Source organism: Equus asinus, chromosome 3 (genome assembly GCF_041296235.1).
Source record: "Equus asinus isolate D_3611 breed Donkey chromosome 3, EquAss-T2T_v2, whole genome shotgun sequence".
Taxonomy (NCBI): Eukaryota; Metazoa; Chordata; class Mammalia; order Perissodactyla; family Equidae; genus Equus; species Equus asinus.
This window is the reverse complement of record NC_091792.1, coordinates 111171718-111748433: the sequence shown is the minus strand read 5'-3', so window position 1 is coordinate 111748433 and position 576716 is coordinate 111171718. Positions and strand designations below refer to the sequence as shown.

Here is a 576716-nt window from a genome sequence, read left to right as displayed (position 1 = left end):
CTATATCCACAGGCAGGCAGAGCTAGGATGGCCCCCAAGATTTTTACCTCATGGTGTAAACTGTCTTGTTTAATCTCCTCCTTTTGTATGTGTGTGGGACCTGTGGATATGATGCATGTGTCCCCTTGATAAATTACATTATATGGGGAAGGTGAATGGATTTCCTGATCCAATTATCTCAAATCAGTTTGTCTTTGATTTAATCAAAAGGGTTTGGGGGTGGTCCTGATCTAATAAGGTAAAAGTTTTAAAAAGAGGTTTTATCTCTTCCTCGAGATAGAGAAATTCTCCTTTTGACCTTGAAGAAGCAGCTACCATGAGTTCTATAGCTCCAGGGAAATGAACTGTGCCAACAACCACCAGAGCTTTTAAGAGGACCCAGAATTTCAGAAAGGGACACAGCATAGGGTGACATCACCAAAAAGGTGCCATAGGAGACCCCAGCCTTCATCCCCCCCACAAAGATAAACAATTAGACAGCTATCTGCAAACAGAAAGCTCTGGGAGAGCTCTGGAGTCCACCTAAGAAACTTCAGCAACACAGTGAAGCAAAACAACTGAGCACAATTGCACAAAAAGGGAAAAAACACAGCTTCATTTTGCCTTCACCATCCCATCCCCCAGGCCAACACTGCACAATACCAAGAGGAAAACAGAGAGAGCGGGCTGATGCATAGCTAGATTTGGGGACTCCTGGACCTCAAAACAAAGTGCCTGAAAACTGTGTGTAAAATAGAAGCAAGAGAGCACAGGGCTCACTCAACGCATCAGCTTGATGACCTCTTGGGCTTTTCGAAGTTACTTTTTTATTTGCAGGGGATGGGGAGGAGCACAAATTAAATTACTTCCTGATTATCATCTGTGTCTTACATAACAGGTAATAAATAGTTAACTTCCTTAGGAAAAAGAAAAATGAAGACATACTCCCCGAGTTAAAAAGAGTTCCCCTTTGGGGCTGGCCCGGTGGCACAGCGGTTAAGTACGCGTGCTCCACTTCAGTGGCCCAGGGTTCACGGGCTCAGATCCTGGGGGCGGACTTATGCACTGCTTATCAAGCCATGCTGTGGCAGGCATCCCACATATAAAATAGAGGAAGATGGGCACAGATGTTAGCTCAGGGCCAATCTTCCTCAGCAAAAAGAGGAGGCTTGGTGGTGGATATTAGCTCAGGGTTAATCTTCCTCAAAAAAAAAAAAAAAAAGAGTTTTCCTCTGGGAAACAAAGACCAGGATGAGTGACAAGCTTTGCCAAGCTTCTGGGGCACCACAGCAAGGTCCCACTTTGATTTCACTCTATTTAGACTGGCAAAGTGGAGATATTTAGAGATGTCTAAGAAGAATAAAGAAGAGCAGAGGCTACCAATAGAAGCCACACAGTGGGAACAGTTCACAGTGATGTGCTGGGCTGACAAAACAGCAGATTTCACCACTGAAGAAATCAATGGCCACCACAGCTGCTGATACACGCTGAAGATTTCACCAGCTTTCGTCCCACAAGTATTTGCTTTTGTTGACCCAAGTGACTGAGTACCTCCCTGCTCCCTCCGTGTCCCCCCCCAAAAGCCCCCAAACTGCACCTGCATCATTTGGAGTCTAAGAAGGAGAAAGGATGAGAAAGTTTATGTAAAGAAATAATGGCCAAGAACTTCCCAAACCTGGGGAAAAATTTGGACATCCAAGTTCATGAAGCTAATAGCTCACCCAAAATTTCAATGCAAAACAATCTTCTCCAAGACACATTATAATAAAACCATCTAAAATCAAAGACAAAGAGAAAATGAAAAGCAGCAAGAGAAAAAAAATTTCTCCTACAATAGAACCCCCATAAGCCTATCAGTACATTTCTCAGCAGAGACCTAGCAGGCCAGGAGAGAATAACATATTCAAAGTGCTGAAAGAAAGAATCTGGCAACCAAGAATACTTTATCCTGCAAAGTCCCCCTTCTAAAATGAAGGCAAGATAAAGACTTTCCCCAGCAAACAAAAGCTGAGGGACTTCATAAGCACAAACCTGACGTATAAGAAATACTGAAAGAAGTTCTTCACGCTGAAATGAAAAGATACTAATTAGTAAAATGAAAACATTAAAATGTACAGCACACTGGTAAAAGTAAGCATATAGTCAGATTCAGAATAGTCTAATATTGTATTATGGTGGTGTTTTAACTACTTAACTCTAATATAAAGGTTGAAGGACAAAAGTACTAAATATAACTGTAGCTACAATATCTGTTAATGGATATACAATATAAAAATATGTAAATTTTGACATCAAAAACATTAAAGTGAGGAGAGTATAAGGGTAACCAAGAAGAAATGAATAAATTTGTAGACACATACAACCTACAAGAATAAATCATGATGAAATAGAAAATCTGAACAGAAAAATAATGAGCAAGAAGAGAGTGAATTAGTAATCAAAAATCTCCCAACACAGAAATCCAGAAATCCTAGGACCAGCTGACTTAACTGATGAATTCTACTAAATATTTAAGGAAGAATTAATGGCAATCCTTCTTAAACTCTTCCAAAAACCTAAAAGGAGAGAATCCTATCAAACTCATTTTACCAGGCCAGTATTATTATGATATCAAAGCCAGAAAAGGACACTATAAGAAAGTCCCTGACGAAGATAGATGAGAAAATTCTTAACAAAATATTAGAAAATTGAATTCAACAATATATTAAAAGGATCATAATAAATGATTAAGTGAGATTTATCTCTGGGATGCAAGGATGATTCAACATATGCAAATCAATCAATGTGATACACCACATTAGTAAAAGGAAAGATAAGGAAATCATATGATCATCTCAATAGATACAGAAAAATAATTTGACAAAATACAATATCCTTTCATGATAAAATCACACAAATAATTGGGCATGGAAGGGACATACCTCACCACAATAATGGCCATATAGGACAATCCCACAGCTAACATCGTACTCAACATTGAAAGGTTGAAAGCTTTTCCTCTAAGATCAGGAACAAGACAAGCATGCCCACTCTCTCCAATCCTATTCAATCTAGTACCAGAAGTTTTAGCCAGAGCACTCAGGCAAGAAAAAGAGATAAAAGGCATCATAACTGGAAAGGAAGAGGTAAAATTATCTTTGCAGCTGATATGATCTTATGTAGAGAAAATCCTAAAGAGTCCACCAAAAACTTTTAGAACTAATCAACAAATTTAATAAAGTTGCAGGATACAAAATCAATATACAAAAAACTTGCATTTCTATACATGAACAGGGAAATATCTGAGAAAGAAATAAAGAAAATAATCTCATTTGCAATGGCATCAAAAACAGTAAATACTTAAAAATAAATTTAATCAAGGAAGTAAAAGATATGTACAAAGAAAACTACAAGACTTTGATGAAAGAAATTAAAGAAGAGACAAACAAATGGAAAGATATCCTATGTTCATGGGTCAGAATAATTAACATTGTTAAAATGGCCGTACTACTCAAAGTCATCTATAGATTCAATTCAATCTCTATCAAAATTCTAATGGCATTTCTCACATAAATAGAAAAAATAATCCCCAAATTAGTATGTAACCACAAAAGGCCTCAAATCCCCAAAGCAATACTGAGGAAGAAGAATAAAACCAGAGGCATCACCCTTCCTGATTTCAAACTACGCTATGCAGCTATAGTAAGAAAACAGTATGGTACTGGCATAAAAATAGATGCATAGACTAATGGAACAGAATAGAAAGCCCAGAAATAAACGTTTGTGTATATGTTTAACTAATATTTGATAAAGTATTCAAGAATACTCAATCAGGAAAGAATACTCTCTCCAATAAACGGTGTTGGAAAAATTGGATAACTACATGCAGAAGAAATTGGACCCCTATCTTACGCCACAAACAAAAATTAACTTGAAATGGATTAAAGACTTAAATATAAGACCTGATACCATAAAGCTCCTATAAGAAAACTAGGGAGAAAGCTCCTCGACATAAGTTTTGGCAATGATTTGAATACAACACCAAAAGCACAAGCAGCACCACCAAAAATTAATAACTGAGATTACATCAAACTAAAAAGCTTTGGCACAGCAAAAGAAACAATCAACAAGATGAAAAGACAACCTACAGAATAAAAGAAAATATTTATAAATCATATATCTGAAAAGGGGTTAATATACAAAATATATAAAGAAGATATACAACTCAATAACAAAAAATAAACACAAGCAATCAAATTAAAAAATAGAGGAACTGAAGAGATATTTTTCCGAAGAAGACATACAAATGACAAACAGGTCCATGAAAAGGTGCTCAACATCACTAATCATTAGGGAAATGCAAATCAAAACCAAGATGAGATATCACCTTGTACCTGTTAGAATGACTATTATCTAAAAGACAAGAGATCATAAGTATTGGGGAGGTTGTGGAAAAAAGAGAACTTTGTGCACTATTGACTAGAATGTAAATGATGCAGCCACTATGGAAAACAGTATGGAATTTCCTCAAAAATTAAAAATAGAACTACCATATAATCCAGCAGTCCCAGTGCCTTTGGGTATAAATCCAAAGGAAATGAAAACAGGATCTCGAAGAGATGTCTGCACTCTCGTGTTCATTGCAGCATTTTTCACAGTAGCCAAGATATGGAAACAACCTAAGTGTCCATCAACAAATAAATGTAAAAAGATGTGGTATATAAATGCAATGGAATATTAGTCACACCTGAGAAGAAGGAAATCCTGTCTTTTGTGACAACATGGATGGACCTTGAGGGCATTATGATAAGGGAGATAAGTCAGAGAGAAAGAGACAAATACTGCATGATATCAATTATAAGTGGAATCTAAAAAAAAGCCAAACCCAGAGTAGAATTGTGGTTACTAGGAGTTGGCCAATGGGATAAATGGGGAGATGTTTGTCAAAGTGTACAAACTTCCAGTCATAAGATGAATAATTTCTTGGAATCTGATGTACACCATGGCTATTGTAGTTGATAATACTGTATTATGTACTTGAAACTTGCTAAGAAGTAAATCTTAAACGTTCTCACCATAAAAATGAAATGGTAATTACGTGACGTGTTGTAGGTGTTAGCTAATGTTTTGATGGTAACCAGTTTGCAATATATGTGTATCAAATCAACATGTTGTACACTTTAAACTTACATAAAGTTATATGCCAATTATGCCTCAATAAAAAATAATAAATTTGTTTTTTAAAAAAGAAAGGAACACAGCATGACTGGTAACCTAGATTACTGATAACCTAGTTTTAGAAGACCCTGTGCAGAGGACCCAGCTAAACTATTCCCACCTCCTGAGGCGTGGAAACAGTGAGATATTAAATGTACGTTGTTTTGAGCCACTGTTTGTGATACTTGTGTTACGTAGCAATGGAAATCCAATACAACCTGAAAGGAGGGACAGAAAGGAAATTAGACTTGTACGTACGTTGAACATTTAAGGTGCATACAAATCATGTGGGAGTCTGGTCATGTCATTTTAAAATGAAGACTTTGATGGAGCAAATCTGGAGTGGAGCATTTCTAAAAAGCCCCCATGAGAGGTGATACTGCTGGTCCAGAGACCACCCTTGCAGTGGTAAGGATTTAGACCATTCCACAAATTCAAGACACACAATTTAAACTATTTGGGGTTCATGGCACAGTGCCTTACTTACTCAGAAGAGGAGTATGTATAGAAGAGTGCAAGCTCTAAATAAGCTATCAGGGCTTATGTAAAATACAGAGAAAATAAAACTAAATACATTAAATTTAAAAACAAAAGGGAGGAATATATTGAAGTAGAAGGATTCTATCAGAAAATGCAGCAGAGTAAAGCTACTGCAATTGAGTGTACGCCTTAATTCTAAATTTCTATCTAATAATATTTTCATCAAAAGAGAAAAACATTTTCCTGGCTCTGAGTTTTTAATCTGTAAGTTTCATAGAACTAATTTGTTCTATGGTATAAATTAGAGTTCTGATTATTTTCATTGATTAAATTGATTAAGTTAATCATCAAATCCCATAGGCATATAATTTTATAGGTCTAATTTAGGTTAGGCAGTCTCTGAAGCATATATTCACATACATCATGGAAGCGCTAGCATTCTGTGCCTCAGTCTTCTCCAGTTCAACACAGCTACAGAGATTAGTCTCTACAAGGGAAGAACAAGAAGGATCCAGGTTGCCAAATGGAGCTGGACACGGTCAAGAAGAAGATACACTTGACCCAGCCCCACATTGCCCTTCCAATATGTTTCAGAAAAATCCTAAAGATATAGGGGGAAATGTTTGGCTTTTCTTCAAGGCTGACTATTCCACCTGTGTTCACACCTTCATTTTTTCCCCTTATTCCCACTGGTACCTTACTCCATCAGTAATCATAACTCTTGTTTACATTTTCAGCCCCACTTCTTTTTAAAAAACTTATTCGTTTCCCCCTATGTGTGAACACATGGTCTTCTATTAAAAAAGAAAACAAAATCTTTCATTTGATCTTCCGTTTCCCCTCTAGTTTCTACCACGCCTTTCCCCTGCCCTTCAGTGCCCGTGCCCTGATGTGGGGCTGGAGAAGGAGAGTGCAGATTCTGTTACCTTCCTTACTTCCCTAGCACTTATTTGTGTTTCTTTTCAAGTAAAAGTTTATTTCCTCTTCTGAGGCTCTATATCCATCCAAATGTACCTACAATGGTCCCCATAGATTTTTGATTCAGTATTTTATTTTTTTTCACAGCTATCTCTATCACTAGATTTTAAAATTCTTAAGAGTAAGAACACTTACTCCTTTTAGTTATCCACCCACCCAACATGTAGGTCAGTGCTTCCTACAAGGTGAACACCAAGCAAATGCTTTGAAAACAATGATTTTACAAAGATATATTTTCCATATGAATATTATTTATAAGCTTACTGCTGCCAAATTTTCACAAATTGGACACATTTTCATAATCAGCAACCAGATTGAGAAACAGAACCTTGCCAACATAGCAGAAGCTCCCGCATTCTATTTTCTAGTCGCAAATTCACCTCTCCATGGATAACAGTTATCCTGACTTTTAATAGCATAGATTGGTTTCAACAAATTATGTACCTTGTAAAACTGGAATTATATTGTTTGTACTGTTCTGTATCTGACTTCTTTTCCTCAACATTTGTTTGTAAAATTTATTCATATTGTTGCTTATAGTTATAAATTGTCCACATGTCCATATAATGCAAAATATTTATCTAATTAACTACTGATGGGCATTTAGACATTTTCCAGTTTGGGGAAATAATAGTGCTGATATAAACATTTTGGTATATGAATTTCAGTATATATATAAATATAATATATATGTTAAATACCTAGAAAAGGAATTGTTGGACCATAGTGTGTGCATGTGGTCAGCTTTAATAGACAAAGCCAACTATTTTCCAAAGTGGTTGTAACATAGAGTTAACAATATACATTCTTGACTTATTACAGTCTAGCACACATTGCTTTTACCCTTTCCCCAATACCACTAGAACTTTAAATCTTTAAACTCCATTTATCCATTTCTCATATTTCATGTTATTGCATGCATAATCATTCTACATATAATTTAAATTCCATGTGTTAGCTTTCTGTGCTGTGCATCAAACTGCCATACACGTAACAGCTTAAAACAAAACATATTTATTATCTCACAGTTTATAAGGGCCAGGAGTTCAGGCACAGCTTAGTTGAATCTGCTCAGAGTCTCATAAGGCTGCAAGGAAGCTATCAGACAACGGTATTCTCATCTGGAGGCTCAGCTGGGGAAAATCCACTTCCAAGCTCACTTAGGTTGTTGGTGGAATTCATTTCCTTGCAACAGAAGACTGAAGGCCCCAGCTTCTTGCTGGCTGTGGACAAGAGGCCACCTTCAGCTCCTAGAGGCCCCTCTAAGCTCCTAGAGCCTGATCATGGTTCCTGAAAACTGGCTGCTGTTTCTTGCCATGTACCCTTCTCCATCATGGTGGTTTACTTCATTAAGCCAACCAGGGGAGTCCCTAGAGCAAGCGTGCTAAGAAGACAGTCTTATGTAACATGGCATATTGAGAGTGACATCCCATCCCTTTTCCAACTGCCTTCTTTATAAGCAAATCAAAGATCCTGCAAGGGGAGGACATCATACAAGCACATGAATACTAGAAAGTGAGGATCTTTCGGGGTCTCCTTAGGGTCTGAGACATTCCACAAGAAAACAAATATCGTTTTGTATACTCCATAGTCAATTTTATTTACACACGAATTTACCATTTTTATTGTTCTTCATTCCTTCCTGGATTTTCATACTTCTTGTTTTTTTTTTTATTTTCCTCCAGGGGAATTACTTTTTTATTATTTATTTTTAATTGTTTTGTTTCTAGTTCTGGTTTGCTTATCAAATAATTGTCTCTGCATTTGTCTAAAACTACTTTAATTATTCTGCATTTTTAAGGCTGTTTTTTTGCTATAATATAGAATTCTAGAGCGGCAGTTATTTTCTTTCAGCAATTAAAAATGTCATTCCACCACCTTCAGGCTGCCATTATTTTGCCCAAGAAGTCAGTTTTCAGTCATATCACTTCTTTGAATGCAATATTTCTTTTTCTCTCACTGCTTTTGAACTTTTACTAAATATGTTTTATGTTCTGTTCTGTATTCCTATTATTTTTGCTCTGTATGCTTCAGTTGGATATTTCAAATTCAACCATTCTGTGTTGTGTTTTGTCCAATCTGCCGTTAAATTCGCTCATTATTTCAGACATTATATACTTCTTAGTTCTATAAGGTCCAGTTGATTTTATGTCAATTATTTGCTGGAATTATTATTCTTATCTGTTTTCTCATTTTCCTTTCCTGTTTTCTTCAACATTTAATAACTGTTATGTTAAAGCAGTTGTCCGCTAACTGAAATATCTGGATAAAATGGGAGTCTACTTCTACTGTCTGCCTTTTCTATAGATTGTAGGTCACATCTATTACCTTTTCTTATATCTAGTAATTTTGAATTGTATTCCAGCAATGCAAAAAAAAAATTGCAGGGGCTTCAGGTGATGACATCTCCTTTCAGAAAAGCATTCCCCTTTCCTCTTGTAGCCATATAGTTGAGGACTGACCACAGCAATCCTATCAGAAACTAATCTGGATTGAGACTGGGTATGGTTTTAGTAAGACCAGGTCTATCTGTGGTATACTCCTCTTCTTGGTGTGTGGCCATTCCAGGCTTCTGATTAAGAGCTTACAGGTCTCAGTCTCCACAGAAATGAAAGACTGTTGAATATCCAGCCCTGCCCATCATATCTGCACGTGCAGAGTCTAGACCACGTCTCCAGCCTCATAGCCCAGACAACTATCCCAGAGAGCTTAAAATCTGGCAAACATCTGGAGGTAGCCAACCGCAGTTAATCTGAGGGGTACTCCCATCATGGCTGCTCTTTGCTTCCTAAACACGGTGAGACTCATAAGGTTTTCATTTTGCTTTGTTTTCTTTTTTTTATGAACATTAAGTCCTAATTTTAAGCCTCACTTGCCAGTCACCTACACAGCACCATCAGCAGATACTCCCAGGAAAAAACGACTGGACATCATTGCTTTCCATCAAATAATACTTTTGTCTCTGGAATTTTGGTTTCTCTAACATTTATTTCTTCCCACCTTTTCCTAGATACTTGATTATAGGCAAATAAATTCATTGATCTTACTATGCCTCAGCGTCCTCACCAGGATAATAGAAATAATAATACCTTTATTATTATAATAATATCTATTTTTCTTTGTGCATTCAAAGATAATGAAAAAGCATGAAAAGGACTTAAGACAGTGTCTGGCACATAGTGATTAGATAAAAATAATAGGCCTTTTTAACATTATCTATGAAATTTTTCATATAGCTTAATTTATTCACAACTGTTGGTAGAGTCACTTTGGGTTTCTAACCCCAAACACTGTAGAAAAATGTAAATCTTGATTAAAGTTAAAAGTAAATGAAATGTTATTTTGTAAGATATTATCAAATCCTGCAATGACATTAGTTTCTGGTTGCTTATTCTTTCTTTCTTTGTAATTAAGAAAATTTTCATTTTATTCAAATAGAGGAGATGTGGAAAATGTCTATCAGAAAAAAAACGGCTGCATTTCTCAATAACTCATAGAGTTGTAGGAAGGTAAAAGACATCACAAGAAGTCACTAAGTGGAGCTACTTAGAAAACTTTTAAAGTAATACAATCTACGTGATAGGTATGTTTTGTGTTTTGTTCTTCACTGTCTTTTTTTCTTTTTTGAGGAAGATTAGCCCTGAGCTAACATCTGCTGCCAATCCTCCTCTCGTTGCTGAGGAAGACTGGCCCGAGCTAACATCCATGCCCATCTTCTTCTACTTTATATGTGGGATGCCTGCCACAGCATGGCTGGCCAAGCAGTGCCATGTCCGCACCTGGGATCCAAACTGGTGAACCCCAGGCCGCCGAAGCAGAACTTGCAAACTTACCGATGCTCCACTGGGCCGACCCCTGTTCTTCCCTTTTTTCCTTATGGAAGCCCAGCACGATGGCTGGAGGTGAAGCAGTGATCTTGCAACCACAAGCTGAAAGTCATGAGAAAAAAGACCATGTTCAAGGGTGTCTTGGCTGAGAGACGAAGTTACTAAGCTCTTGTTGGCAATTACGGATTTACTGTAGTAGCCCTGACTGTCTACACCTATATATTGCTTGTGATAAAAATAAAATTGTTATTTGGTCAAGCTATTGCAAAGCTTGTTTTCCATTATATTCCAACAAGAGATTGGGAAAAAGAAGGCAGAAGGAATTTAAAATCCAGTCTGAAGAAGGCTAGAATGCTGAATACAAAAATGAATGCTATAGAAAAAGAAGGGTTATTAATGACAAATTTTGCCTGTTTAATTCTCCTTTTTTTCTCCTGTCTTTCACAGGCTCCAATATTTTTATCAATACTCCCTCAAATGTTAGAGATCTTGTAATTGTTATAGTGGGTTAAATAATTGTACACACATCTCAGTTATTATTTTGTTCAAATCTCTTCAGAGATATATTTAAAGATAGATTGATCGTCTATCCAGATGAAAAACTTGAAAGACATCTATATGTAATTTTTTCAGTAATAATTTCATCTTAATTACGTTTATGTTTTCTTAAGCTCATCTAAAATAGCTTTGTATATCTTGTAAGCTCTACTTCTTGAACGTAAGAAATTCATAATGTACTCAATATGAATTATATTATATATCACTGATGGGTGAATGTACATGATCTTGTTCTAATATATCAGGATTTTCCTACGTTCTACCTAGTTGTGAATTTAGGGATTTTTAAATCATGTTTCTATTTCCTTGGCCTTATTTGTCTGCATTGAAGAATGCTACAACAATATTTTATTTTCTTTTCATCAATCCACTCTATAAGCATTCCTCCCCACCAAAAATGTTAATTGCTGTCCTCAGTATCCGCTCTACTTTCAATAAACTTTTGTATAATTTATATAAACGAAAACTCATTGGTTTTCTGGGTGGAAATGTTGTAACATGGCACATGTTGGGCCAGTAGAGTCAGTTTTGTTTTCAGTACTATTACAGAGGTTGCCCAACATCTTCATTGTCCTTTTGTTCTCACTACTTTGCTGTGCCAGGTTCCTTAGGACAACAAATATAGAGTAAATCACTTATATAAATTTATGACATAGATCACAAAGATCATCATATAGTAGTTTTATTCCCAAGTGAATTGTCTTGAATTATTTCATTCTTTGCTATATTAAATTTCTTTTGCAAATTTTCTGTCCCCTTATCCCTCACTTTTATTCACATGAGTTTGATACCCACTATTTTTCCAGGTAACCAAACAATGAGTATCAACTCCACTGAATAAACATAAGACCATTTTAGACATTTGAAACAAACTTTGCATTTCTAACATAAACCTTTTGTTCTAGAATAGTCACTTAACAGTTTTAATCACTTGATTTGCCACAGTTTACCATTCCAAAATTTTGTCTTTAATATAAAAGTAAAAAATGTAATGACTTTGTTATTAACAAGACTCATTGTAATATTTAAACTATTGAATAAATGTTAACCAACCTCTAGAGAGCAGAATCTGACACTATAGAATGAGCTTTAATCAAATAAAAGATATACAGCAGTGGTAATAAGAGGAAAGTCAATGAATCCATTCTTAAACCACACAGGATTCTAAATTCCAACAGCTATTTTATCTATTTCACTTTTAGATAGAGCCAAATTTCCTGTACAAATATTTCTGTTCTACACATAGTGGAAACTCAAACTTTGGGCAATTAATATTCTTCACAATGTTTTTCATTTCTTCATTTTCACCTAGTTTTCTACTGTGATGGTATTATAATAGTCACATTTAGATTATGAAATCTGAAGCTTTTGTTATTAGAGTAAAAACATGGCATATTAAATCACATACTAATAGCATTGGAATTAAATTGATTCATTTTGGGCTTTTTAGAGGTGGCTAATATTTTACAGCTTAAATATATATTGCATTTTCCAGAATTTTAATTGCTTTTCAGATAAATGATTCACATCATTTAAAAAATAAATAAGTAAACGGGTTGGTAAACTGTATTGAGGTGCAGAAATTTCCAGCCAAATTATTAGGTACCATGTCTGTCACATAAGACACTGGCCTGCATGTTTTTCTTCTTCAATCGTCTGTAGATAAAGAAGTTCCAAAACATTCATAAGGTCATCTGTTTCCATTGTTCCTTCCACTGCCATCCTTGCTTCCTTCCTTCCCCTTCCAGGGTGCTGATGTCAGAATCCAAGGAAGAGGAGCAATGAGGGGGAAAGTGTGCTGCTTGGAGGCATTGGAAGTGGTGTGCCTGACAGGAGAGGAAGCCAGTTAGTGGAAGTGGAGCAAGGATGGGGTGGGCAGAGAGGCTTTGAATGAATGGGAGATTAAGATAAATACATTAATTAAGGAAATAAGTAAAAATATTAAGGATCATGAGAGGTAGATTTCTCACTGTCTGAAAAGGGTTCACAAACATGTAGATGGCTAGTGTTACATATAGATGTGTGTGTGTGTATGTATACATCAATATGAGCATAGAATTTATTCACATAAATTCATATATATGTCTTCAAATATAGATAGCTAGATATATGCAAATTATACACATCTGGGCAAAGAGAATGTTGGAGTTTTTTTGTACTAGTCTTAGAAATTTTCTACTTTCATCTAGATTTGAAACTATTTCAAACTATTATTTTGAAGCTATTTCAAAATAAAAAAGCACTTTCCAAAAATAAACTCTCTCAGAAAAGATTTTTTTTCATAGATCTCTAAAAAGTAAGTCCTTTTAAGAGAAAATCGTTGATATAAACCAAGAATTCCTAAAGCAAAATTGTATGAAGTGGCCAATGTTAATTTTCAAAAAATTATACTCAACAAGCAATTTTTGAATCTCCATCCTAATTCAACTCTAGGATTAACTTAGAGAAAGCTTTTGGGATTAAAAAAATCACAGTTTTCTAGTGAAATTTTTTAAATGTCACTTAAAATATTTTGAGTTTGGAAACAATACTATCTGATTCCTAAAGAAATTTCCTCTTGTCATGTCTACTCTTAGTGTTGAATAAAAACACCTAAGTTTATCTTCAAACATCATGAGGTGAGGACACATAATTCTATAGCATCTCAAGGGTGTACTTTTAAAAATCATTTTTAAGACTTTTAAACTTTGGCACCTACAATTCTCTGTTACACTACTTTTCACAAAAGACAATGTGAATAGAAAAAATTGCTTATCCCGAGAACTACGTTCATAGTACACAAGCAAGAAATATTTTTGATTGATTGGCTAAAATGATTTATTAAGCTTGCCCTTTTAAGATATAGCCAATTTGCTGAAATTGGCCAAATTTAACAATCGTAAGATCCATTCATGACATAATCAGTCTTCTATGGTTATTCTTTTATAAAACAGTTGCCCTTCTGTACCTGCAGGTTCCACATTGCAGATTCAATCAACCTCCAGTGGAAATGCCTGTGATGGTTACGTCTGTACTAAACATCTACAGAGTTTTTTTTCCTTGTCATTATTCCCTAAACAATACAGTATCACAACTATTGACATAGCATTTACATTGTATTAGATATTATAAATAATCTGGAGATGATTTAAAGTATACAAGAGGATGTGCATAGGTTATATGCAAATACTACACCATTTTATATGAGACCTGAGCAAATGCAGATTTTGGTACAAGTGGGCAGTTCTGGAGCAAACCCCCAACGGGTGTATGAAGAGATGACTGGATTTGGAGATTTAACCAAAGTAGAATCTTATTATTTCATAATAATAATAATAAGCATTGTCATTTATTTAAGGTCTATCATATTTGTAGGCACTTTACTTATATTATTTAATAGAATATTTGTAACATCTTAGAGAATGAAGAGCAAAGTCAATTAATATTTTGTGAATAACTACTATGTCAGGCAATATTCCAGACTTTAAATATGTTACTTTGTTTAATACTCATGTGAATATGTTTGAGTAATAAGGAAACTGAATTTGACAGTCACATCACTAGTAAATATCAGTATGAGGAATTGAATTGATACATGATTTTAAAATTCATGCTCCTTTAATCATAATATGTTAAGTGTAACAATGTAATTTGCATTAATTAATTAAATGAAACAGATCAGTCTTGTCAGTCAGAAAGTGATGTCCATTAGTCCAAAATATGTATTAAGTACCTACAGATTTCAAAAAAATTTTCAAGTTGTGGGAAGTTTAAAAAATATTTAATTTATGGTTCCTAATCTTTTACTTACAAGATTATTAGGGAGATAAAACAGGAAACATGAATATATTTAATATTAGACACTTTATGTCTTTAAGAGTGAAGACAGCAAATTCTGTAGGATTTAAATGCAAAGTATAGGTTTCTCATTGTTGTGGAGAAAGGAGAGTTTGATCTGTGCTCATAGCTAATCCAACTGTTTCTTTCTCAGTATCACTTAGTTTAGAACAAATTTCAAAGTTCTAAAAGCACTGGGAAAGTTTCTCAAAGTCGAGCCATCCAAAAACAAGTATCAGAGCCCTCTGTGAAGACTTCTGCACTTCAAAGGAACAATTGTTGTCAAATATTAAGACAACATTTTCTCATTGATTAACAAAGGCACTGGTTCAAAGTATATACTCATCATCTGTTTGACTCTCTAGCTATTTCAGTCATCCATCATTCCCGGGGCTAGTTTACTCTTCTTTTCAGGTGTTCAGCTCTTTCATTAATGTGAGTCATATTTAAACCTATAGGATACAAATTGTTATCATTATTTACAATGAGCTGTTGACATTGAGCAACAGATTTTGACACTCTGAGATTTGCATACAGGACAATTTTGGAGTTGTGTCTCAAGAATACCCTTGAGTGAAGCAGGATTGGGCAAAGGGAGAAGATGAATTATAATGTAGTCTGAGTAAAGATCTCAGCCTAATCCCACACAGATCTCTGAAGCTAGCATGGCCTTCAGGGACTAACCTGGGAGTTACTATTCTCTTCATGGCTAGAGTAGTGAGTGTCTTAATCCTGAAGAAGAGCTCGGAGTATCTCACCACAGCATCCACTACAGTTGTGAATAGATTTAATCTAATATATGAATTTCCGAGGATCATTTGAAATTTAATTTTGTTAATCTTTAATAAATACTATATTTCCTCAATACTGTGATTTTTTTTTTTTTCGGGGAGGAACATTGGCCCTGAGCTAACACCTTCCTCGGTTTTGCTTGAGGAAAATTTTTGCTGAGCTAACATCTGTGCCAACCTTCCTCTATTTTGTACATGGGACGCTGCCATGGCATGGCTTGATGAGTGGCGTGTAGGTCCACTCTGAGGATTCAAACCTGTGAACCCCGGGCTGCCAAAGCAGAGTGTGCAAACTTAACCACTACACCACCAAGCCAGCCCAAATACTGTGATTTTTTTTTGATATATTAATGTTTCTGAGGTTAGGATATGTCTTATAATCAAGGTGTACCTTTAGTTTCTTTTTCTGAAAAGATCTGAAACACTTACTACACTTTACATAGTATTACACTTTACAAGAAGTTCCACCACAAAATGGAGAAAATAGAGCATGTATCAAATGGTGAAAGTTTAGGTAATGCCTCACACCCATAGGAATATATCTGGCATTATGAGTTCCTTTCTGATACCTTGAAAGCAGATCAAGTATGTGACTGACATTCTACCTACGTATCCATGGAGAGATCTTTTGCTTTGTGGTCTTTCTGTAAACCCCAGGGAACTGATCTTTAGTCCTGTTGACTCAAATCCCATCAGGTTGACCTGGACTCACCATTTATTTTGTGTTGAATGTATACTTTGTAGACTGTTACCTTCCACAAGTGTTCCCATAGCCTTCTTTATCTCCATTTATCTTCTCACTGCACAATTTTTATCATTTTTGCTTTTCTCCAATTATCAAACATAATCAGGTGCTTTTAGAATTCCCCAGGCTAGTACGTCACTTCTCTGAGAGCACATTTCTTTAATTGGGAGATATGTCTTGAAATAGAGGTAGTAAGATTAATAATTTTCAAGAAGATTCATAAGAGAATCTCCATAAAATCATGTTGACTGACAGTGAAGTCTCCTTAATGCCAAAGAATGGGAAACTGCACTTGCCACATATTTGTACAAGAGTTCTTTAGAGAAAGCTGCAATATATTCTTCACATGGAATCAGATTAAAATAGTGTAGCACATCTGGAATCAGCATATGTTTTCTTAAATTTAATTTTCTAACCTTTCAGACAACCTATTTCTAGAATCCCACTTTTTTTTCCTTTATAAACCCACCTGTAGGGAACAAAAGACACTATGATCCTCCACTGCCCTCTCTAACTAAATGCTGTCAGGTGCTTATATAAGGACTAGTAACAGCACGAAGACTCTATTGAAGGGTTATCTCCATTTCTATAATCTATAAAAGGACAATCTTTACTTCTCTTCACAGAAAGCAATGACTAAATTTATTACAAAAATACTAATAGCATAATATTTCACACTGTCCTTCAAGTTCTGGTTTTAAATAATCATACAGTTTCAACACTGGTAACCAAAACAAACATCAGTCGTACACATTTTTTTAAATATATTTCTAAGTATTTATGCATCCCTCACTATAGATCAAATGGTTTGTGGTCTTTTGCTTATGTTAAAAAAAAAATAGTTGAGATCACGTGTGGCTTATCTGATTCATTTCACTACGCTGAAGTCTATGGAGAATGAATGAGTCGATTCAAGACAGAAATGATTGATTTAAGGTGATCGAGTAAAGATTTGCGTATGCCTTTGAGAGGATTCACATTAGAAGAAGCTTTCAGTTCTGGGGTTCACGTCTGAACGTAAGCATCCAGTATGTCACAATAAGTTACAGTTGATCTGAACGTTTTATCAGTCCAGTGGCTCACCATATAACCTCAAATACTGGAAAGTGCATAAGCAACAGAGTGAACTTTGAGACTCAGAGAAATGGCAAGAAAAGTAATTTCTGGTGAGGGAGAAAAATGGAAGTTAAAAAAAAATCCATGAAATATTTATGGAAGTTGCACATATCATTCTAATAAGAATGCAAATATTGTGAATGCTTTCTACTCATACAGTACTGACATTTACCAAATAGAATTCTATTATTTGACCTCCTTCTGTAAACATTGACATTGCACTCACATTTATAATAGATTTCTGTCTGTTTTACCACAGTTGAATGTTTCCACCGGGAATGTTATTAGTTATTATGGCTGAAAATGCACCTGCACCAGCTGTGCGGCTAAGCATAAAGAAGGCAGCAGCCGAAATCCCGGAGTCTCTTTACAGACCTTTGCTGCATTACTGCCATGGATCCAACATCCATCCTGAAACAGCAGGGAAGACAACTTTTTCCAAAACTTCATTTCCATAGAAATGAGGATCTGACTTCTACTCTTGCTTTCCCTCATAGCAGTGTCTACTGTTTCCTTCCCTGCATCCTAATCGCTATCATTTATCCATTAGCTGTAGACAGTCTCATGTTGCATTAGTAAAACTTTTGGAAAAAGAGAATGAAGTCAGTTGAGTCATAGGAACATAGAAATGTTAAGAAAAAGATCAATACAAGCAAGTTTATTTAAAAGCACAAAGAGAACAGGGGAAAGCAAGAGCTTATATTTTCTATTTTTTCCAACCATGGAATCATTAACACAAATTGCATTACTGAGATAGTCTCTGAGATCAGAAATATTTTCTAAATAAATTTCCTATTTAGATTAATCTCTTTAGTACTTATATCTTTATAATTCTGTGGATGGTGGTGATGGGGACAGGAGTCAGGTCAAGTTAGAGTAAAAATGCTAAGAATAGTTTATGCAGTAGCTCAAGCTGAGGGAACTAGTAAAATGCCGACCCAAAATATGAATTAAAATGCATCTTTTATAGATATTGTCTCTCTGAATAAATAAGGATATTTATAGACACTAACAGATTTTTATTATATGAGAAATTGGCCTATTTTTAAACAAAATAATTCCAAGTGGTTATTTTTGATATTATGCATCCAGTAGTCAATTTTATTGTACTTATTTATTTTTGTGTGAGTTTCTCAATCTCACATGGTAGGCTCAATCTTGACCTTGTTGACACTTCTATGGGTCTGATAATCACCAGATAATTTTGTTGTTGTTATTTGTTGGAGGAGGTCATTGAGAGGACGTGGCCGCTGGTTGACCCATGAGCTGAATCCTGACAATCAGAGACTCCTCACTCTCTCCTCTGTCCTTGGAATGTGTGTTCTGCTTGCCTTCCATGAATTAGAGGCTGCCTCAAGGATGCAGCCTTGAGAGAGCAATGAGTTGTTGAGAACTTCTGGATAGTATATGTGACTGAACCCTGTTCAGGCCTCTATATAAACTTTTAAGATTCGGGTGGGCAGTGTAGAGATCCACTCATCTTGTGGCCGCCTAAGATGAGCCTCATGTGTAAGTTCCCTTGCTTGTTAAAATTGCCACCGACAAACCTGGAGTGCTCTGCCTCTTTCTTCCATCTCTCCTTGACCTCCAAGTATGAGGGCCAGTTTCAGATTTCACCTGGCAATACCCACATTTACAAACCAACACTATTCCTGCTCACAGAATTATAATTTTTCTCGCTGGGTTTGGTTGTGTTGCCTCCAAACAATATATTCATGACCACTTGAAAATCAGTGGCAATAAATACATATATGTTAGTTTTTGGTCAAAAGCTTAATTAGTTAATATTATTTATTCAATAGTCTTCCATCTAGTTAATATGCTTTAAACACTAAGCTTAGGGTTGATGTTAGGCATTAGTGAAACAATCCCTGCTATTAAGAAATTACAAATACAGTAGGGATGGCAGATAAGCAAAAATGTACTTCCAAGTCACTCTGATACATGGGAAAGTGAGGGTACTTTTTTGTTTGTCAGCTGAAGGTCTGTGATTGGAGAGAAGGAAATTTCGTTAGAGGAAACAACAACATGTGCAAAGGCTCAGGTAGAGTTTGTGGCTAGAAAAACATAATAACAGTGACTAGATAATAAAAATATTTTATTTTCATCCTTACATAGAGCTTTCCATACTACATCATAAACTTTACACGTGGAATTCTGAAGAGTTTTCAAAAATAAATAAAGCTTTAAAAGATATGAAAGGCGATTATTCTAAGTCAGAAGAATAATGTGTATGTGTTCACACATGAATATATGTGTTTTATCTGATGGTGTTTAAAGAAATGTAAACAAGCAAAACCTAGTAACTTACTTCCCTAAAATTGTCTCAGAAGTCCTTTTGCCATCAAAAAAGCAAAATCAAGAGCGGGTGATTCCTCTCTCCTCCAGACATTTTCAGAACTAGAAATTTCCAAGCCCCCTAGTGTCTCTGCTTCTCTAGTCAATGCTTTCATTTGAAAGAAGAATCATGTTACTATGAAAAGAGCACTTGCTCTGGAGTCAGGTAGGGATGGGTCACATTATGTCCAGGCACTAATTAATTATGTAATTCCAATCAAATTTAATTAAAACCCTTAGCTTCAATTTTTTTCATCTGTAAAAGGAGATGATACTACCATACATAGTTGTAAGAATTAAAGATGTGGTAAAGTGCTTTTCAAACACAGGAATGTATGAATCCTTATTATCATGATACTTATTTGCCTTGCTTTCGCCTCAATAAAATACCTTTTAATGAAGATGTGGACAACTTAATACAATTTGCATAGGGATGTAGACTCCACTTGGATTCGCCCTATGCAGCATATTTCTCTGTTTTCTCTTTCACACTACTGTATAAAGTAATTGAATTATGAAACTGCAGTATTATTATTTATTAAAAGCATATTCATTTGATATAAAAATGAAAATTGTAAAAACTAGGTATAATATTTCTGTAACTCAACAAATACAAAACCTAAATAAATTTTTATCAAATATAGAAAGAAAATTTAGAACAAAAGAGAGAGAAAATGGTTTAACTATCTTCATCAAGTAATTTCTTTATCAAATACTAAACAAATGTCAAAGCAATTCTCTAGATTAGATTCTTATAAGGGAAAATGTGAAGAATGAGAATGAAACTATGATTACTACAGCTTTTGACAGAGGTGGAACTTCATATATTCTGGATCTGTAACAGGAATTAAGTGTATGAATATAATTCAACATAATATAGTTGCAATTAAAATTCTTCCAACTATTTACAGTCTTGGGAAAAGCAACTGATCACTGACTGAGAATTAAATTATTCTTAGATCATTTTCTATGTGGCACAACAGTTGCTGCACTCACTTTATTAATCAAAGCATTCCCATGTCAAAGAAACATTCTTATTACCTAGAAATTACTGTGGATGATAAGTAGCTCCATGCTGCTCAGAGCAGGAGAGGCAAAATTTTAGTAGAAAATAATGATATCAAATATAGATGGTCAAGATGAAAAATATCCTATGTGGTATGTTTAGTTGTCTTAAAAAATGTATTATGTTAACCGAACAATTAATGCCATCAACAGCAGAATTGGATCCTTGAATCAGAAAGAAAAAATATCAGATAGTCCAAAGATTAACTTGAATAAAATGAAAATTTTGTACCAATCTTCTTTTTCTAGTTATAATGGTTACTGTTTTCATAAAGGCTAGGCCAGACATTATAGGAAAGCCTGTTCTTAGGGACCAATTGGATCACATTTCCAGAAACTCCAGTGGAATTTCCTATTGTGTATCTCAAGAATATTGTGTCTCCAACTATTGCTTTAATAATTAGTTCTACGACTGGGTATACTTTCACAAGGATTGTCATTACAATTACAATGAAATTGTAAATAGATCTATTTTGTATCAAAAATTGATAGTCTACTAAATAAAACCAAATCACAGTTTTGTTGTAGCATTAACTTTCAAATTACCCTATCAGAGAAAACTAGCTTATGCTGGCCCATTTGCCGTTGCAAGAACAACAACAATAAGAACAACAACACACCAGCTGACTTGTTTGGAGAGTTTATTCTGTGCCGAATATGGTACAAAGCACTATCAAATGTCAAATTTTACTTTATGCTCACAACACCCTTGAACTAGGTATAATTATTACATATGTATAGTAAATGAGAAAGGTGAAGGTTGGAGAAGTAATCTATTCTAGGTCATGGTCATCAGATGTTGGAGTCAGAATTCAAACTTGCATGTGTGGTATAAAGTACACGGGATTTAGTTCAGGAGAGAAGAATGATATAGAAAGCTCCAGTGTTCCAAACCTTGATTTTTCCATTCAGTAAATGATACATTTTATGGCAAAATTGAAACTACAATAAATTAAAATCATTTTATGTAGTTTAAGGCAGAAGATAAGATGAACTTGAATCTGAACAATGTTCTAAAACATGGATTCTACGTCTATCCTTAGCACTACGTAACTTGAGGGAGCATCATTTTGAAATCTCCAGGCCACTGTTTTCTTGTTTATGAAATAAGAGGATTAGACTGGCTGATATCTAAGGTCTTCCTGGATCTAAGATTCTATGTCTTATTATTTTCTCAGAATTGTCAAAGAAAGAACCATAGTATGGCCATGAAAGAGGGCTTGGGTGAGCTAGCTGGTCCTCGTAACCCATGTAATGGGAGTGACTGGAGGATTTTTCTCTAAATAATAACGTAGTAATTAATATCTGTTAATAACATAATATTCTTAAAAGATCACTCTGACTGGAGAGCAAAAGTGGCAGATATAGAATTGGCAACACTTGATTTTTAATAACATAGAGAAAAGGAAGGGAAGTGCTCAGGCTGGAACACCAGGGTGAATAGAAGTAACATTTACTGAAATGGCGAACATTGAAGGAGGGTGCTAAGTTCAGGAGGAACAAGAGTTTTGCTTCGGACATGTGCTATTAGATGACACGTATTAGGTAGTGGATTGGGAACTTGAATTGAACTATGCAATATATTGAGGTAATGAATAATAATATTTTTAAGGATTTAAAATATATTGCCAATTCCCCTTTAAAGAGTTTATACAATTTATCACGCCCACTAGCATTGTCTGAGAGTGCCTATGTTTCCACACTATTGCCAGGTGTGAATATTTTATATACACAAACTTCTTGCCAATTTACAGGCTAAAACAAGATGTCACCTTCCAAGGAAGAAGCATAATAGAAGATTGCTTTAGGAATCTTAATCTGTGGTGTAACTTTTGTCTGAAGATGTCATAACTGTCTATAAAAGGGTGAAATAATTAATAGAAATTACAAATTGTGAAGGTAACAAATGTTGTTTGGGTTGCAAGACATAGAAGCCTCAATTCTAGATTTGGTGAATTTGAGGTGATTGTGAAATTAAAATTACCTATCAGAGCAAGTACTGGTGACTTGATATATTAGCTATCAATTGCCACATTAGTTACTAATTGCTGCATAACAAATTACGAAAGGTTTAGAGGCATAAAATAACATACGTTTGTCATCTCACAATATCTGTAAGTGAGGAATCCGAGCAGGCGGGACTCAGAGTCTTACAAGACTTACCAGACTGCAATCAAGGGGTCAGCTGGGCTGTGTTCTTTCTGGAGCTCAGTGTCCTCTTTCAAGCTCCTGTAGTTCTTGGGGGAACTCTATTTCTTATGGTTGAAGGACTGAGGGCTTCGATTTTTTTTTTCACTGTCAGCCAGGGATGCCCTCAGCCCCTAGAAGCTACCTTCAGTTCTTTGCTATGTGGCCCTCTCACAACATGCAGCTTACTCCTTCAAGGCCAATAGAAGAATCTCACTCTTTTCTGCTAAAACAGAGTCTTACATGATGTAACTTAATCTAGAGAATGATTATCACATTGCCTTCCCATACTCCATTGGTTAGAAGCACGTACACATTTTGCCCACACTTAAGGGGAGGAGATTACCTAAGAACAAGCTTCATTAGGGTCACCCTACAGTATACTCACCGCATCTAGCCTTCAGGTTACCAAAATAGACTGTTCTTGCAGTGAAAATAGTATCACTCTGTATTTTGGTTAGGATATGTGTGGCTACAAGTATCAGAATTCCTTTCTAAAAATAAATTAAAATTAGGGGGTTATTATCTCATAATGTAAGAAGAATAATGGTCTAGCAATTCCAACATTGATGTGTGACTTAATGAAGTAGCTAATGATGGTGGTGATCATCTCTCCTCTATGCCATCCACAGCTTTCGTGCTCTCTCTCTCCTCATGGTCACAAATTGGGCTCAAACAGTTCCAGGCATCAGGTATAGACATCAAGCAATGCAGAGACAGAACATCTTTCACTCACTTTTAGTGAGGAGGAACATTTCTCAGACATCTCAGATCCCATTGGCTAGGACTGGATTATATGACAAACCCTAGCAGCAAGGGCATCTGGGAAAGCATGTGGCGTTTTCAGATTCTAGAGTTTTGGAAAAAAGTCTTCAATTGAAGATGGAGCATGAGAGCATGGCTGCGCGTGTAACAACAGACACTGTCCTCTGTATTTTTAAAAAGTCATTTTTTTAAAATAAAAAATAACACCTTTATCCAAAGCCTACATATAGATTTATTTAGTATATCCAGAATTTGTAGAACAAACTACATTATTCCTAAAAGACTCAAATTTTCATCTTATCAATAAGAAACATCTGTTTTATTTCAGTTTCAACTTTGACTCTCACAGAGAAGTCTGTTTCTAATCTTTTACATAATGGTTCCTCTGAGAGAAAGGAAATGCCAGTGAGATATTTCCCACCCTTCTCATCCCCGAACTGACTAGAAACAAACTGCTGTCCTCAAGACTTCAAAGAGCCTCACAATTAGAAACCCTGATAAACAACTGCGTTTTAGATCTCTTTTCAATACGTTCCATACAATGTGTCCATTTCAGTTTCCCATCTAAGGAAAGCTTTGCATGCAAGATGACAGCATGTGCTTGGTTAAGATGATGCCTTGGCTCAGGTCAAACGGAACTCCCCCCTATTATTCCTCCTTAAAAGAAAAATGACATTTGAAATCCCAAGATAAGGCAACAAATTGGCCATAATTCAACAATGTCTGTGGTCCTACATGACATTTGGCACATTTGAAATCCTCAAACAAAATTGGAGTTTCAAATTACTTGACTATCTTCCTGCATCATGAAAATTGCTTCAAAAGACTTTCAGGCACTAATACATTTAGGATCCAATTACAGGCTTTCTGTAAACAAGTAATTTCCCTAAGTAGCTAATAAAGTTTTGTGTCTTCATTCATTGTACTACTGTTGATAGATGGCAAAGAAAATACAAGTATGTTAAAGGATTTTCTTTCTGGCAATTGAGTGTTTCAGAAATTCTGTTCTTTCTTTTGTAGTATAACTTGCAAACTATCATTGTTCATTTTCATTGACAAAAAAAAGAAATAGTTTCCCAGATGTGACAACAAAAATGAAAAATATTTAGAAAACAGGAGTTAGATAATTAAATAATTGAAATAACACATAATTTAAAATGATAGGTGTTGATAAGTAGGATAAATGTTACCCGAAGCTAACATACATTTCATCGTAGATGCCAAGTGGAGGAAATATATTTTTATTCATCAAAAAATACTTTTATATCACTTAATGTTTATTCCAGCCTTCTCACAAAGTGATGCTCTTGGTTTTCTTGTAGTCATTATTTTAATCTAAAATGAACTCTGGATGTTTCCAGAAGACAACTCATATTATGGAACAAAAAACATCGCTGAATTTCAAGTTAATTTGCTTGAAGTCCCTATTTAGTTAGATAATAACCCAGAAATACTATTAAATGTGACGTTGAATTCACATAACAAGATAAATTCTTACACACTTCATTTTCAGATGTGTTAAGTTATATCAAACTCTTTCAATGTCTGGAACAATTGCAATATCTTCCATGTTGAGGCTTGGATCATTCCAGCTAAAGTTGGTTTCTCTTTCCTCTCAAAAACCAATAGTACTTTAGCTATGTTCCTCTACAGACACTATTTTTCACATTGTATTATATTTACATTCCTGTCCTATCTACCCACTTGTGCATAAGATACCACCCTGTCTATCTCCTAGAGCCTCTGTCAAACCATTAATGTTAAATGATGTTCAATGACTACATGGATGGTTAAATGATATGTTGAATAAGTTATAAATATTTTTTTTTATGCGTGACACTTTCCTAATACCAAAGACAATTTATAGTTATAATGATGGACTTCAACTGTTAGGATAGTTATTGAATACACCTTCTGTTAACAGTCATGCTTTGAAAAAATACTTGACATAAAGTAAATGTAAGAAGATTTACAAAATAGATACACACAGTCTAACAGCTATATTGTTACACTACATCTTCAGGTGATACAAGTTATAAGAGTTTCTGAGAATGAACGTGGGTCAAGATCAAAGGAATGATGCTATTTTAATTAAAAATAAATTCTTATTACGTGTCAGAAATGCTCTACATATTATCTCAGTAAATCAGCAAAATAACAGCAGTTAGGTGTTAATTCTGTCTTCTTCGTACTGATGATGAAACCTGCCCAAGTGCACACATCCAGAAAGCAACAGAAGAGAGATTCAAAGGCAGGCAGCTTGGAATCAGATACCATATGCTAAACCAAAATTTGATATGGAAAATTTGTAGAATGATAACCAAAATTGGGGTGGGAAGAAAGAAATTTAGAGCAAAAATAAAAGGACTACAAATGATTTCTTGAATCCAAGGATTGTAGGGAATCCAGCTCTAGGATGTCAATTGAGGTCCCAAGTAAACTTAGAAGCATAGAAGAGGCTTAATTAGGACATCCAATTCAGTTTGTTTTCCTAAAATAAGAGAGAAAAAGGATAGATGTTTTTTAGGATTGTATAAGGGCCCAATAGGTAATAACCAATCTTTCTCTTTCAAGTTCTGAACTGGACACAGAAATATTTTCATTAAAACCTCAGCTTTATTACTATAAATAGTTGAGTGGAGGTCACAGCTTTTGATCTGTGAACAAAGTGCTCGCTAATACGGCTCCTGAAATAGACAGCCTTACCACCATCCCCTCTGCCTGATCCCGTTCACTCCCTCAGTAGGACACCGCAGGTCCCACATGAAGCATCTCAGTCGATCACTTCAGCTTATCTCAGAACAAAGAGCACACTAGACTGCACTCCCTCTGCAGGCAGGCAGATATAAAAAGAGAGGACAAACAGGCTGTGTCAGTATGTTCAGGTCCTTCGGATTTCACCTGACAAGTTGTTCCACCCTTGAGGAAGAGTGAGTAGCAGAGAGAAGGTGGAGATGTTTTTCGGGATGAATTTCCTCAAGGTGGTAACATGAAGTCAGGGAAATAGAGGGTTCTCCTCAAAGGTTAAACCTCCAGAAATGGAGTTGACTGCATGGGAGGGGATACCAAACCAAGTAGAGCAGGCTAACAGGAATCTGGATAACATAGTCCCGGATATTCCAGAGATCAGAGTAAAGGCCGATGGCGTCAGAGGGATATTCAGAATAGTTAAATTAGAAATAGGATGCGTAAAGACTTGGATATGAAAGAAACTAAGGAAATGACTCTCAAAGAGACGAAAAATAACATTAGATAAAGTTATAAATAATCCCAATAAAAAAAGAAAATGGAAATATAAATGTGCCTTGCCTTGCCTAGCCAATTTAATAATTTAAACTTTGTCATCCAGTTGGTCTCACTGTGTTATCAACAGATTACATCCGAGATTTTCTAGTGAGATGTTTTATTTTTAATTACAAAAGTAATTGATAATCACCGTAAAAATAATTAGAATGACAAAAGGAAAAATGTTAACTCTTTTTGAGTGCTTATCCTATACAAAATTCTTTTAAGTGCTTTACATAGATTAACTATTATAATCATTAGAACAACTAAGGCAGGCACTATTACTATTATTGTTTTTAATGGAGAAAATGTGCCACAGAGATTCATTCATCTTATAATTTGTGAAGCCAGGATTTTGAAGTCAGGGACCCTAGCTTTCAACATTTAATAAAAGCTCTCCAAAGCTAATATCATCATAAATACCACCACCTAGGTGTAACCAGTGTTAAGAGTTTGTTGTGATTCCTTGCAGAGTTTTTTCCAATATAAACACAGACATTCACACGTATTCCCTTTTTTTATAAAAATGCAATTACACTAAATATTGTTTTATGATTTTTTCATACTTAAACTATATTGTTAATATTTTTCCATGTCATTATAGATTTTTCATCATTTTAAGGACAAATTTTGAATTTATCTTAATTGTTTAACCAAGCCTTATTATTGAACATTTAGTATGTTTTCCATTTTTCACTCTCATATAAAATACAAAAATTAACAATCTATACATACATTGTTGTAGAGATACGCCATCATTTATTTGTTTGAGACATTTTTTAGCTTATACATTTTAAGGCATTTTGACATATTTAATGACATTTTACCAAAGAAACAATTCTTTGAATTTACAAGAAGTAGACAATAAGATTGTCTGTTACTCCACATGCATTTCATTACTCATATATTAGAATTCTTAAACAAACATCTCATTTTAATTGGTACTTCTTTTATTTATAACACAGCTTAATACTATATCTTGATTGGCTCTGTGTTTATTTTCCAGTGAAATTTTTAGTAAAATATTTGACTCTTTTTACAATGTGGTATATATATATATTTTTTATTGATATTTAAGAACTATTTACACATTTTAAAGATGTAATATACAAATCAAATAATATTCCTAATTCATGAATGCCATTTCAAAATAGTTTACTTAAAGTTTTGCTATTTCAATGATCCAAAATAATTGTGGGAAAAGATAGTCACAATTTGTTTCTGGTTCTATGACACCTTAGGATAAAGACTCCAGAGCTGCTTCTAGAAAAGGCCATTCACAGAGTATTCAGGGCACCAATCATATAATGTTCTAGGTCAGAGGTTTCCTGAAGTTGAACATTATGACCTTTCCTAAAAAGGGCCTTTCTATCTCCAAGATTATTCAATTATCTACCAACATTTTCTCCTGGTATTTGTACGGTTTAATTTTTTCACAGTTAAATTGTTAATCCTCCTAGAACATATTTTTCTTTGAAATATGGGATTTATTTTGATATTGTAAATAGACATTTAAGGTCTTTCCTCAAAAAAATGAGTGTTTTTCCAATATTATCTTTTTCAATAATCCATTCTTTTATCTTTGATGTAAAATATTAACAACTCTGATAATTAAAATTTGACATTTATTAAGTAGCATTAGGTACGTTTAGGCCCATTTATCCCATTCATCAGTCATTTATCTTTGCAGAAGTATTACACTGTTCTGATTATGGAGACTTTTTAGCAATGCATTTTTATCTAATAAGATAATACACTCTTTTCCCCATCTCTTCCCTATCCAGACATTTTTCTAAAAAGAAAAAAAAAAAAACCTTCTTTAGATTTCTGCAGAGTTAATCTGCAGAAATAATATAGAATCATTTGGTTGAAGTGCAAAGTATGTGTTTTTGTGTTCAATTTGCAGTGATCAATCAGCCATTTAGTAAGTAGCTATGGATTACCTTTTCTTTCCCAGGAACCACACGGTGGTCTGAGGATATACTAGTAGACAATTAGTTACGGGCTGTGCCTTTATGGAGTGTCCAGGCTATTAGGGATGGCATGCCTTAAACAAGTCGTGACAAAACAATGTGTTCAAAGTGAAATAAGAGGGACGTTGATCCCCACGTAAGACAGGAGTAATAATCTGCAGGTTCAGGGCAAGCTTCCGTGAGGAAGCGACGTTTAAGCTCTCACATGGAATATCAGTACACCTTAGTCAGGAAAGGCAGTAGAAGAAGCAAATTTGGTAAAAACATATTTTTACTTGTATATTTGCTTATCTTCGATCTTCTCAAATTAGAGCGTAAACTCCACAAGGGCTGGGACTATGTTGTTCATCGATGTATGCCTGGCACAGAATGAAGAGGAGGAAGGGGAGGAGAGGAAGGAGAAGAAGGGAAAGGCCGTGCTGAAAAGACCAAAGACACAGAAGGACATTCTTTGCAGAATTTAAATAAATCGATTGTGTCTAGCGCACAAGAAGCAAGAAGAGAGGCAGATTATGAGGGATTTGAAGGCTATCTTAAAGAATAAATTTAACTCTAACAGCACTGAGAAAACATTGAGAAATATGAAGAAGCAGAGTGATATTCAGGGATTTTTCTCTTTAAAAGATCATTCGGGCTGCAGTCCTGAGTATGGATTTGATGGACAGGAAGAGACTATATGGGAATTACTTACCTGTATTAGAAAGTAGCAGAGGCGATACGAGAAGCGGATAGAATAAGAATTCATGAAAGCTGTAGAAAGGCAGGATTGCATTCAAAGTTTTATGGGTTGAAAAACTGGGGGTAAACTGAGACGTGAATAAGCTGACAAGTAAATTGTCATACATGTAAATTTGGAGTACTCATGACGTACCTAGGTAGAGATACCAAGAAAGCAATTAAATCTGAATCGACTTAAATTTAAATTAAGAAGGACATCTTTGTAACATATTAAGCAACTCTATGATTGCTCTTCACTTGTTAAATATTTTTTATTAGTGACTTAAAACATGAGTTAAGATAGGCTTACGAAACTTTCAGGTGACAAAAATCTCAGGCCAGTTAACTAGATCTAAAATGAAAATAGTAGTAGTATATTTTGTATACGATTGCTGTGAATATTGAATGAGATAACTGCTTAGCACTCTGTCTGTAAATTAGTAAGCACTCAATAAATGTCATGTTTGAAATAGCATGATTCAGAATCAAAATAATATTTTCAGGAGGAAAAAATGTGACAGAACTGAAGAGATGCAAGTTAATATAAATAACTATACACTTGTGCAACTGTTTCAAAAATCAACTTCAACAGCAAAATGGAGAAGTTTTGGAATCATATCAGTTCATGAGCAAAAGTTCCAGTGATTCCAGTTGACTAATAGGCCAATCTGATTCCACAATGTGTAGTATTGAAACAGCTTATGGTGAGAGAGGACTGTATGTCCTCCACTAGACATACCATTTGTGATAGATTTTCTTCAAAATTCAGTATCACACACAGGATTGCACCCAGAGAACAACCAAGACAGTGAAGGACTCAGAAACATTTCATATGAGGAAGGTTTGAAACAACTAATCATTGTTTTGCTTGGAAAAAAATTCTAGGCAAATAAAAGAAGCATGAGAAATAGTAACTAAATTAATCTACTTTTCTAGAAAAAATAATAATGATTGTGTGGAATTTAAAGAAATTATTTTTAAGGAAATCACTTATTCAATATAAAAATTAAATTTATAAAATCTCACTAAGATGTAAGCTTTCATTAGCGTAATTATGTGAATCAAGATACCCTTGCTGGAAGGTGGTCAGAGACTGAAGAGCATCTAAGACTTTTTATTAACAAAATTTACAAAATCACATCAATGATATGCTAAAAGAATATATGGCAACTGTAATTCCACAGTTGTCAGTTAGCACATGGTTAACTGTGTATATGTTTTACACGCTCATTGTAACATTGGGTATTCCACTCAAGGTGAATGCTGGAAGCTACATTTAGTGTAGTATACCTTATTTCAAAAAACTCACATTCGGTCTCTCACAATTTGCTTAAAGCATATTTGTAACATTAGAGTGATTGCATATCTAAGAACCTGAGATCAAAATAATAGATATTAATTCATGTTATTACTCGAAGTTCTGGGATCAGATCTTGAATTCTGTCTTATTAGATTCTGTGTTTTATAAATTAAGGGCCTGTGGCTTCGAACCCTCAAAATAAATAACCAAGAAGAAAGATTTTAAGATACAAAAGAACTCTTGCCTCCATCTGTTCTATTTCTTTTTCAAGGGAAGGAGAGAGTTAAATCTCCAGAAAATAAACAACAAAAATATTTACCTCAACAATGGGCATTGTGATCAAACGATTTTAATAATAGTATCAAAAGTAACTAGACTTTTAACTTTTAAGTATATCTTAGTCACTTAATTAAGTTCTATATATGAGCTAATTAATGTATCCTCACAGCTACTGTCCATGGTTGAAGAAACTGAAGCGCAGAAATATTGAGTCATTAATCCAAGGTCACACAGCAAGTAAGTAACTCAGCCAGGAATGACCTCAGTCAGTGTGGTTATAGAATTTTTATTTTGAACATATTCTTTATTCAATAGAATAATTAAAAATTTCACATGTCAAATTGTAAAGGATGAAACGGGTACAATAAATTTAAAGGAAAATGCTGTCCAATATCTCTACAAATAATGAGGGAAAAGAATAAGGACTAAAAATATGGCCACATATAACATAATAAGAAAAACTTCATTTTTTTTTTTAAGTTTCAGTGATAAACAGAATCTTGCTCTAAATGTTCCTTAGAATTTCCTTGAAAGGATTTAAAGGGGAGGTTTGAAATAACTGCAAAATGTAGTCCTGTCCCCACTTCCTATAGCAAGATATTTAAAGAGACCTTATCTCACCTACAGCTGGATGCATCTCAGAAAATTTAGCTATTTGGTACCAATTATGTTGTTGCCATTTTCCTTGACCTTCCACCAGATGGAAAGCATCAACTCTAGTAATTTTGCCTTGGAAATCCTAATGTTTGTTGTTTTGTTAGAGAGGAAATAGCATATTGTTACATCTTCTCCAACAGTGTCCTTATTATTAAATCAATGATGCTATTTTCCATAAAAAGGGTTCCACAAGAACATAACAATCTCATCAATAAAGCAGGCCCAGCTCATCTGGTGAACTGTTTCTTACACATCAGATGGTGCCAGATGCATTAAAGATACTGGTACTGGGCCACAACATTATTTTGACCAGATTATTTATATCACATTCACTCATCCAGTTCTTTCCCTGAATAAATATCATTATTTTGTTAGCCTTAGCACAATTAAAAATGCCTCTGGTAATTTAGTAATGATTTTTCCAAAAGGAAGTTAAATATTCAAATCAGATCCAAATCAAGGAAACAGACCAGGGCTACCTAGAAGTAACAAGATTCTCTTCATCTTGTCAGACTCAGTAGTATGATTCATTATAGACTAATATATTGCTATTAGTGGCTTGAGAAAGGTGAGACACTACCTTTAGAGAAGTACAGAATTTTTTCTTGATGAAATTCATCAGCTTGTAAAGCATGAGTACTCTTTAGCCAGATACTGTGACCTGTAATATAGAGGTTCAACTAGCGACAAACCAGTGTGGGAAGAGATTCATCAGTATGGGATTGTTTGCTTTTACTCCTGTTAGACAAAGAAGGAGACAGGTTCATTGTAGACAACACATACAGACGCACACTGCCGCCGCCACCACCACCATCACCATCTCCACCACCACCACCGCCACCACCACCACCACCATCACCATCACTGTGGCTTAAAAGTCATGTTGGATTCTTCAGAGTTAAAAACAGGATAATCATATAATCATAAGAGAGACAATTTGGTTAGCATTTTTAAAGGCCATGTTTAGTATTTATAATGCTTTTCTATATTTGATCTTAAGCCATTGTTAACATATATCACATATTCCCAATTAAACTCATATAATTGTAAGCACTGAAGGATTACGTGACCTAAGCATTGTTATATAAATAAAAGCACAGGTGTTAAAGAAGTCTTTTTTTATCCTTTGCATTGTGTAACTTTAACTCAGTCAAAATTACTTTGTCTACATAGCAGGAATATATTATTTTCATACTTGTAAAAATACCCTCCTGATTAGTTATATATATGAAATTAAACGTTTAAAGTGTTCAAATTATGAGCAACTTTCTGAGTAGTTTTAGCAATATCAAACCAAGAACATGAATTAATTAACTATCAGCTAATATTTAGTGAGCACTTATGTGCTAGGAATTTTGCTTAGTATTTTATGTTAATATGTTACCTTATAGGAGTATGATTGTGCTCATTTTACTGTGAGTTACCACAGTACTATTATTGAGATAGAAAAAAAATAGGCATAAAGTATGTTTCTAGAACTTACAAGTTCTATATTTTTGTTAAGAGATATGAAAATAATGGTGCCAAAACGTTAGAAAATAATTGTTTTTTTAATGGTACATCAATAGTTACTAACTCAAAATATTTGAAGATTAGTACGGACAGGAACAATATATTTTGAATTTGTAGGCAATATAAAAGCTGAGCTGAACTTAGCATAATGGGTAGAATTTGTACAATTGAAAGAATAAAAGGAATTCCTTCCAAACTGAGCACTGAGTGTGACAAAACACAGAAGCTATCATCCATGTTGAACATAGCAAAAGGAAGTTCCAAAAAGGGTCAAAGGGATTTCAATGGGTAATATTGAGAAAAAGTATTAAACAGATAAAAGAGAAAACTAATACCATGTTCTAGAAAGCTGAGTGTTTGGAGAGTAGATTCGATGTAAATGACCACTGAGAATAGTGTACAATAAAAAAGTTTTACCTGTTTGAGCTATTCAAGAATTTGGGTTATATTCAACTATTTAAAATCCCTTTTGAGGTAAAACATATATATTTTATTACAATTGATTCCAATATCTGACTGCATGTAGGTTACTTATTAGAGAATATTTTTGCTAGAATTACAAGGGAGTGGGGTGGAATTGGGAATGGACCACAGACACAGAGTTTCAGTGTGTATAAAAACACATATCAGTGTCAGAAGAAGGGATTGAGGGGACAGTGCAAGCCAAGATGAGAAAGCATTGAGAGGAAAATGGGACCAAAGACAAATTTCAGAAGTCTCTGCGTGATGCAGAATGTGAATACTCTAGGTTACTCTCAGAGAGGAACGGTAACTAATAAAATCTACATTGTTCTTCAAGACCTCAGGAGTTGAGATACCTTGCAGAGACTGGAATTCAGTGTCTGTAGTGAGAGAGCGGGGAAGAACATCTCTATTCAGAGAGCAGGCAGACTGTGATTAAGATTTACGTATCTTTAATAAACAAAGAAAACCTCAGCCTTCTCAGTTGAATCTATAGAATAACTAAAAAGACAAATGTGTATAGAGCAATTGAAGATTAGTAAATGAATTTTCAATCTTTGATTGTTGATTTGATTTCAAAGATATCATCCCTTAACATGGAAAGAGAAGTTGGCTAAAATTAATGTTGTAATAAAGCCTAAAATAAAGAGAAATACTTATTTGGAAGTAATTATGTAACTCAAAACATCTTCCTTCAGTATTTAAAAAAATATTTGAATGTAATACAAATTTTCAGGGGAGCGATAAATAATATTCAAGTGGTCCATTCTTTGAACACCATCCAATTTTCCTGTAGATATTGCTTGTGAAAACTGAAACACCCTTCACAATGTTTTTTGTCTTCTTCCTCTATTTTTAAAATATGTATTTGATCCAGATATTCCTACAAAAAGCAGAGTGAATGTTTCAAATTATAACTGTCAAGCTCATGACATTTTCAAAGGCTTTTTTGCATGTGGAGAACATTTTATACTTATTTGGCCTGGATGAATAATTGGGTTACTTTGACTCCCAATATGTGCGACCAAATTTAATTGTATTGACTACCATTAGCCTTGAGAATATATCATAAGTTTTTTACATGTAATTTTCCCAAGGTATATTCAGCCCATGGAATTTTTCATATACATCAGAAATCTTGTAATCTGACACAATTTGGAGGGAAAGCTTTATTAATAAAATAATTTATTTCTAGCTGTTTTTGGGAAATCCCTCTTTTTAGATTTTGATTTTCTGATTCTTGATTATCTCCAAAAAACAGGGTATATCTATAACAAATTGTTTTCAAAATGGATTTATTTCCTAAGCTATGCACATGGTATAGGTGCACATTAATCTCATTAAGTTGGATAATGTTTATAAATTGATTCTTCTGAGCTCACTTTGTTTCAATGAAACAAATACAGTTTAATAAAGTTATTATCACTTAATAAATGACATTGTTTGATGCATATGGGTAGATATGCTCAATATTTTCACAGAACACTACTCTTACAAAGATAATAATGTCCTTAATCATTAGCTTTTATAAATATAAATATGTAATAACATAATGTTATGTAATAATATACAATATAATGTGTGATTATTAATGCATACATTATTAACAACAGCATTATTAACAAATGTGAGCATATTGTTCCTTGTTTATTGATATTTACTGAACTTTACTCTTTAGCTTGGTAAATTATTCTTTCAGGACCTCATTTTCATAAGTCTCCAGAATTTATATTGGAAAAAGAATTGCAGATGTGTAGGAATGCAGATCCAGTATATGCCAACAATACTAATGAATTGATTCACTATTTTTCAGAGAAGGAGGTAGAGAAAGAGCAGGAGAAGAGATGACAATTGTCCTGTTTCATTCTCGTAGATTTCTCTATTCTAATGGTGCTACACTTTATTTGACTTTAATCGAGATTTTCTATTTCTCAATAGAGAAAATAAAATGTTTCTTTTCTTTCTCCCTAATAGCTTCAAATAACAAATTTTAATTATCCAGAATGAGAAGAAACTTGTATGGTAGAGGAGCAGCAACATAACAGAGCAATAATCTCAGCTGCACCACATACGAGCCATAAGACCTGACCTCTCTATGACCTGTGAGTACATCAACATTTAGTTACTGTACTAGTTTCTATGCTGCGTAACAAATTACAATTTTACCTCCTTAAAACAATACACATTTATTATCTCACAGCCTCAGTGGGCCAGGAGTCTGGGAATGGCTCATCTGGGTCCACTGCCCAGATCTCACAAGGTTTCAATCCAAAGGTGTTGGCTGAAGCTGGGTTCTCACCTGAGGCTCAGGGTTCTCTTCCAGGCTGATGTGGTTGTTGGCCGAATTCATTTCCTTGCAGCTATAGAACACAGAGAAGTTTGTTTCTTCGAAACCAATGGCAGACTTTCTTCAGAAAAGACCTATCTTTCACATGTTTTCACTATTTAATTCAGGCCCACCCAGGTGCATCTCCCTTTTGATTACCTCAAACTCAACTGATTTGGCACATACATTTGGCACCATAATTACCTGGGCATGGGAATCATAGAGATCTCTTAGAATTCTGCCTACCACGGTTAGCTGCCTACAACTGGATATTTTGGTCCTTTCCTTTCTGTACATTTGGTAAGATTGAACCCTTCTGCCTCTTTGGAGTTAAGTGTAACTATTTTATTTTCTTTGGCCAATGAAATGGGAGTAGAAGCGATCCACATCATATGCATGAAGAAGCTTTAATAGTCAATGGAGACATGGTAGTGATGACGCATCTGTCAGCCTGTGTCCCCAAGAAAGGACTATGATGTGCAGACACCCTCCTCAGCGAAGAGAGACAGTTAATGTGACTAAGAAACTGTTATTGTATTAAGCCACTGGGATTCAGGGAATTCTGTATCGTTGCAACATTACTATTCTACCAGACTATATAAGCCCCCATCAATATCTAGCACAGAATAAGAATTTGGCACGTGCAAACTTCATATTATATGTGTTTCAAATATAGGTACAATCATCCACATTCAGAGACTGGTATGTCAACTTATCACTTGTCTTGAATTGACAGAAAATAATATGTTTATTGTTACCAAATTATTTTTTCTAAGAAATACAGAGTAAATAATTACAGCAAAGATAAAAGAACAAAAGCTAACCAATATTGGTAGGGAAATACTAGTTAGAAGTCATTATACAAGAAAAACCTCATCTATATTTCTATCTACCTCTATTTTATATCTATCTATCCCAATTAGCAGCCCTTTGAATTGCTTCCTTAACTTACTATGTATTCTCTCTACTCAGGAGGCAAAGACAGTTGGCACTGTAGGGAATTCCAACCCTCAACCAATCAAGCTGGGAGTGGGGGAGGGCTAAGCAGTAGCTGCATGAGCCAAATGGTGAACATTATAACCAGCGTAATCAATGGCTGCATTGTATGTCACAGGCGCTATAGGAGGTCAGAGGTGGCAGAGGCAGTGTGATACGATTTTGCAAAGGGAGGCTTCATGCAGAAGTTGGGGAGCTTGAAGGCAGTAGAAATTGAGATTAGCAGGAATGAAAGTGGCTTTTCCGGGAGGTGCTTCAGTAAGCCCTGTTTAAGCCAGAGACAATCCTAATTAGAATAAAGATTCTTGTTAGATTTAGCACCTTTTCTCTCGGATTTACATACATATATTCAATTGCTAATCGTCTAATGTTTTTATTTATTTTTGAAATTACAAACTTGCCGTGTGTAAACTTGCAAACACAGAAAAGTATGTACATTGTAGGTGTACAGATCAACTAATTTTCACAAAATGAGTACACTTTATGCCCAGCATCCAGAAGAAGAATCAAGCCCAGCTCATGCTCCCTACTTGTCATTACTTCCTTCACCAGCATAATAATTATTTTCCCTTCCAAAATTAAGATGAATTTTGCTTGCTTTTAAACTTACATAAACCAAATCAGCGTTTATTCTTCAGTGTCTCTTTTCTTTTGCCCAATGTTAAGTTTATAAAATGCATATATAGTTGCATGTGGCAATAGTATAGTATTTTTATTGCTGTATAGTATTCATTGTATGAATATACTATTATTTGGTTACCAATTGGTGGATTTTGGAGTTCTTTCCAGTCTTTTGCTATTGAGAATATGAACATTCTTATACATGTCTTTTGATGTGCATTTGTACTCATTTTTTGTTGGGAGTATGATTAGCTGTTAAAATTGCCAGAACATAGGGTTTACATGTGGCGAGTTTTAGTAGATAGCATCAGTTTTCCTAAGAGTTAGCACCAATTTTAACTGCTATCAGCTGTATATCAGAATTCTAGTCATTCAATATCCTTGTCAATAAGTGGCATTATGATTCTTTTTGTATTTCATCCTTTTTTTTTAACACATAGTGTTATTCCATTGTTGTTATAAATGTATTTCTCATCTGAAATGTTATTTCCAGTCTTCAAGTAAAGGCAAGTAAAATTTTCTTCCCTTCCTGGAGTGTCAGCCATGTCCAAGAAAGCGTTATTCATGTCCAAGATGGTGTGTATACCAAATGTCAGAAGCGGAAGCAATCTGTTCAGTTACTGTTATGATGTCAGGCACTGTGGGAACAACTGTGACCTCTTTTGGTTTAGCCCCTGATAGTCCACAGTAAGGCTCCAAGTAGAGGATCTACCAGTAGTAGAACAGGTTTGGCTCATAATTCTGTACTATAGATATCAGTTATTTATTTTGGTTGAATATTCTCTATTTTTCCATGTGTTCCACAATCTTTCACAGATAAAGACCTTTCCACTTTATCACTGTGTTCATGTACTTCCAGGACTTTTTCTCTGAATCAGCCTTTTCCCTCAAGAGCAAGTACTTCTCCCCAGCGGTTGGTACCCAGAACAGATCACTGAGAATGATCTCCCAAGGGTTGAATAGCAGTTGTGAGCTGGCCTCTTCCTGATTTCATTAGTGAAGAAAGCCTTTTGGCAATAGATAGCAGAGCCTTGATGATAAGCACGTCTTTCTCCTTTCATTGTTTTCTCAAAGCACTCAACCCTCTCTCTTTGATGAGACAGGATTGACCTAACCAAGAACATCACTTGTGGCCATTTGCTGCGTATGTACGTAAGTGTCATCAGGTACTGAGGTTTCACTTGAAGCACATTGCAGCACATTTCTTTCGTGGTGGCAATTAGCTGTCCTGGGAAGGGTCCACAGCAATCAGGCAGTGATGCTTCTCATTTATGAGCAGTCTTCTTCTCAAATTCCACAGAGCAGCCATCTTGGTTTTCATCTTGACCAGAATCAGTTTCATCTTCCCCTGTTCCTCTTTTAATCGACCACTTTGCTCTTAATTCTGCTTATCACTTGCTCCTTGTTACTCAAATTTAGTTAGGTTCCATATTTGAAGATAAAAAAGATACCTACTCCTCACATGTGGGCCCAGAGAGGGTTGCTATTCACAACTCACAATGCTATTGCCCAAATGTCAGTATTTCCTAGTTTCTTTGGAAGTTTGGCCAGATGGACCTGGCCATACTAAGTTCTGAAAACCTTCACTATTATGGACTAGTATATCAAGACCAAGTTTTCTTGGGCCAGATGACCAGATTTAGCCAACAAGTGTGCTTCCATTTTCTCCCTGCTATATGTTGTTATAGTTTTTCTGTTAATTCCCAATTCTCTCTTAGATCTTCTGGTGAATCATGAGTATTTCTGTCCTGATTCACAGAGGTTTCAGTAGCTCCATAGCGCAAACTAGATCTCTATTTTCTTCCAGAATCTGACTGATTTCTTCCTGCTGAGCATGACAAGTTTATTGGGAGGTGTTCTGTTGATTAGCGTGTTAAGAGTCAACTTGGATTCCTTCATGGATTTTGCCTTCTTTTGTTTGACTATTCATTTACCATATCAACTTTTGAGAGTTTGGTGATTATTTCTATGAATAGAATAATGAGTTCAGATACATCAATTTGAATCTTTGCAAACTTTTCTTTTAAGTCATCAGGCATTGTTGAAGGTGGATTTCCTGAGCTGTGACTAAAATATGCCCTCTGTTTTAATTTCCTTAATTAAATTCCAAGGGATCAGCTTGGTTTAACAGCTTCATTTCTTTGATGAGGTAAGGAATTTCACTTCAGTGTTTTGGTTCAACAGCAACCCTGACAATAAGGATGGCTTCAATAGGAGTGGTATAAATGGTGGGCAGGATGGCAAGCTACAGAGTATTGCAGATATCACCACAAAGTCGTGCAGACCTCCTATTCCTAGCATATTCCTAGAGATAGCTCCTCTAGAGTTTCATGTTCCCAGTTCCATTCTAATGAGAAGATCTACGTTTTTCAGAGAAGAGAATTGCATGTGGGGACTTGAGAAAGGACATCTGATAGGGCTGAGAGACCTAATGGTACCTGTTACAAAAACTCAACAGGACTGTACTTGAGCCCTCTTTTCTTTTCTTTCCTTTCCTTTCCTTTTCAAGCCCTATGTGATGAAACATATTTGATTATTTCCTTCCTAAGACACAGATTTCCTTCCTAAGATAGGAGTTTTTTACACTCACCATCTGTTGCTCATCACCTCTTGACTCTTTTCTCTTTGGATTTGTTTCAAGAGCATTCCCATTTTGGGCGAGCTCCAAAGTCACCTGCCCCTGAGCTGCTGCCAGCTTCCCGATGTGCCTTTGTCTCACATCCTCATGTCTCTGAGAAATTTCTTCTAGAGTGAGAGATCATTCCTTATTCTGAGGCAAAGCCTTAGCATCAACTGCAAATATTTTAGAAACAAACATAACTGGAGGAGAGTCTTCACTTCCACACTTCATAGAAGCTGCTTTCAGTGCCTGGGTTTCGTGTGGAAGAGAATCAATCATTTGTCTTCATGTGCACATTAGTTTCCCCACTTTCTCAACTATAATATCAAGGAAGCTCTGGAGTTTCTGATACGCTATAGCGAGAACAGCTTGGGACATAGTGGCCACTGACAGCAAATGGCATTGATCTGAACTTTAGTATCTAAATGATGTACCTCTTGTGCTCCAATATTTTATCCTAAAGAACTCACTATTTTAGCAATTTTTCCTTTGTTCTTTTTCAAGGCAGCATCATATAAACTACAAACACTTTCCAGGATCAACTTTACAAATGAAAGTTTCTTTCCTTTTGCCTGATCAAACTTCCTAATTTTCTTGGCTTTTATATTCATGTAATAATCTCCTCACAGGTTTTCAGAAGAAATTCCTTTTTGATGCCAATCTTTCTAACTAGATTTTGTCAAAGAGTTCAATTTTAAAGTCCTAACCATCCATTGTGCTGGTAAATACCACATGTTTTGATCTGGAGGGAAGTAAAAGTGGAAATTATTATATCCTCCAAGCCAGTGCTCCAGCCAGGTACTTGCCCTCCTTGTTCAGAATTTGGATTCACTTGAAATTTAGTCTTTTACTTTGCTCTTCCTGCTAGGAATTTAGACGTGAAAGAGTCCCTGTGAGTGCATTAATCTCTTCTAAAATATTCTTGAAGTGAGAATAGGCCTTTTGTGGAGTGAATTTCAGTTCCACTATCAAGCAATCTTTCTTACTAATTCCTGAAACTAGACAGATGTTTTCGATCCAGACGTCTGACAGAACTGCCAGTGTCTGCAGACCCCTTCCATCGCATCTGCCACAATGATGTACCCATCACAAATGCAATCAGCAGTTTATACTTGAGAGGTGAAATCCACGTGTTCTGGGGAGTCTATCAGATTAATCAGGTACTCCTCATTACCTGAGTAGAGTAAGGGCAGGTATAGACTGCCAGTCTTTCTGCCCTCAAGCCAGTCAGAGATCTCCACCTACATTTCAGCCTGGACAGCTTGACTCTTTTTCACAATGTAGTGAAATAGCCATGGATTTCACAGCGATCCCTTACATCTGCTCATTTTCGCTGCAGTCCATATACCTTACCTTACTCTTCCTCAGACATGTCTTGGCTATTACTGGCACTTTGTTCTTCCATATGAATTTTAGAATTGGTGTATCAAGTTCTTGCCTGCCAGGCAACTGCCATTGCTAGATATAAGACAGTCAGCCAGGTCAACATGAGTCAAAACACAGATTGTGCTGATGTTGGCAGTGTTTCTCCAGAGTTGAATCATCTTATCCAAACTGTTGAACCCTGTGACCACTTTATTTCTTGTGACAGCTTTGGCACCCAGCTCAGCTCCAGCCCTTGGGGCCCAGCATACCACATTTAAACAAGGCACAGAAACCTCCAGGAGTTCTTTTTTTTTTTTTTGGTAACAAATTCACCTGTCTTTTAAATAAAGTATTTTTTGGGAGAATTTGTCATTGACAGACCCTTTTGTTGCCAACCCTTTAAAGACCTCAAGAACTGAATCAAACATCTCTGAGGCATTGCTGGGTATTGGGCTAACAGACTAGGCAGCTACCTGACACGGCAAAATGACTTCTTTTGGGCTTTGAACAGACATCTCAGCAGTCTCTTTAGAGGAAGGAAGTTAGCTAACTGCATTGTCAGCCCACTCACTCAAAGCTAGCAGAGGGTGACCTGTCACCAAAATTAAGGAGAAATAGTACCCAGTTATGAGTGGATCAGTTGAACTCTTTTCCAAAAACCCATAGCATCTGGAAGAGTGGAGTATGTCCTTTCATGGTCAAGAACTGTCTTAAAAAAGGAGTTGTAAACACAAAACCATAGTACCACAAAAGTACAGATATCAGATGGGATGTATTGGGAAAATCTTGGAAGTGCAGAAGGAACAGAGTGCCCAGAATCTCTTATCCTGTCCCACAGTCTCCGCTGGGGATAAATGGATGGCATGCACACTGGCCAACATTTGAGGAGAGAGAAAGACTGCCCAGTAATGCTCTACTTAGATAGAGGGACAGGGGAACAGGGAAAATATATGAAAAAGTGAAAGCTTCTTGGCTTGGGAATTGAGTTTGTTAGAAAGGATGATATTCTGAAACCCAGATCTGCTGAGCCAGGTATCTGGCAAACTACCCAAATGGGAAAGAAATAACTTACCATCACCTTTCAGATCTGTCTTCAGTGATGTTTAAAAATCTAGTCATAAAAGTATTCTTTATTATCTCCTAGACGTGTTTCTTTTTTTTTTTTTACATCTCTGATATTTAAACCAACAATCCATTTTGAATTGCTCTTATGGTACAGTATAAGTGGAGGTCAATGTGTGTGCATGTATGTGTGTGTAAATATATTTTTCAGTATGGAAATCTAATTAACACAGAACAATTTATAGCAAAGGCTATTATTCCTGAGTCCACTGCCACCTCAGTGGCACATTTGTAAAGTAACTATAGATGTAGGTTTGTTGCTTGACTCTCTTTTACTTGTTTATTTTTGGTTATTCTTCTGCCAATATCAGTCTATCTTATTCACTGTTGCTTCGTAATAACTCTGGATATTGTTGGAAGACAGTTCCCTAGGTGTCTCTCAGATTGTTGCGTGTTTTGCAAGCAGAACACCTGATCACCATTGTTCTGGTTTAACTTTTCAAGGGTCTTTGTAAAGCAAACAGTCTTAGAAGATGAGATAGTGCCTTTTTCCAGAGCAAAGAGAAACTTAGCTTATAGCCCCAGAGGGTAGAAATTGTGTCTACCTCTGGAGCAAAGAGCAAGAATGCTCACTGTCTGTTATAAACGATTCAGGTTCTGTAAGCTCAGGACTGATGTCCTGTAATGCAACCTTCTGTATGTACTGGTGCCATCTGGCTCTCTTTGCCTCACCTTGTGGGAATTAGGGCTCAGGAAACTGACACATGCTGGTGCTCTGGATACTTCCACTGCCATAAATAACAAAGTCCTGACTCAAGGATAGATGCTTATGTGATTTTGTTATGAAAGTGACACTGCTTAAAATGTTAGTTTCCTTTCTTCCTTAGGTTGGATCATAACACCAGGCCAGAGGTGAAGTTTAAGATTGTAAAGCCATACTGATGTTCAAAGAAGTGCATGGACACAAACCATAAAGAGCCACTAAAATGAATAAGAACATGAGATATCACTCTGTCCGCAAACAGAATATAATCCCATGTTTTGAGTATGTGATTATGTGCCGTGTCCAAAACAAGTTTTATGGTGATGTTTTAAGTAAGTTGAAGCAAATCTAATATCACAGATCGTGTATGTTCTATTCATTGATTCTTTTTTTACTTGACATAATGATTATCACAATAGTATTAAAGAATAATATCTAAGCATTTCATTATCAGAAATCAAGAAGTAACTGTGGTATAATTTCATGGAATTATAAGAGATTAGATGCATGAGATTTAGACTTGTTCAATCTACCCAATGTTAACACTATGCAGTTCTTTTTGATTCATTTCATTATATCTTCTTTTCCCATATTTGGAGAGTATCCTTATCTATCTCGTCTAGATATAAAATGCCCACAGATTCTAAAAGCTAAAGGATGCCAGGATTTAGTATTAAATTTAAAAGACAAAGTATTTCAAAGCAATTAATTAAAGTTGGATCCATGTCAGATAAAAGTGCCATACGATAAAGTCCGTAGAAACTGATGCAAAAATCTGAGTTAAAGCAGTTAGTTCTAGGCCTACTATCCTATTGATTTAATTTTTAGGGAGATGAGGGGTTAGTATTCACTCCCCTACCCTACCCCCACACACTGCTTAACCAAAGTGTTCTTGCATTTTTCAGTTCTTACCAGATCTTGACATCCTTTTGAATTTACTTTACATACTTGGTGAACATGAATACAACTTCATGCTTTCATCCTTTTATAAGACATTCATTATGTGCATTAACTGACAGCTGTGAAATTATCTGCCACTTGTCTTAAATAAAAGCAAGAAAATTCAAAATAGATGTGCTTTCTGTACTTAGGCAAATTTCACAGAATCTTCTTTAATTCAAATTTCTGCAGACACTTCTTTTAATATAGGCTTTAAGTACAGTGAATATGTTCAGTCATTACTACGTATTGAGTGTCTGATGGTTTTTGAAAGCTCAGGAGGCAGTCTACATTTTTCTCACTTGTTTTTAGTGTAACTAGGTTTGGCAGCTCTGTATGAGTTTTTACATCTTAAAAAAAATCTCTGTCTCTATTGCATTTCGTTACATATTAGAGTAGTTCTTTAAATTTCTTTAATATTCATTTTGTCATCTAAGTCAAAGTTGTCCGAAAAGAAATCACTAGTGGGCTCAACATTTGCAGCCAGTGAAGCTGGTACCACTCTTTGAAGATCCTTTTTGGAAACGAATATGAAAAAATAGCTAGTGGGAAAATTATGTTTCCCTTGGTGAAGACAGTCTGGGAAAATATCAATGGTCATTTTTAGACATAGGCCTTTGTTCTGCTTTTCAGAAAGAGAAAGAACGTCTGATTAGATCAGAAGACAAGGACACAGAATTTAAGGAAAACAAAAGTGTTCAAAATCAGTAAAAGTGAAAAGCCCTATCCTGAAAATGCAAGGGAGACTCTTGCCCTCTTTTCACTATTACTTAGATTCTTACAGCAGTAAATTGCAATAAACAAAGTAAGAGCTGCTCTATGCTGTAAAGGAATATTCAACACTTAGTTTCAATTGCTTGGGCAAAAACTTCCTTTGGAATGTGCTCACATGCTTTACCAAGTGAATGTTCACTTTCATATTCAAGATATAGATGAGACAGATATATGGATAGATACATGATAGATGTTTCTCTCAATAATTAAATTAGTATAAACATTTAATGGGACATTATTGGTTTTCAATTAGATTTCTTTTATTTTTATTGGTAGGTTTATATTTACCTAAGTAAAAATCTGGATGACAAGCCAGTCATACTATTTAACATCGTCTTCTTCCAAGACTTTGTTTGGAGGGTGTAGGGTCTGTGCTGGGTAATCTGCCTGCTAAGACAGTAACTTAACTCAATGTATATGTTGCTTCACTTCTGGATTTACATCAGTTTGTGTGTGTTGACTAAGTATTAGTAGTTATGTTATTCTTGTATTACTATCATTATTATTATTATTACTATTATCATTAATAGAGAAAAGGCATGAAAAACAATCCTAGAGACAAATATAAAAAGGCAAATATGGTAAGTGCAACAAAGCAGAGGTATATTTTAGTGAGATAATATAATAATGGGATATAACACTCTTGGAGAAATCATTGAAGAATTCAAATGGAAGAATCAATTTAAATGACATCTGAAAGATGATTAGGTGTTAATTAGGCTAAGTATTTTCAATTCCAATAAAATCTCTATCAGTATTATTCATGAGGTTTGACAAGCTGCTTCTATAGTTTGCTTAGAAAAACAAAGGGCAAGAGAGCCTTGTTAATTTTGAAAAAGAAGAGGAGTAAGTTGGAGGAAATTGCCCTACCAATTATCAAGGTATAATAATTAAAAATATGGTATTACCCAATGAAGAGATAATTAGAACAATAGAACTGAATAGATAACCCAGAAAGGGAACCATGCTTATAAGGAATGAAGTATAATACAGGGGGCGTTGCAGATCAACGTGAAAAGATGGACCATATGTCAAATGCTTCTGGCATAACTGACTAACCTTATGAGAAAAAAGTGGATCCATACCTGACATCATATATTTTAAAAACCTTAATTTCAAAGATTAATTTTAAATTTAGGAAGAAAACGTAACAGACTATCTTTATAAAATTAGAAATTTCTTAAATGAGGCATAAAAAGCACAAGCTTTAAAGAAAAAATATTGATAGATTTGATTACATTATAATTTACAACAACTTATATTAATAGAAAGACATCAGAAAGCTGAAAGGTAATCTCAGACTTGGAGATATTTATAAGAGTTTGTATCCATGATGTATTTTTTAGAGGATAGTTGGGAAGATGGAGGTGTAGGAAGACATTCAACTCACCTCCTCCCATGGACACAACAAATTTACAATTACCCTTGGAACAATTACCCCTGAGACACATTTTTTTTAATTAAAAAGTAATGAGAAAAAAGTCAAACCAATAGATTAACAAGCAAAATATTTGATTGGACAATTTATAGAAGAGACTAAGAAACATGTAAAAACAGATCAAATTGTCAGGAGAATGTGACTAAAAACGTAGTAAGATAGAATTTCACATTAAGTGCTAACAAAGCTGCAGAGAAATGACATCTCTTATTTTGCTAAGGAAATGTGACCTAGTATAACCACTTTATTTTTTTAATTTTTTCTTTTTCTTTTCTTTTTTGAGGAAGATTAGCCCTGAGCTAACATCTGCTGCCAATCCTCCTCTTTTTGCTGAGGAAGACTGGCCCTGAGCTAACATCTGTGCCCATCTTCCTCTACTTTATATGTGGAATGCTGCCAAAGCATGGCTTGACAAGCGGTGCATAGGCCCGCACCCAGGATTCAAACCAGCGAACCCCAGGCTGCAGAAACAGAACATGCTAACTTAACTGCTGTGCCACCAGGCCAGCCCCTACTACAACCACTTTAGACAGCAATATGATAATTCCTAGAAAAACTGAAGATGAGCATGCAATGCATGTTGCCCAATCATATATACGTATACAAGAAAATTATACTACATAGTTCATATCAGCATTTGTTTTATCACTCAAGAAAAGGAAGGTTGGCAGAAGAAAGAAGGGATGGAAGGATGGAAGGAAAGAGGGAAATTAAAACTCTAAATGTAATCTTTAGAAGAATGATGAGCAAAGCGTATTGTGTTCATTCATAAAATATCAAACAGTGATGAAAATGAATAAACTAGATCTCTCTACATAAGTATGAAAGAACTTCACAAGTAATACTGAGTGTAAAAAAGTAAATTGTGAAGAATAAAATGCCATTTTATTCAATGGTGTATACCATGATCCCATTTACATAAAATTGAAAACAGTGATTTATTGCTTAAGAATACATGTATATGTAGTACAAAATATTTGTTAATGGTGTGGGATTGATAAACGTTCATATCCGAAAGTTGGTTATCTGTGGTCGAGAGTGTGGGAGGAAGTAGATATGGTAGGAGTATGCAGGGACTCAAGTCTATCGGCAATGTTTTATTTCTTCAGCTGAGTGATGTAGACATGATTGTTGGTTATATTCTCTACCCTTTTTTCTGTATGTCTGACAAGACTTAAAATGAGAGGAAAGGACTTCCCAGACAGAGGAAGTGATGTATACATAAGCCCTGTGGAAAGAAGAGGCATGGGACCAAAAGAAGACCCGTGTGCTCAGGTGGAACTCGGAGCCCGAGTGTTTGAGATGAGGACAGACTAGAAGGTGAGTAGGAAGATCATGCAGTCTTGCTAGCTGTGCTAAGAGAGCTTTGTTTTCAAAGCCGTGGGAAAATTTTTGAAGGAGTTTAAATAGAAAAGTTATGTCATCATATTTTTCTAAGGTAATATATGCTCAATTTTATTGTTTAATAGTGTTTGTCTTCTGCCTGATTTTATGGATGCAATCTAAATCTAATCTAATCTGTTCATCAATCTACCTATATATATAATGTAGATAAAAATATAATTTAAATTTCTACTGTCCTACGCAAAAGCAGGAGACCTACAGAAATATAGGGTGTGCTTGCTGTTTCACTGGGGATTTTCCAGCACATTAGCTTTTCCTAGAACTGAAATTTCTAGAAGGCAATATATTATTAACATAAGGCCATTCATGTCCATGGTGCAGTCTTTCCAAGAGTTAATATACTGAACATTTTCATATAAAGCTGCACATTGAACAAAATTATTGTCTTCCTGGTCCCCTTTAAGTAATAGTACTGATTTTGATTCCAAAATACGAGAAAGGATAGTTTATGGATCAACTCTTAAAACAAGGTTTTTCACACGTGGCATATGTCTATAATTTAGATAAAGGTAATTCCTTTAATTAGACTAAACGCTCCTCATAGACTGAAGCTAGATTTTTTGTATCTTTTTCCTTCAAATACTACCGTTTAGGATATGCTAAACAAGTAAGCAGGTGCTAAAGATGCTGTGCATTGACCAAAATTTCTTATACTTGGTAAAAATACTTCAATCCTCAGGTCATTTGTATAGTACTTTGAGGAAATAGATAACACTACCTTATTTGCTTCATATAACAGGGTTTTCATAACTCCCACTTCAGCTTTCGCATCAGAGAAATAGATGCACTAAAGATTTCTTAATGACTGACAAACTCTCCAATGGAGCTAAACCCACTTTGTTTCCTAAGTCTCATTCTTCAGCAAGTGAACAACTCTTTGAGGAATACAACAAAACTTAACGTTCATGATGAATTATCCCATACATCATTAGAACTGTCACACTGCTGTAGTGCTCATGTAATAGATCTTTGGTGCAAAAGGCACCATCATGATATATTACTCAAAAGATAGGTTCCTCTGAGCAATGGATTCAGCTTAATAAGAATCTTGCCAATTGTTTGAAAACATAAATTTTCGAAGTGACACCTTATGCCAGACCCAATGCCACCTTCTAGACAATAAACAAACAAACTACCTGTTATATAAAGGGTGTGAAAACTTGCTCTGGAATGCTACATACAAATATATCACAATGAACAGTTGTACAATTTTAGAGCTTAACTTCAGTAAATCTATATATCTAATGAAATTTAAATTAATAAGAGAATGGATATTTTAGAGTTCATAAACTATCAATTTAAATGCTTTTCAGTCTTTTCTCTTACAGTCAATTGCTTATACATATATACAATATTTCAGTGTAACTAAGAAATATAGCAAATACACGTTTAAAATATAAAGTTGCAAAAATTGTACAATTTTTTCAATATATGCTATTTACCTCTCTGTCCTTTGCATATCAGATTCACTGTGCGTAATTCATTGCTTCATCTTAGAAAATAAATGTTAATTTTCCAAGATTTTCATGGAATTAATATCTGTTACACATTGTTTATTTTACTAGACAGGCTACACTAAGCAAACTGAAATCGTTCACAGTATACATGATTGATTATCATTCTGACCCATTTAAATGCACGTTAAATACAAAGGAATACATTAAATATAAGAGAATATAGTCAGTCTTTCTCTAGCAGGTTTTAAGACTTTATTAAGAAATGGATGTTACTGAAAACAAATTACCATTTTTCCCTGTAAATTCTTAATATTCTTTTTACTATATGTGGAGCTTTAATTAGGTCCAAGCTACTTCCTTCATCTTTATTTAATTACTAATTACAAATTAAGTTCATTCCAACACCAAGAGTGTTGATTTGGGACAGTATTCAATTTGATTGTGTGGGAGCTCCTTCAGAATGTCAGATTTATTTTGAAACTTTTTGTTAATAAAAGACTCAGAATGTCAAACACCAATCAATAAATATCGCATTCTTTCATAAAGAATCAGAAACCCTGGTGATGGGAAAGTAATTATCCCATCACATTCCTCGTGGCTCCCTCACTGCCCAGTGGCCAGGTGGTGTTCTCTTAACCATGCCTCTACTTCTAGCTGATCCGCATAAGTCTGCGCCAAAAAACTAAGCATGCCCCTCAATGCAGGAAGTGACGGCTCTTCAACAAGTAGCATTTCCAAAGAGACATTAATGAAAAGGAAAGAAGAAAAGGCCCAGAATGTTATCCAGGTCTATAGCTATATCCATATCCATCTAATCTGTCATTCATCTCTCTCTGTCTATCCATCTATCTGAGATAACATCAGATTCCTTAAGGGCCTATCTAATTCTATCTTCTTTCCTACTTTAACATTTGAAATATATTAAGCTACTTGGATGAATTATGACTTCCATCAAGACAGTGATTTAATATAACTGTTTAAAAGTGTGATAGATACCTATGCTAAGCAATCTATTTCCTCCTTGAGCATTTTAAATACCCAGTCGCCTTTAAAAAGTAGTAAATGATGGTAAAGTTAAACAAAGATTTTACTGTTAAGTTTTAATAATTTCCCAGAGAAAATATCTTCTTTTCTCTTGGACCAATGCTTTCTTTGTGTTTCTTTTAATAAATAGCATTGAATCCTTTGGACAATGTCCCAACATTTAATGCATTTATGTAATCACAGACCACAGGAATATTGGCTTTTATTTATATCTATTCACGCATACTTCCTATCATTACAAAAAGAACTTGGGTCAACTTGTTCTAATCATATAATACTGTTGAGTAACATATAAATTTAAAAAGCACTGTTAATTAAAAATAAAGATTAAACATTAAACTAAAACAGATTTTAAACCCTGAAAGAGAGAAAATACTACATAAGTTAAACTTTATTTAAAATTTGACTACAATGGAGATTTCTCAAAAAATTAAAAATAGAAATACTGTATGACCCAGCCATCCCACTACTGGGTATTTATCCAAAGAGCTTAAAGTCAGCAATTCCAAAAGTTCCATGCACCCTTATGTTCATTGCAGCATTATTTAAAATAGCCAAGATGTGGAAGCAACCTAAGTGTCCATCCACTGATGATTGGATGATGAAGATATGGTATATATATATATACAATGGAATACTTCTCAGCCATAAAAAAAGGATAAAATTGTCCCATTCACAACAACATGGATGGACCTTGTTGGTATTATGTTAAGTGAAATAAGCCAGATAGAGAAAGACAATCTCTGTATGACTCCACACATATGTGGAAGTTAAACATGTAGACAAAGAGAACAGATTAGTGGTTACCAAGGGAAAGGGGAGGTGGGGGATGGACACCAAAGGTGAATGGGTGCACCTGGAACATGACTGACAAACAATAATGTACAACTGAAATTTCCCAAGGTTGTAAACCATCATAATCTCAATAAAAAGTTAAAAAAATTTTTGACTACAAACTTCTTATCAAGTAAATCTAAGAGACATACAAATTACAAAATTCATAGATTCTGTACTATAAAGGCTTGTTAGTTCATCATCAGATGTAGAAAATTTGGTAACAAGAAAAATTCTCTTGTGGGTCCTGATAAAGAGATCAGAAATTCACTAATAAATTTCTTACCAACATTTCTACAAAAACTAAAATATCTTTCTTAATTTTTTTCTTATTGAATTCCTCAATGAAAACCTCACGAAGAACAATCTGGAAAACGGATATTTGTTAATATTCTTTGCTACCTTCCATACTTCCATGCACCAAGTATTCATTGCTTCCTTCTTTCTAAACATAGTAAATACTCTGAAGTTCTTCAAGAGAAACAACCCAGGTTCCTGCCCAGTCCTTCCAGCTCAGAGAAAAGCTCTCTGGGTAATGAACATTGTGCTCTGTCTGAGTGTGGCTCCTTTTGGTCCACTGACCTATAGACACTAAAGATAAGATATCTGCCCCCACACACACACACACACACACACACATCATGTAAAATGGTGGAAGAGTGATAATGAATGTTCCTAATTCAAAAGAAGAGAAAAAGAAATGAGAAAACACTAACATTCCTTTTGTTCAAGTCCAAACCACAGAGATATATCTATACATCTAGAGATAAATCTTATTTTCAAAATATGTTCTGTTTCCTTCAGTCTCTACCCCAAACTAATGATTTGTAATATCTTCACATGCTTTTCTTCATGCCATTAAAGATATCTATAAACAATAAAGAAACAGGCACATTTTTCTGTATTTTGAAGGAAAATTAAATCATGTTTATCTATCTATATACCTATTTATTCATTATATGTCAATCTATGTATTTTTTATAACATTATATCATGAACTTTTTTCTAAATTAATGCAAATAGAACTAATTCGTTTTTTAAACAGCTACAAAGTACTTCATACTATGTATGTGCTCTGCATATGCTAGGATTTACTCAATCTCTTATTTATGGGTCGTCAGGAACTATTTTCCCAGTTATTTCCTCACAACAAACTGCACCATACACACACACTGTGCTTTTATTTCTGTGCAATATAATCTCAAAAGTGACTTTTGAATCAAATTTTAATGATTCTATTTTACAAATTGTAGCATTTCACACTGGACTAGCATACCACAGCTTCTACAGCAATGGATATGATCCATTTTTTATAATTTTTACCAATCTTAGTGAAAAGTTGCATTGACTCTCTTTGAATGGCATTTTCTTAACTCCTCCAGAGGAATTTCATATGTCTGAATGTTTTTGTATTCATAATTTGCATTTCCTTCTTTGTGTATTTTCTCATTTTTATATTATTTTCCCTTTTATTCTTTTCTTTTAATTTATTTTTTTTACAAAACTTTTGGGAACTGTCCTATGCTGTAAATATCATTTTCAAGACTGTTGTTTTCCTTTGTTTCTTTTAAAAGTAAAATTTTTAATCATATCCAAGAAATTTATCATGTAATTAAATAGATTTCTTTTTTAATTCTGGATTCTTAGTTTCCTTGCTAACCTTAAAATTTCCCCTAACCCAAAGTTTACACATGTATCCTTGTATTATTTCTAATATTCTATAGTTTCATGATTTTTATACTTCTATTTTAAAACCAGGCTTAAAATCTCCCTAGTACTCATTTTGCATATTTTGAGATGCATCATCTAATTGCAATCTTTCAAAAGTATAATAAAACTTTTCAGCAACAGTTATACAATAAAATATGATTTTCTCAATAAAATGAAGTTTATCATAATTATATTTTAATACTCACATATATGTATTCTGCTTGTGGATTACTACCCTTTTACATTGATTTATGTCTTCAGATGCTAATTTTATACAATGTTGTGAGCACTATTATCTGTAGTGCAAGTCTTTTTTCCTCTCTTCAATTGTTAGTGTTAAAATTATCTTAGAAATAGTGTCATGATTATTCTTCCAAATAAACTGTAAATTTTTTTCAGTTCCGTGAACCTCCAGTTGAAATTCACATCAGAATTTCAATATCTATCAAATACGTTCACACATACATGTGTTGTATGTATCTCCATTTAGTCAGTTTATGAATATTGCTGCATAATAAAATTATTGTTTACCTTTATTGATGTTTTTACATTGTTATTTTTCCATTTATTTTCAGTATTGCCTTCTATATAATAAAAAAATTTTCGTTTTACATTTTTCTTTGGGTAGAGATTTCACTCTTTCCAAATTTTTGACAATGAAGCTTCATTAATTTTTATATGGTTTTTAACTCATTTTAAGGTCTTTATTCAAATATACATATATATTATTTGTTAAAGGCTGTGTAAAAGTTGAATTAAGAATGAGATATTTTGCGTGGAGATAGCAAAGTAATGAAATAACGCATAAGTCTAAAAAAAAGAAAAGAAAAAATATCGTGCTTTTTCAAATGTGGGCGCTGACCTGAATTGATCTCCATGCCATCTCTGCCCAGTGGTGAGCTGAGGATGTACTTAGTAAAGACCTAAATTATCCTCAGATAATCCCTAGGATTCTGCTGCTCCCTTCCCTGAAAGAAAGTGGAGGAGTAGCAGAAGGACAAACAGGAAGATGATTCTCAATACAAATGTCCAGCTCTCATGTGGTAGAATAGGAGTGACTTGAATATTTTAGCCCAGAGTCATATCACCCACCTCAGCCATAAAATAGATAGGGAGATATAGAAACAGAATCAGTCAGAGATATGTGCCCATGACATCACTTATTTTGACAAGTGGTTCTTCCAACTGAACAATTAGAATAAATCAGGTCTAAAATGAAACTGTTACTGACTATATGCTTTGAATCACTATGTAGAATTATTAGAATAAGTCAATTTAATTTGGGAGTACTTGTGCCAAAAAAAAATAAATTGAGTTCTAGAATAATTAATCTAATTATTAATCTCCTTAAGTGTTTAGACATCATAAAAGTATCTGCTGTACTACTTTCTGTCTATAACATTATACTATCAATTAATGGCCTGTAATTATGATTTAATTCGGGGGAAGTGAGAGGCATAAATCCAAACCATGGAAAAGTAATTTCGAATCAAACAGAAAATATTAGAATGAAACAAGCCAAATCATAGCCTATTTTACACTTATCAAAAATTTTACTTAATTAGTATACAGTGCATTTTTTAAAATTATAAGCTCTGCATCAGTTATTTTTTACCCTTTTGGAGATTGTAATTATTTCCATGGAGCCCATATCCCCTTGATGATGGTTAAATGGCCTGAGTACATAACAGTATTGATATATAATTTTTAAGTTGTTGTTGTAGGTTACCAATACCACTTATGTAACTGTAAACAGCTTGAGTTCAGGAAACCAAAGGAATGGATAATATTTGGCTAGATTCATGGTGATAATGCATGACAAGTGATTGTTCTTAGGAGTTTTACACTTTATTATGTGTCTTGACTTCAAATTTAATATCTCCTGAAAAGTATTTCCAGTATTCCCACAATAGAAAAGTCAAATTTCTTGTTCTTGTATCTTGAACAACACCCAATCTCTCCATTGTACTGTCAAATTATAGAACAATATGCTGAAGTAACTGAAAGTTTCGAGGTCAAATTTATTAAATATGATCTTTAAGTTATACAATATGATACACAGTTGAAATTAGATAGAATTTTAAAGTTACGCACATGTTGTTTAGTTTGGGTGAGTCGTTATTTTGAAAAATATAAATAAATTTTGTTTTAGTCAGCATAACGAATTATGATTTACAGTTAGAGGAGAATGGTTTTATACTGAAATGTCAGAGTTAAATGATGTGTGCAACAGAATCAAGATGCCTTGTACTATGATTTCCCTGATAAGAATACATTTAGTTAATGCATACTATATGTCTCTAAATTCTTTCCATATATTGACTCAATTAAGTCATCGCAAACCTACAAGGTAGCTACTAATAGCAGTAAAACTAATTTTGTAGGTGAAGAAATTGAGGCACAGAGTTTAAGGAACTTATCCAAGGTCAAACAAGTAGTAATTCATTTAGAGAAAATTAAATTCAGGCATGCGTTTACAGAGACCATGAAGTCTATGCTAGAATTATTCTCATCATTATTGATTCGGAGTGCAAATTATAGATTCTGATGGCATGCATGCTAGAAAGACAATTGTTATCACAGAATGAAAGAAATGAATTATGCACAGAAAGAAATGGATAATCACTCAAATTCATTACAAAAAAAAAGGAGTAGAGCTCACAAGATAATAGTTCTTTCTGGAAACCTTCATGATAAGAGAAACTTAAATATCATTGTGAATAAAAAAGTGTACTGTCTAAATTACAGCCACATTATGAGACACACTTTCTACCCTGATGTGCAAAGTGACAATCTACACATTTAGAGTAGGAGAATTAATAAACTTAATCAACTGAGAAGAAACATGTGTTAATATTTAATTGTGTATGACCTTAATCTTTAAAAGTCTTAATTGACTTCACTATTTTCATTCATTCACTCAACAAATATATATGCATTTATAATGTGTCGATCCTATGCTAAGTACCATTGTTACAATGATGAAGCATACAGTTTTTCTTCTTATGGTGTTTCCATCATTTTGGCGTGGGAATAAACAAAAGATAAAATCATAAAATGAACTAGGTGATTTTGAATAGTGCTAAGTCCTTTGAAGAAATGAAACAAGATAACTAAAGAGAAGGGAGTTAATTTAGATTGGGTGGCCAGAGACTTTGTTGAGAAGGTGATATTTAATCAGAAACAGGAAAGTTAAGAAGGATCCAGCCATGCAGAGTTTTGGGGCCATAGTGTTCCACGCAGAGGGATCCACAAAAGCAAAGATTATGCATCAGAAATGAGTTTGGAATCCTTTAGATTCTGGAAGAAGACCAGAATGGATAGAATGAAAAGAAAAAGTCAGAGAGACATAAGCAATGAGTCAAAGAGGTTGAGCGGGACCAGGTAATGTAAGGTTTTGTGAGTCAGGAAGAGATTCTCGAGTTTATTCTTTGATTGTGATATAAAGTCATTGGATGGTTTGTGTAAGTGAGCAAAGTATAGAATTTCCATTTTAAAACAATCCCTAATTTTGTTTGTAAAGAACAGAATATTATAGAGATGAGAATAGGATTAAGGAGACTAGTTAGTAGGCAGTAATGAAAATAATTGTTTAAGTGAGATGATATATTAGTATCCTATTGCTGCTGTAAGAAATTACACAAATTTAGCAGTTAAAACAGTAGAAATTTATTATCACATAGTTTTGGAGGTCAGAATCCTGAAATAGGCATCACTGGTCCACAATCAAGGTGTCAGTAGAGTTGCGTTTCTTCTGAAGGCTCTAGGGAAGAATCTGTGCCAGGCCTTTTCCAGTTTCTAGAGGCAGCCCCTATTTCTTGGTTCATTGCCCAGTCCTCCGTCTTCAAAGCCAGCAATGTCTGCCTCAGTTTTCTCATACTGTCATCTTTCTGGTTCTCCCTCTCCTTCCTCCCTCTTTCACAAGTAAAGGACCCTTGTGACGACAGTGGACCTACCCAGATAAGACAGGGTACCCTTCCCCTATCAAGATCTGATTAGCAATCTTGACTCTATCCAAAACCTTAATTCCGCTTTGCCGTGTAACCTAACATATTCAGTTTCCAGGGATAAGGACTTGGACATCCTTGGTGGTCCATTGTTCTGCCTACCACCATGGTAACAGTTCAGCAGTAAGAGGTGGTCAGACTCAGAATATAATTTGACAGTAGAACCAGCAGAATTTATGGATGCATTGGATGTGGAGTAAGAAACAAAAGACAGAAAAGGAAGATTACTAAATTTGTGGTCTGAGTGAATGTCGGTATCATTTACTGAGAGTAGGCAGTTCATTATAAGAGGCTTGATTTCAGGGGAGGGATTAAAGCTGGAGTATACATTTTGGAGATTTCAGGCTTAAATTTTTACTCTTTCTTAACTACGTTCCATTCAGCCCTCTACTTTCCATGCCACAACACTAGTAAATGAATTACTCTTTACTCTTTCTCATTTACTTGATTTTCTAATAGTTGTTTTATGTGTGTCTTCCTATAGAAATTTTAATTATTTGGTGCTAAACAAAAGAGTGATTTAATTTGGAAAAAAGACATTGCCATCCATCACTCATGTGTTTTGACAAGGTAATGAGAAATCTCTGACTTGATTTGCTGCCTCACTCTTTAATAATACAGAGCACTCAGCACAATCCTGCTAGAAGGGCTGCATTAACCCAAGGAACAGATAATCATCCCTCTTACTTTTAAAGGAAAATCTTAATTCACCTCATAAAAAAAAATAATTTAATTCCGGTAAATGAAGCTTGTAGATCTTCTGAAACTCAAATTATCTGTAGAAAGAGGTCACTGCTCTGAGATTTTTCAAATAATTCACCCAATACATAAAAGCTAATAATCATTAGTAGTTGGTAAGCAATTTACATGTATGCAAATTTTATCCTTGACTTTGTTGAAGAAGCACATGTAATAAAGTGGAAGGACTTTTTATGACTTTCCAAAACATTGAAGGAGATGAAAAGGCAGATATGGGTACAAATAATCAGTTCATGTGTCTAATATTGCATTTACCAGTAGACTTGACAGAACAGATTGAATAGCAATAGGAATAGGTGTTGTAGTAGTTCCATAAAGGATAATGCCACCAATCACGAAACCCCAGAGGGCCTGAGAGATCGTGAATCTGGGGCCCTCAAAGATGGGAGATGACAGTAGATTGGAGGAAACGTACAAGCAGTAGAATGCCTTTGTAATTTAAGGAAATAATTTTTAAATGGACTAGTTAGTTATACAAAGCCTTCAGTATAGAAGATTGCTGTGCTTATCTGTATGAAAATTTAACCCCTAACATTATCATGGATATTGACCATGTCTAGAAGTTTAAAGTGATTTGACTACTTTTATTAACTGAGATATTGTTTTCCCCCAAAGACAATGACATGTTGTTTATATAGGCTTGACTATGGATGATTAGCTTCATGAGTTCAACTATTTTCAAAGAACATACTATTAATTTTATTCAAATGTTTTCTGTTTATAAGTGAAATCAGTTTAGAAAAACTAATGGCAACTACTTTGGATAGTTTTTGTGAGGAAAACCTACTTTAAGTAAATTATCTTAGGCAACAATTATGTAACTTTATGGCTATTTCGGTTGAACAGATGAACAATCGTCAATTATGTAAAATCTCAATTTTAAATAAAGTTGGTGTAATAGAAATAACCCATTACAGTTAAAGAGAAAAATTGATTAAAAACTGACCAGAAAGATATCAAATTGTTCACCTTGTACCAGAAAGACCAGATAAAAACAACAACAAAACTCTATGAATTGGCCCAGTAGAATATAAACAAAGTGTTTTAATTACTAGCATTGCTATAGGCATCTGTAGCTCCTAAAATCTAGATGTGATAGACTAAGTTCTGTATTAAGAAAAGTGATGAACTCTATAAAATGTTCATCAAAAATGCATCATAGAGTCAATGAGTGATAAATCCACAAATAGTTAAATTTAGCAATTGACCCATGAGTATTTGGCTTCTTACGTGAAATGTACTAAAAAAATGTTATCTTCAGTATCTAACTTACATTAAGCACATATTCTAAGAAAAAATTAATTTTAATTATAGCATTCAAAAATGTCAAAAAAGTTGGAAAAATAAAAAATATCAATCGTTCTGCTGTTGCTAATCAAGTTGGTTGATTAATGAAGAAAAATACATGTTCTTGTAAATATTTTTAAATTTTAGCTGTTAATTACTTGTATACTACATTTAGTCATATTTGTTTGTATATAAATTCTTTTACTTAAATTCCTCAAATAATGTAGTAGACAAAATAGTAAATGGTTGAAATTAATATTTGATTTATTTAACATTTATTCATTTAATTTTCAGTGTCATTTTAATAAAATGCAGACTTCTTGATAACAATGGGACGGGACAATACATTTTACAGTATGAAATTAATAAATGTACTTGTTACTGATTAAATTGACAAAGATGGTGATAGTGCTGTTTCAAGTGAATTGGGTTAGGAACAGAGAAAGACAAGAACCAGCAACCACCTAGATAATCTGGAAAAGTTGTTGCTGAAACAATTGTGTATTCATAGATCAGGGTTTGTTTTTATTATGATAGCCAGAGTTACCATGTCTAAAATAATGCTTTCTGGCCTCAAAGGATTTCTCAAAGAATTTTCCAGTGACTCCTGCCCTCATTTTATGTAAAGTTTGCTTTCTAGGAACTGAGGAGAAATCAAGCAAACCTCAAAAGGATCTCTAAATACGCTTTGCCTCAGGATAGTGTCCTCCCTCTGTGATGCCAGGACACTGAAATAGAGCGCTTTCTCTAACCTATTTTAGTACAGTACACATTTCCAACTCTCTCAGGCACGGCATCTCTTAAAATTCTTTCCCTTACAAAATATATTTTGTATGAATTAAAGACATAGGGCCAGCTGCACATCCTTTGTAACTCCAGGGGAATACCGACTCATCAGACCCACTTACACTGCGTTTCCCCAGAGTCAGGAGAATGAGATTCTGGCCTGTAGTAGTTTATTCGCTTGCTTTCCAGAGCTCTTTTTCTAGGGCTTTGGAATTTGAAAATCTTATTGTCCCAATTTTCTCTTCTTGTAACATATTTTGGCTAAAATCTGAATCTTATCACTTTGTTTGCCTTAACTTGTATCCCTGACTCCTTTGGCACTTAATCTTTTCTGAAATATTATTGATGCTTTCAGATTCAGGGTTGGGTGTTTTTCTATTTTATCCATGTGCTGAGATGAGTAAGAGTAACAAGTAACAGGAAATGCTTGATTTTTTTTTGTTGTTTTTTTAAACGTAAATTGCTAATAGAATCTGTTTGGAGAGAAAGAAAAGCAGTGTCAGAAATCTTCCTTTTTTCCTACTATATACAATTAGGCTTATGACAAGAAATAATGTTTTATTTATCTACTTGAAATAAATTCGTATGTATATGTAAAGCACATAGTAGAAATTCAATTGTTATTTGATGAATAATTGAACTGAAAAGGAAAAACATATGACAACTTGTTGAAAAATTGTAATCCATTTCTTCAATACTTTTGACTATCTTGGTAGCTTTTCATATTGTTCTCTAACTGATTAATCTATCTAATTGATCTGGGTGTGGAAAATGCTCTTATGACATATACAGATATTCTTAATTTTTATTTATTTTTCAATTTGAATTTTCTTGGCCTCAGAATGTGTCACTACCTTTATGCATCACCTCTTTCTATAGATCAATTAACAGGTTATTAACCCAATCGATTAAGTTACTTCTTTGTGGCTAGGGCTGGCACTGTTCTCATCAATTGGGATATAGCTGTAGAACAGAGAAGATGTCTCCTTCATGGAGTGCACATGAGAAAGGAGACATGATTAAAAAAAATTCAAATGAAAAAATAATATTATATGGCACTAATTAAGAATTACAATGGACAACACAAAAGAGGAAGTAGAGCAGAGTAAGGGGAAGCAAGAGTGAGATTTAAATAGAACGATCGGAATTAGATTTATTGGGATAGTGATGTGACGTTTGAGTAACAACTTAAATCAGAAGTGATTTTTTTGCAGCTATGTGGGACAAAAGTGTTACAGGCAGAGTAAAAAGCCCATGTAAGGGCCCCAAGGGAGGAGCATTCTCTGCATGTATTAAGAACGTGGAGGACAACGTGGCTACAAAGAATGAGTAAGGAGAGAGCATTAGGAAATAAGGTTGAGAGGAAGGTGCAGATGACATTAGACCTTGGAGACACTTTATGTATTTTGGCATTTTCTCTGAGTGAAATGAGGAGCCATCACAGGGTTTTGAACACTGGAGTAACGTGATCTGACTTATAAAAGGCTGGTGGTGACTGTGGTGTTTAGAATAGACTCTAGGACACAAAGAGTGCACCCATGGGGCCAGTTACAGGGTGAGTCCAGTAATCTCAGCAAGAGATGATGGTGACTTGGTGCAGGGCTCTAGCAGCAGGGGTGGAAAGAGTGCTCAGATTCTGGGAATATTTTGAAGGTAGAGCCAACAGTGTATGGTGTGAGATTGGCTTTGGAGTGTGAAAACAAGAAGATGTGAAATAAGACTCCACATTTTTTAAACTAAAAAGCAGAAAGATGGAGTTGTCATTAACTGACGCAAAAAAAGGCAGTGAGATGAGCAAGGGCTCAGAGGAAGTCCAGGAACTAAATTTTTGATTTATTAAGTTTGAAAGTTTTATTAGACACTCTGGCAAAGATGGTAAGTAGGGACTTGCAAATGCAAATGGGTGTATGAGAGAGAAGGCTGAGTTAGAATTATAAATGTAGATGTTGTTATAAATGTAGATGTTGTTTGTATATGGATGATATTTAAAGCCAGGAGTTTAGATGATTTTCCTAAAGCAGTATGTGTAGATAAATAAGAGAAAGAATTGAGCCTCAGGTTCTTCCTACATTAAAATATTGGGGGCGGGGGGGCGTGGCCCAGTGGTGCAGCAGCTGGGTTCATATGTTCCACTTTGGTGGCCCAAGGTTCACCAGTTCCGATCCCAGGTATGGACCTACGCACACTTGTCAAGCCATGCTGTGGCAGGCATCCCACATATAAAGTAGAGGGAGATGGGCACGGGTGTTAGCTCAGGGCCAGTCTTCCTCAGCAAAAAGAGGAGGATTGGCAGCAGATGTTAGCTCAGGGCTAATTTCCTCAAAAACAAAAGATTGGGAAGAAGAGAAGAAACTGGCAAAAGGTCTAAGAAAGTTGAGCAACGATACAGTAGGAAAACCAGGAAAGTATGCTGACCTGGAAGCCAAGTGAATAAAATGTTTCATGAAATAGGATGGGATCAACTTCATCAAATGCTGCTGACAGGACAATTAAGAAGAGAACTGAGAATTGGCCACTAGATTTAGCAATCTGGGACCATCGGTGACCTCGTGCAGCCATATATTGAGTGGAATGGGTTGAATGGTGTTCTTTTACAAGATGTTGAAATCCTAACTCCTAGGGTCTTTGAATGTGATTTTATTTGGAAATAGAGTCTTTGCAGATGGTCAAGTTATGATGAGGTCATTAGGGTGAGCCCTCATCCAATATGACTTTGTTCTTATAAAAAGGGTAAATTTGGACACAGAGGCAGATGTGGACAAGGGCAAGATGACATGAAGACACAGGGAGAAGGCCACCTACAAGCCAAGGAACACCTAAGGATACTAAATCCTAAAAGAGAAGCATGGAACTGATTCTCCTTCACAGTTCTCAGAAAGAGCCATCATGCCACACCTTGATCTTTGGACATCTAGCCTCTAGAACTGTGAGAGCATAAACTTCTATTGGTTGAGCCACTCAGTTTATGGTGCTTCTTGTAGCAGCTCCAGGAAGCTGATACAGAGTGCATGTAAGAAAGTTTGAGAGGAGAGGAATTAAAAACAGATTACAGTTCACATGTGGTAACTATAGCTCCAGTTACAGAAGACAGGACTCACATGGTCTCTATGCCCTTCAGCACAGCACATGCGTTTAGCTCATTCTCAAACAAGTGTTTACTGAATGACAACTATATGCACTAAATTTGATAAACACTGTAGTGTTTATGTGAGTTGCAAGGGATGTTGCCAGGCTCTCAGGAACTCACGAACTATTGCTGTGTTTCCCTATTTACAACTCATTGATAAAATAAGGCCCTGTTAGATGTGTGTCCCCCTTCCCCGGTCCCGAGCTCTCTGACATTGTCTCCTGCTGGCCTCCCTCCCCTCATTCACTCTGTTTCACATTCTTAGGTCACCTCAGGCTTTTTGCACTTGATGCTTTCTCTGCCTAGGATGTTTCTACCTCAGGTTCCACGTGGCCCTTTGCCTCACTTCCTTCAGGGCGTTACTCAAAGGCCATCTTCTCAGTGAGGCCTTTCCTGACCAGAGGCTACCCTAAATTATAACTTCTTTTCTCCTTCCCACAATGGAAACATAAGAAGGAAGAAGTAGTAGAAATAGAAACAGATCAGCAGTAGAAGACTCTGTGCAAGACAGAGCAGGCACACAAATAAAAGGAAAATACAGGTTTTCCCTCGCCATCTGAAAGTAGAGTGTTCCTTCCCGTGAAACCTTTCTGTAAGCTGCAATGGCTTAGAGAAAAGAAGCAATTATCATTACTTTATATGAGAAAAGATACCGAGTGTTCCCAGGCCCCAAAAATAATCTACCAAAATAAATCAAAATAAAGCACAGATGCTCACGGACACAGTTCAAAGCTATGGCAGCTGGATGCTGGGATGCTGAGATGCTGAGTGTAGGTCCCGGGGAGGAGCTGGGCTGTGAGACCCTGGCTGCTCAGGGTGCCTGCTGCCTCTTGCTGCAGAACAGATTGAACGCTATTTTTGCCTTTCTCTGTACAAGCAAAAATCCTCTTTGGATTTCTTTCAGTTAATGAAAACAGGTACTCATGTAGGTCTTTCGTAAAAGCAAAGTGGCATAGGCCAAACATTCAAATAGAGGGGGGAAACTGTATAAGATTTGCATTATGAGTAGCTAGATATAATGTCAATACATTTTATTTATACACACTTATCCATATATATATATGTGTAGATAGATGTGTATATAATCAAACCCTCCACACTGAAATCAGAAACTAGATTTTTTTCAAACCATTAGAATACATTTCTAAAGATTTTCTGTATATTAGACCACGAAGGAAATCTCAGCAAATTTGTCACTTCCTGCCAGAGTCCATGCCCCAAAGAGATTGCAGAAGAGTGGGTACAGGTATGGGAAAGGGACCAGGTGGCACCTTGGGACCACAACTCCAGCAGCTCCCTTGTTGTTGGAAGTTGAGAAAAGAGCAAGCACTGACCAGCCCACTGTGTGTTTTTCCTGCAGCTCCGTATTCCCCACCTACCCAGGCCAGCAGAGCAATGGCCTCAACAGTGAAAAGGAAGGTTTCGTTAGGGCTCAAAATCCCCATTGTTTTCTTTTTTTAAAAAAAGGACTATATTAATTATTGCTGAATACCAGAAAGGAATGGTTTTTTGTCTTCTGTTTTTGCTGCTCTAGACTTGAAATTCTGCGTTAGAAATGCTAACAAAACAGAAATTCCTAGAAATTTAGTTAACTGTTACTGCCTTGCAATTTTAGGTGATTTCCCTTCAGTCCACTTTGACTGGACAAAATTACTGACAGAGTTCTGACCTTCTCTTCCTGCTTCCATAGAACCCTTCTAAAACCTCGTCTATTGCCTCAATGACTTTCAAAAGGATAATAAGTAACTCAGTAAAAAATATTTTTGGTAAGCCGAAGCATTTACAAATTTGCACCCCATACACCACCAAAGGGAGAAAGTTGTCATAATTAGCATTGACATTTATGAAACACAGGACAAGTTTAGGAGAAAGTGATATCTGGAGATGAAAAAATCTCAAACTTGGGATGGGGCCTGAGGGTTAGTGGCTAAACTCGGCACTCTCCGCTTCAGGGGCCTGGGTTTGCAGGCTCAGATCCCAGGTGTGGACCTACACCACTTGTCAGCCATGCTCTGGCAGCAACTCACATACAAAATAGAGGAAAAGTGGCAACAAATGTTAGTTCAGGGCAAATCTTCTTCAGGAAAAAAAAAGTCTCAAACTCCATTACCACATATAAATTTTCTGGAAACACAGAGCTTCTCTTAAAGCTGTTATTTACAGGCATATTAAGGGCTCAGGAAATGGTCAAATTGTTTTATTTCTGTAATAGTACATAATTTGTGTATAAAGATAATAAGAGTTTTTAATACCTTGTTATGTTTTTGTACTGAGGATTTGCTTCTTTCCATTACTGTAGAGACCACGTGATAAGCAGGCTTACACATTTTAAGCCCACATTACTAGATGATGGCCAAGATTTTTCACCTTGAGTCTTTCTATGTTATTTTTGGTCCTTGATCCCTATCACCAATTCCAGCCAGCATTTTTTGGTCCCTCTCTCCCTAGGCATTAAGCTAACCACAGAATAGGCATTTTAACCAAGGATCAAATTTAGATGGAACTAAAATCACATTTGTCACTATTATCTAGGCCATGATGGTCTACGTTAACCACAAAGGGAGTTGTGATTCAGGTTTTGGAATGTGTGGATTTTATTTTATTTAAAAAAATGTAGAAAATTGATCGGTATATATTTATGAGCATAATATAATTTTGTATGTCCCTTAATGTTTTTAAGTGTACTTTGGTAAGGAAAGAACACTAACTTTTCTTTCTTTTATAAGAATATGTACTGCTCATCTAATTTTGCATAAAGATATGTTGATGGGATGAAGGAAACTGTTTGGATATTAACCTTGCACTGAGTGACAATTCTCTAGGCAGAATTGAGCTAGCTAACACCTGTGAGTTTTTGAATCGCTGAAACCAATGGGCTCTTCTCTTCTAAGGAAACACACAACTGTTGTACTGAATTCATACTTCATAGAAAATTCAAATTCTCAGGATATTAAAAATGAGACGAGTTAGTTCCTTAAACTCTAATTATGTGCCAGGCACTGTTCTAGTGCTGGGGATTAGAGACAGAGGATAGAATCCCTGCCCTCCTGGGGCCTATATACAAGTGGCAGAAACAGAAAGTAAACGAGGCAAAGAAATAAATATGTAGAAAATACATTAAAAGTTACTATGAAGAAGATTAAATAGGATACAAGGTAGAGGGTTACTGGGAGCTGCTCATTCCGAAAACTGATTTGAACTGGTGTAAGGAGAGAGGACCTATTAAAGGGAATTATATTTGAGCTCACAAATCTGTGATGGGAAGGAGGCAAGATGCAAAGATCTGTGAGAAGAGTATTTCAAAGAAAGAAGAGGAAGGGTAAAACTACAGAATCTGTGCAAATTTACGGCGACTGAAATCGGGACTCTTAAGCAGTAGCTGGAAGCCTAACTGAAGTGGAACGTGGAAACCACAAGCTGGAGACATTTACCTGTTTGACTCATAAAGAATCATCACTAAATATCTGGAAATATCTGGTAAGTATTTTTGTGCAACAGGCTTTAGCTCCGTAAGGTCTAAGATTTCTAAGAGGAAAAGATAAAGTGTAACGTCAGGAGCTACAGAAGGAACAAAACCAACAGGGCCCAAAGCAGCGTAAATACAGAAGTGGGTTTAACGAAATTTACAATACCTAGGAAAGTTAAAAAAAAATAGAAAATCAGAGCTGGGAATTAGAGCCAGGGAAAGGATACATGTGAAATGTACATTTTCAAGCATCAAGCAATTATAACAAAATTTGAGAGAATCCTGGAGGATAAAATAGCTAAACCCAGAGAATAATAACCTTTATCTTTGCAGATCTGATTCAGGGTAGAGGCTATTTTCTTCAAACAGTAAATAAAATATTATCCTTTGGGATTTTGAAACTCTTCACTTTATGAGAAATCGGTAACGCTATTCTGGGTTTCTTGTTTTGAAAGTGATCAGGATAATTACTGCACGGAGAAGAAATAAAAATAATCAGGATGAAAGACTGTGTGTCATAATGAAAATTGGGGAAGAGGATGCAACTAAGTAGAGAAGCAGACTAAAAATCTGAGTAGCTAAAATTGCTTCCAATTTTGAAGCCAAGGAGAAAAAGAAAAGGTTAAAATGCAGTCAGTTCTGGGGTGACATTTTCAGAAAAGAGGAAGAACCATAGTACTTAGGGAAATGCAAGACTTTTACAAGCACCTAGGTCTAAAAAAATTTTTTTAATTCTTTATTTTCTTGAGTAATACTACAATGCAGAACACAATCAACAATCAACAGCATTCTTTTTTTTTTTTTTTTTTTTGCCAGGAAGATTTGCCCTGAGCTAACATGTGTGCCAAACTTCCTCTACTTTGTATGTGGGATGCCTCTGCAGCATGGCTGGTAAGTGGAGTAGGTCCAAACCCGGGAACCCCAGGAAGTGGAACGCGCAGAACTTTAACCGTTCTGCCGTGAGGCTGAGCCCTCAGCAACATTCTTTTAACAGAAAAAGGTGAAGCGTGTCAGATGATTCTTAGAATATTCTAATTTGTGTGGTTCTTAGAATATTCTATTTTATGTGGTTCTTATAACATTCTCTACTAAAGTCAAGGACATAATATTAAAATGCAACCCACTGAAGGGAATTTTTGTAAAGCCAAAATATTATAGCTGGAAATATTTGGTTTTCTAATTATCAGACTTTATTCAATGCTAGTGTGAAGAGTGTAAGGTCTGCACATCGTTCACAACTTTTCCTTAAATTACTTTTGCATCTAGGGTTTTGGTAAGAACTTGAAAGAAAATACTTTATTTTCTTTAAAAAATATCTCAATTGCTAGTATTTTAAGATAGAGGATGATGTTGAAAATATATAATATATAAACATTTTATAACCCTACAATGAAATAGACATTCTTTTGTGAAAAGTTAGGAGACAAAGCAAAATTTCCAGTTATTGATTTTAGGTTAATCAGATTTTTAAAATATTTACCGTTAGTGGCTTTCCTTTCTATATTTAAATCATTAAACATCAGGAATTTATTTGAGTCCATGATATATTTAATATAAAGAATTTGATAGCTCCACTTACAACAATGTGATGATAAGCTTGGTATATCTTTATGACTTCCATGCTCTCAAATCCGATGTTTCTAATCCTAACCTATGTAACAGTCATAGAGTGTACCAATTTCTGAGGTATCTTCACTTTGCCTTCTTTTTGAATTGTTCTTTCTTGTTGTTGCTTTCCTGTTTTATGTGGTACAAATTCAGCCACGTTTTTGTAGCTTTGTCTCATTTGAAAGCAACTATTACTTAGTCTTGGGTAAGTGAGTTTTTCCCTTTGGCCCCATGAAATCTTTCTGTGCCTGCTCTCTGAATATAGGTAGCAAAACCTGGTCCAGGACAACCTGAGAGGAGGGTCCAAGGATCATGCAGGATCCTAGGGAAATCCATCTGTAGATGCTGTAGAGAACCCAGTGCACAGGTGACAAAGGTGACACACTTTAAAGAGTTACAAAAATAATGGCAGCCAAAAACTAATTAAAATGAGGCTAAAGTGAAGACAGCTAACATATTATGAAGAAAAATGTAGCGATGTCTTCTATGGATCCTTTTTGGAAACCAGAAAATGTAGCAAAATCTTCTCTAAGTCTTGGGCAGCTTTTCCAAAAGGTCTTTTCATTGATATTTTACAAAAGAAATTGTGTAAAATAAGTTAAAGTTAAATAGATTACTTTATAGCTTTATAGCAATTACTTTATAGCAAGATAGTTCAGTCTTTAAAATGCTAATACCCTGTTGAAATCTCCAACAGGAGAAATATAAAATGTGGTTTTTCCCAAATGGAATACTTCTTTCTCATGTGACATCCATTAATCTCATAAAACTTGATTGTTCCTTGAAATACAGTTTGAGGACCTTTGCTTTGAAATATCAATTATCTTTTTGCTGGCTTTCTCTCTTAGGTCAACAAGTTGCTATTAGTAATTCCCAGAGTCTAGCGAGGTTTTCCACCCAGCTATTTGTCATTCAGTTGACTGCATAAAGAAATTGAGTTCTTTTTTGTGCATATAAAAGCTTGCATGAATATCAGGGAGCAGTCTGAACTGTATCAAGAGACGAAATGAAATGTTCGCTTTCCTGATTTCTGATTCAACATCCACTACACACAGAAGACTACCCTTTTCTTGTCTTTGAATGACAAAAGATAGATCTCTTTCTCTGTGGGCCTTCTAGTTTGCTGTAGCTTATACTACGTGACTCACTTGCTTCATGTATTAATAACAGATATCTACTTTTTGTCATGTTTAAACTACAGTAAAAATTATTTTGGTGAAACTTATTTTGATGATTTCAAGAGTTTCCACAGTTTTATCCTGTTATTCCAAAACTTGATTTTTAACTGTACCTCACATTTTCCATCTTTCTAATCCAAAAGAATGTTTGTTGCCTAATGAGGAGGCACAATTCACAGCAATAGCTTCACGTTGCTTTACGTATTTGTCTACTTCTAGATTGCCATGTTTGCCTTATCAATATTATATGTAGAAATGTAATTAATTTGTTTCACCACATTTATTGAGTTAGTAAAGCTGTTTAAAATCCATAATTTAATTTACTTCTTATTTAAATCATTCTGTGTCCACAAGTAACCGCTTTCTCCCATAATATATGATATTTTACCAAATTTGTGAATATTTGTAGCTTCTCTATTTTGTGTTATTTTAAACTAATATATCCTGGTGAATCAAAACAATGATGAAAAATATTGATAATTGGATGTTCCTTGGATTTTTTTCTTTCAAATATTTAAAGATTTACATAAATCAGTATTTCTCTAGAATTCTATACTGCGAATCTTTTATATTCACAGTAAAACACACACAGTCACTTCTACCTTTAATTGACACTTCTCACTGAGAAATGGTTGATTCATTGATACATATGCTTTTCAGGAAGTACAATTATATTTCAACCAAGTTCTTCTGAGATATTTCAACCAAGTCTTTCTGTGAACACAAGTCTTTCTGAAACAGAACATATGTTCCATTTTACAGCCTATCCCACTTTCTTAGTGGTTGCATTACTTTCTGCAGATCTATTTCCTTCCCAGCTGGCTACCATGTTTTCCAAATAGTTTCACAGACATATAGAATGTTTCAATAGTTGTATAATAAAAAAATGCTACAAATATGTGTGTGTATATACATATGTATGAATGTTTAAAAAATCTTTTTAAAATATGATGTAGTGTTCTCTGAAAGTGGGGAAGAACCACATTTTCAGAAATTAGTTGGTATCCAAACACATTTGAAACAGCTATTGTTCTCATTGAAGCCATAGCTTGAAAAGGTAAAATACTGGAACTGAAAAGAACTAGCTCTCAGGGATAGCAGACGAGCATCCAATGAATGGGTCAAATGAGTGAGCTTATGAATGATGAGTATCTTAAGTCAGAGATCAAGTTTATTTATATTTGTATTATCTTTATAACCTAGTTCAGTGCCCTGAGCATGGATAACAAATGAATAAATGCTTATTGACTAAATGATTAAATAAATGAATAGAGGAATACATGAAATATATGTCTCTCATCTATAAAGGAGAGAGAGAGAGAAGTCATATTTTGATGTATTCTATTTGTTTATTTAATCATTTATTCAGTAAGCACTTATTGCTAATATATATAGAGAGAAATATATATGTATATATACATGTATACATGTACACACAAACATGCACGTACCTATATGTTAATATTTATGTATTAACACATGGATGCTAACGTAGATACATATGTATGAATATACAGTAAGAGAAAGAGAGAATGTCACATCATTGAAGATTAAATTAACATGAAAACCAATTCAGATTTATTCATTCATTTATTCAAAAATACTGAAAATCTACCACATGCATGGCATGTAGACAGGCTTAGTGCATACCACGTTGTATAAGATGAATATCTTTGCCTTAGTGTATTCCTAGTCTAGTTTTATAGACCTCAGAAGAAACACACACACACACACACACTCTCCTACTTTCTTGCATGAAAATGTCTCTTCAAGAAGAATATATTGTTAGGAAGCTTAAGAATCCATTCTGCCCTTAGGCTAAATGACAATAAGCCAACAATTTGACAACTTGAAAAAATGCAAAGTGGATAAAAGATTTCCATCTCCACCAATGTTAAAATGAAAGCTATCAGGGTCCTTGTGACGCTTAAAAGTATATATGCAGCCAAGCACTATCCTGCCTCTCAGGATGTGAGCAAAATCTGTGACTCCTGCTGCTCTCTGCAGAATATAAATCCAGACTAGACTCCTATTGCAGGACAGATCTAAAGCAATATAGGAGATTCATTAAAATCCCAAAGTTCATCCTCCCTTCCCTGACATCCTCGAAAATCCTGTTGAGAACTTCTGAGGATAGTTTCTATTCAAGTTAGTCTTAGTGATTTTGATATTTTTATCAGCGTTACTGCTGGAGGTTGCATTGAAATTCCTAATGATTGATTTTTCTGTCAGATAATAATGCTATTTTCATGAATTTTGCAGAATCTAGATAATATTTATTGCCTCTCAATAGTATTTGCAATGGAAGTGCTGAAGGCACCATGACACTTTGGTTAAAAGGATAATAGAAAAAGGTCACATGATGACCAGTGTCTCTGACAGTTCTTGAAATTTTAACAAGAGTAACTGTGTGATAGCAAGGCTGATTTCTGACAGTTCCTATGATGAGGAAGGCTAGACTCTGGAAAAGGATGTATAACTTCTCTCCATTGGCCTTCAGGCATAATAGCTTTACACAATCCTGAATGACAATTCCTAATGGACAGTTTATATGTAATTTATATACTCGGGGTGTTGGATTTTAAATGCTGTTAGTTTCTATAAAGTAATAGTTGCATTTTACTTAATGCAGCTTCCCAAATATGGTTATTTCATCTTTTAATAACAAAAGACATTGTAAAAACATCATGTACATGTATGTCTGCTCACTTGGATTGGTATATTTTATGTATACATAATAGAAGTGACATTTCTAGGTTAAAGTATAAGTACATTTAACATTTTGATAAATGGTAACATATTTCCTTCCTCTTTTTCAGATACATTTGCCAAAAGAACATTGGATCAAATTTCTGAAATATCTTCTAAGCTATTAGGTGAAAAACACTATCTATTTTTTAAATGTTTATCTAAAGACAAGAGTGAGACTATTTTTCTCATATTTTATTGGACATTTATAATTATTTTTCTGTTAACAACTTTTTAATGCCATTTGAATGTTTTTTTGTTGGGTTACTAAATTGTTTTGTAACAGTTAGAAAACTAGAAACTGTTCAGCTTGCCTCTCTATATGAATACAACTTGCTGAAGAGAGAAAAAATAAAATAATCATCAACAACAACACATACACACACAGACAGTTCTACGAATTTTTCTTGAGGTGGAAGCTAAGGAGGACAGTGGTTTGAGATTCAAATCTCAGAAGTAAAGCACTTTAAAGGGAATCAATAAACAGAATGCTTGTAGGAGTATTAAGATTTGCTGATAGTTTTATTTGTTTTTTTGTTCATAAGTTCTATCAGTAAAGAGTTTCAGAAGATCAGGCAGGGAAAGATGTAGATAATTCTTTGACTCTAGCAGAACTACACAGGATGTGTAACTGCTAGATTCTAGGAATCTGAGTGGATGCTATATCCTCTTCTCCATCCACAAGTCACCAAAATTAGAATAGTTGACAAATATTCTATAAGAAAAACCAAGGGAAATGAATACAATCTGTCAAATAATGAGTCACGATAAACATCTTCGAATGGGCATATAAAAAGCCATTTGTACACACACAAAAATCTACAGAACAGAGTTTTGAGCATTGGAGTAAAACAGTCGTGTTTATATTCTAAACATATTCCCCTAGTAGTGTGAAGAATAGTGAGACCAGCATACATATGGGAAAATTTTCTAGGAGAGCTGTTACAGCAGCCCTGGAAAAACGTGATCGTAAAGATTCTAAGGTATTATGGGTAGACACGGCAAAACGAAGGCATATTAAATGTATTTCAAGATAGAGTTAACAATTCTTGGTATCTGAAAGCATACTGAGTGGTGGTGCTCAAGGAAAAGGGAAACATCACTGAAGACACTGATGATATCCCGGTATAAACATTAGGTGGTTTTGATATTAGGCTGAGATAGGAATCCCTCAAAAAAGAGGAGGATTTTTGAGTTGATGTTTTTCTGAGGTTAGGGGGAGATTATGAAACCAGTTATGGATGATACTTCAAGTATTTTGTGAGACATCTAGGTGGCTATGTCAAGTCAGATACTTGGGAATCAGAAGTGTTGTGAACTAATGATATAAATTTCTAAATAATAGTAATATTTTGTTGATGGTACAGGACTAGATATGATCACTGAAGGAGACAGTGCAGTGTGAGAAAGAGAAAGGCCAAGAACTGAGCTCTTTAGAGAAACAATAAAATTTTAGACGCAAATAGAAAGGAGGACCCAAGGAAGAGGCTTTGAAGAAGTTGGGAAGTTATCTATGAAACAAGACAACAACCAGGAGATTGTGGTGTCACACAAGCCAAGAAGATAGTTTTCCAAGAAGGACAGTATTGACAACCTAGAAAAATAAAATGATCTGGAAGTTTAATTAGGATAACTGAAAGGACTTCTTTTTATGGAATATTTTGTGATCATTGTTAAGTTTAGTAAAAACAGGTCTCAAAATTCTTATCACTGTAAGCCTCAAGCCAGTGGAATAATTTCTAAATAATTTTGACAATAACAATTGTTCAGAAAAGCAGTTAATCACAGCTAAGTTTTGTTCTATAATTTTGAAAACATTTTAGATATGCAAAAAAATTTAAAATATAGTATTCATACAATTGTTTTGAAAATTACTGCAGTGCTGGTGCAAGAATCAACAGAAAGATCAGCGGAACAATTTACTTACACCTAAATTAGTTTCTAGTATATTTAAGATCTTAATACATGATAAAAAGAGAAGTCACTAATGAATGGAAAGTCACACATTCTCTCAAAAATATTGGTATAAAATTTGGCTATCAGGACAAAAAAATCATCTCACTACGCTACAAAATAAATTTCAGAAGCATTAAGTATTTATTTTTAAAATTACCACTTTCAATTCAATAAAGAAATTTAAGTAATTATTCCACCAAATTAAAAATCATTACCAGAAATAGAAAAAATATTCCCAGCTCATTTCATAAAGTTACTATTGTATTTGAAAGCTAAATTAAGCTCCTAGAAATAAATTAAATATTAGCTAAAATATCACAACAGTATATTTAAAAGTAATATTTTATGATCAAATGCCTTATCTCAGAAATACAAAGATTACTCAAAATGTGTACATACATCAATGTAATTTACTAAATCAATAGACCAGAGAGAAAAAACATATTACATCAATAGATATAGAAAAAAATTTTTTGATAAAGGTCTTTACCTATTTACAAAATGTACTTTTAGTGAACTAGAATAATGAAAAGATTAAAGTAAACCCCAAATCATAAAGCAGAGAACTGATGAAGAGGACTATAGCAAAATTAAGAATCTTGATTGTTAACACATATTACAAAAGACAAATAAAAAGAAGACAAATTAGAGAAGATATTTGCAATTCTCATAACTAACAAAGAAGTTGAAGAGACTCATGAAAATTCACATAACAACACCGTAACAGAGCTGGAGAAGAAAAACCTCACTGGACAAATGGGCAAAGATGTAAACAGAAATTCACAGATAGGGACAACTGAAAGGCAAATAATCATTTACCAAGAGATGGTCAATGCCATCAAAATTAGAGAAATGTAAATGGAAGTAACAACGGAACATAACTTGGCTCCTAGAAAATTAGCAAAAATAAAATATCTGATAATGCGAATATAGGCAGATACGTGGGCATTCAGGAATCTTTATACACTAAAAGTATAAGTGCTGATGGGTATATCCATTCTGGAGAGCAATCTAGCAACATTTAGTTAAATTAGATAAAAATGCATATTTTGTTTCAGATTTCCTCCTGCTGGTTATATAAGCCAAAGAAATTTCCACACAAATCCATAAAGACATATATAATGAGGTTTGCACAGACTGTTTGAGGTAGTAGAATTTTGGAGGCAATTTGGGTGACCCTTTCTGGGGAAATGGATAAGTAAAACATGATGGATGCACATTAAGGAAGACTATAGCGAAGTTAGAATCAACCTAACCATGGTGCAAACAACATGTAGAGTGCCGTGTGAGTAGAAACAAGAAATAAACTGAGGCTCATACATTGATTCCATTTGTGTAAAATAAAAATATATATAGACAATACTATACATATATCTGACATACATATATTGGACATATATTTGAGATATATTATATACATGTCACAAGAACGCATAGAAATGAAAAGAATATACATCAAACACATTAGAAGTTTCTGTAGGTGGAATTGAAAAATAGAAGTGAAAGACTGGGAATATATTGGAATAAAAACATATTGTGTACATTAATGTTGCTATATTGTCAAGAACTCAGAAGTATTATTAACTCAATTTTCTATACCTGAAATTTTCTCCTCCTTTATATAACTGACTTTAGATTAGGTCTTTTTTTAATAAGTCCTTTTAATACCATGCTGTGCTTTGAAAGCTTCAATTATTTTCTTTATATTTTTCTAGTGTCTTTTTCTCCCCAAAACCCAAGTACGTAATTGTATATCTTAGTTGTACGTCCTTCTAGTTCTTCTATGTGTGACACTGCCTCAGCATGGTTTGTCAAGAGGTGCAAGGTCCACACCCAGGATCCAAACTGGTGAACCCTGGGCTGCCAAAGCGGAGCTCGAAAACTTAACCACTATGCCACCAGGCCAGCCCCTAGAGGATTTTCTAAGTATAAATTAATGAAAGAAGTTCTAAAGAATATCACTGATATATTTGCCTAAAATTTACAAAGTGTCAGAAAACCAGAAAAATGATAAATTGAAAAAAATCTTTGTAATAAATATGACAAGCATAGATTTAACTGCATTAATGTATAAATTCTTACATGTGAATAAATGAATACAAAATCTCTTTAAAATGTGTAAAAGACTTTAATAGCCTATTCACATATAATAAATATAAGTTCCAATAAATAAATGAACAATATCCATTCTCATTCAAAACTATGCAAATTAAAAAACTAATGTGGGGGCCAGCCCTGTGGTGCAGAGGTTAAGTTCACATGTTCTGCTTCAGCAGCCCAGGGTTCACCCGTTGGGACCCCGGGTGCAGACCTATGCATCGCTTGTCAAGCCATGCTGTGGCAGCCATCCCACATATAAAGTAGAGGAAGAAAGGCCAGAAAGATAGCTGAGGGCCAGTCTTCCTCAGCAAAAAGAGGAATATTGGCAGTAGATGTTAGCTCAGGGCTAATCTTCCTCAAAAAAAAAAAACCAATGTGGCATTTTTTCACTCAACAATAAAAAATATTTACTTTTTTTTTAAAAAGATTTTACTTTTCCTTTTTCTCCCCAAAGCACCCCCCATACATAGTTGTGTATTTTCAGTTGTCGGTCCTTCCAGTTGTGACACGTGGGACGCCACCTCAGCATGCCTGATGATCAGCAGTACCATGTCCACACCCAGGATCCGAACCAGCAAAACACCAGGCCGCCGAAATGGAGCGGGGGAAATTAACCACTTGGCTACAGGGCCAGACCCCCCCAAAATATTAAGTTTCGATAATACTCAGGGCTCACTAGAAGATGGTGAAACAGAAATTAACCAAAAATTCTATATGCAAGTTGTGAAATGGCTTATATCAAGCATAAATGTCTAAAAGCTCCCATGACGAGCAAAAACGGAGTCCAAGAGTTGTGACAAATGAAATTTCATCAAATGGAAACCAGAAAAAGAAAGTAAGGAAGTCCTTGTTTCTCTGTAAGTAAGCAAAAGGGTTTGTTGAATAAACATTTTAAAAGGGAAGAGTGAAGATTTCTAAAATGACCGATCTCGAGTTATTCCTCTTGTCTATTCACATGCTAATTGAGGAAGATTCCAGGGGTGAGTCCTACACAAAAATGCTGAGTACGGAGAGCAGACAGTCTCTGGGAAAAGCCTTCAGGGAAAGAAATGCCCGAGTCATACAAGACTCATATAATCAGATATTAAAATTTTAAGGAATATCTAATGAGTTGGGGAAATGCTGACAATACATGAAGTAAAGCAACAGCATTACAACAAAAACAAAACAAAATATTTTCATTATTTTCCCCATTACTTGCTTGTCTATTCATACCAAGTATTAACAGTCATCATCTCTGAGTGGTAGGCTGATGTGCAATTTTTATGTATTTAGGAGAATGTTCTAAGAAAAGTCCACTCACAAAAACCCATCAAGTGAAGAATGCAGTTGCACTCGAGCTCTGTGAGTTGACTTGTGTTCCAAACTTGGAGCATTCAATTCCCATTGGCGGTAGGAATTAGGTGGGCTGGCGAGGATCTCTGGAACGCAAAACTTGAGAAATAAAGGGTGGGCTTGGGGAACAAGGGCTACGCTTATGTTTCTAAACCATCTGAGAACTAACATCGTTTTAAATGAAAAACTTGAAAAAATGTTTTTTCCAAAAAATTGTCAGTATATTTCTTTTTTAATTTGTGGTTTCAAAATGTTATAAAGGAGGACTATAATATCTTGGAACATTAAAAGTAAGAGAAGAATCAAAGTTTTGCTAATAAGCCACAGGAGCAGTGAGTGACAGGCAATTTCAAAACCAAAATGATTACATCTTTTCACATAGTTGTTATAGGTTCTCCACCAAGGAAACTGTCACATTTTCAAAGAAGCCCCTAATTTTAGAAGAGTTCCTTCCAACTTCCTTCACTTTGTTTTCTCTCACCTGACAAAAGTATTTACCTCATGTGATAGGAACAATTTCATTGTAGTAATTAAGAAAACGTGACGAACAGAGGTTGGTGGCAAAACACTTTATCAGTGATTTTTGGTCATGTCTTTTCATTGTCTATACAGCTTACAAACTCAGAATATTATTGGCATTTATAAATTGAATAGAATCTCTAATAAAAATCTTTATAGTAAGTAATACCTCATAAATAAAATTCATTGTATTTTTCAATGAAATACACTCCTTAATTGTGAAAATCTCAAATCTGAATTCAGTACATTAAGTATCATCAAATAATATTTTCATCTCAGTCATTGCCTTCCTTTCTTCAAGTTAACTCCATGTTTTTATTACCTGTTAGTTCAGCTTCCTTCCTCTAAATATATATCACAGCCTACATTTCCATGACAACGCTGCCAGTAATCAGAAATGGAAAAGATGGGAATACACTTTTTATCGTAAATGGTTAGTAACCAGAAACCAGCAACCACAGATGAGACTTATACTGGAAGATATCTTGTACCATATGATAATGGAAAACCTGAATCTAACAAAAACAACACAAACCTTAATATATTTATCTGAGTACTTTATCAAACCAAATTATGTTTTGGAAGATGACTCAGTCAAAAAGCATACTACTTAAGTGTGTTAGATCAGGATATCTCCATGTTCATTGTACAATGAGTTTGTGGGATATTAAACATTGTCGGTTTAAAAATGTTTCATGGATGAAGACGTTTGGAAATGCTTATTTAAATAAGGTCAGTCATTGCTGACTGAAGAATTTGTCAGAGTATTTTCAAGACCTGTGAAAATCTCGGGTTTTACCTTACTTGCAAGGTAACAAGTTAGCCTGCTACAGTTTCGTGGATGTTAGCAGAAGTCATAAGACACCGGGGTCAGAGACAAATGACTTTGTTACTCATGGCACAGCAGGCAGTGTGAACATCAGCATATTTGTTTCAGTTCTCCTTGCCCTTAGGTCCTGTGGAGACAATGTGAATGGGCCCAGAGGAAGCCAGCAATGCAGTGGGGTATATTACAACAAAGGAATTTCAGTTTAGGAAACGCAAGAATTTGTTATAAAGGGCAGTAAGCATACTTTGCTCCTATCTTCCAAGGCTGTTCACTATACAATACACTTGAAAAGATAGTCTAGATTAAAAGACATTCTGTGACTCCCCTCACAAAACATTCAGAAATGCAATATCCCAAGGGGACTTGTCTCCTAATAATCCTTTAAAATACTTATTTGTATTACGAATATTTAAGGATGTACTAGGATTTCTCAAATGTAATTTGAATATAAAAAGTGTGTGTGTGTCTGTGTAAAACCCCTTTCAGTTATAGGATGTAGAAATGAAGAAAAAACTGAAATAAATATTTTTCCATCTCATATGTTTGTTAAGATTTCCAAGCAACTTGGTATTCTCCTCCCACTTCATTCTTAACTATTTTAAGATATAATAGGAATGGAACACTTTTGTGAAGTTTTATTAAAATATTTACTTTGGTATAATAGCCTGTGTTTGAATCCCAGCTCCGACACTTACTGTGTAGATGTAGGGGAAAAATTTCTCAGAACTTCAGGATTTTGTCTGCGATATTTTACCTTGTGAATGTGTTTCTTTGATTAAACAAAATAATGTGTGTAAATGATTTAATGTTTTGCTAGTAAACAGATATTTTTATATTAAAACATTATATTTTGTTATACTATGTATTGTATTATTTTATAAAATATTAGAATTGTAAATAACTAAAAAATAAATCTGAAATTGTATTAATATAGAAAGGCTAAAGTAAAGGTCAAGTGGAAACTGAAGTAAGCAGTGTATATGCAGAGGCACATGCACATACCCACAGAAAACAGCATTCATTAGAACCTGACAAATATGAAAAACCAAGCAAATTTAAATTTCATATAAAAGGTTAAATACAAGTTGAAAACAAATAACTAAAATAAGACCCCCCCCCAATATCACTTAATTTTAGATATTTGACACTTTAAATGACCCATGTAAGTATGATCAGAAAGCAAAGTTGTTAACTGGTCCATCATATTTATGGTCTGGAAGCAAAAATAGGGATATTAATATTCCACTTGGAAGATGTGAGGACAACAAGTAGAGAATGAGATTGATGATGTTTTTCTGTCCTGGTATAAATAGTTGTATCATAGGCACATAGCATTGGACCATTTTCTCTGTTAGCTCATATTCTCAAGTGTGAACAACAAAAGACCCCAAATAGCCAAAGGAACTCTGAGAAGAAAGAACAAAGCTGGAGGTATACTCCCTGATTTTAAAATATACTAGAAAGCCATAGTAACCAGAACAGCATGGTCCTGGCACAAAAACAGACACACAGATCAATGGAACAGAATCAAGAGCCCAGAAATAAACCCACACATCTGTGGACAGCTAATTTTTGACAAGGGAGCCAAGAACACAGAATGTAGAAAGAAAGTCTCTTCTATAAATGGTGTTGGGAAAACTGGACAGCCACGTGCAAAAGAATGAAAGCAGACCATTATCTTACACCATGCACAAAAATCAACTTAAAATGGATCAAGGACTTGAATGTGAGACCTGAAACCATGAAACTTATAGAAGAAAACATAGGCAGTACGCTCTTTGACATCTCTCTTAGCAGCATATTTTCAAGTACTATGTCTGACCGGGCAAGGGAAACAATAGAAAAAATAACCAAATGGGACTACATCAAACTAAAAAGCTTCTGCACAGCAAAGGAAACCATCAACAAAAGAAAAAGACAACCTGACAATTGGGAGAAGATATTTGCAAACCATATATCTGATAAGGGGTTACTATCCAAAATATATAAAGAACTCATACATCTCTACAACAAAAAAACTAGAACACCAATTAAAATATGGTCCAAACATCTGAACAGACATTTCTCCAAAGAAGATATACAGATAGCCAACAGACACATGAAAGGATGTTCAGCATCATTAACTATCAGGGAAATGCAAATCAAAACTACAATGTGATATCGCCTCACTCCGGTCAAAATCGCTATAATTAACAAGGCAGGAAACAACAAGAGTTGGAGAGAATGTGGAGAGAAGGGAACCCTGGTACACGGCTGGTGGGAGTGCAAACTGGTGCAGTCACTGTGGAAAATAGTATGGAGATTCCTCAAAAAATTAAGACTAGAACTCCCATATTATCCAGCTATTCCACTTCTGGCTATTTATCCAAAGAACATGAAAACACAAATGCCTAAAGATACATGCACCCCGATGTTCACTGCAGCATTATGCACAATAGCCAAGACTTGGAAGCAACCTACATGCCCATTAAGGGACAAATGGATAAAGATGTGGTATATATACACACTGGGATCCTACTCAGCCATAAGAAACGAAAATGATGAAATCTGGCCATTTGTGACAACATTGATGGAACTTGAGGGTATTATGCTAAGTGAAATATGTCAGAGGGAGAAAGTCAAATATCTCATGATATCACTCATAAGTAGAAGATAAAAATGACAACAAACAAACACATAGAGGCAGAGATTGGATTGGTGGTTACCAGGGGGAAGGGGAGGGAAGAGGGCAAAAGGGGTGATTAGGTGCGTGTCTATGGTGATGGATTGTAATTAGTCTTTGGGTGGTGAACACGATGGGGTCTACACAGGGATCAAAATATAATGATGTACACCTGAAACTTATATAATGTTATAAACCAATGTTACTGCAATAAAAAGAAAAAGACCAAACAAAAGTGCATGAAAATAATGCTAACAGTCAAGTTTATATTCTTTTTACTTAGTAAGAATGAATACTGTAATTCAGGGGAGCCACAATAACGTTAAACATTAAGTGCTTAGAAATATGTCAAAATAATTTACAATTAGAAAAAATATTTTTCCTTTATTAAAATCTAAACAAACAGAACATAATGTTTCAACCAAATTCCTTTTTAAGTTGCACGGGGCTTAGATTAAAATTGACTTTAATGGGATCAGAACAACAGCATCCAAGAATAAAATTTGAACTTAATGTGCTTATTACTTGTACTCAACCACTTTACTGTAAATTTCTATTTGTGTATAGTAGCTAATTAATATGAAAAAGAAGAGCTTTTTCTTTTTCAATTTTCGCTGTTGATTATCTCTGCTTATTCTACTAAATTAACGGGAGTAAAATATATTTTTTTCAATGACGCATTTTTTAAAAAATTCACATAAAGAAATTGGGCTGGGAGTTGTGAATTGTTTAAACTACTAAAGTTCCAAAATACTTTGGCAGTATTGCCTTTGTAAATGAGCTTGGCATAAAGATTCTCCAGATGAGATATTAAACTAAGGTGTTTTCAGTAAAAAATCTTCTTACTTGTACTCTTTCCAGATGGCCTTATGCAGGCCATCATTTTTCAGCTGTCCGTGAAACAAATGCTGGGCCATCCATTTGTTTGGGAATTACTCTGCCAGAATCATTAAACCCATTTTGAGGGTAGCAATGTGGGAATTTCATAAAAAGTTTCAGCCATGTTTAGAGATATTAATGAAATATTTAAACAGGTAAAATGGCTTAAAATGAATAGTATCTATTAATTCAGGCAAAGTAATTTCTCAAACAAGGCTTATGTGCCTGGCTACATGGCATTAGTCCAGTGAGATGCAATTTCTGTTTAATTCTCTACCGATTCATGAATAGTTCTTTAATAAAAGAAAAAGTAAGAATATAATTTTCAGTCAAAATTTTCATGTGGGGGGACATTTTTGGATATTTTAAAGCAGCATCACAAGTAAAACATGAATAAATATATTGTTTTCAAACAAAACAGTGAGAAAAAATTGGAAACAATTGTCAAAAGTTCATAGAAAACAAAAGTAAAACCAATAAATCACTGAAGTAGTCATTAGTAAAAGTTTATTGTGTACACTCCAAAAAGACAGTTTGCAAGCCGGAAGCACTCAAACCAAAACATGGAATGAGGCTCAGAGGTATGTTGTTACGGAGCAGCTTATACAGTGTGGAGTCAGTGACGGTTTATTCGTCACAGTGATTGGTTCCAATATTAGAATTTTCTTTAATGAAAGGAAACTGGTTAGTGGTTATCTCATATCAATTTTGGGGAATAACTGAAGTTTTGTTTATGATTTTCAGCAGCATAAGCACGAAGCCACCCAGGTCAAATCAGCCTTGCTTGTCTTGTAAAGTAAGCTAAATTAAGCTTGCTTGTGTGACTAAACTGGTTTTGTCTGCTCAGGGAATTTTCAAGTCTGGTCTCCATTTGCATTTGATTTTAAGACAATGATTGCAGTTCTAAGGAGATGTGTATTTGGCCATTAAAAGAAATGTTTCTAGGGGTTGGGCCAGTGGTGCAGCGGTTAAGTTCAGACGTTCTGCTTCCACAGCCCAGGCTTCACTGGTTCGGTTCCCAGATGCGGACCTATGCACCACTTATCAAGCCATGCTGTGGCAGGCGTCCCACATAAAAAGTAGAGGAAGATGGGCACGGATGTTAGCTCAGGGCCAGCCTTCCTCAGCAAAAAGAGGAGGATTGGTGGCAGATGTTAGCTTAGGGCTAATCTTCCTCAAAAAAAAAAAAAAGAAATGTTTCAGACAATGGATGCACAGGTAATGGATCTATTACTCCTGAAAAGCCTTTCAATTTTTAGCAAGAACGTGACTTTGGGCTCTAGAGATAAGGTAATCAGATGGTTAGATATTTGGAGACTAGGAATTTTGAAAATGTAATATGGTTTCTATTTATTTTCTTAAATATCTTTTAGACTATGTATCTATATCTATCTGTCTCTATTTATCCATGTGTGTGTTTGTAGTGTATAGTATGTGCTCAATTTCTGTCCTTCACTGTTTTTTTCAACTTCATTTTCGTAGAAGCTGAGTTAGTCATGGGCTCTGAAATAATTATTTATGTAAAATACGATGAGGGTCTTAATTTTGTTCCTGTACAGTTAAAAAAATTAACATGGCAATATTAATCTAGACATGGCAGTGTACTACATCAAAATTAATGAAATATTTCAGGCTGTTTTTTGATGAAGCCATTTCCTTAATCATTTCCATTTTCTAAATAACCTAGTTAAAGTGAAAAACCAAATACAGTTGAATTTCAGTGCAATTGCTGTTACACAAGAAAAGTTTCTGTTTTCTCATCATCTGTTGATATTAACTCTTATTAGTAAAAGGCAAAAAGATAAGAATCTAGAAAAAGGGCTTACCTGGTACTAGTAAATATAGTACAAAAATAACTCAAGGCATAAACTCTACCAAATCAGAACCTAAATCAAATCGGTATAAATATATAAATTAATTTGTTAGAATGGAGACTATAGGGTACATTAGTTAGGACAGTGAAATTGCTCACATGTAAGTGTGTGTATTATTCATAATTCATTCATTCAAAAAATTTGCTGGACACCTACAATTGGCGGGGAACTATGCTAGTCATTAGTAATTCAGTGATGAGGTAAACACTAGACAAATAGGGCCTCTGTTTTTATGGATGGACTAGTAGGAAAAGTAGAGAAATCAATATTAAACACACATAAAAATACAACCATGAAATACATTACAACGGAAAGGTAGATGATTTTATAAAACCATAAGGCTAAAGAACTTGGTGATGTCTTCTTTAAAAAACTGACTAAGTTGAGATCCTGAGGATGCCTAGAAGGAACCAGACAAAAAAAAGGAAGAGCAATCCATGAGGAAGTAATGCCCCTGCTCTATAGTAGGAAGCATCATGGTGCATACGAGGAAGTAAAAAAGTCCATGGTGACTGAAATGGAATTTGGAGACAGTGATGGGGAGGAGGAGAGACAGGTAGGTGAGCCGTGCACCAGGAAGTGCCCTGCATGTCATGGTAGGGATTTTTGTTTACTGTCATAAGAGTGGTAGAAAGCCATCAAAGGGTTTAATCAGATACAAGTTGTGATATAATCATATTAACGATATTTTCATTCTGAAAAGGATACCTCTAGTTACATCCTAGAGGGCATATTAGGGGAAGGAGGGGGGACAAGTCAAAATTTTGGACAAGTTAGAAAACTCTTGTAGCAGTCCAAGTATGAATTACATGTTTATGTTGGTGGTAAGAGATAGAAAAAAAAAATTAAAACATAGTTAGTGGGTAAAAAGAAAAAAATCTGGCGATGGATTGAATAAGAGAGGCATGGGATAGAAGTGAGGGATGACTTCTAGATTTCTAGTATTTACAATTAGCTGGATGGTGGTGGTATTCTCTGAAACAGAGAACTCTGGGATAGGATGATTAGGAGGTAATGGGAGAAGATGATGAATTTAATCCTGGAAGTGTTGAGCATGAGATTTCTTCCAAACATCCAAGAGGAACTATCAGAGAGTTAGGCAAATATATAGGTATGCTGTCCAGACATGAGGCCTTGGTGAAGATTTAAATTTGGAAGTTATCTGTACATAGTTTATAATTAAAGCTGTGAGTAATGATGAGATTCCCTGAAGAGAAGTAGAGGGGGAAATGGTGTAGGACTCACTTGAGGAACTCAGACATTTGAGAGGAAGAGACAAACTGGCAAAGGACACCGACATATGAGATCTAAGAGGTAGGAGAAAACCAGGGTAAGAAAGTGTTGCAGAAAGAAGGTGAATTGGTGAATGCAGTCAGTGTTGTCTGGAGTCAGAATAAAATAAGGCATGAAAATAAATATCTTTAGAATTTAATGGTACAGCGATCATAGTTAGCTTAGTGATTCTGAAATGGTAGAAAAGCGGGGATGAAAACTACATCCACCAAAAGTATTAGACTGGGTGCGTTAATACAAACATTAGGCTCAGACAAATAATGCATTTACTATATAACATGAGCACAATGTAAAGTGGGAAAATTTTCCAACTCATCAGCCAGAAAAAGGTTCTTTAAATATGTTTACTATTTAAAATTGATAATTCTCAACTATTCTAGGCACGTGATTTTAATGTGGAAAACAGCATGGGATTGTGACAAGGACCCTGGCCCTGAAATTAAAACACATTGACACAAAGCTCAACTTCACAAGACTAGAACTATGCATCTTTCTGTGAACCTCAGAATCTCCCAGAATAACAGGTTTAATGGTGATAACTAATTTATATCTCAGGGTTGTTTTGAACATTCAGAAAGGAAAAGGGATAGGACATGTAAGGGATAATGTTCCTTAATCTACAAAGTCGTAAGTAAATAAATTATGTAACACATAGATTGATCTGATTGTGTGAAATAATAATATCCTAAATGGTGTCTCTACCTCTGGTCTTGTATCCAGGATTCCATCTTCTAAACTCTGCCTTTTAACCCCACTATCCTCTCCTCTGAACTTTAAGTATTGAATGAAATGTCTATGCCTTTTATATCTTTGTGTCTCCCTACGGTGCCCAAGATAATACTTTTCACATAGTACAGCCACCAAAATGTGTTATTTAAACCTCAAAGAAATGTGTTGGGTAAATTTATGGTTTATTACATGTTCAGATATACCTAGAGAGCTTCTACTTCAGCATTGCCATGTCTTGTGTTCACACAATAATTATTTCTTCCACTGGCTTTTAGAAATTATAATTAATTGAAATAAACAGTTACAAAGCAAATTAGTCAACTGACGCATCCTTTAAACCCTGTTGAATCAAGTGTCATCTACACATTTATCTGAAGTCAAAATGCTGACACACTGTTATTAAATACACTTAGTTGTTCTAACTCTTTTTAAAACACAATTGTATTTTCTCTTTTTTCCTAGCTGTTTTGTTTTCTTCCACTGCCTCTACCTTGAATCAGTTAAAGATAGCCATGTTTCACTCAATGCTAAAAGATATATACAGACTTAGCTTAATAAATACCAAGTTGAAACCTGACAGGAATCAGCTGTGCCCCTCTCCAGATTGATGGGCCCTTTCCAGGAAGCTTTAATATGCCCATAAAATGTCAACTCTCTGAAATAATTTGCAGAAGATTAGTTCCACGGTGATTCAATTTGATAAGAATGGGTATTAAGAACTACCTCAGTGGACTTATTTGTACCGGTCTGGCTTATTGGTCATTTCCATAAAGATCACTGAAGTGTAGATGATAAACTAGCAGGAGAAATAGCTCTCGAAACACCAGCCCCCAACCATCCCGACCTGCCAGCCTTCTGATTGCGGAATGTTTTCATTTTGCTTAATGTATTTCTCTGTTACATTTATGACCCAGGATTCAAATACGCAGCTACCATTGCTGGCCTTTTGGCCTTGAATTACTGCACCTGAATTCCAATTGACTTCATAATATTTTACTTGTTTTTAAATGTGAAACCTGTACTATTATTTGTCATAAGTAATAAGCTGGAGGGAAATATCAAAATAGAAAACAATTTTGCCTGTGAATGATGGAATCATAGATAATGTTTCAGTTTTCTTTCATTTTTTTCTTTAAATTTTCTTTGCTTTTTAAATTATTTGATCATCAGGAAAAAATATCAAGTGAAAAATATTTAAAATGATGAATGACTACTAATATATCAGCCGCACAGGTCATTTAAAATACCCAGAAATAGTAAAACAAGGAATTCTCTCAAATCTAGGAAGGATCCACTATCATTTTAGTTGAGACTGAGTGTCATCAAACTATCAAAGTTAATATACGAGAAAAGTGTTAAGGAAGCCAACACATAAAGAATATTTACACACAAAGACGCATAAAGAATGCTTATCACAGGGTCGTAGCTTTTACTCAGAAGATCCAAGTATCAAAGGGTATGCTTTTCAAATAGCGCTTGATTATTTTCTGGAGCTGGAATTTTGTGAACCATTTGCTTTCACCTTCTAAAGTCTTTGGAACGAGACTCATATTCACCCATTTTACTATCTCTTTTTCACTTCCTTATTTCTTCCCTTTGAGCTTAAAAAGACTAGTTCATATTCTTAAGAAATTTCCTCTTTTTTTCACACTAATCTTTTTTCTCTTTAAACGTTTTCAAATGTTTTCCTGCTTTAATGTTAGGGAGCACACGGAAATCGATTCTACAAAATCAGATACACTGAACTACAAAATGAGGCCCTTAATATATCAGTATCCAGTTCTTGGACGACAACACTAAAGTAAGTTATAAAATGTGGTTCTTAATACTAAACTTAAAAAAGGGATACGATTGCCGTTTATACGAACCCGATGGGAATGAGTATGGTGACAACGCTCTTAGATGAAAGTATTACATGGCTGTATATCCACATACCCATGTGCAGCTGCAAGCTCCATAAAGGGAAGAATCCTATTTTTAATCCATGTTTACTTATTATCTTCCTAAGTATATACGGTAGAGTTAGCGCCCAAGTGTTTCCGGGTTTCTGCACTAGATCTCTCATAAGAGCCAGGAGCAGTCCAGCCTCTTCCCAGCGGCACTTGCATCACAGTGTTACCACTTGCTCTGACGGCTAACCGCCCTACTGGTGCAGGGAAGAGCCATTGTGGTTTTGCGCATGCGCTCTCCGCCCCTGGGCCCTGCTGCTGCTCCTCCTAATCTGCGATGCTGCCTCTCTCATGGTGCAGCCAACACTTAAACTCCACACACGCCCTTTCACAGCCCTCCCCTCCTCAGCATCCTAGACGTTTGGTACGTTGAGGGCAGAAGCAAATAATTATTTATCTTTTATTTTATACTTCGATAATGCTACTTTTAGCCTTCATCTCAATTCTACCAAATTTTTGGTAAAACCACCGTTGTAGATGTAAATGACAGGTTACTTTTTTCCCTAGTAACTACACATGAGTTCATGAGGTGGGCTGGTGAAAGATTTGAGTGACAAACCACATAGCTCTAAACTCATTTCTTCTCTCCAAACCTGACACTCTCTTATGGAGTCTAGTTTGTTCATCTTAAAAACTTTTATAAAGCACATAATTTGTGCCAAGCATTTTTCTAAATGCTTTCTTAACATTAACCCATTTAGTTCTCACTAAAATTCTAAGAATCAGTTACTGTTATTAACCTCGTTTCACGGATGAGGAAACTGCAGCAGAGAATGGTTCGGTTACTTGTGCAAGGTCACACGGCTAATAAAAGGAAGAGGTGGGCTTCAAACCCAGGCATGCTGGCTCCAACTCGGTGCTCTTAACTGCTCCATTGAGGCAAGCTGAGTCTCTTCTCAGGGAAAGCAACTATCTCATGTAAATAAATACCTGGTAAATTTGATCTACCAGTTCATCGTATATTCCAGGTTAGTCTGAAACTGCAGCCCGCTATGGAGACGCTACGCCTTGGAATTGGCATCAGTTAAAACAAATTGACTGCATATGTTCATCAACTCTTATCCTTTCGTTTGCAAGCTTTGGCAATTGCTCAGATGCATATGTATCATTTTTCTTGTACTTCTAAACATTTCTCTTTTGCTCATATTATCTTGTTTTTGTACAATGCTAGGTAGTAGGTAGCAGAGAATAGAACTCAAGAGCATGAATTTTGCAGATAGATTGCCTGGGTATGAGTCTACCCCTATCATTTATTGTGAGACCGTAAGCAAGTTAGTTACTCTCTTTGTGGCTCAGTTTTCTCATGTGTAAAATAGGAGTAATAAAACAACTTACTTTATAGGGATGATATGAGAATTAAATTAGTTACAGTGTGTAAAGCTTCTAAACAGAGCCTGGCATGTAGTAAGCATTATGTCAGTGTATAAGCAGTCTAAAGTTGTATAGTATGCTACGATTTTTTATGCTATTGGTTTGACCTTTGCTAATTATTGAATAATTTTTTGTATACTTTTTTTGATAATTTTAGAGATGCACAAAAGGTTTGTTCCTGAGTCTCATAAGTATAGCAAAAAAAAAAAAAACACTGCTTATTAAACCCACTTTCCCATACACTGTTGAGAAGAAGCCATTTAAAAGGTAAGGACTTAAATATTGGAATATAGCACCAATTTCTCCGGGTTGGTTATAGCTCTGGCTCTGTGTAACTCTACCCAGACTTTAGATCTCCTTCTAATGATGTGGGAAGCACACTTGCTAAATTACTAAATACTTCCTAAAGGGTAAATATTCCTTGTTAAATATTTCCAAGTATAGAATACCAATGAGATATTGGAAATTATGATTGTTATTTTATCCTTTTGGCTAGTGCACACACAAATTGAGAATCAAACTTATTTAAATACTCCAAACAAAACATGTCATAGCCCACATATCCATGCATTTAAATCACTTAATGCAGAATAGGTTGACTTCTGAAATGACAGGCCAAATAATTTATTTTTTTTATACCGTATGTAAACGTAAGTATAGAACATTTAATTTCTCATGGAGATGTCATTATTGAGCGGTATTTAAAAACTCTGATAAAGTAATAGGATTTGATCACATATGACTGCTAATATACTCACAAACTGAGGTCAAATGTAAGATGATTAGTCAAGTTATATCTAATATTGCTATAATCCTGTGCTGTTTAGAAATGTCAACGGAGCAGTTACCTTAAAAAATTGACACTCCATTTTCTTATCTTTCTTTTAAATGTCATACTAAAGAGCAAAATAGATGTGAGCCAGAGGGTATTTTGAGTTGTTTTCAAACTAAAGTTTTCATATAGTGAAGTCAGTATGTATTTTGGCCTCATTTATGTGATAACAAATCACCTTATTTTAACAAAACATAGAATGCAGATGAGTTGAAAGAGAGCATAAAAGAGAAAGATATCAAAAGGGGCCAATGAAAGAGAAGAGAGAGCTTAATGTCTCCAATTCTGCTTCATGGGTCATTCAAGCTCCCATGTCACTTCTCCAGTGTACATTCAACTGAGGTGTACTGGTAGGAGGAATTGTCCTTTCGTATGTCCTTTATTTTTTTCATGTTGCTCAACACTTTCAGATTCAGAATTCAGATTCAGATTCAGATTCTGGCTCTGGAAGCTTCTGACGTACATTTACCAGATTTCCACAGAGTACTGGAATTCCCTTTAGTTGTGCAACATATATATTTATTAAAGTTTTAATATGTGACAGTCTCTGTGCTGGTTTTTGAGCCAATACCCACTACAGAAATGTTTACAGATCATAGAAGAAAATATACAAGTCCACAGTCACAGTGATTATAATAATTTCATGCCAGAAAGATCAATAAGATGTTATAGAAGCTCATCAGAGAGGTACCCAGTTCAGAGGGGGGCACTTAGAGAAGAAATCTCGAGGAAAGAGTGACAACACATTTGAGGTTTGAAGTAGTGGCAAGAGTTAGTTGAGAGTCTGAAGAATATGGTAGTGACAAACACAAGCTTTGGAGTAACTGAATCTCAGTTCTACCAACAGCAGGTTTTGCAACCACGGGAGGGATACCATACAGAGTTGCACATGGTGTTCATTGCACCAGTGTCTCTGGTCAAGGGAGCAAATCATGGAGAAAACTAACTAGAGCTCTACTTACTAACCCATGGGCTATGGAAAGGGCTATGGCTGCTCAGAGGGGACACACTTTTCTAATTCACAGGCACAATAGGGATTAAAGATAGATCTGATGTTGGGTTAGTTACTTAACCTCATTAGCCCTCAAATATCTCAAATGGAGCCTATAGTAGTAGCTATTTCAAAGTGTTGTGAGGATTGCATTAAATAATTCCTATACTTTGCTTTGCATGTACCAGTAACAGCACAATAAGCGTTATTATCGTCACTATAAAAGATGAAAAAGACAAGATAAACATGGATAGGAGTGGTTACCAACACCAATATCCTTCCACGTTGACGTTTCACAATATGAAAAAAAAATGTATTCTGAGATATGGGACAATCCCAAACATGACCTATATCTGACATCCTGAATTTAGAATGTCACTTTTCACTGGATGTTTTTCTTTACTTGTTATATTTTTTCTTTTTACCGTCTATCCACATTTTGTTTCTTCATTTTGTGTTTATTCTCCTTTCCCCTTCCCATCTAGCATATAACAGCAAGCTGCCAGGCTGGCTCATCGATATAGTTGGTAGCAACTAAAAAACTTCAAAATCCCAAAACATCCACATAGTTAGCCACTGAACTTTTTTTTATATAAATGGCTTTGAATCTGCTAATAGATAAATAAATTAACTTTCATTTTAGTTTTTCGACAAAACATAGAAAGGAGGAGATTTTCAATAGTATACACTTTGCCTCTGCTGATTCTGTCTCTTCCTCCTAAGCTACTCAGACCAGTACCAGCGCCAAAGAAATGACTCTTTTTGATTAGAAAATAAATGGAAATTGAAGATCTGTCACAATGTATCCAGTAGAATTGCACAAAGCAAAATAATTCTTCAACTCTGTGATGAAAGGATGAGCTCCCTCTGTGATCATCACTTCCTAGGATTGAAGAGTTCATGGTTGTGTGGTTTGAAATTAAACTGAGTTCAAAAGTGTTAGAAAAATTTTTTTTTGCTGTTTATCTTCTTGGGAAAAACACCTGAAAGGACCATACCAGTGGGATATTTGGATTACTGTCCAGCATAACTCACTAGCAATAGATTAAATAAACAAATGACAGTGGTTATTAATAATTTCTTATATTATTATAATAATCAGAAGTCTGTAAAATTAAAAGGGAGAAATTATCATGGTCATAGCCTTTATACTTTGATCTTTAATTTTCTGTTATGTCATTATTATATTCCTGCTGCTGAGTGTGTATGAGAACTTCCTAAATGTATTATTAGAGACTATGACAGACAGCAATTATGGTAATTTATGTAGAATATTAAATAAAAGTAACAGGGAATGCAAAAACATTTTTATAGTAAATTAATGGTAGGTGAAAAAAAGAACATGTTTTAGGAACTTCCAAGAATTTAATTCTAAGATAGAAAAACAAAGTACTAGTCATCAAAAACATGCCATGGGTTGGAGATTACATGTGTCTCTTCCAAAGTTTTGCAATGGAAAATGCATATTAGTATTTTTTAGTAGAAATGTAATAAAGTAATAAGAGCACAGGAATTCAGAAGTAAATGATGTCTTTATTTTACAGCACTGAAACCTTTTCATCAAATTAAAAACTAAATTAGAAATTATTATCAGAAATAGAACACAAGTCCTTAATTTTGGTACGCAGCTTTCTTACTCACCGTCAGTCATTCAGTGTTAGAGTCATGATCTTTTATGGCTATATTTTGAATCAACATTTATCCAAAAATAATGTGCCAATTATTTACATTTGTTTCTCAACTCCAGTACTTTTTCTTCCCTTCCTCCATTTCCCTTACTAATCTATATAAAAGTTGTTGGTTAAATTTACGATGCTGCCTTTAGGTTGCATGATATTCGGGTGGGATTGTGACTAAACAAGAAGAGGAAAAACACAAATACTTTGACTGAGGTCAAGAGAGGGATACCATGACTGCTGGGAATTTGCATCTACCCTCTTTGGGAAGAGTGTGCTAGAGACTTAATTTGTACAAAGAAGAGTTGCTTTTTGTTAGGCAGAAGCATATGGTTTGTATTTGTCTTATCAATTCAACATATTTGTAGAATGAGGTATTCCAATGCTGAGTAACCAAAAGAATATATTGGTTATTTACCAGTTTTCTCCCAGCTGCGAATAGAAGGCAGTAGAAGGAGATTAGAATGCAGGAAGAGGAGAGAAGGACATCCTTCTAACTCTTGATTTGCTGTTCCCAATAGTAGTGCCCAGCGGTAGCTGTTTCCTCCAACAGCTGGTGGTTCTCTTCAAGCTTCTTTTGACACTCTTAGAACGAGTCTCCTCATTCTTCCTCAGTGGGACCAGCCACAGACAAATTACATTTCCTTCTCCAGGATCTAGTTCTAGATCAGTGGTGCCCTTTCTCAGAGCTTCTGGGCTCTGATAACGTAACCTCTCCCTTTTGTTCTCCCAGCCCTGCTTTTTTGCAGTTATTATGTCTGGGTCATTTCTCTTTTTGCTCATACAGCCTTCCAACAGCTTTATAAAAAATTCTCCATATTAAATATTTTCTGTTGAAATACCTGGTATGATTCCTGTTTTTCTGTTCGATCTGAATCAATAGAAATATTGAGACCAAAGTATCTTATTATTTGTCAAAAATAGTTGAATTTTTATTATAAAATTTACTATGCTGTAAATCCTGCATATACTTTGAAAATTACAAAAAGACAATGTCACATAGTATCAACCTTAGATTTATCTTGAAGTTCAAGTTACCTCAATGTTATGTGGAATCTTGATATTTGCATGTGTGATGAATATAACTTTTTTTGTTACTCATGAAGAGTTTTATACTCCCAAAAGAGAAATTTTTGGTAGAGAAGAATCAGCTAAATACAAGGTTTCTATTTTAAAAACAAGTGAAAAGATGGGGCCGGCCAGGTTGCATAGTGGTTAACTTCCCGTACTCTGCTTGGCTGTCCCGGGTTTTGTGGGTTCAAATCCTGGGTGCAGACCTAGCACCGCATCTCAGACCACGCTGTGGCAGCATCCCACATAAAGTAGAGGAAGATTGGCATAGATTTTAGCTCAGTGACAGTCTTCCTCAAGCAAAAAGAGGAAGATTGGCAACAGATGTTAGCTCAGGACCAATCTTCCTCACCAAAAAAAAAAAGTCAGAAAATGTCAAATGAATAACATTATTTTGAAAATATTGTGATTTTGAAGTGAGTGTTAATTTATTGTGAAATTCTTTGAAAATGATCCTTTGTTTACTTGAAATATTTGGAAGAAAATAAAATGAGGGAGTCACTTGTTAAGATGTTTCGTTTCTTGAAAATGTTCTTTGAAAAAAATGCAACTTAATTCTATGAATAAAGTAATTTGGAGAGCTGTTAGAAAACAGAGCAGATGTAAAAGAGAAAAATAGTCTAAGTTATATGACCATTAATTGATTCTTTAAAAAGTGGACAAATCCAAATAGAAGTAGTAGAATAAAGAAGATGGAGATGTTGCCAGTTGTCATGAAATAATATTTCCTGAAATATTTCACTAATGTATGACAAGAAAACTAATGGGCAGTAAAATAACACTATGTTACAAATAACAAAAATGCATGAAGTGCGGTCATAATTAAAGAGAGAGTCTCGGATCTCATAAACATCAAAGAGATAATTTGTACCAACCTACACGTGGTTGTAAAAAATATATTTTCAAAAGCCAAAACAAACAACAAAAAAAACAAAAAGCTGTCAATGATTGAATAGAAAGCATGACTCCGCTTGTGATAATGAGGACGGAAAAAAATAACTTCGAAGGATTTCTAGCTGTGGCCAAGGAGAGGCATGGTCCGGTTAAACAGCTTTCAGATAATAATTATAAACATTGGATAAAATTTTTTAAAGTACTGTTTAAAGTGTACAAAAGCAGACAAGAGCTACAGAAAGAGTTAATTTCAAAAACCGCAACTGAAAGAAGTAAAAGACTTATGAGATTGTTTCTTCCTTTTGGGAATTTGCTAGAAAGTATAGGGTCACCATTGGTCCACCAGCAGCAAGTGATTAGGAGACAATGGTAGGTATAAATTTATAAATTAGCCTCATCCCCAATATTATTTGGCTTACTGCCCTTTATTTTTCTATCTGTATCTGCTTTGATTTGTATATTTGCACATTCAATGATGCAATCTGCATTAAATCTGTTTTTGCAATAATTAATAAATAAATAAATCCATGAAAAGCATCCTGAGTATCTCAATAGAATTAATGAAGTGAATCGGTTCACATCAAAAGGAGGTAGAGGTCAGGCACAAGGTTGTTATGCTTGTCACCTCATTAAAATGACAGCTTTTCTGGCCTTTCAGTGGTCAGGTAAATAAACCCTCATCAGCACCTCAGACCAAAATAGCTGTCTAACTGAATTCATCACCCTCTTTTTCCCTGAGTTTCTTATAATGAGTTTTCTCCAGTAAATAACATAACTCTCTTATTTTCAAACCATTCCTCTCATCACTCAACTTGATCATCTGTTATCCACACTTTCTTTCAAATACTGTATTTATTACATCACCCTTGTGTATTTCTATTTTTACATCTACTTGTTCTTATTTATTTTAATTGAACAAAGACCTGTTCATGTACTCAGCATCTCATGCCTTGAATATTTCTTTCTAAAATACCACTTCTCTTTTGTTTTAAAACTTTTAATGTCTTAAATTAGAGTCCTCCCATGGTTGCCCAATTCATGTATACACTCCTAGAAGATTAATTCTTAAAATAAACAAAAAGGTTTGCTCTCTATTTTTAAACTTTTGATGTTTCAGTTTTATCTGTTTTATAATGCCTGACACTTTCAGCCCCCCAAAATTGGACCTGACTCTAGGAAGACAACCATGACTCCTGCTTTTCCTCAAGCCAAACCTACTTCTCTAGCCTAACCATTCTTTTTATGCTCTCCTATTCCTCACCACTCCAAAGAAAAAGGGGGTTGAAGTATATTTCTTCTTCCACTATCTATGTTAAAGCAATATATTTTCTCAAAGAAAACTCAATTACCACTTTTTCTAGCATCCTTTATCAAATTCATTAGTCATGATAATGATCCTATTGAAATTTCTTTATTATACATTTGATTGCTTAATTACAGGTGGCTTTATAGTCTTTCTACCTAACTTAACCATCAGTGTCTCATCTCTCTACCTTAGTGGAAGCTCCTAAACAGAATTCTTGGAGCTAACATATCCTCTTTTTTACGTTGACATATCCTCTCAGTGATTACTAAAATGCTTTACGTATAGACGTTGCCTAGCAAATATTATTTGCATGAGCACAGTTTTTATATATTTGAACTAACAACCTTTGACAACTTAATTCATTTTGTTCAAGTGTCCTTTAATTGTACTGATTTTGAATGGACAGTCAAACAAATATGTGGAAAGAAATTTTTAAAAAAAGTCAAAATTATCAAATGAAAATCCACAGCAAGAGGTCTTCCAAATATACTTTTGGAAAAAAAAATTACCATATGGTTCTAACAACAACAAAATCCAATTCCAGACAATTTTGTGTGCCTAACAGATTGGAGTTTTATCACAAATATGTTGGTTAGCTAATGAATTCATTTGAGTGTGATTAACTTCTGGATTGTAGCAAACCTGTTTATGTATGAAATTATGGTTTGGAATGATCACTCACTCGTTGGCTTTTGAATCAAATAATTTGGTTTGTACATAGAAAACCCAGTGTGCATATGGTATGAATGCCACTTGTAAAAATAAAATTTATAGGAAATGGATAGTGTGAATTTGTGGTGACTTTGTAAATTGGCTGACAACTTATTTTGTGACATATGCCAGAAGGAATGCTTTATGTAGCTCACAAAAGATTTCAAATTCTAAATTTTATTTTCTCCATAGATAATAATCAACAGGATTTAAAATTATCTCCCTTGGATTCTTCTTTTCTCAATTCTTCCTCTTAATAATTTCAAAAAATTGTGAAAAAAGCCTTTTGAAATATTTTTTGACTAATCCTTGTTCTTATATGTAGAATATTTGTAATATCTGCATTACATGACTTTTAGGAAGTGGTAGTAAAATTAAGACAAATTTTCAGTGCATGAAAATCTGCGCAACACTGAGTAAGACAAGGAAGGCTTCGAACTAAATGTTTACAAGGAGATTTTTTGGCAGCTATTTTCTTTAGTTTCACCTATAGAATGCCACTTAAGTTAGTTAATTAGACTATTTGTAAAAACTTCAGTTTCTGGGAATATAGAAGAAAAGCAATTCTAAAAAGTTCTCGCGACAGAAAACACCTAGAAATGTTTGATTTGATGTTTACCTTTTAAACTAATTATAAATCAATAATAAATATAGGATATGAATTACTGAATTTTGTAACACAGGAGCTATATTTTGCTATAAAAAATATGAGTTGCCCATCAAGCACTGTGTACCTTGAACATAACCTTTTTTCTCTCCATGCTGTGGTTTCTTCTTTCCCATTTTTCTTGACAGTGAAGTGATTCTCTCCCAGTATCCAGGGTGTAAGACATTTTTTGTAAGAAAGATGCAGCAAAGAGAAAATACTTCAACCTATGTTAATATAAAAAGATGAAATAAATTTCAGTGCCGTGTTCTTACCTTGCTCATTCTAAACCCTGCCACAAGCAGGACTCAAGAAGAGCTAGAGGTAAATAATTCGGCAAACAGTTATTGAGTGCTTATCCTGTGCCAAAAAATCTCCTAAATTTTAAAATGGCAAAGTACAGTGAATGTTTACTTATGCAGTTTCCAAAGTTAATAAATAATGTTGCCCCTTCTGACTTGATATCTTTCCTGGTATGTTCCCAATAGTGTCAGCTATTAAAAGGACTATACTTCATATCTAGTGTAAAGTCAGAGAACTGCACACTGAATTTGGCGAAATACAATGCTTGCTATCATGGAGTGAGTTATAATATTTTTGAAATAATATTTTAAATATTAAATCTCATCAGTATATAACTTGCATTTCTTATTCCATTTACTGAATACCATTTAAATTGGTGGATTAAGAATTTTGTTTTGACTTGGAAAATTCAGGTAAAGGATATCTGAATGTGTTCAGAAATTACACCAAATATGTGACATGAAAAACAGGAAGTGATCCCTGAGTGTGAAAGATTATGAGAATGATTCTGGCATGAAAAAGAAGCACAGATTTAGTTTTTTTAAGATTTTAATTTTTTAGAGCAATTTTAGATTCACAGTGAAATCAAGAGGTACAGGGATTCCCCATATACTCCCTTCCCCCACACATGGACAGCCTCCCCCATTATCAACATCTCCCACCAGAGTGGTACATTTGTTACATTTGGTGAACCTCCATTGATACATCATTATCATCCTAAGTCTACAGATTACGTTTCGGTACACTCTTGGTGTTGACCAGTCTATGGGGCTGTACAAATATATAAGGACATGTATCCATTATTATAGTATCATATAGAGTATTTTTACTGCCCTAAAGTTTCTCTGTGTTTCAACTATTCATTATCCTTCCCACTCCCTTGCCCTGCCCCTGGCAATCACTGATCTTTTTACTATCCCCATAGTTTTGCCTTTTCTAGAATGTTGTATAGTTGGAATCATACAGTATGTAGCCTTCTCAGATTGGCTTCTTTCATTAGTAATATGTATTTAAGCTTCCTCTATCTCTTTTTTTGTTTGTTTTTATATGCAACAAAAAGGAAGGCAACTTTTTCACTGAAAATTAAAAGAGAACAAAATAGAACAATCCACACATGGGGATGATGCATACAAAGGTGATAATGGTGATGGGAAAATTATGCTAAACTTAACATTGCTCTTTGAGTCGTAGGCTCTCCTTTGCTGTGGATGTCTCAAAGGCACACTCCCTGAGCAAGAGGGAATTCTCCAACAGATTGCCTTTGGACTTCATCTGTACCATCAGCTCTTCTAGGTCATCAGCCTTCTGGCCTTTAGCCTGGAACTGGAACATTGGCTCTGCTGAGTCTCTAGCCTGCCAACCCACACTGCAGCTGGACTAGTCAGCTTCCATAGCCACATGAGCCAATTCCTTATAATAAATATCTTTCTATATATGCACACATATTCTATTAGTTCTATTTCTCTAGAGAATCCTAATACACCTGCGTTCTCATTAATATACATTCCAAACCTGGGATCTATACATATCTATTTATGTGTATATGTGTGTGTGCATATATAAATGTGTATATGTGTATATGTGTGTGTGTGTGACAGAGATAGAGATAGAGCCTGGGATCTTTGAACAACCCTGCCTCTAGTGGTCTGGGGGATTTCAGGCCTTTTCCAAGTGACAATGCTTTGTTATCTCTGAATACTTGGAATTGGTAAATTCTCACAAAGAAAGCCTGATAGAACCAAGCTTAAGCCATTCCATTCCCATGAGGCAATTTAAGTCAGTTATAACAACGAAATGGAATGAAAGCACCCAGTGTTCCTTTGTCTTTGTTTCCCACATTATGTCATGAGAAATTCTTTCATGCTTGCCACGTTGTGATATCTCTGATGGTGAACAGAGAAGCCAACCCCTTAGTGATGCAAATGAGAATGAAAAAGTTGTAATTAGATGTCATCACAGTCAATCATTTTAGGCATAAAGGAGGGAAGGAGGTTATCTCAATGGGGAGAAGCAGTGTGTCCAGATGGTGTCCATGGAAACACAACCTCTTTGTCTACACCTCCTCAAACGTAGGGTCTGGAATCTAGGATCAGTAACTGAAACCATCAAGGAAAAACTTTATCAGAAGACAAGGAAACAAGGGTCATGGATTGTGTTTATTACCCTGTTAGCTTTGGTAGGAGGTAAAAACAACCCGCCTTGGTAAAAAATATTGCTTCCGATTGATGGGCTTCTTAGCTCTCTGATGTCTCAGTGTTCCAAGTGGCAAAAGAAACTGATTTATTAATAACAACCTTGGCAACTTAAAAAACATTTTTCTTAATATTTGCCAAAATTCTTTTAAAACGATAAGCTTATCCTAATTCTAAAGATATAATTTGTGACTTTTAAGGATTAAATAACTTGTCCAGGGTCACTCAGCTTCTCAGTGGCCATCATTTGATTTCTAAAGAAGTCTGATTCCAAATCCAAGGCTTTTGACTAGAGCACACTTAATCACTAAACCTCTCTGTTTGTCCCTGCTGGAATGTAAGTGCCGTGGGGCAGAGAGTTTTATGTGTTTTGCTCACTGTCACATTTCCAGTACCCAGGATAGTGCTCGACACATAACAGCCACTCGATAAATATGTGTTAAGAGAATACACGTTCAGTCCAGTTTGAAGCGGTTCACTAGTATTTTGTATTGTCTATATATATACACACAGACATATATGAACATATGTGAGACACACTACTCAAGTTAATAAAGAGAACATTATCTGTATCTTTCTGTTTTCTAATCTGCTTCATTCATATTTTTCACTGGTAAATTGACTTAGCGAGCAAACAAAAGCAATTGTTATTTTAAACAAAATGATGTGCTTTGTCAAGTTCATGGTTGATTCGGGACTTGAATCGTCCTCTGATATCAGTCTTGGCCACAGGCCACTGAACAGACCAAACCTGAAAAAAGAATGTCATTTACTTTCGTCAACATTAAGTAGGTAAGTATGTAAATATTTCACGTGAGATTTTATTGATAGGGTAATACTTGAGATAACTTCTTGGTGTTCTAAATGAAGTCAATGACCTGTGATATTTGCTGCTAGAAAGATAAAAATAAAATAAATTAATTAAAATAATGATAATTTGAATCCCTACAGTATCTTTCCTTATAACCCACTATTAGAAACTTTTTTCAGTGAGTACATTCACTCACAGACGGCTCTTCATTCCAATACTACAGCATTTTGTCTCTGTGAAAGAACTACATTTTGGTTTAAGAACATTATTAAACCTTGGGTCTGTGTTTAAATGTCAACCTTGAAATATATTGCATTTCAAAAAATCAATAGGGTTTCAATTTACTTTTGGTAAATATATTTTTTATCGGAAGAAAACTAAGGAGGATCTATTTGTCAGACACTCTATTCTCATGTGGCCACTAATATATTATTTCTTCTAATTTATGTAGAGCCTTATCAAACGAGCACTTTCTGCTGGTCAGTGCCATTGTTTTGGATTTGCGTATGTGTGTTTCCAGATGCTTGAAAATCAAGCAATTCCGATCTCTTTTTTCTTAATGATTAGATTGCTGGTCTATTATATATTTATTTATTTATTTTACTTACTGAGGCCACACAAAATCTTACACTCTAAACCAAAATGATGTATCACATACATTTTAAAAAGTTTATTTTCTAATTCTTTTGTCACTTGGAAAAATATGACATTGTTTTCCTTTTTTTGTTTGTGTAGCTCCTGGGTGTGTGCGTGTCCGTGTGTGTTTACGTGTGGGGGAGGGCAGGAGAAATCTCTATGCAGCTGGAAGATTTGACTCTTCTTTTCAGTTAAACAATACCGTTGTATGACTTCAGCCTTTTCCAGCAGCCAAGAAATGTCAGTCTGTGGCTCAAGAGATATAGAGTTCAGGGAACTCCTTCTTCTGATAAACCTGCAGTTGACTCTCATGGTCTATTTTGAAGAAATGGATCAGATTGGTGAAATGTTATTTTTGTTATTTGTCTTTTACAGTTTGTAAACGTGGATGCTGCAGAAGTTTAAGAGCCAAGAGCAATGCTGGCGTGATCACAAGGTCACTGGTACCTTAACACATGCCAAAAACAGGATGGTGGGTCTCAAAACACTTTAACTTCAGAGAAGAAGATATCAGCAAGTTTGTGTGCCAACTCTTTAACTGCAATAATTACATTGAATTTTTCTCCTAACCTATACCATTGCATCTGATGCTGTACTTCCACAGCTCTGGAGAGTTTCTCAAAGAACAGAGCACCTGTTTAAATAGCATATATATGCTACATATGAACAATATTTTGAAGATTGTCAACACTTGGTTCCCACTGGAGAGCCATGGGTGCTGCTGAGGATTTGCAGAGGAGGCAGACTGCCAGGAACCCAGACCTGAACACAAACCTGTATCATCTTAAATATTTTAAGATATGAGATATGGCCTTCACATTTTATTACACTATTAAACTACCTAAAGTTAATTTTTTAGAACTTGTGATTCTCCAGCAAGTCTGTATAACTACCACCACCACCATCTTCTTCATGGTTAATTATTCTATTTCCTGGGACTGTTCCAAGGCCTTTGGCTCTAAAATGTCATTTAATCTTCATCACAAGTCTATGAGGTAGGCACTATAATTGTTTTCATTTTACAAATGAGGAATTGGAGACACAGAGAAGCTAAGTCATTTGCTCAAGATCCAATGGCTAAATATGAAAGCAAGACTTAAACTCAGGAATTCTGGCTCTAGTGACAAAGCTGCTTCTAGAGAGGAGTGTAACTATACATTAATTGAAGTTGAAAAAAGTATTAGCTTTCTCAGGTGCCAGCCTGGTTAGTTTCTGGTGAGGCCTCTCTGCTCAGCTTGCAGATGGTGCCTTTGCTCTGTTTTCACCTGGCCTTTCTTCTGTGTGCACAGAGAGAGAGAACACTCTCGGATCTCTTCCTTTTCTCATAAGAACACTAGTCCTATCAGATTGAGATCCCACCCTTATCACTTTTTTAACCTTAACTACTTTCTTAAAGGCCCTTTCTCCAAATACAGTCACATTGGAGGTTAAGGGTTCAACACACGTATTTTTGGGGCACACAGTTTAGTTCATGACAAAAAGTATACAAACTTAATATTCAATACTATCCAAAGATAGTTGCCCTAAAAATCTGAACATTACATTAGTTCAACTTATTTTATTTCCAACCAGATTAAAAAGACCTTATGGCTCCATTAATACAGAATCTAAAATAACTTACTGTGGTGACTTTTCTAAGCTGAAAAGAAGTCTACACCCTCTTGAATAGTCAGTGCCTCGACTGTATCTTAAAGCGTGAACAATATGTAAACTAGATTTTAAAGTGTAAACATGAGATTGGGTATGTAAGAAGGCAGAGTAAGGACTGAGAAGATGGAAGATTTTCTAGTCTAATCCTTTTTGATATATTTCACACTATCAATAATTATACCTGATTATGAAAATTTTGGAGGTAAGACTCACTGCCAACTGAAAATATGGTTCTGATAACAGAACAGCTATATTAGAAACTTCTGCTTCATTTCCAACTTTGGAAGATGTGAAAAATATGCACCATTGAAGAAAAGATAAAATAAATGGTAATACTTGGTTTCCCTAAGAATACCAAAAAGATGATGAATATGAACAAAATGTGACTTCAGCTGGAAGCCATGTATAGGAAGTGGAATTTGATATGGAATGTTGCCCCTCAAAGTGTGGTCCAGGGATGAACAGCATCAACATCAACAGGAAGCTCAGCCCCAACTCCAGGCCTACTGAATTAGAATCTGCATTTTCTCAAGATCCTCAGGTGAATTCTGGGAACATTCTTGCATAAGAAGCCCTAATATAAAGAATGTATTCATGTGGTGAAAACGGTGGAGGATAGGGGCTGGCCCAATGATGTAGTGGTTAAGTTTGCCCACTCTGCTCGGGCGGCTCAGGGTTCGTGGGCCAGAACCTGGGTGCAGCCCACACTGTGGTGGCATCCCACATAAAACAGAGGGAGATTGGCACAGATGTTAGGTCAGCAACAATCTTGCTCAAGCAAAAAGAGCAAGATTGGCAACAGATGTTAGCTCAGGGCCAATCTTCCTTACAAAAAAAGAAAAACAAAACCTAGTGGATAGCCACAATTCTTCGATTTTTATCTTAGTGCCTAATTACTCTAATTTTTAGAGATCATATTAAAACCATATAATGCAAAGGAGTCATTTATTTATTTTTGTTAGGATGATCAACAGGGATTGTAAGGAAAAATGCTTAGAAAGTTAAAATGATCTATTCAAACAAGAGATAAATTATCGTTAGCTGTAGATTGACTCTATTGGCTTTCATTTAAACTTGGAATTTTGCTTTAACTAATTCATAATAACACATTTGATGAGTTACTCAACAATATGAGGTATACATTGAGAAAAACCTTAGAAAGAATCCTTAATCAATCCATTGATTAATAATTCTAAAACTATTCTTCAGATAAAAGTGAAACAGTATAGAAATCAGACTGAGTAAATTGATATAAAAATGGAGTATGTTAGCAAAGTTGATGTAAAAGGGGATTACGGTAAACTCCAAATTCCTTGAGGACAGGGATTCTCCAGAATTTTTTTGTGTTCCCATTGATTACCATAGTTTCTGGCTCATAAATGGTGAAAAATAATATTTGATAAAAGAACTAATGGATTTTTGATAGGAATTTTCCTAAAATGAAGAGAGAGGCTCAAACTTTTATGATGTTTATAATAGGGACCTCCAAGTCACTGTGCTCTCTGGTCCCATGTGGCATGGAGGGCTCTGGAGTTAAACGGATGAGATTTAGGCAGTGTATTAGTTTCCTATTGCTGCTGTAACAAGTAACCACAAATTTAGTACCTTAAAAACACAAATTTACTATTTTACATTTCTGGAGGTCAGAAATCCGAAAGAGGTTTCAAATGGGAAAAACTCAAGGTGTTGGCAAGGCTAAGTTCCTTTATGGAGGCTCTAGGCAAAAATTCACTGTCTTGCTTTTTACAGATTTTAGATGCTTCTGCATTCCTTGCTTGTAGCCTTCTTCCATCTCCAAAGCCAGCAGCGGTTACCTGAGTCTTTCTCAAACCACGCCACTGTGCCACTAACACCTCTGCCTTCCTCTTCCACATTTAGTGACCCTTGTGATTACATCGGGCTTACCCAGATAATCTATGACACTCTCCCTATTTTAAGGTCAGCTGATTCATTAGCAACTCTAATTTAATCTGCTCTCTTACTTCCCCTCTGCCACATGGGTAACATATTCACAGATTTCAGGGTTTCGGACATGGACCTCTTTGGAAAGCCTTTATTCTTTACAGACAGAAGTCACAATGGGGAAGGAAAGCCAGGTGACCCTGTGGGTGCAGCCCTTTGGACCAATTTAATGTACTATTATTGCAACCTTTATACCTCAATGTACAGTAGCAATTGCTGACTTATATGCATGGATTTCCCCATCTTGTACATTCCAAAGTGTTCTCCCAATTGGGAAGAGCTACTACTTTTGTGGCACCACAACCCTAAAGGATACTTTGAACTACAAATACTTGTAACTGATGGTGGCATAATAATAAATACATGTTTGATCTTTATACCCAGGTCCTGACAAAGATCCTAAAACCTTGTAATTTCCTGAGCGATGGGAAGTGATAAGAGCTCCTTTTGTTCCTGACACTGAGCTCCTAAATCCCTTGGAATTTCCTGGGTGATAGGAGGGTACGTTATTCTAAGGAGATGACTCTTGGTAGGACCCTAGATCGTGTCAGAAAGGGAGCTGGTCACCAAAAAGACAAAGCCTTGAATAGCGGCCTGGAAGTTTTAGCCTCACTTTCCCTGGCCTCTGAGGAGGACAGAGGGGCTGAAGATTAAAGTAATAATCAATCACGCCTATGTGATGAAACATCCATTAAAGTCCCTAAATAACAAGGTTGAGAGAGCTTCCACGTTGATGAAGGCAACCACATGCCAGGAGAGTGGTGCACGCTAACTCTACAGGACAGAAACTCCTGCACTCAAGATGCTTCCGGACCTCACTCTATGTACCTCTTCGTCTGGCTGTTCATCTGTATCCTTTATAATATCCTTTATAGTAAACCAATAAATGTATGTAAACTACTTTTCCTAAAGTTTGTGAGCTATTTTAGCAAATTATCAAAACTGGGGGGTGGCGCCAATGGGAAACCCCTGAATTTATAGCAGTTGGTCAGATGTCCTAGTCATCTGGGGCTTGCGTCTGGCATATGAAGTGAGGACAGTCTTGTGGGACTGAACTTTTAACTAGTGGGATCTGATGCTAACTCCAGGTTGTCAATGTCAGAAATTAATTAAACTGTAGGATACCCAGCTGATGTCTGGAGACTTGGAGAATAGATTGTTGACATGAGAAAACATCCCACACATTTGGGGACAAGAGTATTATGGGTATAAATAGTTAGCATTGATTATTTTACCAAATGAAGCCTCAGGAAATGGATGTATCCTCCATCTTGGAGTATTTCTTAGGGTTTTGGATTTGTTGCCTCCCTGACAAACTACCAGGAAGATATTTTTTGAGAAGAAGCTATTACTTTGCTACTGGGTTCTAACAGAAACTGAGCAACTGACTCATGTAAGTCTTGTGACTCTTTGGCCCTCTATACCCATTTTGAGGTGGATCAATTTGGACTGTACTACTAACAAGGTGGGAAGGGCCCAAAAAGCCTCATTTGTCAAGTGGAAATTGTATATTCAGTAATGGAAGGACTTGGACGCAGTGTTCTCTTGGCCTTACATGAAACAACAGCAGCTAATTTTCTGCTGCCTGGGCCAGTATTTGTAATTCACAGAGGTTCCCCTAAATGCTTGGAGTCTTTTCACTGATTGTTTGGCTAAACTGAAACCCAGTGATATACACTGGACTGTTGTAGGTGTTTGGCCTCACTGCAAGCTATGCAACGCCAAAATAGACACGGTTACTCTGTTCCGTGGAGGAACTCAAGGATGTTCTCATAGCTTTGTCTGATACTCTAAATGATTAACCTTGTTATATTTTTTACTGACACTTAGGCTGTTTCCAATGATGTAGCTGTTTTGTTGACTACAGAGTGACAGATTAAAAACATCCCTCCTTGCGACTGTAAATTATGGAAACAAATCATGGCTGCTAATTGAACTGCCTGGATGACTCATGTAGATGTCCATAGGAAGGACTCATTCTCTGATAAGACTGACTGAAATCAAGCAACAGATTAGACTATTGGAGTAAAGGCTCAAACCGCTCCTGGCACATTGATTACATTGGACCTTAGACCACCACTGTCACCTCTCAGGACTATTAGTAGTATTTCTCTGATGTTGGCATATTTTCAGATTAAGATGCTACTCCAGACTGATCAGCTCATTCCGGTCCGAGTATAATTAGTTTTCTATTCCTGCTCTAACAAATTGCCACAAATTTAGTGGATTAAAACCACACAAATATATTTTCTTTGAGTTTTGGAGATAAAAAGTTTGAAAAAAATGTCTTAGGGGCTAAAATCAAGGTGTTGACAGGATTGGTTTCTTATTTAAACTTCAGGGAAGAACTGCCCTTATCTCTTCCAGCTACCAGCAGTCCTTGACTCATGGGCTCCTGGCTGCATCGCTACAATCTCTGCTTCTACTCTCATATTGTCTTCTCCTCATCTGCTGTAGTATTCCTCTCTACCTCACTCTTATAAGGAGAGTGGTGATTACATCATTGAGCCTACTCGGATAATACAGGATAATCTGCCCATCTCAAGATCTTTAATATTATCTGCAAAAGCCCTTTTGCCATATGAGGTAACATATTCATAGATTCCGGAGATTGGGACATGGACATTTTAGGGAGGCCATTGTTCTGCCTACCATATCCACTATTTTGGCCCTTAAAAGTAACCTGTGTTATGTTTTGGCTTTCTAGATTCTTTGCAGTCTGACAATGGCTTGCTTATTATCACAATAGCTGCTCAACAATGGGCAGAAAATCAAGAATTTAATGGAAGCAATTCTTCCTATCAACCAGTCATGTGGTATTGGTGAGTGTTGGAAAAGCCTCTTCAAAAATTGACTCAAAATATTTCTGACTGTACCTCCCTTACCTCTTTCTGAATATGACTGTCTCTAGAAAAGGATTTTCTCTTTCCTCTTACATTCTGAGTAATGATCAGTACATAAGGTGTGGGAGATCATGTAGACCTATTTAAAAATTCAAGACTCTGCCCTGATCATTCCTGGGCACGATGCTTTTTTCTTTCCTCTACTGGTAAACCAGGCTTCCGGGTTCATACGTCATGCAGTCTAAAGGAGTTAAACTTAATTATGATTTAGCCACTTGCGCTCTCTTGTTATGAACATAGTCCTAGATAATAAAGATAATTAATACTTGATTGAGGAGTGTGCTGCTCACCAAATCCCCCTAGAGTGGCCCACGAAGGCCAAAGTGGGGAATGTAGGTAATGAATTTCTGTACGTTTTATAAAATTGCCTCTTGCCTCTGACCCTTTTGGATGAAAGGTCAGGGTGTGAGTAGGAGATGACTTAAAAAAAAAGTGAAGTCATAGCTACTGGATATATAGCTGAGATATATAGGATACATCAATTTTGTGGAGAGAAAAACTCATGGCACCTGGAGAAAAAATTCCTTAGGTCTCAAGAGGTATAGAGAAGGAGAAACATTAATACTGTTTTTCTTTCAGAACTGCCCCTGCAGGCTTCCAGGGAAGGAAAACAGCCTGGGTTGACTCTCCCAAACTGTTGGAAGTGCATTAAATTTAACTGACTGCTGACTATGCCACTGCCTGCCAGATGCCTCTGACCATGATTTAGTAGGTAGTCCACCTAGTCTTGCCTAGACATCTATTTGAAACAGCAGGCGATGCTCCAGTTTCCTACATCTCCCATGAAAAATATCTGCCAGAACCTCCAGATGTCTGCCCCTCTCCCATTCTCGTAGATGTCACTCAGTCATTCCCCGGCTGGACAAATATCATCCAGTCAGTGACTAGACAAACAAAACAGGTTATATTGACTGTTTTTAGGCAGTTTTTCCAAAAGCATGCATTAAATGTAATTATTCTAACTGAATTGGGAACTCTAAGCCTTACCAGCCAGCCCAAGGCCATGTTGGAGGTGCTATCAACTTGCACGCCCTGAGTGATGTAGGTCAGATCTTCAGATCACCAACATTTTCAATACTTTCCCTCCAGGAGTATCACTTAAATCCTTGGAACTGTACATCTTGGGGAAAGCCAGGGATTAACTTGCCTCTGTCCCAGAACATGGGGATTGTACCATACCGGTGGTTATGCAACACATTGAATTGTTTAAGGAAGCACCACAGTAGGTCACGTAGCCCTCAAATGACTGTAGAGAAACCTCAGAAATGAAACTATGTGGTTACTTGTTGTATTTAGCTGAATGGTGGCCTCGAGAATATGTATCCACATCCTAATCCTCAGAACCTGTGAGTATTACTTTATTTGGGAATAGGGTCTTTGCAGATGCAATTTAGTTAAGAATCTTTAGAAAATGAGATTATCCTGGATTATCCAGGTGAGCCTAAAATACAATGAAAAGTGTCCTTATATGAGAAAGGCACAGGGAGATTTGACAAACAGAAGAGGAGAAGGCAATGTGGTCACATAGACAGAGATTAGTGTGATTCGGTCACAAGCGAAGGAAAGTCTGGAGCCACCAAAGCTGGGAAGGGAAGATCCTTCTTCAAGCCTGTAGAGGGAGCCCTGCTTTGGCAGCACCTTAATTTTGGACTTCTAGCCTCCAGAACTGTGAAAGAATAAATTTCTGTGGTTTTCAGTGACGAGATTTGTGGTAATTTGTTACAGGAGCAATAGAAAACTAATATATTTGAGAAAGCTTCCCAGAGGGATAAATGGCTGATTAATTCTGGGTTTCTTATGGAGAATTATCTCAAAGAAGGGAGTCATTTAATTAGAAAAGATCGTAAGAAATTTGTACCTGACTTTAGTCAATGTGATGAATGACACAACTCTGACCCTTGGAGGCATTCAGGTCATCCTCAACTCACTGGTCAGTGTTGTTATGAATGATAGATTTGCTCTAACTTCCTCCCTATGAACCAAGGCAGTGGCTTTACAATTGCTAATACATCCTGCTACACCTGAAGTAATACCTTCTACTAAGAACAAAGTTCAATTCATAAACCTAAGGAGAAAGCCACTTGGCTTTCTAATGTAGACAGTGATGGTTTGGTTTATGAGTTTGTTCACCAGCTTGGATTCAGGACTCTAGAGTACAAAGTTAAGGTCAATATGGCAAGCTGGCTTCATCACGCTGCTTGGAATCTTGCTGATAATAGTCTTAATTAAATATTGAGTGGATCAATTGAACAGATTTGGTCCCAGTCTCTGTTGCTTAGATTCATCAGAGTGGCCAACAAATTGATGTACCCATGGGAAAATTCACTGGAAGCCAAGATGATGTAGTCACAAGGAATGGATATTGGTGAGAGACAATTCTCCATGGGTCTGTGATGTCTCTGAATATCTTACAAGCAGAGGCGTTGACTGTCTTTTTTCTGACAATTTTTTCAAGAGTGTTTATAGAAGAAATAGTTGTAGAAGATAGAGATAGCGTCTCCCTCCAGAATAGAGGGCAGGCTCATTTACTGTCATAATAAAGATAAGGTCTCCCTCTGGGCAAAGGCTTACTGCCATTATAAAATATTCAGATTCCCTAACCTGGGGATTCCTCCCTGTAATGTAGCTCCTTCCATGTGCAGGTGTCATCTGGCCCTGTTTATGTTGTGGTGTGTGGATTGTGGCTCAGAAAACTGGAGCAAATGCTACTGTTGTGAGCAATAAAATCCTTTGTTTCTGATCCAGAAGTCTCTTTTGTCAGCGCCCATGAAACTGTGGCGGGCTAACGTGTCAGCCTGCAAGTAGGGTAAAACTTCAGACTTCAGACTCGTCACTGTTCTTGCTACTTTACAACAACGAAAAGGATGAATTTCATTATATTCATATTATACATCATTAAAAATAATTAATAGGACAGTGACTGAAATTCAACGGAGTGCTCTTTTGTTTGGCTTCATTGTTTTTAAAGAAACATGGTTCTTCTTAAATAAAATACATAAAATACAAATCTCATCTGTTAGTTCATTTTGATTAATATTAGCCTTACTAAATTTGCTTCAAGATTATGTCATATATATATGAATATGTATATGTGTATGTATATGATCATCTTCAATAAGTTTACTGTATTGTACAAGGTACAGATAAATTTTGTTAAACTCCATATAGGGTGATAAGTGTTATGGCAGAAGTACAGAAGAGGGTACTGGCTCTAGAATTACTTGTAAGCGATGCTACCACTGCTGTGTATGTTTGCGGGTGGGGGTGGGGGAGGTTTCAATCAGGGAAGACTTCTTCACTGTCATTACAGTGATTTTATAAATTGTGACCCCAGAACTTCTGGAGATATGTAGAATCAAATCAGTTATCATTTAAAAGTACATAAAAATTATGAGAGGAATATGAAAATAATTCACCATAAACTAGAATAATACATACGCTAGTCGAATCCAGTCAAGGGATATAGCTATATAGGAGGTTTGAGTACTAGGTAGCCTGCAACTTGAATTGTGGGGATATTGACTGTAAAAGTATTCCTTTCGGAGTGGAAGTCTCCTATTGTTGTAGACACAGGAGATGAGGGCTCAACGTAGCAGTTTGGCTGTGGGAAAACTATACTAGATAATTGTTGTTTCAGTTTTCACAATCTGGCTTAAATTTCTGGCAAATATGTAAATATTCTGAGATGCTATCTTCAATTTGCTTGGGACTTGTATTAGTTTTATATTATTTCTGTAGCATTATCACAAATTTAACAGTTTAAACAATACAAATTTATTGTCTTATAATTCTGTAGGTTAGAACTCCCAAACAGGTCTACCAGGCTTGATCAAATCAAAGTATTAACAAGGCTCTATCTCTTTCTGGAGACTTTCAAAGAGAATCAGTTTCCTTGTTCATTCAGGTTGTTGGCAGAATTCTGTTTTTTGAGATTTTCAGACTGGTTATCAGCTAAGGTACATTCCCAACTTCTAGAGGCCACCCACATTCTTTGGCTCATGTCTCCCTTCTTCCATCTTCACGGTCAATGGATTGAATCCTTCTCATGTTGCATCTCTCTACCCTTCGTCCATTGTCATAGCTCTCTCTGACCAGGCCAGGAAAGGATCTCCCTTTTGAGGATTTACGTGATTAGATTGGGCTAAAGCAGAAAAATCTAGGAAGATCTCTCCATCTCCAGGTCCATACCCTTAATCAATCTCCAAAATAACTTTTGCACATAAGATAAATCTTCAGTTTCCAGAGATGAGGGCGTGGCCATCTGGGGCAGGTGTGTTATTGTGCCCAGCACAGGCCTACCTAAATGTTCCGTGGTGAGTTAGTGTATTTTACCCACAAGAAGATTTAGTTTGGTATAGAAATAATGAAATAAATTAAACATAAAAACTGCTTTTATGTTAAGGAATATTCTGTGCATACTTGGTATTATCAGCATGTATAATGCTTGAGAGAATTTGGCTTAATTGAGGAACATTTCTTCCCAAAATCTTTTGTGATAATATAATATGGGTAATTATTATTATAAGTTGAAATTTTACTCAGGTTATAAACTTTACTGGAACACTTAAATGAACATAATAGAGTTATTTATAAGTTTAATTTATCAGACTCACAAGCATTATTTAAGTACTTGAGGAGATTTATTGGAGCACTTAATAAGAAAAACAAATGTATTAAATATGTAAATGCAGTTTAAAATTTTAGTAAATTTATCTAAGTTTATATATGAGAATGGATATTAATCAAAAGACCACTGAAAGTAGTTGTTAAAATTTGCTAGTTTTGCAAATAGAAGCATAATATTTAAAAGGTATAAATAAGCATTTAAGAAAAATATAGCTTTGAGTTTCATAATTTGAATTAATAGAATGAAATTGAGTTTTAAATCAAGAGATATGACTGAGTAGTATTTTCTGTGCGTGGATATACAAACACATAAACACACCGTTAACAAGTTAACACACATATTGTATGTCTTAGATGAGTACCAAAAATCATGTATGAATTAGCCAAGAGTAGGATGGGAATGGGGAAGAAAGAGAATGGCAAGTAGTAATTTAAGTGGCAGGAATGAGAAAGGTTGATTGTTTCAAGCCAGTAGAACAGCTTATATAAAGACATCAAGATAGGCGGGGCTGGCAGTCTTGTGCAGCGGTTAAGTGCACATGTTCTGCTTCAGCAGCTCGGGGTTTACTGGTTCAGATCCTGGGTGTGGACATGGCACTGCTTGGTAAGCCATGCTGTGGTAAGTGTCCAACATATAAAGTAGAGGAAGATGGGCACGGATGTTAGCTCAGGGCCAGCCTTCCTCAGCAAAAAGAGGATTGGCAGCAGTTAGCTCAGAGCTAATCTTCCTCAAAAAAAAAAAAAAAAAGATGTGAGAGCATGGAGCATTCTTTAAGCTATTGGGATTTCTTGTTGATTAGTTAATTCAAACAATCCATTATAGAGAGAAATTATAAACATTCGTACATTAAACATTTCATTTTAGCTTCCAGTATATGCAAGCATGTTTATTCTGGACTCTCTTAGAGTATAGGGACCACAAATTAGAATTCCATCTAATTTTTTTTCATAAATTATACCTAAAATTCATGATCTATACTCTTTAATTTTGTTTTTCTTTAGGATGGAGTTGGAATGCAAAGACATTTGTAAAGTAATATAATTCAGATTTTCTCCTGTATTTTACAGTCATCTATTTCACTTAATTTATGAACGAAGTTTCATTACACATTTCTAAAATATTTAATTTAGTTTTCACGGAAATAGTGGTCTTTTCTCATGCATGTGTTTCACTGGCTCTCAATAGTTAATCAAAGTGTAATAACATTAACATGCACAATAGCATAAAGAGATCTGGAAACAAATATACTTTTGGCAAGGATCAAACTCACTAGACAGAGATAGAAGTGTTCGTAGGAGAAAGAAGTCAGAGAATCATGGAGGTTTATCAGTATCATTTACAAAGAGAATGAAAAACCTTAGTTAATCATGCAAAGAAGTGAAGTGGAGGTTGCTTATTTAAAAGAATTTAACTCTATTTTGTTATAAATTCAGCATAGAATTTGGTAAAGGAAAAAGAATTCCAAAATTAATCAAGATTCGGATAATTAAAGGCCTTCTATGCCATAACAAATAGATTAGCCTGAAGGACATTTCTAAACATTATCTGTTTTTCTTACCTTTATCATCTTGAGTATCTAGCTCAGTGCTTGGTGCCACCATAGTCTTAATAAATAGCTGCTGGATTGCATTAAAGTGAGGTACAATCATGTAAAGAGAACTTGAACAGAAGACGTGTGCCTCTATGAGATTTAAATTATACTAAGGAAATTCGAGGGCCTAGTGAAGTTAAAAACAGCCTTTGTGTTTGTCATAACTCACTAATTTGTGAACTGTTTTTATCCTCTCAAACTCTCACATTATTAAAATAATATGTCCTCATGTGAAGGAAGAAATGGTACAAAATTCACAAATTCCATGATGTCTAATGCAATTGAAAGAACAGATCCTCCGCTAGGAGGGAATCCTAAAACCATCTGAATTATCTTCTCTCCTAATTGATCTAATCCTATTAAATTCACAGCCCTGAAATCTCACTCAGTCTCTGGCTCCCACTGGAAGACGACCATATTCCAGTTCTCATGAACTAAATGAGGGGTGAGAAACTCACAGGTTGTCTCTTTGGGAGTCCATGAGGCTGTCAGTGAGTAATGGAAGATGCTCCCCAGAAGAATTAGCCCCTCAGGAAATAGCTTTGTAACCAGACATCTGTTTTCAAATGTTTTCTTTTATAGTGAGACAAAACCTAAATCTTTGTGCTTAGTAACTTACTGTGCTTTGCATCCCATGCATCTCACATCAAGTCTCAGCATTATACTAAAATCAAATAACCATCACAGTGGAGTTTAAATACGTGAAAATCAGTGAAAGATTGGAGACAAGGAGGAGGGCACAAAGAGAAGTGAACAAAGAATAAATCTAAATGACTTCAGGCTAGGTGAGGTATTTAATTTAGCCAGAGTGTTATCTCATTAGCAAGGCGTCTCTACGCCCTGAAGTTGTCTTCATTCCTTTTTTTTTTTGCATTAGAAACAAATTATTCAACTACTCCTCTTGTTATACGGCTGCATCATGCTTTGGTCAATCCATAGGTTTCTCTGGTTTGTAACATGAGGACGAGGGCAGGATTGCTCAAATTCATCATGAATAGTGTCCTATATAGATTATGTGCTTGTATTTCTAGGAATCTTGATCTCTCTCAGTGCATGGTAAGAGACTTTCTCTTTTCAGATGCAATTTTTCATCAGATAATTTTAAAATATTAGATGCATAATTCATTTCAAATATGACCTTGGAAGTAAACTATTTCTGATTATTGAAAGTCAAATTTATAGTCAGAAATGTTCTATTTCTGTGTACATCACTATTTTACAGTCAGTACTGTAATGAACAGAATACTTGTGAAAGAATATTTGTTTTAAGTGAATAGAAAATTTGTTACATTAGTCCTCTACTAACTAGTTTTGCTATTTTTAATTGTATGTAAGTCTCCAGATACACATAAACAGCACCAGAATGTTTAAAATTTTTCTATTATTCAGAATGGGCAGAGAATTTTACTTTCTGGTATTACACAGATCGCTTTGTATACACTCCCCCAGAATGTTAATCTCCAATTAAATGTCACACAATCTCTTGGCTGGGAGTACCGCAGATTGCCACAAATTTCCCCCCGAACTTGCAGCTGGTTGCACCACAGAAGTACAAACCATCCAATTCCACAGAACTTTTAAAAAATGGTTTTATATCAGAGATTGCCCTCTATTTTCTTCCCAAATAATAGCACTTCTCAGCCTCCACTCCTCCTTACATTCTAGGCATAATTTATATGCAAATAGCCTTCTTATTATAAACTTCCATCCTTCTCAGATGAGGCTTACAGAAGATTTTAAACGTACTTTTGGCTTGCTGACAACAAACATATTTAGGAAAAAGAGGCCGCAATTTACAAAAGCTTCCTTACAAAAGCAAAACTGATTTCAAGGCCTCAGAACTAATCAGATGGAATTAGCAGGGAGGAGGGGCTGATGATGGGCGAGGAACGTGTGAAGTGTTAAGAATATCATGGTGGTTTGCTTCCTCTCCTGGCCTGACAGCCTTGATCAGCTAATTAGGAAACCTTTACCCAAACTAGTGTTAATTTGTTATTTAACTCCCGTGGGAAATTTTCACAGCTAGAAGTCACTTGTGTTAGACTATGTAGAGATATTTAGCTTGAAAACAAGGAGAACCTAGAAAGATACGAGAAGATAAAGGGAAGACATTCCTTACAAATTATGATTTTTGGTATTTTATGCCACATAAACCATCATCTTCAGAATGAGATGAGACATTCGGGTGCACCGTGTCAACTTTTGATCATGTGAATCATATGGCTGATTAAATCCATCTCTTATGCTAAGCATGAAGCTTAATTATATCAAAAATCGCCGAGGCCCCACTGGCTGCTTGGGCCTGACTGACAAGAACAGTATTTACTGTCAGGTTCCATCTCAGCCCAGGCCCCTCGTGTCTTAGAGCTTTCATTCATCAGACAATATGAACGTTAGACCCCATCTCTAGGGATGGGATTTCTCAAATAATAGTAATGAAGCACTATGTCTAATGATTTACTTGTAACTTTCAAAGCTAACTACAATGGTCACCAGCACAGGGATAAAAGCAATAGCCTGCCTGGAAGCCTGATCTTTGATTATTTTGTGGAGAATTGTAATTTTTAAGGTGGTGCTGATTTTCCATATTACACGTTATTTTTTTATTTCTAGGGAAAAAATGGTCTTTCACAAAATCTACATACTGAAAGAACTCCAGCATATTAAACAGTTTCAGAAATAAAATACTTGATTTGAATATATTTAAAACTTGCAGATTTTATTTCCCTTAAATTTAGAAGGAAAATCTTTAGACAAAAACATTAAAAATTTGCTTTTGAGCTTTCGAAATATTAAAAAATGAATTTAAGATAACTTGAACAATTCCAGGTTAGGATAAAAAAAAAGCCAATACATATTGCTGACTTATTATATACTAAGTGAAGGAAACCAAAATATGTCACCCCAAAATATGCCTCTTTGACATAAAAATTACTTGGAGCTAAAGGCAACTTAGAAGCAGTAAATGCAGAAAAAGCTCTCCCTTTTCTGCCTAAAGGCAGGAAATAAAGTCTCCTTTTGCTGGAGATAGACTCAGCAGCTCAGAGATGAAAACCAGAGAAATCTGCAAACGAACTTTACTAAACTAACCCTTCTCTTCCCAGTTAAAGAAGGTAAGGACTACCCAGCCCTCATTGGGCTACCCCTAGCCCAAACTTCTTTGTCTTGTCAATTCTTCCCAAATCTGTTTTTTCGTCTCAAAGGTAGAAAAGTTTCCTGCTCTGGTCATCTCTTCAGGTCTTTGTTCTCTTGTGAAGGCTCCCATGTACATGTAAAAAGTCAATAAAATTTGTATGCTTTTCTCCTGTTAATCTTTCTTTGTCAGCTTAATTTTCAGATCTAGCCAGGGACCCTTGGAAGCTTGAGGAACACTTTTTCACTCCTCTGCATAGAGGAGTAAAACAAGGCATAGACATTGTTTAAGCACTTTATATGTATTAAATCATTTAATCCTCACAACAACATGTGAGGGAGGTTTGTTACTATCTTCTACATGCAAATTAGGAATTAAAGACTCAGGAATATGAAGTAATTTTCCCAAAGTCATATGTAAGTAGGTGTTAGAACTTCATTCCAAGTGTCCAGGCTTTAAAATGCCGCTGAGGTAGTATAACAGATATTGTATGTAATTATCATGATCATTCTTCCATGCGTTCATTGCATACAAAGCTCCTTGAATCCATTTATTAGCAATTCTGTAGTTCTTTCAGTTACTGCTCTAAGCATGGGACATGCCAGAAAATAATCAACTTTAGCAGACACTCCAACGTTGAATACCATATCCTTCATCCTACAATCTGAGGCCATTTGTGGCTAAGGGGTCCCTTCTAGTAGCCCTAGGCATTTTCTTCATCCTCTGCTGGTTTGGCATGAACTTCAGAACCTAGGTGAGTACTTATTTTCTGTCTAAGTATGCCTGAGATTATCAAATATCAAAAACTGGAAGCCTGATAAAATCTTAAGGAAATTCTTGCTGAAATGTTCTTAATTCAGACAGTGATTTCACAAGTCTTTTTCAAATAGAAATGTCCATTTGTTGAAAGTGTCAGAATTAGAAATCAAAGGAGACATTATTGTTGTCAGTGCCCTTAGTCAATTCCGACTCCTAGCAACCCTGTGTACAGCAGAGCAGTATCCTGCCCAGTCTTTTTGCTCCGTCCTCTCATCTTCTGACGCTGTACCAGAAAATGCTCCATTGCTATTCACAGGGTTCATGGCCAAAGTTTTCAGAAATGGATGGTCAGGTCCTTCTTCCTAGTCTGTCTTAGTCTAGAAGCTCTGCTGAAACCTATCCACCAAGGGTGACCCTGCTGGTGTTTGAAATACCAGTGGCATAGCTTTCAGCATCAGAGCAACATGCAGCCACCACACTATGACAACTGACAGACAGATGGTGTGGTTCCCTGAATGGCAAACGAACCTGGCTGCAGCGGTGATAGCATTGAATCTTAATCATTAGACCACAAGAGCTGGCTAAAGAAGATGTGCTGGGTAATTATCTGGTTAAAATTAATAAAGGTAAAACTTAGACATGAAAGATTAAAATTTTAAACATGATTCTCAGTTATTCTTTTAATTCAAGTATTTATTAAACCTATTACATCAGAAGAAGCCCTCACCCAAATGAAGCTTTCATTCTAAAGGATGAAAGGGCCAATGAATAAATAAAGAAGTACAGTCGTCCTTTGGTATCCATGGAAGATTGGTTCCAGAATCCCTAGAATACCAAAATCTGAGGATACCCCAAGTCCCTTATATAAAATGGCATAGTATTTGCATATAACCTACACATATCCTCCTGTATACTTTAAATCATCTCTAGACTACTTATAATACCTAATACAATGTAAATGTTATGTAAATAGTTCTTATACCGTATTGTTTAGGGAATAATGACAAAAAAAGAGTCTATGCATGTTCAGTACAGATGCAAACATCATAGGCCTTTCGATCTGATTTGTGGTTGGTTGAATCCACGGATGTGGAACCTGCAGATACAGAGGGTAAATACAGAAGTTGTCAAATGATGACAAGAACTACGAGAAAAATAAAGCCAAATCAAGGGGGTAGAGAAGGATGCTGGGAAAGGGAAGGTGGCTAGATTATCTTTGGTGGATGGGGAATGATTCACTATAAAAGTGATATAACCCAAACCATAAAGGACATTCCATGTGAATAGAAGGGAGGAGACCTACCAGGCAAACAGAAAAGCAAGTGCAAATGCCCTGGGGCAAGATTGTGCCAGAGATTTTCAAGGAGGTCAATTGGGCTAGATCAGGATTGTGAGAAGGCAGTGGATATAGATGGGTTCAGGAAGTAAGCAAGCGGTGGGCCAGTTCAGGCAGGCTCTTGTAAACAACTTTGAAATTTTCCCTTAGTGAGTTTGGAAGAATGAGGAGTCACATGATCGGAACTACGTTTTCAAAAGATTGGTCTGAAAGCCAGGTGAAAAATAGACAAGAGAGGGACAAAGTTGGAAAGAGAAAGATAACTTAGGAGTCTTTTAATTAAGTGAGGCTTACTCCAAGGAAGGAATGGCACATGCAGTAAAAAGTGGTTAGATTCTGGGTATATTTTGAACATAAATTTCAAAGATTTCTATTGATTCTATCAATAAAAAATAGCAAGGGAGTGAATATGGGGAGCGAGAGAAAGAAAGAGGTCAAGAATAACCCCCAGGTTCTTGGCCTGAACAAAGGGAAGTAGGTCTTGCAATTAATTGAGAAGAGTGTATGAGAAGCATTTAATACTTAACAAAGAACATCGTAATAATAAAAAGGAAAATCTGTATTTAGCACTTTTTATGAGCTGGGCTATGTTCCATGTACATTATATGAATTAATTCCTCGATAACCTGACATAAAACTCAATGAAGTATGCAAGGCTACCATTCCCATTTTCTAATTGAAGAAGCTGATAGAAAAAGAAATCAGTAACCTGCTATGTCCACACAGCAGTTAACAATGGAGCCAGAAGGCAAACCCACCGTGGATCCACTATAGCAAACCTCATGAATATGCAAGAAAACATAATACAATCATACTAATTCTCAAAAACGAGAGAGACAATATTAGTAAAGAAAAAATTGTGAATTAAAAAGTTTTTAAAAAATAGCTTCAAAAATTGCATTTTTAAATTAATACATTAGTAATCTAAAACAAATAGCTTTATTTAATTTAATGAGGAAATTCATTAATAATTTTTAAAGCTACATGTAAAAGTAATAGAGTAAGATGCTGATGTGTGCAAAATACAGAATTGGATTCTCTGCATTGAAGTTCTAATGCTGCCACTGAGGCCTTGGACAAGCTCTCTTAAGTTTTACACTTTTCATTTGTGAAATGGAAATAGTAATAGTACCAATCTCTTGGTGTTGCCATGAGGCATAAATGAGAAATGCAATGTAATGCTCTTCAGAGACTGTCTGGCTCATAGTAACTGCTCAATATATGTTGTGATGAGATTCTTGAAACTCTTACGAATTTGAAGTGGAGAAGTGTTGGAAAAAATGACAACGAGTCAGGAGTTCCCGGCTTCATGGACCGAAGAGAAATTCTAATAATAATAGTAATAATAATATCGCAAGTGTACTCTTTCCTGAATAATTATTTGCTAAACCCACCAATTTGAACACAGAATTCCTGTTAGAGCTAAACAGAATTTTAATGAATATGAAGCATATCATTATCTGAGTTAGTGGTGTCTATGTTAATGAAACTTGTGTAATCAGTTTAAGTTACCAAATGTAACTGAATTAGATCCTGATCTTTTTTGGAGGGTTGTAGTTGCAAGACAATTGTCAGAGAAGATCATCACAGTGACTCAAAGTAAAAAGGAAAAAGGTTATAAGCAGTCCATTTAAAAATAGTTTAGAATCACTTACTATATAAATATATGTACATATCCTAAGGCTAGACACTTAGCCAGAAAAAATAAGTCTCTGTAACAGTAAAATTGCCAGAAAATTGTTAAAATTGAAATTCTAGCAGAATGTTAATTTTATTAGAACTACTACTTAATAGTAAATAATGTGAGAAATTTTCAGTTTCTATATTTACTGAACACTTCGTTGTATGCTTCCAGCTTATTCCTGACAGATGTAGACCCTTTATCTCAATAATGTTACTTGGGCTTACCTTTCTACGGCCAGTACATTTTCAGTGATTTCTAAATCATAGGCTTTATGCTCAGTGGGTCCTTAATTTCTCTAACTTCATCTCTCCAGTGGTAAAGACTGTCAAGGTTTGAGCATCATTGCTCCCTGATGTTTCAAGTGCTTGATAGCTTTTTATTTCAATTTTGATTTGAATCTACTTACAAGTGTACAGAATGAATAATCAAAAGAACTCATTGGGCTAGGATAATGTCTTTTGTTCCAGGAGCCTCTCTTATTAACATTTTGCCTTTTGTATTAACAGCTGATTTTGCATTGCCATCTCAGTTCCCATTTTTATGTAAATAATGACTGACCTCTGGCACTTGATGTGTTATTAAAAATGCACACTTGGAAGCACATGTATTTACTAATTGGAAAAACTCAGAGGCTTTGTGGGAACAGTAAAGAACATCCATGATGGCTAAGCTTTCTCACTTTTTGCCATTGCTTAAATTTTAAAATGTTATTCTTTGTTTAGCTGAACTCTATCTATTTAAAAAATGGCACCAAAAATGCATGGCAAATAGTTTAATGAAATGTTACTCAGCGGAGCTAAAAGTTCTGAGAGCTCAATAAAGCTGATGCAAATTTGAAATCTGACATTTTGCTATTAAATTTATATGAAGGAGAACTTAAACACTTGGTTGTTGCTGTGTGGAAAGCTTAAATTTCATATTTATCACTTACATTAATGAGAATTAATTTGCAAAATAGATCTCATAAAGTCGTTCTTTAGAACTTTCCAATTCCGATTGATTTTAAATTTATTTCTGCTTTAAAAACCTTGAAAACTCTTAATTTTACTAATTTTGATCCTCTCATAGAAAAATTATATTGTTAATCTGTTTACTTTTGTATTTGGATAGATTAGATATTAACACATTGGAATTTCGTTGGCATTTATAGACCATACCTTGTGATAATGAGAAAAAAACATATCTTAGGGCATCTTATTATTAATGATTTGGTAGATTGAACCTTTAAAATTGATAATGTAATGTCGATAACCATTATATGAGTTTTTTAAATAGATGCCCTAAACATTTAGTTTTTTCCTCTTGTCTGATCAAATAAACAGAGCAAATATGAACAGATAGTTCATTATAATCACTCTTATATTTGGACATTTGTGTGTCTGTCTGATAGTTTTAGAAATATAACCAAATTATATTTTTATGATAAAATATGTAATGTATTTTCAAGTGAAAAGAACACAAAAGACAGAAATAAAAATTTTTAAGGAAAAGTTGTCCAAAAGCTAACTACTCAAAGACAATTACTTTATTAATTTGTTATATATTCTCCCAGACTTACTTCTGCAATGAGTATAGGTGTGAGATACCCTCTCCCCCAAAACTTGTGGTCAAACTTCCATAATATTTTACAATCTGGTTGTTTTAAATTAACATTATATGGTGAATATTTCATAAGTTACTAAAGAATTGTTATTACCTTTATAATGTTTCCATAGCTTTATAGTCTGTCGAGGTATCAATTTATTTAACCAAACTCTTCCCCATTGACATTTTAGTTGATATTGCTATTTTGATACCATATATAATACTGTGAAAAATATTTTTTATACATCTTTGCACTTTTCCAATTATTTTTCTTCACTAGAGGTGAAATTGATAGGTCAAAGTGTATGCACATTTTTAATTTTTATGCATAATGCCTTCCAGAAAGGTCGAGCAAATTTCCACACTGGTCAATAGGAGATGACAGTGATTATTTCCACATACCCTCACCAATTAAAGTGGGTTAAAGTGCCAATCAGAAGAAATGGTATCCCTTTAACTTGCTTTTTTTTATACTGATGATTGCAAACATCTTTACATATGTATGCTGCAGCTTTTTAAGACTTTAAGAAATAACATTTATTTATCATATAAATATGTTAACTTTTTCCAAGTTATTTTCCTCTTAATATTCTTTATAGTGATAGATATTGTTATTGTTTGAGTGGGGAAGGTTTATATTTTTGTGAAATACCAGTTTAAGTTTTGAAGTACAAATGAGTATATCAACCATTACTTCCATAAAGTGAATATTTTTTTTCTTTTGTTACTTTAGCTTATGTTCAAAATGCAAGAAGTCCTTTTCAAACCAATGTAGCCTTATATTTTCAGACACTACTCTCTAGAGCCAAGGAGAATATGCTCATCTGTCTATAAAACAATTTCAGTAAAAATTAGCTACTTTAACTCTGCCAGCATTTGCTCCTCAGGGCACGAAATCTCTTTTACCACCCTAAGTATCTTTTTTCTCTTCTTCCCATTCCCAAGATTTGTACATATGTACCGATGGCGCATAGGGAGCTCCAGTCCATGTATTTTCATAGATAGATTTTGTATTTGTTGTGACAGAACATTCTCTTGAGAAATAATGTGCCAATGTCTACAGAAAAGTTATTGAGCCTTTGTTTCTAAAAATATTTTGATATTCTGGTAGAATTTTCTTCCTTAAATAAAAGATAACTAAAGCGAACATCATATTACTATCGTATCTATATCCAAGCTTTTAATGACAAGCTGAAAGACAAGGCATTTCCTGTTATAAAAGACAGGTGAATGCTGTGGTCTAAGGACAAGAGATTTTTTATAATAAGTATATTTTAAATTTACTAGTAAAATTTTTTGAAAAAACTAATTTTTATTAAATGTAAATTTTAAAAAGAATTTTATCAAGAAACAGCGAGATTTTCCCAGAAAGAGCAGTTATTGATTTTATATGAATAATGCTAGGCAAACCTTGATCAAGGAAGAAAGCATGAAGTAAGATCATAGAGTTCTGATCAATCATAGTCATGTAATTTAATTGGAATCACCTAATTCTTGTATTTCTGATTTCTTCATTATACAAATGAAAAAACCCAGACTCTTTTGATTGAATCAGGCACAATAAGTCACATACATACAAATTGTCAATCAAGCATGAGCATCGAATAAAAGTGTTTTTAGAGATCCTAAAACTAAAAAAACAAAATCTCAAATGTACCTTTTCTTAGAAAATTTGTGGCAAATGTGCTTCTGGAAATAAAGGAGTAAACCAATTTAGAGAAAATCGTGAAGTATGAAACAAAAGAAGGCCCAACCGAGAAAAATGGTAAAGATAAATCCTAAGATGACAGAAGTGCAGCAGGCCCATAGAACAGCCAGGTCAGAATGGAACAAAAGGAAGAGGACTTGCAAGGGGCAGAAAATTGAAACTGATAGACTAGCTGATGGTTTACCATTAAAAAACACCATGGGTCTGAGGGAACGTGTGGAAAAAAGTAATGGCAAAGATGGACAGTTAAACATTTGAGAAAAGAAAACAATCAATAACTTCTAGAAAAATACAGATATATGAGAAAGAAAATATAAATATATATAATATACTACTTGGTTCTTCAGTGAACAATTTTTACAGATAGTAATAAGAAAAACTCTAATTGCCAATTTAAATTAAATGGCAATACAATTATATCAGAATGATGAGCAAAGGGAAAAGTCAGAGTGTGGGAATGGGCTAGAAGAAGCGCATCTTCACCCAGCATAAGTGTTAAATAGAAGAGTCTACGATCGGTAACTCAAAAATAGCAGTAGAGCACAGTATTTAGGAACATAAGACAAATAACAGGAGAAACACCTGGAAAGACTGGAAACAGTTGCTTGTGAGGAGTGGAAGCTGCAACGGAATACGTCAGAGCATGACTCTTGTTGTTATGCAGCTTTCTGTAGTATCTGATTTTTAAAAATCTACATACATGCTTTCCCTTGATAAAAATAATCAATTTAAAATAAGTTTTTAAAGGAAAAAGACTTCAAACGCTATCTTGATACGTAAACTATCTCAAGTTTGCTACTGCCCAAAGCTTGAAGCCTAGCCCTGTCATTAAAAGACAGTACTCTAATCAGTAAAGGATTACTCTAGAACTATTTTAGTGCTAAATGCAAACATTTGTAAGAAAATGTTCCTCTGACGTGAAAAAATGGTCGACACAAGTGTTTTTATGTAGAAAATTAATATTTTCTGAATTTTTTTTTCTGTCAGACTTTAAACCCCAATTCCCATAACTGAAAGTGTATTAGTTCAGTTTCTTACTCATTATTTTAATCTTAAGGCAATTTTGAAGGTAATGTGAGTTTAAGCCTCTAGAAAAACTAATTATGGAAAAGATGTCATGGCTTCAAAAAGATGTCACACAGCACGCATATCACCAAACCAGTTTTGTTTTCCATGGCATCAGCAGCTACTATTATTATTTTTTTTCCCCTATTTTGACTGTCTTGATTTTTTCTTTTTAAGCTGCATTAACCAAAGTCAAGGTACTCTCATTTGCCCTATTAAGTTTTATGATAAGACCTTTAAGAAGAGCAATTCTTTACAATCCTGGGAAGCACGTCAAGCAAGGAGGTGTGTTCAGAAAGAGAAACCAGTGTAATTGGACTTTAGATGCATTACCTCTATTGTTGAAAAGTTGAAACTAAGTCATCTTATTTCCTTTCTATTTGTACTTTGTTTAAAGATGCTAATGTAAAAAAAAATAGCACGTTTATCTTACCAGGCAACATTAAATCCCGTAATTGCAAAAATCGACAAACTAGAACAAAGTGGTGACATTCTTTGTAAAAAGAAACAAACAAATGAAACCAGAGTGTTTTTGTGTGTGAAATATAATAAAGCTTTGCTGATGGCAGTTGGAAATCAAGACATCAAAACTTTCAGTTTTTAAATAAAATAAAATAAAAACGTTTTAAATAAAATAGCTGTGTTTGTGAAGATTTTTTAAAAGTTTTCTAAACCGTTAGAGATGAAAATTGAAAGCTAGCGAATATAATATAATTTAAAAATCAACTCAAAGGAAGTTAGTATGTTAAAAAAAATTTAGGAGGTTAGTCAGGTGAGAAGGTCATCTCAGATTTCTAATACTTTTACTATACGTACAGTGCAGCTGGCGGGGAGTGAGTGATGGACAAGATGACCTGTTGAAAGCCCTTTATAGTTATGATTCTAAGGCAGTTGGGTGCAGAGAGCTGAGCCAATGCAATAACTGCATAAAACGAATTACTGGCTTTTGTGATTATTGAACTTAATATTTTTTCTATATAAATAAGAATCATTGATTGATGCATCAAAGCATAGTAGTATGACTGCTTTAGATTAAACTAAATAATGCAATACTCACTGTAGAAAATGGAGTGTTCTAAGTCTACTAGTAAGTGAGCAATATTAACCTAAATCTAATCCTCCATCATGCTCGATGCCAACTTTCTGATAGTCTCTAGGAATACTTAGAATTACTTTTTTACAGAAACCAAAGTATGAAATTTCTCCCAATGTGAATCTTACTTTTAAGAATTTTTAAAAATAATTGTGACATCAAGCATCAAGTTGTTTTAAGCTAATGATAATTAAATATTTCATTGAAATAAAATGTGTGCTCTTCAAGGCTTTTAAAAATAACTATAGATTCAATTTGGACTCCTGTGTGGAACGATCCATCAACTTGCATTCTAGTTCTTGGCCCACCTCTCTCCTTGAGTCTTTTAATTCTAAATAAATACTGAATATTTTGATACATAATTATCAAATTTATTGTAATTACTTTTGGATATAGCCTTTCTATTCTATATCCTGATTTCTAAACTTATCCTAGATCCTATTAAGCTATTCTTCAACTGTTTCAAGAGTGTCCTTGCCTTGAAAATCTCCATGTTTTTATCTATTCTGCTCATCATCACTGTAAGTATCTTATTAAAAAATGATTCTGATTAAGTCTCCTGTGATGGTGAATTTTATGTGTCAATATGGCTGGGCCGTGGTACCCAGATATTCGGTTAAACATTATTCTGGTTGTTTCTGTGAAATTGTTTTTGGATGTGATTAACATTTAAATCACTGAACTTTGAGTAAAGCAGATTACCCTCCATAATGCACGCAGGCCTCATTCTATTGGTTGAAAGTCTTAATAGAATAAAGACAGACTTCTGAGCAAGAAGGAATTCTGCTAGCAGACTGCCTTTGGACTCGAACTGCAACTCCTCCCTGAGTCCCCAGGCTGCTGTGCAAGCTGCTCTGCCACTTTGGCCATAGGATGCAGCAGATCCAATGGTCCTTGAAATGTCAGTAGTAGTTAGAAATGCTATTTGGAGCCCTTATAGGTGAATCGTAGGACAGACCCTTAGGATTTTGGACGGAAGCCCTGCCATCCTCTATGGATAACTACCATCCTTTTAAAAAATAGCTTTGTTCTGCTACTGGGTCTTAGTAGAGACTAAACGCTTAACCATGGGCTACCAAGTTACCTTGTGATCTGAGCTGCCCATTATGAGCTGAGTATTATCTGACCCACCAAACCATAAAATTGGGCATCATTCCTTTAGTTGGGGAGGAGTTCATGTGAAACACAGACCTGCACAGAGTATTAATTCCAAAAATTGTCATCTACTATCAGCCTCCTTCTCTAGGCTCTGTACTCACTTTTACTGTATGTAAATTCTATACTCCAAGATCCAACCAACTTTCCTTTGCTCATCTCATTAGTATGATCATGCTAACAAATTTATTTTTCAGAGTTCTCAATAACTGCTTGTAGGTAATCAATAAATAGTGAATGCATGAATAAATATCAGACAAGGAGTAAATATAACACTTAGTGAGCCTGTTAAAGGAAATAGAAGATATTTTAGAGATAAAATGAATACGTGTGCTGAAGAGAAGACTTAAGTGTTTTAAGAAATAGTAGAAACCCCATTGGCTCATCTCACATTCTAAATTATGCATAAAGATGCTAGATTGAACCAATAATGTGTATATAGATATAGCCCGATTATAATTATGTAATTTATCATGAAAAACTGAAAACTACATCTATTCAGATGTTCTAAAATATATAGATGTTTCTGAGATGTCATAGAAACAAATGGATTTAATTGTTTGTGCCCTAAGCATTTCTCTCTCGTTTTTTTCCCTTTATATTTACTCTTTGTTTATGCAAAGCAAATCACTTATCTAAATTTCATTATGGAATGACATAGTATCAAGTTTGAAAGAGTTTTTAAAAAGATTTTAAGCGTCCATTCTTCTACACATTAGGAAGTCGACTTAGGTCACCCTTTCGATAACTGTGCATTGCTTATGAAGGTAATATATATTTTGTGAATAAGAGAGAAACCAACAGTGGGCTAGGACCAGATATTCTATCATGAAAGACCTCCAAATTGTTGTACAGATGGGATGAATGAGATAAATCAGATGCATTTTTTTCCTCTCTCAACTTGTACTTTTTAAGGCTCTCTGAGTGGGAAAGCAGGGATAGTTCACTCTTTTAAGGTAATAGTCAGATTCTCTATGAGTGAGATAAATATTATACAGGACGTTCTAATTGCTTTGATAAGACTAAACATGAATATAAAAAACTGGAAACCATTTTGAATATTCTTATTCTTTCGCATATATTCAGCGTCTACTGTGTCTAAGTGATAGAGATATAAAGATGAGTGGAGGGCCGGCCTACTGGCATAATGGTTAAGTTCACACGTTACGCTTTGGCAGCCGGGGGTTCGCCGGTTCGGATCCCAGGTGCGGACCTATGCACCACTTATCAAGTCATGTTGTGGCAGGCATCCCACATATAAAGTGGAGGAAGATGGGCACAGATGTTAGCTCAGGGGTAGTCTTCCTCAGCAAAAAGAGGAAGATTGGCAGCAGATGTTAGCTCAGGGCTAATCTTCCTCAAAATAAATAAATAAATAAAAATGAATGGAATAACTCTCCTATCTTTATGTTCTCATGGTGTGGAGTGTGAATCAGGTTTGAACATACACATGTATATGAATGTGTATATTGGAGTTTCAAAGGGGAATCTCTTAGAAACGTAAGTAAAAGGTTAGAGCAAGGAGAGTTTGAAATTAGGCAGGGCTTCACAGTGCATAACACTTGGTAGAAAGTTAATCAGATTGAGAAAGAGGGCCAAAGGTGGATATTGCATTCCAGCCAGAAGAATGAGTATGAAAAGAGTGCAGAGGCAAGGAAGATAGTAGAAGTTCCAAAAACCACAAGTATTTAATCGCTCTAGAGAATAAACATTGTATGTGATTGTGACATGATCTGGCTGTGACGAGGTTATTTTAGGTCATGTATGCCTGGGGTTTGGATTTTATTTTAGAGAAAAAGTGGAAACTATTATACATATTTAAGCAGTAAACTTATCTAGCTTACCTTCTAGTAAAATCAATAGGGTTGTAGTATTGAGCCATGGTTTTCAATTATTTTTTGTATGAGAACTTTTTCCTGTTAAAATATGTAATGATAATGTTGCAGTGTCTCAGAGTTGAGAACTGATTTCATGAAGGTTGGGTTAAAGGGACACAAGGCAGAAAGCACGAAGCCATGTAAAGCTGTGATTCTCAAACTTTAATGTGCATATGGATCACTGGGGCATCTTGTTAAATGCAAATCATGATTCTTTAGGTCTGAGGAAGAGCCCAGGATCCTGGATCCTGCGATTCTCACAAGCTCTGGCTGCAAGTATTAAGTAAGAGCATATCGTTCTTTGTGCATCCAAGTTGACACGCCCAGTGCCGGTTATAGTGACTCTTCTCCAATTCTGGAGAGAGTTTTTGGTATCTCTCTTTCTCAGACTGCCAACATAGTAAGCATTCCATATAATAAAGAGAAAAAAAGGCAAAGCCTGAATCTTATAGAATAACATCTAAAACTACTACCAATTTTATGTAAATCTCAGAATTTGTAAGTAATTTCTGCCTGAGTTTTTTCAACGTGATGACCTAGAATTCAAATACCTTAAATGTGCCCTCCTGAGAAAAATTTTGAGTGGTTTTAGAGTTCAAAATGCTTAGAATATTTTTTTAATCTGTACGCATTTTACTTTTTCACCTGTATTGTATAGCTTTAATGAGAATTTCAGGATAATCTTTCTAAATCCCTAGTATCTTTCTTACTTTTATCTCTCAAGACGAGTCAAAAGGAACATCTGACTCTTGTTATTTACATTGATATGTAAATTTGGTCATACATATTTTATAGAGACATGTAAATGACTCAGCTGAAGCAGGTTCACCTGTTTATCCCTTGGATAGATGTGTACCCCTCTTAACAGCACAACAATTGCAGACACCTGCTTAGCATAAGCAGCTTATTAAAATGCAGTAAGGAGAAGAATACCTTTGTGAGCAATTTTCTTATTGTATTAATAATCCTGATGGAGAAACAATAGAACACAGATATGCACTTTTCACCAGTGAACCATCTAGACTTTTTCAGTGTGAATTAATACGAAGGACTTAACGGTTTCAGGGAGGTTAATACCCAACGAAAGGGTTCACATTACTAGAAAAGGCAAAAAGGGAAGTAGAATGAAAGATTTCTCTTTGACTTGAAAAGAAAATCCATGGAAAACAACACAGAATTCTCACTTGGCACCTCCTGAATGTTGGCCATGAATAACACAAGTGAAAAAAAAAAACTAAAGTAAATCTTCCTCCTTTTTTCATTATAAGACTTTTTCAGATTTATCTCACCAGATTTGGTTCAGAAAAGAATTAGAGCAACTAAATCAAAAACGAATTTCTAAGTAAAGTTAGATATTTGTGACTTAAATTAGTGGTTTCAAAATTTTAGGATATCAAAATAAATGTGATGACAAGAGTGATCATGAATTTTTCTACATATCCTTAAATAATGTTTGCTTAAGAAAAGTAATATGGATGTTCATTTTACACTGCAAATTACTGATACCACTAAAATCATATTTTGTTAATGGACATTTAAATTATAATATCAATTAGTAACTTTTTTAGCATGTATATAAACAGAAGTGGAAAGAAGGATCTTGAGAGAAGGTTCTAGTCCAGCAATCTGCTTGTTTATAGCAAATTTCGACTAGGTCTGATGGAGTTTCATTTTGACAAATGCATATGTTTTGGGGCATTAAAAATCAGGGAATGTCAGACTTTTTGATTTCCCATCATCTTCCATGAGTGAGTCTCTATAGACTGCCATCTCTGTAGAGCACGTTTGTATCAGAAAAAATTGTGAAAGCCTTTGAAATCAGTGTTTACTGGATATCTTCACGGAATGTTAGGTGTTGCTAGTGGACACTTCAGAGCAATCTGGTTCTATAAGGCCATATGTCTTTCATTGCCTTTACCGTTCTGTTTAGCAATTCCATAGACATAGAAGTTAACTGTCGAAGGTTGATGGCGATGCAAGCTGTTCATGGTCACAGAGATGAAAATTAATTATGTCTGGTGTAGATGAAATTGATTTTCCCCACCTCAACCTGCCAGGGTGGAAGAGATCATTCCAAACATCACATTTTGTTTTCTTTTTGATATTGACCAGTTTTGAATATATTAGCAAATTTATTCTAGCATTCTTGATTGTCTCTATATATGTGTATTCTCCTTTTTTTGCAGTTTTCAAATAATTTGTTAATTCCTGAACCTTTGCCCTTCACAGTATCTAATTTACTTCCTTTGAAACCAGAATTCTGTCGTTCATAAAGTATTTCCTGGATGCCCTTTTCCCACCCTAATTAATCTCTCTTTTTTAATTGCAGTACCTAGTTCATTTACCTTTATTTTTATTTTTTTATTGCAGTAACATTGACATAATATTATATAACTTTCAGATGTACATTGTAATATATTTTGAATTCTGTGTAGATTACATCATGTTCACCACACAAAGACTAATTACAAGCCATCACCCCACACCTGTGCCTAGTCACGTCTTTCACCCTGCCCCCTCCCCACTTCTCCTCTGGTAACCACCAATCCAATCTCTGTTGCTCTGTGTTTGTTTGTCGTTGTTTTTATCTTCTACTTATGAGTGAGATCATATGGTATTTGACTTTCCCCTCTGACTTATTTCACTTAGCATAACACTCCCAAGGTCCATCCATGTTGTCACGAATGGCCAGATTTCATCATTTCTTATGGCTGAGTAGTATTCCATTGTGTATATATACCACATCTTCTTTATCCATTCATCCCTTGATGGGCACCTAGGTTGCTTCCAAGTCTTGGCTGTTGTGAATAATGATGTGATGAACATAGGGGTGCGTGTATCTTTATGCATTAGTTTTTTCAAGTTCTTTGGATAAATACCCAGCTGAAGAATAGCTGGATCATATGGTGGATCTATCCTTAATTTTCTGAGGAATCTCCATACTGTTTTCCATAGTGGTTGTACCAGTTTACGCTCCTATGAGCAGTTCCCTTCTCTCCACAACCCCTCCAAAACTTGCTGTGTCCTGTCTTGTTAATTATAGCCACTCTGACCAGAGTGAGATGATATGTCATTGTAGTTTTGATTTGCATTTCCCTGATAGTTAATGGTGTGGAACATGTTGTCATGTGCCTGTTGGCCATCTGTATATCTTCTTTGGAGAAATCTCTGTTCAGTTTTTTTTCCCATTTTTTAATTGTGTTTTGGTTTTTTTGTTATTGAGACGTACGAGTTCTTTGTATGTTTTGGATATTAACCCCCTCTCCGATATGTGGTTTGCAGATATCTTCTCCCAATTGTTAGGTTGACTTTTCGTTTTGTTGATGGTTTCCTTTGCTGTGCAGAAGCTTTTTAGTTTGATGTAGTCCCATTTGTTTATTTTTTCTTTTGTTTCCCTTGCCCAGTCAGACATGGTACTTGAAAATATACTGCTCAGACCCATGTCAAAGACCATGCTGCCTATGTTTTCCTCTAGAAGTTTCATGGTTTCAGGTCTCACATTCAAGTCTTTAATCCATTTTGAGTTGATTTTTGTGCATGGTGAAAGATAATGGTCTACTTTCATTCTTTTGCTTGTGGCTGTCCAGTTTTCCCAACACCATTTATTGAAGAGACTCTCCTTTCTCCATTGTATGCTCTTGGCTCCCCTGTTGAAAATTAGCTGTCCATAGATGTGTGGGTTTATTTCTGGGCTCTTGATTCTGTTCCATTGATCTGTGTGTCTGTTTTTATGCCAGTACCATGCTGTTTGAGTGACCTTAACTTTGTACTATATTTTGAAATCAGGGAGTGTGAAACCTCCAGCTTTGTCCTTTTTCCTCAGGATTCTTTTGGCTATTTGGGGTCTTTTGTTGTTCCATATAAATTTTAGGATTCTTTGTTCTATTTCTGTGAAAAATGCTGGAACTTTGATCGGGATTGCATTGAATCTATAGATTTTTTAGGAAGTATGGACATTTTAACTATGTTAATTCTTCCAATCCAAGAGCATGGAATATCTTCCCAGTTCTTTGTGTCTTCTATTTCTTTCAAGAATGTTTTATAGTTTTCAATGTATAGATTTTTCACTTCTTTGGTAAAGGTTATTCCTAGGTATTTTATTCTTTTCATTGCAATTGTGAATGGGATTGTATTCTTAATTACTCTTTCTGCTACTTCATTGTTAGTGTATAGAAACACAACTGATTTTTGTATGTTGATTTTGCATCCTGTGACTTGACTGTATTCATTTATTATTTCTAAAAGTTTTTAGTGGATTCTTTAGGGTTTTCTATAGATAAAATCATGTCATCTGCAAATAGTGACAGTTTCACTTCTTTTCCAATATGGATCCTTTTATTTCTTTTTCTTACCTGAGTGCTTTGTCTAGGAATTCCAACACTATGTTAAATAAGAGTGGTGAAAGTGGGCATCCTTATCTGGTTCCTGTTCTTAGAGGGATAGCTTTCAGTTTTCTCCTTTGAGAATGATATTTGCTGTGGGTGTGTCCTATATGGCCTTTATTATGTTGAGGTGCTTTCCTTCTATACCCATTCTGTTTAGCGTTTTTATCATAAATGGATGCTGTATCTTGTCAAATGCTTTCTCTGCATCTATTGAGATTATCATATGATTTTTATTCTTCATTTTGTTAACATGGTGTATTACATTGATTGATTTGTGGATGTTGAACCATCCCTGAATCCCTGGAATAAAACCCACTTGATCATGATGTATGATCTTTTTAATGTATTGTATTTGATCTGCTAGTATTTTGTTGAGGATTTTTGCATTGATGTTCATTAGTGATATAGGCCTCTAATTTTCTTGTTTTGTGTTGTCTTTGTCTGGTTTTGGTCTCAGGATAATGTTGGCTTTGTAGAAGTACTTAGGAAGCCTACCCTCCTCTTCCACTTTTTTGGAACAGTTTGAGAAGGAATTAAGTCTTCGTTAAATGTTTGGTAGAATTCACCAGGAAATCTATCTGTTCCTGGACTTTTATTTTGGGGGAGCTTTTGATTACAGTTCCGATCTCCTTACTGGTGATTGGTCTATTCAAATTCTCTATTTCTCCTTGACGCAGTTTTGGAAGGTTGTATGAGTCTAAGAATTTATCCATTTCTTCTAGATTATCCAATTTGTTGGTGTATAGCTTTTCATAGTATTCTCTTTAATCTTTTGTATTTCTGAGGTATCCATTGTAATTTCTCCTCTGTCATTTCTGATTTTATTTATTTGAGCCTTCTATCTTTTTGTGGTGAGTCTAGATAAAGGTTTGTCAATTTTCTTTATCTTTTCAAAGAACCAGCTCTTCACTTCGCTGATTTTTTCTATTGATTTTTAGTCTCTATTTCATCTATTTCTACTCTCATTTTTATTATTTCCTTCCTTCTACTGCTTTTGAGCTTTGTTCTTCTTTTTCCAGTTCCTTTAGGTGCACCATTAGATTGTCTATTTGGGATTTTTCTTATTTGTTGAAGAAGGCCTGAATTGCTATTAACTTCCCTCTTAGAACCGCTTTTGCTTCCCTCTTAGAACATGCCACAGATTTTGGCATGTCGTATTTTCATTTTCATTTGTCTCCAGGTATTTTTTGATTTCTCCTTTGATTTCGTCATTGACCCAATCCTTGTTTAGTAGCTTTTTGTTTAATCTCCACATTTTTTTGTGTTTTCTGATTTTCTTCCTATAGTTGATTTCTAGTTTCATACCTCTGCAGTCAGAAAAGATGCTTGGTATTATTTCGATCTTCTTCAATTTATTGAGACTTGTTTTGTGGCCTAATATGTGATCAATCCTGGAGAATGATCCATGAGCATTTGAAAAGAATGTGTATTCTGTGGTTTTTGGATGGAATATTCTATATATATCTACTAAGTCTATCTGATCTAATGTGTTGTTTAAGGCCAATGTTTTCTTATTGATCTTCTGTTTGGATGATCTACCCATTGGTGTAAGTGGAGTGTTAAAGTCCCCTACTATTGTTGTGTTACTGTCTATTTCTCCTTTTATGTCTGTTAATAATTCCTTTATATATTTAGGTGCTTCTATGTTGGGTGCATAGATATTTACAAGTGTTTTACCCTTTCAGCATTTCTTGTAGAACTGGTTTTTTGGTGATAAACTCCTTTAATTTTTGCTTGTTTGGGAAGTTCTTTATCTCTCCTTCCATTTTGAATGATAATCTTCCTGGATGTAGTATTCTTGGCTGTAGGCATTTTCCTTTCAGCACTTTAAATATGTCTTGCCACTCTCTTCCAGCCTGTAGGATCTCAGCTGAGAAGTCGCCTGAGAGCCTTATGGGCTTTCCTTTGTATGTCACTTGTTGCCTTTCTCTTGCTGCTTTTAGGATTCTCTCTTTATCTTTAATTTTGGGCATTTTACTTATAATGTGTCTCAGTGTGGTCCTGTTGGTAGTCATCTTGTTTGGTGCTCTCTGTGCTTCTTGTACTTAGACATCTGTTTCCTTCCTTAAGTTAGGAAAGTTTTCAGCTATCATTTCTTCAAATAGAATCTCTGCCTCTTTGTCTCTCTCTTCTCCTTCTGGGACAACTATAATACAAATGTTAGTGTGCTTGATATTGTCCCAGAGTTCCCTTACGCTGTTCTCATTCTGTCTAATTCTTTTCTTTTATCCCTTCAGCTTGGGTGATTTCTTCTAGTCTGTCTTTAAGCACTCTTATCTGTTCTTCTGTATCATCTACTCTGCTATTGAGTCCCTCTAGTGAATTTTTCATTCCCAGTATTGTATTCTTCATTTCTGATTGGTTCTTTTATGTATTTTCCAATTCTTTTTTGACTTTCTCACTCTGTTCATCCAATCTTCTCCCAATATCAGTGAGCATCCTTATGAGTTTTTGTTTGAACTATTTGTCAGGTAGATTGCTTATTTCTGTTTCATTTACATCTTTTTCTGGGGTTTTTCCTGTTCCCTTGTTTGGAATGTATTCCTTTGTCTCCTCATTATGCCTCTATGTCTGTGCTTATATCTATGTATTAGCTGAGTCAGCTATGTCTCCTGATCTTCAAGAAGTGGCCTTATGTATGAGATGCCTTTTGGAACCCAGCAGTGTTCTCCCTCTCATCACCAGGCCAAATGATCCAAGAGTGACCCCTGTATGTGCTACTTGTGTCCTTCTGCTGTGGCAGCATTGCTGTTACTGCAGGTACCCAGGGATTCTAGTCTTTCCCTCCCTGGCAGGCTATTTGTAAATCGTGTTTGGGGAGCCCCAGTGCCATTGACTACAATGTCTAATAGCACACTCCTGTTACAATTTTCCTGATAATTGGGTAGGTACTCAGTGTAGCTGGTTGCTAAGCTTAGGGTCTTACAGTTGCTGTAGTCCTCAGGCCTGCAAGTCTGTTGTCAGCTCTCTTAGGATTGCAACTGAGTGGGTCTGGCCTTAGGCACAGGAGCACCCAATTGTTTAAGGCTTTGGAAGGTGGGACCAATACTCTTTGTGGCTGTTTGTGAAGCACATGTCTTCTGCCACTGATAAGCCTCACCCCCCACAGGTCCACACACACTTTCAACACAGCCCTGGTCCATGTACACTTCCCAACCTCCTGGAGTGTACCCACTTGCTGCACTGCAGAGACTCCCATTTCTCTAACAACGTCTCCCACAGTTCACCTGGTCCTCACACAGGCCATGCCCCACAGAGGCAGACACACTCACCTGCCTCTAGAAGATCAAGGCACCCAGTCTAGGGAGGCCAACAAGTAGCCTGATGGCTTGCTGTTGGGTGGAGCCAGTCCCTAGAGCAGGCTACCTGCCCTGGCTGAAATGGATTAAATCTATGCTTTAGTGGGTATAGCAGACCCCTGGGCTATCAGGTCAGGAGAAGAACATCAATGGCATCTGCCATTAAATGGTGTCTGTGTCAGCATGCCTGTACTAGGTCACAACAATGGCCACCACTGATGTCTCAGTCTCTGTAGAGGTCTCACTTTTCACTGAGATGCACCCAGAGCCTACTAGGTGAGTCTCTTTTCACCAAAGGACTGTGAAGCCTTCTTTTTGGAGATTTAGGTTGCTCTTTGAGATGAGTGAATTTGTGCACAGGTTGTTTAAGAGCCAAGTTTTATTGGTTTTCGTGTGATAGCTTTTCTGTGGCTATCCCCTATTGCAGTTAATAGCCAGCAAAGTCAGATAGTAGGACATTCGTCTCAGTTGTGTTGAGTCTGAAGGATGCTTGGAGCAGTAATGAACCTCCGTTCAGGTCCCTACTTCTCCAAGGAGGCCTGAGTACCTTAGAGTGGCTCCCACCTAGGCAACTGTGAAGGTCTGTGGCTCGCAAAGGTGGCTTTTTTCACTCCAGAAGGAATTTCTGCCTCTTTGGCCTCAGTCAGGACTGTCCCTTGTTATGGGGGTTCTTTTCATCCAGTTTTAAGTTTTCTGTCCAGGGTAATTTCTACAAGAATAGTTGTAACCTGGTGGTGTTTGTGGGAGGAGGTAAGTTCACAGTCTGCCTACACCAGCATCTTGACAAAAATCTCCTCCCATGTCTATACTTAGGGATCTTCTGAACAAGTTTTAGCATCTTACTCATTCTCTTATCAATTACTGAGTAAAACAATTAGATTTGTAAAATCTAATAAAGTAAAATAACCATTTGACACATGGTTAGTTTGTGAGTCACAATTTTACTTTTAAAAAAATACCTAGCCTTTAGCCCTTGTTGATATAAAGATAGAACCTCTTATACTTAGACACGGTTTATTTTCCAAATGTTTAGAACATAGCAGTCTGGATGAGAATATACCATACATTATTTCTTCCTTGTGTATTTTCAAGTTCACACAAGAATTTCGGTCAAGTAAAGAAAATTATTTTACTATGAAAACCATTGAATTATTAAGTAAAATAGTTTTGGGTTTTTTTTTTTTTTGGTGAGGAAGATTGGCCCTGAGCTAACACCTGTTGCCAATCTTCCTCTTCTTGCTTCAGGAAGAGTGGCCCTGAGCTAACATCTGTGCCCATCTTCCTCCATTTTATATGTGGGTTGCCACCACAATATGGCTTGATGAGTGGTATAAGTCCACAATGGGGATCCAAACCATGAACCCAGTCCACTGAAGTGGACAGCACTGAATTTAACCACTATCTAACCATGCCACCCCTGTAAAATAGTTCCTAAACACAGTATGTGGGAAAGCCAATTCGGTAAATTACAATAATCTAATTTTTTCACACTACCATTAAATGCTACATCTATTTTTTTATGTCCAGTAAATTCTATGTCAGTATTTGCCTTTTTAAATCTATGTCAATATTTTTTTGTTTACCATGCTATGTAATTATTCATTTATTCTTTATGATGAATAGCCCATTCCAATTTTAAGTATGCTCCTTAGTTTTCTTTGCAAGAAACAAGAATCATCATATGCATATTTTCTATAAAATAAAATATTTAGAAAATATAATATAAGATTCAAGAAGCTTATAGGAGCCAGCCTGGTGGTGTAGCAGTTAAGTTCGCTCACTCTCCTTTGGCAGCTTGGGGTTTGCCAGTTCAGATCCTGTGCAGGGACACACTCACCACTTATCAAGCCATGCTGCAGCAGGCATCCCACATATAAAGTAGAGGAATATGGGCACGGATGTTAGCTCAGAGCCAATCTTCCTCAGCAAAAAGAGGAGGGTTGGCTGTGGATGTTAGCTTAGGGCTAATCTTCCTCAAAAATAAAAGATTTAAGCAGCTCAGAATTATAAGCCAGACTAGATGCAGAGCTTTGCAACCTGTGTGCCATAAATGGGTTACATTTTTTTTTTAAGGTTTTATTATTTCCTTTTTCTCCCCAAATCCCCCCAGTACATAGCTGTATATTCTTCTTTTGCAGATCCCTCCAGCTGTGGCATGTGGGACGCCACCCCAGAGTGGCTCGATGAGCAGTGCCATGTCTGCGCCCAGGATTCGAACCAACGAAACACTGGGCTGCCTGCAGCGGAGCGCGCGAACTTAACCACTCGGCCACGGGGCCAGCCCCCTAATGGGTTACATTTTTAATGCCGATTTAATGATTCAGTAGAGAGGGAGACATTCATGATTTAGACTAGAAAGAGGATAACACTGGTGCAAAGACCTTGAGAAAGTAAAAGGAATGGATTCTAATAAAAGAAGGCAAAATTTTGGCTTTTGCTACAACATGGATGTACTTTACTTTGAGCGTATTTTGCTGAGCAAAATAAGTCAGACAGAGAAAGACACATACCATATGATTTCACTTATATGTGGAAGATAAATGAACAAATATGGATAAGGAGAATAGATTAGCGGTGATGAGAGGAGAAGGGAGTTGGGGAGGGGGCAAGGTATAAAGGGGCACATATGTATGGTGATGGAACTGGACTGTTGGTGGTGAATACGATGCAGTCTCTGCAGAAACTGAAATATAGTGATGTACACCTGAAATTTACACAATGCTTAAGTCAATATGACACCAATAAAATCATTTTTTAAAAGGCATGGGCTCTAGAGTCTGGGGAGGGTTGGATTTGGTTAGGAGCCTGAATATTATATTTAAGGACCCAGTTAGAAAAAAGAAAATATAGATTGGTAAATATGATAGTGGTCAATCCTTAAACAATTGCATCTGTTTTCTCTCTGCACTATGAGGTAATGTTATCAGATGAGAGTGAGGCATTATTAATCCAGTTTTAGAAATGAGAAGATGATACCAAGAAGCAAAAGGAACAATACGGACAAGTGGAAATATATACAAAATTCTTCAGGAAACTATGAGCTATCTAGTGTGACTAAAAAGCTGAAAAAATATATGTTAGAAGTGTGAAGGAGGAAATAACGATGACCTGAAGTCAAATGGCAAAGGTCTGGAATGATATTCCTTGATTAGAAATTTATCTGTAGGTAAGGAAGAACTGTTAAAGTTTTTGAGCAGTTGAGTGACATCATGACAGCAATGTTTAAAGATTTATTCAGTCACTGAGTGGAAGGCAATTGGAAATGGAAGAGATTAAAGGCAAATAAATTGGTTAAGAAGGTTTTGTAATAGTACATGTTCCAGGCCGTAAGAGCTGAATTAAAGTACTGTCAGTAGAAAAAGAAAGATGAGAAAAAGGAAAAAAATTTCACAGAAAATTGAGGAAAACTTTCTAAGATCCTCAAAAGAAAGATAAAACCTCTGTATAGTGGTATATACTGTCGGTAAATGATAACAAGATAGGAAATGAAAGGAGTTTCTACTCTTTCTTACTAAAGGCATAGACATCATTTCACTAAGGCTCCCTAACCTCCATCATCTTATCACATCGTTTCCAATATGTGCCATAAACATATGCTTACATAATGAAGGGATTTCTAGGAAAAAAATAGATATATTACACTTCATGCAAGCATGAGTTTACTCTGAATATGTACTAAATTAAACGCAAATAATACAAAGATAAAATCTGGTACTCTGTATTTTACACTTACAAATCACAGAGTTATATTTTTTGCAGCTGGTAAAAACCTTAGCAATGATCATCTCTTCATTTTATATATAGGGAAATGAAAAAAAATATGAAAACTAAACTAAATCAGCAAAAACAACTTGTGCAAGGCTACTCATAGTGAATGATAAAGTTGCTTCTGTTTTTGTTTTACAAAGCAGATTTCATATTTTCTCTGAAATTATTTTATTTCTATGGATTTACTAACAATTTATTCACACAACTCAGCTGTGAGCGAAGTATCCTCATGTCCATTTGGAAAATGATGAGAAAATGTAGATTTATAGACTATCAACTCCAGCCATCGATCCACACACAACTTGACTCAAATTCTAGTTTGTCCAGGTTCCAGACCACATCCTTAATGGAAGTAGTTTGCTTCCGAGCAATTCTGGATCACCTCCTCTTCTTTATTTTTTACTTGGAGGCTTTTGAGATTCACAGCTTTTAAAAAAAAAAATCACCTAAGTCAGAATTCGTGGTTTGCTCTCAAGAACTGATTTGCTGTATTGGTGTACAACAAATTTTTTTTTTCTCTGTAAATGTATAGTGACTTCGCTGGAGTCAGTTTTTCAAAGCATTTGTGATATGTCTCCTTATTTGTGCCTATTCAGGTGTTCCGAGACCAATTCTTTGGAGAGGTTTTGAAGTGTCCTCACTGTCATGTCTCTGAGGTCACTTCTACTAGCATAGTGACAGCTCTGTAAGAGTGCACAGTTGTAAGAGGATGTGGGGGGACATACATGCGACTGTCAGCCTTATTCACCAGACAGAGATTTGAAGACATCCAAGATAGAATCTATAAATGTATAATTAACTAATCAGGTTTATTTGAAAATCAAGCTTATAACTAGCTTAAGCATTTAAGATTTAGGCTTCAGTAATGTGTATGGTATTCACATTATGGGTTTCTTTTGTTTCTAGGACTTCTTTTGATCTTTCAGGATATGTCAGAAAAAAAAAAGCCATGTTTAAGACAAATAAGAATTGAGCTGTATATTTTTGTAAGGTTTTGAAGTAAAAAGTATTGTAAAGAAGATACATATAATTGGCAAAAACAAAAAGTCAAAATTTATTCATCAACAAAAATAATACCAAAAGCAAATTTTAAGGAATGGTACTAGCAATTTCTTAGGTAATTGCTGGAAGCTTCCAAAGGAATGCAAGGGTGGGAGTGAGTGGGTCGATGCTACCTGGAGGCTGGGGCACTTATTCACTAGCTCCTGTACTTCTTTCCCCGAGGGGTCTCTGTGAGCGGGTTAACTCTTCTTTCTCTTAGTGCATGTTTGTTCCCACTTTGTTAAATAAGAGCAAGGTCTTTGGATCATTTCCTTCTTCTTTTATATAAATTAAAGAATAATGTAAATGAAGCAACTAGTTTCTTTCCCTTCAACCACATGCATTGTTAGATTGCTCTTCCCTGATTACTTAATATCCTTAGTTCTTTATATTTTTTACATTTATTTGAAAACACGTTTATTTACTTGCTTCAACATCAACATTGCATTTTATAGTAGTAATTTTTTGTAGATATATCCTTTTTCATAGCACCATTTTATAAAAATGCTTGACTATGCCATAGAGAAAAAACCAAAAAGGAAAACTGAAGAGATACCTGTGAATGAAGAAGGAATCGTGGAAATCATTAAGCGGCCCACCTGTCCTTCCTCGATGGTGTGGCAGTTGGACAAATTGCAACACGGGTTGACTGACTTTGCTGAAAAGAGAACACATCTGCCCCATTATCGAGGAAAGAACTTTAACTTCTTTAGTTTCAATAATTCACCCTTGTGAAAACTAAATATATTCCTTAGTATTACATTAAAAATGATGAAGAAAAATGAGCAGAGTTTTAAAAGCTTTTTTAATCTGGTTTCCATGCTTATTCTATTACTGCGTTCCAGTAAGTAAGTACACTTGAATATCTCATCTTCTATGACTATGTTTTTTTTCTAATGTAGAGACAGAAAAATAGATTTTCTTATGGATCAGCCTCCAGAGACTGTTCCTTTTGATTGAGTTTTCTCTCTTTAGTGTTGTTAGACAAAAGGATGATAACAATTAGAGGAATGTGGACTAATCTAACTAAAAAATTTTTTTTTAAATTACATCAGTTCTTTATGTTTTGCTCTTATCTATGATAGAGAATCTTAATAGCCAAAGTACCAAAGCAGTTTGATTGTATCATTCCTGAGTTGTAACTATGCGTTTGATTGAACAGTCCAATTTTTAAAATATACATGAAATATACATGATGACATTAGGCCATATTATCCAGAAATTGCCCCCAGAAATCATATAATCTGTTTCTGTATATCTTATTAAATTGTTCTATGAGGTTGTATGGTGTTAGGGAAAAAAAACATTGTGGTCTTGGTATATCAATTCTGAAAAGAAATCTGAGGGTACAGGGAAGACTATAGAAAGAAGATTAACTATTGGCTCAAATGCATGCACTATCTTACTGGGGCCCCTGAAAAGCCAAAGTAACTACTCCATTAAATAAGAACAGATTATGGGATCATCAATCATGGTTAATACATCAAAGAAAATCTGGTAAACGTGCTCTTCATTATTAAAAAAATAGAAACAAACAAACAAAACAAACCAAGGAGTTACAGCAAGAACTGAGAAGAAGCAAAACTGTAGGACTGATATCTACTTCTATAGAATATTTTAGGGAGCTTGCAATGGAGATATAAATGAGGAAAGGTTATTATCTTTTGATTTTAGAATTGGCAATCAAACGTGAATGGTTACCGTTACCTATGTGTTATTTGTCAATATAAATTGCAAAATATGTATGCTTCCTTCTGAATGATAGTTTTGTTTCTATCCTATTTTTTGGCATTTTGATATTCTATTAATTCCCAGGTAAGTAAAAAAAATAACCTCTTATAGGAAACATAATTAAGGAATATTGAAAAATAAAAATAACAGGAATGTTAATTGATCCCACATCCTGTACTAGTTAATATTAATTGTGATTATCTTCTTATTGACATTTAGGTTCCAGAGCTGGGGAGTTCAATAATTTGGGCCACCAGCTAGGTTAGTCATCTAAGATAAAATAGTGTGCAAACCGAATATGCTATCATGCTGTTACTAAGATACAACTAAGATAGTCACCTAAGGTACAATTCTATTCTCATGGAATTAGAATCTAAGAGATAGTGAATAACTTAACAAAATCACACCAATAAATGCATACTTTTAGGCTCAGAAAAATATTCTAATGGAGTACTTCTGAAATTGTAATGTGCATACAAATCACCACGAAATTTGTTAAAATGTAAATTCTGTGTGTGCAGGTACAGAATGTGGCTCAAGATTTTATATTTTTATCAAGCTCTTTGGTGATGCTGATCCTGTTAGTCCATGGACCACATTTGAGTAGTTTATTAGTCAGAGTTCTCTAGAGAAATGGAACCAACAGGATAGATAGGTGATTATCTATCTATCTATCTCTATCATCTATATCTATATCTATATTAGAGAGATTTATTTTGAAGAATTGGTTTATGCAATTGGAGGGGCTAGCAAGTCCAAAATTCATAGAGTAGAGGCTAGAAATTCCTGAAGGAGTCTTTGTTGCAGTCTTGAGTTTCATGACAGTCTGGAGGCAGGATTCCTTCCTCTTTGGAGGACCTCAATATTTTCTCTTAAGGCCTTCCACTAATTAAATGAGGCCCACTTCCCACTATGGAGGGTAGTCAGCTTTACTCAAAGTCTACTGACTTGAATGTCAATCACGTCTAAAAAATACCTTCACAGTAACATCTAGATTGGTGTTTGACCAAACAACTGAATACCGCGGCCTGGCCAAATGGACACATGAAATTAACTATCACAAGTAACAAGGCTCTAAGCAGAGATGGGCAAACTATGGCCTCTGAACAAAATCTGGCCAGCTTCCTGTTTACTTCTTTACATCTCACAAGCTAAGGATGGTTCTTACATTTTTTAAATGGTTGAAAATGTCAAAAGAAGAATACTATTTCATGCCACATGAAATCTTATGAAATTCAAATTTCAGTGTAGCTAAATAAAGTTATTGTATTGGAGCACAGCCACACTCATTCATTTATGTGTTGTTGAGGATGCAGAAATGAGCACTTGTAACAAAGATTCTGTGGTCCACAAAACATAAAAGATATACTATCTCATGTTTTACAGAAGAAGCTTGTTGACTCCTGCCTTAATGGAAAGAACATAGTTTTATGTGAGTAGATTTGAGAGGAAAATACAGAGTAAGGAGAGATAATAATGGAGAAGAGTAGTTCTCAAACTTTAGTGTGCATCAGAATAATTCAGATCGCTTGTTAAAATACAGCTTCTGGTCTCCACTCTGAGTCTGTGATTCAATATGTCTGAAATGGGACCTCGTAATTTGTATTTCAAACAAGTCCCAAGTTGATGCTGATACTGTTGTTCTGGAGATCATACTTTGAAATCACTGATCTAGAATAGATTTGAGAAACTTCAACAATTCTTTGCTGGATAGAAGAGACTGAACCTGTAAAGCAGTCAGGAAAATAGCTGAAAGAAGTAGGGAAAAAACCAGCACTGAATAAAAGATACTCTTTGATGAGAGGGACTATTCCAAGGTTTTAAAAGTGCTAAACAATAAAGTGATTACTGAAAATAGCCTTTGGATTTAAGGAAAAGAAGTTCCTGCTGGTCCCTCTTAGTGAGGACTGCCCTGGTATACTCTTGGTATATCATGGGGATACAGCTTCTCTATATCTTATTACCGGAAGTTGAATGCAAGAAAGTCGAAGTTATTAAATGATGCATGCTAAGTTATAATCATGTCGCTAGATAACCCTGTTACATTTGAGATGGACACATGCTATCCCATTGCATGAAAAAATAAATATATAACATTGGAATAGGCAAAACAACTTATTTGATGAGTGTTAGTTACTATTATAAATAGTAAAAGCTTTATAAAATTGGGCCCAAATAAATATAACTTATATTAAATCTGACCTAAACTTTTGGCATTTTCTGCTTTAAAAAGATAAATAAATATAAAGAGCCATATTTACAGCCTAAATTAAACTGATATGCTTCTGAGATCCCCATAAATGAATTACTCCCCCTAAAATGCCTTTTTGAGTTGCTCGCCTTTTCCTAATATTGAGCTTCAATGAAAAAAAAAATTTCTAACTATCCAAGAGAAAAGGTAAGTTTCCCTTTTAAAATCATGGTTCCTTTGATTTTTTAGCCATGAAAAATAAATGGAGCATCCAATTATAAAAATAAACGGTCCACTTTTCTTAGTGAATACATTTTACTTATAAAATATGAAAGAGATTGCAGTCTTTATTGAGAAATAAAATTCAGTCATAGTTTTACAGGAACATTACCAATATTCTTCCCCCTTCAACCTTATCTCAAAGTTACAAAATTCCCTAAATCACAACCAAAACTTTATCCCCGAAATTCACTAGAAGGCACATCTGGAAGAACATCCTATGTGTAACATGGTTTGATTTCTTTTCTGCTTGGCAGCTTCCCATGAATTTACAGATTGAAGGGCCAAGCAGACATGCAAGTCCATTGGAAAAGCAGGCCACTGAAGAGAAAGGCCAGCTCTCCCCAAAGAATATGCATAGTCTTAGTTATTACTTTTTTCCTCTATGCAGTTCTTGGACAGATCGCTGTGTGTATCAAGAATTATTAAACTCTTACAGACTATGCTTGGAGCCTATTGAGATTGTATGTTGGTCGATTTTTTTAAAATCTTAGGCTCTGAATTATTGAAGATAGGGGACCAGACTAAATTTTATATTTTTAATGCGTTTTCCTGCTTCAGATTTATCAACCTTAAAAGTCTTAAAAATAAGATTAATATTAACTTCATGGACATGAATATAATTATGGTCTATGAGTAATAATTTAAACTTTGCTATTTTGGGAAGTTTTTGTTTTTTTTTTTTTTACCATTAAGACAATAGATCAAAACGAGCGCTCACTATGTTGTATCTGTGAGGGTTTGGAATAAATATTTGATCCCATGAGATATCATTAAAATGCCCAAATGGTTTTAAAGAAAATAAAAGAAAAAAAAATCACAGTAAGAAACTCAAAAACGGAAAGGGAAATATATAGGAAGATACAAGAGACAGCAGCACTGAGTGCAACTCTCACTTCTGCTCCAGCTCTCTGTAGAGGCGTTCAGTCCCTTAGTGAAATTGGATCGAGTAAAGGGAGTTGTGATAGGAAGAAAAAACGTCTCCCTTCAAGAAAATAGAAGAAGTTGGGGGTAAAAAAGTAAAATAAGAGCAACCAGGATTGGCTCTTATGGGAAGAGTGGGTAAAAGGATGAGTTCGGAAACCAGACCAACTAGATTCCGAGACTGGCTCCACTATGATGTGATCATGGGCAGATTACGTAAATTCTCTGTGCCTTTCATCCTACAAACAAAGGTAACTGATTCAAACAGCTGACGTGAAATCTAAGACAAGTGCTTAAAAGAATATCTAGTACCTACTAATCACCCTAATATATTTTATTTTTACTATTATTACCCTCTAGTGCTTTAAATAGCAGAATTAATAATAAAAAAGTAATGACTGTCTATCATATGTCCAGCTTAAACACCTCTTAATTAGTTAGTAGCAATAACTCCAAAATTTGCTATAATAATGGCATTTCCTTAGAAAGTTGTATATTAATAATTAGAAAAATATGAATATTTAAATGTCTTGCAGAAAACCCTCCAAATACCCCTACCTTAAACTAATCTGTTTCCAGTGAAAAAGAGAAAAAGCATAAATACAAGCAATTATAGGCTATAGTAACCAATTACAGTTTAAATGTTCAAAGTCTTATAAAATCTTATCCACAAAAAATGAGCTTTATATGTTACAAAGAAGAGAGAACTGTATTCGTCAATGAGTCATCCAGACAAATTTGCTACTGCTATATTCTTCTCCTTTTCTCTGCTCTATATAGCTCATCAAAGTTTGATTTCTCTGACTTGCATTTCATGTTATTTATCTCACAACATCTCGGTTCCTTCCCTGTATTACAGGCAGAAACTAGACCGTCTATTTTCAGAACATAATTATAAGGAAGCTCTTCATTATAGCAACATTTCTATTATAATATTTATTATCATCTCTGAGTAGGGGGTGGTGGATAAGGAATTAGCAAAAGCCTCCATTTTTCTTCTCAGTTTAGGTCTTTGGTAGGTCGTGGCAATATAAGACTGACTAGAATCCTATTATTTTTTAAAAATGTAAAATTAGACTACTTTACTTTTTCAAAATTTAGACATTTAAAAAGTTATTTACCTTTTACTACAAATATTATTTCTTTCCAAAGTCTCTCTTTCTTTATAAAAGTACACAATAACGGAAAACACTGTGTTCTTCAGTTGTATTATTATGACTGAGTTGTCTACCCATACCAGAATGGTTCTAGGGGCTGGCCCTGTGGTGTAGTGGTTAAGCTCACGTATTCCACTTTGGTGGCCTAGGGTTCATAGGTTCGCATCCTGGGTGGGGACCTATATACCACTCATCAAGCCATGCTGTGGCAGTGTCCCACATACAAAATAGAGGAAGATTGGCACAGATATTAGCTCAGTGACAATCTCCCTCAAGCAAAAAGAGGAAGATTGGCAACATGTTAGCTCAGGACCAATCTTCCTCATAAAATAAAACAAAACAAAACAAAACTTAGAATAGTTCTAGTCTAGCAAAATCAGGTTTGACAAACATCATATAAGCAATTACTTTTGCACTGACTTTTACTCTAAAAGCCAGAGGATATTTTTTATTAAAAATCAGTTTCCTAGATGGAATACACCTACAGCCTAGCAAATTTTCCAAAATAATATTAAAAAGACAATAACTTTCAAAAAATAAAACAATTTCCAGGCAAAGGCAATAACTTTATGATAAAATATTAACCATGTAGTACTACTGAACACATTCAAAGTATTAACAGTTCTGAACTACTATAAAAATGGACCAAATAAAAATACAAATACAGTATAGTATAGTACACAAACTTTATCAGACAATTGCCTGTGTTACAAATATGTAAGTTTTAATATTTAAGCAATTGCAATTTGAACAGTGCTTTTAATTTTTAATAATTACATGGTGTGTGATAACGTTCTTGTATAAGAGAAAAAGAGAGGAGATGAGAGAGGGAAAGAGGGAAAGAGGAAGAGAGCGACAGAGGAGGCAAAAGAGCTGGGAGGAGAAGGGAAAGAGAAGTGGAAGGAGAAGCTTTCTCAATGGATGAGAAAGGCTGACAGAGCATGCTGGAGAGAAAAATAAAATGAAGTTAATATGAATATTGAGTATGCTGTTGCCAACCCAGAGATCCAAATAATAAGTTCTTAAAATGTGTTGCTTTGTTTAACTATTCATTGACTACCAAGATGATAGATTTTGCTGAAGTTTAGTCAAGTACTATAAGGTGATTAGAGAGCTGGGGACATGAGCATTCTGGCAGATGCAGGCCAGGAAAACAAAGCAGTTTCAGATCTTTGAATTCTGTAAATATTTTGTCTTTTTTTCCTACTCTCTTTCCTTTCCATAGTGGGCACATGACTTAATACTTAATTTCAAACTTCTGACTGAATTTCCTGAAAGTGTTTTTTCTAATAGAAAAGTGTGTTTCATTTGCTCACAGGCATAAACATCCAAAACAACACAGATCAATTTTTACTGCTGTGCTAATCATGTGCTTGAAGTATTGAATAATATATTTATCTTACTACATCAGTGGACGTTTATGAAATAGATTTCAGCCTTTTGTCCAATATCAACTCTATTGCAATAAAAAGCATTTAAAAGTATGTTGATAACATTTATCAGATTAATTCAAAATTCTTTACGCTCACCACCTTGCTCAGTTTTTCCTCAGTCTTAAGATGGACTTTCAAATAATTTTATCATCATTATAATGATAATTTATGGGAAATGACATTATTTTCTCCAAACGAGAGGTTTATCTATTTTCCCAGAAGCATTTATTTTCCTCAGACAAAATAAATGGTCCAAAGGAGACTACCGTATGGTGAAACTATACTGATTTATTTCCCTAGATATATCCTAATGACTACACTTGCTCCTAAACTGGCTGAGTCCGAGGACCTTTTTTTATCCACTCATTCACCAAGTTTTCACACAGCAGCTGATTTTTCCTTTGGGAACAGTGCTATGCAAGTCAGAAGCAATGGCAAGAACAAGCATCATTTGGTGCTCTCTGGACGTTACAATTGAGCAGGATAGATGGACAATCAAGTAAGTGATTACAGTAAAGTCTGGCAAATGTGGTAAATACTGTCATTCCTCTTACTGATTGCCTTCTCATTCTTTAATAAAGATTCACACTTTTTCATTTTCGTGTGTAATGCAACACCATCTAAATCACCCTTCTCTTTCCCAAATGATGACTTATTAATCAATTTCTTCTCTCATTGAACTCTCATATGTCAGTTATTTATCTAGACATTGAAATAATAGCAATAAGGAAAACAGATATAATCTTTCTTCGTAGAGAGCTTACAATTTAGTAACTGAAACAGACAATAGGCACAAAAACAAATACATATATGAATTCAAGTAATTATGAATTCTGTGATGATAAGTCACAATAAAGAAAAATAGTCACGTGGAAGTAGAGAGGGAAGGTTTGCACAGAAACCTGATAAAGGAAGAATTATGGAAATATCTGTGGGGAAGAGCAGTCCAAGAAGAGAGAACAAAGTGGTGAAAGAAATTGACATCCTTGAGATATTGCAGTAAGACCATGCCAATGAGGCTAGATTAAGTGAAGGATATTTTAAAAAAATGTTAGGAGATAAGAGCCGAGAATTACTTAGACTATATTCTATTTAGAGTTTGCTCAGACATGTTTAAAAGTTGGATTTTGGAGCACAAACCTATTGGAGAGTTTGAGCAGCAGGCTAATGATGCAATTTAATTTTTAAAAAGATAATTCTGGTCACTTTATGAAGAATTTACTTAGGGGAAAGGGAACAGAAACAAGAAGATCAGTTAGGTGGTATCTTATGCAATAGAAATGGAGGTGATGAGAAATGGTCAAATTTGGAATATATTTTTGAATGTAGAGCCCATAGACATTGCTAAGAAATTGTATGTGGGATTTAGATACAGAGGAGAGAAATTACTTTCAGGGTTTCAGCCTGAACAACGGAGTGAATGGTTGTTCCTTATATGGAGGAGAGGAAGAGTAAGAGAGAAGCAGGCTTTGGAGCCCAAGGATCAGGAGTTCTGTTTCAGACCTGTCAAATTCATGATGCCTCATAGACATCCAAATGGAGAGATCAGGAAGATAATTGAATATATGTCTGAAACTGAAAGAGTGTCAGTTTTGAGAGCAAATGTTTTGGAGATTGTAGCCGCCCCTGACACAGGAAGGGTTAATAATCACTGGAAAAAGCTTGCCAACAAACTGTGACCTGGAGGTGAGAAGGCCGGTTAGCCAATGACGGGTAAGACCCCCTGGGGGGCAACCTAAGCCAGGCGGCGGCCGCCCGGGGACACAGATGGAGAAACGATATCGATATCGGGAGCAAGAGGGACCGTTGCCTAAGAGACCTTGCCTGCTCTGAGATAAAAATATAGGAGCACAGCAACAACATGATAATATCAAAACAGAGGCCAAGGGAGGGCTCCTTGAGAAATCACTAAGAATTCTTGGCATTCGCTAATTACTTCATCCAGAACACCTGTGTATGTTTAACAGATGTAAGCTATGCATATATTGAAATGCTGGTTATAATAAACTCAGAGTGGCCATCAGCCCTCTCCACATCTATCCTGATGTGTACATTGGATTGCGACACCGACAGAGATAGTGACATAGGTGATATAGAAATCATTTAGCTATGAACCTGGGTGTGGACTGAGTGTAGATTGGCCATGGATAAAGAAGAGTTGAAATGAAACCCAGGATACTTTAGGAGTTTTGAGTCTCCTCTAGAGGCTAAGGGAACAAAATGTTTCAGGACAGAGAATTTGATATCTCGGAGATCGAGTAGAAAGAGGACTGAGCTTGACTATTGCATTTGTCAATAGGAAGGTCAAAACTATTAATGAACTTGACAGAAAAAGTGTAATTGGAGTGAATTAATGAGAGCATGTGAGTTTGGAAAGAGGGGTTATTGTAGAAAATCATTTTTAAAACTTTCACTGCATAATGTCAAAGAGAAGTGGAGCTGTAACTAGAGAGAGTTGAGGTATCCAGAGACAGCCATTTTAGTATGAAGGATATTACCACATGTTTGTATCCTGATGAAAAGGGCATAGAGAAGATGGCATTGATGATGATTGGAGATGGAAGTTTATTTCTGGAAAAAATGATCATTAAATAGGTGAGGGGCATGATAGAGAATTGACTATATAAATACAATGAGATGGCTAGGCAATACTATGAGCCGACTTGAAATTTGTGATACTAAATATAAAGTGATTTCATTGACAATGGCCTAATTTCCCCTAGTCAGGTTCTACAGGCAATTAGAAGACACAGAGTAAATTTAAATAGGGTTGCAGCTTTGCCAGTTGAGGAAGATAGAGGGAGATGGGGTAAATGATTTAAGGGTATCTATAAATGTGATTATATGATTATAGTGATAGATTATACCATCTAAGTTGGATAAGGAGATTTTGAGATGGTGATTGGAAGTGAAAAAGGTATCATTAAAGAAGTGGAAACTGAACAGTTATTATAATGGATAGGGTAAGTGAACTGGAAATGCTAGAGATGGTGGTCAGAGAAGGGGCTGACTTTAATAACATTTTGGAGGTTACTTAGCTATTCATAGTAGGAATATGAACCTGGGAGATTGTGATAGAGGTAGGGTAGATGTGAAGTCATTGACAGTGATGAAAATAAAAAATTTGAAAGAAAAAGGAATTGGAGGAATTATTGCTTGGGACAGTCTGGTACCCAAGAGATTTATAAACTGAACTAGCCCAGGCTCTACTTCCAGGCCCGGGCTTTGGACCAAGGCTGATCTCAGTGTGGAGGAAGGAACTCATTAATTTATCTGCCCGAAGGGAGTACTTCTACTGAAATTCATACAGACAGAAGAGGTCTTTTTCAATAATTTGAACAAACCTACCTTTTGTGCTAGTGGGCCCTGGTTTGAAATCTCCAAATGTGAAGTAAGGAGTTAGGGTGTTAACATTTTCAATGGATGAGAAAGACTGACAGGAAGGTTTGCACATGACAACCACCAAAAGGGGTAGTAGGTAGTACTGTCAGCAAATGCTTCAAACAGATTGGAATTCTAGCTTAAAGAGGAGGGAAAAGCAGGAAGAACTGTGAGAAGCAAGGAAGACACTTCTCTGCTCACAGGTCCTGTGGGTGTAACATCATCCACCACTTGATAGGGTGGAGAGGTGAGCAGTGCCTTGAAGTGAAGCAGATTCTCATTAGATTAAGAAGATTAAGAAGGATTTTTTCAGAGAATAGTTTACAACCTGGCTTTACCACTTAATGAGTGTTGTCTCCCAGTTTCTTAAATTCTTTGTGCCCCAGGTTCTTCATCTGCAATGTGGGAATGATAATGTAATATGAGAATGATATTAAACTATCAGATTGCTGTGAGAGTTTAAAAAGAAAATATACACAAAGGATATAAAACATTTCCTCACCTAAATGTGACTTAATATTCTTTATTAAATAATTGTGTGTGCTGTCGTTGTTGGTGTGTGTACATGAAAAGGAGAAGATGAGGGCGGGTATGATGGGTGGGAGGGTGTGGGTAGTGACAGTCTCACCAAGAGAACTCTTAGCTGGGGAGCTTCCTTCATAAGTGGATTGCCTATCATTATTCCACACTTCACTGTAAAATCCTCCTTGTTTTACAAATACATCGCTCAAATATAATATTCAGTACCCACCAAACTTTTTATCCACTACTCCTTAATTTTTGAAGAAATTGTGAAGATTTTTACCTCATATCATTTTCTTCTTACTCAAATTTGTTTTATCATTTGACTAACTTTAATGGTGTTGGATGGTGGCCCAGCCAACACTTGGCCTTTTAATTCCTTGGCCTTTTGCCCCTGAAATTCTTCACCTTCAAAATCACTAAGTCAAACATGTCCAATTACAATAATGTTTACGTAGGGTGGCTTGGAGTACAGATGGAAATTAGAGGGGAAGCTAACTTACGTACATTACTACCAGTTTGCCATAAAGTCTGGGAGACTTGGGATTATAGCAGACAATTTTAGCTACCAATGTCACATATCCTTGTCTTATCTCTGATTTCAACCATACGTATTGGACAATTTCAACTAGTCTCCCTTCTTAAGGATCTAGCATGTTTCTCTTCACTTTTCTGTAATGGGGGCCTAGTAATGGTTTAAGAAGAGATGGAGATGGAAGGGGTGGGGAGGGCAGGAAGCCAGCCTTGATTTGTAGCATTTGCTGATTTCTATGGTGTAAATATTCCCATCATGGCCAATTTCAAGCTACAGCATGATGTAGTAAATGCATTTCTGGGAAGAGGTACAAAGCAGCAAGCAGCACTCCATTTTATTGGTATTCCACCAGACAGATAATAGACAACCACAAGAGGGTAGATGATAGGAAATAATTAGGACAAGATGGGTTTTGAGTGTTAATTACTTTTGTTTTTCATATAATTTGTTTAATTATAAATTTATGGAATTCAATTTTTAATGATAGCTGTGTTTTGCAACAGGCTCTCAAAATTCCTGGAAGATTTCTGCCCTAGAACCATCTTTAAAGCCATGGCCTTCTTCAGGGCCCTTACAGACTGCCCCTTTACATACCAGTGCAGGCTGAGAGAATGAGGGAGTTAATATCCCAGGGGTTTGTTGAGGGGGTGACCCTCAACAAATATGGATGAGAGCTACCAAATAGGTTCCCCAGCATCCTGTGCCTCCAACAGGTGTCTTTGGGAGCCAATTTTTTACACTTCTTAGTGATTCCAGCTGAAACCTCAATAGCACAACCACTTTCCCTGCTAACCAACTCCTGATTTCTTGGAATCTTATTGATAAACGACTTGCAACCATAACTTTGACCCAGGCTATGGTTTAGAGAAAAACCCCAAAACTAAGAAGTTAAAACCGGAGGCATTCCTAGTAAGCAATGAGATTCTGGAACTGGGTCACTGTGGAAGATAAAGTTATCTTAGAGCACAACTGCTTATCTATCTTACCTATGGGGATGCCTGGAAGTCTAATACTGACTCTCGGACAAGAGAATGAAGAAATAGCCTAGCTAGTAATTTATACTTAGCTATTTAATGCATGAAAATCCCAGCAGCACCCACAGCCCCCTTGTTTACTTTGTTTAGAGATGCATAGATTGATGAATTGCACCTGGTGAAATCAATTAGCAGCTGGCTTGGATATGTGTCCAATTGGGCATAAAAGATCTTCCTGGAAACTTTTGCCCTAGCTCTCCTGAAACCAGATTCCTCATATTTGTCTTGGTGGTTCACAATACAGAGTTAAAAAGCATCCTCTCTGACTGAGAAAGGAGACTAGAGAACTATGACTAGAAATTTCTTGAGCCCGCTATGCTTACCTGCACTTTATTTCTACTGCTCTGTACAAAATCTTTTAGCTTCGTTAAAGCCTTACATGAGTTTATTGAGTCCTTCCAATCATCTGACCTATGTAATCATTGTAGTCTCTCATCATCAGAAGGTAACGTGGATCCCATTGCTGATGGTAAGTGGCATGCTGTGACACCACAATTAATAAAATTCTCATCTCATCTGATTTGGGATAAGGTACAGGCAAGTTAGAAACACTGACTTTGTAGTCATTCTGGCATTCTATTGGTATGATGTACCATACACTGAGCAGTAGTAGAGACTGATGATAAACAAGACTTCCTGAGTTAATAGAGCTTCTGGATGTTTATCAGTTCTCCTAATGCATAGAGTCCAATGGGTGTGTCAGCAATCCATCATACAATAGAAAAGGTACATTTTGGATGGAGCTCTAGTGTATGCAGTGGACCTAAGTCAGTTTAATAAAGTGGTGGCACAGTGTCCTATGTTATCTGCTTGTGTTCCACTGACATCTCTTTCAACTCATACTTGTATGACTCAAGGGGGTTGGATCTCCATGACCAGCTGCTGACTGAGGAAAACTAGGGGTCTCTTTCACAAATAGTGTAGCTTGTAGTATTGGTGTTAACTAAAAATGGACTGCTGTTTCATTGAGGATACCTGTGAGAAGTACATTTGGATGTACTCCTTGAAGAAGTGAGAAGTGTCCTGAAGTGATGACCTACACTGAGTCTGGGTAGCAGTAAAAAAATGTCATAGATTGGCTTAGGAACATGGAAGGGTGAATTGAAATGTTAGAGGCAATGACATCTGGACAAGTGACATACTGATTTTTGGATCTATGGGAATGGACACATAGCAAGAGAATTTTTGTGTTTCGTGCTAATGCCCAACATAGAACATTCAAGGCAGAAGAGACACTCAAAAACCAGGTGCACATAATGTCATACCTGCCCTATCCATCGCTAACCCAGTGCTTGTACAATGAGCTTATGAGTGGAAAAGTCATGATGACGATGACGAGGATTTAAGTTATGAAAGGCCCAACAGCCTTGCCCCCTTTACAAGGCTAATTGAACTGCTGCTTTCCTGATATAAATTGAACACTTTATATCAGACCACCACTTTGTAAGAAATTAATCACATCAGATACTTTCTACCCTTCCACACCTATACCAGATAGGGGTTTACCTACCCTGATAACAGTGTCTGTGCGGGAACCATGAGAGAAGTGCTCTTAGTATGCCTGATTTCCTGACACCTGATGCTGCATAACAGAATCTCAGACCAAGGATCCATTTTATGGTGAAGAATTTGTGACTGAGAGTGTATGACCATAGAATCCACTGATCCCACCACATACACATCACTCTGAAGTAGATAGCCAAATAGAACCCTGGAATGCTCTCATCTAAGGTGTCAGATGGGAAACATCTGACAAAGTTATGGTGCTGTCCTCTAAGATGCAGTATTTATGATAATTCAGAAACTAATTCATGCTGCTGCATCACCAATAGCTAGAATATCTGGGCCCAGAAACCAAAGGTTGAAATAAGACTTATCATCCATTCAGTGACTGTTATGTGCTGAATGTGCTCCCCACTCCCCAAATTTGTTTGTAGAAGTCTTAATTCCCAGTACCTCAGAATGTGACTCTATTTGAAATAGGGACTTTAAAGAGGTGATTGAGTTAAAATGAGGTCATTAGGATGGGGCCTAATCCAATGTGAACTGGTGTCCTTATAAGAAGAGGAGATTAGGACACACACAGAGGGAAGATCATGTAAAGACAAAGGGAAGAGAGGTGGCCATCTACAAGCCAAGGAGAGAGTCCTCAGGAGAAACCACCCCTGCAGACAACTTGATCTCAGACTTCTAGCCTCCAGAAGTGAAAAAAAAATAAATTTCTATTGTTTAAATCATCCAGTCTATGGTACTTTGTTAGGGCAGCCCTAGCAAAGTAATACAGTGACCAACTTACAGAATTTATATTTTCTGTATTTTCATCCTGGGTTCTGCTGTATTGAACGTGCTGGTTTGGAAATAGAAGGAAATACGTCCTTTACTGAACCTGGGTTTTGATTACTGAACCAACAGACAAATAAATTACTACATTGACAGGCATAACTGATCCTCATTATTATGAAGAATAGGATTGTTCTTACATAATGGGGACAAAGAGAGCTGTGTCAAATTTGAAGAAGTCGCTGGGGAATTTCCGCAGGCTTCTATGCTGGTTGAATAGGCAATTGCAGTGACCAGAGTGTGAAAAGACCGAGGCAATCAAGGGCTCAGACCATTCAGGGTTGACAGTGGGTCCCCTAATCAGGCAAGTAAACTTGACTGGCTGCAATGCTGGCTGAAAGCAAGAGAAAACTAGAATGGGTGGTGGAGGAGGGTAAAGATGAATATCCTTTAGGGCTCGAGGTGTAGAAGCAGAGGCCCATTTCTGCTATACTCTATGCTTTTTCAGGGATTATGGATGGCCACTTCCTTGTAACAGGGCTGGTTACATGATTTGTGGGGCCCAACGTAAAATGAAAATGTGGAGCTCCTTGTTCAAAAAGCAGAAAGAAAATGCTGCTCAAGATACTAAATTACTGTTTCAAACTTTTTCCTTTCTTCTTTCTATTCTCTCCCTTGACCAGTCAGGGTGTTTTTAATTTGCTACGTAATAGCCCTCCAGTAAGGGATACTTCCCAGGGAAAGTATAGACCTTCCCAGGTGCCCAGATGCACTCCCAACTCAGTGTATGCACAAGTGGCCTTTGGGATGTCAGGCTGGCCCTCCTGCCAACACACCAGGCAGGGCAGGAGGAGGATGTGGGTGGGGGAGAGTCAATTTCTCTTTTTCAGGGGCACATAGCCCCGACTCATGATGGATGGGTGACCCCCAAGGATTGCAACCTCCAAGTTGGGAAGCAGTCAGTTGCAGGTCAGCTAGAGGCTTGTCTCTGCCTAGTTGCCTGCCCTGATGCTGTGGCAAGTACCGGACTGCAAATGTCATGACCCACTCCAAGACACTGTGGGGTATGCACCCAACAACAACCCACCTTGCACCTGTGCCCAGGCTGCTGTGGGGGTCAAAGGAGGATGGTAAAACATAGGCCTCCTCCCATTGATGTGACCCCATGGTCGTTCTGGGGGAAGGGAAGCATGGCAGCAGTGGTCTACAGGCCAGGGTGGGAAGGGGAACTAGGCACCTGTGGTGCTAGCACAAGGGGAGCAAACAGCCCAGAACCCTTCCCAGGGTTGTGGTGGGAGATGGGGCAGTTCAGGAGCCAAGGCTCCAAGTACCCTCCTTCCTGTCAGTGTCAATCTACCCGCACACACACACACACATGCTTCATTGTTCCATCAGATTTCACTTACAAAACACAAATTCAAAGAGAACATTCTAAAGACTTTCAAGACAGTGATTGCAAAGCATTAAACTTCAGGAGCCAGGCCTTACTGAGCATGAACCTTGCAGGATTGTACTGGTCACAAGCCAATGAGGCTGCCTCTGTCTTGAAGAGTGGAATGACTATAAGGCCTGAGTGGATCTGAGCAGTGCAACAGTCAGATTGTAGCAAACACTGATGGGGTCCTGGGTCACATTCCTTGGCCTGCCTCTGATTTTATCCACAGCTTTGGTGGATAGTTCTGACTGGTGGTGAAAACACTCACCTTGACTGTGGGTTGCATAGCTTGACGTTTCTGCTTTAGGGCTGTTGCTGAAACCAAAGGAACTCGCAAAGCCTGTGCACAAGTGCAGCATGAAAATTTGTGGATATAAGAGCCCCTGAGGGCTATTTTCAATCAATGTGAGATCGGAGCTGGTGGACAAATGCACAGACCCTTCATTCTCTAAAGGCTCATTTTTGAGAGGCATTTTCAAAGCTTCCTAGAGATCCTGGTGGAAATGGATTCCTTAGTTTCTACAGCATTATCATTTTGCCTTGCTTTCTTTCTCTTTCCTCACTCTTGATTTTTGGAGTCATGTCCCAAATAAATCTCATGCCCCCAAGTCATTGTCTCAGGCACTCCTTTTGGGGATTGCAAATTAAGATGTGAGTCGGGGGAATGAGCAGCTGGTACCACTACTTCCTTTGCCAATGTACCCCTCAATCAGTCTCCAGTGCATTAGCAATAATTCCTTATAATTTAATTATGTGAATTGTAGAGTCTTGAATAAAATTTCTGAGATCTTGATGGGACTTCTAGAAGCTGGGGAAATAAAAACTTCATTTCAAAGCTGCAGTTTCTTCTCCTCCAAAAAGTGGAGATCTTAATCTCTCCATCCCCTGCCCCCCACCCTTTTTGGAACATATTTTTTCTCCTTTATTCTGGTACTCTGGGAGCGTCTCAAGAATTATCCTTTTAATTCCAGATGTACACAGCAAATAAACAAACCACTGTTTGGGATGAAATCTTTGAGGTAATAATGGAGTTTTAAACTTCTAAGCCCAGGGTTCTTTTGATAATATAGATTGATGTCTATGCCCTTTTGAGTCAGAACTTTGTCAATAAAAATTGTACTGCTCCTTTTGGGAGAAATGTTTCTTTTCCAGATATAGATTGTATAACTGCACTGTGCAGCATACTGATGCTTATTGGCATGGACATAAATGTTTTCATATTTGAACAGTCACTGAGGCCATAGTTGAGATCCAGGGGCCTTCAGACAAGATGTGAAGGGTTGGTCTGTCTTTGGTCAGAAAAATAACCATGAAAAGAACTAGGCTAGATTTTTTGAGGCTCATGCTGATCCACAGGGTAAAACATTCTATATTCTAATCTTTGTACGTAGCCACTTAGCCTCTCAAGCCAGAAATTCTGAACTCATCCTTCTCTTTTCCTAACCAAATGGCATCAATTCACCCAAGAGTCCTGTTGATTCGACTTCTTTAATTTTTTGTTAGTTCTTTTCTCTCTGTCAGCCCACCATCACCACTATGTCCTTGGTTTAAGCATTTCTCATCGACCTCACTTACTACATCTCTATCCTAATTGGTTTCATTGACTCTATTAATGCCCTCTCTGAGACATCCCACACACAGAATAACATGTAAGACTGTGAGTTCTTTAGATCGGTGCTCTCCAATAGAACTTTCTGCAATAATGGGCATGTTCTATACCTGCAATGTCTTATTAAACATTGGATTGCTACTAGCCACACGTGAGCACTTGAGATGTGGATAGTGAGATTGAAGAATTGAATTTTTAATTTAAATTAAATTAAATTAATTAAAATTAAATAACCACATTTGGCTATGGGCCACCATATTGGACAGTACATCTCTAGAACGTAAACTCCATGAATAGGTCTTTCCTTAGTCATCAGAGTTTGACTATTCCTTCGTACTTGTTCCTAAAAGCCCTCGTGCGCATGATACTTTACTGTTATGTCTCATCCTAATAGTTGTAGCTTCTTGAGGGTAGAGATCTTATACTGAAAATCATAATTAAAATACCAACCTCAAAAGCAATAATTGCAGATGATTAGCACTACCTCTTCCCCCCTTGTTCCTATTTTAGTCTCAGAAAAGATTACACACATAATTCTATTTTCTTGGAAAAGTCATTGGAAGAACACCCTTTTCTCTTACCCCACCATTTACTTGCTCTTCTTTATAGGGGGAAGACTACAGAATCTGATCGTAGAAAGCCTACCATTCATTAGGCCACATCACATATGTGGGGTTCCTTTGCCTCAAAAATTGGTAACAAAAACCTATAACTTCCCTAGGCTTTGAAGCAGGCTTCTAGAAGAAGGCTTGGTGACTCAGAGACTGTAGTCTTTTCCACTTTCTACAATGGCAGAAACTGAATTCGTGAGGTGGGCCAAAATCTTCTATATTAGGAGTATGTAAGTATATTTGAAGTTACCTTTGCACTTAATGTTATCAAGAGAGGACTTCCAAAGTCTTAACTGGGAGGAGAAAAGATAAAGCTCCAATTTGCTCTTAAATTCACGTTCTTCAATTCAATAGTTCCACGGAGCCCTATACTTTAGGACTTATAAGGGCTTCATTTAGTAATGATTCCTCTTACATCTTATCTCAGTTGGTTAAAATCTAGATAAAGAATTGCTTAGTGTTTGGTATCCCTAGTTCCCCAAGAGTGGTAATGGCTAGCATTTACTTGGGACTTACTCTGCACCACTATGTGGTGAATACTTTGCTCCTTCTTTCATTCAGATGGTATGTACTGAATACCTATACTGTTCCAAGAACTGTGCTGGGTGATAGGGATATACCAGTCAGCAAATAGACCTGGGTCTTGCTGATACTGAGCTTATATTCTAGAGGGGAAGACAGATAATAAACAAACAATAAAATATGTAAACCAAATAAATACATATTTGTAAGGTGCTTTGAAGAAAACAAACAAGGTGCCGTGATGAGAAAAGGTGGGGCATAGCGTGATACATCTAGACAGGCTGAGTAACCCCAGTAGACTTTAATCAGAGATCTGAAGAATAAGAATAACAAGCCATACAAAGTTCTGAAGAGCGTTCCTGGTATAGGAAATGGCACATAATGATCCTGAGGTAGACAGTCGCTTGAAAATCCGTGTGACAGGAATATAGAAAGTATGGGGTGAGCAGAATACTCATAGTAAAGTTATTATTGTCCATACTGCAGACAAAGAGGCTGAGGCACAGAGAGGTAAATTTTAGCTTTCCCAAGGTCACACAACTAGTAAGTGACTGAGCCAGAATTTTAACCACATCCATAAGACTCCAGAACCCATGGTCTGAATCTTGAATATCTAACATGATAAGTGTTTAAATAAATGAGAAGATTAATAAGTAAATGTTGCAAAAGGGATGATCTAGAACATTAAAACTTACCTAATCAGCCAAAATGTCAACACTAGTCCAATAATAGGAATATTACTTAAGGTAAAAGTCATGTCGATGACAGTCACTGAATCAACACAGGCATATAATACGCCAGCCAGAGATAAGCTTTTAGTTGAGGTTTAACACAGTAAAATTTGTGCCAAAAATCCATTGTGAAAACAAACCTATTAGATGTCACATCCATATAATTTGGTAGTTAGGTAATTTCTTACCATTTTTAAAAATTATTCTTTATGATAATACCATTGTTTTAGCTACATAGAAGAATTTGTTTGGTGTTTAGTGTAATTTTCTTCTTAGTTCACAAAAAATATAGAAATCACATTTTGTTATCTCTATGTCCCACTATATTATGAAGCCATTACTATCAATGTCTTTTATCTACTGGCCATGAGATACAAAGAAGTTAATCTCCTAGGAGTCTATTTCAGAACGACTCCCTAGGACTTTGATTACACTATGCAAAGATAAGTAGAAATAGTAGGAGCGTCTTATTACAAATTGTTTGTTTATAGATACAAGGAGTCACTGATGAGAGGATGTTTGATTATTAAGTCACGATTTTTTGATATTTTATAATCAGGTAGCCCTTTGAGAATTTAATGTTGGCTATGAGTCCTCTCCTTGCAAAATGTATGTAGGCAAGTTCTCAAATTTTGCAGGGTTCCCAGTTCCCTAAGGCTATCATCCATGGGCACTAAATAACATTAAAAAAGTTAACAATGCCTGCTTTAAGACCTTTGATTCTAGATCACTTTTCCAGAAATATCTATGTAAAATTTCCATGTGTATTTCCCTTATTTTATTTATTCCTTGATTTTTTCAGTTATATATATGTACTTCTATTTTTTATGCCTTTTTTTCATGTAACACTTAACATCCTTAATTTAAAGTTTAACAAAATGAGTGTATGCATGTATATACACACACATATGTTTATGTGTGTTTGTATGTGTAATGCGTTTTTAACACTTGGTCTTGTTTCCAGGTCCCAGTCTTTTCCCTCAGTCCCTCAGGGTTGATATATTGTGCTAATGCACTGATTTCTACTAGATGTTCATTTTATCAACAGCTTCTTGGTGTACTTTTCTTTTCTTTCAGAGAAGCTCTGCTCCCAAAGTCTATTGCCTTCCTAGTCTTAGAATATTTGAAGATTTCTGACAGCTTTTAGTATCCAGTGACAGACTTGCCAGGCTAATAAGAGTAATAAGATTAAGATCATGGTTGAATTTTTGTTTTAATACTTTATTCAGTAACCTCTTATTTTAAAGTCATATCCTAAGTATCAGAAGTTAATGAAATATAATGTATATTTCAAAGAGAGTAAATTTGAGTAAATAGTTTTTATATGTTTGAAACCCTGCTCAACTCCATCCAGCTGCATCATCATTGTGCTAATGCACTGGTCTCCAGCAAAAGCAGGCATGAGTATGGGTGGACCATTATGCAGATACAGATACAGCTCAGAATGGATATCTTCTTATCGGTGCTTCCCCAGAACATTTGTTGAGAAAATTTAACATTCTCATAGTTAACTTCAGAAGTGTTCCCATGGATGACAACCCGCTCTTAGAATTACCGTGTGTTAATCGTTATAACTACTACTAAAAGGGCCTCATGGTCAAACATTTGGGGAATCAATGAACTAAACTTAGGTGAGCCTTTGTATTTCTAGGATGTTTTGTGAAGCTCCAAAAGAAGATAATATAAGTAATATTTTCAAAGCCTATATGACTTTGAACTTTGGACCACTTTTCCTACAAAAGACAAGAAGCATTTATGTTTTGGAAGCTTTCTTCTATATAATGGACAATCAGGATCATGTGCTTTGACAAGACATGAAGGGACAGCTCATGATTAAACATGGGGAGCATTCAGAAAATCCTGAGAAAGACCTGGGCTTCACCACAAAAATCAGATCATAATTCCTGACCCCTTTCTCAGCATTAGCAAAGCAAAGGACTGAGAAGTCTGCAATAGACTTGCCCTGAAAGCCCACTTAGGCTGCACATTCCTAAAATATTTCCTTTGATATTATATTCATTAGAATTGCATTCCACATACTTTTGGAGAATAGAAGGATGATTGAAAAACTCTTGCTGTTTGGTCTGAGCTCCATATCTGCTATGTTTAGGGGTGTTACCACTCCAGGAAGCACGCAACGTCATTTTACTTTATCCTTCTATGCAGGTGGAAACCCTTCAAGTATTATCCTTTCAAATGACTGACTAAATATTTACTGTCTTTAAAAATATATTTTCAGCAAAATCCAAATCAATTTATTTGCTAATATGGTTCAGAGCACCTTCTCTATGAGGTAGTATTCTATATTTCAACAATAAAAAAGTCAACCTGAAGTTTTGCAATTTTTCTTTTCATGATCCAAAATTACACCAATTGGTAAAATTGTTGATAAAAATGTGCTGTTGAATGTTTATAATTAATTGTTCAATGATGTAAGATTCCTATTAAATTCCCCTCATGCATAAAATAAAATATCAAGCAAGAGTATCTCTTTGGCTCTGGGCAAGATATTTCATTTTCTAGGTTATGCTCCCTACTCAGTTATCTTTGACTTTTTTTATTTTTGTACATTTGCTGGTCATATACCAGAGAAACGTATTGAAGTGAAACTAGGGGCTGGGCCCGTGGCTGAGTGATAAAGTTCGAGCACTCCACTTTGGCAGGCTGGGGTTTCGCCAGTCCAGATCCTAGGTGTGGACCTAGCACCATTCATCAAGCCATAGTGAGGCAGTGTCCAACATAGCACAACCAGAAGGACCTACTACTAGAATATTGAACTATGTACTGGGGACTTTGGGGAGAAGAAGAATGGAGTAAAAAGAAGATTGGCAACAGATGTTAGCTCAGGTGCCAAGGAAATTGAAACCATAAATGATAGATACCTAATTTTGTTAACCATATACAAGGTAGAATCTCCTACTGTGAATATGGGAGATGTAAGTTGTGTTAAAGGTTATGAGGTCAGTTTGGGATATGCTGATTTTATTTTATTTTGTTTTATTTTTAATTTTTATTTTTTTTGGATGTACATCATATTTCAAATTCTGGATACATTACATCATGTTCACCACCCGAACACTAATTATAGTGCATCCCCTCACATGTGCCCCTAATCACCCCTTTTTTCTCCCCCTACCCCCTTCCCCAATGGTAACCACGGGTCCAATCTCCAATGCTATGTGGTTTTTTTTTTTTTTGTCATTTTTATCTTCTACTTATGAGTGAGATCATATGGTATTTGACTTTCTCCCTCTGACTTATTTCACTCAGCATAATACCCTCAAGGTCCATCCATGTTGTCACAAATGGCTGGATTTCGTCATTTCTTATGGCTGAGTAGTAGTCCATCGTGTATAAATACCACATCTTCCTTATCCATTCATCCCTTGATGGGCACCTAGGTTCCTTCCAAGTCTTGGCTATTGTGTATAATGCTGCAATGAGCATAGGGGTGCTGATTTTAAAATCCACACATTACAGCCAATTGGAGATCCTCAGAAGAATTTATATGCATGGAGCTATATTTTACGAAAAAGATTGGCATTGGAGATTCAGTGTGGAATACCATTCCCATATATGTTAAAATTGAAGACTTGTGACTTGATGCAATTTCCAAGGAAAAGCATATAGCATGGCATGGGAAGAATATTAAAGACACAATCCTGCAATTTCAGCACTTAAATGGAAGGCAGAATAGTAAAAGATACGGGAAATCACTGAGAATAAATGACCAGAAATGTAGACAAAGCAGGAAAGACTGAGTTCTTGGATGCCAAGAAAGGGGGGATATTTAAGGTAATATAATATCAAAAGGACTTTCTTAATGCTCTTAAGATAATAGTCAAGATGAGAATAGAGGAAGGGAGGAAAGAAGGTCAACAAAATATAAGATCAGGCCCGAGGGCCCAGAGGGGACACTTGAGTATTTGGTCTCTTTTAAATAATGACAGAAAAAATAACACCGATCAATTGTTCTGCTTTGTCTGTATAAACTCTATCTCACAGTAAATAATAGTTGATGAAGAGAAATTAGTCTTTATAAAACTAAGGTAACAATTAAATAAGGAAAGAATGATGAAAATCACTATTTTGAAATTATTAATGAATAATGATTTGGCAATGACCATTGATTACTGTTAACATCACAGAAAGATAGCCTGACTTTAAGTGTATAGTGATGTAAGTACACAAACTACTTATCATATATTCTTAAAAAAAAATCAAACTTGAGTCTGATTCATCTGAATCTGTGAGTCCAACTGCCAATTTACAGGAAATAAAGGGATCATTCGGATATTGATTCAAGGGAACTCTAAAAAAATGTAGGATAAAAGAAGGGAATACTGATTAAATATTTAAAAATATTTTAAAAGATTGTGAATTTTTAGGTAGTGTAATAGTATTATGATTATAGTTTAAAAATAATCCCTTTATTTTGGAGATCCAGACTGAAATATTCATTTATGAAATGATAAAATATCTAGGCTTTTTTTTAATCTGAGAGAAGAAAGAGTTGGTGGAGTTATGAACAAAACAAGATTGGCACTGAGTTGATAATTGTTGCACCTGGCTTACCTGTACAGGGAAATTTTGATAAAATCAAAATTTTATCAAACTTTATACCTTTGAAATATTTGATAACATTAAGTTAGAGCAAATATAGAATGAGAGGAAAGATTGCAGAGAAATGAATTAGAGGAAGAGATAAGAAAGTTAAGGTAACTCTTTTATATGTTTTGACAGTGAAGAAATAGTAAAGTAGGGTATCCAAAGATGAGACTAACATTTACTGAAGAATTATGTGGTGGGCACTCTTTTCACTCTTTATGTATATATTTTTAGCATCTCATAGTAGCCATATTATTTTCTCATCTAATAGATGAAGGACCTCAAGGCAGGGAAGTTAAATGGCTTGTCTGAGTTCACACAACTAGTAAGTGACAGAGCAGGATTTGCTGTGCTGGCTCCAGACAATCACAATGCTGTGAACTCCCCCATGGAGATGTAGGGAATGAGGTGAAAGGAGTCCTGACAGAGATGGATGGCTGAGGATATTCGAGACCAGGAATAAGTGATGGAACAGACTCCAAAGCAAGTAGGAGAGCGTCATCTGGAACTCAGACAGAAAAGGGTTAACTTTAAAAGAGGCAAGGGATATGTTAATGAGCACTGTGATCTAAGGAAAGGTACTTAACCTTGCATAGTCTCCATTTCTACCCTTGTTCAAAGGAAAAACAGAATAAATGTCTCACTTAAAGGATTGTTATGAGAATTGAACGAAAATTTTTACTTTCTTGAAACAGGATCACCAAGAAATTTCAAATCGAAATGAATAACCCAAACATATTAATATTTTTCATATCAACGTTTAAAAAAATTAGAAGGATGATCTAAGAACTGATAACTTTCTGTGAAAAGAACATTTATCTGTAGTTCAACATTTCTGCCAGTTTCATTCCAATTTATTATTTTTTAGTCTGCTAAATTCAAGTAAAATTACATTTAATATTTTATATAAAATTTTACTTGATTTGAATGGCTACTGTAGATTTTAAGAACTATCAACTTATTTTATTTTTGGTAACAATTTAACAGTGAATCACCTGTGGGCTTCAAAGTTCCATAAGTGAAGTTCAGATATAGCTGAAAATAAGTAATAAATATTTATTGCAATTTCCTGTGCTTGTAGTTGAGAAAAATGACATAAACTAGAAAGATATATTGAATTAAATTGTGCCACTACTCAGTGGAAAGATCACAAATAGGACAAACTATTTTTGACTCTCAAAGTTTGGCTTATTCTAAAAACCAAATATGTTAGAAATGTAATCAGTCAGATCCTGGTTCCTACCCAAGGTTTACACTTTGCTTTGTGAGAATGTGCAAATCACTTTTTCTTGTTAACCTTCAGTTCCTGCATCAATTACGTGAGAAGGTTGGCCTAAATGAATCCATTGTCTAGATAGCATGGGCAAAATTGTGGAATCAGTAGTGGAAAGTTCATGGATTAGGTCTCAAATAACTGTGGGTTTCATCCTGCTTTTGAAGAGTAGCCAGGCCCTGGGCAATTTCTTAAGCGCTTTGAGTCATGGTTTCCTCATCAGTGAAGTAAAGACAATAAAATGTATCTCAAAGGTAAGAGTGAAAAATTCTAAGACAGAATAGTGCATTTTTATTAAATGTTAACTTTTTCACCACCACTCCATCTTTCCTCCTTGGTCAAGAGTGCCTATAGGATTGGGGGAAAATACCTTTTATCATAGAATCTTTACCTCTGTAGCAAAGCAAGGACAAGAATAGTCTACCCGGTGACAAAGAAATCAGAGCGTTTACATGAGAATATCTACTAGAATATTAAATGGTATTCCTTGTAATAGTGATTTTATGCATAGACAAAGGAGTTATAGATTATTTCCCTAGGCATGGTGATGCTACTTTTCAAAATGTAAATGTAAAAAATACAAATATGAATCATTTCCTTGAATACAGCAGATTGTTTGTTATGCTTTTTACAAAAGGATACCAATATGATATAATATATGCAGAAAAATTGGGAGCATTTATAATTAATGACACCCCTTGTTGTAAGAATGCAACTCTTCCACCTTAAGCCATAAGCAGATCCTTGGCAATGAGAAGATGACCAGCTAGTGCTGGTCAGCAGAAAGTCTCTTTTGCAGATGGTGCACACAGTTTTCTGGTTTTTCAGGTAATGTTGTATCACACTGCCACAAATTAACTTCTAATTAGGTTTCACATAATTATGCTCATGTCCTATATTCTCAGTGTCCAACTCTAGTTTCAAAAAATATTCTAATGCAAAGATTCATGAACAGGTCTTGGAGGCAAATGGATGCTGATTGAATTTTAAATATTTAGCATAAGAAATTTAAACATTTTATTAGAACTAACCAAAATAATTATACAAAGGTTGTAAGTTTAAAGTCTTTTGGGGGAGGGTCAAGCATGACAATATGATTTAACTGTATTCAAAGGGTTTTTTTATTTTCTGAAAAAATATAAAATTTCATATCTTACACTACAAAAACATGTACACAAAGCAAATGCACATAGAGCTTCAAATGGGGAAAAACAATACAGAAATGCTAATTTCTCATGGAAGTAACGCTGAGGCAGGGGCTTGAGATATTCTGGTGCCTAGCATAGAATAAGATGCGCTATACCGCTGCTTCTTATCTGCCTGAAACTAAGAGACTTTCATAAACATATTAACAAAAGACCGAGTCTAAGTTTTATTCCCAGACTATTAGAAATGAAATTTACACACTTTTAAATAATTAATTGTGAAACTATAGCAGTCTGAAGATTCACAAATATGTTGACCACTAAAACTTCTACCGTTAATATAGCCCAGCCTGAATAAACATGACATATTTTGCCACCTTCAATTTTTTTCCTTTTCATTTAAAAGAAACAAATGACTTTTGATTCTGATTATTATAAATAGACTTTTTTGTTTTAAAGAATTGGTGTCTTCTCCTAAGCCATAATTACGTGGTCATTCTGAATAAGAACATTCAATCTTTTATGTGTAAAAAGATTTTTTCATAAATCAACAAGAAATGAAAAGAAAGTTCTTATCTATTTCTCCTTTGATACATTACTATATAATTAACAACATAATAGAGAAAAATACTCAATGTAACCAGCTGTGCTACAGAGTTGAAAAAATGACTTATTCTAGTTATTAATCTCAAATAAAACTAGCATTCTGATTGTTTATTCTTTATCATCATCATCATCTTATTGTACCTACTTTTTATTTTCTTTGATCTTAAACATCTGGCAGGACATAAGCAAAGACAGTTTACTATCATACTCAGCTTCCTTTTTCCTTATTTTAGAAAAAACAAAATGAGAAAAGGATCTTATTCTACTATGCAACATCATACATCTAGTAAATTTCTAACATCTGACTCAGATAGCATTTGCCATCCAATGCACAGTTACAGCCAAAAATGTCTTCCACAGGTAAATATCTCTGCTTGTGCTTCTGAGAACCCATTTTAAATGGGAGAAAGAATGGTGTTAAAACAATCTTTGACTTTCACATAGAGATTAAATAGCAGACATGCAAATACATGTGTTCAATTGATATTAATTTTTCATTTGAAACTTGAGACATGAAACTATCTCTTCACCATTTCCAAATGGTTAAAATTCTTTCACGAACTGAGTTAAGGATATTCTGTATTGTTTTGGCAACTCTGACACTAATGCTGGCCACAGTTAAGTTTAGATAGAATATCAGACTATAATTTTTACAGTAATTCTGTCACTTTAGAACACTGACTTGGTGATTAAGATACAAAAAAGAAAAGACCATGCACGTTAAATTTTTGTTTTTAAATGGGAAAATCAGAATCTTTACATTTTTACATACAATTCATACATTTCAAAGGCCAAGAAGAACAATTGGTAATATGTCATTTTTACATGGGAGCGAATGGCAAGATTAGGAAATGAATTATGATTGATAAAAGTAGTAATTGAGTGACTTTAACAGGTATCAGTAAGTTGAAGATGACTCCCTTCTTGTACCTATTTTTCAAAGTTCAACATGGAGAAAGACTCATGCCCTAACAGTATTGTTACTGATAGTTACAGTAACATTATATATTATTTGACAAATCTATCTTATGTGCTAAAATTATTGAGTGTATGTTTTATTTTTGGTTGTCTGGTGGGTGACAAAATGAACCAAAAGGATAAGAAATCACACAATCAAGATTTGTCAAACCTTGCTCTGGGTTACCGCCTCACTGCATTTCACGAGAGCTGCCTCTTCTCTTTGTCCCACTTCTCACATTTATAGATGTGATTGGCACTTCCCAATTGGTGACATATCCAGTGGTGAACAAATATTTTAGAAAGGAATTATTCCTTTCTAAGGGGGAGGGAGGAAGTACATCTTATTTGAAAGTCTCTTTATTTCTTCTAAAATCATATTGACTTTCCTTAGAAATTCTCAGCCAAAGTGAGATATGGATGAAATTCCTATCTGTTTTACTTTCATCTCAATTTGCTTTCCAAAATGACCACCAAGATTGCAAAGGGAGCAAATAAATCTGATCCAAATTAATTTATAATGTTCTTTTGTGAAAAAGAGGAAGTCTACATTGTAAGTTCAAATTCTAATCACTTAGATATACTCTATCCTGACCTTCCAAACATCTTTAAACATATAAAGTTAGAAGACAATTCAAAAAGTATCTTTGTCACGCGTAAGTAATTGTGGTTAGTCCATCAGCTCCAAAATTTATGGTAGTTTCGCTTTTAAATCAATAAGTGTATTCTTACTTGGAAGTTTTTCAATTGTTACTTTATCACTTAGATTCAATTATTTTTACAAAATTGAGTAAAGTGCAGTACAATCTCCAATTATTTTGTACAAAAGGAATTAGTTAATTTTATGTTTCTTAAAATGAACAAATCATCTTTAATAATGGTGATACCTGCTTACTTGTGATTTTTATCAAGACGGTGTAAAATCCACATCCCTCTACTTTCTCTGGGAATTTCACTAAACTAATACAGTATACTTGAAGCATAGTTTGTGCGGACGCCTGGTATAATATAGACCTAAAAAGGAATTATAGCACTAACTGGACAGAACTCAAAATACCATTTGAAAATTGTTTAGAACTTTTTCTTTTTTTTTTTTTTTGCTATATTCTTTAGTAAAGAGTTACTTTACTGCTTAAGTAAAAGGTGGGAAGGGTAGAAAGAAGTTATTTCCCAAAAGTTGATTCCTTTACGTGCTAACATTCAACTAAAATGGGTGCTTGAGAAAGAGAGAGACTCATTAACATAATGCAGGTATATTTCCTATGGAATTCATTAATCCAGGCTATTCTTATATACTATTGCCATTGATAAATCATGAATAGGCTATATTTTGTTTAAATGCTGTGCTCCTTGAATAATCACATGTCATCCCATAATTTCTATAAAGTGTAATCCTACAAAAACTGTGGTTGTTTCCCCAAGGAGCTCAGTTTTGTTCCAGTTATAATAAAAGTAGAATTTGTACCACAAATGTCAGTCTTCACCAAGTGTGGTATACAGAACATATCTTATTTCCTTTATAAGGCCAATTAAATAATACTTTGGATGGATTCATCACAATAAATTCAATTCGATGTAACTGAATACAAGATGAAATTACCAAATGAATAAATAGCCACTAACAAATGAAACATAAGTCTTGAAGTAGGGAAGATTCCAAATATATATGTTTATCATCATTCCATTGCTGCCTTAGTTTCAAAATTTCTAGAGCTGGGCCACAAGGGAGATGGTTACAAAGGATTAACACTTAGGGGTAATGCTTAGTGCTATGTACCTGGATTTAACAACATTAACAGAAGCCTGCACAGTTAAATCCTTCTACATCCTGCGGAAAATGTGCCCTTCGGTGTCAGCTTTGCTTGACAAGATATTTTCTGGGACTCAGAAAGGTGAAATTTCTTACAGGGGTGCAAGATTAATGGCTAGAAGAACTCCATTGTCACAGATATCACAAAGTGTTTTTAAAAAGCCAAAGGGGATTTAATCTTATAGACATTTCCTGTTAGTGAATGAAGAGATTTAGTAGCTTTTGGACACATGAGAGGAAAAAAGACACAAGCTTGTGTTCAATTTTGTTTTACTGCTTCCCTATTTTTCTTATCGATATTCTACTCTGGAACACTTGTTCCTGTATGTTACTAAAATTAAAACGCCATTAAAAATGCAAGCAGAATGGTAATGCACACATGTGAAAGCATACACACACAAAATTCCAACTTAAATTGATTCCTGGGTATATGGCAAATTATACAGTATATACACATTTATTACCTAATAGTTTCTAGAAGAGCAACTAAAAGTAAGTTTTATAACACAGAAAAATAAATATACACCCTGTATTGTACTTGTCCTCACTCAAGCAACATGTTTATACACTAGTTTCTATAACTTAACGCTGTGTAACAGCATTTTAAAATTACAAAAGAAGATATCTATTAAGAAATTATCTAACCATATTGCTCTTCAATACACTTATGTAGACAATTACGACTTGAAGTAAACTTCAGTAAATTGCAGCTTTTGTTAGCCCACAAATGGCTATACGACTTTTCCTTTCAAGTAGATTCTGGGAAGTTTTGAGAGGGGCTGCCTTAATTCAGTCTATAAAGGTGCTGTATAGAGTTATATATTTCATGTACAAAATTTTCTAGAAGCAGTGGGGAGGATTTTGCTGTTGTAACATAAGATAACATTTAACCTCATGTTCTTATTCCATGCAGGTTATATTTGCTTCATGAAAAATGAAGACACCAAGAGGAAGATAAGGAGATTTTAGGAGAACACTGGTTACAAATTCTGTGGCTGAAACAAATGCTCCCTAAGGTTTAGAAATCACTGAATATTCCCTTTTTCCCCTTTTTTGTTAAAATAAATCTCAGAGCTTGTTTACAAAGTGCAGAATCATTCACTTGAGGAAGTGACATTAAAATGAAGTTACAACGGCACCATCCCATTTACCAGCTGCACCTTCATTTCTTGAAGGCTGTTCATGATCTTCTTCTGGTGACCGACAAGAGTCACTCCAAGCCGCCTCAAATCCCTGCGTGAAGAAAGCACACATTGGATGCATGTATTGATTCAATTTGTAGCACACCTCAATAGTCACGCTGGCAAAGAGGCAAACAGTTTGCAGAAACTAATTAGATTACAGTCCCAATTTAGACACACAGGGTCCAATTTACAAAGGCAGGCTCCAAAATTGTACCTTGAAAATCTGCTTGCAGTTAAAGAAGTAATTATAACAGGGAGTGAATTAATATATATTTGCCATCTTTTTCGGACATCGTTAGTTTGGTGGCACAGACTGGTGAAAAAAACAAATTTGCACAAGCTTACCAATAAATATTTAAATTGAAGGGTACAATTTCATTGAACAGTTTTGAAAATGTGGACCTACAATATGAACAAGCATTTCTTTTTTGCTAAAAGAGGGGAGTATAAAATACACTTTTAAAATTTCACAGCTAAGCAGATGAAGACAAAACCTCTTCAAACGACTCAGTCAGTACAATTGTTTTATATAACAGATATCTTCAGGGGATAATCATTACTATGTCACTCTTAGAACACTTCTAAATATTTTACTTTTTACCTTGAACCCAAAGTACCACAGCTTTGTTCCTTTACCAAATAACATCCAGCCTCTTATTGGCATTTAGAGCATTCTGAAGATTACACGCTATCAGAAAGATTTTTCAATCAAGATACTTTCACCCCGTTTCTTTTTAACAAGCTTATTATTTGAAAGAAAATTACAAATGCTTAGATTTCTAAACTAACAGCATATTAAGCATATTATGGAGTTCAAGGCCAGTGACCATGGTGTTTAAATGTTATTTCATAGGATATTCAGGAATTCTATTCTTCTAAAGCATGTATTTGGCAAATATAATGATTCAGGTATGTTTGGAAAATAATATTAATTATAAGAAAAAATGAGCATTAATAATTCGAGATTTTTAAAAGACAAAACTGTTTGCCATGTTACATTTCTTTAGATGACTACCTTGTTGAACACACTATTAAAAGTAGAATATTTTTGCATTCAGTAGATATATTAATTTTAGATTATTTTAGGATTTTATAGAATTGGATACAATGACATTAGAATCATTACACGAAAAATTGAATAGTTTTGGAAACTCAAGGAAATCTCTTAATTATCAGAGGATAGAAATTAAGTAAATGGGTATTTAGGCCTATATGTATTAGTATTAGAAATAATTGTTTATTTAAATAATATCTTAAGTTCCTTTTTCCCTTTATGTTTTCTTGACTTCTTATGAGAGTTTTAGCAAATGGCAAGTAGCTAAAAAAGAAGCAACAGATACTTATGGTGGTAACACATTTGTACCTTGGAATGTAAATATTAAACATTAAACTGAGGAATTATTATAGTTATAAGACATCAAAGTACGATTTAATGACAGGAATGGTAGGCATGGAAGGCAGTCATCAACGAAACTTAAAAAACAGTAAAAATTCACTTTGAAACAAAATCACTATTGTTGGTTATGAAATAGACTATAAAACAGCTAGTTACAGACAAATGCAAGTATAACACAGGCTGGAGTTTAATCTCATTTCTCCTCATAAATCAGTTTCTCAGCCTTGCCCCTGTTCGCATTACGGGCCGGATAACTGTGTTGTGGGGCTCTCCTGTGCACCGTAGGATAACTAGCATCATCCTGGCCTCTACCCTCCAAATACCAGAAGTGCTTCACCACCTCTGGCTGTTCTTTGTGACAAGACAAAATGTCTCCAGACATTGCTAAACGTCCCCTGAGTGGCAAAATCTCCCCTGGGTGAGAACCCTTGAACTAAATATGGAAACAACAGGTGGCAATTAAGATGTCCTTTTCCTCTGTGCTAGGGAAATATCTAACCTGATGATACAGATTTTTGTTCATCTCCTTTTATGGATGAGGACATAAAGTCCTAGAGAACTTACATCACTTGGCTAGATAACACAGCCAATGGGTAGCAGAGCTAGGACTAAAACCAGGAACCTGACATCAAAGTCCATACTCGTGAGATATGATTTTGAGTAAAGGACTTCAAATTACACACAATTATTTATTCATTTGCAAAACGAGAACTCTGTAGATATAACATCAAATATCCAAAACTCTAAAAGAAAGAAGATATTTAATGAAGGGAACTGAACACACAGTTCTTTGACTGAGGCTATGGTAACCCAATCTATACTTCATGGTAATTTCAGTTATGGGCTTATTAATATTCTCATGTCTCCATGTGTAACTTATGAACCATGAGGGACTGTGTAGATGTGGGCATTCACGGGTGCTCACTAGCATACTTTGGACCTAAGTCAGGACAAAAGGGACTAAAATTTCTTAATGTGAAAACGTCCAATCTCTACTAGAGAATTTAAATAATTAGTAATTGAAATGAAATTTTAAAACATATGTTTTATCATATGCTTTATAAACCCAGAGGAGATTCTGACAAATGCAGGTTTTAAAGCATTGATGTAATATATTTGTACTTAAACTGCACAATTCTTAGGGCTAATCCAATTATTAGGAATGAGGTTCTGAAAATAATCATTACAGTTTATTCTAAAAGACCTAACAGAAAATTTGTTTCCCCACTCAAACAGCATAAACTTTGCATAGACAATGCCAAAACCTTAATTTGAATTTTGTGTGTGTCTATGTGTACATATGTGTGTATGTGTCTTTGTGTACTCTATATAAGGGCTGGACCCTTGGTTGTTTTGTCTAACCAATGTCAAATCCCTGGTTTGACATTTTCATTTCCATTGTATTAACGTACTGTTATGTTATATGTAAATATAACTTCATTCTCTGAAAACGACCACAAGAAAGATTCTAGTTCAGTGCCTTAGGAATTTAAATTTTTCCTGACATCTATATCATGCTAAAGAATGAGCATTTTGAGGAATTGCATTGGATTAATAAGTACATTTACAGAGTTTGTGTTGATGGGCAAATAAAATAAAAACCTTTCTTCAGAACATTTCATTTGTCTAGATTTTAAGTTTATTTAAATTTTCCCAGTGAACTATGCATAAAATTTTATTTCAAGGTCAACGGACAATTTGATTATTCCCTAAGATGCATATGGAAGGAAGGTCAGACCAGGGAAATTCTCGCTCTCCTCTCCCTCTCTCTCTACCTTCTGACATCCCTCCTCTCTCTCTCTTTCCATGGGAGAAATGGAGTTATAAAAACACAGCATTGCATTTTATATACTGCCATAAATTAGGTGTGTCTTTAATGGAACACTGTTGTTTTTTAAAATCTTACCTGTCATTTCAAAAGCTGTCAAATTAATGTGCAGAGGTTTAGAAAATAGCATGATTATAATGCATGAAATGTACATATACCTTTAGACAATGTGATTTTCAGTGAAATTTTAAAGTGGGGGGAAAATAAGATCATTTATGCAAGTTACAATTGTCCTTAGCAGCAAAGTAGTTTCTTAGAAAATACCATTTAATATTTTTCTAATGATATTAAAAATGAGAATTAAAATAGTATTAGCAAAACGTTTCTAGTAAAGGTTAAAAAACTTGATTCCAATACTGTTAAATTCATTAAAGTATCTTCTTTTAAGTAGTTTGTCTCACTTTTTTGTGATTTCTAACAATTCTCATTTTACTCCTTAAAGTGCATGGCAAATGGTCAATTTAGCAAGAATAATGTGAGAAAAATTTGATAAAAATTAAATAACATTTTAAATTTAATGATGAAGTTGCTGCTCTATTTACAATGGTATTTGGAAATGATGCAAGATATGCTCTTTTACTTATTTCATTTTTCTATGTAGGAAATTTTATAGCTAGGCAAAGTTTTAAGTGTGTCTCCTTTATAAATATTATACTAATTTTATCATGACCACGTGTAATCTTAAGTAATACCCAAAGTCAACTCTAATGATGACAAATTATATTTCAGCATAGGCTTATGAATTTAAACATGATGAGAACAGTATTCTTACATAAAAAATAGTTTGGATTTTGTCAACAAAGCATGATTAGTTTTAGAAAAGCTGCAAATATAATGAACTGCCATTGTTGTGATTACATTCCAGCATTTTTTCAAATGTTATTCCATAATATTAAACAATGGAAAACACTAATATTATGATACTAAAATGGCAGAATGGAAAATAGAGAATAACAAGAGGTGTCTAGTTGATATTGGAGCAACTCTTGATTATTCAGGATCTAATTCATTCATTTGTGGATGAGTCATTCCCTTACTCATTCTTCTCCCTTCTGCTTTACACACCTTTTACCCATCTCACTGGTACTTAACCCCACCAACAGTGGCTGGACAGGAGAAGGGAGAAGAGACACAAACGAATATTCATTAAAGTTCAGTGTTTATTCTTCTTGTCATAGTTTGATCATGCAGCTGTATGCTAGAATTTTTTGTTTCACTTAGAAGAAGCCTGATAATCATTTATATATCTACTGTACAAGATAAATATATTTATGTTTGACAAGATGGGATTAACCATGGACTAGTCATGATTTTCAACAGATGAGACATTGTGAGGGTTAGACTAGAAATTTTAGCTTAATTACATAGAACACAGGGGATAGTAAGTACTCCTGTGTGTACTTTAACTGTATAATAAATTATGCATTATGACTTTATTAATAACTTAAGAAATCTATTTGAATTAGTTTGTGCAAATTTCGGCTCTAGATTTGGGAAACTTTCATTTTAGTAGCTTAAAACCCACACTTTAATAAAAGATACTAACTGGAACCTCTTCAGCTCATTTTCTGAATAATCAAAAGTTGACAGCACTGGTCTGACAAGAAGTTTAAAAAGTAGCTGTAATACGGTCCTTAATTCAAATCTTTTGATTCAATTTGCAACTCTCCTCAAGCTTACAGTTCCCCCTGTGGACAACAACTCACTACACTTACACACCATGGTAGAGATTGCACCATTACTGCCGCGACAATTGTCCTAACATGAGTACTGGGCACGGAATAGCAAGGTTTAGACACAGAGAACAGCAGACAGAAACGTCTAAGGTTGAAAGCCACGTTCATTGCACACATTTTGACTCTAAGATCTCTAAGTTTTTCATTTCCTTTCCACAGTAAGCCATTCACGCATGTACTGGCAAAAAAAAAAAATCATAAACAAATGAAATTAAACTTTTATGAAGGAAATTTTTACTGAAATACGTGGTTTTGAAAGATTGTAATTTTTTATTCTTTCTTTTTCTAAACCCATCATGAGAACAAACTTGGTGGCGTAAGTGATAACACATTTTTCTAGTTTAAGTATATGGCAGTTTTATCTTTTGCTTTATATTAGTTGATTTTAATTTTTTAAGTATTTATTACAAGTATGAATGTATTCTTCCAGTTCTCAGTTTCTATTATGCCCTAGCAATAACACTGGTGATAATATTTTATTATATATTTTAAAGGCTCCATAAAATTAATATTTAGATATAAGACTATGTGTAAAAAATCATTATCTAAGTGTTTAAGAGCTTGTTTTTGCCTTTATTGATATCCCAGTTCCTTTGCCATAAGTCCTTAATAATGACTGACTTTTTTCAGTGAAGAGCAAGTAAAATGCACGAATAATCTTTTTCTTATATTCTTAAGCAAACAAGTAACTGATTACTCAGTTTTTTGTGTTATTTAACATAATATTTTGATAAATATGTTCTTACCAAATAGGGAAAATGTGGTCAAAAACACAATAAACAAGAGGACATATTTTTAAAGGTACTGGACTCTCCCAGAAATCAGCTTTGCTGGAGTTAAGGTTTACTGACCGGGTACCCAGGAGGGGACGTGTTATTATAGGCTCAGGAATCTGAAGCAATTGACACATGGAAACCAACGTTGTCTGAACAGGAAGATGTTTTAAGTCTTCTAATTTCACTTTACTCTTCTTACCAGAGTTAATAAATTAAAAGACAAAATATCTGAAAGGAGGCAATCTAGGAAAAGGAAACAAGCTACCAGAGTAACAGAGGTAGAGAGAAGAAATTGCACCAAGTAGAGAGAAACTCACCAGACAAAAATTACTGGAGAATAGAAATGAAGTGGAGAACCATCATAACAAGATAAAAGAAGCTATTATGACTTGAAAGAAAAACATACAAGGTGAAGAGAGTTTGAGGATAGAGGGGCCAATAGGAGAGTAAAGAGAAAAGGATTAAAGGAAATAAAAAACAGTGAAACCATAATGCTAAAATATTCAACATACTTATAGTATTCTGGGGCCCCAAAGAGAAAAAGCAAAATAGAGGCAGTCAACGAAAAAAACATATTTGTGATTATAACTATTCTGTGAAAGGAAAAGGAAAAAAGTAGTGGATATAAATACATATATGTGCATGTTCTATTTTAATAAAAAAAGAGACATCGTTTAATGCAAATAATTTTATTATATATTTACAAATAATCTGACATTGGGTAGAAGAAATACCTACAGTATCATTTTAATATAAAATGACAAATGACTTTAATAAATTAAAATGACCATTTTTTACTGAAAAATTAAATAGCAATCATGTAAAAATAGTTTTAAATTATCAGTAAAATTTTCTGTTTACTATTTTAAATATAGCACAAATGAGTTCTTTGAGTGTCCAAAGAAATAATGGGCAAAGCATATGTGTCATTAACTAGATATGATTTGGTGGTGATGGTGAGAATGAGATTCAGTAAATCAAGAGAGCAAGCTGAGTGGTGATTTTAGGTACTTTAGTTATAGATATAAAGAAAGAGAAGTACTGAGAATGTGACATTAACTGGTGATAAATGATGGTACCCTGTAACCTTTTGTGTGGATAGGCAGTGAATTCAATGAATCAGAAAATGCCAGAATAATAGAAATGGTGAGACAGAACTGCTCAATGCTCATTTCACGTGAAGTAATGGAATAAGGACTGTGGTTTAGTGCTTTAGAATGTTCTACCATGTTCTAATACTTACAACAATATTTTAACCTTTGAATTTGTAGGCAATTCAAAGTAAGTTAACATTATATTCACAGGTTAAAACATTATCCATGTTAATGTCATCTAGATGGAACCACCATAACGACAGTTAATTTTCACAAATAAATATTAGGCTAAAATAATTACACGTACAGAGTATATAATAAAATACAAACAACTTACAACCTTAAAGAATTTAATATTTAACTCTAGTGTTTTTTATTTAATAAGATTTGATAAATTTTAGCTTAAACGTGCAAACAGAAAAGGGCACAATTGGTTCCACTGAGATTGTACCAAATAACAAATCAGAGGCAGGATCTACCATATCATTGGATTGCAAGAATATAAGGTGCACCACTTAGAGATTAAATGAGATTCCTGCCTGGGGAGCTTTGTTTAAGCTGTTGTTACCCGGGTATTCATCAAAGCCAAAATTTAAGACTGTGTTCGTTTTTGCGTAGGACTAGCCACACCAATTGTGCTTACAGTTGTTTCGTTTTGTATTTACATTCATATAACATAGGTACCAGTATAAAAACTTTGTCAAGAAAACATCTTTTCCACAACACAAAATACCAGTATTTTGCCAAGGAGCTGTTATTCCAATTATTTAAATATTTGTTGGAAGCAAAGATACTGGCCACAAGTAGCATTAACCATGCAGTTGTTAACAATACAGGCTAAAAAAGAAGAGGTTTCTTTGAAAGCTGCCACACATGGACAAAGGTTAACTGATTTCCCTTGACCTCATCCAGATTGGTTTCTGAACAAGTTTTCTTGCCCCAGCAATTATGTAAAAATTATCAGAAAAATTACTCACTCCAAGGTCACCTGAGCCACAGCGTCCATTGAACTGTATCCATTTTCCATGAAAATCTCTGTATACCGGCCCATTTTGATTGCTTCTAGCCATTCACCTACTGATCTGTAGGCCCCAGATCCCAGTGAGCCGTGTTCTGCCATTAAATTAGATACTCTAAAACACAGAAAACATAAACATTAAAAGCAACATCTTAACTCTTTTATAACGAATTACATTGTAATGTTAGCTCATCATCAATGGGTCTTCGGCTCTATAAGTATATTTATAAGGGAAAAATATACAAAAGTTAAAATGAAAGAGAATAATATTTTGAAAGACAGAACACAAAATCAGTCTATTCAGATTTTTTTTTACCCATAGTTAATGAGGACTTATAAAGGCTTAATAAATAAATCTTCTTAATATAGAACATTAGCTAAAAATTCAACGTAGTGATTCAGATGCATTTACTTCCTGCTATTGTTTTGTTTGTAAAAATAATACTGATAATGTTACCAAATATAGAGACACAGGATAGTTTGTGTAATCAATTGCTTCTAGACTTTGCTCTAGGAATTTTACCCATTTTCATGTTTCAGATAGCACCTATTTTTCTCCAATTTTCGCCTCCAGCCTAAGTCTCTCATATATTTATATGCCTACTTCATGCTCCCTATTATAGTATGTGATACAATAGTGCGCTCCATCCTTGTCCTCAATCCCTTCACAATATATTGTTGCGTATACCATCCATTCTACTTCTAATATATTGCACATCTGACCACTACTCCTTATACGATTTGTCACTACCCAGGTTAAAGAAATCATCATTTCTTACCTGCAAGACTACTCTAGCATCCTAGTTATCCTCCTAATCTCTACTCTTATTCTCCACTCCAAAACCAAAGTTGATTTTAATGTTTCCTTTTGTTCAATATCTCTCCCCCGTCATTGTGTTGCTCAACACTGCATACTCAGCACCTAGCCCACAGCATGACACAGAGTAGACACATAAGCAGTTGTTAGATGAATAAATGGATATCTTGTAGTGAGTTGTAGCCATTAAGCAATGAGGTCAAAGATTGAAATATACGAGGAAACAGCTGGAAAGTAGGATGTTGAAGTTGAGATTACGGAGGAGTTGCAATTTTTGGTAATAGCAAAGTCTAGAACATGACAATGAGAAGAAGAGTCCAAAGTAGATTAGAGATCAAAATCACTGAAGGAGAAAATTTCCAGGTATTGAGAGAGATTCAAACATCATCGACATGATTGCTGAAGTCACCAAGTTTTGTGACATGGGTAGAATAGAGAGAAAGAGATAATGAATTAGGAACTAACACCTTCTAGAATCAGGATTTGTAGATGACTGAATAAAGACAGATAGAGAATGGTGTAGTCTTAAGCCAAATCTGTTTCAATGAAATCTAGCAACTTTATTCTATATATTGCACACAAGGAAATACGAAAATTCTTTTGAGATATTTAAACTGCTTTCAAGTGGTAATGATGATGATGATATAAATTAACACAATTTAGAACATAAAAACATCTGTTTATGATTTCCTTTCCTTATGTCCATTTGTGACAACTGAACATAATTCAAACAAGTAGATCAGAGAAATAATATTTTACACGATAATAAACAATTTAAAAGCGGATATTTTGGGAACAACATAAGGAATAATCACTAAGAAGATGCATTCTCCAGTTTCTACCAAAGAAAGTTAATGAGGCCTGAACACAGTTCATTCTTCATTTGTATTTAAACATGACTTTTCGCCTAGTAAACAAGTGCTATGTCAGAATCACAGAACTTATGTAACTTTGCCAATGAATTGTTTCTCATTTAGCTCATGCTAATAGTCAGTCAATTCAATTACTGCCATGACGCTTTTGCTTGTAAAAATAGACAACTGCCTTTAGTATAGAGAAAATAACAATCTGGTAAATTTTCTAGTACAGAATCAAACTGATTTATTTTTTGAGAGTATAATTCTGTAATCTTTCAGTTTAAAGAGAAAAGCATGCTTTACAAACATACAACATTATCTAAATGAATTCATGTGCATTCAGAAAAGGAAAAAAAATCATGCTCGGTGCTGGCCCTGTGGTCTAGTGGTTAAGTTCAGCACACTCTGCTCCAATGGCCCAGGCCCAGTTCCTAGGCACAGACCTACACCACTCAGTGGTGGCCATGCTGTAGTGGCATCCAACATACAAAATAGAGGAAGGTTGGCACAGATATTAGCTCAGGGTGAATCTTCCTCAGCAAAAAAAAATAAAATAAAAATTAAAAATGCTCATTTTCTCCTACAAATTTTTTTCCACAAAATTACTCATTTATCAGTTTTAAGTTTTGTTCGAACTGCGCAGTAAATGATTAGTTAGCCAACTATCTGTGTACAATTGGACAGGAGCAAAGGGTTCCTATAGGGGTTGGCAATGTTCTTAAAATATGACAGACACTGAAATCTATTTGAAAGAAATGAAAAGCAACTATTGTTATATATCTCTAGTTTAAAATGCATCAGTGCTTAATTGGCTTTTCCCTATTATAATCATGTTTTCCCCCATCTACACCTATGTGGGATCCAAAACACATCAAAACACAAGCATTTGAATGGGTTTTTTTTTATGCCACTTGAACTTGACTACAGTTGACATTTTTCTGAAACTGGCATGTGACACTATTAGGTCAGGTCAAGATACTTTTAAATATAATTTAATCTTTATATCTCATTCATTGTAAGGGAGTAACATTATGCAAAAACTAATTAAAATAAATCAGTGTCATATAGATTCATATATTAACGTGTACAAAAATAATTTAACTGATTTAATATTTGTGGCATCAATCTGAATTAGCTACATTCAGGAAAATCTCTCAGGTCTGGCCTTGTACCTGTTCGATGCATTAACCAGCGTCTTCAAGCTACTTGGGTTACGTATCAGCTTGTCCAACATGTTGACGATTTCATCAAACTTGGGCCTGCTATTTCGTTCTTTCTGCCAGCAATCCAGCATTAATTGGTAGAGAGCAGCAGGACAGTCCATGGGGCTTGGCAGACGGTAGCCTTCCTCAACTGCTTTAATCACCTGTGCAAAGCACAACAGAACCATTCCCAACACCACAAATTTAGTATAGCATAGCTTGAGAAATTTCCCACTATCCAACTTTCATCCTTTCTTATTCTTACTTTCGCAATAATGACTAGCATCACTATCTTTAAATCCCCGATTACTCCCATTTACAGCAAAATAAAAGAACATAAAGAAATAAATATACTATCACAATATAAAAAGATAAGCTTTCTTCACAGATTATAAAGAAAATAAATGGTAATCATTTTTACCTAAAATCTTGATGAAGGGTGATTCGTAAAGTTAATTGACATAAAAACAAACAGTTCATGTTTTATTTATCCTTGCATTCTGGAATCAAATAGAGATTAAATTTTCTAGTGATTTCTCTAAAAAGGTACTTTTTTTTAATGAAACATGTGCAGAACCACATTTTTTAAAGTCACAGAACTGCAATTTTACTTCAAAAGAAACTTTTGGATAGTAAATGACGGATAAGTCAAAGGCTAAATTAGCATAACTGTCTCATGTATCATTTAATAATGTCAAGGTCTGGCTGTTTATTATCATCTACTGATTTCTGTCAGGAACTTGGAATAACTGTCTCGTATCACCAGCATTAGAAATATCATTAATGTTAAACGTAACCACACATATGAGTAGCAGCCTAATTGTGAGATTGTTCTATCAAAAACATTTGTAATGTGGCTGATGCCATCAACTCCAGAAGAAATCTATTTATGCTACTAAATATAATAATGCTTATTTTATTCAATTATTAAAAACCAAATATTTAAGTGATACCCAAAACCAATAATAAAGAATATATTTCTCAAAACCCTATCATGAATATTTCCTTAAAAATTAAACAGAACTACATTTTCTCAAAAAGACTTTAGATTTGATCTGACAAATGTAAAAAATATAATGATTACAATAGGAAATTTACAAGGATGATTTTGAATGATTAGAAAGAAACCAGTCTCTCTATGATAAAGGCAATGGCATCTGAACAAGAGCGGTGACAGATGGAAAGAAGATGAAATGGCAGATTTAAGGACTTTTATGACAAGCATAGAGTGGGGAGGAGAGAAAGTATTTGAGATAAAACAGGTTCCAGCCCACCACACTAGATGTTGCTGCTGTTAACTTTAGGCAAGCACAAACTGGGGGTAGAGAACGTTGACAGTTATAGTTTGGGGCTTGTTTTATTTGAGGTGAGTGGGGAACACTCTCAGGGCAATTTGCAGGAATGTGGCTAGAGCACAGGAACTATTTGGACTTATAAATGTGGGGGTAATAAGCACCTGGTCACAGCTTGAAATGGGGTGCAGTTTATATCTCCCTGGGAAGGGCATAAAATAAAGTTTCCTGAGAAGGATCAATAGTTAAGTTCAGGCAGCAAAATAAAAAGTACTCAAGGACTCTCAAAATAAATAGATAAATAACTGAATAACTGTGAGCAAAATGCCTGCTAGTCGCCTACCTTAGTTAACAAGTTAACAACTCAGAAAACAATACAAAAAATTAAAAGGCAGACCACAGTAGAAAATATTACATAAGCTATAACATATGGTTAACATATCTAATGTATTAAAAGCTTATGCATATTGAGAAATAAAATAATATGACAAGAGATAAATGAGAATTAGATATTAACCAAAAATTTATAAAAGAGAAATATAAAAATGCTAAATAAATTTGCAGAAAATATTTATTTTCACTGGTAATCAAATAAATGAACAGTGAAACAATAAAAAGTACCATTTGCACTCATATATTAATGGAAGTTCATTTATTTATTAATTTGCTTATTCTAAGATTCCTCACCACTGACAAAGACAGTGGTTATTTTTTTAACAACATAAATGAACTACAAATGAAATGTCTTAATATAGTTTATATCAGGAAATATTTACCTAGGCAGTGAAAACAGTGATTCTTATTGATTTAAAACCTGATGTATTTCATAATGTGTTTTTCCAAAGCTGCTTCTAATTGGTTCTATTATTTCTTTTATGCCTATTTTAAATATTGTCTTTCCTCCATTGTGCAGCTAGTCTTTATATGTGACTCTCAAATGAATAAACTAAACCAATTCCTTAGTTTTAAAGGAATTTAATAAATTATTTGAGCTGAGGAGTTATTTTTAGATTATATTACTTAATCAGCTTTATTTTCAGATAAATTTATATATAGAAATATTATATATACCCTGTCTCTAAATTAACTTAGAACTTGACCCAGGTAATTAGGTCATTGAATTTAATTCTAAATGCATCTTTGGAATTTATCTTTAAAATAGATTCAGAACTGCACTTTAGGTTTTATATTTAGCCATTTTGAAACTTTTTTTTTTCATTTTTGCCTGTTATTTCTTTCATAGTTTGGGTGAGAAATGAAAGGCATTCGTATTCTGGTGGTTTGTGAAATGCTGGAAATCTACTGCAGTGCAATTTAGGCTGTTCATTCACCACACAGCGCATAATGTATAACCAGATGAATCATGATCTCAATTGACTTTGCTATTACTGTTCCATTTGTTCATCTAGGTGGGTGAGATGAACAAAGGAAAGAAAAGGGGAAAAGATAAAAAGACAACCAAACTTTTTACAATCTGGCATCATTTCAGATGTCCTATATCTGAAATACTATCATAAGCTCTGCATTTTCTTAGCATTGACATCTTTTCATCTTTTCAGGTATATATACCTATTCTGGGTACAGTACGCTTTTGCTGCCCTCAGAGCCTCAGCCAGCATTACATGGTCGGAATGCTTGATCCACAAAGATGCAACCCCACCTAGCATACCACGCAACCAGGTCACTCACTTTATAGTGAAGGATGCGTGAGAGCATCACGTACTCAGTGATGTGCTGGTGAATATTTAACAACTAGCTCTTTTTGTGAGGGAAACAGATTTATAACATTCTCTCATTTATGTGATATAATAACTCCCTCCACGTCAATTGCAAGCTACCAATATAATTTCATTCAGGTAGAAATGTTCTGAAAATTCACCAGCTGGTAGCAGCTGGTTCTAGCAACTACCACACCTAGCGCATCATCCAGAAGCAACAAGCCTCGCAGATGTCAGAAGGCCTTTTAAAGGCACAGCTGAAGCACCAGCTTGGAGGCAACACTTTGAAAGGAGTTGGTGCCATTATTCAAGATGTAGTATCTGTATTAAATAAAAAATTTCTATATTGTGTTTTATTCCCAGTGACTCTTGCCAGGGGGCACAGCAAGGGTTCCACCAAACTAACAATTATGGCTTTCACGAGGGCACTTTGGACCACTTGTGCCCAGGTTCAAGCAGAAGAGAAGGGGAGTCACCATGATGGCAAAAGTAATAAATACTGAGCAGCGGGAGGCATTTGAGGTGATTTCACACAGTTGGGGTGAGGAGAAATACATGTGGAACCAAGATGTACACTTGGGGCTCTCTTGTTACTCCTTTATAACAACCGTGGCCTAAACATGCTTACCCCTGTGAATGAAGCATTGACTCAGACCACAGTTAAGCCAGGATCTGCCAAGTCTATGATGAGGCAAATTCAGAATGGACAGTGGAGGAGGGAGAGGCTAAGGACCAGGTGAGGTTCCGAGATCAACAGAAGCCACAGGGGCTGCACTTCAGTCCATAACCTGCCTCTTCTGAGTTCTCCATCAGGAATAAAAGCCCACAGAACCATGGAGCAGATGTTCCCTGAACTTGTGTGGAGAAGTAGGTCTGAACTGCAAAAGGGGTAGAACGCGGGGACCATGGAAATTTCTCTCTCAGATCTTTACCTGCAGGGATGGTAACTGACCAACAACCGCTAACCCTAAACCCTCTAAAACTCATCATCACATTTACTCTAAGGCTATCCTTTGCATAGGTTCCTCCCAGTCAATTATTAAGCATAACGGTGAAATAAGATAGGTTCATTCCTATGAAAGTCCTATGATAGGCAACGTTGTCTTGAGAACTCTCCCTGGCAATCTTGCCAACCTCTCTTAGAACTGCACTTTAGTTTCAGATGCTTGCACTTAATCATCCTTCCTTCCATCTCTACTATACCTGAGATCAGACCTATATTATAATCTTACATCTCTCTTTTTTCCTTATAAGCGTTTCCTCTTAATAATACTAATGTATATCAAATTCCCTCTTGGCACAGGCTTCTAGAAGGATCTAGACTAGCCCAGGCATTATATTACAGGCACGATGATGCAAATTATATGTATATTATCTACATTAATTTTTCCATATATCTGCAAGACAGAAATTATTATACACATTTTACAGATGAAACACTTGAGATTCCAGAAGTTTAAGCAATCCCTGTTTACACAGCTAAGAAGTAGCAGTGGTAAGATTCACATTGAAGTCTCTTTGGCAAGAAAACCTATGATCTTTCTATCCTGGTGCTAAGTAACACTATTGGAATTAGAAATAATTACATCCCAAGAAAATAATTTGGAAGAGATATGGCTCTTACCACATGGAATCAGATTTCTTTCACCAGAAGAAAAATTAATATCGAGAATTAAAATGAGCTATTTTGGAAGACAGTGAATGATTCATCACAGGAGATGTGAAAGTATAAGCTGGATAACTGAGTGGCAGAAAGTTTGTACGCAGAATTTGAGCATCAGCTGTGTGTTTTGGTGAATTAAGCTCTATGTAGGGTGTGAGTGCCTATACTGCAAGGTATTTATTTGAATTCTCACATATGAATCATTTTATTACTATGAGATATGAAGCTCCCCATAAGTGACTAGAATTTAATAATGTATCTCTGGAAACAATCTCAGATACCATAAAAATAGTTCCAGACACATTCATTTTTTCTAGGATTTCTTTCCTGTTTCCAGAGTTAATAAAGGTATATTGAGTACATCTTTACCTTAGGACATCACTATTAGATCAATAGAGTTCCAGAGATTAAAGATATCTTAGAAATCCCCTATTCAAGTCCATTCTCTTTATAATCATTGTAAATGACCAAGAGTTACAGCATCCAAGATGACTGATTTTCAGTTCAAGATTTTTGTTTTTTGGGGATTTTGTTGTTATTGTTGTTAAATAGCAAGGTACAGGATTTTGGAATTAAGAATTGATATTTCTATATGTATCACTTGTTCCAAAGGAGCAAGAATTACCATGAGGTAATCAATCTCTAACATAATTACTTGCATCCAGGGGCAGCATCATCCTTGGAACACCAATATTATCTCAGAAGACCAATATTCATTCGTCCACTACACTCATTTTAGACATTACTACACTAAGGCTAAGAAGCCGAACAATTTGCTTACTGTCAAATCTTGGTGATTTGCAGTATTTGCATGAGAATTAAACTCCTCATACTTTAGGTAATTACAACATGCTGTATGTTACCATAAAATATTCTTTTCGTTTTAACACAAAATATTCCAGCATATGAGATATATATATATATATATATATATATGTGTATATAAAATTTTGTTCCATCAGAAATTGAAACAAAGAATAGAAAGAGGGAGAGAGACACGTCAACTACAAAGTGGGTTGACATCCTTTTGGAGTTAAATATTCATGCACCTTATAGGTAAGATCCAGGCCAACAGAAATAGTAATGGAAAATGGACTGCCTAAAAAAAAAAAAGAAAAGGACAAAAATAATTCTAACACGAGAAGATTGAAAAACAGATTACTTAAATGAGTTTTTAAAACTTTTTATAATCTATGTGCTTAGTATAATATATGCATTTACACATTTCCCAATAAATACAAGAGAAAGACACTGTCACTAAATATAAAAATGCAATGAAATCTCTTCTTATTTTGCTTTCCATTTTAAGTTCTGAAAAATGTTGACATTTAAAATGTTTGCTATCAATAAAGAAGCTTCTACTTACTATAGGATATTATTTTAGTTTCCTAAACTTCAATTAGAGTTTAGGGTCTGGTATTTACCTAAAATCATCCTAGTCATTCCAGTTGATTTTTGTTATGTGTTGTTATGGTTTTTCTCTGTGATGACAGAGGCAGTCCTAAATCAAAAGAAAGCTACTGCAGCATTCGATCCCCGAGACACAGCGGAAGGTCTCCTCTGAGAGATTTAGATTATTCTGCATGTCTTTGTAAAGTAACATTTCCATTTTAGAATCAGATAGTATTTGGAATGCAGAGATTATGGGCTATATCACTCAAAACTGCCAAATCAGTACTTCTCCTTTACTCTCTGAGAATTTTTCTCCAAAGACATATTCAGTGATCATGATCTTCAAATACAGTAGATCTGTCACATTTCTTGGATACAAATTTGGATAGAAATTGAGGCATATCAAACTTAGTGCTATATCTAGAAACTAAATGCCACTAATGATCATGAACTTGCTGAGGAAATACAAAGCATGTACTGGACACCCTATTAAAAGCAGATATTTTAGAAGGATCTGTAATTACATAATCATTTTCTGGTAAACTTCGTTTAGATCCTTGGAAAACCCAGCCGAAGCGAAAATATTCGTTTTTATTTTTATAACTTCCTGAAAAGATGATATCAGCACTCCTTGTAAACAGAGCACTTTTTGTAAATTTTTCTAAATAGTTTGAAATAAAGTTATCTGGAAGAGCATCAAGACTCTCAATTGGCTGAAATTAGGAAAAAATTTGTCCCAAATCCTTCACACCTCCTTGTTTCTGTGTCCTTCTCCTTGTGACTTTATATTGTCCACTCACAATGAGCAGGGCGATTTAACCAATCCTCTGATTATGAGATTGGTCAATGGGATATTGCAGGGTGAAATGCAACTGGGCTCATTCTTGCCCTTCAGCCACTTGGCAAGTGAGGTCACATCGAGGCTAGCCCGCTGGTCTCTGGAAAGAAAATGAGGGCCATGTGGAGGACAGCCAAGGTGTGCTAGCACAGCTCAGTCAACCCCCAGGGACTCCAGCAAGTCCAGTCAAGATCAGCAGAAACATTTACAATCATTCACTTAGCATCATGTTCTACTTTGGTCTATAATTTTATTTGTGACAGATATGACTATATCAGGCATAATCGCCAATAATGTGGATGATAATCCTTCACATATCATGCACACGGTTCGAAAGGACTAATGATTTTGAGTGATAGAATCGGAATTCAACATATCTCAAGTGTGAGAAGGAGTTAACTAGGTAAATAAGGGACAAATGCTTTCTTTGAGGATGAGGACCAGGCTTGTTGACAAGGCAGAATAAAATGCTTTCACAAAAATTAAAGCAAAGAATGGCATTGAAATGAGCCTCAAAACAAGTTAGAAGCCAAACCATGCAGTGCTCTGTAGCTCAAGTTAGCAGTTGGCATTTATCTGGAGAATAGACAGTAGCAAAGAGGTCTGGTCTTCGTCTAGACTAGATCAATCCAGAGTAATCATTATATATTGAATTGAATATTTTATATTCAATTAGAAGACTGATCTAGGATCACTGGTTGAAAATGAAAGGGAGGAATTTGACATTGATTCAATTGGAGACACTGTGGTGCTTAGGTACAAAAATTTTGGAGAACCAGCTAGCAATTTCTGTTATAACTGTTATTATTTTTGTGATCTTAAGAAAGTTATTTAATCTCTTTAAGGTTCAGTTTCTTAACTGCAAAATAGGAATAATAATAATAGCTCTCTAATAGGTTGTTTAATATATAACAAGAATTAATGATACTTTTACCATAGTCCTACTCCTAAAATCATAAAGCTGAAGACAATAGATAATATGTTCTCTCAAATTTAGAGAAACACAAGTCAGCACCCTTTGCCTAAGCCAGGTGAGCCAGGCACAAAGAAAATAAATTGTAGCAATTTTAGATGACTACAAGAAGGGGAGACCACTGCCTTGCTATATCCTTGTTGAGAGGCAGGAATCCACCAGCCTAATTTACTATTGCTATCCGAGAAGAATGCTGTGAGATATTTCCTGGGGGAAATTTGAAGAAGGCAGGCTGGTTGGGGTAGCGTGCAATAGCATCCGAAGGAGAGAACCCTGGTAGAACATCCAACGAGAATGTGTTTCCCACTGGTGAAACAGACACGTGTAAGGTACAGCAAGAGACTGTAGGGAGTAGGCAGCAAGTGGGAGGAACTGTGAGAAGTCAGTTAGAGTACATCCTCCTCTCTAAGGACCTTGCAGAGAGGAGGCCTTCACCAAGGGTCTCTGAAAAAGCTCATACATACACCTCACTAGAGTACTAATGTTTGGGCTTCTGCCCCACGGGAGGCAGCAACAAACCAACATTATACACACAACCTTGTCTCTTCTTTTCTATTTTTCCATCCAAAACAATCCTGAAAAATCTAATACAGACTTTAGCAGAGAAGGAGGAGCAATAATCTGACAATTCTTCCTTCCCAATCTATGTGCCGAGGGTCAGGCTGGCCCTGCAACTGTGGAAAACACTTTGAAATGGATATAGGATTGACTTTGATTCAGACTGGACTTGGATTTTTGTATCTGAAAGTGAATCTTACTCACTGGCATAGGACTGTTGTTTCAACAAAATGAGGCTGGAGAGCTATAGTACCCATGTAATAACCCCTGAAGGCCTAGGAAAGGGAGATTTTACAGAGCAAGGATGAAAGAAATAATTGGAGGAAAAAAATAAATGTTTTAAATAAGCATGGCATTGAGTTAAGACTGTTCAATATACTGTTTTATAAAGCAGTAATGCAAGTAATGTTGGTAAAACACTTAAAACAGTGCATGGCACATGGTAAGGACTCAATAAATGTTTTTATTTCTTTTTATAAAATATTTTATAAAAGCCTTTATAATTGCTTATTTGAAGAAAGGATATCAAATTTCAATGTGATCCAAAGGGAAAGGGACATATTGAATAGTAACAATGGAAAATTACAAAAGCAAAAACCAAAGAGCTGCGTGTCAGGCATCATGTGATAAACATTCTAAGCTTGAATAGAAGATTATTTCATGGTTCCTTTAATTCTAGGATTCTATTATTCTAAGCATGAATTACTTTTACGTGTGGGGAAAGAATTTGTTTTTTTCCCAAATTAAACCGACAATACAACTCTTCCTATACTTTTCAATTTAAAGAAACGTAGATCATTCCTTTTTATCCTCTAAGAGCATCCTCTATTAAATTAATATGGTCCATCCTTTCGGTTTGGAGCATTAGCTGCCTTTATCAAATGTAAATCATAAAAACTTGGCTGTCAGTATTCATTCTTTGATGGCTCTTTCTTCATCTTTGAAAATGATACTGACATAAAATGAGTGAAACATCACTACGGTACAGTTGGAACAGTCTGGCAAGGGACTGAGCTTTTATATAACGGTAACTTAGTTTCCTTTGTACTAACTTACTTTGAGCTTCCGCATAAGAGAAATTTCAACAACAACAAAACAGATCAGAGGGTAAGCAAAGTATTTTTATTTTTTTAAGCAATTGTCATTTTCAGAAATGAAAAATCTTGTAAGTCCCCTGACTCAGAGAGCAAAGCATTACATTCCAGGCTCGAGGGGGAGTAGCTCCATACTTACATCTTGATTGGTCATCTCCCAGTAGGGTCTCTCTCCGTAAGACACAACCTCCCACATCACGATTCCATAGCTCCAGACATCACTGGCAGAGGTAAACTTTCGGAAAGCGATAGCTTCTGGGGCAGTCCATCTGATTGGAATTTTGCCTCCCTAAAATTGAAAAAGAATAAAAAAAATTCCCACATACTCCAAATGTATCTAGGGATATTGCTGCCTCACTGAAAAGATCTAGAAAGAGATGTAGCATTTTTAAGTGAATCTGTTTGACAGCATGCAGTCTTCTCACATATCTCAGCCCATAAGCACTGGTAGGCTGACTACTAATTGGCTGTCCGGAAGCTTTCTAGTTTAAATTCTGTTTGACTACTGGAACACATACAGGACCCACATCTCAATTACAGTATCAGGATGGCAGCTGTAAGTGGGGAAAGCAGGCAGTCAAGCAAATCAATAAGGTATACTTTCATGACTTTCTAATACAGAGTAAAGGACTCAAATTCCCGGGGTGTTTTCTTTCTTTTATCTTTAACACAGGAATTATAAATGGAAAGTCTTTGCTGTTGAATGCAACCCTGAGAAGTTTAACAGTTAATAACACAAGCATTAAAATCAGATGCATTAAAAACTTAGTTATACTTTCTCCCAACATTGTGCAATTTCTGTTAGACCGAATTTCTCTTATTTTCTGTTGGTATATTTTTGTGTTTGTTCAGTTAGACGTTTTTTTAACCTAAGAGGTAGATATCTCATTTAATTCAACCAAATTAGAAATTATTGAAATGAGATTATGGGGAAAAATTTACAATATTTTATCAAGTTTGAAGTTTTTTAACCTAGTAAAAAAATTGGTTTGGGATCCGGCCCACGGCCAAGTGGTTAAGTTCGGGCACTCCGCTTTGGCAGCCCAGAGTTTTGCCGGTTCAGATCCTGGGCATGGACCTAGCACTGCTTGTCAAGCCATGCTGACGCAGGGTCCCATATAGCAGAACCAGAAGTATCTGCAACTAGAATATACAGCTATGTACTGAGGGGCTTTGGGGAGAAGAAGAAAAAAGTTGGTTTAGTAGGTTTTCTCTTAGTTCACAAAATAAACACTTATATTCTACTCCTTTCAGGGTGAATTTTTTTCTCTTAATTTTTAAAAACAGGCAAACCCAGGAAACCAAACGTTTCATCTATAATCACAAATATATTAAAGGAGAGAGAGAAAGAGAGGGAGTATAACTTTTGAATATTTTCTTGTAAAAAGACTACCTTATGCCTTCCCATTTTGCAGAGAGGAAATAATTTGATTCACATACTAAAAAAAATGAGACTTAAATTGCTCTTTATGAACCATAGTTTGAAGACATATGAGGAAATAACAGTTTCATGTAATGCTTGAAATTGTCCTGCGAGATGAAATTAATGTGAATTATTCAAACTAAGTTTGAGTTATTTGCTCCTTAGATATATGGTAACAGCACTTTAAAGAGATTTTCTCAAAACACATTTTTGTTAATTAAATATTCATAAGCAAGATCACATCACTAGGCCCGGCTACGTGTCGTTGTGAAAATCTGTAATATATTATTACTATTCCTTTTAAAATTGTAGTTTGTTGGTTACTTTAAACTTCAGCTTAGAACTTTTTTCCTAGTCTTCTGACTTTCGTCTTTTTCGTTTTTTGTTTTTTTTTTTTTGAGGAAGATTATCCCTGAGCTAACTGCTGTCAATCCTCCTCATTTTGCTGAGGAAGACTGGCCCTGAGCTAACATCCATGCCCATCTTCCTCTATTTTATATGTGGGACCCTTACCACAGCATGGCTTGCCAAGTGATGCAATGTCTGCACCTGGGATCTGAACCGGCTAACCCAGGGCTGCTGAATCACAAGGTGCGCACTTAACTGCTGCGCCACCAGGCTGGCCCCTGACCATCATCTTTGATATCAATATTACCTGAAGTTCCCTTATTTTCTCATCTCTCAGTACACAGACTTCCCACAAACTGCCACCATGCCCCATTTCAGAGAAGTAAGTCTAGAGGGACTCAGGATCTGTGCCTCCCTGCTTCTCCCTTTTCCCCTCCCCCACTATGACACGTTGACACAGACCTTGACAAATCCACTTTATGCATTTAAGTAAGACACCAGCCATTCATACTGGGAGTGGGTTTTTCTATAACCCCATTCTAGTTTAGGCCAAGTTTATTAAGCGTAACTCTTAATCCAGGAGAATTCTTAATTGAAGTTTCATTTAATGCAAATAATGACAACGATAATTAGGTCCAGAAGAAGAGGGATAGCCCATCAATTAATTTATTGATTTATTAAGCTGACCATTAGAAGGCTTTGTTTCCTTAAATGAGTTACTCTTGATCTTTAGTACAGTATAATCCCTAAATATCCGTGAATCACAAAGCAACAATGAAAAAAAAGCCTTATCATCTATGAAAAGAGCTTACTTTCAGACTATGAGTAGAAGTAATTTTTAAAAGTTGAATTAAATAAGAAAATGGTGGCACATCTATCTTAAGAACGAGAGATGACAAAAAGTGTTCTTCTGTGTTGAAACACAAGTTAACCAAACGGTATAGTGAAAAAGCTGCAATGATGAAGTCCTATGTTCACGAGGAATTTAAACATTGAAGATAGCTAACTTCATGTTTTCCTGACGTTGAAAAGAGGAAGAATTAAACAAATATAGTTTATCATCAGAGACTCAAACTCAAGAAGCACAATACATAGACTGTCCAGAAAATTCTATTGTACCATTAGCCACAGTTTTCCACAGAAAGAATTGTCAGTTATATTCTATATCAACTCAGGAAGCAATTACTGCTGGAAAAGGGTGTTGATTTATGCTAATTATGACAATATGAATTAGTGACCAATTTTCCATAGATGTGGGTTTAATAGTTTACATAGCATGTAAGAAAAGTAATTAGGCATTAAAATACCTTCAGTAAACCAAACTTTTTGAAGGACTAGTTCTTCTGTTCCCTACCATATGAACCCTTAGGTTTGGGTGTTTCTGTATTTGTTTTACAAGTGAATACACTATATTGCAAAGAGTTTGTTACCCCATAATGCTATACATGTTTATATATTCACGTATATACATAATATATTTACTGCTTTTAATGTAGGAGATTCTTTAACTTTTTCTTTTACATTTAAGACTACATAATTTTTACATTGTTGTATTCACTTTGAACTCAAACTTTTTATTTTCAGTGTCTCTAGGGAAAAAATGAATTATTGAGATTTGTAAAGTGAATATTTTGATTATCTGAGTTTAATATTTAAATTTCCTGAAATCTAATAAGAATTACGTGGATTTTTCATCCCCCACTTCTTCGTCTTCCTATGTTGGCAGAATGTCCCTTTTGCCATTTCCTTTAAAATCGTTGAAAATTAAATGCCTCTCGTCTAGTGTTCCAGAAAAGCATTCTGTTAGATCTTACCCTTGTGGTGTAGGCTGCCTCAGGATCATCTTCCAGCACTCTGGAAAGTCCAAAGTCAGACACTTTGCACACAAGGTTACTGTTGATTAAGATGTTTCTGGCAGCAAGGTCTCTGTGCACGTAGCCCATGTCGGAAAGGTACTTCATTCCCGCAGCGATGCCTCTCAGCATGCCAACAAGCTGAATCACAGTGAACTGCCCGTCGTTTTTCTGTAAAGACGATGTAGAAATATTAGTCCAGCAACACCAATCAGTGGGGGAAAACATAAAAGGATCTTCCTTCAATCCACAAATTAATACTATCACCAAATTCATGTGCAATTTCTATCTGAAGGAGAATGGACAAAGTTAGGAATGTATAGTTAACTTGGTAATGTTGATCAGTCCTCTGCTTTGTCAAAGCAGATAAAGCTTTTGAAAGCCCTTGTCAAAAATCTCATTTAGTTGTCTTTTTATGCATTGTAATTTCTTTATTCTCAGTCATCAGACGAGTGCGTTCATCATTCCAACCTAGTGCCTGCCTGGGTTAACACAGCACATTTTTGAGGTGCTTTAGAAAAAGCAAGCTGATAGGCGTATTGGAGTAAAGACGAAGTGGCCAGAGGAGATAAAGGGAGACTCTGAAGTAGCACATGGGATGGGGAGAACTGAGCAACGAGCAGGACAATGTTAGCATTTCTCGGACACGTGCTGTCTTTGTCACGGGCATTGAACTTACTGCAGACACACAGAACGAGGCTCAGCTGATGCTTATTTTGAAATAAAGGAATGATGTGAGCGTAAGAGGCAGGAGAACTTGAAGATATGGATAAGAAATTTGGCAAAGGAATCTGGTAGAGGTTGGAGATTGGAAGGGAAGTTTGCCTTGTCAGTGGACCACTGTCATATCCAATGCACAGGCCCCTTGTATGATCATCATTAGTGTCACTGTCCCCTCACTCTTCCTAATCAATAGCAATCGTTGCTATATTGAAGGTGAAAAAAGGCCAGCCTACAGGTTTAATCAAGACTGAAAATATGTTACATTGTCTAGCACAAGCTATTTGCTAATAAAATGATATGTCATCATTTAAAATTTGGAGACTTACATATAAAAAAAAGGTATTTTCCTGAAACCAGGAAGATCCCACACCACTGCTTATTGTCTGTTACCAACGGCTCCTCTGGTACAAGTGCTAGTGGCTGGCCCTCAGCTGGATTATAAGCCTATTTGATCCCTACATCAATATAAGTGATCTGCATGGACCTTTCAGACATTTTTTCCTTGCTCTGTTTGATGTTACATACTTTGAGAAAGTTAAGTACTTGTAAAAGCTTCTGTTTTTCCCCCTTTTTTCCTTCCTTTTCTTTTTCTTTTCTTCCTTTTTTCCTTCCTTCCCTCTTTCTTTTAGTTTTTTGGGCAAGTTAATATACACTTAAATAAAACTGTAAAGGCATATAATTTCAATTTTATAAGTTTTTTAAAAAGGACAATTTTCAAACCAAAGTTAATTTTTGGAGTATAATTATCCTGACTCCAGATATTTCTATCTATTTAAAACTTGAGCTTTAAAGTGGCTCAATTTCAACTTCAATGTCATGACCAATATACAAATAACACTTTGAATAGTTAAATTTGTCTCAAATCTTACCTTTAAAAATGTATCTAAGGAGCCATTTTCCATATACTCTGTCACTATCATCACTGGTTTACCTGAAAAGAAAATAGTGGTATGAACTGCTGCTTTTTGACTTTGCACTCTCATCTAGAAAAAGTTTCTCTGGAAGTTCTATTAGAGTCTGAATTATATACATTCATTAAAAAAACATCATCTTTAAGCAACAAGTAAATTCCTGACATGATGATATCTTAGTGTAACGGGTAGTGTCAGTGAGAAAAAAGTATCATCATAATAATGATAGATTGACATTTAACAGATAAAGAAATACACAATTGTCAATATCAAAATCAATTTATGTAAAAACTGAGTTTCAAGATGAATTATATTTTAATAGAAGTAATGATATAATGTGCCAAATAATATCTAGCAAAGCACTGCAAACATATTCATCTTTCTCACAACTCTAAATAAAAACTCCTATCCAGTCTAACTGCCTTGTTTATGGTCCTTTGAATATATGTTGTATTTTCCTAACTCTATTTCTGTGTTCTTGTAACACCTTTCCTTGTGGCTACCTCCCTTTGCCCTCTCTGCCACACGTTTACAATCTCTATTAATCCAAACCGTTTCATTCTTCAAAGTGTTGTTCTAATTTCTCTTGCTTTCTGGAAACTTCTCTTACAATCATCATTTTTAACGGAAGGGATCCTCCTCCTCTGATATAGTATCGTAGCCTAGAGCTTAGCTGGATAGATTCGGGAGCCACGTTGCTTGCCTTTGAATCCCATATCAATCACTTACTATCATGTGTTCTTGGGCAAATCAGTTATTATCTCTGTGCCTGAGTTTTCTCATCTGTAAAATTAGGAAATTAATGGCACCTGCCTCATGAGTTGTTGTTAGTGTCCACCAAGTCATATGGTTATTCAAGGCATTTGGCATAGTGCCTACCACTTAGAATTTGCTATTTATTACTGTTTTACAGATTTAATCAACTTCATATCTGTGGGTTAACGTCCTTGCTAGATGTAAGTTGGCTAAGAGAATAGATCATATTTTATCTCCCATAAAATGATAGTTCTTTATATATAATAGGTCTGTGATACAAGATGAAAAATATAAGAACAAAAATCCTTGTTATACGAGAAAATGCCTAAAACATGATTGTCAGTTTTATCATTCCACATTAACCTCACTATACTTAAATAAGCACCTTTATTCTTTAATAAAAGTATACTACATACAATTTAAATGTTAATTTAAACTATTTGAAGTAAAAGGAGACCTTATGATCACAAAATTACTATCTTATACATCCATTAACTAACTTTTTTATTATGAAGGGAAACAAGGCCTAGACAATCATGAAATGCATGATAATTAACTTAATAACATTCTCCAGAAGGGCATCTATATTTTACTTAAGAAGTGATTAATTCAAGTCATATAATAAGAATCTGCAAATTTATTCATACATTATCCAGAAGTGTAAACAGAGATATAGAAAGTTAGACAATTACATATGAAAAAGAAATAACTAGAAAGTAAAAGGATTTTTCAGTCCGAAATCACTTAAAACTCTGTTTCGAATAATAAGGTAGGACAGTCTAATTTCTCACTCAGATAATTATCTTCTGTTAAAATACTTTTGAAGCAATACTCTTAACAGAATGTGACATGCATATTATAAAAGCAGGCACATTTCTCTCCTCCTCTTTGAAGATTATAGAACTTATAAAAGAAGTTTGTCTAAAATAATCCATTTGGCATATGTTTGTAGATGCCTACATTGGGTGAAACATCACATGTGCAGGGAATATGCTTTGGAGATGCCATTTGATATGAACTTTGAAGACTGAAAGGGTCACTGATGTAATAAAAGGTAACAGATATTCCAGGAAGAAGAGGCAGCATATGCCAACGGATCTTGTCATGAAAGAGCCCATCAAGTTCAAATACAGCTAGAGCCCTGGATTTTTGCTTTGTAAATCAGGAAGTGACAGGAGATGAGATGGGGAATACTGATTTTAAAGCTGCCTGGAAATGGAATATTTGAGTGAAAAAAAAAAGAAAAAAAGAATGGTTCATATTGGATTTGTAAAAGGCTCTGACGGAACAACAGAAAAATTGATTATAAATGTTTTTCCTCCTTAGTGTAATTGTATTTGAAGTTCACGCATAGAGAAATGCTTCCAATTTAACTTAATTTTAATGATCCTGCCACACTCATTTTAATGGATCTCAGATAAATTCTAAAATAGGTAAAATTCTGCTTTGGGTTCCAATCTCACATTTCAGAGTCCGTTTTAGCCTTTTATATTGTCGAAGCCCTTTTTATTTCAAAAGTCCAGAACTGATATACTTCCCCAAGGATGATAGCCAAAATATTTGATCATTGCTTTGGCACAGGTACCTACATGTCACAAGTTACACCAGCCATAATGCTAGTATATCTTGGACTGTCCTGCTGTACCAGACATCACCACTTCGTTTACCTAATTTCAGGAATCCAGAAGTACCCAGGGGTGAAGCTAACCAGGCATATAAAGGAGATACATGGATAACTCTGGCATCAGCTTTTTACCAAACAGTATAGAAGTATTTCAACAAATTTATAGCTAATAAGACCAAAAAGAGTATGTGCTTGTGGAACATCAGCCCCCATCAAACTAGAAGGAAGCCTACAATTTCTGGAATCAGCCTACGATTCCAAGAATCCTTCCTGTCTGTGTAGCTCTTTTCCTCTGACTTTAGCTCTCACCTATAGAAATCCACTGAGGGAGTTGTCATAGTATATTGGAATTGGAAGAGCTGAACTCCAGCAGATATCCAGGGAATACACCTTTCGTTTTCCCTCATTGGCACCTTTCAGCTCATACCACGTGAGCAGATGCCTTGTCCATCAAAGGGAAAAACTAATCTAAGTCTATCATTACCTACTCTGCCCTCAGTGCTTCATGATCACAGCATCTTACCTCTATTATTACTTACAGAACTTTCAGTTTCCTTCTCTCTTTTTCAAGAATTTCTTCTTCCTGTCTATCCTCTAATTTTTTGGACTCTCTTCTCACAGTTACCGGTCAGAGGTAAATACTTACTACTGGTTACTCAAGGCCTACTGAGCAGAAATTAGATAGAATCCCCATGTAAAAATATCTCTTTGTTGGGTAAATTTGTTCCTTAAATTCAACTCAAATTCACTAAACTTAGAAGAAAGAATTTATGCTCTAAAGGGAATGAACTGCCCAAAAACTTATTGACATTGAATAATATACATTTGGAAAGAAAAAAATGATTATTTTTTAGGGACATGGGCACCTGGTATTCATCCTGTAAGATCTTTTTAGCTTTCATCACCTAGTTTTAAAAGTCCAGATTAATTATTTATGACAGTGTTGGTTGTAATGTCAATAACAAAAATGTTATTTGAGAAATATGAGAGGTGTCTAAAACACCTCTCATATTTCAGAAAATGGGTGAAAAGCAATTAAAATGAATGTTTGCAAACAAGTATGATCTTCTTTTGTTGACACGAATAAGACACTTCAGGACCCATTTGATTATTTTTCATGCTTGACTCATTTTAATGCTAATTATATTTAGTTTGGCTTATGTTTTGTCTCAGTTCCTGCTAGCCTGCAAGAATGACATAGCAATAATTAACGTGGCTTACTCTAACCCTGGTAAATTCAATAAAACTGTATAAATCTTTTTCCATTATCCAGCTTGAAGTACACACAAAGAGTAGATCTGCCAATAATTTTGAAAGCATATTATCAAAAATCTATATAAAAAGAGCTCATAAAGCATGTCAAAACACGATTTTAATCACAGACTAGAGTTTTTATATTACTTTATATTATTTATGAGCTCCCAGCCCAGGCCGAGTCTAAGTAGCAATAGAAACATTGTTTGTGGGATTCACCAACCTCATAGTTCATCATTTGGTATGGATAATCACCAAAGAATTACAATTTATTGATTCATTGAGTGCCTACTCTTTACAAGGCACAATGTTATTTTTAACTGTTATTGAAATTCTATAACAGTGATATTACAAAAGACATTTTTCAGAGAAAGAATGTGAGGCTTAAAAAGATTCAGCATATTACTGGAGTTGACTAATGCACTTCATATAAGAAGCAAAGTTGGGAATCAAATTTATGTCCATCTGACTGTAAAAGCGTTTTGCTTTCCTCCATCATATGATGCCTATAATTTCAAAATATCTTTTTTAAGTTTTCCTTTAAAATCTCACAAATGTTTACTTTTTTGTGTTAAGATGAGCTTGGTAATCATGACTATGTTATACCAAACTATTCAACCGTTGATGGCACATTGGGTGGGAATTCAGCTTCTCTCAACAAATAATATATTCTTACATATGACTATTACCTATATATGCTCCGAGTGTTCCAAAGTGTTCTATAGTGAAATGGTCTTGGATTCTACTTACATGAGGTATCTAAAGTACTCAAACCCATAGAAACAGAAAGTAGAAAGATGATTGCCAGTGGCTGGGAAGAGGGAGAAAGGAGAAGTTGCCGTTCAATGGGTATAAAGTTTGAGTTATGCAAGATGAAAAAGCTGTAGAGCTCAGCTACATAACATTGTGCTTATAATTAACAATACTGTACTGTACACTCAAAAATTTAAGAGGATGGGGCAAACCTGGTGGCACAGCATTTAAGTTCATGTGCTCTGCTTTTGCACCCTGCGGTTTGCCAGTTCAGATCCCAGGCACAGACCTAGGCACTGCATGTCAAGCCATGCTGTGGCAGAGGTCCCACATATAAAATGGAGGAAGATGGGCACAGATGTTAGCTCAGGGCCAATCTTCCTCAGCAAAAAAAGGAGGATGGGTGGCAGATGTTAGCTCAGGGCTATCTTCCTCAAAAAAAGGAAAAAAAAATTAAGAGGACAAAATGTGTGGGGTCTTTTTACCACAATAAAACAAATTGAGTTTGTTTTCTCATGTGAGTTTTTGGTGCTAATGTCCATCACAAATCCAAGAGACAAGAGAATATGCCACAGCCAGTAACTCAATCTTTTTCCATAAGATATCTCAAAGTTGGATAAAACAAACTTGCGGGAATGTTGATCTTGCCCTTGCTTTTCAGAGCAAGGCCCCTGACAAGTGGTATAGCTAACACCTGCGAGCTTGTTAGAAATGCAAAAACTCAGCGCCCAATTTGATCTACTGAAACAGATTCTGCATTTTAGTAATATCCTCAGAGGCCCATTAAATTCTGAGAAACACTGAGGACACATCACAAGAGCTGCAGCTAAAGCTGCGCTTATTATTTTATTTGCATTGATACCACCTGCTTTTCAGAAACCATTAGCTCATCAAAAACACATGATACCACTTAGGGCTATAAGGGAGCATTTGATTTAGAAGCATCATAATTCACTGGAAAACAATTGTCACTGGGTATCTCTGGGAAACATTTTACGAGACTTGTAAATAATTAAAGTAAATTTGTGCTTATGCTTATATATCTATAGTTTTATTTCACTATGCCATTCTATTTGGGTTGTATTCCATTTAGTATACAAGTATAGCAAGTGTTTGAAATTACTTTTATTTTTACCCAGAGGGATACTTGGGATAACTCAAATGTCATGATTCAATTATTAATGGTTAATGGTCAACCAGAAAATAGGATCCTGCTCTTGTAGTAGAAATAGATAACGTTTATTAAGCAGGAGGAGAGGAGGACAAAATATGGGGCAATTAGAACTTAGAGGGGTACATAGATTTAATTCCATTATGGTCCTTACTTGTTGGTTAACACTTTAGGAAAAATCATTTATAAAATTATACAATTTAATTTTGGGAAAAACGATAAAATCGAAAGTCTTTGTACCTTACCTGAGACAGGAACATGAAAACACCAAATGTCTCCATAAGTAGAAGTTGCAAACTTTCCATAATATCCTCTTTTATTTCAGAATATTTACATTGACACAAACTTTTTCATTAGGTGCTCATTTCTCAAATTAAAAATGGAATTTTCTGACATTAGTGAAGGTGGATATTTACTTATGAGTCAGAAATTATAGACATCTCAAAGAAGGTGGGGAATCTAAAAATTAACAAATCTGACAGCTTTGTTTTCTTAATAATAAAAATAACTTTAAAACATAATGTTTAATTCACTAACAGTCAATCTGTGAGCCAGTAAATCTCTGTTTCTATAGATCTATATTTTTTTCAGATGAGTAGAATTTAGATTTTTATCAGGAAGAGCACTTGTAAATATCTAATAATTATTTTATGTGTATTTATTAAACCTCTATGTCTTAACAAAGAAAAACAACTATCAAATTAATAAACCGACTTTTATTTATACTTCAGTTTTAAAGCTATTTATTTTCATCATGGTTTATCACTGGATAATAGAATTTGTTTCTTTTTGTGAAACAGAAGATGTAAAATTGAAGCCTACTCATTCTTCAAACATTTTTATTATGTTTATTATGTTTAGTCCTTCTCAGGACTAAAGGTAAGTCCAACTTTATACACAGCATGTGATTGGATGCTTAGAGGGCTCTCAAACGCAACTTGTCCACAACTGAAATGTTGATTACCAACCACAGTCTTGCTCCTCCTAGACTTTTCCCCATAAATGGCAATTCCTTTCTTCGAGGTACTCAGGACAAATAATTTATAATTATCATTGACTCGTCTCCTATTCTCACACTCCAACTCTAATCCACAAGAAGCCTTACTGTGATTGCCTTCAAAATATCTACAGAATTCAACTACTATTCTCCATCTTATTAGATCACTACCCTGATCTAATCCAAAATGAGATGAGAATAATGTCATCACTGCTGCCTGCGTAAACACTTGCTCCTACTATCTACAGTCAACACAGCAGCCTGACTGATCTCATTAATGTAGAAATCAGATTCTATTGGCTCTAAAGGGTCCAAAGCTCAGGTTGAGAGATGGTCTTTGCAGGGACCAAAGAGTTCATGCACTCTTTATCCTCCTACTACATCTCCAAGTTAAGATCTTACCAGACTCCTCTCATTCATTCATTGAAGCAACACTGGCCTTCCTGCTGTTTCTTGAACATTCCATGCAAGTTCCATTCAAGCCTTTCTGGTCCTTTTTTCTGTAACATTCTGCCCCTAGATTTTGGTAAGGCCTACACATTCACTTTATCCAAGCCTTATCAGAGAGGCCTTTCTCTAAATAAAATAGAAACCACCAACCCTCAATAGAAGCAATCCCTAATCTCCTCACCTAGCTTTATTTTCTCCATTTAATATATTATAATGAATTTTTTCATTTAGTTTTTCTCCTTCACCCAAAGGTAAGCTCCATAAAGGTAGGAACTCGGTCTGTTAATCTCTTCTGTATCCCATTGATTAACAGAGGTAGGCATGTGTTAATTGATCAATTAATACCTTTTGAAGAAATAAATTTTTCTGGTCAAGTGTATAGCGAATGATGAAATATGAGGTTGGTAATGTACACCATTCAAGAGCTTGGGTTTTGTTGTCAAACAGAACTGTTTTAAAATCTGGCATTATCCTATGCTAGTTTTACAACATTGCATGAGGTATTTAAGCTCTTAAAAGTTAATTTTTCCCATCTGAAAATATGAACAAATGCTAGTGTCTACAGGATAGCATTATTGTCCAGATTAAAGGAGATAATATATAAAGAGCATTAAGCTTAGTAAATTTGTAAAGTTATGTTAATGACTAGTAGCAGCAATAACTGTTATATGCAAGACCTTTTGAAAAGATTCTCATGCAATTTCCTCCATATGAATTTTAACTTTTTTCTAAAACACCCATGGTTTCATAAAATAAAGTTTTCAAATTAGAATATAAACTATCACTCTAACTAGTTTTAAATATTTACATAACTGCAGTGTAGTCATTTGCTCATTTAATATCATTCACATCTTTTTTTTTTTAAATAACCTAATGTATCTGGTTCTGTGATAGACACTAGGGGGGTTATAAACAGATCAGTTTCAAGAAGCTCATTGTGTAGCAAGGACAATAAAACATGTGGAGAGATAACTATGATATAACGTATAGCATGACAAAATGCAGAGAAATGCAATGAGAGCTTATAAGATTGTCTCTAGCTGAGAATTCATTCATTCAACAAATATATGCAATGCCACACATGCGGAGCACTGATGTAGGGACAGATAGGTGAACAAAACGAAACAAAAACTTCTGCTCTTTGCAGCTTGTATTCTAATATAGAACTGGGAAGCTTCCCTTTACTCAGACAGTAGACATTATTGTGGGCCTACTCTAAGCCAGGCAGACACGGAGGACAGAAGGAAAAATGAAGATAAATGACAGTGATCTCACGGAAAAGGTCACATTTAAGTTCAACGCGAAGGTCAAGTAGAGCTGAGGAAAGTCAAGAGGACATTTTAGGGATGAATGAAGTATCTCAATGGGGTAGAATCAGAACTAGGTAGTTTTCGAGAAAGGGAATAGTGAAATATGGAGACATGGCCAAGTTACATCAGGTTAAGTATCGAAAGATATGTATTTTGCTTGATTTGTTTGTGTATTTGGTGATAAAGCATGAGCAGAAAGCAGTGATTTAGTAAAATCTACCTTAGGACAATAGGTATGGAATGGACTAATGTGGGAAAGTACCAAAATAGGAAAACTAGTTTGAAGATTGTTGAAATAGACCCAGATAATATATAACAAGGGCCTGTAAAATGAAAGTGACTTTATGAGAGAGACTAAAATGCTATACTTGAAAGATAAATACAAATTTATGTAACAGGTTAGAATTGTCTGACAATTTAAATAATCAATTGTTATTGAATGTGCTATCTCCTCAGACGTAGAAAAAGAAATAGGGAGAAATTCAGCTAATGTTCCTCTTTTTTTTAATTTATTAATTTTACAGAAGAACTAAGTTTATTTGTACACAATCCTACATTAAGAAATATAACTATGAATATTTCTAAGACTCAGTAGAAATATTCCTTTAGTCAATTTTGATTTACATGGATGGAAGAAGATAAATCTTAAAGAACTAAGGACACTGCAAGGGAAAAATTACAATTTTTTTCCCTTTTTATTTTATTCCTGAATCTCTTTAAATAGTAAAAGCTGGCACTGTGTATATTACATTAAAGCATCTTGCATTGCAAATGAGTCAATTAAGCCAGGACCTATGGGTTTTTTACATCATTTTTCACGAAGCCTCTCCAGAATATGTCTCCATTTATGATGTGTCTTGTTTAACAACAAGTCACAGAAGGAATTTGAATGAGGGACCATGTTTCTGGCACATTGGGCAGTGATACAGGAAAGATGAAGGTTCGTGATGGCACCACCCATAGGAGTGCTACTTCAGACTCCCTACCTCAGCTTCATCAGAAAAATCGCAAGATTTAGTTGCACTTATGTCTCATTATCTGTGTGCTGCAGGTTGAGAATAATTGCTGAATAAATTAGCATCAGATCAGAGAGCATGAAATTAAGGACACAAATAAAGTGAGTTGCAACATGGTAAATTAAAAACAAGTTGAAGACTTCCTAAGTTCATTCATGAAGAGCTACATTTATGAAGGAAAAATACAGTTTCAATTCACATGGAACAAAAAATAAGACCCAGAAATATTTTAAATATTTACAATTTGCCTGACTTATATATGTAACTTCATGGCAGCAATCCGAAATAGAATACTCCATTAGGAGATTAGAAATTTAAAATTTGTCTTCTCACCCACAGTACTGTTACTCTTAATAGACTAGCATTTACAGGATTTAGATACGATCATCTATTGATAATGACAATTGCTTCTAAAAACAAAGGTTTCAAGTGCCTATAAAATATATGAAAAATTTAGCTGTCTTAGTATGAGAAGTTTAGTTGCCTCAGTCAGGACCCATTCACATAAAAGAAGTTCTGTAATAAATCAGGGGTCTATAAAAGTGGGTGAATATGGGTTCTAATAATTTTGGGTGTTGTTTACTAGTATCTGATGGATTCACTTAAACAGATTAAAATAAATACTTATTCACTACTATAATTACCTGCAATTTTGTTGACACACACACAAATATATCTTAATTTAATCTGCATAACAATCTCATAAGGTATGTAAGACTTTCTGCCTCTTGTGTGCCATTGAGGCTCAAAATGTTTAAGTATGGTGACGATGGATTGGTTTAGGTTTAGGCATAACAGGTTTGCATAAATATTTAGGACATCTGTGTGTCTTCAAGGAGCAAATATTGTTTTTACATAGAAGCTAAAAAATATATATGCAAAAGAGACAAAATTAGAGGGAAGATTTGAGTGAGAGTTTTGGACACATGTAGGAAACTTACAGACAGTTGCAAAAATCCTTACCTAGGCACAGTGTTCAAAAGAAGGAGAAATTACTTCAGAGTGAAGTGATGAGGGACTGTTTTGTGGAGGTGATGGAAGTTGAATAGGGTTTTGAGGGAACTGAAAAGATTGTGAATATGAGGGTATAAGTTTCAGAGAAAGAGGCAACGTAGGCAAGGCAAGATATCAAGTACATTAAAATGGACTAAGAATGAAATTGATAGGGAGGAGCTCAGAGCACAGGAAGAAAGATAATTGGAAAAGCAATAACTATATATTTATTAAGTACCTACTCTGTGCCATGCCCATTCTAAACTTTACCTATATTAATTCATGTCATCTTTACAACATCACTATGAGGTATTCTTACTCCATGTCACTGATGAGGAAACTAAGGCTGAATGTTTAAATAACTTGTGCAAAGCCACATACTAGTTTATGGCAGAACCAAAATTAAAATCAGATTCATGTCTAGATCCATAGTTCATGTTCTTGACCATTATACAATACTGTCTTTCATTGTAGTAAGAGTGATCTGACACTGTTCTAAACATCACATGTTAAGTTATTACAGAGGGTAGATTGGCTGCCTATAGAGCTTAACATTTACCATGGGTAATAGGAAGTCATGGTCAGAGTTTATGTGAGGAAGTTAAATTTGGCAGCCATATTTAAGGATGAGAAGAAGACATGAAATTTATAAAATACTTGCATAATATTATTACTATGACTATCATTAAAAACTATATTTTATATTAGATAATACCATTCCTGCATAGGAAATAATTTTACTCAATCATTGTTATTATAATTCTTGTTCCTACAGTATCTAACACCACACACTATCACTGATGTCCGTTAAGGGTCCTTCCCCTCAGGTAGAATATAGTCATATTCAAATTCTGACTTCATTTTATTGTAGTGGTGACCATCTTCTTCATGTTATATTCGTATTTCAAATATTCCTGACCATTCATTGTAGTGTATAATTTTTGTAAAATGCTTTAATTTCTTTTATTCCTTTCAAAGAATGTAGTTTTCCTTGTCCTTCATTTGCATCTCTCTTGTCCCTGCCTCCCACCTTTCTTTAGGAAATTTTTTGTTCTGATAAGACCTCAGAATGTCCTTCTTGCTCCAGTCATACCCTTCTTGGGTATCCTTCAAGGGGTAAATAAGGTATGGGCATGTACCCAATTGGAGGAAGAAAACGCATCTAAGTTTTGAAGAAACCCATAAATCTGCAGGTTATTTTATTGCTATGCTACATTCCTCTATGAACATTCTTACTGGAGATGTGTATTTCTTTGAGAAGTGGAGAAAAACAGTCTCCCAGCAATACTGTCTGATTCAGAAGTTTAACCAATTCAACATGATACTTTGGCTGTGGTCTCTTTCTAGAACTCGTGAGGGGCTTCTACATTCTTATCTGTGATATATTGCGGTGAATCATGAGTTGGGAATTAATCTGTTATTTACCAGGTAAGTATTTTGATTTGTTTCTTTTGTCCTTCTTTATTGTGAAAAGTTGTGTTTTTCTTGTTGCTGTTGTTTTGTTTTTGATATTTACAAGCTAAATGGTACAAATAGATATCCAATCAACTGATAGTAGGTTGAGAACATTTACTGAATAGACACTGCTGGTATGCATATTTGGCCTATATATAACTCAAGACTTGATTACTAGTAACTGGAAGTTGAACAAATGCTTGAAAGAAAGTCTAGGAATTGTTTCTTGCCAAAGTTTTTAGATGGATTTTAGAAAGTGGTATGTAGAGTATGAGGGATAAAGGAAGGAATGAGAATACAGAGAAACAGCAAAGAAAGAATGGATTAAAAGAAAATAAAGGCCTCCATTATGTGTCACTTAAATACTTTCTGGGATGACTGAGAAGTGATTTGATATCCTTATATTGGGAAGTTCACCACATAACCACACTTATAAGACACAAATAAAAATGTAAAAGATGTAAAATCCTAGATATTTCTGAATAAAAGCTAGATTTGTTTTAACAAAATCATAAGTCTCAAGAAATTTTCCAGTCTTTGAATAAAAGCAATATATTTGCTATGAAGAACTGCTTAAAAGGTGGCAGGGCACCTGTGGTTATAGTTTTAAACCTTAAACTTCAGTGGCTCAATCAAAACTCTCAAGTTAACATTTCATTAGGATAAAAAGTGAAAGAGTCAAGAGAAAAAAATTTGATATTTTTACTCCTTCTTTTATCTGGATACACTTTCTCTGGCACAGAATTCATAGTAACTGAGTTAATACACATGTTTTGAAAAAATAAATGAAATTCAGGTCCATTAAAGACCAGCGTTGATGAGAATCTACTAAAATATAGAACAATTATTAATATTAGAGAGATTGTTAATAACATTATTATGGCTAGTTTTCCCTCTATTTGAAATTAATAATGGCCTAGTAGAAGAAATCCAGTTATTCATGATACACACACACATGCATAATTTGACATTGTACTTACTTTTGGTCACTACACCTTCTAAGTGAATGATGTTAGGATGATCAAACTGCCCCATGATACTTGCTTCACCCAGGAAATCTCTGCGTTGCTTTTCGGTATAGCCTACTTTCAGAGTTTTGATTGCCACAGGTAATTCTCTTTTTCCTGGAAGTTTCAAACGTCCACTACAAACTTCACCAAATTCACCTTGTGATAAAGATGGAAAAACACACAATCTCATTTGAAATCCTTACTCCAATAACACTCTAAAGCACTCTTTGAGTATTAAGGTTTAGACAAAATAGAGTTAAAAAGGGAGTTCAAACTTCTTTATCAACTTTCATAGAAATAAATGGCACATTGGGAAAAACCATCTACAAGTGATCATAAAACAATCTGTGGGTTTGTTAGCTTCATCCATCTCACCTAAAAAAACCTCACTAGACACATTAGAAAAAAATTAAAAGCAGCTGACTGAAATGACTTCCTTCTTCCTTCTCTTTCTACTCTAGCCAGTGCCATTAATGAGAAAAGGAGAAAAGGTTACAGCAGGACAAAAAGGAATTGATTTTAAGAAAGAAATGATTCATAAATAGAATAATTGGGTGCTTGAACTGTGTAAATACTTTTGGGTATTACAAATTATATATGCATAATATATGGGACATAATATATACGGACTATAACAAACAGTAGATGGTGAAACACTATGTTGAAATGTACATATATTTGCTGGTTTATTTTTTTATTTCATAAACTGACATTTGCTGGTCTAAGTATGAACTACACAGAAGGTAGCCTTAAAATACACTCAATTACATACCACTTTGAAAGCAAGTCAATTACGAAAGATTAAAAACATTCTGCTCTGGAATAGGACATTGATATATTACATTCTATAATCTCAGCACAAGTTAAAAGTCCAAGTTAAACACTGCCTTACCTGCTCCGATAACTCTTTCAATGGTGATGCATGAAGCTTCTATCTCCTTGGCAAATTCATGGACAGCTTGATTAGGATCCTCATAGGTATGGGGATCAATATAAGTTCTTACTCCTGGCAGTTTAACTGTAAAAATAAATGGGCATTAAAATAGAAGTGCTGTGATGGATGAGTGAAATTATAAACTCTAACACGCAACTACGGCTTAGATCCCTACTTCCTGTAATGGCCAAGCTGCAAGGACAGACCCTCTCGAGTTATAGGAGTCGTTTGTACAGCTTTCTCACTTTTATGATTTTAGAAATCTGGATTATTGGTATGTACAAGACATAGACATGTGACGACATATTTGAGTAAATACACCTTTCAACAATAGTGTTCACAGAGTCAGTCTCTGGAGCAAACTAAGACAATTTTGTTTACTAAACTGAACAGTTAAATGCTAGCGGTTTATTTGTTGTTTTGTTATTTCATGTTTCATTTGGAATATCATCACAGAGGATTAATTTTGGTCTTACAAAAAATAATTTAAAATAACTTCTCTGGTGCTTTGGTCCAGTAAGACTGACATGGAAGTCAGAAAGAAAAATAGAAGTTGTACTTCTCGCTCTACCTCTGTTACTCCATGTCGTTTTACAAGAGCCTATGTTCTATGAGGCTCAGTGTCACCACATTTAAAGGCTACCAATATCACCCTCACAGTGTTTTTTGATGGTAAATAACATTAAGTAAGATAGGATAATGAGAATGGACTCAATGCTTTGCAGAGTGAATTATGGCTTTAAGGATTTTCACTTTTCCATCATGGCAGGGACAAAAACAAAAGAAACTCTTTTTGTCATTTACTTGGCAAATCAACTCACAGTATACTATTTAGGAAAAAAGTGAGCATATCAAAATACCATTAATTAGAACTCATTTACGCTAATTTTTCAAGCTCATAATTAAACCTTGATTTTCTGCATTTCTTAAAAGTTTAGTATCTTTCAACTCATTTGAACCAAGGTTGCTGCTACAGCATCTGCTCAGGGAAATTCCTGCTGTAATGCTAGAGAAAGAAGAAAAAATACTGAAAAACTGTATTTATTTAATCTAGTGGTATTGTTTAATGATAGATTTCTGCTGACTGTATGATAGACTCGGCTATGAATTAAAATTGGCCTGGAAATTTGGTTTGAAATATAATAGCTTTTTATATTAAGCAAAAAGTTTCTATTCGAATGATTCTAATGAAAGTATGCTTTAAAGAATTGAATAAACCATCCAGCTGTTGCTTAGGGCCAGCCAGCAATGCCCCAAGCCCATATGCTTTACAGGAATGTAACAGATCACTCACATTTTTTAACAGAATATTTTTGGTCAGTTATTACAAATCTCCTAGCCTGAAAAGAAACCAAAAAACAATAACGTCTCCCCTACTTTGTTTTCTTTTGACTTTTTACAATTTGCTTACTGTGCCCATTATGAAAATGCATCTTTTCCTCTTCTGGATCTTGTTTGGCTTTGCTGTAACCACACCGCCTGGAACAGAGTAAGCTACAATCAGCCACGTCTCTGAGTGGTGAATCATATCAAGCCCAGAAGAATGAAATACAATTGAACTGATTGCAACCCTAACTGATTTTCACACTAGAGGTATGAAATAACACCAATACTCCTTTTGGATGAATTTTATTTCCTCAGCCAACATCCCTCACTCTTGCCCAGATTTCCCTGAGAAGTCTGAAGCCATCCAAACTTATTTTTAAACTTCTCTTCGCCATGTACTATATGTAGTATATACTATATTTTTTTAGTTTTTAATCATTCATAATGGACTGAAATCCCTAACTACCCCTTTTCTGATGCTTCTTGCTCCTCTCTTTATTTACGTGGACATTTCCCTAGGTCCTCTGCACGAACTTCTCCGGTTCTCTCTTGTCAATCCATACATTTATATCAATTTAACTAATACCTCTACCCCTCTGGGTTAATTATTCTAAGAGTTATCACACTGCCAATGGCCTTGGTCCCTTAAGATCAAAGCCTTATTCATATGTACTTCACAACAAATTAGTTGCTAAATCCCAAGCATTATATAACATAAAAGTCTTAAGATCCATATTTTCCTTTTCATTAGCTCTACCACCTCATCAATTAAGGCTTTGCTATTTTTCATTTGAAATCCTATAAGTGCCTCCGGACTGATGCCCGGTGCTCTATAAGTGCTTTCCTAAAACTCTACTAGACTTGGCTGTAGCCAAATATTGTAAATAAGATACTTTTCTACTGTGTTAGCTGTCTCCTGCAAAGTCTCCAATAAAATAAGAGAGTAAAGATTCTTAAACATAGACCAAATGCAGATTTTCTATATCATCTCCAACTGTTATCTTCAAGTGTACTAAAATTTATCCTCAAGGATCCAAGATATTTCTCCGTGCTTCCACACATTTGCATATACTGCTTCCTGAAGCTAGGATATTTTTCCTAACAATTTCCACTTAACAAAATACAATTCATTTTTTGCCTTCTTCATGTGTTTTTTTCCTGATATCCCAACTTAATGAAATCTTTCCTCCTCTGAACCCATCCTTCTGTACCCCTCTCCTGGGGTGACTCCCATTCTAAAATGCACATAGTCATTTGAGTATGTTTTTTGGCTCTCTTACTACTTGTCAGTTTCTTGAATGGCAGTAACTAGCATTCATCTATAAATTTCTGCAGTGATCTAGCTTCTGGCTCAGAGTCGACACCAAAAATATTTGTCACATTGATGAGTGAATAAATGAATGAGTGAACGATATTTTGATTGTATCTACACAATGACAAGTGTCTGGAGAGGGAATACACTGATGAATACTAAGTTGATGTAGTACATGATTAACCATATAACAGTAAAACAACTGACAAATAAAAATATTTAAATTATTTTTAGCGAAACTCTAAGGGAGTGAATTTACTATTCATATGCTTCGTAACAAAAATGAGTTTATTAAAAACACAATTTTCATTTATTTCTGCATAAAGAAAATACAGCCAAAATGGCAGATTGACAACATACTTTCATTACAAGGTTGGTTGAAAACTACTATGTGATGCAAACAAAATGTCCAATTGACGTGTACTAATGAGGACTGTCTTTGATTACATATTCTAGGATGCTTCTTAAATATGTGGATATTTTGATATAAAAGGAAGCCTGTTTTATTCTATATTGTTTTTTAGTGTGTATTATACATGTCTTATCAAAATAGATAACCCATCCTTATGCCATTTTTTGAAAAGATACAATTATTTTCATTTTATCATATTAAAAATTGGCAATTTAAGAGTAAAGTACAGATGATAAAATTTGAGTAAACTTGAAGCAATATACTTAATACATACAGTGTTTTGGGGTGAGGAAAAGTACACAGTGGGGATCTGGTGACTGTTCAACAGTTACTCATAACACTTAGATGCATTTGTCATTCAAGAGCCCTTAAAGACATCTTGAAAAAAACCTCACCACAATGAAGTAGAGAAAAAAACAAATACATAAAATCATTCTGAAATTACATTTGGTCTATTCAAGCTGACACTTAAAGTATTTTAATACATTGCTCATAATTTTTCTAGATATTACATTATTCTTTCAATCTTTAATGTATGTGCCTCTAGAGAGAAATTATTGATACTTTTTTAAACCAATGTTTTAAATACAATTGTGTGAAGTCATCCTGAAATTTATGGTTTTTAAATAATACCGACAAAAAAACCTTTGTTAAAGGAATTCTAAAGAGACCTAAAAAGTATACAAGTTCTTGTAGTTTACATTAGAAAACAAACACCCATTCAACTCTCCCTTCAATTCTCCCACCTTCAAAAACAAAACGAAGCTTCCAAACGTGTAGCCTCAAACAGTCTTTATCATTAACTAAGCCTCATGGATTTTTAAACTGCATACAAATTCCTCATATGAAAATGGAAATAAAACTTTGGATCCCACCTAATGATTTGGGAATACCTTGGTGAGGAGTGGTTAACATTTTAACACCTAGGGTGGGTGTCAGGAGGGCAATAGAAAGGAGTTATTTTTGACTATGGCCATCTCTGGAGCTCTATAATATATACGGCAGCCTGTCACATTAACATATAAAATTAAGTTCTTGAACCCCCCAAAGCATCATTAAAACAAGCCTCAACAAGATAGAGCAACCTAAGTGCAGCTGGTAGAGACTGGCACTCAAGCAGTGGTTCAGCCTCGCTAACAGAGCATTGCAGGAAGCCTGTTCATTCTGTGTCATCTTCTGTACCTGCGCCAGATGCATAATTTTAACCCATCAGACAAACAGTCAATAAATATGCCATTCTGTACAGAAATTACACCTCCTACATTCTGGAACCAATTTTTTTTTTCTGAATGGAAAAGAAAACTTTCTTCATTTGGCTTCATATCACAATTTTAATGAGCTTTGATATCATTGTACTAAAAATATCTGTAGTGCTGTAATTAGAAGAATCATCTTCTAGTCATTTACACTCATTTTTTTTCTAGAAAACAATGTTTCATTTTTCAGTAGTAGAGGTGAACATAAGAAATCATATTAAATGTAAGCATTATTCATATTAATATTTATTAAAAAGTCATAGAGAGATGCTTAATATATAAACATAGCAATGACTTTATGGGTAATTTAGAAATCAATATATTTTCTCCCACATTTATCCTAAGAAGTTGGTTGATGATATTAACACTGATCTTAAAAACTGGGCCCCAGCCATAACAAATAAAATTGGACATTTGAAATTTCCATAGTACATGAGATAGTAAACAATAATTTTTATACGTGGATAAATGTGCCAATGAGTAATTTAGTTCTTGGATGTAAATTAAGGATTTGATAATAAAATAAATTAAAGGTATGAATGTCAAGGCCTCCAGGGTACCAAGTGACACACAGAATCAGTAATTTACTAAACAGCACCCTTATGGCCAAAGAGGAAAGATGAAGGAATGAAATAGCCAAGTGCAGATCCTTGCTCAATGATAGTCTTCACAGAATCATGTTTTTTCATTGCTTTAGCCTACAAAAAATAAACACTTTTTCACCTTAATTCCAAACAAGGTGGAGCAGGGTGCAATGGTGGGAGATGGAATGGTTTTACATTTCAGTTTCTTTAAAAGAAATGCATATGTAGCATTAATGAGCATATGCAGAACTTAGCTCAGAAATGGACACTCCTATATTGTTCTTATATTGTTCTATTTTCCAGATTGATTAGAAAATACTTTACCTATACTTTAAACCAAAAATGTTTAAAGTTGACAAATTCCAGCAAAGATTAGAGTCAATATGTTTTGCTTATGGAAAATAAAAGCTTCTTGTGATTTTAGCCTCTTTTAAAACCACATTTCTCCATATATGCACACTCTCTCGTTCTGACATAATAATGACTTCAAACGCTGTATAATGCTGTATTTAAGATTTTATTGCTAGAATCTTAAAAAGAATAAGTTACAACATTTTGGGAAACAGTTTTACTTTTTCATTTCAAGATTCTCTCCAACCGAGCAAAGCTAGTTTTAATAAAAGCTCAGCTAACTCAGCCTCATAAAATAAAGAAGCATATGAACATTAGCTTAATAATATATCTAATAAATCCTGGAAATAGATTGTTTTGTTTTACAGGATCACATTCTTCAATAAGAATGTGAGTGAAAATGCAGTAAAATTGGACATTGGATATTTAGGCTGTCTTGCTAGCAGGACCTTAAGATTCTCATTCATATACTCCTCATTTGCATAGTAGCATACTGAGATTTTTGAGTTCCTAATAGATAGATGTAAGTTACACACAAGAAATGCAACTGATCTACTATGTTTGCTGAAAATTCTCAAATATACTTCTCAAGGGAAATGTACTCATGTTGAAAAACACACTTTCCTTGGATGTGGGAATGGAATGACGATTACACCATACAAAATGAGGACATAGCTTGCTAGGTTCCCGTCTCACATTCTATCAAGGATACTAACTATTCTATGATTAATAGTAATGTGAGAAGCTAAGTTATTTCTTATTTTATGCTTTACATATCATTTTTTGTTTCCACATTCTAAAAGACAAAGAAAAAATGTCTTAAAAATAACACCTTCTAGAATAGTGTAGTACATATGAATTTGTAAATTTTTCATTGATGAGATCTTCAAATCTTTTCGAATTAGAAATAATAGGAAGATGAACAATTTCAAATACTTCAAAAAACTCAAATATGAATTGTAGACTTTTCAATATTAAGTTAAATTTTAATTGACAAAATTTTGATATAAAAACATTTCGTAAAGTATTACATGTGAGGATTAAGTCTCTCTGTTTTCAACAAATTTTGTTCTAATACTAGAGTAGATAATTTCTACTAATTTTTAAACTATTTCATGGATGTGACCATTGGATTTCTAAATTGGAGTAGGCCCGCTTAATATCTTCTGTAGTCTGAGGTTCCACAGGTATTATAAAAAGGGATTTTGGAGCAGTACATAGTTATATTTTACATAGCAAGCCTTCAATTGGAATTTAATGTATTCTATATATATTGCAAGAAAGCCTCACATCCTCCTGCCGAAAGCACTTTAAATGGGGCTCTAGAATATTACAAAGGGATGATTCTATTTTCTATGTCTCTTTCCCAGGTCTACAAAATAGAATAGTACTTCCACATACCTCCCCAGCAGAAATCTTGTGAAGATGAATGAAATAATCTGTTGTGTGCATGAAACTAAAAATTTGCTTACTTCAAATTTCAAGAAATTTGCAGTTAATATAGAGAAAAAATCAGTTCATTGACAAGTTGAGATAATAGTTAATGTTTTGATGTAATTCATGATCCTTTCAGTCAGAGAAATTTTTTAACCTCTGCATTATGAGAGAGGCTAAAGTTTATCCCTTGTGTCTCTGATTAAAAATATTTAAAATTTTTTTCTAAAAAAACGAAACTGATTTCCTAAAAATCACAGAATAGGTAAATGAACAAAATAAGAACTTAATATTTTTATTTTCAGAATAGTGAACTCCATTTCCCTTGCCACAATAACCCCTCAGAAGAAACAGTAAGTGGTATGAAAACACTAGAAAGCATGAAAACTCATGAATGAAGAAAATAGCCTGACACACATTTGAACTTAAGAAATGCAAGAAAAAGCTGCTTTGGGACTATTGGTTATTTCAGACAGACATAATAAATATCATGCTATAAATATATATTAGCTTTTGTAAGCATAAACACAAATGAATACAAGGGATAAATGGTAATGTTATTTTAGAAAATACACACATGAATACCTTATTTACATTAAAAACAATTCAACACTGGATGTTTGTAAGAATAGACTTTTTTTGAGAAGTGAAACAATGATTAGAGTCTCAAGCCAGTTGTGATGACATAAAGTCAACGATCACTGATAAAAATACCTCTGCTAAAAATGTGGGCAGTTTCGGGGATAGGGTGCCTAAATCTAGGCATCTGGGTTTCATTCAGAAATATTACAGATACATCTTCCATCACTGGGTAGATTTCAGTGAAAGCAGGAAGAATATCTGAAATATTAGCATCATATATATATATATATGTGCACAGATTTCACAACAAAGTGGGCAACTAGATTGATGAAAAATAATTTGAGATCAAAGGTGGCAACATGTAATTACCAATTTCATCTTATAAATGGCACACTATACATTTGAAAAATAATGGAGCATGCTTTCCAGGTGGGAAATATGCCAAAGTAAAACTCAGAACTCCAGAGCCTTGCAGAAGCTTTAGTATAGTTGAATTGCAGAACCAAAGATCTAGGTCAATGGTTTTGAAATTGTACTTTTCAGATCCCTAGATTTCCGCAAGCTATATTAAGGTACTTCTAAAAGCCAGTATATTTACAGTGGTCAATTTTGATGTACATATATGCATTGCATTATATTAAGGTCAAAACCAACCACACATATATTCACTAGCAGTCTTTCAAGAAATGAAAAACTATGAAATTCCAAAATCTCAAAATGTCTAACAAACTCTCCTCTATAAATGCAAATATGTCTGTTCACAAATGATGATGATACAATGTTCCTTGGAAATTATTTATGTGGTAATTGACAAATGCTGGTATGACTATACATACAAAATTAGGTGGCAAGACTTCAGGTCAAGATTCCTCAGTATTTTACTGATTCTGTTAGGAAAATTGTTCTTCTCAGCCCTTAATTTCCACCATTTAAGGTTGTTTTCTCCCAATGCTTTAATATAAACAAATAATATGTTTAACTGAAACCTCGTAGTGACTTGAAATTATAAAATGGAAGTTTAGAAAACATAGCAATAAAAACATTTTACCTTCCATGTTTCTCCAGTAATAATTTTGGACAACTTTCTTACAGCCTAATTTATGTACGCCCAATTAAAGTTTGTTTCTTTTGCTTTATTATGTTTTGTTTTACTAAGAATGCATTAAAAAATTCTGGCTCTTCCATAAACCTTTCCATGAAAACTGTTAGCATTTTATTGGGTACTTAAGTACATCTATGGCAAAATCATTTCTCCTTTTTTTTTGCACACACACACAAATATACACGCACACACAAATATACTCACTGCCTCAATAATTGGTAACATTATTTAAAGATAATATGAGAAAAAAGTTTTCATCTTAGATTTCTTGGCTTGTTCTTTGTAAAGGAAGCATTCTGCCTTCCCACTTTTCCTGTTTTCTTTTATTTGTTTACTTTACAAACTTCCTGAAGCCAAGTACACAGTAGACAAAGATACCATTTTAAAAATCAAGTATTTTAAATCCAGCTAGAGTTAGTTTTTGCCAATACTTCTTAAGCCATGGCTTCACAAATGTTCATACTCCCAGTAAGGTATCTTTGAGATTTAGTTCAAAGGAAACCTGAATGTCAATCTTCATTTTTTTCTGAGAAGTAAATTCTGCCTATTCTGCTTCAGTGATGATTTATTTCTTATAACAACTATACTCAAGACTCAAGTAGACTGGCCAGCCCCGTGGTCAAGTAGTTAAGTTCTTGTGCTCTACTTCTGCGGCCCAGGGTTTCAACAGTTTGGAACCCGGGCTCGGACATGGCACTGCTCGTCAGGCCATGTTGAGGCGGCGTCCCACATACCACAACTAGAAGGACCCACAACTAAAATAAAAAGCTATGTACTCGGGGGATTTGGGGAGAAAAAGCACAAAAAGTAAAAAAAAGGAAGAAGATTGGCAACAGTTGTTAGCTCAGGTGCCAATCTTCAAAAAAAGAAAAGACTCAAGTAGAATGAGCAATTCAGTGACCATTTTTTTAGTTTTTCCTAGAGCAGTAAAAAACCCCCCAAAACACAGTGTAAAGCCATTTATTTTATACCTTGGCCATTGCCACATTTCAGGGTTTTATGGTTTGTCACTGAAGCCTCAAGCTTAAATAAGAATTTCCTGAGTAAATTAAATAATTTGGAACAAATCTGTACTTTCATATTAACTTGAAAACTTTTTTCAAATACAAAAATTTCAAAAGACTGAGAAAAAGATCTTTGAATTTTATCAGTTTGTTTACTCTCTCTTGTTCTCAGAAGACCAGTATCCATTCCACCGCTTCTCACATCTACATAGGCATGCACACTCATTCACACCACAGTTACTGAACCAACAAAAATTAGTTGACATCTAGAGAATATGAGTAACAATTTAAAATGCCTGAACGAAACCCTATAATTCTCTAAAAGGCATTTCAGAATCTTTTCCTTGCGAATTTCAATACAGTAGCACAGGGATTTAGACTCTAATCTAGAAAGAAATTATCCGAAGTATTTCACTTTTTACAAGGTAGTTCACTACTGTCTAAATCTGTGAATACAGCTCTCTGGTCTCATGTTTTAGCCTACAATTTTATAGCTATAACCCAGATACATATTTAGGATTTGCATTTGTAAATAATTGACTGTCTTATTTGGACACTGATCCCCAAAATATGCATATTTTTTACTTCACTGGTATCAAATTAGGAATAGCACTTCTAATGACTGAAATAATTCAAGGTTAAAAATCTGAAGTAAACCATGAAAAGTACACGTGGTTCTGTTCTCCAATGCCACATGTATCCACAATAATTATGAAAATAGAAGAGCCCAGCTATGTTATGGTCCTTCCATGGTTCTGGGAGACAGAACAGGTGATTTCACCTTGACAGAGTAGCCTTCTACTTCCATGTATGATAATGATTTTAATCTTAATGGAACAACAAAAACAGCGACATGTTAAATGTAAAACAGATTCTACAATCTTACCACTTCCTGGCTTAAATCAAGACCATGGTAAAAGCCTTGGAAGAGATGTATGAATGCTTGACATAGGGATGAGGTACTACTATACGTATATTTTACTTGAAATTGTCCATTGTGAAATCACTTGGGAATCAGTTTCATTCTGCTCTGCTGTTAAGGCATAACCAGTGTACTAGCGGTTAAAATGTACACAAATGGAAAAAAACAAAAAGGAATGCTGACGATCATACATATAGGTGGGACATCACATAGGAGTGAAAGTGGGAAGGGAACACTAACCATATTAGGCTTGGATGGGCAACAGCGCACAGGGAAGAAGCCCTTCCACAGCCACATTCGCAGCAACTGAAAAGCAAACAAGAGAGCCCAAGATAAGGAAGAGATCCCACTCCCTCTTATAGCATAGACACTATGAATTTAGACAGGCGTCTGCTTTGCTTTTCAAAAGCAACAATCCCTACATGCATACAATTAATTTCTTTCCACAATGCCTTTCAAATTAAGAAGCATTATATGGATTTAAGAAATACAGAACTGTATTAGTTATTTTTATTTTACTTAAAATGCTTATTCAGTAGGAAATATAATGAGCCCATGTATTTGATTATGCAATTCATATAGACATACAAATAAAGATGTAAGCCCATTTAAATATATCTTTCCTCAAAAATTCCTGCAAAATTTATATTCGGAAGACATTCTAAATAGCCTTTTACAAACATTTTGCATAGAACCTACAAATTTAGAAGGGAGAATAATGCCTCGCTCATTTGACCCATAGATTTCTTATACCAGTGGCATTATTTATCATAACCTATTGAAAATGTTATGCTTATGTGACTTCTCCAGTCACTTATGGAAGTCTCTCAATTTAAATTTACATTTTCAGAATTAAAAAATGTATCTCCAAATATATATTTGCAGAGCTATTGCCATATAAAAAAAGCAAACTATGTATAATACATGCACTTTCCTGGATATCACAACACTCAAAACTTTTAAAAATTTTCCACATACTCAGAGTAAAAAGTCCAGAAAATACCAAGCAAATTGCTTAATAAAATGCACTTTATTGTTAGAAACCACATAAACTGATAGCAGAACATAACATAGAATTTATTTAGTGCTTCAATGCATTCACTTTCCAGTATAGTTATGAATAGCATTTATAATGATTTCAAGAGAATTGTGGAATGAGCTCAGTAATGATACTGTATACCAGCAGGTTAGGCTTTTGTCTAAAATACGTCTATTTTGAACTTTATGTGAAATGTATCTGCTCTATTTTATAGCAAATAAGGAGAATAAAATAAAATATAAACATCTAATAAAGCTGGAAATGCTAATAAGGTAGAAAAGTATTTCCAAATCAAATGCAAATGGATCTTTTTTAAAGGAAGTGGGCATTGTTCTGTATATTTTCTTTGGAGTACTGATGATACTATAATTTTTATTACTACTAAATGTCTGAGAATTTGGCTGCCACTAAAATAGAATCATAGTAAATTAAAAATTTGGCTACTATGACATTTACTTCCAGTTTGACTACTTATTATATATATTTTAAAGAATATGCCAAATAATTATTTTCACTGCAGAGGTATTGAAAGTCAATGTATTTCTTAACACAAAAATGTTAAAATGTTTAAAGAGTCGGTAAAACATCTGTAAAATACCTTGACAAATCTTGATATACTTCTTTATAATAACATTTATTTCATTAGTGTCTTAAACAATTGCTGATATCCTGTATATGTTAACTTCCCTACTGTTTCTGTTTGTATCAGCACTCAGATTACGGGTCTGCAAACTAAAGCCCATGGACCAATTCTAGCCTACCACTTCTTTTTGTAAATCTAGCGTTATTGGAACACAGCCACACTCAGACTTGTTGTTTATGGCTTCTTTAGTGCTGTTATGACAGAGTCGAGTAGTTGTGACAGAGAATGTAGGGCCTGCAAAGCCTAAAACATTTACTACCTGGCCCTTTAAAGGGAGTTTGCCTTCCTCTTGTCATAGACTGTTAGTGTCTTGAGAGGAAGAGGATTCTCTGAACTTTTATTTCCTTCACAGTTGAAGCATAATAATTGATACCTGTAAGTAGTCAGTGTTTTACTGTAATTGGTATTAACTAACGGCATGATTATCACAATTTACTGATATTATCTCAACTGATATTATCTAAATTGAGATGGTATCTCAATTTACTGGTAGTTTCCATATATATGCTAATTTCAAACAGCATAGTTCCAGTTCAATTACTAATAAATAAATAATTGATGGTTGACGAATGTATCCAATTGATTTTTAGTGATAAAATGATGATGCCGTCTCCTAATAAAGTACAAACATCCTTCTAGTGAAATGTGCACAGTTTATAAACTCAGGTAGAATTGTGCTTAGGGAGGCAACAACTGCACTGTGATTGGCCATTACCTGATAGGATTTATTTAATACTTGGTCAGTGTTCTATGACTCAAAACACACACTAATGATTCTAAAAATAATAACATTTCGTTCAGTCCTCTTAGTTTGAAAAACTATAATGTTTTTGTTTTACAAATTAGTACATACACACACACACACACACACGCATACATGCAATTCACTGTAACATCAATCCACAAATTTTAGTCCTGAAGAATTTAAATCACTTTACCTATCATTAGAATTCTAGTTTATAGTTTTAACAAAGTTTAATCAAAAAATCTGAAATTATATAAAGTCAAACACTTGTGCTTCTATTTTTTCTGAGTCATGGTTTTAGATCCATATATTCCCAAATGAAGTATACATAGGAACTAAGTAACTAATTACATTCAGACCAATTCTTATAAATACAGAAAGGTCAATGTAATTTTTTAAAAAAATCATTTCCACAAAATACATTTTCTAAGGATTTAGTGATCAGAGCAAACTGTGAATTTATCTGTTATGAAGAAAATTAAAACTGAAGTTCCTTTTCTATGAATATCTGAAGTGGCATAATAACAAATAACTCTTTTTAAATAAACTCTGAGGATGCTGTCACAGTAACACCTCAGCACCAGACAGTATAAAGAATATGTTCTTTCATTAATCAATAAATACTTGGAGAAGTACAGGTTGAAAATGCTTACAAGCCCCAGAGATAACTTAGAAATAGAAACCAAAATGTGCTAGAAAAATCAACTGATGTATGCTATGTGAGCCACGGCTCAACACAGAGGACGTCTGCATTCCCATCAGTTTTTAGCACCTGGCAGCCTGTAAGCAACTGCATGCAGCTATAACAAGAGCATTATTATCCAAGTTTAAAATAGTTTAGCCCTCCCAGGCTTATAATCAAAAACTGTTGGTCTTTGTTCTAACAAGATATTTTGATTCATCCTTCAGAAGATTAAAATATGATAAAAGAAGCTTTCCAGACCCAAAGAAGATTCATATGAAATTCCTTTAGCCAGGAATTAACACAGAGCCGATTAATATATGTATAAAGTGTGTCACTGTAAGTAAGATAACTGCCTTCCTGCCAAAACAAGGTGATTATAACTCTAGGGAAGAAATTCTCAAAGATACTACGTCAGAGAAGCAAGACTACAGGTTGTGGATAAATGATGACTTAAATTCTTAAACAGGAGATCATACCATTGGCTAAGAAAAACACTAAGAGCCTAACAGATAAATGAGAGAAAGGCAGAAAGAGTAATTTCACAAAAGAACTACTTTTATTAGATGAAAAGTATTTTTAGTTTACTGGTGAAAAAAAAAGGGGGGCAAGAAAACTAAAAGGGTGCGTAGTTCACCCATTTTAAATAAAACAACAGCAAATGATGGTACTCAGTGCTGGAGAAAACAGAGTGAAGCTTCTGCCCTCCTAAGTGGCACCAATCCTTTAGAAAACAATCCTCCAAACCTATCAACGAGCACTAAAAATGTTCTCACCTTTTGACATCACTGTGTAACACAATATTTAAGATCACTGTGTTTATAGTCAAACTAAGAGTAGTCCTGGATGTATCCATTACTGAATGCATAGTTTTGGGTGAAGCAGTCATTGACATAAATGAGATAACAATAGAAACTATATCACATAGGGTGGCTTTGCAGAATGAGTTTGACAATCCATGTAAAGCTCTCTCCACTGTCCTGGGACCACAGTCAGCACTTTAAAAGTGTTTAACTGATATTGTTATAACAACAGTCATAGCAAAAAAAGTGGGATGCAGACAACTGGCATGAGGCAGGCCATAGATTTTAAAGGAACTAAGTGACTAATAAATATTTTTCAGTAAACAAAATATATTTGTGGAGTCTGTGATGCAATGAAAATAAAAATAAAAATAATTTTTTAAAATTAGGTAAAAATCAGTGTGCAGAAAAATAAAATGATGGCCAAAATGTATACCAAACTTCTAAGAGCTATTGTATTGGAGTGTTACATTAACTCACATTATCGAACAGTTATTTTAGTTTTCTCTGATTTCAAATTGTTTGTGCTTATTTAACTTTATAATTTTAAGAAAATTAAGCAAGCTTAAACAATTCTAATTATGATGCCTATCGCAATATACGATCATTTACACCCTATCAGTTTTTAAGTGATAAAAATAATTTAAACATGTAACAAATATTTCCAACAAAAGAAGTTAAAGAAATTGTTCACTGGTAATTAACACACACAGTCTTAATTGTTTAATATATTTCTTAAAATATCTTATAATGCAATAACTTTTGCATCTGTGTCTTAAGTCACTGCTACTCTTCTAACATTTAGTACTAATTTCCTGATGAAGCCAGGCTAAAACTGCAGAAATCTGTTTGCAAAAACAGGGAAAGGAATAAAAAGCAGAATGATAACATATGTGGTTCCCAAACTCTACTCTTCATTCTCAACACTTTTGACACAAATGCATAAAATTATTCCAGCCTACAAGAGCAGGTAATGCAAAATGGATAGAAAGAGCTTTTTATTTAATTCATTTAAGTGTGTTTTTGAGTAACTCTGAGGGGAATGACACATCTGTAACACATGATGGGGTTTATATGTGCAGTCTAATCACTATTTCCAAGTTGCAGTCCAGACAAATAGGAACAGGTTACAGTTATATGCAGTAACTTTTTAATCTTCTTTTCCAGCTCTCTGTTTCCCTCTGACTATAAAGCTTCTTATCCCCCATCAATGATTATATGTGTCTCCCTATTACCCTCTAGGTCCCTTTACCAAAAACTGTTCTATCTGAGCACTAGTGCTTGGTAGATGAGTTTTGAAACATCGTTTTATCTCTTAGTCTTACCTAACCAAGGTCCAAGCCTGGCACTCTCATACCTTGCTGTGAAATAATAAGAAATATATAAATTGGTCTCTGCTCTGGTCCCTGACACGGAACTCTTAAAATCCTTGTAAATAAGAGTGCTAGGAGAATCTTTTATTCTAACATTTAGTCTTTGACCCCAGTTCCTGACCTAGAGTTCCTAAAACCCTTGTAATTTCCTAAGTGACAAAAGAACTAGCAGCATCTTTTGTTCTAATATTGGCCTTTGATTCCGTGGTTACTAACACAAAGCTCCTAAATCTCTTGGAATTTCCTGGGTGATAGCAATTTCATTTGTTCTAACGAAGGGACTCTGGATGGGTTCTTGGCTGGAGGCTTGTCTCCAGAAAGACCAAGCATAATTAGAAGCTTGGAATTTTCAGCCTCACCAGCCCATTCTCCAGAGACAGGAGAGAGGCTGGAAATGGAGTTAAAGATCCATTATGCCTATATGACGAAACCTCCATAAAAATCCCGAAAGTATGGGATTCGGAGAGCTTCTGGGTTGGTGAACCCCAACTCCACAAGACAAAAGCTCCTGCACTCAGGACCTTTCAGGATCTCACCCTATGTGTCTCTTCATCTGGCTGTTCATCTGCATCCTTTTGCATATCCTTTGTTATATAATAAACTGATAAACATAAGTGTTTCCCAGAGTTCTGTGAGCCATTCTAGCAAATGATCGAACTCAAGGAAAGAGGTCATAGGAACCTCCTATTTGTAGCCATATTGGACAGAATTTGTGGGTAACCCGGGGCATCTGAAGTAGGGGGCAGTCCTGTGGGCTGGGCCCTTAACCTGTCGCTCTAACTCCGGTGAGTGTCAGAATTGAATTGAACTGCAGGACACCGAGCAGATGTCGAAGAGAATTGCTTGGTGTGGAAAAAAAAAAAAAAACCCACACATGTGGGATCAGAAGTGTTGTGAGTGTGGTAGTAGTGTGATAGTAAACGAGAAACACACAAGAGGAGTGTGTCTTTCCAACACATTTCCTCTCTCCTTGCATTTCCTGTTCCAAACCTGAAATGTCCTATTATAATATTCATCATAGAGCTAAGAATTCTGGGACTCACAGAGAGCAAACAGCTTTCTCAAGATGACACTGATAAGTTATGGAGGTAAGATGTGGATCCAAGTTACTGCCTCAAATTGTATTGGAAGCACGATTTCCTCCTCCATATCTTCCAGGTTCTTTCATTCCCACCCACTCACCAGCTCCATCTCCCTTTCTCCTGTTGAAAATTTGAAAGATTTTCATAGAGAACCCTGATATGAACATTTTTTGCTTCTTCCACTAATAGCTTGTTACAGGGTTAAAAAAATTTTAATAAATTAATCCCAAAAAATTACATATAGCACTTAAAATGCCTTTATATAAATTGAGCCCTTTCTGCAGCAAAATACACCAAATTTTGTTTGAAAGTCTTAAAAGATGGATGCCATAAAAATGCTCAACGACCCAAACTCTACTATTATGCAGATGCATGTATAAAATAGAGATCAAATCACATAAGCGATTGAGGTAAACCTTAAATAAATTACACTCATTTCAAGGACTTCTAAAATAAAAACAAAACCCAAAACTCTACAAATCTAAGTGCTCCATGTGCAGTCATCCCTTTGTCTTAAGGACAAAGTCACAAAAACAACGAAACAAACAAATAACTAATTCATTTTAACTTTGGAATCAGGAACTCTCATGTCCTACTGAAGACAACAATGAGAACCTGGGAATATCAAACTCAGTGAAAGCAGAAAGAAAATTTGAGGTGAATTATCTTTAGACTACACTTCAGTTGGTTTATATGCCAAGCTATACTTCAAAGAAGATTCACTGCACTTCTTTTAATCATTCTAATGGGCCAGAGATCATCATCATAAAACAGGCTCTTCTTCCATGAATGCCACGGGTAAAGGTGTTGATGAAACTAGCAAATGTTATTGAACATGTTATGTTTGGTTTGCCTATTCCAGGATATACTTGGAAACTCAAAATGAATTTCACCAAATATTAATGATCTTTTGTAAACTTTTTGCTGCAGTAGTACACACAATCATTTCTATTAGCAAACATTTACTGAAAATCTACGTTATGCTTTAAGAATAAGAAATTATATATAGACAGCTTTCTGCTCACATTATATAATGATTCTACACCTGGCTACAGATTAGACTCAAAAGGTGAGAAGTAAAACAACAGCAAAACAATGCCCAGGCCTCACTCCAGAAGATTTAAATCACAACACCTTGATTGTGAGACCCAGGCATCAGTGCTTTTCAAAAGCTGTTAGTTGATTCTAAATTTCCTCCAGGTTGAGAATCACTGATCCAATAGGTACTCAATAAATACTTGTATTGAATGATGTGTCTTATAATATCTTAGGGGAATTGACAATGAATACAAAGAAAAAGGTTTGTAATTAGCATATTAATAGTCTGCATGTTAATAAAACCTTCTAAAGTACCTGGAGGTGTTTAAAAACAATTTGTTCTCTGGTAAGTACTTTAAATAATTCTCCTGCAACTTGTTTACGATGTTAATTTATATTATCTACAAATGAAGACTGGTTTGTTTAGTAACTATAAATTTCATCCTATCCTCTTTAAACTACACATTTTTTTTCCTAACACTTATCTCTACAGGTTTCTTTTAATTGCGAGTTTAATGTTTAATGAAAGATATTTTTGTACTTCTGTATTTCAATACTAGCTACTTGGATTATCTAGGAGCCATAATATCTCAGGCAAAATAACAAAATTGTGAAATTATCTTTATTCAGTGTCCCCATTTTGCCCTTCTGAGCTACTGGACCACAGACTTACATAAAGTTATGTGAAAGTAGAGCTCAGGTTTGCCACAGACATGTCAGGAAAGCCTTCAAGATATGGTGAATATTTTGATGTAAAGATTTTCTCTTTGCACTGTTGCTGAGCCAGAGTAAACCAGAACCATATATATTTGTATGTGAGAAAGCTCATGCCATTAATGAGGCAGGAAGAAATGGAGATGAGGGTTGGGAGGGTCACACTCAAAGGCTGTGGAAAGCCCTGTAGACACAGAAAACTGGACACCCCATGTGCATTCATGTCTACATACCTTCCTCATCACACGTGGTGGACCAACTCATAAAATTTCTCTTCATCTTCCAGTCCAGCTCAAATTTATCACTTCTGTACCCCTTAAGGCAAAGATGATCATATCCTCTATTCTACTGTTGCACCAATTTGTTAAAAGTACGAGATTGATTGTGTTATGTTGAAAATATCTGATTGCACCACTGTCTCTCTATTAGCCTGTCCATGCTATGAAAGCAGGAAGCATATCAAAGAGTCACATCGAATCAAAAAAGCAAATTTTACAGGTCATGATATCAGAAAAACCTACTTTAGTGAGCCCACAACAAAAGAGAGGTTACAGGATCCATCAAGTACTTTTGCAAAAACCTCGCCAGTGTGATATTTTGAACAGGGAAATGAGATTCTTTCAACTTTTCATATATTACTTAAATCTTTTTTATATTATTCAAATTTAAATAATTAAATGTCAATACTGTATTATTATACAGTTATGTGTATATATGCACACATGTATTTATACATACATGTACATATATAAATACAATATATATAAAGATATGTAAGCTGTAATTCAGATATGGTCAATAAAACACAAACGCTTTTTTAATAAATTTGGTCTATATACTCTTATCAAGTGTATATGATGTTTTGGTTTAAACCTTCTGAAAACTCAACTTTCTCCTCAAGGAGCTAACAGTACATTGTAGGCATTAAACAGGTAGGGAAGACTGCAAACTTTGATATCTGACCTCAAAAACTAGCAAACAGGCAGATAAAAGGGAAAGGTTGATATTACGAACCACTAAAAATTCAAAAAAAATTTTTTTTACCTTTATCTTGCTCGAACTTCCCCCTCTGTTTTCTTTTCTCCCACTTTCTCTGGCATTGTAAAGACATATGGTTTCTTAAAGTAAGATAAATCAAAATCTTCTTAAACAATTTCTATCCTCTAACTTCAAAGTTACATTGTTTCTCTCATAAACTGATAAAATTCAAGGTGATACTTGTTTGAACTAGTTATTTATCTGATAATTTAATAAAAGCAATTCACAGTATATTCATGGCTGCAATCCTTAAGGATTTTTGCTTTTTTTAATTTTTTCTTAAAAATATTGAACATAGCTTATAAAATCGAAGACTTATACTACCATTTAGTGAAATGAATGCAGTGAGAGACTGAATATACAAATGAACAGTGGTCAGACCAAATAAAAAAATAGAACTCTGACTGCAAAGCTGTAGCAACCAGTCCAGAAAGTCAAACCACAACTTCTGTAGCAATCCATCCAATGGTCAAGACTTTATCAAATGCCAGCTTCCCTGATATTTGTCCCTGATGAGGATTTTTAGGCTGGTTAATTTGAAAACTACAGGTGAGAAGCAGGCTCCGAGGAGTGGAATTTGCTTGTCCCTTTGTTGGGGACATTTACATTTCTAAGGGAAACCTCAATCTGTGAAGATGCCTCCCTCTCTGTGCCAGGAAGAAGGGGGACGTCCTTATCTCTAGAAACTCTTAATCAATGCCAGAGGCAGGAACTTAAGTTGTTTACTGTCTGGCAACCTCATGTAACTGACCCCCCCCCCCCCCAAATCCTCCTTTGTCTTTAGCTGAGGATAATATTTAAGCGGTGACTTCTGCCATTTACTCAATCTGGTTTGATTCTTATCTAAAAGTTGTGGGACCGCCAAATGGCTGGACCCTTCGGGCACTGATACCATTTTAACTTTTTTACATATTCTTTCCTTTGTCTTGTAAAGAGATAACTCACATAGCTATGCCTTAAATTTAGCCTTACTCTCCACCCAATTTTGCAGCAGAAGCGGCAGCAGCAACATTCCGGCAGCAGCTCTGCCTGCCCATGGGTCCTGTCCCCATGCAGGCAGCAGAAGCTCTGACTGCCCATGGGTCCTGTCCCCATGCTATTCTATACTATTCTCTAAATAAAAGAGCACTACTGCCAGATCTTAAGAGTCTAAGAAATCTTTCTTTCGACTCCTTGGCTCACCGACCCCACATCAGTCCCCATTTCCAACTTAGGACCAACTAGACGAAGCCAATATGCTTCCTTAATCAATTACATAGGATGCCCCACTTCTAGTTAGCTCACCTCCAGGTAACCCATGCCAATAACCTCCAGGTAACCCATGCCAATAACCTCCAATCAGGGCATGCCTAATGCTTTCCCTTATTCTCATTAGACTCATTTGCCTGCCTTTGGGTCTATGTCAAATGAAGACATGGTGACTGATTTCCTCGCTAGAGCAAGCTGTTCATAAATAGCCTTTGCTTGTTCTCATTTGGGTGTTTTCTGTTTATTTCCACATAAAAGATCATCTTTACAAGTTCAATAAAGGAAAATCACGTAGTTTGATCTCTGCAATCAACCACCATCTTAGTTCTGTTCAGGCACAATAATAGAACTGATATACAAAGCACTGAATCATGAGTTTTTTTCTCCTGTAGGATGACACCTTCACTGAGCAAACATCAACTACCTCTATTTCTAGAAGCCTAAAGTTACTAGAAGGTCCTCCCACTGAACTTTTCCTTCCCAGTCATTTCACAGCTGAATCAGGTGTATCCACGAGCCCTCTTTCAGAGGAGCACATAACTGTCCTGACTTTGCTGCCCGTGCTTAACTATTTTAGGTTTTAACTTATTTTGGGTGAAGTAGAGAAGAAAAAGTAAGGGCACATAAAGTTGCAAAAAAGTGATGCAAATTTTGCCAGCTAAAATAAGTAAGGATATTTCAAGCACAGCTCTCATAGTAACATTTGTTTTAAACACTCATTTGTCTTAACGAAAGAATAATATCAATTAAAAATATGAGTGCGTCAAAAGAAAGGAGATTAGTAAAAGAAATAAGCCAAATATGTCAGTTCTGATTTATTTAGCTCCCCTTATTATGGCTGTTGAATATTTTCCAAAGTCAAATCACATCTATCAGCATTAAACTTATAGGGTGGAGAACCCAGAAGGACTAATGTTTCAGTTTAATTACTTCACTCTCAAATAATTAAAGTAATAGTGGAAGTATACTGAAATTATCAAAACACAGGAATGTGTGTATTTTGTGATAAACATATTATGAGAATTGAATTAATTATGAGAATTATTTAACAGGAAGTTAAATGTTCATTTTCATATCGAACTATTCAAATCCAGGTAAGTATATTTTGTTTTCTATTAGTGTCAGTCAGTAGTATTAAAATCACATATTATGGTAGTCGTCATAAGTGTCTAACATTAAATATAATGGTGATAAATGTTAAGTATTTTAATGCATTATACACATATATAACATAATGGTTAATTATACTTACAATCGCTTTATATACATACAATTGTGTTAAATGTATGTGTGTGTACATACAAAAGTGTGCATATAAAATATTTGTAATTGTGACCATATGTGATTCCCCAACAGTAATTTGCCTGACCAAACATTGAAAAATATTTTTAAATTATAATATTTAAACTAATATGATACTGGTATAAGCCAGGAAGATTAGAAGAATAGCTTTGATAGCTCAGAAGCAGTGTAGATAAAAGAAAATCTATATAGACACTTATTTAGTGTATACTTCAGGTAGAGACCTAACAGTTTTGGGAAAGGGTGATAAACAGTGCTGGTAACTATATAAGTCCATAGAAAAAGCAATTTAGATCACCAATCCCCCAAAATTAACATTTTTTGTATCTTGTGCAAAATAAGTATTATTAAAAAGCAAACTAATCCTGACACTTCTAATTATATATTTTTACTATATGAAGAGCTAGGACCCATTAGCCTAAATACGTAAAGAGTATGTACATGTAATTTACAAAACAAGTAACGAAATAGCTAATGACTACACATTGCATATATATTAATGAACCTATCAAATCTCAAAAATAAAAAGAAGTGCAATTAAAAATACAGAACTATTTTTCTTCTATTAAATTAGCAGAGCCTGGCTGGTCTGTGAACCACCAGACAATTTCATGCACTGTTGGGGGGAATGGTAATTGGTACAGGGATTTCAGAGGCCATTTGTCAATATGTATAAACAATCTTAAAAACATTCATATTCATTGACCCTTACTTTGAATAATACAAATGTGTTCTAAGGATATTGGGAATAGAAATATTAACCACTCTCCCCCAAAATAACAACAACAACAAAGAAATCAAACAAACAAACAAAAAAACAAAAGGGAAAGCTTATGGAACAGGTTAGACATTAAAATATCAAAGACGTATTAAAGTTTGGCTTTTAAAACATTTTCAAATACACAGGGAAATTTTATTTTGTAATGTTAAGTCAGATAAAAACAGAAAACAAAACTATAAATTATGAAGTCAACTATGTATACAAAAATATCAAATATATATGGCCAAATATTAATATTGCCTCTGGTGGACAAATATGATGGATTCTTCTTTCTACATTTTTGTGTTCTATATAATTTTAATCAGAAAATTAAAAAATTCAAACATCATAAAATAGCACCCAGTAAGAAATTAGGAAAATCTTCTTAACCATGCCAACTATGTAACACATAATATAAAAAAATAGACTGAAACTTATAGGAAAGGAAGATGGCAAGAGGATTTGCTTATGTCAAGACATTGATCTAAGGAAATGGCTGTTAATCTAGCCTCCAAAATTCTGTTGGAACATAGCTGAAGCAGTCCAGTAATTTGAATATCTGAGGTCTAAGGCGATATAGTGCAATGGGTGGGCAGATAGAAGCAGGATTGATAGTGATTTTTACTTTGGGACGTAAGATGTGCTGAGATGATTTGCTGATAGACTTCCAAGCTGGGTTAGTTAAGAGTTCTCTTAGAGTGGGGGGTTTTCAGAGGATTGGAGACACAGGAGCAGGATCCAGTTACCTTGGCTTTGGGAACGGATGGGAATAAAAGGGCCGAACTGCACAGGCTCCAACCAGATATTTGAGATGTGCAGAAGGACTTTGCATTTCAATTTCTTGGATGAAGATTTAGAAGACTTAGGGCTTAGGCCAAAAGATATTGGGTGGTCAAATAGAGATCTACTTGGAATTCAAAGTAGCTATTTCCTTATTGGGGTTGGGGAGTGACAGTGCACACTAGCACAGGTTTGGAATGATTAATTATAAATCTTTAGGACTCCAGGAAAGAAGTTTATCCTGGCCCTCTACATTCCAAATGACTAGAGAAGAGATGCATCTAGTTGGCCACTATATGTACATTTGAAACAGCTGGAATGGGACTAAGTCAGATATAGACATCAAAATAAATTAAGGTCCTTATATGTTAGAAAACGTAGAAGTCACACAAATGTAGAATTCTGGTTTATCTTATATTTGTCTCATCAAAATTTATATATAAACAATGCTCAATATCACATTCATGTGAATATTGAATTCATGCTGATTTTGATAACTTCTTAGATTTTACATCATCATTAGCATGATGAGATAGAAATTAGTTATATGGGTGGCTAAATTTCATCTTGAAAGTTTTCTGAGGAAGATTAGACCTATAGACTGGCATTTTGCTGATAATTGTTGATGTAGCAAATTAAGAAAATCAGAATAATCCTACAAATTTAATACTCATCCTGGTTTAATAGTTATGCTGAACTAGGTATTCTTAAAAATGTAGCATTGTGTTGCTGACATATATGAAGATCTCACAAACAACTTTAGTGGTAAGATTTCAGTATATCTAGGAAAATTAATATTAATATAGAAAATATTTCACTTATATCCTACATATTTTACTTATATTCTATATATTTTTAAAGATGTTTGTTCAACTCTTTGCTCTGTGAGTGTGTTATGATTATCTTTTACATTCTTATGTGTACTATTTCTCCATATTTTGAAACAGATATTTCTTTGTATTCAACAGGGAAAGTATTAAACAATTAAAGTATTAAACAAAGTTACATGACTTCAACTGAAACTCAAAATGGATAATAGATTAAAAAAAAATGTTGGCATGATGTGTTCATCATCTTCAGAAGGAATCAGTTTAAAACTATGCTGAGTAAATTTGCCTCAGGAAAATCAAATGAATTAGGCATAAGAGTGTCAAAGCAGCACTAGGATTTCCCGATGTCAGAGGCATGGGGAGCTCTTACAGTTGGAGGAGTGTCTGTGAGAGACACTGGAATATCTGAATCCTATGGAATGATCAGTCTAGAGGGACACTAGAGGAACTACATAGTTGCTCTTAGAACAGCATAAGAAAATCTAAGAAACAGAGAGACTTTCTTCCAATAATCACCACAGGGAGGTCCCAATTTGCCAACTCGATGATATCTTGCTTTTCAGGATGGAAGTGCTGACGTGGAAAAGAGGCAAAAAAGCAAACCCAAATAAACCCTATTATAAACTCCCAACCATCTTTCTTGCCTTTCAATCTATCTTGACTCAAGAGTACTCAATAATGCCCATCATGGAGATGTGAAACCCAATGCCAGACCACAGAACAGGAAAAAAAGATAACAGGTCATTATAAATAATAATTTCAAATAAAATAATAATTAAAACCTGCTGACATTGCTATCTGCAGTACTGATGGCTACAAGAGAGTGGAACAATGCCTACAGACTATTGAGAGTGAATGCATGCCAAAGAAAGTGAGGGGAGTAAGAAACTAAGAGAGAAATGAGGAGTGAGAGATAGTAAAACAACTTGGGCAAGCAAGATAATTGGGATAAAATATGTTTTGTAGCACTATAACTATCACAGCCATCAGCTATATCTGAAGTCAATACTTCCACGTGGCATAATAAAGAATTCAGCTGTTCGAAACTGAGTTGCTAATCCATTAGAAACATTTATTTCTTCCCAGGTTCATGCAAGTTTGAAAAAAGAGCACAGATCTTGAAACAAATGTGAATTTTAGCTGGTGTTTAAGATCATTTGAAACATTCTGCTGTTCATTCGCTTCATTTCTCAGCAATGAGTATACTCCTAGACATAGCTCAGGAAATTAACAGAATTTTTGTTGAAGAGGTGGTCTAACCTTTGGCACAGGGCAGTGCTATTGATTTTCTCAGTAGACCTGGGTATCAGGTTCCCGTAAGAGCCTGTGCTATTGTGGACTCTGAGAGATGTGGTAAGATTCCTAGAAACTCAGCAGAGTCTTCCACCAGAGCCCAGTGTCTTCCGGCATGCCAGCCGGTGCTCTCTTTCGGATGAGGATCCCATTCTTATAGAAATGGTGCTTCAGACAAATGGAGCTTCAGAGAAAATGTGTATTTTGCTCTTGTGGTTAGGCTTTTGACCTACCCTTTGCTTCATACTTGTGAAGAGTCTCTAGATTCTTTGCTAAAATAATTTTCATCATTGCAAATCCATGATATTAATTTGTTATCTCAAGTACCACAGAGTTTTTGCTTCCAAATGTTTGCCTCGATATAACTTCCTGAGAGTTGCAGTGATGTTTACATGTTTGATCCGTGAGAAGTCGCAGGTGGGGTATTCAATAATGTTAAGCAATTGAGCCAGTAACCCTCTTGGGTTCAGTTTCCTAGGACGATTTACTTCCCACAGTGGGCAATTAGTTGTTGCTATGCTCCTAGTCTTTCTGGCACTACTCTGCCCTGATCCCCATTTGCCAGTTATTAATAAATTATGATCTGCTCTCTAATTATCTTTGATTCAGAGCTTTTGAAGAAAAAGCATGTAATCATGAGAAAATAGAAGGGATAACAACTCTCAGATATTAAATCAATACACATGCCTAGATTTATTACAGTTTTATAAAGTCATATCTATTGCTAATTCATAAACCACTGAGATTTGCTTTTAATGAGCTCTTTTCTAAAATGACTGATTGCATGTGTGATCACAAACAGTTGTTTATTTATCATTATTTTAAAATAAAATAGTATTAGATTAAAATATTTTCATACAATACTTGTTCTTATCAAAACTTATCAAGTTCTGAAACTATATAATCCTACGTATGTTAGAGAAGCCAAGCACAGGCATACCTCAGAGATATTGTGGGTTTGTTTCTAGATGACCACAATAAAGCATATATTGCAAAAAGTATATGAACATCTCCATGATGTCCCTAACCTAAAGAGAATCAGGAGAGAAATATAAATGCATTGATGTATATTATTATTTATAAAAGCTAATGTTGCTTGACATCACCAGGTGCATCATCACACTGGTGTTATCCTGTTCACATGTCAAATAAATAATGTAAACTAGTGAAGATTTCTTAACCCTACGCAACATTTCTCTGAAATCATTGCATTTATTTTGTGATAGCATCAAAAGTTTCCTTATTCAGGAAGAAAGTACATTTAGGGGTTAGGCATTCTATTGTGCTATGTCAGAGTTATTAACATTTTTCGTTTTCCAAACTATCAACATTAATAGGGAAAAGTGAGACAAAGCACTTCAAATGGAGACCTATGCACAGTTTATCTTTAATTCAATAATTTATGAGATATTCATTCAATTGGGTTATGTGGGAGAGCCACAGAAGTCTTTATCCTCTAAATACTTACTGGCAGGCAGAAGTGAGAAGATATTTACTCAATGTACTATAATTTGTGGTTGAAAGTGTTAAATTCCATGAAAAACTACTGCTATATTGTTCTGAGACTTAAGTGGAAGCACAGAATGCTTTGGTGAAGGGAATTGAGGAAGGTTTTATGATAGAAAGAAAGGTTGATGTGGGTCTTCACATGTAGGTAAGGTTTAAATATTGAGAGAGAAAATGAAGGATATGAAAAATGGGACAGAGTGAGAACCTCTTTCCTCATTCTCAGTTCACGTGCTTTGTACGAGACTGACCCTATCCTTCAGGTTCAGGCGTGAACTCCTAGTGTGCAGGGCCACGCAGTGCACCTTCTCCATACTCTTCTCAATTGAGATCCCAGCACTATTGATCGATTACTTGGTGGAGCTGTGCATCAGGTCCTGCCATAAGAGCTCTTAGACTGAAGTGCAAGAGTTCTGAAATCAGAGCTGGGTTCAGCACAGTGACCATTCCCCCTTCAGTGACCCAATAATTGTCTGGTTTCCTGCTACCCCATGGACCACTCCTTCTCAGTCTCCGTTGGCTGGATCTTCCTCCTTCACTCTTTCTATCAATATCAGAATGCTGCTGGGCTCCGCCCAAATAACCTCATTTAGATCAGGGGCTTTAAATACCACATTTGTGCCAGAGAATTCTTGACTCACGTGTCTCCAATTGCATAGCAGACACTATTTTAGCACCTGGATCTACAAGTGCTTGTACTTTGGATTTTTTTTTAATCTCTGGAATTTTTCATCTACATAATCTATAATTCTCTTTTGGATTAAGCCACTTTGAATTTGGTTTCTGTCATATGCAACCAAAGGAATCCAGGTAAAAAAACACATTGATAATGCTGGAAAGGTGGTTTGAAGCATATTTTCAAGAATATTGAACTCCAGATTCACTCCCCTAGTCATTGGACATTTACTGACAACGTACATTATAACCTGTGTTCAAGATGAACATATATCTATCAGGAGAGACACATGTAAAATGATGAACCAAAACTACTTCAATTGGAAAGAAAGTTTTGAGGAAAAACAGATTAACTAGCTTTCATAAAATCAAGAATAGTCATGGAGCTGGTGACATTTGATATGTGTGATTCTAGAATAAATACAACTTACCAGGTGCAATTTTCAAGTGAAGAATGGAGGTAAATTCACTAAAATTCATTGTACTTTTTAACATCGGTGTCAAGATGTCACTGACATTAATATCTAAGAGGTATTCTATTCATATTACTGATCAGTTTGGAAAGCTGGAAAGTTTTTAAATGTTAACCTATTATTTTTAGCAGTGACATTGCACACAAGAGTTCAGTTTCATCAAAATCATATAGTTGAATGATTATAATAGGAAAATTACACAGTGAAGAGCAAGGGTCCTAAAGTTAGAGCTGCATGCTAACTATATATCAACTGAATACAGTAACTAAATGTATACAATAATTTATGTTCTGGACATTTTCTAATTGTATACAATAATTTATGCAGTAGACATTTTCCCAGAGCGGGGAAAAACTCACAGATAAAAATCCCTGCCATTTTGGATCTTATATTCTAGTAGAGAAGACATAAGAAAACAACAGAAGAAATATGGTATCTAATGGCAGTAAGTGTTACAAAGAGACAAATCAAGGTAAGGGAGATCTGACACGCAGCAGAAGGAATTATGGGAGATCATTTTCGTAATTTCAATTGAGAGGTTGTAATCCAGCAAAGAAAGAAGGAGGAAGCCACGTGGTTCTCTGTGGCAAGAGAGCTTTAGACAGCAAGAGGAGCCAGCACAAAAGCCTTAAGGCTGGCTTACTTTACAATATGCAAGAAACAACAAGAAGATAATTTTATCAAGTATAAATTGGAGATAGAACTAATACTGAGACAGACTGGTGTGACATATTACATATAAACCTCTCAGAACAGTATCTATTAGTAGGGAGTGTGCAATTCATGCTAGACAATATTACACTTATTATCAATATTATTATTGTGTTACTTCTGTTAGGCAAAGAAACTTCTCTGAAGGTTTTATAATATTCCATACCCTTTAAAAATGATTCACTTAAGATATCAAATGCAGGCAGAGCCCTGACACTTGTCTGAATTAAATAATTGCATTCAAAATGCCTAAATAATTATTTTATTTGGCTCCAAATGAGCTGGAAGAAAAGTTTTTCTAAACCCAGAGGAATTTACTACCCAACCATTGTTTTTTCCTAACATAAGAACTGTGGCAGACCTGTATAAGAACTCAAATGTTTCTTGATTTAATGAATTGGATCATCATTTTGGTCCAAAGAAAAAAGTTACCGCGAGGAGAATGATGCTAATTTAAACTCTTCTCTTTCTCTCTAGCTGTTGTAATTCTGTTTATGAAATTCTGTCCTGTTATCAGACCACTAAATTAAACTGGAAATATTTTGAGAAAAGGACATTGCCTTCCTATTTCATATGCCCAGGACTTATCTTGGGGTTTGATATTCAATAGCTGCTCAATAAACTTTTATAAAGCCTGATGGGGAAGAATATGTCATTTACAATCTGTTATACCTTAAGATACCTGAAAAAAATTACAAAAGGCTAAATTTTGATATTATTTTCAAGTAATAAAAATACCTAAACCTGTGTTTTACATAAATCTACTTTTTTTCTCCAAATTTCTGACATAGTTTCAGAATCTTAATTTTGATAGATTAGTCTCTCTGTACACTATCCATTGACTTTTGGAGAATTTTCACCTCAGGAAACTAAGAGACGTTTCAAACGGATTGAGTTTCAATTGTTTGATGAAACACAAAGGGAAATAGGATTTAGCAGTTTTATATCCAGCCACAGGATTGGAACATGACCAAGAAAAACAAAAGAAGATCTTTTACCCAGAAAATAGTTGATCTTTTTTACAGGCATTAAGCCACCCCTTAGACGAAATTTATCATCTCAGGAACATCATAGCATTAAAGTCACATATGAATAACCTTAAAAAGCATATCAAAGGCTAAGCAAGCAGCTTGAGGGGATCCTGCTTCATCAGGAGCTAGAGATGTTTTGGTTTTATTTTCCAATTTTAAAACTGGCAAACAGCTTTAGCTTTTTGGGTTTATATGGAAGAACATGTGCAAATATGTGTGGGAGTGCATGGGTGGTAACATGCGTGTGTCTTTAACCTCCGAGTGTACACGTGGAATTAATTGAAATAGAAAAGCAAAGCTATGAAGTTTTCTCAAAATTTAATTACATTCATGAACATGTAATAAATGAGGATCAGTAACTAAGTATTCAAAACATACTCTTTCATCCCGAGATGTCTATATTGAGTGAGGTTCAAAGAAGAAATTGTTTCGGTGTGAAGAAGAATTATTTCTGTACACCGAAAGATGTTTTCCTTTCTATTGTCTATATCACTCAATCTTGTTAACTTAAGTTTCATATCAGGCTACAAAGTGTCCAGTAATCAATTTTCAGAATTAGGCCCCAAATGTGAAGTCTTCACAGAGAAAAAAAGCCAATTTAATAATGTCAGTGACCATTTTCAAAGGAAAGAAACAGAGGAGGGAACAAACTGAAGCATTTTCTCAAACATGTCACTGAAAGAGTGGGGAGATGACAATCATTAGTGAAAGAGGGGTCGATTAAATAATTTAGATCTATAAAATAGTACATATAAGAGAAAAATGCAAAAAATTAGTATATAATAAGAACGTTATCAGTGTGCATGTCATTACTGATAAAAGAGAAAGATTAATAAACACAACATGTTGTGCATCTCAGGGGTTTAATTTATATTCAACCCAGGATAAGTAGCTTATAGTTCACTGCGGATGTGTCAATTGTTTCATAGGCCCATGAAAACACCATTTAAAATAGAAAGGAAGTAAAGAGGAAAGTCTGAACCCTGACGAAAATGTTCTATGAAATATTTAGCGCCTTTAAACAGGAAGATCACACAAGTTCTAAAATTGAAAGAATCTTAAGACGTAATCATTCTTCACTATTTTTAAATAGGACTTTTTCCTTCAGGATCGATACTCGTCTATGTTATTTTCAACTGTACCTAGGTAGGAAGACTCCAAAAGTTTTCTGCATAATCAATTTAAGCCTAAAAAGATTAGAAGGTCTTTGATTTGTTTTTCATCTTTCAATGGATTTTAGGATGAAAAAGTTCATTTATTTTTTTAAATGTATTTGTCCCATAGGATTCAATGTGTTATAATCCTCAAATTTCTTTGCTCTAAATAAAAATACAAATTGTCAGGGAATATGTATCCTCAAGATATATTTTCTCCTGGGCCCAAATGATGATATAAATTGTCACTGGGTATTGCATGCATGTGATATTGATATTTTTGCCATATATCAAAATTAATTGATCTATATCACCGCTAAGGAGTCAAATCATTTGCAATTAAAAGACATTTTACCCAGGAGCAAATATTTGGTTTATAATATATTCAAGAGATTAAAAATTGATAAAAGAAAGTAAGTTCAAAGTGAGAGGAATGTCTAAATGTTATATTTTTGTGTATGTTTATCAACTGTGTTTTGTCACAGGGAGGAGGGAGAAACATAGATAATTCAATGTCCTGAGACCATTCCCAGAAAAGGCTTTTTTCAATAATTTTCTAGTACTCAAAGATACTTTCCAAAATTTGTGTTAGGTTTTGGATACATTTCTTCATTTAATTTTATTTTTCTTTGACAAATTTTTAATGAGTTAATTCAGGATACTCTACATACTACAAAGTAGATAAGATTTTCCTAGTCCAAACAAAAATTGCGAAGTTCATTGTTTTAAATGAGACAGGAAAAATCCTTCACAAAATCATATCATTTAGCTTTTGAATAAGTATATCTACGCAATACAAACATAAAATAACTTGTCCATGAAAAGTAAAATACAATGGCCAAAGATGGCCAAAGACATTCCCTCATATGACAAATGTCCCCTGAAACTCATGAATGTGCATTCAACAAAATGAAGTAATAAAAATTTCAGGGGGCTGGCCCCGTGGCTGAGTGGTTAAGTTTGTGCGCTCTGCTGCAGGTGGCCCAGTGTTTCGTTGGTTCGAATCCTGGGCGCAGACATGGCACTGCTCATCAAACCACGCTGAGGCAGCGTCCCACATGCCACAACTAGAAGGACCCACAACGAAGAATATACAACTATGTACTGGGGGGCTTTGGGGAGAAAAAGGAAAAAAATAAAATCATTAAAAAAAAATTTCAAAAAGTTTGCTGGTAAAAAAAGATATAAACCTCAGATTGTGTTTTGATAAAATTTGTTTTCTTTAAACTGCAAATTTATAGTCTCAGCATCATAAGCTGTGCATTATGAAATTTAAAAAATTAACATGAGTGGACAATGCACAAATTCAGAAGGTGTTGCTACTTTTAAAAAGTAGTATACTTCTATGAGACAATACATCTAAAAGTTTATCTTACCAAGTCTTAGATTTAGTTATGCTAAAAATTAAGCTTTGTCTCTTGGGTGTAGATGTGATTCCTGTATAACTGAGAAATTATACTAAATTTAGTTATTATTTTACAGCAAATTCAGGTAACCAAATAATAAGAAAATTGAACTGTCTCACAAACATTTTGTCTAATCCTACAGAAGTAACAAAGTGAGTTGTTTTTAAGTCAATTTTATATATATTTATATATATTTGGGAAGAAAATATTTTGAGAACAGGGGCTGATGTACACCCAGGTAAGCAAGAATAAATGACTGAATGTCATCAGTAAATTCACATTAACAATGCTTGGGTTAAATAAATATAATGCACTAAGTCTACAACAAAACACCTTCTATATTAGATTTGTTCTTTAACAAACCCTCAAACACAGAAATTTATTGGATTCTAGACCTCAGCTCTTTCCACCATTTTTATTCATTTCTCCTAAGTGTGGCCCCCCAAATAAAATATCTTCTTATGATCACCATATCTCTAAATAAAACTAAAGCCTCTGGATTTATTGGAAAAGAAGAAACCAACTGATATCTCAGTCAGAAGTAAATAAATGATATCACAAAGCAGCTCTGCAAATGTATCATATATCTACCCTTTTGGGATAGAAAAGACACATTACCACATTGTAGTTTTCATAGTAGTTGCAATTCACTAATTTAATTATCTTCTTTGATCAAAATCTGAGCAAAGTTTTTACAACAAGATTGGTGGAATTAGCTTATCTTCCAGAGAGCAGAGACATAGTTGGAGCATTCTCACCGATGACTTCAGAGAAACAGATTAGCGGGACACTAGACAACCAACCTTCAGACTGAGCAGGGCTAGCTGTCCTCAAGAGAACACAAACTGCTTCCCAGTCAGAAATTCTAAAAATGTATCCTTGCTATTCTAACATTAAAAGTAAGCAATGGATTTCGACATATATTATTAAGAAAACTTTGAACACTCTTAAATGAACAAGAACTGGAAGAAAGGGAATTTTCAGATACAAAGAGAAAGGATGTTCAAACGAAGTAACAATGTTTTATGAATATAATTTGATAGTACTGTAATTTAAGTTTATAGTCATAAATATTTTCAGAATAAAACATGCAGTATATTGAAAAGTACCTAACTCTGTATATTTATGAGTTGAATAGATGCTGAAGAGTCAAAAGTAAATGAGTAGAACAGTAACAAAATCAATATGAATATTGATTTCCTGACTTTTTTTGGATCTTACAGCACATTCTCACATATTTGTGCAGGTTTAACATTTCCAAGAAGATGTTCATCAACTTTTCTATAATAGTCTAACACCAAAACATTTTCAAATGGGCAGCTCTCATTACTGAATGGTCCTTCTCACAATGGCCTGAATGAAAAATGAAAATATGTTTGCTGTAGGAACAGAACACACTCCTGTTTTTATTTGTTAATTTTTTTTAGAAAGGTTGATTATGCTCAGCTTAATGTCAATGCATACCTTCCACAAGAGCTCTTTTTGGGACTCTACCTCTTTTATTCTTGTTCAAAATGAAAAATGTAGATATGTAATACATATATTAATGTATATACTGATAAAACATTCAATAAGATTCACTTTAGGGGCCAGCCTGGTGGCACAGTGGTTAAGTTTGTGGGCTCCACTTCAGCCACCCAGGGTTCAAGGGTTCGGATCTTGAGCACAGACCTACACATTACTCATCAAGCCATGCTGAGGTGGCGTCCCACATACAAAAAGTAGAGGAAGATTGGCACAAATGTTAGCTCAGGGCCAATCTTCCTCACACACATACAAAAAAATCACTTTATTTTAGCATACTCTATGATTGATGTATTCAGGTTGAAATTATTCAGAGGCTGAAAATAAAAGCAGTCATAAAAAAGCATTGGTTATTTCTCAAAATCCTTGTTTGTCAGAGTGTCAGCTTTGTATTCATCACCCTGTTAGGATAGAATGCTGGCTAACTAGAATTATTAGTCCTATACCAGGCACAGACACAGGTCTTCATAAACACTAAAATTGAAGCAGGTAACCATATATACTTTTGAAAAGAAAAAAAATTGATTAAACAATTATATCAGAAAAAGATATGGTTATATTAATGACAGAATAAATAATAAGGCTATTCTTGTGAAGAGAGCATACCTGGAAAGGAGAAATTGCGTGCTTAAAAGTCAGAACTAGCATGCACAAGGTAAGGCTTAAGACATACATCCTACGCTGAGGTTACCTACTGATCTATTGCTTGCCTGATTTGTTTTGGGATGTGCTTAACCACCAAATGGTCAGATCAAAGTAAGGAAGCGATCAGCTGCAAAAGTTCAGAGACACAGCTTCCTCTCTTACCTTCCACTGAGGAGGAAGCCGATAACCACTGCCAACAAAATGACTCCCACTGTCACAGACACAGCAATTATAGGAATCTGGCTTTGATCGCTGGATGCTGCAACTGCTGATAGGACACAGAAAATGGAGCTTGCGGTTAAAGTTATCATATGCATTCAAATAAGAGCTGCTTAATCGGCGGTAATCAATGCACGGTTTAAGCAATTCACCCACACATGGCTGAGTTTTCCCCTTAATATCTCTTCTCAAAAGTGTGTAATTGAAAAGACATCTTTAAGAGAAAATATTTACTCTCCAAACGAAAATTCAAAAGAATCACTAAGTCATTGATTATTTCCTTGTCATCATAAAAAATGAATGCAATTGTTTGCATAGTATTCATCTAGGGACCTTAGGTTTGCAAGATAAAATGGAAGTTAGTCCTTGATTTCAAACATCTTAATCTAAAAAGGAAATGCAAAGTATATGAGATTTGATTTTTCAGAGTTTGCATGTGGCTGTTCTCTAGGAAAAAAATCTTATTGCCCTAGATGGGATTTTTTCCCATAGACATAGGTTGAAGTCCAAAATGATGTGGCTATGATCTCATTGAAGTGAAATATAATATGACTACTCTGAATATAATTTTAAAAACCATAATTTCCAACCTGAATATAATCAGTAAGTATATTTTATATGTAGGACCATTTTTTGAAAAATATCAGGAATTTGAGAAGCCTGTAATAAGGTTAGATTTGTTTATGTCATCTTTTAAAAAAATACGTGAATTTAGATGAAATATTTTATATTTTAACAATATAATTACCATAACAAGAGGAATATGGACATGATTAGATAGTCGTGCCTAAATAAGCAAGGTAGTTTTTCTTTTGTGCTGATAACTAAACCTGATTAAAGTAAGACATCTATAGGGCAAAATAAACTTTACTAATGTTCTCAACAAAACCCTCAATAGAATACCTAGCAAGCTTACTGTTTAATGATGTAATCATTAAGATAAATTCAGAGTAACATTAGTTCACTTCCATGATTACAAATATGAAGTCAACAAAACTAGTAATAACCATACTTTCCATGTTTTGGTTTTCATAGCCTCTTCCCAGATCGTGGCCCAGATAGTTTTGGACATCCAAACACATCCCTTGCTATTCTTGTCACTTCTCCCTTGATTCTTTCTAACCAAAATCGACCAACTCTCTGACCTCCTTCTTGCACTGGTCTATGCTTTCACCTCTCTCAGACCAGTCTTCAGAGCCCAGTATCATGGACAACTGGTTCATGTATGAGAAAAACTATTATTTGCAATCTAAACGTATGCTCTTACTCTCCCTCTTCTTGGATGATAATGGTTGCAATTCAGTGGCTCTTTACTCTGTTTTCTCCTATTCTCTGATGCTGAGGTATGTTGTAGGGAATTTAATACTGATGAGCAATACAAATGGCACAGGGCAAAGCTATGCCATTATCACTAGTAGCATTTCCCAAAATTTGTTTTATTAATCTCTAAACTCAGATGACTTAAACCATTGCTTTTTCTCAGTTCTTTCACTTTCTTTTTATCAGGGGCACTGTTTCTAGAGAAAATCAGGGAGCCTTGGCCCATGTAAGTTCAATGTTAATTTGGTTGAGTTCCAACTGTTGCTCCAATGCTTTTTACTCTCTTATTAATTTCCTAACAAAATCATCCCCATAATTAGTGTTCCTCATTTTATCAGTACACTAATCCATTCCCATTTCCCAGGTTTTCAAAATGTTAAACATTATGGATAAAAGAGAGTGATCAACTCTGAACTGTATGGCTAAATATAACTGCATATACCTTCTTTTGCTTTACCTAACTCTGTTAGAGCGCTTCCTGTCTCTCTCAGAACATTGCTTCTTCAAAGATCTCCCTCAAGAAGGGGTTTTCATTCTATTACAGGCTACTTCTCTGCTACTTACAAGTCTGAACACATGTCTTCTCTTGGTGGAAATAAATCCTTCTACCTAAACTTATTGATGCTAGTTCAATTTGAATTTGAAAAAACATTCAACATCTACTATACATATGGGCCAGGGCAAATTATTTAACCTTATAAAGTCTCATTTCTTTTATCTCCAAGTAGGGATAATTTCCCAGATCACCATAGTTCTGTTGAGAGTAGAGGTAACATGCATAAAACACTTGGTATAGTGCTTTAGCAATTGCCAGCCTTAAATAAACAGTAAATACTATTTATACATACTATTTTCTCCTGCTTTATTTATTCTCCTTATTCTTTCCTATTTTTCAGCATCTTGACTGAGTTATCTATAACCAGCCTTGTCTTCTGAGAAGTGACATTATTAAATTCTCTCTAAAACTTTTCTTCTTCTGTCTTTGAGTTCTATACATGGTTCTGTCAAATGCCACGAGTGTGTCTCCATTTACCTGAGTGTGCATGATAATAAAGTATCTGACCTTATTGAACATATACTTCATCGTTGAAACACTCCTCCTCTTGGTTCCTATGACATCAGATGAGCTGTTTTCTCTTTTTCCCACTCTGAAGCACAACTTTGTCACTTCTGTTGGCTCCACATTCTCTTCCCACATCTTATGTGTGAGCAATTCCTGATGAACGCTGGTTCCTGATCCTCCACACTTCTCTCCTCTCTCTCTCTTTCTTTTTCTGTCTTTCTCTCTTCCCACCTCCTTTTCTCTCTCCCTCTCATAGATGCTTCTTTGCTCATGACATTGGTTAACTATAAGCTAAAGAGTCCCAAATTTATATCTCCAATTCTTATTTCTCTTCAAAGTACCACTATTTTTAAAAAACAGACAGCTTTGCCTTTATTTGGATTTTATTTTCACATAAAAAATAAACATACTTAAAAGCAATCCTTATACCACATCCACTTCCAAGGGCTAAACAAAAACACATCAACAAATAACCATATCATAAATCTAAACCAATAAACCAGACTAATTCGATCTCTTTCTGGTTTCTTTTAACCATCACAGAATTTTCTTAACCCATCCTTGCCCATTAATTAGCAAATATTTTGTGTTTCTTTTATGTTTTGCCCCACACATTACTTTTTTTCATCCAACACTGACCTGTTTGATTCAAATCTGCTGGAATATGGTTCATAGTGTTTTCAGTGCTCCCTTTGCCTCTTATGTACTCACATGAAATATACAAAAATATAACTTTGATCATGTTTCTCTGATCAAAAAGTTCATAGATACTTACTACTTATGGAAGAAGATTCCAAAATTTTCCATTTGGCATTCAAAAGTCCTAATCTGACTCTACCAAATCTTTCTCCTCTCAATGTGTCAGTTTGGGAACTCTCAGAGAGATGGTTTTGGAGGAAGGAGGCATGATTAATCAGAGGTATAGATAAAAATAAGGCTATTTCAGGTGAACCAAAATATTAATTTTGAGAAAAAAATATGGGTGCTTAGTAGTGTCAAATGGTTCATTTTTAATAACTGCCAAGATCTAATTTAACAATGTACTAAGATATGCACCTAGGTGTGGGATAATATCTTATATTAAAATAATTGTTAATGGCATGCCAAAATTTTTCAAATGTTTAAATTAACATATTTTATGAAAATTTTTGTAGGCAATGAAAATCACAAAATTCATATTTATATGTGAAGGCTATAAGGAAGAATTCAAAGAATACATTTTCATTTTTTTTTTTTAATTTATAGCATTTTCTAAGTTCCTTAATGGGTGTCAATTATTAACTATTTCACATGCACTAACTAATTTGTGAGCTATTTCTAGTAGGAGAAAATTCATCAAGATTTTGTACTATTTATTCCTTTGTTTGCCCTGACAGCACCAATAATGTCCCCAATTATATCAACTAAGTTGAAAATACATAAATTTACAAGGTACTGTCAATTCCTTCATACTTGTTCACTCGAGCAGGAGAAAAAAAAATTCTTTTAATATATGGTGAAATTTTTAATCTTTATAGATATGAATCTCTAGTCACACATATTTCCCATTTTATTATGTATGTTTATTAAGAATTAGTTGATTTATGATGTAGTTTTGGAAGACTGGCTGAGGAATGTTTGGGGAATGCTTAAAAGCAAATTTTGGAGCAATATAACACACTTATTAGAAGGATATCAGTTATAAAAACTAATGTTCTTTAGCAAATAATGTTTCTTCTTTTCAGTCATTATATATTTACATCATCCTTGGAAACTTTAAGGTAAAATATTTGAGAAATCACATTGTTTTCCCTCCCTTTGCTTCCTAAACTCCTGGTTGCAAACCCGTATTACATAGAGATTCTCTAGGTTTAGCTACATATTTGAACAATTAATCATTCAGGCTGGAGAGATTTGTTAGAGCCAGATTAAAAGGGCTTTTGAAAGTCAGGCTGAGAATTTAGGATCTTTTTCCCACAGCAAAAAGTATCTATTAACCTTTCCAATCAGGATAATCTGATCAAAGTTATAATTTTTGATACATAATATGAATATGTAGAGTTAGTGGGGAAATTTAAAACTGCATGGCAGGCAAGTAAGAACATGAAAAGGTGTTGAACATCACTAGCCATCAGAGAAATTCAAATTAAAACCCTGATGTATCACTACCTGTCCAAAATGACTAAAAAAAACAAAACAAAACCTAGTGACAACATCAATTGCTGATGAGGATGTGGAGAATCTGATCACTCACACATGGCTGGTGGGAATGTAAAATGGTACAGCCACTCTGGAAAACAGTTTGGCAGTTTCTTACAAAATTAAACATGCAATTACCACATCATCATCCAGCAATTCTGCTCCTGGGTATTCATCCCAGGCAAATGAAAACTTAGGTTGACACAAAAACATGTGTCCGAATGTTCATGGCATGTTTATTTGTAATAGCAAAAACTGGAATCAGACCAAATGTCCTCCAACAGGTGAATCGTTAGACAAACTGCAGTACATACACACCACAGAATATTGCTCCACAATAAAAAGAAACAAACTTGATATGCACAATGACTTGGATGAATCTCCAGGGAGTTGTGCTGAGTGAAAAAGTCAATTACAAACTAAAAGGTAATATATTGTATGATTCCATTTATAAAACATTTTTAACATGTCAAAATTTTTGAAATGGATGCTTAGAAATTAGCAGTTATCTGGGCTTAGTTATAGGACAGGAGTTGTTCCCGAAGGCAGTGGGTGCTGTTATGAAAGGGCAACACGAGGGTTCCTTGTGATGTTGGCACTATTTGGAATCTTGATTGTGATGGTAGATACATGGACCTACACAAGTGACCAAACTGTATAGAGCTTAATACACACACATGTCTACACACACATACAAAGGAGTACAAGAAAATGTGAGTAAAATTGGTGGATTGCATCACTGTTAACAGCCTGGTTGTGTTATTATATTACAGTTTTGCAAATGTTACCATTGGGGGATACTGAGCAAAATGTACAGGAGTTCTCTCTGTATTGTTGCTTACAATTGCTTGTGAATCTATAATTATTTCAATAAAATTTCATTTATAAAACAGAATAGCATTATTCCAGCAGTTGGGTTATACTGATTTGAATCAAATAGGTTAAGAGTTGGATGAAAGGAAGTGACACATTGGGAAAAAAGCAATCATAAAAGAAACACAAAGGAGTAAGTAGGGGTTAAGAAAAATTCAGTAATAGTCTCAAAGTTTTATCATGTTAAAAAAAAAGAAAAAGAGCTAACTAGGTTGGCTGGATGGTTTCACTCAGGCTAGGTTTATTTGTTGGTGTGTTTTTACCATTGCTGTTGGGAACAGGGCTAACATAAGGGGTCGATTTTAAACACATTAATTGTATGCACAATAAAATTAAAATAAAGTGGATAATAGTCAGTTACAAACATAAACTAAAGCTTGAGAGAGAAAGAATAGTTGGAGATTTTCTACCCAAATCCTCATGTGAAATGGCCTTTGTAAAATAAATATTTTTGCATTCCTGTTTTTACCAGTATTTGCATTTGATGTTAGAGCTATACTTTTGAGATGCAAGATGACGTAGATAAAAAAGGAATGCCCTTCATAACCATTTTTAACTGAAGTATAACAAAAATTAATAATTAAAATATTTTAAAAATTAAGCAAATCAATAATAAAATGTCAATGTATCATTACCATGCATCATTATGAATTGAGTAACCAATTAGAAAATTCTTTTTAAAGTGTATGTTCAAGGTAATGATTTTCAGATAATTTTCTGTCCTAACATACCTGAGTAAGATAGACTTTCCTTAGTAAGGATGACTCAATAAAGCCAGTATTCTTAACTGCCACTTACCAAATGAAAACTCCTGACAACTTTAATAGGAAAAATGTAAATATGTTTAAGATACCATAATTCCTACATTCGAGTTTTTGCAGACCGTATTGTGGAAATAATATATGTACGTGAAGAATTAAATTATGATATTAAGTAACTGCTGAATAGAATAATAAAGTGATTTCACAAAATATTGTACAAACAATTGCCAAATGAATGGCACATAAAACAAATGCCATAGAAGTTCTAAAAAGCAAGTGTTATTTTAATTATCAATTATATAATATATATTGTATTGTATTATTAATTAACTTCCTATTAGACTATGTGCCTTGATTATGCCTTAAAGTGACTTTAGTCACTCCTAGTACCTAGAGTGAAAAATCTTTTGCTTTGTAGGATGTAAATAAAATAAATGTTTGAATAATGAACAAAAGTATTATCCTAAAATGGTTTTTGAAACAAATATTCCATTCTCCAGAATTAAATAGACTGTATTCTTCTTCTCCGGAGAGAAGGTTTAATGTGTTGCTCGTGTTGATTTCTCTAGAGCCTCACAAAGCCTAACACATAATAGGTGCTCAGTACATTCTTGTCGAATTACATCCAGAAAGGATCCTACATAAAGGTCAAAGAGCATCCGTATGTATTACATACTTGGTCAAAGAAAAAGTCATTCATAAAATGTTTGCAGACATATACATATGCTCAAGTAAAAATAAAATTTCGCACTAATAGCTGGGAGACATATAGCCTTAAAATATTTTCTTTACCTCTTAATAAAAGCCCTATATCTACTTCTGTAGTAAAAAAATATTTGTGTGATATTTCTTTTCCTCTAGAAAGTTTGTAGGAAAAAATTTTAAAATAGACTGTCTCAGGTGAGATTTTATAAAAGCATATGGAAAATGACCTCTTATTAGTTATCTTAGTGATCAGACTGATGAATTTTGGCATGCCTGGAAATTACTATTTAATTAAAAAAGTAAGGGAAGGAATACCAACAAGTATTGCTTTTACCAAAAAGCAATCCTGAAAACTAATTGCTGGATGTGCCAATATCTCAAAACTAAGCAGAATTTTGCAATCTTTTAAAATGGGATTTTTCGTTTGTATAGTTATCCAAGCACTCAAGCATATTGTGAGATCCTACTCTCTGGGTTTGTTCCCAGAGTTGGTAAACCACGTAAGCAGTATACATTACTAATGGTACCTCAAAAGGAACAAAGCCTAGGAGGGTACCCAGCTTATATATCAAGACTTTTGTCATAAAACCAGTTGAAGTTTCAAGATGTGAGAGTAAATAATTAACCAATTGCCATTATAGGAATTTTCTAATATCATTTATTCATATCAAATCTATTACAGAACTTTTCTAAAGAGCATTAAATGTTCAAATTTCAGTAGTTTCAATTAAATCTCAGACAATTCCTTGAATTGAAAGAAAATAATTTATCATTTTTCACAGTGGCCCCCTAGTCTGTATAAAATCAAGTGAAATAACAGAGAAAGCTATTTTTTAAGTAATAAAAATTTTATTCTAGATAAGTTAAACAAGCTTTAAACAGACATATATCTTGATTTTCTAAAGAGCTACATTATACAAGGTGGGGGACATTTTAACCTGATAATTCTTCTAATCATTACAAAATCTAAGTTCTCATTTTGTTGATGTCAAAGGGGTGAAATATGCATTTTATTTTCATTTTAAAATCACTAATTCTTACATAACCTGGCTTTAAAAAGTATATATATATATATATACACACATACATATGCATATTTGACATATCACACTCCTCCTGTGTGTTATTTTCTTCATAACAAAACTTTAATAATGCCAGCTCTTTAACCTATAACAAGGCAAATTATTGTCTTCTAGTCTTCCCTTTAATGTATTTGTTTTAGGACAAGTAAGTAATCTAAATATTTTGTTTGGCATTAAAATGAGGCAAAAGTTTTATGTTATTTTATGAATAAAAATATGGTACAAGAAGGGTTTTCCAGAATTTCCAGACCCTCCACTCAGAGACACTACCAGAGATTTAGATTTTTTAAAACAATCAGATTGGTTCCTGAGAACACCATTTTCTTGCCAAACTCAATCCTAACGTGTGCTCCCTGTGGAATTTTCATAGAAAGACTAAGCCTGGTAGCATAGTTCAAATAAAACAGGTATAAAGTAAATGGCAATAATTCAATAAAGTATGGCAGCAGTGGAAAGTCTTTAAAAGCAAAGTTTAAACGTTTCTTAAGGATCCCCTGATGTTTCATCTCCCAGTAGACTAAAAGCGATGAGGAGAGGGGACCGATGTGTTAACAGGCTAAGCTACCATAATAGCATGGCAGAGGCTTCCTACCTGAAGGGGTCATGCCTGGGAGAGGGAGAAGGAGCGGCAGACTGACAGAATGCCCAGGGAGAGTATTGATCCACTGACTATTTTCTGGTAACCATTACAGAGACATGAGTTGACAGTAATTAAAATGACTTACACACTGGGATGGTTTCAAACTCAAACCTTCGACTGAAGACACCATAGCCTGCTGCTGTGCGTGCTCGAATTTGGAAGACATATACTGAAGCTGGTTTCAAGCCTTCTGCAGTTATAGTTGTCTCTTTAGATTTGATAATTGTATAGCTGGTCTCTTGGTCCTTCGGTTACACATGCACATACAATAAAAAAGGCAACATATGAATTATTAATGACAACAAAACTCAGAATCATAGATCAGAAAATGAATCAGAAACTAATAATAGACTTACTATTAGTACGAACACAACGTTTTAGAAAAAATAAAACCTAGAGATCCTAGATACTTACATTGAATCTTAAAGTGTTTTCTAGAAATCAAAGATGGTGGGTGACATGTTCTCCACCCAACCACCACACTTGCCCTTGGTAAAAATAAATTTGTAAACTTTTAACATACAGTTTGCAGAATAAAAATTATTTTACAGATTCTAATTTAGTATTGTTATTGGTGTGCATGTTTTTCTCATAAATAATTTATGGGAACACATCTGTCTGTTCATAGAGAAAGGTAGCAATGTCTCATATACTGCCAGATAGGACTCATGCTTTACATCTTTAGTGAATTTGATTTCTAATTATATTTACAGCTTGGGAGAAAGAATGAGTATTTCACTGGAGAACTACTTTAATTTCAATTCACTAAGTCTAAAGTTTTGTAAATAAGCAATTTTTTTTTCCTTTCTGAAAACGTTTTATTTTTTCTCTTTCACATGTTTGGGCTGGAGGAATAGTGAGTGGAGATGGAGTGAGAAAAAAAATCACTGGAGAGATGGTTTTGGAAACTGAAACAAAAAGGAAGTGTTCCTATTTTGACTTCTAACGAAGTATAGACTAACCATCTATAACTCCTCATTGTCTCTGAAGTCACCACGCTGAATTTAAAATCTTAGACCTATAAAGATTTCAAAAACACTAAGTTCTTGTTTTGAACTTTCTCCTCCCTTATATTTTTCTGTGTGAATTCTTGGCTAACCTTTTTTCCTTAAAGTCTTTCCACATTTATTACATTTCTGATAGATATTAAGGGACAAATTAAAGATAGGTAATGGTTAGAGACTTTCCCCCCTTTTTAAATAAGTGTGTTTTACTTACAATAACCTGATTGATGACTGTAAACTATCATTTTCTAAATATTTCAGGAAATTTGTCTTTAAAGATAGAAATATGCATTGATTGATTTTTTAAAGATCTAATGAGAATAACATGTGAAAGAATATTCTTTCCTAAATGAGAAGAAAACTGAAAGCAAGAATATAATATTTACTTCTCAAGCATTCTAATAGGGAACATGGTTGCTATTTAATCTTCACAATGCTGTTAGAGTGCAAACAAATGCAAGCCACAGTCTTTCTCCCTTGCGGTTTACAATAGATAGCAGCATGCCATATTGTAACTTTAGTGTGCACACTGGAATCATGTCCTAAAACACAGTGAGTTCATTTCTACTTTTTATCCTCACTTTCCTTCTCTGCAAAATTGGGATAGAAATTGTTGCCTGGATATCCTCACCGAGATGTTGTATAAATGAAACAGGTCATGCCTGTGAAATACTTTAATAAACTGTAAAGTACATGCTTTAATTGTCATAATTATAATTTTAATTTTTTTCTAATTTGACACATCAAAGTCAGCTTCTGACCACTTTCTATACTTCCACAAATACCACCTAAAATATACAGCCTATAAACATTCTTCTTTTCAAGCAATTTTATTATTCCTCATTTAATATGCCTAAACATATAAAATTATCTTAGGGTTAAGTACATCCAAATTTCTCTCTAGATAGATATGGTCTAATTTATAATCTAAATAGGTTTTCTGATTCATTCTATACAAATGATTGATCTTTATACTTTTAACGCACACATGAATTTAAATGCCTAATCTTTAAAGCATTTAAGACATTTTATTATAGTTTTGCAAAGGATTAAAATTAGACAATTAAATCTTATAAACCTTTACCTAATAGTGTCAGTCATTTTCTTTATTCACAAACATTTATTGATGTCCCACCTACTCTGGTACATCTTCTATATGCTAGGCATATAGCAGTAAAAAAGCAGACAATTTCTTGACATATTCTTTTTAAAAGGGGTAAATAGCTTCTATAAACTATTGTAGTTACTGATGTTCTGAGAATGCTCAAGTTTATGAGAGAATGTGCAAGACTTTCTCAACAATATTATACTTTCCAGTTTGTGATTACAGCAGTGTTTTTCAGTAAGAAATGATTAAATACCTGTTCTCTACTATTTTCACTTTGTTTAAAGGGAATTTAAATTGGTGAAAAAACTAGATAAAACTAAAGTTAAGATCCCGATATATTTGATATGATTATGATTTTTACATAAACTATTAACATTTATAATGTATTAACATTTATAATGTAAAGTAAGAAGGCTTTTTTCAAATAAAAGAGCACAGGAATATCAGGGTTAGAATTCCAGACGTGTTATTAGCTGAGTCGGTGTGTCAATGTGGGTACACAACTCAACCTCAGTTTGTTTGGTCTTCAAAATGAGTTGAAATTATTTATCAAGAGCATTGTGAGGACATAAACATAGAGATAGAGATAATATAGATAGCACTCGTCACAACCACCACAACACAAGGTGGTCTAGGTGATTTGATTTGACCCTATAGCATGATGGCAAATTCTCCTATTGGAAAGGAAAAAAACAAAAGAATTTGATAAAGTTTACATAGCTGTAACTCCTAACTATTAAAGTCACAATTAATATATTTTGTAAAATAATTAGAAATTGATACTTTTATGAGAAAAGGGAAAAAATTACAAGAGAATTGGAACATCGTGTCTTGAAATAATGCATGATCTCATATCAATTGCACAAAATTACACAACATTCTGCCTGATTTATCTATTAACATTATGTACGGCTCAGTCGTTCCTTATCACAGATTTGATTGTACGCTGTCTCCCTGAGTTAGTTCAGTACTATATTACTGAAGGAACTTAGTAAAGCATACGTTGAGGGGATCAAAACCCATAAATACACATTTTGAATTCTCTAAGTATCTTCCAAAATTTGCTTCTGCTCCACTCCTTTAAATCACCCTTGGATTCTAATTTCCTTCATATCAATTTATACACACATCAAACCGTATATACGCATCTTCAACACTCACAACTAAATAGCCGCCAAGTCCTTGGTCGGGGCAGTGGCTTTCGATGCCTTCCTGCCCCAGCTGAGCAAATGAGCTACATTCCCCAGCTGCTTAGCAAACACTGTTCACATGCAGCGAGAGGAGGGCCTCAGCTGAAGGAGCCAGCTGGCAAGCACCCTGCCAAAGGGCAGCTTCCCTTCGCCTCTGCCTTTAATTAAGAGATGGCAACGGGCCCATCACCACACCAGAGCAGGGAGGCCTGATGACCTCTATTAGAGCAGGGCAATCGCAGGCAGAAATGCCAGCTGGCAAATGCAGGAGGCTTGGAAAGCTCTGCCACCTGTGTCTGGCCAAGAGCCATCCAATAAAACGGTGGTGTTATTCTGAAAGTTCAAAACGAGCTCTGGAAACCTATCAGGATTCCCGCCTTAATACATGGGATAAAAGCTCATTATCCTCTTTTTTCTTCTGAAAGTATTAAAAAAACTTCATGTGTATTTTACTGGTATGCTCAATAGTTTTGCTTGGCAAAACCATCTGGGAATTAATATTGTCACCATAAAAAAGAAAAACCTGACCAAAAGAAGTTAACTTCCCCAAAATAATATATTATATGAAGGTTTTGTTGCTTTTACAGCATGTAAGTGGGCAACTTGTTATTCATTTATTGAAGATATGTATAGAAATCTTTTTCCAAAATAATTTTTTTCTTTGAGTTATGAGGATAATAGAATGCATTAATATGGCGTTAAAAATAAACCAAATCTTACTGAACTAAATATTATTTAAAAAGAATTGAACTATAAAGAAAATAATTTTACAACACAGATAAAATTCATTAGAAGGAATGTGAATAGAAAAGGAATCTTCTCCATCACTTGTTGAGTAATTCTTTGTTTATCAGAAGCAGCAGCTTAAAGAGAAAGAGCAAAAGAAAAGAAAAATCCTTACCTATTGAGTATTATGTATATGAAATTCATGCATATGCTGCAAAGTAATAGTAAAAACAAAGTTTACTCATAAGGGAAAAAAAATAGGATGATTTCCTTAAAGACAAAAAAGAAAACCAGACAACAGTCCAGTTTGTTGCTTCAGGGGAAGAAAACAGCGCAGAAAAATAAGTACTTGTCAAATTTTTCTCTTCCTGCTGTTGAATTTAATTTTATCTAAAATACATATATTCAAATACATGATTTTTGAGGTTTAGTTATTTTAAAATGCCATTATGCATATCAACTTCTTTTAAAATCAACTTTAAGGGAAATAAAAATTTGGAAAGTTAGAATGTTTATAAAATAATTCAGCCTATGTTTATATATATAAAATGTAAAGACTGTACAAAAATCACTCTATTTACCTAGCTTTGCCTTAGTACACGGTAATAAAGTTTACAAAAACTTGAATAAGGAATGTAAGCTTTAATTTAACAAATTATTTTTGGATATAGCTTGTGTTTAAACTGTAGACTTCTGGAATTTGCAATGCAGTCTGGACTCCACTCCCAGGGAAACAAGAATCAGAGAAGGATATTAATGTCACGACACTTTACTTGACTTACCCCATTTTTTGTTAACAATAAACCCTGCAAACCATAAGCCAACATAGCTTTGTCTCAGAGGTATTCTCTTAGACTGAATAATGTATTTGATGCTATATTTTTTGTGAAATATCTTACAGGTATTTTGATTTATGTTGCCTATCCAATAGCTACATGTGATATTACGAGCAAGTCATTCCTAGAAAGACAACTATTTCAAGAGTAATAATTGACCGTTTATTTATCTATATATAAAATCAGTCTATGAATTGCACAGACATCCAAAACCTAGAAAGAATATGTGGATGGCCTCACTCTCTCCCACACCCTGCCGTTTTGTTTTCTGTTGTATCTTTACACAGGTAGTTGTTGCATCAGTGAAGGAAAGAAGCAAATTTCTAAAAAATCTCTATAATGCTATGAATTATTTCAATATAGTTCAGTGTATTTACCTACACTCTTTTATCTCGCATATATATAGAACATTGGATTTTTAAGTGATTTTCATTAATAGGGTATCAGTATTTTTCATGATACTTTTGTATTACTATAAAGAGAACCATTAATTCCCCCACTCTTTTCCAATGTCCTAGCTTAGACAATTTCTTAGGTATTGCAAAGCAAGTTTTAGAACTTCGTCCCACCCTCTTCACTCTTCGCTCAGAGAAGAGTGGTCTCTGAGTTTGAGAGAAGCAATTGAGTAAGTGTGGCCGAGTCCTTCCCTTCTTTTTTGGCATCTGCTTCTCTGCCTTATGTCTGCCTTCTTGTCTACTCCTATTCCATAGGACACACTCTTCTGGGTCAGGGTCTTCTAGCCACCTCTTAGAGGTTGTTTTGGGCACTCATCAATCTTTATGTCCTCTACCAGAACTCAGGTTGTTCTAAGGGGTGTATGTCATTCAGATCCAGACTACAAAAATCACAGTAAAATGGAAGTGGGAGTGGTAGGAAGACTCATGGTAACTATATATGTAAGCCACAGACTCCAGACCTGATCTATAAATTTTAGTTCCTTTTTATTTTCCATCTGTATTATTCCTTTATCAGTAGCTCACTTGGTTGAGGATTCAGAGAAGAGGAAGAGGGATGATTATTGCCTTTGGACTTCAACAACTATTATGGTAAAATACATAAGAGGGAACCTAAGAAACGACTCAGTGAGGAAGAAGAAATAGAGAAAATGCAGGGAATATGGGGCACACATTTACAATTGTGTGTCCTTAAATTTTAAAATAAAGTTTATAATATAGTGTTAGAAATTTGTTATGAATTTTTAAAAGTTGTACTTTATATTCACATCGTAGCTGCCCATACTTCCTTAACAGCATAGGTATTATGCAGGGTTAATGGTCATAAGCAAATGTGTTCTTCATTGTTGTACATTGCAGTCACTACTGAAGGTCAACAACTTCAGTGTTTGTGACACTTTCAAAATGTCCTATGACTTCATCTTTTAATGCTGTGAAAACTAGTTAAGCCGATGTTACACTATATGACAGTATTCCGGCAGCGTAAACTATTTGGCAGCAGCGGACCAGAAATTGAGTGCTCCCTGTACACTTCTAGCCTCCACAATCGTGACGACCGAATCAATTCTCATTGATTTACACGTAAAACTGCACCATGCTTTTCTACAAATTGAATAATTGCAGTTGCTAAAATGAAAAAAAAAAAAGGAAGAGAGAATATTCTTTATTCTGTTAGTCTCACCTTTTCAAAATATTTGATTTCATACTCCAGGATGATTCCATTGGGGCGATCTGGCTCTTGCCAAGACAAAGAGATACTGTTTTTTGCAATCTTCCCCTTTTTCACATTGGTGACTGGAGAGGGGGCTGCAAAATAGTATAAATAAAGAGTTGCATGAATACCAGAACCCTGAAATTACAACTGTGTATAATATATATGGCATTCTTGGAATGTAGTATAATAAAAATCCCAAACAATTAAATTTTCTTCTAACCTGTAAATGATTTTAATTTGTCTACATATTTTTTACAGATTGTAAAGTGTTTTACAAATATAAATCAATTAATTATCTTGAGCATTTTCCCATAATAAAACTGTAGTCATATAGACTTTTAAGTGCACATTTTCTTTATGAAGTCTAGAAACATAAATGAAATATTTTACTTTTTTACAGAACAAAGACACTTTTGATAGCCTTATAAATCTTCTATGTTTCTAAAATTTATGGACTCTGTATAATATATCCCATTATGCTAATATATACATGATCATCTATATTACCACATTTTCACAACATTGTCATTTTTTATCATTTATTATTTTTAAAATCATGTGGGTCCTATAATCATTTATAAATTCTTATATTAAATATAGTGGGAGTTTTCCTTCAAAAATGTTACTAATACATGGTATATCTTGAAAACAATAGTAAATAAAAGAAACATTTTCTTCCATTTCCATTTCTCCCAAATTTTTCATTAAGACGTCACAACCACTTATGGTGTTCATCACTATCTGCCAGTATCTATTAAACTACTACTTTTCTGATGAAAACAGAAAAATTATATATGCTATTTCAGATATATCTGGATATTCTGAATTCACAAACATATGGATACTGATTCAAAATCCATTTTTATGAATCTGCTGAGACTTGTATAGACGCCGGGTTTGACACCATGAAGAAGTATTGACTAATATTTTTCTGATGCTGGGGACTTTTATTTTTGCAGTTCTTAGCGTTTATAAAAGACATAGGAAAGACCACTATGGACTAATGAATGGTTTATATGTGTGAGTGTGTGTATAGAGACAAATAATATATATATATTATATACATGCATATTATATGTATAATGTATATATAATAAGATGGAAAAGATGCCAGCCTTAGTGAGTAGTACATAACCAGAGTCATAGCCCTATCTGAACAGTATCAGACATTTGGTGAGATTACATATTATATATAATTTTATATGTAGTATATAATATATACTTTATATATTATAAATATATACATTTATAATGCAATGTATACATATATTTTCTAGCTATCTTAACTTCCAGCATTGTTCAGACAAAATAACACACTGTCATGTTTAATTATATTTTCCACTCCTCAGAAAATGTAATCAAATCAGAGGCGCTGCTTCGAGTAACAGACAGAAAGAACAAAGTTTCAAAGAACTGCTTGTTGGGCCCGATAGCAGTGTGAAAGCAGAGTAGGGGAAGAAACTGATCACTTAAAAATAGAAACGAGATCTTGTGATTTCTCTGCTTAAAACCCTCCAGTGCCTTTCGGTTTCATTCAAGAGGAAAACACAAATCCGGAATTGCATGCAAGGATCAACACTGTCTGGCTCCCTGCATCTTCTCTGACCTCACCTCCTGCTGCTGCTCTTCAGCAGCTCTGCCCAGGCCTTCTGTTCTTGGGGCACTTCAGACACACTCCTGCTCAAGGACCGCTGCACTTGGCATTCCATCAGTCAGAGGTGCTTCTCCCCTAGACTTCTGCAGGGCGCTCTCACTCTCCTCTGGGTTCCTCACTGAGGCCTTTCCTGTCTACTCTATGCGTTGAGTAACCATCTCTCACCCTCATCCCCTCTCAAGTCACCATTCTCTTTGCTCCTTCAGTGTTTTATTTTCTTCCTAGCTCTTGCACTTGAACTGTTCTTCATATCTTAATTAAATTTGCTTTTTTAAATCCTCTCAAGTAGAATGTCATTTTTCTGAGGGCAGGGGTATCGTTTGTTTTATTCACTGCTGTATCTCTAGATCTAGAACAGTGTCTAGGACAGATGAGGGTGCAATAAATATGTATAGAATGAATGATTGATGGTAAAAATTCAAAGTAATATACATGAAACTTTTTATTCTTTATTATTTTATTATGTCAGTGAACTCAACTATGAAACTCAAGGGTGAAGTATATCTTTAAATAAAATTAAAATAAATAGAGACAGATATAATCTGTAAAAGAGTAAAATTTGTTAACTATGTAGTGTTTTACAGACCCATGATAGGGTGTTAATGACTTTGGTACTTTAATGTCTGCTGTTATTCTTCCAATCACACAGCTTTTTCTGTGATATTCAGACTCAGAGGATGCCCATTTTCAGCCTTATCTTGTTGTGTTAAACATGTCCAGTTCCACAGAGTTTTCTGGAATACTACAGAACACAAAGTGTGCGTATAAAGCCAAAATTCTCTAAAAGCATAGAAATTGTAGTCTGTTTACTTTCCTCGAAATTGTAATTGACTGGTAGTTCTCACAGCCACGTTGTGGCGTAGGTTCAAAGACCCTACTGATCTCCTAGTGAGGGAAAAGTACACCATGTTTGGCACTGTGAAGGTAACAGCCAGAAGACATGGAAACAAGAAAGAGTAAGCTATGGGCCCCCCAGTTCATCCAGCATTTGTAGCAAAACAGCAAATTTACTGCAGTAGAAACCGTGACAGAGGATTAAGAAAGACAGTAGATTCTTTAAATGTACCTTGCTCAGTAGTGAATATCTTTATGAATTATCTTGAATCGTGAATTACACTCACTTTCCCATTACCACTATTTATTGCATTATACATTAGTAAAGGTCCGGAGACTCTCTTCAAAGTTCTTCACTCACTTTACTACATTGCAAACATGCTTGTTTTGATTGAAGTATTTCTTATAGATAGCTGTCAGTTTTCACCTAATAAATTGATGGTTTGCCACCTTTCAATTCATAAATTGCATTTAATGTGTATGCTCCATGAAGGCAAGGATTAATTTGGTTATTTCATTGCTATATTTCCAGCACCACAAAATTACTTGGCACATAGAGATTTTAATAAACATTTGTTGAATGAATGCATGAAAGAATGAATGGGAAATAGATGCATCATCATGTATCATTCAAAACTGAGTCTGTCTCATCTCAGGTATATATACTAGGATCTTATTAGTTGGGGATTTGTGCTTTATTTTAAAAGTTAACCAATTCTTTAATAAAATAATCAACCATTTCAAAGTGAAGGTATCAAATACATATCAACACAGACATAACCAGCCTGAAAAAGAATACTTTATTTACTTACTTTCGTCAAAGTTAAACATAAATTGTGTAGCTTTCAAAGACTGCCTGACTTAATAAATGCTTATAAATTCTTTTTATAAATAAAGTACTTTTTATAAATGAAATACTTTTCCAAAGTGGGTTTTCTCAGAGGCTAAATAGTATTCCTCAAAGCACGGTTCAGGATGAGGAATAGTTAGGAATAATTTCCTCTCTGACAAGACCATCTCTGAATCACTGAGGTCAAGTTGATCAAAGTGGAGACACTGACAGCTCATGGGGACACAATGATGAGGCACGAATTGCGAATGGTAGCACTCCTCCACCACTATTAAGATTTTACAGGTATTATGCGCATTAAAATAACTGTAGCCAGATCTGTCAGTATCAGGGCATGTTTGATTTCTCTCGTTCATCTCCCTCCTGATACCTCTTGTTCATTCTTTACCCACTCAACCTTTTATGAAGTAAGCCTGGAACAAAATGAGAATGATGACTTAGAGCATTTCTCTTATAAAATTTTTTTGGATGATATTAAATCATAAAACTATTACTGTCCTAGTATAAGATGAACAAAAGTACTAAAGAAATAAAGTTGTTAATGTAAAAAATAATTTATATAACTTCTGAGTTTCACTTTTTAGATATATGCAAACGTGCCACATTGTTTCTGGATTGCAGCTTCCATGCTGGAGATGAACTGTGAGTATCAGTAAAATAAGCAAGATACTTATCCTGTAGGCTAGTAAGAGTTCCTATTAAGCACTAATGTTTTTGTCTGTTTGAATTAAAAAGATTAATTTAAAATAGTTTGATATTTATAGAAAGATTATGAAGATAGTACAGGATTCTGATATACCCCACACCCACTGTCCCCTATTAGGAAAATCTGAAACTATTACAGTACCTCAGTCACAATTAATGAAACAATAATGATACATTATTATTAACTAAAGTCTATGCTTGATTCAGATTTCCTCTGTTTTGCCTCACGATCCTTTTTCTGTCTCAGCGCCCTATTCAGTATACCATATTAAATTAGGTGCCATGTCTCCGTAGGCTCCACTTGGCTGTAATAGTTTTTCAAACTTCGCTTGATTTGATGACTTTGACAGTTTTGAGGCACACTGGTCAGGTATTTTGTAGACTACCTCTCATTTGGTACTGATTTGATGTTTTTCTCATGATTAGACTTGGGCTATGAGTTTTTTGGAGGAGGACTAAAGAGGTAAAGTGCCATTTTTATTACATTATATCAAGGGTACATACTACCAACATAGCATCATAGGTTAACCTTGATTACCTGACTGAGGTGGGTTTCTCAGCGTTCTTCACCATAAAGTTATTCTTTTTTCCAGTTTTCCATACTGTATTTTTTGGAAGGAAGTCCCTATGTGCAGCCCACACTTAGATAATGGGGAGTTATGCTCTACCACCTTGAGGCTGGAATAGTTGTATAAATTATTTGGAATTTTCTGTACCAAAGTTTTGTCTATTCATCTTTCTCTACTTATTTAATCATTTATTTACATCAGTATGGACAGTGGATTTCTTTAATACTTTGCTTTATAATCTAATAGTTTATTTTGTTACTCCAATTGTTAAAGCTTTGACCACTGACTACTCTTTCAGTTAGCTTCTATGTCTCTTTGACATACCCCCATGGTCGCGGGTTTGTTTGTCTGTTTATTTTCCACATCACTTTCTTACTGTCTGGCACTAGAATACCAGATGCTTTTCAGGCTCATTTACTTATTTACTGCCCTAGTTCTAGGTCAGTCATTTCTCCTAGGAGTACTGGTTTCTTTTATTGGAGAATTCTGTTAAAAACCAAGGTGTAGACGATAGGTGTGCTCCTTTCTACTGAGATGTCATTGCTTCTAAGCCCTCTCAGCTGAAAGAGCTAGGGAAATAAATGTGTGTATATTAACCTGTGTATATCTATAACTATTTCTATATATAACTATATACACATATATATGTATATTAAGCTAAAAATGACTATAAACTGATGTTACCAACACTAATCAGTTATTACACGGATCATTCTAGCTTGTTCTCCCTCCTTATCTGTAACCTCCCACTCCAACAGTGACTCCCACTATCCACTATCCATTTACTTAATTGTTCAATTCCAGTATATATGTCTAGTGGTTAAAGAATTGTCAAATCATGTCTGTTTGACTTATTGATAATGATATAATGTAGAAATCTCTAACATCTCAATGGCACAAGAAATGATATACAAAACCCTGCCATGTAAAAAGCATGCTGGCCTAACTTTTCAAATTTAGAAACCTAGTTTAAGGCACAATGTCCCCAGATGAGAAGGGGTGCCATGGCACAGACCACTTTGAAGTCAAACAGGATTGGCTTCTAATCCTTTGGCAGCTAGCTGTTTTCTAGCTGAGTGACTCTGTTACTTAACCTCTATGAATGTACTTTTTATCTTTAAAATAGGAACAGTGATAGAAACTCATCATCTTTTTGTAAGGTTGAAATCTGATTCTGTATGTACAGTATCAGATAGAGAGTGGATACCAATTCAACATTATTTGTAATAACATCAGCTTTAAAGTATTAGACAACTGTTTAAGAAGACTTCAATAATGGATTCTCCATAACTCCTTAACCCTTTCAGTCTTCATCAATCAAAATTCCTTGTAGTCTCTTTGAACTTGGTACTGTTCTAAATGTTGGGTGAGATCAAAAGACAAAGTATCAATACAGATAAGATTTGTTTTTTAATTTTCTACATCTGGTGGCTGTAGAACTCTAGATTAATAAATAGTTATAGGTAAACTTCCTTGATTATCATAGATTTTAAATGAGCTAAAAGTATTGGACTTTTAAGTGTTAATTAATTGACTAATAATTCACTTAGTATAGAATAATGTCTGCCTCATTCTTTAGAAGATGGTTATGATGAAAACATGAAGCTTAATTGTGTTGAATGGAATAAGAAAATACCATTCGTCAGCGCTTGTACCCAATGCTATTTGTGTAGACAAAAATAAATTATATTGGGGCCCGCCTGGTGGCGCAGCAGTTAAGTGCACATGTTCCACCGCTTCGGTGGCCCCAGGTTCGCAGGTTCGGATCCCAGGTGTGGACATGGCACCGCTTGGCAAAAACCATGCTGTGGTAGGCATCCCACGTATAAAGTGAGGCAAGATGGGCACGGATGTTAGCTCAGGGCCAGTCTTCCTCAGCAAAAAGAGGAGGATTGGCAGCAGTTAGCTCAGGGCTAATCTTCCTCAAAATAAATTAATCAGTAAATAAATAAGTAAATAAATTATACATAGAATCACGTATTGGTTACTTGTATGTAAAAAAAACAAATAATACATCTCCATGCATTTAATTTATCCACACATATTTTGAGTCTTAAAACTTTGAGAAAGGTAAATAAGACAATATTGAGATCTCTTCATTCTGTGACAGTCCATGAATGTGTTAAAATTTTTTCAAATGCCAATTCTTCTAATTTCTTACAAAAGTTCCTCCACATGAGTAATGTACTAGTTTATTTACATACAAGTTTTAAAAATACATGTATCTTTTATTCAATACCATAGGTCAAAATCTGGCCAAGTGAATTGTCACTATCTGCCAGCCGGAAGCCACCACTTATCTCTGCCAGGCTCAGTTCACCGTATTCAGGTGCTTCTTGTTATCCAAGTGGATCGGGGCCAGTTTTTCCTAAAAATAAAGATTATTAGGCTTCTTTCCAGGAAACTCTGACTCAAAAGATCAGACTAGGGCCAAGAATTCTCTGTTTTTAATAAAGACTCTACTAAATAGCTTTATCAGTAAAAATTGGGAAATACTGAAGGCAAATAATACTGGGATTAGTTCTTCTTTTAACAAAATTTTGTAAACTTAGAAACTTGAAGCTAGAAACTGGATCGGTGTTGACGTTTTGTGAACTGCTCCTGCCTTACGCTTTCAGCTCACTGTCATTGTCTGTTGTCCTGATCTCTGTTACCATATTTGCCTTTCTTCGTTTGGGGATTATATTAGTTTTTTTTCTTTTTTAGCAAACTGATTTATTTGTTCATTCATACATAATCTGGTTTAGTCCAAACAGTCTATGTTCTCCACAAAATTAGAAACCTCTTGTGTCTTTTTCACTATTGCCTGCTTAGTCTTTAACACATAAAGACACATAACATACTTTGGTAAGTAAAGAGGTAAAAGAACAATTATCTGCTTTCTATTACATTAGATTTGTTTGCATTTTCTGGAGTGTTATATAAATGAAGTCATATAGTATGTGTTCATTTTGGCTGGGTTAATAAGGGACATGAGGAAACTGTTGGGAGAAATGGATATGGTCACTATCTTGTTTGTAGTGATGTTTCACATGCTTGTACATATCAAACTGTACACATTATATGCAGTTTATTGTATATCAGTCACATACCAATAAAGATACCAAAGGGTATGTGTGTGTGTGTGTGTTTGAAATGACAACTTCTTATCATTTAAAACTGCCTCTATCCCTGTTGAAGAAAACATGATCTTTCTCCTAATTGGACTCCCTCTTTCAAAACTTCCATGCCTTCAGTAATTTCTTCTAAGAACAGTCTTATCTAAAAACCATAAATAAAAATATACATGGCCAATGCCTCAGTGAAACTATTTATGAAAATGTGAATTATTTAGAAACAGCATAATAAAACAATATTGAAGCTTTTAATTTTGGAAAGAAAAATCTGAATTTATCTTTATAGTCTAGCTATAATCCAAACTTGGTGGCTTTAATAAAAATTATATATGGGTAATTACTTCTTAGTAGCTTATGTAGCCTGAAATAAATATTATAAAAATTAATGACTACAATCTGTCTCTACAAACACGATTTTTTTATAATACAATGTAAATGTATAGCAAGCTATAATAAATTCTTAACTTAAAATCAATTTTACTGAAAATAAATGGTAAATGTTTGAATGATTTCATGAGAAATAGCATAAAAATAAAATAAAATAGACGAGACTGTCAACAAAATTATGTAACCTGGATGTCCAAGTTACTCACTGTGACAAACCGACACTATGTCAACATCTAGCCTCATATTATGAGCAAGGATTTGGAATACTGCATTTATGTGAGTTTTCTTTACAAGCCCATTTTCAGTTTATTTGTTGTGGGAGGAAACATCTTTTAATACCACTGTTAGCAAAATTTCCACATTTTCACATGGTCGAATCAGATAAACATATTCTGATTTTAAATTATCATAACAACTTTGTTTCTTTATGTGATTTTAGACCCATCTTTTGAAAACTTTCTACCCCAAGGTAAAAAGCAAAACATGATTGAGCTTGCATTTTATTTCCATGGTAGTGTGCTTAGCGAGGGCAGGGACTATGGTTTTCTTCAGAACGTCCCAGCTCTGTTCTAAGCAGAGTCTCTGGCCGGGACGCAATGAACTGACGTAGCAGCAATTACAAAAGGAACGGTTAAGAAAGTCTATATAAAAGACAGCTATCTGTTCAGCTCAATTCACCCTGGAAGATTTTTTAGTTTGTTTTTGTTTTTAAACTGAAATTATTTAAAAATTTCTATTTGAACCTGATCTTACATTGCTACCATCTGTTGGATAATAATTTCCCCACGGTTGGTCATTTTGTGCCATTTCTGCATTCATAGTTATGTGGAGAAACTATAAACGTACTTTGAGCTCTCCCCAAAATTTCAGTTTTAGTTAATGTCATTATCATTATTATTTAAAAAAATATGATCTGTGGAGAGTAAGTTGTCAGCAATTGCCTTATATATTTAGCCAAGGTTTAGACAGAATTTTACATGTGTACATGTGCATGTGTGCATGTGTGTGGTCTATGTAGTTTAAAGAAATGTAAGTGAAAATAAATCCTTATTTTATTATATTTATATATATACACATATGTATATCCATATCTGTATCTATATTTGTATCTGTATCTATAACTATCTCTTGCTATATATATGTGCATGTGTGTCACATGTGTCTTTTATAACTGGTATAATGAAACTACATGTAATGATTACTCTGCTTTATTTGCTTTAGAGTGCATATCTCTCATTTGAAGGTGAGAAAATGAGTAACTAGATTACTTAAAGTAAATGAGAAATGCAGTTGCTGAATTAAATTAGAAACTTATCTGGGGGCCCACCCCGTGGTGTAGTGGTTAAGCTCGTGTGCTCCACTTTGGTGGCCCGGGCTTCGCAGGTTCGGACCCCAGGCGCAGACTCAGCACCACACATCAAGCCACACTGTGGCAGCATCCCACACAAAATAGAGGAAGATGGGCACAGATGTTAGTTCAGTGACAATCTTCCTCAAACAAAAAAGAGGAAGACTGGCAACAGATGTTAGCTTAGGGCAAATCTTTCTCATAAAAAAAATTTAAAATGATAAAAGAAAAACATATCCGAAATTGTTAAAATGGAAAAGTGGGGCAAATGTTTTAAATATACACATGTTCACTAAATATATCATATATTTTATATTTCATATTATATATAGCATATAAATTAGGCATATATACACTTATTCTACACTTAACATATACTTATTACTATGTTGTCCTTTGATACCACTGGATCAAGAAAAATAACTACAGTGCATTGTTAACACAGCTGGTACCCATGTTTTTTCTAAAGAAATAAGGCATTTTAGAGGTTTCTTTCTCAAATAAAAATTCAATCTGCTCATTCAGACAAAGCCTACACTCACTCCATCTTAAAAGCTTGCAACTGGATCTTTAGATACGTGATCCCAGTGAAGATTCAAAAAAAATTCCACAAAAATCCTGCTTCAAATGTCATTAGTTCTAGAGAGATGGTATGCTTTTTAACAAAAAAAAAGCTATGATCAGAAATGTCCCATTAGATATAGTTTGGTTTCTTAAAGACTTGAAAATCACAAGATATTGAAAATTAATTGTTTTCAGTATAAAATAAAAGAATGTAATTGCAAAGAGGTAATTTTTTGATGTGATCAGACTTAATAGCATTAAAGCGTATGCTTCAAATATCGTTTTGAAGTCATATTCACAATGATGTCAGTTAGAAAAGGAAATGGCAATAATAAAAAGTGAGAACCAGATCACTGGCATTTATAGTCACCATTTTCCAAAACAATCATGCAAATTACAAAAACAAATATTAAATGTAACAATGTGTAAAATGACAATATGCCTCTTTCTGGATAACAAAATGAATCCCACACCAAATAAATTATCGGAGAATTTGTTTTCCATTTATTACTTCTTATTACCCTATAATAGAATTTTTACTACACAAAGTGCCTTAGTGTCAAAGATTATTTAATCTTAATAACCACAGTATTCATTTTATGAGAAACAGAGTTTAAACAATTTTTACGGCTTCTTTTTAAAATAAAATGAAGCTGTATATAGCAAATAACGTGGCACAGTTGGAAAACTTTAATCAACATAGTATTCTTCAGTTACGTTGTATCCCAAGGAATATCATCCCATATGTAGTTTTCAATATTGTTTATGAATATTAAATCTATTATAGGGTATGCCATTAGTTTTATATGGGGATAAATAGTAATTAGGTCAACAAACACACATTCTTAACTAATATTCTTTCTTGTAAGGAAAAAATTAATCTCCTCTTATAATTCCACACTATATAAGGTCTTCTTGGCCACAGAATAAGCCACTGACAGTAACAAAACCACAGAATGGAAACTTTAATTCAATTCTTAATTGCTTCAAGATTTTCACAATCTAATCCGCTCTAGCATTTTAAAAAGAAAAATAAACACACCATAAATATAAGCAATCCATTTTTTTCTTTTCTTCCCATTGGTCTTAATCTTATATAGCTACATTAGCAATAAGAATTATTTAATTCAACTGGAATCATAATAAATTATCGTTTATCTATTGACTGTTTAAAGAACCAGATTAGATTTCTATTATAGCAGTAAAGTTCAAGATCATCGTATCTTCTTTCCCTAAATATATTCTCTCTGAGGCTATCTGCCAAGATTCCTTTAACATCTGAAGTTGTGCCAATAGAAACCAAAAATTAAACTTTATGGCTACAAAATAACCAGGGACACCTGAGTAATGCTTATCAGCTGATCTCATAAACATGCCAGTCATGTCTTTATATAGTATAATTCCTAGCAGCAACATGACAGCCTCTAACTAGAGAAAATACAAGATTAGTCATTATAGCTAGTCAAACTTTTAAAATCTAGAAGAAAGCCAAATCAAGATATTCTGTTCCAAATTAGTAATGTTATCAGATATTTAATTCCTCAGCTCTTGCCATGGGACTAATTTTAGTGAATCAAACCACATATTCTCCAAGTTGTGGGAAATCTCAGCCAATACTCAAGTCACAGGCCAGGCCATTTTCTACTTAGAGCCATCACCCAGAAAAATTTCTAAAGCCAACAAATTTATTTATTTATTTTTTGAGGGAAGTAGTTTTGCACTATTTATTTGGCATCAGAAGTTCAAATGGCATAAAGTCTGTATTTTTTGTTCCAATGGAACGGTAGTTTGTGTTCATGTTTACCAAAAAGGAAAAATAAAAGTACAAAATTCTGGCTGTAAAATGCACAAGATGATGCATTTTGTAAAATTTTACTTCTTAGTCAGAAAAAAGTAAGTCCAAATTTTAGTTTGAGAAATATTTAACAAATGTTGGCTAAACAAATGAACAAAATACATTCATGGATGAACAGATGGTTAAAGGGGCTACTGTAATTACCTTACCATGATAATACATCACATTTATAGAAAATATTATATGCCAGACGCTTTACAGTCCAAGCACTTTATACACATTCACTCATTCAGTCCTTCTAACATCCCTAGGCAGTAGGGATTCTTACCATCCCCTTCTGAAGCACAGAAAAGTTAAGTAATTTCTCCAATCAACCCAACAGGAACTGGCAGACCTAAGCAGTCTTGCTTCACAGTTTGTATCCTTAAGCATTAGGCCATAGAATAACAAAAGAATCCGTCATAATAGAGATGTTACACCTAGTAGTTACTTGCACGTCAGATTATGTTAACGATTACTCAGATTATCTAGTTTTTTCTTTACGTAGTCTAACCTCCTAATTTTGGCTTAGTTTCTCTTGTGTCTTCCAAAGCTGATTACAGACAATGAAATGTAACAATAATCTCTGATACAAAATACAGCAGCTCTTTATTGTCATATATACTGCATTCATTCTGTGACGTATGATGGTGTCCGCTCTGACTTGTATTACCTGAAGCAATAGTTCACAACCATTTTACCTACCATAACACACCTAAAAGACAGCATTCAAACGTGTGAGAGCTCCCTGTATATATTTCTGTACTGATGAAACCTGAAAGTTGTCTTCTGGAAATAAAGCCCCAAGATAAATCACAATCTTCACAACCATTAACAGTACGTAGGTAATGACTTTCTCCATGTGCTGCACCACAGATAAGATGAACTATGGATTTGAGCAATTCCCTGCATGCTAGATGCAATTCAGTCTTCTCTAAAATGCATATTTAAACTCTTTGAGGCAAATATTATCATAAGCATAGCCAGGAGTCTCCTCTAATTTATATATATTTAAAAATACATATTTCACAAACTTTTATACTTTATGGCTAATAAGTAATAACTTGCAAGAAGTTAGAACAATAAAACTTGCAGTGTCTAAACTGTGGAGTGTCATGGTGGAGATGTGGAAAACTCATATAGATCTCTCCTTCATTTGTCCCAGAACATTCCCCAAAATTCAAACCACTTCTCTCTCTTTCTTGAGGTCTTTTAAGACGCCCAGAGGGAAAAAGAGTGGTATCAGAAATTCTCCACTCTTCTTCCCCCCTTCCTTCTTTCCTAATGTTACTGAAAACCTAATGTGTCAGAGATTACTGACTTGGACTGTTAGAATCAATAACTCCCCATGTCCTGGTGAGCGATCATAAAGCTGGGAATATTAAAAATAAATTGTTTGAAAAAATATTAGATACTACAGAGACAGAAAGTTAGACCATTCCTCTGAGAATCTATTTACCTGCCTCCCAGGCTATATAACTCTGGAGTACACTGAGTGGCCTCATTTGTCTTTATATTCTCTGCAACTAAGAAAAGAATAAGCACATGGTGGGCACGCAATAAAAAAATGATCCAATCAATCATGAAGCCCGCGAAACGGGAAACTGCTACAAGAGATTTTTGACAAGTAGTGAAGATGTAATATCATCATTAAAAACCTAATGAAATCTTGGTTTTTCAAAATCTGTGGGTAAAACTGACAAATGCCATTTTGCTTGTATGTGAGCTTTTATTTAAAAGCCCAAAGGGACTAAACTGGAAAAGAGCCTTCATGACTTTATATTACAATTGTGATTCTATCTTATGAATAAAAATGAAACAAGAATCACCAATTCTTGTGAATACAAGGAGGAATTGGGACAGGTGCAAATTACCAAGTATTGCAATAAATATGATTTTAATGCACTTTACAAAGACATGGTTCTACATAATTGACTGTTACAACATCACGTTTGTAAATGCAGAGAACTACTCAAGATAGAGAAATGAAACAAGTCAGAGTAATTTGTGATTCAACAAAATCATGCAAAATTACTAAAAGCAAGGTTCATTTACACTCTTTATAGAGAGTGTCTATAGGTAATTAATGGAGGCGAAAGTCAGCATACATCATACAGCCTAGTTGAGAATCATCTTAACTAGCCCTAGATTGCTGTGTGGAGTTCCTGTCTCAATTAAACTCAGTCATTTTTCTTTATTCATTTGTCATTAGTCCATGAGTTATCACTTCCTACTACTTCTGTTATATCTGCCTGGAGTAGATTGCATCTCATTTTTTGAGAAAGTGGGTAAAAAAATTACTACATAAATTCAGAAATATATGTAATTAGTATAATGCATACATATGTAAATCTCATATGTACATATATAATACATACATATACATATGTTAATATATAACACATGCATACAAATGTAAATTTATTTTGTGCCTCAACGTTTTAAGTACTAATAGTTCATAAGTAGTAGAAGTAGGATTTAAACCCAGATATGCCTGAGTCTAAAGGTAATTCTCCTGCTGCTTCTATAGCGTGTTTATATACACACACGCATATCTATGTGTATTTAAATTATACTGTCTCTTTCTTTGAATTAATCTTACTAAACACTACATTGTATACATAACTGCATATATATTATATATACAGATTATTATATATTAATACATTATATATACACAGATAAATATATGTATATATATCTGAAGATATAGTGAATAAAATAAAGTACCTAAATGAGAGAGCACAAATAAATATAGATGCCTATATTTTCCCTATTGCGGCCTTATGTGAAAATTGTGGTATATGTGGGTGAAGGAATTTACCGTTAACAGCCAATATTACATATAATAACCACATTAAAGAAAGAGCATTCACCTGCAGTATCCAAATCCTGACTAACACTTGGTTAGAAACTAAATATACACCCTGGGCAAGTTCATGAATGCTGTATTACCACACATTAAATCCCAACTCACTGTCACCGAAAATTTAAGATTTGTTTAATAGGTGTTTGGGATCAGTACACGATTTGCATCCGCTGTTACATGTTTCTAGGCACAGAGTGGAAACAGTTGCGTTGATTAGACCACACATACGGGATAAGGATCATATTTGCAGTATTTCGATGAAGAAATATGCTTGACGGCATAATAAATAGTCATAATAGCATTTATATGGTCTTTTTCATCTTCAAAGGATTTTTCTAAGTGTAGAGAAACTAAGAAATCAACATATTACAGACCTAGTTGCTGATTCACATGGCCATAAGGACAGAGCTGGGGTATCTAACTAAACTGACAGATTCTAGAAATACCTGCAAGAAATTAAGGGTTTATGAACACGGCATTTTTCTAGATGTGGGCTGTTTTACTACTTCCCACTCCTTGCTCTCTGGAAGTTTCTGAAACTCCTTGCTCTCTTGTGGTTTCTGAAAATCTCAGATCTGGAAATTAAGGAGAGCTTTCATTCTAGTCCTGCCACTATCTTAGCATTTGGGGCAAATTACTGAGCCTTTTTATGTGTAAAATTAGGCTGCTAGAGCAGACTATCTCTATTAGCCTCTCTAACACCGAAAAAAAAATTCTGCAAACATAAAAATGAAATTCTGGAAGGAAAAACAAGTCCATCCTGAATTGATCAGAGAAGCCCTGATGCATGGTAATGGGTCTGGACCATCACTCCAATTAAATACCTGCATTAATGAAAAGTACCTATTCTATAAAGTTTTAAATATGATCTTTTCAACTTTTGGGTCCTAAATATTTATTATAATGTTAGAATGGAATTAAAAAGATTTCCTCACCTGATGGTAGCCTCTATAATATTCTCAATGGACAAAGATAGTTAATGGTTAAATAACTGTATACAGCATCTAGTTCTGTTTGGTGAGGTTGACTAAGCAATTCAACCGATATTCATAGGATGTAGGTCATTTTGGGCAGCTTCATCTTTTGAGACTGAGTTGTTCTGATGAAACAGAACTTGGGAAATTTGAAGCCTGTCTCTATATAATTTTAATTGAATGATTTGCATTCTTCAGACAGTATTCAATACCTCAGAGAATGTTTCTTTGGAGAATGTTTCTATGTTTTCTGACTAACTACTATCAAAGTCTACTAAAGCAGTGCTACAAACAAGCACCAAAAGGTGTAACTAATCATTTATGATACACAGTTTCTTCAGGGCACTTCCATGTTAAATCTAGATCCTCTCTCTTATATTTTAAAGCTCTTCTTTACTTAAAGGCTCCAATGATTATATCTCCTTGTGATTAAATTATCCCCAGATAAATAATCGAGGGGCAATGCAAAGAGTCTGATAAAACAAAAATGAAATTTTGTTTTATTGTATTGCACGTGTGTTAAAAGTAGGCTAATTTGGGACAATTTTTTTTCATTTTCTGAATATGGATAAAATTCAGTAAAATATTCTTAGATTCAGCAGCACAGTACATACACATATTTTAAACAATCTGAGCCTATAAATATAAAAATTATCACACCCATAACTAATTTTAGCTATTTAGACATGAGGTTATCTATCCATAACTAATTTGCACCTTTGGGGATTTGGAAAGTTTAATGACTTTGTGGTCAATTACACAATGCCAAAGGTGGCTTTTTTTACCCATAATTTAGTACTATTTCTTTTCTTTTTGTCCTCTTATGAGCAAATGGTACCAGGCCTTTGATCTGTATATTTCCATCACAATAACATGGTAGCGGAGGAAAGGAATGTCTTTTTACAGTGCTCACTGCCAGGAATTTATGAATGATCTGCTAATTTCTGTAAGAGTACCTAACTATAGTGAAAAGGGCATTTCATGAATATGTAAATGAGATAAAAATATAAAAAGGAATATTTTCTAATAGGAAAAACTAAGTACTACTACTGTTATAATTTATTTTCTCTTCACTTTCCCTCTTTACCCATGTGTTACAAAGGCATTTTTCCTCAGACTTATTCCAGAATCTCAGCTAAAAATACACTTGCAAAGAAGACAAATAGAGCTGTCATCCTGGGTTTACAAGTCCTCACAAAGAACCTCTCTGGTTTCCTGCTAATCAGAGCCTATTCCTTATTGTACTCAGTGGCCATCCTTCTCAAGTTCTGGGAAAACTTTCCAGGTGAGCCTTAAGGGTGTCTATCACCAATCATTAAGGTTAGGTATTCGTTTCTTCAATTCATTAAAGATGCATCAAATTTTGGACCATCCATAAATAGTAATGAAAGTCTTTTCATTTTCATTAGATATTAAAATAAAATTGATCATATTTTATTAGAAGTACCAAGTAAAAACACAATTTTTTTAATCCATAATGATTAGGGGAATAGCCCAAATTTCTGATATAGAAGCAAAATTACCAATCCCACTAACTAAAAGTCATTCATAGGATTTCATTGATGCAATTGCATTCTATATTGGATTCTAGGGTGAATCTGGAATCCAGCTTACATTCTGCCAAAATGTAGTAAAATCAGAAATCCTACCAGTGCCTCAACATACTCATTCATAAAATTGAGATTCTCTTTCTCTGCTGTAGATCACAAGGGCACAGGGAGTTGATGCCACATTAAATGTAATGTTAAAATCATAAAATCTTTATATTAAAGAAAACATCATGAATTTACACAGTTAAAATTTAAGCATCTATTTCCTTTTTCCCTCCTGTGGTATCTCATCAAATCTCAAAGACTTCAAACTTTGTCTCTTCAAAAATATGTCAGAAATGAAATTTGTTTTCAGAGTATTTATATTTTCATAAAACACCACAGTAGGATCATTCTAACATTTAAGTAAACCCTTGCAGAGGGACTACCATTGCCAGGCACTATTTTAATTACTGGAAAAGCAGCAGTGAAGACATAAGCAAGTCTTATTCTTTCTTGAAGCTTACATTCAAAATGCCATCAATTTGTCCACAAACCCATTCATTTAATGATCAACAGGCCACCAAGAATGATCATCCCAATACCTCAAAATGCTCCATTGACCATAGACTACTGCAAAAGTCTCACGTCTGTCTTTTCAATCTATTCTTCCCCATGAAAATTCCCTGCTTCAGTTAAATTAATTAATCAGTCAATAAAGTCCATTCACTTCTTGAAATTATACATATAAACGTGAACAGCAACACAAATGTATATGTGAATATATACATATACACACTTGTATATTTTTTCATCTTGTTTGGAGTGCCTTCCCACATCTCTCTCCTAAAATATGAGCCAAAGGCTATGGAAGCATAAAGAAGACAGTGAACAACCACACAGAGTTGAGGATTGTTATGAAAGGATTTAAAGAAATGTATAGGTTCAAGCTAAAAATGTAAACTTTTCCATTATGCAAAAAAGGCAGGGACTATTGGGACTAAATAAATGTAAGTATAAAGGTTAAGACTTAAGAAAAAGTTATATCATACTCAGTGACGTTTAGTATTATAAAGGATACGTGTAGTGAGAGAAAGCAGGAAAAGAAGATGGAATAAAAGTTGAAAAGCAGATTGACAATTAGAATAGTTGTACCCTTGTGGAGTTGGTGGTTGCTGTTATTACTGTTACTAGTTTATTTTTGGTGTAAAATCCAGTGCCTCCAAACAGATTATGAGATCTTGAAGACAGTGATCAATCTTCTACGACTTTACGTCCCCAAATCCCAATGCAAGCAACTGTACACAAGAGTTACACAAGAAATGTTTGCTGGGATTTGAAAAATAGGATATGAATAGGTAGAAAATAAGAGAGAAAGAGAATTTTACAAATAAGGTGTCCAAAGCCTTAGATGTGCAAAATAGCAAAAGGCAGTAAACTATAAGAACATTAAAGAGATTGTCCTCTTTGGATTGAAGGGCTTGCACTAACAGGTGTTTGGATAGTAAATTTAATAATTATGTTGGAATCAAAGTACCATGGACATATTAGACATATTAGATTGTACTGCAGGAAAGAAGATAGACACACACATAAATGTGTGTACATAGTCCACTTAGTTACATATATAAGGAATATATGTATATAAGAACTACCATCATGAGAGAGGCACAGTAGGACGATATCTCTGCCAAAGTGTGCAGGATATCTGGGATGGGAAGGAGGTTGATAGACTACGTGAGATGGTGGGAAACCACAAAATCATGGCTTTTCAACACCAACAAAAAAAGAAAAGTGAAATGGGCCCTGACAGATTGTTTCCCCATTTCTTAAACAAGCTGTATTCTTTTCCTAAGGGAGTTGCAATCCTATAACTGCTCTAAGTCAAACCCTAAAACCACCCCCTCCCTTTATCCTTATTTTGTTACGAAAAATTAACGCTTAGTTGAAAAAGTCAAGGAAACCATGTTCCCTATACCAACATACATGAAATTGATCACAAATTAAATCGATCACAAATTTTCACTGATTCTTTTCAAATACACCTTTTTTTAATCTTTCCTCACTTTTATTACAATGCCACCATAAATCAGGGCCTTGAAATCTTACTGGACAATTTCAGCAGCCACTAAATGGTTAAGTGTTGCCATCACCTGAAAAGTTCAAGCAAGCCCCTTAGCCTGGCGTACAACGACCTTGACCCTTCCCGAGCCTGTACTTCTGGTCTCACCTCCTTTTTACTATCCTACCAGACACATTTCATGCCAGCCATCCCGATTTTCCTGTTCAAGCCTAACTGGGAGCAACATTTTAAAAGTCTGGAGGCCAATTGTAGAGACAAATTCCACAGAGATCTGAAGCAGGCTCAGAACTGAAAAGTAATTTTTGGAATTAGTTACGAGATGGCTGGAAGTTTTATTTGAAAAAAAACAAAGGAATACCAGCTCAAAATGAATAAAGAATAAAAAGAAGAAAAACACTAAAGGTCAGTTGTAACTACAAGAAATTATAATAATGTGTAATTATGAAAAAGGAGTGAGGACTCAGAACCCTAATTAAGGAGGAAGAGGCAAATAAAAGAGAAGAGTTGAGACAGTTTATATTTAAAAATAGCTATAGTAGCTAACACTTATACATAGCTTGTATAACTCTATACACAGAACTCACCAAAATATACTAACTGTTGTAAAACTCACAACAACCTTATGAGGGAGACACTGTCATTATCCCCATTCTACAGATGGGAATACTGAGGCAGGGAGAGGCTATAGATAGTATTGGAGTTGATCAAACTCAAGGAATCTGGGTTCAGAGTACACATGCTTAACTGTTGACACTACCACTCTGTATTACAGCTATTGTGTCCTAGGAGAGGCAGGAAAACTTGGAACTCTTGAATACATTCAGACATGTAAAAACTGCTTTATATTTCTTAAAAGAAATCCTGGTATTTAGCATTGTAGTGTTGCTCATATTTATTGTTCAAGTTAGATTAGTCAGTGCATGTTCTAGTTGTGTCTAATACCTAGGATAAATGGTACATGATCTTTGCTCAACGTAGAAAATTTTTTTCCAAGTATCAAGATCATCACACTTTAAAATTCCTGAGAAGGGCCGGCTCCGTGGCTGAGTGGTTAAGTTCACGCTCCGATGTGGCAGCCCAGGGTTCAGAGCCTGGGCGCAGACAAGGCACCGCTCGTCAGGCCATGTTGAGGCAGCGTCCCACATGCCACAATTAGAAGGACCTGCAACTAAGATATACAACCATGTACAGGGGGGTTTGGGGAGATAAAGCCAAAAAAAAAAAAAAAATTCCTGAGAGTCGAAGAGCTCTTATCTTGCAAGTGTTACTTAAAGATTACTTCCTAAATGGGAGCAGAATTACAAGATGTTGATATTAAATGATGTAAAAGCATTTGGGTTAGGAAGAAAATGTATCTGAGTCAGTGATTAAGTCACCATGAAGTCACTTCACAGGGTATTTTGTCTTCTTAGCAGTTCAAACTGATGATTCATGATCTTTTTCAAAAACTATTCTGATTTATTTTAGTAATTCCAGTAGATAGTTGACTCTGTACACAATATGCCTATATTTAGTCTATTTTATATTATGTTTTCATTTACCAAAGGAAAGCCAAATGCTTGGAATTAACTGTATTTAATTCATTTTGGAAAAACATGCCCTTGATGTTTTTAAAAAGTAGGAAATATGCTTACATTATGAGAGTTTCTGTCATGTGTGTAGCTATGGTATTAATTATACTTTGTTTCATTTATCTTTTCTGGAATGCTTATATGTTGTACTAGTTGCATATATCCTAGTTTTCAGAAAATAAATAGCCTCTCTCTTTAGAAATATTTGCCACTGATATCATCAGATGTTCTGACATGAAGCCTTCGTGAATGTTACTCTAATATTTAATTACATAGATATTTAAAACAAAATAGAGTATTTTTTCTCAATAATCCTTTAAATAATTTAAATTCTTTAAATAATTATTTGAAAAAAATTATTTCAAACTTTAAGAATGCTACCATTAACATCATGAGGATTTATAACATAATTGATATGAATATTACTGAAAAAATTTTGCATGGACGTTATCAAACAACATAAAGATATGTTCTGGCTGTTATTAATTCATTAAAAATTGTCTTTAATAAATTTAGTAATATACCAAGAATATTGTGATAAAAGCAGAGATTCCAGAGGACAGTCTTATATCCCGATAAATATTGAATTTTAGGGGCCAGCTCCTGTGGCCTAGTGGTTAAATTCTGTACGTTCTGCTTTAGTAACCCTGGTTTGGTTCCCTGGCATGGATCTACACCACTTGTCTGTCAGTTGCCAAGCTTTGGTGGTGGTTCACATATAGAAAGAGGAAGATGGGCAGTGGATGTTAGCTCAGGGTGAATCTCTCTCAGCAAAAAACATATGCATATTTATATAGAACTTTAGTACTATGTCTACACAAATTTAATAATAATTATGCAAAAAGAATAAAATTATGGAAAATATATGCATCTATTGTTTTTATACAATTTATTAGTATTTTTCCTAAATCTTCACAAAGAAAACCAAACACAGGGTAGAATTCTCTGTTCTTATCGAGAGATATATTTATTTTCTCAATTTAGAATATAAAAATATTCTTCCATTAAATGAGCTCTTTCTGCATAGTTCAATACATATGTTCAATATGATTTTTTTGAGATACATTAATGTTAAGTTTCAACCCTGCCTACTGCCACGTCTGCACATCCCTCCCTTTAAAAGCTACCGGACATCAAAACACATCACATCAAATCTGGTAACCACAATTCAAAAGCTTATTACTCCCTCAGGTGTATGCAAAGCAAGGTGTCTCTTTTTTTTGGAGAGGGATGGGTACCACCATGAGAAGGGGGTCTCATGTCTGGGAGGAGGAAGAGAGGGAGAGGAAATGGTAAAGCCTGGTTTCTGGAGCTGTTTCTGTTGGTCCATCTCCCTGTGGGTGTGTTTGAGGGATGGTAGATTGGGGAGTAAGATCAGAATAATCAAGGGGTTGCCTTGTGTGCAACTTATCAAGTGTAGTAGAAGTAAGTAGGGCTGGACCTTCTGTCTGTCATTGTCTGCTCAGGCCTGTGTTAACTGTTCGACTAAATGTCATTTCGCAGTGAGTAACTTATTGCTTCCAAACTTATTTCTCCACAATTAAATCATCAGAAATATATTCACTGTGTAATACACAAAAAATTAACAATTTTGAAATTGATCATGCTTGTCAATATACTTGCTTATTGATTTTCTAATAACTTCAAGTTATCATATTATTTATACCATCAGAACATTTTAATACTCAACTATAAAAATAAATGATACAGAGTAATTAATTGAAGAAAACTGCAAACGACCTATAAACATGAAAAAAGTGCTTTGCTTCATGTAAATTAAAGCATCACTCGTCCAATTGGCAAAGTTAAAAATAATTTAAAATCATCTTACATTTTTAGGGGTGTGAGAAAGCCAATACCTCCATACTTTATTTGTAAAACCACAAGGTTTTGAATAGTAAGTTTACGATATTTACTTAAATTTAAAATGTGCATAACTAGAGAAATTTATCTTTACCACTAAGTAAACACACATATAAAGTAATGCTTCCTCTGGCATTATTTATAAGAAGGAAAAAAAATAGGAAAAAAGAAAGGAAGAAAAGGAAGCAAAGAGGAAGGGAAGAAAGAAGGAAGAGAAAAAGAGCAATCTAAACGACATGCAAGAATAAATCACGGTATACCCATTCCTTGGGATACACTGCAACTGTTAAAAAGAACAGAATGGGTTAAACATAAATACTGCCTTGGAAGGTTCTGCAAACGATATTAAGAAAAAAAGTAATTTAGAACGTTTGGAAAAATCAAGCTACCAGAGTGAAAAACTGTCTCAATTCAGAAATACCATCTAGGCTAAGTAGAGTGATTATCAAGGAAACCTCCTGGTTGGCCAACTCAATTGACCTTCTTGATTATACCTTTGTTGTAATGTAAGTGCAGACCTATGATCTTTTTATTCTAACATATACAGAGTTTTCACTGTGCATCAGTACCGTGTTAGGCATTTTACATAGATTACCTTATTTAATATTCCACACAACTGTGTGAATTAGATACTATTATTATGCCATGTAATATACAAGTAAACAGACTAGGTAAAAATTCCTAAGTAAAATGTCCAATGTCACGTAGCTTGTAAGAAGTTTCACGCAGTCTGACTACAGAGATTTACTCTTTACCTCCATGCTATATTGACTCCACAAATCTTTAAATGAGCTCTGTTCTGTGTACCAGTTTGTTAGTGTACCTGGGTAAAGGAACTTGACATATAAAAATGTAAATATTCACACATACTCATACATTCAAATAATAATAGTTATTATATATTACATCTGTAAAATCCCAAATCCTATAAGCAATAAAGCAGACTAAAATTAAATATGCCTACCACAACCATAGTTTTTTTTAGACATAGGAACAAGAAATTTTGTAGCCACCTTTTGTTGCCTAGAAAATCATCGTTACTTGGCAATGCCCTGTAAGGCGAGAAGAACTGAGATGCAGAGGAGGGTAAGTAACTTGTCTGTAGTCACATAGTCGCTGCCTAACACTTGGGATGACAACTCTCAAGTCTCAGATCTGTACTGAGTTCACCAGATCATGAACATTTATACAGTGAACTTCAGAAGTTAGAAAGCCTTTAAAGTCCCTATTTGAACAAACTGTATTTTCCAACAGTTCTTTTCAAAGAACAATGCTAGAAACCTCAAACACCTCAGCGACTGGCTTTTCAGAAGAGCAAATCTGAAATGTCACGTATAGTGGATGAGAAGGTCCTGCTGCGGTATCCTGGGGTTTGTCCTAGTTATTTTCAACTTGTCTAGACTGGGATGTTGTACTTCGTAGTTGTGTCTGCTTTCCATTAGTTTTTTTTTTTTTTTAATGGTATACATATATAAATCTTTCCTATGTGAATTCCATAAAGCTGACCAAGTTTTTCCAAAGTGCAAATAAATTTTATCTGCACAAAACTTTCATAGTTGTATTAGTTGGGGTCTAATTAGAAAAAATAGCAACGATACTAGATATTTCAGTGGAGGGAATTTAATAGAGGGAGTTGTTTACACTGGTATTGTAAAAGTGAAGTAGATAAAAAGGAAATGTTGAGGTATTCTAGTGACAAGCACTACAAAAAGCAGCTGTCATCCCTACATCAAAGAAAGCGAAAATTGGGGGATATGAGAACCAAGAAGCCAGGCTGCTGCTGGTATCTCAGGAGCTTGGAGGAGGGCCTCTGAAGGGGTACAATGAGGTTAGTTCTGGGAATGCCTTCAGAAGTTGGTGGCTGGAAGCAACCGCGACTGTGGAGACAAAGAGCAAGTACTAGGCGAGCGATGCCCAGAACAGCAAGCAAATAGGAAAGATAATTTTCCATTTCCCCTCCACCAGCCTTCCAATCGCCCTCTATTGCCTCCAGTTGGTGGAATCTGACAGGAAGCCATCTCTCACAAGAGAAACCTTTCCCTGGGTCTCAACCCTAGCATGGCAAAACTAACAATAGTAGGGTGGAACTCCATTTGAAAGACAAAAGTTTAATGGCCTGTTTCCTCTTTTAAAAAGCTATGTTTCTAGACTTTTGATGTGGAGGACGAGGCTGTGGGGGCTTTCTGCCGCTTGGGTGGCAGTGTAACAGTAAACATCTCTTAGTGACTGCTTGTTGACTGTTCCTTGAAAGCCTTTCATGGTTGACCTGTATATTAAATAATTTACTAATGTTACCACAAAGTAATGAGGCTGTTTATTATAGTAGAAAGAGTTTCAGCTTTGGAATAGCACAAACAAGCTTAAATTCCAGTTCTGCTGCTTTCTGGCTAAGTAATTTAGAGAAAATTATTTACCCATTCTGAACATCTTTTAAACTCTATAAAATCAAGACAATATCTATCTTTAAGTTGTTATAAAGATTAAGGATATCATACTTACATAATCTAGCCAATGCTTATTACATAGCAGTGCCCAATATAATATTATTAGTGTAGATGCTAGGCACTTCCATTTGAATAATCTTATTTAGTCTTCTTAAAATCTCAGTAGAAAAGAGGAAATCAAAGCTCTATTGAATACTTACTATGCACAGCAGACTGATTGAAGACTTATAGAAATGATCTCTTTTATAGCTATGAGACATACATATTGTCTTGTTTTTCCAAATGAAAGGAATTGTTTAGACAAGTGAAGTGATAGCTCAACTCTGCACAGTTAGCATTCAAAATCATTGTGTTTTGTTGTTGTCATTGTGTTTTTGTTGGTTTTCTTTTCACAGGTCTAGAAGTAATACATACACCAGTTAAATTCTCATGAGCTCAGCTAAAATGGATAGCTCACAACCAGTAGATTTACTTTCTCATTCTGGATCAGGAATACATTTTACTTGGTTTGTTTTGCTTGCCACTGTAGCTAGTATTTCCCTTCTTTCTTGGTAGTTCCACTATATTACCTCATTGCCCACCTTATTGCTATTTATTGAAAAAGAAAATAGCAGCTCCAATTACTGTTATATTTCGCTTGGTTGTTTTTAGGAGTATTTGTAATTTTTTTCAAAAAAATTTTTTTCAAAGCTTAAAGTTTTTCAGTCCTTAGATATTTCTTTTGACCACCAGTAACTATAAAAATAGACCTTTATTCTCAATTTTTGTTTGGAATAGCCATTTAACACATTTTGTTTTGTTGAATCAATACAGAAAAATAAACAAATAGTAATGGATTTTAGAAAAATTGCACACAGCTCTCAATTTTACTATGTTTTACCATTTTTTCTATACTTCTCATAAATAAAATGCTTGTTTTGGATTCTCTTTCTACTTTGGAAATGTTTTTTATTTTCCTTGTCTATGTCAGAGGTATATATTTTTATACAATATCAATAAACCAAGGCCTGTGGTAACTTTAAAATAATCTTTTTTAAAGAATTCTTCGTAGTTTACTGTTTTGATTTATGACTTGAACTGTGGTATATGCTACTTTAAATTTTCGTGCAAATTGTTCAGAATAATTTAGATTTTCTTCTTTTAATGCAGTATGTGGCTAAAGAGTTCATAATTGAATGGACAAATGCATTAACATTTTAAAATACAAAATGATATTTAATCAATTTAATTATCAATATGAATGAGTATTGATAATCACAGAGAGAAGTCAGTTTAAAACAAATCATGAATGGCAAGAGGCCTTCAAATATTGCTGCTTTATGAGAAAATTTAATGGATCATACACCTTCCTGGGTGGTGAAGATGCCAACAGATTGTAAGTATTCTCAAGGAAATTTATCATCAAGAAAGCTAACTACGTCTGAAACTGCTGCTTTGAAGAATAAAATTTCAACTATTCCATAGAGAATTAGCCATAAAAATGAAACATTAATATATGAGAAGTAGAGGCCCATCATTTTTTACTACAAGCAGTTTTCACTTCACCACACTAAACAGAATATGTGTACTCTAGCCTTAATTTGCGAGCATGAAAGAAGTTAGTTGTGCTATCTAAAATTTAAGCACTTTGTTTTCCTTTTAGGAAAAGGAGTGATGGGCCATTTATATACTCAGAGGCCTTCTCCTTGCATTCCTCTGCATTCATTGCACTCATTGCATTCCTCATTCAAACTAGCAAAAGGATTAATGTTCTTGTACAAAAATATTAATCTTAGTTCAAACAGCTGTGCTCCAAATCCACTATTTCAAATCTGCATAGGAGTACAGCCTCAAGGAGCAAGGCTGGCAATATCTTCCTTTAACTCTCCTAATATCTCAAGGAATGGAAACACTGGAAAGTCGTAGTAAATACTGAGTCTCTTATGAAATTTAACATTCCAAACGTACTTCCATCTTTGCTACTATTGTCATCCAGGCCAACACCATCTCTCCTGGATCCTGCAAAAACCTCCTAACTGGTGTCCCTTCTTCCATGCTAGACACATAACTATTAGCTACAAAGCTGTCAAATTGATCTTTGTAAAACAAAATTCAGATCATGTCCACCCTCTGTTTAATATACTCATGATATTTTTTATAAAACAACAAACTTCCAACATGACTGACAAGACCTTTGATGAATGTAGATATTTGCTTATTTAAAATTATATCAGCTGTTTGTTATTTTTTAAATACGTTACTATTGTCAGCTTTATTGTCTTAGTGTGAATTATTTTACATAGCACCTACTAGTGTAAGGTCAAAAAATGTCTATTTGGAATAGGATGTCATAATAATCATTAAAAGAACTTGTTTATTCATTCATTCATTCATTTCCTTATTCAATAAATGCATATTTTTTCCACCTTTTACTAGGAGCAATGATAAGTGCTAGGACATGACAGCAGTAAACAAGAAGACATAATCATTGACCTTGCATAACTCAGATTCTAGTGAGGCATAGATAGGTAAAAGAAGCTACCACAATGTAGTACTGTGGGAAGTAATTACAGTGGTTGCATAGAGTACCATGGAGACACATACGTATAGCACCTCTTCTCAACTTGGAGAATCAGGCAAGTTTTGCCAAATAAAATGATGTATAAATTAACATATGAATGACGTCCAGAAGTTAGCCATTCAAAGGAGTATAGGGAAGTGTGTTATGGCAGTAAGAACACTGTGTGTGTGTGTGTGTGTGTGCATGCGTGTGAGCATGTATGTGTGTGAGTATACAATGTTTCAATATGGCTACAACATCAACTGGGAAATAGGAAAATGAGACATGAGGCTAGTGAGGTAAGAGGGATAAATGATATAGAGCCAATAAACTATATTAAGCAATTTGAATTTATCTAAGACAAACTGGGGATATTTAATAGTTACAATTAAAGAGTGATGTCACCAAGTTTGCATTTTTAAAAACTTACTTTGTTTACATTGGAAACAATGGATTAAAAGTGTGTGTCACCAGCTAGGATATGAGCGTAGTGTCCACTTAGCTATCTGCTATCGGGTGGAGACCATGATACTCACTTAGATATTCCAAATACTTCTGCAAATAAATAAATACCATGGCATTCAATGTACTGCAGACACCATGGTCGTTGCTATCAAACAAATTTATGGCACCTTTTGTCTCTGTTGTTTGTCTGAAAGGGGGGGTTTTGGAGGAGACACCTATAATACAGATAGATAAATAGGTAATAGATAAAATATATACAAACAAAATATTCTAATTCTGAAGACTGGACTTGAAGTGACAAAATGTTATTGGTTTCTCTTCAAGCAGAAAGTGACAAAAACTAGAAGCCTGCTGAATCTTACTAAGTATTATTTTTGCTTAGACGATCTTAAATCAAAAATGTGCATACATAACTCATTCCTTGCTAACAAAGACAGTTGAAATTGTTGAATTCTTTGCTACAGAATCCCATTGGCTTGTGAAAAGTGCAAGATTGGACAGGAAGTGAATTAAAAAGTTATTGGGAATTTCCAATATTCTTTGAATAAATATATCCTTGTCTGGCAAGAAAAGACAAAGAAAGATCTAGAAGATGGATCTGAAGAAATTACAACAAAATGACAAATATTTAAAAATGACCTCATAAGATAAAAGGAGATATTATGAGAAAAATCAGCATTCATCTAATAGAAGTTCCAAAAGTAGAGAGAAGGAAGAGCCAGGAGAAAACAAGATTTGAAGAGACAATAGTGACCAATTTCCAAAACAGTCAAATATCACATATCCTCATTTCAACAATCACAATATGTTCTAAAAACTCTAAATGAAAATAATCTCAACATCGATTTCTTGTTGCATGGAAACTTTAAAAACCACGAAGACAAGAAAAAAATTAAGAGACTCCAAAGAGGAAAAGAAGACAATCTACAAATAAACTACAATTTACAATGAAGACAGGCTATTGTACAGGACAACCAAAAGTACATCAACCAAAATGAAAAAATTATGACAAAGCTGAGAATAGCCATTAACTACACCATCACTAAAAGAAGAAAGAGAATACAAACATCAAAAATACATTATAAAGTTATTATAATTATCATAAGTAAAAAAAATAAACCCAATGGAATGTCTAGGAAAAGGGCCATTATATATGAGTGTATTATATATTACAGAGGCATTATTAACAATCTGTAAGACAATGATAAACAATTTAATGAATGACATTGAGAAAACAAATCATTTGTGTTAAAATGACCCTATAATTATAATATGCAAGAAAATAAGTTACAAATGAATTAACAGTCTTTATATGAAAACTCAAATATAAATTTTGAGATGAAAATGTTTCAGAATATTTTTACAGCACATTCTAGGAAAGGATTTTTTAAAATTAACCCAGAAAGTATAAACCATACAGAAATGATTGATAATTTTGAACATGTTAAAATAAAAAATAATGTGTAACAAAATCTTAAAACAGACCACAGATTAATAAAAGATATTTCCATTGGTTAAAACCAATAAAATTACTATCTAGTGAATGTAAATTTAAAAAGGAATATTCCAATATAAAAATGATTTAAAAAATTACTAGGCAATTCATAGAATAAACCTAAATGCCCAAAATTATATGAAAGGTTTTAATGCTTTTTAAAAATCAGGAAAATACAAATGAAAACAACATGGGACACATTTAACACCCAAAATTTAAAAATCTGTTAAAACCACGTATTCGTGAGTGTTTGGGAAAAGAGTCTTTTGCATTGATTTACATGTTTGAAAGTATATATATTTGTATATTTTGAAATTTGAAAGCAGAAGAAAATTTAAAATAGGAGAAATTTAATTCTATGTATCTGCCCCAACAAAACTCTAGACTATGAACAGGAGATATGTACAATGATTATTTGTAATAGAAAAAGAAGTTGATAAAATAAAATTATTATTTGGTGAAAGGATAGATATACCATGGTATAATCATATAGCAATTATGTTCAGTAAGGTTGATATATAGGTGTTGTTATAAATTGAATTATGTCCTCCCAAACGGTGTTGAAATCCTAACACCAAGTACCTCTGAAGGTGACCTTATTTGGAAATATGGTCATTAGAGTGAACACTAATCCAATACAACTGTGTCCCTATAAAAAGCAGAAATATGGACACATTGACACACACAGAGAGAACACCTTCTGAAGATTGGGGTTATATTGCCCCCAGCCACGGAACTACCAGAAGCTAAGAGAGAGGCCTAGAAGAGATCCTTCTCTAGTGACTTCGAAGAGAGCAAGTCACTGTCAACAGTCAATGCTGGAATTGTAGCCTTCAGAACTGGAAAACAACAAATTTTTGTTATTTAAGCCACTTAGTCTGTTGTACTTTGTTTTAAGCCACTTAGCTTGTGGTAAGCCCTAGCAAACTAATATAGGTATCAACATAAATGTCTTAAAAGCACTAAAAAAGCAGGATGTTAGAATGTACAACATCAACCCTAGCTAAACCGTAGACTGCATGCTTATGATGTGCCATGAAGGTTCACCAATTGTAACAAAAGTGCCACTTTAGTGATGGATGTTGATAATAAGGGAGGCTATGCATGTGTGGGGCAGGGGCTATATGGGAAATCTCTGTACCTTCCTCTCAATTTTGCTATGAACCTAAAATTGCTCTAAAAATATAATTTTTTAAAAAAGCGAGATAAAAAAAGTCATGGTATATAAAATTTTAAAGTATCTTTTTTTTATTAATGACTCCATTTGCAGTAAAACTACAAAAACACACATGCAAACGATACGTGCACACTTAAGGATCGCAGTTTTTTCTAGGAAGAGCCTGAGGGAGAAGAAATGGTAGTCAATATAACTATAGAAAGTTTAGTGTCCCTTTTTAGAAAGTGAAAGAATTTGCTAATGAGGAAAAATTTTTCTATATATTTCAGCCTATTTGTAAGTATATCGTATCATTTTATGTATACTTTTGTTTCCTTGAATTGTTTCACCATTACAAATTATTGTAATTGAAAGTGAAACACAGAACATTACATTCTACATTTTGACGTCCAATGCATCCAGATCTACAAGCTAGGATTCTACATACAAAGCCACTGTGACCATTACACAAAGGGACAGATATTCAGACCAATGTAAAAGCCTAGTCATCACTTGTTTAACTTGCACATTCAAAGTAGAATGGAAAATGTGTGATCATGTCAAATATTACAAATAACACTTTTCTGCTTCTAATTATGAATCATATCAAATCATTAAATTTGGTGATGATTAAAATACTGGTCCAGTGTTTGGATTAAAAAATGAAAGTGACACTCTAATAAATTGGTCTATTTTTCTTGACAGACTGAAGTCACCTGCATATTGATTTCTCCATTTAATTTCTCAAACAATTAATTTGCTCACTTTCTAATCTCAGAACACCGTGTAATATTCCTTAAGGACTTCAAAATAATTGTGGCAAAGAATTCATCAGTACAAATCCTAAGTTGCTTTCTCCTTCTCTGCCCTCTCTTACAACTGAAACACAAGTAGTGCTTGGCCTCTTTAAGTATAACTTTATACTATCTCAAAAGGGTATTCACGCGTGAGAGAGAACGCCTCTCCTGTTTTGACTAATGCTTGCAGCAGGAACAGTGAAACTTCATTCCTCACCACAGACCTTCTAATGATGCTTCAAAGACTTACAAAGCACCCTAGAGGCTGTTCAGAAGCGCCCATCCTTCCATGATAAAGCCTGGCTAACAGAACAGGTGGCTTCAGTCACTGCTGTATGAGAAGTAGCTTTTTGCTGTGAGAAATTTTGCATCACATACATTGACTATCCAAGAGGCAATACTAGACTAAAAAGTTTTTGAGGATACTTAAAGAAGGAAACGGGGAAACTATATTTTTTCTTACAATAGTTTCCCAAGTATCTTCAAACCATCAATATATTTTTTTCTAGAAAAGAAAACATAATTTTGGACAAAATTCTAAAAATTATCATTCTACTACATTTTAATCACGTTGTACAATTTCAAATATCTACCAAAGTAAACACTTCCGTTTTACCTTTTTTTTTTTTTTTAGGAAGATTAGCCCTGAGCTAACATTTGCCACCAATCCTCCTCTTTTTGCTGAGGAAGACTGGCCCTGAGCTAACATCCATGCCCATCTTCCTCTACTTTATATGTGGAATGCCTGCCACAGAATGACTTGATAACGGTGCATAGGTCTGCACCCAGGATCCAAACCGGTGACCCTGGCCGCTAAAGCAGAACGTACAAACTTAACTGCTGCACCACTGGGCCAGCCCCAACACTTTCATTTTTGCTAGCCATTAATTACAGAAGATTTTAGCTGTATTAATTCAAAGTTATATAAAAATTATATTTAAGAAATATAATTTTGGCACCTAAATACGACATTCAAAACATAGAATGACACTTTTTTAACAACTGAGTTCATAGTTGAGAAACAATTAAACAGCAATATAAAATAGGAATCACATAAAATATATCCCTAGCATGGCAAAACTATTGTGTCAAAAGTACTACTAAAATTATGGCAACTTCTCATAACTACAGTCAAGATCTCTTAACAGTAGTTTATTCCCCCCTGTATAATAGCATTAACATAGCAAGATTTCTGGAATAACAACATAGCCTTGACATTGTGGTCAGGTACATACAAATAAGCTATGTCATATGTTCATGACTGATTGTGTTGTGCTGCCAATTAAGAGGAAGGATGAATGTGACCCATAGGAGGAGTCTGTGAAAGCTGTCAGAGGAAGCAGGCACAGGGTATTCAGAAAACTGCTGTGAGAAGGATCCTTTTTTTCCTCTAGCTTAATTAGCATTTTCTCCTGTAAATTTCCAACAAAAGTCGTATTATTTTGTAATGTAATGACATTTTTCCAGCTTTATCAAAGTATGATTGGCGGATAAAAATTGTACTTTTTCACAGCGTACAAAGTGATGTTTTGATATACATACACACTGTGAAATGACCACCACAATCAAGCTAATTAACATATTCATCACAAACATATTATTTTACATAATTCTTTCTACATGAGATATTTAACTTTGATAATAAATATCAAATAGATAAACATTTAATCAAAATTAAAATATCAAATAGACTAACTATTGTTAAGTGAAAATGTAATTCACATAAAAAATTTTTTTAATGCTATGGTATGTCATAAAACTTATTCTGTAGGGTTCTTCATTAATTAATACACACACACAAACACACACACTGGCACAAAGGCAGGGAAAGGGGGAGCTGTTTTAAATAACCTTGTGACAGAGACAGACTATAGTTAAAACAAAATATATTAGCTACCTCAGCTAAAGTACAAAATAAAACAAAACAAATAATAAATATTGCATTGCTGTGAGAATTCATAAATTGAAAATCAGACAGGAACATTTTAAAAGTCTACACATTTACTTAAAACAGTAGTGCCGTTTTCCTCAAATGCAAGCAAGGAAACTAAAATGAGTAATGTTTGTCTTTAAATTTGAAAAGAGTAGAGCAGAAATGATGAGGAAATTAGTGTTCAAAAGATTTACAACTAAAAACAATTTTGTACCGTATTGATTCTGTATTCTATTTAACATCTATACATTTTTGGTAAAATAACATGCTTTTAAAGAAAAAAAAGAAAAAATTCCCTCAAAAAAAAAAAAAAGAAAGCTATGCTGAGCTAGTCAGCATTATTTTTCTTTCCTTTATTTTCCATTTTCACTGAGTAACAGTTTCTAGGAGCTTCTTTCCCCAATCTTTGTCCATATAAACAATAGTTCTAGTAATCTAGAAAAATTTAAAGAAGAAAGTTTGTGGTAATAAATGAGCTTAACTTTTTGAACTGTGATAAAAAAAAGAAATGCTTTCTTTTCAAATTTATTTGCCTTTCATGCCAACTATTGTAAGTTAAATGTACACAAGTTTGCAATATCGTATTCCCTAGGTAATCATTTTGATAGTCATAACATAAGCTATTTTTCTCTCTAATTTTACTATATCAGCACATATGAAAAATTATAGTTAAAAATCCTAATTAAAATAGTGAAGAAAGGTAATTTTTCCTTAAGTTGTTTATAATAAAAATTATAATGCAAAATTAGAGTAAAAATCCACACAAATCACTGAATATTCCACTGAGTGATGAGATTTTTAAACGTGTTTGAATTAGCTATTATCTGCCTCTCTCTCCAAAATATGTGAAAATGAATTAGTGTTAAGATTTTTAATTCTCTTCCAATTCTTTAGATCAATGAAACTTCCCCGGAAAAGCATAGGATTAAAAAAAAGAAACAAGAATTGGAGCAAAATACTTACTAAATTTATTGAATTAATCCTACCTAAATTCAGATTACTGTGAGCAGTATACTTACATCACAAAAACAGCATGGTTTTTTCCGGTTCCATCAAAACCTGAAACACTCTAGATTCTAGAATCTGTAAACAGAATAAAGCCTAAGATGTTGTATTTTCAAAGCAAAACTTGGCCAAAGTTACTCAAAATTTTTTGAGAAAATTTTGAACTGAAATTTACATATAGAGAAAGAGAATGAGAGAGGGTTAGAGATAATGATTTGATCAGCTATTAGGCAACCAAATCATTGCTTTCTGTATCAAGCTAATTTTGGTCACATAATTGTGACTTAAGAACTCAATGTGAATAAAGCTAAGTTATACTGGTGATAGCAGTTGTTGGTAATCATTTAAGTAAAAGTCATTGGGTTGCTAATTGTCACTCACATTTCCTGGGCATTAGCTTATTTATGAAATATTTCAAGAACATTTTTAATCTCATGTATTTGATTGCAAACAAAATGGCAGCAATGAAAGTACTGGCAAGAAAAGATGAATAGTTATAGGAAAAAAGAGATTAAAAAGTTAATGGTGACCAAAGGGAAAATATTATACATTCATACGTATTGAAATAATTATATACTGAACAATAAGAAAAGTTCTGAAGGACAAAGAGCAAATTCTGCAACATACGAAGTGTTGATCCTATGCAGTGTTCAATGGACCCTCAGCAAATACGAGGAAAGTAATTCATCAAATGTGAACTCTTTCCAGTATGTGTTTAGAACCAGGATCAATATCAGATGCCTACTAGACAAACAGTGATGCAGGAAAAAGCTAGGGCTTGTTCTATTTAAAGACCAAAGATGGCTAAAGTCTACATGTCTTTATGTTCATGAAGTGAATTTGCAAAGATTTCTTTCCCTCCTCTTGAAGGAAAGATCAGATTTCAGAGCCATTCATAAGTGCATTATTTTCCTACTTAACTGGATAGGAATGGCTGCCAAAAGGAAAGTTGGGAGGAGAGAGAATCTTGTTAAAAGGAAAACCATGAATCAGTATGAATAACTCCTATGCAAATTTGCTTGAAAATAGGGGCAATCAGAGTGAAGGCCTGAACAGTGCTCTGCCAGTCTGGCACTGAGAGAAAGACCTCTCAGAAGACAGCAAAGGGAATTTCTATACCAGAGACAGAGCTTTACCACCTTTGCCTACTTTGACAGATTTCACAGCATTAAATTCTGTGGTTCTATTTCTGAACCCTTTTTTACCCTGTTCTTCAATTTTCTTTTCCTTCACGGGAATGGAAGAAAAGGGAATAGTAATATAAAATACCCTATAATTCTAAACATGCTGTGGTAGCTGTTCTGTTTTCTCCAATTTGTTAAAGACTAATAAAAAGGAAAAACAGGCACTTTGTTTTAGAATCATTGATGAAATGTTAATGCTGATTAGTGTGTCACAAGAAGACTGTATTTTTAACTAATCACGTATGCTGCTTAATTTATGATGGGAGAGCTTGAAGGGAGCCAAGTAATTAATGAGTCTTGGAAATGTTTAACTAAAATTTTAATCAACATAAAAGGTGCATAAAAACACAATTATTTTAGTCAAATACGATTCTATCAAGTATATCAGCTATGAGAAGAAAAAGCATGCAAAATAAACACACACACGTACACACCACCATTAGCTGATTTATAATATGTCACCTATCCACTTTCTCAAACTTGATTAGTAATAAATGAAAATTTTCTTTCCATTTCAAGCCATGGAAGCATGTTGATATACATGAAGTCATTACTTTCTTCCTTTCAATCTGATTAAACTGTTCAGTACATGAAAAGGCATAACCCCAAGAGTTTATTTGCTATCCCACCACAGCAATAAATATCATACACATTATAAATATCATTTTTTATTATAGAATAGTGTAAATCAGCATAATCAACAAAGGATAGATAGAAAGAAATGATAACCTTAAAACCAACCTCCAAAATACGCTATTATTATTGTTCTTAAAGGCAGGAAAATAGATATTTTAATAAGCTACACACACTTTCATTTGTGAAGGGAAATAAACATATCATATTCATTTCTCCAGTAAGAATGGAAGGGAGAGGAGCACATTAGTCTTTACATGAAGAAACTGCACTGTGTTTGGTTTAATGTGATGGGCTCTGGTATCAGCCTGCCCAGCTCACATTTTGGACCTTCTGCTTACAAACCTTGTGACTTTGGTGAGTTTCCTAAACTCAATGTCTTCATCTGTTGAATGGGAAAACACTATGCCTACATTATAGGGTCGTTATAAGGATTGAATGGTTTATTTTATGAAAACAACATAGTAAGCATTCTATGTTATATATTAAATAAATAATGATTTACTTCTCCACTATTTCTTCCACTGTTGAAATAGATTTCTGTTTGATTTGAGAATATATTCTATTTCTGTGAACTAATATTTGCTAAGAATCATTTTTAGAAGTGTATCCCAGAAGAGAAGTCAAGAACTCATAATTTCAAATCAATATGTTTTTTTTCTACATGCATTATTGTTTTTCTGGTCAATGAGGCGTCTTATAGCCTAGAGCAGTGGTTTTCTAAGCATAGCTCAGCACATACTGCAGCAGAATTAGTAGATGCAATTATGAAACATTTAGACACTTTGACCTACACTATATCTACCACATCAGGGAGCCGGGATTTTTTGAAATGCCAGTGTAACATACAAATGTATGCCATTTAGATTCATTTTTAAGGAGAGTTGCTTAAGAGTAACCTTCTTGAAGGAGGTTCCTATAATATGATAAATGACAACAAACTTCCATTACAAGAAATTTTTTCAATTTAAAACTTTTCTTTCCAATTATTTTCTCTTTAAAAAAGTTTGAAGCAATAAAGTTAGTCTCATACTAAGAAACTTAATGGATCTTCCATGCATAGAGAGTTAATAAGATATTTTTATTCTGATTTAAAAGCCCTCCAAATCTTGCACAAACATACTTTTCCAAATATATACTCCCACTGTCTCACATGCAACACCATTAAACTAGACCATTCTAAGTTCTTTATACCCATCTTTGATAATACTACTTCTCTGCTTTTACTTAGTATATTTCCATAGCCCAATATGCTCTTTTCAATCTCAGTGTGTCCAAAGTCTACCTGCATTTCACGACCTTATTCAAATACTATCTCCTTCATGAAAGCTTGAGATTCTCACATCTGGAAATAATTACTATTTCTTCTGAATGTCCACATTAATTTATTATTCTCTTCAATAGATCTACTTTCAACTTTATCTTCTAGTTAATTGTATACATATACAATTTCTCCCATTAAACTTTGTACTCACTGAAGGCAGGAATTGTGATTAATGTCTGTATTTCAAATATTACTTAGAATAGTGTCTTTCTAATAGTAGGCATTCACAATTACTATAGACTAAATGTATAAATGGAAATAAGGTTAATGTAAATACCATCTATACATGACTTCGTTCAATCACTTACATAGTCATTCATTGATAAGATTCATTTATGCCCATTTTACTTCGTTTAGGATATGAGATTAATATCACTATCAAGTGAATTAACATATTCACTGAATATGGATTTATTTTTCCAAATATCAAACGAATCTTTCTCTGTCATTAGTTTTAGGTGCCTATGCCATACAATAAAAATGCATGTGAATTTTCACATCTGATTTTTCAAGAGACTAAAAGTCAGTCACATTTTCACATTCTAATTCCTGCAAACAAGGAAAGCATAACGAGAAATCTGAATTACTATAGTTTTCGCCTCTGGAGATTACACAAAGGCCGATTATGTACTACACACATCCAAAGAATATAATAATCATGTTCAATACTTAGTTTAGTTACTAATTCAAATCGGATCTGGAAACAAAGTAGGAGAAATAATACATCTTACTAATAGGATTCAATTCAAATTTTCTGACCTAACATTTGCAAATTATCACATCCCATTACTACAACGAAAACCAAAGGAGAAGTAACAGCAATTTAAAAAATTAAGCCAGATTTATGGATCACTACTGTTTCAATTTTCCTTAATTATGATATGTAATGCACAAGTCACTGTTCTCTGAGGATTTTCATATATCTTACAATATTTATAAATATTTCCATTTCACCAATTGAGCAACTGAAGTATGAATGATTAGCTGGAGATAAGGCTCTCCCTTCTGATAAGGATATTGAGTCAGTGGTCTTAACTGTAACTAGTCATATACGACAGATGTACTTTTAAGGCATCATTATCTTCAAATCTTTCTGTTACTTCTCACATGTAGGATATTATAAGAGGAAAACACACAGCATAATAATGTATACAGTTTATTGAAATTATTTACCACTATGAAATTTTCCAAACATATGAAAAATGAAATAAAAACCCAAGTGTATCTGCATATGCATTTTCAGTCTCTCTTTTGTTAGAATGGGAATGAAAGAAAGACTAAAGCCACTAGAGCTATTATCTAGGACTTAGTAATTTTTATAAAGGAAACCTAAAGAAGAACTATTTCAAAATCAGTAAAGTAAAAGAAGAATCAATAAAAGAGAAATATATTTGTTGATTCTAAAATATTCAGCTAAAAAAACAGTGGGAGGGGGCTTTGTATGTAGAGCTAGTGTCAGTATAGGAAACTCTACCTAAATCATATTTTGAAATAATCTATACTCTATATGGAATTATCTTTGAACCTCAGCCTGAGAAATTTGAAAATAATTTATTCTTAAATTTTCTTTTTTTCCTTAAAGATAGGCACCTGAGCTAACATCTTTTGCCATCTTCCTTTTTTTTTTTCTCCTTCTTCTCCCCGAAGCCCTCCAGTACGTAGTTGTATCCTCCAGTTGTAGGTCCTTCTGTCTCTGCTGTGTGGGACGCCACCTCAGCACGGCTTGATGAGTGTTGCTAGATCCTTGTCCGGGATCTGAACCAGCGAAACCCTGGGCCGTGGAAGCCAAGCGTGTGAATGTAACCACTCAGCCATGGAGCCAGCCCCTGTTCTTAAAGTTTCTTTACAGTTTTATTGTTTATTATAATAAAATGTCTTGAAAATAAATAAGTTGGGCCAGCGCCGTGGCCGAGTGGTTAAGTTCCCATGCTCCGCTGCAGTGGCCCAGGGTTTCGCTTGTTCGGATCCTGGGCACAGACATGGCACCGCTCATCAGGCCACGTTGAGGTGGCGTCCCACATGCCACAGCTAGAAGAACCTGCAACTAAGATATACAACTATGTGCCAGGGGATTTGGGGAGACAAAGCAGAAAAGAAAAAGGAAAGAAATAAGCGTGCTTTGATTTTTAAAAAATATATACACATATATATAGGTATATAGATTCTGGTGATGGGAATATTTAGGAAAATTAAATATCTAGGTGGTACAGAATTATATTAATCTATGTAGAATTTTAATATTATGCCATGTTAAATTTCAAATACATAATATTTTATATTGCATTCATATTTCTAAATATGAACTTGACTATCTAACTGGAGATAGTCAGACAGTTTGAATCTCAGTTCCACCATTAACTATAATACTGAAAAGTTACTTAGTTTCCTTGTGCTTGTTTTCTTAGCTTCAAATAAAGATTCCACTTGGGATGCTGGAGAATTAAATAAGTACTGAATGTAATGTGCCCGGAATATACTAAATACTCAATAACCGTTAGTCATAAATAATGACTTTTCAAGGTCAACAGCCATATAGAATGGATATATAACAAAAGTATATTTAAATATTTTATACAATATGCAGGTATTTGAAATATAGTATTATTCATTATCTTCACAGGTAGAAAAAATAAAAAGCTTCTTGTAAATGTTTGCAGTAACTTTTTCTAACAATTTATGTTTATTTGATATCTTGGAATTAGTTAATTAAACTAAGTGTATGTTTCTTTCATTGTCTGTAATAGAAATGGTGGAAGAGGTGATTGTGTGTGTTTGTGTGTGTGTATGTATGCATGCATGAGTGTGTGTGTGTGTTTTTGAGGTGAAAGAAAGGAAATGGAGGATTAGGTTACTCCACAGTGATTTTTATTGCAGATAGTATTTTTCATGATCCTGATCTCAGATTTCATATGTAACCATTTTCACAATAATTATACTGTGAGAAATCATCAATTTTGCTATCAGTATCGTATATTCTGTTGTGATAAAACATCCATAAACACTGGAAATAAACATAAACGTTTACTATAGATTTCCACATGGTCACTACACTTGCGTTTACTTATTACAAATATCTCCACAATGCTGTACCATATCACTATATTTTAACATTTTGAGATTTATGCTCACTTGTTAACAAACCAACAATTACCAATAAGAGATGTACTGCAAGCCCAAACCCATCAAGACTAAATAAAGTGAAGCCTAAAAACTAGGATTGTTTGTGAGGCAGATTTTAAGTGGGGGACAGATCCAGCCGTTAGAGATTCATCATTATATTTCTACTTATGCAATTTTCTTGTTTTTGTTTTTAGGTTTGTCCAATGTTTGTATGTTTGTTTTTATGTTGTTTATGCATAGGTATTAACACTGTGCCACTGTAAATCATAGGTATTTACCTATATCACTGCAGATCTAAATATGTAATGTTATCATTCTTTCAAAGGACTTTCAATTTGCTCTCACTAACGTATTTTTGATATACAGGTTTATTGAACATATAGCAGGTAAATTAGTAATGCTTCCTCAGCATTATCTTGTGCTATTTTTAAAATTATTTACCTTACTCTACTCTTCATACAAAAATTCCATTCAAATATATCACAAAAGAGCAGATTAACAGAGGAGATGGAAAAGAAAGGCTATTAATCAATCTATCTAGCCTATATAGCTATAAATCATGACTTTCAGAAAAGATAGATAAACTTTGCAACCTCAGACACAAAATGACACATTTAATGGGTACAAGAAAACTTCAGCGACAGCTACAGAAATGGGGCACATTTAAAAACATGATGCATCCAGAGAGCTAAGTTTCTTAAGCTTTGAAATGTGGACCTGAAAACATTATGAAATATAAGAAGGAATAAAACTGAGAACAAAAGCTGATGAGGATATATTATAAACAAACTCAGGTTGGGTCTGCAGAGATAAGTGACAGAATATAATTGATATTCAATAATTATGCAGTTGGCTAAATAGAATATGCCTGTTACTGGAGGAATGAAGCATGTGAACACAAAAGATGATGGAGTGACAGGTAGACAGACTGAGACAAATAGATAAAGAGCACAATTCATACGCGTTCCTACATAGAGCAGGAGTATTTGAAAAGTTTAGTCTTTTTTAAGAATAAATCATCTGTGTTGATTTCTGAATTATCTTTTGAAAACTAATATAGTGGTTAGTATAATGCTTCTGAAGCAAAATTGCCTGTGTTCAAATTCTGATTTCTTTATTTGCTGTTGTATGTAAGTTGTATGTAAGTAACTTCAATTCTTTATACGTCAATTTCCTGCTCAGTAAAGGAGGAATGGTAAAAATGATGGTGGTGTTCATTCAGTGCTCAGAGCAGTTCTAGGTATTTTGTAAGCACACCACAGATGTTGGCTATTTTATTGATTACCAATTGCTGTAAAGAAATAGCTGCCAAATCTGGTGTCTTAGAACAATGATTTACTACCTCTCACAATTATAAGCGTTGGCTACGTGATTCTTCTGCTGGTCTTGACTGGATTTACTCATGTGGATACATTCATCTCACAAACTGCTGGGCCTGGGCTTGTCTCAGATGGCCTCATTCTCAGGTTTCCTCAGAGTATGATGGTCTCAGGGTTCCAAGAGGGTAGGAGAGGAAGCCATGGGTCTTTAGATGCCTTGGTTACACAATTTAAACATCACTTCTGTGGAATTCTACCAGTCAATGAAAGTCACAAACTGGTCCAGATTCAAGGGTTGAAGAAAGAGACTATCCCTTGATGGAAGAAGCTTTAAGAATTTGTGGCCATGATTTTATACCCTACCATAGCTATCATTTTTATTTTGGGTACTGGAAGCTTAAACAGAAATCCCTATAGCTGCATGTAGAAAGAATGAAACAAACTCTTTACCCAGGTCTCTAAAAAATTTATAACAATAAGTGCCATCTTAAGAATATAAAACTATACTTAATAGCTATAGTCTATAAGAAAATAATGTTTTTAATATTTCGCCAAGAAGTCAGTGTATGGTAGTATACAGAGGTAAGTGTCAGTCTATATTTTTATTGTTAAGGTTGTAACTAATGTTTAGTCTGGTCTCTGACCCAAAGAAATCACACCGTGAATGCTAACAATTTATATTTGCAACTAAATGAAACAGTATTGATAACATTGTTTTTCTTTTTTAACGAGGATAAGATCTGTCTGCCACTTACAATATACGTGCTCTTGTGTGATACACATTTGCTCATTCTATATCCCAGCAGCCTTCTCATTCGAAAGCCATTCAACATGGATGACTCTTCACTTGAGCATCTAATAGTGAAATTCACAGGATTAAACCTTATGAAATCTCCCTCTTATAATCTTATGTTCGGCATGGAATTCGGCTTCCAGTGATATGAGTAAAGTAAATCCTTTTGTATAAGCTGGATTTTAGTTATTTAATATGTCACAGTCGTGAGTTTGAAACAATTGTACAGAAGTTATGAGAAACAGCATTGCTATTAACAAAGAATCTTCAAAGTAATAGGAAGCTCTTTAAATCAGTATTTGCAGTATTACAAAGGAAGAACACCAAAGAAATCAACAAGGTTAAATGTGAAGAGCACTGGATAGAGATTCCAAATATCTGTACTGCAGCGACAGACCTTCCAATGATTGAGCAGCCTTTGACAATTACCTCATTTTCTACTGTCCTCATTAAATATAAATTCATTCAGATATTGTCAAAAAACTCATTGTCTACAATATAAATCATATACAAATCTTTATGGAGTTTTTCTTCTGTCATTTAGTTATTCATTTTGCACAAACATATTTCTCTTGGCACAGGTAGGAATATGATTGAGATTTAATATTTTGCCAGACAATGGATGCTTACATGCATAGAGATCCTGAGCAAGATTAAAAAAGCTATAGTCACAACTCTTAAATGTAGACATCAAAGACGATATAGCAACTTAGTGAAAAATTGTTTCCTGACTCTTAAATTTAAAATCTCTAAATTTTTTTCACTAATTAAGGTTAAGTAAATGATTTGCTATTCGATTTGTTTACTTATACCAAAAAAACCCCACACTCATTAAGACTTGAACAATACAAAATGTAGTTTTACTCAGAGACCTCATAAAGCTTTGTCTTTCACCTACTCTAAGAAGAACAAAATTGTAGTTGTAGAGTATCAAGAAAAACATGAAAGAAACTCCAGGCATATACTTAATAAAGTAATCACTTGTTGTAAGGGTACAGTGTAGGAGTTCTGCAAATGTGCATTGATTGGGACTCAATTTTATTCATTATAAGTAACTAAGTTTCAAAACTCATCAGTATTCCCATGTGTAGATCATTTTCTACAAAAAAAAATTCTATTCAGAACCAATTTAAAATGACTGGCATGCCTAGAAATTAAAAAACAAAGAGAAGACGATATGTGAGATCTGCCTTCAGGAACTGATAAAGCAAGACAAAGGACAATCAGGCACTTTTATTTTAAGACACTCAATTAACCTAACCTAAATAGATAATAATTTACACCATCTTACAAAGAATTAAAAAGCCAAAAGCTCTGATAGTTTTACCTAATAATGATTTTGATATAACAACTTATGAAATAATTAAATTGTAATATTGAATGTAGTGTACACATGATAAAGTACAACAGTATTTGAACAGGAAATCAGGCAAGAGTATTTAAAATGTAGAAATTATGACGAAGGAGGAATGTTAGCAAAATTAGGATAATTCCATCTCAAAAAAACAAATTGTTTTTGGGTGCCTGAAGAGCCAAGAAGAATTGGTGTTAGTATTTAGAGGCAATCAATTTTCTATTAATAAAATGACATTTAAAAAAGAATTTCTGATTTTGAAAATTAATAACATTTCAATGAATTATATTCATTTATTTTATCATTTAAAAATATTTATGAACACCTGTTATATGTTAAAACCATACTAGTCAGTGATGATTCAGTCATGAATAAAACATGCGTCATCTCTGCCCTCAAGGAGCTTATAGCACAGTGGGAGTGATAAATAAGAAAGCAAATTATAACATACTTGTGTGAGAGTGATGACAGTTCCAGAACACTGAAGTGAGACACCTATCTCCGACTTGATGATTCAAAGACAGCTTCCTGAAAGAAGTCATCTTAGCTGGGAGATGAAGATGGAGTAGGAGCTAACCAAACAAAAAGTGGAGGTAATAGGAGGCTAGGGGATGTCTCCCACGTGGGCTCCCGTACTGTTAGACTATGTAAAGACGTCTTTTAATGTGAGATCAGCACATGATTTGAGAATTAGGAAGAAGTAACTATTTTGCTTGATAAAATAACATAATATAACTTGGAATTTTCTAAGACAGTTATCTAATTGTTAAAAAATTATCTTTCAAGAATTTTGGTCATTCGTTCATTCATTCATTCTTCCAACAAATAATCATCAATTCTTTCTATGTGCAAGTAGATTTCTTGGCAAGAAATTATAGTAAAATTCCTGCATTTAATCGAACTTACATTCTCAGGGTGAGACAAAAAAGATATACAAACTAAGTAAATTATATAGTGTTCGAAAGTGATATGTGCTGTGGAAAATACATAAAATTGATAAGTGGGATAAGAAAGGCCAGGATGAGGGAGGTTTGTGTGTGTGTGTGTTGGGTGTTGGGGGTGGCGGGCACGCACGTCTGCATGTGCATGAGCATATGCATACAATTTTAAATAGGATGGTCAGGAAACACTTTTGAAAAGATATTTGAGCAAAAGACATTTATGAAGCCAAGGTAGGAAGATACGTGGATATTTGGGGAAAGATGTTTGTGGGCAGAAGTAACTGCAAGTATAAAAGTCCTGAGACTGGTACAGCTGGGAAGTTCAATGCTTAGCAAGGAGGCAAGTGTACATGGCAAAGTGAGTGAGTGAGAAAGTAATGGGAGATGTCAGCCAAAGAAGTGAGAAAGGTCCAGATCCTGTAGGTCCATGTCTTTTACTCTGAGCAAGATGGGGAGTCATTCGAGGATTTTGAGCAGGAATGTGACATCATTTGACATATTTTAAGAGATCCCCTTTCTATGTGGAAAATAAACTGTAGAGGTCCAAAACAGAAAACAAGGGGATTAATTAGGAGAGCGTTGTAATAATTTAGTTACAACCTAATGGTGGTTTGGATCAAAGCATTAGCAATGGAATGGGTGAGAAATAACTGAATTATAGATTCATTTAGGTATAAAATAGTTAGGATTTAGTGATGGTTGGATGTGGGATGTGAGTGGGGAAAAGCATCAAAAAGGACTCCAAGATTACAGTAACTCAAACAGTACCTGGTAATATCTGATTGTAAACATAGACTCTTTGTCTAGGTTGTTTCTTTTCCTTAAGCTCTTAGGTGACAGCAGTCCTGTTATTAAAGTTAGATGTTTAGTCAGGATGGAAGCATCCTTTCCATAGCACTTCCCGTTCCTTCTAAGCAAGCCACCCCAGTGTACTTAAGCCTATAATTGTCCACATTAATTCCCCACATATTTCCTACATCCAGGAACAGAAAGCAGAAATGAGACACACAAAAGCAACAGCCCCTTCATGACAAATGGGACAAATAACATAGTTATTTAAAAATATATAAAAGAGGTGGTAAAAAGCAATGCACAATTGGACTCTCCCATTTGTTTACCAACATTTCCCAACAGACAACATCCATAAAAAACCAAAATATAAAGAGATTAATTTGTCTTCCACTCAGTAGGATGAGCAAGGGAAAGATGGTGGGATGCTAGCCAATCAGAACAGTATATATGAAGGCCAGAAAGCAAAAGAGAGTTTGCATGCTCAGAATAAACCATCAGAGAATAAATCATCAGGGTGACTGCCAAGTCTTGAGGTGACTGGCCCTTTGACTTGTTTCTGCTAGTAGAAAGCAATGAATGTGATAATGTGATATTTTTCTTGGAAACCTGACTTCAACAAAGAGACAGACTGCAGGTTGAATCAGCAGATAAGGAGATTATCCTGGGTTACCTGGGTAGATCCAATGTAATCGTAAACTTACATAAAACTGAAGAGGGAGACAGGAGAAGTCAGGGTAAGGCAATGCAAAAAGGACTTGAGCTACCATTGATGCATTTGAAGTTGGAAAGAGGATCCTACTAGCTAAAGAATGCAGGCATCCTCTAGAAGGTTTAAAGACAAGGAAATCAGTTCTTTTCTAGAGCCACAAAAAAGGAGCACGGCCTGGCAGACACGCTTTGATTTAGCTCAATAAGACCCTTGTTGGACTCTAACTTACAGAACTTTATGATAATACTTTTATGTTGGTCAAGCCATTAAATTTGTGTTAATTTTTTTACAACAGCCGTAGGAAACTAATACAGTCACCTAACCAAACTCCAGCTACCTGTATATGGATGAGTGAGAAAGCTGGGGCAGGAGAGAACATCTAGCATACATGTGAATCATGAGCAAAGATAAATAGTTATTATTTTAGGTCACTGAGTTTTGGAGTGGTTTGCTACAGAGTTCATAGCCAAGCATGCTTATGGAATGAAACATCATAACTTTTTCTTTCTAAGTGAGAAGAAAAAAGGCCAGAACTTTGAGGAATAAAAAATGTACAAATTAGTAGGATGAATAAAATAATTTAGAAAATAAACTGCAAAAAATAGCCAAAGAAGAAATTTTGAAAAAGAGGAGGGCTGGGATTTTACTCATGAAGACATTTAAATGCTAATAGACAACCTTTCACAAAACATTTATGGATTAGAACAAAGAATACCGCACATGGGCACCAAACAAGCTGAGTTCTAGTCCCCAAATCCATGCCATCTATCCTCTGTTGTGCTACAGTGTCAGAATTTTGATGGGATTGACTCTACATCTGGGTCCTTGGGAGGACCTTGGGGAGGTCCATGGGATATGAGTCAGCTGGTTTATTCCTACGCCCTCATCACAGTGATAGGTTCAATGGTATGCACTCTCCCAAACTGGACTTTGTAAGTGAAATTATAGTTGATATATGGAGGAAGAGATTTTTTTCTCTCCTTCTGGTATAATGTGCTGTACGCCTATAAGGTCTAGAATTACTACAACCATTTTGCCATCATGGGAGAATTCCATCTTGAGTCAAAGAAGACCCAGAAGAGGACCAAGCTGTACAAATCTCAAATGGAGCCAGATCTATGATCAAACTGTTCCTGAAACTGGTACCTTTCAATAATAAAATCTATTCTCTGTATTATTTAAGTACATTCTAGTTGAATTTATGTTACCTTCAGCTTCTTGGCTGCTGTAGAGTCAGAAACCCATGAAGTTAAATCTCTAGTCTGCTAATTGTGGGCAAAATAAGGATACAATTTACATACTTCAATGAGTTGGTGTGAGGAGTAAATAAAATAATGAATGATCCTTTTTATTATTGTATTTTAGAAAATATCATGTAAGAAAAAAATGACAGTTTAGGAGAATTAAAAACACAAGAGCAGGGTTGAATTGGATGAAATCTGAGTTATCTTTAGTTTCTCAGAACACAAGGCCTGGATTGGATGCAGGTGAGGAATGTAAGGGCTATTTAACAGCTATTTGGGAAAAAGGACAAGATTCAGGGATAAAGGCAAATTTTGTCTCTATTTCCAATTTCACCAAAAATAATTTAGATATCTTGATGAGAAATTTAGTTAGCATATCTCTATAAAATTAGAACAAATTGGCACAGGGTGATGCACGTTTTTACTATAATCATAATTATCATTTTTGTCAGCATCTTTAAAATAAGTTTAAAGAGTATTTAATCAAGAATTTTAAGATGGATTCTGATTAAATATGAAAAAACTATTCACATTACTGAGACAAAAAATAAAATAAAATAAAATGAGGGAGGATTGTTGTTAAACCAGAGTCCAGTTGCACCATTTATGTGATTTCCTAACAAATTAAACAATAGTTGTTTTCCAAGGCAAAATAGTTAGTTCTTAGAAAAGGTTATACAATTTTGAGCCCAAGAACCTCATCTCACGTGGACGTAACTGGAGAAGCCTATCAGGGATTTTCGAAACACATAATAATAGAACGCTTATTTTCTCTGCTGTCTTGTAATAACCAAGTTCCTGAATATTCTCTCTCTCCATTAAAGGCAGCACAGTGACACAGAGTGTCAGATTTTTTCTTTAAAGGAGATAAAGTAATGGGAGGGCTAGAAATAATGACAGTGCTTTAAAAAGTACAGACAAAGTCAGACTACATGACATTAAGGAACACAGTCCCTAACAAATATGTAAGTGTGTGATTTCACAGTTTTAGGGGCAAGACACTAATGTTTCCAGTCCTAATTCCTAGAAAAATAGGCGCAAATTCCATGAACAGCTGAATGTCTAGCGTCCCTCTGAGAGTACTAATATCAGCACGTTAAAATGTTAAACATTATTCATCCAATCTTTGAATCCTTTTATTCTCATACACAAATTTTAATTGTCTAAAGGGGACAAAAACAAAAATAAATAAAGCACTAAACTACCAACACTCCCATCACTACCATTGTAACTTAAAAACACTACAAATTTACTCTTTAGAAACAAAGTTTGTTTATTGTTTCTGAAATGGAAGTACTTCCTTATATCTATAGCATATCTAGGATTAAGTCTAAGTACTAACAAGGGAGGCGTTAATATGAGTAGACTGTTGATAACAGGAATTATAACCTAAAAGACTAATAATTTATAGGATAATGAGAGTTTTCATCTTCAAGTGTCATTTACTGTTTTATTAGGGAAAAAATATAGATTATTTAAAAAAATAGATACAGATTCTCTAAATGTCTGTACTTTAAATAGGTAAACATAACTAAAGCAAAGAAACTGCACTGTTGGAATAACACTGTATTTGTATTTGGTTCATACCACAAGTCTAAAGGAAATCATTGCTTGAGTCAGAATTTAAACACTAATTTGCAATATAGGTCTTATCCTCAGGCCTTCTAGGCTTGAAGATTAAATAAACTAGCCTCTCTTTTCCTACTAATGGAGGAAAATTTGTAAAAAGTAAGATCAAAAAGCCAGCATTTAAAGTATATTTTGTTTAATGGGAAAAAATTTCACATCTTCAAAAAAATTCCTCAAGCTAGATGCTTGGGTGTTTTTCTTTTTTTTTTTTTGAGGAAGACTAGCCCTGAGCTAACATCTGCCACTCCTCCTCTTTTTGCTGAGGAAGACTGGCCCTGAGTTAACATCTGTGCCCATCTTCTTCTACTTTATATGTGGCAAGCTTACCACAGCATGGCTTGCCAAGTGGAGCCGTGTTCGCACCTGGGATCTGAACCTGTGAACCCTAGATGGCCAAAGCAGAATGTGTGCACTTAACTGCTTCGCCACCAGGCCAGCCCCTAGATGCTTGTTTTGATAAAAAAGATACTGGTGTCTTTGTGCCAAGCTACAAAATAGGTAATTTATTCTGACTGTATTTCAATAATGTGTCAAACGGACTGTCAATTATTAGTAAAATTAGATATAACAGAGTAAATGAAAATGCTCCCAATACTCATACAATCTTAAGATATTTCTTTTCTTATTTCATTTTGTATATATCATTCAACAATAGGTCATTATCAGTAAAGATTGATTATGCCAGTATTGATGTTTACCAAACAAGCCATGCCCATTTAAATAGACATAAGGGTGGTTACAAATTGGTTTAACATCTATATTTAATAAACGAAACTGTTTATCATGACTAAGTGGATTCGAATGAATGCCTCTATTAACATGTACATATGATAAAGGAAGCAAAATAGAGAGAAAAAAATGATAATGTGAAGTCAACAAGTCAATCCCTATCATCATTCAAAGATAATGAATTTGATGCTGTTGCTGCTGAACTTAATACCCAAACTGTCATTAATTCCTTTCTAATTGTTTTACTTTATTAGACTTTATTCTTCAATTCTTTAATTCTTCAGTGAGAAAATAAAATCCTTTAAGGATGGAGCATGCCTTCAACTATTTTTGTATCTTTCAGAACGCTCAGTAGAGTATAATGAATTCAGGAGGTGCTGAATAAATACTTGGTGTTGAATGCATGGCAACCAATTTCAGGAAAATCACATGAACAAGTCATTTTAATAGGCTATGCAAAAAAAAAGTTTCAGTATTCTAAGTAAACTTCATTTAGAACCTAATAGAGGACTCATACACATGCTTGACTTAAATATGACTTTGCATCTGTGGTTTCCCTATTATACTACATCTAAAGAGCACACTAAAAAGATTTACATGACACCAGGCCATTGGGAATACTTTGAGAACTTTGTTCTCAAGGACTAGTAATAAAGGGCAACGGCACTTCAGAGCGAGGTTTTAAACAAATTGATATTCTATGCATATCAATTTACAATATGCATCTTTACGCAAAGAAGTTCATAGCATACATGCCAATGAGATGAATGATTGAATAGTTCAACTGCTGAGATGCTCTGATTCTGAGCTGAGCCACAAGAATGTTTGATGGTTCACACAGGAAATGGATCCTTGACCATGTTTCTGTTGAACAGGGAATCAATCTGAAACCAGAACTGACACAAAAGGGCAGAGTGTAAAACTAGCTTCCAGGTGAGCAGTGGGAAGAACAGAGTACCCAGGTTAGAGGGAAAGAGAATAATATTAACAAAATCATTGCTGATGTAAAAACAGACTGTCAGTAGGTATTTTGTGGAAAGCTTTTGGAAAAGCAACATCAAACAAACATGATTAAAAGTTGTCACCATTTCCCTAGAGCAGAAGGATAGGAAAGAAATATCAGAATGTCCTGCAAGTGCAATTTTTCTCAAAATGTGGGTCAAACACACCTTGCAGCAGAATCACTGGCGGTGAGTGTGTGTGTGTGTGTGTGTGTGTGTGTGTGTGTGTGTTAAAACATGAGATTCTTGGAAATACTGAATCACAAATTCAGAGTGTGGAGTCCATGAGTAAGTAATTCTTAAACACATTGAAGATTAAAAACAGCATGCATTGCCCTTAAACAGCACAGTCACCATTATACAAAAATCCTGTCTAGAATGGGTTCAGTAACTCTCAGTGAATCCTTTTGTCAAGATTACAGTGTCGAAAGAAGAGAGATTAAGAAAGTAGGAAGGCCAGCTAAGCAGCAGACTTTAAATAATAAAGTTTTGTTTCAGAGATCTGAAAAACCTAATTTCTATATATGTAATTCCTATGAATTACAATTAAGGCTCTGTGTCTGGATCTTTAAAAAAAAAAAAAGGCTAAACCCAACATAAGCAAGGAAACAAAAATTTGGCACAGAATTATGTGAAGACCTCCAAAAATCTTTAAAACACATTACATATCAACATCGCTACCAGTGACTGGAATTATAACACTGATTTGAATAATAGAGAAACCATCAAACTCATTCATTTATGAAGTACTTTACCAAACACAGGTGCCAGGCACTGTTGTGACCCCCAGGGAAAGATACCAGAAAAACAGACAAGAGAGCAAATAGTGATAGTGCCTTGTGCTCCAGGTTATGTTAGAGAAGCAGGCCCCAACTGGAGAGCAGAGAAAGCTTTCTCAAGGAAGCAGCAATTAAGGTGGATCTGAAGACCGAGCTATCTAGGACAATGACTTAAGAAATAGGCTTCAGGTAGAGGAAATAGCATGAGCAATATTCACTAGTGATTCAGAGAATATTGGCTCCGGAGTCAGAATGCCTTGGTTTTGATTCCTATTCCCTCACTTACTAGATTTGTGACCTTGGGCAAATCACGTCACATCTTTAAACTTCAGTTTCTTCATCCTAAAAATGGGAATAATAATAATATTATGTCATGAGGACATTGCTAGGATCAAATAAGAAAACGTAAATAAAGTTCTTCATATTGCAATGTGCATGCAATAAATGCTGAAATATGCTGGCCACCATTGTCTCTGGCATTGTTACCACAATAGGTAGAAGGGAGAAATAGAGGGAAAAGAAGATCCTGAAGTGCCTTTTTAGACACCGGATGAGTCTCTAGCAAGATTCGAAAGTCATTGAACCAAATAAGGGTTTGATGGCTTCTAAAAATATTCCACCCTATCCGCCAATCCTTATTAAATAAAGCAGAGACAAATTATGGACAAAGTCATCGGCTTAGAGTCCCATCTTTGAACTGTGTTTCCAAAACAGCAAATAGGCAGAGGAACAAGTACAGAACTTGCACTTCCCTTAAGCCAAGATTCAATGTAGACAAGCAGCTTCGGTTGGCAAAATTAAAAGCTTGTTGTTGGCAGCCATAATCAGGACACTAATCTGGTCACAGAAGCATCAGTGTGAGGCCAATGTAGAGATAGTCACGATATATAATTAAACAAAACATTTGTCTCTAGACATATTTCCTTAGCAACTTTAATAATCGACCAAATTAATATCTACCCACACACAAAAATGCTGCAGTTAAGAAAATTTGTATTTTTTCCAAATATATTTTGGTGAAAATGAAAATTGTGTCTATTTTCCATATACAAAATACTTTCTTTTCCCTTTTTGCTCTTTCATGTTATTATTCTCTTGTTTCTTTGTGTTATTGCTCTAGATATCTTATCAAAATTAGAAGAACTTCAATGTTAATATAAAACTCAGTGTTTTAAGAAATCATTGAGAATAGTCACCTTTGGAAAATGAAGTTTCTTGGTTTGCTCCTGCAAGTTTGCAGCAATGCTTTTGTTATCTGTAGAATCAGTGGTTCCATACATTATTTTTCACTTTTGAATGTTTTTCCTCTTTCCATTTTACCGCACCAATGAGTTTTTCTATACGTATAGTGCTCAAAAAGCCTCAAACCTATTTTTCCCATAGTTTCTTCCACGGACTCACACTATTTAGAATATTATTGAAAGGTTTTTTAAATACTGCTATAGTAATATTTATTAATACCTTATTACATGCTAGGCATTCCACTGATTGTTTTGTAGATATCAACATATTTAATCTTCATAACCATCCTGTGTCATAGCTATCACTAATTTTTCCATTTTACAAATGGAAAAACTGAGGTTCTGGGAAGTTTAAGTAACTCACCCATGTCACACAGCTAGTAAGTGGCAGAGACAGTGGGGAAACCAGAAAATCTGGCTCCACAGTCTAGAAAGTCAATCAATATACTATCTGTTGCTCTACATAACAGATTCAAGAAAACACAGTTTCTACTGGCTCATTTCATTCTGAAGACAATAAAACTATATTAGGTACATCATGTAGGGAAATGGCAATATAGCTGAAAATGTGGTCTACTAGTTTTTTTGTTTTCCTTTCTTTTTTTATAAAATAATATTTGTGTATACTGAATGAAAATCACTTCAATAGGGCTTTAAAATGAATAAAGAATGCTCGTAAATTAGGTAGTCAGAGAACGGGCCTCTATTACTGGGTGAGTTGATACGTAAAGTATACTGGAAGTATAACAGGTATAGCAGCACATTACATGGCCAAAAGCAACACAGGTGGATCTACAAAATGCATTGATTATGATGAAAAAAATTAGTACACAGAATGAGATATTTAATATAATCATTAAATTAAATTAAAAGCTTATATATGCAATATTAAGTAAACATTTAATTAGAAAATTTATGAATAAAAATAAACAACATATAAAAAGGCTGCTGTTTAGTGTAGAGAAATGGCAAATGGATTTGGGATAAAAGTGGTGCATAAGAAAATATATAAACCAGGTGAGGGTCTTGAATAGTTCAAAGATGGTAATATGCCATGAGTTGAGGCATATTATTATTATTTTTTTTTTTGAGGAAGATCAGCCCTGAGCTAACATCTGCTGCCAATCCTCCTCTTTTTGATGAGGAAGACTGGCCCTGAGCTAACATCTGTGCCCATCTTCCTCCACTTTATATGCGGGATGCCTGCCACAGCATGGCTTGCCAAGTGGTGCCATGTCTGCACCCGGGATCCGAACCGGTGAACCCGGGGCTGCCCAGAAGCGGAACGCGCGCACTTAACCACTGCGCCACCAGGCTGGCCCGAGGCATATTATTAACTCAACCCTCAACACCTGAAATACAAAAAATATGTGGAATGAAGGAAAGAAAGAACAAAAAAAGAAGGAAGGCAGGAGGGAGGGAAAGAGAGAGATAGGACAGACAAATCTTAATTACTTGAAAAAACAGATTTTCCAAAAATGTTAGAGATAACTTAACAATGTATGCGGGGAAATTTTCATTCAGATTTGAACAATTCATTGGATATCATAGTTTGAATGTCCTTTATATATTTATAAAACTCAGGTAATGAACCTTGTCTCTCCAATATAGAAATCAGAACTCAGAAACATCCAGGTCCCTCTCTTCTAGGACAAATGTACTTGGCTCTAGATTCATTGAACAGACTTGCCCAGGCAAGATATTGATTCAAACAGGCAACTTAGGAAACCAGGCTCTTGATGAAGTTCTCATATTTTGCTTTCTGCTGGTGAGGATGGCAGCAAAATATGAATATTTGCATACCGAATCTTCAATACTGAAGATTTTTCAGTAGCTTCAGCTTTGACATTCAGAAGTAGCAATACCACTAGCAACAGTAACAATTGCAATAAAGTCCAGTGCCTGACATTTACGGCTTGGCAGCGACAACGGCAATGTTTCGCTTCATCAGGCCAGATCTGTAGTAGAGTGTCGGGAGTTTCTCCTGGAAACCTAGCCTCTAATCTTTGAATCTATTCTTCTCAATAATTGTACACATCACTTAAAAATCTTTATTAAAGTTTCTTTCTGTTTAAGCTAGCCAGAGTAGGTTTTGTTTGAAACTAAGAAAACAGACATTAAAAACAAAAAAATCTTCCCCAAAGAGAAGCATTGCAGGCAACAGTCTTTTAAGGGAATGGGAATATAGAATTAATGATTTAACTGTTCATATTTCAAAGTGGCAAGGTCCTATTTAGTATTAAAAGATGATAACCTAACAATGCCTGGCATATAGTGGCATCTGTCTCATCAGCTGTGGTCAACTCACAGCACTTCTTGAAGATAATAGTGACTAAATTCCAGCTGTTTTAGTAGTATAAAAGAATGAAAAATACAACAAATGTAAGGAGGAATGGCTGTGTCTAACTGCACTGCAGAATTTAAAGAAATAACATAAGCAGCTCAAAATTTAAATTTTCAGTTCCAGTTATATTGAGATGATTTGTCTCCAGGCCATAAGTATCTCACGTTCTCTTACAGTGAAAAGGATGACAGAGTCGCACATCAAAATCCATGTCTTATTCCACAGAATTCCTGAATTACAAAGATGATTGAATTTACTTCCTTGCCTTGTGAGAAAATGAGGCCACTGATCGGGAAAAAAGTGCACTCCTGAGCATTGGAATGCAGACATGTGGGAGAATTCAGATGACTCAAAATATTCTCAATTTCTAAAACTTACAGAGTCTCTCTTGCTATCAGATTCAGCTGCTCCACACCTGACTGAGGAAGCTGTTCCTTCACGTCTTCAATACCAAGTCCACACCTTATCTAAGATCGTTAACTGACAGAAGGAAGCAATTCTCCTCCTGCCCAAACCTATTACTCCATCTGAAGTCAAGATCCCAGCATCCTCTTGGGAGCCAATTATCAAGTCAATACTGGAGACAAGAAGCTACTTGAACAAGAGACTCACAATATTCTAAAACTTAAATCTGTAAAAGCATAGGAAATATGTGTGAAAATGGATTTTATGTGTTTCTTACATAGGAGTGAGAAACAATTTAATTCAAGCTGGTATAAATGCATGATTAGAGATTTTGGATTTGTTGTGCTTCTCCAGGTAGTTGGCACAACTGCTAAATGCTTCTTCAACTAGTTCACCAAAATCTGGACCGAAAGGTGGCCTACGTTAGATAAAGTTCAGATACCAGGAATTCGTCCTTTTAATGTAGAAGGGATTAAATGACCTGCTGAAATAGGAATGTTAAAGTTGAGTTATTCTTCAAGACCTATGAAACTACCCACTTATTACATCTTCAGCCAGGACTCAGGAGACACTTTCTTTAAAAAGATAATGATGAGAAATAAATTGATGAGGACAGTGACACCTTTATAAATAAAATGTCTATAAATTCTGTTCTCTATACTTGAGAACAGAGAGGTTGAAGCCCCAGTGAAATGATTTCCTGGTTTCTTTAGGGTTCAGGTGTGGTAGAGGCCAAGTAGCAGCACTTTACCACTGGAAGGAAGTTGGGCATGGATTTCATAACAGGCAGCAGGATTTGAATGGTAAACAGTCTAGTACTCTGGCATTCACAGACCGAAATAATAGGCCATTTGATCTGTACCACCAACGACATCAAGGTCTGAGAAATACAATCAAAATTTAGCCACCTAGTCATGATCTCGCATCAATTCCCAGAACTGAGTTAGTTTACTCACCCCATAGCCCCTTCAAGGAAGAGAGAGTTGATTGCCTTTACAGAAGGACCATGCAATAGTCACATCTATTAATATTGTAGATGTTCCTTTTAGCTTTTCTGAAAAGTATCTCTGGCCATTTCTAAATAAATGGGGGGTAGGGGGAAATTCAAAGACTATTGAACAATGCCTCTGAGCTAATGTGCATCCAGAATACCACTAAGAAACATTGATCTGAGTGGAGGCCCTGGGGGTAATGTGACGAATGAGATTTTGTCCTGAGCCCATATTACGAATGTCACAGTGATCCCTCCATTCTATCCTTTGATTATTTCACCAGATCACTGGTATATATTTAGAAGATTTACTCTGCAACTGGAAGTAATCCCTCTTGTCTCTGAGGCCCATGAAGTAAAAGGTGTAAAACTGTAGTAATGACCAATCTGAAATTATCTCCCTCCTACCACAGGAATCAACACAAATCTTTATTGTATCTGTAGGGGCATCTGTAGGTGGCAATGATTAGTGCCACCATAAAAAACATGGAAGAATAAAGGGTGGGGGGTTAGGAACATGTACAGATTTAAATTATTTATTTGGTCTGTGTAGAAGACAAACTTGTCTTGGCAAACAACAATGCATTTAATCACCAATACATGTGGTGATTACAAATACAGCCAAATATGGTCCCTCCATATTTCAGCTCTACAGCAGAATTTAGTCTTCAGCAACCCTGATCATCTCAACATCCTATGACAAATCACACTGGTCGATGACTTGAATGGCATCAAACTGAAAGTATCTGATTAAAGGGGATTATCACATCCCCCAAACGCCTTTGCAAGAACCAAGAAATAAAACCCATCAAAATATAGAGTCCCTCTTGCTTAGATATTTTTGATAGTCTGGAACAAGTGGCGACATTCTCTCCAAAGTATTTGCTGTACTTTGCAACTGATGTCATGTCAACCTAGCCCTATGAGGAAAGAGTCCAAGAGTTCAAGGCTAATTCAAAACAATTAAAATTTGGTCTATTTCAACTCAGAATTAAGATGCTTTACTTTTGCATATTAAAGTATTAGTAATTTTGGTTTATTGTTATAATGGGCTTATTCTTTCTTGGGGTAAAATATACATATTTTCTTATCTACTTCTATCTGTCTATCTATCCATCTATCCAGAAGATACATACTTTAGATGCCCTAAAGAATAAAACAGAAGAACAACAGAAGTGCTGTCATGTAAATAATCTACTTTTTTTGCAAAGAAAGATTACCATATGTAAGCCAATTTTTTGAAAGAATGGATTGTATAAGAATGACATAAACTTACTCAAAAACTGGAAGAACTCAAGGACTTTTATTCATTTTCTAAGTTTAAGAGTTTAATAGTGTATCATTTGCATATCCATCATTTTATCCACTTTGCAATTTGACTATTTGTTAAGAGTTCTCTACATAATTAACATATTCACACTTTATTTTCCTATCATTTTCCCCTTCCTCACAGACAGTATTCCTTTACCTTCATTAAATTACTTTTTTCTTGCTTTTTCTCCTTCATATGTGTTTATTTTTCTTGACCATGAAAATCTCTCACATCAATTTTACGATTCTTTCCTGTCAACCTCAGTACTACTTGCTGCCTTTTACAAGGACCATAAATTCCAACTAATTCTAGTGGTTAGCTTTTCTTAAAACTTTATATTTTGACTTGACTATTAAATTACATGCAAAATGTATCATTTAAATTCAGACAACTTCTCGCAAAAGCAAGATGCTCGACTCCATAATGATATAATGGCTAGAAAAATGTTCTAAATACTGTATAAACATCCATAAATTAATCATTTAATCACTATCCTCAGCATGAAATCATTATTTTCTTTTATAGACTGATCAGCCAGGGTTACCTCATCAATTTCAGTTCCTAGCTTAACACCAGATTCTCATCTTGAAATATTGCTATTTTTCTTTTTGTACTTTCTGAATATAATTTTGAATCTAGATGGTTCATACCTTGTGTTGATGTCACAAAAAATAAGTCAATCAGAAAATGTCAGGACAAATTACAAATTTGAAACAAATCAATTAGGAAAGAAATGCGCTTCTCAAAAAATACTTCTTAGAGGAGATGGAAAATGAATTTAAAATCTGGTGAAATAATTTTTATATAAAACCACATATGATACAGATAACTTTCTTCAATTTAATGTTTAAAAAATATTTAGACTTTGAAAACCAACTACTGCAGGCTACTTTCTAGAATGTTGAAAATTGATAAATGTCCAGCCATAGTAGCATTAAATCTAAGACTTTTTGGGAGTTACTTGAAGTTAACAATTTTTGTGGAACTTGAGACTTAGTTGGTCTGGAATGTCAGAGACTGAGAAAAATCTCCTACTTTTGATTTTTTTGAGTAGGTTTGCAGAGATTTGACAGTATGAATCTGTGGAGAACTTGGAAAAAAAAGCAGCAACCCAAAGTCAATAAAATGTCTGTTCTGAATAAAATGTTTGTTTTACATGATAGCCATGCCTTGAACAGCTGGATGAAAATTATTCTTTCATGGTATTTAAGGTATTTATAGTTCAAAAAACACACTTTGCAATCTAAACAGGCCAGAAGGTCAAAGACAACGAGAGCAAATATTTATTAAGCACCTCATTTTAAAAATAAACAGTCATTTCCTACAACTAGTTTATCAGAGAAATATCTTTCAAAGAAGTTAATGTTATGCAAGCTAGAAAATGTCCTCCCAAAGGAATGCAACTCATAGTCCTTGTTCAATATGCTTTCAATATGTTAACGGAAGATTCATATGTAGAACCAAGTAAGGTTGAAAGACGTTACACAAGAAGCCTGATATCACACATTTAAAGATAGTATTTTTCTGACGTGGGAAGACAGTTCACGTTAATTGAACACTTGTGACATCTAGGTACTGTGATGGAAAATCAACATATACTAGTATTGCCCGCAGCTGAGTCTATACTGAAGGAAAACTTAATTGTCACTGTTCTTCTTCAGCTCTTTAGCACTTTAATTAGTTCCACTCTAGGTTTGGGAGTAAATGGAAAAAAATACAAAGGATTCATTGAGGACAGTGGCATACATATGTGCAATGTTTTCTCTCACCGAATAAAAAGAAAATGTTGTGGGAATGAATTCAACATAGCTAAGAACATCTACAGCGTTCAGAATGATTCTTAGTGAATCATTCAAGTACCTTCGTGTCATCTGTGCTACTCTTGAATGTTTCACTCAGTTTTATTAATTAGAAGCAACTATAAACTCAACTGCAGGCATTTTCTTATTCTCAACAGACAACCACTTGATTTACCTGACACATCCAACAATTCAAATTTTGTTGGCCAAGACATGATTACCAACAGGATTCTCTTGTCAACCCAGTCATTCCACAACCTACAAACTTATACCAATATTATATGAACTAAGTTCAACTCAATCCAGTCAAACATATCCTATTTCATTGTGAGTACTGCTGTCAAGGATGTCCTCACCAATCAAAGTCCTCCTGAGGTACTAACGAGGTGACAAGCTTACACCCTTGAACTGAGAGTTGTGGCCAGGGAATAGAGGAAAGTTACGTTTAATGCCTCCTCCCGTCCAGATACCTACTGTTGACAAAAACAAGTTATAAACTACTCATAGGCTTTAAATGATTCTTGCCACATGATAGGTTGAATTATTAATTCAGTCATAGTTTATCTTTGGTTTTTATTTTACCAGGAAAGAAGCCCTCTATACTGATTTACTTAAAATTTAATATTTGAGGGGCAATTGTGGGAGAATTAGTAACTCAAGCAGAACTGTGCTCTCTACTTTCCAAAAATTATTCTCTAACAATTCCAAGATCTTCACATGAAACATAGATGTGTTTTCATATGGTTGTAAATAGTTCATAGTTATTTGAATTTTGATAAATGGATTTATCAAAGAAAAATTCACTTCATGCATTTTTATTATAATAATAATATTAATAATAAGAAAAGCCTATTCCAATGTGCAAAGAAAATTCGGCTATAGTGCCATTCAAACAAATAAACAAACAAGCAAATAAAATTTGCCTGATTACATGCTAAATTAATGAATTTAACAAAAGACTCAAAGTAAACAAAAAATGTAGATTTGAGCTATAATAATTTCAATGTGTGAAATTATAAGATAAAGCATTTTTGCTACAAATGAATTTGAGCCAATAATGTATTTTTAATGAAAAAATTCAATTAAAACATATTTTTTTTCTTTCTGTCCATGCATGTGTCTGCTAAGAAAGCCTTAGCTTTTATATGTTTAAAACCAAAAAAGCATTCCGAGGTGTATTCTACTTTAAATCTTAACGCTCTGGTTTAGGAGATGTTCCCTCACAGATCTCAGGCAACTTCGCTCTCAGCTGAGGGGATAATTGACAGAGCTTGGTCTGGGGTACATGATTTGGTTGGACATCACACTTACCTGCTTGATTTGTGGTTACATTTACAGACACATACTGCCGGGCTCCTGGGCTCAGGTCGGACACTCCATTCACTGCCTCAATCTCAAAGGTATAGTTTGTGTGAGCGAGCAGATCCACCATCATGACAGAGGTATTTTTCAGGCCGATTTGCTGGGGGAGGTACCTGACATGACCGTCACACTCGTCACACACACCTGCATGGGAGTTGCACTTCTTGCATGCAATATAATATGACACATCTTTCCTTCCACCAGTGTCAGCAGGAGGAATCCATTCCAGAAAGACACTAGTTTCATTAACATTTGAGATGGCATTCCGAGGAGCTGAGGGGGGTCCTGGTTTGCAAAGTAAAGTAAGAAAAACATATTTTAAGATGATAAAATTAGGCATTGTTTACTGCACAAATCCCTGGTCTGAAGGAAAAAAATAGATTTTCAATCAATCTTTTAAGAAGGGAGAACACGAGAGTTAAGAATTTGTAATAATCTTTGAAAAATCGTGTGATAGTTTTGTAGGGACAATAGTGGGATTTATATCCTACAGAAATGACTTGGCATTGTTATAACACTATTTCAGGTGAAGCAGAAGTTTTGCTTTGTGTATAAAGAATTATGGAGTAAAATTATGTATGCAAAAATAATGTTACAGAAAATTACATATTCAAAAAGTGGCAAGTCCTTTGGCAAATCCAAGGAAAAATTCTCCTTAAGGATTGAACTGATTACCCCCCATTGATACTTGACCCTGAAACCTAGGAAGTAAACATGAAGGATTTACCAAGCAATGAGTACAGGTAAAAAAGGATTTTTCAGTGTGGTCCTTGACTGCAAATTCTGCAGCAAGTAAAAAATAGCCTTAGCTCATCTCAAAATAAATTGCATATCTACTGATAAATCACCAACAGAATTTGGAACCTCCCTCATATGTTAAGAAAGAACTAGAATTTACATAGTCGGTCAACATTACAATCTGTAATAAAACTTCACTAACTTTGATATTGTTTTTATATTGTGGTTCTGCAAGTTTTGAATTTTACTTAAATGGAAATCTGAAATTTATTTGAAAGATAACTCTCAAAATCACTACAAGAGGAGGAATGAAAGTGTTCAGATCTTGAAGGATCAGCAGAACACATTTACATATAAATAATAAATAATATGCATTTGTAGATTACTTTATTTCTGAAATTAACAATTAGCACACTAAAGAGAATTAAAATCGATTACATATCAATTGTAACAAAGGTACCGCTCTGGTGGGGATGTTGATAATGGGAGAGGCTATGCATGTGTGCAGGCAGAGGTATATGAGAAATCTCTGTATTTTCCTCTGAATTTTGTTGTGAACCTAAAATTGCTGTAAAAAAAATTAAAGTCTTTAAAAAATTAATTGCATAATGTCAACTGTATAGTCGATTTTCAGATATTTAGAGCTACAACTTCAGTCAGCTCTTAATGGTATATGACCAGATTTTTCTCAAAGAGAAAATACATTTACATTTGTTTCAGACTTAATTAATAAAGATTTCCCAACAGGGAATAAAATGGACTATGGTGGTAGTTGAATGGTTCACAAGCATAAATTAAGCTACTTAGGATGACATAGTTTATCTTAATATGCATTGTCTGTTCTAAATATAGAGATTAACATCAATTTCTACCTAACATTTATTAAGCCATGATTGTTGAGGACTAAATTTAACAGTGACAAGAAAACTATCTAGTATTTACAAAAATGTCATTTAAATTAAAGGACCCCATAACCCAAGAAATGCCATTATTGACAAAACAATCCCCATCTTGGTATATTTATGGTTCAACTCTGTGAACTTTTCCATACATACAACCTCACACACTTCAACATAAAACAGTCACTTTTAAGTTGAAACAATTTCTTAAGATGGGAATACAAGTATTCTTTTTTCTATAACTTTTAGCTTATTGAATAGTGGGAAGTTACGGAGAAAATGTAATTTCGGATTAAAATGCTACAGGTTTACTTCTGAGAAAAATGCAAACTATACCTGAAATATATCTAGTTCAGAAAGATATCAAACATAAGTTTCTGCCAACTGAAAAGTACCCCTATTTAACCTTTCCTCTAAATCTGTGAAAATCCACCAGAATCTGACTCTTCCTTTTCCTCTGCTTCTGCTCCGAACAGCCCCTCAACATTTGGGTGGGGGCACACACGCCTCTTAAAGTCAAAACAAGACAAATTCAAGTGAAGCCCTAAAACAGAGGTAAAAAGTAGAGGCTCAGATTGACATGTACCTAAAAAATAATGTAATGAAATTCCACTGCCCCACTAATAGATGTGATGTATGAACCAAAGTAGAGTTGTGAGAAGTACCCTTGGTTTAAGCAGATTCATTAGAATCTAGGTTTTTATTTTTGTTTGATTTTTCTTTCCCTGCAGGTTTACAACATTCTGTTTTCCAGATTTTACATGTACATTTTTTTCCCAGAAAAAATATTGAAAGGAATTGGAACCATAAATTTAATTCCAAAGAGCCAAAGGGAAAGCAAATTTAAGATTTTCATCTGAACATCAATCAAGCCATCTGTTCAAGGGGATCGCATGCAGAATTTGTGGTACTATGAATGCAACTAAAAACAGAATATACATGCTCACAGATTACATATTAGAAAGATCTTCTACATAAGTCCCAACAGTCTTTTGAGAAATGCATATAAATTAGTGTTCTTTTGAGACACAGTATTAGAAATTCACACGCCTGGGGACAGAGAATATATGAAGCCTGACTATGGACGCAGGTCCTAAAAGAGTGCTAAGCAGTCCTTGCCACCAGAACACGGGCTCTCCCCCATTGCCAAACCTAACAGATTTACAGAAGGGGAGGCTCACATTTGTGCTGAGAAAGAGAAGGATCATAGCCGGATCACTTAAAGAAAATAGTAATTAGAAAATGAATGAAAAGTAAAAGATAATTCAAGACATGATTTTCTCTCCCTAATTTGCCATTCTATTGTCTAGCCAACATTTCTCCCCACCATTTGGGCATTCTTTTGCTTTGAAGAATCAAAATAATCTCCACTGCAACCAAACGCATCACATTCCATCATAGTTTATATCTCCTCTATTCAAATGAATCCTGCCAAGAGTATACATGATAATGTCACTTACTCATTTGAAAGAAATTGTTCATGATTAGCAATCATCTAACCCGTAAAATTATCAGTCTCGTGATAAAAGAATGATCTTTAGTAAAGTAAAACTAACTAATATCAATGATTTGAGGAATTATGAAAATACGTCTTACTGACACTATGAAATTCAGACACTGAAATACAGATGAAATTTCAGCTTTTGATTACTTAATTAAAGGAGTTGTACATCTCTTTATATTTAATGCTAATGAATACTAAGTTTCAAACATCTTTGCCATCATCCTTGAGAGCAACTACAACTTACTGAGATCTAAAATAGTAAAATAAGGTGGGTCATGGAAATTGAAAGTTATGGGGAGAGGGAATTCACTTTTCTTCCCTTTCTTCCTCTGTTTGTGTCTGATTTGCTATAAAGACTATTATTGTGGAAAAACTATGAAGATATTGCCATCAAGCAAATACATAAATTTGTTTCCTTCCAATAAATACATGGAATACTAGAAAAACAAAAGCACCAAAAACACTGATGGATGTGGATGTATCCACGGCAATATTGAAATTAGATGTTGTATATTCATCACTCTAATTATATGATTATCTGATAGTATAATTAATAGCAGTTAAGGACGCTCACTAATAAGAAACAAGACAACTGCTTAGAAATTCTAGCTAAAAAATTGGTTCTATGTTTGACTCCTAAATCTGATTTTCCAACCCCCAGTACTCCATGTTCTTGTAGTGTTTCCTGCCATCTTTTTTAGTGGCATTTGCAGCTTAGTGGGGCAGGTTAGAACAAGAAGGCGAAAGTGCCATTTACTGTATGTTTATATGATAGATCAAAAAAATGGCTTGGAAGAAGAAGAGAAAAAGGTTTACTGTGAACAGGGAAATGAATTTATCAAGTCATCTTTGGCTATTGTCAACACTAAAAGATCACAAAACAAAAGGAAAATTCTATATCTGTGTCTCAGACGATGAATTTGAAATTAGGGCACATGGATGCTTCTGACAGTGAGAGATAAAAGAGAGTCAAACTTTTCAATGCTTTTTCAAGAAGACTGAAATTTGGTGAACAATCGTACTGGAAGATTAAACGTTATGCCTGTTTTAGGGGAAATGGTAATAGAATGTAACAGGCTCCATCATGCTCTTTTTTCAAACTGGTGAAACTCCTCATCACCAAATATCCATGGGTTTCCTTACTTGTGCATGCCATTGTGGGTGGATCAGACTCCCTCCTGAAATAATCCTTTTCACAGACACAAGAGGTTGAAGCTTCCTCATGGGTATAACTGTGAGGTGGACATTTGCTGCAGCTCTGGCTGTGAGGTGAGGCTTTGAAGAACCCAGGTCTGCACACTGTCAAAAGAAATAAGAGACTAAGCTTTTCCCTGGAACAGATGCAGTGTTTGTTTTGTGAATCATGTCATTATTTTGACTAATATACACAGATTACATACAACACAATCTTTGTATTAATTTCAAAAACCTTCATAAGCTTCTGAATCATAAATACCAGGCTATTCATTCAGATAATGAAATATTTAAGTATTTAAATTAAACGTTTGGAATGTATATATTTTTAATGATTTTTATGCTACAGGAGCTTATAAGAAATTACATTATAAAATGTAAATACTTCTATGTGTTTAAAACTGAAGCAGTGCTTTAAGTATAATTTTCATTTACTCTATTATTAATACAACTTTTGTTGAAGAAATGTAAATTTTCCACTACGCTCATAGAACGGTATGGTACGCAGAAAGTGCTCAAAATTTTGTTATTGAATTAATAAATAAATTAACTGTAGAAGCTTAAAGCTTCACAAATTCTGTTAAACTGGGGAGAATGCATAAATGAGCTGGTGTATCGTTCACACTATATTGATTTCAGGAAGAGTCAGATTTTAGGCATTTATTTTACATTTTTCTCCATTTTAGAACTTTTCCTTGATTCAACAAGCATCTATTCTCATATCAGTCATACTTATACTATACAAATTGTAATGATCTATAAAAGATAGAAAGTGTGTCTTATTCAATTTTATGTTCACAATGCTTATCACAGTGTTTGACCAGAATATGTGTTCACAAATTGCTAGGTTATGCATAAATAAATGAATGGCATGGCATGAAGATTGTAACTGAACTATCTAGAATCAAATAAAGAAAATGTTCCCTGGATATTTTTGTTAACATTTCTGTTGGTGGTCAAGTAAGTAAGTGCTAACAATGTAAATCTTTTTATTGTGTGGATTCCCTAGAATTTGTCTCTTTCTTTCTTCTCAATGGCTAATAAAGCCAAGCTTTTATTCCAGTTGCCCAATATAAGCCATTTGAAGACCACCAAACTGATGGTTTGATAACCTTTTAAGGCTTAGTTTACATAAAGCTAATCAATCATCTATATTTTTTTCTATTTTAAAAATTCACTATTATACTTGAGCATTTATTCAAGCATCAATGAACATTTGCTAAAGCTCAAAGGTGAACTCATATTTCAATAGAAATTTTTGATAGACATAATGAAGTGGGGCCAATTTTCATGTGCTATAAATGACCTGGGGTTTTAGTAATCCATGCTCAGGCTTTCTGCCATCTCCGTGAATAATCAGGAATTGACAAAAATGAGAAGGTACTTTTTTCAGGAGATCTAATTATAGCGATAGTAAAGCCTTAATGCTCTTATAAATTCAGAGAGAATGTGAAGGTATTTCAAAGATAAGAAGAGCTTTTTGATAGCATTAGGGACATTCTTGTAGTTAAATGATTAGGAGAAGATTTTAAATATTATTTTTCTTATAACAGAATTGCTGTAGCAGCCAATACCATTCTTAGCTAAGTTATCCAATTTTTCTTCTTTTATCCTTTTCAGTAAAACCATTCTCACTTTAAACACTATTTGCTTTCAAAGACGTGGTGTCAATCCATGCATTCCACATATTTGGAATTTATTTATCATTCATGAAACAAATGTCACTTATTATCTTTTTAATGAGTGCCTTTTAACGTAAACATTTTGTATGACATCACATGTAACACTGTTATTCAACCCTCCAGGGGAACTCTGGGAATAGGAAAAATATAAATGTAAGTAAAAGGTAGATAAATGTATCTTTATGTTCAGTAGATCAACAAAATGCTTTTAGCAGAGGTAGTGGGCCAGAAATTTTGCTTCGTACTGGGTTACAGAAGTAAACAAGATAGACACAGCCCTGCCTTTATGATTCTTAGAAACGTTGCATGAATAATTATAAATATGGTTATGCTTGGAAAAAGAAAGAGCATGGGGATGAACATTGACACCTAATTTAGACTGGAATGTCAAAGAAGACTTTGGAAGCTGAATCTCTGCTGAGATGTATAAGATTAGGAAAATTATCCAATACGAGTAAGAGTATTGCAGTGCATTAGAGGGAAAAATCTTTGCAAAGTACCAAAAGAGGTGGGGAACAAACAGGCAGATGGAGGAAACTAAAGAATTGATCGGGGAGATAATAGAAATAAAGTGGCAAAGATGAAAATTAGACAGGGAAGAGGACACCAGGTCATAAACAGCTTACAGTTTTTATTATTTTGGACTTTAACTTATGAATAAGGAGAGGTTGGTATAAAGTTTTAAGCAGGGAAATAATAAGATCAAAGTGGTTTTTAAGAGAAAATTTCATAGCAACATGGGACTGGAGAGGAGCATGGATGGAGGCAATTGGGCCTTTTGTTTCTGTTGTACTGGTCCAGAAAGAGACTCTGTTGCTTAACAAGAGTGGTTCAAATGGTGAGAGATAAAAGTAGGTAAATTCAGGAGATGAGTGGGACTTAAGATCAACAAGATTTTGAGACGTATTTAATGGTCAGATGAGTGAGCGGGGAATCCTATGAAGGCCCCTAAGGTCTTTGGCTTAAACTGCCCAGGAAACACTGGTGCCATTTTCTCCGATAGAGAGCATTTGATGTGAAAGGTGTTCGGGGAAAGGTAATGATTACGTCTAAAGCATTATTTAATTTGAGGTGGCTAAAGAAATCCAAATAGAGGTACAGAGAGGAAAAGTGCAGGTTTCAATGTTCTCCAAGAAAAGTATTACAAAACCATAATTATGTAATGCCTTCAAATCATAGCCCCAAGTCCAAATAGGACATACAATGCTGCTGGACAATTTTAGTATCATCTCCTCAGTTAACTTCAGTTCCTAGCATGAACATGATTATTTTGTAGCTTCTCTTTCTTCTAATTCCTTATAAGCTCTGCTCTTTTGTGACTCCTAGTTGGTACATTTGTCTGTGTTCTGAGATAGTAGAAGCCATCAGAGAGGAACTTTCTTATTTTCTTTCCACCAAATCTCCAAACGTATATGCACATGTACCCACTCTCTACCTTTTTTTCCTCTTAAAATGGCAGCGTGTGCTTGCTCCCATCAGAAAAATGTCTTTATTTGAATTAGGAATCCCATCTCTACTCTCGGAGGGTAATCTTTCAAGTGTCTCTATCCCTTTTACATGGTCAGTCTCTCTCTTTCTCTCACTCAGTCATTCACATAAGCCCAAAACAATTTTCCAGAACTTTTCAGTGGAAACACAGTGAAACGAAACAAAACAAGTAACAACAAAACTATCAATCTCACTTGATCCCAGTTCTCTCTGTAGCTACCAAACAGTTTTGTTCCCCTTCGGAACACAATTTCTTAAATTACTTTTTCATACTTGCATCTCTAGCTCCCCATTTTAAATCACATGTTGACACACTCCACTCCACTGAAACTGCTTTTGTGAAGATTACAGGCATCTCATTGCCATACTTCTCAGCAGCAGTTGATGCTGTCCTCATTGGGGAAACTCCAGTTAATTTACTACAAAATGCTAGCATAGCCTATAAGTATCTACACAATGTTTAAGAAACCCTTCAAATGCTGTATCTTATCACACTCACTATCTCCATCCATACCAACCCACTTAGAATTTCCTGCACTTGAGGACCTCCTCTATCTGCTTCCAAATATCGCAGGAAAAGCATTCCAGGCCTAAAGAACTGTAAATTAGGGAAAAAAAGTTTGTACCCCATGATAAGGGATTTGGAAGACACAGTTGGTATTTATTTTTTGAGGGCATTCTTTCTGTCAAGCACTGTGGTAAGGAATATTTATACTGTGGTGAGAAAATAAAAAATGTACTCCACACCCTAAAGCTACAACATATTTGGGGATGCAGAAAATAAATAATAATAATCAAAAGAAGAAAAATTGATTTTTTACATTTTAATTAAGACAATATTTAACAAATAATTATTTAGGTAAGTAATAAAATTTCTCTGAATTCCAATTTTCATTCCAAAATAAAGGAAGCTTCAGAACAAAGTTGTTTCACACAACAGTCATACGTTATCTAAATATTGTTTGGACAATACTATGCAAGTCCATTTTAATTGGGCTAGGAGTAGGAGACAAAAATGCATCCTATCTTAAATGTTTAATAAGATGATTTTCGCAATCTTCTGGAGAGAAGGAAACTATTTTTTATAATTCCTATTCTGTCCATGCTTCAAAGCTCATTTAAGAATTACATTTTCCGTAATGCTGTGTTGATCTTCAGATTACATTTTCCTTCCCTACACATCCTTTAGAACTTTGCACCATTTATTTAGTGTCTATCTTATGGCAGATAGTAAAATTTTTGTCATAATTTTGTGTGTGTAAATTCCCATGTGTTTCCAACTCGTGTGAACATTCTGGAAAATGGAAACTGTTCACTTGATTTTCATCATATGCAACATAGTTGTTTGTTTCAGTACATATGCATCAGTATTTATTGGTGTAAATAGTACATTTGTGTCCTTCTCAGGGTCTAAATGGGATAGCCGGAACTTAATAAAAGCTGGTTAACCTGAATTATTTAAATATTAAGTCCTGACAAGTAAAAAATAATCTGTTACATCTACACTAGCTACCTTAGAAGCTTTGCACAAACTACCAACACTTTCACTCTCATATTTATCACTTCAAAAACAAGGATGTCAATGAGATCAATTAAAATGCAGTTTTTAAATCTAAACAGAAAAAGCATATTATCAATACTGAAATGAACAGAGGCTTTCATTTGCTAAAATTGTGAAAGGTGCTGCATAATCTGATTAGGAATCTTTTTAAAGCCCTCAAAACTATCAAAAATGGTTAAACTGACAATTTAGAATGTTTTTTCACATTATTGTCAGTTAAATTACTTTTAATGTTTCCAAAATATTTTACCCTTTAAGATCCATCACCCTTGGGATGCCTAAGTGAATTCATTTTACAGTTCAAACTCAATGCTCCAAGAACATGGTCGTCATGAAAAATAAAAAAACAAAGTAAGTAGAAAATACTGTTTTAGTAATAGAATATTATAATTCTCCTCATTAGAGTTAAAATGTACAGACCAGTTTTAAATAGACGTATATAAAAGAAAAGAAATAGAAAATAAAAATGCACAGACTGTTGTTGTCTACAGTGTTCATGATATAATTAACCTTCAAGAATGTTATTGAATTTATCCAATTATGCTTTATTAAGAATGACAGAAAATCACTATGAACAAGATTTTACCATAGTTCTATCAGATGTGAATTATCAGAGGATGTAAGCTAAGTCAAATTCACTCTTTAAAAAGATTTTTCAAATGAAGGGGCCCACAAGATAGCTTAGCCCAAATTTAAAAGACGTGTTTATTAAGAAAACAGCATAACACAACATGCCACAAGAAAATTACAACTCAAAATATAGTCAGTAATATTTATAACAAAATTTAACATTGATAGCACATCTATCCTCACATTTAAAATATCTGCTCAGTATAAAAATATAGATATTGTGTTAAAACACTGATACAATTAAAATAATTTTAAGCTAGGAACTCTAAAATTTGGCAACACCTCTTGGATGTTTGCAAACAGAAACAGGAGAAAGAGCTTATTTAAGAATCTGAAATTACTGGCTAATTAGAATATGTTTAAATTATTAAAGGAATGAGGCTAATTCTAATATTAGCAAATAGTATCAGAGAATAAGAATGCTATTAATACATTAAATCTCTTTCTACAGATATGTTTTCAATCTAGGCTTACTAAATATTAATAGAAGCTCAATGAAATTATACAATATTTACAAATGAAGAGTAACAGTAATTAGGTTACATATCCTTCACATATTCATTCATTCAAAGTATGTAATAAACCAGGCCTATGTGTCATGAACACTACTGGACACTATACATGCAAGTATAATTACAACGTATTCATTGCCATCATGCCATTAAATAACTCAGTTATGTGTGGTGATAGCTTATATGTTGTCTGTCATATATTTAGGAATTTATTAATTGTTTAATGGTGTTTAATATTAATATTAATAAGGCACTCAAAGTGACAATTTAAAAATAACATCATTGTGTATGTGTGTGAATATATGTGTGTGTGTGTATATGGATATGTGTATATAGTGACAACAATATTGTAGACCATCAGTAACAGACTATACACACATATATACATGTGTGCATATATATTTATAACACGGTATCATCCAATTATAAAAAATGGATGTGTGACTTTAGAAACTATTAGGAATTGTATTACATTCACATTTTTATATTTCTAAATCTATATCTTTTATAGAAGTGCTTCATCATGTAGTGTCAATGATCAATTCTAATACTGACTTCCCTCTTACAGTATAGGGTAAGAAATTATCACCTCCTCTAGAATTCAGAAAAGAGCAGAATATCCTTAAATTTAGTAAAAATATATTATGTACCAATATCACTTCCTGTTATATTCCTAAGATTAGAAGTTATATCATAACTAATAGCTAGCAAAGTTAAAAAAGACGCTTAAAATTCAGAATATACTGAAGTAAATTCCATATAGATATAACCAATTTACCAAATCATCTAGGACAGAACGTTTGTCATGCTCAAGTAAAGCACATTGATCCAATTATTATTTATTTCAAAATTATTCCTTGACAAATGATGTGGCTTCTTAAGATAAAATAATTAAGCTAAACTAATTTCAATTTTACATGTCTGAATAACAAGTCACGCACAGTGTTCATGGAGAGACGTTCTGCAATGATTGATAGTGTGTCTCTCCACCATGGCAACATGGGCATGCGTGAGAGTAGTAACTCAACCACGAGGCTCCTTTTAGCTTGGAATGGACTGACACATGGCCCCTAAGCTGTGCACAACCGTAAATCACAATATTACTATTTTATGTTTACCTAATTAAATATCCCCTAAAATAAAAGCCACATCATTTCAGCAGTTCTCTAAAGGCTGCTACAAACCGTCTATGTAAGGATGAACGTTTGTCTATGATAGAATCCACGGTATCTCTCAGAGCAGAGGCGTTTTTCTCCTTAATTATTGAATGATTGGATTCTTCTACAGTAATAAATTGCTCCAGATCATTTTAAAGTTTCATTTTAGGAGTTAGTTTTACTGGATATTTTTCGTAGCTCTATAATTTCAGTAGATACTTAAGATACTGAGCAGTTTTGCTTCCCAAACAAATAATTGTGGATCATTTCCGATATCAGCACGCTTCAGTGGTAGTGTGTGTAGGAGACGTGCGAGAGTGTGCGTGTATGCACAAAACACTACAAATATCTGATTGTATATTTTCCACTTCTTCAAAAATTTTAATTAGATAAAGATTGGGGAGTCAGCATGAAGTATTTCTATTGCTAAACTAAACAGACTTGAAATGAATACATTGAAAGATCAGGAAAAGTTAGTTTAAGATATGTTTGAATTGTTTTTCACTCTCAAACGTTATCTTTACTTTTTCATAGATACAGAAAGTCCCAATCTGAATGAGTTAATCTTGACTCCAACAAATACTATGTGCAGTGGTCTTATGTCAGTTTGTCTTATGAACAAATGGTGCTTTTGAACACTCTTTCACAATTTAAATTCTTCCTAAGAAAGGAAGTATCAGCTATCAAATATGTTAGATGGATCCAGTTCTCAGTGAATTTGCACCGAGAAAAATAGAAACTAAGTTAAATCAAATTAAATGACTTTCTAATTTCAAATGGTAAATCTCCTGGTACTTTCTTTTATCACGTCTTCAACTGGTGAAAGCATGAAAGCCCAAAAATCCAGGGGATGGGCTGGATTATAAAACAGCCAGAAAATGGACTTTTACATAATTCTTTTTAGAGCACCTAAACTTAGCACAATGCCTTGCAAATATTTTCGACATATTTTCATGAGTTAGTTGGATATCCAAAATGTATAATTCTTTTATATCTTCACAAGCAAAATGAATGTCTATAATTATTTTGTAACTTTAGAGAAAGCCAGAAGTCTGTGTTTTTGAGAATGAATTTATTATGCAAATTTATATGAAAGGGGAAATCTGTGGATGAATGTTATCTCACTAAAACCACGACACAAAGTTTAGCATTTGCTTATCGATAAAACATACATCTTCTCTAAACTAAAAGGTTCCAAGTACCCCACTTACAATTTTCTCTCGTCATCGGCAAAGATAATTTTTCTGTACAAGTTGGTTAAATCTGATATCAAGGCCTTGTCACTTTGTTTCATATTGAATATGATGAAAAATTAAATATTGATGAAACGTTATGAAATAATCTTGTATCAGACTTTAGTGTTTTTCTTCATTATTGAATGATTCAATCCAGGTGCTTTTCGGAAGAACATTCGTGACATAAATATTTATTGCTTTGATGGGTTTGATGTACAGTTTAAATATTAAGCTGGCTGATTTATCCTTAATTGAAAGAAAAGCTTATGGCCTGTGTATTTGACTTGAAGTACTCATTATTTCTAGACTCAGGTAGTGAAACCTGGTTTGTTTAACTCATGTCTGTATGGTTATAAAATGAGTTCAGTTATGAATCATGAAGTGAATATCTCAGTTAATGCAATAAAACTTCCACAAACAGACAAAAGCATTCAACACAACATTTGTTGTGAAAGTGTATGTGAGGTCTGGCACAGTCTTGGCCTTGACAGACAAGGGAAAAATAGTGTTTTCTGTCATGAGCATTTCTCCTTGTACCATTGGGCATTACATCTTAGTTCACTAACTCAGAAGACAACACTGCCTGTGTAATAAAATGATATCTCCTTCAACATGATGACAAAGTTCAGATTATATACGTACTGTTTCGGAATAAAGAATGAACCATTATATGTAGTATACGTATTATATGTAGTATATATGTCGTATGCTTTGGTGATTATATTTTCTCTTTAAGAAGCATGCAATGACTATAACAAGGAAAACTTATTCCTCTGTTCATTTAGACAATTATACCCACACTGATTAAAACTTAGGTTTAACTAAAACATTAACAACACAATTCTTTAAAAAGCATAGCTAGATATAAAGAGATTAACTGTTTAACAAGGGTCTGAAAACTATGAATTTGCCTTAAAATGAAAAAGAATTTAAAATTTGCCCTGATTATGAGAAAGCATACTTGGAGAATAGGACTGTAGCTCATTTGTTGCTATAAATATCAATACAATGAAGAAAAGGTAGAGAATACATAGGACGGGTAGTTGTTCTAAACCAGTTTTCTCCAAATTGTGCTTTGAGAATTAAAATGAATCAAGCCATTTTGCAAATGGTCAATGCATATCCATCGAATACTGTTCTTTGAAATGGAAAGCCCGTGAATTAGCAAAAGCAACTGGCTAGTGCAGTTCCTTTGGCAAAAGCAGCCATCTATTTGCTCTTAATTTTCAGTGCAGAAGTATCCTACTGGGTCTCAAATTAAACAATTTCATTTGCCAACATTAGGGGCATAATTCTTCGTTCACAGAATGGGAAATTCATGCCCAAAATAACTTGTTAAAGATTGTCCTTTAATAATATACCTTATTTCTAAAATCTGCACCCAGGCAAACTCTCAAATATACTTCATAGAATCATATGTTAACTTATTTTTATCTGTCTATGTTTAGCTCACATATTGTTTTCTTCTTATTTTAATATGATCAGTGCTATAGAATTACTCCATCATCCCCAGAGTTTATTTTTATGTCCTAGCTATCAGGCAATCTCAATTTCAAAACTACACTGTGTCTTGGGTTTTTTCAGAAGCCAGAGCAGAAAGAAAAAGGAAGCTAGAAAAACAATAACTCTAGATGGTTGATCTCAGGGATGATTAGAAAGCAGGTTCTTTATTTTATAATATGGAACTTAGACTTCAAGGTTATAATCTTAACCAAAATTAAATTACATTCTAAAGCATATTATTTTTCCATTGTCACTTTGTGATTACCATCCTGCCACCATCTCACCGCTCTCTTTTATAACCCCACGACACAGAGATAATAATAACAGTAGCCACAGTAATAAAATAAACTGACACGAATTCACCATGTCCATTAGTGCCAGTCAGTAAGTGGAAATCTACACAGATCCAGATCACTTAATTAACACAATAATAATACTGAAGTCAGTGGTATTAATATTTCCATTTTATAGGTACAAGGGAAACCAAGGTGCCTAAGTTCTTACCACCAGCCATTACGGGGAGAATCTGAGAGTTCAGCAGATGTGTGTCTGGTAACACAGCTAAGCTTTCTCACTATTGCTCCGCTGCCTCCCTGGCAGGCCCTCAGGAGCCACCTTTCCAGTTCTTGGATAATAGCCACTCTCTGCCTACTAACCATTCTCAAGAGTTGAGCATTGTGGAGAACATTTCCAGTGTATTCTATGCTGTTTCAGCTAATCCAGACTGCTACTGGCAGGACCTGAATCCACTACTTTTTTCTCCTTACTATGTTCTCCACAGTGACTGTCCCTAACTCTTTCAATCTACATGGCCACACGCTATCACCCCTTTGGTCAGAAGATCATAGACGTCGAGGTCACACAGATTTGAGTTCAAATTTTGGCAAGATCACATTGTATCTATATGACCCTTGAGAAGGTACATGACAACCTTGAGCCAAAATTTCCTTATCTGTCGAATAGTAGCTCCTTTATGGATATTTGTAAAGGTTTAATTGGAATATATGTGTGTGTGTATATATATGTATATGATACGTAAATCACACACATCCATATATGCATAGCACAGTGCCTGGCAGAGACTAAGCACTCAATAAATGATAATTCCTTAAAACTATTACGATGACTACTATAATTAATATGACAATAGTCATTGAGTTTTAGTTGCCTTTGTGTCCATCCACTTAGATTCAAAATAGATTAATATTTCACAATCACAAGACTGTAGAGCTGGAAATGGCCTCAGAAGTGACTGCCGCATGCCTGACATAAAACACATACATACTAGGCTTGTCTCTGATGCTCAGCAGGAACGCCTCTCATCAATGTTTGTTTTCCATTGAAGGAACCATACTAACACTCCAGTGAGAGTATAAGACTTCACGATGATAACCTAAAATCTAAATTAAGAAAGAAATTTCAGGACTTTTAACTATTTAACCAAGACACAAAGAGATTAAATAACTCTCTCAAGAACACATAGAATTCAGGACTAGAATTTTGGCCCTTGACTCCAATGTTATACTTTTTCAAATACATTATTAAACTATTCTCAGAAGGATAATAACTCACTTTTAAGACAAAAATAAACCTCTTAGATTTCCATATACCATGCAAGTATTTTTATTTGTTTGCCTTCACCAATTCCATTGTGTCTGTTACCTGGAATTTCTCATAACTGACTTTACTAGTGTTCTCCATTCCAGACTTAAATGCTCACCAGAATATGGGCATCTGAAAATAGTCTGGAATTGGTATAAATGATTCAAAAATGTTCACTTTGTTAGGATTTAAAACTTTAAGAGACTGCCAGCATTTGTAAGGTTCATTTTTTTAGTACAATCAGGCACAAATTTTTATAAGGCTAAAATTTGCCCCATAATAATTTTTCCTTCCTCCAACATAAAAGATCTCAAACATCAGATTATCTTTGCCTTTGTGGGCTTCTAGGGAAGTACTACATATTCGTTTTCTTATTATTTTGTAGCATAATATCACAATTTTAAGGAAACAACTTCTTCTAAGAGATTGCAATTTGAATAATATGAAATTACTAACCTGAAAATTACAGATGATAGAGGATGATGAAAGCATGCGTGTGTTATAGAACCTCAGGATTTATGTTTCTCTTTTCATATTCTATTTTCTTTTTCATTTTTACATCATGAATCTGCCACACTGACATATATTTACAGCACAAAACCTACAACATTAATATGGAAAGGAGAACGTTTATTAGGGACTAAATGTTTGTGTCCCCTCAAAGTTAGTATGTTGAAGCCCTAACCTCCAACGTGATGGTATTTAGACATGGATCCTTTGGGAAGTAATTAGGGATAGATGAAGTCATAAGAGTGGGGCCCTCATGAAGGCATTAGTGGCCTTATAGGAAGAGGAAGAGATCTCTCTCTCTCTTTGTGCGTGCACTGAAGAAAGGCTAAAGGCCAAGGTAGGACATAGCAAAAAGGTAGCCATTTGCAAGCCAGGAAGAAAGTCCTCACTAGGGACTGAATCAGCAGGCATCTTGATCTTGGACTTCCCAGCCCCCAGAACTGCAAGAAATAAATTTCTGCCGTTTAAGCCACCCAGTCTATGGTATTTTGTTATGGCAGCCTTAGCTAACTAATACAGCTTTACTCAAAGAAACGTGTGTGTGTGTGTTGGGGAGGGTTGTTTGTTTTGGATGATATTGATTAAATTATATCTTTTTAAGATTTATCTTTATGAGAGATCTTTTAACTCTCAGTACAGTACCTCAAGAACATCTCTCAAGCATACATGGATTAATGGACCATCAGTGTTTAAAAAGGAAAAAAAGGTGTTTTATGTGATAAGCAGTTGTTATGATCAGTTTTTATATCTTAAAGATATCTGGATGGTAATAGTAAGATTTTGTTAATGAGACTACATCAAATAACTTTTGTAAAATGCTAACTTCTGTAAACTACAATTTATCTTGCTGTAAAATGTGCGTGTGTCAATAAGACACAGATTCATTCAATACCCTTCCACTCTCTGCCCCATGTCTATAGAAACTTATAATCTTATAAGACAATGAAACAGGAAACAAGTTCAAATGTTATAAGAAAAGTTTTACAAATATTATCTGATACTGTGAGTAATTTACATGAGATTTTCAGGTAACCAATTATCTATTCCTACAGAACATCACTCCTTAGTATCTCAGATTAATACTTTGATTTTTAAGCAGTGCATACTAAATAAGAAATTATTTTGTATAAGGTTATCTGTTTCCCAATCTTTGACAAAATAATCTAACTTCCAATTAACTATCACACATTTTATTCTCTTTACTGCTTACATTCTAGTGCCTTTCTCTTCTGCAACATATTTCAGCCTAGCGTGTAGTGTGGGGTTTCAGGTACATACGTACAACTGGGCTAACTTATTTTACTGAAGTTTACTGAGTGCTATGGGCCATGTGCTTTTCAGAGGCATGTACAACAGTGAAAAAGACAGAAGTTTGATGGGTGCTACTACAGGCATTTATGGAAATAAAAAATAGGGAAAATACTCAATGTTGGGGAGTAGAATGGGGTCATGGTAGGTGACCTGAATGAAGTGATACCTCTGTTTAAATGTGAAAAAGAGATCACTTAATGGACAAAGTATAGATAGGTTGAGTCTCATTGAGAAGAAGACTATTGAGCAGATATTTCAAGGAGCTAATGAAGTTATCCAAGTATCTATCTTAGGTAGGCAGAGAATGACTCCAATTAGGAAGCATGCTTGGTATTTCATGGAACACAAAGGAGGCCAGACTAGCTGGAGCAGACTGAGTGAAGGAATGTGTATTAGGGGATGTGGTCAAACGGGTAAAGGGCAACAGGTCATGAAGAGCCTTGAAAGCCTGTGTAAGAAATTTCATTTTTATTCAGAGAAGTGATATAAAATGATTTTAAAAGATCACTGTGGCTTTTGTCTTGAGAATCGATGTTAGTGGACAAAGAGGGAAAGCAAGGAGAACAGTTAAAAGGTTACTACTATAATCCATCAGAAAAATGATGCTGGTTTGGTCCAGGGTGGTAGTAACAGAAATGCTGTAAAACCAGTGGATGCTGCATATAACTGAAGGAAGAGACCACAGCATTTGCTGACTGTTTGGATGTGGGGAGTAAGATAAAGAGAGGAGTAGATTATGACTCAAGGAATTAAAAGGATGAAATTGTCCTTGTGTGATATAGGGAGGTTTGCAGATGGTGCAGATTTTCAGGGAACAATCAGCAGATCAGTATTGGACATGTTATGTACAAGAAGTATGAGATATTTGAGTGGGGATATCAATCATGCAACTGGATAGATGAGTCTGGAGCTTGGGAGAAAAGTCTGGGCTGGAGTTAGAGTGAGCATTTACAGCCTTGGGACTGAATAAAATCTCCATAAGAAAGCATGTGCATGGAGAAGAGAAGATGGCCCTCCACACTCAATATCAAAGACACAAAATTCTAGACACTGTTGGTTGTCTTTGGTTGGGTGCTTGGGATACAGAGATACTACCAAGAGGCTCAAAGCCTACCTTTTAGCTTTTTATTTACTAATTATTGTGTCTTCAAAGTCCAGGCAATTTACTAAGATGCACTTTAATTCATTTCCTCATTTAAAACTCTCAGGAAATTCATCAGCTAAATATCACCTTAATTTTACAACTAAGTCAACTAAACTGCTGAAACATATTCAGACAAAGCTGAGATTCAGACCTGGCTCTATTCAATAAAAAGTCTGTCCACCAACCTGCTATTATCCTTTACATTCTCTTTTTCCTTGAAAGGATTCTGGCTCTCTTAGCTTCCTTTCCAGAAAGAAACAGCCCCACTTTCCCTCTCCACCTTTCCTTTTGGTTTCTAAAGGAATCCATACTTGGCTGGACTACGTGCCACCTAGTGTTGTATCTTCCCAATTTTTAGTTAAAGATGAACAAAACTAACTAATATCTTACATTGTTTGGGGAACATTTTCATTTTTTCCTTTTAAAATGTAAAATTCTTCTAGCTTATGATGGCATTTTTATCAAAATGATGGTGGAAATGAATAGGGCGAAAATTAAAAATCGTATTTTGGAAAGTCGTCTCTATGTCATGATACTTAAAACTTCTTATTAAAAATGCACTGAATCCATCATTAACAGTAGTTACTAACAAGAATATTTAACATATCAGTAATATTTGAACATTAATATTCAGAATATTTAACATACCATTGTTAATATTTAACAATGGCATTGCCAGTGATAAGTGAACATACACAGAAAATAAGAATAAGAAATAAATGTCATGAACTATACTAATTTTAATAGACATTTTAAACGTAAATGCTGTAGTGTTTTATACTGATTTTACATGAAATCATTTAAACATCAACGAACATATCATGAACATGAAGCATAAATGAGTCCACCAAACCTTTTCAAAATCTGTCCTGCATGCAAACATTAAAAATTAATCTACTGGCAAAATCTGGGGAAAAAAATGACTTTTTAAAAGCCAGATATGTGATGGTTTGCTAGAACTGAGAATCTTCAGTCCTGTGATCAAGCATGCCATGCAGCTTTGGCTCTGAGCCTGCAGGGAAAGTGGCATTCTCAAATTATGGTGTGGTTTGGACAATTGGAGTAATTTGTGGTTAGAAAATATGACATTTGGGAGAACTTATTTTGATGATTTATGTCATATGTGTTTGCCCACATTTAGGGCTCTAGTCTAAAGTAAGAGGAAGGTACAGATGCTGTTCTTGAGTGCAGTTAAGTATTCTTGATAGATTTTCATACATGTAAGCACAGAAACAGTAGGAATTTTTTATTTTGTATAAACTATTCCTCAGACATGTTGACTATTTAGATTAAAGTTGAAACAGAATCATTCCTAATTCTGATAAATCATATTTTACGGTGGAGTGTTTCACATGAAGATTTCTGAGCTCTTCTGAATCTTTCACATTTGTGTGTGTGTTTGTTTTCCTACAGTAATGGAAACTATACCTAGAACCAGACATTACCTGAAACGACTGCTACCCTTTGTGTAGTCTTTTAAATCATTTTACCATGTATTATGATTTTGCCATGAGAGATCAAAAGAACCCAGTGGGAAAACACTTTTTATATGTATCCATATAATAAAAGTCAATACATGACATTTATTGAGTGCCTATTATAAACCAGGTCCTGTTATAGATGCTTTCCACATACTGTATCACCACACTTTACCTCCAGTGTCATCTCTTACCTCATGAATCATCTTCTCTATATAACTCTGTACATTCACTCTTTATTGATCCTATCTCCCTCACTTCCATAACTCCTGAAAACTTAGTATTGTGATTCTTGGTCTACTTCAAATTATCAGCAAACTCTCCTGTATCCTCAGTCCCTTTTCATATTCTCTTTACCTTTTTGCTCTGACAAACACATGGTTCTCTCCTGATGACACTAAGCGTCCAGAGGTACCAAGCAGTATCTCTCTTACATGCCCTCCTACCAGTGGGCTTCCATATAGGGTATCTGTCCCCCTTTCTCTTCACTGTGCTTTCTGGACCATTCTTCCTATGGTGGATTTTATTTTCCATTGTGGCTGCTGCAAGATCTCCTATGATATCTTTTCATTTAACGGACTTTTTTTGGAGAATTTTTAAATTCCACACTTTTAGCAAATTTCAGTTATACAATATAGTGTCATCAACTATAGTCACCATGTTATCTTTTAGAGTAAAAGCAAAGGAGGAGACTTGAAATGTAAAAGTTTTTGTTTCATATCCTAGTCCTCACTGTATTTTCCTCCAACATTTATGAAACCGGCAAAGAGTTAGCCACTGATGATTAAGTATCTAGGAACTAAAGTTTTCTTTCCCTTTTGCAATTACTGATGATAGCTTTTAGCTGTTTAACCCACTCATTGTTAACTGTGCTGCTTGGGCAATATGCTACCCAACTTTCACTAGGTTCCTATAGATAACATCTCCCTGGATCCTGGGTCACTATGGTAACGGGTGTGTGAGCTGTTTTTCAGGAATTAGAACTTCTTGTCCACTTCAGAGAGCACCAACTCATCAACTGGGCCCATGCAGATGTCCAATAGGTGACATTTTGATGTCAAGATGCTAAAAACTCCACCCTCAGATCATGCTAATGCGGCCATTTTGTGAACACGCGTCCTATGAAGAGGCATCAAGTCTGACTATGCTTGTGCAGATCATCAATTACCTCACATCTCCTCATCCCCAATCACCTCTCTCCACATTTCAGACCACCTTGCCCCCTATCCCATAAATATCCTTGAGTCCCTATTTTCAAGGAAGAGAATTTGAGCCTCATGCTCTCACTTTCTCATGTGGCTGCCTTGTGAGTAAACTCTCTCTCTGCTGCAAATCTCATCCTCTCAGTGTTTGGCTTTCTGGGCAGTGGGCAAAAAGGAACCTGGATTGGTAACATTTACATTTACTTTTTTGTGTCTAAGTTTCTAACAAAATTAAAGAAAGCTGAGCTTGTGAAGTAAGCTTTATAGAAATTCCAAACCTAAACTATTCTGGTCCTAATCATTTGAGAGTCACTGTTGCTTAGGTTTGCCCAATAGGGAAGCAAAAGTAAACATTTCCCTTCCTCTTCTTGATGTAATCCAGCTACCATTCCCACCCTGACGAATCCATTTCCCATTGCCTGCCATAAACATGTTATAAAGTACTTGCCTGCAGCAAGTTCAGCAGCAGCTGTTCAGCCCACTCTCTGTGCTTCTCAGGTTTAGAGCTGCCACAGCTTGATTTGTGAAGCTCTGATTCTGAAAATCACTATGTCACTTAGCTTTTCCCTTCATTTTAAATTTCATAGACCATGTAAAAATTCTTTTTAGTTAACGAATAGTTACAACCCTCAAAACACACATCTTTGGAATTTAAACCAATAGAAAAATGTCTTAGACCTCACTAACTGATTTAAATTTGCTAAGATGCTGAAAACTCTGAGGCCTGTCCTGGCTCTGCCTCAAATGTGTTCTGAACCTTCCAAGGAGGCTCTGGTTCTTTTGTGTCCCAATTCTTTGAGAATATTACAGGAGGAGGATTCTCTGCTTCCTCCCTGGTCAGCTGGCTTCTCCTAGGTAATTGACTTTTGTAAATGAATATATAAATATTCATATTATCAATAAATGCACCTGACTCAGTCAAAGTCAACACCCTCTTGTACTTTTCTCTTCATTTTCACCTACCTGGTAAGCAAAAGACTTTTCTGTATTTAAATATAATTAAAAGAGCAATCTTGACCCTTTCCAAATTTAATATGGCATCAAAATTAGCTATCCAGAGTACTGAGATTACAAGTCAACTGTTTAATAACATATGATCTGAGCTCTGTGGTTAGTGGAGAACGGGTTAAAGTCATCCAGTTCATTCAATATTTACGTTATAGAAACCTCTAGGCCTCCTTAACACAAATGTATGAATGACACAAGATTTTTAGTTAGTGTAACAGAACCAGCAAAGGCGCTGGTTTAGTTCATGATTGACTTATATCTGTTTATATCACACCACTGTCATCTACCCACGAGGCTTTCCTCATCCAGATCGTGTGATCAGTTCTTCATAAACTCTTCACTTCTATTTCCTATTCATCCAATCCACTGCAGTTGAAATTGATTCAATATAACTATAGGACAGTCTAAATAAGCTGGTCTCACCTTACGCATTTTATTTTAAATCACTCACTCACTATAAGAGAGACCCTGGGAACTGAGAACGTATCAAAGGAGTCCAAAACTCATGATCAAAAAAAAGAGACAAAAGGCATAAGGGAAAGCATCATCAGGTGGCTGCTAATTTAGGCTAAGTCAGTGGATTTAATTTTTTTCCCCGCTCTATCTTCTCCATTCTTAATATTCAATCACAGAGTATGAGCAGGTAGACTAATACAATATATATCTTATGGTAATATATATTTAATATACATTATACATTCATATACAGTATGACTTTTAATATAATAAAACATAACATAATGTTACACTATTACATATTATATTGTACTATATATTGCCAGGAGCCCATAAAAGTAATAAATATTGCATAAAACAACTTTAAATATTTTTCCTTTGTCCCATGGTTCTTCATGTAAAATAATTCCCAATCATGCTTTATCACACTGACATGATGCTTGAGCTTTGAAGCAGCAAAGTATAAAAATAAAGATTAGTGGTACTTTTTCACTTGGTCTGACAGCTCATCTCTCTCTGCTATTCTAATGGAGGAGATCTGGATAATTTTCCTATACTTCTTTGGCACCAGTCTTTGTAAACAATATGTGAAAATATGTCCAGCTAACTGGGCTAAAAGACACATTTTGAGAGAAAGAAAATTGTTTTGCCATGTGATGAAAAATATATTTTATAACCAAACGTGCAAATAGAAAAGCAGTTCTAAATTGAGTTTACAAATCTCACACTGTACAGTATTTTCCTTTATGAAATCATTTAGATATCAGAAGCCAGGAGCTATCAATGTGGAACAGAGGCTTTCCAGAGATAATAGAAAGTACGTTCCAAATAGCTTTGGTGAATTTTCAGATTTCTCTTGATTTTTTTAGTTGCTAGAAGCTCCTCTTGAGAAAAAGAAAACTACTGACTAATAGATTTGAATACACAGGATACCCACGGGCAAGGTTTCAGGTTCAAAGAAGTCTTTTTCCTAACCTAGAAGAAAGAAGGGGAGGAATGATGGATGCTCCACTTTCATATCAGAGTGAAACTTACTAAACCAGCACCACGAAAACTCTTTTGAAAGCTTAGATGTAAATATCAAGGCACGACATACCTAGAAATAATTAAAAACAAATGACTGGAGAAATAACTTGGTCTCCCCTTCCAAGCAAAGTTGTAAACATATGTAAAAATCTTACTACTGTCCTCATTGCTTTCACTATATTTTTTCTTTCATGATATTTTTGATTGGCTATAGTAATTAAGGAAGTATATTAAAAAAATAGCAGTGGGATTTTTACAGGGAATTTAGAGTAGTGAAATTGAAATAAGTATAGATAAAATGTTAAAAAGATAAAATATTTTGAAGTGACTGAGTCAAAAGAGAAAGGAGTCTAGAGACAGATCTGGAGAGCAAAATAGATATTGTGTTTTGTCTACCTAGAAATAAACAAAACAAAGATGTGCTTCTTTCAAACTGTTAACACATAATATGTTTCATTGTTGCCTTGTCCCTTTACACTCTAACGAACATGTGTCTATGTTTCCTCTCCAAAATATAGGTTCCTAGAAGGTCAGAATTGTGTTGATATATTTTAGCATGGCTGTTTGGAGCCAAATTTTGCTTGAATTAGCCAAATGGAGTACTATGAAATAACCACTAGGTAAAGGAAGCTAAATATTTACAGATGCCTGCACATTTTATAATTTTTATAAGCTGTGCAATTTCAATGTGTTCAATTTGAATAAAATCCTGGTAGCTTTCCACATCAATGAAGAGGTTTTTCAAGTACTCACACCAATATTTTCCCCAAAAACGAACAGATTTATGGCAGCTGAAACATCAACTATATTAGTAAATATGACAGATCTACTAGCTGCTCCTACAAACCAAAGGAGAGGCTCCTAAATTTTGTGTTTAAAAGTATCTGATCCTTCAAAGAAAGATCTACTGTACTCTGCAGTGATACGTATTATCAAAAAGTCACATCTTTTTGCCAGAGAGTGTCTGTTATTTTTTCCTTTCTTAAAAATATCTGCCATACCCTGTCCCCTAAGTTTCATGTAGAGTCCTACAGTATGTATTTGAAGTACCTATATTTGAAGGTAGTAGAAGAGTTTTTAAAGCTTATAATTATGCAATTTTCCATTGACTAAAAGACTATTAACTAGCTATCTCTTGGAGCTGCTGTATTAATGGAGCATCTGACAAGTAATGCTATGAATGTTTTTTTTTTTTTTTTGGGTGAAGAAGATTGGCCCTGAGCTGACATCAGTTGCCAATCTTCCTATTTGTGTTGGAGTAAGATTGTTGCTGAGCTAACATCTGAGCCAACTTTCTTCTATTTTCTATGTGGGATGCCACCACAGCATGGTTTAATGTGCAGTGCGCAGGTCCACACCTGGGATCTGAATCTGCGAATCCTGGGCTGCTGAAGCAGAGCACTGAAGCAAACGTAACCACTATTCCACCAGCCAGGTCCCACTATGATTTATTTTAAAAGTCACCTTTATGACTATGGCTGTAACAGAGAAACAATTAATATAATTTCATTCATTCATTCATGCCTTCACAACTCCTTGATTCTTTTGTCCCAGGGCTATGAAATAATAATAATACAATTTTAAAAAACAGATTTAAATTTTATCATGAATCTAATATATAGCTTTCCATATTTTAGTCTGGACATTTTCATGCAATATATTTTTTCTCCTGTCTACAGCAGTTATCAATCTGTTTGCTCCAAGTCTCCTCCCGCTCTTAAACTGCACAGATACACATCTGCGGCCCATTTGAGTAATCTACTACACCCTTTGGAACCATTGAAAAGCTATTTACTATACTCTAAAGAGCAGTGATTTCTGCCTGAAAGTGTTCACATTTAAAAGTACAGACTTCCTCAAATGAAAAACATAAAGAAATAAAAACACAATGACCTTACTAAAACACACAGACTCATCATTTTCTCAGGGAGAAGCCCCCTGGCATGAATAAACCTTGAATATACCAATGGAATAGTATAAGAATAATCAAAGTTACCAAATATCAAATTTCTCTGCTTCAAACAAGTACCACGGGATTATTTTTCAGAATGTGTTCTTCTCTATCATTCTCTCAGGCACCAAACAAAGATATTTTGAAAATCTTTTGGTAGCTGGCTACTATCTTCAGCACTGAGGTTACAACGATGACTAAGACTTCCTTTAACTTGATTCTGCCAGTTATTGGGCAAATTACGTTCTCTGAATTCCAGTTTCCTTATATAAAATATAGTATAATAATACTGTCCATCTCATTGCATGGTTGCAATGAACCATGTCAATATTTAGCCCAAAACTTGGCACATGGTTAGTATTCAATTGATGATAGGTAATATTTTTCATTTATCAAAAGTTATTGGTGATTTGAAAAATTGTTAGAATTGGGACAATTTTGAGAGTAAAAAGGGCACTATTCATATTACATGGATAAAAAAGGAGAGAACTGTAACTGTCTCAGACATACCAGGACACATGGTCACGCTATGACTGTTCTGAGCACAACGACCATGAAGAGGAGCAAGGCAGAGCATCCACTCAGGTGGTTCAGGGTTTAGTGCTCCTTTACACTGGCTACAATTAAAGGGCAAGGGGACCAAAAACAAAACCACCTATCCATTGTAATTCTAATTTGATTTCATAGAATTAAAGCACTCTCAAAATGATTTTATTTCCTGTGTTTTATTAGAGATTTATAACTTATAGAGATTTATATCTTAAGAAGTCTAAAAGAAGACAAATTAATGGCAAAACAATCCTCTCCTTAGTAAATTTCCATTGTTTGTTAGAAAAAGTATCTACAATTGTTCAAAATCAGTTAGGAAAGTAAAACTAGGGTAACTTCTGATATCAATTTAAGGTCACCAAAATGCCACAAAAGCCACACTTCACATATTTGTAGATTATGTAACCTGTATACCACCTGTATCAAATGACACTCTGCTGTTGCCTTACATACACCTTCTTAGTAAAATGCAGCATCTCCCTCATTTTCTTCCTTTTTATCTTTTTATCTTCAATAAGAAAAAGGCAATTGATCCAGATAACAAATTTCCAAAATATATTAGCAGGAATTTCAGAGAAGGAAAAAACCTCTACCGCTACCAAACATAAAAAAAGATGTTCATGTGCTGGCCCAGTGGCATAGTGGTTAAGTTTGTGCACTCCACTTTGGTGGCCTGGGGTTTGCAGGTTTGGATCCCAGGCGTGGATGTAGCACCACTTGTCAAGCCATGCTGTGGTGACATCCCACATAAAATAGAGGAAGATTGGCACAGATGTTAGCTCAGCGACAACCTTCCTCATACACACAAAAAAGATGTCTCATTCTTACCTATAGTTGGGAAAATGTATGTTTTAGCTATCAATTCAGACATCAGACTGCAAACCATTCATATTACCAACAGTTGGTGAGCAAGTGATAAAAATAGAATTGTTATATACATAGCGCTAAGGAAAACACTTTGGAGAGAAATTTGTCAACATCTGCATAAATTCTGCTTCTATGTATATCTCATAGAAACGCATTCATATATGTGTCAAGAGCCATGTATTAAGAAGTTTATTGTGCTATTACTTGCAATAGTGAAAAAATGAAAAACTATACTGGAATACTATGCTGTGATGAGATGAAATAAATTAGATTTCTATTCATCGAGGGGATAAATCACAAAAAAATTACGTTGGTGGGAAAAATAGTTGTAAAATTATACATAAACGATCTTCCAATCACCAAAATTTTGTAATGTTTTGTAATGTTTTTGTAATGTAATGTTTTGAAACTCGCAAAACATTATTATACACTGAATACACACACACATACATAACTTCAGGATTGTGTGTTTACTGCGGAGCAGGTTACAACTCAGGATAAGGGGTTGAGCCACAACTTTATTTTTTTTTTTTGTTTTTTTTTTTTAAGATTTTATTTTTTCCTTTTTCTCCCCAAAGCCCCCCGGTACATAGTTGTGCATTCTTCGTTGTGGGTCCTTCTAGTTGTGGCATGTGGGACGCTGCCTCAGCGTGGTCTGATGAGCAGTGCCATGTCCGCGCCCAGGATTCGAACTAACGAAACGCTGGGCCACCTGCAGCGGAGCGCGCGAACTTAACCGCTCGGCCACGGGGCCAGCCCCACAACTTTATTTTTTTAAAGAAAACATAACCAAAAAAAATCCCACACCTGAACCGTTTCTTTTTAAAATCAAACATATTTTTAACCAATAACCCCATATCGTTTAGTATGAAAATCAGAGAGTGGTAACTCTTTTAGAACTAGAATCTGCTGGGAAGTAAAGTTCTGGATATCCTTATTTTTAAACGTTTTAGTTAAGTGAATAAATGTTCAAGAGTTTAGTATTATCTGCTCATGTATGTTTTCACACTGATGGAAGTTTAAGGTATGGTCAGCCTGGAAGGAAAGCAGTTGACCAGTAAATGGCAGGACACAAAATATTTCCTAAACCATTTCTTACGTAATGAGAGATAATCTTGCTGTGGATGTTTGCAAATACAGTTATAAAAGGGGGATGCAGTTAAGCATTGCACATCGATAAAATATTAGGTGCTGTGAGCCAAAATACCACATAATGAATGAGAAGCTTCCAAATTTAGCTTAATTAATCCAAAGTTGGATAAAGAAAAATATAATGAGCTTTAATTTTGGCACTAATTTCTGCAAAGTTAAAAAATCATTATTTCTTAGTATAAAGAGTCTAATTATTCTACTCAAGCACGTTTTATGCATGCTTAAGAAATGTGGTTAAGTCACTTCCTTCTCTCGCCTCCTTTTATCCTTAAGAGGAAAAAAAAAAGTCTGGTTTCCCCTGTTGCTTAAAAAAATCTATAGAAAATTCAATCTGTACAGGCACTCATTCATTAAAATCCATCTTTTAATGTTTAATTCAAGAATTCCCAAGACAGCAGTAAGTAGTTCAGGATAACCAGTGATTTACATACTACCTACTTGTCAACAAATATGCAAGGCAGGAATTACTTTCACTTCCTTTTGTTTCATGTTATTTTTTCCATCTTTGGTTGCATGTGGATTTTAATTCTGTTCACATTCTGCTGTTCATAGGAAAGTGGCCTGAAGCAGACAGCAAGAGGAGAGCAGTAAATCGAGCACGTAAATCACTTCTTCCCCAGTTCCATAGCCGATTTAAAGAGCATCCTGGCACTAATGCCTGGAAATAATATACTGTCGAGCCTGACACAGCAGAGGGACCCTACTTCAAATTATAGGATAGTCCAGGTGAGCGTGCAATTACAATTAACCTCCTGCCCACAATGTCAGTGATAAACAGTCATGCCAGCGATGGATCTAGGACAGTACTCAGGTAACTGCAAAAGCAATTTCTGAGGTTTTAGTGTTTAAAAAACTATTTTCAATTAAAACATCTCACAACCTCAAAAATGATTTCCTGGTGAATGTAATAGCTTTTTTCTATTAAAGTACTTATATCCTATGACATAATAAAAACAACTAGAAGAATATCTGACACGTAACAAGTGTTCAAGAAATGTTTATGAAAAGGGGAAAAGAATATAAGCGCATTTGCAGAAATCCACAAACTTTCTAACCCCCAAGCATTTGTCCAATGTTTTGAAATAGTTTTCAAAGCATAATTCTTGCCCAATCAGGTTTATATGAAATAACTATACTGATGTACTAACATCAATGTCAGTAACTGTATTGTTCCCTTTGAAGTACATAAATATATATGTGCATATGTATGTATGTGTGTGCACATATATATCCATATAATGCATGCACACACAAAGATACAGCTTATCAGATTATGCATATCCTTCAGATAGAGAATCAGAGAACAAGAGAGAGAGAGAAAGATTATACATAAGTATACCTGGTCTTTTCAACATAGATATTCATAATTTTCACTGTGCATATGGTAGATACATACATAATGAATGTATGTAATTACTTCTGAATGAATATTGTGGCTTAAAAAATCTCTTTTGAGGCAAGAATTTTCCATCCTTTGAATCACACAAATGTGCTTGCATATGAAAACTGGAACTATGAACATATATAACCATTACTAATATACACCTAGTTGGAATTCAAAAAATTAAACTGATATAGTGATAGTAATTATGATAAAAATTTCCCAAGGGACTCAGTAATCCATTCTTACAAAGTTCTGATAGGTGTTATTAATGAGCTAAAGTCTACCATTAGAACACAATATTTTCTAATTCAAAATGACATTATAATCATATAAATTTAGAAACACTGATACTCGAGACTAACACTAACTATATAAACAAGATAGTTAAGAAAATAAAATATCAACAATTTTAAAAGGTAATACTGTGTATTCTTCATTGTCATAAGTGCCAGGTGAATACAGAGGTAATATAATAAATGGACTTTGACTTCAAGTTTCATACATTCCAGCTGGGGAAACAAATCTATCATCAAGTTTTCGAAAAGAGAATTAATAGAATTAGTACAAACTGTTGGGAGGATGGAACTCAAGAATAACTTACACAGTTAGAGAAAACTTATAGAGATGTTGGGATTAGAGCTAAGCCTAGTAATAGAAGAAAGTATAATCTTAAAACAAGTAAAAGAAACAGAATAATAGATCATAGATTTAGTGATTGTTACTACAAGGAGTTGGCTCTGAATATTATGATGAAGGGCTTTGAAAATAAGACAAAGAAATTTAAAATTAATTTGGTGGAAAATATGGAGCCATGTGTGTAAATACGTGTGCATTTGTAAGTGTGTATGTCTGTGTTTGTATAGGAGAAGAAGGGAATGACGTGGTCAACATAGAACAAAGGATTCTTCTAATGGACAGCCAGTTAGAAATCCAGCATAAACTGCAGAAATCGTTGAATAAATTGTAGAAATCCAGCATAAGTTGAGCGGCTGTATTAGGATAATAGTTTATCTTAATAGAGAGATGAAATGGGTATAAGGTTATTTCTAAATGAGAGACATCTAATTATTTTCTCAAGTATTTGACTTTACATAAATTATCTAACCTCTCTGAGCTTCAGCCTCCTAATGTGTATTATGAATTGGAAGGCCTATTAATACTTTGGTGAAGAGCGCCAACTCTCTATTCAGTGAACATTCTCTCCTTTTGTCTTAGTAACAGAATCTATATATTGGGTGTGACAGTGTGGCCAGCTATGAAGCCACATTTATCCGCTCTCCTTGTAGAATCGAGTAGGGGAGAATTCAGTGTGATGTAAGCAGTTGTGTGTTGCTTCCAGGAGAGTGCTTTAAAGACTGCTGACTTAACTGGAAGGCAAGCCTTCTTTTCTTCTTGCTCTTTCCTCCTTCTCCTGCCTAGAACATGGATTTGATGGTTGGTAATCCAGAAGTCATCAACAACTCGACCTGGAGGTTCTATAAGAATGAAAGCTATACACACAAGCTAGTTTTGCACAATGACAAGGATCTGGGGAGCTGATGCTAAAGAATCATCATATCGGTCCTGGGCTGAGTACCCTGGACCTCTTTTACAAGAGAGAAAACCAATTTCACTTATTTAGGCAAGGAAACTTGTTTTTACTTATACTCAGGAAAAGCTAATTACAATGGATGCATAAACCTCTCTCATAGGATTATTGTCTTATATGAGGCGAAGTCTATATAGGATTCTATATTAGGCAAATAAATCTTTCTGTTTCATTTTTGAGGTTTGAGCTTAAATATCGTCTCTTCGAAAAGGCCTTCCTTGGTGGCTCAATATGAAATAATTCCTCCTGTTTTCCTTTTCCTTCACAGCACTTATCACAATTCACATACATATATGTATTGGTTTCCTTTTCTAGACTTTCTCATCTTGTACTCTACGAAACAGGAGGAAAGTAAATAAACTTGAGTAACTGACACAGAGTAGTGATGAATAAACATATATTGGTTAAACAAATCAATAGCATTAAAACAAAGCTATTGATTTTCTCTTAAAAATCCTGCATACTTTAAATAATATTTTCCACAATGGCTACATTTTAAAAATTAGAAAAGCTTTCACTTATTTTCAATTGATTATCAATTAGCAATGGAATTTAATGTGATTTTTTTATCTCCCATGAAGTGATGAAAACTCCTCAAAGACACTTAAACTATCATCATTCTGTATTTGAAAGAATCTTATTTATATATTTTCTTAAGTTAATGATATTTTAGTAATATTATCATCTCCTGTTCAGTTAGATAAAATTCAGTTACCAGGTTTTATTAAATATGAAACTTTCAATATGGTAATCAACCAATCTTAAGCAGTTTTATACTATTTTTAAGTTTTAGACTTTCCATTAACTACATCATTTTGAAATTCCCTTCTCTTTCCTGTCTCTTGGATTTTGTCTCACTCCTTCAAGATTGTTAATGAATTCTAATATCTGTTTGTCCTTTATACCTCCTAATTTCCTTTGAATCTGTCATTGGCCTTATTTCCTTCTCTCTCTTATACTCCCTGCTTAATAATTTTACGCAGTTAATAAATCAAGTGTAACTTCTACATGACTTCCCAATTCATACGTTCTGTTCGAAGGTCTTTTCCAGCTATAGACATGCTTTTGTAATGGACTCTCGAAGAGCCACATTTTATTATCTTCGTTGCCATCATCTAAATAGCCATTTGTTAGACACAGTTCATTCTCTCCAATTTTCAATTGCCTTTTCCTTCTGTCTTTACCTCATTTTGATCAATAAAACCACCATGCTGCCATCCTTCTAAGCTTAAAAAAAACAAAGGTGCATTTTAATTCTTCCTTACCTTGCTTCATATACTCAGTCAAGTTTCCCATTAGTATTTCTTGCGTGAGTAACATCACCCCCTTCCCACTTCAATTTCAGTTATTTAATTGAGGCCCTCATTCTACACACCAAATCATTGTTGAGACAAATGATTCTGTAAAAGTAACTAAGATCAGACAGTTTCTGTGCTCTTTTATCTTTGGTAAATTTACTGCTTGAGCCTTAACAAAGGTTAAATGTCAATTTACTTATGACATTGTTTGTTCATTTGGAAGATTTTCTGCATTAGTTCTACTTGTGTATGGAATTTTGAAATTTATAAAACTGTTTCATTGTATCACAACTAAATAAACTAGGCAACATGAATACTTTACTTATTTATTTATTTATTATTTATTTGTGACTATTTAATTTTAATATTTGGAAACTCTGGGTTAGCAAGATTAAATGCATTGCTCAAGGTGATACACAAAGTAGAAGTGCCTGAATTAGAGCTCAGGTTTGTGCCATTGCTATACTATTGTCCGTAAGATAGCAGTATATTATCTGGTATTTTCTTTTATTATTTGATGAAGGGCAAAGTATTAAACCTAAACCTGTGAATATCAACCTTGAATTAAACTATCAAGAGAGTTTTTCCACCAAGCAACAGAGAGGAGTTAACTAAGAAAGAATGAGTGCTTCTCATCCCTGCATTACTGTATTTCAAAAGTGTCTCCAGAAAGATCAGTAATGAAATTAAGATAATTAACACCAAGTGTCCATGCCCAAACGTGTTTAATTTACTCAATAATTCACAAATGGCTCAAATGCAGAACTAGGTATCAAACTTTCCACTAAATTATTCTGTGAAAGAAAACCTCTAGAAATTAATAAGCATTTTTATGATCTTCTGTAGAAGTAATTGCATATTTGGGATGAAAGCAAAAGTTGTATTTTATTTACATTTATAAAGTTTTATGTATTTACTTAGATTTTTAAAACTCAAAGTTCAAAAACCTAATAATCACATCGATATTATCCACATGCCTGAAATGTCTAAAATAATTTGTTTACGCAAATAAAAACATTTTGGAAAAGTTATTTACATGAATTAAAGTTAATTTAAACAATTTCTTATTTTCATTTAATCTGCAATAACATACTGCTAAAACAAAATAAAGGGGTATCCAATTTTTTTACAGCTTTATTGAGGTATAATTGACAAAACTGTAACATATTTAAAGTATACAAGGTGATGATTTGATACATGTTTACATTGTGAAAGGATTCTAACAAACAAGTTAATTAACAGATACATCACTTCACATAGTTACATAGCTCGCTTTTGGAGGATGAGATGGCTTAAGATCTGCTCTCTTAGCCCATTTCAGCTATACAATACAGTATTATCAACTATAGTCACCATGTTATACATTAAATCCTCAGTCTTTATTCATCTTATGACTGAAAGTTTATACCCTTTTACCCATCTCTCCTTATTTTCCTCACCCCCTGGCAACCGTCATTCTACTCTCTGTTTCTATTTGTTCATCTTTGGTGTATTTTTGTTTTTTTTTTTAGGATTCCACATATAAGTGATACCATGTAGTATTTGTCTTTCTCTGGCTTATTTCACTTAGCATAATGCCCTCCAGGTTAAACCATGTCGTTGCAAATGGCTGGATTTCATTCATTTTTAAGTCTGAATAATATTCCATCATATATTTACACCACATTTTCTTTCTTTCTTTTTTTTTTTTGGTGAGCTAACATCTGTTGCCAATCCTCCTTTTCTTGCTTGAGGAAGAGTGGTCCTGAGCTAACATCTGGGCCCACCTTCCTCTATTTTGTATGTGGGTCACCACCACAGCACGGCTTGATGAGTGCTCTAGGTCTGTGCCCAGGATCCAAACCCACAAACCCCAGGCTGCCAAAGCAGAGTGTGCCTAACTTAACCACTATGCCACTGGGCCGGCCCCAATATACCACATTTTCTTGATCCATTCATTCATCAATGAACACTCACTTAGGTTGTTACTATACCTTGCCTATCATGAAAAATGCTGCAATGAACATGGGAATAAGACATCTCTTTGATACATACACAGCAATGAGATTGCTGGATCACATGGTAGTTCTATTTTTGATTTCTTAGGGAACCTCAATACTGTTATCCATAATGGCTGTACCAGTTTACATTCCCACCAACAGTTACAAGGGTTTTAAAGAGGCATTCTTTTACCTTTCTGAAATGTTTTTCAACTTTAAAAAGAAAGCAAAATGAAAAAAAAGTTATAAAATCTTTTCCCTTCTGATACTTTCAGATTGTTCACATATCCTACAGAAATTAAACAGATATCAACCAAAGTAGAAATATCAATGCTATTCCATATCCATGCATATTATTTATGTTTTGGGTAATTTTCTGCCATGGATCTGAAACATGATCTCAGGTAAATCACAGGTTGACTAAGACTCTGAAAGATATGTTTCTACTATAGATGCAATATTCATATCTTTGAATTGAGATTATTTTAGATGAGAGATATAGCGCATCAACTACAACAAAACATGCTTAGGTAGATATACTACGTTCCTTGGAAAAGTGGCTATTATGAGTGACAACCAGCTAATAGGGATTCAAATGTGTGTAAGAGAAAGTTGGTCCTAAGTTCTAGGTTTTCTTTCATTTCTTTTATTTCAATGGAAATGGACATTCAAGTAAAATCTGTCATCATGCTTCTTGTGATGCATTTTGAAAATTTTTTAAATTCTGAATTTACTGACTTATGTTACTTTATTCAGTGCCAGGAAGTAGCTTGCCCCTGCTGTTAGACAGAACTTGCATGCTAGTTTCATGGTAAATCACACTATTAAACATGACTCTTTATGTGTGAACTGAGATCAAATACTGAATTTGTTTTATTTTATGTTTTTTTCCTTATTATTTGCCATGAGATCTCCCTCTAATTTACTAATATCATTTAATTACTAATGAGACCATTGTAATCTTGGATAACTTGCTCTGCTCCCTTTGTCACGATTAAAGATCTTCAATATCTCTCTGTGAGGGACAGTGACATGAAAGAAAATACTAAATTGCAGGACACAGATGGATGCAGTAACGAGGTGAAAGGTGCTAATAGAATAGAATAATACTGATAATACCACAGAATTAAAATGTATGTTGTATACTAAAAAGCAGAAATTATAGTTCCAGTGAAAAGAAAAAGGCATGATTGATTGAGGAAAAATGTCAACAAGACTCGGTCTATAGCCAAAGCGTGAGAAGGGAGCAGAGAGCATTTTGACTAGAAACATCGATCTAACTGAACAGATTGGTGAGTATGACTTTAAGTATATACATAACAAAACAGCTAGTGCAAAACATTATTTAAAATATGAAAATACCCACAAAAGGAGAAGTATAAAAAAACTACGACAGAGATTACGTTAACCACAGAGCAAATCATCAGTATTTTTAGCAATTGATCAAAACAATTTAAACTCTTGAACATGTCTTTAAAATCTGTAATATACTGCAAGCTCTGTCCTAATATTATACACAAATAGATAAATTTATGATCTTGTTATTGTGCTCACATAATGTTTTAGATGCATGTATATATATCATGGTAAATAGGCTCCCTTCCATACACCTTAGAGAAGAAAAACATTCAAAATTTCTAGTTTTCAAGATCTTTACAGGGGCCAGCCTGGTGGCGCAGTGCTTAAGTGCGCATGTTCCGCTTCGGCGGCCCGGAGTTCGCCAGTTCAGATCCTGGGTTCAGACATAGCACTGCTTGGCAAGCCATGCTGTGGTAGGCATGCCACGTATAAAGTAGAGGAAGATGGGTATGGATGTTAGCTCAGGGCCAGTCTTCCTCAGCAAAAAGAAGAAGATTGGTGGCAGATGTTAGCTCAGGGCTAATCTTCCTCAAAAAAAAAAAAAAAGATCTTTACAAGACAAAACTAAGAGAATTCTAAATCCACAGCCTCCATTATCAATTAGCTACAAAAAAAAAAAAAAAAAAACCTCTTTAAAAATCAAAAAGCAAATTTGGAATTATGGTTTTTGAAATGTATGTAATTACCCAGTTGATCTCAAATTGGATGTGGAGACCTAACTTTCACTGGTGATCTCACATGGATATTGTTTAATTAATAATAATTCTAATTAAGATTATTATGTATCTTGTGGTTAAAGTTACTCACTTAGATATTACGGTTTCACAGTAAAACAGTTTTAAAGGAAAATCTCTTTTGTTTTTGTAAATTTTTAAAAAGCACAGTGAAGGCTGGTAGAGAAACAAGCTTTAGAAGAACTTTTTAAAAATACTAATAAGCAATATTATTTGTAGTAGCAATAAAATATCAAGCTATTTCATGGTTTTAATATACTTTATACCTGATTAATACATTAGCGTGTAAATTATTATTTGCATTTTATGCCTGTGTTGAGTAACACAGTATGACTTAGAAAGGGTGGCTCTATATCACTTCCAACAGTTGCCCTCTCCTAATCTCTTTTGAAGCAAACAGATAACAATTTATCACTGTGATCTGACTTCTTTCAGTTCATTTAACTTCCTTGAAGTATGACAGGCATCAAAATCTCTTGTAATTGACTGCTTACTGACTGGCAAGGAAATCACTTCATCTGACAAGGTCTTATAAGAAAATAAATTCCCAAGTCCATAATACAGGGGTTCCCTTCCCACTGGGCTATTATATTAGTGAAACCATATATATTTTACTAACTGTCTGAGATAAAACAATTTTCTCACACCCACCAGAAAGACTAATCCAGGAGCTATTTGAGCAGTCAATTTTTCTACACTATATGAGACAGAAATTTTACTTAAAACTTTGGAAGTTCGTTGAATTCTACATATATATTTTAAAGATATTGTTGAAACAAGTAGATTTTGTTTTGAATCAAATTTAGAAACAATTCCAAAGTGTATAATCTTACAGTAATTCAACAATTTCATCCACATAAAATAAGACATTTGCACTCTTCCAATTTGAGTAAAAGGAAATCTAAAATACAAAAGATTTAAATTCTTTGTTCACATAGGAGAAGATTTGGAAGGTGAAATTTATAAAAAATGTTTACATTTAGATCACAGTTTAACTGCAATGTATGGCGCCCAAAGGAAAATGAAAACTGAAATTAATGAAGTTTGGTTTCAAATGTTCTATATTTGATTTATCATGATATGTAAAATCGGTGCATATCTTAGAGTGGTGTTACTGTGATGACAACCCAGTTTTACATCCTTTAAATGGTAAGTGAATTAATCATTTTCATATTCTAATTGGGTCAGACTATGACTTAAAGGGACAAATTTTCCATAAAACCCTGGGGATTCAAAAATTAGAACATATTTCTCACATGAGAGAGATAGTGAATATCTGTATTTTCCGTGTGGTGGAAATAAAGGAAGTTACTGAACCTGATTCATTTTCAGTTATAGGAAACTGGGATATGGATCACTTATTTTCGAATTGATTCTTTGTAACTCAACTGAGCATGTACTTGTACCTAAATTGGAACATTATCATCTTAAAGTTAAGAAATAAAACTAATGTGCATCATTAAGCCTTATCGTTACTATATAACTGTGTGATAAGTAGGAGATATTTCGTGAAAATACACGACATAGAATAATCCAAGTTTTTCAGACAGCAAAACTGAGTTGCACTGTGCTGGTGTAGCACTAGTCCCCTGCAACTGTAGCGATGTCTGCAAGAGAATGCTTACCTATCTTATAGGATACTTTCCCAAATAAACAAAATGCCCGGAAGTAAATGTCTACAAAACAGGTTTAAGTGCACAGTCTTCATATGGACTCAATTCTTTTTTTAGTTTAAAACCATTTCTTGCTTATAGCCTTTTAAATATGAATTTTTCTACATATTTGTTATACCTAAGAACCCAAAAGTGGTTTCAGGTTCAATCAGCCAGAGATAACTCTGAAACTTACATGAAAGTGATGGGATTTCTATATTGAGAGTTCTGAGTCCAGTCAATTGATTTCTTCCTTAATAGTTTATTTTTAATTTTTTTATTAAATAATTACATTTATGAGAGTTTACAGGTAGAGTTCAGGTCTTAAGAAACAGAAAGAAAAAACATAAAATATCCAGGAAGAACTGAAAATAAGTATTCTAGCACAATTTCTGCTGCTAAATATGTATGCTGGGAAAGGAAGACTCAGAGATTCAAGATATCTTTCACCTACCCTTTTATAACAGCAGTAATGCACATGTAGAGACTGAAAATAATCATCATAAAAGATCCCTAAAAATAAGAGAGTAACACTGAAAAAGTCATATCCACAAATACATGCATTCACCTACATTTGGATGGTTTATTAAAATACTACTCTTATCTTATACTTTTCTCATTTTAACAAAATAAAATAACATCCCCAAAAGAAAAAGAGTTTTATTTTCCAGGATGACCTGACTTGAATCATTGAATCCCTGTTGCTCAACTGGCCATTTAGTTTCCTCATTCCTGAACAAACAAAAATGTGCAAGGCAACAAAGAAGTAAATCACAAAAGAGGTTTAGAGCATACATATATATATATATATTTTTAAAGTAACTGAACTTTATATTTTGAAAGTTTCAAACATCAGTCCAGCTCCTAATGTTACAAAAACTGGAAAATTTAAATAAAAACCAACAAAAGTAGCTCTGGTAGAACCAACTTCACAGAAAAAGTTTAGGGTTCTAACTGAGACTATCACTCTGCTTTAAGCCACTTCCATTTCATCTAGTAGAAATAACTCATCAACAAAAGACTGATGTTAGCAGATAATTTTGTTTAGAAATGCATATTTAATAAGCAATCTCCCCACCTTCCACTCTCCTCTTAATCCAATCCATTGGCATTGCACTGGATATGGAAATATTGCTTATGACTGATTCTAGCAACTTTATGCCTTGTCTCTTAGCCTATTACCATAGCATCTAGGAGAAGTTACCGCATATGAGGAAGCTCATCCAATGGCTAGTCTGTAGATACACTCTCTAGAATTAGTAAAGGAAAAGTAAAAACAAACAAACAAAAAACCTGACTGACCTTTGGGGTCAAGAGCAGACACAGCCAATTGACTCATATATCTATTCTATTCTTCCTCCTCAATCATGGACTTCCTGAGTTTTAGCTGAGTGCATAGCTATCCAGCTGGACACATTTATCAGTATGACTTTCAGGTAGATGTGGTCATACAACCGTATTCCAGCAGACTGGATATGAGAGGAAATGACTTTTACAACTTTCCAGATAGCTCCATAAAGCTGAAGGCACTGCTCTGGACTTTTCTTGACTCATTGACTCTCTGAGAAAGTGGTGAGAAATGTGGCAACTACTTTAGATGCAGAGATTAACAAGCCGTGTTGAGGATTGTAGCCAGCATCCCTTTATGATCCCGTGATGTGTACCAGGATGGACTGCTAACTGAGAGAGAAGTAATGTTCTCTCTTGTTTGACCTGCCGTGTTGTGTTTCTCTGTACTAGAAGGTAGCTTGCCTCCTATCTAATACAAAAGGCTAAATGGCATTAAGTTAACATTAGGATTAAAGAGTGAGCCAACTGGAGGTGGAGCGGCATTATAATGTAGTCAGGGAAAAAGATGTTCTGAGTTGAACACAAATTGACTGTATTGGAACACAGGTGTCCCATTTACCAGCTCGAAAAACTTGGACCAATTAATCTCTCCTTGTCTCAAATTCCATAGTTCTAAGATAAGGATAATAGTATCTTTCTTTGAGGATTTGATAAGGTTAAAAATTAATGTGCATAAAATGGAACATGGCCTGCCAAGTAGCAGGTGCTCAATACATATTAGCGGCTATTATGGCTGGCAGAGAAAAGTTAAGTTTCCCAAATACCTGCTGCGGAGGCTCCCACTCGCCCTAAGGCCAGGTTCCTCCACTTTTCTCGAATTCTAGTGGTTCAAACTCACATCCTGAATGCCCCCACACTCCAACAAGCGGAATTCATTTTCTTCCATGCAACCACAAGACAGAAAAACTGAAACCAAAAACCTGCTTCTAGATAACTAAATTTTACACAAATTCAGACTTCATAGAGATCTTTATCCCAAGAGATGATATAAGCTGAACAAAAAGATGGTAATTTCAAAAAAAGTTTATTTAAATGTACTAATGTCAGATAGTTCTATTAAGAGCAACCATAAGGTTGTAGAAACATTGAGCAAGAACAATCCAGTTTATATTTTTGAACAAATGGCATGAAGTGTGCAAACGGCTTTACCAGGGAGCATTTCTTCTCACTCCTACTAGATGCTTAGGGTTTGGCTGAAGTGTTTGCGGGTCTAGAGAAAGATGGAAAATTTATTCCCCTTTCTTAGGAGAATAAATAAGACCACAGCTGTGACAAGTATTAATTATGAATGATCTTATATAGAGCCTTATATTCTATCTTTATTCTCTCCAAGAATGGGTCAAAGATGTCATGCTAGAATTTTCTTAAAAATATAATTAAAATTCTTAAAAGATTAATAGAAAAAGAAGGAGGAGAAGGAGAAAGATGAAGACTGAGGAAAGGATTTGTTCAAATATAATTTACTAAGGGAATGAAGGTAGGCCTTTTATGTGTCAGTTGCCTTAAAGAAGACACAAATAATGTCTAGATATGACAAATATGATCCTTCTTTAATTGTTTTTAGGGAGATGTGAAACAGAAATACAGTCATGATTCCATTTGTTCTATAGTCATGTTGAACAGTAGTTTGTTAATTTGTACTGCAAACAGATGAAGGGAATGGTGCATTCTGATAGCTGTTCCAAGAGGTTGAAAACAGCTGCAATTTGATCAGCAGAGATGTTACAATCTCACTGGAAAAAGCATTCAAATTAAATGATATCAGAGAGGAGGAGTTTTTGAAGAAATAAGGAGGCTTTAAATTAGGCTTTTCAACTTTTCAAGGAAATTTCTTGAAAGCATAGTGTTTTCAAAACCTGACTAATTCTGCTAATGCTTCACTCTTTGTCATTGTTATGGATGTTATTGTGAATCATATTAATGATGATAATCACTTTTGTTCTGTTTTATAATCATACAATAAACCAGAAAATAAGATAAATCATATTGAACCATACTATACAATAAAATTAGCATGAGCCTACTATATGTTTTGCCAGTGAACATGTTTGAAAGGCTATTCCATTATGAGAGCATTCTTTCAATTTAAAATTTACAAAAAGTAGGCAATTATACACCATAATCCCTCTACAAGGATGTTCTACTGACAGGAAGAAGAGACTGACAAAGACAGCATGACGCATGAAATTAATCACTGAAACAAATGTCAGGAATGTACAGACGCTTACCATGAATGTCATAAACAGATGAGTAGCAACGGGAAATGTGTCAATATCATATTTCATTGTATAGACCAAAGGATATACTCCTAAAACCTGAAGAGTGTTCTGAAAAGTTGTATTTTCCAAATGGAAGATATACGAGCATGAAATTTTATTTTTTCTTGAAAGAATCAAGTTGTCTCTTGTGTTGCACAATGTATGTGAACAATGAGATCCGACACCAGTCTAACTTTGTCACTGGCGATGCTATAGTTCAATAAGCAATCAATTTTTCCCTCTCTGAACTGTTTATTCTCCCCTGAGTTTGGTGCCCAGAGGATGTCTTTTCAGTGAGTTTTTAAAAAATAATTTATATGTTGACAATCTGAAAAATTACAGTAAAACAAAAAAGCAGAACAGCAGGTTCATTTTTTTTATAGTAAAGAAGAGAAACATTTCAAAAGATCCCTGCAAACATGAATTTAAGACGGCAGGTTCCTCTTACACCACTGACCATAAAATAATTAAAATACTGCAGTAATTTATTTAACACCTGGCTGGTTTCACCTAGGCTCTTAGATTGCCACATTGCAAAACAGAAAGTCAAGTGTACTTAACCCACTTTTCCCTCCTGGATCCCTTTTTTTCTCCTTATTCCTTTTCTCCCTTTAATGGCATGTGTTTCCAAGTCCCCTCCTACCTCCATCCCTGCTCCAGAATCACAGAGCAGTCACTTTTTTATGAAAAATCCTTTTTTTCATTTTTAACACAATGAAGTGTTAAGTTAGGTCTGGCTGCTGACTTCTGTCTAATGGGAGGAAAGAAACACTTTTTAACAAAGGAAAGACCTGGAAGGTGACTTGAACCTGAGACATGAAAGTACAACCATGCATCTTTCTCTCTGTCGCCCCCTCCACCACTACTCCTTTTCTCTCTCCTTCCCCCCTCCCCTCCTACCTGTATTTTTTTCTACTCTTAAGGAAAAACGCCATTCAAGTTTTTTTTTCTCGCTAAGTGTCCAATATGTATTCTTTGTCCAAATTAAGTTTAAACAGACAAGGATAGAAAATTCAATCATACAGAAAAACTACTTTGTGGTCATAAAACTATGTGGATGCTATTGTTCTTGTCAATATATTTGTCATAAAAGAAACACAATTTTATCCAGGTTCAGGTTTTTTCTGCCCTGGTAGTGTTGGTACTGCTAATTGAAAGTAATATGATGTCAAAGAATCAGGCATCTGTGATCCCCTAATAAGTGTGTTCCTGCTATCTTCTCTTCTTTAATTTGTCTCATTTCTCTTCTCCCTGCTTACACAGTCTGGATGGAATTTAAAGTGGAATCACCTACTGAAGGCAGTCCCTCTGGATCTGGTAACCCCCAAGAAGACGGGATCTCCCTTTTCCAAAGTAACCTGTCACTCCTGGCCAGATAACTACAAAGATCCTTGTCGTGACTAACACATTTCAAAGCAGAAAGATGGAATCAATACGCGACGCCAAGGCTTGAAGAGCACTTATAAAAATAAAAGAAATTGGGGCCAGCCCGGTGGCGCAGAGGTTAAGTTCGCACGTTCAGTTTTGGGGGCCAAGGGTTTGCAGGTTCTGATCCCAGGTGTAGACATGGCACCGCTTGGCAAGCCATGCTGTGCCAGGCATCCCACATATAAAGTAGAGGAAGATGGGCAGGGATGTTAGCTCAGGGCCAGTCTTCCTCAGCAAAAAGAGGAGGATTGGCAGTAGATGTTAGCTCAGGGCTAACCTTCCTCAAAATAAATAAATAAATAAAGCAAATTGTTATCAATCATTTCCTAGATCTAGAAGTCCAAAAGGGAGAAAAGGTTTTAGAACTTAGTTACTAGCACAAAAATTTGATATAATAGGATATGGATGAAATAGAAAACACAAAACAGGGAATTCTAGAATTCATATTAAAGTGAATGTCAATAGAGAACAAGGTGAAAATGGAAAGAGCAAAATATTTTGAGCACTGAGTGATTTTCTATGCGATAACAGATGTTACACGTGCAGCATATAAAAGCTACCACTTTTTAAAGATCTAACAGAAGCTTGCTATGGGGCCAAGGATTTCATTTGTGAGGACCAATGCACATGGTCTGAAACAAAAACCTTTTAGCAACAATAGATCAGTGGGCCAATGATAGTAGGCCATTAGTGACAATTTGACACATCTTTTGCAGGAGTTATTTGTACTGCAAGACTGAAATGGTAAAATGCCACATTCACCTTACTCAGTGGTACCCTAAAGCAGGAGTCTGTAAGGACCAGAGAGTAAATATTTATAGCTTCACGAACTCTTGAAGTTTCTGTTATACATACTCAACTCTGAGATGTAGCTTGAAAATAGGTATAGACGATAGGGAAATTAATGAGTTCTAGGTGGGATTTGGCGCTGCATTTGATGACTCAGTCCCAAAGAATCGCACTTGAGTAAACATTTTAAATTCTATTATTATTTATTTTATTATTATTTTATTTTTAAGTGTTTAACTTTTTTATTTTATGAGTACATGGAGAGGCAGTCAGAATTTAGGAGGGCGAGGAAGCCTACTTCTGATTGTCATATATTGTAAACACCATTCGTGGTAGAGGCACTTAGAGAATTTAATAATTCATTGAGTTGCAGTTATATTGAACACTAATTTAAACAAATATTTATGTGCCCTATGATTAATCTTTCCTTCTATTCTGGGCATAATATAAAGTATCAAAAAAAGCTATGTTGAAAATTGAGAGTTGTGGTTAAAAGGGAGATGGGCTCGGTATTGCTTATAAATCAATACAGTTCATTACACATTTGCATATATTTCTCTTTTTTTCTGGCTTTAAAGAACAATTTATTTTTCTATTGGTGCTTGTTTGTTTTCAAACACTTAGTTTTCACTGTAGTTCAGTACTGTCTCCTGAAATATGCTTGCAGATCCCTTAGCAACTGTCCACTGATTCTTGAAAGTGACTTATAATACCAGGTTTCTCATTTTGTACAAAGTTAGCAACTGAAACTCTAAATCTATGAGACTACAGTCACCTGAAAAACATTGACTTTCTTAATTTCATCAGGGTATTAAGAACAAATTACAATGTCTATGAACTTCAAGATCCCTGAAGTTTACAAAACAACCATTGAGTTTATATCAATCACCAAAAGGAATATTATTTTTAGAGGGTAACACTTTTTAAAAGCTTTTACTAATTCAAAACAACTTTGACTAACTTGCAAAGTAACCTGTATGCATAATATATTTATTGAAAATTTCAACCTCTTCCCTAACAGAATAATCATTCATAAGTCCCCATGTGACTGGAAGCAACAGTTCTGTAATGGAAGTGTCGCTGCAACCTTAAATATAGCATTCACCACTGTGAAACTGTAATAACAGATGCTCACAGATGCCTGGTGCGATGAATCAATGCAGAGAAAGAAGGAGAGAGAGAGGTCTGTGTAGGTGTTTGTGTGGAGTTGAGGGAGAAGAGTGCCTTACAAACACAGGAGTAAACAGATGGCAATGACGGAGGCACGCTGGGATGAATTTGACTTTTTACACCCTGGGACTTCTCTGCTACCTGCAGTTGCCTATACATCAATTGGACAAAATAATGAAGATTCAAAGGCAAGTGCAAAAAGAAGAAAGAAACAAAAGTGACTTTACCGCTATCACTTTGGTGATGAGAACAAAAGAAAGTAAGTAATAAAAAAGAGCAAATGAGAAGGGAAGCTGTTTTTAAAAAGGTCAGTCAATAAACATTGCCTGGGCTCTCTGACACATTCCGTGGTCTAAAATAGTTCATAATCCATTAATTTTCTTTTTTTTCCTACTGTTGTATTAAATGGAATGTTCTGGGTAAGAGAAAAACAGATTTTAAAAATCCTTTTGGACTTCCTCTTTTCATTATGATAGAATAGGTAATTCAGGCTAATTTTCCCTCTTAGAAAAAACTAGAAAAGCAGAATGAAATACTTAAAAATAGCTCCTTGATGTTTAGGGCCACTTTCCCTAGCAGTATTTTTTTATCCCCAAACTAAAATGTTAAGTGACCCTTTTGACAGCCACATAGGGTTAGGGAAAGAGACTGAGGAATCTAGGGCCACCCAAAGACAGGGGCTGAATGATCCCAGTTAAATATTATTGAGCTGGAAAGTGAGCCTGAGAGGCTGCAGTCTAGGTAACACCAGAGGCCATCTTAGATAGAATTCTGCTCAGTTTCAGATTATCTCACTTCCAGAAAATGGATTGAGATGATCTCAGATTACCAGTAACACAAATCCTGAGTTAAAAGTAAACATTCTCTATAGAAGTAAATCTTATCATCCTTCAAGTCAAATAATCACAGAGTTTTACAAATAAAATATACAATACATAATCAAAAATAACCAAGACCACAAGACATGGCAACATGAATAAAAGCCAGCCAGCCCCAACAACAAGAAATATTAACTGGTCCATGGGGACTACTGTATTGATAGTAGCAGACATGATCTTAAATAACTGTAAATATAAGTATGTTAAAACAGCTATATAAAATAATATATGTTCAACGAGAAAAGTATAATAAGGTATTTTTTTAGATACTTGGAAAATTTATTTTAAAAAGGGGAAATTATGACAAAATAAGGAACTCAACAGATGGGATAACAACACATTAGACAGAGGAGAGGAAAAATTAGTAGACTGAAACATAAGTAAGAGGGAAAAAATTTCAGATTGAAAAACAGAAGGAAAGAAGTATTAAAAATGTAGAAGAAGACAGGGGAGACATTCTACACGGAGAAGTACTAACATGTTTCTAATTGGAGTCAGGAAAGGGAGGAGAGAGAAGATGAGCCAGAGTATTCAATAAAGTAATAGCTAAGGAATTTTCAAATGTGATGAAAGATTTAAAACAACAAATTCAAGAAACTTTCTTAATTCCAAGCAAGAAAATGTAAAATAAATTTGAGGAAATTGTTGTATATGTTTCACGGTTCTGCGTGTCTTACTAGCAGAAACACTGACTGGCTTTGTTCTAGAATGATCTTTACAGGGATGTTTGTATAGCAAACAGTCTTGGAAAATAGAATCATGGCCTCACTCGAGCAAAGAGAGATGTCTATATGCTCCAGTATAACAAAAGTAAAACTGTAAATTCTCATGTTTCCTCAAACCAAGTCTCAACCCAGTGTGCAGGTGTCCTCTGGCCCTTTGCTTGTCTATCTGGGAATTGAGGCTCATGGAACCGGCACAATGCCAATAGTCTGGCTAGTGGTAATGCTGTGAATAGTAAAGTCCTCTGTCTCTGACCTAGGAGTATCAGGACTTCTGCCGGCACCCATGAAACTATGACAACACAACTGTATTAGCTTGAAAGTAGAGTAAAACTAGCAGGTCTTTCACAGTTCTTGACATATATACCCAGTAAAAGTGTAGAAAGTCAAGATAAAAATAAATCTGAATATTAGCCAGAGAAACTGTCATATTACACTCAAATGAGAAAAAGTACACTAACAACTGTATTTTTAATAGAAATCATGGAAGCGAGAAGATAATGGAAAGATGTCATCAAGTCCTGGAGGAAAATTCTGGCAACCTAGAATTCTATAATCGGCAAAAAAAATCCTCAATTTTCAAGGTGATTTTCAGACAAAGAAACTGAGAAAATTTATTACCAGTACACCAGAATAAAGGAATTCTAAAAAGGTATTCTTCTGGCAGCAGGAATATGATTACAGATGGAAGGACTCAGATGCAGGAATGATGATAAATAGCAAAATAAGTAAATATATGACAAATTTTAAATTCATATTTATACAGCAATGATAATGTGTGTTTGAAATACACAGCCAATTAAAATAAAAGACAGCAATGGCTCCAGTTTGGAAAAGAGTTGGTGGCAGTAAGTGTTCCAAGGTGATTTTTCTTCTGGAAAGAAGGTTAAAGTAACAATCATTTTCTTTAATATGAAAGGGATGCATGCTATAATCCCTAGGACAACCCTTAAACTGATATTTACTTACAAGAGAATAAAAAAGACAAAAAATTGAATTAAATTTCCTATTTCAAACATGTTTTTCTGCAGAAGAGACCGACAGAGGTTTAAATACGTCTGTCTTGCTATGGAAGAGACTAACAAACCAACTAGATCCGGCTTACAGTATATATTTTTGCATCTGTGCATAGAAAGATTAATGCTGAAGTTCAAAGAACTTTGCGCCCAAACTTTGATATACAGAAATACTTGCTTTAGACAAATAAAAATTGAAATCAGCTCCTGTCTTGTTAGAATTGCTAATAATCCTCTAAGGATCTTTGAACTGTGCTGTCAGAAGTCCCCAAAGCACACTTATGACCACATAGCGATATTACTATTACAGAAATGTCACAAGTTTGAAACATTTGGCAGTTCAAACAAATAGGCAAAAATCCTTAGAGATTTTTCTCAAAGCATAAAAAAGACAGTGAACATTTTATAAATAATAATAATTATTACTACTTATTGTTTTCATTTGCTTTGCTGAACTGAATCAAACATAACATAAGGAAAGAGAAATAACCAAAATAAGTAAAGATTATTTTTAGGCACAAGCTGCTAATTCTTCAAAACTTTTGTTTCCTGGGTGGTGGAGAACTGCCTGTATTTCTCTTGATTCTTGTCATTAAATCAATATGAAAATACGTTGAACCATAAGAGGTTGTTGATATTCATCCTTTTTGACATCCGAAAATGGATATTTCATTTGTTTAACATTTTAATAACATTTCAAAATATTTTGAAGCCCTGAGTAGATGTTCTGTGAACTGTAATGATCGAAATAAGCATTATTTTTCTGACAATCATACCCAGCAACTTTAAGTTCCTATTAAAAGGAACAACTACTAAAAACTCTCCTGAGTGCAACATGAATGGATCAATGCCAAAAGCATAAGCCACAAAAAGCCAATATTTGAAGATTCCTACTAAGTTACGGAACACATTATATTTACTCTCAGGAAAGGCAACTGCTATGTATGTGTGCGTGCTGTATACACGTGTGGGGGGAGCACATAATTTATGAGCCAACCAATTCATTTTAAGAATGAAAGGAGTTCCTTTTCACAATTCCCTGAGGCAATAGTGTAAACCAGAACAGTTCTAGGAAAATAGGATGTATGTTTACCTTCTATAAAGAGAAATTGATTTTCCTTAATCAAAGGAGAATACGGTAGGAAAAAGAACAAGTGAAGCAACACATTCCCTTTCCTCATTATTTACTGTTTATGGAAGTCTATTTATACTGAATTATCACCATTTTTCTTAACTACTGAACACATACAGGACTTACATAGCACTTACATTTTTATTGTAGTATGTCAAGCATGTATTCATAAGTAGCACTCTGTTTGAAAATTTTGTGATATATTTATCACAAAATATATAGTGATAAATAGTCAATAGTCAATACTAAATAACCAAAGTAATCTTCCTCATTTTTACTCATATTTATCATACTACTCTGTAATGTTTATAACGAGTAGCGTTAATTAATTCGATTTTAATTTCAGATTCCTAAGAAGGCAGATATTCCTATGCAGGTAGCAAAATCATTCAGACCATCAGAAGCTAATGGCTAACAAATTATACGTTAAAAATTTTACTAAAATATTTAACAAGTCTGTATTTGCAAGTATATTTTGGGAATTTTCTTTTCTTCCTACAAACTAGTGGAATTGCAACACAAAACACTATAAATATATTCATTTTACACAAGCTGTGCAATGACTTAGGCCTCAGTACGTGTCTACCTGTCTCCTCAGTGATGCTATGTTTTCATTCAGAGTTGAGGGGAAAAAAGACACCAACATCACTAATAAAGCTGTTTGGCCCTGGGTGCTGTCTTCAGAACAGCAGACGCTGACTTCATCAGTATTTAAGTTACAGGAGCTGAGAATGTTTTCTAGTTGAGCATTGTTCCAGTTCTTTGAACTGACTGCCATGGATTCCTGGAGCTTGACCACATTACAATTTTCACACTTAGCAACTGTAAAATTGTTAAAGCGATATCTTTCCACACGGTTTATCTGTTATTACTGCTAAGTTTGGCATACCACCTTAGTTACAGGCTTTAAATGCCACTTTCATCACTTCCCAGGGTAACCTTGGCCATGAAATCGGAAAATCAGATCATTTTCTGGTCCGTTTTCTTCTTTTTCTTTGGATGAGATTAGATTTTGCTACGCTTGACTGACAAATCTCATTTAGGATTCAAGGAGAGGCCTGGGCCCCGACCTCTTTAAGAAGTGGGAGGTGAGATGTCTCAGGCAGTGATGAGGAAGAAAGGACCAATTTCAACTCATCACACAAAGGCAATTAGTGATTAATTCACACTGTGAGACAAAAATACTTGTAAAAGTATAAAGAGTCTCTTAGTGTAGGTCACAACATTATTTAAGATTCTTTAAAAATACCAATCATGTTCAAGGGTTTTTCTCTGCATGTTTTGTTTTCTTTCAAATTATATTTCCAGGTCTGTTAAATAGTAAGCACAAACAGAAATTATTTTTACCTGACTAAATATCTTCCACAAATAATAGGAGGAAATCATATCTTATTTTAAGAAATAACCAATATCAACCCAAAATAGATACATTTTCCATGACATATTACGTTCAATTGCTTTATTATTCAGAGTTGTAATGCTCGGTTATTACCTGCTTTGAGAACATTTATCCCTTGTAGATGGGGTGAAAAAATGTAGTTGGAGAAGTGGTTAAAATACTAATTGGTAGGGGCTGGCCCCGTGGCCAAGTGGTTAAGTTCGCGTGCTCCACTGCAGGCAGCCCAGTGTTTCGTTGGTTCGAATCCTGGGTGTGGACACGACACTACTCATCAAACCAGGCTGAGGCAGTGTCCCACATGCCACAACTAGAAGGACCCACAATGAAGAATATACAACTATGTACTGGGGGGCTTTGGGGAGAGAAAGGAAAAAAATAAAATATTTAAAAAAAAATAGTAATTGGTAAATGACTCAAAATTAATATTATGTATTCTAGACTTTGTTCTTTGTGTACAGTAGGTTTAAAATCTCAATGATGAGTTTAGGGATAAGTCAGCATTTTGAAATCTATGTCCTTCTACACAAATTTACATTAAACTGACTGAAACAAGAAAGTCAATTGATATTTTCACGAAAATTTGAATGAGTAAATGGATCAATGGGACATCCAAGCATCTTCTGGCCTTTAGAGACCTGTTCAACACTGGAAGACCATTTGATTTAAATAAGCAAACTTGGAAGAAAAACGGTACCTTCAGGGATCAACTGGCTTAAAATGATTGTTACTTTATGTAGATTTCTACACCCACTGTCCTGTTTCTTTCTAAACTTCTTTTTCTCAATAATTACATTTCCAGAAATCATTATTGCACATCACTGTGCACATTTTACATCGCTGATGTTCCAGTTACTTCGAAAAGAACCTTTAGTTGTCCTCAATTTCTCTTTAGTTGCATTTAGTTTCTGATTTGTTTCCAGTCAACTTGGGGCTCTTGCCAAATACCTGGCCAAAGAATAAGCTGAAATTTGTTTCTAAAATGTTCTGTGGGGAAAAATGCGGATCACGGTGGCCTGCACAAAGTGCTAAATAAATATTTGTGAAAGATTGGGCCATCTCTCTGCATCTCCCTCACTGTATAAATAATGCAGTGCACATATCAAGTGTTCAGATGTAGGACCTCAAATGTTTTGAGATCAATTATATATGAAGAGATTCACAACTGCCTAAAAATTTAAATAACTTATTTTTCCACAAAGTGAAAAATCTTTCAGTAATATGGCAATATGCACCATCCTAATAGGAACTCTAGTGAAGTTTGATTTTATTTTGTATATTAGACACATTTCTGAGAAGCTGTGCAAAGCCAGCATATGTGTAAGAAAGAAAAAAACTCTCAGTGAATTTCATTACACTTTCAGTAAGAAGGTCTCTTAGCAAAAGACATTGTCTCTGGTACATGAGAAAAACTATTATGTACCTAGGAATTTCAATGTTAATTTCTAAAAGCAATCCTCTTTTATCTCTGTGCTTCTAATAGCGTATACTCTTTGAAGATGCCAGGCAAGCAAGTAAGGAAAAAAAAAACCCTGAAATTTGCATTTCTGCGAATCTCAAAGACACACATCCTCACTTGAAATTTCTTATACGTATGTATATTAAAATATTGCATTCATATGATTCCCATTTTTTAAATTATTATCATTGATTTCATGGGGCTTATTTAATTGGCTGTCATTTGGGCTATATTATTTGTAACATAAACAACATTCAGCTCTATTTTACTCACCAAATAATGATTATTTACGAAGTATGTGAAAATTAATTTTTATTAGAAGTTAATAGCATGCTATAGGAGATAAAAGTGAGAAATAGGATAGTCTTTGACCAAACTCTGACAGTTTGGCAAGGAAAAAATTGGTAAAACAAATATGTAGATCATTATAATAAAACTACTATAGATCTCATTTCTTTTGAAGCTCTATTCTAATTTGTTGAGGCAATGTTAGTACTTACTCTATATTTTGTTAGTAGACTATTTCCCTATGTGTGGTCAATGGATTTCTCAGTCATTAAATATGTTTCCATGTTGAATTTTCTTGTAATTCTATAAAAAAATTTTTCATCCTAAATAATTATTTGATTATTTTTCAATAGCCAATATTTAGAAAGAATTTACCCTGTGTCAACAATTATTTTAAGGTGTGCTTAGGTGCTTGAGAGGTAGGCATCCTGGGTTCCTGGACTGCCAGAATTAATGTATTTTAATCAAAAAAAATTTCTGTGCTTCCACACAGTGATACTGTTTCAGAGATGAGGAGAATTCACTTCTAGCTACAAAATGTCAGCACTTTCCCCCTGTACAAGAAAGAGTAGTGTGTTTTTTTTACTTTGCTTTTGTGCATTTGAGGGAAGTTATATTTTTGTATAGGTGGTTTTGATTCTTTGCCTATTTCTGTTTCAACATGAATCCACCCATTTATCCAAAGGTGTCTATTTCTCTCAGTGTCCTTCAATGTCCTCCTAAAATGCTGAACATAATCTGTGACCCAACCATTTTAGTCCTAGGTGTGCCTTAAATAGCAATGGATATGTGTGACCATGTTTTGCAGGCTTGGAATGAATAAAGAAAGGCTACGGCAGCTTGGAAACCCCTGGGAAGGAATGTCTGAAGGCTGTATTTGAACACATCACCATGAATCAAAGCACTGATTTGAAAATAGTGCTTTAAATACTTACCCTTGATCCCAGATCCTAAATTCACCCTGAAAATAAAATGGCCACCCATCTAACTCCGGCTGTCAGCTCAAAACAAAAAATTAAGTGAAACTCCATTACCTGCTTTTTGAAAGCAAGTGAGACTTACTTTATTTTGAATTTCACATATTATACTACCCTGACACACTGTTCAAAGCTGGGCTATTTCATCAAGCTCTTAAGACATCATCCAAATAGTCTCACAATTGACAGTAATTAATTATTTAGCGTAGATTTTTATACTCAAAACCATGAGGCCAAACTAATGCTATGAAGAGATATATGCTGTATTCATACTGTCAAATAGGAATACTAGGATGACACCCAGGAGGCAATGTTTTTAATTTGGCATTTTTTCAACCTGTATCTATTCAGAAATTCATTATTTTTCCAAGTTTTATCAAGTTGTTTCCTAAAAGGAAAAAAAAAGCTATGGAAAATATGTAAAAACTTTCCACATTTTCAGGATTTTATTTTTCAAATCACAACCCTTCCTCACCCACTTCCAACTACATTTAAAAAAAAAATAGAACTAAAAGAATACTCTAATACTCGTGAATGTGTGCAGACTTCACCAAATCCTATTGATATTCCATAACGTCAGAAAGACCTGCACCCGAGATAAGATATCAGGAGCCATTTCTCATAAGGGAAACACATCTTTCAACTGACATATCAGTTTTGAAAAAGCATAAAGCCAATTTGATGGCAAGTGTGGATATATGTTATTTCAGCACCAGTCAGATTAAATGGAAAAGGCTGAAGAGATCCTGCAAGAACTATTATGATGTCAATAAAATGTTCCGTGAGTGGCAGGGCTAAGCCAAGGACAATTCACCCTCTCTCTAGTGGAAGTCCAGTTGCATGCTGAGAGCACTCACAGGAATATTTGGCAGGATTAGAAATAGCCTCACCATGACCAACATAATTTCTCCTCTCCACAAAAAAAAAGCATGTAACAAGTGTGAGCCAAAGAGAAATATTGAATTAGAAGGATTAAGCTATGTTTCTACCACTAACAATATATTTGCATTTGGTAAAAATAATTTATCCAACAGTATTATGTACATGGTGATCCAAGTCACACGGGGAATAATTTCATAGAAGTTAGAGGATTCTGAGGACTTTAAGGATTAATATAATAATACTAACTGATTTTAGTTTTATCGATAATGCTATTTTCAGAGTATAGGTAAAATTTAGCAAATAGACTGTTAGCTTCAGAACTTAGCTTGATTTTACTTTAACTATGAACAAATATTGTTCTATGATAAGTTATAGTCCAGAAATAGAACTGGCTCTATTTTGCTCTTTTGCATTGGCTAAGACCTGAATAAATCCTTATTAAGATCTATCACTATTGCTAAGATTAGTAATAATAGAGCATTTGTGGTCTGAAAAACATTCAATGCTGTGTTCCAATTCCATATGGAATGAGTTTTGTTTCACTTTCTCATCACAAATTATTAACTAATATAAAGTCTGTTGGTTTTCTTTATTTGTGCAACTCTAGGTCTCATTTTCTCTAGTTTTTTGCTTGGTGAGTTATAATAAAGCTTAGAAATAAATTAGAAAAATAGGACAATTTAAACATTAATATCTTAATTATACATTAATTAATGTATAAATTCATTAAAATTTACATGGAATAGTCTAGATTTGACTATTGGGGGTAAAAATGAAGAAAGACTTGAGGAAAGGACATGGCAATAGAGATTGTGGCAGAACGTTTCTCATAGATCATTTGTACTAGGACATATATGTTTTCTCTCACTTTGTTATCACACACTCCAATCTCATAAATTTAGTTACAAATGTTTGGAGACAGATACATAAGGGATGATTATGAAGCACAAATAGTGATTTATAACTAATATCATTAAAAAATTAAAGTTAGCGAAATACTTTAACTCTGACTCATAATGATTTAATAAATACTACATACATAATTATTATTATTACCATTCTTTCAGAAAGTATTTTTAGAGTATGATGTGCCAGCCTTTGATCTAGGCGCTGAGGTCACACCAGTAAACAGAACAGAAAAATAATAAAACCACAAAACCAAATTCATGGAGATCATATCACTAAATCATTAATCCAAGAGACCAGGAAAGAGGTAGAGAAAAGCGTGTGTGGATACAGGTCAAACTCAGGGATATCTGTGATAAACAAGAAGGTTTGATGAGAAGGTGGAAGGCAGAGCCAGCAAAGTACATTTCAAGGAGGAAGGCATAGACGCAGCAGCATTCTAGCAACCGGTTATCTGGGGCTTCAGAGATGGGCAGACAGGGAAGGAGCTGTAGAGGGCTCAAGTCATGTGAGTTAAAAAAAAAAAACTGCAATGTTCCCACATCATTGATTGATTACCAAAATGATTCTAAAAATTCCAAGCCAAAATTCTTCTTAAATTGCACTACTCAGAACATTTATTTCCATCTTTCTCCATTAGGTGTGTGTACGCATAGTTATGTGTGCATTTGTTGATAATGATAACAGATCACACCTGTATCAAGTTATATTTGACATGTATTTAAATTTCCCACAATTCATTGATAAAAATGAAGCCTAAAATGCACACTGGAGTTGTTTACAAAAAATGAAATATAGCGTCATTAGAATATTTCATTTATCTCATGCCTCCCAGTTGATCCCTTTATTGATCTTCCCTTTATGCATGTGTGTGTGTGCATGTGTGCATGTGCAGTGTTTATTGAACACCTTTATATACTAAGCACAGTAGGATAGAATCTATTGCAAATACATTTAATCACTTTAGGAATCTATTATTTCCTTTTTACAAGAGAAAAAAATAATTGTAGAATGTTGTTGCTGGGTTTTAAACCCAGGTTTTCTACCTGGAGACCTAACATTTTATTCAAGATACCAAAGCAAATTTTTAGTTGGAAAATTCTTAAAAACAAAAGATAAGAATTATTACTATTATTATTTTTGGTGAGGAAGATTGGCCCTGAGCTAACATCTGTGCCAATCTTCCTCTATTTTGTATGTGGGACACTGCCACAGCATGGCTTGATGATCGGTGTGTCAACCCACACCTGGGATCCAAACCCACAGAACCCCAGGCCACCAAAGCGGAGTCTGCAAACTTAACCACTATGCCACTGGGCCAACAGCAAAAATTATTTTCAGCTAAATAGGTAACAATTATCGAACACAAAATTTTTTTCCTCTTATTGAAGTAAAGATTTTCAGAGGTAAAGCATTTATTGTAAATTTCACCCATTTCTCATTTATCTTCCCTCAATCATCTTCGATTCATTCACTTATTTATTTATGAATAGCTGTTTTTAAATTTAGAATCTGCTGCATTATCACATTCATAAAAGTATCTAAAAGCACACACAAAATGCAGAGACCTTTTTCATAAAGTTGGAAATCATGGCAAAATAAATCTGTAAGGATTTGAATGAAAACGCTGAAATTGCCAATTCCCAAGCTGTCACACCAGCAGTCAGCAGTGATGTCCCCCATCTGCAGTGCACTCTGTAAATCAGCCAGCTCCTCTTGGGCAGGAAATCATTTGTTTCAGGAAGAGTTCGTGCGATCCCTTCTACCACCTGCAACCTTGAGGTTTCTCTGTGGTCTCTCCACAGAAGAGTGTTTTCACAGCGATTTCACAGGCTCTTCCTTTTTAATAAATATTAGCCAGCAGAGCTCTCTGGGCAGGTTCCCCAGTGTCACAATCCTGCCCAATGGCATGTGGGCTTACAAACCCCTATGGGTATGTGGATGTACTGAGGGCTTTAGAATGCCTCACAGAAAAAAAATGCTGCCAGCAATTTCAGTGCCCTCTAAACTGAATTTATTCATACCATATAGCTGCAAAACAACAATTTTGAACTGACTTTGCAATTGCTGGCAGTTTTCTTTTACATGGTTGATTTCTGACAGGATGAAATGTCTTGATCACTGAAAAAGCATATGTTTTACGTGAGTTTGTTGGTTTTAAAATTTTGTATATTTTCACAAAAGTAGAAGCCTAGACAGTGCTAGTGCTGGTGCACAATCATATTATCTAATTCCATGAACAACTGATGGGATAATGTCCGAGTATATCCTCCTGGTCACAGAAAAGCCTTGGCAGTTCAGTGAGAAAGGTCAATTTCTACGGCTGTGATATGCTAGGGAAGTGTGAATTTATTGAAACCTGTAACTTACAGCTCTTTCTTTTGAATCAATTGATTGTTTCTACCAGGTTCCCCAAAAGCCTTCAGAGAATGCAGAATGATCATTTGGCCATCGCCTTAGTCACACGTCTTTTCAAATAAGGAATCTCTGAAGGAAAATTGACACATTTATCCAGATACTTGTTTTGCATTTCTATAGGCTGTTTTCTGTGCACAGTTTAATGTAATTTTCTGAAAGCTAGGTTCCCTATACAAAAGAATACTTAGCCATTGTTCTGTATCACAACTTAATGTTCACCACATAGGAATAAAGATGTTTTTCCTTCCCTGTGTTATTCGAAAGATCTTTTCAAATAACTTTATTTGCAAAATTATAACATCTTCACCCAATTCATTCATCCATGAATAGTGAAATCATTACATGCAAGTATTTATCACTGTTATGATTAACATCCTATCCTTATTTCCATTTGCCTAGCCCACTTTGGGAGTGATTTGGAAAGCCAATGGCATTTCTTTTGATTTCAGTCCATTGCCAGTTTTCTGCGCCCCACTCCAAGTACAAAGCTGCCTTTTAAGTGAGGGGTTGCCAAAGTCACTGAGAACCTACTCTGTGAAAAGCAGGACGGAATTGATAACTGTAATACAATCCCCAGCTTAACTCTGAATCTTTGTGTTCACACAAGTATCCTAGACTAATACTCCCTGTCTGTTAAGTGACTCAAAAGGTATTCTGAAGATAAATGAACTAATAGAAAATATAGATGATATGCTTTCAGTGCTATGAATAAAAATATTTCTAAGTAAAATGCAGTGCTTTGATTAGGGTTAAATGGCTTCATGTTGATTGTTCAAGTAACCTCTTGGGGATCTTTTGCTGATCTATGCACAGTTCTTCAAATCATTACTTAATAACCTCTAGATTAGAATCAAACTTTTGTATTGAGGAAAATGTAACTTCAAATCAATTTCCTTAGTAGGTACAAGGCATTTATTGGTATCAGTTAAGAAGAGGAATTCAAACTATTCCTCCCCAGGATGGTTTCTAGGGCTTGGAATTATGGACAAATAATTTTCTCAGTACCTATAGAGAAATTGTTAAGAGACGAAAGTAGGCATATTCAAAAAAATAGCAAACCAGTTTCCTTGTTCCTCAAAACAAATGAGTTGTTCCTGAACAGATTCCTGACCTAAGAAGGGGAAGAGTTCTCAGATGCCTACACCCATGACAGCAGCATTGTTGGAATGCCAAACTCTTTGTTAGGCAATCTGTCAGCAGCAAGTACAAAGTACTTATGCCATCTACAGTCATAGGCATATGGGGTATCCAGGGTAGTGTCCTGTTGTCCCTCTGTTTGGATGCATCATTCATAAGCAAGAGCAGAAACTGGGTAAGTTGAGTGCAAGAGGCATGGCATGACTTAGCTGGCAGGTGTGTTACTGAATTTAGGCTGTTCATCCATTGATCACATGGTCAATTTTTAGTTTCTCACAAATATATATATACATGGATTGAGTAAAAGTAGAAAGTAAGAGCAACAGGGGCATTAGGCCGCTGAAATAAGACACATTGTATTGATTCAAACTCTTTCAATGCCTCAACTCATCACCAAGTCCATGCACCTCCATTACACTAAAAGCCAAATATATGTATTGATCTGTGGTATATTTCTTGGAAACCATAGGGTAGAATGAACCACAAAAGGTTGAGGGGAAAAACCATTCTAGGAAATAATTTTTAAGCAAGATTGATATACCAGCAAATGTAAGAAAAACCCAAGTGCCTAGAAAGAATTGTTTTGCAGCTCTCAATACAGTAGTACTTCTCTAGGCTCCCACCGGACTGCAGTATCATATTTCCAGTGACCATAGATTTTTACAATATTCAGAATTAACTTGCTCAATATCTATAATCTAGATAACTGTAGTTCTCAGAGAGTCAGCACCTTCAAGTGAGTACAACAGAGCTCTAATTCTTCTGATTATTTGGAATTTTAAGTCAAATTTGAAGATCAGTGGCCATCAGTCCCTGAAAGAATCAGACTTGCTAGACATTAAACTTATGCTATAGACATAATAGGATGGCATTTCTCAACCATGATCCAAGTAAACTTGGAGGTCCGTAACTGCAATTGGATTCTTTTTTTTATTTTGTGGTTTTGTTTCAATTATAATTTAGGGAAATTAATATAACTCAATTCTAAATTTCCTACTACTATTGAGGAGTGCCACTTTTGCATATGTGTTTAGGATTTTATTGGCACTAAATGACCAGAGTTTATATTTTAACTTTTAAGGCCATGCTTCTGAATTGTTTTTCTTGGATATTTTGGAGAACTTTAGGGTTCTCTAACATAATGCCGAATGTTTTAGACTTTTAGGATATACTTGAATACCCTAAAGTTTGAAAGAAAAGAATGCAATTAGCTCTTCTTGAAACTAGATTTCATATTAACATAAGAAAAAACAACTTTAGACACTTGAGGTTGTTTTCGTAGACAGTTCATATAAAAATTCATAAGGGAATTTTGCAGCTGCATTTACATGCATGGATAAGACATACGGTTCATTACGTAAGGGGGCCACAGAGAATATGCATACCAAAACATTCTTGACCTACTGAAGGTAATGATTTTTTCCTCACTACGTTATACTTGTCAAAAGGTAAGCTTAGGGGCTGGCCCTGTGGCTGAGTGGTTAAGTTCGCGCTCTCTGCTGCAGGCGGCCCAGTGTTTCGTTGGTTTGAATCCTGGGCGCGGACATGCCACTGCCCATCAAAGCACGCTGAGGCAGCGTCCCACATGCCACAACTAGAAGGACCCACAACGAAGAATATACAGCTATGTACTGGGGGGCTTTGGGGAGAAAAAGGAAGAAATAAAATCTTTAAAAAAAAAAAAAAGGCAAGCTTATCGTAGAGATTTCTTTCACACTTTTAAGAAATATTGTTTTGTTTGGAAAATCTCAAAAGTCTTCAAGACATCAAAAACACTGATTAATTAAACATACTGAACATAAAACTTTTATTTTAGTAAAAACATTGTGATCATGATAAAATACACTTTCAAGAAGATACAGCTTAAATTCATTTCCTTTACTCTTTCTCCCTCCTCCAAGCTCCCTTTTTAAATTCAGTCATACATGGTTCTCATGAAAACTTTTGGTTGATCCTTACGTTAGGGCTCCAGTTGGTAGAGCTGTCCCTTGTCCAAAATTTACTGAGTTTCATTTCTTAGGTGTTTCTAATGTGTTGATGACTGATAATATTTACAAGAGTGGTCTTTAATAGTCTTCATTTCCTCTATCAAAGAAGTGAGAAATAGAGCGTTCAGAATTATTTGGAAGCACAAAAGTGTTTCAGCGTTCCTCAATCACAGCACACAAGTAGCTTCTTAGGCCAACAGGGAGGAATATAGGTATTTTTCTGAAAGAGCAGTTAACAAGAAACTACATTATGGTTAAGTTTTAGGAACTAGAACTACAATAAAAAACTATTAAATTTGTAGATTTATTAGCAAATTTCTCAAGATACCAGTCTTATGGAAAGATAGGAAGAATCAGCCTAAAATCTCCAATACGTGTAGCAGAAACTACCAAAATCAAATATCCTGTTCTTAATCAGTGTGAAAACTAAAGACTAGAGGCAAGCACTTTTTTGATGAAAATATTTAGAAATTAGCACATGAAAACATGGTTAGTTTTTAATTGGAGGAGAATGAAGCTACTTCTCCCATTTCTGTCCTATTGAAAAATCTTATGTGAGTAATGAGAGATTTTTATATCCAAAGTTGTAAGAACCAAATGATTTTAATAGTGCGTCTTCAGAACTCATCCATGTGTTTAGAAAAATCCTAGGCTAATAAACCAAAACAAGTGCTATAACGTATTCCACAATTACCAGAAATTTTCCTCTTAAGCTATTTTTTGTCCCCAGATCCCTTGTAAACTATCTAGGGCTAAGCATTGAACTAATTTGTGAAGGTGCTCTTAGGAGTATAGCATAGACACCAAACAGCCTCGAAATTACACAAAGTACCCAAATAAGTTCTTCAGCCTAAGAGAGGCTTTGTCTAAAATGTTAGAACCACTTCAATTAATCTTTCTAAATTACAGTTCCTTCTCAGTTGTGGGTAATTGTTGGAGTTCCACTTGCCAGAAATTTAAATATTACACCAAGAGATTACCAACATTACTCATTCCTTTCTCGCTCATTTCCATGTGATTTTGGACTTCATGTGAATCTGCAAATAGCTTCTATACATTTTGCACATATATATATATACACACATGGTTTTTTTTCCTATCATATCCTTTTAGAAGCATGTATGAATGACAGCTTAGTTCAGTTCCTATTAACACAGGTTCTATTTCTATAAACTTTATGCCTTTCCTGCCTACATGTACCAAGTTATTCAAAAATTACCCAGTAGAGTAGCAAGTGTTCTGAAATGTTTTATACACTTTGAGAAGTTGCTGACCTTATAAGGTAGATTAATAACTGCTGTAATGGGAAAAAAAATGAAGTATGATGAATATTAAACATTATATTTATATTTAGGTTAGTATGCATACACACGTACAGAAGCAACAGCACCAAGAATGGAATCGCTCATCAACTGTCTCTATTTCCCATTACTGGGGTTTCTAATGCATGGTGTTCTCTATTGAAACTAATTTCTAAATACATTTACAGTTAACTTATAATCCTATTTCATGCAGTTGCATCCTGAAACAAATCTTACAATTTTCTATAACTTTCCCTTATTCATTACATAGGCTCTATCCTCAAATATTACAAAGCTAATTAAAAATATTAGACAGAGGCCTGGCTTGAGTATATAGATATTTTGTAGAGAACCACTTAATATTGTTCATATCCAATTGCAATATACCAAGTGACACCTCACAGGGTCCCTTAAAAATTCACTCCAAGAAACTACGCTCTTTCTAAAACACCATTCCATAGCAAACTTTTTCAGGAAATCAGCTTTGACGTCAATGGTGACTCATTTGCTAAATGGATCAGAGTTAACAGAACTTCAGCCAACTAAACCTTATAGCATAAGTAATCTTGGGAAAAGAGCACTTTAAATTTGGTGCCTAGTATATTCAACCCAATTTCACTTCAATAACTTCACGAAGTATTTAATTTCTAAACTTGTGCTCTCGTATAAGAGAGAGACTCATGAACTTATAATTACGTGTTCCAGAAAAATTTAATAAGGGATTTCTAATATGACCTTAAGTAATTTTCTCTTTGCTCAGATTCCAATTTACCTTATTCTACCTCAATATTTTTTGGTCAATCTCTGTTTCTGAAAATGTGGCAATCTATCAGGTACTTTCTTTTCATAACCAATACTTCAAATAATGTTCTGCTTTCATCAAATTTAGAAAAGTGCATTTGTGTAAGGCAAAAGAAATGGAGGAACAGAAAACAATAACTTTTAAAAGAACAGGATAATCGTTAAAGAGAATTCTAAACTCTAGGTAATACACAAGTACAGTAAATATATATTTGACAGTGAAAATACCACCAAAAACAATCTAAAAAGACTGATTTATATTAGAAATAAAAATGGAACATAAGTAAAAATTAATTTGAATTAAGAATAGTCTGTGAGTTTATAATTTTAAATAAATTATGATTTTTTTTTCCAGTTGTACTTTGGAGACACAGTTAGAAGACTATTTCTATCTCATTTTTTTGCCCTGATGATCTTTTCTCCAAATTTGGTATGTAAGAAATTCTGTGTTGTTTAATTTAGCCAATTCTTTGGTTATAGTCTTGAATTCTCCACTTCCTTCAAAATATCCTTTCAAACCTGACTTTCATAATTTCACTATCTTTTGCATTACAAAGAGACCTCTGTGGGGGCCCTACTTTTACAACATGGAAATATGATAATTAAGAGCTTTCTGCTCCTATTTTCTCATGACTGTGTAACATGGAAAACAATGGGGTCTCCTTTTTCTGTTTAGCAATTCCATTCATGCAACAAAGATGTTCAATGTACATGTCACAATATAATAGTCTAAATGGATTAAATTGCAGTGTGTATTAAACACAATTCACTCTGGCAGATGTATATAGATATTATGCAGAGCATCACTTAACACTCTACATATTCATTTGTAAGGCACAAAGTAACACCTCATAGTGTTCATAAAAATCCACTCCAAAAAAACTAAGATTCTTCTGAAATACCATTCCATACAAACATTTTAGGAATTAAGGCTGCAATGTCAATGGTGAACCATTTGCTAAATCAATTTCACGCCCTCTCTTCAACTCCACCCACCCACCTTCTTTTTTCTTTTTTTCTGTCATTCTTTATTTTTTTGATGAAAATCCAGAGAGGCAGCATAGTGCTACTTCAGTTTAACTCACAGTAGTGGCACTGAGTGTATGGGCCCTAAAGCTCTGGGGTGGCTGGAAACATCTGCCAGTTAGCAATGCTTGTTCTTGTCTGTTGCAGAGCTTGTCGGCATTGCACCACTCATATCTTTAACAAGATTAAAATGCAATTGACATCACACTAATTATTATAAATTGTTTTTCCTACCAAAACTGTAATGTCACTAGAGACCACTTAAAATATATAATGGTTGTTTTCAAAAATAGTCTTTTTTAACATTTCTGTTTTGGTAATTCTTTTGTTTTTTATAATATAGGTTTATTTTTTTGAATGGGAATTTCAAGAATGCAGATATATGCCTGGTCATAGTCTTATAGGTCTCACATTCTTAATATAAAACAATTACACATTGACTACACCCACCCACTCACTCCAGAATTCTATTTGTATATTCATCAAATTCTGGCAATTAACAGAAGCTTGAAAATATTGATTTCTAATATGCTATGAAAGCAAAAGAAAAAAATTGCTTTTTATAGATCATTATAATACAAGTTTTTCTGTTTCTTGAAAAGTTTTGGCTCTTAAAGTATTTCATTATTTGAGGCATAAATGGATGAACTTGGTAATGGATTTACTACCAGAAAAGAATTTCTTAGTAACCTCCTAGTTCCTTCGGTCAATAAGGTTGCCCCAGAACATTGATGTTCTTTTTTAAGTTTTAATACTTGGTCTTGAAATGGCCATAATATGTCAAAGTGACACTCTTTTCCCTTGCAAAAACATATTTTAAACAGCTGACATATTGCCACACATAACCTAATATCAAGAACATCAGAGTAGACTCTGAGCATCTTATCGGTTAAGGAAAAGAGACAGCCTAAGAGAATGGCTCTGACAAGAAGTAAATGTTCAAGTACAAGTTGGTGATAGCCAAACAATGTCAGTGTATGACATTCTGAGATTGAAAATTGCATAGAATAATAATGCAACATTCTTTAAAATGATTCATATGGAAATGCAGCATGTAGCATCTGAATGCATATGTCCTAAAGCATGTTTTGCAAGGAGGGCTAAATACAGACTATGACTGTGCCAGTTAACCAAAGATCTTGAGGAGTATGCTCCACTTACCCAGAGTGAAACTCAAAATATGGATCAGTGGGAGCTTCTAAGTTGGTGTGGATGAGACACTCTTTTGTAATGTATGCTGTTCTTCTCAATGATATTATCCTATACTTTCAGATTCACATTCAGCCTGTGTTCTCATCATCTTGTTTTAGATTCTGCCAATTGACAGACTAATCTTCCTCTTTGACAATTTTTCATAGATATAATGAATTATTGGCCAGTTTTCATACTCAAGATCTTGGTACAGGACCAATGGAAATCTACGTACATTCATGAATAATCAACACTGAAAAAATATTTCTATTTTTAGTCAAAACATGTTTCACTTTGTAAAAAGACTCTCCCTTTTGTGATGAAAAAAACATTGTGGTCCTGACTTCACATCATTTTATCTGCTCTAGAGAAAATGTGTCTTTGCACTTCAGGTGGCAAGTGTCCTTTTCAAACAACTTTCAATTTTTGCTAGAGCTAGGTGTCTTATTGGGGAAGTAAAGCACCCTTTAAGATGTGATTCCAATAGCAGTTGTTGAAGGAGAAGCATGGAAATAGACTTATTTTGCTCGACTAATATGTATGAGAATTAAATATATAGCACTTTTGGGGCACCCAACACAATTAATTCTACCAAAATAGTGCTGTGTTTGATTTAATAATCCCCAGTCATGGAAAATTCTGTCCTGTGATATGAGAGATTAGATTTACTCATGATTTGTCATATAATATCAAGTAATTATTCATTATACTTGAACCACAATTGCATTTTAAATACCAACTATATACAAATGTGCAACAAGAACTTCAACATTTTTATTAATGATTAACACTAAATCTACCTCTTTTTATTTAATATCCAATCTTCATTCTTCAATATTGTGTTTTATTTAACCTTAAGGAAACTACCAACAGAAGCTGTGGAAGGAGTATCATTCAGTTTACAGAGGAGAAATTCCTTCAGGAGAGTACTTGCCTTGGAGAGCCAAAATATTTTATCAATAGGAATAACATCCCAAAAAAACACATTTACACTTTTTTAAAGAAATCCATTTCTTATAAATAATGGAAGAAAATGAATCTACATTCAAGAAATTTTACAATTTTATCAATATTATACTACTTTTAAGACCATGTGTTTCTCTAATGATCTTCAGCTTTAATCTATCGTTTTAATTACTAATATTCAGCATATATTCTCACACTAAATATGACCAATTATTTTCCTTTATCATAATGTACAATTAAAAAAATTTTTCTTAATTTTTCTGAGAATAAGAGATAAAATGTTTAAATGTTTGAAAAGCAACACTCAACTCACCAATTACCTCAGCGAATAATGTACTTATCTATGCAAGCATGTAACTGTCATAAATGTTTACCACAAGCATACACTTTGATGATAGATTAATAGCCAGTGGAACTGTCACAATATTAAAGAAAGTAAAACAAAAAATATTCAGTTTAGGCTCATTATATTCATATAAGTACTTTTTAAAAGTTTTTAAACCCAAGCACAGTATTTACAAAGCCAAATGCAATAAATAATATTTTGTGAAGGTGAAATTAATTGGTTCCCTATAATGTATTAAATGCCCATTTTGTTTTATATGAATTCGCCCAACTATTTTTCAAGTGTCCTTTCAAAAGAATGATTTAAAATTGAGAGGGAAAAATGTACCTTTGTGAGGTAAGTGTACAAGTAAGGATCATAAAAGAGAAAATATGTTCATAGAATAAAACTTACAGATACTTCACCTCCTCCCAAGTTATTAAAACAATGTTGCATTTGAGGTTTCAAATTCAATTCCTTCGAGAATGTGAGTACTTCTGGGACAACTTTGACTGAGATCAGGTAAGTCCAAGTAAATTAAAAGCAATTAAAATAGGATGGCTTTGCTGATTAAAGATATACAGTATCCTCTTATCCAAAACACGCATGAAAAATAGGAATATAGTTCACACATGAAAGAAAAAAACAAATGTGATCATAAATCATCACTTGTTAAGGGACTATACAAGTAATAAAATTTTTAAATGTTTTTATATTTAGTATGAGTAGAAGTTTTGCCATTTCACCCAAAATTAAGTATCTGGAAGTTAATTAAGTGTATAGTGCCCTAAACAATGATTTCCAATCCCGGATAGGTAGACCCTCATCTTCCAGTCCTAGAAATAAACAGTCCAGGGTTTAATAAAAAAAAAAAAAAAGCCTGGAGTTTAATCAAACATTTGGCAAAATTTCAAAATCTCCTTGCTGTAGAAGACATGTTCTCTAACAAAAATATACGCAGCCCAAAATTTCCAAGTCAGCTATAAAATATTTACTAAGTAGATCTGTGTGTGTGTGTGTGAATGTGTGCATGTAATCTCCATTCAGTGTGGGGAAAGCCTATGGATATATATTACAGACCGGAAAGGAAGTTAGACCATTGGGCAACTGTGTAGCTCAGAGATCTTCCCCACTCCACGATAGATTTCATTGCCTGAGAGAGGATGGTAAGCCTGAATCTCTACATATATCCTTAATTTCAAAGTCCATCAGGGTCAGCACCTTGGCAATTCATACAGTATTAAGATCCGTGGGCTGGCCTGGTTTAGTTCACACGTCCCACTTCAGTGACCCAGGGTTTGCCGGTTCGGATCCCAGGTGCGGACATGGTACCACTCATTAAGGCATGCTGTGGCAGGCGTCCCACATATAAAGCAGAGGAAGATGGACATGGATGGTAGCTTGGGGCCAGTCTTCCTCAGCAAAAAAAAAAAAAAAAAAAAAAAGAGGAGGATTGGCAGCAGATGTTAGCTCAGGAGTAAACTTCCTCCAAAAAAAACCCACAACAGATCCAGACAGCTTTAAAATCAGAAATATCAGATTATTATATTCAACCACAGTGCAGAACTAATAGTCAGTCATTGCAAGTCATGATGTAGCACCCAGCTTTCTGAATCTAATCACGTTGTTTTCGATTTGCTGCGTTTGGTTGCAGCTCTCCAGGGTGATGTCCTTGGCTATTTGGACCACCTCCTTCCACTCTATCCTCATACACATGCACACATGAATGTTCTTCTGAGTCCCCTTTCCTGAGCCTTGAAATAGACTAATACCTTAGATAGCTCTCCTTTCCAGAATAGCCTTATCAACCATCTCAGTTTCACTGCTTTAGGGAACAAAAGGTCATTGTTTCAGGATGAAGATCAGTTAAAGAACAGATATTATATCACCTTCTCAGGTGGAAGACATAACTAATTATGAGTACTCTGTAATAAAGTATCTCTGAAAGAAAAAAAAAATCATAGTCTTCCTAGGTAGCATTTCATTGTCTGTGTATACTTAAACCATTAGCATGATTTTTACTTTCAATCTGTGACTATACCATAGTTTCTTCAGTTAAAATAAATAAAAAGAAAATCCTTAATATTTAGTTGATATATTTCAATAACAAATTTAAGTTATGATATACATTTAGAAGAAGGCAGTGGAGATGAAAGAAACAAGCAGTGACAGAATGTCATAATTCCTGCAAAGACTGGGCACATAATTCCTGGAAAGACTGGGCATGGTAACAACCAGGAGAAACAAGAAGGCCCATTAACACTCCCTGTTTTCATTCCCTCCTCTCTACCCCCTCCTTTCCTCCTTCTTCCATCTTCCTTCTTTCCTCCCTCCCAGACTCCTCCTCTTCATTTAGTAAACAGAAAAATTTCTTTCTAAAAACATTTCTTCATGAGAGAAAATGATAAGGAAACAACAGAGAGAAATAGATTTATTGAAGTAGTGGAATGGGAAAAATGTGAATAAGGAGACTTTATCTTTAAGTGCCTTAAAAATAAATCCTTAGTAATTAAAATGCACAATGAGGCCCTCTTGCAAGTACTAAGGCCCACTTAACAAGTAAAATTCAGAGAATGGCTCACTTACAAGTAAGAAAATAATTCAAAATATTTATATTCCCTAAACGCTCTAGATCAATAGGTTTAAAACAGATTTAATGGAATATCATGAAATATAGAAGAGGACTATTATAGCATTGTTTTTGAGATTGCTCATGAAACTGACTGTTTGAGAAGGTGAATGAAACTGTCAATACATTCAATTCTTTAATATTTTCTTATTAAGCACCAAGGCTTAAATAGGACAAAAAATAAATAATTCCAAGGATTCAAAGAAGAGAGGTTTGTTTCTCAAACAACATTGTTTACCATTTGTTTTCACGTTTTCCAATCTTTGTTTCCTTTTTTTTAAGTGTAGCACTCACAAGAACTGATTTTTGAACTTAAGATGATTTCTGAGGTCTTTAGTATATTTTATTTTTCAATACAAATGTAGATTTTGGTCACAAGGGGTTTGTCTTTGTAGAGTTTTTATGTTTACTTTTTTTGGTTTTGTTTTGTTTTTCTATGTAATCAGAATTCTGGTCCTTACAGTTGCATAATACTATTTCAATATTTGTGTCCAAAGTCAAATTACATTTCCAAATATTATTTCTATATGATAAAATCAAAAAATTAGAACAAGCCTTCCAAAATCATGCTATATATTCCATGTTAGAAATACAACTCTCCAAAATAATTAATTTTGACTTTTTGCATCAGCTTCCTTCCTAAATCTTTTTAAGTAATTTTTGAATTAATAAAAACATTGCAATTGAAGCACATATTGATACGAAAGAGTTAGGATATTCATATTTTTCTATTCTTTTTCTGATCATATAGTTGAACATATCTTTAGAAATAACTTGTGATCCTAATGAACCTTTTAGTGAATTCCTTATTGCAGTGCAACTGTAAAGTATGTATCATTTTCTCATGACTCAAACATTATCTCTTTATAGAGCTCTGAATAAAATAATAAGTTTTAAGGAGTGAGGAAGAAAATAGTTTAATTATGCAATAACTGTAACTATGAAACTTAGCTCTGTACCTTGATGTTTCTGTTTGTTTTTACTGACTGGTGATGAATTTCTCATGTTCCTCTTTAAATATCATCCCTAAATAATGATGTAGCTTCTAGGCTCAAACCAAGAGAACAAAGGATTGCTCTTATCTTCAAAAGGTTTTCTCCCAAAACCATTCTGCAATTAATTTTCAAGTATATACTTATAGACATAAGAATTTTATTATTTATCATAATGTTGTCTTACTTATTTCAGTTATTTTATCACTTTAATATATCACTCAACCTCCAATGCAGGCATTCTAGAGGTGCACATATGGCCTAGAAGCAGAATTGTCTCGATATTGAAACTTAAGCCCTAACCACATCTAATAGCTTCCAAGCACAAATCATACCAGTAATATGTGAAATAAAGGGAAGGAATTTAGACACTTAGTGCCAAAGACATGCTTATCAATTTCTGTCACCTTTAAAATATAATCAACCATATGGTAGCTGAAAAGTTTATATGGCAGTTGTGGCTCTAAACCTGGTTCTCTAGCAAAGAGCTTCTCTCAGCTTATGTATTTGGAGTATGACAGGCACGTGTGTGGAGGGAGCTATAAACAGAAAAAAGTAAAATAAAGAGAGTGTGTCCTTCACTCTCATTTGTCATTTCTGTAATAATAGTTATCACAACATGTCTGTAAGGTGGATACGAATATATTACAAAAGCTTTGAAAAATACCCAGTACGTTCATACTCTCAAGGCTTTATCTTAAGAGAATAATTAGAAATATAGTTAAATATTTGTTTAAATGGAAATTTACTGAAATGTCATTCCACAAAGACGAGAAAGTGGTCTAAATGTCCAGTAAGAGGTAAATTGTTAAATAAATTGTTAGTATATACGTGTGGCAGAATATTATGTAGCCATTACAAATCATTTCCTCAGAGAAAGCTGCATCCTATGGCAGAATGTTCCAGTAATGCTCCAGAGATACTGAGCTTTTGTAAAAGTCCATCAACAACTGACTTTTCCTATAAAGCCCCAGAAACTTCAGATGGACTGTCTGCCAACTCACCTTTAGCTCAAGGTCAGAGTTAGGGAAATTGTAATGCTATACTTGAAATCCTTGGTTTTACTGGACAGTTTCTATTCTAGAGACATGGTGAAGAGGCTGGTCCGGGGGTTTAATTTATATAAACACTATCCCACAAAGAATTAAGCTCTAAATTAGGAAAGACTATTGCTAGCCCTGGAAAAGGATACATCCAAGAAAACAATATCAAGAACAGAGTAATTTTAGGACTTCACAATCAACATAAAGCACATACAACCTGGAACAAGTGAGTAGATCAGAAAGAGAAGTTCAGAATGAATCACCATAAAATGAGCTCCTTCCCACTGAAATAGGCAGGCGGTGTTTTACATATTTTACACATTCAGCACCTTGGATGGTTAGCAATCAAAATCTTTGGACTTCTGCAAGCTGAGTAGCCCTCCATGTACCTCCTCCTCTTGCTGCCCAAACCTTCCCCTCAGCAACTTGATGACACAGAAATCATCTAGGCTCTTCACCTACTACTTCTGTCACTCAGCATGGACGTGTGAGCTTATCTGAATCCTCTACTATCTAGTGAAACTATCTATTTGGAAATACTGACTCAGTGACGCAATGTTTTCCCTCTAATACCCTTTGCAAAGGGATGGAAGTATTATATTTAGCATTCTAGTGGTTTATTCCCTCACATAAATTATGCCATTTCTCCCTTCCCTCACCTATGAAAAGAAAGGATCACATCTATAAGCAGGTTTAGTTCTAAATTTAAAAAACCTTATTAGTAGGGGCCGGCCTGGTGGTGTAACAGTTAAGTTAAAACGCTCCGCTTTGGCAGCCTAGGGTTTGCAGGTTTGGATCCGGGGTGTGGACCCACACACTGCTCATCAAGCCATGCTGTGGAGGCATCCCATATACGAAATAGAGGAAGATTGGCACAGATGTTAGCTCAGGGAATACCTTCCTCAAGTCAAAAAGGGGAGGATTGGCAGCAGATCAGCAGATGTTAGCTCAAGGCCAATCTTCCTCACCAAAACCAAAACAAAACTCTATTAATAAACCCAATAGCAACTTCACCACCACTATCCCAAAGTAATGAGAACTCTGCTAGAAATAATTATATAAAATTAATCAAAGGCATGACATTTTCCAATGGAAACATCCCCAGGGCAGAGCTCTCTGTCCAAGTGAAGAAAATAGCACAGTACAATAAAAGGACAAGTGCAAGGTATGCAGTATGTGGAAGGTGTGATGATCATTCAGGCAAAGAGGCACAGCGTTTTGATGGTCATCTCTCTCAACTTTGATTCATCCAATGGGTTAAGTGCCAAGCCTAAATTATACACGTATTTGAGTCCAAAACATAAAAATGAGGAACTCAAACTTCCTGTCACCAGAGACTATGGCATATCTTCTTTACTTCCTACTATGTTTTGTCACTTACTTTATAACTCTATTCACTTGGGAGCCCTCTCACCCTAGACACACAGGAAAAGTTCGTGAAGTTAGGACAGGCAGGCATTGGAAGCAGCAGCGCTGGGAGTTCAGGCCTTGACTTCATACTTGATGCAAATGCTCGGTCCCTCGCCACCTCCCTCCACATCCGTCAGTTTGACTGACATTCTCTCTCCACACAGAAAGAGATGAATTTTATACACCACAGAAATAAGAAAAGAAATCCTGTTTTTCTTGAACATGTATAAATCCTTCTAACATTGTTGCTAATAGAATGTTTGCATGTGCATTTTACTTCTAACCAAAGAAAGAAACATTTGCTAAAAATGATACCTGAAGATAATGTTTATTTCTATAATTATTTTTATTTTCTTTGCTGACTTAGATTTTATTCTCTCACTAACAGACTTAGATTTAATTTCCTATCACATAATTTTAATCTATTCACTTAAGAGTAAATTTTATATTAACTGAATATACACTGTTTTGAAAATTTATGTGAGAATCTCTGTTGGTAAAAGACCATTTTTATCTATTGGACCTCAGTATTTGCAAGGTATCTTCCTTAATTAATACTTTCAGCTATGTTCATGCATGTGATAATTAGGCAGCGCACTTCAAAGACTTTTACAAATGAGTGACAATTACGTCATCTTTATGAGATTAAAAAAATCTGCTATATCATGTGTATATGACAGCAGCATATAAAATAAGTTCTACTCATCTAATGAGGGTCATAAACGACTGATTTGGTATTTAGAGACTAATGCAAGAAAAGCCTGTCTAAGGTCAGTTAATTTACATAATTATAATTGAAGACGAACTTATTATTATTCGTCTGCTTAAAAGTTTTAGGCAAATTTTGCATACACCCCATTATTCATATTTTAATTTGAAATAGACTAGATTATTTACAACCAAGTCTTCAAATTTTAGGCAAAAACATTACATTATACATGAAGAAATGCGACTAACTGCGTAGACTCTAAAATATCAGTAGAAATCCAGCCACAATTTCTGGAAATAAATTTAAAGAAAAAAAAGTCAAATGGAAAGTAGGTGCCAAGCATCAAAATTGAAACGCCTTTACAAAGTCCTGTCACATTTCTCTCACACTCGACTGGGTGGTTACCAATTAGACAAGCACAATCTGCATGAACTCAGGAACCTTTTGTTCTGTGTTTGTCTTGTGTCCTTCCTTAGTAGTAGAAAATCTAGCACTTAATTGCCCTCAATTAATATGTACTGAATAGTTAAATATAAGTTAATTATAAATAATTTTAATTCATAAAAATGAGTTACTTCCTGGGATATCTTTATATATCAATCCATCTATATCTAATTTTTATCTCAATCTCTATCTAATCTCCAGACCCTTCTCAAAAGTGAAATTGAAGTCCTGCAAGATTATCTACTGAGTTTCTCATATGGCACTCTCCCTAGTGTAAGTGCATCCCCACCCCCAGCTGTTTTTTGTAATACATACATACTTCACACAAAAGGCAGCCTTGTTACTTCCAAACTTTTACACTCAGAAAAATGATGGCTGTGGTTCTTTCCTCCTCTTTCTCTCTCCCGTGGAAGGGTCAGTAACAGACACCACGCATAGAGGAGAAGACTGGAAAGGCACAGGTAAGACATGGACTCAGTGCTCAGCCTCTCCTCTGCCATCAGCAGGGGCAGTAGGAGGCAGTTCTTCGAGGAACCAGGGTATGGTGGTCCCAGACAGTTCCATGAAGCAGTGGGAGACAGACGTCCAGGTCAGATGACTGTCGCCCCCGCACATGCTTTATATGATCTGAGCCACAAATATATACATGTTCAGAGCAGAATGTCGACAGAATTACTGCAGTGCAAACTTGCAAAAGCTTCCACTGTGTAAAGAACGGATGTAAATTAATGTTTTATGGAGGTAAAGATTTTACTGTTTGCAATTAAAAGTGTATATGTTGTTAGATTTCTTTTAATAAAATGGGGGACAAAAGGGCCACATTAGAAAACAGGTCTTTGAGGTTTACCAACAAATACATGGACGATATTTAGTACTGAGACTTAGGCAATAATTTGGCAAAAAACTAAAGAAAATATGAGAGAAGAACCACACAAATGTGCCCTTAATGCCGCCTTTTATTCATTCTGGCCTGTTTCCAGAGCCTATAATTATACCTTTCTTATGCATAGAATTCCATATTGGCATAAAATGCTAAAGCTTACTATTAAAAATGGTAAGAGTATATATTTGGAAATAATCAAATACTACACTGATGTGATTTTCAATTAGACCTTAAACCAGAAAATGCAGCTTTATGTAAGAAACAATTATTTTACTTGGTGTTTTGAAATGTTAATCTAAGACAGAAATTGCTATATAAAGCATAATTTTATAGCCAGCAGGTGAGGTACTTTCTTCAGACTTTTTAAAAAAAATTTAAAGATTATTCGAAGACTCTTATGGGAATTGCTTTTTCTTTAACTACAAAATATCTAAATAAGCAGTTTGGCATGAGAATGTGAAATTTCTGCTGTTTCATCTCATTAGTTCTGTTGTCAGTGTTGTCCTTCCCAGGTATGACTGAATAACTAGAAGACAGAAAAGAAGTATTTGTATGTAGAACTGTAGGCAATGGGTGGAGGCTATAGATATAAATATATTCTAAACTGCCACCTGCCATCTCAGGCTTGTGTCAGTGTAGCTTAAGTGAAATTTCAATGTGAATATATGAATATTGAGACGTATGAGTCTAATTACATTTACAATGTTTTGCTATATATTACTGATGCTCAAAACAAATTTCAAAGTATTTCCTAACTAAAAAACTAGGAATATAATTCCTAGACATATGTATATATACACACATATATATGAAGAGCAAAGAACTTAAGACAAATGCAAATACTGATTGTGCAAAGATTGCTTCTATCATTTAAAAATTTAATCCTCTTTATTAATATTTAAGAAAATACCCTGACTAGTATATAGTTGATGGTAAATGTGCATAAACTAAAGTATTAAGCCTGATAATAATCCAATGATTTCATTTTCAAGAAAAAAGACAGAGGCCATTTTAGAAAAGTTCTAAAATTTGAATAACGTTGTCACTTTTTAAAAGAGAAAATATTCAATCTCAATACTTAAAAATTTTTCAAAATTTCCATTACTTTATTTAATATATATACAAATATAAAGCTAAAAATAAAATCATTAGCTTATAGCTGCAATAACTATAAAACCAAATAGTTTTACAAAGTTAACACAAAAACAGAACCAATAAAATTCAAATTAACAATATCAATTAATGTGATAGATTATGCTATTCAGCTGAAACTAAAACACTACATTCAACTACTGTCTGTCATTTCATGGGCAATTTTTAAGTTCAACACAAAGTGACGATTCCATTCTTTTGAAACGATTCTATATTTAAAGGCTGTGAAACTTTTACTCATACAATGAACATTATTTTTACTTGAATTTCACTTGGGCATGTATCATTTACAAATTGACTGGCCCATTCTTTTACCTTTACTCTGAATAATTAATATTTAAGTAAATTTAATCTGAATAAAGGGCTACTTTTTGTTTGTTTGTTTGTTTGTTTTTGGAGGAAGATTAGCCCTCAGCTAACTACTGCCAGTCCTCCTCTTTTTGCTGAGGAAGCCTGGCTCTGAGCTAACATCCGTGCCCATCTTCCTCTAGTTTATACGTGGGACGCCTACCACAGCATGGCTGCCAAGCAGTGCCATGTCCGCACCCGGGATCCGAACCAGCGAACCCCGGGCCGCCGAGAAGCGGAACGTGCGAACTTAACCGCTGCGCCACCGGGCCGGCCCCAATAAAGGGCTACTTTTAAACAGTGCAAGGGTAGACCTAAAGAAGATGCATATTCTGCCAGTGCTCAGATTGAGAATGTACTTATATTACTTTTTGCTATGATCTGAATGTTTGTGCCCTCCCTGGCAGTTCATACGTTGAAATCCTAACCCCCAAATGTGATGGTATTAGAAGGTGGGGCCTTTGGGAAGTGCTTAAAGTCATGAGTGTGGAGCCCTCATAAATGGGATTAATGCCTTATAGAAGAGGCTCCTGAAGGAGTCCTGTCTTTTCCACTATGTGAGGACACAAGGACAAATCTGTAGTCTGCATCAAAAAGAGGGTTTTCATCAGACACCAAAATTGCCAGCATCGTCATCCTGGACTTTCCAGACTCCAGAGTTGTGAGAAATAAATGCTTGTTGTTTATAAACCATCCAGTCTCTGGTATTTTCTTATAGCAGCCCAAAAAGACTAAGACACTTTTTTAGATTTTTGTGGAAATTAAAACATAAATGTCTTAATAAAGATCTTTATAGACCAGAAGACTATGTCCAGGAAATCCATTCTGAAAAGCACCATGCTGAGCCAATCTGTCATTTCAAAGACTGAACTACTGAGACTCTAGCAAGGAAAATGACTTACCCACAGTCATGCGTTTCTGGCAGAGAGAGTTTTTGAAAGTCTATTAACTATTTATGTCTTCATTTATCAATCTGGGTTCTTCGAAACTTAAATTGGTATCTTTCATTCCATGATGCGTTTTAAAATATGTCAACCATAAGGACACTTTTAATTCTCATTTATCTTAACTGTAGCGGGCTAAACTTCCATATCAGATTTTGAGTTAGAAATGTCTTCAGTGCATTTTACTTCCTTAAATGAAATACAGGCTAGGAATGGTTAGTTCATGAACATAATAACTATTTTATACCCATTTAGTGGAAGGTTTCTAAATCGACTTTGTGTTATATGCTGAAGGCATAAGATAAATGTTTAACAGTTTTAACAATTTTTGGTATGTAATTCTTTACACTTAGACACTTAAAATTCTAACAAAATCATCAAAGTAACAAAGTTTAACTGAAAAGGTAGAAGATATTCATGTTTGATTATGTGGGGGTGTGAGTAGATGAGCATATTTCAGAACTTTTTCTTTTTTTCTCCAAATACCCTTCCTCCTCAACTATCCAGGACCTAGGATGAACTAAATATTTCCAAATTATTAAGGTAAAAATAAATATATAAGAGGAAATCATCAGTATGTTCTGAATATTCTGAAAAAATAATTTAATAGATTTGAAACCAACACTGTTAATGTGTTAACTTAGATATGCATAGAAATTTCCATGAGACAATTTATGACTAATTTTCCAGATGCCACAATTCTATTCTTAGGCTAAGGCAGGGGAGTAGGTATTTTTACCTACACCTTGTATAACTTTCCATTTTAAATTTTAGACTCTAAATTAGATGGAAAACTATGCATTAGATAGGCAAAACTGGATGTATGCAAAATTGGATATTTCTTCCTCAAAAAATATTTTTTCTTATATTTCGCTTCCTCTGGAGGGCAAAGACTAAATTGTTATTGTTTGAATGTCAAAAGTGATTGACAATTGGAAATAAAAAAGAAAAGAAAACAGTCTCAAAGATTTTCCTAATCATATCCCATGGGAAAAGAAAGAGAATTTGTTTTTGGACAAATTATCAAAAAGCAATAAACTGAAGTGCCTTGCTGCTCAATTTTCTAATAACTGGGCTCCAAATTAGTGAAGGTTACAGAGGTATCCATGAAGGTAACTTGTGCAGACTCTGAAGAGAGAGGAAAAGTTAAAATTGCATTCCAACATCTCTAGCCACTGGCTTGCAGCTGTGCTGTTTGTGGGTAACCTTAATGGTCTGATTTCTGAAAAAAAAGAGAAAAAGGAGAAATTTATCAAATTACCTATATTTACTGAAAATTCAGTCTGCAGTAGTGTAGAATGAAGGAAAATGACGATTGAGATTAGGGCTGAATGACTGTCTTTTGATTCCAAATCTTTGAATTACATAATAGAAAGTCATTTCTATGTTGCCTTTGCCATTACCTCCCCTCTTCCCTTCTTCTATCTTTGTCTCCTCTATATAAGAGGAGAGGAGATACAGGAACTAGAATTGAGACAAGACATTATTTTCTTGTTTTTAATTCCTCAGTAAAAATTCTATTAATCTGTTCTTAAGCAACATATATTCTTACTTGCACAAATGTACACACATGTGCATCAAATTTACTTAAAAATATGTTTTAAGTATAGGCCAGTCACTGTTCTATGTGCTACTGATATACAAAGTCCCTGGTCACAAGGAGTTTATATTCTACCAAATGAGGAAATTAATTAACAATTTTATAAATATATAAGGAAATGTATTTCAAATCACTATTTAATGAGAAACTGTTGCCACTAAACATGAGATTATGCATTCTTTCTCTATACAGAGAAAATGAATTAAAAGTAAAAAAAAAGACTCTACAATAAGCAACAATAATTTATGTTCATTGTCTTGAAAGTTTATGTCCTTCTATAGAAGAGGACATTAGTCTTTACTCTTACTGTCTATTTTTCTAGATGGGAATAGCATCTACCGAATATTTAAAATACATGAACTAATGTATGTATCACCAATATAATTCAGTAAAATTAAATATGACAATAGTTTATCAAGGTTTTGTTATGAGAAGAACAACAATTTGCAGTCGATAAAGACCCAGCAGAATAAAAGCCTGATTGCAGTGATGAATAATGCATATCGCCTATGGTACTAATTAACCTTATACTCCAGTAAGATATTATAGAACAATAAGGCTAATTTGAATGTGGTCCAGCACTTTTCCCTATGGCTTGTGGTTATCACCCTTCAACATGTAAAATTTTATTTTGTTAAATGAGAAAGATATATTTGTTGTTTTTCACATAAAATAAAGAAAAAATGAAATTATATTTTAATATCATGTGTTTTCCAAAAAGGTAGATTAAACATATATATAATATAATGTGTATAATATACCATATGCTAAGTATAAATAAAATATACTAAGTATAAATTAATATATAGTGTTTATATAAGTAAAACATAAAACATTAACATATATTAATTTAGCAAAAAAAGTCATCTAAAATATCAATATTTGATCAATCCAACTAGACTCAGTAAATCTCTATAGTTTGTATCCAATCCTTCTACTCATATAACTAAGAATTTTCTTCTTCCTCTTAAAATAATACAATGACTTAAATGGATAACGTATAACTAAAATCTGTAATGGGAATATTTTATTCAAAAATAAACTCCTATCAATTTATTCAAAATACAGTACTTTTCTCTTTTATGACTAAATCACTGTTGGATGGACAGTCATAATGATGCCTGAGAAGAGAGAAATTATCTTCAGCTGCAAATGCCAATCTTTAAGGTTTAAATTATACTATTTAAGCTCTTTTTTAGGTGTATTTTTAACTTTAAAAAATACTATTTCACAGCCCTATTTCAAAAAAATCTCTTGAAAAACCTTGATGATGAACAAAGATCTTTTTAGATTTTGAGGTGGTATGACACAGCTCCCCTGCTTTCCTCCAAAAAGTGCTTACATGTGACAAAGCACACCTATACACAGGAGCCTTTTCTCTATGGCATGTTGAAAAGTAGCAGAGGAAACAAGAGAAGCTGAGTGTGGGCAAAGATGGAACATCGAGAAGAAAAGGGTTTGTACTATCTTTGATACTAATAGACTTTTGAATAAAAATATTGCTTGGTTCATAACAATTTGTGTTTATTTTTAGACAGAGTTTGCATATACTTAAATGTCATTCTTAATGGAAATTCTTTGTATTGAATTATTCTCTTTATGAGAATAAAGTATCAAATGTCTCAGTGCTCTTGATATTTTTAATCAAGGGAATATTGTTATGAAGTCTATTTAAAAATTTACTTATCACTCATATGATCATTACATGCATGGTCTTTTTTTCTTTTTAAGTGGTTATCCCTTTATGCAGAAAGTCAAGGAAAAACTTGGAGAGAGGATAAAATCAATCTTTATAAAACCCAGTGTGCTGGTCTCTCCCTTACCAGCGCAGTATAGTTGTTAAGAGCAGAGGCGCTGAAGCAAATGGCCTAGGCTTCCATCCAACTCCACTACTTACTGACTGTTACTCTTGTTCCATGAACTCTTTGTGTCTGTCTGTTTTTCTGTAAAACCTAAAAACTGTACCTGATTCATAGGGTATGTATGTGTGTGTGTTTGTGTGAGGATCAAATTACATAATAAATAAGCAGTGTCTAGAGCAGTGTGTGGCACACAGAACTTGCTACAGAAGTGTTGGGCATGTTATCATTATTATGATTTTAATATCACCATCAATATTCTTATCATCATTATCTCTAATGATAGAAGAAGAAGGATGGATCTATTGTACAGAAAACTTTCTACATACAGTTAACAAATATCTGCGAGTCAGGCTATGTCTTTGTATATCACAATAGTTCCTTTCTCTGTCCTTTGGTTCTGAGTTAACAGAACCAAGTATCGGCTTTTGGAAGAAGGCATAAGAAATAACGATAGCCAAAATAGCTTTCTCTTAAGGAATTAACTTAAGGTTCTCTGAAAGAGTAAGGTACTTAAATAAAGGGAATGAATTTATAATAGCAAATATTTATAAAGGGGGAGGAAGGAAATTAAGAGAGGATATAAGTAGAAGTAATCAAAACAATACAAGACTGAAGTGCCTTCAGAAAAGGACAATTAAGAATTAGAGAAAGGGAAAAAATATAACCTGGTTTTAAATCTTATCTGGGAATTGGGCCTCGGAGTTTTTCAAGGTCAAATACCTCTTCAGTGAGGAAAAATATGTGCCAAGTGTATTTTAATTAACTGTAAGAGCTTAAGTAGTCAGTAATTTCCTGAGTTTAAACAGGATATATTCACTTTAGTAGTAGAGAAGCTGATGACAGAATATAAATAAAAAGACAAATCTTTTTCTCTCCAGGACCAAAAGAAGTAAGACTTCATTGGAAAGAATAGGGATATGTGAGGATTATTGGAGACTTCAGTTACATTTAGCTGCCTATCTGACCTTTCCATACAGAAAATATAAAAATATAAAAGATTTTTTGCAATCAGCAGTTATAAATCTACAAGCTCTAAGAAGCATTTTAGAACAATGTTGTGAGGGCAACAAAAGTAAAGATAAACAAATGGCATTAAATCAAACTAAAAAGCTTTTCACAGCAAAGGAAACCATCAACAAAACAAAAAGGCAACTTACTGAATGGGAGAAAGTATTTGCAAATCATACAGCAATAAGGGGTTAATATCCAAAATATACAAATAACTTAGACAACTTAATGTTAAAAAAATAAACAATCTGGTTAAAAAATGGGCAGAGGACTTGAACAGACATTTTTCCAAAGAAGACATATAGATGGCCAACAGGCACATGAAAAGATGCTCAACATCACTAATCATCAGGGAAATGCAAATCAAAACCACAGTGAGCTATCAACTCACCCTCAGAATGGCTATTATCAAAAAGACACACAATAACAAGTGTTGGTGAGGATGTGAAGAACAGAGTACCCTGCTACAACTGTTGGTGGAAATTTGGTGGGAATGTAAACCAGTGCAGCCACTATGGAAACAGTATGGAAGTTCCTCAAAAAATTAAAAATAGAACTAACGTATGATCTAGCAATTCCACTTCTGGGTATTTATCCAAAGAAAATGAAAACACAAATTCAAAGAGATATATGCATCCCTATGTTCACTGCAGCATTATTTACAATAACCAAGATATGGAAGCAACCAAAGCGTCCATCCATAGATGAATGGATAAAGAAGATGTGGTATATACATATATACGATGGAATATTACTCAGCCATAAAAAGAATGAAATCTTGCCATTTGTGACAATATGAATAGACCTAAAGGGTATTATGCTAAGTGAAATGTGAGACAGATAAAGACAAATACCGTATGATTTCACTTATATGTAGAATCTAAAAAATAAAACAAACAAATAAAACAAAACAGAAATAGACTCACAGATACAGGAAACTAGTGGTTACCAGAGTTGGGAAGAGTTGGATGGTGGGTGAGACAGGTGAAGGAGATTAAGAGATACAAACCTCCAGCTATAAAATAGGTAAGTCATGGAGATGTAATGTACGGCATGGGGAATATAGTCAATAATATCATAGTAACCGTGCATGGTGGCAGATGGTAACTAGACTTATTGTGGTCGTTTCATAATGTATATAAATACCAAATTAGCATGATGTACAGCTAAAATTAATATGATATTGTATGTTAATTAAACTTCAATAAAAAAAGAAAAAACAAGACTATTGTGAATTAGAAACTGACTGGAAAAGATAGAGAAAAGAAACATGTATTTTTCTTTAGCAGCCAGGGACATATATCTCCTCCTTTTTTGGCCTATTATGTAAAACTAGTAATATTTATGATTCTAAAACCGAAAAACAAAGACCTCAAGTGGTTTTATTTTCATTTTAAATAAACTGAAAAATCTAAAAATTATCATCTTTGGAATGATGAAAAGAGTGTCTCCAAAAAAAGAGAAAAGAAAATAGGAAAGAAGGAGAAGGAAGGGAGAGAAGAACTGAGAGAGGGAGAATGAGAGAGAAGAAAGAGGGAGGATTCTTAGGGAATTTGAATTTGCAGTTATATTTTCCTCAATTACTGGATCATTTTCATGATACAAACAATGAGGAAGTATCACTGAATATTGTGTTTGATTGCACATATATTACTTTGGATTATATGAAACTACCATCTTTTGTACTTTCAAAGTGGTCACATATTAACAATTCTGTATAATCGTACCCAATTTAATATAACTTTCACTAAAAGTCACATATTTGTTAGATAATAATTACGTAATTTTTATTTCAGTTATGATTCTTTGTATTACTGACTACATATATATCTAAATAGAATTAGTACTTTTTATACCTTTTCTACAATTATTATCAAATATTGGTCTTTGAATTTGACTTTTAAAACAAATAGTGATTATTACTTTTCTTCGCATCAGTGCTACAATCTTCTCTACACTTGTCCTTTGGCTATACATTTCCCCCCCACACAGAACTCTAATAATTGAGCTTTATCTATTTTTCAAATTGAAAAAGAAAATGTGGAGCCTTCTGGGAACTTAGAACAGTCAGTAATGTTTTTTCTCAAAATTAATATATATTGAAGCCAAACCAAACTGTATTTGAAGCTAATTACTAACTCAGAGATCTTGGAAATCATGTTTAACATACATCAGCCTCAATTTCCTCAATTATGAAATAGAAACAACAGTATATATATGGCAGAGTTATTGTCAGAATTAAATTGTTTTGTGTGTACCTGGCATGTAGCAGGATCTAATAATACATGACTATGAGCTATTTTTTTCCTATAATGGTTCTGTTTTATCCATTAGAACATAAGGACCTTTGCTTATGATCAGGCTGATTGTTTAATTTAGGTGAGTCAACAAAGAAGGACAATTATTTTAATTGTCCTATTTTGTTTATGAAGATATGTTTGATAATTTTTTCTTTTATACTGTTTTTGTTTTGTTTTGTATTCTGTTCCTTTTCAACTTCCCACAATCAAGAATGGTATGAAAATATTTCAAAATGGAAGTCTCCTCCAGTCAGAAACCTTGTACCTGCTAACCGGAGTATCAGAATTGGTGGGAGGTGAAGAATCATTCAGTTTCTATATTGTGGAGATGAAATCTACAGGTCAGACTGGGTCCATGAGGCACCCAGGTGTTCCCAAGCCAGAATCTTTAAGAAGTCTCCTCACTCACATTGTACAGTCGGGGTTTCTTTTGTTGCTTCCATACCCCATCTCCGAATGAAACAAAAGCAACAAAACAAAACAAACAAAAACTTCAATAAAATAACACTTCAGTACTCCAAAGGTCAAAACATTAAAAAGAGAGAGAGAGAGAGATTCTTATACTACTTATGGAGGCAGACAAGAAAGGCAAAGTCATCTATGTGCATAAGAAGGCCAAAAGCAAAAAAGTCAGAAGTGGATGGAGATTTCTTACCCTGCTCACCTAGGCGCTCTCTCTCAAGCACATCATGTATATTGGGTTTATTCCAAAAGGTTTTTTTTCCCCCATAGAGAAAACATGTTATAAATTCTAGTTTGCTTCCTCCGTATTTGTCTAGCTTAATTAAAGGGCCTCTATTGTCCAGGGCAAGAGCTTCATGCTCTTACAGGCTCCTTCCTCTCATTCACACTTGGCTCACTCAGTCTTGCTTTTCTTTATTTGTTCCATTCCTCTGCCCCAATATAATTCTTTCTTTCTAGCCACCTTAAAATGCCTTTCCATCTCAGTTTGAGGTCTGAATACAGGGACACAAACCTCCTCTAGATGACTCTGATGGCTCCCAGCTTCTGATGTTCAGCATAGCGCCACTCACATAGACATCAGATTAAACACACAAGTAATCTGAGTCATGGTGACAAAATTAATTGAAGCTCAAATGCATTTTATTGAAGAACACATAACACAGCGGGAAGACACAGACTTTGAAACAAATGCATCTAGGTTGAAACGTCAGTTTGCCACTTTCTAGTTTTAGTTTGAGTGCTTTGAATAAAACTAACCTCTCTGAGCTTCAGTTGCCCCAGAAACTATGGCTCACAGGATGTTGTCAAGCTTAAAAGACAGAATGTAAATAAAACACTTAACAGTACAGGCACATCGCAGGTCTTTGCATTCGTCTCAGCCCTTCTGTCTGACCATCCCATTTAAGATATCCTGACAATTCTGGTGTTCAAAATTGTAGGCTTTATTTCTACAGTGAAATATTTCTAATATTTCACTATTATTCCTAGTATGCTATTGCTTTTTATGCTTGCTTGAAAGTCAAACTATTCCCTTTTGCTGACTTTTTATTTTCTTGGAACAAGGTCTCTCTCTTCTCAGCTTTAATTCCATTCTCTTCTAACGTCAGATGAAAATAACTTAAGTTCTCCTGAGGTCTGATCACAGGGACGCTATGGCCAGTCTTTCCCTTGATGATGCAGGTTGCCCTTGATTAAGACTTTCACCTTCATCAAATTTTTCCAAAACTCAGATTTTTGCCCAACTCTGCGCTTCATGAATGACCAATTTCTTCTTCTTTACTCTCTAAGTTTGTTATTAATGGACTCTCCATTCCTGTAACGTACATTTAATTATTTGCAATATGCCTGGTTAGTCTAGTTTATTTCCCTCCTAAATTAAGACAAAAATCTTCACACTTATGCTCATGCAAGCTCACAGAGAAACCTCCTTAGTCTTTAAAGGCCCTAACAGGAGTAGCTGAGCTGGTGCAGACTGGACTGGACAGAGAGGGCTCCCACCTCTTCATATTCCACAAGCCCTAGGAAGGTAGGTCACCAACCCAGGGCGCTGGTAGCAACACCAACAAATATTAGTACAAAAAACAAAAGCAAGAAACTCCAGCACTTTGTCTAAGGTTCTCTCTCATGGAAATTGCTTTCAACTTTGAAAGCTAACTAGCATGTATTGAGGATTTTCTTTGTGCCAAGTACTAAGCTTCACGAGTCTCCAATCTTTAAAATCTAATCCACGTTTTGAAATCATAAACAATACTTTTATTGTGGGAGACAGTGGAAAAAATTTTTTCCTATGGGTTAGTTTCTAACATTATGTACTGAGAGCAATAACAACTCAGTGCCTGGCAATAAAGTGTGGAAGAAATCAAACCGTAAAAATAAAGTACTATTCTTGAGTATTATTTTGAGGAAACTGCTAACAGATGTTATCCTCTTGTCCAGAATGCAAAAAAAGTTCCTAGTTTGGATTTAACTTCATTTTCACCTGAATGCGGAGTGAAGCTCCCCCAAGTTTAAGTGCATTATCTGTTGCTGCCTGTCCTTGGGGGCCTGAACAGGACTGACCTGACTTAAGTCGGCTCTATTATTACGTTTAAATGCCCTCACCACCCCCTTTCTCCAACCAATGTGTCAAAAAAAGCTACTGCTGTCACCAAACAAGGAGTCTTCATTGTTGTGACATTTCATTTATCTAGGCAGCGACATGCTTGAAAGGCGACTGCCTAGTTCTAAGTAAAGTATGGAAGACAATCAAACCCAGTTAAGCAAACCAGTGTTGACATATTAAATCATGCTTGAACCAAGAGAGCAAAAACAGACGACACACAAAACCTTCTAAAGAGAATTTTAAATAAATAAATAATACAGGTCAGTCGGGTTCTAAAAAAAGAAGCTTTTAGCATTGAAAAATACTGGGACTAGGTGAAGATGGCGAAATCATTCACAGAGGCAAGTTATTATGTTGCTTTCCGACTGTGGAGGGTAAAACTAGAGTTAGTGTGGGAAAGGGAAGAGTGGGGGGAACACGGCAAATCTTGGTGAGATCACTTCACATTACTTTCCAATCCATAAAATGGCAAATAAAATTTTGATAGTCCCATCCTTCATTTAAGAAATGTCCTAATGGAATCCTTTCAAAGCGCTTTGAATTCATCAGAGGAAAAGCCCTTATGCATATGGAGGAGTGTGTTATTATTCTCCTTCACAATCACACAGCAGGAACTTTGGAGCATTCATTCTCTAGGTCTGATTCCTGCTAACAATTCCATCAAAGAAATGGAGTTATCCATCAGTCAAATTATCATTTGCTCTAATTGTCACTTCCCCCAAAGAGTGGCTCTTCTTTCTTTCTGTTTCTTTTGTTTTTTTAAGTTATACCTTAACAACACTCAGATGAGCAGAGTATCTTCAGGCTCAGGAAAGATCAAAGCATATCAACAAATCACTTCCAGTTCTTACAGAAGAATCCCTACTGGTCAGCCTTAAATGCAGACAGCGCATTTAACCACCAAAGAGAATCAAACACTAGAAAATAAGATGTGATCCACATCCATGACCAGAAATAATAAAGGACACAAAAGCATTTTCATGTAATGAAAACCAGTTATGAAATCATGGGTAGCTCAAAATTCACATTCTTATTTTTACAGCTAATAAATGATACGCTTTCTAGAAAGAACTGTGCCAGAGCTAGTGCCTCTATGCCTTCCTTTTTTATAATAATTGGCTTGTCCTTCTGAACTAACATATAGGTTAAATTTAAAGGCAATAAACTATATAGTTTAGGTAAGCAGTATATTTGTCTCTTTTTCTGTGAGCTGTGTAAGCTGAATATATAAATAAATCAATTAGATAGACTGATACCTATAAATTAAGCTAAGCTGCTTATTAGCTACTTAGATAGTGTTCTGTACAACTCTCAAAAGTGGTTAAGGAGATTTTTCAAGGCCAATCCATATAGGAGGTGTACTAAATAAATCTATACAAGTAGAGCACAAAACAATGAACATATTAATAAGTGCGTTTATGTACTGTACAAAGTACAATAGTAGAATCAAGAATCTGAAGTTAAATATATGATTCTAATCCCAAGTCTAAAACATGGTGGCCACGTCGTGATATTAGGCAAGTTAATCCTTTCCCCACTCCCAACCCCTGGACCCCAATCTCTCTATTAGTTAACTGACCATCATAAAATTTATGATTAATATTCAAATTTTGATTACATAAGGTAATGTCACAGGGTGTGCTAAAAATACTACACCCCTCCCCCAAAATTAAAGTTTTCCTTGTTCTGCAAAGAGGGATAAATGTGTTTTATTTATTTTGTTATAATAGAGAGCTTATGGAATATATCAAGATTTCCACCTGTATCATATCTCAATTTTTAGTACCTTGAACAAATCTTATTATTCTTATTGCAATAAAGAGTATTGACATAACATCTCTAAACTCATGTCTTTTGCTTCCTTTTATATAGGATGAAATTATTTATTATAACTACTGAGTTGACTAATAATATAAAATTAAATTTTGTGGTATCATTTAGTATCCTTTATGCTAAAATTATTTTAAACAAAAGTCTGCCTACTAGCTTGCATTCCCAAGTTTCAAAAATGCTTCTTCTGGGGGCTGGCCCAGTGGCGTAGTGGTTAAGCTTGCATGCTCTGCTTCCGTGGCCAGGGTTCGCAGGTTCAAATCCTGGGCATGGACCTAGCACTGCTCGTCAAGCCACATGTAGTGGCATCCCACATAAAACAGAGGAAGACTGGCACAGACGTTAGCTCAGCAACCAGCTTCCTCAAGCAAAAAGAGGAAGATTGGCAACCAATGTTAGCTGAGGGCCAATTTTCCTCACACACACACACACACAAAAGTTTCTTCTGTACTCCTTTCTCAAAGCCAACATGTCCTTTTGCCTAAACTAATTTTTATAATTTTTCTCTTTTGGTGAAGCTTGAGAGATTTTGATAAGACAAGATGAAAAGAATGTAACGAAATGGAGGGACATTTTCCCCCTAAATGTTTTGTAAATCACTTAAATTCTAATGCTATTTGCAGAAGAAGAAAAGTAAAGATACCTTTTTCCCCATTCATTGCAATGTTAAAATATAAATTTTCTTAAAAGAAAAAGCTTACTTTATTTGCCAAATGTTTCAGTTTAATATTTTTCTCACATATCAGCTCTTTAGTAAAACAACGTGTTGACTAAAACAAATATGCCATTGAAAAAATAAACCGTTTTTTAAAATTTCTGATATAACTAATACGTTTAAATTTTGTACTTGGTGGCTAGGGAGTGTTCCAGACAGGGAAGTATATATCTTTCACTAATTTTAGCTTCCTGTAAGTCTGTAATAATTTTTTTTAAATTAAAAGTTTTATATTTGGGCCTTGTATACTTGGGGAGGCTAGACTCAAGTTTAGGACCTACTACTTTGCCCAAGGCTTTTGGTTTCAACAACGTGAAGGCCTAAAAAAACCTGAAAATGCTCCAGGTACAAACACCAGAAACGCCAAATTAAACAGAACAAAGTTTTGAGCTGATAAATTCATATATCAGGACCCACGAAATGGAGGCCGTCCCAGTGGGTAAAGCAGCCTGCATTCACTGGAAACACCTGTTGAGGAATCCTAACATACACCAGTCACAATCCTCCAACTCAGCTAGAGCTGACTCACCTTGCCCTAGAAAACAGGACCTGCTAGCCTTATAAGGAAATCCCCTTCTGGCCAATCTCGCCCTGTTTCTGCATTGCCTCATCTCGCTATAAAACTCGCACTTGGCCCAGATCCCTCTAGAATAGTGTCCCCCTGCTTGTGAGGCTCTGTGCTCCCTCAACCTGTGGACTGTTTTGCCTTGAATAAAGGACATCAAACTTGTCACTAAATTGTTTTAGCTTCGTCATTTGACAAGGCTGATTTTGCTGTGTTCTGTTTTTTTTTTTTTTTTTAAGATTTTTTTTTTTATTTTTTCCTTTTTCTCCCCAAAGCCCCCCGGTACATAGTCGTGTATTCTTCGTTGTGGGTTCCTCTAGTTGTGGCATGTGGGACGCTGCCTCAGCGTGGTCTGACGAGCAGTGCCATGTCCGCGCCCAGGATTCGAACCGTCGAAACACTGGGCCGCCTGCAGCGGAGCGCACGAACTTAACCACTCGGCCACGGGGCCAGCCCCTGTGTTCTGTTTTAATGCTGGGAAATTACAAGAAAAGTAATTCAAAAATAAGTCTAGGTGGCTGGCCCAGTGGCGCAACAGTTAAGCTCCCAGGTTCTTCTTTGGTGGCCCAAGGTTCGCCAGTTTGGGTCCGGGGTGCAGACCTACACACCACGTATCAAGCCATGCTGTAGCAGGTGATCCACATATAAAGTAGAGGAAGATAGGCACGGATGTTAGCTCAGGGCTAATCTTCCTCAAAGAAAAAAAGAAAAAGAAAAAGTCTGGGAAGGGCAATCCACAGGGGGTTAGAAACAAAGAGGGACACAAGCCTGGCATGCTGCCTGCTAGAGCTGATCCTGCTGCTCTGCAGGCCAGGTGCGTGAGGTGGGCTCTGGGAAACCAGGAGATGTGGATGTTAACACTCCAGAGGTCAGGAGAAAAGGCCATACATAGCCTTGTGCCAAGTGCGGAGCACTTTAGAGTGAAACCTTGAATTGTTGGCTGTGCCATCAAGAGGGCACTGAGTAAAAACACTTGCCCTTGTGCACAAGGAGAGCCAAAGAGGCTTGTGTGTGTGTGACCTCTTGATGAGAGGAAGAATTCACAGTCTTCAAGGATCAAAATCTGTGGCCTTCACTAGGTGAGGTTTTGGGGTGTAAATTTACACTAGCCACCAAAAGCTACCAAACCTTAATCCTAACTATTACAATGCTTAGCAACACTGGCTGCACATTACAATCCCCTGGGGAGCTTTTAAAAAATACTGATGCCCAGGCCAGCACCACACAATGGAATCGGAATTTCTTGTAGGTGCGTCTTGCACCAATATGGTTTAAAATTATTGTGTTGCACTGTAAATGTTGAGAACAGCAGAATTAGAAAAAAGTTGGTCCCAATAATATTGCATCAGTAGGAGGAAATGCTAAATCATGTGAGGAACTCCTATAAGTCAATAAAAACACAAACATCCCACAAATGAACAGCTAATACATAAATAAGAGTGATCAGAATATGGGTGCCTTTGTACTTTTTTCTCTACTTTGCCGTGGTTTGATTTTTTCCCCTAATTTGCCAATATTGCCTATTTATGATAATAGTAGAAAGAATTGATAGTAAATATGGGATTCCTAAGTCAAGATGCAATTAAGAGAAATAAAAAAGAAAACAACATCATTAGGTCTAATACTGTCAAGAGTTACATAATTACAATCTACTTCAAAAAACTGTATTAAGAAACATCTGGAGGGGGAGATAAATAATTAACTCGATAGTTCTTAAATAACATAGATAGTGCAATATTTTGACATATATTTAAAGGGATTAGGCTAAATATATTCCAGTCTTGCCCTTATGTAATTCTATGGTCCTAATTTAACTGTACCTCAGTTTCCTAAGCTGCAAAGTAAAGAAGAAAAGAGCATTCACTTCAAGAGTCCTTCATATCTGTGTTTCTCAAACTTCACTGTACATAAAAGACACCAACATATCTTGTTAAAATGTTGATTCAGAATCAGTTTTTCTGGAGTGGGACCTGAGCTTCTGAATTTCTAAAAAGTTCTCGGGTCATGCTGACACTGCTGGTCTGTGTCCCACTCCTGAAGGAGGCAGAATGTGTATTGTATTATTTAATATTTCACATAGGAAGAAAGTTGGGCTCAATCTGGTTTTGCATTTGGCCATGGTCACACACCATCCAAATGGAAGAGTAAGATTTGAACTGAGGGCTGCATCGCCTTCAAACCCAATGCCCTTAATTTCCTGCACACAAAAGTCTCCTGGCGATTTCACAGATCAATTTCAAGGTTCTAAGTCTACATTTTATGCAAATGTTGGCTACTTCGTTTCTTATCATTTGCATTCATTCTTTTGAACTATTTGCTCTTAAGAATGTGAGAGTGGACATGGACATGTTTGCTGAATCTTACTCCATGAGTTTTCAACACTGAATTTCTGTGTACATACAACTTTTCCCCTGAAAGTTATACTGATTTATGTGATCAGACTGTGAAAGTCCTTTTGCTGCTACCCAATAATAAGAAAAGGAGCAAAGGATAAAACAAAAAGACTATGTTTCAGTCTCCTAGCACATTTAAATGTCATGGATTTTAAATATATCAGCTAAGATATGGTCTTTGTAAGATCTTTCTCATTAAACATTTTTGCTGATAATTATCTTTCTATGTTAATTTTTATAATAAGAGGAACCTATCCAGTGCATCTCATTTTAACAAATGTTTATTACCAAGAAGTGTTTACACAGTGTGAGCCACTTGAACATAAATACGATGATTAATTCTCTACCCATATGATCATGATGGAACTCAAGATCATTAATCTTAAAATTCATTTGCACGGTAACAATATAGAATGTGCCATCATCATGATAAAACATCCTAGAGATCTTCCCAAAGTAAAATTTACAAAGTAGTTATCATTATTACAGTATACACAAGGTAGAACATTTATCTGTTATATTTATTCTAAATTAATATAGAGAGAGAAATAGGGAGAAAGAGAGAGAGAGAGACAGATTCAAGATTTTCAGTAGTCCCCTTTCTTTTATGAGTAAGAAAGTAGGAGTACTAGTCAAGATTAAAAGTTTGTCCAGGAGGGACTACAGAGCATTTGGTTCCTCTATTTCCTTTCTTTCATTGCCAAGTCTCCCCTTTTCACTATGCACATACAGGAGAGGATTCACAAGGTACTAAACATTATCGGACCAATGAAACGTTAAGTTCTTAAAAACGAAAGGCTTTCACTCTCAACAGGTGTAATAATTTACAAGTTGCCATCCGCCAATACTGCTCATAAAGAAACTGAATCATTTCATGTTTGATATGCGTGTATTTGACCCTAGATATTATTAGGAATTCTCTATCCTTGAGATAGTATAATATGTATAGGAAGAGCCTCTTTTAGCAGGTAATTTCAGGAATTAGGAGCTCTTTTATTACTCATTTTAATATGAAAATACATTTTTAAAACGATAATGTAATTTTAGAAAGAAAAGAGATAGACACAAAATTGATTAATGTGATATAATAGATCTCTGCATGGAAAATTCCCTCTGCTTTTTGAGCCGTTTCCCATACTCTCTCCGTGGCTTTTTTTTTCCCACACCTATCTTGAACATCACCTTTTCAGAGAAACATTTTCTTACTGCCCTATCTGAACTTGCACCCTCACACTGCCATTAACAACTCTCACAAATTGTAACTGTAGATGTGAGTCCGTATGCATGTTTGTATGCCTATGCGTCTGTGTTCCTAGGATACAGGAATTGTACAGAAAGGATACAGCACCTAGTATGATAATAACTTAAAGAATGAGTGATAATATCTAAAAAGAGAGCAAATCTTCTTTATAAAGGTGGTTCTACTGTATTTACACAGTTTTTATCACCCAATAAATAAAAATGTAGGATTATCGTTTGGTAGATGATATTGCTCAAGAATATAATATATGGTTTGAGAAAACTAGAGAATTTTATAATCTGAAGCTACCTGCATTTTACAGTAGACAGACACATATACCTTTATTTTTATTTTTAATGAGAGATATAAGAAATAGCTAAGGTTCATTAAATAAGTACTGTGTGCTAGGCACTATTGTAAGTACTTTTCATACAATGTCTCCTAGGATTGCTATGAGGCAGTTAGAGATGAGTAAAGCAAAGACTAGAGAGATTCAATAACTTGCACAGAGATATAGAGCTGATAAACAGCAGAGGTAGGACTGGGATCCAGGCATTCCAGCCCAGAATCGATGTGCTTAAACCACCAGAGTATGCTGCCTCTCAGAAGCAGAGTATTTCCCACCATATCCTAGTTGAATTAGTGACATTTCAAAATGTACACCCACTTCACTCTGTGGAATTTTAAGAAAAAAAAAATGTTCACTTTTGCAAAAGGTAACTAGTCTATAAATATATTTAGTTTTAGCAGCACATCTGCTCATTTTGGGAAAGTGAGTTATTTCCATTAGTTGTTCTCAACTGGGAGCGATTTCGCCCCCAGGGGACATTTAGCAATATATAGAGGCATTAAAATGGCCAGTAGATGTCTTTCTGCATTGAGTGGATTAGAGGTCAGGGAAGCTGCTAAATTTCCTACAGTAGGACCACTTCCTTCCCCCACAAAAAAGTATCTGACCCAAAATATCAATAGTATCAGTGCTGGGAAAGCTTGATTTAGAAAAAAAGAAAAGGGAAAACAAAAATAAATGCAGAGTATGCTCTAAAACTTTAATAGAACTAATCTAAAACTATTCAAGTGAGGAGTTTAAAAAACTCTATGTCATTATTCTCATGTGTAATACCTGCAAATGGATAAATGACCTTACTTAATTGTCTTGGTAGAGGTTTGCAGCAGCAGGACACACACACACACACACGCAACACTGACATTCTGTAGTCCCATAATTGCCATCTTTTGTTAAAATTTCAAAATTAAGATTAGTTTCCTTCTGTTGCATAAAAGAGCATACCAAATAGAACCAAAAGTTCAGCCCCTTTGATTTTTTTGGTGATGCGCCTAATTAAAAATAACTAGGCTCTCCAATGCATAATTACGTGAACACCTAATATACTATATTTTCAGCCAATTTTGTTTCAAACATAAATATGCACCAGAAGTATGAATGATCGACATACTACTCCCCACAGAATCTGTGCTGTTTCTGAATCAAGGCTCTTTCTTGAGCTCAGTATTTTCACTACATCTTCCTTGCTGTGCAATCATCTCCCAGTTGGACAATTAAGAAGTGCTTTTTCTCCACGGCGCCTGGCATGTAACCCCCCTTACCCTGTACTTTAGCATGCACTGTATACCTTCTTCACTCTGACTGGTTTTGGCAGTGACCCACAATCTAAATCTCTTTCCTCCATTTGATATAAGTGAAACTATAATTATCCAGGGGTAATTTCAAATTACTACTTCATTCCACTAGCAACTGATGAAGATTAGTGGTCTTGCCTTGCATCTGAGTAAGTCAGCAACATAATCACAAGAGAACTCAGCAGGCAACTTTTGATTCATGTGAACTCAATTACTTCTGTCAAACACATTCACTTCAATAAAAAGCAGAAATTTCCAACATAGGTCTTTGCTAACAATTTTGTACTCAAAAAAAATTCCCTGACTCTTAAGAGAAAAAATAGCATGAATTTCATCAGAAATAATAATAAATAACAAGTAGGGAAACATACTTGTATAAATGGGTTTAATACATTATTAGTTTCTGAAAATAAAGAACATTTCAAAGAAATAAATTTGTATATTTAAAGCAGTTTATTATAGAAAATTCAGGCATATAAGTAAGCCTTAGAAAAGTAATTGCACTCTATATTTTAAGCTAATACCATAGAAACCAGAGTATTTTATTACCTCATTAAAATTGGATTATTATGGGAAAGGTAGTCAATTTCTCTTAAAAGAAGTTAAATGGGGGCCATGAAGATGATAGATCACAAATTGCTAAATGGATAGGGACTTCAGAATCACTTCTTGGTTGTCTTCTAGGTTGAACCCATATGTTAAGGAGCTGCCTCACATTCTGATTCCTGAAGGTTTAGTCTCTAAAAGCCCATGTGTCAACTCCATCACACCCTGCACGTATATGAGGTCACATGAGCACAGTCCCACAGCAACTACCTGGTCACCAACTATTACAGACTCAGTAAATATTAACACATGATAATCGTTACAACAGATTTACTCAAACTTCAGCTTCTTAACATAGTTGAGTCTTTAATTAAATCCCAACATGTTTTGACTGTCAAAGAAACTGAGTAATTAAATGTAAACATAGAACAAGACTATATTATAAAGACATTTCAGTATGTGATTTTGAGGTCCACAAAAATCACTAAGATGGCCTCTATAATAGTTAATATATCATAAGCCAATCACATGGGCTTTAATACCTGGAACTTGAAAATCTGGTCAGAGAATCTTACGACTATAATAGGATTAATTTAAAAGAAGTATTTGTCAATGTTGTGACCAAGGAGACTCTCCACAGATAAATGCGAAGGAAAAAGAAATCAATAATTTTAAAATGCAGTATTCTTTTGTGCCTTTGCCCAGTCTACTTCCTCTTTTGAATTCATTTTCCCTACCTCTTGCCCTTTGATTTCTTTCTCATTCCTTAAGATTACATACTCTATCCCTGCCATCAGGGAGTATGTAGTCTAACAGGGATAGGGAGGGTCATTATCAAGTAATAAATTAACAAATATATGCAAAATCTTAACTCTAAATGGTTTTCTGAAGGAAAGACATAGGATGTATATATATATCTCCTAGGAGATGTATGAGATATATGAGAAACTGAAAGAAGGTAAGTGTGGCTGGTGCCTAGGGAAGGGCAAGAAGCAGAGTGTAAGATGTGTCTGGAGAGAAAATAGGGGCAAAACCATGCAGGAACTTAAGCTACTACAAAAACTTTATCTTAAAGGAAACCATTGAAGTGTTTAAAGTGTGTGTGTTGGGAGTAGGCGGGACAGATGAGGATGAGTGTGTGAAACAAGCAGATTTGCATTTTTGTAGAGGTGACATATTTATACAGCTCAAAAGTCAAAATTATATATAAAGTCATTTATTGTATTTGAAAATAAGGTTTCAACAAGATATGCTTAAAGATTGGAGGAAAAAGGAAATACAGCAAAGTGAATGATTTTAGGAGAGATTTGGTTGATAATGTCTATAAATATTTTGTGATGGAGTGGAACGAGGTAGTGAGTCAGAAGGAGATGTCAAGAATGATTCCTAATTTCTGGCCTATCAAGAATAGTTCCAAAACATCAAGATCTCCAGTTAAAGCTTTGGGGATAGCATGTTAAGATCATATAATGAGTTAGATTTGGAGTTATGGTGGAATTTCTCTCTCACACACACACACACACACATTTACATTCACATATACATAATATGTACATGCCTCGATATAAATGCCTCGAGATTATCTATGATGCCTTAATTCTCCAAAACAAAACTTCAACGTATACTTATTCATTAAATGAGACGTTATTTATAGAATAATCATTTGAAATTCCTCGTAGAGTGGCCACATACCATTTGTACATTGGAAAACGCCAAGAGGCTTTATTCATACAAACTACGTTGTGTAGAACGCCCTCTGGGATATGTAGTCCACAGCCTTCGTGATACCATAGCCTTTGTTCCTACTACCAGGTGGACTAATAAACACATTAATTATGACAGAGTCCAGTTCAGTGAAGTTTTCTACAATTTAGCCTTTCCACTTCATCCCACTATCCCTCAGTTATGTCTCTACTTATCAATAATTGAGTATGAGAAGAGAAAGATACACATTAAATGCCTGCACTAAGAAACATTCTGTCAGAACACTACTTCCCCAAGATCTTTTCATGATAAGCACCTGCAGAATGTTTTAATTCCAGCAACAATCAAAAATTATCTTCTAAATATGCAGAGGGTTTTTTATATCCTCTGTCCATCTGGATGAAGACAAACGTCACTGTGTTCTGAACTAAAGTGACCACGTATTCCCTAAAACCATATACAAAAATCGAATAGAGCATGTTGATTTAGAAAACTAGTAAACAAATTTTTAGAAATAACAAGAATTATATCATAAATAGTTTAGGAAAAAGAATGAAATGTATGCAATAGATTGCATTTAACGCCTGCTTCTGATGCTACACTTAATGTATCCTCACCTTACACCAAGAAGACTGCCCGGAATAAAACAGTTGAGACAATGTCAGCTAGAGCTTTCCTTTAAATCCAATAATGAATAAAATATGATTCATTTCCCTGACAAAGTTAAAATCGCTCCTGAAATATAATTTTGATTTAATAAAACTTTATATACATACATATGTGTACATATGTATGTGTGTATGTTCATATATATATATATATATATATATATATATAAGTATAAGGAGTTGTAGCTTGCATGTAAAAGCAACCATACACTTAACTGTAGATGATCTGGTAGAGATACAAAATATGGGCTGATGCTGAAAAAGGACATTTATATACAATGCAGTATGTTTCTACCAAGAAATAATTAAGCCAAGTCAGTACGATTTACAGGTAATTTCCCTAGTTTTGTTTGCCTGGCTCTATAACCAACCTACAGTCAGACCTGGACAAACTTGAGCAAGTTCGATTCATATTATATAGTGGATTTAGAAAAAAAAAATGCACCTGAAGCTTCGAGGTGTGATTAGGGGACTTCTCAGTATTTGGTTTCCTCCTCAGTTAATACACATTAACTCTCATTACCTATTTAGCCTGCGCACACCATGGTGAAAACCAGTTCAGGTTCATAAGGACGAGTGATTTTTTTCTTAAGGAAAATATGTTTTGTCCTCATAAGCTGTTCTTCACTTTGACATAAAGTACTATGCTGTTTCAAAAAGCCATTGATAAATATCCAAGTTTAAAAGGACAGCTCACCATATTATGGGCAAAATGAGGGTATTTTCAAATAAAGAGGGAAGCATGCATGATCAAGTTTCAATTTAAAAGAAAAATTAAAACAGAAAAAAATCTCCAAGTGAAAATTGCTTTGAAATGACCTTTTTGCATTGGCTCTATCTCCAAATGGTTATTTTGTTGGCACTACTTATTATGCATTTAAAATTGACCTGTAAATGTTTTTTTTTTTTTTTGAGGAAGATTAGCCCTGAACTAACTGCTACCAATCCTCCTCTTTTTGCTGAGGAAGACTGGCCCTGAGCTAACATTTGTGACCATCTTCTTCTACTTTATATGTGGGACGCCTACCACAGCATGGCTTGCCAAGTGGTGCCATGTCCGCACCCGGGATCTGAACCGGCGAACCCTGGGCCACGGAGCAGAACATGTGCTCTTAACCACTGGGCCACCAGGCCAGCCCCTGACCTGTAAATTTTTAAAACCAAGAATGTAACAGCAATTATATGTAAACAACACAGTAAACTAAGTCAGGACAGCTTACAGATATTTTCCTATGGAGTTCATATGGCTGAACTTATTACTGAAGAATTTTTAAAAGCAGTTAAAAGCCTAGAAAACAAGTCTCATCTAAGATTTGCATTTGAATTTTATACAGCAAATAAAGAGTACTATTTTCTCTTCATGGAAAGAAAACAGCAATAGGGTAGCAGACAATAATCACACAGAGAAAGTTACAGACGAAGAAATAATCCTTTGGTTTGAGTTGTTCAAAAATAAAACTTCTGAAAGCAAAATGAATATGAAATATTACACCGCAAGTTAGACGGTCTCTGAGTATTAATTATGTATATCCAATAAAATATTACATTAAATCTTTCATCATTGCCAGAAATTTTAAAATTCTGAGAAGAGAGAAATCACAGGTGAAGAGAAATAATCTCCATAAATTAGCAAAGTAAAAGGTCATGTGCTCCTCATCTTTGGAAGAAATACATATACATGACCCAACAGAAGGAGACAGGCCCTGCAGATCCACAGGCAAACCCTTACCTTGACAGGTGCCATTTTTCTCTTCATATCCTGCCTTGCACATGCATTTCCCGATGGGCACCAGCCACTCCCCTTCAGCGCTGCAGTGCATTTTGGGTGGTTCATCTGTCACAGAATGATTGACACAGGAGCCCGACACTTCCAGCAACTGCGAAGAATCGGCTCCAGTGATAGTGTCAGGGAAGACAGCCAAGTGTCGTACCACAGAAGGGCATTTTTTATAGTACACGCGCACAGAAACCAGAGCAATGCAAGCACCCACATCTTGAAAAGCAAGATAAAATCCCTTTTTGCTTAGAGGTCCCACATCTCTGACCTCCGTATTCAGTTTCATGACGCGGTCACCAAGATCAAGTTCTGTAAAACTTTCATCGGCAGCAATGGTATCAATTTTGATGTACTGGTTTTCCTTGATGTTTCTCCCATTCTCATCATCTGATTCAAAGTAATACATGTTAAAAGTCTCCTTACAGGTCCCCAGGCCTCCAGGAAGGCTGTTACAGTCCCGCAGAGTAAACTTGAGTTCTATGAAGATTCTGGAAGCACCTTCATTGGAGATCCAACTGGTCAAAAGCCAGTTATTCTGATTCTGTTCCATAACTTTGCATACTTGGTATGTGTGGATAGGGGCATAATTTTCATCAACTTCACCAATCTCTTCCCACTGTGTAATATAAAATAGAAAGACAAAAATTTCCAAAAAATTAGAAAGTAACCGGTAAAAATAGTCAAAGGTAACTAATTCAGCTGTGGAAATTTCTTTAGCCTCAATGTATACCATTGGGAGAAGGAGCTATATAGCAACAATTAAAAAATATATATATTTCCCTTTTTAAATTAAATAAATTAATAACATTATTCGTTGTCTGCAACACAACACAAAGGTAAACACATACGAACGATATTCCCCAGAAAAAAGAATGTTTTTCAAAGTAAAAATAAAACAAAATTGAACATGGATGAAATTAACAAGAAAGAACAGTGAAAGGAAAGAATATTTGTATGTATGTGTGGACAAAAGTTAAATATATAAACTAACAGAGTAGATAAAGTTTAAGAGAAAAAAGGAAGTACGATTTTTTTTAAAGACAACAACAGGAAAAAAAAGCAGTAAATGTGGAAAGGAAAATAGAAAAATGTAACATGTGAAGCCACATTTATTTAATTCCGGCATGTTACAAATAATACATCAATGTAATAAAACTTGAAAGAAAATTCATTAGTTTAAAATTAATAATAAATGCTTGTTTTATTGAACCAATCTGTTTAGGACTCTTTTACAAACTGGATAACTAAATGTTTATTCACAGATTTATGTAAAATTATAAACCTAGAGACAGGTGTAAAATAGAGATAAAAATTATAGATTAGTAATATGGACAGCCTTGTCATTTCAAATACTAACCGACTCTTGTTATATCCTGAAAATGCATTACTTCTTTCTTACCAATGCATTATTTTATACATAATGACCTTAAGAGTTCTGAATATATACAGGGTATAGAAAAAATTAAGTATCATTTATATAGATTCCAAAATAATATTTGATCTATTAAAATACTACAGTTTTAAGAACTATAATCACTTTCTGAACAGTACAGAACCAAATTTTTATTCATCATAAAGATGTTCCTATAACTTAAGAAATAAACCTATATAAAATCTATGTGTACAAAACTATATCTAACTTTGTTTTAAATCTTTAAAAATGGCCCTGAAACACACAAAGCAAGGAAATCATCCTGACTTTCAATAAATCCAGAATATGATTTCAGACACTAGGCATTATAGATCATAAACTTCATAGAACATCATTTCTTTAGACATGAAATTAAATAGAGCTTTATTTCTTGAGTGTGTTCAGCTGACAAAAATGTGAAAAATGTGGAGTCACAAGAGATGCACATAAATTGTATGTCTTAGATGGCTCCTCTCTAGCTGCCATCAGACGGACTAAGTAAAAGGTACTAATGAAGGAAAACCGCTGAGCCTCTTAAATTCACAAGAGAGAGACATCAAGATTTTATCTTGCCTAACAACTTTCACACTATGGTGTTATGTGAAGCCTTAGTTCTCTCATTTAATCTCACTTTTGTTCTCTCTCAAAATGTATATAAATTCTACTTAGTCTCTGGTTTTCTAAACCAGCTATCTATTTCAGCACTCTGTCATTAAACCACTTACATTTTCTTCCTGAAGTGATCCAGGTATCAATAACTTTGTTATAAATGGCTATTGAATGTCACGATTAATATTACATGCAAAAGAGCACTTCAAATAACTAAATGAAAACAATAAAAATTATCAACTTAGTGTTATAAAATTAATTAAATATATATTCCTTGAATGAGTAAAATGAAAATTGGCATCATAAAACTCTTCTCTGAAAAAAGAAAATCAAAATGCTACACTACGTATTTCAGATTTCTTTTACTTTATAATAGTCTTCCAACACAAAACACAAATGGATTTCAAGTCCTTGGCCTTAAATCATTTATAGAAGACTTATTTCTGCAGCATGTGTTTTAACAGAACCCTGCAAGCAAGTAAAAGGAATTGGACAAGTAAAGAGAAATGAAATAGTAGCATCTTCCAGATTATAAGAGAAGCATTTCACAGTCTTTGTCTATACAGAGTCCAAGGTACCACAAATATTACTAAAAATGCAAGCCAAGCAGCACTTGACAAGACAGCTTAATAGTTACTGCTTCAGGTGATAATTTCAAAGTATGTGCATAAGCATCTTACTTCTCTGAATATTCTCAATTAAGAAGAGAAAAACTGTAATTTTCTTTGATGTTAGAAATATACCATGGTGGGATTTTATTTATTTTTCTTTTCAAATGTCCAAAATATAAATGAAGGCTCACATTTTCTATTTCTGAGGAATGAGGAGAAAGACTTTAATTTAAATAATTATGGCCATAAGCCATTCAGATAATCAAATAGGTAATATACACATATTTCCCCAAAATATCCGCTCCTATCTAGACAAATATACTAAGAACCAAACAAAATATTTCATTTATTTTAGATTGGCTAGTTGAAATAAAACCACAAATTCTTCCAAGTTTTCTTTCCTTTTAATACAAAGTGGACATCTTGCTGTCCTCAGCAAAAATCGTACCTATGAAGAAGAAACCAGGTATTGAAGAGAAATAACACTCATCAAGAACTTAAGAATGTGGCAGGTATATTCCTAGATATTTTTGCAAATGTCATGTCATGCCAAGGAGATTACAGCAATTCAATGAAGGGTGCAGATAGAAAACACAGTATTTTCGGTTCAATTTGGTTGGATTTCCTGTGATCCCGTGGTTTAATAAAAGTATCTGAAGATCTTTTGATTACTATAAACAGTATGACTGGGCATTTGGAAGTGTGGTCACTGAACACAATATGGTGACTGTAGCTCTGTCCTTCAGGTCTAGCAACTTCTCAAGGCCCACCCTCCAAGCTCATGCTGTTCTCTGTGTTTCTTTCCTCCTTATTCCTATTCCTTTGCTTTAAGATTAAAGAACTGGTTTTACACAGTCAGCTTGGGTTGGCTTTATTTCTTTCCCGGATGGTTGGGCTTGCTCCTTTTCCTGCTGGGCACTGAAGACTCCAAGTCGGCTGCATTCTAATCCCACACCTGGCCGGGCATCACAAGTCAGCCACGTTCATCAGAGCAGTGAAAAAGAAAACTGATGGATTTTCATATCCGTATGTGCATCATGGTGTTACCAACTTTCCCTTCCCAAGCCATTAAGAATTATTTTCTCCCTGCCTGCTTGCCCATGGCCCTATTCAGTTTCCTGCCTCCAGCTCCCATTGTCTCTTACCTTGTTGGCATAGCACTCATTCCAGTCTCCTATCCTATAGATCACTTCTTTTGCCTTCAGAACTTAAAAATATCATATCATGACATGCAGCGCAGTTAGAACCTCCCTTACATTATGACCCAAAATACACAGTAGGTATCATCCTGCGAACAGAGTTGATCTTGACCTTTCATGGTAGCAGAGTTTACCTACTGTCTAGTTCTGTTTTCATTATTGTGTTCCTATGTATCTTGTTTCTACAGAGAGACTAACTTATTGAGGTTAAAGTACAGTAGTTAGAAACCTTGTAGTAGAAGCCTGAATGGAAATACTTGATTTATCTTGTACGGAGGAAGGATTATCAGTTTGAAGCCCCGGTTTTAGTCCCAGCTTTTACAATATCTAGATATATAAACGGAGACCCAACTACTGGCACGCTGGCTACATAATTTAGAGGGAGAACTGAAATGCTCTATCCCAGTCGTCTAATGTCCAATATAAAACATCAGAAGGGGACTTAAAAGATCTGATCCTACTGTTCATTTTAGAAATGAGGAAATTGAAGACGAGACAAAAGAAAAGATCTTCTCAAACTCACAGAGGACCACTCTGACCATCTGATCACCCTCTCTGCCTGTGTCCACCTGTCCTCTTTCAGCACATCTCTGTCCTTGATGTGTGTGTGGGACTTCTTGATTCACTGCATTGATTGCTGCTCCACTCTGTTGAAACTAGATTCACATTGTTTTCAGACATAACGTAACCATAAACAATTTTTCCTTTTTTCCTTCCTTTCCTCCCTTCTATTTTCCTTTCTTTCCTTCCTTCCTTCTTTCTTCTATATATCTTAATACTCTGAAATACAGATGTGAAGGAAGAGACATGAGTCTCTTATTCTCTACTGTATCTCAGAGTCTGACACCACAGGACATAGAGTGGGCACTTGATATCTTACAATGAATGAATTAATATCAAACATATACACATCCCTCCTTAGTCCAGAGATCCAATAATCTGAAATAATTCAAAGATGGTAAATAAATGATTGTATGATTTGTCTATTGTTTTCATTTGAACAAAAATAAATCTCATTCCCTGTAAGTTGTCTGCATTTTATAAATTCAAATAAGAAGGAATTCATAAATTCGTATTTTTGGAAAATTAGGCTTCAGTAAAAAGCTCTAAGCATTTATTTCAAGACATTTTCTTATTCCAGTAATTCATACGATTATTTTGTTTAGTTTTGCATATTAGCCTGTAGAACTATTTTTCATTGGCATTAAATTTTTCCAATTATAACCTACAGCTTAGTTTACATAGATAACTTTTGAGCATGACATGTTTCAAAATATTTAGTTTTTCATTTTCAGTCACTAACCTTCTTCACCATACTGTACAGAATAAAAGCCCAGGATATAGCATATCACTTAGTGGCATTATACCTTATTTCATATTTCAGTCAAAGATATTAGGACTATCGTAGTGATTTTCTTTTGCAGAGTGATGTAAAAACATAGCTAGAAATCTGACATGCCCAAACCATAAGTTTGTAACAAGACCTTGTTTACCGCTTACACACTTCCTTGAATATAGAGCTAACCGCTCATTACCCTTTAACATCACAGTATTTTGCATAGAATGCTTTTTTTCTTTTCTGAGAAAGATTAGGCCTGATCTAACATCTGTCGCCAATCTTCCTCTTTTTCTTTTTTGGCTTGAGGAAGATTAGCTCTGAGCTAACATCCATGCCAATTTCCCTTCACTCTATATGTGGGTCGCCACAACAGCATGGCTAATGAGTAGTGTAGGTCCATGCTTGGGATCCAAACTCAGAACACAGGCTGCCAAAGCAGAGTGTGCAGAACTTAACCACTACACATGGGACAGGCCCCTATATCATCTTTTGAAATGTTCCAAAAAGAAACAAACTGTAGGCTTCCAATTTTATTCAAACTATTTTTAGATGTCATTTATTATGATTTTCAGTGTGCATGTGTAGTATAGTTGCTAACTTCACTGAAGACATCCTGATCTCAAATTACTGATTAACTGTTTTGTTTGCAGGGAACGATTCACCCTAACATCTGTTGCCAATCTTACTCTTTTTTTTTTTCCCTGCCCAAAGCTCCAGTGCATGGTTGTATATCCTAGTTGTAAATCCTTCTAGTTCTTCATTGTGAGCTGCCTCTACAGCACGGCAACTGACAGATGGGTGGTGTCATTCCGTGACCAGGAAAAGAAACTGGGCCACCGAAGCAATGAGAGCACTGAACTTTAACCAGCAGGCCATCAGGGCTGGCTCTAATTAACAGTTTTTTTTAAAAGAGCGGTACCTCTTCATGATCTTATGAAATGTCTGGGAAATTGTTTGACTATCTGCTCAAATTTGAAAGTCAGGCACTTTACCCATTTAACCAGTGTGCAGCACATTCCTTTTGCTATCTCGTAATATGTTTATGTAAAGTATAGAATTTCTGGAAGCTTCCTGCTATTGCAAAAATCAGATGAAGTACAATATAAAAAATCAGAAACTTCAAACAGAGCAAAGATCTTTTGTTTTTTTATTAGTGTCTAGTTTATTATAGTAATTTACATTTTTAATATCAGATTTTCAGTTTCATTATTTTATATTTTTTCTTTCAATTTTCTATACAGATTAAAATTAGGTAATATATACTCAAGTAAGGACCTAAACGAATTCCTATTTTCTTGTTTTCCCCAGGTGTATGATAAATGATTACTAATATTCTTCCTCATAACATTTTATAAGACTTACTATGCTTACAGAAAATCATTATGCTTTTCCTCCCTGTTGGATATCCAATGGAGCTCATATGTCCGTGCATGTGTGCAGAAATCTGCTGTTTCCTAATACATTCAATCCAGGACGTTTCCTCTGAGAGAAACTGGGCCAGAAAATCCTTCAACAGTGAGTGACTTAGAAACTTGACTAATGGCAGAAACAGTGAGGAATCTTACTATTGTTTGGACAGACTTTTTTCTGTTTGTTATTACTAACTTTTATGTGTTACTGTCAACCAGAAGCCATTCTTCATTAGGAAGAAATACTATATTATTAAGCCCAGTGCACGTTGGGTACAAATATGAGACCTAGTTCCCCTCCCTGTCCAGTGACTGCCCTAATGCTTAAATTATGAGAATCAAATAGAAAAGCAAAGTTCATCTTGGGTTATAATTGCTTTGAAATACATTTTTGTAATTAAAAGGTGATCCTAGAATGTGTGGGAACCTCAAAGCTAATACAGTACAAGAAAAATAGTTTAGAGCTACAGCTGGGTAACTCACACTTGAAAAAATTAATTTTCTCATTACATACTATGTGCATGACATAATCGTATAGAACACAACCACATCATTTTGCAGAGGAGTAAACTGAGGCCCAGAGCAACTAATGCACTAACTAGTGCAAAATCAATGTCTCTGATTGGAACTCTCTGATATTAATTAAAATTTTCTCCTTTTGAAGCGTTAAAATTATAACATAAAATGTAGTGGCACATGAGATCATTTTAACCAACAAAAGAGAAAATTTTTCATGCCCTAATGAGCTAGGGGTATTTATGTTTTCAAAAGATAAAATTCTTGGCCTTTTGTTGTAGAATTATAGCACCCATTCCTCCTTGATTAGTTTCCTGACTTTTGGATCAAGACTACATACAGTTGATTGAGCAACAGAAGTATGTCGGTTTTTATGCACAATCACAGGAACAAAAATGGTTTAAAAAGAATAAAATATGTAGTATAGAGTTTCTTTTTCAGAAATTCAACTGCTCTGTTATGCTTCTTTAGTAAAATAAATATGACATAATGTATCAACTTTCAGTAAAAATCATTTGAATCAACAATCTTGTTACGTTTCCTCAATAATATGTTAGTGGAAACAAAGATTCCATCAAATAGGAGTTTGAGTTATTTAAAACATCTTTAAAATTCATGAGTATGATGTAGCAATTTTGCTAGAAATGACTCAATTAATTTTCTGTGTATGAAATAAAGCTGAAGTCAATTACTTTATTGCCCGTGGAATAGTTACAAATATTTATGGGCACAAATTCAATTCATGAAACAAAATCACTTGAGAAAGACAGAGATTACAACTTTCAAGTTTATATGAATATTTTCACAGGGAAATCCACAGACAATTGAGCATCTTTATACAACACTAAATATGAATGGCAAAGAGGAGATGTTTTTTCCCCTGGAAAAATAATTCATATTTTTTCTCTTTAATGCTGTAGTCAGTGATTATAAGAAGGAAAAGAAAAAATATGGATTATTTCTTCATTTATTCTTTTAAAAAAATTATCCAAGTGCAGAAGAAATGAATTGGAGATTGGAAAAATCAAAAGCAACATATCACATAAATTATGCACAATTAGAGAAATTTATGATTTAAGAAAAACAGTGTTTCTTAGTAAGATACTATGATGAACATTATCTAAAAACAAAAAAGAAAATGTACAGATATGATTGCTCATATATTTGTTGTTATTCCACTTTTAAGAAGCTATATATTAAATAGCTTCACATTATATAAAATGATAAAGTATGTCATGAATACTTCCAGTTTTAAAATCTGGCTTTTTTCCTGGAAAAATTTACTTAGGAAAACAAACTCAAACTTATCAACTGGTTAATAATAATTTTAAAAGGTGGAATGCATTAAGCAGGTAGGTATGCCTGAAATTAACAAATTAATAAACTGAATTAAAATCTTAAAAGATCTCCTTAGTGTTTTATCAAAAAGCAGTCCCATTAAATATGGTATATGTTATTTAGTTTGTCAGTGATTTTGCACCATGAGTTAGAATTTTAAAAGGAGCAGCTAAAAACAAATAGAATTATAAACCACTGATCTAGTTTAATTCCATTATAGTTACACTATATATTGGGACACCTCCAACTTAAGCTATAGTAGCCTACCACTGTACATTTTTCTATCACATTCTACCAAGAGATGATCAGGACAACATCTGATAATAAATAAAACTGTGGCAACATAAATAATATTTTGTCTCCTATTACAAAAGTTTACATAGCCTGTGAGTTTATATCTTCCTAAAGAGATGACTGTGATCTCAAATATATACTTGCTTAAGCAGGGGTACATATTTACCATGGAGATTTTAAGATCTAAGAAGTCATATGTTTCTCCTGTTTCAGGATTTCACAGAGGAAACACAAAGACACACACAGACACACACACACACTGCGAAGAATTCCTTCATGACAGTCGTTGAGAGATTTTAAGAGATGGCCCTCCCGGTGTTATGTAAATGTACATGTTATCAATAACACTTAAAAGTTCACTGTGACATTAGTACTCTCTTTAATATAAATACTGTCCCATTATAGATTGATATGAATTCTGTGGGGAAGCTTTCTTTTCAAGGCAATATGAAAGTTTCAGTAAATGAGAAAAAAAGTATTTCACTTGGGATTCAATTTAATGAAAATAAGGTAGATTAACCTCTGGCACACTTAATGTTTGAAGCAAAATAGAAACAATTATACCCTTGCTATTCTGGCAAAAAAAAAAAAGAAAAGCATTTCAGTAACCCGTTTGCGACTCTGGATTATTTATCCAGCCTATAATATTTACCAGAAAATACAATGTTGTCTGTGCTCTCTGGTCTTTCTTCTGCCCTCATTTTCCAATAGATAGTATTACATGTCTGGTGTAGGCCTTGACAACGGCACTCATAAATGAATTCCATATCTCACATTAATCATGTTCTTGTAATCAGTGGCTATTCAACACGAATTTACACCTCACTTTCTGTTGGGAAACAGCCATATTAGGGCTTTGAGCCTATTCAAGTTTAAGTGACTATACTGCCAAAATATAGTCTAAGGTCCACTGAATCCACTTGCCACAGCTGCAGTAATGAAATTCTGTAGAAATAGAGGCCATATACAGGTAGTGTGTGTCCAACAAGGAGCTGGAACCTCCACAGGGAATAGCTTTATTTTTTCAGAACCCCAGTGTTTCTCTTGTTTGGGATGGAAACAAAAGAAGGAACAGCCAAGGGTCCATTGCAAATTCCTCTTCCTGCATTTGTTGAGCCTTGTCTGGACAAAAAGCTGAGCACAACAAAAAATAGCTCTTGGAATAAAAGTACTACTCATTTCTTACCAAAAACTTAATATAGAAGTTTAAATTGTTTAGTGATAGCTCTAAAATGACAATTGCCAATTTTCAGTGTTTATTTTAATGTTTTTGATAGTTAGTTTCATGCAAATTTAATTTTGACCTACCTTAGACTGTAGAATTTCACAATGAGACACCCTATCTGAAGGTAGTGATTGACTAACACCTATAGGAATTTCTTGTCTATGGACTCAATCTAAATATTTTATTAAATTTTTTATTTGAGAATTACTGTGAAAATAGATTTTATAAGAACACTAAGAATTCTAGGCAAACATAAAATCTTTACAGCATTAGTGGAATTGCAACAGTAGGGAAGAGAAATCTCACATTTCTTCTTGCTACTTGAATTTTCTGGCTATATTTTTTCCTTATCTTCTTATATTGTCCCATAATCATTTTGAGGCCTTTTCCTTTGGTTAGTAATCACAAGTGGTAAAAGTGAAATCAATTTTGTAGTGTGATTTTAATCTTAAATTTTTTTTTTACATATAAGAGTTTTATTATAGAGGTTAATCTTAAAATTAAGACAAGTTGTTAACTGCTTTTTTCTTTGCATATCAACACAATCCCTTTCACCAATATATTCTGGTAATAGAAAACATAGATAGAGCAAATGCAGATAAGACGTAAGTGTAGTTATGGCACAGAAACATAAAATATTTTACCCTAATGAATCTTTGAAATTATTTGGTACTTCCGTATCTATTTGTAAATGAGCAAACAGGACTCTTGATATGATAAAGGATACACCCATAATTACAGGAGGTAATTGTCCCTGATTTTCATTTATTGTTCTGTTTGCTATACAGCTGCTAGTTTATCTGTTATATAACTAACAGTTCTTTAGAAAAGATGGCTCAGTGGGCTCCTGGACATCTCAAGGTCTTTGACAATATTTTCCCATTCCACTTTCGGCTGGTTACACTGAATATAGGCTAATTCTTCGTACATTTAAACGTGTGCTTATTAGGAGAAAGGTAGGCAGATACGGAATCAAGTTTTAGAAAGTCTATAGGAAACAGGGACTCTTCTATGCTACTGCTGGCAGTACATATAAGTAGCCAAATTTGGAGAGCTATTTAGCAATATACGGTAAATTAAAAAAATGTTCACCTGTGACCAGAGATACATATGCCAAGATGATACCTCCAGCATTGCAACGGCCAAACATCAGAAACCACTTACATGACCATCAATAAGAATAAACAAAATGTGTTATACTCATAATATACATCACTATATGAGTTATTAATTCATTTATATAAAGATCAAAAATACATAATGATGAGGATAAAATGTAAAATTTTAAAAACAGTAAAATATATAGCTATACTTTAAAAATAAATAAAACAATACTATAAATCATGTTTTATTACATCCATATAATCAAATGGTGATAAAGTATAAATAGGAAAAATACACACACTGACTTCATGAGAACAGATCAATGAAATAGATACAACCTGAAGAACATAGAGAAAGATTGAGTAAAAAATGAACAGAGCCTCAGAGACCTCTAAAACAAAATAAAGCATATCAACAATTGTGTAATGAGAATCCCAAAAGAGAAGAAGAGACAAAAAAATGATAGGTACAACATTTGAATAAATATCAAAATTTTCCCAAATTTGATGAAAAACTTTGATGTACAAATCCAAAATGCCCACTGGACCCAATTATGAACACAGAAACATCCATGCCTAGACGCATTACCCTAACACTGCTGAAAGCCAAGACATTAAAAAAAAATTTTAAAGTAGCAAGAGGAAAACCACTCAACAAGTTGACAAGAACCAGAATATAATAATTGACTCCTCAGCAAAAGGAATGCAGGCCAGAAGAGAGTGGCCCAATGTACCCAAAATGCCGAAATAAAAAAATGTCAACCAAGAATTCTGTATTTGAGTAAAGCTAACTTTCATAAATGAAGGTGACTCAAAACTCACCAATAAAAAATAAACAATCCAAAATACATGAACAGACACATCACTGCAGAGCATATGCAGATGGCAAGTAAACACGTGAAAAGATGTTGAATGTCATCAGCCATCAGGGAAATTCAAATTAAAACCACAATGAGATATCACTACACACCTATCTGAAATGATTAAAAATTTTTTTAATAGTGACAACACCAAATATTGATGAGGATGTGGAAAAACTGGATTGCTCATGCATTACTGGTGGGGATGTAAAATGATACAGAACTCTGGAAAACAGGCAGCTTCTTACAAAATTAAATGTGCAATTACTATGCAAGGCAACAATTCTCTTCTTCAATATTAATCCCAGGTAAACGAAAACAATGTTCACACATATGCCTGTATATACGTATGTTCACAGCAGTTTTATTTTTAATAGCCTTGAAACTAGAAGCAGCCCACATGACCTTAAATGGGAGAATGAATAAAGAAACTCGTATAAGGGTACCATGGAACATACTCAGCAGTATAAAGAAACAAACTGTTATTACAACCAACATCTGGAATGAATCTCGAAGGAATTTTGGAGTAAGAAAATCAATCTCAAAATGTTAAATGCTGTATAAGTCCATTTATATAATATGTTTAAATAACAAAATTTTAGAAGTGGAGAAGAACGTAGTGATTGTAAGAGGTTAGGGATAGGGAGCTGGCAGAGGAGGAGAGATTTGAATGCGGTGGTGAGAGGGCAATATAAGAGATCCTTGCGCCGCTGTCTCTGTTTGGTATTGTAGAGGTGATGGATACACAAACCTACACAGGTGATGAGTTTGTATAGAAATTAATACACACACACACACACACACACACAGAAAAGGAGAGGAGAGGATTGAGAGATACAGGGATGAAAGAGCAGGAGAAATTGTTACACAATTAATGAACAGCATCTACAAAAATTGGAATTCAGATGTATCTTACTTCAAAGCTCATGTTTTAATTCCCCACACCATGATGCCTCCCAAACTAAGACAAAGAATTTATGGGAAAACAGTCATTTCTAGGTAAACTAATGAATGGAGTAAAGGAAGCCACTCTCTGGTAGTCTTCCTACGAAACAGCCATATATTTTATTCCAAAAATTCCACTCTGTACTTTACTTTTGTTTCTCTTTAACTTTGAATTAAAGCTGAGCTAATTATTAAAGTAATATCAGTCAAAGTATTTTCTACGCAACTAAAATCCCACTAAATATTTCACGGAAAACAAGTGTTCTTTAATTAGACAACTATGAAGCTCTTCCTAGTGTATTTCTTTCTTTCTTTCTTTCTTTCTTTTTTTTTTTGAGGAAGATTGGCCCTGAGCTAACATCCATACCCATCTTCCTCTATTTTATATGGGGGATGCCTGCTTTAGCATGGCTTGATAAGCCGTACATAGGTCTGCACCAGGGACCCGAACTAGTGAAACCTGGGCCACCGAAGTGGAATGTGTGAACTTAACTGCTGTGCCACCAGACTAGCCCCTAGTGTATCTCTTTTTATGATATTAAAACTGAAGGCTTCGAGAAATCTATGCATATGTGTAAAGTAAATCTGTATAATATACACATCTGTAAAGTAAAGCTATGCAGTAAATTATCCCATTTAGTTTTATACATTACACTATTTTCCACACTTGTATTGCCAGAGAGCTCATAACACATAAAAGCATTCTACTGAACATTCCACAGAACATATTTTGGGAAATTCTAAGTTGTGGTGTTGTTTGATAATTGTTTAGGTGCGAGTACTTACTGGGATACCATATAATAATGTCTTAAATTCTGACGTCTCCCCTGTGACACATTTTTCATGGTACCTAATCTATATTACATTTTCAGTTTACACATCTGTATGGTCCAAAGGATTCATTTCATTACAAAGAAACCTGTTGTCAATTGTTTGTGCGACCCCAATGTTTAGAATTATGTCTGGAGAACTGTACAAATTCAATACGCATTGATTGAGTGCATGTATGTAAGAATGAAAGAATGAACGAGTGAATAAACGTAAGAATAAAAGAATGAAAATACCAAGAGCCATTTGATTTACTCTTACTGCTTTATTCAGTAGTTTGCTGGGATCTATAGCAAGCAAACAGAAAGAACTTTTGAGTGAGTTATTTCTCCCTCCTTTTTCTAGAAGCAATTTAGTCAAAGAACACTTGGCATGTCAACCCTGAAATGTTGCCAACCTTTTGCTTTGGCCACTATCTTTTTCCTCTCAATAATAACTCCCACCAAAAGAATGGCAAGGAAAGAAAGAGAAGGTTAAACTCAATTCTGTCAAATGGTGTTAAGAGTTGGCAGCTCCAGGAAACGTTTTATAGTGAAGAAAATTGAATCTAGTGAAAAAGGGAGCTACCTGAATCACTGTGAATTTCATTTATCTGTGCATCTCTGTTCTTAATTATTAGTGGTACATGACAGTTGGCAAGCCCATGGAGGTCTCAGAAAATTTTAAAATTTTATTAAACGGTCAAAACATAACATTGAAAAACTTCAATAATTCATGTAAATAAAAGCACAATTTATTTCGTATGATGTTGAGGATTGTTCTAACCAATTTCTTTTTCTTTTCCCACAAAATAGGACATTAAAGGTATATAATGTTATCTGAAATTTCTATCTTAACAAGATCTAATGAGTTGGACTAAGTGTAATGTTCAAACACTGCCACATAAATTCTCTTTCCTTTACCCCTACAAAGAAGAAAATGAGCCCAAACGACTTTAGCTCACACACTCCAGGTCACTTGGCCCAAATGAAGAGGGCAAGTTACAACGCTAAATAGAAAACTTATTTCATATATATCTGATAAGCAGCATCATCTCAATAATTCTTTGGTCGTATTTACTTACAACCCTTTTAAAAAGTACATCATATCAAAAGAAAAATATTAGAAATTTAATTATGCCAAAAGGTAACAAAGCAAGTACTTATTGGAAATTTTTAAAAAGCAAAGAAAAAAGTTTTATAGATTTCAATATTCATAATTAAATTTCTTGCTTTAATTGAAGATCTCAGTATACTTTTAATTTGTTAATTTGCACAAGAATTTGGAGCCATAATTTAGAGTTAACCACCTTGCAGCATAATCAAGGCATAAACACTTTCTTTCTCTAAGTAACTGCTTTATGGTTCATACCGCCTTATTGCTGACACAGTTCATTTCTGCAATGATTTTTCAGAGTAGCTAAATATGCACCACATGTGCTAGCTTCTGTTTTTCTTATATCCAGTGACAAAGTATTCGCTTATATTCAGATGTCCGCATTTATGCTTCTGATAAATTTCCATATTGAGACATTCCATTCATAACTAAGTAGAGCACTACTAATAAATGAGTAAAATACGTACTTGTCCTAGTGACAGAAGTTTGCCACAAAGGGGCCCATAAAAGAGTAAACCGATCACATTGACAACCTGCCAGCTGTTTGCACAGGAACGCTTGTTGATAACACCTTACACATTAATCTATTATAAACAGTGTAATATTTTCTACATAACTGGCAAACAATGCCTTCAACAGTGACTACAGGTTATATTTGAGAAGTTAAGGTTCTTCAGACTTTCATAAACCAATATTAGATAAACATACATAGATACATATACTTAAGCATTTTTTAAAAATCTGGACTATTTTTGTTAGAATAAAGACATTAAAAGAGAAGTCCTGTTATTTAATAACAGAATATCAAATTTTATGCAAGTTAGAATCAGTAACTGTAAGAATATACAACCACAAAAACTGTATATTGATATTAAATTACTGAATTTGATTTATGCAGCCTGGTTTTGAAAATGTGTCTCTAAATGAAAAATGAATAATGACTGAGGTAACTTTTTTTCTGTTTAAACCACCTTAACTCATTTTTTTCTCCTCAGCTAAAATATCTTAAAGCTGCCAGAATTAAACATTCAGCAGGAGATGTGCTGAATGAGTTTCATTAATACATACACACGTATTTATATATATATATATATATATATATATATATATATATATATAGGCCAGGGTTTCCTAGGTAAGTATCTATGTGCACAGAATTCCCATTCAACTTAATGGGGTCATGCTTACATTAAAATATAGAAATATATATCCAGAAAACCTTAGCTTAATATTTCTATATGTAAAACCTACTCAATTTTTTTATTTTCTTCTAAAGTATCTATTCATACTAGTATCTCTTCTTTTTTTTCCTTTTAATTGATAATACTATTGCAAAGTTCCACCTTTCTTTTATTTCTCAACTCAATTTGGATGACCTAACACAGAAGTTTCCATACACTGGTTTAACCATCAACTGTATCATAACACGAAAATGCAGATTCTTGGGTACTACCCAAGACCTACAGAATCCTGGGACCCAGGAATATGAATTTTAATAATATATGATAATAACTGTTTAAAATTGATTGAGAATTTAAAATGTGCCTAGAACTTTCCTAAATATTTACATGTTTTAACGCAGGTTAGCCTCACCATGGTCCAATGAGGAAGCTATCATTAATTAGATGGGAAAACTAGGAAAGTTAATGAATTTTGGAGCTATGATTCTGGCAATATCACTTCAGAGTCCTGGCTCTTGACCTCCTGCTACACATGCTAACTCTCTTGTGTGAGTCCAAAGTCTAGCCAGGTTTCTACAAAAATGTCCAATAAATGTGGATGGCTAGAGTACGCTGAATTACAGATATTTATAGTGTGACTGTTTCTCAAACTAAACAGAAACTCCCTTGAGAGAAGGAACACTATACATATATATATATTCATATTTTGGATCTTTCAGCAAAATACTTGAGTTCTCAGTACATATTTGTTGAACTGATTCTTCTTTTCAAATCCTCCAAGTAGAAATTCACCAAAAGTATCTGCACTCAGGAAACATCATATAGCAAACGTTCCTTTCATGATACAGCCTATTCTTCTATCTGACCCAAATACTTTCTCCTGCATCCCAAATCCATTTCTTAAGTGTCTTAACTAAGTTTTTATGAGGAACAACTCTTATCACCATTAGCTATATATATTTTTTTACTTTAGGACTTTGAACATATTTAAGTTCCTATGTTTACTATTTGAGATTGCCTCTGGCTAAGATTCTAGAAAGCTAAATGCAATGGCCTAAACTATCCCTCCTCTTAGTATGAGGTCCGGAAGAGGCCTAGGATTCAGATCTGGATGTATAGAGCAAGAAGCTGAGTTGCATTAAATAGAATTTGTTCCCCTTCCCTCGAGTTATAATCTACATGCACATTGTTCTTTTAAATATATCAAAAATCAAATTAATGAGATCTTCCTTCTTGTACCTGAATCCCATTCAGTTTTTCTTTCCTGTGAGCAAACAACTGCCAATCCCTTAGCTTGCCTACAGAAATATACATTACATTTTATTTAGTTATTTAGTTTTTACATCTATCTTCTCCTTAACCCTTACCTGCTGTTTAAGACAGTTACATAGAATGGACAATCCTTCAAAATCTCCTATCTATGGGTCAATGTAACCCTTTGTTTTTTATAAGAATCAAAGTCAAAATAATATTTCAGTTCTTGAATGGTTATACATACATTACTGTGAAATGAAAGCAGACCAGGGTGTTGGTTGATTTTTTTTTTTTTTTTGGCTAATGGTATATGCTAAAAGAGAAAAGAAATTATGATTTTCTGCTGCAAAAAAAATTTAAAGAAATATGCTCAGAAAACAATTCAGGTAACTTGAGGAATCGGATAATGAATTTGCATAAACTTGTAAATGCCTCAATGCTTTCCCCATATTTGGGAGCAAAGTGGAAAAACACAAAGTGGTATAGCCTTTCCTTCTCAGAGAGGGGCAGAAGAAAGAGCAGGAAGTTAGGAATAAAAATTCAAGAAGTAGCATGCTTCAATACTTACATGTGTATCATCAGATATCTGGGTGTATCTCTGTGAATCAAGTCATCATTTTCTCCACGATATATTGGAACTCACTAGGAAAAGCAAGGGTGTAATTGCTAACCTCAGACACTAGTCTTGGAAAAATGATTCTCCCCTTAAGTAGTATATAGCCTAGTTTGAATAATGAACACTACAGTCATGTTTATTGAGGGTAAATAAGAAAAGATGAGATAAAAACATTAGAGAACATCACTTATTTATAAATCACTTCCTTCTTCACATATTGGCTTATAATACACACCAATTCGGAAGACACCTAGACCCAGAAGTGGCAAATACTACTGCAGCAAGAAGTGGGATAGAGCCAAGAAACTTACTGGTATAGTGACTCTAGATTTTCAACCTTTCTAAAGTAGAGATAAGATATCCATATTTTATTCTCCAATACCACATGTAGTCACTGGCCCACAGTAAGTGGAGGATATGTTTATGAATTAACATTTACAGCCTGTTTTCTCCATTAGACTACACACAGAACTTTACAGCATACACAGTACTTAGTACAACATAGATTTACAATAAATGCCATTTCATTGAAAAAATGAATGAAGCCACCAAAAACAAAGTGAGAAGGGTTCAGAAATCATAATCTAGGAGAAAAATTGAGATCCGGTACCAAAAATAAAGTCAAGTGCCCAGGGATGAGAATATGAGTTAAAATATTGGGTTATTACCAGAAAACTCTTCCATAGGAATCTAGCATCTAATGTTTTTATTAGGGCTTCTAGCATGTTGACATAGTTAATCCTGGGCATCTTCTGGGCATTTGCCTGTATCTAATACTAAGTTGGGTTTGTCTGTGTATCCGTTTGTCTCCATGGGGATGTGTTTTTGAGCATGTTAGAGATTTGGGAATGCAAAAGGATGGTGCATTGAGCATGAACATTACCAGCAGTACTCCGAGTTCAAAAGAAAGGCTACAGTCCATTAAGTTCTCAGACTAAAATTTCACTTAGATTCTATTTTGCTGAAGCCTAAGGAATATGATTAAACCTTAGATGAGTGTCTTAAGGTCAAAATTATTCAGTCAAGCCCAACTTGCTCTAGGCATCCTTATATTAGTTCTGTTTAACCGTATTCTGTTCAGATTGCTTTATTCTACAGAAAAGTAACTTTTTTGTTTAGAATCAACTCTACACAGTATTTTTTTTGGTATACCCTTCAAAGATTCACTGTAAACTTATTACAGTTTTGGTTAAATCTATCAACTAGGGTCTGAGTAGATATGCTGAGTTAAAAGTAATGGTAAGATCATATTGGTAATAGTAAGACCATAATGTTAGTAGTAAGCATCATGGCAGTGTAAAGGTTTTCTAGAAAAACACTTACACTTTTAGTTTATTTGTTCACATACAAACCTGTGTGAATTTACCAAAGTGTGTTCAAAGCAGAGGGAACATGGCAGATTTGAAAAACTCTGGAGGAGAAGTCAAGTGTTTCAGTCTGTAAATGAAGATACAAACTTTACATCATTTCCAAATGTTAGCCAATTGACCAGGACAAAGTCTTCACTAATTCTTAAGGAAATCAGAAAAATGTAGTAGGTATTTCATAAAACTGAATTTTTTCAATTTAATGGATTATTTATTTTGGGATTATATGATTCTTTTTATTTTGGTGTTAGAATTCTTGTTTTTAATGAAACAACAGTGATAATAGAGGGTAGTTCATGGGTTTTGGAGAATGCTTTGAGTTTAATTTTTAAATCACTGGTTGATGAATAGCATAGCTACTCTATAATTCTAAGAGATGTTTGTCAGGTTTTGTCTGTGAAAAAGAAGGAATGAATGATACCTCCTAGAATGGACTTTGTCTGACTTCTGAGGTAAACTATGCACAGTATTTGAACTGTAAATTCATATAACTTCAATTATTAATAAGAAAAGAGTGGCTGGTGTGTCATATAGAGACTCAAAAAGGTTGAGGGCTGTCAAATAGTGTATTAATATTTAATTTTAAGGGCATATATTCATTATATAACAATTTTTATCAACTGATTTGGGTAACATGGGTTTGGGTAGATTAGTTTATGAAAAGGTAGCAATCCCATGTTACTTGTAACTAACCTCTCTGAATCTTGGAAATCATTTCCCTATGATAAAGCACTTGTATTGAAAGAAGTTGGGTTCCTAGGCCACAAGTCTCTCAAAAGGCTATCAACATTTGTAATATATAATTAATGTAAATGATATTGTTTCTATGAGAAGCACATTTAAAGTTGTAATTGAGGCTATCTGGTGCTCAGAGCTGTTTTTCAATAATCCCAGGGATCTGAATCTGTATTCCCATAAATGAGGAACAATTTCCCTTCCAACCACACATTAATTTATTTATTCATTCATTCAACGATTATATTGATCACTTATTATGCTCTTGAGACACAACAGTGAACAAGAAAAACAACTGCATGTCTCATATATGATAACTGTACCTAACATGCTATCATAGAAGGCATACAATAGTAATATAATATGGTATAATATAGTGCAATGTAATGTAATATAATGTCAGCTTTGTGATAAATGCTAAAAAGGAAATATGTTAAATCTCCCCTATAGCTTTCCAAATTAGCTATATGAGGCAAGAGGCTCCAGGATCTTAGAATTTTAGGTATATTCAGATTAGCCACTCCATGGAGACTGAGATATAAAAACTTCAGGGTCAATGGCTTCATATTGACTGCCTGAATAGGAATATGTCTGCCTTATCATATAATGCTAATAGATCATATCTATTATTATAAGTGTCACAAAACACTATATCAAAAACTCTTAATGAAATTACATTAAAGATTCTGATACAAAGTATCTTGTTCTTAGAAATAAATGAACTATGTGGTCTAACAACCATGTGTTTTGATAGGACTATGGCAGCTATTACGATTAACAATGCAAGTTTCAGGTTTTATCTGACAAAATTACTAAATTCCAAGTAAAACTTTAGAAAATGCTAAAAAATGCTATATTTATACCATCAGTAACTAATGAATAATGGACAAAAAATTTAAGGTAAAAACCTGTGATCTAACAGCTAACCTCTCATTTCACTATTACCGACTAGGAAAAGAGAATTCACTCACAACCTACAGAGATTTGTGATACTAGAGGTATGAGTAAAGTGGAAATAATTATTATGCTTCAGGAAAAATTAAATAGAAGATAAAATAATCATAAGATATAATTAAAGGTTTATCAAATTATCTTAAATAGAAAAAATTTTGGTGATATTCCAAAATCAAAAATGGAATATTTTTAGCTTTACTTGTCATTATTCAATGTCTTTCATATTAGGGATTCACAAGTTTATTGCAGAGTTTGGTTGCCACTCATAGATGGATGTGTGACTTGCTGACTATAAATAGGGGCAAGAACTTTCATTTACTGTTATTAAACAGTGCATTTCCTGTTAAAGTCATAACAAAATAAATCCCATTATTATCTTCTGGTAATATTTTAACAAATTTGAAGGTAGATGTCTTTATGAACACAAACTATTAAAAATAATTTCATTCATAAAATAACTTAGCAAATTCAATAGACAAAATGGGCATTTAACAACAACTGCTGTAGAACAATTTGTCATTGGCATAGATGAAATGACCACTTCAGATTTCTGTGTTTATTGCACATGATTGTTCTTATTGGCTATAGTACCAATAATATTTAAGATTTAAATAACTAAGAAAACAAAGTTTTCCTTTATTATAGAACATATTAGCCTTCACAATGCAAGCATACCTTGGAGATATTGTGGGTTTGGTTCCAGACCACTGCAATAAAACAAACACCACAATAAAGTGAGCAACACAAATTTTTTGGTTTCCCAGTGCATATAAAAGTTATGTTTATACCATATTGTAGTTTATTAAGTGTAGAGTAGCTTTATGTCAAAAATAAACAATGTACATACTTTGGTTAAAAAACACTCTATTGCTAAAAAATGCTAACCACCATCTGAGCCTTCAGCAAGTTGTAATCTTTTTGCTCGTGAAAGTCTTGCCTCAATATTGATGGCTGCTGACTGATCAGGGTGGTGGTTGCTGAAGGCTGGAGTACCTGTGTCAATTTCTTAAAATGAAACAACAATGAAGTTTGCCCCATCCATTGACTCTTCCTTTCATGAACAATTTCTCTGTAGCATGCATGCTGTTTGATAGCAGTTTACTCACAGTAGAACTTCTTTCTACTCAAAAGCTGCCACTGCTTTATCAACTAAGTTTATGTCATATTCTTAATCCTTTGCTTTCATTTCAACAATCTTCACAGCATCTTCATCAGGAGTAGATTCCATCTCAAGAAACCACGTTCTTTACTCATCCATAAGAAGGAACTCTTCATCCATTAAAGTTTGGTCATGAGATTGCAGCGATTCAGTCACACGTTCAGGCTTCAAATCTAATTCTAGTTCTCTTGCTGTTTCCACTACATCTGCACTTACTTCCACTGCTGAAGTCTTGAACCTCCTAAAGTCATCCATGAGGGTTAGAAGCAACTTCTTCCAAACTTCTGCTGATGTTGATATTCTGATCTCTTCCCATGAATCATGAATTTTCTTAATAGCATCTCAAATGGTGAATCCTTTCCAGAAGGTTCTCAATGGACTTTGCTCAGATCCTTCAGAGGAATCATCATCTACAGCAGCTATAGTCTTATGAAATATATTTCATAAATAATTAGATTTGAAAGTTGAAATTGCTTCTTGATCCATAGGCTACAGAATGGATGTTGTGTTAGCAGGTATGAAAAAACATTAATCTCATTGTACATCTCCATCAGAGCTCTTGGGTGACCAGGTACATTGACAACGACCAGTAATATTTTGAAAGGAATATTTTTTTTCTGAGCAGTAGGTTTTAACAGTGGGCTTAAAATACTCAATAAATCATGTTGTAAACAGATGTGCTGTCATCCTGGCTTTGTTAATCCATTTACAAAGCACAGGCAGAGTAGAATTAGCATAATTCTTAAAGGCCCTAGGATTTTTGGAATGGTCAATGAGCATTGGCTTCAACTTAAAGTCACCAGCTGCATTAGCCTGTAATGAGAAAGTCAGCCTGTCCTTTGAAGCTTTGAAGCCAGACATTGACTTCTCCTTTCTAGCTATGAAAGTGTTAGATGGCATCTTCTTCCAATATAAGGCTGTTTTGTCTACATTGAAAATCTGTTGCTTAGTGTAGCCACTTTCATTAATTATCTTACCTAGGTCTCCTAGATAACTTGTTTCAGCTTCTACTTTAGCACTTGCTGCTTCACCTTGTACTTTTATGTAATGGAGATGGCTTCTGCTAGCTTCAAACTTTTCTTCTGAAGTTTCCTCTCCTGCCTCAGCCTTCACAGAATTCAAGAGCATTAGGGCCTTACTCTGGAGTAGGCTTTGACTTAAGGGAATGTTGTAGCTGGTCTGATCTTCTGTTCAGATCACTAAAACTTTCTCCATATCAGCAATAAGGCTGTTTTGCATTCTTATCACTTATATGTTCACTGGAGTAGCACTTTTAATTTCCTTCAATAACTTTTCCTTTGCATTCACAACTTAGCTAATAGTTTGGCACAGGAGGCCTAGTTTTTGGACTATCTTGGCTTTCAACATGCCTTCCTCACTCGCTTTATCATTACTAGCTTTTGGTTTAAAGTGAGAAACATGTGACTCTTCCTTTCATTTCAACACTTAGAGGCCATTGTAGGGTTATTAAGTGGCCTAATTTCAATATTGTTGTGTTTCAGGGAATAGGGAGGCCTGAGGAGAAGGGCAGAGATGGGGGGATGGCTAGTCAGTAGACCAGTCAGAACACACATTTATAGATTAAGTTTGCCATCTTATATGGACACAGTTTGCGGCACCCCAAAACAATTACCTGTACAATAGTAACATCAAAGATCACCTTCAATTTGCAAAAAACACAACATCTGCAAAGCACAATAAAACAAGGTATGCCTGTATGTGCCTCCTACGTAAATTATTGAATGTAAGACAAATACATAAAGCTATGTTGTAAGGGGAAATCTAAAATATAAGGATAGACTGGGATAATAGAAGAGAAAGCCATATAAAGAGAATTATTGTGTCTCATGGATCTTTTTTATCCCTGAAATTGCTAATTCATTATATAAAATGTACAGAATGATTGTCTTTTTACATGAGTATAGAGAAAATGCACACCAATGAAGGATTTTTGTGTGTTACATATGCACCTCTTTTCATGTGAAGATGTAATCATACAGTATGTAATACAAGAATTAAACTGCTATTTCCTCTAGTCATCAAATGATACCAGCTATGCCATTCAGGAATATTAAGATATCAAGCATTTAAACAGTGCTTAATGTTTCTCTCTCAGTTCTCCTTTGAGGTAAGTCAATAGTCTCATCTCTAGAAAGATTTAGTAATTGACCTACTTGACCTAATTCACAAAAGGAAGCCATTGCAAAAATGAGCTAAATTTAAAAATCTACTTGTCACTGTGATTGTAGCTACATGAGAAGAAATTGTCAACAATTTAATAACTGATTCAGTTTACAGTTAAAAATATGTAAAACTGGTTTTGGTATCACCAATTGACACACAAACAACTAGATGCCAGTATGTGGGTTTGTTGCAGTCATTTTATTATTTACTTAAAGAAAGTGTTTCAATAAATGTTAACTGATTATCACGTATAGCTAAGTCACACACGGAGCAACAATTTTGCATTTTGAAAAGAGGCATTATGTAAAACATGGCTTAATTTTTAAGTTTGTCACTGGCAATGGAGAAATAAATCATTAATTCACTGCAGTAACCAAAAATACTTTTGAATTTATGAGGTTTTATAAATACTGCAGGAGGAGCCTAACATATCATTAAATATAAGAATGGCTTCCCATGTTTCCCAGAGTCCATAGAAAATATCACTATTAGGTATTTTATTATTTTGATAGAATATTTAACTGTTACTCATCTGAATTTGGAGTTCAAATTTCATTGTCAAAGACCTTTCCAAGACTTGAACTTCTTTATGTATTTAATTGCATAATGATATAATCTCCAGTACTGGAACTTGTTTAAAAAAAAACTCAATAAATGTCTGTTGCATCTTTGTATCCTGAGTGCTTAGTACAATTCTAGCACATGGTTTGCTGGATAAATAATTGTTAGACAAATTAATGAACAAATAAACCCACAACTATATCAACAAAAGTTCAAAAGCATGATTTCAAGGTTACAAACAAACATAAAATTTCAAATCAAAATTTTACTTAGAAAAGCCACTTGCTCATCTGCGACAGTAGATTTTTGGAAAAGATACATCATTTCTTTTTTTAAGACATCAGTTCAATATAACTTTCTGTGGGATTTTACACAGCTTCTTTCTACGTCCCACCAAGGAGCAATTGATGAGATTATAGAGATGGCTAATTAGGGCATGAGCTAAATAAATTATCTAATTTCTCATTTAGATAGATGAAAAGGCATTTCTTTCACTGACCCTTGGAAAAAGTAAATCTGAAATCCTCTCCACCCATAGCTTGCATGTCTAGGTCACCATGTCTCTGTAATACAAATGTAAAACCAGCCTGATGCAGCCCTTTCAACATATTAGAAACTGTGCATGGGCTGTAATTTCTAGAGGAAGACTAGCCAGTAGTTATTATGGTGCCTTAGAGAAAATTTCCAGGCGTGCGTAAGAAAGTGATTCTTAGCGACTGTTCTATATGCCATTATGATAAAGGGGGAAAAAACTATTCTTTTACTCTCATTTCTCTATATCACTGCATTCAGATAGGTTTTAAAAGGAGAACAAGCTCTTTCTTTGAATAAAATGTTTCTGAGACTGTGCTCTGCTAAACATTCTTCATGAATCTTTCATGAACATCTTCATGAAGACGTTCATAAGGATAGTGGGTAAAATGTTTCCTGGTCAAATAATTTGGGAGAACTTGCATGCTGATTAATACATTAAAGGCTTAGTATAATGCAGCAGGTAGAAAAACCTGTTTAATTCCATTTAATTAAATATTTTCCAAACTTACATGTGTATAGAACCCCTTTGGCTTAACACATTTATTTCCTGTGTCAGACAATCTTTAGTAAAACATCACTTTGGGAAATACTGGGCATTGATTCAGGAGTTTTAGCCCTCCTTAAGTTATTTGCATCCTGGAAGTCTATCCTGTTTAGTAAATACATATTCATTTTATGGAATGTGTTGTTCTTATTGCCTTTTCTCTGTCTGACCACGTTATACCTTATTCTTCCTTTAGAAAAATAGAAATTGGCATCTGCCTTAGTCAGTTCAGACTGCTATAATAAATACCATAGGATAGGTGGCCTTAAACAACTAACATTTATTTCTCACAGTCCTAGAGGCTGGGAAGTCCCAAGATGAAGGCACCAGCATCCTAGTGTCTGGTGAGAGCCTTCTTCCTGGCTTTTAGATGGACACCTTCTTGCTGTATCCTCATATGACAAGAGAAGGAGAGAAAGAGAGAGAGAGAAAGCAAACTCTTCCCTGTCTCTTCTTATAAGGGCACTAATCCCATCATGAGGGCTCCACTCTCTCGACCTAATTACCTCTCAAAGGCTCCACCTCCTAATAACATCACATAAGATTTCAAAATACAGATTTGGAGTGAACACAAGCATTCGGTCCATAGTTTCACTAAATTCACACCTCAATTCTCAGACCTGACCACACACCTAGAACCATAGAAGTGATTTCTTCATTAGATTTACACAAATTCCAACTATAAACTAATTTTAATGTTAATACCTTTGTACACATTATAATTGCTTATTCTGTCAGATTTCAAATCAAAGTAAAAACTATAAAAGCATAAAATGTGAATATAGAAAGAATTTTTTTTTTTGGAGGAAGATTAGACCTGAGCTAACACCTGCCACCAATTCTCCTCTTTTTGCTGAGGAAGACTGGCCCTGAGCTAACATCCATGCCCATCTTCTTCAACTTTATATGTGGGATGCCTGGTACAGCATGGCTTACCAAGAGGTGCCATGTCCGTACCCAGGATCCGAACCTGCAAGCCCCAGGTCTTCAAAGTGGAATGTGCAAACTTAAGTGCTGTGCCACTGGGCCAGCCCCTGAGAGAATCTTAATAATTGCTAACAATTGTTTTATAATAGCTGAGTAAACCAAGGTAATTAAAGTTTGGAACAACTCACAAATCTAACTCAGTATGAACTCATGTTGTTATCATTATTGTTAGCTGTTATTTTTACTGTTGCTGTTTGGGCAGTGGTGCTTTTCATAGTTTTACACAACCTGAATTCACTAAAAAAACCTCTTTAAAGTATATTGTAGAATATTGATCATACTTGTCTACTACTATGGGGAAGCCCAACTATAAAATCCTATGGTTCATTTGTTATTTTTCAGTTATGTTCCAATTTTCCATCTGAAGATGCAGAGAAGGTACATAGGTGAATCTTCATTTCAAAATTTTACTGACTGTGTGTATAATGTTATATCTACATTCTCATTCCTATTTTCAAAGGACAACACTAGATAGATAGATAGATAGATAGTCACCAACAAAATTCAGTGCACGAATGAGTAATGCTACCATGAAAATCACTGATGAATGACTAGCTCGAAAGCACTATCAACATCTGATGACATAATAGCTGCCTTCACCTTCCAGATTAATGACATTCTAATACTGCTTTCTGGGTCCACACTAAATTTCCTGATATTAGCAGTGAAATTATGTATGTTGTTTTTTATCATAATAATCTTAATCTGTATATTTTAAGAGGTAAAAATTCCAAAATTATAAGGTGATACAAGTGCAATATACTAACACTACCGATGATTACCTTTAAAAATCCCATCATTCTGGGATTCAAAATAATCAAAACAATAATCAAAATAATTAAAAATCTGGCTTCAAAATAAAGAAAACAGTAAACCAGAGAATCTTGTTTAATGAAATGAGTTTATTTCTTAGCATTATACTCATTGTTACATCTTTAATTGTGCAGACTGGAAGGATTTGTGACACAAACTGAATAATCTTGCATTATCTGAATAGTTCATAATCACAGTAAAGCCTCTGATTCATTGGCTTATTACATATTTGCATGTTATAATCAACTAAAATCCACGCATGCCCAACTATACAAATTTTGTTCAAAATGAAACTTCTCCAAGGGCTTGGCAGCTGTGCTGTCCTGATGTATAAAATATAGGGTGGAATACATAAGGGATTAAATTAGACATTCACGAAGCATATGCACACCATTTCCATTATCTGTGGTCTAGGTGAAATGTTAAGAAATAAAGTTGAATTGGAATATATTTTCTCAATAAGATCAGATTCATAACCTATGGCACTAAATATTCATAACAACATTTTAGAAATGTTGAAATCATGTAAAGAAACCCCATATAGGAAAAGCTATAGTAATCAAAAGTAAAGATGGCCTTCCTCTTTTGTTCCTATATTTTTTGTATCTACAACTTGCTTCTAAGCAAGAGACTTGACTTGAGATGCAGCCTAGGGACGTGCAGAACCAGGTCAGCAATCACAAGGGTGACTTCCTCGGGCTCTAAGGAAACAATGAGCTAATAGGATGCTGTTAGTTCTGTGCCTACTCATAATAACTAGATGTAGGCAGGAATGATGCAGTCAAAGTAGCATGGAGACACAGATATGTTTGTATTACAGAAAAGAATGATGATAACAAAACATGTAAAATCAGTGACTACAATGAAGTCTAAAATATAAGAATAGTGGGACAAGTAATACTAAGATATTAAGTAAATCAAATAGACCAATTAAGTATGATTGTCAAATAGAATTTAAATAAATCAAAATAGACTACTGAAATAAAATTATTGAATCTTGGCTAAAATTCATATGCATTGTAGAAGTCAGGTCTTGTGGACATAATGGAAATTACATACTGAAACAATTCATTTCACTGAAAATTTTTCAGAATAAAATATTTCACTTTAGTAATTATTTTTATAGCTCAATCAATCAATTTTATATGAGAAAACAACTTTATACTTAGGAAAATGCTTCCTGGTAAGAATTCCTAGGAGACACTAATAGGTATGATACGCACACACATTTTTTTTTTAAGCTGCTCTTTTTATAGCAGAGATGGCCTCTAACAGCTACAGCTACACTTATATTAGGTAATTTTATCCTCCTCCCCTAACCCAGCTAGAGATGTTTACACCAGTGACAGACAGCTGAACCAAGTGGAACCCATCAAATTCTTTCTATGTGGAATTTGGAACATTCCCAGTCAGTCTGAGCTGGTCTTTTTAATAAAAGAGATCAAATTTGTAATTGTAGGAAAGCCAGGTGCAAAGTGAATTTTAAAATATGGTTTTCAGAGAGAAGAATGAAGAAATGACCAGTCACAAGCAGGAACCAGACAGAGAGGATGACCACTGCTTAGTTCATGGGGGCTGGCCCAATCCCTTAGTTCCACTATTTCAAGAATTCAATTGACAAGGGGTTCTTTGAGTTAATCACAAGTCCCTTTCTTTCTCTTAAAGTAGCTGAAGTCAGTTTACGTTACTTGAAACCAATTGAAATTTGATAGACAGAATAATAAATAACTAAATCACCTTTATTTATCTGGAAAATTTACAAAGATAGATCACCTCTTGGAAACCATCCCTGTAAGCATAATATTTTATTTTAATCATTTTTGAAAGAAATTATTCTCTACTACCCTGAGTATTTAAAAGAAAAAGCAGAACACTTAAGTAGTTTTGAAGGTAGAGATTATTTAGTATATACTCATCATTGCACTCCTGCTCTAGGTTAGAGTTAAGAGATGCATAAAAATGGTTTTCAGAGTGTTAGGTTTTGATAGATTTGTGTGAGCCCACTGTCTTTGTTCAGGTTACTGTAACAAAACACCATAGACTGGGTGGTTTATAAACAACAGAAATTTATTGCTAATAGTTCTGGAGGCTAGAAGTTCCGAGATCAAGGTGCCAGCAAGGCTGGATAAGGGCACTCTTCCAGGCCTTAGATTTGTCATTGTGTCCTCACATAGTAGAAGGGGCTTAGCTAATTCTCAGTTGCCTCTTTTTTAAAGTCAATAATCCCATTCATGGGGGCTCCTCTCTCATGACCTAAGCACCTACAAGGCCCCACCTCCTATTACCTTCACTTCAGGCATTAAGATTTCAACATATAAGAAACTTATAAGAGTTTGGGTGTGGACACAAACATTCAGACCACAGCACCCACCAATCTACAAAATTATAATTCATTCTGCTTTCCAGAATGGTTTCCTTCCTTCACTGTGAATTTTTGCTTCTTGCCACAATTAGTGTGCATTTCTGTTTTGATTTGTGAAACTGAATTATCCATCAGTGAACAACAATTAAATGTTTTAGGGAACTTTAAGCATGTTCTACCAAGTAAAGTGCCAGGTGACTTTTGGTAAAATCTTTCAAGTCTTTATTAGTAAAGAATCTAAATGCTTTATTTAACAAGTGCATATATTTTTCCGTCCTTAAGTTTTAACTACAATTTAGTTCAAACATATTGAAGAGAATAAGATAACAGTCAAGACATAATGACCTTATAAGTCTATCACAATCATTGTGTGCCTCTTCGGGAGAATAAAAATAAGAACAGAAACCAAGATAGAGAATAATAAATAGCATCACCACACACTGACTGTTTAATATAGGCCAGGAATTGTGCTAAATATTGCATCATTATTTCATTCTAATCCTTATAAGACACCTTGTGTGATAGGTAATATTTTACATAACTTACAGATGAGGAAATAGAGATACAGAGAGATTAACTAACTTGCTACACTTCAGGTAGTAAGGGGTGGAGCCATATTTTAAATATAAATTAGCTGATTTCAAAGGCTCCATGTTAACCATACTGCCTCTAAGAAGGTAAATATTAACAGAAATTAGTAATTTGGATGGCGCTCAATAGAGAGGGGGCCTCGGAGTTGTGTATATGTTTATGCAGGTTGCATATTTAACTACTCTCGGGGATATCATTCAAAATGTACCTATATGAATAGTTGAGGAGAGGAATTGAGTCCTGCTTATCAATACAATCTCAGTGCTTGGCATGTTAATAGTCTTGGTAAACTAAGTTGTGTAATTAAAGGAAATATTCCTAGCTCAGCCCTGCATGACACCCAATAAGCAAGAATGCCTAAATCTAAACTTCGAAGATTATTTTTAGCTAAAAATGTGCAGCCTTTGAATCCATAAAAACATCACTTCCTAAAGATTTAGATGCCTAATTCTGTATCAATCAGTAACAGATATAATGTGAATTTATATTTGAGGCATAGGGTGACACGCTAAAGATGAAGACACAAAAGATCTTTACAATGGAGCTTACAGTTTTCACACAAACAATAGGTAACACTACAAATATGTACTTTTTAAAATACACAGTAAGTGCTATATTCATTCAGTCTAGGAATATAAGAAGTGGTCACCCTTCTGGGTATTTAGGAAAGGTTTTATGTTATATGACTTAAGTTGGGCCTTGAAAAAAATGATTAGCATTAAGGTAGTTATATGGACGGCTGGAGGTGGAATATTTCAAGTAATTGGTACAAAACACTGGAGGTAGAAATGTATGTGAATCCTTTGAGGAGTTAAGAAGACAGAAATAAGTTTGAGGGAGAAGTATGGTGGGATATAAGATCACAAAAATAGCAGCGGTTAGGCTCCAGAGGATGTAAGATTCCAGGCTGAGCCGTTTGGACCATCATTTTCTGCATTAGTGCAAGCCCTGAATGACATAAAAGGAAAAAAAAAAAAATGAAGAAAGAGAATAAGGCAATGAATAGCAAAAGCCTCACAAAACTTCAAACAGGAGAGGAGTCTTGAGCATTCTCTCCCCCTGCTGCCTTTGATGGAAATAATCAACAGGAATGCTGGATGATTACAGTATATTTTTTTCTCGGTGGGAGAGGGAGATTATGTACTCAGAACCATAAAGCATTTTGCTTGCAAAATTAATTCAAATTGACTTGCATAGGAGCACTGTCACATGAATTGAAAACAGCTGAAGAATGGTTAGAAAAAAAAAAGATCACGATAAACAGCAATCAAACTGCTCGGAAAAATACCTGATATTTGGGCCCTGGGGACCTCTGCAAGGCCTGGTTTTATTTAAGATCTTCATTAGTGAATGGGAAGATGGGAGTAAAAAAATCATTATAATCACAAATAGAAACTGGTGCAAATATCAATGAAAGCAGAGAATTTTTTTCAGAAGGAAAAGGATTTTAGGCTCAGACTTTACATTGACTACATCATTTGGCAGAGAAATCTGTAGACAGAGACCTAGAAATCCCTATATCCATGATGGGGAAAAGGAAAAAAATAGGATCAAATATGAAACAGGTGGAGATAATATTGGGATGTGGCTATTCGAAGCAAGTGTATGGATGGTTGTCTTACATCACAGGTGATGTGATGATAACTTGTATATGACTCCTTAGAAATGACTCTGTTCATATTTATGCTCCTTGCTGGTTACACGGACCAATGGAAAATCCATGCAAAAAAAAAAAAAAAAAAGAGCAGATTGGAAGAATTAAGTGTTTGGGTAGAAGGCTAGACAAAGTGATGAGTGTGTATAACGTTGCTGTACACATTGCAATGTGAAGGAAAAAAAACAGACAAGGGCTGGGATGGAGTGCAGAAGGACTTCACATCATGATGTGCTAACAGGCAGGAACAGATTTAGTCTTGGAGCCATATTTTCCTGAAGAATACTTAATACTTAAACTGTGGTCTGAAGGATGAAGCCTTTAGCTAGCCAACTGCAGTCAGGTTAAGAAGAAAGGATTAACAAGAGGATATCATGGATAAAGGTCATTTTCCAGTTTAAATTTGTAAGTTTCTTTATAATGTAGGAAGAGTGTTTTGAGAGTCTCTAAAGAAAAAATATTTGCACTACTTTACAGTGACTTTAAATATATAAACAGAGTGACACCCAATAAATAATACACGCATGTCTCAGTCCTACTTTGCAGGAGTACAATTTGACTATTGCTAAATCATTCAATACAACCGCATATATCAAAGACTAAATACAACATTGGTCTCACATGCCAAGCAGTACTGGACATTTTAAAGAACTTTCTTCATAATTGCTAAGTTTCCATGTGGGAAATCTAAATGCAAAGTTGTGCTTCTTCTAAACTTCAGCGTATGCTTAATGACTATCTTGAATTCCTTAAATTATTTATCTTAATTACCTTACGGGTTGGGTGTGCGTTTTGTTTTTCTAAAAAATAATGAATACAAAGCTACTTTGGAACAGGATTGTCCTTCATTATGCTGGCATTTGCATTATATAGTATAATATCCATTCCCTTTAGAATTCTTTTCTATCAAATAAAGAGCTTTTCTATATCCGTTAATGTGTTCTTTTTTACCCACTTCAGCATTACTTTAATCTTTATTAGCCTCTCTATGCTTAGTGTGGGCCTCAACGCTTGTCATTATCTTTCTTCTTCAGTAGAAAGCAAAGCCAAAATAAGGTTCTGGCAAAACTCCTCGTGTTCAAAACCAAAATATAAGAGATTAACAGTGTTCAAATATTTCACCTCATTCTTTGCCTTTAATTTGGGGGAGAGGAAATCACTCACAAAATCCCCGTATACACTTTTGCCAAAAATCTGTGTCAGAATAGAAAATCCAGTTTAAGTTTTTCTTTATTCAATAGAACCCACATAAAACACTAACAATGTATTCACAGTCCATTTTGAGTAATTTAAACCTGAGTTATTTTCTATTTCAAAAGTAAATACACAGGTTCTCTTTCTCCAAGAAATCAGAAAATGGAACAAAGTGACACTAAAACAAGAAAAGCTATAAACTCCCATTTTGAAATGTCTTCTATGTAGGATTATTGCTTGTGCTTTCTCCCCCAGGCAGAGAGCAGCTACTATGTCTCCACGTTAGTACAAATACAATTGAAGTCAATATTCTGAAATTTCTCTCAAATGAATAAATTATTATGAGTGATCCTAATAGCCTCTAAGATCAGCATAAGAAAAATTTCAAAATAATGTTTGTCTTCTTTGACTGGAAGAAGAAAAGATAGCAAAAATAAAAGCAGAGCTTGCAATACAATTCAGAGGTGATGCCCAGGGGAATGTGGTGGCTTGCCCATTGTGTGGTACAGGAAATACAAAGAACTCAGTAGGGAAAAGGCAGTTTCCACCAAAGCAAAGGAGGCTGGTGTGTCTTGTGATCATTTGTAACAACAACATGTGGAAAAAAAGAGCAATAGTGGAATTTCTAAGATGTAAGAGCAAAATCTGTTGTAAACAAATACTATAACCATTAATTTTATTCTCATAAGAATAAGCCTCGAAAACATTTGCTAAAAATTTCCAGGAAATGATTCTGTTTGCATCCATGCTTAGACTATATAGATTAATCAATATTATGTGTTCCAGAAGGTGACTGAAATAAATCTAATGTAATTAGAAGAAAGCAAAATACATCTTCAGGGTATGTACAGATAGGCTGGTAAAGCTAAAGATATGAGATTGACAGTTTAAGAGCAGAAAAAAAAGAAGAGAGGAAAGTCTTTAGCAATATAATATGTATTGTAGAAAGAATCTATTGGGTCTATAGTTATTCAACTAAATAATTTAATCAGAAAATTAGGCCAATATATTGCTATGAGGTTTGGTTCTCTATTCCAAGTATTTTCATAATTTTAATTCAAATAGGATTTAAATACAACATAGCTTTAACCTTTAAAGAAAACTACCTATGAAGAGCCAGCCCTGGTGGCCTAGTGGTTAAGTTTGCCACACTCAGCTTTGGCAGCCCAGGTTAGGTTCCTGGGCATGGACCTACACCACTTCTCTGTTAGTGGCTATGCTGTGGTTGTGGCTTACATATAAAATAGAGGAAGATGGGAAACAGATGTTAGCTCAGGGTGAATCTTCCTCAGCAAAAAAGAGGAGGATTGGCAACAGATGTTAGCCCAGGACAAACCTTCCTTGGCAAAAAAAAAAAAAAAGAAAAAAAAGAAAATTAACATACATATCTTTCAAAGATTTTGCTTATTTTTTTCTAAAGTCTAGACTTGGAATTTCTTAGTATACATTTGTCATTTAATGAGAAAGTGGATACTTGCAGTAATGATATTCTTATGATTATGAGACAGTTAATTCCAAAAATCCAAAAACTGGGCATCAAGAAAATAGAGGAATAAGAGCGATATCAGCATCATGGTGGAGTGAGATCTTGCCTTAGATCCTTCCCCCTAAGATACAATGAAAAGGACATTCATTAAAAAATAGAGGACATTCACACAACAAAATAGACAAGTGAGAGATCCAAGCAACCATAGATCTGAAAGTGGAGGTGCTGGACCCCCTGGGAGAAAGTGGAAGGAGGTAAGGGATCTCCTTTCCCTCCCCATCAGCAATTTGGGGTGCTGAATTGTGTGTGGCTGTAAGAGGAGAAGTGGGAGGGGCAGTTCTCCACAGAAATGTCTTCACTCACCAAATTGCTTCCCAGCCATGACAAAGCTCCACAGAGAAGGAGCTAAGCTATTGCAGATCTGTCTTCATCAAGCCAGCACCCCAGGAGAGCAAATAGCGAGGGCAAAGTGAGAAATGCCAGGATAACACATGTGAAAGAAGGTACCCCTCCCCACACCTGGTGCACCAGCTCGGCCCATCAGCCAAAGCAAGGGACCCCAGCCAGAGTGTCTGCACTTGCATTAGTAAAGCAACAGCTTTAAGCAAGCAATTGCAGAAGGTTCCCTGTCAGCATAGATTTCAAAAGATAGGTACAGATGCCAGAGATCATGGCAGTCTCAGAATACACAGCTCCTGCCCCCCACCCAGTGGTAGCAGGTGGAATCTGTGACCAGATAGATACTAACAATATGCAAAGGAATAAATCCACCCCATCAAATAATAAGAAGTGGTATATTAACACTTCAGATCAGAAGGAAAATGACAACCACTCAGAAATCAATCCTGAAGGTAGAGAAATTTACAATCTAAATGACAGAGAATTCAAAATTGCTATCATAAAAAACTCAATGGATTACAAGAAGATTCAGACAGACAATTCAATGAAATCAGGATTAAAATTAATGAATAGAGGGAATTCTTCACAAATGAGATTGAAACTATAAAGAAAAACCAATCAGACATGTTAGAGATAAAAAACACAATGATTGAGATAAAGAAAAATCTGGATTCCTTCAATAACAGAGCTGATATTATGGAGGACTGAATTAGTAATTTGGAGGACAGAAATATAGAAAAGCTTCAGATGGAGGAGGAAAGAGAGCTAAGGCTAAAAAGAAATGAAGAAAATCTCCGAGAAGTGTCTGACTCAATTAGGAAATGTAACGTGAAGATTATAGGTATTCTAGAGGGAGAAGAGGAGGAGGAAGGAGCAGAAAGCTTGTTCAAAGAAATAATAGCTGAGAAATTCCCAGCAGTGGGTCCAGCACCTCCACCTTCAGACCTATGGCTGCCTGGGTCTCTCAGATGTCTACTGTGTTGTGTGTATGTGCTCTGTTGGTTTATAATTGTCCTTTTCATTGTATCTTAGGGAGGAGAGTCTAAAGGAAGAGCTCACTCCACTATGATGCTGACATCACTCATTTCCCTCTATTTTTTTGATGCCCAGTTTTTGGATTTTAGGAATTAACTGTCCCATAATCATAAGAACTCCATTACTATAAGTCTCCACTTTCCCATTAAATGATAAATGTATAGTTAGCAAATACAAAACTTGAGGAAGGAGCTGGAATTACAAGTAAAAGAAGCTAATAGAGCTCATAATTACATCAAGGTAAAAAGACCTTCTCCAAGGCATATAGCAATAAAACCGGCAAAAGTCAAAGATAAAGCAAAAATATCAAGGGTGGCAAGGCAGAAGAAAATAACTTACAAAGTTATTTTACAAAGTTATCAGGATTTCAGTGTCTTTCTCAGCAGAAACCTTACAGGTTAGGAGAGAGTGGAATGATACATTCAAAATTCTGAAAGACAAAAACTTTCAGCCAAGAATACTCTCTCCAGAAAAAAGTCCTCCGATATGATGGAGAAATAAAAATTTTCCTAGATAACAAAAGCTGAGGGAGTTCATCACCACAAGACCCCCACCACCTACAAGGAGTCTTCAAGAATGCTTTCACACCTGAAAATTTAAAAAAGTGTTTACAAAGCCCTGAACAAGGAGATAAATAGGCAGACAAAATCAGAAAATTGCAGCTGTCTATCACAACAAGTTAGCAAACACTTAACTATAACATTAAAGATAAAGGGAATGAAAACATCAAAAGTACCTATAATCTTGTCATTTTAATCACAAAATCACTAAGCAAAATGGAATAAGTTGTGACAATAACTTAGAAGGGGAAGAGGAAAGAGATAGAACCTGCTTAGACTAAGGGAATAAGAGGCTATCAGAAAATGGACTATCTCATCTACTATACAAACTTCACAGTACCCACTATACAATCAGAATAGAGACACAAATGATAAATAAAGAGAAAACTAATAAACCATCATAAAGAACCACCAAACTGAATTGGCAGTCTGAAATACACAGGATGAGAAACAGGGGAAATACGGAACGCCTGGAAGACAAGTGATAAAATGGCAACATTAAGCCCTCATATATCAATAATCACTCTAAATGTAAATGGACTGAATTCCCCAATCAAAAGACACAGAGTGACTAGATGGATTAAAACATAAGACCAACAATATGTTGCCTCCAGGAAACATATCTCAGATCTAAAGACAAACGCAGGCTCAGAGTGAAGGGATGAAAGATGAGACTCAAAGATAATGTCAAATGAAAGAAAGCAGATGTTGCCATACTTATATCAAACAAAGTAGACTTCAAGATAAAAAAGGCAATGAGAGACAAAGAGGGGAAGTACCTAACGATGAAAGGGACTCTCCACCATAAAGACTTGACACTTATAAAAATATATATACCCAACACAAGAGCAACAAAGTACATAAAACAACTATTAGTAAACCTAGAAGAAGATATTAACTACAACACAATAATAATAGGGAAAATTAACGCCCCCCCCCCAACCTAGATGAATGGAAAGATCATCCAGACAGAAAGTTAACAAGGAAATAGTGGGACAAAACAAAAAACTAGACCAGATAGACTTAATGTGCATATATAGAACAGTCCATCCAAAAACAACAGAACACACATTCTTCTCAAGTGCACATGGAACATTCTCAAAGATGGACATATATTGGAGTAGAAGGCAAGCCTCAATAAATTTAAAAAGATTGAAACCACATCAAGCATCTTTTTCAACTATAGTGCTAAGAAATTAGAAATCAACTATAAGAAAAATACTGGGGAAGTGACAAATATGTGGAGACTAAAAACATGCTGCTGACCAACCAATGGGTCATTGAGGAAATTAAAGGAGAAATCAAAAAACTTCTGGAGGCAAATAGAAATGAAAATACACCATACTAACTCATATGGAATGCAGCAAAAGTGGTCTTAAGAGGGAAATTCATGGCAATACAGACCCACCCTAACAAACAAGAAAAATCTCAAATAAGCAATCTTAAACTACACCTAAAATAACTAGAAAAAGAAGAACAAACACAGCCCAAAGTCATCAGAAGGAGGAAAATAGTGAAAATTAGAGCAGAAATAAATGAAATTGAAAGCAAAAGAACACTAGAAAGGATCAATGAAACTAAGAACTGGTTTTTTGAGAAGATAAAGAAAATTGATAAATCCTTGGCCAGGCTTACTAAGAAAAAAATAGAGAAGGCTCAAATAAATAATATGAGAAATGAAAGAGGAGAAATCACAATGGATTCCATAGAAATACAAATGATTATAAGAGAATACTATGAAAAAGTATATGGACAATCTAGAAGAAATAGATAAATTCTTAGACTCATACATCCTCCCAAAACTGAATCAAGAAGAAATAGAGAATCTGAATAGACCAATCACAAATAGAGAGATTGAAACAGTAATAAAAACCCTCCCCAAAAATAAAACTCCCGAATCAGATGGTTCCTCTGGAGAATTCTACCAAACAGTCAAAGAAGATTTAATACTATCCTTCTCAAACTACTCCAAAAAATTAAAGAAGATGGGCCACTTCCTAACATTTTATGAGGCCCACATCCCCCTTATCCTAAAGCTGGACAAGGACAACACAAAGAAAAAAAATTACAGACCAATATCACTGATGAACATAGATGTAAATCCTCAACAAAATATTGGCAAGCCAAATATAGCAATACGTTAAAAAGTTCACATACCATGATCAAATGGGATTTATACCAGGGACACAGAGATGGTTCAACAACCACTAATCAATGAATGTGATACACCACACTAACAAAATGAGGAATAAAAACCCCATGATCATCACAATAGATGCAGAGAAAGCATCTGACAAGATCCAATATCCATTTTTTATAAAAGCTCTCAATAAAATGGGTATAGAAAGAAAGTACCTCAACATAATAAAGGCCATATATGACAAACCCACAGCCAACATCATATTCAATGGGGAAAAAACTGAAAGCCATTCCTCTGAGAACAGGAACAAGACAAGGGTGCCCACTCTCACCACTCTTATTCAACATAGTACTGGAGGTTTAGGCCGCAGCAATTAGGCAAGGAAAAGAAATAAAGGGTATCCACATTGGCAATGAAGAACTGAAATTCTTGCTGTTTGTATATGACATGATCTTATATATATATGTAGAAAACCCTAAATAATTCATCAGAAAACTACTGGAAATAATCAACAACTACAGCAAAGTTGCAGGGTACAAGATCAACTTAAAAAAATCAGTTGTATTTCTATACTCTAATGACAAACTAACAGAAAGAGAAGTCAAGAATACAATTTCATTTACAATCACAACAAAAAGAATAAAATATCTTGGAATAAATGTGACCAAGGAGGTGAAAGACCTATAGAATGAAAACTGCAAGAGATTATTTAAAGAAATCGATGACATAAAGAAATGGAAAGATATTCCATGCACATGGATTAGAAGAAAAAATATAGTTAAAATATCCATATTATCTAAAGTAATTTACAGATTCAATGCAATCCCAATCAGAATCCCAGTGATGTTCTTCTCAGAAATAGAACAATGAATCCTAAAATTCACATGGGGCAACCAAAGACCCCCAATAGCTAAAGCAATCCTGAGAAAAAAGAACAAAGCTAGAGATATCACAATCTCTGACTTCAAAATATACTACAAAGCTATAGTAATCAAAACAGCACGGTACTGGTACAAAAACAGACACACAGATCAGTGGAATGGAATTGAAAGCTCAGAAATAAAACCATACATCTATGAACAGCTAGTCTTCAACAAAGGAGCTTAGGACATACAATGGAGAAAGAAAAGGCTCTTCAATAAATGGTGTTGGGAAAACTGGACAGTCACATGCAAAAGAATGAAAGTAGACCATTATCTTACACCTACACAAAATTGAACTCAAAATGGATCAAAGACATGAAGGTAAGACATGAAACCATAAAACTCTTAGAAGAAAATATATGCAGTACATTCTTTGACAGTGGTCATGGGAGGATCTTTTCGAAGACCATGTCCACTCAGGCAAGGGAAACTAAAAAAAATAAATAAATAAACAAATGGGACTTCATCAGACTAACAAGCTTCTGAAAGGAAAAGGAAATCAGGGATAAAATGAAAAGACAACCCACCAAGTGGGAAAAAATATGTGTAAGTCATATTTCTGACAAGGAGTTAATCTCCAAAATATGTAAAGAACTCACACAACTCAACAACAAAGAAACAAACAAAAAATGGGCAGAGCATATGAACTGACATTTTTTCAAAGAAGATAAACAGATGGCCAAAATGCACATGAAAAGATGTTTAACATCACTAATCATCAGGGAAATGCACAACAAAACTACACTGAGATATCACCTTATATCCCTTAGAATGGCTATAATCACCAAGACAAAAACTAGGAAATGGAGAGGATGTGGAGAAAAGGGAAGCTTCATACACTGCTAGTGGGAATGCAAACTGATGCAACCACTATGGAAAACAGTATGGAGATTTCTCAAAAAATTAAAATAGAAATACCATATGATCCAGCTTTCCCACTACTGAGTATTTATCCAAAGGACTTGAAATCAACAATTCAAAGAGACTTATGCACCCCTATGTTCATTGCAGCATTATTCACAATAGCCAAGATGTGGAAGCAACCCAAGTGCCCAGCGACTGATGAATATATAAAGAAGATGTGGTGTATATATATATATATATATATATATATATATAATGGAATACTACTCAGCAATAAAAAATGATGCAATGGTACCATTCACAGCAACATGGCTAAACCTTGAGGGTATTACGTTAAGCAAAATAAGCCAGGCAGAGAAAGATAAACACCGTATGATTTCACTCATGTGGAAGATAAACTAACATGTCAACAAAGAGTAGAGATTACTGGTTACCAGAGAGGAAGGGGTTTGAGGGGGTTGACATTAAGGGGTAAAGGGGCACATTTATATGGTGACTGACAAATAATGATGTACAACTGAAAATTCAGTGTTATAAACCATTATGACTTCAATAAAATATAGAGGGATATTCTATGATAAAAATAAATGTACTCTCAAGCCACAAAAAGGCATAGAAAAACATGAAATGCATGTTGCTAAGCAAAGGAAGTCAATCTCAAAATGCTAAAACTGTGATTCCAGCTCATGTGTGACATTCTTGAAAAGGCAAAACTATAGGGACAGTAAAAGGATCAGTATTTGCCAGGGATTAGGGAGGAAGAGGGAGGAAAGGACCAAGGGCTGAAAAGGTGGAGCACAAGGGAGTTTTAGGACAGTGAATGTGTTCTGTATTATGCTGTAATGGTAAATACATATCATTATACATTTGTCAAAACCCATAGAACGTATAACAGAAAGGGTGAACTCAAATATAAGCTATGGCCTTTAGTTAATAATAATGTTTCAATATTGACTTACCAATTGTAACAAATGTGCCACACCAATGCAATATGCTAATAATAGTGGAAACAGGGTTAGAGGATATTGAGATGGTGTACAGGAACTCTCCATACTTTCTTCTTACTCTTCTGTAAACCCAAAATTTCTCTAAAACAATAAAGTCTGTGCATTTTAAAAAATCCACAACGCAAGAAAATTTACAAATAATTTAAAATAAAACCTTATGAAAACATAGAGGGATGACCATAGAGTCCATGATGAAATCAATGAATTCTCAAGCCTCTTTATTATTCCTTAGCCCCATTCTTAAAAATCACAATTACTGTTAAAATTATGCCCTAATGGGTTGAAGCCGAAAAAGTTTGAGAACCTCCGTTAAACTATTAACAAAAGGTGCTCTGGAGGAAAACAAATAGTTACTCAAATAAGCAGTGAAATTCAGAATGGAGGGCTACTATGCATATTTTACATCAATTAAGCCAGTCTGTATTTGGCTTGTTTGTTTTAGTTTCTGTTTAGAATTAAAGATCATTTCTGAAAAAACTGTTTTTAAAAAAAGCTTACAACTCTTTCCCTTAATTTTATTCAAAGTGAGACTGGAGTATAGGATCCCACATTTGGGTGTTGAGGTATGAAAACTTTTAACGTCTACTTACTTCATTGAATAGTCAAATGTCAAAGAGATAGCTAAGTGGTTGTTCCCTTTTAACTACTAAAATATTGCTTTCTAGCTACATCTGAAAGCAGTAATATGGAAGGTTTTTAATCAGCCGTCATCTTCTCTATATCTTTAGTGATTTAGGGATCACGTGGTGCATTCAAATACATTATCTTATTTATCCTAAAAACAACACTTCAAGATAGATGATAATAGCCATCTACTCCCACTTAACAAATAGAAAAGCTGAGATTCACAGAGGTCCCAAAAATAATAAAGTGAATTAAAGACATAGCTGAGAGTCAGGTTAATCCATCCTTTTAATTATCTATTTATCTAATCATATTTATTATATACGCACAATATAACAAGCGCAACTTATATATTTGAGCACCTATGTGCTATATATTTTTTGAATTCCTTATATAAACTATAAGTCAGGGCACCATCCAGAGCCTAGTCAAATCTCGGGAGACCTAACTGTTTGGAGAGCTCACCTCTAGTTTAAATAATCAGGGTCCTGGAAGACCTAGGTTTGAAATGGCCTCAGTCTCTTGACAACTGCATATCCTTAGGCAAGTCACTTACTCTTACTGAGCCTCATTTTCCTCAACTGCAAAAAGATTACTAAGCATCTCTTTTTGCATTGTCATCTTTAGTACTAAATGAATGTATATACATGACAGAGTATTTTTTTCATGGCAAGACAATTAGAAACAGTTATGTGATACCACATGTGCCAAATACAAAACACATGCTCTTCCCATTGGTGTCAAAAACTACTTGAATGACCTTGAGCAAATGCTGTCACCTCTTTGACACTTCTGTATATGTATAGAAAGAAGAGATAGAACTAGACAGCATTTCATCTACCACATTGCTCTAACACTCTGACTACTCATTCTGAAAATAACAATGCGGCCTCATACTCCAGGACGTCAGGACTTCTGTTTTCTTTCTTCACTGCTATGACCCTGGTGCCCAGAAGAGTGACTGGCACATGCAAAGTGCCAATACGTATCTATTGAATGAATGAATCCAGAAAATATGCACAAAATCAAACTTTACTGTAACATAATACTTCTAGATATATCCAGAATAAAAAAACAGAAGGAGAGTTCAAGTTACTACCGTGAGGTAGACACACCCACACCCACCCACACACACACACACACATACAGTCTATCTGATACACTGTGGCTAAAAAAGCACATGCTGAAGCCCAAATTCAAATGATAGGTCCTAACTAACGTGAAGCACTCAAACAAAACTAGGAAGAAACCATCTGAGCAAGTAACAATTAGAGAACTTTTTAAAAAACAAAGTTCCTCCTGAAACAAAAGAAAATCCTGATGCTTGTGCAATATTAAAAACATGACATGACTCCGCAGTAGTGTCAACATTATAGACTGGCAACTTAAATGATCGAAGGGTGTAAGGTGGAAAACCAAGTCAAACAGGAGAATTTGCTTCCTCTCTTAAAAGAACAGCCCTTACTCAGCTTTGGGCTGTTGAGGTCATAGGAGGCAGTTAGCTCCGGCTTTCTGAAACTTCCAACTGAATAGAAAAATTCAGATTTTACATGAAGGCCCCATTCTTTAAGTGCCGACAATAAATTCATATAGATATATGCAAAAAGAAACAAAAAACCTGATGGACTGGTGAATCTCTTAGTACGAGGAGAAAAGAAATGCAACAGAAGGTCAAAGAAAGAATGTTTACTGAGTACCAACCTTTGCCAAGCCCTACTCTTGGTCCCACTTTTTCATCCTCATGCAAACCTATATCTCAGTAATTTATACCCCATCTTACAAATTAAAAAAACAAAATGTTAGGGGCCAGCCCCATGGTGCAGCAGTTAAGTTTGCATGTTCTGTTTCTCAGCGGCCCAGGGTTCACCAGTTTGGATCCCGGGTGCAGACATGGCACCGCTTGGCAAAAGCCATACTGTGGTAGGCATCCCATGTATAAAGTAGAGAAAGATGGGCATGGATGTTAGCTCAGGGCCAGTCTTCCTCAGCAAAAAAAGAGGAGGATTGGCGGTAGTTAGCTCAGGGTTAATCTTCCTCAAAAGAAAAAAGTTATCTTTCCAAGAAATATTTATTATTCTATTATACATCAGAGCCAAGTTTTAGAAACACTGGATAGTGGTAAATAAGAGATAGCTACAAGAAGCCTAGGAGTTTATAAGCTTCGAAAAAGTTTTACAGGTGCAATGATTGTTTCTAGGAAGCGTATGGAATGCGTGCATAACTACAAGGGATGAGTAACAGCGTTTCTCCTGAGTACTTTCCCAATTCTTAGGTGCAGATTTGGTGAGCGTTTTTTATCAGTCTAAGAAATAAAATACTAAAATATTCATTCCTAAGGCCTGAAGTTCAGGAAAATGTTCTGAGAAAAGAATATTCTTCTTTACTTAGCATAATAAAGGCTTTCGGACTGGGAGAGCTGAGTCAGATCAAATCAAGACAGCCTTACAAGAGCAGTCTTCCAGGGAGCTAGCAGGTCAAATAATGACAATTCTCTGGGCTCAAGACTTTGAAGAACCTCCTACTTCACTCCGCCCCCATCAGTGCTTGCCAGACTGCTGGCTTTCATCATGATGGCAGATTTTTGGGTTTTCAAGGGAACCTCACATCTGGAGGGGCAAGGAAGGACATAGAGCACCTCAAAATGCCATAAAGCTAGCTGTTCTAACAAAATTCATCACTTTTCTTGAATAAATGTTCCCTGGATTGCTCCAAGACTTTGGTTAATTTCCAGAGTTCTAGACAGTTGATTCTGACAATGCTTTTCAGTTTTCTCATGGCTTTTATGGAGGAGGAAATTTTCAGAGGCCCTTACTCCACAATTTTTGCTGACATCCCTCTGAGGATCTATATTTCTCCTGGAATTAGATCACTTATCAAATCATAAATGGCACAGCCTACGAACAATATATTAAAAGTATATATACTTCTTATTAGAATTACTTGTACTTTGCACATTTTCTTTAAAATATAATTTAAAATTTTCCTTCATTTTGCATTTCAGTGACGTAACACAAAATATAACACCTAGATTCCACACACGTTCCTCATAGTTGGACAAGCTCAAATTCACTAAATTTCTCTAAATTAGCTTCTTTTTCTTCACTATTAACATCAGGCATAGATACATCAAAAGAGATATCACTCAAAAAATTACAAGAATTTTGAAAAAAATACTCAAAAAACCTGAACAAAATTGACACTATACTAACAATTAAAATAGAAAGAAAAACAAAGCATGAAGTGTTTGAATGATCGGAAAGTATTCATTCCTGATACAAAGGGATTATGTTTTTTATAAAGGAATCAATTGTGCTTTATACAGAAGTCATGCACAAAATTGAGTAATTTCCCTCAAAATTTCTAATTGCAGGAAGAATTGCATCAGATTTACCCTCACAGATACACTCTGTCAAACCTTGTCTGATAACTTCTGAACAGAAACAAGAGAAACACAAAACTAAATTCAAAGAGAATCTGATATATTTTCTCAGGCTTTTAAAAAATTAATTTCAACTCAATGTGTCAGCTATCTTCTCAGAAAGGGCAATTTAAAATATTTATGTAATAAATCATTGTTGCTATGTGAGAAAATGCAGACTACAAAATATATTCATAGGCCCTCATAAATGGATGTTAGTCAGCCATCTACTTGTATAGGGGTGATGATATGAAAGAAAGAAAAGAATGTGGGGGTGAGGGTGGGAGGAGAAAAATGAAAGAAAGTAAAAGAGAGGCAGACAGAGAACATACGCCATTATGTTGGCACTGGTTATCTGAGTGAGACAATTATTTTCTCATTTGGTTCATCTGATGTTCTAATATCTTAACAATCTACTAGTATTACTTTATCTATATTATACCTCTAAATGCAACCATAATTTTTAACACCCAAAAAGAAATACCAAGTTAATGAAAAAAGAGAAAACACATTGAGATTAGGATGTTAACATATAAATTACTATGAATTAGAACAACTAATACTACTTGTTTGCTTTCATAATGATAACTTTCTTAGTAAAGGACTGATTAACATACCTGATTTATTCATCAAATGGGAAAAACAATTAAAAGTTTTGGCTATATGGCTATTATAACCAGATTTATTATAATATGCAATTACTTAAACTGAAATTAATCTTCAAAGGCATATGAAATATTATTTGTGTGAATAACTTTCTAAATTAATTACATAAATACACTATATTATGAAGTTTTAAGTATTCAAATTGTTTAATTTTTTTCTTAAAGTGGAGGATTGAAAATATTATTTGTCTTTGTCACAGGTGGTTCCATAATGAATTTGGGTAGTTTTAGCTTAAAAATTAGAAAATAGATGATATTAAAGTTTTTATATAATAAAAATCTCTCAAAGTCTAAATTGTTTTTAATATAATACTCATGCAATGCAGTCAATATTTTCTGGTGATATAATGATTTTATGTCATGATATTTCACTTACACTTTCAGTTTCCATCTTAATACGGATGTGTTTTTAACTGAGCAAAAGATAGTGGAACACTTTTTAATATAATCTGTGTACTATTAGTTAGTTTAATTGGATTGTTAGTATTATAAATACATTAATATGTGTGTTGTTAAAAAACTGGCTTACCTAATTTTCAACCAAAAGACTATTTTTAATGTACACCAGTAAAATAATTTACTAATAAAAACAATTGTTGATTATAAAAATCTTCCAATGAAACATCTTTTCTGAAAATTTTCAGTGAAGAAAAAATTTAAGAATTGAAAGAAAGCCTTTGAAGGATGACTGACCTGATAATCTGAGAAATTTCTAATCTCAATGGAATTTAAATTAATTTCTTATGATATTTTTATTCCCTGATGTAGGGAATGAAGTACAAAATAAGTCAGTCCTAAGTGTTGGAATCAACACGGGTCATTCACATGTTAACTTTTATTTCCTATCCAATATAACTACAATAATGGCAAATCAGCAGCAAATCAAATGCTTTTTCTTTTTACATACATAAACCAATTCTAAAAGTTTGTGGGTTGTTTCAATCTGAAACTCTCCTGAATGCTGAAGGAAACTTCACATTACTTTACAGAGAAATTCTCAGAGAGGAAGATAAAATATTTGTTATTCGGTCATTGAAATCCCTTCCCTATTTGCTCCCTTCTCCAGGTCAGAGCTAATTTGAGGTCTCCTTCCTTCCCCCACCCACACATAGCCCTCCTCTTTTAACAACAAATATGTCCAGTGAATTTTCAATCATACACAACATTTAGCATGATGTCTACTTAGGCAGCTTAAGTTGTAGGGAAAATTTCATAAAGGCTTACCCCATTTTTCGGAAAAGCAATCCATCCCAGGTCGCCCATGACAGTACGTGAATCCAGTAAATTCACTGAAAGAGAAAGAACACAAAGCTGAGTGAAATATATAAAAAGCCACCACTATTTCACAGAGTTATTAAGAGTGCATATTGTTTACATAATGGAAATTAGATTAAGCATTTATTAAGATGAATACAAGGGTTACAATTTAAAGAAAACATTATTTGGATGCAAGAGGACAAGTGATTTTGAATAAACAGTTGGAGAACAATTACAGCAAAAACACGTAAACAAATCATCACCCTAAGTGCTTTCTGGTCAAACAAGAATAAAGGAAAAGAATTAATAATAAGGAAAAGAAAAAACTAAAGGTCCACAAAAAACTGTAGGGACCATGCTGCTTTTTTAAAGGCTCTAGGTCTTGGGATTAAGCTGCAGCCATAAAATTGTGGCTTAATGTACTATATTTTCTTCTGGAAAGCTGTTATAAAGCAATTAACAAATAATTTACATTAAACAGCAATAAACTATTCCCAAGCTTGTAACATTTTTTTGCAATAGCAACCGAAATCTGTAATCCAAATTGCAAGTTTAATTAAGAAATAAATCTAAACACCCTTAACCAAGCCAAGGAAATTATAGCAGCTCTCAGGATTGTTGCTATAGTTGTGTCCACTGCATTCCCAAAGGTATCTTCTACTACTTATATATAACCAAGCCTAAAATATGATTCTTACAGAACTATTAGCTACATTTTTGAAAGGCAGATCTCAATTCTGGCTTGATATCCTAAAGTATTTGGAAACTCCCAGGATGGAAGTCTGAATATTATTATTTCAAAAGGAAGACATGGAAAAGTATGTACACACACGTGCATGCACACATACAAACAAACACAGTATTTATTTTTCAGTACATTCACTTACTGTTCCCCTCAAATCAAACTAGCTTAAAGGGTGTTGTGTAGTCAAAATGATTTAGACCAGGATCATAAATCAATATCTTTCCCTCTTATGAGTCTATCTGGTACACCGTGCAGCTGAACCACTTTGCATGAGCATAGCATTTGGACCCAAAAGGGAAGCACTTGGGTTATCTCTCATCAGAGGTAGTGGAGCTTCTTTAAACCACATTCAAAAGCCAATACCTTGAAATGCCAACAGTTCTAAAAAAGATGATTCTAGGGGGCCAGCCCTGTAGCCAGGTGGTTAAACCTTTGCGGTTTAACCAGGTTCGCAGGTTCAGATCCTGGGTGTGGACCCACTCCACTTGTCAGCCATGCAGTGGAGGCATCTCACATACAAAGCAGAGGAAGACTGGTGCAGATGTTAGGTCAGGGTGAAACTTCCTAACACACACACACACAAAAAGATGGTTCTATCTGCAAGTGTAAGCCTGGGATACTACAGTATTAACAGATGATGGGCTGAGAAATGTATTATAATACTTCTATAAGAGAATATAAGATAAAGTTATTATCACTGAGGAAATCAAGATCAGAACTGAAATAAAAATTTTCTACACACTGTAGAAATTATGTGCATTTAACCCTTATTATCTGTCATTTTATTTCATATAACATATGCAAACATACATATCTTATAAACAAAGGTGTCTATAATATTAGTAATCTAAAGATAAATCAAAAACAAAACTTTTAGAAAACACACAGAAATATACTCAATACCACATATATATTTGCATGTTCGATATACATACATATATACATAAATTTGTGTGTCCAATGTACTTTGTTATTTCCCTCATTAAGTTCTGAGCTCTTTATCTATAAAAATGCATGCTTATAGAATGTTTGTATCATCTTGAGCCTACACACATCATATTGACTTTAGGGAATAATAAAATAAATAATTGGTGCAATAATTCCCTTTTTAAAAGAAATTGACCTAACTGAAAAAACCATTGTTTAAAACAGCAAAAACAAAAAAACAAATTAAAACTGTTCCCCTATCCACTGACCTTGCAAATCCTCCAGTCATTCCACTAAATCTAATTTTTCAATTACATCCGTACTTTTCTTTTTACTCTATTGTGGGCTTTCCTGGTTTCCATGGGAATAAGGCTACACTAAACTTAAATGTCCTTGTCCTCATTTTAGTTTTTCTGGGACACTAGGGCTGTGTCTAGACATGACTAAATACCAGGGGAGTGCAGAACCTAAATCGTTATGTTTATTCATCTTGATTCATTTGATTCGCCTTTGATATTGAGCAGCAGCATATCTGTGTAGACTAGATAAAGCAGAGCAAGTCAGCAAACTCAAGGCCTTCTACGATGACGGCAGTGAAATTGAACTTAATCCTGTGGTGGCAAACTGATGTGCATAGGAATTCTAAGAATTCATAACTAGCCTGCCATGAGAAACACAGCATTCCTTGTAGACCTCTTAATAATATGTGGATCTTGAAATCTTCTTTATTACCAACAGAATTCCAGATGTCTTTCTAAAGTTTAGTTAGTTTCACTTGAATTAACTTTAATCTAAATTACTATTTTTACTCTTTTTTGGCTTAAAATACCTATGTGTGTGAAAGTAAACGAGTGAACTCAAAATGCTATCGTGGCTGTTAATACAATTTATTGGGCGTCTTCAGTATTGGACTACATTACTAAACGTGTGAAAATAGCCACCATAGGAATGTATATTATCTCATGATTATCTTGTCAAAGGTTGTCTTCAGAAAAATAGATAAGTGGGTTTATAGGAAATACATGCGTCACTTCCCACTACTGTCAGAAGTTGCCTTCCTGATTTCATAAAATTCACAATGCAAAGTAGATATTTATATATACCATTAGAGTATTGGAAATTGAAGGAAAATTAGATGTTTTAGGCAATTACTTGCAGACTTCTATATTGTAATTTTGTTCATATAATGCAGAGAAAATTGAGATTTGATGCCCCAGGGGAAATAGCCAAAATGATATATACAGATAGACAGATATATATCTATATGTGTAACTTACATATAGATATCCAAGTCTAGATCTATATAGATCTTTAGAGAAAGAGAGAGCTTTCTTTTACCTCCCAGTTTTGCACATGCCTCGTTAGCTTTCTCAAATGCCCTTCCCCCTTTCTGAACTGCTAACTCCTCATTTCTCCTACAAAACAAATTTCAGGAACTGCCTTCTCCAGGAAGCCATATCTGATTCTCCTTTTCCTTAATTTATGTAAGGTATTATTACTGAATATTCTAATAACACCCAATTCTTATCTCCAAAACACTGAGTACACAAAATTGTGTTTTTCCCCTAAAAGAACACTACATTTGACTAATGCCTATGACCCTAGCCTGAGCTCAAAACAGCTAAATCACTGTTTGTCTTACGAATGAATTGTTTAGTCAGTGGGCAGATCAGGGGGGCATGTGTGAATCAACATACACTTGTGGTTCTCCACATGGACATATGCTAAATTCTGAAGACATCTTTGATTGTCAAAAGTGGAAGGTAGGGGCAGTATTTGCTACTGGTATCTCATTTGAAGAAGCCAGATATATGACCAAACATCCTTCAATGCACACCAAAACTTCCCCCACCCCCCAGGAAATGATTATCTGGCTCAAATTTCACTAATGTCCAAGCTGAGAAACCCTGGTATATACCTACGATGCTAATAGAAAATCTCTACTTCCAAAATTTTTGTATAGTGCATCAGTAGCATGAGCTTCATTAACAGAAGTTAGCATATTTGGAGGCATTCCTTATGGATCAAAATACTACTTCTATTTAAAGAAATAGAAGTAACAAAATTTGAAGTCTTATTTTGGGAAAAATGGAGTATTCTTATTCCCCAACACCTCTAAATTATTTTTCACATAACCAATATAACTATTATTACAGCTGTTCTTATTTGTGCTCTAATAATTTCTTAACATTCATGATGGCATGTATGAAAAAGCACTATGCCACTGATATTATTAATACTTCCATTTCCGCCACTACTTAAGCCAGTTACACAAAAAACAGAAGTTTAGACATAGGGTATATATAAATGTGAGTTTTCAGAAGCTCATTTTCCAATTTCACTATCAAATTTATTAAAAGTGGGGATTGGCATAATGGAGCACAGTCACTAAGTATCTTCTGTGCTACAATTACAGTAATTAAATTGTTCTCAACAGTATATATGCTTGTTGTAAATTGCAATGAATACACAATGAATATTGATCTTCATTGTACAACTTAATTAAAACTTGTCCAGGAGAAGTCACTAATGAATATAATTAGAGGAAATGTTTGATACCACAGTTACGCTGGAAGACGTTAATTAGATATCAGAAATTTTTTGAAAAATGTTGTTATTCTGTTATTTATATTTTAAAATAAAGTCACGCCATTAAACTGAGAGACAGCCTTCAAGGTCATTTTTCCCTCAGCCATTGTATAATTACAATGAAGATGGGCATATTGGTTGGTATTCTAATCAGTAATTAAGAAGATTGATTCTCCAAGAGAAATAACTCTACAGGGGTCAATGAGTATGTAGTCTGTTGCAAATTCCTAAAGTTAGTATAGGAAAAAAAAAGACTGACACAGGAAATTGTTAAGAAGTAAAAATCAGTTAACTCTCTGTCCAACCAAACAGCAGATTATAATAGAAACTAATTCAAACTCATCTTAAATATGCTTCAATTTTAATACTACACTCTAATAATTTTAATTCTTTCTTGAACAAACAGAGGGAAGCTTTTAAAGAATTTACTTTTAGAAAAGCCAGAGGGTTGCTAACTCATTCTTTTTGTTGGGATTCAAGCGAGGCAAGGAGAGGACAGAATGAATAAAATAGAATATGCATAAGAAGACTCGTAAATCCTCAACTTTACAGATCCTAACAAATGTTAATTCGAGTTAATAACACAAATATGCTTTTCAATGATTATAACTTTCGAATATTCATAACTTGCTGTGTATCACTTTGACTCTGCTGCTTCCTCCTTAACATCATGCTCATATTAGTCATAAAAAGCAGAAAAATTTTATTGGATTCTCCAGGAAAAAGATGCGTTTTGAGCCTTTGAAGAGTCAAAAGACAGCTCAAAGATCCTCCATTCCACCATCAGCAGTGGGCAAGTCTTGAGAGAATTTGTGACCCTTGATGACATGAAGGGAAAGTAGAGCCAGCGTATTCTTACTCTTACTATTATTTCTGTTTTTCCCATGATCTTTGCATTAAGAAACAAACACAACTATAACGGTAGTTGGATCTCCCCCACAGTGTGAAGACAGAATAATTTGAATTAGCAGCAGAGGATGGAATTCTCTTCCTCTAAAGGCATTGAATCAAAGTCCCATTGCATACAGTAGAATTTTGATGGATGCTTGCCTATTGATTTCCATTTAACAATATCAGAAAAGATACTGGATTCAGTTACAGCACACATTCAACTAATTTGTGAGAACAAACCCCAGATATACAGCTGTCCAGCCTCTCTCCATGGTCCCATTCTGTGCAGATGTGATTTCTTGCTTCCAGGCTAAATTTTATAATTTGACAACTGCTGCAGGGAACAAAGAACAGTTGATAAAATGAGTGCAAGGAAAGAGGACATGTGTTTCCCATTGGAAAACTCAATTTGTAAATTTAGTAAAAATTATGTTATAGGTTTAGGGGGTTACATAGATTTCTGGCATCCCTTTCCTTGAAGGCAAGAATCTATAACTGATTGTATTTCCATAGACAATAAGTAGGAGAGTATTCATTTATTTTCCAATTCTGAGCAACCTGTCTATATAATCATTTTTAGAAAGAAGAAATAAAAATGTGGGGAAAGGAACTTATTCAATGCTTACTACGTATCAGGCACTCTAAGAGGCAACTTATATATGTTTTTTCATTTAATCATCTCAACAAACCTATAGGCTCAAAAGAACACTGAAAGCTTGCAGCTCCATTCAAACCCCCAGCAGGGAAATCAAGGAGGAAAACTGGGAGCAGTATCTGAGGCCTGCATGACAGAACATGAGCTCTGCTTATGGCGTCCCACAACCAAGTCCCTCCCTTACTTAGAGCCTGGACATTACACACCTTGATTACAGTCACCTATCTCCCTGGATATCCAAAGGCCATGAACTAAACCCTAATCATGAATGGATCTACTTTATTTTTATAAGAGCCATGGCTGCTGAACACTGCTTGAGAAAAAACACAACAAAGGAGATTGATTCTATTATAAATTAACAGTGGCTTCAAATGGCCCATCAACATTACCTGACAAATTTACTATCTTTGGGAAATCAATTCTTTCACACATTAAGCACAAAGGATTTTGTAAATTTTTAGTTAAAAAATATTAAAAAATAAACCCCACACTCTTTTCTAGCTAATGTCCTCTTCTAAACTCAGATTACTGAATGAGTTGTCAATACCTCGATCTCTTTCTGTATATACGCTTCGCTCTTCATCTAACCCACTGCAATCTGGCTTCAAACTGAACATTCTACCAAAACTTCTGCTATAAAGTTCACTAGTGACAATCATGTAGCTCTGAGTTCCTAATTTGCCTTATCTTTTGGCAGCATTTGGCCATGACTCCCATGGACAAGGACTCTCACCCTTTAGTTTCAATGACAACATATTTCTGTGGTTTTCTTCTATCTCTCTGGTTACTTGTTTCCATTATAAACTACTCTTTCTGTACCAACTTTTGAAGCCTTAGCTTTGAACAATGCTCTATTTTTGTACTGTCTTTATTTCTCACTCTACACCAGTGATTCTCATCTAGGACTTAACATCAAATTAAAAAAAGAAGCGTTTTGAAAGAATAAATGTCTTGGTGTCAGTCTATCTGTACTGAATCAGACTATTTATGATGGAGAATGGATAATATATTTATTTTTTGTTTCTTGGTTGGTTGGTTTTAACGGTGATAGTAGCTTATATCCCTATGTAAAGATCGCTCTAGAAGAACTTATGAAATTCCAAGTCTTTAGTTATAATGTAAATGTTAATGACCCCCAAATCTATATGTCTTGTCCATTTCCCAATCCTGAAATTCTTATCAATTTGTAGAACTTCCTGCTGGTTATTAACACATTCATGACATGTAGTCATCCCAAATTCAGCCTGTCCCAAAATGAAAAAAGTATCTTCCTTGTCCAAGAAAAAAAAAAAAAAAAAACCCTCCTCCTAAGATTCCTATTTCAGTGAATGCAATGCCACACTCCTAGTTGTTTTATCCAGAAATCTGTGAGTCAGCTTCATCTTCCTTCATCTAATCCCCACAGTGAATCAGTGACCAAATCCCACCAATTCTACCTATATTCTGTATATAACCCTCAGCACTGCCTGCTGTGTTTCATTCTACCACATAAGCAGTCCGGCCAAATCCTTGCCATAATTCTTAACTTGAAAAATCTCCTAAGTGTTTGCTCAGTAGAGAGGCATGGTTCTTGGCAATTTCTTTAAAATACTGCTCCAGAATGATCTTTCTAAGTCACGAATATGATCATGTCACTCACCTACTTCAAACCTTGAGTTGTGTCTTACTGCTCTTAAGCTAATCCTTGCAGGATTGGTCTCTATTTTCTTCTTTAGTTTCATTCAGACTTTCCCTTCCTTCTCTTTCCACATTTTAGCAATACTGAACTTATTTCAGTTCCAATTAGGTGTTCTTACTATTGAATCAGTTCTGTCCAATGAACTGTGAAGGTGTTCTGCAAGGGAAAGGGGTTTTTGAGAAGAAAACAGTAGAAAAGGAAACTCCCTGGCTGCCTTGGAACAGGAGTATTTCCTGGAACTGATGCAGCCATCTAGAGAAAATAAGTAGAATCAGCAGGAGAGCAAAGCCTACAGATTAAGGTTGGCAGAGTGAAGGGATGGGAAGTATCTGGTTCCAAATTATATCAGAGAGTTGCTAATCCATCTAAATTTGAAACTTGCCTCTCTTAGGACTTTCTGTTAGGTGGGAGAAAATCAATTTTATTGCTTAATCCAGAGGGGATATGATTTACTGTTATTTGCAGAGGAAGACATGCTGGCTGATACAACTGCTAAATGGCAGAATTTGAAGGCAAACTCCAATCTCCCTTATTCCAGTGTCAGCTCTCCTTCCATCATGTCCTGACGCTTCCAAAATCCTACTTATAGCATTCCAATGGTGTTCCCATCTGAGTCACTTAAATTCTCAGAGTATTTACCTTTGAAGTGATATCTAAGAGAGATGATTTTTGCTTCATTCTTTAAAATATTATGCTTAATTTTTGACTGTGAAGAACAACCGTTTCCTTCAAATGTTTGTTTCAAAATACTTTCATCTTTGCTCATTTTGTTCTGTTTGTTCCTTTTTCATTTTGTTTCAAAATATTTTCATCACCATGAACAAAGAAGTTTTAGCCACTGCTCTTTGAAAATTAAGCAGTAGAATATTAATACCATGAAGCATATAATGATGAAGGAAGCAAAAATCAGTCAGAAATATATACTAAATATTTTGAATTGATAATAGTCTCTAAAATTGTGAACTGAAGGAGATGGTAAAGAGGAATTCAGAATTAGTATCCACTGGTTAGTCCATACAGTGTTTAGGCAAAGGTAGCATTGAAATCCACTGACAGCTAAATTATGACTAATGAGCAGTCTGTTACATTCACAGGATACATGGCATAAAAAGAGCAAAACCGTATGGTTTTCAGGGGCTGCAGTGTCAGATGTGGTAACCAAATTTGTCAAATTTTACGGATTGATTTTATTCTAAAGAGAAAAGTCAACATCAGATGAAATAACAGGCTTGAAAATCGTCACATCACAGGATACATTCATTTAATACCTACTGAGTTCCATACCGCAATGTATATAGATAACATATGAAGCCGTTCCTTACAAGATAGTCTAAATGCTCAACACTTGAAATAAATTCAGTGTGAGAATGGTTCACAGCACAGAGAATACTCACTGGTCCTGTGGTTCTGGCTTGCTACTCTGTGAGCTTGTGGAAGTGATTTTACTTTAAGGGTCTCAGTTCTCATATCTGTAATATCAGTGGTTGAAACTAACAAAATTATATGTGTCTGTACTTAATATACATTGTATCATTTAATCCTAACAATAATCCTTTGGTATGTTGTTTTCCCCATTTTACTGATAAGGAAATTGAAATGGAGAAAAGCTAAGTAGGGCAGTGGTCCAAGGTCCCGGAGCTAATAAATAAACCGCTGGAATCTAAATCCAAGTCTATCTAACTCCAAAGCTCTTGCTCTTTCTTCTGTATCGCACTTGCCCCAGTGTTGGACTAGCGGAATCCAAAGGTACGCTCCCTGGAAACTGGTAACTCTTGTATATCAAAGAGTTTACTAAATCAATGAATTGTGAATAGAATGTTACAGAACCCAGCATTTATCATAACGTTCTAACAGTACTGTATATAAGATAAAATCTTCAGATATATGAATCTAAACGGAGAAGATATCAATTTTTCTTGGGGAAATCACAGTTTAGTGTCAAATTTCCAGCAAGATTCAAATAAGTTGCAAGATCCCAGAAATCAAAAGGATAAGCAACAAAGTAAAGATGAATCCTCTTTTCTTAACTTTTTATTGTTGTTCATTATGCTTTAAGCATGTTAATTGGGGCAAAACAGGGCATACATTAGTCCAAATATACTTTGTCCTTTTATATCAAAAAACACATAAAAATAGAACAGAAAATGTATGCACGGCTAATTCTTTGTTTTGAATGAAGCCTTACCCCAGTCCTTAATTACCCCTAATGCTTGATTGAAATATACCAAACTGCAAAACAATCTATGTAATCATTAGCTCTCTAGCTTCAAGGTAGGATAAATGATGATTAGACCTGAACATGAACTAAAACAGACAGAAACTTGCACAAATTCACAGTCTGTATTTTAAGGTGATGGCATTTCCAAAAATGAGCAAACAACTGGGTGGCTCTTAGCCCTTTTTGTAAAATGAGAAGGAATCCAAATTTTTGCTGGTAATGAATCATTATCCGCATGTCAGTGTTGCAGCTTAGTTAAAACTTAACTCTGATGTAAACCCTACATAATCTTTCTTTGATATCTAAAACAGAAAAAAATATATATTACAAGATATCTTTGGATAATGCTTTGTCATCAAAAACTAGTCAAAATATAAAGCAATACTGTGGCTAATAATTTTGAACAAATATTGTGCCTAATAATTTGAGGTGGGTGAAGATAAACAGTTTGGTACCCAGCTCTAACTATCCATCTGAAAATAGCTAGCAACATTCATGAGAGCAGGAAAGTAGTTTTTAAGTCAGTCACTAAAATACAGTGAATTATGTATCATAACAGCATACAAGATTGATGATCTAATAACAATCATTTTTGCCTAGTTATCCTGGTGCCAAAAATATATCTTTGGTCAAACGCTAACCTCAGTAGCTATTCCTCCTTTTGCAAAGTATAAAAAAGGGAAAGAAAAGAAAGTAAAATAAAAATACTTTCACTTTTCTATGAGATTGTGGCAGAGGCTGTTTTATGCCTACTAATTACTCATATCTTTTCTCCTTCCTTGGTATCAGAATTTCACTTGTGTTTGCAGTGGCAATGTGCCTAGCACCAGACAATGGGTCATGACTGGCCTTAGCCAATAATGATAATCATATTTCTACTATCTTAGCCTCCACCAATTCTGGTGGCCTTGTTACATAGGTCTGGCCAATGAGATATAAACAGAAATCTGCTCGCCAGTTTCTGGGAAAGTCTCATTATCCTAGCTTAAGGAATAGTGCAGCTGACATAACTCTTGGCTCTTCTCTTTCCCTTCTTGTTCAGAACTGGCTGTGATGCTTGGAAATGCATCAGCCTTCTTGCAACCGTGAGACCACAAGCTTAAAAGTAAGGCCAAAAAAGTCACGATGATTCCTGTCCTGACATCAATAAGCCACTGAAGCCATCCACAACATCTACCCTGAAACTTCTTTCTTAAATACTTTTTTAAAATGCCCTCTACATTTTAAGTCACTATGGGACAGTTTTTCTATTATCTACAATCTAATACAATCCTATATAATACAGATAATATATAAATAACTGAGGAAAAAGTTTAGCTCACTGCCTTAACTTTTATTCAAGTTCTATGGAATATGACACCTGCAATGAAGGAAAGTTCATTCATTCAACAAATATTTATTAAGCATCTGCTTAAGTACCAAGCACTGTTCTAGGCCCTGGGGATACATCAGTGAATGAAACAGAAAGTATTTTGCTGATTGTTCATCCTTCCAATTGCTTGGCTCTGAGAATAGGCAGTTGCTTGAATTTATATTACCTGTGAAATAACACTTCCATATCCCTCAAGTCAGACTCTCTTAGGGTATAAGTATCTGAATTAACATTTGGCACTTAGGGATATATATGAACGCATTCAAAATGAATTTAATGTTATTTAGGGATGTAAAGGGGCAATATTAATCAAAGCATACACTTTGAGGATCAATTCTGGTATCATCAACAGTTCTATCATTGATTATACATCAAACCATACCTAAATTTTTTTCCTTTGCATTTTGGTATTTGCTTTTACAACTCTGTAACATCTTGTATTTTCCTATTGGGCATAATTTTATGTGATAATAATATACATTACCTCTAGCCTTAGCACATTTTCATATTCTCCTTTTTGAGATTAATAATAGAAAACATTTCTATAGCATTTTCTGAGTGTTAGTCATATATATGAGTCATATAGATAGATAGACCCATACACACACATATGTAGATATAGATAGACAGTCCTGGTGGTCTAGTGGTTAATATTTAGCTCTCTCACTGCTGGGGTTCGGGTTCATTTCCAGTCAGGGAACCACACCACCCGTCTGTAGGGTGTCATACTGTGGTGGTTACATGTTGCTGTGATGCTGAAAGCCATGCCACCGGGATTTCACATACCAGCAGTCACCCATGATGGACAGGTTTCAGCAGACCTTCCAAACAGACAGACTAGGAAGAAGGACCTGGCCACCCACTTACAAAAAAAAACTGGCCATGAAAACTCTATGACGCGTAGTGGTTAAGTTCACATGCTCCACTTCAGTGGCCTGGGGTTTGCAGATTCTGACCCCAAGCATGGACCTGGCACTGCTTGTGAAGCCATGCTATGGCAGCATCCCATGCAAAATAGAGGAAGATTGGCACAGATGTTATAGCTCAGGGCCAATCTTCCTCAAGCAAAAAGAGGAATATTTGCAACAGATGTTAGCTCAGGGCCAATCTTCCTCACACATACAAAAAAAGAAAACTCTATGAACAACAACAGACATAGATACATAGATATGCATACTCAATGTTTATTAAAAGTGTAGTGTTCCCATCACCTGCATTAGAATCACCTGCAGTGCTTTTTAAAAATGTAGACCCATTGGCTCCTTCTAGAACTTACAAAATTAGGATATCAGGTGAAGCCCAGAAGACTGTATCTTAGAAAGTCCCCACCACCAAAATGATTCTTATACTCATTTAATTCGAATCAGATAACATTAGAACTGGGCTATGACCTGTTCAATGAGGCGAATCTACCTATCGCATGGTTGCATTGTTGTGGCAATGTCAAAATTTCAATGAAAGTGTGGAAAAAACTAACTCTTAGTGTTTGTATTGATACCTATGCAGACCAGCACCAGTCCTAGACCACAGATTCCACTTTGAGGAGCTCTGTTCTAAGTTCTTACACAGTAATAAAAGTCAGAATTATTTATGGATAATTCTGCAAATTCCTAAGTTCTAAACTTACAGATTTCCACGGATCTTGTTTTAATGAATTTTGATTCAATGAGTCTAGGAGAGTCCAGACATGGTAGGTTTAACAATATTCTGAGGTTAGCTCTGATGAGTGCTTCTATGTTAGGAACCATTGGTTCAAAATAAACTTTACCACATATTATAATTTGTTTTTTAGCTAGACAGTTAGAAAGTTACAAGTCAGGATAATAGCACACTGATCTTCTATACAACATTCCTTTTTATATTTTAACACAGTGGTTTTCACACTGAGTTCACAATGGCCCCTGTGGTTCCAAAGAGATGTCTCAGAGGCACGAGCAGATGAAGGAAGGGAGGAGGTAAAAACAGAGCCAGGAAACCCAATAACTCTGTTGTTATCTGCTTCATGTATTGGGCTTCCACTGTGATTTCTTTTGAATGAGAGTTTCTACTGATTAAAAAAAAAGAGTTTGAAAACCACTTCTAGTATTATATCCTTGGCTTTCAACAATGATTTATCTAAAAACCTATTAGATGAAAATCAGTTCTGCATATTTTCAAAATTGTTAAGAATAATATTCATGACATTGTTCAATACCCCAAACACAAAGACCTTGTGACCAGCTTCTCTCAAACTCCAGAGTCAGGAAAAAATGATTTTTCCCGATGAACTGACAGGTTTTCTACCAGGAAATGGGAACCATGGAACTGAAAGCTTATACCTAAGTTGTCTATTCAATTGCTTTAGCATTGATGATGGTGAGATTTTCTTGATATAAGTTTTCCACATTCCTGTATACTTTGCTTATATTTGTACTATTCTCATTTTAACTGATTTTATTATAAAATGTGATTTTTGTAACAAAACATGATTCCTTCCTTGAGAGATGGTACGCCTGAATAAAATACAAGTCACAACACTAAGTACATGTAGATAAATGTAATCTCGAGCATAGGGGTGCAACCAAGAGCTTCAGCACCAAAAACACCTGGTTCCTATCCTGTCAATACATTTGTTATGTGACTCAATGCAAGTTACTTAATTTCTCCCAAACCCAATCTCCCACCAGTAAACTGGAATAATGATATTCATCTCACAGGGTTTTTTTAAAGAATTAAAGGAGATTACACAGTGATAGTCTTCAGAGCAGTTAGCATTATTATCCCTCCCATCTAGACAAAGATTCAGTTCAAAGAATTCTCAGTTCAATAGAATATATTAACCCACCCATATTTCTGATAGATTTGTTAGAATTTTTAGAGTAAAAAAAAAATATGTTCAAGAGGGATAGTTAATTAAATACATTAACCAGACATTGGTTAGAATTAAACCCACTAACCAGACATTAACCAAACTATACTTAAAAAGCCATCATCATTACATTTGAAATTTTCCCCTTTGTAAATCTATTCTTTAAGGCTCTTCTATTCACATGGTTGATGGCATCCATTTTCCTGCTACTTTCCCCGCAATGGTAAGAGCTCCTACCAAGTTGTAAATCTAAACTGCCTCATAAAGTAAGTGACAGTCTAAATAATCTAGGGAATCTAGAACAAATAAAAGAGTAAATCTATCCCCTCCCAAGAAATTTAAACCATTAAGAAGCAGATGTTTTATAGTCATTGTTTTTCTAGAGGCAAAATTAAGTCAAGCTTAAAGCAGAAAAAACTATTTTGTGTTGGCTGATAGCGGCACAAGTCATATGAATTCTGAGAATTTAGAATAAGAGGGCTGAAAAAAAAAGCAGTCATTGATTAACCATGAAGAGATAGTGCCACAGCATATCTATTTACTTGCTAATGGTTTGTTCATCTCAGTAGAACTTTCTTCTCATTGACACTTTTGATAAATCTAAAATAAATCATACAACCTTTCAGTTGGCTACTTCTCAATTTGGAAGAGATTCTCTAATACTAGAGATCCTAAACTCTATTAGTTATGAATTTAGGAAAAAAGCTGCATTAGCTTTACTAGCAAAACAGTAATGAGGTAAAATTGAGTGTGGTTAAAAGCAGTGTCTTTAAAGAAATGAAGAAGTTATTTTATAACATTCCTTCATTAAATATAAATTTACAGAGTATAACATACTTTACTATTACTCCATATGGAGTGTCAGGCCTTGGGGTTGGCACTCAATGAGTTTACAGACAGGCAAAGCTTTCTTCATATTGATGCATTTGGTAAATGCAAAAAAAAAAAAAAAGAAGTTCCACTGCCAGTTCTCTTGGCATTAACTTGCTTTGGTTGGCAAATATCCTATCCGTATTAGTAAGGTATTCTCAGTTCAGAAGAGAACTTTGTCTCTGGTTAACCTTTACTTTGTCCAGTGGTTTCTATTCTGATCAAATATCAGAAATGTACAAACAAGGAAAAACTCAATTATAGCTCAGAGTGACTTGCTACACATGGAATAGGAATAGACACACAATCTTGGGGAAATTGGGGCACATCTTACCCTACAGACCTGGGCACGAAGATCAAGTTACCCAGGTAAAAGAAGGAGCTGTTTCCTGCTGAGCCACAGAATCCAGCTGCCCTGAGAGCAGTCCTCCCCCACCAGACCCAGAGTGTGGGACTGGAAGGAAGTGGCAGGAGAGGTGGGCCAGAAGCAAATCACTGTCAGCTTTGTACTCAGCCTCAAGGAGTTCAGATTTTATCCGGAGGGCATTGGAGAGCCATTGAAGGGTTTACCGGTGAGTAAACAAGGGCTGCTTGAGCAATTGAACTGAAGTCAAGTGCTTTTCTTCTGGTCTTTCCATTTACAGTAATATTAAAAATACTCACTGAATAATGTGGAAGATCAGACCTGGCTAACTGTAGCTCTGCTCCGCACATTGCCTCCTGGAGTGGCGCACTGGTTCTGCTGTCTTAAGACTTGAGCTTTAAAACTAGTTCTGATATTCTAATAAATCAAACATTCCTGTTTCAGTGACTTTATTTGTAACAACAATTTGTCTAATCCATCCTATAGGCTTTTTAAATGAGATTCTAGTGGAACAATGCAGCTTAGCACATTTTGCAAACTATAGAGTACTTTAATAATATAGACTACATAAAAATGATGATAAAATGTTTAATCAAAGCTTCTATATAAAGAGAAAAAAAAAAAACACCCAAGAGGTTGGCTTGGGTAGGAGACCAAAGGTGAATACATTTGCCATGGAACCTTTTAGTCCTTTCGCTTGTTACGAGTAGTATTGCCTAAAAATTAATATCACGATTTAAGGCAAAAGTGAATTTTCAAATGCCCTCTATTCCCAATGGAACAAGGGGTAGGGCTCAGCAACAGGCAGTACTTTCAGGAGAGTTTCTTAGTGAAACTTGGAGTACACAAAGCTAGATCTAGAGTGCACCCTGGGCCAGGGCTTGAGAACTGGGTGCTTATATACTGAAGCAACAGAAAGCAATTTAAAAAGCAAAGAATATACAGCCTGAAACAGAAAGGAGGAAATGTGTGGGAAGAGATCTTGCCGTATACTAGTGAGGTTCTAGGTAATGAAGAGGGGCAATGTCAACAGGGTGGTAAATCAGTAGGTAAAAGTCTCATGACAAGCAGCAGATTAAGTATTTGGTGAGAGGGAAAAACAGTGGAGCTACGAGTGACAGTGAGAGCAAATATCCCCAGGATTGCGCACGAATTTCTGTATGCACTTTTATTGTACTTCCCACTGTTTGGGGAATGAGCCTTTATTTGGATGGTGAGGGCAAGTGTGGCTGTTGCTACGTGGAGAACTTCAGCTAGAGGCTCTCTCAGCACAGAAGAGTTGACAAAAGCTGTGCTGAAGTCAGGCTGCCTGGGTCTGAATGCAAGTTTCTACCACTTCCAGATCTGTAGCTGTGGACAAGTAATTTAACTGTGCCCTATCTCACTTTCCTCATGTGTAAAATAGGAATAATAATAATTATTATTATAGTAATAGTAGTAATAATATACTTATGTCCTAGGCTTGTTTTGAGAAAAATAAATCAATATATATATATAAACTACCTAGAACAATGTCTGGCATACTGTATGTCAGTGATGAATGTTAGCTATAATTACTGTATACAGGTACCTGCACTAAACACACACACACATACATTTCACATGCAGACCTAAATACAAGACATTCTAAACTTCCTTACACCTGTTTCTGTTCACATCTGTAGAAAAGATAAGCCCTCACAGAAATCTTTCTAAAAATATAAAAACCCAATTATACTTCTAAGTAATATTTCAGATTCTGAATATAACTGAACAGGTCAGAAAATGGTATATTTCAGACTGAAACAGCCGTGTCAAATTATAGTGTCAGACATTTGTTTCAGGAAACTTCTAAGGACTTAATTCTCCCAACTATCCACTTTCAGCAGCATCTTGCAGATCATTTGAATGATTATGCATGTAAAAGGTAAACTGATAACATAATGTGCTAGGACTAAATATATGCAAAATATTTGAAGATATCTCTTAGCATGGTTTGTGGCTAATAAGAAACATCTGACCTCTACCTGGGAAATAATGAGGTAAAATGCAAAATTTATAACCCATGTAGCCATGGGTTTTCCTTTCTTTCCTAATCAATTCAGTGTTCAATATTAAATAATAAGGAAACCAGCAGAAAATTAGGACACCATTATGTAGTGGACTTTTATCTTGGATAGCTCTATGGAAAATCTGCATACGCAATTTTTTTTGTTAGATTGTTTTCCTGTCGCAGATTCCCTTTAATCACCCAATGCAAGGAACTTGATGACCTGTGATTGTGAAATCTTATCTCAAATGCCCCATTTGAGGGGCTAACAACTTTTGTAAATCTACTTTGCTCTAGGAATTTTACTAGGCAACATACATTATTATTTTATTTCCACAACAACCCAATGAGTGTGCATGAATATTTCACTTTATGTGGATTCTGAGGTGGATGTTTCAAGACCACACCACCAATACACGGCAGAGCTGGTTTCCTGGTCTTTACACCTCCCCATTCTTCACTACCCAGTGAGAGGCACAATAATTGTGAAGTTAATTAAAATTAACCTGCAGGGCCCTCAATGATGTGAGCCACTTTCTTGCCACTGAGGCACTAGTAAAGTGTTCACTAAGTTCATGATTCTGTTTTATTGGCAAAAGTAAGATATTTTTGTATTCTTTTTCTTAAGGAAGTTTCCTCACATAATATCAGCTTAAATCCATAAAACTGCTGCCCCCAGTGCTTTCCTACATCTTAATCCTCACCCAGCACGTGAAGTGTGGCCATACATGGACTATGCAGAGCTGTAATCAGCTACACTCCCACAACTTACATTCGTGTGGTGCTCTGCCAATTAGAAGATTGTTTCATTTTGCTTGTTCTCCACAACAGTTACGTGAAGGATGTAGTACCATACTACAGACAAATGAACTGAGGTAAAATAATAATAATCATAACTAAATGAGTATCTACAGAACGTAGACTTGGTAAGTGATGGAGTTCAGCCAAAAGAACCCAACACAAAACAAGACCAGTTTCCTTTTGAATTCCAAAGCCAAAAAGTTTCTTTTGTTTGTTTATTTTTCTGTAATTCCATAGCATTTAATCCTTTTCTTAATTTGTTTCACAGGCTTAATACAAAAATGACTCTGAATCTGCAAGATTAAATGGTTCTGCTGTTGTTCTTGCTTCCCCCACCCCTCCAGAGAAATAAAAAATGATGGCTTGAAACCAGACATGGTTAAAATCCTTCAGACACAGCAGTTTCCAAGATTTTCCTACTTTTCTTGGAAGGCGGATTGTACCCCCTTGGAGACTCAGCACACCATCACTACACTGCCTCCCGTGAACCTCTTGAGGGAGAAGAGTCCACTGCCATCTTCCACAAGTCTGGGCAGTCTGCCTCACCTGTCCAGCTAGCATACAAGGTGAGGGCCCAGGGTGAAAGCTGGAATTTGGCTCACAGAGAGAGCTCCGGCTCCGGACAGGTGGGCTGAACTGGTGCCAGCCAGATCTACCTGCTGAGTTTGTCTTTCCACAGAAAAGGCATTAACAAGCATCCTGGAACAGGAAGGTAGAGCCAGCACAAAGTAAACAAGTGAGCTATCTCACAAGAAATGAAAAACTGACAGAAACACCTTAAACTCTTGTACTTCTGATTTATGAATCAAGTAAAAATCGTATGACTTGGTTTGACACAATCTACTCTTTAAGGACTGGGTCCGGTGATTGATTTGAAAAATTATTGCCTTATCACTCAAATTGAAATCATGACTTCCTTGGGAATATTGGAACATAAGGCATCTTGTTTTCACTTTGTATGAATGGAGTGTCTGACAGAGGAGGTGAGAGGCAGGATGGAGGGAGAGACAGAGAAAGGAAGGAAGAGAAGGAGGGAGTGGGGGATTGAGGGAAAGAGGAGGTGAGGAGAAGGGAGATATGACAGACGAAAATAAGAGCGTGAAATTACTGTAAGAGAAAAGGACACTACCCATCTCTGAGTAAAAGAACAGACTGTATTTTCTCTAAATCTTCCAATACTTAGCCTGAAACATGTTTCCAAGCAGGAGCATTTTCTCACAAAGCATATGCAAAATATTTCAACCCTCAGGTTTTGGCTCTTTGATTTCTTTTACCAGAATCATTTACTTAACAGAGTTATGAGCCCAGTTTAGTTAGAACTGAAGAAGTGTGTGACGGATGGAGATGGCCTGGGCAACAGTCCAGCAACTAAAACAGAATTAGAATCATCACAGACACTTTAATCCCAATTATTTAATCTGTGGGGTGTCTAAAACCTCAAGTATTTGGCAAGGCTCAACGAAACAGTAGAGTTTACAGAGAAATAGAAAGAGAAAGAAACTAAATGGATGAAATAAAATGAACTAGAGTTATTTTTTATTAGATTAGGATTTATATCTTCAGAGTCATATTAAAACAAATATAAAATTAGAATATGTGTCTGTGAATGTGTAGGTATGGTATTTTTTAAAAATAATATCAAAAATAAAACCCAAGCACTTTTATTAATATCAAGTTCACAGTGACGCCACTTTGACACTCCTTCCCCACTCTTTCTTCTAGCCTCACCAAGACCTTTCCACACACCCCAAAACATGTCCATGGCACATACACCAACATCCAGCCAAGTTACTGCACTCTGCTTAATAAACACACAACAGTTAAAGATGGGAACACTGACTCTCTGGAAGATCCAGAGGAAAGAATGCATTACCTAGGGCTGGTTTTTGATCAAAGTTTCGTATGTTCTCCAATAGTTTAAGAAAGAATCTAAACGATATTAATAAAGTAACACATAAACTGACCAGAGACTAAAGGCTGTGGAATCTATAGGGAAAGAAGAGCTCGTATGAAGCTTAATTATGAACAAAACCTATTAAGTTTTATTTCACTGGAATTCATTGTAAATGGTACTCTAAAGGCAAAGCTCACACACTTTTTAGAGGATTTTTCGGCAATTTTTAAATAGCAGAAATGACTCCTGGTTTCTATAAATCGCTAAAGATAAAAAAATCATTCAAAAAATTAGACTAACATTAAACAGCGGTTAATAAATGTCATCATGCTAAACCACAGAGTTTTCAAAAGCTCCACATGGTGCACCTAATAAATTACAGTTTTATTTTATGACTTTGTAACACCTAGGATTCTCATTAGAGATACCAGATTAAAACTTTGAGCTTTTAGAAAACAAAAAAAGAGCAAGACCACAAAGTAGCACACATTTCACCAGAGTTGAAATTCTTATGTACCTTACAGAACTTTTTAAATTTTATTTATTTATTTTTTGCTTTACATTAACAGATTATATTCGCTAAGAATTTTTAAAGATAGCAATGAAAGAAGTTAAAAGGGAATTTAAAAATCTCTATTTCTCATGAAATTCATTGGCTAGGATTACATTTTAAATCAATTAAATGTTCTCTATTTTTACTGTAGTAAGAATTTTCAATTAGAGCCATCTCTTGATTTTATGTGATCAGAATAAATGGAATGAATAAATCCCATATGTGTGAAGTCCACAGTGTCAGAAGAAAGACGTAAATTCCAATCAAGTTTTACTACTCCAGAATACCCCTACCACTGTCTATTTGTAACTCAATTTACAAATAGCTATTTCATAGTACAATTTATGGAATCAATGATCCTACTATTTTTGTGGAAAGTTCTTCATTCCAAAACCTTGCATATGTTAATAAATGTGTTATCAGAAATGAACTGTTGTCCAAAATTTGGATTTAAAATCCTCAAACATGTTTTTCTTGTTCAAAAGAAAATTTTTGTCTTGTTTAAACACTTTAAAATCTATTTCATTAACTGAGAATAAACAAATGTCTGGAAAGGCAGAAACTAAAAAGGGAAAAGTAAATATATGGTAAAGGGAGACTGTCCTAAGTACTCATACTAATTGTTTTGGAAGTTCAAATACTTAAAAATGGCTCATTTACATTTTGATGTAAACAATTCCAATGGAGCCAATAATTCAGACAGATTTTCACAGTGAATAACTATCAAGTGGTCCAGTTTTCTAATAGCTATATAGTGCTTTAAAAATTGTTACAAATAGATCAGAGGCTCTCCTGTTATTTATCAATTTCCTATATCAAATAAACCCATTTTGTTTATTATTTTAAAGATCTAGATTAGTAAACTTCTTGTAAATAATATGAAACAATTTAATCTGTGTTTACAAAGCCTTTAGAACTCATTTTACTTTTTAGCTACCTGTGTATACACCCACAGAAACATACGTGTACCATTTCATCTGGGATAGAACATATGATAAATTTTTTAATGTAAGTTGAAAATACCATTAAGTGTGTTTATATACAGCATAGACTAAGATAATTTCTTTGAAGAAATCACTATTTGATGGACTAATTATATCAATTTTGATAAAATAACTAAGTATGTGTTTACCCGGTAGAACATACCAGTAAGAGCTATTCTGCTCTGTAGCTAAATACATAGTCACCAGAGATATTAGAACAGCAAGAATCATTCTGAGTCTCTAAGATAACAATTTACATTTTTAGCTTTCATATTGCTTTTAAAGTCAAAATTCACTCTTTCTGACAAGGAAAAAAAGGACAAATATTGCAATCAATTTTTAATGATCAATAAGCAAGGCTGGTTATTCAAACCAGTTAATTTTGATGCTTTATGAAAACAACTGTAAAACTATTTTAATATTGTTAAAAATGCTATAATCATCTTTGAGTAATTAAGTACTTCTGCTAACAAATTCAAGGTATTCACTAGTAAAATGGAATATATCTGCTAATTTAAATTGAAAAAATAAAACATGGAGAGTTATCAATACTTTTCACAGTAGTTATTTCTTCAGGATGCTAAGAACACATTTTCCGTTTTTAAAAAAAGAATATCAAGTTTGAATCATAAAAGAAAAAATAGCTATAGGTACTTAATATAATCATGCACATTGCACTCTACTTCTACAGTCAAAGGTGGAAAGGTTTCTTCCAAATGAAAGAGAAACTGATTAGTCATTCAAACAAATCCATAAAAAAAGCACTCCAAACAAAGGAGATTCAAGTGGTCAAGTCAATCAACAAAAATGTAGTGAAAATAATTAATGCATAGTCATTTTCTCAATGGTAGTGACACTGGAAAAAGTCTAATATTTAATTAAATAGTTTGGGGATATTGGTCTACAAAAAGGTATATCATGTCATTTTGATATTTTGTGTAGAAGTACTCTATACGGTCACATTTTGCAGAGCAGAGAATTAACAATATAAATAATGGTGAGTAATGCATTTCTAAGTATAAAAAGACAAAGCTTTTTCCCATACCAATTATTTCCTATGCGGGATGAAAGAAAGAATTAATAGTACTTACAAGTGACCATATAACAACAAGAATATTTTCAATCGAGGGAGAAATTTCTATTGTAAATGCAGGAATTGTCCTCTCTTCTGTCTTATATGAGGAAATGAAATCCTCTTACTTATCACCCTGACACCCAAGAAGGTCTTTGTCATCTCCAAAAAGGCTTAAAATTTCAAGACCCAACCTTCTGCCCCCTTTCACAGTTTATAAAGCAAAAGGCCAAAACTCATGCTCCCTTCTAGTTCCAACAATCTATGATTCAAATAGGGGTAATGGCTCTCTTTTTTTGTTCAGTAGTGTCCTGGTGAGGGAATGATTTTACTGTCCCTTTTCTGTGGGGTCCTGTTGTTTTATCTAAAAGGAAGTGAATTACAACAGGATGACAAGGCCACAAAACAAAGCCATTTAGTTTTACAAATCTATTATGTCGTCCAATCTGTTTTATGGGCCTGGTCCTATTATAAACCAAGAAAAACCCTAAAACAAACTTTCTTCCTTTCCATTGAAAACATCTACAATTTTATAATTGTTTTTCAAACAGTTTCGCCCCCAGTTTTTTCCCCTTATGTGTGTGCATTTGCAGGTTTTCTTTTTCCCCAGAGCCCCTTCATCCCACTTTCTTAAACATACAAAACATTCAGAGACAAGAAACTAGACTTCAAATACAAACTGCTGACAACTGTCAGAAGCACTTGCCTGGGACATTACTGACTGTGGCTTCAATGAATTAAGCTTGATTCACTGCGGGTGAATCATTTTCAATGCAGGGCTGTTCAGCAGTAATTGGCCAAGAATCCCCGCTGCGAAAAGCACTTGTCAAATAATGCTTGTTTACAAATATATCTCCAGACAGCAAAAAGTGGCAGTTACTGAATAAGTTCAGGGCCACCTCCAATATTCATAGCAGTGGACATGCTTCCCTTACTTATTAAATCTCTTAAAATTTTCACTTGTTGATACACTTGCTAATATTTGCCCTATCTGATCAATCTTAGATAAGTTTTTTGCTAAATATGCCTCTGAATTATTTTATAATAAAAAAGTTTTATGCTTTATACTGTAGTTCAAAGGTTTCTTCCACATGTAATTTATGCCTAATATATATGCCAAGAGAACTAAAGAATATTCATCTTATCTTAGAATTCAGGCTAAAGAATAAATTTTCCTCTTATTATCTATGATCCAACATATTCTGACATGAATTTCATATCAGTCCAAGATTCTAGATGTTTGGCTTTTTCTGTTCAATTCTGCTTATTTATGTTTATGAAAGTTAAACTTAAAAAATGAGTAGAATATCGGTTATGAATGTAAACTCACATTTATTTCTATCTGCCTTGAAATTTTTCCCTCGCATAATAGGAGCATTCATATTAAGACACATTTATAATATATATACATATACATACTACAGTTTGGGAAATCACTAAGCGTCTATAGCTTGCAGAAAGCAAAGCATATAAGAGCAAGTTATTAATGGATTCAGTGTACACATCAAATCTTTATGCCCCTGATCTTCCAAAGTACTTCCAGAAACAATCAAAAACAAACTTAAAACTCCAATCTGAATCTTTAAATAAATAAATAAACAAACTGACTGCTGGTATAAATTTCTTCATATATTCTTGTTATAATAGCACTATCATGGAGAAACAAAAAAGAAGAGAAGAACATAAATTTTACAGAAGAACAGAAATAAAGGTCTGGGCTGATACTAATGGAAGGATGGAAAACTGTGCTGGGCAGAGATGGAATGAACGAGATGAAGTCATATATATAAATGGGATTTTATTTCTAATTAAGTAAAATAGTGACATGTTCTGAAATGTGCCTAAACAGCAGACTCGCTTTTCTTTTTCGTATCTCCAGGGCACTGCGTGGTAAGGCACGCTCATTTTTGGTTAGACCCTTGCAACCCCCACCTCACTGTAGCCCGAGTTTGCCGTGTGTTCCACTAGCTGGGGTGGGCACAGCACTACGTGTGGGGGTGAAGTCTGTAATATCAGCCCGTCTACCTTGCGCACGTTCAAGCTCAGCTTACACCGCTTTAGGAGACGGGTGCTATTTCTTTCCTTGCTTCCCTTCATTTCTTCCTTCCTCTGCGTCCTCCCTGCACAGTCCTGGCCCTTGTTGCCATTCAGGGTCACCCTCCCTGAGACTTCATTTCTTCCCGTTTTCTAACCAAGAGCTACTACTCCCTTCCATCTCTACATAGGCCCCCTCCTCCATCACACCTGGAAAAAACTGAAATATAATGGGAACACGAAAGGATAAATGACATTACTATTACTCTTTAAATCCAAACCAGTGTGCCCCTTTCAGTGGAATAAAACAGTTAGTAAAAAGACTCCTAATCCTGCCATAATCCTCCGGACTTCTAACACAATGAATCTAACTGAGATGTTAATAAAGGGCTACGACTTCAGAAAACACTTCTTCAACTTTATGGGGAAGGGAAAAAATGCAGATTGCTTGGGTTCAGCATGGGAGACTGCAGATAGATGGATAGATAGATCGATCGATCGATAGATAGACAGATAGATAGATGATTGATAGAGCGAGCTATATATAATCCTTAAATCAGATTTTAAGCAATAAATTTAGTGGTCCAAGAGAAAAGTTCACGAGGTGGGGTGGCGAGTCTCGATCTGCCCTGCTTTCACACGGTTCCCAGGGAGCTGGCAGCGCTCCGAATCCAGCTCAGCGCCTTCTCCTACAGCCAAGACACAACCCGTGCAAGTCACGAGGACACACACGACTCCGCGGCTGCGGCTGCTTCTTTCCGCTCCAGCGTCCCCTGCCCCAGGAATGGAAGGTATTTTTAAAGGTGCTGTGCCTCACTCGTGGCATCTGGAGCCCCAAATCGAAACCTCAGCTTTCCAGCCGAGGGGGTAGAGTTTTCGCGGTGGAGCTGACCGCTTCTTGTAGCCCTAATCGGGGTTGGAGATGCTGTCCCCCACCCTAGAGGGATGCGCCCTAGAGCTGACACCCGAGCCGGGTGAGAGCCGCGAGCGCGGCTGGGGTGGCCGGAGGCCGCGGGCTGGCGGCCGAGCGCTGCGGGCCGGGCCGCGGGGCTGAGCTCGGCTCCCGGGGCAGCGAGCGCCGCGCAGGTGCTGCTCGCGCGCCGGCTCTGCCCTCCCAGCGGAAGGCGGGGACAGTCTCCTGGGTCCGGAGCGCAGGATTGGGGGTGGGGAGGAGGGCTGGGGATTCCAGCATCCGGTGCCTGGCCGGAGCCGGGCTTTTCCCTCTCGGAAACCCAGAGAGACGTGCCTCGGTGGGTTCCAGCAGCAACTTCCTGGCACGACACTTCCCCCACCCCCTCCGCCTCCCGCAGCATCCCACCTTCCCGCCTTCTTCCAGTTTCGCCTCAGTGTGACTAGGAGCCCCACAAAGTGAAGGGCAACCTATAGTGTGGGGCGCCTTCTGTCCTTCGCCCTCCCCTTCCCTCAAGAAGTAACAGCTCTTGCCACCCACCCCAGAATAGCAGCTGGTGATGCCCTAAATAACAGCTCCCAGAAGGCACTTTCCCCCAAAATAAAAGCATCCAGCCACCCCCACAATATTTCCCACCGCCGGCCTCGAATAACGGTTTCTAAAAGCCTGATCTCTTCTGAGATCCTTGTCGCCGCGTTTCAAACAGGTCCCACTCCTTCCAGCCCGAAATGTCACTTCTCCATGCGCTTGCAGTGACACCCAGCCGCACCCAATCTCCTGGCGCGGGTCTCTGACCCTTCTTTCCCCCAGCTTCCAACTTCCCAGCCCCCCGACCAGCCTCTGTCCACAGGCAGGTCCTCGCCCAGCACCCCGTGCCTCATGTCAAACAATGCACCCCGAGTGGGCAAGGAGCGAGCGAAAAGGCTAGCGAGAGCGGACCACGGATGTTCCTTCGAGATGAGATGAGGAGTGCGATGTGGTCCCCGGCAGCCGCGGCCAGCGCCTGCCCGGACCCGCGCTTCCAGGCCCCGCCTCGCCCCTCCGCCCCTGGTCTCCTCGGTCCCCCCCCCCCCCCCCCCCCGCTCTACCTTCGTTGCTGGGGCTGGCCAGGAGGGTCCGGAGCGCGGCGCACAGGACAAGGCACGTCCAGAGGGGGGCCCTGCGAGGGGCGGAGTAGCAGCCGGCCAGAGACGCAGGGGGGCTGGAGGGGTTCCTGCCACCGCCGCCCGGGGGCCGCAGGCGTCCCGCACCCCGGGGCCCCGAGCCCCGCATCTTCACCCTGCCGCCTCTGCCGCTGCTGTCCCGCGCGGCTCAGTCCACGGCTCCGGCCTCGCAGAGGGGACAGGGGAGGCTCGCGGCTCCTCCTCGTTCCCCGTGGGGTCCTCCGCCTTCTGGCACGGGGCTCCTCCAAATGCAGGAACCACGGATCCTCGGAGACCGCTGAAGTTTGCTTCCGCTCCTCTCTGCCTCCTCTCCGGGGGCGGGGCGGGGGGGGGTAAATAAAATATTAGTGATGGTTGCTAGTGCAGTTCTGGATTGAACTGAAGGGTCTCCAGAAGGTCCCGCGTCCTGTTCCTTTGCCTCTTAGACTTTTAAGGATTGAGGTCTTCAAGTGCCACTGAGGGGGAAAAAATACAGCCTCCTTTTCGGTCTTCAGGGCTGAAACGCACGAAGGTAAGGAAGACAAGTCATTTTAAGTCAAATAGAAATCCTCAATAAAAAGAGAAAAAAGCACTGTGGCTCAGGATAGAGGAAAACGAGTTGAGAAAATACTGGATGGAGAAAATACGAAAGAGGCGAGCAAAGGAAAAGATCCCGAGAGTTCCAAGAGGCTGGCTGGCAGGAGGAAATCGCGGCGGGCTGGGTGTGATGAGGGGAGGTCCTGGCGGTGGCGAGCCGACAGGAGCGCGGACCCGGCGGCGGCGGCCGGGAGCTGCGGGGCCCGCTGCTGGGAAGGAGGCGGCGTGTTCGCGGCTGGGAAGGCGAGGTTGCGACTGCACCGCCACGGCGCGCTCCTGCTGTGTCTGGAGCTCCGTCGTCTCCTCTGCCTCCCCGCTCTGCACCTCCCACCCTCCTCCCTCCTCTGCCCAGCTCTCCCGCCCTCTGCTGCTCGCAGCCTCGCCAGTGAGAATCTACTGTAAGTGTGAGTTGCTTAGACGAAGTCACACACCCACGGAGGGAAGTAATCTGGAGGCTGCCGTGGTGAGTGTTGCCTAGCGGTCTCCGGGAAAAGCGCGTCTTCCTCCTCGGATAATTAGGGCGAAGAATCCTCCCGAGGACAGCCAGGGGGAACGGGGTTCCCGGGAGGCGGAAGGGAAATCAGCCCCAGCTCAGCCAGCAGCCCTTAGAGAAGCTGGTCCTTGGCTTTGGCATATGTATTGCCTGCTGCCCATCACAGGCTTGTGGGAGCAACAACCTTGTCGTCACATAGCCACGCATTCGCAGGCTCTGCGAGTCCGTGGCTAGTTTCTTAACCACCCATATTGCTCACTGCTGCTGACCCTTCCTCTTCTTCCAAGACTTTGGCGGCTGGAATGGGATAGTCAACATTTTCTTCAGAAGTAAATGTAGAATTTCTAAATATAGAGACGGTAGCTCTGAGTGAGGTTTCAGGGAGTCAAAGAACTTAGCTTACGGAGGTCTGTAGGGTGCCAGGTACTTTAAGATGTGATGATTTAAGTCATTAATAGGGTGTTTTAGTGTTTTAGAAATTATATGATACGCAGATCCACGCAATTAATGCTGGTGAAATTAGCACGGGTCAAATAATTTCGGTTTTTTAAAAAATAATTTTAATTTTTTGTGTTCTGCACTGAGAGACAAATAACTAAGAAAAAACAGTTTAAAACAATTAATTTTCTATGCTTCACCACTTTTATGTCTTCTCCTGCTTTTAAATTTTTCTTCAGTTTTCCACTCGTTCTTTCAAAAAGATACGTGTGAAGGGCAATTTTAGTTTACTGACTAAAAAAAGAAGGCTGCAAAGTAAGTATGAACCAAAACATGTGATTTTAAAAGAAAGACATCTTGTTTAATTTGGTGTATAGTAACTCCTGTCAAGACTGGGCTTGCATTCACATCTAATAAAGGCGAGTCTGCTCACCAGCTTTGACATCTAGAGTGTTGTTTGTCTTCACAATAAATTTCTCCTGATCTTTAGCTGATGACATTTGTTTTTTGTTTAAATATTTGCAAAAAAAGATGAAAGAATAAAGCTGCAGTGATGTAATTTGTAAAGAGGTGGAAGCTCATCTTTGATTTTTTTTTTTCGTGAAATGTTTTGGCACCAGAAATCTAAAAGCAGCTTCTTTCTATTACAATGTGCTCCAAATGCATGAAGCAAATTTAGAAGAATGGCAGTGAATCAGTCTTCCAGTTTGGCAAAAAGCCTCACAGTGAGACACAAAATTAAAATGTACGTGTCTATTTGAAGACCATTCCAAATGTAAACTCCTCCTCCCAAATTTATAGTTAAGTTACTTAAAAATATCTAAACAGAATGTCAACTAAGCTATCTAACGCCTAGGAATACATAATAGTGCTCATGTGAGACGTAGGCAGTTTAATGTGGCTTTGAGCTGTTTCCCTCACTGCTGTGGGCCTCAGTATCCTCATCAGTGAAATGAGGGATTTGAAGATGACTTCAAGCTTCCTTATCTTCCATATCCTCTGCCTTCTATGTTACTACCTTGTTCATCTATTTCCAACTATTTACCATTTACTACCAAATTACCAAATTTCTGCAGCCTAGAATTTAAAGCTTTCAACTGCAAAGGGCTTAAACAAATTTTTCTATTTTACACTAAAATTTTAAATTCCATGTCCCCTAAATTGTCTCGTACCTCTCTATTGTTACGTCTGTCACTCCATTCTACAGAAGTTCCACCCCCAAAGATATGTAACACCCTCTCCCCCCACACACACATTGCTTTCATCTAACTCCTACCCAGTGTTCAAGGAGAGTCAGCCATTTAAAGCTGATTTTTTCTTTTCTCAAAAAGAAGTGATTTGGTTCTCTTTCTCAAAGTATCCATAGCTTGTGATTTGTTGTCAATCAACACAATTTGCAATATTTTCTTAATGAAAAACTGGAGCAAATTATCTAAAAACTTTAAGTATATATATTAGGATAAAGAAACAGAATATAAACTAAGTATGTCAAAGGAAACCTGGTCAAAGAGACCCTGGTCACTATGGTGGGTAATTGTGTGATTTCCCTCCGAAGATAGTGAACTCGTTAAGTGACTAAGAATACAGAATGCAAAATCCTTTGTATTCTGCACCTTAAATAGCAGCCATTTTTCTCATGGTTGTTTTATAATATTTATTACATATCTTTGAAAGAATGAAAAGCTGTAAAATGAAGCCCAGTGACAGCAACGAAAGTCATTTTTTTTGATCTAATGAGGCTTAATCAGAGAAGACAATGACAGTGGTTTGGTTTGGGCCTCAATCTCAAAGGAGATCTTTTATTTGGCCATGTGCTCATTTCTTGGCAATTAAATACTTTTAGCATACTTAGACTGAACCATAGCATTGCATGAAAAGTAGATTTGTCTTTTTCCTTTATACTTCCTGCTTTGCACAAGAAAAGGCTACAACATCAGTACTGGTTTGGATGTGCTATTGTTTGCGTTTCTCATTGTTAAGGATCACTGCTATGGCCTCAAGAGGTGAAAGTGGCTGCTGTCTTCCTAGATCTCTGCTTGGATCTGACTTTCCTACTAAGCTTTTGGGAAGAAAAGATATTCAGAATCACCTTGATAAGACATCTTGAAAGTTTACTACCCTATAAAAGGTATTATAGTTATATTTAATGTATTAATAAGCCTGAATATATCTTCACTGCATTCAAAGTAGAGCAACAAAAAGCAATCATAATAAGCAGATTTGCTGTATTCACTGAAGGTTTGCTATGTGTGAAAAATTATGTGATGTTTTGCATTAATTATTTTACTTAATGCAGATACTTCAACTATGATGTCAGTGTAATTATTAGCCCCATGTTAATGGCAAGGAGACTGAGGAAATAAGGTTAGGGGACCTCAGTACTCTCACAGCTGGTGAGATGTGGAAATTTTAACTCATGACACTGACTCTATTTGAGAAAATTGTAATGTAATAAAAGTAAAGAATACATTTAATAACTGGTTGGTCAGAAAAAGAAAAAGAGGACTACGCAAAAAGTCTGCATTAATGGAAATAATAGATAAAAATATTCCAATTTTCAGGTTCATTTGAAACCAAAAGCAATTAGCCAAAAAACATAGTACAAAAAACAGTACAGGTCCCATAAATGAATAGGAGAAAACGAGAAACGAAGGATTCTAAATAAGCTTTACTTGGAGAAAAAGACTGTAGCATGTGCACAAAACTATGCACACAATTTGTTTGTGTAGAATAGAGACAGTGGACCAAATCAGGAAAATAACAAGATTGAGGTGTGTGGACAGATAATACTAGCAAAAACAGATGGCACAGAGCCCATGGAAACCATGATAAAAACATAAGCAACAGTCTTTACAAAAATAATCTAAATAAAACCCCATAAGCTAAAGAGCATTTTTCCTGAATTATTGTATAATCTTAGCAACTTTTTACATAATTCTTTTAAATATTTTGTCACTTGGCTACATTCTTTCTTTGGGAGAAGTTGGGAAAAAAAACAAAAGCAAAGCAAAAATCTAACCCACGGTAGATTTTCGATATGAAATTATAAGATACCCTAATGAAACTATAAGATACGCCAATGAAGTTAACTTTTCAGGTTATGATTTGCTGAAAAGGATAGATATATGGCAATGTTAATTATTTTGATCCCAGAGGTGAAGATTAACTGAAATATATTTAAGCAATCAATAGCTCTTGAAGTTCACAATCAAGATAATGTTAATGTATTCATTATTTTATATATTGCATTTTACTTTAATTAACAGAAAACAAAAAATATTTTAATTTTTATTCATTGCTATTTTGTTTCTTAAGAATTTTTCTGAAGTCCTAGAATACTCTCTCTCTACTATTGACCCACATTTTTACCTATTAATGTTAAATTTAATTTTATTTAAATTTAATTGGTTATTGGGTGTTTAATTTAAAGAATAATGAGTTAATAGTCTTTTAATAAGTTTAAATATAGAAATTATTTCAATAGTTAATCATACATTAAAGTATTACTCATCAGAAACTTCATTTATTAAAGATGTTTACATCATAATCAGCACTCATTTGTTTTCTTTTCTATAAATATTGAGAACAGAATAAAGTCCTCCATTGTCCATGAGTATTAATTGAGTTTTGTAGCAGAGAATAAGGAATAAGATATTCAAATAAATTACAGTGAGCCAGAGGACCACAGATTTTTATTATTGTTGGTGGTGGTTGGTTTATTCTCCAGTCATTCCTATATCAATGTGCTAAGAATGTCCACGGTGCAACATAGTATTAGGCCAAGGCTGCTCTAGTTGATGAGGAGCCAAGTTGACTTGCCAGGAAGTTCTTTGGTTGTTGTTTGCCTCCAGCATCTTGGACAATTGACATTATGTGAAGATGTGGACACTGAAATAATGACTCTCAAGGCTGAAGAAGTAGAAAAAATGTTCACAGAAGAGTCACAAGATTGAAGTGATACACCATGAGAGTGACTCATTTTGCTTAAAATTCCTCCTATTCTAACTCATCTTCTGGACTCCAGAAATATTTGCTGAAATGTGAAAAATTAGCTTATAGTACTTCTCATATTCAGAGGAAGGTTTTTATTAAACTCAATACATATTCTGACTTTAAGTTCAAAAATAACCCACACGTACAAGAACATATTATATAATATAGTTAGCTATAGTTTACTAGGGGGAAACTGATAAACCTGCTCAATGGCATAAGTAAAAAAAGGAGACACATGCAAATAGGCTTTTGATACCAATGTTGATTGTAGGTGGAAGAGACTTCTAGGTACAAGTTAGCAATGACAATGTCATGTGCTCTCATTCTCTGCTTGTGGGAAGTGAATCTAGAATAGCTTTTGTGGGGTCGTTTCGCAATGTCATCAAATGCCTTTAAAATGTGGGTCGATTTACATCTAGCAATTATGTTTTTTAAAATTAAGCAAATTAATTAAAATGGACTGCAAGATTAAACATAGTGGTATTTTTAGTGGATAAAAATCAGAAACACTCTAATGTTCAATAAGAAGTGTTGAATACATCTATACAATAAAACACCATGGAACCATTTAAATGCTTGGAAGCACACTTATGTACATAAAAAGATAGTTCTATAATATCAAATTTTAAAGGCATAATACAAAGCAAAATTTCTGAAATTTTTTAATAACTTGTGGGATGATTTGGATTTGTTTTTCTTCCTTTTATTTTTGTATTTGTTACAATTAGCATTTATTATTTGTATAACAATAGAAAAACAGAAGCAAAAAGAATCCCACTCATACACAAACACAAACACACACACATGCACCGAAGAAAGAAAAAATAATAAAGAAGGAGAAAGGAAGGAACAGAAAAGAGTTTAATGATGGTGATAATGAGTAACTTTATATAACCACAAATTAGTAAAACTGAATTCTTTCAATTAGCCCCTGCCCCTAAATCTAAAAACACTTAGAAGTAGTCATTTGTTTGACTTAATCTTTTTTCTGTGGCATGTCCACAACATTTCCAAAACATCGGACAATTCTGGGAGGCATAGTTTCTGTTGTGTACCTCTTGTTTCAGTACATTTCCTGTTGGAATCTCCAACCCTCTCACTTTATTGACAGTAGTTTTGCTCCTATTTTCTTTCCACACAGGCTCACCTCATAACTGACAATGTCCCTCTTCTTTTGCTACAATACATGTAGGCTATGAGTAGCTAATTTTCTTAAAATATGTGAAAAGAGCAGAGGATCATATCACGGAATCAGTGAAAACTGATATTTGACTTCAGTGCCCTAAAATTTTGTAGCCTGAATTATCACAGAGAATTTCTCTAAGGTGATGCTTTTCATCAAATTCTTTCCTGGTGTCCATTTTCCTGGCTTCCTCCTTTCTACCCTTCATATTTTCCTTCTTCAAGCACTTAAATTCCCATCTTTTCAACTAACCAGAAGATTTCCAAAATCATTTTCTTCAGTAAACCCTACTTCCACAGATCCACAACAATCATGACTCAAAAAACCCATAAAGAGCTTTCCCTAGTTCTATTGGCTTAAAATAGAACCAGCTTCTAAAATAACACTTTTCCTTCATGTTTCCTCCATGTTACTTTTATAAACTTTTATAAAGACATGAAAGCTATATGAATAGGTCAAATACATATCATTAACTATTTTGAAGTGATAAAAAGACATAAGATGAGATTGGCCTGGTGGTGTAGTGGTTAAGTTTGCTGTACTCTGCTTTGGCAGCCTGGGTTCATGGGTTCAGATCCCAGGCACAGGCTTACACCACTTATCAAGCCATGCTGTGGCAGTGACCCACATACAAAATAGAGGAAGATTGGCACAGATGTAGCTCAGGCGAATCTTCTTCACAAGAAAAAGAAAAAAGACATAAGATAAACATGAAAATGTTAGAATGTTAGCGATGATTGGTACTAAAATTAGTTGATTGCATTAAAGATACTATCAGGCCTTTTTGTCTGGTAATTGAAAATGAATTTAACTGTCAGTGCTGATGGCCGCTGAGGAAGAACATGACACAACAAAGGGCCTAAGCATGAACATAAGTCGCAAATCAAAACCATGATTTAGAATCCACCCATTATTTTTTATTTTTAAACCAGAATTTTTTTATTAAGTGGAAATTAATAAGATGTACGAAAATGGGTGTGTATTTCATAAACATATATTTTAAATATTAAACAATATTTTTCAGAGAACAAAAACATCTACTTAAAAAACTATATCTTCCTTTTCCTTACCTTTACAAAATATATTCCCAGTATTATTGTATCTAAGAATTAGATTCCATTCTGTGTTTATAAGGAACAATTAAAAATTGCCCAAAAGGCAGAATGGACTTGCCCGCTTTGTTCTTAAAAAAATTTTTCCAAACTCTTGCTCATGAGCATGTGTATGAACCCATCTTGCAGATTTACATAGTACACTATTCTGAGGACAGCGGCTTTTGTAGACTTCCCAATGGGAGGTGAATAGAAGTGAACATTAGTACCCTCAAAAAGTAATGAGGTCTCAAAATGCAAACTTTTACAGCATTGCATTTTCTCTTAAGTTTTTGACTGTCAAAATTATTTTACTACACATGAGTTTTTGTAGACATTTCATTTTGAAATAATTGGAGATTCATCGGACTCTCCAAAGAAACAAACAAAGAAGTCCCATGTACCATTCCCTGAATCCCTAAATCTCTCCTGACGTTAACTTAATAATACATTTATAATACAAAATCAAAACCAAGAAATTGACATTGACGTAACACATAGAGCTTATTCCCAGTTCAACAGTTGTGCGCTCATTCGTGTGTGTGTGTGTGTGTGTGTCTATGTGTGTCTGTGTCTATGCAATTTTATTATACGTGTATGTAGACTTGTGTAACCTCCAGGAAAATCAAGATACTCATACCATCAGTAAAATATTCCCTCTTGTTACCTCTTTATAGCCACGTATAACCCTCTATCCATAGCCCCTGGAAACCACTAATAAATTCTCCATTTATGTTGTTATGCTGTTTCCCAATGTTACATAAATGGACTGATGCAGTATGTGCACTTTTGTGATTGGCTTTCTTCATTCAGCATAATTTCCTTGAGGTTCATCCAAGTTGTTAGTATATCAGTAGCTCATTCTTTTTTGTTGCTGAATAGTATTCCATGGCATGGATATACCAGTGTTCGTTTAACCATTCACTTGTTGAAGGATATCTGAGTAGTTTCCACTTTTGGGCTATTACAGATAAAGCTGCTATGAACATTCATGTGGAAGTTCCTATGTGAAAATAAGTTTCATATCTTTGGAGTAAATGCCCAAAAGTGCAATTGTTGGACACTATGGTAAGTCAATTTTCATCATTAATTTTTAATGATATGTGGTTTATTGCTGCTCCCATTACACCTCCACCTTATCCAACAAAAACAGGATGAATCAGATCCAATCGTATAATAAATCTCTTTAAAAAGGAAACATTAAGACACACAAAAATATTCAACATGCATACAAAACAGCAATTGAAATAGCCAAGGAAATATTCAATAAATAAAAAAGATATTTGAAGAGGAAAATTCAGAAAATCAAGTGCATATCTTGATACATAAATTCTATAATAACGTATTTTATATTTAAAGTTTAAGTATCTTAATAGTAGATAACTAATTATCTTAATGAAATAATAGCCACATAAACTTTTACTTCCTTGATTTACTCAAAATATATTCTTCATCTTCATTCTCCCTCTTTAGAAAATTGCCTAGACTCTTAACACATATTCCAGTACCCGAATGAATAACTCATATCACTTCGTCCCAAACTGACATTTCAAAAGATGAGTTCAAATACATTTGCAGAGATATTTTTTAGTTCATTCAAGCTGAGCAGTACTTCTTATCTTTTGAAATGTCAGGTGGCTGGTCTGAGGAAAATGGAAACAGATCTGTTTTTAAACATCATACATGTGGCCATAGGATTATGACTTGGTTTCTCCAAGCACACTGTGGGGGAAAATATCATACTTAGTTGTGTGCAAAAATTTTCTTCTGTAGAAAAAAGAAAAAGAAAAAAAAGCAACTGAAAAGCAAAAATCAATCATCTTTATTAATTTGTACTGGGAGTTTTATTTGATGTCCCTTTTTAATGTCTTCCCATTTTGGATTTTCTAATCACATCAGTTGGGTTAAAACTTTTATTATCATGTGGTAATCTAGTGCTATGAAAATCCAAGAACTCTGCGATATAGACCAAATATTTTTAATAGGATTTTTGAAACCTAAATTTGACATTAAGAATATTTTTAAAAATTGCAAAGAACCACGTAAAATATTCATATAGCCTTAATCTAGCATGAATAAATGTTTATAGCTCCCATATTTGCTTAAAATCATTAAAAATATTGAGGAATTTGTGCATTGTGTACAAGAGATAATATATTGAACACATTCACCCTGTTTAGATTTCCTATGAAACTCTACTAAAATTACTAATAAAGGGAATTAGAAAAACAAACACAAACTCATAAGGAGCAAGAGATCAGGAAAGGAGACACGAGAAAAACATTTTGGAAGGTGGGCTGCAAATGGATGAGTGATAAATAATCTAAGAGACCCCAGAAAGTTGAATCCTAGCTCAACAGGTGGAAAAACTGGTTATCAAACTACTTTTTACCACAAGCTCCAAGAAGACTCCAAAATTTATGGCATTAGGTAACTCTGATAGTGGAATAATGGAATAAAAACATGAGTTTTGATTGAAAGTGTGTTTTAAAAAGAATTGGATGCCAAGATCCTGTTCTCTAATCTACACATTTGGGTATATTACCCTACTCAGACTTGGACTTTTATTCTCTGAAAAAAGCCAAACAGAAGACCTATGTTCTAGTTTATATCAGGCAGAATAAAAAAAAGAGTAGCATCCTGCATATTATATGTTATGTTTGTTATCTATTGCTGTGAAACAAATTATCCCAACATTCAGCTGCCTGAAACAACATCGATCACATCAGAGTTTCTGTATGTCTGGGAACTCAGCACTGCTTAGCTGGATGCTATGGTTCATGGTACTTCAGAGGCTGAAATCAAGGTATTGGATGGAACTATAGTCATTTTAGTGGCAAAGGATTCACTTCTGAGTTCTCTCACTTCGTTGGCAGAACAAAACGAACTTTGTTTGGTTCACTGTAGGCCCTTGGTCAGAGGCTATCCTAAGTTTATTGCCATGTGAGTCCTTTCAACATTATGTCTTGCTTCATCATAGTGAGCAAGTCAAGAAGGTGAAAGAGTGTGCAGGTAAGTAAAATCTCTTACAACCTAATTTCTGAAATTGTATTCTATCAGTTTTGCCTATTTAATTCATTGGAAGCAGCCACTAGATCGGCCCACACTCAAGAGGAGAAGGTTACACAAGGATGTCAACATCAGGAGGTGAGGACATGGGGGACATCTTGGGAAGTGTGCTCACTACTCATGACTTTTGCGTATGGAACTCCAGAACTGCCAGCCTACTCAGCTTTGAATCTGTGAAACAGGAACAATACATGAAAATGGAACAGTACAAGAAAAGAGCAATTGAAAATTAAATATATGTGATTCAAATGAAAAATTCAATGAAAGGGTGTTAAACAGTGAAGAAAATGAAGCAAGGAGTCAAAAACCTGGAGTAAAGCAGAGTGACTATGTGAAATTCAGAGGACTTATCAGAAGGTCAAAATTATAAAATAATAATTCCAGAAGGGGAGAAACGATAATGAAAGAAAGAAAACTATCAAGGAAATAGTTAAAGTAAAACATCTAAAAGTGAAGGACACAAGTTTGCATATTGAAAGCCTATACTCCATACCAAGTGATCAGTAAAATGGATAAAAATAGACTAATGGAAAGGCACATTGACATGAGATTTTAGAACAATGATGAAAAAGAGAAGAGTCTATTAGCTTTGAGAAAGAGAAACATAACAACGACAAAGTACACATAGAGAGAGTCAGGAATCAGAATCACTTTGTGAACAGCAACACTGGATAATAGAACACAATGGAACAATGTCTTCAAAATTCAGAAGAAAAAATAATTCTAACCTTGCATTTTACATCCAGCTGAATTATCAATATGTGTGAAGACTGAATAAATTTATATTTTTTAGTATTTATTGTTCAACCTTTCTTAGGAAGGTACTGGTTAATATGCTGTTCCAAAATAAGGGTATAAATCGAGAAATGGTTATATGTGGATTCAGAAAATATATCTCCAGCACTGAGATAAAGAAGAATAGAATTCTCAGAATATGGTCAATTATGAGCCTGAGATGAAATCTGTAACCCAGGCAGGGAGGCTAAATAGTCCGGATTGGAGAGATCAGAAGGTTCTTGGAAAGATTTTTCTAAAGAGATAAAATTGATAGAATGCTTGATGCATATTAATGCAAGCAGAAGAGTTTAACACAATTAGCAGGCAATTTGAGTTTATTTTAGTGGGAGGTAGAAAGAACAAGACAATTATTCAGGGAAAACAAAATTTTAAGGAAAGGACAAGTAATATGATACCTCTTTCTTTCTTTTTTTTTTTTTTGTTGTTGGTGGTGTTGTTTGGTGAGGAAGATTGTCCCTGAGCTAACGTCTGTGCCAATCTTCTTCTATGTTTTTGTATGGGATGCCCCCACAGCATGGCTTGATGAGCCATGCGCATGTCCACACCCAGGATCCGAACCTGCAAACCCTGGGCCACTGAAGTGGAGCATATGAACTTAGCCACTACAGCACCAGGCCGGCCCCATATGATACCTCTTGAATGACCTGTTAATAGCATTCGCATAGTAATAACAACACAGATGGTGAATGGAGATCTAATAAAAATTTTGATAAATAGGAGTGATGGTAGGATGGGATGGAATGGTTATGGAGAGGAATGATGAAAGAGAATCAAATCCTTATCTTCTTTATTACAAAATCAGTAGATAATGTATAAACCTTAAATAAATCAAAATTCTGAAGTATGTACTTGTTATTTAGAGATATAGTGTTATATACAAAAATAAAAAGCTAAACGGGTCAAAATGGTTGATTTTGGGCATAGGGATGTCAAAGGCAGAGACAGTGATCCACTGTTTTATCAGTAAACTTTATAGAACTTGAGAATCTAATTATAAGCACATATAACATTAATTTAAATAAAAAATAAAAATAATATAATTTGAGTGGTTTTAAGTCTTTCACAAATATTTAAATATGTAACACTCTTCAATTTGTATTTTTCATATCATAATTATATTTTCAACTTCTACACATGCCAATAAATATGCATCTTTTTAAGTTAGTTATGTAGTTTTATAGTATTTCATCTGTAGGTTAATGCACAATTTAATTATCCAGTTTTTCTACCGTTGGCAATGTAAGGAATATATTTGTACATGCTTTGTGAGAATTTATCTCAACTTATATACTTAGAAATGGATTTGAAGAATTATAAGGGTAAGACAACAATTTAATCTTAACTAGATAGTGCCAACTTGATCTCTGCAATATTTATAAAATTTTTCAATTGAAATATTCCAGATTCAGCAAGAGGATGAATATTGTCACCCTTCCCCTCTCCAAAGTGGAAAGTGGTGCTCCTTTGACAACAGATTTCTCAGTAAGCCGTTCATTTACTTTACTGTTAAATTTCTATAGTGCTCTTTCTCTAAGGAGTTCATGATTTTTTCTTTTCAGTTTTTTTTCTGTGCAATAATAAATGTAGGAAGACAGTGAAACAAAGTCAGTAGAGGTTTAATAGAAAAATGATTGCAATTCAAAACTGTTATGCCCAGCAAAGACATTGTTCATGTATGAAGGAAACATTCAGAGCCCTGTATAACTTCAATAGAATAACACCCAAATATATTTTCCTCAAAATTTTCTGGAAGAAATTTCTTATATCACCAAGAGATGAACAATATATGAGCTAAGGAATGACTGGAAACATTCAACAGCTAAAAATTAAGATAAATGTATAAAAGCACAAAAGTCTATGGAAAAGGGTAGGATGTTAATGCATGTAAAAAACTATCATAATTATAACCTGAAAATAAAATGTTTGTCTAAAAAAATTTTGAAAGATAAATTTATTTATTTAGATACAGAGTTTGTAACCTCAAGATAAATTAAATATGAACTGGGAAAAGTGCTACTTTTATATAAGTAGTAATGTAAGGAAAATGAGTAAGGAAGTCTAAAAATAAACAGTTTAATTTTAATATTAATATAATTCTAGTTTTTTTAAACAAATGTCAAAATCTTTAAGTAGTTGAAATGAGCACCTTCATTAAAATCAATACACAAAGAAATGTCAGTAAAACAAAAAGGAACCCCCAAAAAGCATAAAATACAGTTATGCGTTGGACCAAAGATAATGTCAAAGAAATAAACAGGAGCAGCTTAAATTCCTTGATTAAAAGTTAAGATACTTAAACTGAATAACAGGGAAAACTGTTTAGTATCGTTGGTTCATGGATGATCTCTTGTAGAAAATACCCTTTCAAGTAAAACCTGAGGGATAAGAAAGCTTGAGAATGATTTAGATATTTGAAATGATGGAGAGAAAATACAAGACGATGTTAGCAATGGGATGGAATGTAAGTTCCTTTTGACTTCTCTGCCTGCAGAATTCCTTCTCTGTCTATAATGATCTATTCAAATATCACTTCTTATTCAAGTATTTACCAATAGGTTGTAAACTTGAAGAATGAATGACTGTATCCTCTTTCATTTTATAATACTTCCAAAGTAGCATTTAGACTTGGTGATACTAATGACTCTTTCCTGTACTATATGATATCTTGTGGTAGAAAATATGCACTAGTAGTTTTTGTTGCCAACGTCTAGAATAATTTGAGATGTGTATATATTCAAACCATGTTTATGAATTGAGTTAAATAGATTTTTTTCATGTTATCAGCCTCCTTATTCATAGGTAAAAACTTTTCATAAATGATCATACTTTGTGATTTTGTAATAGCTACTTTATGTTAGAATTGTCTAATTCACACATCCTTGAATATGTTAGGAGTGTTTTCAAACTCTAAGATCATGATATATTTACTTTCAAAATGCTGAAAATAAAAATGCTAATTTTTAAGTATCCTTGCATTTAGAAGACATACAGATTTTCAGTCCAGTAACACCCAAAATACGTGAAAATAATATGGATTTTATAAATAAATACATGATACATTTTTCCCCTACTTTTTACTTTTTCCCATTTGCTCACTGAATAGTCTTTAATGGGTTATATTTTGGAATAATAGCAAAACTGGGAAAGACACAATTTGAGGTGAACTGCTTTAAATGTTTTTAGAATTACCTTAAGGAAATCACAGAAGTCACTATGATATCAAGGATTAAATCTAGATTGATACTTGGACCTGGGTTTATGTTGGACTTTCATTTTTTGAGTCAAGTATGTTTTTCCCTCTAGCTTAATGAAAAATTTTTGATGGTATATTGGCTATCATATTTAAATAGAAGTCTAAATTAAAAAGAGAAAAAGAAAAAAACACACCTTGTTTTAGTTACGAGTAACTGAAATCAGTTTCACTGTTTTATTTAAAGAAAAAACAATTAACTTTTAGTTAATAACATATTTTAGAACGACATGCATTAAATTCTAATGAAACTGCGTGCACATGTATAATTGCTATTCAAATTCACACACAACTACTGGTAAAACTGCTATAATTGTGTTTGCAAGTGTGGCTGAAAAAGCTTAATGCCTCTTTCACAATTTTTACAATTCTTTCCTATAGTCATTCCTAGAACTAGATTTTTCATTGTTTTCAAGACAGTTTCAGCTTCAACCTTATCTCCAGTCTGTTTGTATATGCCTTAGCTTGAGAATTACTAATAGGGACAGAAACTTCATTTGCTCATTCAGTCTTTTTTTTCAGGTGTTTGGTGTTCTAAGTTGTGTGAATTTTGCTTTGAGTTGTAGAGCACTTTCTTTGTGGTCTTCGTGTCTGGATTGCTGTTCTCAGCTCTGAAATGAGGAACTCAGTTGGAACACATTTCAGGTACCCATTGATTATATTAAAGCACAGTGGTATTTCAAGTTATGTATCTTCTAGAAATGAAGTATCTAACTGGGTCAGTAGTGAAATGAAAATATTAATTGTTCCATGTTTGTTAACCTGAAGCATATACACTAATGGTAACGTTATCGCTAAATTAAACTCCTGCCCAGAGCTATGCAACATAGACACAGAAAATCTTAAATGCAAACTCTGTATCTGTGAAGGAATTCATGAATATTGCTATGGCAAACTTGTAAAAATGGCAAAGATTTGTTTGTTTCTGCAGGGGCCTCTGCTTCTCTGTGGTAGGGACACTAGCTTGAGACAAAGATGTGTTCAGTTTATGACTCAAATATTTTGGAAGTTCTATTGGAATTTACATTGACTAAAAATGTTGCTGGGAAATGACTCATCCTGAAAGAAAATTGTGTCTAATTACATACGTTTTCCAATCTTTATATTGTGTGTTCAAAAAAACTCATTGTATTTATTTACATATAAATTATTTGAAAATCATATCATTTACACTATTTACATGTGTAGAGTGGCATAATTATATTGTCATTAGCATCGTTGATAATACACTGTCCCAAAACCTCACAGCTTCTTCTACATTTGCCATTTAGTGCAAATTATAGAGAGGAAATAATAGTGACAAAATTTCTAGATAGACAGCTACTGTTTTTTCTATCATATACAAAAGTTAACACTAGCACTTTCTCTAGACCAGTGGTCACCAAAGTTTTTTGATAACCCATCCCATCATGAAAATATTTTTGGACAAATATCCCAAAACATGTTTAATTATTTATAAATTATGTACACCTAATTCTTTACTAATGTATTATGTACATTGTAAACCATCACAAAATACAAAGGTGCTAACAATGATTAAAACATTTTAAAGATTTTATTAATTACATATGTACACTTATACTTCAAATTGTCTCTCTGATGATTTAGAAACCTTTTGCTGATCCCTTGTCATGTCAGTTTAGATCATTACTTTTTTTGTCTTTCAAGTGTGGCTTACCAAAAGATTGAACTTGATTGATAAGTATCAGTTCTGCCATATTCTGATGTTTGCTCATGTTTGGATTATTAATCATATATTATCTTTAATACATGTTTATTTGGCAGAAGTCTTTGTAGGCCTCTTGTCTATTTTGTGAGTATTTTATTCATTAAAACTGTAAAATACATAGTATGGAAGTCCACTCAACTATACACAGTAAACTTCAATAAGTCATAATATTCTGAGGCAAATAAGAGATTGTGTGACGCTGTCAATCTCTCCAGGATGTGGAACTTCTACCCTTTACACAGGACACACTGCATGCCATCTGTGATATGTGAGCCCCCCAAAAGAGACTACATCATGAATCAGTGCCAGTCAGCATATTCAAACTCTCCAGGGATTCGTCCCCAGGTTGCAGACAGCATCCTTAGACCAGTTGTCTTCCGAGTAGGGTGTGTATAGCCCAGGCTATAAGATATAAGCACAGATGGTTTTAAGGAAATTAATTTCCTGAGCCTCTCTTCCATATGGATTCTTTCATATGACTGAGAAAGTTCCTGAGTCAAGGAGATTTTTTTCGTACATCTCCTTTTTCTAGTACATTTATCTACACTTAATGGTGGAAGGAACACTTCTCATCCATCCTAAGGCTAATTACAGTATATTGTTCCAGGATGTAGAATTCTCCAGGGTTTTACACACACACACACACACACACACACACACACTCACACTCACACTCACACATACACACAGAGGATAAACTAGATATTCATGCTGGAGTTGAGAAAATGAATGACTCTAATGACTAGAGAACAAATGCTTTTTCAGGTTGTTTCCAATTCATACATTTCAACAGAATTGAAGGAGAACCAAATTTAGTCATCAGATGACAGGTTATTAAATATATTTTAATGGGAAATCAGCATATGATTTTTAGCGCAAAACTCAGAAAGGGTTTAAAGAACTGAGTTATATGTTTTTAATGAGTCTGTTCAAATCTATTTACTTATATGAACATAGTTTCTTCACGCTCAGACCTATTTCTTTAATAACTAAAGGAATAGAATGGATGTAGAACTCTGCATTCTTCTCACAATAAATAATGTTTATCCATGGATACATGATAGAAGAACTTTGATCCCTTGTTTGTTACATTTATATATAATATTAAAGATATGTCAATCTAAAATATTTTTTTTAACATTTGCTGTCTTACGCTCACAGGCATTTTAAAAAATGATTTTAAATTTAAATATAAACACCTTATTGTAGAGAAATAAAGATTTTCAACAAAAGACTTGTGTATTCTATACATTTGAATAAAATTCCGTGGAGGAATTGGGATTGAATTGATCTAAAGAAGTACAAACCAAGCAATTTTAAGCTTTTTCATGTATTTCTTTTAAAATAGTGATATTATATATCAAATCATTATGATATTTGGATCTCATTGGATGTAAATGAAAGAATGACATAACGTGTCCATTTTAAAATGCTGATATTCAAGGAGGCAAAATTTCAAATATTTTTGCTGTTTTAAACTGCTACAATTTAATTGTCAAACTGAAAACTTTCTTGAAAATACTTGTTTTTTCTAAATTCTTGTAGGGGATATATGAGGAAAAAAATACTTTTGAAAACCACTGCTTTAGACGAGAACTATCGTTATAGCGTGGGCCTATATCAGAAGTTATTATTTTTGAACGATAAGATCCAGTCAAATTTTAGCCACCAGATAGTAGTGTCCTGGTAGGAAAAAGAGAGAAAATAAATATGAAGGAATGATAGAAGGTTTTTAGATCTGATGTAAAACTAATAGTTCTTTCACACATATGTATTTAATTACTGGCACACCTGAAGGCTATCAGCAATAATGCTGTGAAGTGTCTCAGATCAGAAGAATTGCTACCTAAAGGATCATGTGTTTGAGGATAGTCTTCTATGTCAAAATAAATTTTCTAATAAAATTGTTTTATTATAATTATTACTACTACTACACAGATATTTAAGGTGTAGAAAAATCGACCATCTTTTCATGAGTCATTATAAGTCACACTCCATAGATCAAATTTGTAAGGCCGTATGTGATTTTAACATCCATTCTAGATATACTGTCAACTATTACATTATCTTTAAATGATATTATTTTATATTTTAAAATCTTACTTTCAGTTTTGCTTCCAAATAGTTCCAAGTACCAAATTGCCGCTTTCGTAACACCTCTGCCTTAAATTAAGAGGAAAACTCATTTTAAGCTCTCTTTGTTTCTAATTGGTAAGAAAAAAAGTTTTTCAATAAATAAAAATCACACAGGTGTGTACACATATTGCATTGTAGAATGAGAACATAATGAACCAGCATTATTCACTTAGGAAACATGGAAAAAATAAAAGATAAAAAATAATCCCATTATTGAAATGCCGTGGTCATCACTGATGTACTGTAGGAGTGGGTAGGAAACTAGAAAATATGAAATTCAATTCAAAAGGTAATATTTCAATAAAAGAGAGAACATTTTTTTATGAAGAATTTCCCCTAATGATGTTTACCCAAAAGCTTTTTGATGATGATGACAATTTTTTATATTTACTTGAATAGAAATATTAAAATAAGAGACCATCTATGACATTGGATGCTTTATGTTTCCTTTGTGGTATTTATTTTATATATTCTATTATTCCTTTTAATACATATATTCTTTTTGATTTCACTTCCTTTGTGCTACCTACTTATATCTAACATGTGTGTATCTCTGACTGTGTTTTCTCTGTTTTGCTTTTTTTCCTGGTCAAACAACTGGACTGTATTTTCCAGGCTCTTTTTCAGTGACATGTGGCCTCTTGACTTAGATCCAGCTCATTGAGGATTAAGTAATGAGCTCTCCTTCCTGGAATAGACAATAGATACTCTCCAATGCCTAGGTTTTGCTCTTCCCATCAGTTGACTGAATGGAGAGGAATTCGAGGACTCAGAAGGAAGCAAAGCCACGATCTGAAAGGTTCCTGGGGGTGTGGATGACTGTATAGAGCAAGACCCATAGGAGGGTCTTCTCCTCTGTGATGTAAGCAAAAATAAAATAACTGTGTAAAACCAGTGAGATTTAGTGGTTGATTTGTTAAATCGGTTAGCCTACTCTAGCTAATACATCATCTTGTGGGTGCCTTAATTAACACAACTTTACCTTAGGTGCTCATCATTTCAAACCACCCTTCTTATTGCCCGGATAATTTTTATATCAAACTGCTGTTTAATGGCTGCTCATTTCTAAATTATTGCTTTGGCTCACTACCTGTTAGAGTTCCCATCATGAGCCTAATTCCCTGAATATGTCAATGTTTGTTTACTCACTTCCTTTTCCATGTTTCCCTCATCATGGAGTCCCTGCCTTTTCCTCTCTTTCTCCACAAATCTCAACTTTCCTTCCAGATCCCGGTAAAGTTTTGTACTCTCTCTAAACCTTTTCTGAGTATCCCCATCCTCTTTTCACATTAAGCCCTGCTCCATTAACCCCAATTCCATCTCCTATCATCCTGCCCCTCACTCACATTATCCTCCCTGCTCTTTTCCCTGTACACCAAGCTTATTTCTCCTAATGCTTCTGCATTTATTTTTCCATCTTCCTGAAACTCTTACTCTAAAAACCCTCATAGTTTTCACCCTAAATTCATTCAGATCTCTTTATATATGACATCTCTCAGAAAAGATTTCCCTGATTGCCCTGTTTAAAATAGTTCCAATGTGGCCTTGTTGAGTCGAGGAGTCAAAGAAAGATTTCTTGGACTCTCAAGGTCTGGCAGTAGTGCTCTTTTATTCAGAGAATAGTGTGGAATAGCATGGGGACGGGACCCATGGGGAGTAAAGAGCTGCTGCATGGGGACAGGACCCATGGGCAGGAAGAGCTTCAAAACATGGGTTGAGGGTAGGGCTAAATTTAAGGCATAGGTATGTGAGTTATCTCTTTACAACACAAAGGAAAGAATTTGTAAACAAAGTCATTAAAATGGTATCAGTGCAGGTGGGGTCTGGTTGTTGGGTGGTCCTATAACTTTAGATAAGAATCAGATCAGATTAAGTCAGGATGTCCTTGCCTTCCCCATTAAGAGTTTCTAGAGATAAGGTCATCCCCCCCTCTTCCTGGTGCAGGGAGGGAGACACCCCTACAGATGGAGATCTCCCTTACAAATGTAAATGTCTCCCAACAAAGGGCAAGCAAATTCCGCTCCTCAGAGCCTCTTTCCTGTTTGCAGTTGTCAAAAGTAACCAACCCAAAATAATCTTCATCAGTTCTCCAAAAAGCTGTCACTCTGCATCCGCTTATTTTGCTCTATTCTCTTCCTGTGCTTGAAATATGTGATATTTGATGTCTGTTTCTTTGCTCATTTTCTATTACCTCCCCTAGAATGTAAGCTTGCCCAGAGTAGGGGATTGGTCTATTCTGTGATATGTATCCAGCACCTAGAAAGGTGCCTGCTGTATAATTGGGGCTCAATAAATGTGTTTTCAATAAAGAGATGAATAAATCATTGAATCTACCCTTCTGAAATCCTATATTAATGATGACGAAAAACCAAACTACTTTTGGCAACTTTCACATGCATTGCCTCATTTGAGCCTCTTCCTCTCTCTCTGACACCCTGTATCTCTTTTGAACTTTTGGTTATTTAGAGATGCACACAATGAGAGTCAAAATTACCATTATGAAATTGCAGTGGCAGAATAAGAATCCATGGCTTTTGACTCAGGACCCTGTAAAATTACCTCAATATACTCACACCATGAGATAGTATCAGATTTAATCTTGAATACAATAGCTAATCATTACCTTTTTAGTATTTCATCATTATTTTAATATGAGCTATCGTTAAAACTAGACTGTAACTTTGTTGAAACAAAAGATCATATCAACATTACAATACAAGGTTGCATTTACTCAACTATTTCCACTGATTTACTCACTTACTGATTTATTTGTACAGAAGATAAATTCCTCATAGCTTAACATACTATCATTTAAAATTTTCATTTAAATACAGCATGATTCCACGATTATATACAATATATGTTCTACACTTTCAGAACTATTTTCTAGCCTTTGTTTAATTAAAATACACACATAATGAGATAATGGCAGTGTTTTATGTTCAGTGGATAGCAATAAAAACTCAAAGCTCTTACTTCTTCTACAGCATATCTACTTAGTCTGAAGTGAATGCTATTTAAATAAATTAATTGAATAAATAAATGACTAAATGGAGTTTTGTCATGTCTTTTCTTTCTTTGATCGACACACCATGTGCCACAAAATGCTGCTACCTTTCACACATTGGGTGGCCTTCATTTATATTTGGACATATTTTTTCTCATGCAAAATGTTCTCAAATTGTTGTAAAGCAGTAAGAAGAATAATTTAACATCATGGTAATAATTTATGCGACACTTCTTCTTAAACAAAGAAAAAGCAGTCTTCCCTCCATTAAGTCATGTAAGCTATGTGTAGGATTTGAATCAAAATACAATGCTTGCAATGAAACACAATGGAAAGCCCTCCCAGGGACTGGCCTGTTAGCGATTCTCTTATAGACTTTTACACTGTGCTTTTGGATTGCAGAATCCTGTTCTTTCTGGTTCTTAGGGTGGTTTGTCTAATTAGCTTTGACACAAGTGTGCTAATATCTTTTAACCATTCAAGATGTCTTCTAACCACCTTTTCTAAAAGAGACAAGAGACTATATATTTCCTTAATCTTTGATTTCAATTAACTTCTCTTGAGATACTTTCCACCAGATCAGAAACTTATTCCCATATCACTTTTTCTGAAGTAACACTGTCTTTTGCATCTTTTATCCCCCCATCTTCCTTTATCTCCCTGCCCTCCAAATTTTTAATTGCATAATCTTAATCTTTAAGTATAAATGAAACAATTAACCATTTTTTATATTCTTTAAAGTCACAAGTCATAGTTTATTCCTGTTCTGTCACATACATTTTTGGCAAAGATGATTTGAGTTCTCATTTAGAAACACTGGCAACTTGTTTTAAAATACTCTATTTGTTCCTCTCTAGCTAGATGTGTGAGACACAGAAATAGAACATTGTGTGATGGAACAGATGCTGTAGCAATGGTGAGTTTATATGAGGATGCTGATGGCAGATGCCGCCTTACAGTATTAGCCAATAAAAAAAGTATGAGTATTACTAACAATTACTCAAAATGAGCTGGGCTGTGGGCAAGCCCAACTGCACAATCTCACTCTCATGTCCTGTAAGTGATCTTGTATTATAGATCTAATAAATATCCAAAGTTAATTTAAAAGGAAATAGAGACAAATTTATTATAAGGCAGGTAGCGTGAATCACCTCAATTGGTTTTTTCTTAGGGAACCGCTTTATGCTCTATGGCAAGAAGACAGAAACTAAAGACAGAATTTACTCAGAACAGTATTCATTGAAGATAAGTAACTTTAAAGATTAAACCAACCACAAGTTTTTCAGTAGAGAAGGTATTAGTTATAATAGTGATAAGTATATTTACTAGGATCATTTCCTTTTTTTTGAACAACTAACAAATAGGAACAGTTGAAATTCTCTAAAACTTAATTGGACGGATCTTCCAAATATTTTGATATTCTGGAATTCTATTCTATTCTCTATCACTAAACATAAATCTTAAACTCACTTAAATTGTTTTTATTTAGGTGATTTTAATATGGAGGTATTTATCATAGGAAGCTTTTGATCTGTATATATAAAATAATTAAATGGAAAGTCTGCCAGTATAGGTTGGTCAATTTCACCAGGTTTTCTGTCTCTATTATTGATTCTTTCAACAACAAAGGTAACTCAAATGAAGGAATTATATTTTCCTCATTCCACTATGCCAGGGTTGAGTGGCTCTAAACACAGACTCAGAGACAGGAACATGGGTACAGGTAACATACGTGAGAAATGATCCCAGGAAGTGCAAGTAAGAAAGCATGAGGCAGGTGAGAGAAGCTTGTGTTAATGATATTACTGCTATAGGCTCCTGGCACTCAGCCCTCTAAGAACTCTCTGGAAAACTATATGAAACAGGCTTTAGAATCATCCCTCAAGAAGAAAGGAGCTCTTACATCTATTCATTGAAGGCACCATTCTCTATGATTTGAGCGTTCACTGAGGGATATTAACTCCCTAAAACTTATAAGTTGTCCCTAACTGCATCTAAGCAAGTTCTCCTACCAATAAAGTCCTCAAAGACACTGTATTATATTCTTAAAACTTACTAAGAGGGTAAATCTTATGCTGTGTTCTTAGCTCAAGCACAAACAAAGTCATCATCATCATCATAATAATCGAGGGGATGGAAGGAAGGGTTGGGAGGTAATGGATATATCTACGACCTTGATAGTAGTGATGGCTTCATGGATGTATACTTATCCCTAGACTCAAGGAACTGTATACATTAAATATCTACAGCATTTTACCTGTCATTCATACCTCAGTCAAGTGGTTTATAAAATTCCTCAGAAGACAAGAGGAAAGAAAGGCTTAAATGAAAAGCTGAGGATAGGCTGGAAACTGTCAACTAAAATTGCTGAATATATGGGATGAGGCATCAACAGCAACTACTATAGAGATTTTTGTCTTATGTCATGCATCAAGATTAATGACTCTGTGTGTGTGTGTGTGTGTGTGTGTGTATACTCTAATTTTGCTTTAACACAAACATTTGTTGAAAACTTAAAATCATTGCTGGTAAAGTTTCCAGAAATTAATGAGTTCAATGTAAATAGTAGCATACGAGAATAACTCTTGATATGTTCATTCTACTACTATTAACTTAACATTTTCTTCTCATTATAGAAGTCCAGTACTTGTATAGGAAGGTTTCCTAAAAATAGAGTAATTGAAAATGTCATTACTGACTATAAAGGTGTTTTTCATTTTAATTGATTTGTCCTGGTGCTTCTTAAATTTTTTCTCTATTAAAATTGCCATGAAGAATTTCCTCCTTATAAGGATAAACAGGATCAAATTCACATTAACTTAATTGCCTCATAGCATGTGTCAAACACTAGATTTTTATCTACCAATGTAGAATTAAGAATATATTGTTAGTTTCTTATATTTACCATGAGACAGTTCATTTCTTTTTCTTTTTTATTTCTTTCCCTTTTTTTTGGTTATGTCAAGGGTCAGGTTAAAAAAAGAGAAAAAAATAACTTGCTACATTTCTTTGGAGCAAAAAAGAATCCATATAGCTTGAACTGTGTCCAGATCTGCTTTCTGCCATCTCGAGAATACTTGCAGTCTAAGCTCATAAATGCCACTGAGTGAAGAGAAAAGGTCAGGGAAAATCTTGTGGCTGCCCCTTTGTTCAACTTCCAGCCATGCTAATCTGTGTACAGGCATATCCCTTGAGACCTCAAACTCTTCCTTGAAATTCTCTGCTTCAGTTTCATTCAGTTTTAGTGAAAGAATATTTTCTGAAACTCTAGGATATTTTCAAGGTCAGGGGCAAGCCAAACAGGTAATGCCACCAGGTCCTTTCCAATAATAGACACAAATTTACTGTGAGCCATAAGACTTTCCTCATAGCTTGATTCTTTCTTTCGATATCAATAATATAAAGAAAAAAGTAACTATACTCTTTCTGTGCTCTTTACACTCAATAGGATAATTACTTTTTCAAAATAATACCAAAACTTCCAATCAAATGACTAAAGCTTATAGAACTTTTGAAAAATTATCAGAGGTTCCTAAAAACACATTAGAGGTATAGGTTTCTGTTGTAGATATCGTGTGCATGTTCAGATTATCCTTCTGCTATCAATGCCAGTGCTCATGGAGTGTTACATTATTTTTAGAACAAATCTTGTGTCCAAAACGTATATGCGAAGGATTGGAAGAGATCCGAATATAATGCCAGCCAAGTCATCTGCAAATCGAAGTTAAATCGTGAAGAGCTAGACACTCTACCTAAAACGAGTAACAGCTAAAGGGCTGAGTCTGAGCCATAGTCCTGAAGGTCAAAGTTACAGAATTAAAGTACAAACACTAAATTGTACACGAATTATAAAAGGATAGAATTAGGAAACAATTGGAATAGATCAGGACTAAATGGAGCAGTACCTGGACCACGGGCGAGAAAGGATTTACAGGGTACACTGCTTGCTTTTTCCAGTTATTGGACATGCTGATGCATCACATTAGTTTAAAGTAGTCAGAGAATTGAGGTGGAAAATTGAGGAGATTCCCAATAATTCATGAAAGAATGCGGGGATTTTAGGAGTTTGACATCATTTAGAAACCCGATGCATGAATTGAAACAAAGAGTTGACTTGTACTCAGGGAGTCTCTATCTCAGGGAGACTACATTTTTTCTACTCTTCTGGAAGCTTACGTTGGCCTTCTTAGAAGCATCTGTCTTAAAAGCATTGACTGGACGTGCAGACTGAGTAGCGTTTTGTGCCTTTCTGATATTCAAAATTTTAGGATCCAGTGTTCTTCCTTGGAGAACAGGGTTCAGTTAAGTATTTTTCTGCAGCACAGTGTCCCTATTCCTCTGCTGGGAAAGCACAGTCTCTGCTCCTAGCTTTTACCATAAAATTGTTTTTAAGCTCTAATAGTGGGTACGTAAGACCAGCAAAGAGGACTATCAATAAGGACCTCTTTGGGTTAAAATTTGAAGCCATTAAGCTATGGCCATTAGAATTCCTGTAGCTTCTAGTTAGAAATATAACACCTCATACTTCTTGATAAATATTAAACATATCATTGAGGAACAGGCAAATAGAAACAGTTAAATGAATCTGTAAACAATACAACCAATAGAGAACAAAAATGCACTTATATATGGAGATCTAATTCTAATGAGAAGAAAATAGACTCGTTGGAGAAGTCAAATATATGAAGTGTGGCACTCTAAATGTATGAAGATAAAATAGAGATTTTATTTCATCCACTGCCTATCACTGTGATGGTTAATATTTTTATTGAATTCATAATAGTTTACATCATTGCAAATTTCAGTTGTACATTATTTCTTGTCTGTCACCATATAAGCACTCCCCTTCACCCCCTGTGACTACCTCCCAGTCCTCTTCCCCTGATAACCACTGAACTATTCTCTTTGTCAGCATGTTTGTTTAACTGTGATGGTTAATTTTATAAGTCAATTTGACTAGGCGATGGTGTGCAGATGTGAAGTCAAATACCAGTCTAAATGTTTCTGTGAAGGTATTTTTTAATATAATTAACATTTAAATCAGTAGGCTCTGAGTGAAGCAGATTACTCTCCATAATGTGAGTGGGTCTCAACCAATCAGTAAAAGGTCTTGAGAGGAAAAGATGAGGTCCCTTGAGGAATTCTGTCTCCAGACTTCCTTCGGACTCAAGGCTACAACATCAGCTCTTTCCTGGGTCTCTAGCCTGCTGATCAGCCCTGTAGATTTTACACTTGCCAGTCACCACAATTGCCTGAGACAATTCCTTACAATCTCTCTTTTTCTTGGGACACACACACACTCTTTCTGTATTGGTTCTGTCTCTCTGGAGAATTCTGACTAATATGATCACCATTATGTATCATAATAGTAAAATAAAGATGACTAGAACTTCAGAGAGGTACTGTGATGTAAGGAAAGAGCCAGTAGACTTAAGCTTAAATTCTGCTCATCTTTTACTAATTATGTGCTCTTAAGCAGTTTAATTAGCCTTTCAGGGTATGAATTTCCTGATCTATAAAATGAGATGGTAGGTAAGGGATAGGAAACAAATGCTACAAGAGACAGTCACAATGTATTTTCAGGACTGACTGGAAAAAATACACGAGAGTTCCTTAGAACAGTGATTTTATATACTAAGTGCTTAGATGTTATCCCTTTTCTCTATGACATGGAAAAATCATAAAGACATACTCCTTTGTTAAAATTATTGGTTTTAGCATATCTCATGAGACAAAAACATCATAGAATTGTAAAGATGTTCCTAAGTTATTGATAGCAGTCAATGACAGTGGAAACTAGTGGAAAATTGATGTAAGCAGTAAACGAATACACTATTTTGATTGTAGCAGACTGAATTAAAAATCCATAAATTGATAGTAAAGGTAAAGATATATATAATGAAAGAAAGCACTTCACAGAAGAATGAGAACCAATAAATGATAGAATTTGAAAATCACCATATTTATAAGACTCCATGTTATAATCCATTCAATTATATATAATCAGTGTATGCTAAACCCGTTACATGAAAATGCATTAGTAAACAAGATATGAACCAGGTGCCCATTATCACTGCACATATTAATTGTAAATTTTAAATTAAATAAATACACCTTCTAAAGTGATCAAACCGAAAATCATTCATAGAATTGCGTCCTCAAATCATGGTATTACTGGTGTAGTGCAATATAAGTTACTCGACGTCACCTATGACATGCCAATCCCCCAAGTGTATAATCTGAATCAATTTCACCCTTAAGGCCTAACGTTCACTTATAGGATATATAGGGGATAAAAGAATAAGGCTAACATCACCATGAGGAAATGTAATCAGAATGTGGGATATTCTCAAAGATAACTGGCCTGAAACAGTCAAAGTCATTAAACAAAGAAGAGAAGAATGCTCCATATTGGGACAAGACTGTAAAGGAATAGAGGAGTAAAGGTATCTTACCCAATAGATAAGATTTTCCTATTATTAATAATATGATCTTTAAAAAATTTGGAGCAGAGAGTTGGCATAATCAAATGTGCTTTATCAGAAATATCACTCTTACAGCTATATGGAAAAATGGTAGATTTTTTTTTTTTTAAAAGATTTTATTTTTTCCTTTTTCTATCCAAAGCCCCCCGGTACATAGTTGTGTATTCTTCGTTGTGGGTTCTTCTAGTTGTGGCATGTGAGACGCTGCCTCAGCGTGGTCTGATGAGCAGTGCCATGTCCGCGCCCAGGATTCGAACTAATGAAACACTGGGCCGCCTGCTGCAGAGTGCGCGAACTTAACCACTCGGCCACGGGACCAGCCCCAAAAATGGTAGATTTTATTGCAATTGTGCTGTGAGAGAAGAGGAGAGCTTCGGTTAAGTCTAAGTCAGAAAAATTAAGATGTGATAGCCTAGATTTGGTGCTTGACTAAATGTGATTTGTGAAGGAGTTGTGAGTCAAACATTCTGGAATTTGTCTCAAATGGTGCCAGTCACTCTGACAGGAAATGTAGAGGGTGACACAGCCAAGGTGAGAGATGATTTCCATTTGGGACTTTGTACTAAAATTGCCTGTGCGAGACCAAGTTGGAGATGCCTCACCTCCCAGACAGAATTTGGGCATCGTTTACAAATTGTAGCTACAATTTCAGGTGAGGATGGAACCTCTTAGGGTGTAATAGAAGTAGAAGAGGACTACAAACAGAACTGCGGAGCACATTGTATCAGTTTACCTGTAATGGCTGTAACAAATTATCACAAATTTAGTAGCTTAGAATAGCACAAGTTTATTCACTTAGAGCTGTGGAGGTCAGCTGTCTGAATCAAGTTGTCTGCAGGGCTGATTCCTGCTGGAGGTTCTAAGGAAGAAGCTATTCTTTGCCTCTTCCAGCTTCTAGAGGTTGCCTACATTCCTTGGCTTGTGGTTGCATCACTCCAGTGTCTGCTTCTCTCACCACATTGTCTTTCTCTCTCTTGACAGTCCTTCTCTGTAGTCAGATCTGCCTTTGCTTCCTTCTTATATGAGCCCTTGTGATTACATTTAGCCCACCTAGATATATTCCAAGATAATCTCCACGTCTCAAAGTGCTGAACCATAATCACATCTGCAAAGTTCCCTTCACCATGTAAGGTAACATATTCAAGTTTCTGGGGATTCAGGTGTTGACATCTGGAGATCTTGGAGAGACTGTTATTCAGCCTATCACACACATCAACACACAAACTCCTGAACTCATGAAGTTCTCTATGAAGACTGATAAAGAGGGGCCAGAAAAGTAGAGAAAAAGGAAAAAGAAAAAAAGGAGACAGTTGCCATATTAACCAAAGGTGTTAACTTCACAACAGAGCACTTTCTGGACAATTGCCACTGCACCTTATACAATATGCTTCCTGATAATATTGATAATGTTTCTTTGCAAAGTTTTTGGAAGACCTGAATTTAGATTAACTGAAGATTTCTCTCATTTTCACTAACATTTCTAATCAGAGTTTATAGGCTGAACTTAGTTTCCTCTGCTCATACTCAACTTTGGAGACTTGCCTATATTCCTGAGATGCAGATCTTGGAACATATTCCAGGTTTTATGAGACTATTCAAGTATAGGCACTGACATTCCAAAGAGACCACATGCATCCACATATGCTACTGTGGAGAGCGTTTTATTTAATCATTTTACTAATGATTACTGGATCGCTAGGAAGTGCCAAGTATACCAGAGACACAGTGTTCACTCTCATTAAGAAGTTTACATTCTACAGGACTTGACCAAAAACCATGGGAAAACTGCATACACACACGCACATAGACACATAATCAGTTCTAAGATGCCACTGATTTTAAGATACAGAATTGTTTTATGTAAGACTATGAAGTTAAAAATTATATTATCAAACTATGCCATAACACTTAAACACAATTCCACTCATATTGAGATGCATCTCCAATTCCAGAGATATTATGTTGTGGCAATTAATGTGTCCTGAAATTGATAAAATGTAGTGGTTCAATATATTATGTACTGATATTTTAACATGGAAGAGTGCCCGTGTTAATTAAAGTAAGGAGATTGTTGAGGTTTAACAGGAAAGGAGATTGTCCAGTTCTTCTCAAAGGGAAATAAGTTATCAGGCCATGACAAGGCAGGTTGCTTCTATGTGTTTATTTTTCTGTTTGGTCCTCTTGGCTATCACTTTGCAGAGATATCAGACCAAAGAGAAGAGAGAGTAAAACACTTATATCTATATTTGATTTAGATCTAATCTTCAGAATTTAGACCTAGAGAATGAGAGAGATGTAGCAATAGACAACTCGACAGATGGAAACATTGCAGAGTCAATATTACTTTTTATATTTGGCTTGGTTAGATTTTCTGGGCTCTGAATTGACTTTCACGTAGGTTGAGTTGGCTAGACAATATTGCTTGAGTGCTGGCTTAAAGGGTGAGAAAATGGAGGATGAAACTTAAGGAAAACCATCCACAAATGCATGGAAGCATGAAAGAAAAGGCCTCTGGAAAATTTAAAGTACTTAATATTGTTGACACACATGTTGTATTGGTGGATGAGTCTGAAAATGAGATTAGGCCGTTTGGACGAGTCACATCATGATAGAAATTGTATGTTACACTAAGTAATTGCATTTTATACTTTTAATCAATGTGTGGTTATGAGTAGGGCAAGAAAGAGACTGATCAGGGGATGGTCTGTTGGCATAGTGGTTAAGTTCATGCACTCCGCTTTGGTGGCCTGGGCTATGCAGATTTGGATCCTGGGTCCAGACCTATGCACTGCTTATCAGGCTATGCTGTGTCAGGCATCCTACAAATAAAACAGAGGAAGATGGGTATGAATGTTAGCTCAGGGCCAATATTCCCCCCACTAAAAAAAGAAAGAAAGAGATCTATTTCTAGAAAGAGATCAGATCTATTTTTAAAAGAATAGCTTTTTATGATTATAAAAATAATACATTCTCAATAAAAGAATACATTCACAATAAAATATTTTGAGCAGTATAAAAAATATAAAGAAAGAAACTAAAAACTATCCCAAATGTATAACTCAGGTTAAACCACTGTTAATAATTGGAGAAATATCCTTCCCAATATTTCTCTGGGTAAACAACACACACATATATACACAGATAAATGCTTTTTTTCCTATTTAATCTCAGTTTCCTTCTCAGGGTAATAAGGTAAACATATTTTGTTTATATACGTATCTCACATATTAAGGTAAATATTATATTATAATATATATTTATTTACAGTGCATATATATTATATTTGCCTTCCATGATTTACATGTAATCTGACCGAATGCCCACATTCAAGAAGATCAAGAAGATATATGTGCTATAAGTAAGGGTCTGAATCCCTCACCATTAATGCTTTGTCTATAATACCAAGGAGCATGACAAATGTTTGGAATTTCACGTGAGCATTTTTCTTTGTTTATTCTTTCTTTAAAAAAACTTTTTTTGCCTTTTAATTTTCCTTTTGAATGTCTGCATTGTTATATATTAAAACCTTTTCATCGTACTAAAACATCTAATTACAGGGTCAGTAGTATTTGGAAACGGAATTGTTTTTCTGTACAATTACTTTTAAAATATAATTTTTTTTTTTTTACAAAGGCTTTAGCAAGTGTGCATGAAGCTTCAGAGATACTTAATGAGCTACACTTGGTCCCGCTGGGGGTAGTTCATGAAAATAGCACACAGTTTTTCTAGCAAAAACCAAGTTAGAATGTGATCAACATTTCAAAAGGACTCTTACATGCTCTGCCTAAGCACTAATGACAGTAAAGATGGCGTGGCTTCAAGCATGGAGAGAATACTCCCAAGATCTGTTTCATCCATATAGCAACTTTATATGTGCCAGGCCCTGTAGGGGTGCTCAATATTAATGATGATAGTGATCACAGCAAGTGCATACTGATGTTTTACAGCCTTTGAAATGTCTTATATAGTCATACCTGTCACATATCAAATGTCATATAGATATATGAAATCTATATATGTGTGTATTCAAAATATAAAATCATATTTTTCAAATAAGCTTTGGAAAATGTAAAATAAAAGCTGAAGAGCCTCACTGTAGTCAGTGTTTTTGATCATATAGAAAACATCCAATTATTTATTTATTTTCAACTTTAGTAATTTACAATTTCAGAATGCAATGCGATAATATATTTACAGATAGTAGCAGTGTAGCTGGAAACTAAACCTAGTCTCATTGGTTTCCAACACCTGACTTCTTAAACTGATTTTCCAGGTCCAAATTCCAGAATCTTCTGTTTCAAATCAACTCTGTTTGGGAAAAAAGACAAAAAAGAAACACAATTATATAGAAGCTAATAAAAGACAGAAGGTTATTTCTGTTAGAGGCTTTATCAATATAACATGAGTAATTAATTAGCTTTGATGGTCTCTGCTTCACAGCAAAGAAGGGAAAGAGATAAGATTATTGCTTATAAAAGAGTATTCTCGCTTATGGATCTCACTGCCATTATCATCATCGCACCTTTGAGTACGTACGTATCAGGAAGTAGTACACAATGAACAATAAGGAAATAATTTAATGGTATATGTCAGGTTAGCTTCCCTGAGAGATATGCTGAAACTACAGGAAGACATCGGACAGGAATAATGAAGAAAATGTTTAGATTTGTAGTAAAAATGCTAATTCACTTGTCAGAAAGGTCACGTCTACAGTTAATAACCGTTCAAAGAGAAGATTTAAAGCAAGGCTCAGCAAGGTTCTTTGTAAAGAGCCAGACAATACATATTTCCAGCTTTGTGGTCCATATGGTCTGCATTACAGCTACTCAAGTCTGCCATCATAGCATGAGAGCAGCCATAGACCATATGTGAATGAATGACTGTGGCTGTGTTCCAAAAACTTTATTTATAAAAACAAAGGAAGGGTCTGATTAGGACCTCACACCTTGGTTTGCCAATTTTTTCTTTGAATGATTAAGATGATTGTGAGCCATATCCAAAATAGAAGTAAGAGCCAGAAAGGTGAGCAAGTCATAGTGGTCAGGTGGGCAAAGTGATACTCACAATAGATAGACTTACATATCTTAATTCTGGATGAACTATCCTAGATAAAAAGGATAGGCTGAAATTTAGGGTCAGACTCTTAACTCCAGTGGGGACAAAATCACTCAAATAAAAAGCCCATGATGAGGATAGATAAAGAAGACAGTGAACTCACTAGAATACATTGAGCACAGTGGCTCATGGAGGCAAGGGAGGTGCACTATGCTGACTATGGCTAAGTTTATTTCAGATCTCGTTTCCCGCTAGCACCATATACTGAACGAAACATGCTTGCTCAGCGATTGGGTCAAGAACCACCTGGTATTGTGTCTTTGCAGTTCTTTAAAGATAGTACAACATTTTTTGCATGTACCATTGCCTGGAACACAATAGAAATTTAATGACTATTTGTTGAGTACCTAGCACCTGATAGCTATTAAAGATATTTCCAGTAGAAGTTAATAAACTAATGCCACAGTTTTCTTAGCATTTAATCTCTTTATAATACTATATATAAAATTTTCTGATATCTTGCAGTTACTGTTGCATTCTTTGTCACTTTAATTCCAAATCATATTACATTTTATACTTTTATATTTAAAATTTAATTCTGAGTAAGGACCATAGTAGTAAAAAAATCCTAGACGATGAAGGATATGGAGCAGTTGGTCTACTGATTGACATTATACAATAGTGGTGAGCACAGAAATTTAATTTTTCATTTCCTCCTGTCATTGTCTCTTAAGACATTTTAGGGTCACCCTCCATGAAGTAGCAGATTGATTAAGTTCTGCTTTAAATAAGCCTTGACTCAGAGTGAAAATCAGTGGGCCTTGTTGAAGGAACTCCTGAGCAGGGAAGAAAAAAAACATCCTGGGACATTAGAGAGCAACTGAGTATTTAAAGAAACATTCAAAGGAGAACATTCAGCAAGCATTAGAGTAAGCAACTGTATCTATATTAAAAGAAAAATGAAGAGCTGAGTCAACGCAGGCAAGAATTGAATATGTCATTTTATACAATCTCACTACAACAAAATGAAACATGTGTCACTAATTCACCTTGCCAGCTTATACAGCTTTTGAGAGTGAAGGGCTCTCAGTAATAACATTAATTATTGTTAAATATTACTAGCTTTGTGTTCTAGAGAATATAAACACCAATATTTACAGTTTCTTGGTAAAATGTACTTTCATTTTTTTAGGACATTGTAGAGTTGACTATCACTTTCTAATACAACATATTGTAGAATTACCATTTAATAATTTTTAGAACTAGCTAGTGCAAGCCATTCCTCCTTAAGTGGCACATGTTCCAAATTCTGTCTTTTTCTCATCTATACCACCTGCTTGTTGTGTTTTAGGCAACAAAACAGCAGTGTTCTCAGTAGACAGTACAGCCTCCTCCAAAATGGTAGCAATTCAGATAGTTCACAGTAGGACAAACCATTTAATACTATAATAAATGTTTTTTATTTCTTTATTTTTCTAATTCTTCTTTTTTTCTTTAATGTTTAAACACAGGATTGTAAAGGGTGATTAAAAATTCTATTTTGAGTATATATGTGTATATATAGGAGTATAGATTAAAAAAAACAAGAGTTCAATTAAAAATCTCTTTGTCTATCTTTAATGATATATATTTGCAGAATCAGCTCTCTGCCATCCAGACATTAACTATGTTTTGGCATTATTTTATGGTGTCTGGCTTTCTAATTATTTTTTCTCCTGTAAACAAATGTTCTTTCTTTCCAGGTGGAAAGTGTCTTAGTCAGTTCAGGCTGCTCTAACAAAATACCATAGACTGGGTGGCTTATAAACAGCAGATATTTATTTCTCACAGTTCTAGAGGCTGGAAAGTCCAAGATCAAGGTGCCGCAGATTCAGTGTTTACCAAGGACCCTCTTCCTGATTCATAGATGGCCAACTTTTCACTGTGTTCTCCCATGGCATGAGGGGCAAGAGATCCCTCTGGGGCCGCTTTTATAAAAGCACTACTACCATTCACAAGGGCTCTGCTCTCATAATCTAATCAACTCCCAAAGGCTGTACCTCCTAATACTGTCACTCTGGGGGTTAAAAGTTCAATCTTTGCATTTTGGGCGACAAAGCTTTCAGTCTATACTGGAAAATGATACTCAATATTAATTATGTTCTTTTTATTTAGACAGTTTTTATCAATTATAAGAAAATTTGATCTGTAAAAATTTTGGAAGGACTAAAATAACAAATATTGAATAATGACTGTATTTAGCAATGTATTTTGAATATTGAATGACTGTTTAAATAGTATATTTAGAATATATTGCTGATAGAAAAAATAGTCATACCATTCTAAATTATTGATGTCTTATATGTATTGTTTATTTTGCATTTCAAAGGAAGGTAAAACTCCTGATTAATTTTAAGAAAGAGCAAAAGGCAATATTTTAATACAAATTTAAAATGAGATAAAATATTATTTATTTATATTTATTTATTTTATTATTTTTTGTGAGGAAGATTGGCCCTGAGCTAACATCTCTTGCTAATCTGCTTCTTTTCACTTGAGGAAAATTATCACTGAGCTAACATCTGTGCCAATTTTCCTCTATTTTGTATGTGGGACACCTCCACAGCATGTTGATGAGCGGTGTGTAGGTCAGCGCCAGGGATCCAAAAATGCAAACTTAACCACTGTACCATTGGGCTGGCCCCTAGATAAAATATTTTTTAGTTTATCCCTATACTGATAAGGGAATAAGTGAAATTAATTGTCACACAGTTTTAAAGAACTAAACACTTATGAATGCCTATTTATCTTCAAGGAAATAAGCATGACTACAGATTGCCTGAGTAGGATGTTATTCACTTACGACTTTAAAAATAAAACTGTGTGGGTAGGTTTCATTATTTTATACAAATTCTGCTAGAATGAAGTAAAGACTTTAATGAGCTGAGTGTATAAAAAATGACATTATAGTGCTTCAGTATTTTCAGATGAAGAACAGATGAAAGAAAGGTATTTAGAAGGGTCCTGAAATTGTCCAAATATTCATTTTTTTCCCACTGACCTATAAAATATAAGGAGAAATTTAAAAATATGTGATAACATTCTACATGCTAAAAGTTCAATTTAATTAAATAGATTTATTTAAGCACTTATTTTTGAAAGACAATGTCTAAGTGAAAGGTGTGCAGAAATAAATGACTCAATGCCTGATTTCAAGGAATTCAGCCTATTAGGAAAACAGACAAGTTAAATCAACTAATACAGTACAGTACAGTGTGGTAAACTTCCTAAAAGAAGGGAAGAAATATCTCAAAAGTCCACAGAAGAGGTGGCCTAAACTCAGCTTATGATAGAAGTGGGACAGTTTGGGAAAATATTCCTAGAGAAAGTCAACTGGAAAAAGTGTTAGAGAAATGACGTTCATTCAGGCAGATAGGTGGAGCAAAAAGTTTCCATTCCATGTTGAAAATGTTTCCCAAGAGATGCAGATATATGTATATGGATTTATAAAATCATGTATGTAGTAGGCAACCTTTTTCAGAGAGAAAACTTGACAGACAGGCTCATTTTCTTTCAACTGACTTTGGAAATATTTAGTGATAAAAACACTGATTTGAGTCATCCTGAAATGAGAGGCACTCGACAGATTTGGGAGATAAGGAAATGATTGTTAGAGATTAGTGACAAATTAGGGTAGTTATAAATTTCTTAGTTTTATTCTGTTTACTTCACAAAATTGTGTGGAATAATTTACATGCAAATAAATATTTTAAAAGGTTAATGGAGTTCAAGCTTCTGTAGTTTAGCTAGACTAATCCTTCTGCAGATAGAAATATAAGATAGAAAGAAAAATCTATTTGAAGGCAATGTGGAACTATCAAAGCTAGCAGAAACTGGAGTGGAGTCTGTTCTCAAATAGAAATCAGAACAAGTGAGAAATGTGAATTTTCAAATTTTTGCATGAAGGCGCCTTCCAACTGAGTGCTGCTTCTGCAGTAGAAAACTACAGTCTCACTAGCTTAAGGTGTCAGATAGCAGAGTTGGAGGCTGGGAAAGCCTTTGGAAATTTATACAGGAAAGTTAGGAAAAGGGTAAGTTGGAAACAAAGAATTATTTAAAAACTACACAAATCTTGATAAAAAACTGAATTTTTAATGCATGAAAGAGAATATAGAGCCCCTGAAAAAAGCAGCAGCTCAAATCTGAAAGAGTTGAGTGGATGTTTCAGTTGCTGTGCATGCAAGGGAGACAGTTTGAGTTGAGATGAGTAAAATGCTCTCATGAATACAAACTCACCCTTTGAAGAGAATGAAACCAGAGTGGGAGTCTCTACAATGTCTAATATACATATTAAACATACATATAGATAGATAATATATAGATATGATTTCCAGACAGAAATCATGAGAATGCAAACAAAAATTAAAATATAACATTTATACAGAGAAAAAAATGTAGTCAGTAGCAGACCTTTCTGAAATTATCAAGATATTGCAAATAGCATTCTAGGAGACTAAAGCAGCTATTAAAATATGCTCAATGATTTGAAGGAAAATATACTCACAATGAATAAGCAGATGGGGATTATCAATAGAAAAAAAGAACCAAATCAATGCAGTGAAGCTAAGTACAACAAGTAAAATGAAAATTTCACTGAATAAAATTGATAAGAAACAGGAGACCAGAAGAGAAAACATCAGTGAACTTGAAGATAGATCAAATATCCAATCTGAATAATAGAAATATTAAGCACTTTAAAATATATGTAATTAGAGTCCCATAGGATAGGACCAAGAGAATGGGACACAAAATTACTTGAACATATATTATGGGCAAAAATTCACAAATTTGGAGAAAAAAACCTCAAACTACAGATGACACCTGCAAGAAATGCAAGATGTTTCATCATTGTGAAACTGTGCATATCGAAAGATAAAGAAAAATATTTAATAGGCCAGAGATAAAGAACACCTTACAAATACAGGAACAGGAATTAGAATAACTACTGACTTATCATTACAAAAAAAAATGGGATTGGACCACAACAGAATAACATGTCTAATATGCTGAAAAAAATGTACTGTCAACCTGAAATACTGCATCTAGAACAACATCTTTAAATACGAAGGGAAAAAGGAAATATTTTAAGTATACTAAACCTGAGAGAATTCATTACATTCAGACCTACACATAAAAAATGCTAAAGAAGTAATTCAGGATGAAGGAAAATAATACCAGCTGATAACTTGAATATACATGAAGAAGTGCAAATGTTAAATGTGAGTAAATATAAAAGACCAATATTGCTTCCAGCCAAGACAGAGCAAAAGAAACCAAATTTGCCTTTCCATCCCAAACAACTAAAAATCCAGACAAAATAAAGGAAACATTGGATCACATCTAGCAATGTAAAGTAATCCTTGAGAGATAGGAAAGAAATAAGATGGGTCTTATAATTGCTTCAGCTTACTGTCTGGAGAATGTAACTCAGGCAAGACTCAGTTTTCTCTCTGAATAGAGGATATGGATCTGGGAGTCCAGGGAGTCTAAGGCAGCTAAACTTTACAGTACAGAGTATAAGAGAGGAGAAAGGAGATAGAGAGGGATCCAGAGTTTTACAGAGCATCAGCATAATACTAATTGGTGAGTGCATGTGTGAAAATATCTGAGGCTAGAAAAAGTTCAACAATGATTAGAAATAATAATCTGCAAAGCTCAAACAGAGTGACGAATAATGCTTGTTCTCAAAAGCCAGAATAGAAAATCTCAAAATTCATGAAGTAATAGATGGAGTACTAGGAAGGTTTTCCTCAATGATTTATAAAATCAATACTAAACCCTGCTCTGCTTCCACCTAATAGAGTTTAAAAACAGCATCCACCAAGATCAAATGGTTTCCAAGTAACTTAATCATGCCCAGGAAGAAAGCTTGATATTTATAGGAGTACAAAAAAATATCTGTCATCCATCAAGGACAAACTCACAATGTCTACCATCTAATCAAAAATCATCATGCACTGCAGAAGCATAATATACTGCCCATAGCAACAACAACAAAAATCTATCAAAATAGTCCTAGATATGACACAGGTGATGGAGTTAGTAGATAAGGACATTGAATACATAGCAACAGAAAATATCCAAAAATGAAATATAGAATAAAAAAAGGACAGAAAAAAATGAGCAAAACATCAATGAAGGTGAGACAACTTTTAGTGACCTAATATATTATATATTTTCTGAGGTAAAGAAGATGATTTCATAATGATAAAGAGTAAGGATCATAAAGAGTAAATTACTCAGGAGGATATGACAATTCTAAATGTTTTCACATCTAACAGGAAACTCAAAATTAATGAAGGAAAATCTTCCAAAAGAACTAAAGAAATCCATAATTAAAATTAAAGCTTTCAATACCCTGTCTCAATAATTTACAAAAGAATTACAAGATCGGTAGAGTTATAGAACAACACTATCAACCAACTTGACGCAATGGACATTTATAAATATTCTACCCAGTTAGAGCATAATACACATCATATCTGAGTGTGCATGGAACGTTTACAAGTACAAACTATATTCTGTGCCAGAAAACATCCCTCAATAAATGTAAATGATTCAAATCGTACAAATTAAACTGTATGAGCATGATTGAATTAAAAACTAAAGAAATAAAAGGATATCTCAAAAATCTCCAACTATTTTAGAACTAAATAAGACATTTCCAAATAATCTGTGGTCTAAAGAAGAAATTAGAGTCATAATAGAAAGTATTCTGAACTGAATGAAAATCTAAACACAATATGCCAAAACTTGTAGAATGCTGCTAAAGAAATAATTATGGAAAAGTAATGAGAGATTCTCATATTAGAAAAAAAAGTTTTTCAAATCAAAGACTTTAGCTTCCACCTTAAGAAATTAAAAAACCAACAGTAACTAAGCCTCAAGAATGCAGAAGAAAGAAAATAAGAAAGATCAGAGTAGAAATCAAAGAAATTGAAAATGAAAAAAATAGTCATCTAAGTCTAATTGCATAAGAAGATAAATAAAATTTTTAATTCTCTAGTCAGACTGATCAGCAAAACCAAAACCAAAAACAAAACATGTTACCAATATCAAGAATGAGAGATGTACTATCACATCAAATTTTACACACATTAAAAACATAATGAGGGAATATATGGACAACTTTATGTAAACAAATTTGACAACTGAATCAAAAGGGCAAATTCTTTTAAAGACATAAAAAAGTTTTCCAAAGAAAACCCTATATCTATTAAATAAATTGAATTTGTAGTTGAAACTTTTCCACAAGAAAAGTCAAGGTCTAAAAGTCTTTCAGATAATTTTACCAAATATTTAAAAAGAAAGAATACCGATTCTAGACAAAATCATCCCAAAAATTTAAGAGAATGGAATATATCCCATCTTATTCTATGAGGCCAGACTTTTTCTGATACAAAAACCAGAACAAAAGATATTACAAGAAAAGAAAATTAGAATCAGTACTACTTATGGACATACATGCAAATATTCGTAAAAGAATTTTAGCAAATAGAATCCAATAAAATATAAAAAGGATATTACATTATGACTAAGTGGGATTTATCCATGGAAAGTTAGCTTGGTTTAACAGTTGGAATTTAATCAATATAATTCACGATACTAATGGACAAAGGAGCAACAACAACATATAATCCTTTCAATTATACAATCTTGATAAAATTCAACTTCCATTCCTGGAAAAAGAAACAATAAACACTCAGCAAACTGTAAGTAGAAGGCAATATCATCAACCTGATAAAGGGTATCTACCAATACAAAGAACTAAGCCCATACCTAACAGTGAAAGACTGAATATTTTCTCAAGAAGATAAGAAATAATGCAAGACTATCCATTCTTACCACTCATATTAATCATTGTATCAGAGATTTTAGCCAGTGCAACACGGCAAGAAGAAAAAACAATAGGCATACATGTTAGAGAGGAAGAATTAAAACCATATTTTCAGATGCCATGACCCTTCTACAGAGAGAATTTTATGAAGTCTACAAAAAATAATAAATCTGTTTGTCAAGTTTGCAGAATATCATATGAAAATGTAAAAATCAATGGTATTTATCAATACTGTGAATAAACTATAATCAAACAAAATTAATAAAAAGTATTACTTAAATGGCATCAAAGTATGAACAAGTGAAAAATAAATCTGACAAAATATTTTTAAATCTTGTATACTGAAAGTTTCAAAACACTATTGACAGAAGTTGATACTTAAGTAACCGGACAGATGTGCTATGTTTGTAAATCTGAAGACTCAATATTAAGATGCTATTTCTCCCTCATTAGATCTATGTAGTCAATATAATCCCACAGTACCAGCTGGGATTGTTGTAGGTATTGGTGAACTGAATCTAAAGTTCATATGGAGAAGCAAAGTACCTAGAATAGCCAAAACAACCTTAAAAAATGAATAAAATTATAAGACAGATGCCATTTGACTTCTAGATTTATTATAAAGCTACATTAATCCAGATAGCATGCTATTGGCATGAAGATAGCTAAACAGACCAACTGAACTGAACCAAAGAGAGAATCCAGAAATTGACCCTAACATATACATGAAAATCAATTGATTTTCAAGAACATGCAAAGGCAATTAGGCAAAGAAAGCCAGCATTTTAAAAAATGATGATGGAAAAATTGGATATTCATATGCAAAATCAAAATCCAAAATTTTGATTTTTAAAAACCATGCATAAAAATAAACTCACAATGGAATATAGGTCTAAATTTAAAATTTAAAACCATAAAAATTCCAGGTGAAAACAGGGGTAAGTTTATGTGATCATGAGTTTGTCAAATATTTTTAGGAAACTGTATGGAGAGTATGCTCAAAATAATTTATACTTTATCAAAATTAGGAAATTTTGCTGTTTGAAATGCACTGTTAAGAGAATGAAGCAACAAAACACAGGTTGTGAGAAAATATCTTTTAAAATACATATCTGATAAGACTTTCATCAGAATATATAAGGTACTCTCAAAGTTCAATAAATAAACAAAAATCAGAATTTTTAAAAATAGGCAAACGATTTCAACAGACACTTCAGTGAAGCTTAACCAATAGCAAATAAAAACATGAGAAAATTCTCAACATCATTAATAATTAAGGAAATACAAATTAACACCATGTAAAATATCACTATCCAACTATTAGAATATCTGAAATTGAAAAAATAAAGACTGAACATAATAATATTAGTAAAGATGTGGAGCAAATGGAGCTCTCATATACTGTTAAAAGGAATATAAAATGTTATAACCACTTAGGAAAGCAGCTTGGTAATTTCTTTACCGGTTAAATATACAGCTACGATATGATTCAGCCATCTCACTTCTATGTATATATCCACGAGAAAATATATATCTGTACAAAGAATTCTACATAAATGTTCACAGCATCATTATTTGAAACAGTCAAAAACTTGAAAGAGCCCAAATGTCCATCAAAAATTGAATGGTTAGGGCCAGCCTGATGGCCTAGTGGTTAAATTTGGTGTACTCTGCTTTGGTGGCCCAGGCTCAGTTCCCCAGCATGGCCCTACACCACTTGTCTTTCAGTGGCCATGCTGTGGCAGTGGCTCACATACAAAAAAGGAAGATTGGCAATGGATGTTAGCTGAAGCAAATCTTCTTCAGCAAAAAGAAAAAAAATTGAATGGTTAAACAATTTGTTAGATATTTAGATATTCATGCAATAGAATACTACTCAGTAACAATCAAGAATGGTATATAGAACTGATATATGGAATAATGTGGATGAATATTAAAATAATTTTTCTCAGTGAGAAACCAGACAATATAGTAAATTCTGTATGAATACATTTATGCAAAATTTAAAAAACGCACACTAATCTCCAGTGTTGGAAAGCAGATCAACAGTTGCTTGTTTTGGGACGGCAGCCAATGTGACGGCAGAATTACTAAGGAGCAAAAGGAAACTTACAGAATAGTGCTTGATATATTTATTTTCTTGTTTGTCTACATGATTTAATGAGTACATACATATGCCAAAATTTATCAGATTATATATTTTAAATATGTGCAGTTTATTGTATGTTAATCAAACATCAATGAATGTGGTGAAACAAAACAAAAGATGAAGAACATATTTTTAAATTTTTTTAAAACGCATATGACAGTTTAAAATAAAAATTAATGAATTACTTATTAAATAAGTAATGTCTTGGGGTTCACAACATAAGTAGACATAATATATTTGATATAAATTGTGCAATGGAAAGTACAGAAGTAATATACTGTTGAAGTTTCCTATACTTCACAAAGAGTAACATAATTTTAACTCTAAATGTACATTGTGTTGTACAAAAAGTATATATTATAATACATAGAACAAGAGGTAAAAACTATGCAAAAAGGCACAGTGAAAAAGCCAAAGAGAAGAAAGCATGATATTGCTGAAGAACAGATTGCGAAGCTCATGATAGTGATTTGGGAAACGAGAAATATGCCTACATTTACACAGGTCTTCTAAACTAATGGTTCTGGGCTCACCGGATATACTCCCATGGAAACAAAATCAACTATAACCTGTACTTGGACAAAACACAGAAATTAATTCAAAATGGCTCACAGACCCAACTGTGAAAACTAAAACAATAAAGCTTTTAGAATAAAAACTACAAGAATATGTTCATGACCTACATCACTAGTCATCAGAGAAGCAAGAATTAAAACCACAATGAGATGCTATGAGATATCCACTAAAGAGGGTAAATTTACAAAAGCTGACAACTCTCAAATGTTGTTAATGGAGAGAAGCTACCAGAACTCTCTTATCCATTGCTGATTGGAATGTAAATAACACGATCACTTTGGAAAAGAAAGGTTTGGAAATACAAAGTAACCATTTGATCCAGCAATCACATCTCCAAGTATCTAACAAAAGTAACTAACTAACTAACTAACTAACTAAAATAAATTTGTCCACAGAAAGATTTGTATCCAGATATTCACAGCAGCTTCATTCGTAACAGCCAAAAACTATAAATAACCTGAATGCCTATCATCAGAAGGGATAAATGGTGTATGGTATATTCACAACATGGATTATATAAAAAAGTCTGAAACAAATTATTGATACAAACAACATGGGTAAAACTCATAGACATTATGGTGAGCCAAAGAATCTGGACACAAAATAGTCTATGTATATGATTTCATATATATGAAGTAGAACAGGTAAAGATAATTTATGTTTAAAAAATCGGAACTGCGGTTTTCTTGGGAGCGGAGGGCAATTGACTGGCAATAAACATGAGGAAATATCTGAACTGATGGGAACAATATACAGCTTTATAGGAAATGTAGAGTGTGTGTATATCCATTAATCAAAATTATACCTTTAATACTTGTGAATTTTAATTTATGTAAATTTTATCTGGAAAGTTGAAGGAGAGAGTAAGGAATGGGTGGAAGCATAGATTAAACAAAAATCAGTATTGTTCATCACAAATACTGAAACTTTCTGGAGCTAGGCGATGGATGCATGAGGATTCATTATACTATATTTGAAATTCTCTATGTTAAATTGTTTAAAAAGATTATAGCATATGCCTTCCATTATGGAGAACATGTGTGTTTGTGTGGAGTGGGTGGCAGTGATAATTATTGCAGGAAATCAAGGCTAAGAAAGGGACCTTTACGGAGAATAAAACTGGAAACCTGAAAAAAAAAAAAGACCATACACAATTATTAGCTCTTCTTTAATACAACACACTAATCAGAAGGAGCATCGATGTGTAAGAAGGCAGAAAGATTTATGTATTAGAGAAACTCAGGTTTGCATTTTTGTTCTTCTTTATTAGCTTTGTTACTTTGTGTAAAGCAATTAACCTTTCTGAGCGTCAGTTTATTCAACTCTAAAATGAGATTAATTATCTCTAACTCAAAAGGTGGCAGTGAGAATTTGGCAACCTTAACATATTGTAAGCATTTAGTACATTGCATGAAATTTAGTACACACTAAAGAAAATTTTGTTTTCCTCATTCCACAGCCTACCCTTCATTACCATTCCCCACCTTCTTAAGGAAGCTGTAAGAAATTAAGACTTACATTAAATTATTTCAATTAATCCATATATGCTTCTACTCTTGGAAAACAGAGGTCAAGGATAGCAAAGAATAATATGGTAGAAAGAAAATCGGATTTATAGTCAGACTGGGGCTGTCTTAGTTACTACTAGCTCTACAGATTTAGATAAGACTGACTTCTTCTACTGTGAAATGGATATAATAACTAAATTGCAGGATTAAATGAAGTATTGTAATAAAACTCCTTGAACAATGTTGCTTTGTATATAACCGGCACTAAATAAACTGAAGCTACTTCTATTATTAGCATCAAATAAGTGCTACAGAAATGCTTATTTTGTTGTTCAGTTACTTGGGATCTATCCAAAGTCCAGAGTGGAAGTGAAATCTCAAAGACTAGTCTGTGTGAAGACTTTTCAAATGAGAAACTGAGTCTTAGAGTTTTGTAAAACCAAAGGTACATATTTGTAATTTTGAATAGAAAGAGGTTCTCAGACTAACAAGTAGGAAAAAACGTCCTTTATGTCACTTCTTGAGGCACTGAATCTGTGGAGTTAGAATAATTTTGCAAAAATAGTGGTTCACATAGTTTAACCAGAGCAGAAGCAGCAAAGCTACCTGTAATTTAAGGGGATTTATATGATCAAGCATATTTAGCAAAACTGGAGTCCAAGAGAGAGGAAATTTGTTCTGATGCTGAAGGCTGTAATTCTGAAGAGTTGAGGAATGTTATCAGAGCAGCATATAAAGAAGATGGCTTCTGAGCTATCATTTAAGAAGTCTTAAGTTGGTGAGAAGAATATTATTGTAGCACCTGGGTCATTTGTTGATACCCCTTGCAACATCTTAAATAATGAAGTTCATTTTTATCTTTTGTGATAAATATACAGCCGTCCTGGGTTTCTGATTCAGCCATAACTTTTCAGGACCAAATAGAAACTCTAATGTCTGAAACATTTTTGGCTTATCCATCTTTAAAAATATATCCCCTACTTTTCAAAACATGAAAAATAAGTATTGTAGCATAGAGTTATAATGATTCAAGTGAACTGCACTTAAATTTCTTTAGAGATGTCTGTCAGATACCTAGTGAAAATGGAACTCCACAAAATAGTGAAAGAATAATTTAAAGAATTAGCACATATAAGAACACCAGATGAGAAACAGAAGACTTGCATGAAATATCTTGCAATGTGAAAGAGAATCTCCAGGTTTTATATCTCTTTATGGTCATAAGAAAAAAAAATGGTATTACTCTTTTAAAGCTTACATATAAACACACAGACATGCACCACACACAACACAATATGAGCAGCAATACACAAACATTAAAAAACGCAATTTTATTTTTATGTTGCACATTATCAGAACTAGAATGGAGTGGAATGGAAATGATGTAGCAATTTTTTTGTTTTAATTTAATTAAAACGAGCTCCTTAACAATTGTCTTTAATGTACTTTCAGACCCTCACTTGTTATTTACTTTTACCTCCAATATGGCTGGTTTATTTGCCGTCATAAAAATACCATGAATTATTCTTTCAAGGCCTTGATTTTTTGGCCAATATTTCAGTTAATAAAGATACGAAATAAAGCGGCTTGGAGGATTTAAATATGAAGAAATATGGCCTGTAAACCCAGATTGCTTACAATTTATGACAACTAATTAAAAATATCCCCACAAGGGAAAAAGCCCAGGCCCAGATGGCTTCACTGGTGAATTCTATCAAACATTTAAAGAAGAAATAAAACTAATCCTTCACAAACTACTGAGGAAGCAGGAATACTTTCTAATTCATTCTATGAGGCCAGTTTCACCTTACACAAAAGCCAGACGAAGCCTAACAGAAAGAAGGAAAGAATGAAGAAAGAAAGAAAGCCAGACCAATGTCTTTCCTGAACATGTGAAAATCTGTAACAAAATCATAGCAAATCAAATCTAGTGATATACAAAAAATATTATTAACCATTACCAAGTAGAATTTATTCTACAATTGCAAGGTTTTTAAAATTTTTGAGTATCAGTTAATGTAATACGCCACACGATTTTCTCAGTAGACTCAGGAAAGGCATTTGACAAAATCCAATGTCTGTTCATAATAACTCAACACTTTAGGAACAGAAAAAAAATTGACCAACCTCATAAAGAGTATATGTAAAACCTACTAACGTCATACTCAGTGATGAAAGACTGCTTTCCTTACAAGAGCAGGAAAAAAAGAGTAAGATGTCTCCTTTCCATATTTCTTCTCAACGATGGACAGGAAGTTCTTATGATCATTAAAATCACTGATATCTAGTCAAATTTATGGAATATGAATTTTACCTCAAAAAACTCTTAAAATGTTTAAGACAAGAAGTGAAATTACCCTTTTTCTTTCGTTTTATTTATATCTCTTGTAGAGTTAAAGAGATAGAGAATACACTTTTGTTTTCAATATTTCCTAAGGTGGATCATGAGATGATTAAAAATGCAGGAACTTAAACTGCACATACAATTGAGAAAGAAGTTCAAACTGTCTTACTCAGATGCTGTAAATTTATGGGTATTACTTGGCCATTGTCATAAATATTCATTAAACTTCACTCTGCTTTTTGCTCAAAACTTTTGCCTCTTCCACTGGCAATAAGGTGATATTAATAAGTCAATCCATTCAAACTGCAAACTAAATTAATTGCTTATACATAGAAAATGAAATTTTATTTTTAAATACCATATTAAATATGCAGATAAGTAAAAATAAACTTATACTCTGATAAAATTGATTACAAAATATAACTACATTTCCTTTGTAGATTTTTATATGTAGTTAGCTGGATATATTTAGCATATTTTATTAGAATAATATCTGTTAGCTATTATTTAAAAAGGAGGACATAGAAATGATACTTAACAATTAAGAAATACAAAATAAAGCATAGGGGTAGTTCACTATCCAGCACCCTTTAAAACTTTAAAATCTAATGTTGTAATTTACATATATTATAGTATTATTCATTTGCAATATCCAGGTTTTGGGTGGGGAAAGATATTGGGAAGATTTTTTTGTTGGTGGTGGTGTTTTCCTACTTCACTTGATAATCTTTTGGTACCAAATCTACAAGGAATGCAAACATTTACTCCAAGAAGAGAGTAAAAACAAAAAGTGTAGTGAGTATTGTAATAAGTGCTATGAAATGCACTTGGGACCTTTTTTATTCAAGCGGAAAAAGTCTAATTTGTATCTTTTGCAAATCCTATCTAATAACATATCTCATAAATCAAATTCCAAATTCACTGATTACTAATGTAATCTACTTGAAGGCAGGCTGTGATTCTTGTAATATTTTATACTAACAACTCATATACTGCCATATTGAAGGATTTCAATGGATATGATTAATGGGATAGTATATTCTCAAAAGGTACATTGAAATAATGCATATAATTAAATTCTCAAAAGTATAGTGCCATTTGAAAACTATACTTATTTTTAGCAAATCTTTGGCTAAACATACAGTAGTTTGTTTACATGCATACACATACAGTAGTCCCCTCTTATCTGCAAGGTATATGTTCCAAGACCCCAATGGATGCGTGAAACTGAAGATAGTACCAAACTCTATACATACTATGTCTTTTCCTATACATACGTATATATGACAAATTTTAATTTATAAATTAGGCACTGTGAGAGATTAACAACAATAACTAATACTAAAATAAACAACTATAGCAACATACTGTAATAAAAGTCATCACAGATTTTAGCAACCTCAGCATATGATTATTTTTCTTATGAAGTTGAGAACTTTCACCTTTTCTCTTGAAGGAAGCACTTTGTGGCTTCTCTGTGGCATATCTGAATTACCACCATCACTACTCTCACACTTTGGGACCATTATTAAGTAAAATAAGTGTTACTTGAACACAAGCACTGAGATACCCAGACAGAAGATCTGATAATAGACAGCTGCTAAGTGTCTAACAGGTGGGTAGTATATACAACATGGATATACTGGACAAAGGGATGATTCACATCCAGGGCAGGACAGAGCAGGATGACACGAAATTTCCTCATGGTGCACAATTTAAAACTTATGAATTGTTCATTTCTGGAATTTTCCATTTAGTATTTTCAGACCACAGTTGACCTTGGGTAATTGAAACCTTGGAAAGCAAAGCCACGGATAAGGGGGGACTACTGTACAATAATTTTATGTGAGTATGATGGCATACTATTAAGTACTACCACCTTGGAAACTACTCTTTTAACAGTGCAAGTATTAATAGAGACACGTGAAAGCTGTGGCCTATTGGTTAATGAATGTCAGCAATTTTGGTACTAATTATGGCCAAAGAAACAATGTGGAACTTTGGTAAAGCAACTTAACTTCTTGGGATCATATGCAGCTAATGGTAAAATAGTGAAAAATAATGCTAGCCAGATGTTTTCAGAGTGTGACTGGAAAGATGAGGATTTTAAGACAGTTTAAAATCTTTGGGAAAAAAATGATACAATAAAATAATGTATTCCTATTGTAATAAAATGAAAATTAAAGACATAGACTATGTTCTCATTCAACAGAGACATTTTTGAGTTTCTTCTGTTATCTAATGAATTGATGTAGCCAAGTGATATCAAGAAATAATGTGGCGAGGATGCAAATGTTCAGGTTAGGAGCTAAAGAATTAATTTAAATCCTACATTCTTTATAGACTTAGTGTAACCTGGAGAAAAATCTTTCCACTTCTTTGGATCTCAGTTTCTTCAACAGTGCCTTCTATAGCCCTACAGCTCATGATTTCAAAACTCAGAGTGCTAAAGGATTTTAAAAAGAGAATTTCTAGTGTTTTTAAGCCATAAAAAAATCAAACTAGATAATTGAGCTTCCACTAGAATATGAAGGTTTTGGATACAGATACCATGCTGCAGTAGACATTTTTGTGTTGTTTGTGCCATTCATAATGAAGCTGCCCTATCGAGAAACTCATCTCCCTTCCATAGGGTTACATGTAGGCCCCAGCAACTGCGTTGGTAAATGACCCAAACTAATTGGACCCAGTGAATCCACCTGCGCCATATTTACATTTATATTTTCTTCTTCGGAAGTTGTTGGGTCTGAGAAATCTCCTTTCTGCAGATGGAGCTTATGATATGCAAACCTGGGAATCCTGGATCATTGTATACTACCACGTTGGCTGGAGAGCAGAGAAGCGGGGGTCGGGGAGGGAAAGGGAGGAGGGAGATGGAGAAAGAGAACATGGGAAACAAATAGTGACAGAGAGGTGAGAGAAAAGGTATTGCCTGGGATCTCTTACCTTTTCATTTTCAGTTTCCTTTGTTCCCAAGGACTGGCTGCACTCTTTTCTTTGGATTCAAGGTTTATCTTTGCTTCCTGATAATAAATTCCCTGGGTTTTTTGTTTGTTTGTTTGCTGTTGATCTTATTGTTATTGTTTTGAGAAATTATATGGAAGGAATGAGGGCAATATAGTGAGACTATGATTAGGGAGTAAGAAGAGTCATTTGAGAAATATTTTAAGGTAAATTGACAAAATTAAACCTACTGAGAATACGTAAATGTATAGCTAAATCTTTGAGCTGAAAAAAATTACAAAAGAGGTATGTAGCTTATCTCTTAGGCTGGTGCTACAACTAAGGTAACAAATAGAAAATTTTTAACCTGAATTTTGAGGTTACAGTGCTAGAAATTTAAAAATCAACCACAATAGATTAATTTAAAAATTGAGAAAAATTATATTGTCATAAATAATTTACATTAATTTATTATTACATTTATTACATGTATTATTATACTATTATAAAATGATAGCTTTTTAAATTTGGCAAGGAATTTTGAGATCATATATTTTGAAGTGTTCGCTATAATTTGAAGAATCAAGGTTAATGTGCATCTTTTTTGTACAGTGTTGTATAGTTCTATGATTGAGTTTCCTTTGAGAACTAAAGAAATCAAAATGATAAAATTTCAAATAGATCTTATTATTAAGATAATAGAAAACTGTACAATGCTCATATTTTCATTTGGTTGGGTGTTTCTATATATATATAATGATTGGTCTGGAAAAGCACTGGAAAGGTAAACTTTACTTTCTCTTTGAAAATGGGAAAAGGTAGACAAATACATGATATTTCAAACTTTTGAATTTTATTTTATTCCATAATTAATGAAAATTGTATTTGGAATAAATATGTGTAAGCTTCTCTGAAGTTATTCAATAATGTGGTTTTCTTCCTGAACTTTATTTTTTTCAAGCATATCTAATGGATTAGATTCCAGAAAGACCCTGGGACATTTCTATGTGGTGACATTAAGTGTTTCCACTTCCATTTGTTCCACAAGTATTATGTGCTTATTATTTGCTGATAGTATCACATTATTTGACCTCTTTCTGTATACAAAATGGAGATTTCACCTTGTTGTATTTTACCTTGTCAGTTAATTAAAACATTGCCAATAAGTTAATATAAGCACTGATAACCTCAATTTATATTACTGAGCATTTACAACATGCTAAGTTCTCTATTAAGGGCTTTACATGTATTTTCACACTTAATGCTCACAAGAACACTCTGGGAGAATACTTTTTACTTTGGTTTTGTAAGTAAAGAAATGGAGACTAAGAGGTGACAGTAATTTGTTCAATGTTGCGCAGTTAGCAAGTGACCGAAGCATCATTGAAACCTGGCTCTGTTGAGTGACAAATGCATGCTTCTACAGCTACTCTAAGCTCCTTTGAAACAAATTAAATGTGAATATATAACACATTTCTCAGTTTGTTTAAATGAGAAATATCAGAAATTCACCTTAAAAGCCACAAAGAATGTAACATTTTAGAAATTCACATTTTCTAGAAGGTGAGGTCAAAAGTGAGGGCTGGAGTTGTGTGTCTGCTTATTACACTGCTTTTCTCTCTTTTTTTGATCTGTAATAGTTTCATGAGGGTGAAGAAAGGCATAATTCAGCTGAAACTACAAATAGCACATGTGCCACAAATTTCAGGAAATCACTGACATCAGGTGTTTTATCCAACAACCTATAAAAAGTAATCATTAACTTGAAGTAGCAAGTCCTCTCAGTGCAAGTAATTGAAATATGTTTAATGAGAAGACAATAATAACACAGACTTACAAGTGCTTAATAACTTACAAGTGTTACATATTATTCTAAGGGTTCTACAAAGATCAATTTGTGTAATCCTTACAACAACCCTGTGAAATAGGTACCATCATCTGTCTCCATTTTTCAGATGAGGAAACTGAGCCACAGAGTGGTTAACTAACTTGCCCAAGGCCACCCAGAACTAGGCAGTGATATCTTCACAAAGCCTATCTGATTCCAGAGTCTGCGATCTTAACCATTATTCTACACTTAATCTCCAGTGGAAGGAGAGATCTCTCAATGACTTCTCAGCCCAACCCCATTGTCTATAACTCTCTCAGGCACTAGACAATATGGACCATCTCTTTTGTTTTCTGTGTTTGCCACTTTTCCCGATTTACTATATCCTTCCTCATGGCATGTAGATGTGTTCAAGCTTCCCAAATTTTAAAAATATGATTTCTTCCATTTCACTTCCTCATGTAAGTAAGCAACTGCCACGTTTTATTCATTCTCTTTAAAGTCAAACTCGTGAAGAGAATTCCCTGTACTTATCAACCCCATTCCTTTAGAGTTATTTCCCAAACACATTCCAATCTGTAAAATGTGGCTCCAAAAGTTTTACTTCTAGGTTCATTATTGCCCTTTTGTCATGGAACATGATGAGATTTTTAAAAATCCTTTCTATCTTAACATCTCAGTAGTTTTTCACACAGTCAAGTGTTTTTTCTCTTGGCTAAACTGGTTTCCTTGTCACTTCTTAACAACTACTTTTCTGTCACCTTTGCTGACATCGCTCTAAAATGAGCTAGTAAATTGTAGAGCTATATGCATTTTTAGCATTACATTTGTTAAATTTAATTGCCATTTAAAAATAGTTTTAAAATGACACTGGGTTGGCAGTAAAACAAAATGGGTATTGTGAATGCAGAAATGCACAGGAAGAGCAATGTGGCATGAATCTAACAGTGCAGCAAGTGTAAGTCAATGGAGGAATGACTGCATCTCCACATTTACTTGCAAAGTAACAGTGAATTTCTTTATGGTACCTGAAAAAGAAAGAGAGCAACAATAGAGGAAGATGGGTTATATTTTGTTACTGAGTCCTTGCACAGAGATTGCCTTTCACATGCTAAGCTGAAAATTGCTGGTACCAAAATCGCAGAATGGAGTTCAGTGACTTGGAAGAAAATTTTGGAAGCAAAAATAGAGCGCATTTGTAAGAAACGCTATAGCATTAACATTCCTGGTAACCCAGAGAATGATTATGTGTGTGTGTGTGTGTGTGTGTGTGATGGATGACGTTAATACCACCAAGGCGAGCTTGATTTTGAATAAAAAACATGTTTAGGAAAAGGTTATCCAGTTGATTTCACTTATATGTACTTTTCTATGTATGACCATGAGTGATATATGATGAAATCTGTCTACATAAATTTTCAAAGATATAAAAAAGATATAAAAAATCTAACTCATATAAAAAGCACTGTTCCATCGTTTATCAGCTGTTATTGTTGTTTTTGTTTTGCGTTTTTAGTGATACAAAATAGCACCTCTTACATTTGATTGCATTTCAGGTTTGATGAAGTACAATATCATACTATATATAATGCGTGGGGTTATTTGGTTGCTTTCCATCTTGTCCTCTAGATTATAGACTCCATGAGGATATGGACTCCGCTGTTTACAGAGTCATACTAATGCTTGACACATAAATGGGTAAACTTTCTTTCACTAAAAAATATAAATAAAGATGAACTTCACTTATTTCATGATTTTAATGTTTAACTCTAGATTGCCACCGGGTAAAAACACGTCCCTACCAAGGAAGCCATTCTGCCTCCTAGAGCCAGTTGGTGCCCTGAGGTTTCCATTGACCAGAGGCCCCTGACTTGGGCACAGTTTGGGGCTTTTGTCCTTATTATCTATGAAAATTTCAAGTCCAATGTCTAGTGAAATCAAAAGGGATTTCCTAAATTTAAGAAGTGGGAGTTCTTGCAGCCCACATTTCTGGATTTAAGTCACATCCTCAGCCAATTCTTCTGACCTTACTTACTGCGCAATCCTTCAAGCACTTCTCTACATTGTTCAGCTGAGTTTTACATTTTTTTTTTGGCTTTCTATTTAAAATGTTTTCCCACCTGCCTCTAGAGAACCATTAATACCATTTCATTGGAATTCTATATCTCTATATAATTCTTTTCTCCCTCTTTGATCTTTTTTGCAGAATTCTGTCCTCTATTCATTTATTTTTTCTTCCCAGTATGTCAGCACCACAACTATTATAGACCTTAAAATTACATTTGATTGGATTCTGGATAGCTTCTATAAGATGGCTTTGTCTAGCTCTACAGTTATAACCTTGAAATCATGCTAATGATACATCACATAGAACAAACTTGTTAAGGTTAAAATCAGAAGTTGTGACCATCTCACGCATAAAAATCAGTTAACTTCCATATATTACAGAATAGTTATGGAAACCAGCAGTGTTACACTAAATCTACCTTTGCCTTGCATCCCTGAGTTTCACCAGTCTATGTGCAGTTCAGGCATCATGCTGGCAGCTCAGCACTAGAGCAAATGGAAGAACATTAGTGCTCAAAAAAGGTTCCTACCTAGTATTTTGGAGAGTATCTCACAATTTCTTGCAAACAAGTCAGCTCCCATCAACTGCCACCACCATTGCTTCTGTCTCTGTCTGGGAGGGAGAGCAGTGGCACTAACCTACTTATTTTTACGTTCTCCATTTGGGCCTCTATGAAATGTACTGCTGCTGTACTGAGTACCACAATCACTTGCTATGAGCTACTGTCACTCTGTAAAGTGTCTTTGCTTATGTACAAAGTTTTTAGTGCCAAATGAACAAGGTGGTTTGGAGAGAACTGGGAAAGAACACTGCACAATCCTCTGAGTTACACTGTGTCAGGGTGGAGAGGAAGCCCTGCTATAAATCCTTTAGTTAAATAGCTTTTGCCTTTTAACTTATTATCCATGTCTTCGTAGAACTCTTAGACACTGGGGGGGGGGGGGGGAGATGAAGGACACGTTGGAAGGGTTAATGTTTAGAATCATCAGCTCCTTAATGAAAAAGTGAGCTGTATGCAAGTAGGTCTAACTCCATGTGGCTGGCTCCTTTTTCCTAAGGATGGGGTGGCCCAGAAAGCTCCGTAGACACTTCTCTTAGACCTGTTCCAGCTGTTCCTAGAATACCTTCACTGCTTAGACTCAAGCTTGACTCTTGCTTAGAACTTACAATAATAGCATGGGAAATGCGCAATGCTGGCCGACTGGGTCATACAAAAAGGATGTTCATCTCTTTTATGTGGCTAAATTCTAATTGAACAAAATTCTCTTAAAGTCAATTCTGAAGGAATTTTAAAATGTCAACTTTGAACATCATTTATGCCTTCCTTTTTACCAGGAAATATGGTTTTTCTTTTACTCAGATGATGGTAGTAGCTTAGAAATTCCTTTAGTTAAAAGTGATTTTGTAGTTAATAGTGCCATTGAACAGCAATTAAGACTGACACAGCCTCCTGTTTCAAGCACAGGCTTATCCACAGATGCTCCCAAGTTCTAATGACAATACTTGTACTGATTCTTAATGCCTTAGACCATTCAGTCCCTCTCCTTGTACTGAACTCTACCTATAAAACGGGGCTAATACAGCTCACAAGGGGTTTCTCAGGATTAATTATTTACTTTTCATACAGGCTTTAGAAGCAGTACAGAAGAATGGACATGCTCTATGATGTCATCTTCTTGTTCTGTAAAATGGTACTTTTTTGGCGTTAAAACAAACAAAGCCAAGCTTGACCCTCACTTATTTTGCCTACAATACCTTTGGTACTTACATGCTGAGCAAATTCATGTAGCTAGCCATAGCCAGCAGCCAGAGGGGAAATGATCCCTGCCTTTTATGTGGTAGAGACTCTTTATCATCCTTTCCAGATAAATCACTCCTATTCAGTGGAAAATTTGTTTTTTATTATTTTTCTACTATTATTTGGCATGAAAGAATGTTAAGGGTGATATTTGTCCTGTGAGAAATAGTTCCAGAATGAAGTTTTACAGCCATTGGCAATTAACTCTATGTGCCTGTATATAATTCTTAGAGAGCCTTTGATACATTAAAATAATTTCATTCAAAATTTCCAAGTTTGACCCAGAATAAACAATACTGAAGCAGAAGAACAAAGTTGGAGGACTGATATCACCTGACTTCACGGCATCCTATAAAGCTACAATAATCAGGGCAGTGTGGTATTGGTAAAAGAATAGACAAATAAATCAATGGAACAAAACAGAGAGCTCAGAAATAGATGCACATTAATATAGTCAACTGATCTTTGACAGAAAAGCAAAAGCAATACGATGGATCAAAGATAGTCTTTTTAACAAATGGTGCTGGAACAACTGAGTATCCACAACAAAAAAAACGAAACTAGATATAGAATTTACACCCTTGATAAAAATTATTTAAAATGGATCAAAGACATAAATGTAGAATGCAAAACTATAAAACTTCTAGAAGATAACAAAAGAGAAAACCTAGATGAACTTGGGTATGGTGATGATACAACACCAAAGCCACAATCCATAAAAAAGTAATTGATAAGCTGGACTTCATTAAAATGAAAAATTTCTGCTCTGCAAAAGACAATGGCAAGAGAATGAGAAAAAAACCACAGACTGGGATCAACTATTTGCAAAAGACACATCTGATAAAGGAGTGTTAGCCAAAATATATAAAGAACTCTTAAAACTCAACAATAAGAAAACCAGCAACCTGATTATTAAAAAATGGATCAAAGATCTTAACAGATGCCTCATCAAAGAAGATATACAGATGACAAAGAAGAATATGAAATGATGCTTCACATCACATATTATTGGGGAAATGCAAATCAAAACAACAATCAGATACCACTATACACCTATTAGAATGGACTAAATCCAGAATACTGACACAACCAAATGTTAGTGAGGACGTGGAGCAACAGAAACTCTCATTCATTGCTGCTAGGAAAGGAAAATGGTACAACCACTTTGGAAAACAGTTTGGTGGTTTCTTACAAAACTTAACATACACTCATTATATGATCCTACAGTTGCACTCTTTGGTATTTACTCAGAGGACTTGAAAATTTATGTCTGCACAACAATCTGGACATGAATGTTTATAGCAGCTTTATTCATAATTGCCAAAACTTGGAAGCAACCAAGATGTCTTTAGCAGGTGAATGGATAAATAAACTCTGGAACATGCAGACGATGGAATATTTTTCAGTGCTGCAAAGAAATGAGTTATCACACCCCGAAAAAACATGAAGGAAACTTAACTGCATATTACTAAGTGAAGGAAGCCAATCAGAAAAGGCTACATAACTGTGATTCCAACTATATGATGTTTCTGGAAAAAGCAAAATGATGGAGACAATAAAAAGATCAGTGGTTGCCGTGGATTGGGGGCAGGAGAAGGGATGAATAAGTGCAGCACAGAGGATTTTTTAGGGCGGTGAAAATACTCTGTATAATGCTATAATAAGGAATATACATTTGTCCAAACCCATAGAATATACACCACCACCAAGAGTGAACCCTAATGTGAACTATTGATTTTGGATGAATATGATGTGTCAACGTAGGTCATCGATTGGAGCAAATGTACCACTCTGGTGGGGAATGTTGATAAGGGGGAAAGCTGTGCATGTGCGGGCTATATGTGGAATCTCTGTACCTTCCTCTCAATTTTCCTGTGAACCTAATACTGTCCCCCAAAGTAAAATCTTTTAAAGAGTGGAAAATTTTTTTCCAGGTTTAAAGAATAGATCTCCAGAAGTTCTTAAACTACATATAATAAATAATAACATCTCACCATTCTTTTCAAGCAGCTTACAATCACTTAGGAAAGAGAAGAAATATACTGCACAAGTAGAAAATAATGTAAAGTAATATAAGATGTAGTTATGCACACATATATACATAAATACACACATGCATACATATATACAGATACAAAGCATAAAGGAAGCTAAAAACAGCAAAATATTATTTTTGCCAGAGTTTCAGGAAAAGGCATAGTTTTAAAATGATTTTGAAAGCCTGGAATGACTGATGAGGTTTTAAGAGATGGAAGAAGCAACTTCCAAACATCTTAAATGTTTTTTGGCAAAGAAAGGTAAAAAGAGAAAAATACATCTGGAAAAGAGTTGAAATAAAGAATTCAAATGAAATGGAGGGTCTCCTGGAAAGCCTTGCTGGCTGTCGCAAAGCCTCACAGAGGACTGTTTCCTTGGTGAGTGGCCTTGGGTTCCTGATGTGGATCTCAATATTGCAGATCTTGAGATCCTGATGCACGTGAGAATCAAAATGTCTTTCAGGATAGATTCACACTATCCCTACCCAGAGACTGATAAAAAACAGAATGATAACTTACTAATGAGAAATATAAGAATCACATGAATGATAAAGTCACATTAAGGTGACCAGTATATGTTCTATGTGTAAGTGAGCCTATATTTAATTCAAATTATAGTCAGAAAATGGCTTAATTAACATGGGGTCATTGGAGTTAGGAGGTGCTTTCATCATTAAGCATTATTAGCAGCAACCTAAGGGAATGACAGTCTTACCAACGGGCTGTGACACTGAGTTCCTTGGCCAAGACGTCCAGTCTCTAGGACAGTCATTGACAGATAGTATCAGATTATGGCATTTGCCTCTGATTTTTTTCCTGTCCTTTTTTCTAAAAGACATGTTCTTTGTTTAGTTATGTTAGTTGATTCTGTCCAAACATATATAGCCCTTAAACCCCTCTACTCCTTTTTGTTGACTCTACTAGCATTCATTTTATGCTGCTTTTATAGTTTGTCATTTGGCACAAAATTATTTCCTTTTCTCTCCCTTCCCCCTTTCCCAGATGTCTTTCCAATGCAGATGAACTTATTAATAATCTGTTTTGCTGGTACTAGAACTCTGTCAATCAATTCATCTTTATATTTTCTGATTTTTTTCACTGTTGCTTTCTAACAGCTAGAATAATTTCTAAGTTCTTTAAAATATGACAAAAGAGAATCATGAAAGTATACCTATTTAAACCTGTATAAAGTATTAATTCTACTGTATGTTTAACGTGTTGCACAGACGCAAGATTTCATTGGGAGGCCGGTCTAATGGAGTGGCGGAAACTGATTTAGGGAAGACATGATGGGCTTAATCCTAAAATCCTCAAGGAAGCTGGGCACTTCTGCTCCTTTCATTTGGCAAGATAGTAAAATGATTAATTTTTATATTTGAGTTTTCCATGTGTCCTCTTTAATAGCCCATTCTTTCTTCTTGATGCTTCCTTAGACTTCAAGGGCCCTCAACAGCTGCTTTAGCAGAGAATTTCTCTCTCCAGATATTTCTAGTCCCCCCTAATCAATAGCCATCATTTCATAATAGGAACTTTCACATGTAGAGTGCCTACTATGTGCACTCTGGAAGTTACAAGACAGCTTTATGAAACTATATGTAACAATTTCAATAAAGCTGTTAGGTCATATTATGAACAAATATGCCAAACACCATCCATGGTCAGGCTTCTACCTCGGTCATCACGCTGCCTGTTCTCCTTCATTATATTCTCACGACTTGCTCTCTCATTTCATTAGGAATCCTCTGACCACACTGTTTAAATTAGCTTGACTTCTCATTTCCTAACGCTCTTTATCACTTGCCCAGTCATATTTTCTACATAATAACACTTATCCCTATCTAACATTATATGTAAGTTCATTATATATATAATAAACATTACGTATGTATATGGACACATATATGTATACATTTATAATATATTTTTTGTCTATCCACTCTTCGTCTCTAACAATATGAGCTCTGTGATGGCAGGTGTTTACACTCTTTTGATCTCCACTGTAACTACAGCATCAGACCAGGACCTAGCACATAGAAAATTTCAAGAAGTATTTATTGAGTGACCAAAATAATGATTAATCCCCTAACTATAGCTCAAAGAAGTTAGTTAGCTCAGGTTACAGAAAAATTAGTGTTGTTCATAATTGTGTTTTTTTCCCTGTGAAAAACAAATGGATTTAAATTGGGCCTTCTGGATATAAAATTTGTTACTTCACAATGCTGGATCTGAAAGTCCATTAATTTTCACTGCATAATAATAGTATAAACAACAACAGTGATAAGAATCATTGGAAGAAAAATAGCAAAGATATTTGAGTGATTTCTTTGCACTAGACGTTAGATGAAATGATCTCTCTGTCTCCGTCTGTCTGTCTGTCTCTCTCTCTGTCTCCTTCTCTTTCTTCCTCTCTCATTATTTCTCCAAACTGAATGTGTCCAATATTCCCATGGGTATCATTATATAGATGAGGAAATTGAAGGCAAGTGTGAAATTTCCCTAAGTCTATAGCTACTGTGTATGGTAGCAGTGATTGAATGATGACAACCTGACCAAGAGTCTGATCTACGACACTAAGCCAAGGCAAACATTTATTTTGTCTAGACTTGAAGTGCTTCGTAGTTTTATGCAAATCCATTCTGTTTCCATTTTAGAAGAGGAACTCTCTAATTTTCTAGCTACATGAAGCAAAAAGAGGGAGAAAAAGAGAGGGAGAGAAGGAGAGAGAGAATTTGATAGATTTTCTTTAAGTTATAAAAACACTCCACTCATCATATTCCAAAGGGCATAATGTTTAATTATTTTCTTTAAAGAAGATATTTTTGTGTTTTAGATTAAATCGTCTGTGGAGCCCAATAATAGCTGCTCTATATTAAAATCAAGTCAAGTAATTTTGTAACTAAATTCCCTTTGATTTGGTCTAAAATTAGCTCTACTTAATTCAAAATTCCAGATTTCCAATATGATACAATTTTATTGTCCAATTTCCCTGAAATTATTCTGATGAAAAGAAATGCCTTTGATTTCAATTTTCCATCTTTATGGCAGAAGATTCAGTTTTTCTCTGGATAGATGAATTTCCTGGAAAAAAATTTCAGCAAAGATCCTATTACTCTGTTGCAAATCTGCCCATATATTGATTCATTTTCTATGGGCAAGCATAAGATATTTTAATGATATATCTGTTTCCTTCATTTTATGACAGATATCCTATGATGACCCAAACTATAGAAATGTCATCCTGTATTCGGGGTCTGATTACTAACAGTGTGACTTCCTCTTAACATCTTGCATTATTCTCCTATCGGGCAAATGTAACAGAAGGTTCATTTATGGATATTGTGTTGCACGTAGATTAACATTTGAAAATGTTTTTGTAATTAATGTTCTTAAAATGTACTTTCTCTTTAGGAATTTTATTTTTCTCTCAATATAAGCTTATCATTTTGTTATTGGAAAGAAGTAGGTAATGGCTTTCTTGGGAGACAAATATTTTCATGAGGCCTTCGGAGAACAACATCATTATACCTGACAAATAATTTAACTTTGAATCTTTATACAAGTATATTTGTACTATTTTCTATACTTGTATGAGAGAAAAAATACTGGAGAAATTGCACTTCTATTTTAAAGTTATTTATTTGACTATTATTTAGTTGACAAAATTTACAATACTAAGATAGGTTCTTATAGTTTCCTGGTATTAATTTCTTTTGTATTTGGGTGGAATGATGTTTAATTACTAACTAATCAATTTAGTTGGAAAAACATACATTTTTAGTGTCTATAATGTGTAAGACACAGACAGAAAAAGAGAACCGGAAAAGATGATTTTTTCTATAGCAGAAGTTCATGTTATAATGAAGGAAATAAACATATACAAATAGGAGACCTCAGTCAATATGGTAACTGAGATGAGGTAGGTTCACCTCTAAACAGTCAGAAACTCTAAGCTTTAGCTGGATGTAGGTGCTATTTCCAATTCACACTACCCCCATGGGATTGACATCCCACTAAAAAAAAAAAAGTCTAGCATTAGTGGGACTCCAACAGAATGAAACATCTAACTGCCTCCATAAAATTGCCGTACAACCCAGGGTTTGTGGTACTCTCATTAAATTAATAACTGCTGAGGATGAGCTCATGATTAAAAATTATAAAACAATAGAAAAAAAACACCATGATAGAAAGAGTTCATAGATACAACAAAACAGAGAATATACCCTAAAAAAGGCCCATTAAAATCTTTTAAAAAATTAATTAAACAAAACACCAGATGATCTGGGAAGAAAACCAGGTAGATTTGAAAGAAAAAAATGAAATGGAAATTCTAGAAATGAAAAACATAGTCATTAAACAAAATTAGGTCAAAAAGTAAACTTCCTTTACAGAAGAAAGAATTAGTATTCATAAAGATTTCCTCAAGGAAACTACCAGAATATAACATAGGAAGATAAGAGACCTGTTAAGAGAAGCTCCAACTTGCATTTTACAGGAGTTCCAGAAAGAGAGAAAGAAGAGGAAAGAGGCACAAAAAATATCATGGCTGAAATCACTTTATAACAGAGAAAAGGCATAAACTTTCAAAGTGAAAATTCACCTCCAATCCTAATCAGGGGAAATGAAACCAAACACATGGCTGAATACATAGCAGTAAATCTTCAGAATATCAAAGTGAAATATAATTTTATTTAATTACAAGGAGGAAACAGAATCCCTAAAATGGAAAGTCTCTGATCAGCTGCAGGCTTATCGTGAGCAACAGAGGCCAGAGGTGTCTGAAGATACAATAAGTCAACCCAGAATTCTGTGATAAACCAAGCTTTTATTGAAAGGAAGTGTGAATTTTCAGATTTACAAAGACTAATAGAATTTATTACCCTCAGATCCTTTCTCTATTAACCACTAAAGCATGTCTGTCAGCAAGAAGAAAATTAAAGACAAAATGAAGGATTGGTGCACAAAAAACAAAGCTAAAGAAATAAATAAAATATTTGGTATATCTAAATTTGACTATGATTTTTAGTAACAGTATTTTTACTTCAAATAATTCTAGAACAAAAGTAAGTAGATCTAAGTTAATAATTGACAATACCCTGGAGAATACAGAAGGGTATCTGCAATATTCTTATTGTCCAGGAGAAGAATAGAAATATAAGCTAATTTTGAATATTATTCCATTAGTATGCATGACAAAATGTTTATATTCGATCAAATAAATAGAATAAAAGGTATGTAACTTTGAAACCGATGAAGGACACACACACATACACACGCACACATATACGCAGAAAAGAAAATAGAAATAATCAAATAGAAGGTAAGAATTCTGAAAACTAATGCAAAATAAAATTTTGGTAAGTAGAAACTACAAAGTAAAGTGGGGTAATTAAAGTATATTTTCAACAGCAATTGATGTAAGTGGATTAATATATCTCCTTATATTAGAATCTACATTGATAAAAGAGTGTAACATACACAACATCTGATTTACATGCAACAGACCAAGACCTAAGGGGGGAGGTCGATATATAATAATTCCTTCCACGAGGTGGGGTTTTATCTTAGCTTTGAAAGAAAGGCCAGAATTTATCTGGGCCACATTTGGGATGGGTATATGAAATAGATATTCTTATCAGTAGAAAATAATGCAGCAATATCCCAAAGAGGCAAAGTGTAAAACGCATTTGCTGTCTATGTATGTATATGAGAGGCAATAAGCATGTTAGTGTCTTTGAAGCAACTGTAAGCGATGGAGAGAGAAACAGATGTGCCTTTCTGGAATAATTTGCATTAAAAGACCAGAAACAATGGTGGCACTGAGCTGGAACCTGTAGTAAAGTTGACCTAAGTTTGCACACTGAATGAATGTGGAATCTTGTATAAGTTACTGAAATCATCTAATCTACAGTCAGTTGGTATGGAAAATGAGGAAAATAACATATATTTCATAGATGTATTTTGCATATTCAGCCAGATGATTTTTCTTAAGAGCTTCCTCTATTATTTGACAAATGTTAGGGTCATAGAAAATGTTCGCACTCATTAATTTTATAATGTTCTGTAGTGCAGTAGTTGAACCTCTGCACGTTGTTTTCTTTAGTGGTAAGCACAATAGTGTCTTCTGATGGTGGATAGAAAAGCTGAGTAAGAATGAGATCAATAGATCTGTGCGCTAGGAATGAACTCTGGACACTGTCGGCAGTAGATTGAACCATTAGACTGACTGCTCTGTGAAGGAACCTAGATCACTTGTGGGTCCTCAATTCGCTATCATGCTATCACATAGCAAATGATTCATGAATATTTTTTATTATAAACAGGCATACAGAAGAAGTTGAAAGAGACAATAGCCTCTAAAATGTAATGGTTGCCCTCAAAATATGTTTAATATCCAACTGCTGCATTATGATACTTAATAAATCAATTTAATGTTACTCCAAAGAGTTCACCTGTAGGAAGCACATAAGTACATTCATTCATGTACTGAAAAACCACAAATTCTTTCTAAGATTGGTATATAGAATGGAGAAACCTATTTAATGTTAATATATGACTATTCAGTCTCCAGAACCTCTTATTGGAGAGGCAGAGAAGATAAATAAAGATGTGCCATTAAAGCAGTGGTCTTCACACAAACCTCTGGTTTTCCAGGAAGTATGTGGGCGTAAATAATTTAAAGAAAATAAGTGTCCAGATTCTCCACTTTTAAATGTACTTTTCGCTAAAATTAACCTACTTCTGGTCCCCACTTTCTTTTCCAAACGCTCCTTTCAAAATAACCCATTCCTCATTTTATGATAAAAAGGAATAGCTTTCATCCATCAATGAGGCATTGTCATAGAGGGAAAAAACCCTCAGAACTCTCTAAAGAAGCTGAGAGACAACAGAAAAAGTCTGAGCCATTGAGGAGAGTCTGTGATCACAAAGGACCTGTAAGGTAGATCACAGTGGGGACGTCACGACAGTCTATGCTCAAAATTTTGGCATGATTACAAACCTGTGCATTATGTATGCATGTATGTATCTCACTATGTATCTTTATCATCTGTTACCTATCTTGACATTCAGAATTAAGAGTGTAATGAATAAGTATATTAATATGTTTACTTGAATTGATTAGGGAAGAGAGATTTTTCTGGCAGAAATTGTCTGACTTGGCTGATTGTTTTAATAATGAGGACTTGCTTTATCATTAACTCAAATTGTGCAAATTTTTATTATATTGAATGACCCAGACCTGTAGCTCAAAATACTTTCATGAAAATCTGTGTAAAGTACATTTGCAATAACAATATACAATAAGCCAGAGATACATACTTTACAAAGATTAAACTTACACATTTTAAATGTGGCATTCAGAGTTTGATCAGGAAAACAGAAACCATTCGATACATTTTAAGCAGAAGTGAAATTAAATAGCAAATTAGGTGCTTACAAAACCATTAAAAAGGAGGGATGATGAAAAGGTCGGAAACACCTCCACCAGCTTTCAGATTCACTCATAGCTTTCAGAGAATTAAGAAATTGCAAGAATCACAGGAAACCACACTGGTGATTATAGTCGCCTACAGCATTAAGGATGTTGATTTGCTGGAAATTTTCTTGAGCTTGCAGCAAAACCTGTGGCTACCACAGCCTAAGCCTCTGCTAGAGAAACGATAATATGGCTTGTGTCCCTCTCATGCTTTCTAAGTCTCCTCCTGCAAATGGATCTCACTGGCAGAGTACACCTCAGGACTCTGCTAAGTACTTTCAAAAAGAATGTAGTTCCGAGGCCTCCAGCTTCTGCGATGGAACAAAAAATGTAAGAGGGGCCAGGTATGGTGCTTACTAGTCAATAGTCAATCTAGCATAAATGTTAAATTTAAAAACGGGAGTCATACACTTCTTTTCCAAATATCCTTTAAGGATTAAGCAACCAAGCACTTTGAAGGCTAGTGTTCTAGAGTGTCTTAATGAGCTCAGGCTGTGATAACGAACTACCATAGACTGGGTGGCTTAAACAACAGATATTTATTTTTCACAGTTTTGGAGGCTGGGGAATCCAAGGTCAAGGTGCAGGCAGATTCCAGTCCTGGTGAGAACCCTCTTCCAGGCTTACAGATGGCCCACTTCTCACTATGCGCTCACATGGAGGAGAGACAGTGAGCTCTACTCCTTCTTCCTATATGGACACTAATCCCAACATGGAGGCCCTCCTATCATGACTTCATCTAAATCTAATTACCTCCCAAAGTCCCCACCTTCAAATACTATCCCGTTGGGAGTTAAGCCCTTAACATATGAATTTGGAGGGACACAGACATTCACTCCATAACATGAATATTCTCTGTTTCCATCCTTTACAACATTTCTAGTTTCTGCTATGTCTTCTCAGTCACTATTTCAAGTTGGCCATTTTCCTTGTATTTTTATTTCTGGCTCCCTGACATGACTTCCTGGTAAATCCTTTAGAATCTAGAAATTGTCTCAAAATTCACACCTATCAAAGTTAGGTGCTTGACCCTGAGGTTGTTGAATCGTTATTGCTTGACAAGCACAGTTTCTTGCTATTTATGTCTAGTGATTTCTGCCCAAAAAGTTACCAATGCATGATATCATGCTTTCTGATTTTTTAAAAAATTTTTAAATGTTGTTTTTTAAAATAATATGTTAAAATGGACTTTTTTGTGTATAGTCTAAGGTTTTTATTGAATTGAAATATACGTAACATAAAATTAACCATTTTATTGTACAATTCAGTGACATTTAGTACATTTAAAATGTTGTGCAGCCATTCCTTCTATCTACTTTCAGATTGTTTCATCATCCCGAAAGAAAACGCCATTGCGATTAAACAGTCATTCCTCATTCCTCTTTCTCCCAGCCCCTGGCAACCACTAATATGCTTTCTGTCTCTATGAATTTACCTATTTTGGACATTTTATATAAATGGAATTATGCAATAGGTGACGTTTTATGTCTGGCTTCCTTCACTTAGCATAATGTTTTCAAGTTTCATCCACATTATAGAATGTATCAATACTTCACTCCTTTTTATGGCTAAATATTTCACTGTATGGCTATACCATCTTTTGTTAATTCATTCTGGTGATGGACAGTTGGGTTGTTTCAACATTTGGCTATGGGAATAATGCTGCTATGAACATTTGTGGATCTGATATGTTTTAATATTGCGAGGACTGTCTGCTGTGTCTGAACTTTTTATAATTCTATACCAGATGCAGAAACTGCTGAGAGGGCCCTGTCTTATAGATTTAAAAAATTAAATTTTTATAAATGTGAATGAAGCTGCAAACCAGAGCTGAACCTGATAAATAATATTAGCTATTGCTTTATATCTGATCACCTTGAAATTATGAATCAATTATGTTAAAAATAGCATTGTGTATCAAAACTTTTAGTAAGTTAGTAATTAATAATAGCGATAAAAATAACACTAATTGAATGCTTAATGTTTACTCAGTACAACACTAGATTCTTTGAGTTACTTATTCTTCACAACAAACTATTATTATCCTAACTTTGTAGGTCAGGTCATTGAGGTAGAGAAAATTTAAATAAAATTTAAATAGAGTACCCAAATGTCACAGCTATTGAATGGTGGATTCAGAATACCAATCCACGGAAGATGCTCTGAGAGAACAAGTTCTTAAATATTGCACTTCTTTTTATTTCCATGAAAGGTCTAAGTCTCTCTCCCCTCCTTTAATCATGTTATAAAGTAGTGCTGATTTGATCTCATTTGCTCGTTCACTCTTAACTTTTTCCAGTCTCGTTTTCTCACCAACATCAAACTCCAAATTCTCCACAGTAGCCTAAGAGTTCCCTTATGATCCGGCCCTTGGCTGCATCGTTCACTCTTCTCTTCATACATTCTACTCCTTAGGCCTTTGCATTTTCTGTTTTCTCTGCCTAGAGGAATTTCATTTCATTTAAGCCCTGTTCAACTGTTACTTCCACACAAAGACATCCCAAGTCAACCTTACCCTAATCAACAATCACTAATCTATCCTCTCACCCTGCTTTACATTTCTTTTATAGCAACTATCACTACCTGAATATATATACACATACACACATACGTATACATATATTGGTAATTATATTTGCCTTCACCCCTGATGCTGCCCACCCATGGAAGCTCCTTCAAGGTAGGGACTTTGTTTTATTTGCTGATGCATTTCTAGTGTCTACTTTGGTGCCTGGCACATGTAGAATATGCAGTAAAGATCTGATGAATTAAGAGCTTCATTGAATGAATTCCATGTGAGCTCCCCTGGATATTATCTGACACTACAATAACCTCAACGTACTTGAGATACTCAATGTATCTTCTCCAGTATCAAACTATTGTCTTGATTCAACCCTCTAAGCCTTGACTACCTCTTGCCTTTGGATGAGGTTTTTCCATGGAAGACATCATGTAATGCAGCTGGGGACCTGACTCAGACCCTCTCCTCATACACATCTGATTATAGGACCAGCAGAGCTTAAGCTTGTTAAATCAAGTTAAGATTCTGCTTTGTCAAGCTGAGGTAGACCCAGAAACATTGATTTTGATTTTTTTACACCTTTTCAAAATTTTACCTTGAAATTGCTTCAGAGGACTTGTAACTTGCTGGTCTGGTTCACTTAGAACTGGCTTCAAGGAAAGTACATTATCCACTTGCTGGCTTTGAAGTGGGACCAGTGATGCACTGGTCACATGCATACAATTGTTCCTCCTTGCCACTGGTTGGCTTCTGGTTTTAATTATATGAATCTTTCTTTCATTTGGTTTTTTGTTGTTTTATTTTATTTTGTTTATTTTCCTTCTCTCTCTATTCATAAATAGTGATTTGTTTCTTTGTGGGAACGAGGCACAGATGGCCATTTTCCTCTGTGCTACTTCTCTGGGTTATTTCTCTGTGTAACTTTTCTCCATATCCTTTAAGGTGATCGTAGCAACCTGGTCCTTAGCATAGGGTGAGGATCCTACTGAGTTTAACCTACCTTGCTTGAAGGAACTTAACAAAGACTCTATTCTTATTTCTGTCAAACGATAAAGGGAAAGTCAAGGTTGACTATTAATATCTAATTTTATTTTTACTTATTCAAATAAATATTTTCCATGAAGATATATTATCAGGGGCAGGTTTTTGTTTTTTTTCAAAGTTTGATCTGTGGGTCCATTGCACCAGAATAATGAGAAGTTCTTCCTGCTGAGCTCCATTAAAAAGTTAGTAAATCACTGACTCTAGATACTAGTTCCAGAGATTTAACAAACTTCCTAGGTGTTTCTCTATCACACTAAACTTGCAATTATTGATCCATGGACATGTTACCATAACAAGACTGTAAACAAACTTATTTTTTGGTATCTTACAAATTTGCAACATGGTTTGTAAATACTGCATTACTTCCACTTGAAATCATTTAAGAAATGTATTTAGTTGGTATTTGAGGAAATCTACATATTAAAACACAAGTTTAAAAATAATTTGTAACTTTTTAGCTATAAATTCAAAATACCTTACTTTTAATTGGTATATTGGATTGAAGCTGCATAGATTCGATGATATTTAACATTTCACATCAAATTGTTGCTATTTTCATCTTTACTATGTGAGAAGATGGCATATATTTATGTGTTGCATTGTTGTAGGCTACCAAACATACTTCCTGTGGAATAATAAATTGGTAGGCATCAATCATTATTCATTGTAGGAAATTCAATGTTTCAATCAAGAAGATGATGTCTTGTTTGGATGGTATAGAAAGATTCCAAGAATAATCTTCCCTCATTTATCATCATCTTGAGGAAAATATTGCAAATCCATGTCTCTTATCCCATCTATAACATGTAGCAGCGTGTAAAATGAATCTTCATTTTATCTGGATGCCTATATATGTCACATGTTTTGATATATTAAACTAATATCCTCTTCTTTATTCATAAACCTATGGCTTGGGATTTATGTAAACATATTTGATTGTTCTCTTGAATGAATTTCATTCAGCCTCTTTTAATATGAGGCTGGCTAGCATTGCTGGAACTCTCTTTTTTTTTTAACATTCATTGATATTAATATTAAAATTAGCCAATGACGGACATAAAATTGTAATAGCAAAATCACTTTCTGAGATAGTATTGCTGATAAAAACGTATCTAGCATTTTTAATAATATTAGTGGTCATTGGGTTATGGTTTACCAGATATTTTAGGAATATGCTCATTGATCTGGCTTCAGACAATTTGTGACTTGACAATCCAATTCACTTAGAACTAAGAGAGTGTTATTTGGGTTCAGTTACGTGGAAGAGTATTGGATATATCATGGCCTGGGACTTCCAGATAGATAAAAACTGTAGAAATATTTTTTAACTACCTGCGAGCTATACTAGAAACTGTGTTTCTACCTAAAAAGTGAGCAGTTCTTGTTTTTCTTCTTAGCAGTTATAAAAATAGAGCACAAGCTGCCCCAAACTATCCAGCTATTATTCTCTCTTCCTTTCATAAAGGCAGAGAGGTTCACCAACTTCTTAGGCTCCCAGGGAGAGACTGAAGGGCTTCATAGGGTTCTTTGTTACAGCCCCAGCTTTACTACTTTCTGGGTGGTGGAAAGCTTTTCTGTCCCAGCTGCAGGAATACTGTTCTTCAAATAGTATGAGTTATTACATGCTATAATTAAATTACATTATATTGCATGTATTTATATTTGTTATATGACATGCTATTACTTATAAATTATCATTGTATCATACTAGATTCTAATAGAACTTTGATATGTGAAAGAGAGCCCTATGTTAAAAGTCAGCAGGCTCTGATGCTAATTCCGTTTCTTTGGGAAAATATTTTAGCATCTCCGAACACCTGCCCTGTCTATCTTTCAAAATTTTTGTGAGTTTCAATAGAACCAGAGAGAATAAGAAAATTAGATAATTTATAATAATAACACTATGCTATTTTACTAATTAAAATTTTGTATTGTATGTTTACTTCTTCTGTAGTGTTAAAACATCTTGAATTCTCTTGAAAACCAACTAGAATTGCATTTGGTTATCGTGCACAGACCTACTTAGCACAGATATGTTAGAGTTTGAATTCTCATAGACTTAATAGTCCAGTGATGTTTTATGAACTGAGTTTCCTCACATATTTATGATTCAATCAATCTCAAGGATCCTAAAATTGCTTTTGTAATTTTACATGAAGCATTTCATGCTGACCCTTGAGTAAGACGCACAATTTAAGAGCACTAGCTCACATGAATAAAATGTAGTTCATAAAGAACCATCTCCCAGATAAATTTCCTGTCTCTTTTATGCTAATAAGCCCACAAAGAAAAAAAAATAGATGCCCCCGCATAGCAGTAAAATCGACCACATTGAAGTGGTGGAATGATAACTGTTTAAAAATGAATCTTCAGGCTATGACAATATAAGCAACATTTACATGTTCATCATAACATGTTTGAAATTATGTGAAAAAGGATGTTTCTAAGGCTTTTGTAGATTGTGGTAAATGGAATAAGATGATTATTTCATAACTGTGATTTTGAAATTCAAGTAAAAGATAGAAGGAAGTTTTAATGTGTAGTACATTGAAGTTAGGTAGTTTGATGTCAACACAAGCAGAAGCAGATATAGAGAGCCCCGGAGAAGACAAAATGAATAAGTTAAAGAGGAATTTGTACCTTTGTCATAAGAGTAGGGAGGGAGAGATGGAAAGAGCCTCACCAGGTGAAACACGACTCCAGAACAAAGAGCATGCTCAGTTGTTTCCGCATCCCTTGTCTTGGATAATTTTCTCCCTAGTCTTTCCCAGAAAGCTATTGTAGGGAGCTCAAGACAACCGGGTCCCTCTAGAGGAAAAACAAAAAGTTCCAAAATATGACCCAGGAAAATGAAATCTTTGTAATTTATTTGGACAAGCAAACAAGAATTCACGAATATCCTTCAAGAATATTTCTATTATGCATGAAAAAATAACTGTGCATCAAAGTAAAGACAAATTTTAAATATTATAGTAAGACTAGGAAATTATTGGTTTGCAATGTTGGGAGTTCCCCAGGTGAAATTCAAAACTGGTTCCCATACACAGATGGCAAGGAGAGACTGAAGAAAGAGGCAGACCACTCCAGATTGGTAGGTGGCAGGTCTAATAAGCAAGGGAACTTACAGATGAGACTTGTCTTGAACAAGACAGGTAACTCTCCACACCTGCCTGCTAGAATATTCAGAGTTTATATAGAGGCTTTAATGAGGTTCAGTCACATATATAGTCCAGATGGTCTCAATAAGACATCAATCTCTCAAGGCTTTGTCCTTGAAGTGGCTTCTAAGATGCGAACGGTTGGTGGAACATACATTGCAAGGACAGGGGAGGGGGTCAGGAGTCTTCAATTGCATAGGTTCAGCTAGTGGGTCAACTAGTGGTCACGTCCTCTTGAGATGACGTCCTTTAGACACTTCACCCCTTGTGACTGGCTCCTACAATCTTATTCTCTTCCATAATGTGCCCTGAATGAGCAGCAAGGGGTTTTATTTGCCTGGAAGTGACTCATTTGCCAGCTATCTGGATGTATTGGAGGTAAATACCACAGCAACAATATAAGCACATGTGAAAGAAAACACAGATTAAAATAATGATTCCCAAAATAAGTAACAATTTTGCCATCAAGAGCCCCATGACCTGAACCACTGATTTATTCAGTCCCTTAGGCCCGTGGTAAGATCACTCAGTGTTGTTCACTTGTGTCCTCATGTGATTTAATAAATATATATTAGCAGACTCATCAGGATTGCATACACAACATTCTTTTTGGATAATGATACAAGTGCCTCTTTTCAAGGCAATAATAATGTCCAAGGCCATCTTATTTTGGAGGACATCTTTTCTCATTAGTGACATTTCAGTGTTCAGTAAGGACAGGCTTTGTCCATAATCATTTAAGCCTTGCTGGGTGAATTTAGTAAGGGCTTCTTTGTGTACTATAACATCCTCCAGGCCAATGGAGGAAACAAAGATGGTGGCTAAAGGATTGTACCAATTGAAACCAGAGCGTGCTTATCTGGCTTTAAAGATAGGGAGGTTGGCAACTTTCATTAATGTGAGCCAGATTCTCCCCTGCATCCAGGGAAAACTAGGGTACAGCAGTCCAACCAGCCAGGTGGAAGCCATGGCCAAAGATTTGTGCCACATAAACATTGGGTTCCTTTTGGGGCTGTCCAATAAATACTTGTACAGTGCCACCAGTCAGTGCCAAAACAGTCACCATTTTTTAGTGTGACAGAATGACTACACAGTTCTGGTGATATCCATCCCATATGCCAGGTATAATTGGGTTGGTTCTGTTTAGAGCGATTCTTCTGTTGCCAAAATAGTGGTGTACAAGTGCTCATATGTCTATAATCCAGGGTAAGCCACATGAAGCCATCCCAAATCTGAGCATAGCCACCATGGCTCTGATGGTGGTATTTTTATGACTCTTCCAGTCAGTAATTTAATGGGCTGCCTGTATAGTTTGATTTAAGGAAAAAGAATACTTGTGCCAGTATTGTTGATATTGTGTGCCACAGGCTAGGTTTCTGGACCAGTATTGCTAATATCAGATGATTCAAGAGTACTAGTGCAACAGAATTCAATATCCATTTATTATTAAAAAAAAAACCCTCAATAAAATGAGTATAGAAGGAAAATACCTCAACATAACAAAGGCCATATATGACAAACCCACAGCTAACATCATACTCAATAGTGAAAACTGAAATCTAGCTCTCCAAGAACAGGAACAAGACCAGGATGCCCATTCTTGCCACGCTTATTCAACATAGTATTGGAAGTCCTAGTCAGAGCAGTTAGGCAAGAAAAAGAAATATAAGGTATCCAAATTGGAAAGGAAGAAGTAAAACTGTTACTATTTGCCAATAACATGATTCTATATATAGAAAACCACAAACAATTCACCAAAAATCTATTAGAAATAATTAACAAATACAGTAAAGTTACAGGGCACAAAAATCAACATACAAAAATTTGTCACATTTCTATATACTCACACTGAGCTAGTAGAAAGATAAATTAAGAATACAATCCTATTTGGAATCACAACAAAAAGAATAAAATACCTAGGAATAAATTTAACCAATGAGGTAAAAGACCTATATGCTGAAACTATAAGACATTATTGGAGAAAATCAAAGAAGACATAAAGAAATGGAAAAATATTCCATGCTCATAGATAGTAACAATTAACATAGTTAGAATGTCCATGTTACATAAAGAAATCTACAGATCCAATGCAATCTCAATAGGAATCCCAATGACATTTTTCATGGAAATAGAACAAAGAATTCTAGAATTTATATGGAACAACAAAAGACCCTGAACAGCCAAAGCAATTCTGAGAAAAATGAACAAATATGGACGTATCACATTCCTTGATTTGAAAATATACTACAAAGCTATAGTAATCAAAACAGCATGGTACTGGCAGAAACACATAGATTAATGAAACAGAAATGAGAGACCAGAAATAAACTCACATGTCTATGGACAGCTAATTTTTGACAAAGAAGCCAAGAACATACAACGGAGAAAGGAAAGTCTCGTTAATAAATGGTGTTGGGACAACTGGACAGCCATACAAAAAAGAATGAAAATAGACCATTATCTTGCACCTTGAACGAAAATGAACTCAAAATGGATTAAAAGCTTGAATATAAGACCAGAAGCCATAAAACTCCTAGAAGAAAACACAGGCAGTTAAGATCAGCCTTAGCAGTATCTTTTTGAATATCATGTCTCCACAGGCAAGGAATACAAAAGGAAAAAATAAGCAAATGGGACTATATTAAACTAAAAATATTCTACACGGCAAAGAAAACCATCAACAAAATGAAAAGACAGCTCACCAATTGGGAGAAAATATCACCAGCCAAACAGCTCTGAGTTCAGCCCACTGGCTGCTGCAGTTTGTTCCCATTTCCATACAATGGCATCAATGTTGGGCTGAATAGTAACCCTGGTCCATGTGGATGAATTTCCCCGACTAGTCTCATCTGTATATTAGGTGTTAGTGGGAATTTCCCTTATTTCTTTGCTCCAGGCTGCAGGGGCCAGCACAAGAATAGAGGTGGGGGCATTTGGAGGATCTACATACTTTACAGGGCCTAGGAGCACCCATGTTTCCAAAGACAGTGATGTGGGAAGTTCTTATCACGATAGGCTGTTCCTTTGTGAGATGCTCTACCTGGAGGAATACTGTGTACACTGCTAGGAGCTGTGGCTCTCTGGGAGTATACTGAGTTTCTGCCCCCTTCCAGAACTGGGAACAAAATCCTAGGGGTACGCTTTCCCTCTGCTGTTTCTGCCGCAGTGTCCAATCCATACCTTCCGGAGTCACAGACACATCTAATTCAAATGGTAGCCCTGCTTGGGAGATTCCCAGAGCTTTAATCTGCTTCACTAGTATTTTTTTGCCTTCTCAAAGGTGGCTTGCTGATCCTCAGTCCCACACGTTCCTTTTCTTTACCAGGTCGCCTAAGGGACAGAGGCACTGTTCCAGGTGGGGAATAAAAGTTCTCCAAAACCTCAAAATCTCTACAAAAGATTGTACCTTTTTCAGGTTCTTAGGGGTTGGATAGACCTGCACCTTATCAAAAACATCCTCAGGGATAACATGCATGTTACCTGACCGTGAGTCCCCAAAGCTTTGTGGAGGTGATTGGGCCTTGAATTTTCTGTGGGTTCATCTTCCTGCTCACAGGTGTTCCAGCAAAATCTACAGTGTCCTGCAGCGGAGGCAAGTCTTCACATGTCAGCATTATATCATCAGTGTAATGGGCCCCTTTTACTCATGTGGGAAAGGAGAACAACAACAGGTCTCAGGCTATCATCCTACGAAATATTATGGAGCTATGAAAGTAACCTTGGGGAAGCACTTCAAAGGTCCATTGTTTCCCCTCACACAAGGGCAAATTGATCTTGTGACCCGTCAGCTAGGAGTATCCTGAAGAAAGCGTTTGCCACATCCAATACACCATGGTACACTCCTAGGACCTTGGCCAAGGTATCTAAGATGGTGGCAATCTTGGGCACAGATGCACAGATGAAGGGCACTACCTTATTCAATTCTTGGTAGTCCACCATCATCTGCTATGAGCCATCTGGCTTTTCTACTAGTTATACCAGGCTGTTGAAAGCACTGAGGGCAGGGCGTACAAGACCCACTCAGAGCAGTTGATGGATAGTTTCTCCTATTTCCTTATATTCCCCAGGCAATTTGTATTGTTTGACAGTTACCATTCTTCCTGGGGGTGGTAGATAATTGTTTCCCAGTTGGTACTCCCCCTCAGCACTGGTTTGATTACTCTAACCTGGAAGAGAAATTTACTGATGGTGGTTTGCAGAGTTTGAACTTGTAGGACATCAATGCCCAATATGTTCTCTAGTGTTGGAGAGATAAAAACCTCATTTTCTCATGGGGGAGAATGTCCACTTTGCAGTGTCAAAGGGGCCTTTCTGACCATAACCTTTTGTACTCCATAACTGTCGATGGCACTGAGGGGTCCAGAAAACTTCTGAGGGTTACCATGTAGTAGAGTACATTCGGCTCCAGTATCAAGTAGAGCAATCACTTTATTTCTGGGGGACCAGTGGAATAATGAGGTAAACATGGAGCCTCTGATTCCCCCCAATGGCCCTCATGTGGAGGCGATCCGTAAGCTGATCAACATACTGTTGGGTTGTCAGTCTACCTTTTCAGATGGAGTCCTGGCTGCAATGAGGTCAAATTGCATTTTCTTCAAGGTTACTTTTATTGACCACTTTATAGCTGAACAGATAGGCTTTTGGTTTCTGGAGTTCTCTCTCTGTCTCAGGTCTTTCCCACAGCATGTACCCATTCTTGGGTTTTGTCAGTTTTCCCCAGATCAGCAATGGATTGCCTCTCCTAAATGTCTTGTACAATGACTGGGCTCAGCATGGATATCAGTGTCCCATGCCAGCTGCTAGGGACAGACTGGAGTATCTTGGCTTTCACCCCTGTAGTGAATGTGGCCTGAACAGGGCCTTCAAAGACAGGTGTGCAGATGGCCTGTCTCATTCCCAACTCCCTAAGAATTTGTTGTATCTCCTCTATTGATTTCCATGGACCCATGTGCCCAGGGAGATCACTCACATTGGGCCAGGCCTCCCTGCAGGCTAGAATAATTCAATTTATAAACGAGTGATTTCTTTGAATCTCCCCGGGGTCATGCAGACCCTG

The 576716-nt window shown here is 34.9% G+C and overlaps 1 protein-coding gene and 1 pseudogene across 12 annotated transcripts; both read right to left on the bottom strand.

Annotated features, from left to right (window-relative positions):
* Positions 1-38727: 38727 nt before the first annotated feature.
* LOC106845184 (elongation factor-like GTPase 1) lies at positions 38728-159163 on the bottom strand (annotated as a pseudogene).
* Positions 159164-172592: 13429 nt separating this feature from the next.
* Positions 172593-499517, bottom strand: EPHA5 (EPH receptor A5). 12 transcript variants are annotated; one of them, XM_044766079.2, is made up of 18 exons: positions 498960-499517; positions 472406-472470; positions 424541-425204; positions 329747-329902; positions 325412-325747; positions 263841-263965; positions 257427-257586; positions 248663-248768; positions 224246-224311; positions 215132-215199; positions 213679-213804; positions 212757-212942; positions 199956-200017; positions 198325-198534; positions 194879-195028; positions 185182-185375; positions 182295-182450; positions 172593-174536 (listed from the first exon to the last, which is right to left on the bottom strand). In XM_044766079.2, the coding sequence occupies exons 1-18, from the start codon at positions 499141-499143 to the stop codon at positions 174431-174433; spliced, it is 3120 nt and encodes a 1039-aa protein (XP_044622014.1). In that variant the 5' UTR covers positions 499144-499517; the 3' UTR covers positions 172593-174430. The 12 variants fall into 12 exon arrangements, 10 of the variants coding, with proteins under 10 accessions (XP_044622014.1, XP_044622015.1, XP_044622016.1 ...); XM_044766080.2 differs by having other exon boundaries at positions 248663-248765; XM_044766081.2 differs by lacking the exon at positions 224246-224311.
* Positions 499518-576716: the final 77199 nt, after the last annotated feature.

Excerpts from the sequence above, each read along its gene's own strand:
- EPHA5 (XM_044766079.2), bottom strand. The coding sequence starts at position 499,143 with ATGCGGGGCTCGGGGCCCCGGGGTGCGGGACGCCTGCGGCCCCCGGGC. Across the intron at positions 224,312-248,662 it reads GGCTTCCTCCTCAGTGGAAG|TTGCTGCGAATGTGGCTGTG; the intron begins GTAAGAGAGGAA and ends TTTGCTTTTCAG. Across the intron at positions 215,200-224,245 it reads GCCCATCCAAGCCTAATATG|GCGGTGTGGTTACAGCAAAG; the intron begins GTTAGTGTTCCC and ends ACTCTGTTCCAG.